Source organism: Equus quagga, chromosome 3 (assembly GCF_021613505.1).
Source record: "Equus quagga isolate Etosha38 chromosome 3, UCLA_HA_Equagga_1.0, whole genome shotgun sequence".
In the NCBI taxonomy this organism is placed as follows: domain Eukaryota; kingdom Metazoa; phylum Chordata; class Mammalia; order Perissodactyla; family Equidae; genus Equus; species Equus quagga.
Genome location: NC_060269.1, coordinates 142,427,596 through 143,004,311, shown reverse-complemented (window position 1 = coordinate 143,004,311; position 576,716 = coordinate 142,427,596). Strand labels below are relative to the sequence as shown.

The 576,716-nt window shown below is 41.9% G+C and overlaps 1 protein-coding gene across 10 annotated transcripts; it reads right to left on the bottom strand.

Annotated features, from left to right (window-relative positions):
- Window positions 1-99,285: 99,285 nt before the first annotated feature.
- LDB2 (LIM domain binding 2) lies at window positions 99,286-456,513 on the bottom strand. 10 transcript variants are annotated; one of them, XR_006887971.1, is made up of 10 exons: window positions 456,108-456,513; window positions 323,526-323,628; window positions 176,512-176,684; window positions 169,624-169,746; window positions 166,666-166,749; window positions 109,760-109,883; window positions 106,263-106,408; window positions 103,539-103,681; window positions 101,565-101,688; window positions 100,480-100,609 (listed from the first exon to the last, which is right to left on the bottom strand). XR_006887971.1 is itself a non-coding variant. In XM_046656754.1 (9 exons), the coding sequence occupies exons 1-8, from the start codon at window positions 456,237-456,239 to the stop codon at window positions 103,577-103,579; spliced, it is 996 nt and encodes a 331-aa protein (XP_046512710.1). In that variant the 5' UTR covers window positions 456,240-456,510; the 3' UTR covers window positions 100,477-100,609; window positions 103,539-103,576. The 10 variants fall into 10 exon arrangements, 7 of the variants coding, with proteins under 7 accessions (XP_046512708.1, XP_046512709.1, XP_046512706.1 ...); XR_006887969.1 differs by having other exon boundaries at window positions 106,257-106,408; window positions 456,108-456,512; XR_006887970.1 differs by having other exon boundaries at window positions 106,257-106,405; window positions 456,108-456,511.
- Window positions 456,514-576,716: the final 120,203 nt, after the last annotated feature.

The following is a 576,716-nucleotide window of genomic DNA, read 5'->3' as shown; positions in this document are numbered from 1 at the left end:
AAGTAATGACAACTCTTATACACTGTGGGTGGTGGTGTACTTTGGCATAATCACTTTGGAAAACAGTTTGTGATTACCTAATAAAGCTGAAGAAGCACACGTCCTATGACCTTCAATTCTGCTCCCAAGGATGTATCCTTTGGCAGTGGTCTTCGAACAAGGGTGCATACATTTCCTGGGGCATCTGCAAAACACAGGTGGTTTCAGGTGAGTTAATTTTTAGACCTTCAATATCTGTATGTACTCTTTTCTAAAATTCTTCTGTCTGACAAGATGTTTTGGATAAAAACTTGTTGGTTCTTCTTTTCCCGACTCCCCTTTCACAATTGCCCTTATCCTGCTGTTAGAAAAGAAAACCTCTCTCCGACCCTCTCTCGCTCTGGTGCGTGGCTCTGAGATGTGAAATCCTTGGAGGCACTGAAGAGGCATTGCAAGATGTTGGCCCGGAGCCTCCTTCAATTAAAGTAGACTAGCTTGTGGCAGTGCTTTGTGGTTTTCCTGGTCTTGTAAATTTTTCCATTAGGAGCAATGTATTGTGATAGAAATGGGATATTTTGGTTCACATTAGGATGTTCTGGATCCAGCAGGAGTGACGACAATTTTCATTTAATCACCTTACCTCTTGAAATCTCTATTGTCCAAAATGCGTCACTCCTGTGAATTCAAAGGTGGCAGTGCCTTATTTCACCTAAGTACAAATTTAGAGCAAGGCTAATCTCTACCACCCACCCATCCACCCATCCATCCATCCATCCACCCATCTGCATATCTCTTATCTCTCTTAGAGTTCCAATGCAAAAGTGAAATGTTTGTCAGGACTTCATACTAACACATTTATTTAATTTGAGATATGAAGCCAGATTTTTTTCTGATACAAAGTAAATCTGACTTGGCTGATTGATTGAAACTAAAGAGTAGTTTCGCCTGTTTGGTTTTATACTGAATATTATCCATAGATTAGATGAGTTATATTACTATCTCTGAGGTTTAGATGAAAAGCTAAAAGCACATGATAAAATAAGAAGCATTTTATTAAAAATACTCTATTAGAGAATTTGATGAAAATAAACAATAATTCCTTTTCTTTTTCCTTTTCCTTTTCCTGTATCCCTTCCAAGTATATCAGGTTAAGCAAGGTGACTCCAAATGAAAAAAATTACAGGTATGATGACTAGCTATTTGGTAAATCTTTCTGGAATAGATATGTCATAGAGCTTCTTTGTTATATTTCCCAGAAACTGAAAAAAATGAATACTTCAAATGACTGAAAAGTTTTTACAAGTCGCATAGTTTACAATTCTTTACTTTCTTTTTTTAAGGTTTTTTTTTTTTTTTTTGGTGAGGAAGATTGGCTCTGAGCTCACATCTGTTACAAATCTTCCTCTTTTTTTCCTTCCAAAGCCCCAGTACATAGTTGTATACTCTAGTTGTAAGTCTTTCTAGTTCTTCCACGTGGGATGCCACCAGAGCATGGCTTGATGAGCAATGTGTAGGTGCATGCCCCAGATCCAAACCGGCGAACCCTGGGTCACTGAAGCAGAGCATGTGAACTTAAGCCACTATGCCAACAGCCTGGCCACTACTATTCTTTCAACCAAAGTGAAGAAGGATCTAATCAAGTTGTCAGCTGATGGATCTTTAAAAACAGTTTTTAAAGATACTAGTTGACTAAGGAACTTTTCACATAAAACTTAGAATTCAAAGAATTGAGGGACTTTTCTATAATAGTATTCCTCTCCTTCCCACCTTTAATATTGCTGGGGATATTTTGGTGTCTTGAAACTTTCCAGAACATACAGAAAAGTAGCAGCAATTCCAGGAATCTCTGTTAGTTGAAACCCCTTTCGTCAGCCTGACTTCAGGAGGCTGGGCTGGGAGATATCTGGAGACACTGGAACCCACCTTCCATCCTATGCAGCCTGAAACAGGGCCGCCTGCCCTTTGCTCCCCCAGACCCATTCTCTCCTTTTCGTCCGCTCTCTGTCCCACTCCTGCAGAAGAGAAAGCTCATCCGAGAACAGGAACGGGTGGTATAAAACGCCAACCGCTAATGGCTTTGTATTTGAATTTGCATTATCACAAAGCTTTACCATATTTATAGCATGACAAATATCACAGTCTTTGCAACTATTTAAGCCTCTATTGAAAAATTTCAGACCTTTACTTAAATATATTCAAGAGTATGTTTAGTTTTTCAGAAGTTTTTAGCAGAAAGGCAAAAAAAAAAAAATTGAGGAGCATTACCTAGGGAAATTCTTGCACATATGCAATAGGGCTCATATACAAGAATATTTTTTGTTCATAATAGAAAAATGCTAGAAATAATCAAATGCCCATTTATAGTAGGGTTAAGAAATAATGCATGATGCATTCAAACAATGGAATACCATACAGTAATGAAATTTAAGAAATGAGAGTTACATTTATCATTATGGCTCTCAAAGTGGAGAGAAAAGAATAAGTTACAAAAGAACATATACACTGTGATTTCTTTTTATCCACAGTTCAAAAACAGGCAAAATCAAACACTTTTTTGGGGGGGGATCTATTTATTGCTTGGGGCTTACCATGGCAAAATCATAAAGAAAAGCAAGAGAATGATGAATACAAAATTTAGGAGAGCAGTTTCTTACGGAGGGTGGTTAGCAGAGTGAAGCAATCCATCCGACATCACAGGGACTTCACGGGTGCTCACAATGTCCTATTTATTAAACTGCAAAGTGGATACTGGGTTTTTATCTCATTATTATCACTAAAATTATAAATATGTATGATATCTTTATATATGAACTATTCTACAGTGTGTATAATATTTTATAAGTATTTTTAGAAGAAAAGAGAAGAAAAATACAGGAGCGTCTTAGGCTCAAATACTACTGTCAAGGGATGAAAGTGGAAGGTAAGATGAGCGAGAAGCAGCCAAAAACTCTGGCAGACTGTGACCTCTCATTTCCTTGCTGGGTTCTTCTCTTGCCCTGCCTCCCCTCAGGAACCTCCAGGCAACTGAGACGTTGGAGTCAGGGCGGCAGCAACATTCTTGTTCTGCACCGTCTGTCTGTTTTGACACAAGAGCCTTTCCAGCAGCTGGGGCACAGAAGCCAAGCCATGGTTAGGAAGGAGGCAGTTCATGAGCCTCCGATCTCAGTGGGGAACTGCCACGCTTATCAGAAGCCTAGTTGGAAATTAAGGCAGACGTAATGGTGATTAAGTGTCGATATGCTTGCAGGGGCCAAAGGTTCACCCAGGGCTTGTTGGGTTCCAGGACTATGATAGCAAGAGCAATCTGAGATGCCACCAGCCTGTGAGCCTGGACTCCTCAACACAGTCTGCCTTGTTTAGAGTCTGCTCAGGTCCTTGGCTGTCAGCATGTGTCTTGGGCTTTCAAAGCAAGCTGACCTCTTCAGTCACGATGTCCCCTTGTTCGTTCTCAGCAATGCTTTGGAATCATTCCTTTTGCTTCCAGAACTCCTTTTGTTCTTGTCCCTTGCTTCTTTTTAGTGGATATGTGAGCTTGGAATCAGTGGCTTTTTCTGCTGTTTCTGTTCCTTGGACTTAATAACTGATGTCTGAATAGGACACCCTGGTTTAACCTTGGCCCTACTTAAAGATGGGACTTACATGGCCTCACCCCAGGTCTTCCTCCACTTGGGTGCTCTGCCTGGGAACTGAAGGCTGGTACTAACTTACTGCAGTGTCCTGAAGGGACCCTCCATGCTGGCTTCGAAGGACACTGAGGGAGCAAGGATTGGCAATAAATCCACACTGTGCAGCCTTTCTACAATGCCAAAGAATCTACCGTGAGGACAGCTGAAGGCTTTGATGGAACCTGAGCAAAGAACACTGACCTGAGTCATACTCAGTGAAAAGGGAAAGCAGGGCTAGAATATTTTATCCAGTATCCCCCTGAGTGATTTTCACGGAGCGTTATTTCTTCCAATGTGCCATGCAAATAGATACGAAATACTGAATATCCAGTCCTCTACTTGGAAAGTCATAATGCAGCTAATTTTAAAAGGCTCTGAGAAGTCTTGCAATAAAGATTCTTTACTCCTGTGCTTGCCAAACATAAAGGATCATAAACCTTCTCCATTCCTTCCTTCCTCCCTTCCTCCCTCACCACCCCCCTCCCCTTCTCTACATTATTTCTCCTAACACCCCAAAGGACCAGACTTGTTTAGAATACACTTTGGGTAATGCAGCTTCAGTGACATGGTTCAAAAGTGAGAGGTGGGTCTCACAGCCATTGTGTGCTGACCAGCCAGCTGTCCTTGACCCCCTGGTGCACTTGAGGAGGCACAAATCAACAAGCTCTGTGACATCACTGAAAAGAGCATGTTGGAAGGTCACTCTGACAGATGTTCCACATTATTAGTTGAGTTGGATGAACTCATTATGACTAATGAGAATGAATTTATGTCATTTTATTGACATAAATTTTCCAGTAAAAATGTAGATCTAAATGACAGAATGGTCCCCTTTGCACACAGTCTAGAATCTTTCAACATGTTTCTATGATAAATTACTTGACTTAATTGGCACCTTCTGTCATTCTGGTGACATTTTGCCTACTGATCATATAACTAGTTCTTGATTATCAATGCTCTACAACTGAATCCTAAGGTAGGCATTCCAAAACACTGTACAGTGTTTAAATCATTTATATGGAATCTTAGAATGTATTCATTCCTTCTGTAAACATTAGGAGCATACTGAGTTCGCAGTTCCGTATTAAGCCAGAGACAGAGAGAGTGGAATAAAACCAATTTCACTTCCTTAACAGAAATTTTAAAAAGTGTGAGCCTCTGGCATGTAAAGTGGTACCATAGGCCTATCTTTATTCCTTGGGCATCTATTCAGTAAGTTTTATTGTTTCCATTTTGCAAATGTGGAATCTAAGACTTAGAGACATTATACTTTCCCAGGGTCATTTATGCCAAGAGATTAAATTTGAGAAAAAAATACAAGATACTTGATATAAGCTGTACATTTAAGCAAGGAGATTTTCTACGTCTTGAATCGGCAAACTTTAAAAATAGTGATGATGCCCAAATGGTGACTTTAACCAAGAAAGGGCTGCGCAAACCTCCCTGCCAGCCAGTTCGCGAATCCTTGACCAGTCTCTCTCTCAGCAGTGCTGGGAGTTAAGGATTTTATGACTCTGGCCAAATAATCTTTATAGCCAAATTTGGTCTTCTTTTGGCAGTCAAAAGTAGCGATTTTCTATTTGTTTTTTTTAAACAGTGCTTGAACCATTTCTTCAAATGAAGTAGTACACCGATGCCTAATATATAAACAGCTATGGGGGGCTCCTCTGAGCCCCTTCTCTTCAGCTTCTCCTTGTTCTTGCCAGTGGTGGCTTCAGCATATCCACATAAGAGGAGATTAGGACCATTCGCTTGGTTGTAAAGGGGGGCCAGCAACCTGATCTTAGACTATAATTAAATAGCAAAGTTTGATTAGATATAGATTACTTAGGCTTTTATTAGATATAGCTTATTATCATTATGGGTTATTATAGGTTATATTATATATAATATAATCATATATCATGCATACTATATTACAGGTTACAGATTATTATTATAGGCTTTTATTAGACATAGGTTATTACATAGGTTTTATTAGATATAGGACTTTATTAGACTGTAGGTTATTTGGGGAGCCTTGTGTCTGGGGTAGCTGGAACCACGTGGTGCCCCGTTGGTCCCGGTCCCCGGAGGCCCCTGCAGAGCCCTCTCGCAGCCTGGCGGGCAGTTTGGACAGCACTGTCTGGGGTCAGAGCCTGCTCTCGGCGTTTGAAGACCAGCATCCTGTGACCTTGGTAAGCCTCTCCTTCTCCCTGGACACAGTCCCCTCAGGCACAAGAGAATTCAGCGTCTTGCCCCCATCCGTCCCCCAGGATTTTCTGAAGACTGATAAGATCAATCCACAAAGCCTTCTCTGCCCCTTGGAGAACAGGGAGCTGGAGGGAAGAGAAGAGAAACGATACTGTAAAAATAATCAGACCTGGCCACGCTAGGGCAACATTCCCGAGTCCAGCCTGTCGCGTTTGAGTTATCAGTTCACTTATTTACGAAGGGGCTCAGAGCCCCCTCTGCTCTCCCTGCAGCGGGAAGAATTGGAAAGTGATTGACAGTTTGCCTTTCTCTGGCAGCTCTTATATTCTCCCCCCACACTGGGCCCAGCGGAGATCTTCTGTGGGCCCGGAAACAGGCAGGCAGAGGAGGTGCGATCATGTGAACAACAGCTAAGCTCTATCCTTGACACAGGCTTAGGCGGTGATCCGGCCTGAGACAAGGATTGGTGAGGCACTGGAAAGAGAAAGTCTCTCCTAAATGCTCAGACTCCCTGGCTCTCACTGCAGGCTTGAAGGATTTGACTGTGAATACTTCTGGAATTCTCCCCTCCTTGTTCTTGTTTAACCACTGAGATGACAATGTGCATTTCAGGAAGAAGTGGCCCTGGTTCTGCTCTAACCAGAGAAAACTGAAAGCAATATTAGTTGTAGTCCCCAAATATTGATGGATTGATTGATCGATTCATTCATTCATTCATGTACATATCAGGCACCGTACAAAGCAACGGGGAAGCAGAGACTAAAAAACAAAATCAGTACGATCATTCGTCACCTGGGCTTTCGAGGCCTGTGGACCCTGGGATGTTATAAGCAAAATGCACGTGTATGCTGATACGCATTTATCTAGAGAGAGGGTGCATGGCTCTGATCAGATTCTCAAAAGTTTAAGAGCTGCTAGTTGGTGGAGAAGATCTCTTGGAAAGGCCTTCATGATAAAGTGTAGAACGTATTAATTTAATCTGAGTGGAGTGGAGTGGTGATGGGATGTGCAGGTGAAAATTTGAATTCCCGAAGGTAGCCAAAGATGGCCAAATGTGACAGCAGCTGGACGTGAGAAGCAGCAACAATTTCTCCTGGGGCGTGTTTACCAGTTGCCTGATAATAGAAAGGGGAAAGCAAACCTTTGGGGAAATGAGAAGAGGAAAAACCTATGGAGAGAGAGAACTCTGAATGGAGAGTACATGTCTTAAAGATTCTGAGGAGTCTGTGAATGTTCTGGGAAGACAAAGCAAGTGTGTGCCCCCACCCACCCCACCATCACCCCTTCATTAGAAGGGGGAATCACAGTATTCTTTTACAAAGGCGCTTCATAACATCTTGACTGCTAAGGGTGAAAAGGTGACCAGCCTGCAAATGTCTGTGGCACCTACTTTAGCGTTTAGTAATTGTCTGTTAATCATTCATTGTGTCCCCCACTTGAGCTCCTTGAGGACAAGAACTGTGTCTTATTCACCTATGTATTCCCACTACCTGGAACATTGCCTGGAGGTCCTAGGCCTTTTGATAATGGCCACCAGTGAATCATGGTTGTCTGCATCCCACTCTGCATCCCTTTGCACCTCCCATCTAGAGATGGGGTCTATTTCTTCACTCCTTCAATATGGGCTGACCCTGTGACTTATTTTGACCAACAGAATGTGGTAGAAGTGACGTCATGCAAGTTTCAGAGCTTATGTCTTAAGAGACCTTGTGACTTCTGCCTTCACCCTTTTGGAACCCTGAGACACTCTGTCCAGACTCTCCTGCTAGAGGACCACCTGGAGAGACAGAGCCTGGAGGATGAGGAGCATGAGGTGAGAGAGAGACTAGCCAGCCCAGGGCCTTTCTGGTCGTGTGAGCAGAGGCACCAGATGTTGGTGTGAAATGGTTCTGTATCCTGCAGGCCTGGTTGAGCTGTCCCAGTTGACACCATCTGGAACAGACACAAGATGCCCCAACCAAGTCCTGCCCAAAGTGCCGAATGGAGATCAAACGGTTTTGGTTGCTTAAAGCTCTAAGTTTTTCATTTTAATCCACTAAGTTTTGAAGTGATTTGTTATATAGCAACAGATAATTGATATGGTGGTAGATACATGATTTGAAAACAAATATGTATCGATGAATGAATGAATGAATGAATGGACCTGGCCTCCCCTGTAAAGACCTGGAGATTAACTGCAGGGGATGCCAGGTCCCTCAGTGTGTACTTGGCAACTGCTCACCTGAGTATGTGGGGCCAACATACATACTTCAATCAATTTGTGCTGTGCTGATTATCTTTATATCAGCACTCACTAGTAGATGTCTAGAACATTCCTTCCTGCTTAACAGACAGGGCAGGGATGTAAGTGCTATGAACTAGGAGTGCACAGGGCTCCAGGGAGGTGGTGGAGGGAGCATATGGCTGCCTAGGGTGGCCAAGGAAGTCTTCTGAGCGGATGACTTCTTAGATGTGGGGGTTTCCTTTACCATCTAGAGCAGCAGAGAGAGCATTACAAGCAGTAGGAGCAAATGTGCAAAGACACGCGAGCTGGAGAGGTTTTGTAGGACGCACAGAACCATGAGGAGCTCCTAGGACTGTTTTTATTCACCAGACTTTGCTGACCATTTTAAGATTTCACATGCACATGACAGGGCTGTGGGGTGGTTAGAGGTGATGCTGGGGAGGTGAATAGGGACCCGAGCATGGGCAGCTTTTGTGGTCTGTGGGAGCAGAACCTTTTCCTAAGGACGCAGGCAGCCACTGAAGGATTTTAAGTAGAGGAGTGACATGATCTGAGCAGTAAGGACAGTCCCCAAGTTTCAAGACTTAAGGACCAGGTTTCCAAGTCTCTGAATTTGACACCGTGTAAAAGGCTCTGCTTTCTGTTCAATGCTGGCTGCCATGTGAAAAAGGCATTTCTCTGAGGATTGTGTCCTTGGTCCACCCCTTTCCCACCATGCATAGAGATCTTCAAGGGGTAAGTGATAAGATTAGGGCAACTGCTAATTCATTAACTTATTTTTCAGGCACTGATATGGGTAACAGACTCCTGGAACAGCATTTTCCTCATGTGATTAGAAAACAAATATACAGTGCCTTGAGTCTCTATAAATACCTGCTTACAGATAACGAAGACATATAAAATAGAGTTTCCAGATAAGGATGTATTTTCAGAAATAATTGGGAAACATTTCTGGGTTAGCAAATTGTGATATTTTGCAATAACTTTCTGAGGTCTTGGAACAAAATGTGAGGGGCCTTCTAGGAGTGGGGTGGAGGCTGTTCTGGAATGCATTAGACTTCAGAGGCCGGAGAGAGTTTGGTTATCCCTCTGATCCCTGGGATTTATGATGTTCTTAATCAGGAAGAAGGATCTGCAGGATTTCTTCCAATTTCAAATGAAGGCAAAATTTATGTGCGGTTGGGTGAATTGGCCATCTCTTTCTAGAAAAAGCCATTTCATTTCCAGCCTTTATTTAAAGTTAGGACTGATTTATCCCCTTGGTTAAGTGCCACATAGTCAGTCCTGCACCAAGGTGTATGTGAAATGTTTATTAGACTGTAGCATGAGCCTGACGGAGTGCCTGCTCCCAGTTGGCCCCACTGTCCTGTCCCCCAGCCAAACCATTGTCAGGCGGCACAGAGGTGCATTCAATGCAATGCCAGTCCCAAATCAGGATCAAGTGCAAAGCAATTAAACCTCCACCAAAGCCTCTCCAAGAATTCCAAAGAGGATCTCAATCTCACTCTTTGTAAATGCTTTGAAATCTACTGTTTCCATCTTTGCCATATAGCTTTTGCTGACACATTCCACCCTCAACCTCTGCTTCTCTCTAAACTCCCCATACAACTCTCTCTAAAAGGGAGCACAACAGATTCCCATTCTTTCCTCTCTTCCCCTTCCTTCTTTCAGCTCAGCTCTTTATCGGGTCAATCAAAATCACCCCCACCCCTCACTGTCTGGATCAAGCCAGACAAAGCAGAACTAGGAGTGAACTTCGCCCGAATTCCTCCTTCAACAAGAGGATGTTGGGATGGTCAGGAGGAATTCTGAGTTCTGAGCCTAGGCTTCAGGGGGCCTTGCTGCTTCCATGCTCCTCGGGACTCTGTCATAGTCACAAGAACAGGCCAAGAAACCTGTAGGAGGATAAGATTTCATGAATCACAGAGAAGTCATTGCCACTGAGGCCATTCTTGACCAGCCAGGTCTCAGCCTACGCATCAGCTGGCCACAGACCATGAGCAAGCCCAGGAAAGACCAGCCATCCTCGTGCCAGTTAACAGAACTGCCCAGGTGTCCAACAGAATTGTGAGAATCAACACATAGTTATTGTTTTAAGCCATTGAGTTTTGATGTGGATGTTTGTTATGCAGTAGTTTTATGGCAATAAATAGCCAATGGTGGCTGTCTACCGTTTTCAATGCATCATGTTTCAGGTTAAGGTCTAACTTCAATCTCATCTCATCCCAAGGAGATATTTTTGTCTACTCCAGCCTGCCATGATTTTCCTCCCAGTTGAATTTCTTTACCATACAATTAGGCATCAATCTTAGCTTTGTCTCCTCACTTCTCACTTTTTCTATTTTTCTCTTGTACATAAGAGGTTCATTATTGTAGGGGTGGAAAAATTTTCCCTTCTTCCCTTCTAGGTTCTTTGGCTGGCTTAATGGTTAAATTGACGTGAAACAGATTAACAGGAGAAAAACAAACTTAATTTTGTCTGTATGGGAGCCCCATATGAGATTCAGAGAAGTGAACAAAGCAGGAAGCTTTTATACCGTTCAGACAAAGAAACAGTGAATTGGACAAGACAAGACAAGGAGTTTGGGCTTGAAGTAGTGAGTTAGACATTAAGAAACAAGGTTTGTTTATACAGACTTCTTGGCCCTAAATTCCCTATCTCTAGTGATAAGGATGCCTTCTACCCTCCTGGTACAGGGAGGGCACCTTCACATGGGAGATTTGTCTTCTGCTTCCAGGGGCACAAAAAAGGGTCAGAGTATCCTTCTTGCACCAGCTGTTTCTCAAATAACTTTAATTCAAAATAATCAACATGCCAAAACGACATATTGGGGGGCATATTCTGCCCCCCTTCACTATGTTATCCCGCCACCCTGCCCCCACCAAAATCACATCCCACTGCAGCATCTCATCATGTAGCATCATCATGACCCACAGGAAAAAGGGACATTTTAACTGTCTACAGAAAATCAATAGTATCAATTATTTAACATAACATATATTTTGTTCTGTGACAGTGTAAAGCTGTCAAATTTTTTGTCAAGAGAGAAACAAAGAAAACAGTTGAGCGATATCCAAGGGGGGAGGTAGTCTACCAGGTTAGACGGTGCTAGTCCGTCTGCCTCCCTGCCTGTGTCTGGGAAACCTGCTTTCTCTGCTAGAGTGCAAGCTCCCTGAGGTCCGCATCCTTCCTTTCTTTTTTTTGCATCCCTCCTCGTCTTTCTTTTGCATCCCTCCTAAGATCTCATGGGGCACCAAGAACAGGTAATCATAAATGACTGCTTGATGGATCCCTTAAAAGGGGTAGAAACACCCCCTCTGCCCACAGTCGATGGATATTTTGCAATTCTTGCCTGCTTTGTCCTCTTCCCCTCACTTCTCCTTGATTACTGCCGGGGAAGCTTCCTCCGTTCCAACCGCGGGGAGTCTATTTCGTTGCCTAATTACTTTCCCTGCTGAGAACATCCTTGTCTTGTGGTATCTAACCCACATTTCCCCTTCTGCAGCTTCAGGCCATTGCTCCTTAGTCTAAATCCTCTGAAAGGAAGAATAATTCCCTTGATTAATTTATATTGTAATCTCAAAGCTGTTTATACATCACAATTTCTGCTTCCCCCTGGAGTCTCCTTTTACTAGATTAGAGGAATAAGATTTCTCTCTCTCCATTTCTTCTCTGTACCTAAATTTTTGCTTTGCAAACCTTGAAGGTCTTTCTAGGTGCTGTATTGAGATATTTTTCTTTCTGAGTGGATGTATAATAATTGCTCTCATTTATTGAATGTTTACTCTTTGTACTAGGCAGCGGGCAAAGCATTTTTACGCACATTATTTTGTTTGACTCTCAGAATGAGACAAGTGCTGTTATTAACCCCATTTAATCCATGACGAAACAGAAGCTCGGAGAGGTTAAGTAATATCTGAAAGCTCACACAGCTGGTTAGTGGCAGATTTGGGGCTTGAACTCTGGTCTTCTCACTCTGTGAGCTCTTTATTGCTGCTTTATACATTCTTCAAATATGGGTATTGCACATGGCCTTCTCGATGATTCTCCTCAGACTATCTAAATGACACCTTAGTCTCCTTTTTGGTTGTTCCATTTCACACTTTCAGAAATAAGTGCTTTCAAAGAGTCAACTGATGTGGGTTTGAGTATCACTTGGAGCACATATTGACTCTGCGACCTTGGCTGAGTTATTTTCTAATCCGTGAAATGGGGGAGTAATCATGCTTATAATGATGTTCAGAGGAGATAGTGTATGTGAAGTTTTAGCGTAAACTCTGAATTGCCATACCCATCCATACAACTTGATTTCTCTGAATGGTTTATTTTTGCTACTATTATTTTTATTACTATTAGTTTTGAGAGTGAGAAACTGGAGAATTGGGAGCTTGATGAATCCAGAAGTACAAAAACAGCCCGCGGTTAGGGTGCGCCAGCCTAACCTGGACTTGGAATTTGGAATTCTATCCTCGGCTTTTGTCTCCGGCACTCGCATGAGCCTGGGTCAATCACTGATTATTCTGTGTCCACCAAGTCACTCCTTAGTGTCACGCCTGAATCTTCCCTGGCTGCCAGTGAAGGGGTAAACATCATTTATTGAGGAGGTTTCCTGGCTCCCAAGATTTCCCTTCCTTTGAGGAGAGGTGAAGTGGTTCAGAGTAACGCTCCGAGGGAAGAACCATGTCAGGGTTAGCCCTTGCTTGAGGTACAGCATCCCGGACCATCTCCAGCCTCCCTTCTCCATCAGGAGATTCCCTCTCCCCTGCTGGCCTTGGAGAATCAGGATATTTTAAAAACTTTATTTCTTTGTTTATTTTAAGAAAGCCGGTGAGTTTCTTTAAAGTACTTTAGTTCTCTCATCTTCAAGGTAAGAGTAAAGTTACCCATTTCTCAGGCAGGATAAGGGAATGAACATTGTATTGGCTGTGAATCTTGAGCTAAAATGCTTAACCCTTCTGAGCCTGTTCTCCTTTTCTATAAAACAAGACTGTTGAATGAGATGAGGGGGTGGAAACTGGAACACCTGTGGTGTCTAGACAAGTATTACTGATGATGGCAGCAGGCTGGGCGTGAGCTGTGGGGCTTGGTAAGCAGGAGCTTACCTGCCGCAGGTGAGGGCAGTCACTGCTCACCTCCCGCCCACTGGTGCCATATGGAATGCACACACCCGAGGCTGCCGGGGTTTCAGATTCTTCAAAAAAGTTAGGGATCTGAATTCTTTGTGACATTCTGTGTGGTTTTTTTTTTTGTTTTTTAAATGTGGGAAACAGAGTCATGTTTTATAATAACTCTGAGCGAGACGAAGCTTGGTCGACAAGAGACCTCGGGTGTTGAGCTGCCAGGTGAATGGGCTAAAGTGACACTTTAGAAGGTGCGTGTGAATCACCTGGGGATTTGCTGACAGGCAGAGTCTGATTCAGGAGGCTGGAACCTGAGACCTGAGATTCTGGGTTGCTAACAAGCTCCCAGTTGATGCGATGCTGCAGGTCCAGGGACCAGAGTTAAAGTAGCAAGGGGGGTAAAGGCTCTTTGGAGTAGGTTCCCTTCCTCCCAAACAGTCGCTGATGATGTCGGGATTCTTAAACTTCATTAGGCCAATCTACACTGGACTTTCGTCTCACAGTCTATACTCTGCTGATGTTGACCTGCATCCTTCTTGCCTCTGTCCCTCTGTATCGCACCCCTATTGCATTAACCTCCTGAATTCCTTTTGACCTTAAAGTAATTACAGTCTCGTTTGGTGATTTTGGATGCTTGACATTGCTGGACATTGCAAATGACACGTGCTGGTAGGAGAGCATCCCAGAGTTTTTCAGGATGCCTTTACGGGAGTTAACCCAGGAGGCTAAGAGCCCATTGGAAGAGCTGAGATCACTAAATGGGAAATCTGAAATCTCTGAATAGGAAATGAGTGTCACAATCTCAAATTTAGGCTTTTGGTCTCTCCTGATAAAGCCCCCATAATATGGGTTATTCTGGATAGAAGGGAGAAACTTATTCATTCAGCCATTTCGTAAATACTTACTCTTTGTCTACAATGTGCCAGGCAGGACTCTAGGTGCTGGGGATATAACAGTGAGCAAGACAAAATTACCTGCTCCAACGGAGCTACATTTCAGTGACAGAAACAGATAAGAAACCAGAAAACAAACAAATAATGCAATGTCAGGCAGTAATAAGTGCTTTGAAAAAAAAATTATCAGGGTTAGGAGACAGAGCTTGTTGGGAGAGAAGTGGGAACTATTTTAGGCAGAGTGATCAGAAAAGGTGTCTCTGGGGAGTGACTTTTGAGCAGAGACACAGATAACATAAAGGAGTGAGCCAGGCAGAGTTCTCGAGGAAGAGCATTCCACGTAAGGGAGCAGCTGGTGCTGAGGTCCTGCTGTGGGAATAACCTGGGAGTATCCAAGACACAGCAGAAGACCAGTGCAGCTGGAGCGAAGTTAGCAAGGGCAGAGGGGCAGGAGGGTGAGTCAGTAAGGGAGGCAGCGGCTGCTCAGAGCCTGGGGGTTTGGGAAGGTTGGATTCTATGTGAAGTGTTTTGAGAGGTCACAGGACGGTTTTGAGGAGGGGACTGACCCTCTTTGATATTGCTTTTTATGAGATTACAAGGTACTAAGAATCTGTAAGTCAGCCTATAAGCTATTTTTATAAATAAAGTTTTACTGGAATACAGCCACACCCATTAACTTACATACTGTCTTTGGCTGCCTTTCCTCTACAAAAACAGAGTAGAGCAGTGCCACAGAGACTGCACGCACCGCAAAGTATTCATCTCAGTCCATCCTCTATGTGGGCACCAGAGGGACCTGCCTAAAATGCAAATCTGACTATGGCAGTCCTTGCGTCAGTCATTCTCCATCATCTACAGGTTAAGTCCAAGCTCCTTTTCATGGTTTTCAAATCCCTCATGATCTGGCTCCAGCCTCACATTCCGCTTTCCACATTATAATTCCTGACTTGGGCATGTTGATCCTCATGTTGTTTTCCTTCTGTTTCTAGCTGGCTGTTCTCTCTATCTGAACGGCCCTCCTTCCCTAGCCCCAACCCTTATGAGTTTGGCTCCTATTCATTCTTTAAGCTCCACTTGGGTGTCTCTTCCCCAAGAAGCACTCCCTACCTGTCCATGCAACCCCTGTCCCCACTGGGATATGCTGGTACCCCTCCTCAGTTATCCTTTTTCTCTGCGTGTAGTTACCATTACACTCTAAGTTTCTGTTCTTTTGTCTCCATCGATATGAATGAGACCAACCCAAACTGGCTTAAATAATGAGGAAATATGTGGACCCTTGCTGCTGGGAAGGTGGAGGCTGATTGGGCTTCAGGGTTGACCTAATCTGGAGGCTTCCACTTGCTCAGTTTCTCTATGATTCGGTGGGCTCTATTGTCCTCTGGGTGCTGGCTTCATTTTCAAGTTGGACACATGATGACTGTAATGGTTTTACTTTATCCAATGGCCAGAGAGAGACAGAAAACTTTCCTTCTTTGTCTCATTGACCTCCTTGAGATCATGTGTCTGCTTCTGAGTCAGTCTTGCTAACTGGGAGGGCAATGTGCTGACTGGCTCAGGCCCGGTTCCTGCGCTAGCCACTCACTGACAAGACTGACGGGGTTCCGTTAGAACCAGCATGCCCAGTCCTCAAGCCAGGAACGGGGTCAGCTTGTTCTGGGACCCAGGGGCAGCAGAGGGCAGGTAACTGAACAAGAGCGAGGGGTCTTTTAAGAAGGGGGAAGGAGCTACAGATGCTGAGTAAGCCATCAACGTCTTGCGCTGTGCTTGAATCCACCATTAGACAGATCTCCTTGAAGATGATGATGTTGCCTCTTGCATCTTTATACCCTCAACACCCAGCACGGGGCCTAACATATAGCAGGCATTCAGGAAAAATGTGTTGAATGACTGAATTATAATGACATTAAAATATAATTTAGTTAGAAGGAAGACAACCTTCAGAAAAAAGCCACACTTTGGGCCAAATGCAGAAAATCAATGTATATTTCATATCACTTTGTTACCTACCTACATAACCAATCTTCCCCTTGTTATTCCGGATGATTCATGTCCCCTTAATTATGGAAATGTCATTATCAATGATTAAAATTAAGTGAGTACCTAGTGGATAAAGATTCAAAGGACAATGAATGTCACTGAAAATGCAGACTGAGGGGCGGCTTATGAAAAGCATATGGAGCTGTGGTCTCCACCTTCTGCTGGGTGTTGTTGATGACAAGTGCTCAAATTAAATACCAAAGGCAGAAATTCACTGAGTTCAGATAATATTCAAATGTTCTGAAGCTGTTGAGTGATTCCTGGGAACCTTAATCACTGTATTCGAAGTCCCTCAGGGGACAAAAACATTTAGACTTAATTAATGTTACTTTTGGCATTCTGCATCATGCCCTGGGCCCACGGGACGGTGGTGGAAATCTGTGCTGTTCTCTTCTAGTCACTCACCTTCCTGTATGAGCAACCTTTAGTTACAACGGACATGAACCCAGCTGGAACCAGCTTAAGATTAGGAAGTTGCTCTCAAGTCAAAGGAAGAGCTAAAATCCAGGCCTTGGGAAGGAAGGACAAGTCTGGGCTTCTCGGGAAACAGACAGAGGGATTTGAACTCCACCAAGAGTCACTCACTCTAACCTCACTTTTCCTTCTCTCTGTTTTTGGGCATCTTTCTCTCCCATTATTTTCTAAACAAGACTGGCATCATGGTATCCACAGCTCTTTGCTTTGTTTCTTCTCAGGCTGGCCCCCAGATAGACAAAAAATATTCTCAGGAAATATTCTGATTGGCCCAAACTTGAATGATATTCACACAGTCTGTACCCATTAGTGGCCATGGGCTAAAGTCAAATTATCGGACTGGCTTGAGTGAGAGACGTACCCTTAGACCAACTACTGTGTCCAGTGTGCGAAGTTCATTCCCTTCCTCTTGCACCATTTGTTGGAGAGGCCATCTGAGGAGGTGAGCACAGACCCTGGAGCTACTTTTTAGCTGCATGACTTGGACAAGTTATTCACCCTTTGTGCCCAATCTGTTACTCACCTGAAAATGAAGATGATAATAATAATATGGACATTGTGGTATATACATGTAGGGACTAAACACCTCATGTGTGATGATGTTCATTTTTTCTCACAATGTCACAACGTCAATATTATTATTATTGGAGATAATAATCAGGATAATATGGATATCATGTGAACTAAATATAAATGTATATAGAATAAATGAAGTGGAAAAATGTATATATAAAACATGTAAGCACTAAACACTCCCCCCTCTATGTATCTCTAGATCTGTATGTATGTATATGTATAATGTTCATTTGTTCTCACATTGTCACACCATCCATACCATCATCATCCCCACTGCTCAGAGCAGCACCTGACACATAGTAAGTGTCATGTAAGTGTGATAGCTTATTAGCTGTGAATTGGGGTAGGGCTAGGGGGAGTGATTCTCCAAAAGAAGTAGGGGCTTTTAGTCCCTGCTTGACACTGCCTATTTCTCCTAATCGCAGTGCTGAAAGCATGGTCCAGGAAGGCAGCCCTGTCTCGTGGGCTCGGCAGCCTGCTAACAAATCCCGCTGACACTGGCAGGATTTGAGTCCAGGAGGACTCAATTCTGGGTCATCTGAACCACTCTCCTAGGGCATTTTCAATTCTTCTCGCTAGGGTCCAGCTTGGCGTGTGGGCTGTGCCTGCGTGGACAGTTGCATGTCCTCTCTGTTCCTCACATGTCGTGGCAGTTGTTGGCTCAAGACTGCAACCCTAGGTTGAAAAGCAGTTCTTCATTCTCCAGAATGATGCATCAGTGTGTAATGTGGAAGGCTTTCTTGCCTCCTGTTCCTGGCTTGAGGGGTCAAGGTTAAGGATGGCATAAAAACATGTTGCTTTGTATAGTATGTTAAACTTGGGAATCGCCACACTTGAGATCACCGTGGTGGGCTGAAGCCGTCTTCACTGCTTACACGCAGTATGGTCAGAATGAGAAGGACAGGCTGAATCAACAAGCAAACGATGTAACATGAGGCCCTTGGTCGACAGAGGCATCTAACAAATCCCACATCTGTGTTCCTGGAGTGAGTGGACTTGTGAGTGAGCCTCCTGGCTCCAAGCACTGAGTAATCTTTAAAAACATATATGGGGCTGTGGCACTCCTGAACTTATAAAATCTTCGGTGGGTCCCATAGCTCTTAGAATAAAAATGGCTGTCCCTATTAGGGCATGTAAGTCTCCTGAACTGCACTGCTCAAGAGGGTGGCCTCTGACCACACGCCACTATTTAATTAAAACGAGAAGTTCAGGTCTTTAGCTGCACTGGCCTCATTCTAGGTGCTGAGTAGCCACATCTGTATTGAACGGGGCAGATATAGAACATTGTCATCCTCCCAGAAAGTTCTATTGGACAGCGCTGTTCAGCATTGTCTAGCCCTGACTACCTCACAACCTCCCCATCGGACACCTTTTTGGATTTCAGACGGTGTTTTATTTTCTCCAGTGCACTCAACTCTTTTCCGCCATCATCCATACTTCTCCCCTCTGTCGTCTTCACCTCTCTAAAGCATCTGGTTTCAGGTCAAACATCACTTCTTCAGAGAGGCCTTCCATGATCCCCACCTTCAATCTGAATTAAGTCTCAGTATTAGTGCCTCTCCTAGCACCCTGCCCTTTACTTTCACAGCTCTTAGATGTAAGTAGGCGTTTGGGTGTTTTCATGGCTAATGTTTAACTTTCCCTTTAAGCTGTGAGCTCATGAGGGCAGCCATGCATCAGTACTTTAGCTCCAGTCCCAATACATAGTAAGTGATCAATAAATATTTGTTGAATGAATGTATGATTGAGTGAGTTCTCCCATGTGCTGTCTCCACATTGTCTCTTCCCATGTCCATCTTTTTCCTCCCCTTACTCTGCAGGGGGTCACCTTCAGATTTCCTTGGGGTTTGCTCTTCCAAGCCAGCCTGCCAGAGCCTCTCTCTGTGGTATGTCTGTGCCAGAACCACATTACTGGGATGTACAGTTTCCCTGGGAAGAGGAAAGGTAAGTTGGCAGAGTAAACTAAACTTTCTTGTCCACGGTCTACGGCTTGTTTATTTTTCATAATAATAATTGCCAGGGTAAAATATTTGAATTTTCCTATATCTACATAATTAATATGTCCACATTAGAAATCAATTATCCTTGATAATTACCATTGGTGCTATGGCTCATAAACTGAACACTAGTCTTGCTAACGAACTGAATGAGACATAATTTCTTGTTGTTCAAAGAGACGAACAACTCTAATCAGCAGTAAATTCAATCAAAATTTACTGACATCAATTGAAATCATATTAGAGTTTGTAAAAATAGGATAATTATGCTCATCTTGTAAGTTGCAGGTATTGTAACAACTCCAAAATGTGGGCCTATTTGAATAAACGCTTACGTCTGCTGGCTCTGTGCTAGCAGATGCAGAAACATATAATCAGCATAAATAAATTAGGAGTCTTTTTTTCCCTTCATAGCTCTTTAGTTTTGTGGGATTCAATTAATTCAACTTTTTTTTTTTTTAAATGAGCTCAGAAAAACAGGCTAAGCAGGTGCTAGTGTATTGGGCACTGAGGCAGGACAGCCCATGGTACAGAGTTGTCACTGTCAGTTCTTTCTCATCCATCTTTAGCCTTTAAAGAGAAATTCAGGGGCTGGCCTGGTGGTGTAGTGGTCAAGTTCTCACGCTCTGCTTTAGCAGCCCAGGATTTGTGGGATCAGATCTTGAGCGCTGACCTACACATCGCTTATCAAGCCATGCCATGGCAGGGTCCCACATATAAAATAGAGGAAGATTGGCATGGATGTTAGCTCAGGGACAATCTTCCTCAAACAAAAAGAGGAAGATTGGCAACAGATGTTAGATCAGGGCCGATCTTCCTCACCAAAAATAAACAAACAAACAAATAAATAGAAATTTAATAGTGGTTAAGACAGTGGATGCTGGAGCTAGACTGTCTGGGTTCAAATCCCAGCTCCACATGCAGAGCTGTGTGTTGGCCAAGGGCAGGGAGAATGTCAGTGCTCTGGCCCAATCCCCTGGACCCCTGCACGGTGGCTCCCCTGGGATGACCCTGAACCAGTGACAGAGCAGCACAGGAGTGTGAAGCACTCAGCTCTCTTGTCTTGGATTGGCACAACTCTAAGATCACTGACACCGCAGAGTGTAAGTGCAAGGTCAGCTGATGCCGCTCCCTCCAGACTATGACTGATTTCTTACCTTTCACTTGTCTTCCTCTCCTGCCCTGTCCTGTCCTACTTCCCAGCACCCCCCCCACCCCCTGTTCTGTCTCTCCCAAAGGCAGTTCCTTGATGTGTCACATGCACATGAATCCTCCTTGCAGGTTCTGTTGTTGGGGAGCCTGACCGGAGACAGTGAGTTTCTTCAATGTCTGTGGTTCCTTTTCCTCATCCATCATTTGGGAATAACAACAGGGCTTCACTCATAGGTTGGCGTGAGTTAACTCATGCAAAGCCCATACAGCTGTGCCTGGCAGACCTTACATAGAAGTTAGATGTTTGTAGTAGTAGGATGGCAGCTTTATGAAATAACAATACTGTTCTAATACAGTACGGTGTCATTTAGTCAAGACGTCTGTGGTGACAGGCTTGCGTTTAAATTTTGGGTCTGCTATTGACTGTGTGTCCTTGAATAAGCTTTCCTTAACCTCTGTGAACCTCGACTTCCTCATCAGTCACACTGGGGACATAAATGTGATATGTACACCTGATTTGGCCATTGTGAGGATTTAAAGAGAGAATGATGGTCATATGAGCAGTGTCATGTCTGGCTTATAGTAGATGCTTGATAAATGGCAGCTGCCATTATTGTACTTATTGTTATGAATATGCTTTGAGAAGCAACTATCATCAGATTCAATTGAACTAAGATTTATTAACAATGACAATAGCTAGAAATATTTGCCAACATTCCTCATTGACTGTGATCCGAGCAGTGATCCTGTGAATGTCAGGTGTGCCAGATATTGCTGCACCAGTTTCGCAGATAAAACAACCAAGCTTCATAGTGAGTTTGTGATTCAGGGGAATTAAAACATCTGATTTGGGACAAAACTAGAACAAAAATCCAGGCTTAGTTCACATTTCTGTTCTGGTCCACTACACTATGCTACCCTGTGCTTAAAAAAATTGGGAGAGTTTATTGGAGAAGACAAAGTGAGGATACAAGAGCTGCCCCCAAACATTTGAAGGAGAGAGGTGGTGTGGTATAGTGGTTATGACTAGAGGGCAGGGGCCAGATGGTCTGGGTTTGAGTCCAGTTCCATCACTTACTGTGTGACTTAGGTCAGGTCACAATCTCTCTCTGCTCTGCTCCTCATCTGTGAAATGGGTTGGTATGGGTATTAAATGGATGAATCTATCTGAAGCAGGGCCACCTTTTCCATTAGACATTGTAGGCACATGCTTGGGGCCAACAATAATAAATTTTAGGGGCCCAGGAAAATGTTTTAACTTCTTATAAAACCAGAAGAAAAAAAATGAATTTTAGGTGGAAGAAAGCATTTTAATACATAATATTAACATATTCATCTTCATATCAAAGCAGTCATAAAATGTGACTTATATGTTGTTATTGCTATTTTTATAGAGGAAAGTTTCCCTGAAGGTAAAGTATCTAGAATGCATGGAAGTTGTAACTCAGCCCAGGTAGGAAATATTTAGACCAGAGCTTAGCACCATACAGGGTGGATAGTAAGCATTCCCCACCTATAGGGGCTCTGCAGAGTTAACTCAGCGCCATGGGGGTTGGGCTATCCATGGGGGTGCGCCCTCTTTTCCTCCTTCCGCAAGAACTCCTCTACTTTCTTTTTTTTTTTTTTTTAAAGATTTTATTTTTTCTTTTCCTTTTTCTCCCCAAAGCCCCCCGGTACATAGTTGTATATTCTTCGTTGTGGTATGTGGGACGCTGCCTCAGCGTGGTGTGATGAGCAGTGCCATGTCCACGTCCAGGATTCGAACCAACGAAACACTGGGCCGCCTGCAGCGGAGCGCGCGGACTTAACCACTCAGCCACGGGACCAGCCCCAAGAACTCCTCTACTTTCAACACAACAATGTAGAGAATACATCACAGACCAGACCTTCTCTTAGGAAGGACTTCAGGAAAGTTCATTGGTAGGAAGGCAGACCTCAAGGCAGAGCTGATCATGGGTGGAGCTATTTTGGCTAAGACAAGGGAAGATCTTGGCCATGACTTAGGAATTTGTGTTTGTGATTGGGAGGGAGAATGGGGCAAGGAGATGACAGAGAAAGCTGGTGGGTGGACCCAATGCAATGGCAAATGCAGTGTTGTGTAGTTGTGACTGCTAGTTGTGACCCACCAAAGTGTTCAGCAAAGTTACTGAACTTACAGACCTTCTCCAGACCCCTGAGCAGAATTGCTCTGAGGTGTTCAAGGTCAAGGGCACAACTGGGTCATAGGGTGAACCAGTGGAGCTTTGACCATGGAGAGAGAGGAGGTTGCAAGTTCTTTATTCCATGGGATGCACATTAATGCCTCGGTACTTGAAGTGTGCCCAGCAGCAGCAGCATCACTAGGACATTGTTTGAAGTGCTGAATCTTGTGCCCACATCAGGCCTGCTGCATTTTAATAGGATGGGTGACCTATACGAACATTAACGTTTGAGAAGCCCAGCTGTCATTCCTAGGCCACTTGGTGACCGATGTACAATGGATCTGGCACTCTACCATTCAGGAGAGGTTGTTCTCCCCTCCCCTTCTGAGAAAAGGGAGCAGGAAGGAAAAAGGGAAAAGGAACCAGCCCTGTGAGCCCCAACTTTTGGTTGAGGTCAGTGTTTCTTAGCTTGGTTGTTCATTAAAATCACTGGAAGACCAATTAAACCAGAACTCTGGGGATGGGGATAGGGACCAGTATGTTTTAAGAGTTACCCATGTGATTCTACTGTGTGGCCAGGTTTGAAAACCACTAATCTAGGCGGTAAGTTCAATGGGTCAAGGCCAAGGAATTTCCGCGTTCACTGGAGGTTCTTCACCTGCCAGAGAAGAATGCCCCACAGAGCATTAAGACCAGATCCCCAGTTACAATGGGGCCATGATTCTGCCTGGTGTTCTCTCTACAGAAGATGGTGGCAGACATGGTAGGTGGCTGGTGGTGGGGAGGGGATTAGAGGCCATGGTTGCTTCTCTTTAAGTCTTTGAGGATCACTTGCTTTGTGGCTGGTTCAACTCTCCTCATCTTGAACGAAATAAAAGCAGCAGGAAGAATATGGGTCATTGAAGGGGAGGCCTCTGAGTGGGATGTGTCCTCGATACTTTTAGTATTTAGACAAATCAGAGGTGAAGGTTTCTCCAGGGGAGGCAGGGCTGAATAGATGTTGGCATGGAAGAGAGTGAGCCTCTGCATGTATTATTCCTGGATCTGTTTCAACATCAGCTTTCTGGTTTGCGGGTAAAAAGAAAAGAAAAGAAAGAACCCAGATGAGACTTTAGGACCTATACAACAGGTATAAATTACTCTATAAATTTTGAGGTGGACAAAATGTCACACTTCTAAATTTGTCTAAATTGAATCAACTCTGGCTCAGATTCCCTGCTCACCAAGGTCCATGAGAGGCCCAATTACAGCAAGTAGGTGGGGCTTGCCCTGGGGCTGCACCCTGTACTTTGGGGGGACTTTGCGTCATCAGTCCACGTTGGTCCTGCTCCTTCTGCTACATAATGTGGGGTGCAGAAGCTGTTCCTTCAACGTCTGTTGGGGCCTCTCTGCTCCAAGTGGACCTTAGAGACAGCCATCAACCGGATCACTGCCATGACTCAGGGACCCTTACTCAGCCCCCAAAGTCACCATGCTTGGTGTCTGGACTTTCCCCATGAGCCCCCACATGACCTCCATCCGAGGTCCTGCAGTCTCTGGAGTGATGTCTGAGAGTGGACCTCAGCCTCCACCTCAGTGAATCCTCAAGCTCTGAGTCCTCTCTTTGTGTGGCCTCCAGCTCTCCACTAACAAGGCACGACTCCTCCTTGTCCCCTCAGGGCACAAAGGCCTCCATCCAGTGTGGCGGCCTCCAGCTCAAGATGATTACTCTACTGAGTGCCTGAAATGCGGCTGGTCCAAATTGCAATGTGCTCTAAGTGTAAGATACATACCATATTCTGAAGACTCGGTACAAAAGAAATGTAAAATATACCAATAATAATTTTTTACATTGGTCCCATGGAAAAATGACGTTTTAGATATATTGACTTAATTAAGCATTATTAAAATTAATTTTACTTTTTTTAAACTCTTTAAAGTGTTTACTAGAAAAGTTAAAATTCCTGCGCTGCTCGCAGTATTTCTACTGGGCAGTGCAGCTGTCTGCCCAGTTTCCCCTTCCATCCTTCTAAGAATATAAGCCAGGGCCTGCAGCACAAGTAGGCCGTTAACTTGAACTAGCTCACCCTTGTTCCTGCCCCGCCTTTTCCGGGGAGCCGGAACTCCACACACTGGCACCTGCTGCCCTGGCCTCCTGTGATGCGTAGGGGAGGAGAAGAAGGGAGGTTCTTTCATTCTTTCTCTCAGGTGTCTGTTGGGAGGGGAGTGGGTTATTAAATTGTGAGCAAATGTCCGGGTCTCTTATTCTTAATCTTCTTTCTCATTTTACAGAGGAAAAGGCTGAAGCCCAGAGAGGGCAAGCAACTTACCTCAAGGCACAAAGTGAATTACAAGAGGGCAGAGCATCCATGGCTGTTGTTCACACCACAGCATCCACTGCATCTCCCAAAAGCAAGAGAGGGCAGCAGGCAGAGTCAGAGAGGAAAGGGGATGCCAGCTGGAAAGGGTGACCACGCACCCTGACTTTCGAAGATGCTTCTGCGATGACTGTGGTGGTATTTATGGCCAATGATGATCCCTCCTCTCCCCTATCTTGAATTCTTCTTCTAATTTACATTTTTGCTGGCTTCAGTTTTTGGTTCTTATTTCTATAGAAACTATTTCGGTTGTACTAGTGTGTTCTTTTATTTACTTATTATTATTATTTTTGCTGAAAGTTGCTTCAAATTCCTTGTGAAACAAGGCAGGGTACAAACAACCACATAAAACACAAATGCCACCCATTTCTGTGCTGTCCCCCTCTGTGCTGCTTCATGTGGGAGCTCCCTGGGAAGGGCGCCATCTCTCACAGCCACCGCCATGTCCACCAGGGGAGTAATGGATATACTTCATTTAATAAAATACAGACCAGCCTCGGGGCGAAAGGTTGTGAGAGCCCTTGGGAGGCCTGGAGAGACGTTGAAAGACACAGGATCAAGTTAAATTCCCTGCAAGCTCTGATTATAACTTGAGCTTCTTCCCCCACTTTCCCACTCCTTGGGGGCTCATGTTGCTTTTCTGCATGAGAAACTGTAGGAGACAAGGATTGCATTTCTCGGTAGAGTTTCCTGTAGACTTGGGGCTAACTTTACCCTTGTTCTTATCTGCACACAACAAGAGAGATTTGCAAGGAGACCAGGATGTCTTTTTAGACTGTAATAGAAATCCACGAAAGTTCCAGCTTGCCTCATTATTACCCCAGTACCACTCAGTACAGGAGTTGGAGGAGGAGACCTGGGCCCAAGACCTCAGGGCATGTGCGTGCTGGAGTAAGAGCCCCATCACAGCAGTCATTACACACAGTTGACTTTCACCTGAGAACACATTTTTTTTTTTAAGTCAACATTTTATTTATTTATTTATTTTAATTTTTTGAATTGCAGTAACATTGGACTATAACATTATATAGCTTTCAGATGTACATCGTAACATGTTTTGAATTCTGTGTAGATTACATCATGTTCACCACCCAACAACTAATTATAGTCCATCCGCTCACATGTGAGCCTAGTCACCCCTTTTGCCCTCCCTCCCTTTCATCTATGGTAACCGCCAATCCACTCTGCATTGCTTTGTGTTTGTTTGTCATTGTTTTTATCTTCTGAGTGAGATCATATGGTATTTGATGTTCTCCCTCTGACTAATTTCACTTAGCATAATACCCTCAAGAACCACCCATGTTGTCACAAATGGCCCGATGCCATCATTTCTTATGGCTGAGTAGTACTTCATTCAGAGAACACATTTTTAAAGAGAATTTTTTGGGAAGAATGGGTGAAATAGGTATTCATGGGAGGCAGGTTTATGATCTCATGGGGACTCAGTTATCTCTTCTTTTAAAAGGCCATAGCATCATGGTCATGCTTGCAATTATTTTTAGCACCTACTTTGTGCCAGGAACTGTGATGGGCCATTGACATTCATTATCTTATGGAATCTTCATGGCACTCTGTGAATTAGGTATTATTGTTCTCATTTTACAGATAAAGAAACTGAGGCTCAGGGAGGTGATGACTTGGCTCAGGTCTCATGGCTGGAGGTGGGAGTGTAAGGTTTCAAACAAAGTCTATCGACCTTCAAAGCCAGATTGGGATGGGAAATAGGACCAGATGCATGCCAAGTCCCCTTCCAGTTCTAAAATCAACCCTACTGGTTCTAACATGATTTACAAAAGTAAGCTTGATGAATCACATTCCATTGACACACTTTCTCCCATCATAGTTTTCCATATTTTCATCAAATGGGCATGTTTTTGCTAAAAATAGGTAGAACCATGAGGAACCAGAGAAGGCAGACTCTTGAGCAGCCTTCCCAAAGGGCTCTCTTGTTGGGAGAAGACAAATGTCCAGGGAAATTCTAAGCTCACAAAAGTCAGTCACTTGTCCGAGTGGTACTCCTGGGACCCAGTGAGCCACTCTGTGGGACTTATTGTCCCCATACAACTCTTCCAAAGAAAATTACCTTTCCATGCAGTAACGGGGCCCCAAGTTTTTCACTTGGTAATCTCATCCTTCCAGAAAGAGCTCAATTGTGCCTTCGTTTATGATGTCTTTTTTGTATCTCTCTCACCCCTTTACTACCCTAGGAAGACTTTATCATCTCATTGCTAACATTTTATAACATACTTTTAATTTCTGGGCCTGCCCTTGGAGCCAGGACACACCCAACAGAGCAATTTGCAACTGTTAGGAAGCCCCTGCCCAAGGATTCAAAGCATGTTTGGAGGTCCCCACCTCCTACCAATTGTGTGGGCCATTATCAGTGGGAAAGTATATAAATGAGCAGCTTACTTTCTTCCTCCATTCCCTACTCATTTCTTCTGCACTACACGATAGGACATTGTGTTTTGAAATGACCAGTCTTCCCTAAATTTGGAAAATAAAAGGCAAATTTTATTTTGCTAATGATTTGAACCTTAGGTTAATGGGATTTTGTGAAGGATGTAGAGGACTGATGCAGAACTAAAGAAGGGGCCAAGTCTCTGAGACCAGGAGATAAAGTGGATGCAATTGGAAAGCCAAGTGAAGAATGGGCAGCCAGCCTGCTTCTCCTCTTCTCCATCCTTTAAGAAGGATGCTCCTGCTGAGTTGCTGGAATTTTGTGCTGTAGAGATGAAAAAATGGCTAGAAAGAAAGAAGTCTGAGGGGAGGAGGAAAATAAAGTGGAGAAAGGGCTGTGGAGCCTTGGACTTTGAAAGTATTGGACAGAATCGGCACTGAAGATTTTAGAGATAGATACAGGTAGGGTAGGGTGTGACAGTAATAGAAGAAAAAAGAAGGAAAAATAACTTTAAGAAGCATAGAAATAGGCTGTGAATCTGATCATCTTTAAAGTTCTTTAAAAGATGCATGATTGGAATTCAACCTTGCTGCCTTTTGCAGCTGGCATGTGTTGATGTGAGACCCTGAGACTAGACTGGACTGCTTGGAGTCATGAGGTATGTAGAGGTTATAGAAGGAAGAAGATGGCTATGAGTTTGGAGGAGAGGACTGGTGCTCTGAGCCTGAGGGGAAAGGCAGAAGGGGAAAGCATGAGTGATAGAGAAGCCGAGAGAGGAAGGGGCAGCGGGCCCTCGGCTTTCTCTGTTGGAGGGTCTTTTGTGTGAGGCTTGTTGGCTTTGCTGAGACTGGATGTCAGCCAGACAGGCTGGACCTCTCGCTTGACTGGAATGAGTATGTTTGGTGGGACCAGTGCCTCCAGGGAAGCAAGGACTCTGTCCTGTATGATGGGTTTCGGTGTGTAAAACTTGCCTGGGGTTGTTTTCGGGAGTCAGGGATGGAGAGAGCAGGATTGCCATACACAGCAGTGAAAAAGGAACTGGAATATCTAAAAGTGGGAAGGAAGAGAGTGAGAAGAGAGAAAAACCAGAGAGAAGTCAGTGAGAGCCTAGGCAGGGGATGGAGGAAGCAGTCAAAATTTCACAGTACTGAAACAGCCAAAGGATATTTTAAAAACAGCATTGTTCTTACATTCAATTTAAAATTTGTTTGTTTTTCCATGATGTAAACCCATTCTCCATCTCCCCCTGGCTCCCCTCCAAATATTCAATAAAGTGCACTATCTATGTGCCCTCACAGATACTTTGTGTGAGCTGTTTTGTTGTCATCACTGCTGTTGAAATTGAGACAGAGTTTGAATTTCGCCTCTGGATTAAGATGTTGCAGAACATTGTTTCAACAGAAGCAAGATCCTAGAGGCAGAGAAGGCCGCGAGAGTGTAATTGTTCCCCCCTTTAAAAAAAAATATTGGCAGAAACTTTGGGATTTTTATTGCTCATAAAATAAAGGTTCCAATCTTATCAAGATTTCAAGAGGTCTGGAAGATATCAGTGGGTGTTTCTGGTTACCTGTTATTAGATGTTTTTCTTTCTTTCCTTCCTTCCTCTCTTCCATCCTCTCTTTTTCCCTCTTTCCCTCTCTCCCTCTCTCCCTCTCTTCCTCCCTTTCTCCTTTCCTGCCTTTCTCTCTATCTTTCTGTCTCTGTCTCTATCACTCCTTTCTCTCCGTCTCCCTCTGTCCATTGCTGTTTCTCTCATTTTAAGCCTTTATATAGGAATAGACATGTAAAGCTATGGTAGGTTGAGAAAAATTTTACAAAAACCCCTTCCAAGGAGTTTTGCCTGCCATGAGGCTAAAGGGGTGTGGAAAGGCAGTAGACAGGGAACACTCCCTCTAGTCATTGCTTTAATAAGACAAAGTCTCCTGAATTTTCTATTATGTACACAATTTTGGATAGGAAGCCTCTCTCTAAGATATAGCACCATATAAATTAGCATGTATATGAAATGTACGTATATGTTTTATCTTAATTTTGCAAAAAGTTTTATTCACTGTTAAGTAGACCATAGCCAGCAAAGCGGATGAATATTACACCTCAGCTCAGGATTGGTCATATAAATCTACCAAGAAGCTCATCTGTCATATCTCTTGCCAGGAGTTAGTTGGTATCTTTTACTGCTCATATAAATTGTCTTTATCAATATCTTCCTTCACATCCAGCTCTGTTAACCCCTGGGTACCCATAACATGTTGCTAGTCTTGGAAATGCACCGTTATCTTTATGGCTGTGTTAGTATCTAATCTGGCCATATATATTTCAGGCTTTCTTGGCCGTTCTTGAGTGATCTGGGTACCTACCAGCAGCTTCCTGATAAAATACTGCCTTTTCTGCCATAGTAGACTTATAGTTTACTTTTAAAATAACTCACTTGAAATTTAATAGGAGGTTTTAAAGTCACATCTGATTTAAGCTGTAGAAGTTCCAGCTTTTAAGAACACTCTTGGTGCACCAGCCAGGGGGTTTTCTGAGCTATTGAGAGGAAACACAGGCTTGCCAACTTCTTGTGCCTTGTTACTTTATTCACTATAAATATCAAAACAAAATAAAAACAAAAAACAAACTGGGGTAGCCTGTTAACAAACTCATGGACACATGATAAGCCACTGGAGAGTCTCTAAAATTAGGGCAAACATCTTTCAGCTCATAGGTACAGTGTTGGGGGGGGAGGGGAGAGAGCACACAAACCCTTCAAGGTATTAGCTTATTAGAGTCAGCGATTCTTAAAACTCAGAGAAATCATTGGATCAATGATATTTATTTTCTAAGCTCTGATGTAAAAGAACAACAAATGGGGCTTTGTGCTTTGTTTCTTTGCAAATCTAAGCATCCTTGAGGAGGGAAAGGAAAGGGGCTGGACGATTGTTCAGCCTTAAGAGGGAAATTCGAGCAAGAGGCCTTCACTGACCTTCTCCTTCTCATGTCTTATGTCTTCCGACAATCCTGCATGGAAGGTATCATGATTCCCATTGTACAGATGAGGAAACCAAGGCCTGGCAGGTAGAGGTGGAATATATTGTCACACAGCTAAATCTCTCTGGCTGCTAAGCCCATCATCTTGCTGCTCTGCCCAGCATCCCTGTGCCTGCCTGGTACTCACGGTTCGGTGTTTTTAGGCTCCTCTGGACACCCCTTCAAAATTCAGGAGACCCTGTAATAGATCTCAAAGCCGTGTATCTACATTCCTAAACAGCATCTCATGAATTAGCTCTTTAACCTTGAATAGGGAATAAAGAAATAAAGTCAAACTACCTCATGGCTCAGTCATCTTTACAAAGCCACATTCGTTTTCTGGGTGCTGTTGATTTCATAGCATCCTGGCTGCTCATGTAAATCTTCCTGCTGCTCCCCTTCAGGATTCCACTTTGATTCCTCCCATGGAGAGAAGCATTCCTTTCAAAGATACAAAGAAAACCTCTCTATTCTAACGTGGCCTTGATTTAAAATAAGAGGAAAAATTTTCAAGGCTCATGCTAGTGAGCTTGGAGGAAGCAAGGCGCTCTCATGCTTTGCTGGTGGGTATGTTTGCTGATAAAGCTATTTTGCAAAGGAATTGTGAAAATCTTTAAACTTGGTCATTAATTATATTTCCAAAAATCTATCTTAAAAATAATAATCTCGAAGGTAGAAAGAACTTCATGCACAAAGAAAGTCACTATTGCACTGCTTTTTTTTTTTAGGAAGATTATCCCTGAGTTAACATCTGCCTGCAATCCTGCTGAGGATTTTTGCTGAGGAAGATTGACCCTGAGCTGACATCCATGCCCATCTTCCTCTATTTATATGTGGAGACGCTGTCACAAAGTGGCTTCATAAGTGGTGCGTGGGTTTGCACCAGGGATCTGAACTGGCAAACCCCAGGTCACCAAAGCGGAGTGTGTGAACTTAACCGCTATACCACTGGGCTGGCCCACTATTGTGCTGTTTTAATGGTGATGAAAAAAATGGGCAACAGTGCAACAGTCCAACAGCTGGATAATGTGAAACATAATGTATCTATTCATAAATATCATGGAACCATTAAAAATGATGTCTATGCAACTTTAATGTGACAAATCAAATACATGTATTTACATAATTTCCTCTCTAAATCTCACGAAAGTGACAGTAAAAGAATAAAAAGCATAAAACCATAGTATCCCAGAGATTGAGAGAGGAGATAAGCAGATGGGAGAGATCAATATATTTTTAAAAGCTGAAAAGTAGACTTACTGTTGGTAACCGGGTTACATGGTGAGAAAGCTGAACCTTGAGTGCCCACTGGAGTAAAGATAAGAAGGAAAGAGATCCATGTCACAGAACCCTGGAAGGCTCAGGGATTTGGGGCATCAGGTAGCACTGAAGGCAGAGAAGGCCAAGAGCTGAAAGCAAGAAGGGTGCTCACAGTTTTCGTGGAAGTGATAAGAGTCTAGACCTTTTCCCCAACTAGGCAACTATCCTGCCCCACCTGGTAGAGAACTGGAAGTTTGCTCTCAGCCAGCAGAGGTTAAGCCAGACAGACTCTAGACTCTGGGACCTGAGATATATGGTAGTAAAAGGTAGGAGCACTATAATGATAATAATAATAATAATAGTAATAATAATAATAAAATGTGAGTTGATTGGGAGTCTACACATTCAACAGTGAAATTCTCAGTCTCCTCTTTCCATCTGTGCTAAGAATGCTAGCAGATAAGCTTATAGCCACGGATAGGAGATCGGAGGATTTTCTGGGTAGATACTAGCAAGCTCAAGAAAAAAAAATCTGCAGATACTGATGGTTGTGGGAGACGTCCCAGATACTGCCAGGTCCATGTCCTGTCACTCTATGAAGTCTCTAACTGGGTAAGCCTTGCCCAGGCACAGAGGACCCAGGCAGCTTTTTAATGCCTCACTCTTAAATAAGAACAGACAACCAGGTGTTATATGACATTTGCAGAAGGCATCTATAATGAAGAATACGCACTCCAACAGGTCATGAACAAAAAGATAACCCAGCGGAAACAGAAACAAGGCAGGAAATACAAGAAAATGTATGACACAACAATTAATAATAATTCCTTAGGGAAGTAAGACAAAATATTATATGCATGAAAGGATTTTAAAGGAATATTCATAAAATTTTAAAAAAGAACTCCTGAAAAATAAAAAATATGGTAATAGAAAGATAAAAAATTCAATAAAATACCTGGAAGGTAAAGTTGAAGCAATTTCCCAGAAAGTAGAACAAAGAGACAAAAAAAGTGGAAAAAATAGAGGCAAATTCTAGAAAGATAGAATAGAGAAAAATGAGAGGAGGAAACTATGGAAATAGTATTTTTAAATTTCCCAGATTTTAAAGGGTACAATACAAGGAATAAAAAACGACCTTTATCAAGGCAAATTAGAATGAAATTTTACAAGACTGGAGATAAAAAAAGGATCCTAAAATCTTCCAAAGAGAGAAACCAGCACACTTGTTGAGGGTTAGAAATCAGAATGACATCAGACTTCTCAACAGCAGTGCTGGAAGCTAGGTGACAATGGGGCAACTTTGAAGTCAGAGGGAAAATTACTTCCATTTCAGGGTTCTACAGATGACAAATGATTATTAAAATTTGGTGCTAGAATAAAGACATATTCAGTCTTTCAAGATCTCAAAAATCTTCCTTCTTATGCTCTTTTCTCAGAAGGATGTGATTCACAACAAAAATGGAGTGCGATGAGAGGCTGGGAGATGTAGGATTACAGAAAAAGTAAATTTAACACAGCAGAGCAGGGCTGGGGTTCACAGGGTGACGGGAAGAGACATCTGGGAGGACTATTTTTCAGCAGCCTTGGGAGGTCCCAGCCCAGGAGAAGCGGAAGCCCAGGTTGCTATGGAAGAGGGTTTCCTGCAGAAATACAGCTGATCTGGATGTGTTGAGAGGCGTGCTCAGAGTTCGGAAAGGAATTTACGATGGATGCACAAAAAATTTAACAAATTAATTGTAAAGCAATTACTAACTTGGAGGAAAATAAAGTTTCAGAAGAGAAACCTAATAAGCTATAAATAACATTCACTCGGATCAGTCTGATAAATACTGAATATTGAGTAGATCAAATATTGCTATATAGCTACACTTGAGAGATGGAGGGAGAGGAAGGGGTGTGTGTGTGCACGCATGCGTGTGTGTAGGGAGAAGGAGAGCTAAAGTCCTAGAAGGAAGGTAACGTCTAAAACTGGAAAATTAAGAAACAGCTGATGAGCACAACGGGAGACTTCTCTTTGTCCTCCAATATCAGTTTTCCTCTGCAAATATATCAAATTTGCATCTGTAACACCTCGAGCTCAAGGTAGTGCACAGGCTGCAGGGTCCTGCCTAAAGGAAACTTCTGGCCTTAGATGATGAACATATCACAGCCTGGGAACAAAAGATCAGAGGAACCTCCTTGAATATTCTAGATAGTTTAAGATCTCCTGGGGATTGTGGGGGAAGGCATCTAAATGAAGGCTGTAATTGACTTTCTCCACTCTGTGACTAGAGAAATTTCTGAGTTATATTTTTATTTGACATGTAAAAAAAGAGCAATGACATCTTTCAGGAACCTCAGTATTATGATGGAAATCACACCTACTAAAAAAAGGTAATTGCAGTGCCCAGCGCTGAGGGATCTGATGCAAAGAAGCAAGGAGGACTGCCAAGGAGGACATTAGAGCCCAGCCCTGCCCTCAGAGGCAACTACTTTAGAAACAATACCGTGAGCCCCAGCATGGAAAAGAGCAATCTTCCAAGACCCCAGAACGTCAGTGTTACTCCATGAAGTGATGTGAGGGGAAAATAGAAATAGCATCAAGAAGAGTTCAGATAAATGACCAAATGGGAGGTCTACAGATGAGTATTCAGAGAAGAAATTGAAGACGTTTACAGCACCCTTTCTTAGGATAGATTCACAAAAGTGAACTTCCTGGATGTGTTCCTATCTTTTAAATTAGATTGCCAAGAGGAAACCAGGAATTGCAACAAATTAGCCCATGTTCTCACTGTTAGAGTTGTAAAGACAGAGTGCCACCCACTGTGGGCTCCAGGATCACCAACTTTGGGTCAGAAGAGACCTTCGAGTCTTCTTCAGCCTGATCAGACCCAAATGAGTTAGTAGCTTTATTTAGCACTAATCTTATTATATTATTTCGCATGTATATTATATATATGTATAAAACACTATTGTACTATAAACCTTTCCCTCTGGAACTCCTTGGGAGCAAGAATGACCTACCATCTGGATAATTAGCTCTAGACTGTCAACTGTAAGAACAGGACTTCAGCAGCTTCACTCTGACATTCTCTTCTCCTTTCTCTCCTGGCCCAGACTCGTGGAGTCTAGGTGCTTATGAAGGCTCTTCTGCAGAATGGGTGTAATGAAGGGAAAGCATTCTGCAAAGGGAAGGAAGTGAGGCTGAGTAAAGTATGTCCTGTAAAACACATCATCTGGATCCATATCACTGTGTGGATTTCCCTGATCTGTAGTGAAATCTTTTTAAAGCTTCCTGTTCAGCATTAGCTGTATTAGGGCCAAGAAGAAGAGGGTTGAATAAATCTCATCAAAGTCCTCGTTTTACCAATGAGAAAAGTAAGACATAAGATATAGAAGGATTAAATGTTTGTTCACAGACATCCAGAACTGACAAGAACAAAGACTTTTGTCTCCCTGTTCAATCCTCCAGATCATGAAGATTCTTATGGTTTGAAATAAGTAGATCTTTTACTGTGAAGCTCTGGTGTCTCTGAAACTAGAATCTGAGAATATTCTTTGACTTCAATTTATTCAGTCATAACCAATTTATTCAATTAGTTCTTGCTGTGGTTGGTACTATGGCCTGTTTGCTTATGCATGATTCACATCAAATATTAAGTCAACCAACAAAACCAAATTATCTATGTAGTAGTCTATTTTTTTGCAGGGGGAAGGAAGATTGTCCCTGAGCTAACATCTGTGCCAATCTTCTTCCATTTTTTGTGTGTGAGACACCACCACAGCATGGCTTGATGAGCTGTGTGTAGGTCCACACCCAGGATTTGAGCCTGTGAACCCTACGCCGCCAAAGCAGAGTGTGCGAACTTAACCACTATGCCACTGGGCCGACCCCAGTCATCTATTTTTTTATGTGCATGAATGTAAACTCAATCTTGTGGCCGTGAACATGAGTGGGGAAAATTTTCCTTTTGGAATCGTGTTCTATCATCAGGTGATACCCAGTTGCCCAGAACACTGCCAGGAAGCATCTACCATCAGACCAAGGGTTAGCAAATTATGACCCATGGGCCACATCCAGCCCAGGGGCTGTTTTTGTAAATGAAGTTTTATTGGAGCACAAGCACTCCCATTCTTTTACATATTGTCTATGGCTGCTTCCACGAATGGCCAAGTTGAGTAGTTGTGACAGGGACTTCCATATTTATTACCTGACCCTTTATGCAGATGTTTGCCAACCCCTGCATTAGGGCCTGTTGTCTTACTGCAGGACTGGGGTTCTCCTCTAATGGGGACTGCTTTTACATCAGCTCTTTCTGCAGTCTTCTTTCAGTTTCACTTTTCTTACTATCGACATATTTAGAGAAAAAAGGTGCCAAGAACAGAAGTTTCCAAATGTTACTGATTGAATTGCCTGGGGAACATTGACAATAGAAATTTCTAGGCCCCTTTCCAGAGATTCTGATTCAGTAGGTTTGGGTAGGACCTGGGAAATGTACTTTAATATAAATGACTCTGGTGGACAGGCAGCAGTGAGAAATCCCACAAAAGCACACAGAAATTGGAGATGGAACAGACAGAAGGTGAATGCTGACCCCGTCCTACTGTGTGGTCTTGGGCACATCACTTCACTGAGCCTTGGCCATCTCATCTGAAAAGTGGAAACACCAGGTCTTCCCTCACAAGGCTGTTCTGAGGACCAAATCCGATAATCGCCGTGAAATGTCTAGTGCTGTGCCTGCACGTAGTAGATACTGGGTTACTGTTCATGTCCTTCCCTCTCCTGGAGAACCAGGGCCTTGGAAAGCACACCAGGAAGATTTTCTGCATTTTTTCCTTGTGTGTTACATTTCCATCTCTGTTTATGTTAATTTTGCTCTTGTCAAACTATTCCCCAATCCACAAGTCCTTCTCCATATGTATTAAAGCTGGGGATGGTTTTGGCAAACTTGTTTCGGGAAGTACCCAGGGAGCTGAATGGCCCTAAGTGGCTTGTTAGCCACATGGCTGCCAATGGTCTTGATTAATTCTACTGAAACATAATTAAGCACAAACTTTTCCATAACCTTTTTAATTTTCGTAAGAAACCTTGCTATAAGATGATGGACCTGATAAATTGAGAAGACAAACCATTGGACAAATTGAGATGACATCTAATTACAATCTCTTTCATTAGAAATAGGAAGAATGATTTTGCGTCTTTGCCTTGGCATTCTAAACGATGTCTGGCAAGAAGTCTCGGAGTAGCAGGCACAGTGACATTTTGCGCAGGTCTTCTCACCCCACCTGAGTAAAGTGGCAGTCCCAGAAGACCTGCCAGCACACTGACAACTCCCCACCTCAAGCAGCTGTATCTCTCATCTTCTCTACCCGAAGACTTTCTCCACATCGCTACAGCTTGCTCCCCTCAGTCAGGCATGACCTGGAAGTAAGGGAACCAGTGGAGGGTGAAGACAGTGGGCAATTACCCCAGATCCCCTGCTCCCAGTGGCACGTTACTGGGGAATATTCTATATTGTTCTTCAGAAGATCCCTAATGGAATTGAGCCCCAGTTGCCCAAAGTGGTTATCTACTCTCCGAGGAACCTCTTAGTGGCTTTTCTCGCTTCCCTACCTCAGTTTCCCCACTTCCTCACTTGAGCTTCATGGAATCATCTCCAGATTAACTGCCTGTTCCTAAGTCCTTGTCTCAGGTTCTACCTTTGTTGAAATCAAAACTAAGATTAGTTTGGAGGCAGGACATAATAGAGATCATGGCCTGGCTCTAAACAGGCAACCTTGAATTCATCTCTGTATTTCCAGCTTTATCTTCTTTCCACAGGGAGAACTCACTTATCAGGATCACAGCTGAGACCCAGGATATAAGGAAAACGGCCTCTGAGTTCCAAGTCAAATCTACACAGCGAGTCTCTTGCCCTTTGTTCAGAGGTGAGCATCTTTAGGCCTCCCTCAGAACCTGTTTATTTTTTCTCTTTGCATCCTTATAAGAAACTTGGCTAGCTCATTCCCAAATATGTATAGACTAAAAGCAGCAAATGATGGACTATTCAGAAGTTGCTATAGGCATTGCTGCAAGACATGGTTATTAGTAGCCTATTGGTAAATAAGGATATGTAAATTGCTTGCAGTAAAAAGCACGATACAGCAGTCACCCCTTATCCACAGGGCATACATTTCAAGACCCCCAGTGGGTGCCTGAAACCATGAATAGGATCAAACTCTATTCATACTAGGTTTTTTCCTATATACACACACCTATGATAAAGTTTAGTTTATAAATTAGGCACAGTAAGAGATTAACAACAATAACTAATACTAAAATAGAAAAATTATAACAATATGCTGTAATAAAGTTACCTGAGATCTTAGCAACCTCAGCATATGATTTTTTTTCTTTCCTTTGCTTTCAACTTTTCACTTAAAAGAAGCCCTTTAGGGTTTCTCTTTGGCATATTCAAATTGCCATCATCACTACTCTTGTGCTTTGGGGCCATTATTAAGTAAAATAAGGGTTACTGGAACACAAGCACTGCTATAAAGCAACAGATGATCTGATAACCAACACGGCTACTGAGTGACTGATGGGCAGGTGTATATACGGTGTGGGTACACTGGACAAAGGGATGATTCATGTTTCAGGAAGGATGGAGTGGGACAGCATGAGATTTCATCACGCTACTCAGAACGGCACACAGTATGACACTTATGAATTATTTATTTCTGGAATTTTCCATTTAGCATTTTCAGACCATGTTTGACCACAGATAACTGAAACTGTGGAGAGCGAAACCACGGATAAGGAGGGACTATTGCAGCTTATAACAGTTAAGTGTAGGGATGCATAACCCTATGTATAGGGCCTGACTATATTTTTGTCCGGTACAGTAACTGGTTGTGATGGTTAATTTTACATGTCAAATTTGCTGGGCCATGGTGCCCAGGGATGTGCTCAAGCATTATTCTAGATGTTTCTGTAAGGGTGCCTTTGGATGAGATTAATATTTAAATTGGTGGACTTTTAGTAGAACAAGTTGCCCTCAATAATGTGGGTGGGCCTTATCCAATCAGTTGAAGGCCTTAACAGAACAAAAGACTGGACCCCGCCCCCGCCCCCACACCATCAAGCAAGAGGAAATTCGGCAGCAGGTCTTTGGACTCGAGTTGCAACATTAACTTTTCGCTGCATCTCCAGACTGCCAGCCTGCTCTGCAGATTTTAGACTTGCCAGCCTCCCAAATCACGTGAGCCAATTACTTAAAATAAATCTCTAAAACACACACATTCTATTGGTTCTATTTTTTCTGGAGAACCCTGACTAATACACTGATCTTCATAATAATTCATCTCTTTGTTCAACAACTATATGTTGGGCACTTACTATGTGCGAAGTAGAACTTTAGGCACTTGGAAGGCAACACTGAGCAATACAGGTAAAGATCCCATCCTGGTGGGCTTTCTTTCTAGTGGGGGAAGGCAGATAGCAAATAATAAACATGAAGGGTTAAATTATGCAGCATGCTAGAAATGATCATTGCTATGGGAAAATCAAGTAAGGCAGTGTGAAGAGACTTGGGGTCATCCAAACAGATGGAAATGGAATCAATCTAAGAAAGCAGATAAGCTGGAATAGAGCTGTCACTGAAAGTCTGCTGTGTTTCTAGGTTGACCCTTCCCCGGTCCTTTAGGTAGGGGGCGCAGGCTTTTGTTTTACCCGTATAGGTTGGCATTTATGACTTGCTGGCCTCTTTAGCACAAGCTCTGGGCTACATAAGGCAAAGAAAACCCAAGGAATTCACTACCATACCATTTCTTAGGTCCTGAGTTCCCTAGTTGGTCTGCCTTTTTCTCTCCACTTTTCATAGTCTTCTTATATTTATTTCATATATAACATCGAGATTTTGGAGTTGTCTTAGTAGGAGGAATAGGGAAAAGCATATTTCCTCCATTTTCTCAACAGTGGAAGTCCTTCCTGAGTTTTTTTTTTCTTAAATTTCTGTCACCTGAAGAACTAAATTTCCAGTTATCCAGAAAACTTTTCTATCCAGAGTGACTCAACAAGGACATCTTTAAAAATTTGTTGCACCACCATATTCTACGTTGTTGGACCAGAGCATTTTCTCCAAAGAGAAATACTTAATCCACTTGGTATTTTGTTATAAATATCAGATGTTTAAGACTATTGAGTTACCTATTTCTAATAACCACAGCAATCGCGACAAGTAATGAGATATAAAACATATTAAAGACAGTCCTCTAACTGAGAGATCCATGGAGCTACAGATGTATAAAAATGAAGAGAAAATGGGAGTCATTAAATCATTATTCACTGAGGGCTGGATATCCGAGTTGGAGGAGCAGTGGCTGAAGTCACAGGCTTTGGCATTGAGTTGGTCGAGTTCAAATATCTACCTTCTGTTCATGAGGTGTGTGACTTTAGGCAAGTCACTTGATTTTTTTATGCCCCAGTTTCTTTTGTTATAAAATGGGGATTATAGTTCAGGGGTTTTTGATGTGGATTAAATAAGTTACTGTATGTGAAGCACTTACTGCAATTCTCGCCACATATAGTAACCATTCAGTAAATATTACCTACCATTATTACTCATATGTTGTGATTTAGAGAGAGCGGGAAGGCCTCTTTTCCACAAACTTTCCTATTTTTCTTTGGTGGCTGGGATTCAACCACTGAGTAATTGCTTGGGTTGAGGTATTAGCCCTATAAAATGCAAATGTCAGAAGGTTTAATGTATCCTTTTGAAGGCATTTACACCTTGCACAGAGAGATAGAGCTATTGGCTCAGCTGCCTATGGCGGAGACCCAAAATGAAAGTGGCTCGAAGAAAAATGGGAGCTGAGTTTTCTCTCACATAAAGTCCAAGCCGGTCAGGTGGTTCTGCTCTACAAAGCTGTCAGAGACCTGGCAGCTCTTGTCTTTTGCTCTGCTGTGTCTAGGACACTGTCCTTGTCTTCATGGTCTCAGGTGCTTCACCATGTATTCCTCTGTCAAGCATCAAGATGGAGGAGAGACAAGGGGGAAAGCATATGCTTCCTTTCAAGCACCTGTCCCAGAAGATGCTCACATCACTTGCACTCATATCCATTGGCCAGATCTTAATCACATGAACGCATCTGGCTGCAAGGGAGGCCAGGCATGGCTGTCTTTATTGTTTTTGGCAGTGAGATCATCTAAAAATTTAATTACTGTGAAAGGAGAGATTAGTGTATCTTCTACTAATTAACCTGATACCTGTGAGGAATCTTCTTGATTCAAGCCCTCTATTCTTCCTTCATTCTGTCTTGTGATGTAGTTTGAGTATAAAGAGCATCCGTTTCTGCTCTCATCAAAAGTTGGTGTTACTTGGGTAACAGGGAAAAAGCCGTTGTCTCTGTCTTACGGTAAATACTCACCTTCTCTGTCACTCTTGGTTAATACCCGCCTGGGTTTTAAAACCGTAGGTTAGTAGAGGTCAGGGCTACTGCTAAATATCCTACAACACTACACAAAGAATGATCGGATCCTAAATATCAATAGTGCTGATGTTGATAAGCCCTACTCTAAGCTTTAGTTCTTTCCAGAAAACTGGGGAGACAACAGTGTCTGCTTCGCAGAACGTGGGTGAGGATGCACTGGGTGGCACTTGCAATGGATTTAGCAGAATGCCTGGCCCATGGCAGGTGCCAGGCAATCTCTGTCCTCAGAGATTTTTAATCTTCTCCTTGCTTTTCTTGACTTGTCTAGAGTTGTCTTCTTGTGATCGTTGATTCACACTGTGCATGTCTCTTGGGAAGGGGAAATGAGAGAAATTAAATTTTATCAAGGAACTGTTAGATGCCAGGATTTTAACATAAATTATTTCACGGAAACCTTTCCAAAACTGTGTGAGGTTGGTTTTACTGTCTCCAATTTGCAAATGGGCCAATGAGGCTCAGGGAGGTCTCCCAAAGTCCTCATGAAAGCAGAGTTAAGCAGTGGGTGAGCGGAGGTTGGGCTTAGGTTCCAAATTTGGATCCTTCTGGTCCTGTAACTTGAAAGGAGAAGGAGGGTAGAGAGACTCTGAAGAGCTAGAATGCTCTGGGGGAGTCAGGAGAGAGCGATGTGGGGAACGAGACACAGAGAAGGGAGAGTAAGGAGACTTCAATGACAGAGTCACACTTCTACCATGGGAAGGGCTGCAAAGGCAGCTTGTACTTCCACTTGTTTAGGGGCCTTGGCCATGTTATCTTGTTCCCACAGAATGTTGGGCAGCCTTGTCCTCATTTTTTCCTTGTTGAATCCTAGGAATTGGGGTCTGCATTAGTTTCCTGAGGCTATCGTAAGAAATAACCACAAACTTGGTAACTTAAAACCACAGAAGTTTATTCTCTCACAGTGCTGGAAGCCAGGAGTCTGAGATCAAGGTGTTAACAGGGCGCCTGAACGTGTCTGAAGACTTGGGAAGAATCCTTCCTTGCCTCTTCCAGCTTCTGGTGGTGCTGGCAATCCTTGGCGTCCCTTGGCTTGTGGTAGCGTGGCTCTGATCCATGCCTCTGTATTCACGGAATCTTTTCCCTGGGGGTCTGGCCTCTATACCTCTGTATCCCTACATGGCCTTCTCATGGGGACACTAGTCATCGGATTATGGCTCGCCATAAGCTATAGGACCTCCTCTTAACTAGATAACACCTGCAAAGACTTGATTTCCAAATAAGGTCACATTTACAGATACTGGCAGTTATGACTGGAATATATCATTTTGGGGGACCCAATTCAACACACTATGGGGTCTCAACAATATTTTCAACAGGTACAAGCTAAACTACATTCCCTTAAAACAAGTTAAAACCATTATCACCTAGTGGCAGCCTTGGATGTGCAAGAGGACTCAAAATACACTTTCAGTATGTTGGTAGTGCTGGCCCCTTCTCAAGAGAGGATGCCTCCACCATCCCACCCCATCGAGCCTCCTTATTGATGCCTATAGTATTTCAACATGTGCAGAAAACTCAAAAATTCACTCTGGAGTTTGGGGCAGAATATTTAAGGAGAGCGATATAGGTAGGCTCTGTTTTGGGTTTTTTTTTTTTTTTTTGCCTCTACTTATATTTAGTTTTTTTATTAAAAAAGTAAAAACAAGGCTGGACCTGTGGCCAAGTGGTTAAAGTTCCATGGGCTCTGCTTCAGCGGCTTGGGTTTGTGGGTTTGGATCCCAGCAAAGATCTGCTCCACTTGTCAGCCATGCTGTGGAGGCATCCCACATACAAACTAGAGGAAGATTAGCGTGGGTGTTAGCTCAGGGTGATTCTTCCTCACCAAAAATAAGTGAAAACAAAAATGCAGATTAGAATGAGAACTCTGTAATTTTTGGAGTGATTTGAGAGGAGAAGCCCTACCTGGCTTCTGGTCTTTAAATGGCTCATTAGAACAGAAAATCTGAATTATGTCAATCAAGGAGACATCCTTTTACAATGAACACTGCATTATATTTTCCCTTCAAGACAAAGAAGAACATTTATGCAATTAAAATAGGCTGATTGAAAAAATTCTGTGCCAGGCATATGCTTGGACTTATACTTTCAGGCCCAAATGACTGGTGGACATTAAAAAACTGCAAAACTGAGCAAAAATAGTCTTTCTTTTTTTCAGCATCTATTTTGAAGAGGACTGAGGAGTTAGCTTCCCCAGTATTCAGCATCCCAGCTCCCCTCCTCATTAGTCCACTGCAGTGCTGGGGCTGCTCCCTCAGGCCCTAATCAGCTGCTCCCTCAGGCCCTAATCAGCTTACTCAAACAGCCTGCAAAATCGATCTGACAGCCAGGAAAGGGGGTTTGGAGGCCGGTAGCGAAGCCCAAGGGAGGGCTAAGATTTGGGAACATGGAATACTGTATTTTTAAGGATACCACCATGTTTGCCTAATGTCAAGGACTGGGACATTAGCAGGAGCTTCTGATCTTTGGGCTACAAAATAGTTGTGGCATGGATCTTGCTCTGTGTGTGTGTATGTGTGTGTCTGTGTGTGTGTAGGGGGTGTCTTGAGTCCTGGGCTTGGAAACGCTTATTTGAAATGGTGGGGAAGAAAGTTCTCTCTGATTTAAGCCTGAACCCCTTTGATGTGAAGGGCAAAGATAATTAACATTTGTTGATCATTTACTAAGTGCTGAGCATGTTCAGTTTTTTCTTTTCATCACCATAATAACCCCTGAGGTTGGTATTATTGCCTCATTGTACAGATTAGGACACAGAGGCTTGAGAGCAAGAAGGATATTCAAAATGTTTAACAACCAGCAAAAGAAGGGCATAGATCGTTTAGAAGTGTGTTGGCCATGGTCCTGGAGTTCCCCAGGAAAAGGTTAGGATGGCTGGGGCAGAGGGGAGGTACCCAAGGAAGCTTGAGACAGCAATTATTTACAAGTACAAAAGAATTTTAATAAATACCAGATAAGTTGGCTCTTTTGGGGAGGAAAGTTAGCTTTCCGTGAGACAAACAGCTCACAGTGTATGATCTGGGGTTTGAACTCAGTTCTTTACACTCCAAAGATAACACTCTTTCCAGGATGCCATACTCTGGTCTGCTCACTCTGCCCTTTCTGCTAGGGCAGAGCCTGAAAATGTGCCTGGGAGGGGTAGCATGGCAAAGTATCTTTAAGGGGTGAGTGATGTCAGAGCCTTGCTTGTGAATATCTTTGTCAAGGTGATGGAGAAATTTTCCAACAATCTTGAGAACGTGGGACATGAATCATGAGGTTTGGAGACAGTATTTCAAAAGAGGAAGAGGTATTCAGAAGCAGAGTTGGATCACAGAAAACAAATATTGCCGACATCTGTCATTTTCCCAGAGCCAGTGCTTCCTTTACGGTGTGGAAGACATCAAGACCAATGACACAGATGCTCTTCTGGGGAAAGGCGGGTGTTCTGCTGGAACACTTTGAGAAAATACTATTTATGACTTAGATGGTTACACTAAGCATATTTTAAAGGCTTCAGTTAAGATTTTGTTTCCTCCGCACACAAAAGATTGAGTTTGGAATTTAGCAAATTAGTATTATTCCACGGCTTTGTCTGTGTGGGTTGATTCAAGTCACATTAAAACTTACACCACTTGTGCACATTCTGATGTGTACAAGAAAATGCTGTCTAGTCTTTCAGCTGACAACCCCAAACTACAAACGAAAACATGTTGACGGAAATTAGAGGAGAATGCCTTCTCCATCCAGTTGAAACAGAAGAGACGTGTAAAATCCTTTCATTGTTTTTGAAGTGAGAGAAAAACCAATATTCCTCTTCAAATGCAAACAGAAATTTACTCACTGGCTCTGAAAAAACAAGCCAGGAAAGGACACCTTTGCCTCTCCAGGGATCAGTCTAGCCCTTTTATGTCTACTTAAAAACCTTTGAATTTATGCGTCCTGCTGTTCTCTTGCATTTTTTAATTGCATCTATCTTGCTACGCTGTGTTTTCCTCGTTGAGTTAGCACCGCGTCTCCCTTCCTTCTTGCAGATTCAAACCTCTTCTATGATAATCATAGAATTGTAGCCTTGGAAGACAATTCCCAAAATGTTGGGTGCACATCCTTGGTGGTCAGCCAGATGATCATAGGTGTTAGAGGGGCAATTACCTTTTTTTGTTTTAACAGTCGTGTATTTATTTTAATGAGTACTAAAATGTCGAATTGGAACATCAAGCTGTGATTACATAGGTATTATTGCCGAGGACCATGCTAAGCTCCAAAAGTAAATGTATTTACGGTCAATTAAAATACGTTAAGGAAATAATGGTAGGTAGTATGTGAACATAACAAAGAGCATAAACTATTTGGGAGACAATTCTGTGAAGGTCTGAAATAGTGTTCTCTAGCATCCACTCTATTCTCAGCAGCTTCTGGCCACAAGAGAGGAGGTAACCACAGGAGTGCAGTGTGAGTAAGTGAGAGGCTGGGCATCACAAGAGCAAGTGCCTCTTCTTCAGTTTGGTCAGCCTGATACGCTGTTCTCAAAGTAAAGTCAAGAGCCTGCTCTCTCTATTTGCCCTCATAAAGCACAAATTTGAGACTCAGATATTATCACTCCAATTTGAGGAAGAGCTATTTCTACCTTGGAGAAACAGAAGCACATGCAAGGGCCCGAGAGCAAGCCCTGCTGGGGGCCTGGGCCAGGCCTCTCTGCACTGGGTGCGTCCTGGTCCGGGAAGAAGGCCATGGGAGCTGACCTCAGGCAGGTCAGTGCCGCCTGCGTGTGGGAGAAGAGGTAGCAAAAGGCAGAGAAAAGACAGAAACGTTGAGCTAGCCATCAATCAGCTACCAGGTGTGGTGCTCAGTGTGCTGTTTATGAATGTCAATTGGCTGTATCTTTCTCTCAGCTGTGCCTTTGAGGGGAGAGAGAAGTGTTTTTGCTGAAGGGTGAATTTACACAGCATGTTTACTATCCTCAATATGGTATTAAGACCGAATCATTTAGACCTTGGAAAATGTACAGCAGACTGTTGTGCTTGCTTTGGCTTGGCCAGGGGGTCTGTCCTTAGTGCTAGATAAAGAACAGAGAACAATATGGAATGGACTTGTTCAGGTGGACAGATTGTGGGCCCGAGACACAGCTGATGCCAGGACCTCTTCTTTTCTAAGGTCTTGCCTTCAGGAAAAAGAGTTTGACAAGTGAACTCTTAAGCCCATCTCAATATTACCTCCTCCATGAAGTCTTGCCTAATTGTATCTTTTCTTCCTTGTTCTTTCATCTCCTGTATCTCTTTATCTGGACAACTCTTTGGATAAATATACTGCTAATTATATTTTTGCCTAATCCACTTCATGCTCATCTCTGCACTCTCCACAAAGTTCAACCCAGTGCTTTGTGCAGAATAGCAACCCAGAACAACGGAAATGGAATTGAAGAAAAGGGAAGAAGTTCAGAGATGGTGCCAAACTCGGCAAGACAGGGCCATGTGGCCACTGAACTGCCCAGGAGAAGAATGTGTCCAGCCAGATTCAAGACATTTGCTGAGTACATAGCAACCAGTTACTGCTGGCTAAGCAGGGAGGGAAATTCTAAAGTAAATTTGGCTGTTCTAGATTTAAGGTTTGCCTGACTGCTACATGATCACTGTTGAATGTGCCGATTGTTCTGGGGCAAGTTAAATTGGCTCCAAAGATAATGTCAAGCTACACCCTATGTTCAGGTGTTGAAAGGTCCTTACCCCTTTGAGTTAGGATCATTGGTGATAACAGTTTGCACATCTCTGTGGCATTTGTAAAATCTATAGGTTTTGTTCACAAGGTAATAATTGCGTAAAGGAACCATATTGAAGAGCAGGTGCTCAGGTATATGTTGCTTGGGCACTCAACAAAGAAGCAGACAAGGTTCTTATATGTTTTGGTCTGGGGACCCGGGATGGAGGGGTGCAACTTAACCTGTCCAAGGTTCAGTGTTTTTCCACTGGAAAATGGATTTTAAAACACTTTGGCCCAGTGTTCAATAAATACGGACTTGGGGCCGACTCCGTGGCCGAGTGGTTAAGTTCGCGCGCTCTGCTGCGGCGGCCCAGGGTTCGGATCCTGGGCGCGGACATGGCACCGCTCATCAAGCCACATTGAGGTGGCGTCCCACATCTCACAACTAGAAGGACCTGCAACTAAGATATACAACTGTGTACAGGCGGGGTTTGGGGAAATAAAGCAGGAAAAAATAAAAAAAAAGATTGGCAGCAGTTGTTAGCCCAGGTGCCAATCTTTAAAAATAAATAAATAAATAAATAAATAGGGACTGTTTTGATTATTATCTTAATTCTGGATCTCATTTAATCCTACAACAACTTTGTGAGTGTTGTATTAATATCTCCATTTTACAGATGAGGAGACCAAGGCAATGGCAACTGGAGAGGATAAGTAAGTTGCCCTTGGCCATGAAGAGGTGGAGGTGGATTTTTGTGTGTGTGTGTGTGTGTGTGTGTGAGGAACAGTGTCCCTGAGCTAACATCTGTGCTAGTCTTCCTCTATTTTGTATGTAGGACACCACCACAGCATGGCCTGATGAGCAGTGGGTCCGTACCTGGGATCTGAATCTGTGAACCCTGACCACCAAAGTGGAGCACACGAACTTAAACACTATGCCACAGGGCCAGCCTCTAGAGGTGGATTTTGAATGCTTGTCTCTAGGAAATGACTGATTCCACTAAACCATGGAATAGTTAGTGGAAATATTTACTAAAATATTTACTAAAATACAATCAGCACAAATGTGCTGGTAGTGTTCATTTGAAGAGTTGTCAACTGCCATTTTCTTCCAAGATGGTGGAGAGACACGTGTGTTGAATAAAAGATGTCTTTCTGCCTTCTTTGGTGGCATGCCATACTGGGTCAGAATCCAATAACTACTTGAACAGTTGTCTGGGAACAGATAAATCACTTTTTCTTTCCAGGCTTCAAAATCTTGCCTGTAAAACAAAGGGTTGAACTCTGAAGGATGACCTCCCAGCTCTAGTATTCAATGGAACACAAAAGGCAGACATGTTCCATTGGAAAAAAAAATGCTTGTTGGGATCAGTAAAAGTAAGTGACAGAAACAGGAAAAAAACAAGAGCATGATAGATGAAGAAATCTATGTCCTAACGTGGGTGGAGAGGAAGAGGAAGAGGAAGATCAGGGTAGGGGAAAAGAGAGAGATCTGTGGTTGTTGGGGACTTTATCTAGAAGATTCTGCACAATTCTCAGAAAGCTTAAATGGTTTTTGAATAAAGAGGAGTGAAATTATTTGACTGAGAAGTGTGAACAGTGTACCCTTCTGTGTGTGTGTGTGTGTGTGTGTGTGTGTGTGTGTTTTTGTGAGAGTATGAGTAGATGGGCAAAATGTGTAAGCAGGAATGAGTCAGAAAGCGAGCCTCTGGTCTCCTTGCTACAACAGCTAGAAAACACGTGAGTCCATTTGGGGTTTTAGGATTTGAGAATATAAATGGAATTTAGATTGAGATCCGAGGGTGGGGGTGAGAACTGGTGAGAATATGATAGATAACTTGTGTTTATGGGATCTGATATGTGTAGTTTAAGCTGTAAAAGCAAGAGAGGAGAGTCACTCTCATTTTCTATAATTCTTCCAGTTGCCCCCGGAGGGAAGAAACTATGACTGGGTACATCCATTCCAATAAATAAATAAACACATACACATTTTGCAATGATTGCTTTCTGCCAATATTTAATATACTCCCCAACTGGGAAAATGGGTTATATTCTCTCACCATCTCACCTGCTCTTTCTGTCTCCCCAGCTCCTCTCCTCCTCCAAGGCTGAAGTCTTCATCAGTCGGCTGAGACACCGCTTCTCACATTATAAAAATATGTAGTTTCTCTTTAAATGACTCCCTATTCCCGATTGTGCTGTAGGGCCTCTGAGGCTTCAGATAGGGATGATTTTTTTTGTTTAAATGTCGATGGCCTCACAGATATTGTTGAATCTGTGGGGTGGGAAGCCGAGAAGAGAATCCCTTGAATTGCTAAAATCTTTCCATTGGAGTGGCAGAGAAGGGTTATCCTTTGTAAACCATCCAAACACATTTCCATAAATGTTGAGCATTTGGACTAAAACAAGATCTTGGCTTCACTTTCCCTCCAAATGGCCAGGGAGAAGGGAACACTCTCTCCTTGGGTACAGAGGAGAGAAAACCTGGCCCCCTGCCTCGAATGAAGATTTTATGTTTTAGGGAAATGATTTAGGGAGTCCATCCCACGAGAAGCTGTTGATCAGTGAAATGTACATTTGCTCAAAACACGCTTTGCCAGCTGATCCCCACCCCTCTGTTCCAGATCTTCCTGGCTTGCTCTTGCTCATTTGGTGGCCCAGAGCCTTGTTTAGGATAGTTTCTAGAGGTTTTCCTTTGAAGAGTTTCGGAGTAATTCTGCTAATGCAGGAGCTTCTCTTATTTTGTGGATCAGAAGACATTTGCAATCTATTCTTTAACACAATTAAGAGCAGCAGAAAAAAATAGACATTTATGAAAGCTAACTTACTATATGCCAGAGCCATTCTAGCCACTTAAAAAATATTAACTCATTAATCCTCACAACAAACAGCCCTTTGAGGTATGTGTATTTATTATCTCCATTCTTACAGATGCGAAAAACAATAAGTAATTTGCCCATGGTCACATAATTACTAAGTGATGAAGCCAGTATTTCATTCCAAGCTGTCTGACCCGGAGTCCACACCTTTAAACACACTACTATATGAGAGATAGTACCTGCTTCCCAGGGTTGTTCTGAAGATCAAACAGAAGAATCAGTAAGGGTAAGCTATAATAATCTAACATAGGAGAATTTCAAATATGTGAGTGGTGCTTCTCTTAGGTGTTTCTGATCCAGGAATCACAATGCCAAGAATTTTTATTTCTTCTTGTCTTCCTCCCTCCCCCCTTCCTCCCTTCCTTCCTCCCTTCCTTCCAACTTCCCTTCCTTCTTTCCTCCTTCCTCCTTTCTGTCCTTCCGCATTCTAAAAGGCTTGTCAGTGGGATCAAGTATCCAGTCACCCATGGGAGCCAAAGGAAAATGGAAGGCAGACAGGAAGGAAGAAAGGAAAGAAGGAAGGAAGGAAGGAAGGAGGGGAGGAAGGGAGATGACTCTCTTTCCTTCCCTATTTCTCTTCTCCTTCCCTCACTTCTGCCCCTAAACTTATTCTTCCAAATAAACTCGAATATAAACCCTTGTCTCAGACTCTGCTTTCAGAAGGACCCAGGCTAAGACTTTCTCTGTCTTTCTTCCCACCCCTTCTTTCTTCCCTCCTTCCTGATTCTTTCCCTTTTTGCAGAGTGATATTGATTTGTGTTCCTCGATAAAGGAATATTTTGATCTTGTTGGAGTCATCTGGTGGGAAGATCGAGTTCAAATGCAGCAGATTTGGGGCAGTCATCCCACTGGTATTGCTCATCTCTGCACCCCAGTGCCCAATAGTCTGACACTTGACCAGTGTTCAATAAATGTTTAAAATTTTCAAAAGTGTGGGTTAACCCACATTGCCCAATCCACCAAAAACATGAAGTGTAAAATATATTTTTACATTGACAAAGTTAGAAAGTTACGTTTTTTTTTCTTGCATTTCACAACAAAAATCATTAATTTCCATTTGCTGTTCTCTATGTCTCACTTCACATGTGAAATTTTGGTAGTTCAAGGAGACAGGAAAGGGAGGGGAGACACTTTGTAATGTATCTATCTGGGCAGGCCAGAACATTTTTCTCCCTATCCATGTCCCTCAAATTGCAACTGTGTGGATCACTGGTCCACTGATGTTTCTATCTCTAAATTCTTGATCCAGACGAACAATTCAGAATGAACCCTTTTCAGGAAAGACTGTTAGCCAGTGAACGAGGAGATGGTAAAGCATAAGCAGGTACTGCTGGCAAGGCTCTGACAAGCGTGTACTGTAAAACGAAATCATCCCACCAAAGGATCAGAGGTGTTAAATAGAAAGTAGAAGATGTAGATTTGAACAGAAAAATAAGGTGACTCGGGATAATTAAAGACAAAACTGAAAAATCTAGACTGAAGGCTTCATATTACAGAAGTATTTTGTGCTTTTATTTACAGGTTGACTGATTTATCATTTGTTGAGTGCCTGCTATGTGACAGGTACTTGGCATCCACATGTATTATCTCAATTAATTGTAATTGAGAGCTGTAGTCTGTGACCTTCTTAAGTGTATGGACTTGTTTTCTTTCTTTTATTTTTTTTTTTATCTCCAACATAACAAAGCAGTGATGATAAGGCATGTCCATCAAACTTTTAGTTGCCTTTCTATGTTTGAGGACTTTCCTATACTATGGGTTCACTTCTACCTAAGATGAAATTCACCTTCCCAACTTTCCTTGCTGGAATGTGACTTAAGCTCCAGATCAGGTACAATTGTGTCAGATTTCTATTCAGAAGCTAGTGAAGTGAAGATGCAGGTGCTGGGCAGAATCCATCCTGGTGAGGCCAGTGACAGCAATATCCAGCGTGCAGAGGTGGTGGGGGCAGAGGTTCTAAAGTGCCATCTAGCACCAGAGATGTCATCCATGGTATCCATGCCCAGAAGGGGCAGCAGGGGTGTCATCCACAGCCATTTGTATAATTTGGAAGTTATTGCTGGATTTTTAGCAGTCTCCAAGTACTATTCTGTGGACCTTACCAAAATTTCTAGCACTTTTCTGATTAAACTGATTAGAATAATCCTATAACCTATTCAGCATCATGCTCATATTTCTGATTTCAAGATGGTGACCTGAGAGTTCTTTGAAATATATCCCCCTTCCACATCAAATACCTATGAATGATAGAAAAATTTTTAAAAAATAATAAATAAACACATGTTAAAAATCAATCAATCAATCAATCAATCAATCAATAACACTAGCACTTGAAAATGAGAGAAAACCTTTCATGGACCAAAAGTTGAAAAAAATTCTTAGAAGAAGGGATAAGATGTGTCGGCCAGCGATTGCTGTGTAACAAACCAGCAAAAAAATATCAGTGGCATATAGTAATAAATATTTGCTTCTCACTCATGAGATGAAGGTCAGCCAGGTGGTACTTTTTCAAGTGATGGGATGTGAGTTGGCTGGCATATAGCTGATGTAAGCTGGGCTCAGTTTTTCTTGGTTCTAGGTTTCAGATGTGGTTTAGATCTTTTCCCCAGGTTTTTTATTCTTCTGGAACCAGTAGCCATTCAGGGCATGTTCTTGACGGGGGGATCGCAAAAGTATGAGAAAGCAAGACTGACCATGAAAGTCACTACACATATTAGGCTTTCTAACATCACTTTGGCCAGGGAAAGTCACATGGCCAAGTTTAACATCAAAGGTTTGAGGGTCTACACTTATTCCATGGAGGTTGGACATGGGGAGAATAACAATTTGCTAAACAAGGATGTAATATCACAAGACATCAAAGCTGTTAATGAAGGTTATCACCCAGCTCAGTTCACATAAGGGAGAACAGAAAACTTACTAAATAACTGAGCAAGACCCAGATTATGAAACAGACCACAAACCTAAAAATGGCAGGAGTCTATATATGAAGAAATAGAGGAATAATCAAGAATAGGCAGAATACAACTTTTAAAAGTGCATTCAATGTTATTCGAGAGATAAAGGAGAGGAACGCAATAATAAATCAAAAAATGGATCTTATGAGGAAAGACAAAGCAGGTAACAAACATAGAGATTTTAAAAATAAAAAATAAAACTGTTGGAATTGAAGACTCAATCGATGCGCTCAACTGAAGGATGGGTACAGCTGACTCATGAATTGGGAAGTTCGAATATAGTATTTGCACATAGTAAGTGAATGTCGAGCGAATGCATGGATGAGTAGATCAAAAGGGAAGCTTACTAGGTCATGTAGTCCAATGTTTCCTAGTGTTCGACATGTGTCAGTGTTCCAATGTGACCAAATTTACTGTTATATCTAAATATTTCCAATCTGTTCTTTATACTTCTACTTCCCAGTGCAAGCCACTGTTATCTCTGACCAGGACTCCGCCATCATGTGCTTCTTGGTCTCCCCCATCTACCTCAGCCCTATCCTGAACTATTTAAAGCATAAGTCACTCTCTTTTTTTTTTAAAATGCTTCAGCGTCTTCCCACTGCACTCAGGATTAAGTCCCATATCTATAACATTGTCTACGGGACGCTATCTGCGCTTCCAACCTCATCTGTCACCACTTTCCACATTGCTCATTACATGCCAATTACACTAGCTTTCTCTTAGCTCCTCAAATCAATCAGAATAGTTCTGGACTTGGAACCTTTGTACAAGCTGCTCCTTCTATTCAGGACGCTCACATCACTCCTCTTCTCCAATTCGCTTGACAAATTCCTCCTTTCTCTCAAGGAATCAGTTTAACCTCATCTTAAATATGTCAGCTTAAATATCACCTCCCAGCGTCCCCAGGCTAGAACAGTTTTCCTCATCACACACTCTCACGGCACCAGTTGCCTCTCCTTTGTGCCACTTAATCATAATCATACTTATATGGTTTCTTTAATGTCTGTTTCTCCAATGTGACTACAGGATATTTGAGGGTCGGAACTGTGACATTTTTGCTCAGTGCTGTACTGTGAACTCTTAACCCAGTATTAAGCATATGGTAGATGTTCAAAAAATACGAATGAATGCATGTTTAAAGAAACAGATGTATCAGGGTATACCCAACTGAATTGTGAATACATACCACCGGATTTTGTGAACTTAACTTTTGTGACTGATGGAGTAAATCCGACATAGCCATAAAAGGAAGAACTGTAGGAAATTTTCTAGTATTTGGTTTACTAAAAATAGGAAAATTAGTTTGTCCATTATTCAACTATTGGTTCTTAGGTGATCAACTTGTGTCATACTAATGTTGAGCTTTACCAGTGATTTAAATGGTCGTCTCAGTAGTAACATCTACTCTTCAGGAAAAACACTCTTCCTTCTCCCCATTGATTATGATACCTTTACTACTTCCCTCTCCACAGCTTCTATCAAAACTTGGAGTATCAATGGCCATATGGTACTAGACATTTTTAGTTGTCTGCCTAACATCCTACCCTCTTTCTTGTTAATAGAATCCCAGTTTTGTTCAGGCCTTTCAACTGGAGAGCCACGGACCATATAAGGTGCAGCTCAAGCCTCACTCCTAGGAGTGTCTTGATTAGTCTCAACTATGATAATTAATTATGGATCTATTTTCACTAAAGAAAATTGAGGACTCTAGAAAAGTAGATACTGATGTTTCACTGTACAAATGCAGCCACTTTGAATAACTTGCTGAAATTCTCCCAGTCTTTTTTCTATGCATCAGTGATTGTTTTAGCATATAGCATTCATAATTTTATATACTTTTTGTATTCTTCATGTTTACTTACAATATATTGTAACTTTTTCTAAATAATTACATAGTTTTAATTTATTTTCGGTGGCTGCATATTCCATTGAGAAATTGTTTCTCAACTAACACAAGTATGTTATTATTTGCACTGGTCTCCTAGGGCTGCAATAACAAATTAACACAAACTGAGTGGCTTCAAACAACGGAAATTTATGCTATCACAGTTCTGGAGGCTACACGTCTGAAACTAAGGTGCCAGCAGGGCCATGCTCTATCTGAAGGCGCTGGGGGAGAGTCTGTTCCATGCTTCTTCCCTAGCTTCTGGTCCTTCCAGTCATCCTTGGCATTCCTTGGCTGGTAGATGCATCATTCATGTAGGGGAGGAAGACATTTCCTTTACCCGCTCTGGGTCCTTCTGCGGGACAACAAATTAAATTCACATGAGACAGAATAACAGGAGAAAATTAAACAAAGCTTTATAACATGCATACATGGGAGAGGCTCAGGGAGACTGAGCAACTCAGCCAACTGGCGAGGCTACCTGTTTAAGTATCTTCAGCTGCAGACAAGGAGGACGTTTGGGGTAGTGGTTTGGGTCTTCAGAGGGGAGGGAGGCAACTCACACGGAAATGGAAAATCAAATGTTTGGTAAACAGAACTTTGATAAGAGTGGGCTTAGCAAGGATCCTCCCAGTCTACCGGAACCCAGAGTTATCTACGGTGATGGCCTGACCTGGAGACAGGCCTTTATTTTAAATTTGTTTTAGGCAGTTAGGGGAGAAAGGTTGAACGCTCTTGCTGAGTCTGAGCCTTTATTGTCTTCAGCTCAAAATAGTCCTCATACCAGAGTGGCGCATCTTGGGGCGGCCTGCCCTGGACGCTATCACTCACTCTCTGCTCCATCTTCACATGACCTTCTTCCTGTGCGTCTCTATGTCTTTTCACCCCTTCTACAAGGACACTGGTCATTTTGGATTAGAGTGCCAATATGACCTCAGCTTAACTTGATTACATCTGCAGAGACCCTAGTCTCAGATAAGGTACCATTCACAGGTGGGAATTAGAACTCAAACATACCTTTTTGGGAGATATAATTCAATCCATTACACCGTTCTTCTGAAGTTGAAGAAATGCTATAATTTTTCGCTGTTATATGTACATTTAACATCTTCATTCATGGAGAATTTTCTGTATCTAGAATTACTTTCTTAAGATAGATTCCTGGGTCAAAGTACGCAAATAAGCATTTTAAAGTTCTTCTACAAATTCCTATGTTCCTTTCCAAAACTACCAATTTAAATTACCAATAGTAATATATGAGGGTGGCTGTTCCACCTCACTCTTGCCATTATTTGGCTTTTTTAGCTTCTTTTTCTTTTTAAAGACATACACACATAAAATGGCTGATCAGCAAAAAATATCTCATGATGTGCATTGAGGTCAAATATTTTCTCATATTTTACTTGCTAATTACATTTTCCTTTTGGTGAATTTTCTTCCTTCGCTGACTTATCTATGGGAGTCTTCATGCTTTTCTTATCTGTTTCTCACATTTGTTAAATTATTTTTCTGAGTCTGCTGGTTATCATTATATTTTTGTTTTTACTCTGCGAGAGTTTTAATTGGTATGTAATTGTCTACAAGAGTAATTTTCAAAATGTAAACAACAAGTATAAGGCAAGCATGAATCCTTCAGGATGGGGACTGCCTGTGCACTGTACCAGGATCTGTCCATCCATCTTTCCCTTTGTGAATGATTTTCTTATTCCTGAGAATAGAAGGCTTTCTTCCCCCCCCAAAAGAGAATTAAACCGAGTCATCTTTTAATTTTTGTTTATATATGCTATATTCTCTAATTAACCTGAAATTTATTTCAGTGTGCAGGAATGAGGTAATTATGTAAACACATTGTGTTCCAAATTGTTAGCTGATGTCCCGCCTCATTTATTGAAAAACCCTGGCTTCTCTGGGAATCGCCTTGTGATGAATTCTTTATCATATATTAGAATATGATATATAATAGGATCATTTTTCTGGGTTATTGTCCCTGATACTATTTTTGCACCAGTGTCACATTATTTAAATTTTTATAGCTTTACAAAATACGGCATATTTCCTCTTTAAAAATTTTTTAAATATACTGTTTATTTTTATAGGTGAACTTTAGAATCATTTTGTCAAAGTCAGGTTGGGATTTTTATTAAAATTGTAGCAAGCCACACATTAATTTAAGAAGAATTTAAACCTTTGCATACTCAGCATCACCATGTGATCTCTCTCTCTCCTTGAATGCAAGCTTTCTCTCACATCTCTCCTTAAAGGCCTGTAGCTTTCTTTATATAGGTCACACAGTTTTCATCAGAATTATTTATGATAGGTTATCATTTTTATTGCTACTAGAAATGGGATTTAAAAAATTATTTGATACATTATTTTTCACAATCGTTATTTGTTCATCTTGGATTCAAACTCCTAAATTTTATTAGATTTTGATAGTTTCTACCACATTCCTTTGGATTTTCTAGATATATAAGTACACGATCTATAAAGAATAATTTTTTTCTATATTTAATATGTGTCTTTGTTCTCTATTTTTTTCCCCCTTTGGTCAGAATTCCTCACACAATATAAGATATAGCGATAAGAAGCTTTGCTTTTTTGGTCCTTGGCTTTGACATTTTACCTTTAACAGACTGCCAACTATTATTGTGAAATATATTTTCTTTTCTTGGTAAACAGCTTTTCTTATCTTCCTATTTGAATTTTTAAAATAGAAATTGGTCACAAGTTTTATAAAGTGCCTTCATACATTTAATCAAGCGATATAATTTTTTGTTGCTTTTGACCTATTGCTGTAACATATGATAATAATACTTTATTATTTACAAACCATGGTTGAAGTCGTACATTATATCCTGTATAGCCTGGTCCCGGTGGACTTAAAAAATACAGTTGAATTGTGCTTAATATTTCATTTTATTAATTATTAACAATGGGTTTGTTTATCATTAATTACTAGTGGAACAGCAACAACTGTTTATTTTTGTCTCATTGACCTTACCTCATGTAAAAGAAAGAATTTTATGACCCAGAGAGTTGGTCCGGTAAAGAAAGTGGGGTCACTCCAAGATGAAGGTATTATTCATTTATTTATTCTTCAGCTGGGGCACTCCATTATCCCGCTGGTGTAAATTCACAAATATTTTCTGAGCAGTACCTGGGCCAGGCAGGAGTAGAAGTTCCAAGTTCAGTCTCTGCTGCCCGAAAGACTTGAGTTCACATCCTGGCTGTTATTTGCTGGCTCTGTGAACTTGAGCAAGTTGCCTAACCTTGAAAAGCCTCAAGTTTCTTCACCTGCAGAATAGATGTAATAAATAGCACCTATGTGAGGATGCATACAAAAATAGTGTCTGTAAAGCTCTTACCGGTGTCTGCACACGCAATCTTCAATGCATGTTATTATGATGTTATTATTACATCGTGGAGATAAAGACGAATGGGTCTGGGCCCTCTGCTGGGTGGCAGAGGTGGTGTGCTGACCGCTGATCATCTAACTCTTCCTAGGCCTTCACTCTCCCAACTTGTATGTTACCCAGGCTCTCTGGAATCAGAGTCTGTTTCCCTTTCTATGCCTCAAATCTGCACATAGACTGCCTATTGTCCACCGCTCTGATCCCTCACGTCAAATCTGCTGGGTAAGAACTAGACCAGTTTGAGACTGTAGGAGAAGCATAAGTCCCAGAGCCAGGTAACCTGCGCCACGATATCTGAGGATTTCTTGATGAGGGAAGTTGAGGTGAATAAACTTATGGCAGCTTTCTGTCAAATGTAATATCAGGTCAGTGGCCTGAGCACTCACCTCCAACGGTGCCCTCACCTGGCTTTTTCAGCACCCATCAGTAGCCTCTGCTGCAGAAAAGATTCAGAATGTTCAGATGGCTTCCCTTTCCCCCAGTGATGTCCTGATGTCCCCTTGCCCAAGCTAAGTTTCAGAAGTCTTGGCCTCCATCACCTTTAAACAAGTGGCCTCTGCGCTGAACGTGCTCCATCAGGATCACCAAGGATGGCAGGCTGTCGTTTTCCTGGTCATTGGGATGATTTATTTTATTTTGCAAAAATGGCTTATTGTTCTGACCTCCCCACTTTGGAGGAGCTTAGCTAAGTTGTCTTGTCTCCTTGCCCTCTACTCCAACCCATTATAAGAAGTCACATTTCGGAAGGCCCGCCCTCACCACCCCTCCTCCCCCATGGGTAATTTAGATCTCTTGAGCTGCTGAATTGTGTCAGGCTGGGAAACAAGAGGTTTGTTATGCGTATTGTGTCAGCTGCAGACATAATTCACTAAACCACCCAGACAGAGGATGTCACCAAGTGATGTTTCAATTTACAGTCTCCCTGAGCTCCTGTCGGCAGTGTTGAGTGGAAGCTGGGAGCATTTCAAAGGCTTGGGGCAGGTTTTTCAGCCCCTTGGTTCCCCTCCATCCTGCCTCTTCCACCTTCCCCTTTTTATATGCATTGTGCTGTGTGCCCCCAAGATTTCTGAGGCCAATTAGCAGGTCAGAAATTGTTGAAGCATATTGACCTGCAAAATCACAGTATTTATTGTCACCGTAATTTCTCATAATATCGAAGCTTGTACTGGCCCTCTCCATGGCTTTGTTCAAAGCCTGCCAGTGAGAAGGTCATTTATATATTGTGATCAGAATTCTTGAGCTGAACCATTTTTTAATTATGGCTTAGGTAGTGGGAGTTGTGCAGGTTGGGAAAGGAGGCCAGCTGGGAGTTCGTATCTCTTTGATCACAAGGCTGAATGATTTGCTTTGATCATAGAGACAACTGTTCATAAAAGAGCCTGATCTCTTCCTGAAATTTGCGGGTAAACAGAGGGATCATTTGAACCGATTATGGAGTGAGCAATTCAGATCCCAGATAATGGTCTTCTTTGAACTGGATTTAGGGGCCTATTGATTAACATAGCAAAGGGGATTGGATGGATGAAAAAAGGTGACTTTAGTCCCCAGGGAAGGTACATCAAGAGGTCATCAACTCGGTCCTCTGTGGTCAGACTTCCAGGTCTTCCATGGATCCTTCTGTGGGGCCCACGTGATGTTCAGGCAAATTGGTATAAAAACAAACATTGTAGGTAACCTTGAAAAGAAACAGAACTCATTAAAAAGAAGGTCCTTGGAACAGTAGAAGGCTTGCAGGCCTTGGAGTCAGGGAAACCTGAGAAAAATCCTTGCCTCTCCATTTATTATGTGTGGTTCCGGGGGCTAGTTGCTTAAACCCTTCTGTGCCTAAGGATCTTTATCTGTACAAATTGGACATAAATACTTCAACGGTTATTTCTAGGGTTTAATGATGTGCCTTTTGAGAAAGGAGCCCTGCTAGGTGCCAGGCACGTTGCGGAAGAAGAAAATACCTAGGTGTCCTGGAGCAGTCCTGGAAAATCTCGCTGCAGCCCTACACTGTCAAGAGGAAGCTTTGCAGTGTTTTCTCTGCGGGTGACCATCACCTTAATAGAACACTTGATTTTCCCAAGTAAATTGTTTTAAAGTGATACTGTGAATTGTGTTCTGATGGCATTGGTTTGAACAATATATGCAAGAAATTCCATTTGTTTAAAGTGTTTGAGCATTTTGGGAGAGTGGTAGGGGTACTCCCACGGAGGGGAAACATGACCACTGGCGGTCAGTTTTAGAAATATTAGCTGAGCAGGGATTATGTGGCATTTGAAGTATCTAAATTCTGTTATTTATGCATCTGGAGTGCGATTTGGTCGATTTCCCTCGTATAACCTCATAACGCTAGTCAGTCACCATCTCACTGCGACATATGGATAAGTCACCAAGATCTGATAGTCACTGGAAAAAGAGGCATTGGTCCTGAATAAATAAGCCAGTCACCTTGGGCGGAAAGACCAAGGCCTAGTGTCTTCTTTGCCTTGAGATTTCTCAGACATATGGTTCCGAGGGAGGAAACACCACCTGAAGAATGGCCTCATCAGACTGCCCTCCCGAGTCCTCTCCTTAGAGCTACCTACAGCTCTGCTATTGGCTGCTTGTAGTTCTGTGCCATGGCCAACGTCCTTTCATGGAGCGGTCACAGGAGCACGGGAAAGGCGGCCATGTGTGGAGGGGATACCTGAAAGTTTCTGCTACAGAAGAACCAGAGGATGCCAGGGCAGTGGGAGGTGAGACCCCAAGACATGAAGGACACAGGTCGACAACACTATTCCACGACATTTCAATGAGTCCTTATTGAATATCTGTTGAGTTAGTTGGGCTGCCATAACAAAATACCACAGAGAGGGGTGCATAAACAATAGAAGTTTATTTGCTCACAGTTCTGGAGGCTGGAAGCCCAAGACCAAGGTGTTAGAGGGATTTCTTCTGAGGCCTCTTTCCTTGTCTTGCAGATGGCCTCCTTCTTGCTCTCTCATCACATAGTCTTTCTTCTGTGTGTCCGTGTGTCTATGTTCAAATTTACTCCTCCTCATTTTTCCCTATGTTTTTTTTTTTGAGGAAGATTAGCCCTGAGCTAACATCTGCTGCCGATCCTCCTCTTTTGCTGAAGAAGACTGGCCCTGAGCTAACATCCATGCCCATCTTCTACTTTATATGTGGGACGCCTACCACAGCATGGCTTGACAAGTGGTACCATGTCCACACCCGGGATCCGAACCGACGAACCCCGGGCCGCCGAAGCAGAATAACGTGCACTTAACCGTTGCACCACCAGGCGGGCCCCGCCTTGTGTTTATTTTTATTGATATATAATTGACATGTAATGCCAGTTTCAGGTGTACAACATAGTGATTCTATATTTGTATATCTCGGGAAATGATCACCACAATAAGTCTAGTTAATGTCCATCACCATATATAGTTATGAATTTTTTTTTCTCGCAATGATTTTTTTAAGATCTATTCCCTTAGCAACTTTCAAATATGTAATAGAGTATTACTAACTGTAGTCACCATGCTGTATAATACATCTCCAGGACTTTATTTTACATCTGGAAGTTTGTGCCTGTGACCCTCTTCACCCATTTCTCCCACCACCCACTTCCCCATCTCTGGCGACCACCAATCTGTTCTCTCTATCTATGAGCTCAGTGTTTTTGTTTTAGATTCCTCACGTAATTGAGTAAATTTCCTCTTCTTATAAAGACACCAGTCATACAGCATTAGGGCCCACCTTAATGACTTTGTTTCACTGTGATTCCCTCTTTAAAGGCCCTGTCTCCAAACATAGTCACATTCACAGATACTGGGGGTAAGGCTTCACCCTGTGAGTTTAGGGGGCACAATTCAGCCCATTACGCCCACTATGTGTCAGATGCTGTGTGAACACTTGGGACATAGTGGAGACCAGACCCAATCACTGCCCTTGAGGTCTCAGTCTCAGCCCATCGGTGAGACTCCAACATCAGACTGGAGACTAATGTTGCATAATCCAGTAGATACGAGAGTCTCATTTCTCCCCTTGGCTCCTTTTGGCGAAGCTGAACATACCTCTTTGTCGAAACTGCATGTCCTTGGCTTCTGAGACATAAAACAGTCAGACCCCGTTCTTCTTTTACCCCTGACCATTTCATCTCTATATCCTCATGAATTGGTTCCTGTGTCCAATCTTTAAATACTGGTGTTCCTACAGGTACATATTGTCAACCTACTGTTTTTTTCCTCGGAATATTTTTCGTTGGGGTCTCAAGTATCCTACAACCTTGTGACTTAAAATGTGGTCCGGGGACCAGCAGTGCTGGTACCACCTGGGATCTTGTTAGAAATGCTGAACCTCAGGACCGACCCTAGATCCACTGAATTGTTACCTGGATTTCTAGCAAGATGCCCAGGTGATTTACGTGCCCATCAAAGTTTGGGCAGCCTCCTCTGCCGATGTCAGCTTCAACTGCCTCTTGGCCACCTCTTATCTCCAGCCTCTAGCCTTCTACCAACTTCCCACTCACGTGGGTAGCTGCCTGTTGAACGTCTCCAAGATGTCCCAGGGGCATGGCCAACTCAGTCTGCCTCAACTAACTCCTCATCCTGTCTCCCATTGCTGCCCCTCTTCCTGCATTTCTCCTCTCAGGAGCTGCAGTCTCTCCAGCCCCGCTGCAGGCATTCCAGCTCCTCTTTGTCCCATCCATCTGCATCTAATCAACCAAATCCTGCTGATTTTTTTTTCTTTTAGATATTCCTTATCTCTGTCTTACCTTTCCTTCTTTACTGTACCTGCCCTAGGCTGGGTTTTCACCCTCTACCCCCTGGACTAACAAAGAGACGCCCAATAGATTTCTTGGCGTGCAGCTCTCTCTCCTTATACTTTTGATGCCTCTTCCTGTAACCCCTCTCCCAGACTCCCCGGTTGCCTGGCAACACTCACTCGTGTTCAGGAGTCCTCTCAGGAGCCCTTTCCTCACCTGACCCCACCCCCAGGAATCCCTTTCTCTGTTTCCTTAGTAACGCTGTGCCTCAGTGTCCTCAACTGTGACATGAGTGAATAGAAATGTTTTAAGGAATAAACCAGTTAAGTTCATGGAGCAGTACCTGAGATGGAGTACATGTTTAAAAAGTGTTAGCTGTTGTTTTAGCAACCATTTCAACTTCCTAACAGGTAGTCTGGAAATTTTCTTGCCCTCTGCGTGGCCCAGGGTTTCTGGAAGCATGGTCAGGTGACCACCAGCATCAGAGCTATGATGGTGGGATGGCTCAGAGGTGGTCTCTGGTCTGAGAAGCCCAGCCCTGGACACCATCTCTCAGGAGCAGGGACTGTGTCTGAGGATCTGTGACTCCCGGACCCGCCTCCGCTTGTGGCCTATAGCAGGTGCTCCTCGAATATCGACCCCGCCAGGTGACGGCTGGAAATTACAGGTGATAGAGGAGACAGATAGCATTCAGGGTATAGTATTAAAGAAATAGAAGCTTTTTGGGCATTTCCTAAATGAAGAAGCTGAGGTGGAGAGTGCTGTCAGCTTGGCTGATTTATAGTTTTGAATTTGTGCCCAGAAGCTGTTTGCAGAGAGGGTATTTTTAGAAATGTGAAAATAAATACAATTAAATTAGAGAGATGTGTCAAGTATTTTTTTCCTTGTTCTCTGACTGTTATAGTTTAGGTAATGACAACTCTTTGAATAATGGTGCTGTATTTTCTAATTAAACAATGAAGATTCTCCAATCATTGCTTTAGCGAAGATAGGGGTCAAAGCCTAGATCTAAAAGAAAACAGATTTTAAATGGACAGAAATGGCGATAAAAATGGAAATATTTTCCCTTGACTCTTATCTGTACGTTATTATCTTTTCATGGTTTGAGTATATGTCTATCCTCACATTTAAACAGCTTTTGGCCTCTTAATGTAGAAGTCAGCCTGTGGAATAGAGAAAACACACACATGTTAGAACCAGGCTGACCTGCCTGGGTTTGAATCCTGGTTTACTAGCTGTGTGGCCTTAACCAGGTCTTTTAATCTCTCAGAATCTCGGTTTTCTTTCCTTCAGAATTGGAGAACTTAACAGCATGACCATAGTTGAGCTTTGGGAATTAAATTAAGTAACGAATGTGTAATGAATATGCTTTTGCTCCATCATAATCAAGGTGCAAGGAATGTTGCTTAAATTTTTTTTCTTAACCAAATCAAATCTGGCTCAACCAGCATATCCCAGGGTTGGATGAAAAAAATCCAACTTTTTAGTGACTCCTTCCGAGGATGGTTACAAGAGTTGGATGAGTAGTTGCAGGACTTTCTCAGGCTGAGGACACCATGTTGAGGTTTGGTCTTGCCCAGGAGCACAGGGTGCAGAGCTCTGTGGTAGCATCTGCTTCCTTCTTCCGAGCACACTCAGCTACAGAGCTGCTTGCCTCAGCTCCCAAAGATCTGGAAATAAGGGCAGGAACTCAGGTAATCATGCAATCAAGCCAGTCTGAGGTTTTGCCACTTAGTTATGACATCTGGAATGTACTCGAACATACTTCAGTATACGAAGTGTGATTTTTGTGTGTGTGTGAGTGTGTTTAAGCTATCGCCCACATGCTGCTCACCTCCTAATCAGGAGAGCACACTCTGATGGAGACAGACACAAGTGCCTGCTCTCTATATTGGATCAACAACTCAGGCTTGGCTGAGTAACCTAGTGAATGTCTGAAATGGTTTTTTACTGGTGAAATTAGTCTGTTACCTAGAATGATACAGAAATGGACTCTCAGAGGTGACATGAAAGATGTGTGGGTCGACTAGAACATTTTGGAGACATTCTCTGCCATTGCATGAATTCTTCAAGGCCTTGGGCCTGTGCCCTTAGGCATGATTCCCTGGGCTATCACTCTCTGTCCCTGCTGTCCTACCTTCTTTGCACCTCTCCTCTTTAAGGGCTAAGCCCAAGCTTCCTCCTCAGGGAAGAATCCTGCTTCTGCCTACGTCATTTTTCCATCTTGCTTGCACAGCTAACAGGTATGGGGTTGTAATCGCCATGCCCCCCCCCCCCCCCCCCCCCCCCGCCATCAAGCATGCAGCTCCTATTCTCATCTCCCCCACCTCCCATTGCTGGACCAACAGATGGAACAACCTGCAGCCATCCCACCTTGAAAATCACCACTGGGTTCCCATGTGCTCTTCCTGGGTCTCCTTAGCTGTTAACCAGTCTGGGGATCCGTTGATCCTAACCCTGAATCATGGAAGGATGGCCTCCTGTGTTGGTCCAGACCACAGGGCTGAGTTCAGTTTTGGCCTTGGGCCTGCGCACTACCCTATCTGTGACTTCAGGACCCCTCCTCACTCAGCCCCTGCCTGGTCCATGACTGTCCTTTCTGCCTCAGAGCAGAGACTGTCTTCTTTCCTCATCCTACACACTCTCTCACCTACTAACGTAACCTGAAGGAACTACTTTAAAAAGTTTGCCCTCAGTTTACTTCAGAAGTGCTCAATTAATACACTCAAAACAGATTTAAGTTTATGAACATTTAATTCATAAGCAACTCCTTATCCCATTCATTCTTCCCACAAACATTTTTTTATGAACATTTATCCTGTAATAGTTGTTGGAAATACAGCAGTGACTGAGACGTGCTCTTCCAGCCCTCAAAGAGCTGAGAGTGTTGTAGGGTATACGGGTGAGCAAACCAAAAGCACCAAATAATGTGCTAAGTGTCCCAAAGGGAAGTGGGGGGTGTTTGGGGAGGATGAGGAGTGGGCCCAGAGCTAGACAGGGCCACCGATAAGTTGGCCCACTAAAGGTGCTTTGCAGTGATTTACTCGAATAGTTTGACTCCCCCATAGGTTCCGTACGCTGAAGTAGGGTCCAGATGCTCTGTTGCTCTATCTTCAGGGCAAGGCGTAGTTCTCCATGATGTATGTAGCAAGAGTAAATGACATTTATTGTTCTTGAAGTGTGGCCAGGTAAGTTACATTCCATGGATAAGTATAATATGATAGTATTTTTAACCCTAAGATTGAAGTGAGCAAGAAGGACTTTGAGATGAGACCACTTGGAAAGAATGGATAACTGTCATTAACGCATCCTGAGGACTGAAAGTGAAAACCTGAGGGCGCACTTCCTCCCCACCAGTATGTGGAAGCGGGCTTAGGGATTGGCAGAAACCACTCAGGGTCTCGGAGAGGGGGTGACTCAGAGGGACAAGCACGTGGTGGGAATGTGCCTGCTGCATTGGAGCAGAAGGAGGAAATCCAGAAGGTACTGAAAGGTACCTTGTGCCTTTCAGCCCCTTCAGTGGTCTGCGCTGGACGTGCAGGCAGACACAGAGACATCTCAGGAGAGTGAGTGTTTTCTCTGAAGATAGATCAGTACACTGCCTTCCTGAAGAAGACTGTTTGCGCTCTAAAGTCTCTTTCCCTGGGCTGGGTGATTCATATCTGTGAGGGATTTACACTGATTCTTCTCTATGTACGAGAATTTGATTTCTGCGGGTGCCTATGGGATATTTCACGTTTTGATTTGGAAAGCATAATGTGCGCAGCTTCATAGGGGGACATCTGCTCTTTGTGAAGTTCTCTCTTGTTGCCTTGGCAGGACACCGCAGGGAGGGCTTCATAGTCACAGACAAACTACCTGTGGCTGGGAACCCCAGTCTTTCTGATTACTGGGTCCCTCCAACTTCACCCTATAGTCACAGGCAAGTCTGCAAGTGGCAGACACTGGGCTGACTGGAAGCATGTAAACTTCAGAGACCTGGGTACCTCCAACTGTCTGTGTGCTTCTGGTCAAGTTCCTTAACCTCTCTGACCTTCTGTTTCTTTATCTAATACATACAAAATAATGATAATTTTCTATGGTTTATTGTAAGGATTAAATGATAAGAAGTGGAAGGCAAATGGTACATAATAAATACTGGAAAAATGTTAGTTTCCTTCCCTTCCTCTCCTCCCTGTGCACAAGAATCTCCCAAAAGCACCAATGCAGGCAGACCAGAGCTGCACTGCATGTGTATCAGCGATTTCACTGAATTGTAGAGAGAAATATAGATTGAAATTAGTAAAATGGTTAAGAAAATTTTGTAAGTTAACATGATACCAATTTTGGAACTGGGCAGAATTTGTACTTTTCAGACAATAGTCAGTGTATTTGGTGGGCATACATCTTAAAGGACGGATGGGGTCTATGACTCTCCAGCAGACAGACAGTACCACGCTCCTAGCCTTACCTCTAATCTTATAGACTAGAGAACAATAGCTTATCTCTGTCAGACTTTTACATGTTTCTATACCTTATTTTGAGAAGCTTTCAAGATTAGATTGAGGAGGAATTATTATTTCCACTTTGCAGATGACAAAAGTGTGGCACAGAATATTCTGATACGAGGAGAGTCACAGCAAAAAGTAGAATTCAGGTCCCAATCTGGTGCTTTTTTGACTCTGTCATGTTAGCAGGCACTGTTGCATAAGTATTCAATGTTCACTCTCCTTTGTCCTTCATAATAGTGTGCCGATTTTATTCACATATTCGTCTTCCTGTAGTTGGCTGTGAGTTTAAGAAGTCCCACATCCGCACATCCAAAACCAACGTTGGGAAATTTGGAAGGAAAATTGGTGCTAAGCAAGGCAGTGTAAGCAGTGGCTCTTGGAAGCACAGTGGTGTAGTGCTCTGGGCTTCCTGTCACTGTGTCGAACAGCAGCTCTGACCAAGAACCTAAGGAGCTGGTAGAAGCCTTGTGTCTTAGTCTAGGGCAATGGTTCTCATATTCGAATGTGCACCAGAATCACTTGGAAGGTTTATTAAAACATAGATTTCTGAAACTGACCTCTAGAATTTCTGTTTCAATGGGCCTGGGGAGGGGCCTGAGAATTTGCATTTTGTCCAAGTTCCCAGGTGATGCTGAGGCTGCTGGTCTGGGAACCACACTTTGAGAACCACTGGACTTAGGGAGTGATTCTTAACTTTGGCTGCACATTGGGATTATCTGGGGAGCTTAAATAATTCCAAATCCCAGACCGTATCCCAGACCAATGTAATCTTAATCTCTGGGGGTGGGACCCAGGCCCAGTAGTTTTTAAAGCTCTCTAGGGAGTTTAGAAGGCCTGGGTTCAAGGTCTTCTAAACTTGTGTGATTGAGGGTGGGTGGTCAGTGGATTACATCAGTGATTCTCCAATATGGAAGAGGGAAAGTGTTGTACAACTCTTCAAGAGCGGACATCAAACTTGCTCCCAGCGTAGTTCTAATATTTAACTCATTGTGAAAGTCCAAAAATTAAATAAGCACGTGGGATTTTTATGTTTGTGCCAATGGGGTATGAATGATGGTGTGCAGAAAGAGTTCACACGGCAGGCTTGATGTTGCTTGTTAGATGGGCCTGCTTTTGGGCTGACTCTTGGCTGACATCTGGGAACCTGGCTTTGCAGTCTTCTTAGGTTACTAACTGATAAGGCTGCTTTGTATGCTGAAGGCACTGAAGCATGCTGTACGAGCTTGCCTGGACTTTCGTGCAAACAATGTGAGTGGCGAACACCTGCTTTCCTTCTGGGAGTGAGCAGGTGCCCGGGTGACCAGCCCCCGGTAAAAACCCTGGGCTCTGTGTCTTAAGTGTGCTTCATGGGGCAGAAACATTGTACACATGGTGCTGCCCTTCATTGCTGCAGGGAGGAGCATGTTATATGAGACCATCCCCTTGGGAGGGAGAACATCGGATGCCTGTGTCTGGACTCTTCTAGACTCCTCTTGATAAGTGTTTTTCTCATGCTGATCCTGCTGTGTATCCTCTCGCTGTAATAAAGCATATACATGAGTACAACTGCCTCTGAGGCATGTGACTCCTTTTGGCCAAGTCACCAAACATGTGGGTATTTGTTGGACCTCCAAAAAAGATGGGTAAAAATTTTTGGTATTAAATTAGAGACAAATTTTTATATGGAACATATATGAAGTAGGGAGTTTTGTATGTAACCCTGTATGTATAGAGATATTCTTCAGGTGAAATAGAATGTAGCAATTACCAGAATTAGACAAAGAAGATATGCAAATTTGATATTCCAAAAATCACAGCAAGAAAGACTAGGGTGGAATCTGGAAGTACTTTGGGCAGATGGCAGAGATTGACCTCATCTGCAGGAAGACAGGGTGACGGATAAATGGCTTTATTCAGCCTGTGAACTTGTACCTCCCGCTCATGTGGCTGTGACTAGGGTAAGTAAACCAAGGGCTCCTGAAGCCTTACTGCTGCCCTGTCCTGTTTCTCACCATACCTGCATCTCTGTGTGATGTCAGAGCCCATTTTCTTGATCACTAGCCACCATGACAGCTGGCTCTGCCAACCTCTCAATGTCATCAAAGAGGGACCAACCACCCCCATCCACACTCTGCCAAGAGAGAACAGGACTGAAAAAGGGGCTCTGAATAAAGGGAGATAGGAGGTCAAGAATCATTAGACGAAACACTCTCCAAGGATCCTTATGACCCTGAAAGTCTGCCTCTGAGTCCCTGGCATTCTGAGTCTTAGTCTTCTCATTTGTAAGATGGGCTCAATGTTGACTGCCTCACAGCATTGTTGGGAAGATCAACAGATGTTCCAAAGAATAGCAGATCATCAGAGCTGGGAAGGCATCATGGGCTCCAACTATCCATTATAGGAGGAAAACAGGGCACAAAAGAGTCATAATTTGGCTCTTTTTTCAGATACACTCAGAGGCAGGACTAGAATGCAGGTCTCTGTACCCCTCCTCTTTTGCCCTTTGCACACATGTTAAAGCCCTTCATTAACTTTTTGCAGCTAGGCAAATACACAGGCAAGTTTGCTACATTATATTGAATGCCTACTGTGTGCTAGATGCTTTATATATATTATCTCATCAACTCCTCACAGCAATTAAAGATGAGAACACTCAGAGGTGTAATGGACTTGCTTAAGGTCACTGAATAAGTTTCAGTCCTGAGTTTAAAACCCAGGTCTGTTTCTCAGTCTTTTCTCATGTCCTTTTTCCCTGCGATAGTAATAAAACAATAGCATTTCCTGAGCACCTACTGTGTGCCAGACATCACGCTAACTTCTTTGCATCATTATCTCATATAGTCCTTGCAACAATGCTAGGAGTGAATTGTGGCCTCGTTACCTAATTTCATCCACTCCCAGACCAGCAGTTTCCCTGTTAAATCAGCACTGAATACGTGGTAAATTATTAACTCTAAATGCCTGTCCTAGGATCCTGAGCCCAAGCCAAAAGCTGATGATCGAGATGATAACTCCGATTTAGGGCAGCGTGGAAGCCGAAGCTTTCTAACTGGACAGCCAAGCCCTCAGTGACTGAAATCAGCTCTATGCCAAGAGCTTTTAGAGATAATGGTCTCCATCTTCTTTCAAAGCTGCCAAGTCAGCAGCAAAGGTGAAGAGTTTGGTAGTCACATTGGCCTGGGCTTGAATTCTAAGAGTGGTTCCCCCAGAATTCAGGCAACTGATTTAATCTCTCTGAGCCAGATTCCTCATTTAAACAATGGGGATATGTACAATAGAACCTATCTTGTTAAATATTTGAGCTATTTAATATCTAGTCCAGCAAAGATGCGAACCAATCAATAGGGACACCCCATGGAGGCGCCCTGCTGTGCTGGATAACCAGAGGGGCTGTTCAGAGGGTCTCTAGGGAGAGGTCAGGGCAGTGCTGCCAGATCAGCCTTTCCCCTCCACTTTCCAGTTTCCCCACAGGTGGACGGTGACCATGACCTTGGAGTGGGTAGGGAGTGATTTGGAGGATGGGATAAGGAAAAGAAGATGGTAAGAGAAGCCCAAGAGATCAATAAATCGGGAAGATCTTCCCTCGAACAACTAAAAGGAAGTTGTAGTTGAAACCAGGGAACTAGAGGGAGGTGAAGGAACTAACTCTACAGAGTGGCCACTCTGGTCCGGGCACTTGTTAGAGGGTGGTGACTCGACAGAGGGCAGTCCCTGGGGGTAGACGGCCTGGGTGAAATCCTGGCCCCACCACTTACTACCTTCATGAGCTTGGGAAAGTTTCCTAGCCTGTGCGACTTACCTTCACCATCCGTAAAATGGGGATAGTAATAGTATGTGCCACTTTTTGATGTTGTGAGAATTAAGTGAATTAATCTGGGTTAAGTGCTAAGAACAGTGTCTGGATAAAACTGAGCACTAAGTGCTGACTATTAATACTATCATTAATATTATATCGAACGTTTTACCTCATGTTATTAAACCATAAGCTTTTATTATGGTTCCCACCTCATAGATCAGGAAATTGAGGCTTAGAGAGGTAAGATAACCAGCCAAAGTTCACACACACTAAAGGTCTCATTCTGGGTTAGCAGCCAAATCTTTTTGACTCGAATTTCAAACTCTCCCGTAAGTCCACACTTAGGAAAAATGTGGTAGGTCATATTACACGAAATGAGATAGAGATGGAAGAAGTTCTAATGACACATATGACAACCACTACATAGCGTCTAACAAAGTATTATTATTGGAAAGAAAAAAAAAACAAGAAAAACAAAACCAAGGCTCAGAGCAGCTCACTGATTCTTATACAAGTGGGGCTGGGGTTGGAGGAGACAGGTGGAGGTGTGCTGGAAGTAGCTTGCACTAGTTTGTGAAGGCTCACTTACATTTTCAGGAATTTTGCTAGCTAGTTGGCTTCTCCAGGGGAACTTGAAATTGGCCATGCTAGGAATACTTACACCCTGGAAATTGGCAAACATTGTACTGGAAAGATAAAAACTAATACAAAATGATTAACTATGACAGAGGGGAGAGAGTGGAAGGATAAGGAGTAGAAACAAGATTTCTCTGGATAGACCTTTCTATATAGCTCGGACATTTAAATCATGCAAACACATTGACATTTAAAAAAGTTATTTTAAAAACTCTTAAATTGAAAATAAACAGAAGAACCTAACCATATGTCAAGTTGGCAACATGGCTACACAGAAAACAAAGTTATTTCATGGTGCTTTACAACGCTCTAATCCTCAATGGGAAATAGTCTAAAGATGAAAAGAAGTACAAAGAAATTTCAAACTTCTATAAATGTTTTTATTATTTATAGCAATTTCAGCATTAATATTCTAAAAGTATTTCTTTATTATGTTGGCTAGAGTAAATGAATAATCGTGTTAATGCTCTCAAAAGTTATCATTTCCAGTGTAAGATGCAGTTATAAAATGAAAGAAAATGTTAAAATTGAATTGAAATATCAATAAGAAAACATGACTTTACATATATATACACACACACACTCATGCACACACACACACATTCATTTTCCTAACTCTATCGAAGGAAATGGTACCAGTGAGCACTGTCTAGTATCCAGATTATGACCTCTAATTTAATTACCCACTAAAAGGATCTGAAGTTTCTTAGAAAAATGGCAAATTCTAGGTCTGAGGCCAAGATGGACTAGAAACATTTCATGCCAAAAAGCAAGAAAACTTTCAAAGTTTAATATTGTCACATAAAAAGACCCAGGAGTCAGCTTAAAAAGTGATATAAAATGTTATGAGAATTTGAACACAGAAACAGTAATTATTATAGTAGATTAAAACATTTAATCAATAAAAATCCATAAGTCTGTAATAGTAGTTTAAAAAAGAGAAAGAAAAACCTCACTTGTTATGATTTGGGACAGTTTTCTAAATAACTGATTATTCCGAAAATTGGTAATTACATGGACAAAGTTAAACATTTAGCCTACCTTTCCTGTAGAACCTATGTTTGATGTTACCAAATAACCCTAGTTGATGAGGGAAATCTCATTTTATAAGAGAACATTTGCTAATAAATGGGAAAGAAAGGACATCATTTTAAAAAGTCTCATTTTACAAACCCTCTTGGAAATATTGATTGAAGCAAAGATTTTCGATTGGTATTAAAGCCATTACATGAATGCTTGATGGAGAACTGGACATATGAAGAGTGCCAGAGAAATATCTCATAGGTTGCTTTCGGGATGCAAGGGAAATATAACAACTGTGCAACGATTCGGGAGGATTCAGTCTTAGCCTCCCAAATAATGTCTTAGTTTGTTAGTGTTGCCATGACAAAGCACTGTAGATGAGGTAGCTTAAACAAAGAAATTTATTTTCTGACAATTCTGGAGGCTAGAAGTATCAAATCAAGATGTCATAGGATTAATTTCTTCTGAGACCTCTGTCCTTGTCTTCTCCTTGTGTCTTCACATAGTCTTCCCTCTGTGCCTGTGTCCTAATCCCTTCTTTTTATAAGGCCATCAGTCATATTGGAGTAACACCCAGCTTAACGACCCCATTTTAACTCAATTACCTCTTTAAAGACTATCTCCAAATACAGTCACATTCAGAGAGATTGGAGTTTAGGACTTCGGTATCTGGTTTGGGAGTTCAGAGCAAGGAAGGGACACAATTGAGCTCATAACACATCTTGTAGATGGCCACCTTTGAGGTGTGTCCTCACATAGTAAAGAGGGGGTGGAGCACAAGCTCTCTGACGTCTCTTTTTATAAGGGCACTAATCCTATCATGGGGGTCCCACCTCACAACCTCATCTAAACCTAATTGCCTCCCAAAGACCTTCAGCTCCAAATACCGTCACATTGGCATCAGGGCTTCAGCATATGAATTTGGGGGGGACACAATTCAGTCCATAGCTATCTCTTTAAAAGATAATTGATTGTTGTGGTAGATACATGAACTTACACACGTGATAATATTGTACAGAACTAAATACTCACATACACACACACAGGCACCAGTATAAGCAAAACTGGAGAAACATGAATAAGATTGGTGGTTTGTATACATGTCTATTTCCCAATTGTGATATTGTTCTATAGTTTTGCAGGATGTTACCATTGAAGGCAACTGGATACAGGGTCCTTAGAATCTCTGTATTACTTCTTACAATCTACAGTTATCTCAAAACAAAAAGTTTAATGAATAAAACATAATTTACTGTTTGAACAAAAATAGTAACGAGGTACTGTGTGATTTATAACATGTAGAGGTAAAATGTATAAAAATGATGTCACACAGCTGGGAGGGGAAACAGAGTTGTACCATTGTAAGTTTCTGATATATACATGAAATTGTTTAATATCACTTGAAGGCAGCCTGTGATAAGTTAAAGATGTATACTGTAAACCCTAAAGCAGCCGCTATAATAACACAATAAAGAGTATTGCAGTTAAGCCAACAGAATCATAAAAATATTTAATCCAGAAGTGGGCAAAAGATAGAGGAAAAATGGAGCAAGGCACAGATGGGACAAATAGAAAACAAATGGAAAGATGATAGAGTTAAACCTAGTGATATTAAGAACCATTTTAGCAGAGATTGTCAGATTGGATAAAAAAGTAAAATCCATCAATATTCTGAGCACAAACTTACTTTAAATATAAAGGCACAAAGAGGTGAAAAGCAGAAGGGTGAAAAAAGATATAAAAGGCTAACCATAATCAAAAGAAAGCTGGAGTGTCTATATTGACATCAGTCAAGGTAGATTCCAGAGCAAACACTCTTACCAGGGTTGAAGAAGGGCATTTCCTAATGGTGAGGGGGTAAATTCATCAAGAGAACATAGCAATTTCAAACTTTTATGCCGCTGATAACAGAGCATCAAAATACATGGAGCAGCAACTGCTAGAACTGCCAGGGATAAAGACAATGTGCAATTATGGTTGGAGGTCTCCATACCTCTCTTTCAATAATTGACAGAGCAAGTAGGAACTCAGTAAGAATGTTGAAGATTTGAACATATAGCAACGGCAGAGGCAGGATTCACAGCCTGCAGTCCAGCTCAAGAGCCCTTAGCCTTCATCTGTACACCATGCTGGTCTGTATGTGGTGGCCATCAGCATATTCCACTGCATCACTGGGTGATCTGGCACTGTGGACCCATTCAGAATGGATAAAAGAATTCACCAAGCACTGAGTACCAGTCTTCCCCAATTTTCGAAGACCCTTTTTTCTTTCTTAGGGAGAAGGCTTGCAGGCGATGCCATTTATGTGGGAGCTTGAAGACCAGGTAAGACTCCCTGTCTTGCGAGGCCATCATTCCAGGCAGCACAGGAAATTGCTCCCGCAACAGGCGCTGAAGTTGACACACAGTTGATTGACAAAGCATGTAGAGTCGGTCTCACATGTGGCCCAAGTAGCAGGCTTCCTACCCCCTGTCTGCTGGTGAAGACCGTTGGTGGAGGCCCTTCTGCCTCTGGCTCAGCCTTTTGCTTTACTTCCTTGAGTTTTCAAGAATTTTCATCTTTGAGCTTTGTAAAGTGCAAATGTCCCTCAGCTGGGTTGACATGTTTGGGCTTAGGGCCACATGGTCTCATACAGTGACTACTGCACTAGAAGTTCTAATCTAAAATCTGCTGCTCATTAGCCAGTCATCTAACTACTCGGAACCTCAGCTTCACCCCTTCTCATTTGGGTCCACGGCGGTGCCTGTGAAAATTGAATGAAATCACGTGCTTCCCACTGAGCATCTACTCATCTGGCCCTTTCCATTGTCAGATTCCTTCCTCCGTATTGAACAAAAAACAGCCAGAAGGAGACCCAGGAGCAGAACAGACTGGCAGGAGAGAACAGGGCTGGAAGTCCATGCAAAGGAGCCAATTTTCTTTATCTGAATGATTTTTTGGAAGGAGCAGCTGTGCACAGACATCTATCAATACAAATCATACAGACTGTAAACTGCTTTTTTTCTCATTTTCTTTTCTCTGCCAAAAGCTACCCCACATCAATAAAGCAGTTAAAATATATATATTTTTTTAAGCAGCAAAAAAGGCTGCCCCAAGTGATGACCTTCCAGAATTCACTCTAACTTTACTCTGGGTGTTTGATCTTGGAGCAGAAAATTAGCAAAATGGAATTGATAATGCTTCTCATTTCTGAAAGCAGCTGAAGGGTTAATTTACTAAGTACAGATTTAAAAATAGCACCTGAGTTATTTCAGAGCCATTTTCCTAAAGAGGCTGGTGGAACTGCTGAAACAACGTTCCTGAAAGCTTTTTTAGTCCTTCAACTCTCCAGAGATCATTTAAGAGGAAGAATAAAACTTTATGTGATGAAATGAGAACTGGAGGAGAATATGATAAGAAGTGTTAAATGACTTAAGCACAACGAGTGTTTGCTAAAGGTCTCCTAAATGCATTGACAAAAGAGGCGCCGGAAACTCCACATAGCCATTCAGGAGGGGTTCTCGGCTGGATCAGATAAGCGCAAAGTTTTGGAGACCACATTTTTTAATTAAAGCAGTGCAAGAGAAATAACATCTCCAGAAGAGCTGTCGCCACTCACTCAAGGATGTGACAGTATTCATTCTTAACTCTGTGCTGCAGTGTCTCAATCTGTACAATGGGAGAAATAATGATGTCACCTCAAAGGGCTGTTGTGAAAATTCAACGAGAAAATTCATTAAAATGTCTTAAAATGGTGCCTGGCATACTGTTAAGTGCTCAATAAATTAGCTATTCTTAATCTTAGTACTTTCTTCCCTCAAACCTGCAGCACCTACTCTGTGCTGGGCACTGTGAAAAGACATAGTGTATTAGTTAGGCTCATCGTTGCAAGCAACAGAGTCTATTCTAGTTAATTTAGGCAGAAAAGGAATTTATCAAAGGATATTTGGTAGCTTGTAGACTCTCTGGGGAGGCCAGCTGTTTGCCAACTTTGGCAGCCGCCATGCCAATTTCTTCCGTAGAATTGCTCCAGTGGACCCTCTGCTCCTGCCACTGGGGAGAGGCTCCTCAGGCTGCAGCCATTGCTGAAAGTCAAATATCCATCTTTCTGGAATGGCTTCTGCCTGCTCTCCCCATCTTCTTCGGGATACTTCCCCTGAACTGAGTTCTCTCATCAGTTCTTCTGATGAGAAGGTCACATGCTTAGCTGCTCTAGCTGCCAGGGAATCTGGTAATGTGACTTTCTAGATTTTAACTTGGGGTAAGATTCCCCAAAAGCCACAACAAATATCCAATAGACCTAGTCTCTGCCTTCCAAGAGCTCAGTCTAGTGTCAATGTCAGAGAGAAAAATAAATTACTGTAACAACAGCAACATGGAAGCTTGTATTATTACTCAGCAAACATTCACTCTCCCTCCCCTACGGGGGAAGCCTCCTTGACATTAGAGTTGGCCATGTGGCTTGCTTTTGTCTGTGAAGTTGTGGGTGGAAATGATGGTTTGCCATATCCAAGCAGAGGTTTTAAGAGGTCTTGCAAATTTTCTCCAACATTTCTTTTGTGTTCCCACCCTCTACCATGAGAACTCAACGTTTTTAATTGGGATTGTTCCTCAGCCTGAGGGTACTTGAATGAGAAAACATGTGGATCAGACCCAGACTCAATCACAGCCTGGCAGAGCCACAGCATTTGACCCACTGCTGCCGAAATGCATCATGAGCAAGAAATAAACATTTGTGTCTGTAAGCCTTTGAGATTTGGAGCTTGCTTGTTATGCAGCATTACTGCAGACAAAGGTGACTGATACAAGGAGGGAAAGGCAGATACAGGTATCTACCAAGTGCTGGAGGAATTCCAGAGCAGGGAATAAGGAACTGGAGACCCCACAGAAGGCATGACCAAGGAGTTGACCTATGTGAGGAGCTTTGGAGGCATTTAGGATTTGTCCAGGTAGAAAAACGTTGGGAAGTTTATTTCAGGATGAAATATCCATACACAAAGGCACAGAGAAGTGAAATGCTCAGTATGTTTTGGGAAATTCAGTGGGTTCACCCCAACATTTCCCAAATTGTAGTAATTTAAGTTTCACCTGTTTTATCTGTAAACCACTAGTACAATTTTACTTAACATTTTTATTTAAAGCAATTTACCTTCTTACCTTGTTACCTTCCTTAGGATTATTATAAACAAAAATATTCTTAAAATCTCGAGTTTGATATACTAGTCATTTTTTCTGATATATATTAAAATAAACACCTATTAAAAGTTAAAAAATTGTTTTCCATGGACCACCAATGTTGTGTGCTTGTGTTGTATCGGATGCTGCTAGTAACCTCTGACATATCCCTTCTCCTCTGCTTTATTACTAACAGAACCCCAATTCATTTGAGGCAGCACTGGGCCCAACTAAAAATGCTCACCTCTCCACATTCCTTGCAGACATTTCCTGGGTGCCCACACGACCCAGTTCTGGTCAACTAAATGTAAGTCCTCTGGGGGGCTTTGGGGAAGGCTATTGTTTTCCTGATGAAACAAGAGAGATTTAGCTGGCAAGTGCCTTTTTCTTTTTCTTACCCTATTCCCTTCCCCTTCTTCTTTTCTGGAGCGTAGATTCAGTGCCTGGAAGAACAACAGCCACCCTGAGCCTATGAGGATGAAGGGCATATGCCAAGGACTGCAAAGCCGGGCTGGAGGGAGCCTGGCCCTCGTTGTTCCCTTCAGCATCTATGCTAACTCAGCTCTATCTTTGGATAAGTCATTATACATGAGTGTCTGCTAGATACGGCCAAACACAATCCAACTGATACATTTGTCCTGGGAAACCCTGAGGTAGAGCATAGGGTTCGAGTCTGGGAGGACAGGAGATGCTGCTTCAAAGGCAGACCTTGCAGAGCAGGCAAACAGGCGTGGGTTTGATTTCACAGACAATGGAGTGGAACAGTTTGGAAGCCAGGACTTCTCGGATTGAGAACCTAGCCTAGTCCCATGGGTGATTCCTACTCTAACCACATAGACTATTTTTAGCCCTTCTCCCATGGTCGTGGAACTCATCTAGGAGCCAGAAGGTCTTATTCATAGACCTGCTTACATTAACCACGAGCTGGGAAAATCACAAGTCTGGATTTCAGTTTGCTTACTGTAAAATGCCATGGATGCCTATAATAGTTTCCTGGGGCTGCTGTAACAAAGAACCACAAACTTGGTGGCTAATACAATAGAAATTTGTTGTCTCACAGCTCTGGAAGCTGAAAGTCTGAGATCAAGGTGTTGACTGGTTTGTTTCCCTCTGAGAGCTCTAAGAGAGAGCTTGTTCCAGGCCTCTTTCCTAGCTTCTGGTAGCCTCAGATATTCCTTGACTTGTAGATGGTGTTCTCTCTGTGTCTTCACATTATTTTCTTTCTGTATGTATCTGTCTCCATGTTCAAATGTCCCCTTTTCATAAGTACATGGTAATATTGGATTGGGGTCCATCTTTGACCTCATCTTAACTGGATCATCTGCAAAAACTCTATTTCCGAATAATTTCACATTCCCAGGTACTGGAGGTTAGGACTACAACATCTTTTGGAGGACACAATTCAACCATGACAATGCCCATCTCTCTTAGAGTTGTTCATATCACATGTCATGCATAGGTCCGGATTTTCCAGGGGCTGAGGGAAGGCAAAGAACTGTCAGGCATGTGTGCTGGTACCTTGATGGGAGAGAACACAACAGCCTAAAGAAACAAAGTGATGGAGGAAGAGCACTGGGCCACGAGTCAAGACTCTGTCACTCACTAGCCAGTGTCTGGCAAGCCACTTCCTGGCTTTCATCTCAGTTTCCACAGAAGTATAATAAACAATCTCAACTAGTCCCTCTCTGCCTCCGTTTTTGATGTTGTTGGATGTTTTAGGCCAACCCTATGAACTTTCATTGAAACTTTTCCTTCTCCAGGGCTTTCTAACTTTCAAGCCCTGACCGTAGCCGTGTGGGCTCTAGCTGAGGTCTGAGCATCAAAGAGTACAATGGTGGTAATGAAAGTAACAAGCTTATAATAATAATAAAGCCACTTGGACCACTCTTAGAAAGGACTAAGTTATTATTTATCTAGCTGATGAGAGGATTAGCTTGAGCTGAGAGGGTTTCTGTGGAGCACAGCAGCTGATTAACTCGGATGCTTGGGAATTCTCCACAGTGTGAACTCTGTTTGTTGTGGGAAAAAACTTGAGTAAACAAGTGATGAAAATGCAGGACAAGCAATTCCATCCTTTATTCCTAGAAAAGGCGTCCTATTGCTTGTTCAGCTTCGTTAATTACTTTATGAGGAAGGTTTATTTTTTTCCCCAGAGTAAAATGTTTTAAATATTGCCTTGATTTAAAATTGGTTAAGGAGGTCAGCACTGCCTGACCCAGCTTAAATTTCCAAAGAGCCAATCACAAGTATATTGCGTATAGACTCGGCTGGCTGCACGGAGCAGATTTTGTTTCCTAGCTGACAGTTTCATCTTAGTCCATTTTGCCCACACTTGGAAGGGGAGAGGGTTTCCTGTGAAGTTAACTGAGCACCATTTCTTATTGTGCCTTTGCTTTCCTAGTTAAGGGTTCATGTTTGTGGCTGCCCCTCCAGCCAGGTTCACTCTGAACTGGCAGACTCTACTGTTTGGAAACTGAATTTGGGCTTTGGAGTTCAGTGTTCCTTGATTCGAGTCCAGGTTCTACCACTCACAAGTGCTGTGTCTTTGGGTACTTCATCTTGGGGATTCAACTGTAAGACGTGGACAATAAAATAAAACAGAAAGTTCAAGTTGACCGGTGGAGTAGGTGCCCAATACATTTTTAGTTCCCCTTCCTTTCCACTTACAGAAGCTTCCTCCCAAGACTCTGCTGCACCAGAGAAATCTTTGAACTTGTTGCATTTAGTCATCTGTTTGCCTCCCTACTATCATCTCTCTCTCTCTCTCTCTCTATCTATCTATCTATCGATCTATGTATCTTTGTCTCCTTCCATTCGTCCATCCACTCATCCATTTATATTTTGACCATTCCTTCCTCCCTTTTTTACTACCCCCTTATTCTTCCTTTTTTCTATCCCCTTACAGGCTTCCTGAAAATCTGAAACTTATTTAGATAAACCAATTCATAGGTATGTTTTTAGACCTAGAGAATAAAACATTTTAAAACTAGAAAGATATTGAGGATTTTAGTCTACATCTCTTAATTTACTCATAAAGAGAGGTTGAATAAAGTGGGCGGTGCTTCACGGTTTCTTGGGGATACTATACTAACTTGTGTAGGTTCCCCTGGCCTTGAATACAATGAACCTAGACAGATAAAGTAATTTTTCAATGCTTGTATTTTACCATGAGGAAAGATAATGATGATAGTGATGATGGTGGTAAAGATGTTGATGATAATAACGGGCATTCTTTTTAGCCCTTATCACGTACTCAGTATTATACTTCATGCATTATATCATTTCATCCTCCACAAAACCCTTTAAGGCATATATTGTGATTTTATAGATGAGAACATTGAGACTTAGAGAAGTTAAGTAATTTGCTAAGGTACACAATTGGTAAGTGGAGGAGCCAAGATTTGAACATTGCTTTGTTTGAATTCAAATTCATATTCTTAATCTCTACCTTTTTCTGCTGGTCCAATCAGGCCAGAAAGTGATGAGGATGTTGATGTTGATGGTGCTAATGATGCTGATGATGACAATGATACTACCAAACGCTTATTGAGCATTTACTATATGCCAAGCATGGTTGTAACGCTGTGAGCATACATTAGCACATTTAACCCTCACACCAACCCAATGAGGGCAGCAGGATTACTATCTCTGGTTTTTGATGCGTCTGCCAAGGCACAGAGAGGAAGTTAAGAAACTTACCCCACAGCTTGAAAGTGGTAGACCAGAATTCCAAGCCAGGCACTCTGGTTTCACAGTCCTCATTGTGAACTACTGCACAAGGGAGCCTATTCTGCAAAGCAAGGTTGTAGGGCAGTTCCCATAGGAAAGCAGCATGCACATATCTGGCTATCTGGCTAATGAGATAATGTATGCAAAGGCACTCTGTAAACTCTAAAGCACAATCATGGTTACCATTGCCCACCCTCAGCTCGCCTATGACATGCCCTGTCTCATAGTGTGACCCACCAGGTTGATCGTCAGTCAGGAAGACTTCACGGCTGTCCCTGGGATACAGACTCCATCCTCCGAGAGCCCATACCCAGAACAGTCTAGATCTGGGACTGTAGGCCCAAATGCCCTCGAAGGGCCAGGAAAACAGTGTAATTGAATGAAGGTGTTAGATAATAAACATAGCCATTATTTACAGATTAAACGTGTAGGAATAGTCTTTACTTCCGGAAAAAGGAAAAATATGGCCACTCACATTTTTCTTGACACACGAAGTCAGTTCTTTCTTTTATTTCCCAACTTTTGAAAGAGAGAATATTGGAAATATCACTTTCTTCATTATTCTACCAAAAGCAGAGTGATAAATAACAACCCCTTTGTTATCCAGGCTCAGAACTGGGGAGAGTTGAGACCAGGGATAAAAGAGCGAGCTCTGGATCCAACAGAGGGGCAGCTGCGACTCAGCGATTATTGGTACGAGTACTATATTGGTCAGGATCTATTAGGAAAACCAACACACATCAATCATTTTAACGTGGAGAATGATAAGGAATAGTTAAACAGAGCCAGGAGGACTGAAAAGGCACAAGGAGCACACTGAGATAATGCCGCACTAATAACTGCAGGAGGCTGTGTCACTGCTAGTGCTGGGTGAGCAAGGGGGAGAGAGGGTGGGGCTTTTAGAACCTAGAGTCATGACGTCCAATGTGGTAGCCACCAGCTCCATCTGTTTTGAGCGTTTGAGATGTAGCTGGTCTGAACCATGAAATGCTCTAAGTGCAAAATATGTACTGGATTTCGAAGACTCAGTAGGTGGAAAAGGGTGTAAATATCTCATTAGTGATGTTTTTAATATTGATTACACGTTGAAATAATAATATTTTGGATAAATTGAGATAAGCAAAATTTACTGCTAAAATTAATTTGTCCTATTTGTTTTTATCTTTTTTAAAGTGGCTACTAGAAAATTTAAAATTACACATATGTCTCGCATTTGTAGTTCTCATTATCCTTTCTTTGGACATCCCTAACTTACAAATCTGGAGCAGAGGCCCCATGGAGCTGGGACCCAAACCTCCAAAAAGGGCATGCGGGCCGGCTCGTGCTTGAATCTCAGTGAGAGATCCAACTCCGCTGGTTTGGAGGTGTGGAAAAACCACCTGCTCTGCCAGGATAAAGAACTGTTGCTGGGGTGACAAGGACAGGAAGAGGAAGAACCAAGGAAGGTACAGTCTTGCACCGCATAATGACGTTTTGGTCCACAACAGACCACATGAACCGTGGTGGTCCCATAAGATAAGTACCATACTGCCCGGGTGTGTAGTAAGCTATGTCATCTAGGTTCGTGTAAGTGCACTCTATGATGTTTGCACAATGACAAAATCGCCTAATGACTCATTTCTCAGAATGTACACCCCTTATTAAGCGACCCATGTCTGTATATGTCCTTTCTTCCTCCTCCAGCCCCCCAGACTCTCTCCCTAACCCATTTATTGGCAGAGCCTAACAGGGAACCAATTGGCAAAGAGAAATGTTTGCAGAGCCCCAGTGCCAGCATCATAGACCAGAGTGAGACAGACTTGGAGTGGAGAGCCTGTAGCTTCATAACCAGCATGCAGGGCACTTTAAGACTTGCTTATTTTTTAAGAGAAGCAAGAACTTTAGAATTTTTTTTAATAAGAAATTTTTCTAGTTCTAAATGCTGCTGACTAATTAAATATTTTCCAAAACATTATTCATCCAGATAAAGTACATCCACAGGTCACATTGCCTGTGGGCAATGATCTGGGGACCTCGGTCTAGATGTCCTGAGATCCCCTCCAACTCTGATGGCCTATGGCTCAGTGAGCATTTAATTGCATGTAATAAAGATAATTGAAGTTCCCTGGAGAAAGACAAGTGTGGACTGAAGTCCAGGAAAGCTTCCTGGAGGAGAGGAGTTCTGGAGTGAGGCCTTGGATATTCTTTCTTGTAAACAGACCCTCGTACAATGTCCCTAGTCAATCATTTGCAGCTTTTTCATCTGCTTGCCCCTGTGGGACTGCAAATCCTGCTCCTGGCATTGTTCATACCCAAGGAGGAGGTTTACCTGGGTCACATGCTGAGCTCCTGATCAGGAAATAAACAAGGAGGCCCAGTGACAACTTCTCCCAGAATGTCTCAGAGCCACGTAATCCCTTTCAGTTGGGGGCATCTTGAAACAGCTCAGGAATAATGGCTCTTTGTTGAGGTTTTCTTGTTACTGTTTATATCATATGAGGTGAATCTCAAAAATAGCAGTGTTTCCATTTCCAACTGTTTGTGTTTGTTTACTGATAAGGGATGACTAATATCGTGTAATAAATCTTTCAGAAATTAAAATGCTAGTGCTAATCTTAAAAGTTTAATAAGGAAGACCCTTTAAGTATGCTTATGCAAATCTAATGGAGAATGGTTATTAGCTTTTTAAAATTCTGAAAATTAAAGCCTGGATCTCAGTGTCGTCCAGGCCAAGGCTTTCTCTCAGGGAAAACAATGTGCATTCCACTGTTTACAGGGAGGAGCTGTTGCAGACACACTCTCCAAGTGACTCACTCCGGACTTTGGCTTCCTGAGTCGCAGGAGCCCTACTCTCCTGAACATTCACTCCATCCAGCCATCTCCATGGGAGCCCACTGAAGGCTCCAACTCAAGGAATCCCTGCAGCCCCTGAAGGCTTGGAGCTTGTTAAGCGTGTGTGTGTGTGTGTATACATGTGTGTGTGTGTGTTTCAGTTTATACCCTGTGTCTGTATAGCTCGTTGGAGGATACTTGTGAGCCCGGTTGGGATAAGCTGATGGTGGCCTCTGTAAAGACTCTACATTCACTGGAGTGTGCTCAGGAAAGTGCCCCTAGATACTTCTTTTCTGAATAAGCTGCTGAGACTTGTGGTTTGGAGGTGAAAGCAGGTGCACATCTTGAGCTCCAGCAGTGGACAATGTATTAACATATGAGCCAAAGGGTACTGACCCGAAAGATGGGCTGTGGCATGGCCAGCCACCTCCAGGGTGACTCAGGGTGAACCTTAGCTAAGAGGGGTACTCCATGCTGAGTGGTGGCCACATCAATCAACCAATTTCTATTTTTGTAAAAATTTAAACTCAAGATGAATAAGAGAAGGTACCTCATGCAAGATTTCTTCCTGAAGCAATGATGGGTTTCTTCTTTGATTTTCTGCTGCCTTGATTGTATACTCAAGTGTCAGAGTTGCTGGAACTCTATTGCTGGTTGATTCATTCTTTCCTTCGTGTATTCATTAAAATCTCTAATGTGGGGTGGTCACTTTGCTGGACACTGAGCATGTGACCATCCACAAAAACAATCTTTACCATCACAGAACATACTCCTGACCAGTGGGGAGGAAGAGAGTAAAAAGACAATTACAAGGCAGTATGTAAGTTCTGTGATACAGGTAAGCACAGGGTGATATGGAAGCACAGACAAGGGGCATGCAACCTGCTCTGGGGGCATCAGGAAGCTTCTGGAGGAGGTGAGGTATAAACCAAGAACTGAGCTACTCATGTGAGTTAGCCATGTGAAGGCTGGACTTTTTATGCTGTTCTGAGTTTCTTGCAATAAACCTCCTTTTCCAAAGGTCACTGGTGCATGACTTTGGGTCTCTAAGGAATTTTGCCCTAGTTGACCAGGTTAGATTTTGGAGTTTAGTGGTTTTAGGAGATAAATTCCTGACCTACAGAGAAACTCTGATCTGGGCTTCCCAGCCAGCCTCCATCCCACTTGCTGGATGTGACTGGAAAGTGTGATGGAACTCTTTTTGCTGAGGAAGCCTGGCCCTGAGCTAACATCTGTGCCGATCTTCCTCTACTTTATAACTGGGACGCCTACCACAGCATGGTGTGCCAAGCGGTGCCATGTCCGCACCCGGGATCTGAACCGGTGAACCCTGGGCCGCCAAGAAGCGGAACGTGCGAACTTAACCGCTGTGCCACCGGGCCAGCCCCTAGACCATTGTTACCATAAGACCGAGGAATGGATCTTGCAAGACTAGGAGATCAAGTGAGATCATGTCAGTTACAGGTGAGAGCCAGAGAGCATACGCAGGCTCAGAAAGAGTGCCCTGAGCCATGAGGCAGGGGGCTGTGGTTCATAGAAATAGTAGGAAGTGCACTGGAATTCCTCAGGCTGTAAAACTGAAAGCTTGAGTCTAGTTAGGTGACTGCACCTGACATTTATGATATAAGTATATGGCTGTTGTCAGAATTTGTATTTCTTTGATTACCAGTAGGTTGAATATTTGTCATATATTTATTAATGATTCATAGCTCTGTAAATTTTATCATATTCTCTGGCCTATTTTTCTCTTGGAGTTTTATCATTTTTCCGGTTAATTAATGCTTTTGATAACAATGCTAACCATTTGCCTAATAGATTTGTGATACTTAATTCTCCCAGTTAATGATTTCCTTTTGATTTTGATGTTAGAAGAATTTCTAAATTTTTACAATATAAAATAAGATGATTTTTAAATGAAATTTTCGCTGTTACTTTTATAATAAGTCAGTTTACAAGTTCAGATCAGACAGATAATGTATCTATATTTTCCCCTTATTTGATGCTTTGGTTTTATACATTTAGTTCCTTGTTCTACATGGAATTTATTTTTTCTCTTGTGAGTTCTGAGCATTCACAATTACGTCCTCTCATAGCTAGCTAATTGTGCAAACATTGCATATCAAATAATTTTTCCTCGCCTTTGGATTTGTGATGCCATTTATGTCATAAACAAAAATCCTTAAATATACTAGAGTTTGTTTCTAAGCAATCTATTCTGGTTCAACAACCTGTCAATTGTCATCACTATGATATTTTTGAATTATTGATGCTTTATAATGCATTTATATAGGAAAAATCCTCTCCCCACTGATAGCTTTTATTTTTCAAAAGACTTTTTAGCAATTATGCCTGATCGTATTTCTTAAAAGAAATTTAGAATGATATTTGTTACAAAAATTATTTTGGGACTTAAATTAAATATTTGTTAATTTTAAATGAACTAGCATCTTTGTAGAAACATAATCATAATAGTACATGGTGTTTAATGAATACTTTTCATGTTCCAAAAATGCTACAGAAATATTGTCTCATTTAATTCTCAGAATAGTCTTTTTGGATCGGTACTATTATGGGACTCACTCGACAAATGAGGCCTCGAGCAGCTATATGTCTTTCCAAAAATCACGTAACTGCTCTGAGGCAGTCAGAACTGAAACTCAGACCTCACTCCAGTGTAGGAGAGATTCCTCCAACTGCTCTGTGTTCTTTTTCTAGATCTTAGTAGAGTTTTATAGTTTTTTTCATATAGATTTTGTACTTTTAAAATTAAGATTATTCCTAGGTATTTTATATGTCACTTTCGTTCAGTTTATTTCTCTATGGTTATTTTGACATATATAAAACGTGCCAACTTTTATATCTATAGTGTACCTGGCCAACTTAGTGATATGTTAAAAATGCTCTCAGTTGATTGTCCTGGATTTTCACCAGCAAAAAATGATAATATCATTATTGTTAAGATGTCAATTCTCCCCAAATTGATCTATAGGTTCAGCACAATCCTCATCAAAATTCCAGCTTCTTTTTCTTGCAGAAATTAACAAGCTGATTCTAAAATTCATATGGAAATGCAAGGACCTAGAACAGCCAAACAATTGTGTAAAAGGAAAACAAAGTTGGAGGACTCCTGTTTCCTGATTTCTAAACTTACTACAAAGCTACAGTAATCAAGACAGTGTGGCACTGGCATAAAGACAGACATATAGCTCAAGGGAGTAGAATTGGCAGTCCAGAAAAAAACTCTGTCATATTAATGGCCAATTGATTTTCAACAAGGATGCCAAGATAATTCAACGTGGAAAAAATAGTCTTTTTAACAAATGGTGCTGGGACAGCTGGATATCCACACGCAGAAGAATGAAGTTGAACTCCTATCTTACACCATATGTAGAGGTTAACTCAAAAGAGGATCAAAGACCTAAAGTTAAGAGCTAGAACTATAAAACTAGTTAAGAAAACGTAGGCATAAATCTTTGCAAACTTGGATTAGATAATGGCTTCTCCAAATGATCAATAAGCACATGAATAGCTCAACATCATTTGCCATCAGAGAAATGCAAATCAAAACTGCAATAAGATAACACTTTACACCCACAAGGATGGCTATAATAAAAAAGATAGATAATAACAAGTGTTGACAAAGATGTGGAGAAGTTGGAACTCTCATATGCTGCTAATGGGAGTTTTAAATGGTGCAGCCACTTTGGAAAACAGTCTGGAAGTTCTTCAAAGGTTAAGCATGAAGTTACCATATGACCTCTTGATTAAGCTTGCAAGTATATACCCAAGAGAAATTGAAATATATATCTACACAAAAAACATGTACATGTATGGTTATAACAACACATTCACAATAGGCCAAAGTGGAAACAATCCAAATGTTCATCAACTAATGAATGGACTAATTATATGCATATCCATAAAATGGGATATTATTTGGCAATAAACAGAAATGATGCACTGATACAGGGTACAATATGGATGAAACTTGAAAACATTACGCTAAGTGAAAGAAGCCACTCACAAAAAAACACATATTACATGATTCCATTTAAATGAAATGTCCAGAATAAGCAAACTGTTGTAAAAAAAAAATGACACTTCTGTATTCTTTCTAGTAGGTGCTCCTATTATTTTCTGTTTCACTAGGAAAGGCCACAGACACAGCCTATCTCACTCATGGAAACACATGCTCCCTGAGTGCTGGATCTGCTCACCTAGTGAACACTCTCTAGAACTGGATCCTTCTGGACTTCAACACAACTGGGCCGCCATCTTGTTTAATTAGCCAAAACATTAATGATGGCTAAATTTACCGTATTCTTATCATGTGTGTGATACCTTTCCAAGTATTTTCTTTTACTTGTACTAATTCATTTAATTTTCCAACAATTATCCTCATTTTAATAATTAAATTTTGAAATGTTGAATAAAAGTGTAGGGAAGAATAATAATGGAAGTGTTAATCCTTATAAAAAGTTTAGGGATTCTCGGGGCTGGCCCCGTGGCCGAGTGGTTAAGTTCGCGCGCTCTGCTGCAGGCGGCCCAGTGTTTCGTTGGTTCGAATCCTGGGCGCGGACATGGCACTGCTCATCAAACCACGCTGAGGCAGCGTCCCACATGCCACAGCTAGAAGGACCCACAACGAAGGCTACACAACTATGTACTGGGGGGCTTTGGGGAGAAAAAGGAAAAAAATAAAATCTTAAAAAAAAAAAAAAAAGTTTAGGGATTCTCAAAAACTCTAACTAGAGAGGAATTCTTAGTTTCAAACTGTATCATTATCAAGCAACAAAGAATGAAAATTTAAAAGTCAAGTTTCAACTCAATAAATCCCAAAAGCACAGTTAAATAAAGGAAAATGAAATAGAAAACACTAAAATAACAGCCAAAATTAATTAATTAATGTTTATATCAATTTGAAATGAACTTACATCTCTGAAGAAAAATCATAATAGTGCTTTCAAAAGCACTCTGGGGTCATATGGTTGTACCTAAACTATATAAACTATTGTAGATCGCAGAAAGGACAGGGCAATTTCAAGCTCATTCTATGCAGATGGCATAATTCTGATAGCACGATAAGACAAAAATAGAACAAAGGAGGAAAGCAAGAGCCCAGTTCTACTCTGAACACAGATGTATGCAGCATAAATGAAATAATGGCAAATACAATGTAATAGCGTTTTAAGGGAATAATTTACCATGACCAAGTAGAGTTTAACTTAGCAAAGTTAGGCAATAAGTCAACAAAATATGTTTCAAAAGGGAAAAGTACATTTGGTGCTTTCCTTAGTTGACAAAATGGCATTTGCTAAAATTTAACTTCCATCAGTGATTAAATAAAAAGTATTAGAAAATCTTAGAAGATTGTTTCCTTTACATATTATGGAATTGACACCACCATATTAAATGAAGAAATACACTAGAATCAATCTTATTAAAACCAGGAATAATACAAAAATGCCTGTTATCACCACCATAATTTAACATCGTTTAAATTTTAGCCAGTACGTTAAGCGAAGAAATGAAACAAAAGATATATCTACTGGAATAGTAAAATTATCAATATTTACAGACAAACAGATTATATATTTACAAAGCACAAGAGAATGGAATGAGAAACTATTAGAATTAGTGAGAGAATTCAGTAAAGTTGTCTAATTAAGACATCGATGTACAGAAGTCACAGCAACAACCAGAGAATAGCATGGGAAAAATATTCCATTGGTTTCATGAGCAATGGTTTCCATTTACTTATTTCAAAATAGCATGACCCTGTTAATTTTTTTTGGTGAGGAAGACTGTTCCTGAGCTAACATCTGTGCCAGCCTTCCTCTTGTTTGTATGTAGGATACCACCATAGAATGGCTCACTGAGCAGTGTTTAGGTCCGTGCCAGGGATCTGAACATGCGAATGCCAGGCTGCTGCAGTGGAGCATGCAAACTTAATTACTACGCCACCAGCCAGTCCCAGCATATTAATTTTATTTTTTCTTTGAACCAATAGTTATTTAGGAGAATATTTTAAATTTTTCAGTGGTTAAGAATATTTTGTCTACATTTCTGTTAAACATTTTTGTATTATTATATTGTAATCAAAGTATGCAACCTGTACAATTACTGCATTGGTGAAATATTTTTAGACTTTTTTTGGGGACCTATTATTTGAAAGTTTTTGTATATATTACGTCAAAATGTGGCATGCTTATTAAGTAATCTGTCTAAAACTAAATATGTATCTGTTATTTCAATAAAATTACATTATTATCTAATTTTCTATGTTCTCATTTTTTTCCTTAATCTGTGAAAGATCAAAATAATGTTAATGTTGTGCTTTAGTCAAATTCTTGCATTCTAATAGTCTTTTGGTTTATATTTTGATGCTTTGTTGCTTAAAACATAATTGTGCTTTTTGTTAACATAAAATTTAATGATTTTACCATAAATTTTAACTTGTTTAAAATTAAAATATTTTAACTCTTGATTTCTTTTTATTCATGTATAACTGATAATAATTTCCCATCCTTTTAATCATAATCCTTGAGTCATTTTTGTTTCATGCATGTTCTCTTAACTGCTAAATATTGATTCTTTCTCTTTTGTGTTTTGCCTTTTAACAGGGGAGTTTAAATCAGTTAGCTTATTATCATAGCTCTTACTTGTGCTTTATTTTTATTATCTTGTATTTTCTAATTTTTATATATTCCTGAGATTTACTTTATGTCTACTATAAAAACATTAATACAAATAATTCATAATGTTAATTAATTTCTTAGTACATGCCAGATATTTTACATATAATAACACATTTAATTCTTAACATAATCTTTTGAGTAGGAACTGTTAATGTGTTTGTTTTACAGATAAGGCAACAGAGGATCAGAGGAGTTAAGTAATTTGCCCAAGGTCACACAGCCAGAATATGCCAAGGTCAGGGTACAGACCCATGTCTAACTCTCTCCAGAGTTCAGATTCTTCACTACAACTCCATATTGCCTTCCAAATATGTCTACTTCTTAAAAAAATGGTTTTCAGGGGCCAGCCCCATGGCCTAGTGGTTAAGTTTGGTGTGCTCCTCTTCAGCAGCCCAGGTTCAGTTCCCAGGGACCTACACCACTCATCGGTAGCCATACTGTGGCAGCAACCCATATACAAAATAGAGGAAGATTGGCACAGTTGTTAGATCAGGGTGAATCTTCCTCAGCAAAAAAACCCCCAAAAACTCGCTTTCTAGTCTTAGTGTTTAGCAAAGTGAGGTAATTTTTCATTTCCTAAGTTTAGAAATATTATTTCTGTTTTCTTCTAGTGTTTTTGTTTTTTATATTTAAGTCTCTAATACATCTGAAAACTTTACATGTGGACTAAGGTAAGGATGTAAGATAATTCTTTCAAAATGAATAGACAACCGTTCAAATATTATTTAATTTCATCCTTTCTTCATAGACATAAAATCCCCTATATTGAGATGTATACGTGGGTGTGTTTCTGAACTCTCTCCCTGGGTTGTCTACTTCTGTGCCAGTGTCACACCATTTTACACTCTGCTTTGATATCTGTTGGGGTCAGATTCCCCTTGTTATTCTTCATTTTCAAAAACATTCTGGGCCGTGCCTTCCAGTATTCGTTTTCAGTGGCTGTGATATCAGTTGTCCTCTGTTTTAAGGGCAGTAGTAACTGAGAGCCGTTTTAAATCAGAAGTCATCTGTCAACCTTTTTCCTAGGAATATGACACAATTCGTTCTTTAAAATGTGGAGTCAACTTTGCGCACATATTTGAAAGAAAGAAGGAAATTAAGGATGCCCCTGGTCTCAGTGACTATTGAGATTAGATTTGCTCATGGAGGCCATTTGCTCTCTTTTCAGAATACTGTGTCCTTCATTGACAGATGCAGCCAGGGGAATCACGTTGCCTCGTTATCTGAGCTCTGCAGTGGAGGTGGGAACAATCTGATGCTCTTGGGTGGTGGTAGAAGGTGGACCTAGTGGTTGAGTTATAGAAGCCCCCACCTCAAACGAAGATTCCTCCCCTCACCCCAGACAACTTTCCTCTTAATTATTTGTACAGAATCTCTCAAGGTGCACTTGGCCGAGGAAAACTGCCAAGCCCAGTAGCAGAGGTAACTGGACTCAAGTGCAAAGTAGCCACAGATGTTTCTAATTGCTCTCTCGCCTGGAGCAGAACCACAGGTGAGTCCTGAAGACAGGCTGGATTAGCCTCCATTACAAGGAGAAGCGAGGTTTTCATTGGGCCAAATGAAATAAGCCCTGGCTGCCTGAGGTATGTTCCTGCTGTCATTTGTCCAAATACTTTCTAATCGACCAAATTCAATAGGGCACGGTGGCTTTCCCGTAGTTAGCACGGTGGAGTGAGTGGCGTTCTCCCGTAACTGGAAGAGTGATGGTGTGAGAGGCAGGTGTGGGCCTCGCCTGCACAGCCATGCCTCTCGTTCCCCAGGAGTTATTTTGAGTCTCACAGTCTCTGATGCTTGAAGTTCCTCTTTAGTCAACTTTACCTATTGTGCTTACCTTGGTCTTATTTAGAATAGAAGTTCAAAGCCGTCAGTGTAGTAGAGACAGCTCAGGCTGTGCAGCCAGTCACACCTAGAATTTGATCTCAGCTTGGTTGTTTATTGGCTGGAGGTCCTTGGGGATCTTCCTTAATGTCTCTCTTTGCCTCAGTTTCCCCACATGTGAAGCTATGATATTAATGCCCCCCCCCCAGGGTGGGTGTGAGGATTAGAGTCAATGTGCAAAGATGTGGAACATGAAAGATATTCAAACAGTAGCTGTTATGATTTTGCGTAAGGCTGTTTGCTAGAGGTCTGGGCAGGTTTGCCTGGCACTGAGGAGTTTCCCAAGACGAGGGCCGTTCGGTGCTAAAACTGGGACAATCTCAGAAAAACAGGGTTACATACCCATTATGGGAACCAATGAGTCCCATAGGCCTCTGCCTCTGAAATGCTTGTGGTTTAGGGGGGAGACGGCAGATGAGAGGAATCTGAGCCCCGTGCTCTGTTCCTTTGCCATGGCAGGCGTTGATGAGGGGTCTCACCTTCCTTCCCTCTGAGCGAGCTGTTCCCCAGAAACTTCCCCAACACAGACGAGCTCCTCAGTTGCCACCATCAGTCAGAAGGAGCAGAGGAAGTGGAACATGCTTGATCCCTTACACAGTGCTTAGGTTTTCCAAAATTCCCTCTTTCTACAAAATGAAAGTTTTCGTTTTTGTGACAATGGTCTTCAGCTGGACAATTTCACACTCATTTATGAACTTTTGCAGATCCCTCTTAAAGCATTAGCACTTTCATTAGAAGGCGGCAGCGGAGTTTGCCAAGCCCAAAAGAATGAATAACTATTTTTAACAAAGTAAGAAGCAAAAGAGAGAGAATGACTTGTTATCTGAAAAGGCTCAAGATGCAGCCGTGCCAGCTCTGGAGGAGAAGCAAAGCACTCCCTCCCAAACAGGGTCGCGTTCAGGAATAAACATTTTCTAGAGATTTCTTTGAAGGCCATTAGAAAATGGGAAATATTTTCTTTGTCCAGGATAGTGAAGTTCTGGAATGGATAGGAACTGAGAAAAAATGGGACCAAGTGGGGCCATAGAGATTACTTCACCAGTTCTCTTAATTTACAGTTTGGGGTTTTTTTTTAGTATTTAAAAAAAAGGTTTTTATTGATGTGTAACTGACACACAACATTATATTAGTTTCAGGTGTACAACACAATGATTTGCCATTTGTATATATTGTGAAATGATCACCACAATAAATCTAGTTAACATTTGTCCCCACATATACTTAGAGAAATTTTTTTCTTGTGATGAGAACTTTTAAGATTTCCTCTCTTAGCAACTTTCAAACATGCAACACAGTTATAGTTTTAATAAGCTTTCTGTGCCTTTTCCAGGTCAGTGGCTTCAAGTGTGAAAATACCTTTACATAAATACCAACAGTGCTGTTGCATTAGGTTTTGTTCAAACCCAAACTCCTCAATATGCCCAATGATCAGAGACACCATCTTGACTCTAGTGATGGATAAAAGGAGATGAGGCCAGAGAGCAAATTCAGAGAAGCAACCAGATCCTCAGATGCGTGTACATGTATCCAAGCATTGTCCCCTCTCTGGCTTTCTGTCATGAAGTCATTTTTGGCAACACTCAATCACGGCATTTGCCCTTTCCCCAGGCATTTCCTGTGGTTTACCGGAGAAAGAACAGGCACTGGAGTCATGCGCTGATTCAAACTTGACCTTGCCATTTTCTACCTGTGTGACCTTGGGCAAGTTATTCAACCTCTCTGAGCATCATATGCAAAAAACCTGCATCCCCAGCTTATGATGAAGACTAAATGAGATGCAAAGCACAATACAGTAAGCACACAATGAATGTGAGTTCTTAGAGCTTTTACTCTCTGTTCTTCATTGACCTTTGAGTGTATTCAGCCTTATATGCCTGGATAGCATTTATGCAGTTTTCTCCATCCCAGCGAATTGTGAGCACCTTGAGAGTGGGAGCAGGTACAGGAATCCCTTGAAATGTTCAACCTGGTGCCGAGCACAGAGCAAATACTCAATAAGTGAATTTCAATTTAATAAACTCTTATCAACCTTTCACCAGCTTTTTAATGATTATGAATTCTAATAGCATGTAAAAAAGGGAGCTGACCAGTCATAAATAAATGGCTTAATACATTATGATACATTCCATTAGTGAACCATTATATAGAAATTAAAATCATGTTTTTAAAGAATAATTAACAAGGTGGCTCATGATACAATATTATATGAAAAGGACAGGACATGTAATTGTCTATTCTGTATATTACCAACACTGTAACGTATATGAGCCAGGAAGAAAAAACTAAAGGGATATGTATCAGAATGTTAGCGACTGTTATACCAGGATGGTGGAATTACTTTATTTTCTTCTTGTTCCTGTTTGTTCAAATGATCTGCAATGAGCATGTATTACTTTACAATCAGAGAAAACAAAAAGCCTCATAACTTTTTCTTATGGAAGATGGAGAGGATATCCCAGTATAAAATGAATTTCCCAAGGACGCTGCCAATTTTGCTTTAGGGAAATTGATCTCGTTGGCCTTGTTCCCTCTGCACCCACCCCATGTAGTACCAAAGTGGGTTGTGCTATCCTATTGCATTAAATGTTCACCTCAAGGTTAAACAGAAATGGAGAGAGAAAGGATTTCCCCCAGGGACCGGGCCATTTATTTATAAATCCCTTGTCAGATGCCCTTGAGATTTCAAGGTCCTAAACAGGGGCCTCCCTGCTTTGTTCCATTACCAGGTAAGTGGCAATTCTTGATCTCTGGCATATTCTTTGACAACCCCTGAAAATACATAGTGAGTGGCAGAAATGTGGTTGCCAGGAACCCCTCTCCCAGGCCAGAGAACACCTCCAAACACCCTACCTGTAGACTATGCAGCTGACAGGAAGTCCAATAAAGTGATTCAGAGTCAAGGTGATATGATGTTGTCATTCATGAGCTTTGTGACCTTGGGCAAACTGTTTAACTGCTCTAAGTCCCATCTGCAAAATGTGGAATATTAACCTCACCTCACCCACAGGGATATTACAAAGATTCAATGCAATTACGCTCGTCGCATTCCAAACCTAACCCACAACCAATATTGTGACTCCTATTAAATCTGCGTGGTTTGGTGAAAGGAGCACAGGCTTTGGCCCTGAAGACCAGGTTCCAAGCCTACCTCACCATTTATTAGCTGTGTGACAAATGATGTCAATGAACCTGCTTGAGCATCAGTCTTCACCTCTGTAAAATGGAGCCCATAATGCCCATTTCCAAATGCGGCTTTAAGGAGTAGAGAGCATGGTGTAACACATACAGTAGCCCACAGAAGCCAGGCAGATAAAGCGAGTGTGTGATAAGGGGTGAGTGTGGCAAGCTGGAGAGCATCTCAGCAGGACAGCCATGACTCAGCGCCAGGCAATCGCTGCCATCCAGGGATTCAGAAGTGTGAGTCTATCATCATGAGATCCGATTAAGAGAAGCAAGAAATTTTAATTTTTATAGGAAACTCATCAGTTTTTAAATGCTGGCAAATAATTAGACATTTTTCAGGCTACATTGTATAGATTGGATTCCCAGTTGTTTGTTCATACCCTTTGCCATGGGATTTTCCAGGAGGCAGAGAATACTTCCCCAGGCCACCCATGTTGGGCTTGTCCTTGTGACTTGCATTGGGGAATGGAAGCAGCATGAGCAGATGCGCATGTGTGATTTGGCTCGGCTTCTTTCACTTCTTCCAGATCTGCCAAGAGGAGAGCATGCCCTGGGGAGCCACTGTCCCAGAAAGACAGCTGATGGGCAGACCTGAAGCAGACATGTCCCAGGTGCCCACGGTCCCATGAATGAAAAAGGTAAAAGACTTATTGTCTTGGCTGCTGAGATTTTGAGATTATTAAAAGCAAAACTGAACTCATGCACCGCCCTTGGGTCCCCAGTTTGAGGCCACTGAGATAAAGCACCTAGCAAGTGCCTGGCACAGAGTGTGTACTTAATAAGTGGTTGCTTTTAGGATTATTCTGGGCCTGATGAATCTTGTGGGGTTTCCATAATAGAAGTTAGGCCTGGACCAATGACTTGTAAATGTTTGTTTTGTGCTGATTTGACCTCTGAGAAACTTGAACACACTCATCTCTAACACTTGCCTTCTTATACACCTACAGGGATAAACGTTACCCTAAGTTGTGCCGTAGAATTACAGACTGTTTGAAACTTAACAGGACAATGCGTGGAAAACAGTGGTTTCATGATTTTTTCTTCGGTAGTGTTCAACTATATCCATTCCACCAATATGCGTGATAGAAGTTAGATATGAAGCATTCAAATGGAAATGAGTAAACTGCTCAAACCTAGAAAAGTCTGGTGGGACCGGGAGGGGTATTCAACAACAACGAAAACTTGTAAGGAGAGTGCTAAGGAAGAAGCAGGAACCAAGTGCCCTTGGATCCCAGAGGGACAATAGACCCTGACCAGAGCTGGGGAGACATCTCAGAGGCCATGAGAATCAAGCTGAGCTGTTAAAGAGGAATAGCTTTGGTTATGTAAGAAGGTAAAGGGACAGAATTCGAAGAGGGAAGGGCGAGCAAAGACACAGGTGACATGAGCAGTTGCTGTATTCAGAAAATTGGGAGGATTCTAGGTAGATAATGAATCAGGTACCAGTGGGGAGGGGCTAAATATACAACTGTAAGGTCATTTAGGGTCAGGTTGTGACCTGCACTGGATATTGTAGACGTCTGTTTCCAAAGATGGCCGCCATCAATTCCTCCACTCCCTGTATGGACAGGCTTCTTACCCATCAAGGAATGGAGTCTATGCCTCCAAGCCTCGAGTTTGGACCGCTTTGATGGATAGCATGGAGAAGAAGCGACACTGTTTCAGTTCTGGGCACTGGAAATTTATGCTTCTTCTCTCTTGGGATGCTGGCTCTTAGAACATTTCTTCTCAGAACTCAGCCATCATTCTGAGAAACCCATGGAGACGCTATGTGAAGGCATTCCAGTCAACAGCCCTGGCTAAACTCCTACCCAATGGCTAGTAATGGGAGTGTGCCATCTTGGATGTCTGTCCCAGTCAAACCTGATGCTTCCAGCCCCAGCCAGCTTCTGAACCACAAAGTGCAGACCACCAGGAGAGACAAGTGAGCTCTCAGAAGGGGAACTGATAATAATAAATTGTTCTCTTGAGTCACTAAGTTTTGGGTTGATTTGCTATGCAGCAAGAGATAACCAGAACAGTTGCCAGATAAATTGTCCTAGGCATCATCTGTAATGATTGCATATTGGTGACTTTAAAGAATTGATACAGAAAACCTAAAATGGTGAGGTGGGGTGGAGGGTAAACTGGAAGCTCTCTTAGCAGTACCTAGTGTGGAAGCAATAAAGTAACTGTTTTCCTCTGTTTCCTTTGGCTCTGTTGCTATTGTATGGCACACTTTTCTCAAAATGCTAATATTCTAGGGAAGCAATGTGGTTCTCTAAGGTTCTTGAAAGAACCTGAGGTTTGTAGTCAAGGGAGACCCAGACTCAAACCCCAACTGTGTCATCCATGAGCTATGAGATGGGGCAAGTCACTTAATGGCTTTGCCCTGCCCAGATGTCCTTTCTGAGTGCAGCAGGCTCATGCCAAGATGCTAGGACTGTTGTCTTCCAGTTGGCCTCTTCTCTGCAGAACTGCCCTTGGCTGATGGGAACCATATTGCTCTGAAGGTTACAACCCCCCAAACACTGGGGGTGGCCACAGCCAATGACTGACTGGTACAGGTGCACAAAAGTTTGGCAGCTTAACCCAGGAGGGGATAACTCTGCAGTGAGGGCTATGCTCCAAGCCCTTCTCCCATGTACCAGGGCCAGGAAGTAGACTGCCTGAGTCCACGACTTTTCGAGGCTCTTTCCCTATCCTGCGCCCTCCACTCCCTTAAAGGGTTTGGTTTTGTTTTGTTTTTCCTTGAAGAACACTCTCTTACTAAATCTTGTGCCCTTAAATCTTGGTCTCAGGCTCTGCTTCAGGAAATCTCAACCTGAGCCACATGCCTTCCCTTAGCTTCTCTTTTTCAAACTCCACTTTCTAGAATTTACTGAGATGATAAATTAAAATTGCCCGGCATGTAATACACTCAATAAATGCTAACAGATTTCCTCTCTCATCTTCCTCATAGGTACAAAGTAGAAAACATGAGGAAACTTCTTTAAACAAAACAGCCCTCAAGTGAATTTTCTATACTCTCTGTGTAGCAAATCTTTTAAAAATAGGCAAGCGAGGCATTGATTTTTAAAAATGGAAGTATTACTACCTCCTTTGTGGAGCTGTGAGGATTAAATAGAACAACGTTTGTGGACCTTAGAGTTATTTGGTGCAGAGTAAGCACTCAACGAGTGGAAGCCTCTGCCCTCCTATTAGGCAAGCTTCAGGAGGACGGGCCAGTCCAGCCTTGTGTGTCTGTGCCTGGTACAGTGGCCAGCACAGAAAAGGCACTCCTGTGTGTGCTCAAATCAACCGCAGGGAGCATGGAAAGAAACCATCCTTTACAAAAGATGGCACAGGTTTCACGATTCCACTCCATTTGGAGTCTGGGCAGTAAAAACCCAACCTCAATACTTCTCCTAATTGCGGGCAGACTTCTCCGCTCATGTTCACAAATAGCCAGACTCACTTACTTTGGTCATTAACACAGTTTATTATTGGCACACTTATCAATAAAGCATACATAAAATACAGCCGTTTCATAACACACGGAGCCACTGTGTCTTTACATGTGTGGAGGAACATATTAATATGCAAATGGAAAAATTAGTTCTCTTATAAAGTTTCACATAAATACACTGGAATTGCCCCCAAAGAAAAATCCCCATAAAAGAACCAGGTGAGGGCTTTACAAAATATTATACAAGAAATATACTATGAAAAGAAACAACAGTCAACTCAGATACAATAAAAAACACAAAAACTTTCAGATTTATTAAACTGCCCACAAAATTAATGGATTACATGGCTTGAAAATATTTGGATCAACAGCGATTTTACAAATGCATAAATTCTCAAGGGGCCAAGAGTCTTTTTTAAGTAAAAATCGGTCTTGGTGTCTGATGACAAAAAGACATTTCTTGTTTCAGCACTGGGGCTTGACTGAACCAACTCAGGCTCAAGAACCAATTGACATTAGCTTGCCCATAACTTACCCTGCTGGGCCCTCTTAGCTGTTACCCAATAAAAGAAAAGGTAAAGAAAAAAAATGTACATTTAAATTACTTTCCAAAAGCGGATTTTTTTTCTTTTCTTTTTTTACTGAAACAAGAAACTCTCAGATGCAAGTCAAAAAGCAGAAAATATCTTACAGTATTAAAAAGTCATCTGTAGTTAGGTTCGGCATATTAATGAGATCCTGAGCACTGAGGGCTTATCGACAATATGGCCTTCGTTTGATGCGGGGAGAGGAAATTAACAAACATGTGGTTAACACTGTGCCAGGAGAAGCGCTAGCGTTTGCTCTTGTTTTCATTACGATCAGTGCCAGTATCTGTTACCTGTGAAGGCCTCCAGGGAAGGGTCATGGACATTTATTTGGAAGGATCCTCTTAATTAAAAAGAAAAAAGAAGAATGAAAGAAAGCAACTCAGATCACTGTGGTTTAGAAATAGATATTTGCGTGGAAAAGTTTTTATTTCTCCTCCCTCCTCTCCTGTAAGTAAGGATCTGAAATAGTGAGTGTAGCCCACAGGCCTACGACAGTGGACTCTGGTGCCACTCATCTTACTGGGAAGCCTGGGGTGGGGGATTTTCTGATTTGGTCTCTTGAGTGGCGGGAGGTTTACTGTTCCACGGGCTGCTGTTCCCCAGGGCGGGTGAATTGTTGAAGTCTTCCTCGTCGTCCATGCCGTTGGCCGCATCATATTGCGTGTTTTCTAATCTAGTGATTAGCCTTTCGTCCTCGTCCCCAAACTCACCTCCCATCAGAGTTGGCTCTCCTACCACCATCACATCCTGTGAACAGCAGCTGACATTATTACAGGGAAACCTTGGGAGAGAGAAGCTCAGCTTAAAACACTAGTGGGCAGAGCTGGGGGCTCTAGGACAGACACACTTGTGTACTGTACACCAGGGTCAAGTGTCAATGTCGGGGGCCGAGACGCATATTTGATTTCTACAGGAAATAAACATCGCCTCCTGATGTGTAACAACCACGCGAGTTTATGTCCTTAGTGCGCAGCCTGACACCGGAGAACGAGCAATGCTAGCAATCTGCAGAAATAAAAAAATGGATTTTTCAAAATTAAAAAAATCCACGCTTATCACTTGCCGACATTGGGGACTTTTGAGAGGGCTGTGGAACCTTCTGCTGGGTGCTTTTCAAAACCTCCAAAAATCCGCCGCTTTTATTTAGGGCCTCTGAATGGCTTTGGAAACTAGCAGTGAACATGAGTAGGATGCAATTCTGCATTATTCACGCAATTCATTCCAAATGGCATTTTCTCTGTCCCAGGGATGGTATATGTTTTAATTGAAGACAGAATCTCTCTTTTCTCTACTCAGCCAGGCCCTTTTATGCAGCCAATATCCTTGACATTCTGCTACTTAATTATGGTAATTAATTTAGGTAAAGTTTTCGATAAAAACAATGTTCACACTGATTTGACAATTTGCATAGCTAATTAAGTCATTAGCAAAAACCTGCTGATTGCCAACAAGCCCTGAATTTACCATCTGTTATTTCATGGTGCCTGTCACCTATCCCGACACAGGCAACCCTGCCACCAATCTGGGCAGTAAAGAGAACCAGTCTGTCCAGCTGGTGCCATAAAAAGAAGATGAAGAGCGCTAATTATAATTACACTGATGAAGCTGGTAGTCATCAGAAATGGAAGCGTGCAAGAAGAATCCATCTAATCACTCCTTTAAGTACAAATTGTCCTTCCATGCAAACAAGTAAGCCACCTACTGTAGCCGGGAGCATCGTGGAGGCCACTGCTGGAGAGGCACGGGGACGGGGGAGAAGGACGCATACCCAGGGCACGGCTCCGGCCTCTTTGTTCAAAGGGGACCATATGGGGTTGATGGGTGACCTGGGCATGGGACAGGACACCTGTCAGGTGGATACTGCTGGGCAGGCGCTGAACAACAGTCTACTTAAAAGTGCTGTGACTCCAGGAGAGTGCCCAACTGCGATCAGCCTCCGCGGGTCAGACAAAGGACTGGGCCAGGTGCTTTTGGCGATGTGAGGGTGCGTTTCCTGATAGGGAGGCTACTTCCATGAAACGCCTGGACAGCTGGGCAAAAATTCCTTTCGCTGGAGCAAGAGAGGCTTTCCTGGGCAGTAGAGTGGAATACTGCCTATGTCAGGAGAAGGTCCAGTGGGCCCTCCAGATCCCTTCCAGAATTTTGAAGGTGCCAATTGAACAAACCCCTTAATGGTTTATTTCAGAATGGAAAACACTCTGTTTGATTGATTGATCCTCTTAAAATTATAGGGAGATAATCAGTAGGTTTCCAAACTGTGTTTTCTGATTAATCACCCTTGTGATTTGATAAAAATGATTTTAAAGAGAAATGTCCCAGATGAAGTAAATGCCAGAAATATGAACTGAGTACTGGCAGGAAAATCAGATGTGTACTTCCAAGAACGTATTTATCATGCAACAAGGAGCTAAACGTGACACTGACGTGTAGGGAGACTCATGAGAACTCAAGGCGAGATGGAAAATAGACACAGACTCTGTGCCCGGCAAGAACACTGACAGGATTTTAGATGGAATGTGGCTTCCACAGAGGCATGAATGTTACCCAGTTAGCGGGGGCAGCCACCACACCACCCACTGGGATTGTTCAGGATAAAAAAAAGTGCCACTTAGTTACAGGCAATTAGGAGACCATGCTTATGATCAGGAACAAAGGTGGAAAGAACAGGGCAAGTGGGGCAGAGGACTGCATGAGGGTTAATCTTATTTCATGACTTATGGGCAGCACACTTTGAAGGGCTTGGAAGTCACATGCATAAGGTGTCCAAGGGCAGGAGAAGGATTAGAACCAACCACTTGGGTCAGCATTAGTATTGTGAGTCCAAGGTCATCAAGAGAGGCTGGGAGAGTGTGAGGAGGTGAGCACAATTTGGAGAAACGTAAGAAGAAGCCAACTTAAGCGTTATGCTAGAAGAAAAGTTTCCAACACTCCAGATGCTTTCATTGTATCAGAAAATAACAGTCATTCAAGAAAAGTATTATGAAAATAGCAATTCGAATCACTTCAAATGGGACTGATATAGACTCGTAATATATTTGGTGTATCTTTGTTCTAGGAACAGCTGGAAAAGATGCCCAGACGTGGATATTTTTAAGCATCCTAAATTTCAGAGAGATGTCACATTTGCCTTACTGATTATAAAAAATATCCTTAGCCAGATACATAATCATGCGTGCATGTGTGTGAGTGATTAATAGTTAATAGATGGCAAGCTATAAAAGAGACGTGTGCTAAGGGCTTCATAGGCACATAGATACTTGAGGCCACTTACACAATTATGCACACATCTCTACCCGTTTTTCTACCCCTCTAGACCAGGATAGTGGTTTTCTGCTCAGACAGTCTTGGTTTATTTTCCTCACACAAAATGAATGGAGATATAACACACATTCTGGGCTGCCTCTAACTAGGGGATGTTAGCACCATTCCCACCCCAACACACACATCTTTAAAAATCCCCCCAACATTCAACATTAGCAGTGAGAGTTGCATTTCCTTCCCAACTCCGCTATCTCGTGTGTCCCACAGGAGGCAGGACTGGTCCGTCTGAGAGTACCCCATATGCCCTCGGCTCCCCATGAGGCAGACCTCTGCTCCTCGCTGGAGGCCTGGAGGTGCCACCAGCTCTTGCCCGTGTCACACTTCCTCACTAATCCCCCGTGCAAGGACCACCAACCTCTGAGGAGGACTGGAAGTGACTCCTTTCAGGGCCCCTCAATGCTTCTCCTTAAATTGGCCAGAAGGGGTCACTGCTGTTGAATGACACAGGTCTCCATCCCTCCCAGGGTTGAGGCTGCAGTTCGGGATCGCTCCTAGCCCCTGCTCATGGAGTGAGAAGCAGAATCCAAGGATTAAACCCTAGTCCTCGCCAGACACACACGTTGCTGCCGCGGCAGCTAAGCGGACCACGGCCGTGGTCGTGGTGCCACACCATATCTGTTCATGCCTTTGGCTGAGGCAGCCATGCCTGCAGATCGCATTTCTATTTAAACAGTAAAATTGTGTCGGTAATTCAGCAGACAGGGATAGAAGATGTGGTCACTACAAGCTAGTCAATGTATCTTTTAACATCTATTCAACTAGAGTATACACAGAAATTTGCGTATTTTCCTAACCTGATTGCCTTCCTTGCCATCTGTAAGTTTTACTTAATTAAAACCTCTTTAATTACATCTTGTGGGGTTAGTGCTGAAATTCTCCTCTCACTTTCTAATGGTGACTTGTTCTCACCAAGTCTGAAGGGTCTCGACTCATTAAAAACCCTCTTGACACAGGTATCTTCACTAAGATGCAGTTGTTGGATTGAAGGACAGGAGCATAACGGAGTAGAAAAAACTAGAAGCTCTTTAAAATAAAATTGAAATAATTCCAGCTAGGCTAGGTATGTCAAAATATGCAACATATATGCTCTTACTCTCACCCGTGGCAGACATCACTCATGGATGACCCACCAAACCAATCTAGGCCTCAGACTCCTCATCAGTATTGTACCCTGTGAGCTGACACCAGGAGACTGAGCTGGCAGAAGAGAGAGCACCTCTTTGCCATCCCACGATTACACATTGAGCTCTTCGGTGACAGGGTCTGGATCTTTTTTTTAAAAAAAAATCTTGGGGGGGTATTGCCAATACCTGGTATAGTGTGGGGCACATTGTAGGAACTCAGAAAACATTTATTGAACTGATCTGAATTCTTGCAGCCACTGTGCCTTTAAGTAGCTATATCACAGCTCCAGAATTCTCTGGAATGTACATCATTTGATAGAGGAGACTAACAAATGTTAGTTTCTAAAACTCCCGAATTAAATGAATAAATGGGCTGCTTATGTGCACTTTTGGGTTGATTTATTTACACCAGGCTATTTTCTCTACGCATTTTCCAATGTAACCAGGAGTGGGCAAGACCTACTGGTGCCTTAATAAAAAGACTTTGTATTTCTCCTTTGATTTTTTTTTCCTGACTCTTTAGAGGTGACAGCCCAGTTCAGAAAACAGAGGACAGTATGGCATTATTTAAGGACTAAATTCCTAGTGGCCTTAATATTAAAATGGTACCTTCCCCCACAGGCTGGCCACTCTCTCCACGACCCTTTCTTTCTAGGGCAATGGGAATGAAAACCATATCCTCTGTCCATGGAAGACAGGAGAAGAGTCTCCATGGCCCAGGTAATTCTCAGGTGCTGATGGGGTTGGTTTTAACCAAAGAGGACTGACCAATGGAAAGTGAGTAAAAATGGGGAGAAGACAGATTCAAACGACACATTTAGAAGTAAGTGGAGAATCCCCATGAAAGAAAGGTCCACTCTCACACAGGGAGAGTTGGAGCAGGATCAGAACAGGAAGAGTGAGGACAACAGACCAAGGGGGGAAAGGAAGAGACAAAGAGGGAAAAGCTAAAATTGTATTGGTTAAGGGAAGTAACAAGAAATAGGACACATTTCTGAAGACATAATGTCTGGAGGACATCCATGAAGCACCACAAAAGTGTCAGGATTCAAACAACAGTCAAATGCCTGGTGACAGGGTGATGCGACAAGGGCAGCAGAGAAGGAAAACCCACAGTAATGGTAGAGGGACAAGGGACAAGAAATGCTTAAAGGAGCTTGAGAATTTAAAAGTGATAAATGGGCTAACGCTGGGCTGAGGAACCTGAGTCAGGAAGGAATTAGGCAGAAGGGGCAGAGTTTGGGAAGAAATAACAGGAGATGAAGAAAGTTCCTGCACAGTTTACACTATTTGGGGATGCCCCTCAGCTGTCAGCTTTGGGGTTCAAAGAAGCTCCTTCTAAATGGCCCATTTCCTTTGTCAGACCCAGAAATGAAAGAAAGGGGTCAAGAGGTCAAGAGAGTTGAGACCAAACCAGGGACCGACTCTCCCCCTGAGCTAATGAAATGGCTAAAGTGAAATCCACCAAGGTACATTTTTGGTGGCCACCAGTTAATTACCTGAGTCTTAAAATAAGAGGGATGCCCATGTCAGGAAGATACAGTCAAATTACAATATGGAGCCTGAGCACCAGGAGCTAGTTTCCAGTGGAGCAAGGGGTCTCCGATGATGGTGCTGAGAGACCCTGATATGCCACCAGGCATGCTGCTAAGTGATATTTTAATTAAACTTTCAGTGACATATCTCCTGTCCATGACTCTGATGGCTTTTTAATTCAGGTCCCATTGCAGCACAGACTCTTAATATTCCTTTCTAATGCTCAGTTTGCAGGGAAGGTTTCCACGGCAGAGTTCCTCCCTCCCATCCCAACCCCTGTCCTTGCCTTCCCCTCCCCCACCTCCAAACTGCCCAGAATGTATTTGCAGCTAACAGAGACTTTCACGTGGGCCCCTGGAAATGGAAGACAGGCAAAGGCAGGATTTCAGGCCTAACAGGAAAGTGAGACTTACAGGTACCTGGCTGGACAGACTCAGGTTGGCGGCCGGGGTCTTCTTCTTGCTGCCAGTGCTGTTTGCGTTGTTCCCAGCACTGCTGTTGGAAGTGCTGCTGGTGGAGTTTTTTCTTTTTCTCCGTTTTGTTGTCGGTTGCCTTGTCGGTTCTGCTGCAATATGGAAAATGGAAGGAGGATCCGTTCCAGGACAACAATCAAAATACTGTTCCTCCAATGAAGCTGTTTTTACAAATTAAAAAGGGTAGGGGCCAGCCCTGTGGCTTATTGGTTAAATTTGGCACTCTCTGCTTTGGTGGCCTAGGTTCCGTTCCTGGGCCTGGACCTACACCACTCACCAGAGGCCATGTTGTGGTGGTGACCCACAAAATAGAGGAAGATTGGAACAGATGTTAGCTCAGGGCTAATCTTCCTCAGAAAAAAAAAAAAAAGAGTAGATACTTTACACTTTTTTCAAATTCTTTTTAGCTTTACAAAGAATATAAGCAGAATTTATTTTTAGTACAAAATATGTACAACTCTTTTCTTTTGTATCTGGTGAAAATGATTTGTGTTTAGTTGTGTTTTCACTTCATATATATGTCTGTAATCTATTAGTATATTTTATGGGTGAGCTACTAATACCACTTTCATAGATGAATTAAAAATATTATTACCATTACAAAATTTGGGAAAAATTTTTCTCTGGACTATTTTTTCTTTATAACAAAAGGAGGGCTCTGTGATCCCTAGGGGGCCTTCAGGGTATGAGAGAAAGTATAACCCTAGACAGTCAAATTAGTGAGCTAATGTGTAACAGCAACATCTACTGGCTAAGTGTCATACTGCAGCCCAGCTCTACTACACCTTAACATCCTCAAATAAAAAGAAGTGTGAGTTCTATCAGCTGTGAATGTGGAACTTAGGAATTCCCAAGTTCAGTATGGCTCCCAAGTTCCCTGGTTTGGACCCTGATATTTAAAGAATGTTACTAATTTCAAAATTTCTGGGAAGAAACGTCTTAGTATGCTATAGCTGGTATATTAATGAGGGAAGCTAGATCTTTTCAAGAAAGGCCTGTTTAGAAATAGGGAAAAATATTTTGTACCTGAAGGATGGGCAGAGTCTTAATGGAAACAGAGTCTTTCGAAGCCTTTCCAGGCAGTTACTAAATAAGTTGAAAATGGTATGGATTTTTTTTTCCCAACCCTATTCTAGACCCAACTCTGATGAAGAGAGGGTAAGCCAAGGCCATAGCAGAACTAAGCGAGAGAGCCTTGTAGTATTTTCTGAAAACACCACGCTGCCTCTGATGGGCAATGGGGAGGATCCCTTTAAGGCTCTTTTCAAAGACCATTTAGTCCACTAAGTTATCTGAAACTGTCGATGAAGAAAAAGCAGATTCTGTTCCTATTTACATATCATTTTGCTACAAATATTTTGTCCTTTACACTCAAATATTTTCATCAAATGGTCTAAAATCTGTCTCCATAGAGTGTTACGGATGCTTATTCTGCAGGTTATGCAAACAGGAAATAGAATTGTTCCAGCTCCTGCAGTTGGCGAAGAGTTGAGTAAGACATTCCAAAGTCAAGCAAATACCCGCGTTTCCTCTGAGAAGCATCGTCTTCCTTTGACCTCAAGAATTTAAATCAGCTACTTCTTTTGATACCTGTACTGTCTTCATGAAATCTGGGGGAAATGTGCCTAAATTGCACACTTTGGATCACTCGACTGGTGGCAGGTGGCTGTGGTAGTAGCGTCATGAACTTTGGAGACACAAAAACCTGTTGTGACACAAGCCTCTTATTGATTAGCTATGAGACTAACTTTGGCAAATCACTACTTTAAATCTCAGCCTCCATTATATAAAATGGGAATAACAATAAATACCTCACAAGGTTATAGTGAGGATTTAACAAGATGAATGGAAGGTCCGTGAGGGCTGGGCCCCGTGATCATTTCATCCCGTGTTGTACCCCAGTGGCTAGAGCAGTGCCTGGAAACTCTAGGGCCTCAATAAATAATTTTGGATGAATGACTGAATTAATGAATAATATATGAATTATATATTCATATGTTGCAAAACAAAGGTGCTCAAAACATTTGGCTAATGGAATATATATATATATATTTTTTAAGATTTTATTTTTTTCCTCCCAAAGCCCCCCAGTACATAGTTGTGTATTCTTAGTTGTGAGTCCTTCTAGTTGCGGCATGTGGGATGCCACCTCAGCGTGGCTCGATGAGCAGTGCCATGTCGGCGCCCAGGATTCAAACCGACGAAATATTGGGCCGCCTGCAGCGGAGCGCGCAAACTTAACCACTCGGCCACGGGGCTGGCCCCTGGAATATATTTTTTTCCATAAAGGCTTATTGATAATGAAAGAGAAAATTGGGTCAATTTAAGTACGTTTAATATATTTGAAAAATAATGTTCTAAATGTCTAAAATTCCCCTAACAAGGGGATGCAACTATTCTATGTAAAATAATGCTCATTTTCTCAGCTTTCTAAATATGTAGTTGGTTAAATCTGCTACATTAACTTTAGATAAATCCCCTGGCCAATTACCAGCAGAAGGTGACCATTATATTTTGTGATTCAGAAAGCTATGTGCCTCATGTTAATAATTACTCTTTATAAAAATAATCTTTAGCGAATGGATACGTTTTGCTTTTATGATCAATGAGGCTCAACACACGCCTGGGAGTGAAAATGTATTAGATAGAAAGACAATTAATGGTGACTTGAAGCAGTAATTTCAGAACCCCAGCAGGAGACTGTAGCATCTAAACTGCATTCTAGGAAGTGAGGGAAATGAAATCTTTTATGTATTCTCTTCATGATCAGAGTACCCTTTGATATTATACATCTTAAAAAATAGAGTAAAATTTTTTTTCTTTTTGTCCTTTCTTCCTTCCTTCTTTCCTTTCTCCATCCCTCCCTCTCTCCCTTCTTTTTAATAATTTCCAACATTCTTAAAGAAACAGAAAACAAAATAATAGTAGGCCATGAGAAGCTAGAAGTCTTGTCCAGCAGAACCGCCACTGCACTGGGACACAGGAAACCTTGGCTGATTTTGGCTTTACCAATGATCTTCTTGGTAACATTAATTAAATCAATTTCCTTTTCTGATTTCAGGTACTCTGGCAAGTGAGGAGACCATAGATGATCCCTAAGGATGTTTGCCCTTCACAAATTCCATGTCTCTAGGTCCAAAATTTAGGTCAGAATATCCCTAATAAACTACTTTTCCTGATAAATTTATGATCACTTCCTTCCTTTTCACATCACTTCATCCCAAGAAGGAGCCTCTAGAAATGCATTTATTTATTGATTATTTATTTTTTTATTGAGGTACCATTGGTTTATAACATTCTATAAATTTCAGGTGTACATCATTATATTTCGATTTCTGTGTAGACCACATCCTGTTCGCCACTCACAGACTAATTACCATCCATCACCGTACACATGTGCCCTGGAAATGCATTTAGAACAAGAGAGAGGAACAAGGGCGTACCTGGCGGCGCCACCATCCGCTGCCACTTCTGAAACAGGCAGGTCTTCAGGCAGTCTCGTGGACTGAGGTTGTAAGTTTTATGTCTTGACATCAGTTCCTGCATTGGCTCCAGTATTACACACAACTGCAAAGAGTTCAAAGACACTGGTGTTTTGCTACTTGATAATATTATCTGCAATAAATAATGTTAACAGCTGGAATCCATTAGAAAGGTTAAGGGTACTTTCTTTTTTTCCCCTGGTTTTGATTTTTCCTATGCAAGTTTGGAGGAAGAGAAATATTACCAACACGTGATAATGCCCACTTAATTTACTATCATGTATAATGTCGTATTATCGCTGAATGTGAGTTATACACACACAAAAAACAAACTCACACACATACCCATGGACACATTCTGTACAGACTATTGGGTGGATACATGCAGCTCTATTCTGAATTCAAACGATTCTCTCTGGTTAAAGAAAAAAGCTCTCTTCCATGGAGCACGGCACTCTCTGACTTCCACTCTGGTTTCTGCTGTGGTTCCTGTTTGTATAACCACACACTGTGAGTTACAATGCTAGTTTATGTAGATTATGTGGCAGTGAAAGCCATCTTTTCAACTTTGGAGAACAAAGAGGCAACTCCAGGTACTTTTTTGATGCTAATTCTTATAAAGGCCCACGATGAATACTACTTCATTTTTATTCACGTACTCATTTGTATTTTACACATGATGATAATGTCAATCACATATGCTGACATTCGTTCAGTGTGGGACTTTTTTCTGTGGTTCTGTACACAGTCACCTTGTTCCCTCCTTTAGTTAGATTTTTCAGCTTGACTTTGGTTCAAGACATCTGATGACAAGGATTAATGAATGAAACAAGAAGGTAAATCCATTTAGGACTGCCATGGACTTTTCTGAATTCCTTCTCAGTTGGAAGCTTATCAGAATACCACCGCATTGAGAGCACTGCACCTAAGAGGACAAAGACCACAACTGAGAAGGATGCGTCCACTGCTGTTGCAATTACAGCGATACAAATATTGGCAATGCACCTTCCCATGTGGAAAAACATCATTTGATTATGAAAGGCAGACCTGTAGCCTCCAGCTTCACCGGCTCAGGCCCATCTTTTTATTATCCCCTTCCCTTCTGCCAATCCTCATCTTGAGTACTTGGTGAGAGGTCACACTGGTTTTTGTCCACTGTTTCCTTCTACCTGGGATTCTAACCTCCCCTCTTCCTGGCTAACGTCCACTCATCCTTGAAGACAAAGTTACTTCTTCTGTTATGCCTTCCTCCCCGGGCTGTACACCTCTCCCCAAGCAGGCTGAGCTGGGTGCCTCTCTACACTTCTCCCATAGCACCTGGCCCTTTCTACTCTATGCACTTGATCATTCATGCTTTGTAATCATCTGCTTCCAAGTCTGTCTTTTCCACTTGACCTTGAGGTCTTTGAATGCTGAGACTGTGCCTCTTATCTCTGTGTTCCCAGCTTCAGCTCAAATGAAGGGATGCATTTAAGGAGCAATTCTTAGAAAGACTGGAGGATCTTTCTATGCCAATGTTCCTCAAAGTAGTCTAAGTAACACTTTCATCAGAACCAAATGACCTGATTATTAAAAATGCAGAAGTCCAGGCTCTGTCTTTTCTGTTTCACTGAGTTTGAAGCTTGGGCCCTGAATCTGCATTTTAAAAAACCATACTCCCATCTAATTCTGATATACGCTGCTGAAGTTGAGGTCCACTGCCCTACTTACGGGACTTTAGGATAGATAAGCATAGACAGCAAGACATGCACAAATCTCCAGTGTTTTCCAGCTCAATCTTTTCTCACTTCCTTTCACTTTCCCATGCCTTCCTTTCTTCTCAAATCTAGATTACCTTACTCAAATCAAGAGTACCTTCATCTAGAAAATTTCCTCAGCCCTTTTCACCTATCAATGATCTAAACTTTGATAAAGCCAATAACCCCATTTAAGGACCAACTGTGATCTCCTTCCATCTGCAGTTTCTCTGGAGGAGAGAACAAGATTTTCAAGCGTGAACAACGCAAGTATACTGTCAGCCAAAGAGACAAAGCCACCCAACCCTAATGAATCAGACTGTAAAGGAACGAGATCTGGATCAGTTATGACACACCTTCAATTTTGTGTATCTTCTTGCTTACCTTGAAGTCCTTTTTGAAACCTGAAATGTTTATAAGGAAAAACCTGTGAAAGAGGGAGGGTTACGGTGTGATTAACTATTCCAACACCGTGCAGACTCTATGCACGTATTCCTCTATAAAGCATCCCTCACCAGGAAACAAAGTACGTGCAGGTACAGACAACCTCAAGTCTTCCCCAGACGCTGATGCTCACTGGACCAAACAGAGTGAGAGGTTCCACAGTCATCTCTACAAATTGAGATAAGAATGGATTATCCATCAAAGAAGAACCACTGCTACATTCAGCCAGGGTCAGATGCTGTTTGCATCGATTATTAAGCTAGGATGGTAAGAAATGCTTTCAGAGAAATTCCAAGGACTTGGAAAAACATGTTTTTTTAAATTAAAAAAAAGTTAAAAAGGTTTTCAAACGCTTTCCTTTTGGTCCATTCTCCATTCTTAAGAAATGAGCTCACAATGGCTATAAAATACATGGGTGGAGTGGAATGAGCATAAACTTAGAAGCCGAGAGGTCTAGGTTAGGGTTTTGATTCTGTCACTTGTAGTGTATCATTGGGTGAGCCACCTAAAAATGCTGGGTCTCAGTTTCACATGGAAAACAATATCCATCTTCTCTATTGTTGTGAGAATTTGAGATAATATGTCTGACACATAAGAATTCAACAAACAGCAGATATTATGCTTGTGTATTAGCAGGCACAGCACAGACTGCAAAACAAGCCACCTTTCTACAGTTTTAAATCAACAAGCATTTGCTTCCTCCTGTGTCAGGCACTCTGCTTGGGTGCTGGGGACGTTGTGAGGAGAATAACACAATCTCTGCCCTCAAAGAGTATTCAGCCCCCTTAAAAATTATTTAAGCATATTAAGAAAACTATTCTGTGTTTACACCTCAAGCATGTCAGGAAATCACGTCTTTCTGAAGCAAGTATTTTCACTATATGACAAGTTAGATGGCAAAGATGACCTATTATGGACCTAGAAAAGGCTGTCAGCATAGAACATGTTAGGACATGGGAGAGCCGCATCAATGTGAGAACCCACGAGCTCATTATCTTTCTTTTTTCTGGTACTTCTTCTCTCTGGGTTTTGGGCAACACTTTTTTCAGGTGCTAATCCTCAGGATTTATCCCTTCCCCTTTAATGTAAAAATCTCTTCCCGTCGCTGTAACCCACCCCAAAGGAGTCTGCGTCTCTGAATACTAATCAGCAATCCCCAAAGCCATTTTTCTTCCAGCGGAGGGTTCCCGGGCTGGAGAGGCAGGCTTCCGCTTATTCATGTATGTAAATGAGCCTTCCGCCTTCTGCTTTGCCGGGCTGCGTGCTGTAGGTGGCAGAACTAACTCAGACAAAAGCCCGCCTTCTCAGGCAGCAAGTCACTGCATCTTGGCAACAGCAAAGGTCTGGGGCGTTATGAAATGAGATCAGGAAGACGGTTAGCCGAGTGGGTTCCCGCAGTCACTAGCCAAACCCTTCTGGAGCCAGGATTCCTGCTCCCTCTGAGGTCTCAGGCCTCCTTGAGAATCTGGTAAAGGCAATACAGCCTGTCTTTCAAATTTTGTACAAAATATCTGGAAGTTTATGAGCCCTCTTATATTCCCATTCACTGACTCTGGGTAAAGAGTTCCTGTTTGTAATAAGCATGAACCAGGCTACAATGTACATGCCTTGCCCAACCATCCAACACACTCATACACACACACTCACCACTCAAATGCATATTAATGGAACTGAGCAAAATAACACAGGGTGCTTGGACTTTCAAGAATAACTTTATCTGCAAAGTTGGGCCTGCTACAAAGTGCCCAGCAGTCCCTTTGCCTGAAAAGAAAGGTCACAGAGAGTAAGTGTGCCTGCAACATCTGCAGCAGCCTGCACGGAGGGGTGCAATGTGGGTTGGTCTCCTCCCGGGGTAGGGTTGGAGGATACCAAGAGGAATCCCAGGGATTGTGGAAAGGGGCAGGAGCCAGCAAGGCCTGAGACTTCTCTTGGAATGCGAAGCCCCTAGACGTGTAATCCCTGCTGGGTCCAGTTAGGATCCCAAAGAAAGCCATTGCCCATCCCTGGCAAAGCTCCAAGGAGGCTTTTTGAAGATTTAGTGAGAGTTTTAGGTTCGGCTTGCTCCTCCTCTGTTTCTGACTTCATTTTCTGGGATTCTGACCTTAGCACTGACCCTTTGGTAGAATCCTATAACCACAGCAGTGACTTGCTGGGTGAGTGAATGAATGGATGGATGGATGGATGGATGGATGGATAGATGGGAGGATAATAGATTGTTTGGCCAGATTTATAGCAAGTAGTCATTGCTAATGGCAGAGAAATCAGGCACTGTCCTGGGGACGTAGAGGTGATGAATTTGTCCATCTGATAAACAACTGATTGCCTCCTCTGTGCAGAACACTTTGCACAAATGCACACATATATACCCAATTACTACATGTCCTGGCCAGGCAGGAAGACCTTAACTCAATCCCAGGACTCCTGCCTTTTCATAGCAACAAAGGACCTAGGAAATACAGACGGTATGGTGTTCTGCTTCCATCTGACAATTCTGGAGATATTTGATTCTCCTTAGCTACACACTCACACTCGTTCTTCTTGCTCATCTTCTTGCCCGAACCCAAGAATAGGTGGTGATTGTCAGAGTTGGCTCTGGCCTAAAAAGTTGATTTCCTGGGGTTGACATTTGGCTATCTCCCAAACCTGGGTCCTGTCTACTGCCAACATTTTCATTCAGTCTTTTCCGGATGACATCCTCTGAGCTTGAGACCCTTACTCTGTATGTAGATGTCAATCCCTTGCTCAGGCCTTTGCTCACCCTGTTCCTCTTGCCTGGAAGACCTCCTTCCCTCATTCTCAGTCATCTTAACCAGGGGTTGGTAAGCTCAGGCCTGTGGGTTAAATATGGCGGTGCTTATGCATTGTCGATAGCTGCTTCTGTGTTACAACAGCAGAGTTGAATAGTTGCCACAGCGTCCATATGGCCCACCAACCCGAAAATATTTACCATCTGGCCATTCACAGAAAGACTGCTGACTCCTGTTCTAAACCAGTGCTACTCAAAGGAGGTAATCTGCAAACTATTTGTCGTGTCTCCGTGACAGAATAAGGAGCTCGAGGCAGAGTGTAATGCAGTTCACTGCTTCCTTCATTGAGAAAGTCTTGTGTCAAAACAATGTCAGATGAGCTAAACAGTGTGTCCAGCAACGCAGGTGATTTGCATGCGGGAACAAGCTCCTCATCTTATTGTGGATCATTAAGAATTTGCCATCTGGCACCGGTCTGCAAACCACATTGGAGTCACATCAGCCTGACTATTTAGGTCCTCCAAGGTCGAGCTCAAATCTCACATCTGTCTCTGACCACCCCTGCCTGCAAAGGATTCTTGCTTTTTTTTTTAGCACTTATTACTAATCTACTTACACCCCAGTGTTTGTATTTGCATTAAGTATTTTTCTTTCTTACGGACTCGTTTCATCTTCTTATCTATAGTAAGCCATGTTTTACTTTTCTCTCCCTTTTTTTTACCACGATATTAGGTATCCTCAAATATTTGTTGAGTCATAACTTAATAATTGCTGTGGCGTATCTAACCTATGTCTGTCTCTGGAGTATGTACCTGACATATATTATATCATTAACCCTCACCACCTCTTGGCCCACTTTTAACAGGTGAGGAAGCTCAGACTCAAAGCTGACATTTAACAGTGTGATTCTTACAATGTATCCAAGGTTATACAGCCATTTGAAGGGCAGAGAAGAGGTTCACAGTCAAGTTTCCCTGACTTCAACCCTGCATGCTTAACTCCTAATTGCTCTGTTGTTTTCTTGCTGAATATAAGTGGCCTATATTACTGCTGATACCAAGTTCAAAGGTTCTCATTGTCGTCGTATTGCTCCCTGCACGTGGTGTTGATCTGGACACAGAGAGGTGAGTACTACACAAGGAGTGCAGGCTTTGGCACCAAATTCATCTGGGTTCAAACCCCCAAGTCTGCCATTTACTAGCTGTGTGTCTTGGTCAAGAATTTCAGCCTCTCTGAATCTCAGTTTCCTCATCTGTAAAATGGGGATAATACTACTTCTCTCTGATGGTTTGAAACACCATATGTAAATCCTTAATGCAATGCCTGGAGCAAGGTCAATGCTCAAAAGATGGAAATTGGTATTATGATAAACACTAGTTGCATCAAGGACCCAGCCACACTGAGCCAGGAGATCAATGTGTGATGTGATTGGTTAGCCACTCTGGAAAGTAAATCACTTGGTCTCCTTGAGACTTAGGCTGTCACTAGACATAATGGTCTGAGGGACGGTAATTAGGCCAGTAGAACATGGCATTTTAGTAACTAATGTTTCTGATAATAATCCATCTGTAGAATTCAGTGATAAGTAGAAAATGTTCAAATCCACAAACCAGAGTTCTTTTTTTCCCCCAGTAACTTACTCCTCTAGCTAAATATGAATTAGAAAGATATCAGAGGGTGGGAGGTGATTAGAAACAAACTCTTATCTAAGAGTGAGGGTGTCTTTCCTAATTGAGAAACACATCACAAAAAGAGATCTTACATTAAAACAATACAAAAATATAACACATGGAATCTAAAAGGAAACAAAACAAAACAAGCAGATAATCCCACCTAGAAACAGATAAGAATGAATAACAGGCATCCACAGGAGTAAAACCCACTCTGCATTAGAGGATGAAAAACAAGGGAGAGAGGAAATGGTTTGCCTTAGAAGCTATGCAATTCCAGACATCAGATTATGACTTGGGTTTATTTCCTGATAGGATTAAAGGTAAATTGGTTGTCAAACTCAAAACATCCTCTTTTTTTATCTGAAGATTCAACCAGGGGAGCCTTTGCCTTTTCTCAATTGTTTTGCAAATTGATTACTTGGGAAAGTTATCACATCCAACCCTGGAGACTGGCAGCCCTCTCCAGGCTCAGTGACAGGAGAGCATAGCAGCTGCCGCTCTGGTCTTGGAGGGACTGTCCTCTTCCAGAGCAAGCAGACCACGCATGCGCATTTCAATATCTAGTCTTTGATCTCAATTTTCAGGCTGGCAGGAGGGACCCTATACATGACCACCGAGGCCACTGGCCGCTTTTCTGACCCTCCCGGGAGAGAAGTCCTGGGGTGTATTCCAGAGCTACGGAGACTCCATCAGACTGGGCAAGCTCACTCACGGTTTCTGCTGCACTGGTCAGGCCCATGATGAGACAGTTCAACACCCTGATGTGCGTTCTCTTTCCTTCTGACTCCATGGACTTAATTTCTTTGCTGTCGTTGGACAGGCATCCCTTCTACAGTGCTCTGGTTATTTGCTTATTTGCTCTTAGACCCCACTCCTTCCTTCCAGCTCTGTACTGCAGGAGACAGACCCCTGAACACTATTTTCCGGCTGTTTTTGCCAGCTGGCTTTGGGTGAGGTTTGACAGTTCAAGGCACCAGGGGAGACTGGAGGGAAGTGGGTTGAGTTAGTTTCCTAGGGCTGCTGTAACAGAGTACCACAAACAGGGTGGCGTAAAACAACACACATTCATGCTCTCTCAGTTTAGGTGGCTAGAAGTCCAAAATCAAGGTGTTGGCAGGGCTGTGCTCCCTCTGAAGGCTCTAGAGAAAAATCATTCCTTGCCTCTTCCATCTTCTGTTGGCTCCAGCTATCTTGCTGTTCCTTGGCTTGTAGCTGCATCACTTCAATCTCTGCCTCCATCTTCACATGGCCTTTTCCCCTATGTGTCTCTGTGTCCTCTCCTCTTCTTATAAGGGCACTAGTCACTGGATTTCCAAATAAGGTCACATCCTGAGGTTCTGGATGAACACGAATTTTTGAGGGACACTATTCAACCTGCTACATGGGTAAAGAACTAAGTAAGAGTATTTCTTGTCCTCTCTGGTTCAGATGGCCTCTACAACAGCTGTCACTAAGGGTCCTCTATGGTCCCAGCTGCTACCAGGTGACCTGACAATAACACCTCTTGCCTTTGTCCCCCAGAGTGGCAGTTGCTAACCGTAGGGCTGCCTCATCTTCTGATTGCTTTTCCAGCTCCAACACCATTATAAATAATTTGTCATATTAAATTTCCTCTATTAAATTACCTGGTGTGGGTTTTGTTTTCCTGGTTAGACTTTGAATAAGGTTCATGGTTTGTAAGGAATCTGGCAATATCTAAAAGATGAAGGGCTTCACATGTGGAGAGGCATCACCTGTATTGGTTAAGTATGCAAATTTGTCTTGGGTTCAGATTCCAGCTACTTAACAACTGAGTGACCTTGGGAGAGTTACTCAATCTCCTGGTGTTTCAGTGTCCCCCTCAGCCAAGTTGGGATAACAATAGTACCTAGCTAATTGGGTTGTTAGGAGAAACAAGAAAATCCATGTAAAGTATGTACGTGGGTCCTGGCATATGGAATGTGCTCTATACATGTTTATTCTGATGGAGGTATAACCAAGCTGGGGGGCAGGGGCTTCATGAAAGACATTTTGAAACTTATCAGGACCTACCTGTTAACATTTTACATGTTTCCTGCTCTATGTATATATAGAGAGAGATATATACTATGTATATATACATATATATACACACACAGCCTGAAAATTAGATTTTGGTGGTACAGCAGACGTCTAAAATGTTTAGTCAATATACCTTCCCTATAAATAACTTTTTCTGACCACTGGGCCATTGCCTCAAATACCCTATCCACGTGTTCTACTGCATCTCTAAGTTCTGGGGCATAGGAAAGAGGAAACATTTGCCTGGAAATACCCCACAATTATTAACAAACATCTAAGGAGTGCTATCTGTCACCTAGAGGGCTATGAGCAAATTTCAGGTAAATTTTTAAAATTCTTATTGACCAATGTTGTGCCTTCAGATGAGTTAAGCTCTGAAAATGAAGACCAGTGGCTCACGATTACTCTAAGTGGCCTCTGAGAGACATTACCTCTTTATTGTCTGTCACTGTATTAGTCACGGTTCTCTAGAGAAACAAAACCAATAGGATGGGTATGTATATATTTACGTATTTTAAGGAATTGGCTCACATGATAACAGGGGATAGCAAGTCTGCAATCCACAGAGTTTCCATAGGCTGGAAACTCAGGCGGGAGTTAATGCTTCTGTCTGGAGGCAGAATTCTCTCTTCTCCAGGAAACATCAGTTTTGCTCTTAAGATCTTCGACCAATTGAATGAAGCTCAACCATGAGTAATCTGTTTAATTCAAGTCACCTGGTTACAGATGACAACCAAATCTACAAAATACCTTCACAGCAAAACCTAAATTAGCATTTGATTAAATAACTGGCACTATAGCTGTTATGAACTGAATTGTGGCCCCCTCAAAATCATATGTTGACGCCCTCATCCCTAACATGACTGTATTTGGAGATTGGGTCTTTAGGACATACGTAAGGTTAAATGAGATCATAATCCAATAGATTGATGGCTTTGTAAGAGGAGGAAGAGACATCAGAGACAGACATCTCTCTCTCTCCATGTGCACACACTGAGGAAGGGTCACATAAAGACAGTGAGAAGGTGACCAGCTGCAAGCCAGGAAGAGAGCTCTCACCAGAAAGTGAACTCAGTCAGACGTTGATCTTGAGCTTTCCAGCCTCCAGAACTGTGAGAAAATAGATTTCTGTTGTTTGAGCCACCCAGTCTATGGTATTTTGTTATGGCAGCCTGAGCAGACTAAGACAATAGCCTAGCTAAGTTGACTCATAAACTGTCATAGTCTCCCTTCTAGCCTGTAAAGAGCTGGAGAGCTGGTCTGTGTTCTATTATTTTACTTTTTAAAATATTACCCAGTACCAAGCAATGTATCTAATGTTTGTGGAATGAATGAATGCTTGAATAAATAAATATAATAGAAGAGAAAACAAAAAGAAATAGGTGATTAGACATCAGAAAATAGGTCAGCTCTTGCTTCATCTACTTTGTAATTGTAGTAACTTGGGTACCAGGGATGCAACGGTGACAGACACAGCCTCCCTCCCTTGAAGCTGACTGTCTAGATGGGAGACAGAGTATAAATAAGAATTCCAAAAGGGCCAGATATTATAATGCAGAAGGGCAAGAGACGTCGGGAGAGGTTGCCAGGAGGAACTGACACTTGAGTTAATACCTAAAAAGATGACTTAGGAGTCAGCCATGTGAAAGAGAAGACAGCTGGGACCAAGGTAGAGGGGATACACATGTGAATGCAAGAGAGAACATAGTACTGGAAACTGCTACATAATGAGATTAGAGAGCGAGCTACAGAGGAGAGGCGGGCAGTGGTCAGATTTGTCAAGGCCTCAGTTTCTGCCCCATAGAAGAGCTGAGAGGTGCAACTGATGTAGGCAAAAGCATCCTGTGCATAATGAGGCCTCTGCAAATGCCATTAGGATGAACACTGAACTGCAACATGGAAAATATCATACTGTTTTTCTTTCATCCGTGTTTCCCGAGCATGAGGAAAGCATCATTGACATTACAATGTGTTTGGCAAAACAAAAGCACCAAATAGCCCCCAAGGCAAACACCGGCTGCTTAGAGTCTCCCACTGGAGGCTGTCCCCCAAGCTGAGTGCTGTCGATCACGGCACTGGGAATGTTTGCATTCATCCACACTGTTCCTCGCTGGAAATAGATAGCTTTTGCAGCATGCTGGTTATTTTTCCTGAGGAACTAAAAGACTGTGTATGTGCAATGAGGTAACATTTAAACACTCGCATCTATAAACGGGGCCTTATAATTTTAACACTGGGAGCAAGGGAATTTGGATATGGTCCTTGGGAGCTATCAGTGACAGTTTTCAAGGAACACGGCTATCTTGTTCATGCAGTTATAATCCCTCCTGAACATTAACTGTGTCATTATGCCTGCCTCCTGTCCTGGTATAAATACCCACAAGACTGTTAAAGATGGCATTGTGTTCTGGGGTTTGGGGCAGCATCCCCACGGCTGATGTCTGGGAGGATTTATGGGCTACGGTCAGTGTGGGGATATGGACTTCTCTCCCTTGGCTCCCAGCACCCAGAGCGTGGCTGCATTTGGAATGCCTGCCTGCCTACCTTCTTGGGAGCTTCTGCCAGGCAACGGCCCTCCAGCTCCATGCTGACACAAAGGGAAGGAGCAATTTCTCAATAACGTAGCGCTCAGTTGCTCGATTGCTCCCCGGCGGCTTTGATCACTGTGTGCCTGTGGAGCCTTGTATCAGCAGCCATTTCCCCTCCCAGAAATAGAAGTGAGATTGGCTGAAAAAAAGCAGGATTCACGTTGATAATGGCAGCACTTTATGAAAATGGAGTTGGCAGAGGCTGTGGTTCATTCATTCACTCACTCATTCAACACATTTACTGAGTACATGCTATGTGCCCCGTTGTTCCAGGTGCTGGGGATGCTGTAAACAGAAGTAAGGAAAATCACTGCTGTTATGGAACTACATTCCAGTGAAGGAGACAGATGAGTTTACAAAGCAAAAGATATATGTTAGTGATGAGTACCAAAGAGGAAAAAGGAAGCAGGGAAAGGAGATATGAAATGTTGGAGTTGGGAGTGTTGAAAATTTAGATACTTTGGCTAAAGTCATTGTGCTAGGGAGAATAATGGCTCTGCAGCGATGTCCATGTCCTAATGCCTCGAATCTGTGAAATGTCAGGTTACATGGTAAAGGGAATTATAGTTGTTGATCAGCTGACCTTGAGATGGAGAGATTAGTCTGGATTTTCCAGGGGGGGTCCAACACAATCACAAAGATATTTACAAGTGGAAGAGGGAATCAGAAAGGAGAGTCAGAAAGATGGCAGCATGAGAGACTTTTGGCCTGACATTTCTGGCTTTGAAGATGGAAGGGGGCCATGAACCAAGGAATGCCAGTGGCCTCTAGAAGTAGGAAAAGACAAGAAAACAGATATTCCCCGAGAACCTCCAGAAGGAAGGCAGCCCTGCCAACACCTTGATTTTAATACAGTGAGATTCACATAAGACTTCTGATCTACTCTCAGATAGTAAATTTGTGTGGTTTTAAGCCACTAAGTTTGTGGTAATTTGTCTCGGCAGTAATAGAAAATTCATACAATCACCCAGAAGGTGATATCTGAGTAAAGACCTCTAGTAAGGTTACCATATTTAGCAAATAAAAATATAGGATGCCCAGTTACATTTGAATTTCAGATAATAAATAATAATTTATTAAAGTAATTAATAAATATAATAATAATTTATTCATTATTTACCTGATGTTTAAATTTAACTGGGCATCCTGTATTTTATCTGGCAATCTTAATCTCAGAGAAAGTTAGGAAGCGGGATATTTGGAGAAAAACATTCTAGGCAGGAAGAATAGCATTCTGAGCAGAGGGAACAGCAAGAGCAAAGGCTTGGGGGCTTTGAGAAATGTCTAGAAGAGCAGTATGGTTGGAGTGGAGAGAAGGAGGAGAATAGTAGGAGAAGATGAGTTCAGAGAGGCTGTGAGAAACTGGATCATGAAAGTCATAAGGAGGATGTTGGTCTTTGGTCTGAGTGGGCTGGGTAGACATTGAAAGGTTTTGCGTAGAGGAGTGCCAATGTTTGGGGCCTCTGAGAATGGGGAGATGTTGACCATAGCAACTTGAAGACAGGGTCTAATCTATTTTGCATCACCCTGAACCTAGCACAGACGTAGGTACTCAAGCACACACGTGCTGGGAGTTCAGCGGTGCTCCTAATTGGTAGCACTCAGTGCTGTGCCATCCATCATCAGGACCAGAAAGGTGTAGGGAAGTGCATGGTAGGAAATGAGAGGATTTTAAGAAGAAAAAAGTGGTTCATCAGGAGAGATCTGAAGGCCATAAGGCGACCTGTAAAGGACAGGGGAAAGAACAGATGCGTGGGGACCTCGTGAAGGCAAAGACATTATGGACAAAGCCAAACGTGACCCTAGAACTCAAGTGTTAGGGAACTCTGGAAAGACAGCGTGATGTCTACTCTCTACTCCAGTTAATTCAAAGCAGCAGAGTCTAAACCAAGATCCGAGGAAACCATGTTTCAAGTCTTCAAACACTTCAAGGTTTCCTTGGAAAAGATGCAAGAGGAAAGAAAACTATGATTATAAAACTCTCCTAGCAGCTTGTTAATGAATCACTCACTGCCTCTAATCATGACTAGTACTTGGTGTTTACTGGGCACTGGGCAGTGGGCTCAGTGCCTTCCGTGGGTATTCTTACTTCATTCTCCCAGCACCATTAGCTACACAGGTATATAGATGAGGAAAGGGAGACCAGAAAGACTGGGTCCAAGATCACACAGCGTTCAGGGACTCATTAGCTTTCGCCTCTTTGAACTTAGCCCCCAGACCAGATCTGTTACTCCCTCTCGGTTTTTATGCCCATGCTTGTGAACACAACTCTATCACTCCGCATTATAATGAGCTGAATATATGTCTGCTTCCCTAATGAGATAGGGATTTTGGTAGCAAGGAGAGTCATCCACCTTTACGACATCAGAAATTGGCACTTAACGGCAAGCAGAAAAAGAAATTAATGTTGAATGAATGAATGAATGAGGGAAATATCCTCTCTGAGCCTCAACTGTAGATGTTTCAGTGTAAAAAGACTGAGGCGGCCAGGCCACAGGTGGAGCAGGGCCCTTGTTCCTTCATCCTCAGCAGAACCAAGTTAGGACTGAAGGATCCTGCTCCTTCGCTACTTTTTCTCTGGGGTTACGTGAAAACGTGAATATGCTTTGCTTCTAATTTCACTGCGCTCATTTTCCCACAGAGAGTATTAAAAGTCTCAAGAGGTATCATGGATTGTAGCTCTTTTTTGGTTTTTTCCTTCATCTTTCTACAGTTACTCGTATTGGAAGACCCCCTCCTTTATCTTCCTCCACGTGTTTATCTAATTGTTTCCCTTTCATCGTCTGTGCTTTGAGAGCATCCCTGGGCCCTGGGTCCTTGACGGAAGATCTGTACACGATGATGGAAAATCTGCTCCTATTCTAGCCATTAAATTGATCCAATATCCAGGGGCTTCAGCCTCTACATTTTTGGGGTGTGTGTGTGTACGTATGTTGAAGAGAGGTTTATGGCTGACATCTGCCTGACCTTGCCCTCTTCTGGCATTGAATCCCTAGACATGAGAAAGAATGGGTTCCTCCGGCCTTCTGAGAACAGGAAGAGTTTGGGGTGAGCATCTTTTTTGAAGATGGCTGGTCCAATTGGCAGAACTAACCTGGGTGCCTTCCAAAGAGAAAGACAAGAAAATACAACCACAAGTTCACTGTAGGCTGCTGCACTCAGATGGAGTCTCAGATTCTCCAACGATTTATAAACCAGCAAGCAGATAGCACAAGACTCCTAAAATTAGAGAATTTTGAAAACTGGAATACTCTTGGACATTTTTACAGCAAGGAAGACTGAAGCTCATGGCGTTTGAAAGACTGTCTGATCTCACATTGCTGAGTTGGGGTCAGCCTGGGAACTGTGGTCTTCTCTCTCCTTGCTCAGGGTCTGTCCTTTCTACACACTGTCACACTGACTAAGGTGTTCTCCTTTCCAAATTGGACATTTTCTTTCAGTTGGGTCTAGACTCAGTTCTTGGAACATTCTTGCAACCTGTAACTCTCCTAAGGCATTCAGGACGGCCTGTTTTGCAATGCTGTTATGTATGGGCATCTCTCAGCTTGGCCACTAGTAGAAGGTGAGTTCCCCAAGGGCACACCGGAGGTGCGGTCCATCTCCATGTCCCTCATGATCTGAGGCAGAACCTAATGCCCTAAGTCCTGAAAAGAAGCCAGTTCATTTCTGGTTTAAAAACACATATTTATTTGGTATGAACATAGACAAAATAGGGGGTCATCATATACCTCCATTCTTCTGGAATTTTTAGCATGATCAAAGCTTGTTTTGAAAGCTTAGAGAACCCCCTCAAGATTACAGTTCCCATTTATCCTCATAGAAACTCTCTCAAAGTTGGTTCTTTCTTGAATTTTATTCACCTGAGCCGACACAAGATATCCTAAAAAATGCCATCCACTATTTTGAGGGCTGGCACACAACAAGTTGCTCTGTTACCCCATGCAAACTTCATAGCAGCTCTATGACTCAGATATTATTGTCCTAATTTTACAGATGAGCAATCTGAGACTTGGAGACATTCAAGTGACTCACCATTCATAAATTATCTCGTTTTATCTTCACAACAATATTATGCAGTAAGACTGATTCTCCTCATTTTTAGAGGCCACCGCCGGGGTTTTAAAGAAGCTAAATGCTCTGCCCCCAGACCCACTGCTAGAAAGTAATAGAGCCAGATTTGAGCATAACTCCTAGTGATCCTATACCCAGAAGGGAGCTCAGCAAATAGCAGGTGCTCAGTAAACATCTGTTGAACAAATGGGTTGTTCCATAGCCCACATTCTTTCCACTGCCCTCTACTGTTGCACAGTTGTTATCTCTCCCTTTGGCACATGCTTTTGACATCAAGGCCGATTAGAAAGCATTCTGCCAAGTCGGTTTTCCCCAGCCAGCTTTGGCCTGCCTGGTTCCTCTGTTACCTCCCTGTAACTCTTTGCTCCAAACAGTATCTTTCGGAAGCAGCCTAGGAAATGACAATTTCCCAGTCTGCATTTCTCTTCGCTATCTCGTGTGAAGTTGCAAAGTGACGTTTCCTTCCTCCTAATTTCTCCAAAAGGCAAACGACACATTATTCAGGAGTTCTGCGTCAAATCCTAGCACCCGATGTGCCTGCTATGCAAACTGTCCCCTTTTTCTATTTGTGCAGCAGCGAGACCTTATCGCTCTGGCTGCTCTTCACTTCGATTATGAAATGCATCCGCTATCACTCTTCACCTGTGTCCTTGGCGGCTCCCTCAGGTTCACATGGCTTCTCAAACACTATTTGTCTTGGTCAAGTTCCTCTGGGTCCAAAATAAATCATGGGTTTAGAGAAACCATCACTATGTCATCCATACTTGAGCTCTGGCATGGCTAAGAGAACAGACAGACACATTCAAACCAGGGATGTGGTTTAGGAAAACCTTATTATTGAAATCATTTTTATTTAGGAATGTTCTGTCCAAAAGCGCCCAAAGGGATGCAGTTTTACAAGGCATCATATAAGGAATTATGCCAACTGATCATTTTTCCATGGACACTGCAGTTCAAACTGATGGGAGAAAACAGAATAGGACCTATGAGGAGTGCCACGCAGTTTTCATTTAGGAATAAAAGGCTTTAATGGAAAGCTCTTTCTGAGGTTTCATTCTGGCTTAGTATAATCATCTTGTGCACTAAAAATAAACAGATTATGCATAGCTAGGGTTCTGGGAAAAAAATCAGCCTCTGTCTTTATCCTCTCTCCCCACTTTATCTTTTACTGTTTTTCTTTTAATTTTCAGTATGGCAAAAAATAAGGTTTTCAGAAGCATAACAAATGATGGATTTCAGACATCACAATATTTTCTCCAGGTACACACACACACACACACACACACTCTTCCGTGTTTCTATATCATGGCTAAAGCACAAATGTGGTGTTTTTTCACAGAACTGTTGCTATTTTTAGACTAAATTGTAGGAAGTCTGCAGCATGAATAACTGGACAAGAAGCACAGCACATGGTAATATGCCAACGCAAAAGCTCGCTTGGCCTTTAGCCAATGAACTGTGGCTAGATGTTGCAGCAATGAAAGTAAAAACACTGCTTACAAAGGAATGATTAATAAGCTGACAAACTTTCAAGCATTTATTTCTTATTCTTCAGTGCCAGCTATATTAATACTAGCATATTTTCAGCTTTATTAGTAAAGTCTTGCAGCCTGGTGCTCTTTGGTGTGTTCATGAGGGCTTCTTAAATCAGCTGCAAATTATCTGGAGAGGTGAACGCTTGATAAACATTGCTTTCTTCTCTGTCACCCTAATCGACCCTATCTGCTTATTTGCCTCCATGACACTTGCACTGAACAATAACTGTTATCTTTCCCCAAACCCAATGCTAGAAGAAATCTTTTCTGACAGAAGGATAAGTATCTGGTGGTAACTGATCCACAGGCATTTAGTGTGACGTCCTGGGTCATGTTTGTCTCCGGGAAGTTCTGTCCCTCACTGTGGCAAACTGCTTCCTCCGTGTGTCAGCTGACATTCCTTGGATGTCAGCCACTTCCTAAGGAGGGAGCCAGCCAATAGACTCCAATCCCTTCTCTGGGATAAACTCATGATCTGAGTCATCTGGGAAGATGGTATAAAATGAGGAATTACAAGATGGAATTAGTGATCAACTTGTTCACTAGGACAGTCCCAGATTTTAAAACCAAAAGACCCATATCCCAGGAAACCGATCGATCCCACTCAAAATGGGACAGCTGGTTACCCAAGACGGAATAGTCACCAACTTGAGTGAAAGAAGCCAGGAAGGGGCTTGGGTGGGCTTGGGAGTCAGGCCCAGGTTCAAATCCCAGTTGGGCCCTTCCAGCTGTGTGACTCTGGCAAGGCTTTAACCTCCTTAAGCCTCAGGGTTATCAAAATGGGGTACTAATGCCTACTTCGTAGGTTGTTATAAGGTTTAAATAAGATAAAGGATTTAAGCTGTATGACACAGTGTCCTCCTCCACCCCCACCAACACATCATTTCCGAAGTTATAAAACCATTCATGTCTGCAAAAATGGAAATAATAACAGCTACCTCATCCATTGGAGGAGACGTGGTAGAATTATGCATGCGAAAGTGTCTGCACATACAAGAAACGGTCAACTTCAGAGCTCAGGTCAGTGGGCTCCAAAGACGCTTGTGACGGGCTCTCAGAAGTGACAGCAAACGACACAGTCAAATCACATCCTCGATGGTGTTCTCCTCCTTTGGACTCTGAACATGGTTTTATTTTTGTTGATGAAGCTGAAACTTTTCCCCGGAGAGCAAGACTCTGACGGAGAAGGCTGGCCTCCTTCACCATCTCCTGAACGTCACCAGAGGTCTTGTTTGGGGGACGTCCCCCAGGCTGGACAGATGGGTGCTTATATAATAAAGACCTTGCCCTCCAATACAGTTCCATTTTGGGGTTACATAAAAACAACAATTATGGGGAAGTCAAAATTTTTAATTAAATGTATTCAAAGAGAGTACAGATTAACGCCTCTAAGCAAGAGAGTATTTAATGCTTAAGGGCCCGCTCATGCCTGCTGAAGCAAAACCTCACTGCCAGCGAAGCTTTTAAGTATTGATATTTCCTGCATTAATAATACGCTAAGCCACATTCATAACAATATAATTAGCAACACAATTCATATCAGACAGCACGCGAGGACTCTGCATTATTAATTACGCCAACAGAGCCTTCATGTCGAGCGCCATGCTCTAATTTTAGCTTTCAAGGTAAATGATCCTAAGCTTGGCGGGTGGGAGCCTTGCAGGGAATGATGCCCATGCACAGTTCACGTCTCTCTGGTGACCACTAAATAACAATGAATGCTCTGTCCACAGCGCCTTTGGGATGACACACCTTTTAAACTCCAAGCTTGAGTGAATTTGGCTGTCTCCCAAATTTTGTATGTGGCAAAATATGATTCATGTCCTAGCAGTGTTTATTCTACCTCAGTCTCCACCTTAAAGCCTGCCAGATGTCACGATGCTTTTATGTGGATGGGAGCAGGGCCTTAGTTAGGGTCTTAGAAGCCGAGACTCACGCTAATGGGCTTGCCCCACAGCTTCCATCCCCCCGCCTTGAACACTCGGACTGGCTTTGCAGGAATTCTCGTCTCTAGGACTAGAGGCCCTAGGATAAGCCAAGTGCACATTTTATCATCAATGGTTTTGCTAAAGGCCTATGCTAGTCCTGAGGAAGGAACAAAGCACCAAAACATATAGTTGTACCAATTTGTATTCCTCAAGTGGCTTACAAAGCATCCGTTTTTGTGTATCTTCATGAACTATGTATTATCATTTAAAAAATAACTTCCAATTTGATCAACGAAAACTGATGCGGAATCATTATTGTCCTTTTCCAATGTGAATTTTGAAGAGCATAGCTCAGCTGAGATCCCAAGGAGGATGTTAGACCCAGAATGCACTTGGACAGATTCGGATGAAGCTTCTGTGGGGGTCCCTCCTTGCTATCTGCCTATCCCCACACCACGCTGCTTCCTCATGAAGACCTTCCTGACACTCCTGCTTACCTTGAGATCTCTTGGATCAGAACGCCCATAACAGGCGCTCCTCCACCAGAATCCAGCACTGTATTATTTTCTTATTTTTTACATTAAATTCAAATAAACAATTTAAAAAAATGAGTGTTTTGGGGCTGGCCCCATGGCCGAGGGATTTAAGTTCCATGCACTCTGCTTTGGTGGTCCAGGTTCATGGGTTTGGATCCCGGGCACAGACCTACTCCATTTGTGGGCCATGTGGTGGAGGCATCCTATATACAAGTCGGGGAAGACTGACAAGAACGTTAGCTCAGGGCTAGTCTTACTCATCAAAACAAACAAAAAAAAGAGTGTTTTTAAGGATCCACTAGACATTAGATAGATATTAGGCTAGCTTCTGGAGATGCTGAAATAAATAAGGCCTGTTCCCTAACCCTGAGGATCTCAAAGCTTGGTGAGGAAGATGGACAAGTAAAAACGAAATTATAGTTCAATGTGAAAAACAAAAACATAAATAAGATCTATGTATAAGTCATAAAATGCTTACTCTATCCCACCCGCTGGAGCTTGTGACGTAAATGTCAGTGGCCTTCATTCTGACTTTACGATCCGAGCCAGTATAAAGAGGAACATCTTGGCTGGGGTCTTACTAACCGGGTGAAATCCCTGTGAGGCCTGGCTCAAGATGCTCCGCCCCCTCTTAGCATGCAGGTCTGGCTTGGCAGAGATCCTTTGACTCAGAGAAGGAAGTTACTCACTTTTCTGAGTGAGGGTCAAAAAGGAGACCCGAAACAGAGAGGTCCACTGAACTAGGTTTGGAACGTGAAAAGGAATTTTCCAGGCAGTAAGGAGGGAAAATCACGTGCAGATGCATAGAAGTATAAGGCAGGATAATATATTTGGGTAGAGTCTAATCTTACTAGGAGGAGGATTGGCAGGAAACAAAGGCCGGGGCCTATAAAACGTATATTATCAATATTTCCTATAGTGTGTATTTTGCAGCTATTAACAGGTATTAGGCAAAAGAATAAAAAAAATCCCAGGTTGAAGAACTTTGGGATAATATAATAAATGAATTGAAATTAAGCAAAATTTCTTTGCTGCAGGACTTCTCAGAGCTTTTAGCTGAATTCCCGAGAGGAAGATACAAGATTTCCTAAACTTATTACTAGGTTGGACTATTTTTTTGTAAGTCAAAACTGCCATTTTTGTGGATAAATAACAGTCAAATAACGGTAACTTTATGTGATTCATTTTACCACCAGCCTCTTTGATTAGGGACTTCTGTTTTGAAGAACTGTTTGTAAAACGTGAATATAAATATTTTTCCAACCCAAAACATAACACCCTGTGAGGAAGAAATGTGTGCCATATTTTCTTTGTATACTGTCTCTACTTCCAGACTAATAGTTGTTTAATAAAATCATCAAAGTTGGGCAAAATGTGATGGATTTTTCTACAAGACCTACCTTTGGATAGCTGAAATGTTTCTAGGTCATCCCTTGTATAGCCAAGGGTATGATACACAAAAAATGAGAGCTGGATCAGCACCAGGCCCTGGGTCAGTGGACTGGTCCCAAAGGTTTGCCTTATCAGCATGCCTTCCCCTATCCCAGAGTCCAGAGCCAAATAGCATTTTAAGAAATGTGATAAAATGAGACATAATTATGACAAATCTGATGTTGGCTTTGTGGCGATTTCAACTCTCCACAAAGTGACACATTTTTGACAGGTTAGAAGAAGGCAAGAATTTCTCCAGCCATATTAATTGCAACAAGCTTTTCCGTGCGTCTCAGGTGAGGGGGTTCTGGTGAGCTGGCTGCTGTGACTGAGTCAGGGGAGAGCAGAAGTGACTGCTGGTTCTAAAAAATAAATTATTTGGATGGCCATTTATGAGAGGGAACCAAGGATTTCCATAAGCGGAAGAGATCTCATCATAACACAATACCATGTGAAAAGCATGGTTGGGATGCAGGAGCAGGCAGACATAAGTAACGGCCCTGGCCACCTCTTATCATCATTGTTATGTCATTGTCCTCCCATGCTCCTTTAATAGAACCTTGGGTAATAGCGTCCCTGGCTCTCCCTTCTAAAAGAAGGAAACGTATAGACTTCCTCAGTTTCTTTCTTCTGCGTGAAGATCTAGGTATGGATATACCACTTCCTGGGAAAGGATAATTCAGGAATAAACAATGTATGTGGGAAACATATTCCAAAAAAACCCTTTTTAAATCCACAACAGCCTGGTCCATCTTCCGGTCTTTCCTTCTTTGCTGCAAAGACCTTGGATCTGCACCAGAGCACAGTGAGGTGTTGGGACCTCAGCTTAACACAACGTCTGAGGTCAACACTTCTTCTCTTACAGTTTTATGTGGGCACGGATCATAACAGTTTACAAAGAACTTTCATGGAGGGTGGCTTATTGTCCTTAATGTCATCCTAACAATCCTGAGAGGAGGGTCAACGATGGACCCCTTTCCTCTTTTTACAGGCACTCAAAGCAAGGTGCAGATGTTACTTGCAATGCTTTCAGCCCCCCAGCTGGTCAATGGTGGAGTGGGACTGAAATCTGGGTACTTTGCTGTCTGTCCCTGGTTGCCACTGGTTTCTGAAGCCCCTATTCCACTTAGTTGCCTGCAGAATAGGACAAGGCAGTCACTGATTACTTACAGGAGTCACCAGCAAGGGTAAGAAACTGAGCCAAACTGTCGAGGGTGGAAGCTCCCTTTAATCATGTCACTTTGTCTCTTTAAACATCAGGGCCAAAGGACTTGGGCACGGGTGATGTGGCATTTTGATGAAATGAGGAGATGGATGGTGAAAGTGGCTCTGAGAGCTGAGTCACAGAGATGACACTCAGGGCCTCTCCTGTCTTTGAGAGTCACACCCACATCTTGCACTGGTTTGGTTTGTGTCCTGGGACTCCTTATCTCGCCTCTTAATGCAGCGCAAGAGGAAAGTGTAATCACTCTCTGATGGGCCTGGGCTGAATTTCTAAACAGCAAACCCTGTTCTGCTTTCTCCCAGCATCAAGGAGGCATTGAGAATAAAGACTGACTTTGCGAGCCTGGCTGCTGAATGTTGCGTACGACCTGTGAAATGAAAAATCCCTGCTCTGTGCCCAGAGGCTTCCAATCTTGCTGCACAGGCCGTTTTCCTTTCATATCTGCTGGAAGGCAACCAGAAAAGTACAACAAGCAAAAATATCACAAGAGCGAAGATTCAGCAGGAGACGAGGGGTGCCCTCCTGAGGCTTCATTCAATACGTCCTTTCTCTTCCCACCATTCTGATCGATCCTGATGTTGATTTTGCCCATTTGTTGAGCACCTGCTATGTACCACATCTAGCAGTTAAAGAAGGAGTGTTAAGAGTCAGCCATCTTCAATCAGCTGTGTGACCTTGAGCAAAAAACCCCTGAAGGCTTATTTTCTGCATCTGTGAAGTACCACTTCATGAGATTGTCAGCTCACCATTCACTCATTCATTCACTTACTCCTTCAGTCACCAAATGTTTACTGAGCACCTACTGTGTGCTGGGCACCATTATTAAGCACTCTGCTTGTGTTTTTTATTTAATCATCCTGACACTGCTGAGTTCATCCCTTTTGTTATCCTCATGTTACAGATAAGGAAACAGAGGCACAGACAGGTGAAATAATTCGTCTGAGGTCACACCATCTGTCAGTGGTTGAGCTGGGATTTGAATTCAAGCCTTCTTAGTCCTGGACTTGCCCCAGGGAATAAAGCCTAAGACTCACTCCCTGATCTGAAGATGCTCACAGCCTCTCATAGCCTCACAGGGAGACAGACACGTGTAACTGATTAAGTGATATGTTAGCAAAGTTTCACAACAGAGATACGACATAGACAGGCACCCCCAGCTGTCTTAGAGTTGGGAGTCAAGGAGACATTTACAGACTGGGGGACTTTGAGTTAAGCCTTGAGGGACACATAGGTATTTTGTGGGTAAAAGAAGGGAGGGGAGGGGAAGGAAGGCATTCCAAGCAGAGGGAGATGAGTGCACAAAGGCATAGGAATGATCAGGCATGTTCGGGAAATTGTCATGACATCCGCGAGGCTGCTGTGTAGGGTACTCAGAGGAAAGAGGAGAGGAATGAAGCTTAGAAGGAGAAGCAGGGGCTCTATATCTCCCTGGTCACATCCACAGACCAAGGCGGTCTCTGCCCTCCTCCACTTCGGTAACCATGGTGATGATAGCAGTGATGACGATAATAGATTAGATTTGCACAACACCTAGCAGTTTATGAAACACAATCACATACATTACAGTATATCGTTTGATCCTGTGAAGAAGGCAGGGCAGGGAGTATTTTTATCCCCACGTTACATAAGAATAGTTTAACTTCCAATTGTTTACATGAATTTGTACCAAATTTACTCAGCCATCCTAAAAGGCAGGGGTCAAACAATGTTTTTTTAATTTGGAGTCCAGGAATCCACTGCTATTTCTCTTATCTAGTAAGAAAAAAAATTAATCCAATTCACTAAAAGCTCACTATTACTCTGGCAGAGTTAGTGTCCACCAAGTATCTGTGTGCTCCCCTGCATCTCCCAGCCTCCCTTGCAGTTGAGTTGAAGTCACATGACTAGTTCTGGCCAATGGCCTGGGAGTGGAAGTAAGGTGTCACTTTAGGCTATAGAATCAATTGCTTTCTCCTAATTGCTTTTCCCTGACATGGGAAGCTTGGACGTCATGTTTTCCAGATGGTATAGTTTCAAGATGGGGGAAGGTGGCTAACTCAAACTGGACTTTCAAAGCAAGAAATAAGTCTTTACTGGGTTAAGTCAACTGCAATTTTGGGTCTTTCTTTACCCTAGCATAGTCTATCCTATCCTGGCTTCAGTATGTTGGCATTTCTTTCTTACCTTTTCTCGGTCTTTATCTCAAATTAATACATACCTTGTGGAGAAAAAAAATGAAAAACAGAACTATTCCAGAAAACATGGTGCTGTTAATTTCATATTCCTCAAGACCAGCTGACATCACTTCTCTTGTTTCTTACTCAAAAGTCTTCAAAGACTCTCCATGGCGTCTGCAGATAATGTCTCAATTATGGAGCCCGGCGTGGAAGACATTTCATAATCTACTTGTCTTTGTATTTTATTTTCTATCAGCTCTCCCTCCTCAATTTACTTTTCAGCCCCACTGGACCACTTAGACTCCCTGGGTTCGTCCTTCAAGAATTATTTACAATCTCCTCCTCTCCTACTTGATAGTAAGTTCCTTGAGAGCAGAGCTGCGGCAATTATTTGGAAAAAGAAATTATTCACAGGAAGAGCCTGGCACAAAATAAATGTGCATTGGACTGAATTCCTTTGAAAAAAGGATCTGAGATAGGATCAATCTGCTTGGGACAATTTTAGGCTCCAGCTGATTTTAGTAATGATATCATTTAATGTCAGGTGATTCTCTGACTAGGTTTTTCAGTCTTAGAAAACTTTTATATCTTTACCCCCAAATTAGGAAATACAAAAGTTTACAGAGAAGGGCTCTCTTTTTAACAAGAGTTCTATGCTTTATCTGAGAGGCTGGGTAAGCTACAGAACCAAGAATAGTGATGTCTACCAAATCAGTAACATAAGGGTTTATAACATAAAAGGTAAATGATGCCCAAAGTTTGGTAATTTGCCCACTATGTGTGACACCACTCACAAGTGATGGTGAGGCATAGGAGTTGAGAACCACTGCTCCAGCAATTGTGTGGGGAGCCTCTATTTGAAAGATTTTGCTGAAAGGAATGAAGATTCACCTCATTGGGTTGCTGTGGGTGTTCCCTTCCCAAATTATTTTTTGCCTCAGTCTTTTCTCCCTCCTGGAGTACTTTCTGGCAAGAACTGTGGCAGTCTCCTCTGTTTCCTAGGCACCCAGCTTACTGCCGTGCACAGAGCAGCAAATCTGTAAATACTTGTCATCTGTGATGCTATCAGGGGAGGGCAGGAGCACACAAGGAAGGTCGATGTCCTAGAAGGCAGCCTTATGTACTCAGTCACTAAGCAAGCAATGACAGAACCCCTACTGTGTGTCAGGCAGAGATGTAGGCACTTGGCATACAGCAGCGAGAAAGACAGAGAGAAGGTCTCTGCCCAAATAAAGCTCATAATCTAAAGGGGGAAGATAGAAGAGTAAAGAAATAAGACATTCTGGATACAGATAAATGCCATGAAGACAATAAAACAGAGTTATGTGACAGAAAATGGCTAGAGAAGGGCATAGCAGGGTCGGTGAAGGTCTTTTGGAGATGACACTTGAGAAGGACTCAACTGTGTCATGATTTGGGACAACAGCTTTCCAAGCAGGCTGGAGAGAGGAAAGGGTTTGGTTTATTTGATGAAGGCAGGAGTGACTGCAGCAGCATGAGACGGGGGAGAGAGGCAGGGGCCAGATGATGGCAGTCCTTGCAATCCACGCAAAAATGTTTGGATCTTACTATAAGCTCAAAGGGAAGCCACTGGAGGGGTTCCTTTTGGACATCACAATCAAGGGGTGAAGTCTAAAAAGAGCATCCTTTTCATTGGTCCACCACTGTTACTGAAGTTTAGGCAATTTTCAAGAAAGATTTTTTTCTCTCCTTCTCTTTCAATCATTCTCTCCTAATAAAGACTCAGCACCCAGTCTATACGAGGTATTGTGCTAGACTTTGGAGACATAACAGTGCACAAAAATTAAATTCCTGCTCCCATGGGACTTATAATCTAGTGGAAAGAGATAAACAATAAACAAGCAAACATATGGGTTAGGAAATGTGAAGCTTTATGAAGGAAAAATAAAAAATCCTAAGGGGAGAGAGTGCCGGGCTTGTGTGTAGGTACATACTGGCTGTTTTTGAGAGCGGATCAGGGAGGACTTCTCTAATGGGATAATTGGAGAAAAGACTAGAAAGGAGAGAGCCCTATATACACCCAAGGGAAAATCAGTCAAGGGAGTGGGGACTGCAAGTACAAAGGCCTATGGCAGGGAGCATGCTTTGCGCATCTGGGGAAGAGCAGGTGGCTGGAGGGAGGGAGGAGGAGAGTGGGGGGAAGCTGGAGTCCAGGCCACGGAGACCCTCACAGGTTGAGGTTGGATTTCATTCTGAGATGGGAAACATTGCAGAGTTTTGAGCAGAGGTGCTGCAACATTATTCAGTTTAAGCTGAAAATGCTAAGTCCGGCTGCTAGGCGGAGAACAGACTGACACTGCACACCGGGAGAACGGCTGGAATGGTTTGGCTGTGAGAGAGGTGGAGCGTGCTGGGATTCAAGACTTGGAGTGAAGATGAACCAGCAGGATTTCTCAACAGCAGGGGTGGGGGCTGTGAGATAAAGAAGAGACTCAGAGAAAACGCCAATGAGGGTGCACAGGAAAGGCAAATTTGGGAGAGAGCGGGGGAATCCATTCAATTATGAACAAGAGGAATCTGAGTGTCTGTTAGACCTCCAAGTGAAAGTGCTGAGTAGGCGGTTGGATACACGAGGGTAGAGTTTAAAGGAGAGGTGGGGGCAGGAAATCTAAGTTAAGGAGTTGTCAGCAGGAGGCTGTATCAAAGGCATGGGACTGGATGAGACCTCCTAGAAAATAGGTGTAAAAGGAGACAAGAAGAGATCTATGCAGTGAGTCCTGGGGTAAGACACTAGAAGGGGTAGCCAGTGAGGGAGGAGGAAAGCCAAGAGGGTATAAATCAAGAGAAAAAAGTTCTCAAGAAGAAACAAATTGTATCAAAGGAAAGGATTACTGGATTCTATTTATTTTCTTTCTTCCTTCCTCCCCTGCTCCCTCCTTTCCTTCTTTCCTCCCTTTGTTCCTTCCTCTCCTGTTAGCCTGAGAACCTGCAGGCTGGATATTTTCTGGTCGTCTTCACAGAATTGTGGAGTCTGGGTTTCCCAGATACCCCTCAACGCATGCAAAGACATAGCAGATAAAGAAATAATCATATCTAAGTACAAAATGCACCCCTTGCACTCTGTTATTATATTAATAGTGCTGCTGGTACTTTCTTTCCAACTTTTCCCCGTGGAGAATTGAAAAGGCACTCCAAGCGAAGGTTCAGAATCATCAAAATGTGTACACGATCAGCATAAATGTCTCATTCTAGATGAATCCACTTCAATTATATATTTAATTCAGCTAAGAACTCCCCAAAGAAGGGTTATCTGTATTCAGCAGCAAAAGTATTTCTGATACCCTCATGGGGACAATGATTTGCCAAAAATTCATGCAACCTTTTTTATATTAATGTAGAAAAACTTGAAGGTTATTAAGTCCATGCTTCTGACAGCCCCTGCAGTTACAAATAAAGCAGCTAATGAGAAGAAAAACTGCCCCTACTGCCTTATTCCCAAAGCCCCAGCCATCTTTACGCAAGAATGCTGTGACAAATGATACTTTTCACCTTTCTAACATGCCCCTTCTCCGATTATAGATTTAGATGGATAACATGACCACAAGAGTTAGGCCCTGAAGCAGATGATTGCCTCTGGCACCCGCCGTATGCAATTCGGGTGAAATTTCCAAGAGCCAAATGAAATAATTGCAACAGGGTTAGTCTAACTTTGCAAGTGAATTTATAAAAATTAAAAGGTCTGAGAGGTAATGCTCATGGACCCATTTGTCTCATTTTTCCTCATTAAGATTTAATTGAAATGAACTCTGGTAACTGTAAGAAAAGTTACATTCTTATTTTAGACTAGCAGATAAAAGAAGGTAATTTTTTAAGCATCCAAGCCCTACTTGAGCATCAGCTCCTTGCACTGCTATTTCACAATGGACACTACTGCATACATATTAGTGAAATTCAAAATATAGGAAACATTATTTAATACTATCCAATACGAAGCAGGGTTTTGACATTTCAGGAGCATGCGTATCTATGTTTGAAGGCACAATTAAACAGCTTCTGAACAAACTCCAAAATGTGAATTGGCCCCCTACTACGTAAAACTAATTTAAAGGAAACGGAAAGTCAAAATATTGTCATCTAAAATAATTACCTTATATAGACAAAGTCATTCATTTATCTGCACTTCAATATACTGCGTGAGAGTGTATTAATGTAAAACACACTCTTATGTATGCACAAGAGGATGTGGGAGTGGAAGAATATGGAAGTGTCCTCATTTGGGTTTTTCTAGGCTGCCAATGTGTGTAGTGCTGGTAAACAGATTGCAAATGATGTGACAGCGTGGCTATCAGGAATTCCACCTCTAGGCTTCTCCCTTTTCCCGTCAGTACTGCAAACTGAAACAAACCCCAAAAACTACTCTTGCCAAAGTTGCCAAAACCCTCCTCTTGGTTAACCCGCTGTATATGTTCCACCCTTCTCAAGGGTACTTGACATTGCTGTCCATGCTGTCCTTTTTATGTAGAATACACTCTCCTTTGTTTCTAGGTGTCTTTTCTGATTACCTCTATCTCTGATGGCTTCTCTTTGGTCTCCTCTCAAGGTTCTTTATTTGTCTCTCCCGGAATTTTGGCTCGCCCCCGCTATTCTGCTGCAGGTCAACTTCCCTCCCTGCTCAGGACCTTCCCAGGACAAGCTCACCCACTCTAGTGGGTTAAACAATGTCCCACACAGAGATATATCTAAGTCCTTACCCCGAAAACCTGTATATGCTAACTATTTGAAAATAGGGTCTTTGCAGATATCATTAAGTTAGAGATCTCAAGATAATATCATGCTGGATTTAGGGTGGATCTTAAGTCCAACGACAAATGTTTCTATAAGAAAAGGAGAGGACACAGAGACACACAAGTGGGAGGCAGCTCTATAAAGATAGAGGCAGAGGTTGGAGTTCTGCTGCTGCATGCAAAGGAACACCTGGGGCCATCAGAAGCTGGAAGAGACAAGGAAGGATTATTCCCTGGAAACTTCAGAGACGCATGGCTTTGCCAGCTCTTTGATTATGAACTTTTGGCTTCCAGAACTTTGAGAGAGTAAATTTCTGTTGGCTTAAGCCTTCAAGTTTCTGGTAATTTGTTTCTTACAGCCTTAAGAAACTTAGACATTCACTCCGATGAGACCTCAGTGTCCACCTTTACTCTGTGACTCAATTCCATAGCTCCAGTCCAGACCCCTCTCCTGGGTTCCAGACCCGCTGAGGCTCGGCACCTGTCCGGCAAGTCTTACAGACAGCTCCCTCTCAAGGGACACGTCCACTGTGGGGCTTATGCCTGCTCCTTGTTGATTCTGCTGCTGAAGCTAGAGACTGGGACTTATATCATTACTCAAGAACCACCTACACAACCGAACTGTGCCCTAATTACAGAGGAGCTAGGAATTTGGATTCTGAAGCCTGGCTTCTGGAGCCTGAATCCTTGTTCAGACACCTGCTAATTGCTTCAACTTCGGCAAGTTTTCTATCTTGTTACCTCAGTTTTCTCATCTGTAATACAGGATAATAAAAGTACTAAACCCAACTGGGCATTACGAAGACTAAATTAATTGTTATACATAAAGTTCTTAGAACACTGTTCAGCACATAGAAAGTACTATTTATTTTAAAATAAATAAAAATTTCACAAACTTCTGGAACCTTCCTGGTTCCTGACCTAAACTCAAGGTCAGCAAGGCCTCATCCTCATCAGGGGAAGTAAAAACAGGCACTGACCAGATGGCTCAAAGACTACCTTTGCCCTCACCTGTTCAGTATGGAAGAAGCCCATATTCCGTGTTGACCACTGGATTCTGATTTAGCCCACATTCCTCCAGGTGTGTAGACAATGAGATTCACCAAGGCTTCTAACCCAAAATCCATCTCCCTTACCTGAAGTGCTCTTTCTTTTACCCTCCATTCTTCCCTATCCTCCCACTTTTCTCCATAACTTGGACTCGGCTTAGACGCACCTCTTCCAGACACTCTTCTCTGGTCCCATGGGCTGAAGTGAAAGGATCTGTTTATTAATCTGTCTCTTCTGTTTAACTGTCAGCTCTTCGAAAGCAGAAACTGTACTTTATTCCTATCTGCACCTCAAACCCTTGGAACAGTGCCTGCATATAGCAGAGAGGCAGGGGATCTTTGTGAAATGAATAACCATTTGTTTAGCAGTTTTTGCATCCCTCTGGGCAGTGAATGTCACGGTAGGCTTGAAAAAGGTCTTGGCTACCAAATTATAGTCCCCAAATCCTCTATTTCAACAATTAGCTGAAAGCCTTTTGGGAAATGTAATAGTCGCTCCCTATTTAGATTCCTACAAAGCACAACACCCAGCAATCTACTGCTTGACTAAATGCAGGGTGTACTTCACAAAGAACACAGCAGAGTGTGCCAGTGGTAGGGATGTGATGCTATGGAGATTAAGGGCAAGGAATAGGACTTCTAGAAGATTAAAGGTATAGAGTCAGACCCAAAAACCTGTGCCTGGAAGGAAACGAAGAAAATAGAAGCATCACATCCTATAGGATTAGTAGGTGTTGGAGTATCAAGGGCTTTATAGGTCCTGGAACCAACTTTATTCAGTTGTGATCTAGAACAGAGGTAGAAAATTGATATACGTCATTCCCCTGTTCAGAGCTTTTTCTAGCTCTCATGGAGCCAACAAGAAAATGAATTCTAAGAGCATCTTGCAACCTTAGGGTCTTTTCAAAGTTTTTTCTAGTTTCTTCTAAATGCCCAGTCTACAGCTTTTAAGGGAGCTCAGTGGTTTAGCATGGACGACAAATCGACAATGGAGGCACAGTAAGTGTCTCCCATAACAGAGGACTTATAACTGTATCAGGTGCCCACTCTTAACAAAACCACCTCCACTGACCGTTTTGGCAATTTCTGAGGAATGAGTAGGAAAATAGGAAGGGACTCCTCCATTCTCTTAGAGCCCACACACAGTCTCACAGGGAATATTGTTGATTTCTTCTTTAAAATAGATCCAGAGGAATCATCTCCACGGCTATCACCATGGTTCAAGCCCCATCATCTTTTGGTCTGGATTTTTACAACATACTTTTGACTGGTCTCCCTATTTCTACCCTTGTCCACCTTCTGTCTATTCTCAACACAGCAGCTGGTCTTCCTGCTTAAACTAAGTCAGACCATGGCACTCCTCTGTTGTAGTCCTGTAATGTCACCCAGGGTAAAACCAAGTTCTCTCAGTGGTCTGCAGTGCTCCATAGGCCCTCCTCCTGGAAAGGATTAGAAAAGTTACTTCCTTGTGGTCTCAGTTCCACCAAGCTCAGATGGGAAGTAGGAATATGGTAGACTCTTGCTGACATCATAGTTCCTCTCTATCACAATCACAAAATATTTTGCTGACAGGCACGAAAAATTAATGGCTTTGGCAGAAGGGCGAAGCTAACTGAAAATTCAAATAAAGCACAAGGCAAAGCAGATATCTGTTTGAATCATCTCCTGCGTGTCAGGCTCTTTTTGGTCTTTTTAGAGCTTTCCCGATCTGTATCCGCAGGACTTGGGGACAAAGTGAGACTTCAAGATTTCTTAAACAATATGGTGTCCTTGGGTGTGTACTGGTGTTAAAACTAAAGATCTAGGTTCAATCAATTCCTTACTTCACCACTTACTTACCCAAGTAAGTTACGATAAACTCCTAGACCTCACTTTTCTCACAAGTGAGATAGGATAATAACATTTACTTCCAAGGATCACATTCATTCAACCCTATTTATCTTGAGTTCCTCTGGGATATCACTTTCTGCAGGAAACCTGCTTAGGTCTCTAACAGAATCAATCTTCTCCCTCTTCTGTAGTCTTTTTTTTCTACTCATAATAAATTATCAGTGTGTTTATCATCTCTTCTTATTTGTTTTGCATGTCTGTCTTCTCCACAAGACCATAAGTTCTTGGGTAGCAAGGAGTAAGTCTTAGTCATCTTTGTATCCTTAGTACCTACACTGGGAATATTTCTTGAATGAATGAGTGGATGAGCTCTCAGGAGCAAATGGAGAGTATATTGCCTGTATGAAAATTAGTCATGATTTTGTACTTCCAAGAGATTTTCCTTTATTACATTGGTAAATGATATCAATGTACTAGAAGAAAAGGAACCACTGTAGTATGAAGAGAGAACGAAAATAACAATGAGAAACTATTTCTCATTAATAAGATTGGTGAAAATCCCAATACCAACTGTTGACAAGGATAGGAATCCCGGGGCTCTCAAACACTCTTGGTGGGGGGGTAAATTGGCACAACCCTCCTGGAAAATAAAGTTTCAGACGCATAAAGCATTTTACCAACACTCCTACTCCTGGGCATATACTCTTGAGAAATTGTGCACACATAAACAAAGACACTTATACAAGGATGTTCATAGCAGCCCAGTTTGTAATAGCAGTAAAACTGGAAACTATCTAATGTTCTTCAATAGCAAAAAAATATATAAATTGTGGCATACTGCTACAATGCAACTCCTTATAGCAGGTAAAATAAATAAATTACAACTACATGGATTTATGTAAATAAATCTCAAAATAATATTGCTGAGAAAAAAAGAAGTTTTAAAAAGATATTACTGTACTGTACATCATTCATATTAAGTTTAAACACAGAAAATAAAGCCCTGTATTATTTCTGGATCCAAACGCATATAATGAAGTACCAAATCATGCAAGTAATGGTGACCACCAAATTTTGGATGGTGGGGGATGGGAAGAGTGGAATGGAGTCCAGGAGGGGTCATCTAATGCAACTGTAATGTGGTTATTTCACAAATAAAGGACCCAGAGCAGAGAAAGTATGCCAGAACTGTAAGACTTTAAAAACTTGTGTGGTAGATACATGATTGCTCATTATACTCATCTTAAAACATTTCACAAAAAGTTTTAAAAGAGTTGAGGAAAAATTTTATCTTAACTATGGAAATTGTATGTCAGCTAATCATTTTCAAGGCAGCTATGTGAGACAGCCTTCATATGTTATATATTAACTGCATTGGACAAGTCCCAAAATGGACCAGCTCCATGAAAAAGTCCTTTGTATATATTTGTTCTTTCATTTCCATTATTTATTTTTTCCCCATATTTTTGTAACAGAAAAAATTTGGAGGGTATAATACACTTGAGTTTCTTGAAGATATTACAGAGTACATGGTTTACAAATGCCCACGTTATTCTTTACAGAATCCTTTTCTTGTCTTCCCTGTTTTATGTGTACTGTTCGTTTGTTGTTTCACGCATTCATTCATCCAAGAAGTACATACTGAGCCTCAATGATTTAGAGATATCTTCCAGGTCCTGGAGGTAGATTGTTGAAAAAGAGATCTTCCATTTGACTCAGTCTTTGTCCTCACTAGCTGGTATTATAGTTTTTGTATCTGTTTTAGTTCCTCGAAGGCAGTGATGGAGAACTTTTCACTATTGTTGTGGCTGACACATAGCGGATGCTCAGGACACATAAATATTAGTTAAACATATCGATGAATTAATCAATGTATTTCACATGGTGCTGACTTAGGAGTGCATGCAAAGCATTAAAAAACCCCAGTCTTTATTAGTCCAATTCCTTTGAATTTATCTTGTTGAGAATTTTCCCATCTCTTAACTAATATCCTCAATTAAAATGTTATCTATAGAAGCTTTTTTCCTTAAAATAAACTAACAAACTAAAAAGAGCCAAGCTTTTTCTCTTTCTTAGCATCCCACAGCTCCAACTGCTTGGGCTTCAGTGCTCTTTCCTATTTGCTCCTTGGTGTATCTGTGAAACGCAGGATATTCCTAGGATTGAAACAGTCAGATCGAGAGATGGTGCTAAAACTAGGCTTGCTGCTCTTCTCCCCTCTTTGCCCCATCTCCACTCACCCAAGCATCACAACTGCTCCTATTGCAGCGATGACAGTTTCTGAAACACAAAGTTCCCAGCCACTAACTGCTTTAACACCCAATCCAAGCAAAGTCTCTGTATCACAGCTCAACAGACACTTATCCCAACGTCTCTTTTTCATACTCTCATACTCGGATGGCTGAGAACAAACAAGCCAAAGTACAAAAAGTGAATAGTTACAAGGACAGGGACTCTCCAGGCAGGCGATGTCCATCTGGCTGAGAAGGGACCTGTCCAATTCAACAGCCTGAGACACAAGACTTGCTCAGCCAGGGAGGGCCCAGGGGGTGGAGGGCACTGACTCCTCCCTAGGGCAGGCTCCTTCATTGGCCCAAAGTTTGGTCATCCCCCACTTTCACACACTCATATAGACAAACCTGGCTCCAAGGCTCCATGCAGTCTGGAGAACCAGGTCAAAGCAGGAAATGAAGGATTGTTCTTTGGCAGATTTAATATTCCAAGCAGCCTGAAAACAGGGTGTTTTTATGATCTCCATTTTAAGGTGAGGAAACTGAGGCACAGAGAGGTATTTTTATTTTTGAAACTTGACCAAGGTTGCGCAGCCAGCAGATGTACAGGAGAAGCTGGTACTCCTGAACCTGAGAACGTAAGAAAGCTTCTTTTCCTAACGGTTGCCTTAGGGTTGAGTTTTTTCTTGAAAGATGTCATGCCCCGCCCCCGCCTCAGCTGCCCTTAACTGTAAAGAACTGGCATTTATAAAGGGCATCCAATGTGTCAGGTTCAGTTCTAAGTTCCTTGAGTGAATTAGCTCATTTAGTTCTCATGACAAGCTAGGTACTGCTATCATCCCCATTTTATAGCTGAGCAAACTGAGGTCTGAGCAATGAAGCCATTTGCCTAAGGTCACCCTCTTGGCTGAGCAGGGATTCCTAATGACACCGTCAAGCTCTTAGCCACCATTCTGTCTAGATCATGACACTGTCATTAGAAACTGGGTGTCAGTCCCTCATGTTTTCTCACCCTCCCCATCATGTCCACTTAGACATCTGTTATTATTACTGTCATTCCATGATCTGAATTCCTTTGAAACCCATCTCCCTCTTTCCGCTCCCATTGGGCGCTGCCTTCCTCAAGACCTCGTGCTTCTCCACTATGGAAGCCTCCTGACCGACTTCCTGGCCTCTTATCTCTGCTAAGCAGCCAAGGATTCTCTCTAAACCACTAGCTCTCAAGCTTGGCTACACATTGAATGACCTGTGACGCTTTAAAATGCATTGACGTCTGGGTGCTTCCACAGAGATTCTGATTCAATGGGTCTGGGTTGTGGTCTGAGTATCAGGAGTTTTAACAGCACCTCAAGTGATTATAATATTCAGTGGAGTTAAGAGAAACATTGTTCTAAACCACAACTATGAGTTTACAAGCAGTCCCTTACCTATTAAAAGACTTCAGTGACTACGGGATTGTCCAAATTTCTTAGCACGGCAGATGGTGCTGCTTTGCTAATGAATTTCTAAATGCATCTTTTAAGACTTTCCACTCCGACCCCCCTGCACATGTACACATGTGCATACATGTGCACACACACTCACATGCACATAATACATACACTCTAACCACATCTAAGTATTTCATGTCTTCTGAACACACCATGTTGTTTTATGTTTCCAGATGTCCTAGCCTGTTCGGTTTGCTATAACAAAATACCACAGACCAGGTGGGAGAAATTGATTTCTCACAGTTCCGGAGGCTGGAGGTCTGAGGTCAGGGCACCAGCGTGGTCTTGGGAGGGCCTTCTTCTGGACTGCAGACTGATGATTCTTCTTGCTGTGCCCTCACATGGAGAGAGGGGCTAGGGAGCTCTCTGGAGCCTCGTTTATAAGACCACTAATCCCATTCATGATGGCTCCACTCTCATGACTTAAGCATCTCCCAAAGCCCCACCTCCTAATACCATCACCTTTGGGGTGTAGGATTTCAACATAGGAATTTGAGGAGGACACAAGCATTCAGACCCTAGCACCAGGCCTTTGCACATTCTATTCCCTTTGTCTGGAATGGCCATTCTTTCCTGTCTTAAGTGCCCAGCTCCTATTTATTTTCAAACACCTACTTAAATGTCCCTCTACCAGGAAGCTTTCTCTGACCCTCCAACAGGACGATCCTCTCCTTTGAGCTCACAGAACAGCCAGTGCATAGTTTCACTGCAACACTCCTGGTGCATCAGCAGCTGTTTAGATTATGGTCTTCTCCTTCACCATCAGGTCCTTCTGAACCAGGGCTTACAGGCTCTGTGTCATCTGCCACCAGCCTCTGCCCCACCTCCATCCTCCCCCCGTCTAATCTCATGTCTCTCTCCATCTCACTGCACTCTCCAGCCATTGGCCTGCTTCTTCCTGCCATGGAGCCTTTTTCAGGATTGATCTCTGAGCGAACAATGCTCTTCCCCTGCTCCCCCCTAGTCAAAACCAACTCGTCCTTAAAACTCGGTCCAAACATCACCTTCTCAGGAAAGCCTTCTGAGAGCTTTTCGAGACTGGTAAGTTGCCTTTGTTATATTCATTCATAAAATTATGTTCCTTTCCAAGGTGGAATTTATTTACTTAAAGATTATACACACATTTATGTGCGATTATTTAGTAAATGCCTCTTCACCCGATCATAAACACATGAGAGCAGGAATGCAACTCTTCTTGTATTTCTAGCACCTAGCACCGTGCCTGGCACTCAGTAGGCATCTTATAAGCATTTGTTATAAGAGTGAATGAATGTTGGCACATGGTAAGTACTCAGTATATTTTAATTATTACTGCTAAGCGTGGTGAGAGCAAACAACATGTCTTTACTTTTTTTCTTTTTTTGAGGAAGATTAGCCCTGAGCTCACATCCACCACCAATCCTCCTCTTTTTACTGAGGAAGACTGGCCTTCAGCTAACATCCGTGCCCATCTTCCTCTACTTTATGTGTGGAATGCCTGCCACAGCATGGCTTGATAAGTGGTGTGCAGGTCCACACCTGGGATCTGAACACATGAACCCCGGGCCGCCAAAGCAGAGTACATGAATTTAACCACTACGCCATGGGGCCGGCCCCAACACGTCTTTATTTTTATAATCCCCAGGCTTTGGAATATAGTGAGCACTCAATAAGAGACTGTTTTGTATATTATCAAAGCTAATGACTATTCCTTTGATTTCATCTAATAATCAGCATTCTAAGTATATTGAAAGTATTTTTCTGCATCATAAAACCATGGACAATAAAGACTATTTATTCACATAGTCATTGCCAGAGCTAGAAAATGCCTAAAGCCACTGGAAAATTAATAAGGAAATAATGGTTTTCAGAGGGGTGAAAGGCCTCTAATAAGAGAAAACCTAAGTGAACATATGTAGTTAAAAGTTGAATTAACTTGTAAATATAGTTACAGAAAACATGGTTATAACTACTTTTATTTAAATGAGGCAGTCTTCTTACCAATTTATAGTAATACTTAATAAAGTCAGTCTGCCAAACATTTTTAAGAAGGAAGAAATAACATAAGAATATTACTTAGGCTCAAATTTTGGAAAAGGCAGATTTAGAGTTTTCTGGAAAACTCTATTCCAGAAAACCTAAGTTAACCTTTATTAAATAGATTTTTTAAAAGTGAGTCTACGTGTTAATATTACCATATCCAGAGATTATTCCAGAGAGTCATGTTAAAACTGTGGAAACACTTCCCTTCCATAAAGAATTTGCAGAATTTTCATAAGCAGACAAATCTCCCCTAGGATTCCAGGCATTGGCTTCTATACGTGCCTCTGAACATTAGAACTTTCTTTTATTAAAAAAACCTCTGTGTTTACATTTTGAGAAGCCTTTGAGTGCATGCACCAAATTACAAACTATAGTGTTACTGAAAACATTTAAAAACATCCATTCAGAGATTCTAAAACGGCATAACAGAAAGACTGGAAGGCAGTCACATCATTGTAGATCTGACCCTGGACACCAAATATCTCCTTGAGGAGGGACACTCATGGAGTCCCTGAAATCCCCAAGTCAGGGCTGTTCACTGGGAGGAGCTCCAGACAGTTCTTAGAATCCACAGAAGCCTGACAAGGAATGTCAATGGGTAGCAAAATAGACCAAACACTCATTGACGGGATTGCCCAAGAATTAACACTCTTTTTGCAGTCCTACGGCTGGGGCCCAGCCTCTCTTCTCTTCCCCTCTTCTCCTTTCTTCCTAGGCATCATCCTTCTTGATGACCCTTAAGGTTTTAATGATGATATATTCAGAAGACTCACAAATTATATCCAACAACCTTTTTGATGAATCTACATGTCACAAATGCCTTCAAATCTGACATATCAACAAATAAATGAACACACAAGAAACCAATTTAGGATCTCCCTGCACTCAATCACCCCGTGTGCACCCTACACAAATCTTCTTCCAATCCCTGTCAGTGAAGGGAACCAACATCCAGCCTGTTCTACAAGCTAAAAACAAGGAGACATAATTGATACCTCCACCTTTTTCATACTTCCTATCCAATCTAATCACCAAAATATACTAACTCTTCTTTCCTAAAATCTTTCAAGTGCACTCACTTTTCGCAGTGATCTTCCCTTCACAATATCCCATTGTTTTAAGATAAACTTTTTAGCATTATATGGGCCCAGCTCATGCCCCCAGTGTCAGGATGAACCATGCTCCCCATCTTGCTATTTGGGTTCAGCCACATTAACCTTCTTTTAGTTCCTTAAGTGTATTACCTTTCCCTGTCCCCACAGGGCCTTTATTCATTTTGGAAGCATTTCCCTTGCAGCTCCAATCTCTGACCTCCATAACTTTACTTCTTGTCATGCAACATGTGTCTCTCCTTCCTAGAACTTAATGTGATTGTAATTTTACAGCCATAGGATTTATTCACTTAAAGTGTATAACTCCCAAATGTTAAACTATATTGAAGGCAGGGCTCTAAACAGACCTAGAACAAATAAAGAATATTAGGAAGCTACCCTCCACAAAAAAGCCCCAGGCCCAGATAGTTTCACAGGGGAATTAGACCAAGGTAGTTTCACACAGGAATTCTACAAAACATTTAAAAGGTAAATAAGTTCAACATCATTCACATTATTCTGGGAAAAGAATAAAAAAGGAATGTTTCTAAAATGTTCCTGAGGCCAGGATACCAATAAATCTCAACACTGACAAAGACATCACAAAAAAGGGAATTTTAGCTGAACTTTCCTTTTGAACACTGATTCAGAAATTGTAACTAAATATTAGCAAATGGAATCTGTGACCGAATAAAGAGAGGATATATAATGAATAAGTGGGATTTGTTCTAAGAGGGAAATGATGATTTATCATCAAGAAATCTATCAAGATGAAACTGTGCATAGTGTTTATACACAAGAAATTGGCCTGGGTCCAATCTCAGCTCTGCCACTCACTGGTTGTCTGATCTTGTTCAAGTTACTTAACCTCTGTGAATGTGAGTTTTCTTAACTTTGGAGAGAGAATACTAATAATACTGAGTTCTAGGTTGGGCAAGAATTAAAGGAGTTGATATATGTAAAGAACTTAGAATACTATGTTGGATATCAATTGCACCAAATAAGCATCAATTATTCTTATCAGTATACTTAATTATAATAATAAAAAGAGAAAAATAATACCATCCCCTTGGACACCAGAAATACACTAGATAAAATTCAATCTTCCTTTTTTACTTTAAATGGCTCTTAATAAAATAAGAACAGATAGATATTACCTTAACTTGAGAAATATGTCTACTCAAATTATAAGCCATCATCCTACTTAATGAAAAAATCTAGAAACATTCCCATTAAAGTCAGACACAAGATAAGGATGTTAATTATCTGCACTATTATTTAACACTTTTCTGATGGTACCAGCCAATGTAATTAGATAAAAGAAAGAAATAAAATATAAAAATTGGGCAAGACTTGGTAAAGTCATCATTATTTGCAAATGATATAACTTAACTGGAATACCCAAGAGGATGAACTAAGAAAAGAAAAGCTAGTATAAATATTAAGAAGATGCTGTAAAGGGCCAGGGAATAAAATTTATATACAGAAATCAATAAATTTCATAAATACAAACAAAACCAATTAAACTATAAAATGGAAGGAAATACCCTATAAATGCTTATAAACAAAAAATAGATTATCTAGGTGCAAAGTTATCAAGAAATAGAAAATTATATCTATGTACAAAACCACACATGCACAGGCACACACATACACACGTACATACAATACGTACATACAAAGAAAACCCTCAAAACATTACCAAAGGACCCAGAAAGGACCTCAATATTGGAAAGGCTACCCAAGATTTTGGATAGAAAGACCAAACACTGTAATGATTGCAACTCTTCCAGCGTTAATTTTATAAATTTAACAGAATTCCAATAGAATACCAATAAATTTATTTTTAAATTAGATAATCTAATTTTAAAGTTTAGAATAAAAAATAAACAAAGATTTAGGAATCCTAGAAAGAAGAATACAGCAGTCCTCCCCATCTGCAGTTTCACTTTCCACGGTTTCGGTTACCTGCGCGCTAGGTCACAATGCTTACATCGTTCACCTCACTTTATCTCATCAAGTGGGCGTTGCACTATCTCGTATTAACACAAGAAGAGTGAGCACAGTACAATAAGATATTTTCAGAAAGACCTCATTCCCATAACTTTTATTGCAATGTTATGACATTAAATTTTATTATAATGTTATTTTGTTATTTTTAATGTCCTATTTTATTATTAGTTATTGTTATCAATCTCTTTCTGTGCCTAATTTATAAATTCAACTTTATCACAGGTATGTATAGGAAAACATATTGTATAGATAACGTTCAGTACTCCCTGTGGTTTTGGGCATCTGCAGAGGGTCTTGGAGCATATCCTCTGTGGATAAGGGGCGACTGCTGTAACGCCATGACATGAACTCTACTGGATACTGACGTATGCTATAAAGCAGCAGTAATTTTTAATGTGGTATTGGATAAGAATATAAAGACAAATTAACAGAACAAGAATGGGAGTCCAGAAACAAACTCAATTACTTAAGGCAATTTAGAATACGCTAAAGTGGTATTTCAAATCAGTAAGAACAATATGTATTAATTGTCACATGGTGTTTGAACAACCGGGTAATTAAATAGCTTCCTCACACTTTACATTCCCCAAATTCCATGTAGATAAAGTATTTAAACATAAAATAGTACCCCAGGGGCCCGCCTGCTGGCGCAGCAGTTAAGCTCACATACTCTGCTTCAGCGCCCAGGGTTTGCTGGTTCAGATCCCGGGCATGGACCTATACACTGCTTATCAGGCCATGCTTTAGCAGGCATTCCACATATAAAATAGGGGAAGATGGGATCATGGCTAATCTTCCTTGGGGGGAAAAAAAAGGCCCTCACATTTTAAAAGTAGCAATAGACAACACAGAAGAATTATTTTTATTATTATTAGCTCAAAGAGGGCTAATACTAAATAGGAACCATAAAACACAAGACATAGTGGAAGTATTGCTTCTTTTAACACACAAAGAAAAATGAAAACAAAAAACATGCAATGGATAAAGCAACCTTGTCACAAAGTTGAAAAAAATAAAATCACAAACTTGCAATGTCATCTCAATTATATCACAACAAAGCATGTGCTTATTGAAAATATAAAGCTCTTACATATCTATAAGAAAAAAACAACAATCCAATAGAAAAATGGGGAAATTATACGAACAAATAATTCACAAGAAAGGAAATACAAAGGGCTCTTAAGTATTTGAGAAGATAATAAATCTCTCTTGTAATAAGAGAAATGCATATTACCATGAAAATGAGATACCATTTTTCATCTATAATATTAGAAAACAGGAGAAAAATTTGATGACCTTTAGCTGTTGAAAAGTGTGGGAAATAGTCATTTTCTATGTTGCTTGGGAAACCGAGACTTGCCACAACCCCTGTGTTGAACCGCTTCACAGTATCTGCCCAAATTACAATGTGCATGTCTTTTGACCTGGCAATTTTACTTCCAGGAATTTCTCCTACAAATTTAGTTGTTTTTAGTTGCTCCTGTGCAAAATAAAATATGAAAAAATATTTGTACATCATTGCTAATAGTAAAAAAAGATTAGAAACAACCTAAATGTCCATCAATAAAGCACTGGCAAAATAAATTGTGGTAGATCTTTAAAATGATATACCTTTTTAGGATATATCTCTGCTGCTTTTATAAAGAATACCACTGCTCAACACTTAGAACTGTATGCATAATGTATTACCATTTGCATGCAGGGGTGTGTGTGTGTGTGTGTGTGTGCTTTGAAAGCAATATATGCTTGTATATGCATAGAATATCCCAGGAATAAAATGCAAGAAACTGGCAATGTTGGCTATCTCTAGGGAGGGGAACTGAGAGGTTGGAAGCTAGATATGAAAGGCATACCTTTTAAAGATTTTTACACTTTTTGAATTTTGCTCTGTATGAAAAAATTATCCATTCAAAATACAAATAATTGTTTTTAAAGGAGATTATGGGGTTAAGTGACTCGTAGTGCCTGGCACAGAGTCACCAGGCAATAAATGGCTGTTATATTTACTTATGATGCTAGATAGGAATTGGATGATGATGGTGGGGAATGGAAGAATTATGGAGCCAAATGATTGTCTATCTTGGGTGTAGAGTCCCCATCTCTTAAATATTAGGATGAACCATATGAAATAGCCAATATTTAACAGTGTTTGACCTGCATAAATAGCAATTTCATACAATTCAACCCAAAATTACTTTCTTCTGTTTAAATTAGACTGTAAAGTGACAATGACAATAATGGTACCCATTAGTTCAATTATTCCTTGCCATCCAAACCTACGAGGTTTCCAGATTTAGAGAGTGAGAATTCAGAGAGCGAGCTGGAATATTGGAGATAGTGAACTATAAGAGTCAGTTTGGTTCCTGAGTTTTGGACAGTGAGTAGCTTGAATTGGATAACAAAGGATTATTTAAATTTTATTCTAAACTCACTGATTCCTGAGTCAGGCTGGCAAGAGCTTGGACACTGAGGGTTTGGATAGTGAGTGAGGGGTACCTTTTTCACAAGAGAACCTTACAGCTTACAAAGCATTTCAGCATAAGTGGCCTCATGTATTCTTTAACCTCTGGAAGTAAGTGTTATCCCACCCTCCACCCCATTTTACAGAAGAAGAACTACTTCTATTTTCAATTGCAAGCCAGAGCTGACTGATGCAACACAATTGGTGTTGAGGGAATTGACAACAGACAAGTCCACCATGTGGGCATGGCCACCGTTCAATAGTAAGACCACATTTCATATTTTCTCCAAAGCAAGCACTTGTCCGTCCTGCCTCCCACTTGTCAGTGAGATACCAAAAGTCTCGAAGCTCAGAAGCTACGTATAAACAGTAGGGTTGCTACCATTTTGCTATGTTTGTAAATTCAGTTAATCAACATCATGATAGCTTTCATTTTTCCACTTAAGTTTCCCACGCATGACAAAACTGTTCAAGAATTTGACCGATGGGCATAAATTCCTTCTGTGGGTAAAGCACAGGTGGAATCCAAGGGAACGTTGGGAAAGGGAAGAAAACAAACTCTTTGATCAATTCCTAAGGCTAGAGATAGTTTTTCTATAAAATATTCATTGTGACGTTTCCAGAGTTGAGTTCTGCTCTTACATCAAAAGTTTCCATGATGATCTACGGTACTGTTGAACTGAAAAGGGGTCACTCCATCCCCACCTTATTTCACAAAGCTTGGGAAACAGGCCAGAAGAGAAGAGGGAGAAATTAGCTACCTTCTTGAGAAGAATTCCAGTCTTAGGCTATGATTGGCCTAAGAAAGATTGTAAAGATATCAGAGGCAACGTGTGTGAGATTCCCAGGAGCCCAGAAATATTTAGTGTCAAATATGGCATCTGCTAGCTAGAGACCAGAGTAGACCCAGACATATAGTAGGTGCTCAGTAAACATTTGTGGATTGAATGGATATGAATGAATCCCGTAGATGGAGAACCGAGACAAAAATGAAACCAGAAACCATCCTATACCGATAGGCAGGTAGACTTGGGCCAGCCTCCAACCTCTTGGTTTCAGTTTCCCCATTTCTAGCATGGGATTTATTAATATTTTATTTGTGGTAGTTGTAAATATTTCCATTTCATGTTCCTTCTTTTTAGACTGCTTAAGGAGGAGTCCTGCTTATTCCCCTTGCTTTACAGATGAGGGATATTTATCAAATAAAGTTGATAGCTTCCCTCACCTACCCTCACAGACAGGGTTGTCTATGAATTGCAAATAAGAACATCAAATCTTAGAGGAAAGTGCTACAGGCGTGCAGTTTATGATGTCAAGGATGGTTAAAAGCCTTCACATAAGTATACTCAAATTTTCCAAGGTAACACTTGGATTTGGGGTTTTATAAACGGTTTGCTCTTAAAACTTCCAACTTTTCAAGGAGCTCATCTCAAGTTGAATAGACTTAAAATTATTGCCTCTCTTGTCACTGTGCATCGGGTCCTGTTCTAGGCATCAGGGAAGAAAAGATTCCTGCTTTCAAAACACTTACACTCCAGTGACAGGCATGAGATGCAGAGAAACAATAGAAAGTTAAACTGATTATTATGCAAGATGATTCAACTGATGAAAATGCTACAAGGAAAATAAGACATGTAATGAGGTGTGACAGAAAATAACGGGGGGTGGCAAGGTCACCTTAGAGAAGCTGACCAGGAGAAAACTCTTGGAGGAGGTGATGTCTCCTGAGGCCTGAACAATAATGAGCCAGCCATGCAAATGATGACACGATGATGATGATGATGATGATGATGAAATAGCAAGTATTTATTGAGCACTTGCTGTGTGCCTGACTTTATCTGAAGCACTTCACCAGTACCATTTCATTTAACCCTCTCAACAACTCATGGAAGTAAGGGACTATTAGCATCCCCATTTTATTGATGAGGAAATTGAGGCACAGAAAGAGTAGGCAATTGCCCAAGGCTCTACAGCTAGATAGGTGGTCTGATACACCAAGCACAGAGGCCATGCCATGGGAAGGAACTGGGTACGTTGGAAAAGCAAAAATCAGGCCCAGGGACTGGAGCCTGCTAGGTGATGAAGTTGGGGAGGTCAGATTCCATTAACCCTTGCAGGCCAAGAGAAGGACATGAGATTTTCACTGGATGGTTGGAAGCAGGTAGTTTCAAGGTCCACTTCAGAGGAATGACATGACCCGATCGATGTTTTTAAAATGTGTGTTCAGGCATTAGGGATAGTAGTCTGGTTATAGCAGTAGGGACAAGAGTCTGGGTGATGAGTGATGGCCTTGAGGCCTGGGATTTTGGAAAAGTCTGAGATAAACAGGGATGTGAGACATTGCGGGATGAGGCCAGCCAGGGCTTTGACCCCATTATACTTAAGTGTTCAGTGTTCTCCATCTATTGCATCTGTTGACAATTGCCTGTTGACAATTTGGCAAAACAGCCTGGTCATCTCAGTGGAAATGAATGACCTCATCCAGGTCTTCAGCCCAGTTCTTGGTAGGAAGTGGCATTTCTGCAGCATGACAGAGTGGCGAGGGCACCAGGCCAACATGGGATCCAATCTCAGCCTGGCTGTTTGCTGAATGAAGTCAGACGAGTCCCAGAACCTTTATGAGCCTCAGTTTCTTCTTCTGTAAAATGAGGGTATTAATGCCCACTTCCCAAACTTCTTATGAGGATTAAATAAAATCAAGTTTGTGTCTTGCCCATAGTTGGAACTCAAGGATAGCTGTTCATGGCCCTCCCTTCTCCTTTGAGAGGTGTACGGCAGACATGTGAAACTTTACTTGTTTTCTCTTAATAATGGTACACATTTATAGCCATTCCCAAGCTCATTATGCGGATCAAGACCAGAGACTTTAACCTCTTCTGCCTTTCCCTCTTCACACATTGGTTTATTTCCTACCTACGATGTTCCTTGAACTCTGCTAGGGTCAGATGATGAGATCATGCAATCTAATAAGAGTCACTATCTTTAAAGCACTTGAGTTTTCTGTGGACAGTAAGCTGTGCCTGTGCAAAGTGAGAGCAATCAGAGACTGGACACAGAGAAAGGTCTCAAGCCTCAGAGCCAAGCAATACGACCTCCTCGCCCCTCTTCATAGCTCAGGCTACTTCTCTGCCTATGTTCTTAAATTAAAACCACTCCAAGCAGCTCTCCCCTTACCCTCTTCCCCACATTTTCCTGACACACTTTTTTACTCATTCTAGACAATTAAGAAGGCGATTTCCCAGGAGGATTAACTCCGGGCTCCATCTTGTACTTAACTTTGCAATCCCTCAGCTTGCTTTCTCCCAGACTGCCAATTTCCCACCTTACCATCTCCTTGATTTTCAGTGTCTTGTTAAACAACAATTTCTTTCCCTTTCTCTAGTGCCCAAGACTGGGAAATTACTTTCTTTAATCCAGGCTCTATTTGTACCTTTAAGGCCAAGAATTTTAGAAGCATTTGTGGCCCTGAAACTGTTTTCAGTTAGGACTGCTCTGCTAAAATACTGCTTTTGTTTATTTGTATATATATATATATATGTATTTTTTTTTTCTTTTAATGTTCTGATAGCCATTCCCTCTGGCTTGACTTTAGAAAACACTGTTTTCTAGACACTGGGATGTCTGTATGTCATGGACACTTCACTTCTGTAAGAGTTAACTGCTTTAATCCCCTTAGCACGAAGTCACATGTACTACTTTTCCATCTCCAAATGCAATTAAACGTGCCCTTCGGGTGTTTCAGGTTTTAATCATTCTGTGTGTGGGACATTCTCATAGCTCAGGAGGACTTTCTCTGCCTCCTCTCAGAGGGAGCCTTTCTCCAAGGAGGAGGAGGCGTGGAAAAGTCAGAGTGAGGTGTGACAGCTTTGTTTCAGAGGCCAAATCCTTCACCTATAAAGGACGGTGTCTCCTGCACGGGCCCACACCAAGGAACAAGTTCTCACCAACAGCGGAGTATGTAACGGGCTGGGGAACAAGCCAGACTTGAGCCCAGGAAAGCATTGCTGTTCTGTGACCTTAGACAATGACTGATCTTTATCTGTAAAATGGGGACAATAATAATTATCTCATTGTTTTATTGAGAACATACAGAAGTTCCTCAATAGCTAATAGTATTATGCTGATAATTGTTATTCTAGATGGTCCTTGGGGAAACTGGAGTTCATCTCTGAATCAGACTCATGTCACAGTGCTCTCTGCTAGTGCTCCTCAAACTGTCTGTGACGTGGGTTCCTCCAGCCCTTGACTAGTGGCCACTTGCCGTGTGAGTTTGATAACACCTGAACTGCTCTATAGCCCCATCAGTAGGATGAGTCCATTGGATGAACCTGGACATCGTGGCAAGCTCAAATTGCTGTTTGTAGTTGTAAAGTCCTTCCTCTCATTTTCTGAACTTGTCACAGACCGGTAACAAACAGTTTGCAAACCCGCAGTGACCCATGGGCCACACCTTGAGTAGTACACTTTAGGCTGGAGCCTTTTGAGGGTCTATAATATGCGGGCACTATGAGAGGCACAGGAGATTTGCTGGTATGGTTCCTGCTCCCCAAACATCAGTGGTGAACAAGGGTTTGTTGCGGATCTGTCTGAACGCGTGAATGGTGGATGGTCAGCCCAGATCCCAGCCCGTTCTGACTGTCGACGACTAGACTTCATCTCAATCTCTGCGCAGGGATTTCTGCTCCACCCTCAGGTTTGGCTTGGCATTTAGGTGGGAAAGGGGGTTGGATTGTGACCCCTTCTCATGTCATAAGACCAAGGCAAATATCCTGGCTGGCAGTCAAAGCTTCACAAAAATAAAAAACAAAAACCCTGCAGCAGGATTCCAAACGCTACCTCCAGCCACACTTATTCTCCTAGAGGCCACTTCATGTCATTCTGTTGGGGGTAATTTTCCAAAGCTAATTGCCCAGTTCTTGGAGGCACTGGACTATACTCCTATGCTATCAGTAGAAGCTACACGCAGGGACCAATGTTCTTTAAGGTATAACAATAACAACAACAAAAATCTTCATTCACATGGGAAATCAAAGGTACAGGATCAAAAAACATTACTGTGAAACCTAAATGCTTTCATGCCCAGGTGATGCAACTACTTATTTGAAGAGTTAGACTTATTTAACAATAACCACAACAAAAAGCTTATAGACGGTGTTGAAAACAGCCAGGGATAATGATTATATATTTGTAATAATATTTGCATTGGAAAGGAGATGCCAAATGCCTGGCACATGTCCCGGACTCCCTCCTGCTACCCTCCTTGGCAGATACCATTAATCAATCACTTCTCTTTTTTCTGATCCATCATATGGCTTCAGGATCTCAGCGCAGAATTCAAGGCCATGACCAAAGTAAAGGAGATGATAAATGGGATGCGACTTACTTGGCTTCCTGGTGTAGTAAGTGAGAGTTAAATGTGCCCTTCACATGCATTACCATTTTACCCCTCACCTGTGATGCAGTTACTATGATTCACAAGGGGCATAATCACTCACACGTGAGAAAACTGGGGCTGCGGGAAATTAAGGCAGTTGATCAATATCACATGAGAAAGTGGTAGAAGTAAAGTGGAGCCCTGATCTGCCACTCTTAGACGGCATAGGAGGAGACTAGTGTTTATTATGCCCCTTCTGTGTGCCAGGCTCTTATAAATTGTAACCCATCTAATCTTATAAATTGTAATTAGTGCCAACCTGTGGGATGTTATTCTTCCCAATTTTTAGATCAGGACAATGGGGTTCAGAGAATTTAAACAACTTGCTCAAGGCCATTACAGGTAGTAAGGGGGTTAGGATTCGAACCTAAATTTCTTTGAATTCAAAGCACACTTATTTTCTTACCACATGACCTCCACATCTCAGCCTTCTGCTGGCAGAGAACACCGCCTGGAGCAGGACACGGCAAGGTGTTCAGGGGAATGGTGTCAATGACAGCAGCAACTTGAACAGAACTTCAGTGCTCGACATTTAGAGACATGATTAAACAAACACGGTATGGCACCACACTGGAATATTTGCAGCTATTATAAATGGTTAATGTGATGACGATGTAGAAACATGCAAAAGTGTTTACCCAATAACATTAAGAAACTGTACATATACTGATTACATTTATGCAGAAATTATGTGTATGGAGGAATAAAGAGTAAGCAGAAACACAAAGAAAGTCTCTTTTGGCTGAGAGACAGGATAATAAGATGTTTTAAAGTCACACTAAATATAATGCCTAAGAAAAAGCTTATGTATCTTAGCATCAAGAAAACCTGGCCAAAGAAAATAGACAAAACTAATCACCCACTAAGAAATTTTTCCTTGAGATTTGAAAGAATATATTTGCAAAATAATGAAAAAGGCATAACGGCATTTAGAGTAAAGATTAAATACTGACGAGAGAAAGTAAAAGTCGTGGTATTAGAATCAAAATTTGACACTGGGAACTCTGAGAATTTAAGTGGGATTTGCACACGAGAGCGATGTGGAGGCCCCGTGCCACACTTCCTTTCATTTCCTCAATGCGTTCAATTCTTCTGCTCTTTAGATTTCATGGTGAAGTTCTAGGTAGTGACTTTGAAAACAAATGACACACTTTTTTTCTAGATGCTGCAGGGCAAGTGAATTCATCTGAGTTCTATTGCCTTTTTTTTGGTGTCATTCAAAAGCTAGTCGTCTATTTACCAAACTCCTATTCCCCAACCAGCCATTCGAGAGACATTTACTGGGCGCACGTTGCCATCTAGATCTCATGAGGCTCTAGAAATACAGGATAACTGATTTGTTTTCAGGAGACAGATGAGCGGAGTGACAGTTCTTGTGCAGAACCTGCCACGAGCTAAGCAAGAAACCGCCGTGCACCAAGCTCCAGGAGCACTGGGGAGGGGCAGCTGCCCCAGCTGAGAGTCAGAAAAAGATGCTCAGAGGAGGTGATGGATGAATGAGTCCTGAGGGCTGAGATGGAGAAGCCTGGGAAATTGGACGAGAAGAGAAGCGTAGGAGCAGTGTTCCAGGCAGTGAGTCATTCTGTGCCAAGGCATGGAGGCACAGAGCCTGACGGATTCGGGGAACTGCAGGTGGTTTATGTGGCTACAGGATGGAGTGTGAGATGGAGAAGGGGTGTGGAGCAGGGCTGGGAAGCAGCAGGAAGGCCTTGAGTGCCAAGGTAAGAAGCAGAGTGATCAACAGTGCACTGAAACTGTAACCACTCCAATTCAAGTCATCTGCTGAGACCAGTGAGGATGGGGTGTCCTCAAGGATGTTAGGAGAGGAAGCATCCTGGGATGACCCGAGGTCCCCGGTGGAGGTTGGACCGTGTGAACTGGAAGCAGACCTACTTGTAACAATAGCTCAACACCTTGAGAAAGGGAATGTGCCTTATCCATTCTTGTAAACACCCCACCCTATCCCTTTTGTGTCTGGGCCACGGTAGATGCTACCAAAATATAACTTGGTTAGATGATTGACTTAAAGTTTAAAAGCAAAATCAAACTACCCCAAATCCTCAAGGAGGTCAGCAGCTGTATAAACCAATATTGTCCCTGCAGCGTGTGGAGCATGCGAGGATTGTCCACTCTATTGTTGATGGGAGAGGAATGAAAATGGCACGTTCCACTCATGGCCATCCTGGAAGTTTGGGAGGGTTTCCTTTAAATGCTTAAGGACACGATTTCTGCATTACCAACCTCTGTTCTCTTAATGGGATAGGAAATGAAATAGACATCAATTTTTTTTCAATTTTGAAATCTTATTCTTTAAAGCTGTTTAAAGAAAACAGTTACGGCATACAGTAAACATTCACATACAAGAATTGCACATAAGAAATTTGAAATGACGGCAATTTCAAACCCTGAGTTAGAAAGGGCTTTCACTTTGATGAAAGGAACAGCGAGAATTAAAGAAAAGGATCAGATTCCTGGGTTTCTTGACTCACAAGAGCTCTTCTCCTAAACTCTGAATACAGGAGAATCCAACGAATGATTCAATTCTACCCAGGAGAGAGGACCAGAGACTCTTATGAAAGTGCACTGGGCAAAGAGATGGGAGCTCCACATGAATTTCTCTCTCCAGAATCCAGTGAGGGGTATATTATACCCCATTTACTGGATAAGAGAACTGAGGCTCAGAGAGGTCAAGTGACTTATCCAGGGTCACACAGCAAGTGGTTATGGCCAGGTACATACTCTCGTCTGTCTGACCCCCAAGCCCAGGCCCCAGCACGAGGTGCTTCCTCTGACCATGGTGTGTTCTTGCTGGAACAAAACCTTCTCTAGAGCTATACCACTCAGCTAGGCTGTACATTTTGGACCATAACACCTACCTTGTGTTAGTACTTAAACAAACTTAAAACTTACACTTCAGCCATATGAAACTGCCTAAACCCACCAACCTGCTTCATCCTTCTCCGATGCCGCTTACGGTAGGCTCCCTGTCTAGACTGCCCTCTGTCTTGTCTGCCTGAGACCACCTACTCATCTTTCAGATTCAATTCAAGGACCATTTCCTCCTTGAAGACTTTGAGCCTTCCACGCCCACCTTTTAACCACCTCTCCCTCCTTTGTGCCTGGAGTCAGACTGTGGGTTCAAATCCCGACTCTGCCACTCACCCGCTCTGCGACCTTGTGAAATTACTTCTCTGTGCCTCGCTTTCCCCACCTGCAAAATAGGCCTAAAAAGAGTCCGTGCCTCATTAGATGTTTTTGTGATCATTTAAAAAAGGGACTCCCCGGAAAGTACATAGCAGCAGTGCCTGGTACACAGTAAGTGCTCAATAAACGTTAGCGACTGTGCTTCTCACTGGACCTGGGACAGATTTCTTTCCCAGCACCTATTTGCTTTCCATTCTCACCTTCTAGGCAGTGATCTCCTTGGGGGCGGCAGAGACCTGGCACAAAGAAGGTGTTTGATAAATGCTTATGGAATGAATGATGAGTAAATGGGCAAAGTGGATCTAGTGGGAACGGACAAGGTTCCACAGCCAGGTCCCGTTGACTTGATGCCCCAATGCCCATCAATCACACTGCACCTGCCTCCCTCTGGTTGCTGGACTGGATCTTTTTATGAAACGCCAGCGGAACAGCAGGACCTGCTGCTTTCCAGCAAAGGTGGCAAAAAACTCATTTCTGAATTCCTAACTCCTTCTCCTCCTTCTGGGTCTCTAGATCCCTCACCAGAATGCGCTGACTGAGGGGCGCCATCACCCCACATTGGGAAACAACCTCCCTCCCCAGGGCCGGTGGACACCTTTTGTGAAAATGCACCGCCCAGTTTCTGACAGTGCCTAACAGCCAGGAGGCAATGGCTTCCCCACTCAGCAGGCCCACTCCCAGCCCTGGCATGGATAACCACCACCAGAACACTCCATCAGCAACCTGGCCTCCCAGAGGTCATGGTGGCCGCCTCTAGAGAAAGTGTGACCACACCTCGTTGGAGCGCCATCTCCACTGGGCGACCTCCAGCTGCTGCTCCACTGGGACCAGCGAGCCAGCCCCGTCATGCCTCTCAGCATAGCGCACCTCCAGCCTTGTTGTGCTGAGAGGCCACGGGAGGCAGCGGCAGGCAGTTTGACAGCTCAAATCAAATGACAACAGCTGTTCTGTTGTCACTTCAAAAGCACCAGGTCACCAGAGTCCCTTCCGAAGCCTGGGGGGCGAGCGTCGGAGAGCAGTGCCATCATCTGCATTCTCAGCCCCAGAGCTGGGCCACTGAGTTCGCCAGCTCCTTCCTCCAGTGCCAAGAGCCACCTCGGCTGGCTCTGCACATTCCCTGGCTGCCGGCCTCCATGAGAACAATTCGGAATTTCATGGGAATGGATGAACTCATTTTGGTGAAGCAGGATGACTGTAATTGTTTACTTTCTGAACTGCTTAATTCTGCTACATGAAAGACACAGCATATTGAAATTTCAGATGTCTGGAGTATTTAAAATCTTTATCCCTCTCTTTCTACAGGAGGATGCATCGATTTTTAAAATTCTTCTACTGATTTAGAAGGCCTTGGGTTAGGATTTACCAACACACCTGTCTGACCTCTTTTCCTGATACCAGGTGTGGTTATTGAGGCTCCTCATTAACTCTGTTTAAACAATACTTCAGATGACCTTCTGGGGCTGCAGTCAAGGCCTGGTTCCTCAGAAGGATGGGGGAGCTCCAGGTTTTAAAGCAGTTTTACAAATAAATGCATTTTGTGACTGCTCAGCTGTCTTACAAATGTTAGATGATAAGAACACCAAGGAAATCTTAGCTCTCAGTTCCCAATTGAAGAAATAACCTTTGTTTGTCATTCTTGGTGACAACTAACCAGGCCAGATCTCATCATGGAAGCCCGTGTGCCCTGGTTTTGGGCACTGAGTTTGAGACTCGGCTCAGCTGTGACCTGCCAGGTGGCCCACAGCTGCCCTGAGGAGTTGTTGCTGGGAAGATGGTTTCTATCCTGACGCCCTTCCTGAGATCCCAGGATCCTTCCCTGGGCTCTCATGGGCCTCGCACATCCCTCTGTGTCAGCTCACCTCACTGGCACTGCAGCTGGTCACACCCCACCAGCCTCACACACCAGCCTGCAAGCACCACCTTAGGAAGGAGGCCACATCTTCTCCACGATGAAGGCCCGGCACCCGGCATACAGCCAGCAAGTTAGAGTGGGCTCAGTAAAAGTGTCCTGAACCGATCGATAGATGAATCAGTGATCAAGGGAGTGAACAAAGGAAGGAATGGAGGCAGGAAAGAGGAAACAGCTGCTGAACCAAGACGCACGAGCTGGGGAAATTAAGTATTGTTAGGCAGACCCAGAGTGAGAGAAGAGAGACGTCATGTTGCTCCAAGTGGTTGCAATATGAAGAACGAGGATGGGCACGTAGTAGTGCTCAATAAATTATGACAATGAACACTAACTAGGCTCTTTCTGTCCCCAAGCATCCTGTGCTAAACCCTTTACATGGATTGTTTCACTTAATCCTCAAGCTAAACCCCATCAGGAGCTGATATTACTTTTGGCAAACTGGATTAAGGACCTGGTGATGGATGCTGGCTCTCCCGTCAAGGCAAGAAAGACACGATGCTATTCCTATGAATATCATCATTGTACATTCTTACTAGACAGGCAGCAGAGTTTTGCCCTGAAGCACATGGATTCTAGAGCAGACTACCTGGGTTCAAGCCCAGTTCTGCCGCTTGGTGGTGTTAAGCTGGGCGACTGACTTCACTTACTTATACTCGCTGTGCCCGGTTCTCGTCCGGGGCTGGTGCTAGTGCACATGGGCCTTTGTGAAGGCCAGTTAAGTCAGGACATGCAGGTGCAGCACAGCACACAGCAAACACTACATTTAAGTGGGAGCCTATGAGATGCTGTTCTACGGACCCCAAACCATAAATGGCTTCCTTGTATCATTGTCGGGAGAGGGGTTGGTTCCATTCTCTCCCTTTGCAGGTATGATCTCCTCAGTCTTAGTGGGCTAAAGTAAGAGAACTGCAGGATGTGGAGACCAGGTGGGCCTTGTGACCCCAGGGTGAAGGTCACCATTTTACTGATGACAATAAGAAGAGCTGGGAGGAGGGGAGAGAAAGAAAATTCAGCATTTGTTAATCTTTGTTAAATGCAACTAAAAGATGGAATAGAGAATCTGTCCAAGATCCCACCAGAGGGTTAGTGACCAAGTCTAGGATAGGCTCCAAAGTCCCAGATTCCTATGAGGGGTCAGCTAAGGACACATAATGTGGAACTTCTTTATCTGCCTGAGGAGAGGCAACCTCAGAGGGTTTAAACTAAATCTCCTATGGTCTCTGACAATATGAAATGCCCAGCAGTGTATAGCAGCCTTCTGAATTCCTGCGGACAGAACAACGTGACAGACTCTCACTTCCTCAGGCCTTGCTACCCACCTCCGCTGTGCCAGTGGCCCCACATGGGGGCCAGTTCTGAATGCAGAGCCTGGAGGTTTGGGAGAACGTAGCCCCAGATACCCCGGCTGGGAGCACTTGCCTCTCAACCCTCCTGGGGAGACTCTGCTTGCCCTCTGAGTATGGACCATGTTTAGTGAAGAACAAGCAGGTTTGGGGCTGCCAGAATGGTGGGGGTGTTGGGGTGAGGTGGTGGGGAGTGAAGCTGACTCTGGCTTTTGCCACATTTGGATTTGGCTCTGGAGCTTCTAGCCTGGATGGAAGGGGACTTTTCTCTCTCTATCCAAGACAGGGACCCTGCCATCTTCATCTTTAATCCTTTTAGAGGCTCCTCGTCCAGTAGCTGGGCCAGCCAGTTGCTCTAAGACCTGCCTCCCAACTTACTCTCTCTTCCTCTTCTCCTGGCTTCTTGCTTCATATCCCAGCATCATCAAACAGCTTGGAATTCCATCCTCTAATCCATGCTCCTTCTTTTCCCTCTGACAGAAATGTCCTTCCTATCCCCTTCCCCTGGTTTACCTTTATCCATTCTTTCACACTCAAGGATCACCTCCTCCATGAAGCCTTCTCTGACTGATTCTTTTGAGATTCTGTTTTGTACTCCTATAATTCCATCTGGAAACTTCTATCATGGTAGTTACCACCTCACATATAATCTTCTCTCTTTATGAGTCTGACGCCCATAGGAGTGAGTTTTGTGATGGCAGAGGCCATGATTTTGGTTTTTGAATCTTCAGTGTCTAGTCCAGTACCTGGCACATTGCAATGACTGCATGACATGGAAGCATTTGTCCAAATGGTTCTTAATTCACAGAAGAGCAAGTCTGACCAAAGCATTTTAGCATTTCGACATATGCAAAAATGAGTGTATGTAGAGGATTGTGAGTACAAACAAAATTCACAAATTTTGCACAGTGTTTAAGGATAAAGAAATGATAACATAAACTTGATGACGGGCTGGGGTCCTGGAGAGCCAAACTGCTATACAATGACAATGAAGGGACTCGGCAGCTCAGAAGCTAAGGAATGTGGAACGTGGCCACTGCCCACGTGCTGATTCTGGAGGATAGTGCTCAGTTTATGAAGGAAATTATAATCTCTGCCTGCAATGTGACAACAGCAATTCCACACCCAAAACCAGTGTGAGTCATGTTACCGTATTAGACCAAATTCAGAGGCTACAAGTATTATGTAGGCAGAGAATTTTGCCTAACAATTAATTTTTTCTTTCCTGAGGAAAATTGGCCTTCAACTAACACACACTGCCAATCTTCCTCTTTTTGTATGTGAGCCACCACCACAGCATGGCCCCTAACAGATGAGTGGTGTTGGTTTGTGCCCAGGAACTGAACTCAGGCCGCTGAAGTGGAACATGCTGAACTTAACCACTAGGCCACCAGGGCTGGCCCAGCTATTAATTTTTTTAAAAATAAAAACTGACTTTATATCCAAACCAGAAAATCTGTTACATGTTACACAGAGACTCCCCAGGAAGCCTTAGAAATAAATGTCTGTTACAGCACGGGGTTGAATTTCTTCAGGGGACTCTCTCTGGAGGGGACACTGAGTCTCCTCGGAAGTGACCGTTCCCCAGGTGGAGACCCAGGGTCTGTGAACTCAACAATAGCACATTATAAACTTGAGACAACCAGAAGGGACACAGTGTCAAAGCATTTTATGAGACAGACATTGCCAGCCTTTGACTAATTAATTTGAAGAGTCATACGAAGGTAGAGAGGAAGCTCAACCCTGACAGAGCCTGAATTCGATGCTTCGTTAATTAAACCCCACCCTCCATGGACCCCCGCAACACACACCGTGGGATAAGACATATATATTGTGCTATGTTACCTCATTTTAACTCCTTGGTTCAAGACACATAGAAACCTCTACAGTACGCTTCAAACTCACCAGGAAATGTAATTATGCCATTGGTCTTACCCTGAGGTAGTTGAGGGTGAAGTTCGTCAGCCCCATCCTGGTGATGTTTTTGGACAGCTGATCCAGGACCTGAGGATCTTGTGCCTAAACAGGAGAAAAAATCATATGTTTTATCCCTGCGAGATGGCCCTAAGAAGGTCTCAGACTGTGCTACAGCTGCTAAGAAATGCAATCTTGACATTGTCCATTTTTCTTGGAGGTGCAGGTTGTGGGAGATAATTTAATTTACATTTTGAAGACACTTGCATGTAACACTCAAGGACATTTTTGCATCAGTGGTGCAAGACCTGTTGCCAGGGAGAACCACACTGAGTCAGATGTGCTTTCAGTCCTTGGGAGAAATGACTTTCCTTCCTCCGTGAGAGGCCCTGGGCCTTCAGGAGGAGGGTCACTAAGCCCTGCCGGGACACTCCAGGGCCCTGAGACTCACCAGAGAAGGCGGGGCCTCTGGATTTGGCAGAGTCATGCGTTCGGACTGGCCTGTTTCCTATTGTGATAGTGTTGTTTTTCACAGCTTGGAGTCGAGGATTATATTTGAAAACTTTGCAATTGCCATGAAATACATATATATATATTTAAGAATTCTAACTCTCTTCCCCATTAAGCTGAGGCTAGAAATAGATGTCCTCAGCAATTTTCATCCTGCAGGACTGTAGGGTAAGCATCACATTTTTCAAATTATCAGCCACATTTAAAAGAGGGATGCGGTGTTCCGTGGGCCAGCCCAAAGGTTCTGCTGGGCCAGAACAAAACGAAAATTCTTTCTGGATTCCATTGTAAGGTGAGTCTCTTGGTTGATGCTCTTTCTATTTGTCTTTCCTTCTTTCTCAAGTGGTATAAGGGAATTGATGCTAAACAGAGAGATACCTAAGTAAATATTCTTTGTCTCCACGCCTGCATTTGTGGGACTATTCAGGTTATACCGGCACTTTAATTTAGTCTTTTCTGCACTTAATTTTCCTCACAGTGATACAACCAATTGGCTTTGTGGATATAAATAAAAAACAAAATGTAGGAGGGAAGAGTTAGAGCATCTCACTTGCGTGTCAATTTCTGGAAAGGCAGTCTGCTGTGGACACGGAGGCTGTGTTTAGCAATATCCTTACGCAAACCAGGAGGAGCTGGTTCTACAGGTATGCATCAAGTAGTCGTGGCCAACCTCAATGAGATTACTGCACAGTCAGGCAACAGGATAACAATGAATGAAAGGATGTTGCTGTTGCTGCTGCCGTTAAAAGCCAATCACCAAACTTGCAGAGGACCTGCCATGTGCCAGGCACTGTTCTATGTCCTTTACATGCATTAACTCTTTTTTTTTTTTTTTTTTGGTGAGGAAGATTGGCCCTGAGCTAACATCTCTGCCAATCTTCCACTATTTTGTGTGTGGGACACCTGCCACAGCATGGTTTGATGAGCAGTGTATAGGTCCGCACCTGGGATCTGAACCGGTAAATCCTGGGCCACCGAAGCAGAGCAAGTGAACTTAACCACTACACCACTGGGCCGGCCCCAAACATGCCATTAACTCTTACTCCTCAGACCAATGTTCTGAGGCAGGCTCTATTACTGTACCCATTTTGTAGATGAAGGACTGGAAGCCCAGAAATATCATGTAACTTGCCTAAGGTCACACAGGAGCAGGGATACTAACCCATGTGGTCTCATTCCAGGGCCCAAGCTCCTGACATGTATCCTCTGCTGCCTCTCAGTCTATTCTGAGAATAAGAGTGGCTACTCTAGACACTTCAAGGAGAGTGGAGGATTTGAACTGGGCTTGGAAAATTGAGAAGGACTTGGAGTACAGACAGGCAGAAAGAATGGAACAGGAGAGTGGGCATGCCACAGCAGAAAGTACAAAGTCAACAGCAAGAGTGGAGACTGGATTAACCAGTGAGGAGGAGAGGGTTGAGGACAGAAGCCTGGGGATGCAGCCTGGCATTGGATATTTGGGAGACAGATGGCTTATCAGCCTGGGTTTGTGAGTCAGAACCAGCTGAGTTGAAATCTTGATTTGCCACTTTCAAACTGAAAGACATGGGGCAACTTACTGAACCTCTCTGAGCCTCAGTTTCCTCACTTCTAACAGGAATAATGATAACTCACTCTCAGGGTCACTGGGAGTACTAAATGTAATGTGTACCAAATGCTTAGCCCAGGCCCTGGCAGAGCAAGCACCCAATAAACGCTGGCTACTGTTCCCGTATTCTCTTTGGATTGTGCAGGGTCTTAAAAATCAGGCTCATTAAGCCTGAATTTGCACCAAAGCTTTTTCACAGAAACCGCTGCATCGTGCATTATGGAAGAGCGATTTATTTTAGCCAATGCCTTTCACTCCTTCTTAAGGGACTACCCTTGTCTAGTTCCAATCGAGTCTTCCCATGAAAACATATCTCTAGATTGGCATCAAGTCCTTCCTTGCACCTAGCTGGTGCTCCAGAAATTTGATGTGATTTATGGCCAAAGGAAACGGAGCGCTCCACAGGCTCCACTTCGCTCCCCCACTGTGGCCGGGAAGCGTGCCGACACAGGTCCGCGGCCCGCCAGCCCCACGTCTGTCCGACGGTTCCAATCAAAACTGGAAAGTGCTTTTCTTCCTTCTCACTTTATTTCCTTCCTCAGTTGTACATCACAGGTTTATTAGCCCAGGCAGAGCAGCCCTTGATAATGACTGAATGGAATTTCAGAAAAGTTCAGACTGCTTATTGAGGTAACCTCAATTTGGAGTTTAAAATAATAAAGTATCAAGAAGAGTCTCACAGGCACCAAACTAAGAAACAAAGGAGGGAAAAAACGGCCTGTGGGTTAAAATGGTTGGGGGAAAAACGCAGAATTTATAGTGAATACCCACAGTGTGAACACTGCTGGAGTCCCTTCACACAGACAGAGCTGGGCTTTTTCTCCTTGAGTAAAGGGAGGGAAGAAGAGGAAAGAAAGCGAGATAGAAATCGAATTACTTACATGCATGGCTAGAATGCTTCTTGGGACTAACTCTCTGTATTGTCTAATGGTAAAGTGCCATGTTTTTATTCTCATGAGATCATCAAAGGTGAACTCCAAGATCAGTCTGCCTTCTGTACACACCTGGAAGTGACAAACAACACACTCATTTGTTATGCACTTTGTGAACGCCGCATTTTGTAACTCACACTTCGGCCCCTCAGTGTGGTCTCCTTGACTGTCCTTGGATGGCGCTGGCTCTTGACAAGTGTAAGCTCTAGAATCGTGGGTTAGAAAGACAGCACAGCTGCTTATTAGCCAAGAGCTATTAGGAACTCCACTAGTTACTACCGAAACTCTATGAGCTTCCGTTGATTTGTAAATATGGGGACAAAACCCATCTTATAGCGATACTACGTCAAAAACTCCTAGCCCACAGAATGTACCCCAAAATGGTGCTCTCTCATCTCTGTTTTTCTCCACTTTCATCGTCTTTGTAGCATAGGAGCTTGAGCTCTGATTCTAACCTTGGTAATCCTGCTCTGGGAGAGAGTATCCACTAACATTCTTCATGCTTAAGTGTGACTTACTACACCAGAGGTTACCCAACTAGAGGAAGTTTTCATTCCCAAAGAGAAATTCCAGAGGGCCATGTTTAACCCAAGGCCACAGATATCAGCTACTGACATGGAAAATAGAGGCATGGTTAGAGTATATTCCTTGAATCATGTCATATCAACAATCACAAATTCTGCTTGCATAATGGGCCAGCCTTTGGTGGGTGGGGACAAATCTATCTTTCTAAGAAAAATATATATTATTAATAAAACATAGTGGAATTTCGGAGGCTCTTTTCCTTGACAGAGTGATCAGTGTTAGGGTAACATTTTTATCTTTAGATATTCAGATCATTTTTAGCATATAGTTCCTATTTTATTTACCTTTCCTTTCACTGTTAATAACTTTGAAATGGAAGAAAATGCTAGGCAATTCTATATCACTGAGCCTATTTCAGCTAAGAAAGGAAGTGTTGGTAGTATATTGGGCCAGTTTAAATAATTACAACTCATTATTCAGTCCACGTTTGCCTTAGAGAAGCAGTACAAAATAGTGGATGGAGGCTTCAACATCAGAAAGTACTAGATTTGAATTCTGGCTCTACTTTTCACTCATGGAGGAACTTCGGGAAAATCAAATAAGTTCCCTAAGTTCCATTTTCCTCATCTGTCAAACAAGGATAATAATATCCTTAGGTTGAGTTGCTGGGAAAATATATTAAATGAAATTGTGTATGTAGATTACCTAGTATTGTACCCAGCACATAGTAGGATGACAGTAAATGACGGCTGTAAAGATTAAAAAAAGCAACCAAAGAACACAGAACGCTAGACCAGTGGTTGTCATATGTGCTTTCTGAGTCCTAGGGGATCAGGAAGGGTGTCTCAGGGGCTCTGGGGGGAAGAGCTTGGCCTCCACCTGGACTCTGAGCTCCCCACTCATTTTCTGCATTCAACCAGAGCAGCATCAGTTTTATCTGCTTTAATATATTGGGATTCTGATCAAACACTTTGGAGAAAGATTTCCTATGCTAAAAACAAACATACAAGACTTTGAAAATCACTGCACTATATAATTTTTTGAAAAAACATAAATAACATAAATTAACTCAATAAGGGATACAATCATTTCTAAAACTATAGTCCATGAAGTTAGAAATTTATACCAACCTTTTATGAAATATTAATTTTCCTCTCTGGGAATTTAATACAAAAGGGCACCATTTATTGAGTTACAACTATGTCCCAGGCACTGGGTTAGGTGCATTCTATCCACTCTAATTTAAGGTAATATTTTCTTTAAACAAGCCATAAATACCAGTACAGGGGGGATAATAACATGTGTTGACAGAACACTACTTCAGGAAGATGTTATTAATGTCTGCCATTTTCATTTTATCAAAGGTCTCAGAAGCACTATAAGATAATTATTGATAATCTGGGTGAAGACCTCCACTCAGATCCAATTAGCAGAATCTGTGGGTAATTTCAGGCATTTGTGCACATTGTTCCCAAACTCCTCAGTTGAGTGATCTTCAGAGTCTTGTTTCTGGCTTCTCAGCCAGGAGTGTTGAGTACAAATGGGGGAAGACTTCCGTGTCCCCAAACCACTCCTCTAGAGCATCGTCAGCATTAGAATTAATTTTCCAAGGTTTTCAAAAGAGCTGCAGGGAGCTTAAGCCCCACAATTCCCCCGGGGGTGTTAGCACGACAGAAGCCATCTGCAGTGAGGGCTTTCACAAAAGGGACTAACTCCAGCCAGCCAGTGACAGCAGATATCTTAACAACGCAGGACAGGGATGTTTGGATGCTATCACCCTTTTTCTTTCTTAAAGAGAGGAGATTATTGGATGTTTAAACAAATATTAGCCCAGTTAAATGTCATGCTTTTCTGTTATCTAATCTATTTGTTTTGTGTTTATGAACCACAAACCCAGGGCCGATGGAGGTTCTGGTTTACTTAGACTGGAATAGAATTTCATAATGGGAAGGCACGGATATAGTCCTTCTGATGAATTCCTCAATTGGAGCATCTGTAAGGTCAAGTTAAATTGTGTTCTTTGTTTACTATGATCTAGTAAACCAGTTGAGGACCCTCATGCAGTCAAACTATTATAGGTCTCCAAAGGGAAATTTGCAACAAGCCTTGGGCTCCTCCTTTCTCCACCAAAACCAAGAAATCAGCTTTATCCACTGTATATCATGTGTAAGAAAGGAATCCTTAGAATCAACTGAGTTGACTGTTTTGGGTGTTTTCTTTAAGAAAAATTGAATGACTTTCTTGAATGCAAGGATGGAGGAGAATTTGGTCATTGCTGGTCTTCCCCAAGTAATTATACCCACAGCCTCCTCCCAAGCTCTATGCAGCCTCTCTGCCCCCTGCTCCCACCATGGAAGTTAAAGGACACGGAAGGCTTTGCGATTTATTTTATATGCAATAATCAGTAAATGGAATAGAGGCTCTTAAGAAAAAATACATAAATTCCTTGTTTGGATATGGTAAAAAATGGGCATAGCTTATGAAGGGGAATTAATGTTTTCTCTTTTCTGAAAAATTCTGTGCATTCCTCTTAATGAATACAATTAATGTAGCTTTTATCTAAAGTTGGCCTTTTTTTTAAAGCTGCCTTTCACTTGGAATCCAAAATCAAAAGGGTCCCCAATTAAGAAAACATTTTCTGTTGTGCTGAATTCATGTTACCGTACTGTGAGCTCTGACATTTTGTTTCTGTGGTAACCAAAATCAGCTGATTAGTTGGCATGGCAACAGAAAAGATGTAATCCCAGCAGACACACTCTAATCAATGCCCCCAGCACAGATGGTCTCCGGAGGATCAACAAGAAAGAGGCTGGCAGGCATTCAGCAGATCACGTGCTAGCTTGAGACTAGGCCAGGAACAAGAGAACTAAAAAAGAACATTTCTCAAACTAACCGGTAGCTTTTTAACCCTTTTCTTCCTTTGACTAATTGTAAAGTAACATTGACCATGTAGTTGTATGATACAATGGTTCTCATACAGCTTTTATGAAATAAAATGTGCTTTTTAGGTGGGAGTGTTTATTTAATTTTCTTGTTCTTTATGCTTGGAACAGCGTGCATGGAATAGCGTGTTTAGAGTAATGGTTGCATAAAACTCGCTGTATTTTAGAGATACTGCGTATGTAAATGCATGTGTATATATATACACACACACATTAGAGCAATACTATCACTGATATTATAATCATTTGGTTAGAGTCAGGATAAGAGTTGAAATGTATTAATCCTGGTATAACACGGTATACTGGCTAAGGAAAGAAAGACGCACTAGCTGTCAAAGACATGAATGAGTATTCATATAGGAAAATGAGTGGTGCACTTCCATGGTATTTTTCTATAGTAGTAAATAATTTTATAATAAACAATTGAAACCAGAAAAAATATGTCTATGTTTATACAAGTGATAAACATGGCCAGTAACGGCTGTAATTATTGTTCCAGTTTGTAAAACCTAAAAGTAACCCAACAAGTACCCCAGAGAGGGCTCCTCTCTTCATCTGCCAGCGTTCGCACCCTCAAATACAATTCAAGGATCTTTAATTTTGAAAACCTTGGTGATTGTCCTTCTGATTATTAAGCCTTGTTTTCAATTTGATTCAAAATGAATACAAAAAAGAAAGGCTTCCTAATGTGTGTTTTAAAATTCTAATTACACATTTATCCATAATCTATAATGTGCCTAGGATCAGGAAATTGCAAAATGTGCATTATACTCCTGAGGAATATTAAATATTAGTGTTGATTAGGACTGCAACTGAGTTTTGATTCACTAGTTGACCAAATTTTCATAAAAGCAACTCAGAACCACTGGGTCAAATGCTATTTGGGGAATTAGAGTTTCTTGATAGTCTAAATTAGAACAATGTGATACTGCCTACACATAATATGCTAACTAATGCCAGGAACTAATAGCAGACTCCCCTTTAAAAATAAAGCATCGGCTTCCAAACTATTTTTCTTTGTGATACTGAAAGGTCATTAGCCCACTGTTTTATACTAAATAGTCATATTATTTTATTACATGGAGATGAGTTATTTTTAATTAATATAAGAACAAAAGAAAAATTGAAACGATTCTTAGGGCAGTATAATAATCACCAAAGAGCAAAAAAAAAAATCCTTTAGAATTTTCTAAAAATAAATGTGCATAATTAGCATCTGGACTAAGTCCACAGAGCTAAGCTACATTTCCCAGAAAGTGATATTTTTCATCACAGTATGGAAATATTCATTACAAGAGTTGGCAAACGTATTGCCGGGGAGTAGAGTCAGATGGGTGATCTAAATAAATGAGCTTGAGGCTGAGAGAGCTGAATTCAGGCAAAGGCTCAGGTCTTCCCGGTGAGTGCCCTAGACACCTGAACAAACCACTCAGCCATAGGAGAGGGGAAAAGTGCAGGATGAGGGAGAAGGCCCCAGAGGAAAGCCTTAGTTTCTTGATTTGAATGAAAAAAGTACTTTATCAATTCATCAGAAGAACGGGATTCTTTTCGACATAAAGCCAGTCCTGAATGTACAGCGCTCTATCTTCAGAGCAACTGACTCTGCTCATTTATGAAGTTTTGGCCTGAGAAAGAAAGAAATTGAGGAAATATATAAAAGGACTACTACAAGATGCTTTTTTGTTTTCAATGGCTATAGGCTTTGGAAGCAGCTCCCTCATTATGGCAAAGTTTTATTTAATTATCATGGATCTTTTTTTTCCCTTAAAGCATAAGGAATCGGTATGTTCTTCTTCAATTACCTAAAAGTAACACTAAGCCTACACAAAAAAACGATAATGAAGCAGCAGAGAAATGCTTTCTCTGAAGTGCTCAGACTTCATAACACTAGAAAAGGGTTGTGTTATCCATCTGATCTACAAGATTATGTAAATGTTTTATGTCTCCAAAATGAAGTGATAGATGGACAGACTAAACTGAAATCCCGGTGATCACTGCCTTCCACAAAGCAAAACTCTCTTCCCGGCATGGACTTCTGCACCCAGTGGGAATCTTCTTGGCCCATGAAGGACAACCTTCCTCTCTGCTCAACTACTAAAAAGGAAGAAAGAGAAAAACCCAACTTCCGTTCCACATGTAAAGCATCTATTGGCAAAATCACGATTCCATAACACCAACGGCATTTGATGATTTGCTTTTGCATTTTATAGCCATTTCCTTTGCCTTTGGTTTTCTACACCTCGTGGACACCGGAAAGGTTAAACTGCACCAACAAGATCACAGAATACTTTAAATAATAAACACTTTACTTTTATTCTTTCAACAAAATTGTGTATAAGTAACAAACACATCTTTGGTTTTATAATTTGGGCTTTTGCAGTTAGCCCTAATAATTCAGCTCTCCTTAACTATAAAGAGAGGGTTGTCATTTGTTTTTTCAACTAAAAGAGATACTTGCTATCATTACTACTACAAATTCATTTCACATTGAGTCTTAGTTTGCCAGAGTCTATGACTAAATATTTGTTCTTACTAATTTTTCTACTTGGGAAAAGACGTAAAGTGATAGTCTCTAGTGTTCCAGAAAGGTCTTTGCCCAGAGGGAATGCTCCATATGTCAGTTGTCTGTGTGTGGGAAGGATCATGGGTGTAGACTGTATAGAAGATGGGTTCGTCCTCTAACTCTCCTCTCTTTCATTTCACATCCTCCCTAGGGCCTTGAATCCTGCCTCAAAGACTGTATCTCCTCCTCCTCCACCCATCCTTCCTGCCCTGTGTTTCTCTATCTCTCTTTCACAACAAACTTCTACCTCTACTGTGCTTACTTGTTGACTGATCAACCACAGAACTTATAATTTGGGGAAACAATCTTTAAACTCGGAATTCCCTAATTTCATTTATATTTTTATGTTCCTTAAAGATGACAACTAGTTGAATTGTGGTTAGTTGATTTTTTTCACTGTTTGTTAACATTTGAATTTAGCTTTAAGAAGTGTTTAATTTTAGTAACAAAACACAAATACTGGCCACATAGCAATGGAAGAATGTTCTTTTAGCTGCACAAGACCCATTGTATAAAAGCCAAAATTCTAATTTTGCAACCTGAGTTTGATAGGCAGCCGAATCGCTCTTCCTCTTAGTTTTGAGGATCTATCACGTTTGACTTTCATGTGCTCTGTATTACATACACACACCTTAGAAAAATGTTCACCAAGCATGTAGCCAAGTCAGAAACAAAAAAGTGTATCTCACAATGCTCAAAGTGTCTAAGATGTGATAAATCAGCTCAAAGTTCCAGAAGAAAACCTTAATTATTATCCTTCAGTACACCCAGAGAAGAACAAGCCACATTGCTGAGCCCGCCCTGTACCTTGGTAAACATGGGCTTCCCGTGCTGGGTGACCATGGCACACTGGTCGCAGTCCACCGTGATGGATGAGTTGTGGTATGACTCTTTTGAGTGTTTGAGAATGTAATACAGGTCGGTCACCCCTCCTTCAAACACAGTGCTAAAGTAACGAGGGATGAGGGTCCTGCCGATAGCTGGGAGAGAAACACAGAGAAACAAAAAGTTAATAAAAATATCCCGCTCCCACTGCTCCCACTGCTCCCACATGCCCCCCACCATCACCAGACCTCCAACTGGATACAAATCATCTCAAGAAACCATACCAGGAGGCAAATTTCTCTTTATAAACAGCCATGATTCTTCTGAGTTACAGTTAATAAAACAAAATCCCCAACTATTCAGGAAAAACTTTTACAGTCATCTGTCCAGATTTTGTGTCCATTGAACGTCAATAATGTAAGAGTTATGACTTTCAAAGCCAGCTCTGGTGGTCTAGTGGTTAAGATTGGGTGCTCTTACTGCCAACGCCTGGGTTCATCCCGGTCAGGAAACCACACCATCTGTCTGTCAGTTGTCGTACTGTGGTGGCTGCATGTTGCTGTGATGCTGAAAGCTATGCCGTCAATATTTCAAACACCAGTGGGGTCACCATGGTGGACAGGTTTCAGAAGAGCTTCCAGACTAAGACAAACTAGGGAAGGACCTGGTCACCTACTTCTGAACAAAACTGGCCATGAAATCCCTATGAATAGCTGCAGAGCACTGCGGTGTGATACAGTGCCAGAAGGTGAGGGGATGGGGCAAAATGACCAGGCAGGGATCCGCTCTGCTGCACACAGGGTTGCTGAGAGTTGAGATGGACCTGAGGGCGTTAATAGCAAAGTACTTTACAAATAATGGAGACAAACACATTGACTACTTTGGACCTCACGCATATTCTCTAAGGGAACATATTTTCAAAAAATAAAACACATCCAGTCAACCTGGATTTTTCAATGGATTGTTTACAGGCTGGTTATCATATCATGTCTTATCAGTAGTGACAGTAGTCATAAAGATATAAATGTTAATAATGTAGTGCTTTTTAGCATGTGAAGTATTTTGGCATTCTCTCCTTGGATCCTCTGAACAATCCCAAGAGTGTAGGGACTGAGATCCAAAAAAGGTTATTATGAAAAAAAGAGGCTATTAGGAATATTCCAAAGTCAGATAATTTGTGAATAGGTGATTGGGGTCTCTAACTTCAATTGTGCAAACACTGCAGCAGCACTTGCTCTTTCCAACACTATGGCTCAAACTGCTTAATGAATGGAAATCTTTCAAAAGTGACCGGTATCTGCATGTACAAAGAGAGCCACACCTATGTAAACGATGATTATTCTATCTGCTTCTGGAGCTGGATAAGATATCTTTCTAGAATGAAAGGCCCATTTTAAGAGAACTTGATGCCTTCCATTTGATCTAAATGGGTCTCTTTCATTCCATGTGTCCCGTCCTGCCCCATTGTAGTTGGAGCCATTGGTAAGTAGCTGGGTCTCTGATACATGACGCTTAGAAACAGCTAACAAGCCCTTGCTTTAGCAGAGATTTTAAATCCTCTTACACTGAAAATCCCAACTCATAATATCAGAAATTTTGCCTATGTGCAGATTTTGAAGCAAAGTACTAAAGCACTCTCAGGTTTTTAATAAATCTCTTACGTTCACTATATAATGCCTCCTGAAAGACAAAAATAATATTTAAGATAAATAAATTACCAAAGAGAGCTTTAGGAGGAAAGATCATACAACCCTCACTTGAATGTTTTAAAATATTTCATTTCATTTTAAAAGAATCAGTGTTAATCCATTCCGTATGGATCTATAGCTCTTTGGTACATGGATTTGGAAAAAAATGACTATGAAAAGAATACGCTGCCAAACTGTTTCCTGAAGCGACCTCTAAAGAGTCTCCATGTGGATGACTCTCTCTGAATAATTTATGTAGTTGTTATTGCCTCATATTTACTGCAGTAAAATCAACCAACAAGTGTGTTCAAAATATTCCAGGATCTTTGGCAATTCCATCTTAAATAATCCTTATATATACATTTTCTAAATACTGCCTGATCCCCAATAGAGCACGTTCATTGTCAAAATATAAAATTCAAATAAGAGTAACTTGAGTCCACCATATCCCTAAAAATATGCATGGCCTTTATTATGAAGAAAACTTTGTTAAAGCAAAAAACCTTACTGTACTTTGCTAAACAAAGTTAATTTAATACATTTCAAATATTCTAACTTAAAACTACCATAAAACAGCTCTAGGAATTTGACATTTTGGGATCTGTACCGTGGAGAATAAATAATACAAAGCATAAAAATGTAGACGTAGAGTGAAAATATTTCACTACAACATCCAAGGAATTGTCACATTAAAAAGGTTACTGCAAATAAACACCTCTGGATTAGCCACATTACAGTTTATTCATCACGAATCCTGCACAGTTTAATTCCTTTGTAGTAGTGTTTGCTATGTATTATCATCATTTTTCATTCATAGTACAAGAAAAGTTGAATGGGAAAAAAGTTCGAAATTTCTTAATTTTAAACCTAAAATTTTAATTACCTCTACAACTCCAGAAAATGTACAACCTACATAGTAAATACCCTTAGAGGGGAATGCTGCTTTGTTTCAGTGAATACTTTCTAGCACTCTAGGAAATGGTTGTTATGGATACCTGAGGTTTGTTTTCAGCCCTGTTTCCTTTGTGGGACTGGCCTTACAATTTTCCCCATTGTCCTGTTTGAACCATCACTCACAAAGCTCCATTATCCACTATGGTAGACTGCTACTCTGGTGGCCCCAATGAACCATGACAATGGTATTCACGTCCTTGTGTGTGTAGTCCCCTCTCCTCAAATCTAGGCTGGGCCTTGTGATCTTCTTTAATTGATAGAATGTGGCACAAATGACCTTGTGTCAGTTTTGAGCTAAACTTTAAGAAGGCCTGGAGGCTTCCATCTTGTGCTTGGGGGGAAGTCAGTTGCTATGTACAAAGGCCAACTACTCTAAGACTGACAGACGCCCAACCTAGCCATGTGGAGCAGTCACATGAAGGAGAACGGCATCTTCCAGCCAACAACGTCAGCTGAGCTTCCAGCCAAGGGCCAACACCAGCTCATGTGAATGAGGCCGTCTTGGAAGTGAATCCTTGAGATCCAACTGAGCTGCCTTAAGCTGGTGTCGGATGAAGCAGAGATGAGCTGTCCCTGATATGCTTTGCCCAAATTGCAGAATCATGAGTAAATAAAAGAATTGTTTGTATTTTAAGCCAACAAATTTTGGAGCATTTTTAAATGTAGCAATGAATAAACATAACACCCTTTCAACCCCATAGGCTGCAAAGGTGGCAACTTAGAATCCTTCCCTGAAAGAAAGAGGTCAGTTTTGCCACTAAAAATGTGAATCATGGAACTATAGAAGCTCGCATCCAGAGGAAAGCAGATCAGAGAGATAGAGGGTCTTTGCGGACTGATTCGGGCCCTCGTCTTAGCTGGGACTGAAGCCACTTCCAGCCCTTGGAGGTCCCACTTACGTGAGATGCGCCTGCCCTTCCTCTTGTTTTTTTCCTTGCTTAAGTGAGTTTGTGTTAGCTTTCTGTCATTTGCAAACAGAGGAATCCTGATTAATGCTGTCCTCTTCCAGCCTGGCATGGGGCAGTGAAGACTGTCGCAACATAAAGAGGAAGCGATGAGAATGATCAACTGCAAGAGATATCTGAGTCCCTCTTTGGGCAACACACTGTGTTAGAAGCTGAAGGGGATAAAACGACGTGTCAGAGACCATATTAGTTTTCTATCACTGCTGTAACAAATTACTACAAACTTAGTGGCTTAAATTCTGTTTATTCGTTTACTATCTTATAGTTCCGACAATCTGACATGGGTCTTGCTGGGATAAAATCAAGGCATCAGTAGGGCTGTGTTCCTTTCTAGAGGCCCTAGGGAAGAATCAGTTTTCTTGTTTTTGCCAGCATCTACGGGCTGCCTGCATTCTTTGGCTGTGACCCCTTCCTCCATCTTCAAAGCCAGCAATGGTAGATGGAGTCTTCGTACAGCATCACTCTCACTTCCTCTTCTGCCTCCCTCTTCCGCTTTTAAGGACTCTGGTGACTGCACTGAATCCATCCAAATGATCTAGGATAATCTCCCATCTCAAGGTCCTTAATCAGATCTGCAAAGGTTTTGCAGCTGTAAGGTAACATATTCACAGATACGACGGACTAGGACTGGACATCTTTGGGGGGGCCATTATTCTGCCTGCCACAAAGACTGTCTTTGCCAAAGTGCTCCTGTTCTGCAAGAGAGTAGACTAAAAAATATAACAGACATACACACACACACACACTGTGGGCAATATCTAGGTAATATGCAGTGAATGCGACAAATAAACAGGAAAAAAATCACATACGCTTGAGGAAATCACTCTATAGCTCACTGATTTCTTCTATAAACATTCACTGAGCCCAGAGTAGGTGGAAAGCTTCTTGGTAGGTGCTGGAAACACAAAGATAGATTTTTGTCCTTGTCTTTCAAACTCATTTATAACAAGAGAGTTAACAAGTATCTAAGTGTCTATAACACAATGTGATAACAGATAAAGTGAAAAAATGGATTTGTGATTTTGAACTCTTTGCCAGTTTTCTCTCATGCTGAATTCAACGTACAATTTTATTATTTTTGAAGCTCCGAGAAGATTAAAATGTCCTTTTAATTTAGTAAATCGTGTAACCACACTGCACAGCCTAATATAAATGACTTGAAATCAGTGAACATTCAAATTTAGATTCAACGGCCCCCTTACTCATCAGCCACACCAATTCCGGATCTACTTAAATTTTATACTGCCACATTCATAAGCTACCCTTACACTTTACATTTATACTTTAATCCTTGGAGTTAAAAATAATTTAAATATTGATATACCTAAATCTACACTGTGCTCCCATGAAAAGGATTACAACTTTCAAACATTCTTGAAGACAGATTAAGATGATAGTAGAGTGTAAAAAAGATTCCATTTTTCTAACACATTTAGATCAAAGCTCCCAAAGTTGGGAAGGGGAAGTAAGGTGAGAAGATCTCGTGGGAAGATTTTCTGTGATGTTAGGTGAGTGGAATATAGCATATGTTATTTATCTATGTATTTGTGAAAGAGGAAAGGAAATCACAGATTAAATTATTGAGAAGACCAAAATGTGTATAAAGAATGTCTAATGTATAAATCAGGCCTACCTTGTAGGTAAACATGATTAGTCCAGAAATAGCTAAAAATGTATTCATAATTTGGATGTTGAGCTCTGAATTCTAGTTTCTTAGGAAGTTTCCTGTTGTCGTTCTGTTTTGTTACCAACCACTGACCCCTCCTCCCCAGAAGTTCTTGCAATTCAGCTGATGGAACTGTGGAGCCAGGATTGAGCCTCTGTCTTTTCTTGTAGGTGTTACTTGTAGATGTTAGGGTATCTACAGGATTTTTCTAGATCTTAGCTGATTCTTTTCCCTACTTAGAAACCAAATGGTATACGTTGGGAACTCTTAGTCATTGAGAAGATATCGACTACTGTGCACCTGTCTTTCAGGGCACTTCATTTCTATTAATAACATGAAATGCTTTTCTTAAAATCTTAAGAATGTTTCTAGGTAATTCACATGAAAGAAATTGCAAGTAGAAAATAATCATATGGGAAAATGTTCAAACTAGTAATCAAATTAAATATTACAAATTAAAATAATAAAAAGATTAAAACATAAACTTGGTGAGGTTGTGGTAAAACAGGCATACTCGAATACTTTTAGGGAAATTGATGTAGCAATTACTCCTTATCTGGAGAATCTCTAATTCTCTAATAGTTTATTAAGTCTGATTCTAGCTCTTGGTAAAGATCCTTGCCAAATTGCAATTCTAATGTTTGGATCTTAAGTACTCTAAAGTTCTTCACGTCCTTTGAAAAATCATTGTCTAATGTTAAGACCTTTTGATTTTGGACCATCATTTACTATTCTAAGTACCTGTAATCTCTATTTCAAAGACAATTCACTTCAAAAAATGAAACAGGTTGATAACCCTGGATTAAAATGTGGAATTAGAGGAAGGTTTGTAACTAACAATGTATAAGTACCACTCAACACTTGGCAATTATTTAACTAATGATTTTCCTCCTCATTGGAAAGAAAAAACCATAATCACACATTTGTGTTTTTAATTAGATGAAGTTAGTTATAATAAAATAATTGATTAGGTTTTTAAGAAATTTTTATAAACATGCTAATGAACAAATTTGGTTGTCTAAATCTGTGTAGTTGTATATAGTTGTTCTAAAGCTACAGTCTTCAGAAATTCAAATGGAAATTCTACTGCTGATGTACATGATAACACAAAGATTCTTTAAACTTTAGACTGAACTGTATTCAGAAATCAATGAATGAATTATGCTAACGTAAATAGAGATACTCCTAGTAGTGAAATAAACACTACTGATGATTTCATTTATGGGTAAATAACCATTACAAATAGACAAATAATGGAAATGAAACATGCTCAAACATTGATGGGGTGATATGGGTTCAAGGCAGATTCCTTTGTCTTGGTTAAGGGAAAGCAAGTCAAACAACTTGACTTTCATAAATAGGCATCATTTTCATTCTAACATACCTTTTACTTCTTTTCTCAACCAAAGCAATTTGACTTAAATATCTTCTCTCTGATGACCTCTCTTGCTGTACAAAGATTTGTTCATTTAATATACACTGATTAAGTACCTACTACAGGCCTGACATTGTTCTGGGTGCTGGAGATAAACAGCAGGCAAGCAGGGAGTCTGAGAACAAACTTGGTGGTGAGAGAAAGCAGGTTGGTTTAGTCTGGCCGGCCTGGAAGGCTGCAGAGGAGAGGTGATGTTGGAGCTGAGTCCTGATTGAATAGGATCACATGAAGATCTGGCAGTGGAGAGGTCTAGGACCAAGGACCAGCAAGGGCAGAAGCCCTAGGACAGGAATGAGTTTGGGGTGAATGAGCTTAGTATCAGAAAGAAGGCAGTCTGGTAGGAGCAGAGTCAAGGAGAGTGAGATATAGATGAGCTCAGAGAAAGAGTCAGGGCCAGATTATGTGGATCTTTCTAGGCCATGGCAAGTGCTTACATTTTATTCTTAGTGCAATAGGATAGCATGGGAAGCTTTGAGCCAATGATATGATCTGATGAAGCGACTCTATTCTTTAACGTATCATCCATTGGTCAACAGGGTCCCAATATGCCACAAAAATTTCTGATCCTCCCAGAAATATAATAGGCATTTTTTCTTCCATTTTATATCTCCCAAATTTTTAATAATTTGACTAAGACTTCAGCCACACCATCTTGCACTAAGTGTTGGAGAAAAAGCAAGGACCCAGCTCTCAAAGAGCTTCTGATCCAGCAATTCTCAGAGCTATTGACTCATTAATTAAGGACAAGTGAGATGTGTGCCATGGCTCCATCTTGTTCTCCACTGCTTATCCATTGCCTGACACACAATGAGGACCCAGTATACATTTGCTGAAGGAGTCGATGCAATCCATGAATGCATTTACACGTTCCAAGTTATAGGAACTTACACGGAAGCCTGCCAGGTTCCATCTCATTTAGTTCTACCAGTGTTTTGGCATGTTCAGATAATTTTGGATCCTGATTCTGTCAGCTACATCACAGAGTATTTCTCTCAGATGTGTGCCTTTCATGATGGGCAAAATTCCTTTATCCCTTTATCCAGGGTACTGACAATAACACTATGCAGGAGGTCTACAGCCATGGCTGGACCCCTTACCATGAATCATCACCCGTTGGATATGAAATTGAGATCCCTTACTGACTTCCAGGATAAAGCCACGCTCTACTTACTAATGGAAAGAGCAAGGTGTCAGAGAAAGACTGAAGCTAAAAGATGAATAGACATCAATCAGGGACACAGAGTCACGGGGAAGAGAGTTGTCCAGGCCATGGGAAGAGCACGTGTTAGGGAACATCGTGCATTTCTCACGGTTTGGGCAGGTGCCTTGACCAGATCGTATACATTTATACCTTAGACGATCTTGTCTGGTGAACTATTCCATTACGTAGAGTTCTCTTACTCTCTCTTTATGACAGTACAATATTTATTTTGATTATTGAAACTTTACAGTGTGGTTTACATCTGGTAGATTTATTTCTGGCCTCTGTATTATTTTATTATTTTTTTTGAAGAAGAAGATTAGCCCTGAGCTAACATCTGTCGCCAATCCTCCTCTTTTTGCTGAGGAAGACTGGCCCTGAGCTACCATCCGTGCCTATCTTCCTCTACTTTATATGTGGGACGCCTGCCACAGCATGGCTTGCCAAGCGGTGCCATGTCCACACCCGGGATCCGAACCGGTGAACCCCAGGCCGCTGAAGCAGACTGTGCAAACTTAGCCACTGTGCCACTGGGCCGGCCCCTCTGTATTATTTTTATTTCAACATTTTCATGACTATATTTATTCTTCAAGATGAATCTTAAGATAATTTTGTCAAATTCCAAAAAACATTGGAAGAAGGTTGACTTAAATTAAATTTTCTAAGAAAGAGTTGACATCTTTAAAATACACAACCTTCCCATACAGGACAATGAAATGTTTGTCCACTTGTTTGTCTTTATTTCTACCTCAAAATAATTCTGTAGTTTTTTATAGAGAGACAGAGCTAACATTTCTTGTTAAGATAATTTTGGAATATTTTAGTTATGCTGAATTGTTAATGTAATTTTTTAAATTATTATTTCTGTTTGGAACACAGACATTTAATTGAATGCTCTTATTAATTTTGATAGTTTTTTTTGGAATATGTTTTGAATTTTCTAAGTGAAAAAAATCCATCATTCCCAAATATTGAAAATTTTGTTCCCTTCTTTCCTTCCAATATATTTATATCGTTAATTTCGCGTCTTATTGCAATGGTTAGAATAGAATTTCCAGAAAAAAATATTAAACAATGAAGGCAGTGGTAGACGTTCTCTTTTTTTCCCCTGATTTTTTTAATGACTAAGGGAAGTACTGTATGTTGATCTGAGTTCAGATCATATTACTTATTATGAAAAGAAAATCAAATTATTCTTCTAATCCTTGTTTTCATGATTTTTTCTTTTTAATCCTAATGGATGTTTAATTTGATCAAATGCCTTCTCAGTTCCTCTTGAGTTGATTGTCTAATTTCTTTTAGAAAGCTATCTATTAACATATTTTCAATTATTGAATAATTTTTGTACTCAGTATAAACCTTACTGTCTTGTGCACACACATCAACACGCTTTTGTAAACATTTTTGCATAAATTCAACTTGTGAATTCATTCTTTCCTTTAATAAAGATCCATGAAGGCGGTGCTCTCCCTGAGGCACTAGCCTGGGTCCTAATTTAGAATGAGAAAGCCAGAAAAGACTTCAAGCTTAGTCTGGCGATTCCCAGTAACATTTTCTAATTCTAAAGGGTTTTTGAAGACCTTAAAATGTACCCCAAGCTAGTTCCATATCTCAAAAATACCGTTAAAAAAGAACATCTTTCGCATGTTTCTCTGATTTGAGTAGGAATGAACTCAACTCATGGTGATACTGATTAGTTCCTGATTAATGATTATGAATAGCACTTAACAGACGTAGAAAAAATATAATGCAAAATATTAATAATTATTTAATAAATGCAATTAGGTTATCTGTGATTGTATTCCAAACCCTTATTTTACAGCAGAAGAAGATGATGGCGAGCAAAGTAAAACCGCGTAATTACTTGGAGCCAGGGTGGGATAAAGCAGAACTATTGTTCTTAATCAACCAGCATTGGTTTATTTCTAAGGCTGAATTTAATTCTTATTAATTTTTGAATTATATAAGTAATACATGTGCAAAAAATTAATACATTACTGTCGCAGAGACTCACTGTATGTTGACTAGATCTGAGTTCTTTCTCTAGGCATATAACTAGACCTCACTTCCTAAATACCTTCTCAGCTGAGTGCTGCCATGTGATGGAGCTGTAACCAATGTCCAACAGACAGTTCCATTATTTTCACTTTTTTCAACCAAGTAGATATCAAGAAGAAAAATTCTGCTTCCAGACATGATGAGTAAAATCACTCTATGTGAAATAGGTACAGTCTTCCCTACCTCTGGCACCTGATACTGAAGACCCGGCAGAGGATTCCATGGGTGCCACCATGGTTGGAGGAGCCAGGCCATGGGAGGAACCTGGGTTCCTGAATTACCACTGGGAGGAGAGCTGTCACAGATTGGGAGAACCCATCTGGACTTTCCAGCACAGAATACCTTTCTATTGCGTTAAGCCACTGAAACACAGAGGTTCGTTTGTTTAAGCGGCTAGGGTTAACTAATACAATTACTAAGTAATATATTAGTATTAGTAATACATTGAATTAGTAAAATTATTACTAACGCAATTAACAAGTCTAAAGTTTTGCTGACCACCAGGTACCCAGCAATGCCAGTGCCCTCACCTCTCCCTAGGTCATCTTTGTTATCAGTATATGTAGCCTTCATTTTTTAAATTATACATTTATCTTTACCTATATGTCTCCATTGAAAATATATATTTTGTGTATACATTTATCTTTACCTATATGTCTCCATTGAAAATATATATTTTGTGTGAGTGCCTTTTGTTTTGTTTTTATGTAAAAGGTATCATATCTGTATGGAACTTATCTTTTTTCACTCAATGTATTTTTGAGCTCTAAGGCTAATTCACTGGCCTTAATCACTGCACCATATTCCACAGTACCACACTTTCACACGTTGTTTGGACATTCTCGTGTTGAGGGGCATACAAATTGCTTTTTAATTTTTTCCAACAGGGTAGCTACTGACAAAGGAAAAAAAATATATCTTATTTAACTAGGTACCAGTAAATGCTCTTCCAAGTGCAGTGACCAGTTCACTCCCTCACCAGCTCTGATAGTATGTGTTTACCCACAACTTCACCAGCACTGAATACCATCAACTTTTACATTTTCTGCCATTTTGATCACAGAGTGTGTCCCTCACAAAGCAGCAGCCCTTAGGTACTCAAAGCTTCGTCTACACGTAGATGATGAAATTAAGTAATAAATTACAGGCAGCCAGCTCTTGTGGTTATTGCTCCAAGTGACTCATCTACATTTGACATTTTCAGATGGTCTGCAATTTTCTGGAGTTATTTTACCCAAACACCCGTTCACTTGGCTAAAGGAAAAAACTACTCCAGACTAGAAAAGTGAGAAATTCTCTTCCTTGATTTTTCAAAGGTGCCAACTTCAAGAATTCTTATGAAATTATTTCAGTATGATTTATTGAGGCTTCTCAAACTCAAACCCATGGGGACACCACAAGTCATTCAATTTTGTGTTTTAATATCAGCACAACTCAACTGGGTTAGAGAAGTGTTGCTAGAGAAACAGACATATGTGTGTGATTTCAAACTTAATCGAAACCAGGACTCAGCAAGCTTTAGCGATGCCAAAAGTAGTGAAAGAGATCACCTCCTCTCTGCAGAGAGGCAGATGTGGGTAAAACTGGGCCCTCCCCGAAAGCTGGATATTCATCAAGACGTTCCTTCTAAGGTGTTAAGTGGTCACTGAAACCGAAACTAATAGGACATGACCCTTTAAAGTGGATTTTGAAGTCAAAGGAAAGGTTTGTAGAATTAAAATAATAAACTGGCTGTCCCCACCACCCTTCTCTCAACTCCCTTTCAATCTCACTCACTTCCTTAGTGTTTCCATGGACTATTCCTCAAAACCTTTGCTCTCACAGCATCCTCTGCCTGAGGTGTCCTAACCCCACCTCTTCTTTTTCATCCCAAGTCTTAGGCATTCTCAAATCTCAGCTACAGTACCATCTGCTCTGGCTGAGCATCCTCCTTTGCCTTCGAGCTTTCCACTTCTCTCTTCTGTACTCAAAGTGATTATAAAATTACGTGCCTCAGGGGAAGTTCTGAATTCATATCCTAGCTGTGCCATTTGCTCACATTGTGACCTTGAACAAATGATTTACGCTCTTTAAGCCCCAGTTTCTTCATCTGTCAAATGGTGTAGTTACTAATTCAGTGGGCAGTAACAGGTATGAATAACATCATGAGTGTTAAGTGGTTGGCACAGAGCCTGACTCTGCTAAGCACTTCATGAATGTCGTTACTCCCACAGCACTCCATACATGCACAGACTACGCGATTTATCCCACTGTATTGCGATTGTCAATTTTATTGTCTTCCCTTCAGTGACTGTAGTTCCCTGAAGGCAGGGAACATTTCTTGATCATTTCAGTATCACAGCACATTCGTGATGTAAATAGGTACTTAAGGGATGTTTGGCAAATGGATGAATGCAGACTTGGCATGTCTATGCAGACAGTCTGCCAACCTCAGACTGGTTATGCATACGCGCGGGTTTCTAATGCAGAGGTAAAGCCACTCTCATAGTTCAGAGCTGAGGCAACAAAATCACAAGAAGAAAATAAGGTTTTAGGGCCCCTTAGCTGGAATTTTTGTACCTGAATGTTCTAGTCCAGATAATTAAGGATTAGAGACTAATCATTTTGAAAGATTCATCTTGGGCTTAAAGTTAATTTTGAGTTTTGCAAGTGAAAAAGTGTCCCATCTGAGACTATCAGGTTTGAAAGGGCTTCTGCATTATTGTAACCGTGTGCACAATTCATAAACATCGCAACTCCAAACAACCACACAAAAGCACACTTCTTTAAAAAAAAAAAAAAAGGAAAGAATATTTGCAGGCCAAGTCAGCATTCCAGGGGCACTTTACAGGGAAGTAAAAATCCTTGGAAATGAGAAGTAGTAAAAGGGGGTCAGCTTCACATTCCACAGAGTCCACTGGGGCTGTGCTTCTGACTCGTAGATTGTGTCTACAAGGAAAGGAACAAAGATTCTGACAGTGAATTAAATGTTGCATAGGCTTTCTGGCAGCAGGACTAACAGCTCAAATACACCCACTCAAGTTTGATAAAACTGCGTGGGGGTTCACTGCTGGAATCTGACATGCTATGTGCAGATTTTCAGAAAAACTTGAGGATTTAGGCAAGAGAAGGCAGCCTCTGGGCATTCTGTGGGCTCTAGAATGGGTGTGGTTTGCATGAGCCTTGGTACCTGGTTACCAGAGTTAGCACACACCTGTGACGGTCCTCGTGGGTCAAACAGCATCAGGAGCCCCCCTCACTTTCCTCCACTGTCGCATAGTCCCTCCCTTGGAGCTGCCTCATCTCCTTTCAGTGAGGGGACTGTGGCTCCATTCCCCAAAATCAAATGGCACATCTGGACTCCGTCTGCTCCACTGCCTCCAGGAGGAGCTGACCCTCTTAGTGGGAGATGAGGAGAACCAGACATCTACTGGACCACAGGACCGGAAGCAGGACCACTGTGTCCAGATGGGCCTGGCTCTGGCATCTCTCTGGATCCCTCTTTCTCCTCTGCCACTATTAAGAACTGATAAGAAGGTCAGGGACCCTTGTGGCTTTGCTTCTCCTAGGCCTCACCAGGGCTGGCCTACTCCCAGGAATGCGTCATAGGGTCAAGATCATGGACCCGGCGATACCTTACCTCTGCCTCATAGCAGCTGTGTGACCTTGGGCAAGTTACTTAATCACTCTGGCCTCAGGTTTCTCGTCTCTCAAATGAGGATGAGAACAGTGCCAGCCTCATAGGGATATTGTGCAGAGCACATAAAATCACGCACGAAACGCTCCCACCTCCAGCTAAACTTTATTCCCACATCCTAATTAATTTTTCTTCATAACATTGATGACTACACCTATTATGTTATATTGTATATTATCTGCTCCTTCACAAGAATACAAGCTCCAAGAAGGGAGGAACTGTGTCTGTTTGCTCCTGGCTATATGCTCAGAAACGAGAGCAATGTGGAAAGTGTAGGAGGCACTTAATAAGTATTTATCGCACGGCTGAACTTTGCATTGCTGCATAATAAGACATTGATAATAGCTATTTTATTATTATTATTAGCTTGCTATAAGGGTGAAATAGCATATCTGGAAAATACCTGGGTATTGCTATGTGCTCAATACATAGTGAATAAAAGCTAGAAAGAGAGAAGAGCAGGAGGGGTGACGGAGGACAGGTGGAAGGAAGGAGAGAAGGGTAGACACGTTCCCAACCAGAAGTGCTGGGAAGAGAATCAACTTAATGTTTGGGGAGGCAGTGAGGAAGAGGGTGGTGAGTGTTAGGAGGGGGAGGAGATGGGCCAAGGCCACCGAAATCCTTGGTCAAGCATCCACACGTGAGGGAAGCGTGCGGGTCAGGGGGCCACGGCCACCAGGAGAAATCCTGTTCAGTTGGAGTGACTCGGTGCGCCATTGGAGCTGCTTGACTGCTGCATTTGGGATCTGAGGCATCTTCTGTGCCAGAGATGGTGCCTTTTGCTATTTCTCAGGGATACAAAATCAGGGATGCAGACCTTGGCTGCCTGCGCAAGAAAAAAGATGCCCAGACTTTTCTGTAAAGTGAGCTGATGCTGTTTTCTTCCTCTCTCTTACTTCCTAGGTGGTTAGAGAAGAGTCAGCCTCGGGGAAAGTAAGAAACGGGCTGTGAAATCAGACAAACAGGGCCGAACCCCACCTCTGCCACTCCAGGGAGCCCTGGTTTAGGACAGTGAGCAGGAAGGAATCCACTTATTCTTTTTATCTGCAACCCCCACTCCCATATCAATACACATGTATTATGTACCAAGTGGCTGGTCATATACTAGTTACATGGGGATAATACTACCTTCTTTCCAAATGACCTTGAGGATTAACTGAAATAGAAAAAGCACATTGAGTGTCTCGCCAAGCTCCGAGGGCACAACAGGGCTCAACAGGACCAGCTAGGGATGCACAGCTAGGGCCTTGCATACAGCAAGTACTCAATCACTGCTCACTGAAGGTGAGAACAAAGGCTGTAACACAGTCACCACAACAAGGATCACCCAAACCTTGTCTACATTCCACCATCCACACGGAAGAACAAGATAACTCAAAGCATTTTCATAAACAAACTTGCAAGATGGCTGCTGTGGGGGATTCAGGGAAACCAATGCGCGTTCCCACCCAGGCTTTCTCCCTTTCTAGCAAAGCCAGGACTAACTTAATCCACTAGTCTGCAGTTCCCAACCTGTTCAAGATTGCAGAGATTAAAAACAGCAGGGCAGGGTAACGTAGATACATTTCTCCTGCCTGTCTGTTATGATTTTCTCGAATCTTTAGAAACTCTGTGTATTCTTTTTGCAGCTTACATTTGAACGACTGCTAGCATGTACCTCACGACTTTAATAACATCTCTTCAAAATTCTTCCTCCCCACTCCCCTCTTTTTTCCTTTCCCTCAAGGCTTTTGTTATCAGAATTTCGCCCCTTCCTCAGAGGGAACATTTTAGCAGCACGGGTTTATGGCTACTGTAAAGAAGAAAGTTTGAAAGGCAAAGCCAGAGACGTGATCTCCAGCTTTATAACAAACTCCTGTCAAAACATAACAAACCACAGCCAGACATGAGCCGCAGTGACAGAATGCAAGACCATAAAGATGATGGAGATCAGACGGGACAGGCACTTTATAGAAACAAACACCTTCCTTGCAAACAGATAGAGCCAGCGTAACACCAAAAAACCCTTCCTGGGGAAAAAAAAATGGTCAGAAGAAATAAGGACAAAAACATAAAATTCAAATGACAACCCAGCCCAAGGAGATAAACCCAAGGCAGACAAAGAATCCAATTTTACTAAATCAAGCCGACATCTCCTCCTGACTTTAATTGACCTCAGTAAGCTGGATCCTGAACAAACATAAAATTAAGAAGTGGGCAGCATCCAGTGGAGGAGTGGACCATCAGGGTGTAGGCGTTTAAAGTTTCACTCTCTCAGGACATTCTTGGTTCTGTATAGGAAATGTGAAATCATTCATTCCACTGGTGGCAGCCATAGCACCTGGCACGAAGTCAGGAATTTGGTATACCTAAGTGTACCACATAGAAAGTTCCAGATCTGACGTCTAGATGCTGCTATATGTCCAAACATCAATTCAGCTTCTATAGTGTTGTCACTATTGGAAAGAAGTAAACACAAAAAGAGGAAGTGAAACATATGTATGCAGCTTTTTGGGATACCAAGGAAAACCTTGTCTTCCATTAAATTGGACGCGCCACAAATGGAGGAAGCACCATATTGTTATCTGTCTGCTGGAGTCCCTTAGTTACTAAGGGTGGTATGTTTTGAAAAATCTCCCCATAGTTTCTCTGGCTTTCCTCTGCTGGGCGGCATTCTTTCTGATCCTTCTTCCTTCTTTCATTTTTTATGGACAACTGTTCCTCTTCTTTAGCCCCCAGATTGGGAATGACTTCCTCCAGCATGCTTTTTCTGATTTCTGCAGGCCAGGCTGGTTAGGTGTACCTCCTGCAAATTCCACTGACAACCTACACTTCTCTATTATAGTATTTATCACATTATAGTGGTTCTCAAACAGACTACACCAGGAGAGCATACTGAGACAAAGATTTTCAGGCTTCATTCCCAAAAGCATCTGTTTCAGTGGGGCTGGGATGAGGCCAGGGTCCGGAAGTTTTGACAAGTATCCCAGGTACTTTGGATGCAGGTAACCTCTAGAACTATTCAGAGACACTCTGCTTTACTTGAATTGTCCTATGTCCTTTTAGGATGTGGGTTCCACAAGAACAGACTCCAAATCTTCCTCGTTTCACACTTATATCCATAGGACTTATCAGAGCATCCAGCACCCAACAACAGGCATCCCCCATATGTTTGTATCTGTATGTCTGTATATGTGTGAGTGTGTACATGTGTGAGTGTTTATATGTGTAAGTACACATGTTTGTATGTGTATACATGTATATGTGCACAAGTACACAAACACACATATAGTTATTGAGTGATGTGACTTGGAGTTGTGGTTGGTGTGTTACAGAGTTTGCTCTGCTCAACAAAGATGAGCACAACCAGGAATGGAGAGCTGGGGTGTGGCATCTCAGAGCCTCCACTTGTCATCACAGATTTCCTCCATGATGAGTTGCCAAGGGAATAGATGGGATTCTCAGAGAACAAAAACAAACGCAAAAACTTGCACTCACTGTTCGCTGAGTGGTGGCTAGGTCCCTGGGTAACTGGTGGCTGCCTCTAACCTGCCAGAAGCTCTGCGAGGCTCACCCAGCTGCTGACTCCAGGATGCAGACCCTGGTCAAGGGAACTCACACTACCAAGCAGGAGCCTCCCCTAGTGGCCCTTCTGCTGAGATGACAAATACTTCAATTTCAGACCACCGAGACTGCCATGGGACCATGTGGTGAGATGATTGTGGGAAACGGATCAGATAGGTGAACTTTCTTTTCTAACATTCCCAAGCTGTGATATTTCTGAGACTACCCACACTCCACTTAACAAGCTAAAACACAATTGAGTGCTGAGCTTTACCCAAGGTTCATTATAATGGGGACTTTGCATGATGAATTTCGTGGAGATGAGGGATTTGCAGCAATCCAAGGAGGTAATTCCCGGAGCCACCTGGTCATTGTGAGCATGCACGCATTGATAACCGAGGTGATCATTCGTGCAATTTCAGGCTGTGGAGATAGGAACAATATCTCGCCAGTGGATAATATCAGTTGTCAAGCATATGTTTTATAACCCCCAGAACTCCCTCTTGTTTTTGCAAGCTGCTGGTGGGTATCTTCGATTTTTTTTTTCTGGCTGCATAAAACTTTGGAAAGGTTTTATTCTTTTTTTCCTTCCTTTACCAGAGAAATTAATAGTAGAGAAAATTTCAAAAAAAAAAAAATCAGGATAGCAGATAAAAATAACATGAAGGACATTTCATCAGCACTTTAAACACGATAGAAAGGATTTTATGCACATATTTTAACATCTGTAACCAAAGCAAGGAGGATCTTACCTATGTCAGATGCACTACCTTCTCTCTGAAGAATGCTCAGGATTGGGATGTAATTGTCTGCTACGTCTCTCTAGCCCCTGGTCATCCAAAAGTTCTCTAAGGGAAGGGTCCTTACCTATCTTGCTCACCTCTACATCTTGAACATCCAAAACAGTGCCTGGCACAGTTGCCAACTGATGACTGTGTTTGTTTATCACACTGGGTCTCCAACGAGTGGAAGACAGGGCTGACCACGCAGACTGGGATTAGGAGCCAAACCAGGCGGATATGATCCAGGAAAAAGGACGAGCCTATGCCGAAAGTGCGGGCGAGAGAAATCAGACCAGAAGGAAGTTCTGAGTTGGTAGAATTGAAAGACTCAATGAATCAGAAGGGGAAACCAAGAGCAGTTTGACAAACATGAAGAACACACACAGGCGGGGAAGAGGTGAGGAGAGTGTGCCAATTCAACAGAGAACTGGTATTGCTGGGAAGGTGTTTCCAGACTCTCGAGGATTCTTCCCTGTGGAGTCATCCCCATTAAGACGATACTCTTCACCTCTCTCTGCCTATTCATTCTCTCCACCTGGAAGAAGTGGGGAGGTGAGAAATCTCATCGGAGAGTTCAAAGTTGAGAAGGAGGAATTGGGCATGTGTGTCCCTGACCTTTCTTCTTCCTTTCCTTAGATACAGGCTCTGCTGGGAATGTGCTTACTGCTCAGTGTCTCCAGGGGCAGCTTTTGTCCTATAGGGGGAGCAAGCAACACTGGGGATTGGGTGGGTAAGTTTACTTGTTCTTGCATTTAATATGAGGAAAGCCATTTGTCTGTAGATATAAGCCATGTTCTCCAATAACGGTCTATACCAAAATTATAGCGTCTTTTACAGCTGCCAGCCCCTTTGTCTTATTTCTCAATCCATTCAGAACTTAAGGGTTAAAAAAGGTATCATTTATTGGAATCTAAATTCACCAACAAAAAGTTGGCAGTTATCAAACAGATTTCAATCTGATTCAATTTCACCAATGCTTTCACACATCGACCATGTTTACATAACCGTGTTGCATTTCAGAGGATTATAGCAGTGACCAAGACAAGATTTCAGGCCAGGGTACTTATGGAACATTCTAGACTCAAGACAGAGGAACACGTCTCTGATTTCATGACAACTGATTCAATGATGAAAGCCAACCGCCCAGTGTCTGTGTTTAGATATCCACACTCTTTAGTTAACGTGGGACTTCTGTAGCCCCAAATGCATCTTCTAACATGAACTCCTTGAAGGCAAGAACTCTGTCTTAGTCTTAGTCTTGGTCCCCGTGTCTAGAACAAGGCTTAGCATAAAGCATCATAATGGGATGGTTGGCTAGATTGATGGATGGATATTGGAAGATGTGTGTTGAGAAGATAAGAATCATCTCCACCTCAAGTGATCATAGTGGCAAGTTAGAGAGGCTTTGAGCGCTCCTAACAATTATGCTTCTAAATAAATTATGTAAATTCTGAAAGATATCTTCAAAAATACTATAGTGGGGATTTTTCCTAGATTAAGAACCATATTTCAAAAGTACAAGTGGAGGTGCTTTGAAATAAAAACAGAGGTAGGTGGATAACAAATCTATACAAAGAAGCTCCTGCTTCTTTCTTTATGAGTCTTTCCTTTTGCTCATACAGCCAGGAAATAATCAGTGGAACAGTGAAACTTGCTTTTTGATAGGGAAAACTACTTTGATTTTCTAGATGAGTGGGTGAAGTACCTGTTGGAGAAACAACAGTGAATGCTTATTTAGACTCAGGGAAACCACAGAACGGGTTATATATTTCAAGGGGAACAAATAAAAACAAAAACTATGAATGTCTGGCACATCAGATGCATTCAGTAACCATTGGTTGAATGACATAAATGAACTCGACGCATGCTTAAAAAAAGAAAGCCAGGATGGGAACAAATCACAACTTGCTGAGATGAGGCAGTGGTTCAAGTTAAGGGCAAGAGTTTAGTATGATTTTCCCTCCACACCCAAAGTCCCTGGAGTCTTCAGGAGGCCTTGAGAATTAAAGCCAAGATATCAAGAAGCACAACAGCTATTGGCTAACTTCATACGGCAGTTTTGAGTGAAAGCTTTAGAGTTCAGCTTTTACTCTGCACACAGAAGTTCTTAAAGGGTTTGAGCAAGGCAGGAGCAGATCTGGATTTAAATGTTTCACAGCTTTAAATTTCTATGATTTTTTTTTTTTATAACAGCCCAGTAGTGCTTAGTTTTCTCTGTTAATATGCATACCAAATCACTGAGGAACTAAGAAGGAATTTTATGGATCTGGTGTGGGGCGAACTCATGTGTTAATGGGGAAAGCATTCAAATTTCTAGGTGCAAAAGAGTCAATTGGTTAATTTTAGGGGCTCACTCAAAACCTCTACAAAAACAATGTCATAAAAAGGCTACTGTCCTAAGGTCTATGATCCTGTATAATGGTCTAAATTCTGATTAATTTATCACTCTATCAATGTCCAATTTTACCATGTTCATTTTTCATGCCTACCTCTAGTCACTGTTAACCAGCTCTCAGAGATGATCACTGTTTCATTCCAAAGCCAAACCTAGGGCTAGAAGGTGAGCTCCAAGAGGGAGGGCCCTGTCTTTTTGCTCATTCCTGTATCTCCAGCATCCAGCCTATTTCCTGGCACAGAGCAGACACTCCATAAGTATTTGTTGAATAAATAAATAAATGATGACTGCTATGAATTTAACAAAGTAATATTCATTGAGAGCAACTGGAGGAAAGGGAGGGGAAAAAAAGGACATGCAAAATAAATAAAAAGGACAAAATGTTCTGCAAAGAAATGCCATTTTACGGCTTTAAAATGAGCTCTTTAAAATCAATGACTATCAAGTGCTGCCAATTTAAGTGATACTTGGAGATACTTGAATAAATCAATATGGCCACATTTATAATTATTGCATGGCATGCATGTCCAGAAAGTGGCTTAACGTAGTTGAAATATATATACATATATATAAAAGAGTTAAACACGCCCAATCTCCTCTACCATCACCAGACTTTTCATTATTCATTTGTGAAGCAAACTGCTTTTGGTCCCATGGAGAGAAGAATTTCATACTGCAACAAATGACCATGCTTCTGAACTTAAGCTGTCCAAATATAAGAGAGTTTATTGCAACTGGTAATGTGATAATAATAGCCTCTCATTGCTATTACTCCAAACCCTTTGCCAGTTTTAGCTTCACAAAAGTATCAATATTACTGCTACTAAGAATGATGTTAATAGCTAAGTTTAAATTTTTATCTGTACTCTCTCCGCCAGTGACTTTACACGTAGACGCTATCATTATCCCAATTTTACAGATATAAAGACTGAGGCTCAGAAAAAGCTCACACATCTGGAATGTCTGACTCTAAAATCAATCAATCAATCAATAATATATGTGGTCCATCTCTTTTTTTGTGTAGGACAATCATGTGTCCTTTGCATTTTTATATAACTTTATGCACAATCGAATCCCCCCCAACACTCAGCATGGTGTCATCCACACGATAGAGGTAAATGAAAATTTTGCCAGATTGATGCTATTGTGTGAATAAAGGCGACAAACACGAAGTTGGTTATTTCGAAAATATTAACGAATTTGTTTCTCTGTATAGCATTTCAAGGAGAATACAATAGTATCTGTTTGGAATGGTTTAAATATACAGGAACCTTAAAGATCATCTAGTCTAACTGTCTGCCAAAAGTATCTGGCCAAGTTCAATAGTCTTTGAAATCCTACTGCCCTCAAGATGAAGTCCAGACTTTTTCTTTTCTTTTTTTTTTTTTGCTGAGGAAGATTAGCCCTGAGCTAACATCTGTGTCAATCTTCCTCGTTTATATGTGGGTTGTGGCCACAGTGTGGCTGACGAGTGGTGTAGGTCTGCCCCCAGGATCCAAACCCGCAAACCTGGGCCACCGAACTTAACCACTATGCCATGGGACTGGCCCCTCCAGACTCTGTAATATGACTTTCAAGCAACTTTCATGGCCTGATCCCTGCTAATCTCTTTGCTCTCACTGCTTACTACATCCCTGCCTCTGTTTCTTCTCATCCTCTCCTGTCTCTCTCTGTGTCCCTATTGCCCACTCCACATCACAGACAGACACACACTCTTGGCTCTAACAGCATGGAACTTCCTACAGATCCTGTGAATCTGATAGGTCTCCCTTACTTTCATATTTTAATTCATACTTGGAATGTTCCATCTGCTTGGAATGCCATTACCTTCCTGTCGGTTAATTTATCCTTTAAAAACCACCTCTAGGAAATTTGGAGAAAGTGTGTCTGAATGCTGCTGCTGTTTCTTTTGCTCTCCAGGATAGAGCAAGTCTCACACAGGACTGAGCTGTTTACTCGGTCCCCATGAGATCGTAAGCTCTTTGAGGGTAGGGCCCACAACTGTCTGTTTCCTTGCTGTGCCAACACAGTACAAGGCACAGAGTGGGCTGGACATGTATTTGGTGAATGAATGAGTTAGACCCAGAAGCCAGGATTTCTGAGGCCCCCTGAGTTCTATTCCATGAGTATGTCAACTTATCAACTGGGAAAAACAAAAAAGCAAGAAAGTCTTGTGCAGCGCAGTCTTCTGAACACTGGGAATGGTGTTCACATAGGAAACAGTTGGAGCGGCCCTGAAAACTCACAGAAGCGTAACCACAGTCACAAAGGCTGCCAGTTTCTGTGGCTTCTCTTAGCTAGGGAAACACTGCTTGATCTGGGTATTCTGTTTCACCTGGGATAGCATCCTCTATTGTGAAGAATGTTTTGAAGCTTCTTAGGAAGGCAAGTCATTCCTGCTCCCCACACCATCTACCTGGGATCCTCATTCGCTCTGCTCTGTCCCGGGATCACAGAATGCCCCAATAGGAAGGGTCTGTGAAGACCATCTTTCCAGCCTTGTCATTCTGATATAGGTTGTTATAGGACAGGGACCTGAAATCTTGGAAGGCCACCGGGCAGTGGGCAGCACCCTGAATATTTGAACCAAATTTTTGTGCATTATCTTAATTTATTGATAGCACAACCCTATGAGGTAGGCAGTGTTATCAACCTATTTGTACAAATGAGGGAAGTGAGGCTTAAAGATGATCGGTGCCCTGTCCAAAGTCCCACACTGGCTCGGCATCTAGTGTTCTAGCCCCACCCACTACTCCAAACCGCCCCATTCCCAACAGAATACACACCAGTTACCAGACTACCTAGAGAATATGAGATCTAACCCTCACTACCAGTTGAAGCCTCTGGGTTTTCATTTACCCAAAGCTTATTCTTTCTCCCACTGTTTTGCAGTAACACAGACGTCATTGTCCTCACTCTCAATGTACTGCCTTGGGAGACATGTCACCAAAGAGCCTCAAGTATGACACTGGTCATAAGTGACCAGCATATATTGACAACTTTGAAAAAACCTTCTTACTAGCTGTATGCTCCCATCACATACACTTGACATCTAGCCAGATTCTCAGGGGAAAATCGGACAAGTACAACTTGTGCCTTTTTCCGGTGGCCAACTCTCTGGGCAAGTCTTCATTTTGTTGCAAATCATCACAAACCTCTTTTCATGCACTAGCTGTGTGACCTCAGGCAAGCTGCTTATCCTTGCCATGCCTCAGTTTCCTCATCTATAAAAAGGGAATGATAATAGTCCCTACCTCAGGTGCTGTGAGTTTTCGATGAGGTGGCATATGTAATGTCCTCCTAAGGTGACTCTCAGTGAAGGTCAGCTAACCTTGTATTTAATACACATGAGCCTCAGCAGAAGACCCCTCCTGCTCTCTACTCTGAAGGAATGCCAACACCTGGATGAAAATGCTTCAGGAAACAGATCCGTTTGGATGGCCATAAAGGGAGAGCCGGATTACAGACAGGATTCTCCAAGAATGGTGAGGACACTGAGCACACAGCGCTGCATCTTCACTATATTAAAAGCTGCTGCTGCTATTTAAAGAGACTCTCCCAGGGAAGCTGTATGAAAAGGTACCACTCTCCTTCACGTCTCCTTTCCTGATGGCTGCGTACTCCGGTCAGCGATTCGTGGCAGTGAGACACACGCCATGAGTCACATTGGGAGGTCAGTGATGAAAGGATTATTCCCTTCAGTGTCATGCCTACCCCACCGTAATTCCACTTTCCATTTGCTACTTTACGTTTTTAAAGCTTCTGGAAAGTAAACAATCATTGAGGGTCCTAGAAATGTATGTGGTAGTTGTTGCTGTGGTCCATACTACCTGGTTGGGGGGCGGCAGTGTGCTTCTGTTCTCCTCCAGCTTGGTAGAAAACAGGTAGTAAATGTTAAAAGCATTAGACTCACCCACCCAGTTCACCCTTCCATGCAAGTGACTACTCTGCTAGGTGCTCACAGAGACTTTCCTCTACCTTCTGGAAAGAAGGAAAGAAAACTAACATTCATCATCACCATCATGACTATCATCATTATTATGCATCATCATGATATATCAGGTCTTTTACATTCATTATCTCCATTTTATGGATGGAGAAACTGAGGCTCAGAAAGATTAGATTATTTGCCTGAGTCAACACAGATACTGAGTAACAAAGAGTTAGGATTCCTAGTGTGTTAGGCAGCCTCCAAGATGACCCCCAAATATCCTTGCCTCCTGCTGTTCATGTCCTTGTGTAATCCCCTCCCCTTGAGTGTGGGCTGGATTCTGTAACTTGTTCCAGCAATAAAAGAGAATGTGGCAGAGGTAATGGGACATCACTTCCAAGATTAGGTTACAAAAACACCGTGGCTTCCATCGTGGCTGCCCTGTCTCTCTTGCTCACCCTGAAGGAAGCCAGTTGCCATGTTGTGAGCTGCACTGTGGAACGGATGTTTTCAGTTCATAGATACCAAGGACATAAATCTGCTAACAGTCCCAGGAGTGAGCCTGGAAGCAGATCCCCCGAGTCGAGTGTTGAGATGAATGCAGCCCCAGCTGACATCTTGATTACAGCTTTGTGAGAGACACTGATCCAGAGGCACCCAGCAAAGACACACCTTGATTCCTAAACTACAGAAACTGTGGGATAATAAATGTTTGCTATTTAAACTGCTACGTTTTGGGGTAATTTGTTACATAGTGCTGCTTAACCAGTACACCAACTCAGTTCAGCTGACGCCATAGCCCAGGCACTGGGCTCTTTCTAGATGCCACAATGACCTTGGGACACTCGTCTTTACTTTATAATGCTGTAATTCAATGTTCTGGTGACCCAACCCAAGTTTGCTCTTCTGATCCCATCCCAATGATGGTCCACAATGAGGCATGATGCAACAAGGCTGGGGGCTTGGAAGGAGAGAAGAAAGAGTGGAAGGAAGTTGGTTAGGATATTCCAAGGATTGGCTTTTCCACTCTCCACCACTGCTGGGCTTTAAGGAGGAGGATCCCAGGTCAAGAACTGAGGAGTGATGGGTCCAGTAAGTATTGTAGCAGCCCTTTGGGCCTGGATTGTAGCCAGGGCATCACATACAGTTGTCCTTCTGGGGCTCTGCACAAAAGTACCAGGCTGCAGTGAGTGAGAGTGAGCTGAAATTGGCTACATCCACCCAAAGGGGACCCTTTCTAACACACACATGGGCTTGCCGTGGCTGTTTGTTGTTCTGTCTTAGTAACAACAGATAGACTAGGACAAGCCTTGTGAAGCCTAGGAATAGTCTCAATTATGGTAGCACCATGTCACTCAACTGAGTTTCTCTTTGTTTATTTTCTATTTGCACTTCCTTGTCAATTCGTAAAGTTTTTGTGAAAATTCCAGGCAATCTCAAAGATGCTAATGTTGCTAACCAGAACCCTGACAAAGGTGACTTCTTTTTGATGTTTTAAAATTTTAATTGGTCCAGAATTTTTAAGGGTGAACTGGGTGATTTCCTTTGGGGTAGCCTAATAATAGCTGGGGGTGGGAATCAATGGGAGAGACCCAGAGGAGAACATGACAGCCCTAAAGGGAGGCTCAGAGCCACCTGCACAACCTCTTCTGACCACTGGAGGCTCCCCCTCCAGTGTCAGAGCTGTGGCAATGCTATGTCTTTCTAGAAGGAGGGGTGTGCCCTGTTTCCTTCAAGGGCGGAGAGGATCCTAGCACAGGGAAATGGGTGAGGCTGGTTCTGGGGAAAGCTAGCTTCGGGAGTGGGGCAAGCCCAGCTGGGTTGTACATTTGGGCTGTAGGCAAGGGAGCTGGCAGGCCAATCCCAGGACCTGAGGAATATCAGAGGCAGTGGCTGGACAGGTAGGACTGAGAAGTGTCGGCTGTCTTGGCATTCCTCTACCCACCCAAGTTCCTCACCCCGCATCCAGATCCCCATCCAAGTCCCATTCAGCTCTGAGCCTTTGGGGGTCCTTCACGTCCCAGACCTCACTAGCTACCTGGAACTCAGGGAGCCTCCATTTTATTGCTCCAGGGTGGCACGTGGGAGGCACCACATGATCCCGCCAACACTGCCTGCTTAGCAACACCACCGAGCATCTGTGCTTCCTTATGCCTCAGTGCTTCACCTATGCTGTCCCTTCTACCAGGACTGCTACCTGTCTCATCTCTGCTGTATTCTAGTTATCTATACCTATGTCTCTATTCCTAGTGAACTGAGAGTGCCCGGAGGCCAGGGCCTACAGCATGCATTCTGTATATCACATGTACACTGTAGGGGGCCAAAAATATTTTTGCAATGAATAAATAAATGTGAGGGGAGAGCATGGGAGCAAAGTACCCTATGTAGGAAGACTGAATGCTTTGCCCCTGCGATGTGACTGGAGAAGGAGGCATGATGCTCCGATCCCCTTAGTGAATTACCTTACACTCCCTTGAGGGTGGGAGAGACTGACTCCTGAGCATTGGCCTGAACACCCAGCCACTGCAGACCTGGAGGGCCAAGCCACTGAAGCGAAATGAACACGCACCAGCAATTTATGAGTTGGGTTCTGCTCCTTTCACGGTGCATACACCACTAGAGAGACACACCCTGATCCCTGTGTGGGTAATAAAAACCCAGAGAAGATTAGAAAGGTTCATGAACGAGCCAGAAAGTCCCTGAGCTTTGGGTTAAACACAAGGAAAGGAAAAGTAGGCTCTGTTTCAAATGTTTTGGGTTTAGTAAAATTGGACAATACATCTTGCCTAGCACTTCTTCCTTTAACTTCTAAACCCTCATAAATTTTACGTGAATCAGAGACATACGGGTTGTATTCCTCTGATGCAATTCATCAGAATACTATTTTGTAAGGATTATGTGAATTCCAAGGAACCCCTGAAAAATGACATTCCTCTATCTCATGGCCACAAAGCTCCAAATAGGATCCCCACGACATGAGAGGGTGTCATTTGTCTTAGAACCCACCCCTCCAGGGGTGGTTCACTAGCCCTTTGGCTCCCGTGGAAGTTCTGGCCCGAAGTAATTGATTCTATCTCAAGTCGATAGTCACTGAGTTTGCCTGAGATCAGTTTTCCACGCTCCATCCTCCTAATGATTTTAGGGTGAAAAAAATAATTTCAGGGAAAGCCCTTCTCAACTTTCTTGCTTGACAAAACCTTACTCATCTTTTAATGAGTCACATCTTTTTTACCCCCACCTCCCAGATCACTAGAGAAAACTTCTCCTAAATGTGGTTACTCATGTCTCTGTCCTTTTAAACAATCATCACTTACATGGAGATAGTAAATGGATTTCAGCTCATGGATTCAATTCAAAGGATTCGGAGTTAGTGCCTAAGGACTGTGTTGAGAAAGATTCTGGAGCCAATACAAGGATGTCTTGTATTAGCATCAATTAAAAGAGCATCAAGATTGATTTTTGAGGCCTGCTCTGGACACAGGCGGAGAGAGTGATGGGATCCACGCCAGGGATTTGCTGTCCTTGGTTTGTGCTGTAATGCAGACATGCCCTTAAGGGATGCTGAAAGGTATGTGGGATATTTACATCTTTATGAAGCCATCACAGGATTTATGCTTTTGAATTCTTGTGTTGGGAGAGAAGGAAGGGAAAGAAATAGCTCATGTGTCTTCTTTGTTATATCACCCCCGCCTCTCTTCTGTTGCTTTGCCATTGGTAGCAACCCCACTCTCTTTTATTTGCGGTTTCTCCTCTCCCACCAGTTAGAAAACCAGGTAACCACGCCTTTTGGAAATGTGTAAAAAGAGTAAATATGGTTCTAAATTAGGCCTCATGGGTTTTGCTGTGAATGAAATACAAGACCTTTGCTGTGTGGGTTTATTTATCATTCCTGTTTCGGAGGCTCTGGTCTTCATTTTCATGTCCTAGTTTCTTAGACACGTTCTAGACAAGCCGAAGCTCTCACTAAGAAGTGGTCCCTAAAGACTGGGCAAAGCATGGTCATACAGGAGATTAACCACCTGGAACTTTTGCAGGGTTTAGGGTTGCTTTATATAATGGCATATGCAGCAGAAAATAACATCAAAGATGACAGAAGCCCCAATCGAGGGTCAAATTCTGAAAGTCACATTTATATTGTCTCCATTTCACAGCTGAGAACATAGAGGGCCCAAGGAGCTGAAATGGGCTGCTTAGGGCTATACCACCATATCAGAGGCAGAGCCAAGATTCCAGTCCGCCAGGGTCCATGGGGAACACCACACTGGTATAGAAAAGCCTGTGTCATTCTCTGCTGCCCCAGCCAGCCTGCACTTGCTCCTTCTCTCCCAAAGTCATCAGACCAAAGAAACTGGAAACGGAGATGCTCAGGGATCACCCTTCACAGACCTTGACGCCAGTCTATAGGAGTAGACGGTGGATGTCTGTGGGAGTGCTGTTCTGATGGGGTTCTGGTTATTTAGGAGAGAAGCTGATCCCTAGACAATAAGATTCTGTAATTTACCTGGATCCTTCCAGCTGTTTGACAACTTCTATTTATGTATTTTGTTTTCAACTGTGCATCTTTAGCCTTTGAGGTTAATAATAGGAATCATTTTCTTACAATAAATTCCCTTACATTTGGACAAGTGGAATGCAGCAGAGGGGGAAGTAGAGGGCAGTTTGAATTGGTGAGAAACCTAAACCATATAATGATTTCGAGAGATGACACGTTTTTTAAGTTTATAATTTATCTGCCAGCTAAAACAAGAAGAACGAAAAGTTCCAAGGCAGCTTGGAGTATTAAAGCGACTATACGTCAAAGCACTTCAAATAGGATTTGCAAAAAGGAGAGCTGAGAAGCCATTTAGAAGGAAAAGCGATATAACTGCCCTCAGACTTTAGGAAGTCCATCTGTGTTGCACTAAAGTTTACTCTGCAATTGGCACTCCCTGATAACGAAGAATTTCCAGATAGGAGGCAGGCTGGATCTGCTTTAATTGACATTGGAACCCCCATCTGATCACAAGCAATTTAGGTGGTGAGATTCCTCAAAATCATTTTGCCCTAGGAAAAATAAAAGCTCCAACTGTCTTGTAAACCATTGGTCTTTGGAAATACTTTCTTCAGCCCAGCCCAGCCCGGGTGAAATATTCACAGATTCTACATTTGTGGAGTCTAAATGAATGAGGTTTTAGTCAGAAACCTGTGTTGTTTTTCTCAGTCTTACATAAGGCATCCTAATTCTCTCTGAGAAACGTCTGTATGCTCTATGGAAGTCCTTTCCTGGGCTGATATTTTTCTCAGCATCTTCTTCCCTTATAGAGAGGGTGGCTTTTGTTTGAAAGAGAGTTGCTACTTATCTAAGCAATTATGTGGATACTTAAATGATATAATGCAACTGCTCTATAAAGATAATGATGCCTTATTCATTAATTCCACGGATGTTTATGGTGTGCCTACTCTGAGCCACCTGTGGGGATGGCTACATGATCAACAATGGTCTCCATCTGTCCTCGTGGAGTTTAAAATCTACTTAATAAGAAGCAGATGATTGCACAAATAAATATATAGTAATAAATTGTAATAAAGGCTACCAAAGGAACTCCTAGATGCTCTGTGAGAGTATAATGGGGAGACTTCATTAAGATGTCTTAATGTCAGGACAGGCCATGGAAAAAAGACTGGGAATAAGGTAGTGGGGAGAAAAGCATGAGAATGAATTATTCTTTAATATCTTAATTGTGGAGCTTTCATCTTCCATTCTTCTACTGAGAGACAGCCAAGTGGCAGTCGCCATGGCAGATGCTTGAGGTAAAAGTTGAACAGGCCATGTCTTCTAGCAAAGGAGAGGGAGCTGAACATACTGCCTCTGGAGCCAGGGGCCAGGGTTCAAAACCTGGCTCTGCCCCTTACCAGCTGGGCAGCTTGGGCAGATGACTTCACCTCTCTCTGCTTCACTCCCTCTTTTTAAAAAGGGAATGTTAATTGCACCCACCTCATGAGATTATAGGGTTATAAGGATTAAATGAATCCATACACACAAAGTGCTTACAACAGTCCCTGGCACATGAGAAGGGCTTTGTGTATGCAAACATATAATGGAGTCTGCAACCTGCGGGGGAGGGACAGAGACATAAACCACTAACTGAGGGAAAGGGCTCCATGACTGAAGCATTACACGAGCACAAAGAAGGCACAATGAATTCTACTGGAAAATGTATCTTAAAAAGGCTCAGCTTTGCAGGAAAAAAAAACACATTATGCCATGCAAAGAGAGTTCTGTTCTTTGGTTGAACACCTCTTGACTTCTTTTTCTTCATCTGTGTAATGGGTTGACAACCTCCTCAATTGCTGTCACTGACACACGTCGCCAAATGAGAGCTCTCCATGCAGTAGCATGAGGTGGCCTGGAGGAAACACTCCATAAATATTTGTTGAATGAACACACGAGGAGAGATCAGGAAGTCACCTCGTCCAGTTCAGCCAAATCTAGCTCAGGCTTGCTCAGAGAGCAGGGAACCCCAGAGAAAGGAGGAAGTAGTTTTTCAATAAAACTTAAAGAACTTTCCAAATGTGAAGGAGATGGGTGCAACTTTAATGATATCCAATGTGTCAAGCTTTTCCTTTATCTTCAAATTAACTTTCATTGCTTCTGTATTTTTCCCACCCTATGCACATCGCCCTTTAAAGTCTGCATCTTCTTTCATTTCTTCATTCTTTTGGCCAATCACATCCAGTGAATTAATTCTACCTGCCAAGCACTGTCCTGCATGGTAAAGTATAAAGACAGACATGGTACTTTTCTTGCACGTGAGTTTAGCATCTGGTACTCAGCAAAACAAGGGAAGATGGTTGCAATAAGGCAAGAGCATGTGCTCTGTGAGAGAAATGAGCCCAAGGTTTGTGGGAGCACAGAGACAGTCCCCAATTTGGAATTTGTAAGATACCATTTAAATGCCTTATTCCCTCACGACATAAAAGCACAACACTAACTCAGGCTCGATGATTCTTCCACTTTGGAATAAAGTTTTCAGAGAAGAGTTCGAGAGCTTTGAAAAAAATTGATAAAGTTTGCAGAAGACGGAAAATTAAGAATTATAATCCTTACCTGATTTCACATTTCTCCCCCTAAATAAGTACATGGAGAATTAATTCTAGGTAAAGTGTTTCTAATATTGTCTGGCAAAAAAAAAAAAAAAAAAAAATGTCTCCCAAATTTCTGTTGCCATGTGAAATAATTTACAGGTTAAAAAACTAATTGTGGTAAATTGGGTCTACAGAAATTTGGCATGGGCATGACTTGGCTTCGAGAGAGATATGAAACAAAACCCACAGACAGGTGTAACATTCTAAATAGAAACCTGGCAAAACAGATCTTTTAATGAGAAAAGGACAGTAATTATGACGAAAAAAAATAAATACAGAGGAAGCTGGAACCAAAGAATTTTTTTCCAGATATTGAGTGTAGCTCCCACTTCACATGAAACTCATTCCTTCAATGCATGTGTAACCAGAGACCTCGCTGTGCAGGAGCAGGGCACCGAGAGTGGGTGGAGCAGTCACAGCTCTGCCTTCAAGGCACTCTCGGTCTACAAAGAACCCATAGAGGACAAAGATGACAAACAGTGTCCATTATGCGTCTGTTTCCAAACAACTTTACAACATTGTCACTTTGTTGGAGTTGGTTAATTCCCAAATTTTCATCCATCCGTATATCTCCCCATCCATTCATTAATTATTTGTTAAATGCCTCCTGTGTGCCACCCTATTTTTTGCATTTTTGCAGAACCCTCGAGTTCTCCTTTACAGTACTTCTCTCAGTTGGAATACACTACCCACTAGTGTGATCACCTGTTGAGTGTCTTATTGCCCCTTGATTCTGTAAGGAATATGAGGGCAAGTCTTCTACCTTGTGGGTCGGCAATAAAAAATTCACAGAATGAACAAATAGATGAACTAATAGACTAGTGAGGAAAGAGCTGAGTCAATAGAGAACTGTAGCATAGCCTGGCGAGTGCAATAATGGAAACTCCTTAAATGGTCAATGCATTATAAATGGGTAACTGAAATATAAAGAGCCTCCTAAGTGTGCTGGGCTGTTAGAGAGGCATCAGAGATGGTCCCGACCCTTTAAGGAGAAAGAATAAGCCATGAGGACAATATATCTCTTCCTCCCTATGGTTTCCCAGATCCACAGGATTAAGGAAAATAATAATAACAGCTATTACTTTTTGACAATTTACTACCAGCCAGGTACAATTAAAACCATTTGTCATATGTTAACTAATCCAGGCCACACAGCAGAATCTATAAAGTGGATGTTACTAAAATCTCCAATCTGCATACAAGGAAACTGACCAATAGAGACATGATGTAACAGGCCCAGATCTTACAGCTGGTAATTCACACATACAGGTTCAAACTCAGATAATCTTGCTCCAAATTTTTCTCTGAAAAGTGCAGTTTCTATTCTAAAGGGCTCCTAATGAACTGTTTAATATCTTGTATCTAATATAAGATTCATATTTAGAACTGGTCCTTATTAAGAAATATTGCCTTTTATAGTTCAAAATTCAACCATAATTTATAGATGACAATTTTGTTTTCATTTAAGTTGAGTCACTTTTTACTTGAAGCTCAGATTTCTTGTCTCTATGATGCAATGAAGCGAACTAACGTCTCACTGTCCCCCGGCAGACAGGGCCCAGCTGTAGTTTTCAACGTCAGGCAGTTAGTACAGAGGACTGCCTACACCACTGCCTTAAAATACGTGTGTGTGTGCTCGTGTGCACTTAGATTACTTCCTGTCCTAGGATGGCACATTTAGGACAGAGAGAATACCAGTTCCAAATGACAGTGGGAAATTGAAAACTTTAAGGAGGAGAATAAGAAAGCCGAGGAGATGGGAACAGATGAAAACATTCTGAATTTGGGTTTGACTCAGGGGGTTGGAGGTAGAGAAGAAGGAGATGGTATTTCTCTGATGAGTAGACAGCATTTTAAGGGAAAGAAACAGGAAACGCATTGTAAGAGAAGCAGACTTCACTTCAGGAGACGACACATGGGAAAGTTGGTATCTGAGGGGTATCCAGAAAAGCCAATAGCTTTCGTATAAAGGGGCTTATCTTTTAGTATCAATGAAAGGAGCAGGAAATGGTCTGTGTGGAAGAAAACATGTTCAGTGAGAAAGGAAGAAAAGGTAAAGTTTCCAGCATGAGAGTCCAGGGTCACGGGATAACTGGGCTGGGAAAGCCGGTAGTTTAGGAACAAAAAAGACACACGTGGTCACATAGAAAGAAAGTAGAGAGGTAGGTCCAGAGAATAGAGGCAAGACTTAATATGAAATTACATTAACTAAGAAAAATAAACAGCAGCCAAAACAACTACTCAGAGCAACCAAAGACGTGAAGAGGCGTGACTTCGTGTAATGATATTTAAGAACTGGTGGCCAAGGGAAGAAAAAGGCAATTCTGAATTGCAGTGGAGAGTTGCAACACAGTGTGACTTCCAAATCTGGTCTCGTCTCCCAGAAATCAAATTGCCTGAGAAAAGCGAATCACTTAGAAGGAAAATCATGGCAGTCTCATAGCGTAGGAGAGAGCAAAGAAGTCATGCCCACTGTAGCAGGCCAGCCAGAAAGTTCGAACCTCCGAGCATAATCAATGTGACAAGGAACTGCATAGTAGCTATGGGAATACACTACAGGAGAATGATATTTAAAAAAAGAAAAGAAGAAAGGAGAACATAGAAGGTAAAGGACATCACAAAAACCCACTTCTGAGGAAAAAATAAATGAAAAAACAGGAAATGCCCCATAAAACTTCATGATATAGAATGATTTGATGAGAATATGAATGCAGTACACTAAAAGCTCAGAGACAAGATGAGAAAATACCAGAAAGAGATAAATCGAAAATTTTTTAAAAAAGGAAATTTAACAAAACACATTAAGCAATAAAATAATGCTATTGCTGAACTAATAATAATCCATTGAGACTTCTTTCCCATGAATCCAGACTCAGCATCAGTTTCCTCCTCAATGCCAAGGACTCTCTAGGTGGCCATAACCAACCACTTGGAGATGGTTCTTGCAAGGAAACCCACGGACCTTTATTCCATGTTGCAAGTGTGTGTTTAATTATTGCCCTATCTAGACTGTGAGCTCCTGTAAAGCAGACATCCTCTCTTACTACTCGTTACACCCTCATGGGTGAGTGCAAACACTTAGCAGACAGTCAATGAATAAATGTTCAATTAACAGGCAGATCATTGGGATCAGGATGAACGAAGTGTTTCGTTCAGGCTTGAGATTGAATGGAAAGGAAAAACTGGAGGGGGCAGGCAGGAGAATTTTCTCTTCTTTACTATTCCTCGGAAATGAGAATGTTCTTCTGCCTGAATAGGAGAATGGGTTACGAGCCTGGACCTCCTCTTACGGTGCCGACAGAGCCACCTCTGAGGGAATGTCTTTCACATCGTGGACATCAGAGATTTGTATATTTATTACAATAATTTTCCGGTAGATGGCAGTAAGCTGTCTTGGTCTACATAGTTAGTTTATTACAACAATTTTCTAACAGATGGAGATATAAGTATCTCAAGGGAGAGACATTTCTCCCTAATTCCCATGGAGACTCCATATGTGCTAAGTGCGGTGCCCAGGGCATGGATTCAGACATACCTAGGTTCAAATCCTCATTCCACTGGTTACCAGTTCTGTGATCTTGGAAAAGAAATATAAGTGCTTCAAGACTCAGATTCTTTATCTATAAAAGAGGTTGATAAAAGTTCCTTTCTCATAGAGAGGTATCAAGAAATTATGAGGGCAGTACAGCCAAAACATTTAGCATGGTTAATTGGCACAAAATAGGTCCTAAACGTTATTTGATATCATCATTATTATTATTATTATTGTTAAATGGTGCTAAAACTCTTATTTCTTTGCATTTTCCAAACCAAGAAGGCAAATTACTCTCAAAATGAGAATGCAGATCATGCCTGAAAATACAGTAATTGTTTCAGACTAATAAGATACATTATATATTTTAAACACTTCAAAGTATTTTGTAGTGTTATTCCAAGTATTTGCTTATAGACATCTTAAAATAACTTCTATATTTTGGTCCTTGGTGGAGGCTAATTAGTGATCTTTTAAAAAAAAAAAAAAAAAGCTGCCCAGGAACTAAGAGCATCTCACAAATAAAGTATAAAGAATAAGTTTACTGTATTATAGAGTGTTATTTCATTTTCTGACTTTTTTCCTTACAGAGTCTTGAGGTGCAGCCTGAAAAATAATCCTGAAATGGAAGGAAAAGCACCTCAGCTTGTTCTTTCTCAGTTTCCTCGGTATCTGCCAAACACAACCACCTTTCTAAGTGCTGCTTCGTAAGTAATGGTTTTTTGGTCAATGTTTTCTCGTCTTGTCAATGGCTCACACACCGTTCATGACCACTCTCAGCACAGCTGCCCGCGGTCTGACGGATAAACTGTTCCTCTCGGAATGCCACCGACTATGGCAGCCCAGTTTGAGTAAGCTCTGTGCAGAAGGAGATAGCTCCTGGGAGATTTATTACCACCACTTTAGCAAATGCCGATTTTGACAGAATTTCTTTGACTACAGAACGCCGACCAGTGTAGAGACGCAACTGAACGGTGCCTGAGCTTCAAGAGCTCACTCCAAGCTCCAGGGGTTTCCTTAAAGAGGGGGATCTAATGCCACGAGCTCCTACCTCTCGCAAGGTACCCATTTTCACTACCGACCTCACCATTAGGTATTTCACACGAACCAGTTTTTGTCTTATACTTTCTGATATGGCTTCTCTCTTTCATAATTCCACCTTTCAGACCCCAATAATCCTCTCCTGTTAAACTATATCTTTCCATTCACCTTCCATATCAGATATAAAGGGCCAATTAACCTTCCAGACGTGCCTGCTTTTTCCTTCTTCCACCCTCACCATCACTCTGTTACCGGTCTAGGTACCTTCCGATAATCTCATTTGCTGCCAGTGGCCCACTGATATGAAGACATAAGTCCAAACACTCAATTTTGGAAAAGAAAAATCCTTAGTAATGTTGAAATAAAACAAAACACCTTTCCTCTTTATATATCACCTGGGTTCAATTTAGGCTGTGGCAAAAGGGAGAAGCATGGACAACTGAAGCCCATTGATAGAGGACAAATGTTTTAGGCAACAGATTCCACCCCAGTGATTCAGACTCCGCCAATTCAGAACCTAAGCTAATTCACATGGTAGTTAAGGTTTCCTTTTATAACAGCTGAAATTTAAAAAAAAAGATTGGTTAGGTAGATTCGAAGTATAAGCAAGACTGTGAGAAGAGTGTTTTACCTACCTAAAAACAAAGAAAAACCAGGATGGATGAATTAAAGGAGGCCAATCTTGGTTAAGACAGGCAGATTCAGAATCAACAGAAGCAGGAATGTCTTCTATCCAGGAACATCCAGGGTTGTGGCTGATCACGTGGGCTGTGGAGTCAGGGAGCTCCAAGTTTAACTCTCAGACCTCCCACTTGGTAGCTATGACTTTGCCCTTGATCTTCCTAAGTCTCAGTTTCCTTGCCTGTACAATGGGATGATAACAGCATCCACTTCAAGGGCTGTCTTGAAGATAAGCAGAATGTGAGTAATTCTTATGAAAAGCACCCAGGGTGGCTTGCAGAGGACCAAGCTGCCTCAGGAAGTGGACAACATCCAGTCTGGACCCAAGGCTCCTTTCAACACTTTTTATTGATTCTACAGATAGAATGAGATGTCCCTTAAGGTTCTCTACATCCCCAAATCTTGTTATTCTATGAAGTAACCTCAGCCATTTGAGGACTTCTTGTGCGTCAAAATGGAATACGTAAAATCAATAGGTTAATTACGAATACCTTCATTTTCCATTAAAGCACATCTCCAAAGAATGGCTTCTAAATTACTATGGCTTTCTCACATTTTAATTTTTTAAAAATATGCTTTGATTGGGAATTCTCTCTTCCTTTTCTCTCTTTTTTGTCTATTTCTCTGCTTACCATCTTGATATAGAAAAACTCAGTTCTTAAGGACTGTAAATTCCATATCAACTGTGGAATATTGCCTCATTCTTCTCAACCCTTTCCTCCTTTTCCATCCTTATAGTTGGATTACGTAAACACACGCTTTGCCATGTGACACTGCAGAACCTTCCAGGAAAACAGGTAGAGCAAACTTCCCCGTTCCATTAACTTTTGGGCTTAGCTGTGTGACTTGCTTGGTCACAGGAGCGTTAGTGGTTTGGCACGGCCTCTTGCATATCTGTCATCTGCCCCAATAAGAATCCGGCCTGGGTAGCCACTGGCCCCTGAATGAATCGGACTTACAGGCTGCAGTCAAACCCTACCAATCCCAGCAGAGTTACAGCTGACTTCTAGACCCAAGAGCAAGAAGTAAATATTTGTTATTGTAAACCACTGAAGGTTTAGATTTGTTATGCAGCATTATCACAAGAAGAGCTAACCCATTTCCTGGACTATCAAGCAAAAAAAGGCTGAACTGAGCTGTACCGCCTTCCTCTGGTTCTCTTCTACAGGTCACATGATTACAAGCAACAGACAATAAATCAGGCATTAATAAAAAGGGGAAAATGGTGCAGCCACTTTGGAAAAGAGTCTGACGCTTCCTTAAAAGGTTACACATCGAGTTACCATATGGATTCAGCAATTCCACTCCCAGGTGTCTACACAAGAGAGATGAAAACATATGTCCACACACAGACTTGTAGATGAGTATTCATAGCAGCATTATTCATAAGAGCCAAAAAATGGAAACAATCCATATATCCAGCAATTGAGGAGTAGATAAATAAAATGTGGCATATCCATACAAAGGAATAATATTTGATCATAAAAAAGGAATGAAGTACTGATACCTACTATAACATGGATGAAGCTTGAAAACATTACATTAAGTGAAAGAAGTGAGTCACAAAGACCACGTATGATTTGATTCCATTTATGAAATGCTCAGAATAGGCAGATCTGTGGAGACAGAAGGTGGATTAGTGATTGCCAGGGGCTGGTGGGAGGAAGTAAGGGAAGTGACTGCTAATGGGCATGGGGTTTCTTTTGGAGAGAGAAGAAAATGTTCTAAAATTGATTGTGGTGATGGCTGCACAGCTCAATGAATACAGTGAAAACCATTGAATTATGTACTTTAAATAGGTGAATTGTGTGATATATGAGTTCTATGTCAATGCAGCTAGTATATGAGAAAAACTAAAAGAAAAAGGAAAAATCATTCCTGAATAGTGTGCACAATAAGAGATGTGTGGCCCTGGTAAATGATCACCTTTGCAGAGCAAGGGGGCCCAGGCTGCGCACTGTGATGGCCCTTGTGCCTACGTCAAATCGGCCTTGATGCCTTCCCTACTCGAGGTCATCTGGATGGAGCCCAGGCTCTGGAAAGGCCATCAAGTTTCCCCTGATCGGACTGTGCTCTGCAACCCCTGACATTCCACTCTGAGTACGCCCATGTCTTTGTTCCCGCCACTTCTTTCCAGCACCCATCTGAGTGCATTCTTATTCCAATAGCAATACTGTGCTCAGACCCTCTCCTGAGTCCTTCCCTGACTCTTAGACCTGCCCTAAGAGAGGGAGAAGGCATCCAACGTGCATTTGTGTATTTGCAGCCAGAGTTAGAAGACCTCACAGGCTTACTCAGCTTTCTCCTACACTAGCCTTACGCTCTAAACATATTCCCATTTCTATTGTTTTCTTTCTCACAGTGCACTCTAATTATGGCTCACTAGTCTGTTTTCCTTAGTCAAAGGTAAATCCTTGAGAGACGTGACTATTTCTTGTATCCTTAGCCCTCTACACAGCATCACAGCACAGAGCACGCATTCAATATAAGTGTAATTAAAGCAACTGATCTCAACTGTGGAGGCACAGCCACCTTCAAAGGCAGACGTTCTCGTGTTATACGTGAAGAAGTTGAGTCTCCAAGAGGGTTAGGTAGCTTGCTGGAGCCCCACAGCCAGTAAGTGTTACCACTGGGACCGAAGTTCAAAGCTCCAACTTCACTAGAAGTGAAGACACTTCAACGAGATCTGCTGAGAAACTCTGTAGCAGATGAAAGTGCCTGCTAGCTATTCATGCCACAGACTTTTTCTGGGAGGAAAACCTAGTCCAAGGGGTGTGCCCTCAGGCAAGACGGCACTTTGTCCCTCCTTGTCTCATCTTTCTTCACTTTTGCAGCTTCGTGAACCTTCTTGCCAACTGGTACCAGGAAAAACAACATAACCCATCATGTGGTCATCCTCCATGGTGATTAATACCCGTAGCTTCCTTTCACAGGTCTGGAGGCCAAGTGAGAAAGTTACTCCAGAGCCTGGTAAACACTATTCAATTTTTTTTTTCCTTGACAGTAGAGCTTATAAGCTGATTTGAAAAGTCTTAAGAATAAAGTATATATACAACACAAACCCAGCATTTTTTTTTTTTCCAGAACTAGGGTTGTGGGGTTTTTTTCCTTTTTTTTTTTTGGTGAGGAAGATTCTCCCTGAGCTAACATCCATTGCCAATCTTCTTTTTTTTTTTTGCTTGAGGAAGATTAGCCCTGAGCTAACATCTGTGCCAATCTCCCTCTATTTTGTATGTAAGATGCCTCCACAACATGGCTGACGAGTGGAGTAGGTCCACACCCAGGATCCGAACCTGAGAACCCAGGCTGCTGAAGTGTGTGGAACTTTGACCACTTGGCCATGGGGCTGGCTCCCAAGCCCAGCATTTTAATGCAAAAGACTATATTATATTTAATTGCACCTCTCAACTCCTTTTTTTCTTCCTTAAAATTTCTCTATTTTTTTTTTTAACTGAAAACTCCAAATCGCCTTGAGTTTTTTTTGAACCCAGCCATGGCTGGAGCAATTTCATTTATATTTATAGCTAAATTCCAACTGCATATACTCTGCACATGATTAATTCACAGATGAAGTGCTCTGAAGTTTGAATGTTCCGAGTAAGTACAAAGCAGGGCAGAGTTTAAAAATGGCAGCTGAAGCCAATAATTTGAATTTATAAAAAAAATTCAGAAATCACAGACAGTCTCTGGTTTAAAAATTAATGATCCCTTAGAAAACTACTTTTTTATGTAGAACAGGAAAATATTAATCCTATGTTAACTAGGCGATGGCAAGAAGCCAAATCTCAGCTTCAAATTTCATTTCTTTATATCTTCTCTTGGCATAAGCCTAGTAGGAATGTTACCCAGAAGCCTCTACTGTCAAGAGGGGACTACAATATAGGGCTTTCAGGGTAAACTGAAGTCAGGATTGCAAGTCCAGCTAGGTTTAAACTGGGAATGAAATGCTTCATTCTTCATGATGAAGTATAATTTTGCCCTAAATGTCCCCTGTAAATTATACAACCAAAGTCTAAATACTCTAATGTGTTATAGACTTTTCATTTTCCTTGGGTTTCTGAACATGCAGATATGTTGGCAGAGATTAAGAAAGAGAAAACAAAGAATCAAAGTGTTTAACAGATTTCTCTTACACAAAGAACAGCCAAACCATAACACACCTCTACACTGGGGTAGAATAAGTTAGTCTAAAGGGTGCATTCTTTTACTCTTTCTTTATTACAGATGCATCGAGACCTCCCAGGAATCGTGGGAGCCACTGCAGACCCAGACTGCCTGGATCCCAGCTCTACCACTCACTAGCTCTTAGCCTCTGTGCCTCGGTTTCCTCATCTGGAAAATGGGGATGCCAACAATTGTGCCTACTGCATAAGTCTATGTAAAGGGCTTAGAACAATGCTTGGCATATGAAAACACTGAATCAATATTAACTCATTATTATTATTATTACCAGAACTTAGAGATCGGCACAAAGTACTAAAAATTAAACTAATAATGGAGGCCAGGCTCTCAATAGACCTCAGAGGTGAGGGTTATTTGGAACAGTATTTTAAGGAATTTATGAAGCTGGTGGCTATAACAGAGAAATTACCTGTTTTTAAGAATATTTATCTTTTCCCTTTACCCAGTAGATTTCTGGTGGTGGGGTGGTGTGTCTTACTTTGCCCCCAATTCTGCCCTTAAGGTGTCCCCATGTCCCGAATCTTTCTGAGATTGCTCCTTAACAGGGAAGAAAGCATTCTCCCCTTGAGAGAAAGCTTTTCTGCTGTTTAATCAAACTCAGGAGTGCTTAGAAGCACAGTCTCTGGAACCAACATGTCTAATTTCCAATCCTGACACTACCACTTACAAGCTGTGTGACATGAGCAAGTTTATTAACCTCTCTGTGCCAGGTTTCGCCATCTGTAAAATGGAGATAATGATAGAACTTACCCGATGCAGCTGTGTAAGGGCTCGGTGAGCTAATACATGCAAAGCACTTTGAACTGGGCCTGAAAAGTAGTAAATTCTCGACAGCACATTTGCCATTATTATCCTACACTTCCCCATAGCTGGTGGTTTGCTTGGTGCGATTCTTTCATTCACCCAGTAAACACTTATCGAGCGTCAACTACATGTTGGGGTTCAGACTGTGTGTTGGGGTTACAAAGAATCTACATTCAGGACAATTTCTCTGAAAAATATGTTCAGAAGGAGAAAAAATTTTCCAATTCTTTCCTGTAGTCATTTACACAGTTTAAAAACAATATGTTCTGGAACTGTACTTAAAACATTTAATAACCGTAAACAGATTTGTGTCTATGTTTTAAAATACCAAACCCTCAACACACAACAACAGTCGGTATCTTGCTGGGAGCACTCAATTGTGACATTTCTCTGCAAGTGGACACATTGACAGACACCCCCAAGATTATCAGAGCCATCTCCAACGTGGCCCCGCCTGATATTTTAATCTATATGTTCCCACAATATTGTCATGCAAACGTTCACTCTCCTTTCTCCTAGAAGAGACAACACTTCCTTCTCAAGTCCAGGTTCTACTTCCCAAACCCAAATGTAAAAGCCCTTCTAGAATCCTAGTTTCTTCTTTCCTAATATTTACAGATGATCACATTTATGGGCAATTCAGTTTTTGCCGACTTTCCTCTCCCTTTCTTCTTATGTCCTTATATCCCCTAAAGTGTCATATATTCATTTTTGTCAACTCGATTGAAATAAAATCAAACTTTGCCTGGAGATGTTGGGAGGATCTGTCTATCTGTGTCGTTACCTAGTTTTGAGAATGACTGTGCGATCGAGGTTTGAGGAAGATGCGTGCTGTCCTTTCAGACCCCGCCAGGAATCCCTCGTTCATTCACCCACAGGTCGTTAGCGGCCACTCTGAGCCGGGCACTCGTCTTACGGCCACAGTGGGTAAGGTGAGATTAGCATCAGGTGGGACAGTACCTGAGACAGTTGTCAACTTCATCAGGACTTCATCGCAGCTCTGCTTCTGGGGCTAACCAAGTGTTTATTTTAAGCTCGATTCTTTGCTTCTACTTAAGTTATTAGTGCCATGAGTAAATTAAAATGCTTTAGATTTTCCATAACAATTTTCACATGCTGCTCCAGGAAACCAATTCCAGTCAATATTCCCCCTGGGAACAACGGCCTGGAGAAGAGCTGCATTGACTTCCGAGTTAACACAGGGACACCCAGACAGAGCTACCTCACTCCCTCAGTGAATCCTCTTGGAGCACAGGGTTATTTGCATCCTGTCTTTTTTTTAATGTCTAGGCCTAAATAAAATATGAACTGAAGATATTTACCCCAAATCGTGGGATGTAGAACAAGGATGCGGTCTTCCCTTGGTGTTCCCATGGCTGGGTGTAATCACGGCCTTATCTTCCTCTGGGCTGCGGGACCCACTTTATTCCCCGAGGGGGCTTGGTCCCTCAATCCCAACCAAAGAATATCAGTGAAACACACGGTTTTCCTTCACTAGGAGATGGCACGCCATAGTCAAAAGGTGTCATTAGGATGCTCGTTCCCCAGAAACCTCCTCATTAGCCACTGTATCCAAAGAATGCTATGAAGGCTGTACTGTCTTTTTTTCAAGTATAAGGAGTAATTTATTTTACATGTTAGCAATACACACCCAAAGCATCTGAAACTAATGAACCTTGAAGAAACAAAATACCCTCTTCAGAACTTAAAAGCCACTTAAACAGATTGGTTTACTCCAGGACAAAGAACTAGAACATGAAGTTTGAGCTCAAAGACAGTGCTTTTTTGCTGAGTGAGAAAGCCCTGAACAATTCTGAGCTTCCGATGGCCAGGCTGACGGATTTTTACCCTGCCCTGGTCCTAACAGAGACTTCTACCATCCTGGGGGGCTGAGGGTGGGGCCAGCCTGCACAGACACAGCTCTGGAAGGCGAGGCTGAGATGCTGAGGTCATCCCAGCCAGACCTCGGGTGCTACTTCAGGAGCGTCTCCAAACCTCTGCCTGTCCCTGGGCTTTGGGAAAGCAGAAACTGCTCTAATGAAGCCATATTCAAAACACACCAGGTGTGGAGCGGGAAGCCTCAGGAACTCCCACTTTTCCAGGGAACGAGGCTACTCCGGTGGCACTTGATTGTCTTCAGCGTTCCCGCGGCTCCCCCGAGGAAGGATCTTTATTTTTAGAGGAGCCTCTGTTTGCTGACTGTAGGGAAAAGAACACTCAGGAGGAGCTATTAGCAGTCACTTGTTTCAGTAAACACTGAATGTAACATATGCCTCTCAAGTAATGTGTATCCAAACATACAATTTACAAATAATTAACATCATGTTAATTAGTCACATTAATTTATGCCACTTTGTGGAATTATTTCCTCAGAGTGTTTAGGAACGCTGCCAGGAGCTTGAGCCAAACAGTGTGAAAATGTGCTTGAAGTTAGCTGTTGTGAGTGGCTGTGAAACACAGCTTGAGCAAGCGGCTGCTGGGGCCCTGCAGCTGACTGGAAAGCCCCCCGTCTTCCTGCTCCTGTCTGTGAAAGCTCGGTCGCATCAGGTGCCCCGCCACCTCGCCTCACTTGCATCTTCTCTTTCACTTTCAGGTTTCTGCAGCTCATTGCCGAGCGCCACTCTCCCCCTCACCAAACATCCAGGACCAGGTCCGTGCAGGTGGGGACAGCAGGCGAACAGTGATGAGTTCCTCGTGCAGTGACGCTGTGCTGACGACTGGCGTTTGGTGATTAAACAACAAAATGAAACAAAACGAAAAGTGGGGATTATTTCTTGTAAACAGAGCTCTGAGAACGTGAAATGGCAAAAGTAAAGTGTTAATGTCTCCATATCAAGGACGATCCGCACAAAGTCTTCATCTGTCTGAAGTGTTGGCGGCCCCACAGAGATGGAACTCTGCCCTTCTCAAAGTCCTTAAACTCGGGAAACAGGATGGCTCAATGCAGCAGAGCAGTGGAGGAATAATAAAGACAGACATTCAGAGAAAACAGACTTTGCAGACTTTGCAAACAGAGTACAAATTTGGCAGGGAAATAAACAAAACCAGCCGATAAAATACATCAAGGTAGGAGAGCTCACAGACGGGGGACTTGGGCTCACTTCAGTGGCTGAGTCATGGCGGGAATAAAATGGCTTCGAAACAGCTGGCTCGCCACGATTGAAGAGTCTGAAATACGCCACGATTACTCCTTCTCAGATCCAGACACTGTGATCGATGAGCCCGGAGGTGACTGTATCTAAGGTTCATTTTATCAGCGTAACAAAATTGATAAGTAGAGATGAAATTCAGAGCCCTTTTCTGAACTTCACAGTATTAATTCTGGAAAGCCCCACGCAAGTCCTGCAAACTCTTGACCACTCTGTTCCGGGTGATGGTTTTCCAAATGGGTTGATGATTCTAACTCGATCATAGATAGCAAGACTAAAAGCCTATGATCAAATAATACACCCAAGGTCCAAATATTAGTGCAAAGAACTTGCATGAAAACTTTATGCAGACAAGCATTTGAGTGTGAGAACGTTGACCAATGTGAGGAAAGTATGGGCATAGAAGGAACCGGAACCCAGGAATCTCTCTCGAGACTCTATACTTTAGTGAAAACCAGAAGATTAGAGTATCCACATGATTCCTTCCCTCCAAATCCCTATTTTATCTAGTTACTTGCAGAATGGGTCATTGCAAGCTGCTCTACCCCAGGCAAATCATGGGAAATTTAGAGCGACAAGAGATAAAATGATGAAGACTCTAGAAGGACACTGAGTTTAATAATCTAGTGGGAGAAGCAGGCATATGCGTGAAAAAAAACAATATAAAGCATAATATATGCCAAAAAAGTCTGATATAAATGCCAAAAATGAGGCCCCAAAATGTGTTGTGGGACCCAAACGAAGCCATGATCTATTCAGAAAGTTACAGAAATTTAGCCCAGAGAAAGTTCTTTTCCTCATATGTGTTCCTAGCTGTGTAAAGAGAGAAATTCTGAGCTTTATTTCCAGTTGGACACGTTGATATGTATAAGTAGAAGGTATTTTTTTCGCGATAAGAAACCCTTGATTCCTTGGTATGAGAATCACGTTTAGTCTATAACTTCCCCCAAAGTCTTGGTTAATAACAATATATTTTAAGTGTTGCTTTTTAAATTTTATTTAGGGCCTATTTGATTCACTTTAACTTTGATTCAATTTGGTTCTCTTTAATATTTATCCAATAACGTTTCGAATTCCCAAAGATGTGAATACATGAAAGCTCTTCCCTAATGTCCAGGAAACCATTGAGAATATAAAAGCAGCAAAAAATCATCCTAGGGTTTAAGGACGTTCTGAAACTTCAAAGGGATTCGAATGAAATCTGCACCTATTTTGCCCAATCTGAAATTGCACTCAGCGGGGGAAGCACTTCTCCACATGCAGAAATCTGGAAATGCATTTGAAAAAACAGATCCATATTTTAATTAAAAGGGGCCATTCTGAGCCCAGCGTGGGGAAGCGTGGCATTAATATTTGCGACACTAGCCATGGGGGACGAGGGGCAGAGAGGGTCTTGCATCAGCAGCAGGAAGTCAAAGTTGATCCTTCTTGAAATCCAGATTCACACAGACATTAAGGGGTCTGTTCTTGCTTCAAAGTGCTCCCAGAGACAAGGCACACTGATGGCAGGTCTAGGGACTCGTCAGGGGAGCTACGGCGGGATCAAAGTTTAACCAGGATGGTGCTCCAGGAGAGCAAAAATGCTCATGGATGTAGACGAGGGCAGGCCTGTGTGTGTGTGACAGCCAGCAACGGCTCCACCTTCCCACAAACACATGAATAAGTGTCAATCCACAGCTACACAAATTTTAAAATGAGTATAATTTGCTCAACAGACTTCAGAAATGTTACAGTCTACTGAATACCGATGGCATTCATTGGCATTATTTGTTTGATAGAGTATGACAGCTGTCAAACAGTCCCATATTTGGCATTTAAGAAAAATGCACATATTTAGCCAACTTGCGGCAGCAAGTCCTCAATGCTGTAATGTGGACATCAGCCATAATGGCCGGTAGCCAGTCCCCACAGACTCAGTGCTGCTGGGTTTACGGACATGGATATTTAAAATGTAACAGGTAAAAAAAATCACATTTGTGTGCATGAGTCAATTTTTCTATATCAAATGGATCATTTCCTTCTCTTAAAGAAAGTGTTCATTGTTCTGTGAGGAAAACATCTTTAAAAAATGTAATCTGAAACTAACACAGAGACGAAGAGAACAGTTTAGCGGTTACCAGAAGGGAAGGGGGTGGAGGGTGGGTACAAAGGGTGAAGGGGAGCATCTATATGGTGACTGACAAATAATAATGTACAACTGAAATTTCACAATGTTATAAACTATTATGACCTCAATTAAAAAAAAAAGTTATCTGGTTCCTAAGGGCTTGGTTTCCTGTTGCCTTGACTTGTTTGTTAACTGTTTGTTGAAGCAGGAAGCACGCCCTGATATTTCAGTGTTCGGTACCACAGAACGGAAGAGCAGGGAGTCAGCAGGAGCATATGGCATTTAGAGCTTCTGTCGCCCAACCTTTCTCTGCTCAGTGAGGAAGAGGCCAGGAGAAGTCACGGCAGAGCCGCTCAGCTTAGACGTTCACTGGAGCCGCATTGTCCAATATGGCAGTCTCCAGCCACAGGTGGCTGTTGAGTACTTGCAATGGGGCTAGTGCCACTAGGGAACTGAATTTTAAATTTTATTTAATTTTATTAGATGTAAAGTTAATGAAGCTAAGTTTAAAAAACTGAAGCGGTGCAAAATACTTTAAATATATTTTAATACCTTATTAAATACAAAATATTTTTAATACATTAAACACAAGTTTATGATGTTGGTAGGATTACATTTCCATTTAACTATTGCATCACAAAAGATAACACTGTTGTTTTCTAGTAAGCATGTCAAGTACACGCATCCTTTCTACTATTACACATAAACATGCCGGGCAATGTGCGTTAGTCCCTGTTAACAGATTGATTCTGCTTGAATGATTTTTTCTTTGCACCGTACAACACTGGAATTTGTTTATTTGAATATTTTATGCAGACAGCCCACGTTACAGGGATTCCTATGTAAACCATAATTGGAATTAAAATAATTGCTCTAATTATAAATTATCAGGTTGGATTCCAGTTACACCAAATTAAGTATAGACAAATTTTAAAATCTAAAATGCTAGTACTGATGCAAAATCCAGGGAAGAATCACAAGTCAGTTCTACACCCAGAAAAGTCAAGAAAAAAGAGATTAGAATAAGGACCATCACAACTTTCAAGAGGAATGTCGACTGCAATTTATTGCAGCAAAACAAAGCTGATTGTTGTGTAAGAAAATTTTAAAGTTAACAAATTGAACAATATAAAGAGATATTTTCATTAAATATATAGTACATTTGAAAAGAAGTTTTTTTCCCCAACATTCAAACCAAAAATGTTACTAGAAAATGTCGTTCCTAGGATGTAGTTACTAGAAAATTAAAAATTACAGCATAGTTGGCATAATATATGTGTTAGATGGTGTCATGGTGCCAACAGATGCTCAGTCTTCAAAATCTGTCCCCAATCTGCTCCCACCGCTACTGTCACCCTATGGGCATTGCCCGTCACCTCTCACTTGCTCTAAGTCAGTGACCACCTAACTGGTCTCCTGGCTTCACTCTGACCTCCTTGTAACCCATTCTCTACAGAGTGGGCAACAGATCTTTTAAAAATGGAAGTCAAATTTCTCATTCCCACCACACTTAACAAAATATGAAAAGCCTGCAACAAGGCCTATGGGCCCTGTATAAATTAGCCACTGTGGTCATTTCTAACCACTTTTCTCCCCCTCTTTCCCAACCATCCTGGCCTTCCTCTCATTCTTGGACTGTATCCAGCTTGTTCCATCTCAAGGCCTTTGGATTCACCGTGCCCTATGTCCAGAACACTCTTTCTCAGCTCTGTACATATCTGTGGATTAAACAAATAAATGGATGTAGGGGGAGGGGCAAATTGGATTAGACATTGCAATTTCATCCATCCATTCAATGTTTTAAGCATTCATCCATTTATTTCAGCAAACAAGCATTATTCAGTTCCCACTAACCACCAGGCACTAGGCTAGGAGTTAGGAAGCCAGATGTTTTAAAAACCTTCTAAGAAATAAAAAGGAAATGGCTTTTGTTTGTGTTTTCTGTTCTCTCAAATTTTAGGAAGACTAAATTTATCTACAGCTAGGTCATTGCAATGATTTCATGTTATTGGTATGTTGAAAAAACAAAAAAATACAGAACAAAAACTAGGGCTCCACTTGATGATGTCGTAAGCAGAATATAAAAAGTTAATGATGTTATGTGTCTTGACCCGGGTTGGAAACAGAGACCAGAAACTCCAATCCAATCAATAGGATGGACAAGGTCAGCAGAGCAAGATCCTCTTGGGCAGGGGCTGTATCTTATTAAGTTTTGTATCTTCAGTGCCAGGTCTGAAGTAGGAATTCAATAAATTCCTGCTAAATTGAAATCATCACTTACATAAGCCCTTAATAAAGCTGTGAATTCCTTGAAGGCAGGGTCTGTGGCAGGAGGTTTCTGCATCCTTGAGGCCTCCCATGTACCAGAGTCTCTGTAATTGTTTATGAGCATTGTGGCTAAAACCTTAAGTCCTAAACATATCAGGCACATGACATAAATATGGGAAACAGTCCACGTGTGTGACATCAGAGAGTGATGGAGATTAGGAGGCTGGGGAGAATGCTCCCTATCTACAGGGGCCCGCTATTGCAGATCTTCACTTGTTTTTTTCCTAAAAGTCTGCAATTTAGATTTTTACTTTAATTTTCTGATTTTTAAATATTGGCAATTAATTCAGAATGTTTGAAAGCACTTTTCAGGACAAATACATAGGCAGGCCACATTTGGCCCACTGGCTGGTCAGACTGTGACCTTGGCGTTAAGAAAAGGAGACGGGAATAAATACTTTTTAAGCATCTCTCCATGTAGTGTGCACCGCACTAGGAGCTTTTCATTCTCCATCTCCCTAGATCTTCCAGCATCCCTGAGTAATGGGTATTATTAGCTCCCTTTACAGATGACAACAATAGGGCTTAGAGGGGTTAAGCAGTTCACCCAAGTTCACACAAGCAGTAAGTTGGTGTGGTGGGGACTGAAAGTCAAAGCCACTGATCTTTCCAACATATTGGGCTGCCTTCTAATTACAGATACCAGACCAATTCCTAAACAGGGCTAAAAAACAGTCCTCCTACTAAGAGGCCCACCAAATGGGCCTGAATTCTAGGATGGGTCATCTTTGAAATACAAACAGGAGCACCACCTGGGAAATGCTCTCCGGAGAAAAACGCGTTCTTACGTACGTCTAGGTTCTGCTGTACTTTCAAGTGTGTAAGGACCAAGACTGCCTTTAAATATGAAAGCCGTATGTGTAGAAAAGGTCTGAGATACCGTTGGCAGTTTGATCTGTCTGTCTTTGGTTTGCAAAGGCTCATTTTGCAGACATGTGTTTTTGCTTAGAAATGCACAGAGGTGGATAAATGACTAGATCAGCATCCCCCGAGCCAGCTCCATTAACTTTCTTGGCATGATCTCACCAGTCAAGTCAACATGACTTAAGAGTTTATATAACATTTTATTAGGCTTTAATTCCATACTTTTCCTGAATTTCAATGTTCATCTGTCGGGTAGAAAATAAATGTTACTCATGACTCAAAGACTAAAGTTTTCTAACTTTAATTTGTTTTTAATTAATTTATTTGGTTAATTATAATTTTAAATAGGCAGGAGGGAGAGAGTTATGATTTCTGAAGGAAAAAATTGTGTGTATATATATACATATATATCAATATATCAAACTCCAGTGGAATCAGCCTTCTGAGAAAACTAAGTGGACAGAAGTCCAAAGTTCAATATAAAAAAGAAAGTAGAATCATTTTACTGTGATCACGAGTCATGTGACTCTCGTGATTATATTTGACTGGCTTTGTCTTCTGACTCCTAACCTCTTACTTTGTAATCTTTACCAGACTTTTAGTCACCATGTAGCTTAGCATTCTCTTTTTAAAAAAGTAAATAATACCACCAGAATTTAATTAATTGAAAATTTACTGTTTGTACAAAATCGTTAGACCAGTGGATCTCAACAAGGGACTATTTTGTTCCCTAGGGGACAATTAGTAATGTCAGGAGACATTTTTGGTTGTCATGACTGGCGTGGGGAGGGGCCGGGGGTTGCTGCTGGTGTCTAGTGGCTAGATGCAGACTGCAAGACCGAGAAAGCAGGAGATGAAGGATGCCCTGAAGATAAAGAGAATCTGCAGGCATCTTTCATCTCAGAGGGAAAAGAAGCTTCACATTCCTCCTGTTTCTCTGATGCAGACATTTTATTTTGCAGTTCGATATTGTCAATGCCTCCCCCAGTTGTAGAGAAGGCATGAAATTTGGGAAGGATGAGTTCAAGGTACAGATTTTGCACAGGCCGCCAAGTGGTTTTAGGCAAGGTCTCTAAGCTCACTGAAACTCAGCTTCCTTACTTATAAATGTGGCTGAAGATGCTGATGATGCCTGCTTATCTGATCTCACAGGATATTAAGAAAATTAAATGACATAATGCCTATCAGGGTGTATACAGAGGTGACCACCACCACCACCACCATCCAGGAGAACTAAGAGTGCCCATGTGGAGGCAACATAGTTTCCTTTTTCATTCATTCATTTTTTAATTTTATTTGAGGAAGATTAGCTCTGAGCTAACATCCACCACCAATCCTCCTCTTATTGCTGAGGAAGATTGGCCCTGAGTTCAAATCCATGCCCATCTTCCTCCACTTTATATGTGGTGTGGGATGCCTGCCACAGCATGGCTTAATAAGTGGTGCATAGGTCTGTGCCCAGGAACCGAACCTGAGAACACTGGGCCGCCAAAGGGGAGTGTGAGAACTTAACCGCTCCACCACTGAGCCAGCCCCCCCTTATTTTTCATTAATTTATTAGCAAATGTTTATTGTGCACTGGCTACATGCCAGGTGACCTGCTATGTTCTGGGGTTATAAATATGAGCATCCCTTTACTGCATCAGTTCCTACTCTCCATTATCTTATAATTGTTGGATAGAACAAAAGAAACAAATTCGGGGATAGAGGATATAGATGAGGTCTGGATTCCTCATTTCAGAGTCCTTTTATAACCAGCGACCCTCAGAGAAGGACACAAGTGAGATAGGAATGGCTGGAGACATGCATTGGGCTGGGTTGGGACACAGATTGCATCAATCAGTCCAAGTGTGGCCCAATCTGAGCCAGTCACAGGCTCATCCCTTTCTGGAAGCACCAGCAAGAAGCCATCATCTTACTCAGGATTATGGAGAATACTTCCACATGACAGCAAGATTCCCGGGGATTCAAATTTAATTCCCTTGAGGATTTGTAAATAGACTTCTGATTTTAAAGCCAAATTACACCCCGTCCTTTCCAACCTTCCCTCCAACACCCTGGAAGAATTACTCTGTCCCATCTCCCAGCACAGTCCCCGTCACAGTGCTTTGAACATGACTCCTCCCATTGTACCCAGTGTGTATGTGTGTGTGCATTTCTATATTTAATGTGTCTGTCTCCATTGCTAGATGGTGAAGCAGGGAATGAAAGGAAAGGAGCAAACACTGTTGGAGAAACAGCCTACTATATGCCAGGTGCCATCCCCATGTCAATGGTTCTCAACTTCAGAACCTTTTGGGAAGCTTTATGGAAATATGGAGGCTGCATAGCACAGTGGGTCAGAATGGACTGAATGGGGTTAAACCCCAGCTTCCACTTACTAGATATGGACCTTGGGCCAATTACTCAACCTCTCCATGCTACAGTTTCCTCATCTTTGTGGGGATGATAAAATTACTACCTCATAGGATTGTTGTGAGAATTAAACAAGATTAATTTATGCAACACACAACAGTGCCTGGAACCTAGAAAGTGTTTGCTGAGCTGCTATTACTCCTGCTGCTGCTACTATTTTTATCTTGTCATCATCACCCCTCTCATTACAGAGGCTCTTGGTACCAGCCCAAATGCATTCCGTCAGTTTCAAGGAAGTAGGGCCCAGGCATCAGTACTTTTTGAAATGCTCCACAAGGTTGAGAACCACTGACTTAGCATGCAATAGGCACTCCACAGTGATTGAAAATAAATGAATGATTGAATGAAGTGAAGACCACATGCCACTGAAGAGATACAGAGCAGAAAGCACATCAAGAGAGAATGAGAACCAGAAGGATCTGTAAGAAGTAAGTAAAAAGTCCAGCTCTGTAGGACATTAGCAGAAGAGGTCATGGAATCTTCTCTGAGAACTTTAATTAATGGGATAGATAACATTCATTCTTGGAAGCTGTCGATACGGATTTTATCCTTGAGCCAAAGGAAGCTCTGGGTGAACTCTTGGTCCCCTTCTAGCCTTTCAATTGTTTATTTCTCCCTTCTATAAAACACAGGTAGAGGGGGAGAAGGTAACTGACAGCTAGAGAAGTCTGGATTCATTCTATGGAAGTTCTCTTTGTGAATATTTTTCTGTTCACATTTCACCCTACAATAGTTTGGTTGCCCCCACTCAGGCCATTCCTCACTGCTGTGCCCATTCACTCAGAAAATACTCACTGGGCTCTGGCCCTTCACCACATCCCAGCTAGTCCGGGGAATTAGAATCTTATTGATCTTTGCCCCAAACCCAGCACAGACGATGCTGAGTAATCATTTACTGGAAGATGAAAATAACCCAAGCAAAGCTCAGTGCAAAGGCAGCTCAACCATAAGCATGAGACGTCGACTTCTGAACTCCCCATCCTCCCATCCCTGCTTTTCGTAAAGCCCACCACCTCTCACATAGTATCTTGCATAAATTAATAAGCAGTGAAAATATATCATCCAATCATGAAAAACGGTGAGGAAAATTTTAAATTACACTTTATGTTACACTGTTTTATTTTCCTTGAGTAAAAGGATGATTTGGAACATTATGATAACAAACAGCAAAGAGAACCCCTACCTGCAAGATCTGCTACTGACTTGCTGGAGCCTGGAAGAGAAATCAAACCACTCCACGCATACATTTCCTGGAGTCAAAGAATACAGAAAATAAGCCTTTTCTTCTAGGCAGCTGAAAGAACTTCCTTTTGTATACTTTGGTTCTCACAGTTTTCCTTAAAAGCATGTGTGATTCTTCTCACTAAGGCACAAGGGTGCTAAATGGTCTGCTCTAATGCGAATTACAAGTCAAAATGAAAGATGAATGCACTATCCTGACTTGGGTGGTATGCTGGTAAATGTTTAACAACTGGCTCTCTGGAAACACAAAAGCCCTGATTTGTAGTGCTCGTCAATTTCCGTGGTGTCAATACTCCCACCGTGGCTGATTTCAAGCTGTGAACTGGACATAACGGAGAAGAGAGTTGGGAAGAGAGGCTCACAATCAGCTGTCCCGAACTGTTGCCAGCTGGCCCAGAACACCACTGTCTAAGCTCCCAACCCAGCACCTCCTCACTCTCACAGATATGAGAGGGGGTGACTCTCACCTCCTCTGGACCACCTTCGTGACATGTACAGATATGGCTTTGGAAGCTATTCTATTACAAAGCATAGTGCATGTTTCCATGAAGCTCCTTGAAGGCAAGATGGAGGCCCTTTGTGTCACTGGTGTTTAGCACACTGTAGCTAGTCAATAAACTGCTGCTTCTAAGAAATATATACATGTATTTGCAACTTAAGATCCTTTAAAATAAAACTTACGAAGTCAGAAAAAAGTTCTCTTTATAATACCTGCTTAGACATGTTCTGATCCACCCTGTTTTTGTCCTGATATATGATCTAAACCTTCTAGACTGTCAGGTTGCTAAGAGTCAATCATCAGGTAATTCCAAGGAGTAAAATCTTTCCTCAAAGACCACACAATTTCCTGAGTGATAGCTATCACCTGGGAAAGCCAGTCCAAGCAGTGACCACCAGATGAATACAGACCAGTATGAGCTATTAACAATTTCTTCCCAGCACTCTTGGCAGACAGGTAGCATTGGAGGGACAAAGTGACATTAAGTTTTGATAAAAGGGGAGAGAAAATGAGAATTGGAAAAGATGTGGAACATAAGGGGCAGGGACAGGATGGCAGGGATAGTGGGATGTGTGAAGGAGTCAGGAACACGGCAATGAGGAGCTGGGTGGGAACCAAGACCCTCCCTGCTGATCTGAACTAGAAAGGAATTCTTGAGTTTCCATTTCATCTGTTACCAGTGAGTTTCTTATCAAGAAAGACCACCCAATACCTCATCACTTCCATAGCTGTGTTTTTTAAAAATCCCCACTATTCAAGTTCACATTCCTGGGATGTTAGTCCTTCCCACAAAGCATGGACAGCAGCCCGTATTTAATTCTCTTCTACCTCTTCCGGCCCTTCAAGGGCCATATAATAATGGAGGCAGAGCAGATACACACTTGTTATCTCTGCATGACTCCAGAAATTTCAGACTGCCTTCTCCACAGAGGCCCCCAATCTACTGTGCTGTGCCCCCCGAGTTCGGCAGTGAAAGTTAAAATAGCAGGAATGTCTTCATGAAAAGAATGCCCTAAAATAATCCACCTAACTCGAATAGGCTCTTCCTTTTTCCATTGCAACTAAGGAGCTAATGAAATAACCACATGGCAATGCGAGCAGGAGATGCCAGGATGCTACTCTGTGCGGACTGACCAAGCAACCAAAACAATGAGATCAAAAGGAGACTGGAAGTACGGGCATCAGGAATTGCTGAAGAGGCTGCTTTGGAAAGGACTGCTGTTTGCATATGCTTCCCTACCCTTTTCCCAGGGCATGGGTTTTGCCAACTTTCAACCCTGAGCCTCCAGAGGGAAGCCTCAGGGACATGGAGATTTGTGTGTGTGTGTGTGTGTGAGGAAGATTTGCCCTGAGGTCACTGTACCAATCTTCCTCTGCTTGGTATGTGGGACACCTCCACAGCATGGCTGATGAGTGGAGTAGGTCCACACCTGGGATCCAAACCTGTGAACCTGGGCTGCCAAAGCGCAGCACACGGAACTCTAACCACTCAGCCATGGGGAGTGTCCCTGGAGATTTTTACAGCATATTTCTGGCAGCTGGAAGACACAGAGGACTGGAGGCTGACCACGCCTGAGAAAGTTAGAGAGGATCAGGTATCAGAGTGTGGCCCTGAGAAAGGGTGGAGAAGACTGAACGCCTGCTGGGTGGCAGCCAGGAGAGGGCAGCTTGGTTGGGCTGGGCCTGTATCCTGGAGGCTGTGGGGACAAGTGCCATGTGGGTGCTTCCTGTGAGCCAGATGTGCAAAGAGAGAGTGGTGTGGATCCTACAGAGCTGTTCTGCAGGCATCGGCTAAATGCCAGGGCTTAGGACCAGATGCATTGACCTGGGTCAAGGGAACCTCAGGAGAGAGGGGCCAATGGGGAGCACACAGGAACCTCCAAGGGACCCCAGGCGAGAACAACTCTGCCTTCCTCATTGGCTAGACCTGTCCAGGGTCTCCTCTTTAAATCCTTGCCAGACCCAGACCCACCAAGGCACCCAGCCAAGTGTGAGCTGTCCCAGCACTCCAGCTCACTCCCCTGAGACCTGGAAAAAGAGCGAACCAGTAGCTGTACATTGGAGGAAGGGAGAAGGTGAGCGGGAGAGAGTAGAAAGCAGCACAGTGCTTTCCTTCCTCACTGCAGTCTTCCAGTTTGAATCAGTTCTGAGCTGCGAGGAGAGATGCTCTAACTCGAATTCAAGCTTAGGCTGTTACTTTAGTATTAGATATTCTAGTTACCAAATTGAGTCCATGTTTAAAACTTAAAGTGGTTGAATCCTACTTGAGAATGAGCAGAAAAGATGTGGCTAGTTTTCTCCAAGGACAGAGGGAGAAAAGTCCCTGTAGTGAGTTGAATAATATAGCCCCACCAAAGATACATCTGCCTGGAACCTGTACATGTGTCCTTATATGGAAGAAAGGGGAGTTTGCAGATGTAACTCAGTCAAGGATCTCAATACAAGATCACTTTGGATTAGGGTGGGCCCCAAATCCAACGACAAGTCCTTATAAGAGGGAAGAAGGGAAAATAGACAGAGACACAGAGAAAAAGCCATGTGAAGACAGAGGCAGAAAACTGAGGGATGTGCCTACAAGCCAAGGAATGCTGGCCGCCGTGTGAAGCTGGGAGAGGGGCATGGAACATTCTTGCTCAGAATCTCCCCAACCCTACAGGCACCTTGATCAGACCTGTGGCCTCAAGAAGTGTGAGAGTACATTTCCGTTGTTTTAAGGCACCGCATTTATGTTAATTTGTTATAGCAACCACAGGAAACAAATACAGCCCCACACTATTTAAAGAGATGATGGACAAACAAAATAAGGTCGTGCCGTATCATAAGCCACAGGACAAGCTCAGACCTTGCACAAGATGTGGATGTGATTTCTTTCCCTGTTCTGGCTCACATGAGGCAGTCAGTAACTCAGAGATGAAGCCATGCCAAGCCCGGAGGTGGCCCCAAGGTGCTGCTTGAGGCCTAACCAGAGAGCCAAGGGGCAATGCCTAGAAGACCAGGAAGCCTCATGCCTGAAGCTGCCCTCCCACCTGCGACCCCGCGGCAGGGGCGTGACTCCTCCCTGAGGCTCCTTTCCTGCCTCTGGAGGAGAGCAGGCTGCTGCCTGTGGACCCAATACAGAGGAAGGCAGTTTCCTGCCATGACAGCAGGCTGCCGCTGTGCTGTTCTCCAGCTCTTGCTTCCACTGTGCAGACCCAGGCCAAAGCTTGGGGTTCGTGCTGTCTCTGGCTTCACCTAGTATTAAGTAACAGTTTTATGGAGAGGAGCTCTTAGAAAGAAAATCCACAATATTTTGCAAAATCTAAGAAATGGAAAGACTTGGAGGTTTTCAAACAGTCACGAATTGGACACGTGCCAGTCCCAAAGCAGCGTGGCTATCTCCCCCCTTGATTTGATTTTGACAGAACAGGCAGGAGTTGTTTTCTGACAGAGCTTCATTGTGTTTTAAAAAATGGGAGGAAAAGGCAAGAAAGGCCCCTTATTCCATCCACATTGCTTGGCTACAGGACTTTCCTCTTGACTGGGGGCGGGAGGCTCGGGGTGGGCATATGCAGCAGGTCGCTAGTTAGTCCTCCGCACACTAAGTCTATCTCAGATTAAGACCCTCCTCCCAGGATGTCTGGGAACGTCAAAGTTCACTCAACCTCATTTTAATTCAGTTTGTAGAGGAGTAAAGTGATGCACAGACAGGGTGAGTGATTTGCCAAATGACACACAGAGACAGCGAGAGGACTTGTGTCACAGCCCAGAACTCTCCCATCTTTAGGCCTGGCCCTGCTGAGTGTTGTCAGGGTGACCTGGAACTAGTATCTCCCAGAGATGAGAAGACATTTTCATCGACCAGGAGGTCTCCCGACTTTGCTCCCCAGCAGTGGGAGGGGAAGGACAGTAGCGTTCCTTGAACCCCTGTACCGTGTGAGCCCTGCGCTACGCACTTTACTGGGGTATTCCACACTGCCCTCCTGACAAGCCCACAAGGTTACCATTCCCATTTTAGGGCTGAGGACACTGAGGTCCAGAGAGGAGGGACAATTTGTCTGGTTTCCAGCAGACCTGGGATGTTCTGATTCTCCATTCGGTGCTCTTTCTACTACACCCGCCGCGTCTGCCCCTGCAGCATGGGCAGGAGGCAGGAGCAAACAATAAACAACGGCTTGGGCAGCAGAGCAGGCTCGGCTCTAACTCGCACAACTCACAGAGGCTCACTTTCCCTCCTCTGGGAGGCTGACCCATGGGAGGCAAGTAAGTTTCTTCTTGGGGAGCAACTGTCGAGAGAGGGGCTGAGAAGAATTCAGAGGCCATGTTCAGGCCTGGAGAAAAAGGGTGCTGGGATCGATTAGTAGCGTCTGCCGGGCCGAGTTGAGGGAGTGGAGGTGACTGTCCTGCACACAGTTGTCCCTGGATGGGCCCCAGGCTCTGCATCCTGTGTGCACTTTTATGTTTCAGAAATACACTGCAGGTCACAGCATGCGTTTTAAGGCCAATCACCTTTGTCTCACTGTGGGTCTTTGCTGGCCTTTTGTACCATCTGGTGCTCATGCGGGATGATGGTCCAGAAAAGTGGTAGAGGAAAAGAGAAATTCAGTCCATCCCCACTGCTCATCCGTTCAGACCTTCAGGAAGATAAAGGCAGTGGTCGCCCTGGAGCCCAGGAAGGGACGTTTTTTCTCCCTTTGCTCCTCTAAGAGTTCCTGTGATTCCAGAACATTGGAATCTCATCATTCTCTGGCTTCTTGCCTTTCTTTACTTCTGTTTCTCTCCTCTTTACCCATCCTTAAAGGTCTTTGTGCTTCGCGGAACCTTTCAAGCCATCACAATATCGCTCTCCTCTGAAAGTTCTGCCCTATTCTTTGCATCTGACAACCCATCATATGCTACCATATGATATGTCTTGTGTTTGTGGTTATTTCAGGCTTCCTCCATATGGGTTTATGTAAATGATGTAGCAGAGGGAACTTTGTTCTCAGAAAGATTTGAGTCTGAATCTTGCCCTTTTTAATTGATGAGCTCTACTCCCAGGGGGTGTGTCTTGTAACCTCTGTGAGCCCACCTTCCTCACCTGTAATGGGGTGGCAATATATGCCACACTAGGTTCTGCAGGTGATTAAGCAAAACTATGATGCAACGAACCTCGCATATTGCCTAGCACAGAGTGGGTACTCAAAAGTGTTATTCGGAAACAGTGTTTGTGCATTAGAGGGTGATTTCATAACACTTTGAAAATTGCAAAAGTATGGTAATGAAAATCATTACAGGGCCAGATGCACATGGGAGATGAGCAGAAGAGTAACATGCTCAGGGCAAAGAAGATTCAACTCATTTAAGGGACTCATGAGATTGTGAAACCCATGAAGATTCATCATGTGCTGGGATGGAAAGGGCACAGAAAACCTGGGTTCCAGTTCTGGGATTTGGGGATAAGACTGGCAAAATGTTACACAATGTTTTCTTATTTAAGATTAACTTCAGTCCCTGGGAAATGGGGACAACCACACCTACCTCAGAGAGATTTCAACTAATTAAATGGCATAAATCACATTTAGTGTCTGGAATAGAGTAAGCGTTTCAGTAAATTAAATCTACAGGTGTTACTAATTTTTCACACTCTCTACCGAATGCTTGGCTTTGCAAAGTAAGCCTCGGTTTTCTCATCTTTAAGGTGATAAGCATAATATTTTTCCTATCTCATTCAAATGAGATATTTTGACATGCAAGTTTTGGGTAGAAATCAAATCCTGGAGAAATTTGAGCTAGAGTTATGAACTGTCTTCTCGTCCCTCTGGTTTAATGTAAACGCCTCTTCTCATAGTAGAATCATGGCTGGAATGTGTAAGAGACTGATCAATGGCCTTTGCTGAATGTTGAATGAACAATGAAGATGAACAGCTGCCATTTACCGAGTCCCTACTAGGAGCCTAGTACTGTCTTAAACACTGAGTGGTCACTCTCTCATTTAATCTCCCCACAGCCTGTGTGACCTGTGTAAGCAGCAGATGATATCTTTTAATCCCTGTCTTGCAGCTGATGAAATGATAATAGCACTCACTCTAGGCTAGATTCTGTGCTAAATATTTTACAGATATTAATTTACTCTACAGTTCTGTGGTACTGTGGTGACTCATGCACGGACCCTGGATTTGAATTCTGGCTCTTCCACCCCATCTTGGGCAAGTTACTCACTCTTTGGGCTTTAATTTCCTCATATGCAAAATAAGGATAATAATAGCACCTACTTTATAGGATTACTATGAAGATTAAATGAGTTAATACAAGTAAAGCTCTTAGGAAAACTCCTGGCATATAGTAAGTGCTCCATAAATGTTAGATATTACTAGAATTATTATCTCTCAATGAATAAAACATCAAATGAAAAAAATGATAAGTAAAGGACAAAGTACACGAATGCAAAAGATTCACAAGCAGGCTCTAAAATCTGCTTCAGAAGGAGCCTGGACACATCCTTCAGCTCCTGTCATCATGCATGGTTTGAATCAAAAGCGCTAGCTGGCCACTGTGTCACTGCGCCGGCCTGTAGCCTCCAAGTAAGTGCTTCCCAGCAGGAAGGGTGGGCATCCCGCCCACAGCAGTTCCCGCTCAGGTCAGACAGACTTCTCACTGAAACCCATCCCAGGTGCTAAGATGAGGGCAGGGACAGGCAGTGGCCTCAGGACCAGGGGGTGTTGGCAGATGTCGCTCTGGAGGAGAGGAGCACTGTGTGGCCAGCAGGCCCAGTGGCTGCCTCTCTGGGCTAGTCTTATCCCCTCCCAGGTCTTACCAGGTTCTCCAGCACACAAAGATGTGACTGCTTATCTCTCAGAAACCTTGGAAGCTTGTTGAGCTTCTCAGGGTTAAGTACACTCTATCATCGGTGACATGGACAGGAAGTAGACCAGATGCCACAATAAAGGACAGCGTGTGAGAACTGTTACAGCCAGAAGGGACATTAGAGATTTTCTCATATGAATGATTTCTATCAAAGAACGAGGAAAGTAATGTCCAGAGTGGTTAATTAACGTTCCCATGTCAGCGTCAGAGCTGGGACTCAAGCCCAGCCCAGTGGCTCCCTTGTTGAATCTCTATGTTGAACCCCAGTGGAACGGCCCACTTACCTTAACACTCTGTGCTTCTCCCATGGCCGTTTCACAGATGAGGAAGCTGAGATGCCAAAGGGTGAGAGTTCACCTGCCTGGCCTGAGGCACTTTGCAAAAGCTTGAAATAGGAGGGTATTCCACCCAGCATCTGTCTGACCCCAAAGCTAATGCCCTGAGCAACTACGTCAGTTGTTTCTTAAGCTGGGATTTGTGGAAGTGTTTCTGGGGTTTCAGGGTTTTCTTCAAGAGCATTTTACATGCTGTGTGGTTGTGTTTAGGATAATCTAAAATCATAACACAAGTGCTTTCCGGGTCATCCAGATGACCTATGAATAACAGGGCACTGAGATGTGGCTTCGGAGGCCGGGTGGATTGAGGGTTTATGGCGAATGGTTCCAAGAGTCTAGTTGACAGTGTTTAACTTTTAATGCAGAGTCCCTCAAACTGGATTTGGAGGGCCCACAAATTTCTTATGTAGGATCTGTGTCTTCAAATTAGAAAAATACTGCATGGGGCAGTATTGATCTCCCAAGTCAACGGGGGATCTTAAAACAGCAGTGGGCTGGGAAACCAAACAAGTCCAGCCTATGGGCCTTCCCTTGGGCACCTGGTCTGCACCTCCGTGCTCTGTCCAGGGATGGTTCTGAACCCCAGTTCCAGCTACACCCAGCCTCAAACCACTCATGCCCCTTAACTGGGCCTGGAGAAATCCTTTTGTTTCCCAACACTTGGACTTGAATTCTTATTGCACTTGGTTATGATTCAAGAACAATGACATTATCAGCAATCAGTATTCCTTGAGTGTTTTCTATGAATCTGATAAATGTTAAGTATTTTACATATATTAACCCATTTCATAATTATATAAGCCTATGGTTTATATATATATATATATATCAAGTTTACTTTACTGATGAAAAATTGAGGAACAAATAAATTAAGTAAGTTGTTCTGGGTCACACAAAGAATTCAAGATTTGAACCCAAGCAGATCCTTTTCTCTTTAACCGGAACAACAGGGTTTAGAACTCTCATCCCTTCAAGTTCGAGGTGTCCATGCTAAGCCCCGTTTATATGGAATTGACCTCCTTAAGGGAGGAAATAGAGATGAAGAGGCTACCGGGAGCCATGGCATCAGAAACTAGGTGCTTAGGAATGAGTCTGTGCTTAAATCATTCCCCTCTCACGTCAAAAGCAAAGTGGAAGGAAAAGCACATAGGACTGGAGAAGGAGCACCCCTGGGAATGGGGAGACCTGGATCTCTGCTTCTGCATCTACAGGTAACTAATATTCTGCTAGAAGCCTTGCAGCTGGAAAGGGTCTTAACAGACGGCCTTGTCCAACCCGCTCAGTTTATAAAGGAGGACACACTAAGATGCAGAAAAGGTGACTTGTTTAATGTTGCATGGCCATTTAGTGTGAGAGCCAGCCCTGAGACTGAGATGGTGGCCCAGCTCTTGCTTCACTACCTCTGGACTGGCTTCTGGGCATATTCCCTACAGCCCCATGGCTCCCTGGGATCCGTGAGACCCAAGCTAAGCATCCGTATGTACTATTTTCCCTCCTTCTCTCCTGATCATCATTGCAAGCACAGTCAGATATTGCCCATTGTGAGCCTGGATTCTTAAAAAAAAAAAAAGTTCTATACAAAAGACATTATGGATTGAAAGTTTGTGTCCCCTAAAATTCATATGTTGAAATTCTGACTCCCAGTGTCATGGTATAGGAGGTGGGGCTTTGAGGAGGTAATTCGATCATGAGGGTGGAGCCCTTATGAATGGGATTAGTGCCCTTCTCTCTTTCTGCCATGTGAGGATTCGGGAGAAAGTGGCCATTGGCAACTAGGAAAGGGGCTCTCACCAGACACCAAACCTGCCGGGGCCTTGATCTTGGACTTCCAGCCTCCAGAACTATGAGAAACAAATTTCTGTTGTGTACGCCACCCAGTCTACAGCACTTTGTTATAGCAGCCTGAACTAAGAGCAAAGGACACAGGGATTTAGTTCAGGTAATTCTCACTTGTGGTTACAAATGCTAAACCATTATAAGATGGCACAAAGAAAGAAATGATAGATAACATAGGATCAGAGAAGTTTAAAAATATTCTTTATGTGTAAGGAGCTTAGAACAGACCCTGGCACATAGCAGGTTACCAATGTAAGGTTAGTAATAATGATAATAATTATAATAGACATCATCATCACCATCACCACCATTACAATCTCCCATCCCAGATAAGAGTATCCTACATAATAGTATTTTTTCAAACATAGGTTGGGATCTATTAGGGTTCATGAAATCAAATTACTGGGTCAAGACCAGCAACTTGAAAAATGAAATGGAATAAAACAAAATGAAATAGAGTAAATTAGAAAGCTATCAAAATGTATTTCATATAGTAAAAGGATAATTTCATGAAAATTCACATACGTTTTTATATGGGTATTTGTGTACTGAGTCATGTGTAAAATATGTTTGTCACAGTGAATAATGGTCAAAATAGCTTGAAAAACACTGCTGAGCAGAACACTTGTGCAGGAAGACCCAGACCCTGGAAGGGCCTGACTACACTGTTCCCCTCCTGGACAGGGGTTTGCCCTGAGGGAACTCCTGCCCTTATCCGGCCTGAGCTCCACCCTCTGAAGCCAAACAGCTTGGAGTGAGTCCCTTTTCCTAGTGACAGCCCTTCAGGCCCTTCAAATTCTTCTCTCTCCCAAGCTAAGCACCCCCCCTTCTTTCATACTTCCTTCCTCTGATGGAATTTCTAGACCACCACTTCCCTGTGTGTGGTTTTTAACAACGCTTCAGCATATTTTTGCCAAGTACTTTCACAAATGAGAAGCATAACTACTATATTATTTCTGAGCCCCTACTACCTGCCAGACACTGCACTAACTGCTTTACCTGTTCTATTAGTCTACACCCTTTAGGGCAAGTGACACAAAGACAAATCAAAATGGCTTAAGCAAAGAAAATATTTGCTCACGTAACTGAAAACGCAAGGGATTCAGGAGCAGTTAGATCCAAATAAAGTCATTATAACTCTGTTTCCTTTGTTCCATGTCTCCTCTGCTTTGCTTTATGTTGACCTCCTGCACAGGCTGACTCTTCCCATATGGTGCCCCCAGCAGCTGAGACCGACAGCCTCGCTCCCCAACTTGAGTAGAAAAAGAGCTTTTCTTTCCCAGAGCTCCAGCTAAAGTCCTGGGTATGGTTCCCATGGGCCTTGCTCGGGTCACATGTTTATCCCTGTACCAGCAAATGGGGTCAGTTCCACAGAACTTCATAGGCTGAGCTTGGGCTTGGCTAGTACTCAGAGGAAAATTAAGAGGGAGGAAGTTCTCGCCAGAAAAGGGGAACAAACATAGAGCAAACTAAAGCCATCTACCAGGTCCTCACAATACTGTAAGCAAGATGCTATTCTTAGATGTGGAACTGAAGGTCAGAATGACATGTAATTTGACTAAGATCTCACGGCCAAGGGGTGACAGCGCTGGGACTCTAGCCCAGAATTCCCAGTTCTTGTTCTTTGCCCTCTATCATGCTTCTTTGACTGTGTTGACCTCCCGGTTCCAGCTTGGTCTGGCCTATGGACTACCACTTCCCATCTTCCCTACTCCCACTCTCAAATGTGCAGACAGAGTTGCAGTTGTCTTTGGAGGAGCCAGGCCGCATGGGTGGTTCATCCTACACTTTCATTCAATGAAAATCTGGACCCTAATTTTTAATCAAATTCTTCCAGCCTATACTCTGGTTGATTATTTTCTAAAAGAGAAATAGAGGAGTCTACATTTATCCTTTTGTAATTTAGAAGGCATTTTCACATATACTGATAAATATAGTGACATATTTGATCTTTACGTGAATCCACAAAGGAGCATTAATACTATTCTCTGTTTTACAGAAGACATATGCGAGACTCAGAAAGGTTAAGTGACTTGAGTGATTAGTCAAAGGTAGATAGACCTAATTAGTGACAGACCTAATTAATGACAGAGCCAGAATTCCAATCCAGCTATTCACATAATTTCTAATATTTAATACCCGCCATTGTCCTGGACCATAGAGATCTTTATGAATCTTCATTTTCCCCATCCACATTTCAGAGAGCCCACTTTCCCAGGTTTTTGTCATTACTAGTGTAATAACTCTGCCTTCTCTGTCTGGATCTAAATCAGAGGTCAGCAAACTATGGCCTGAGGTCCATCTCACTGGACTGGCCCATCGCCTGTTCTTATAAATAAAGTTTTATTAGAACATAGCCATGCACGTTCATTTAAGTATCTTTTATAGCTGCTTTCATGCTATAATGCTAGAGTTGAGTGGTTGTGACAGAAACCTAAAGGTCTGCAAAGCCTAAAATCTTTACTCTCTGGCTCTTTTTGCCAACTCATGATCTGAGTTATTGATAAAGAAGCTGAACTGGACCTAGCCAAAGATTTGCTCCGCCCTCTACCACTGGGAACCTTTGCCAGGTGGCCAGTGATCAGCACTCCTTCTAGTCAGTGTCTGTCCAGAGCCAGGACGAGGACAGTTTACTAATACAAGCCAGTCCGAGCACACTGGCAGCCCCACCCAGTGAAGGCAGCCCTGCTACTCCATTGACTGGTGCATCCTCCACTCAGAGAAGCCAGATGACCCTGAACCGCAGGTCCAAACGTCTGCCACATTCTTTTGCTTCAGAAGACATTTCTTTCCTCATTTCTGAAACTCTCTCTTCTTTCAGAGGCTGACTGCCATGCTTGTTCACACAACACTACTGTGCTCTGTGCTGGGCACTATCCAGAGTAGTTCTCAAGGGTGATGTCACAGCGCAGTGGCCTCACAGTGATCTGTGAAGCATCTACAATTAACCTACCACTAACAATAGTTCAAGTCCTGAAGTTTAGGACTAACTGACTATTAAACAAAAAACCAAAGCCAATTCAAGTTCACAGTGAAATGTGATATAATGCGTAGAAACAGCTGAAGACGGCAGACCCTGGATTAAATCAAGTGTGCCTTTGTTTAAGTCTCAGCTCTGCCACTTTCTCCCTGCACGGCCTTGGCAGATTTCTTAACTACCCTCTGCCACAATATCTTCACCTGTAAAATGGGGGTAATAAGAGGACTTACATGAAAGAGGGTTTTGTGGAGATTAAATTAGTTAAAATATGTCTCGCCCTGAAAGAGATGCTTGGCAGGCAGTAAGACTGTATGTAGATTAGCTTTTGTTATTGAAGAGTGTTTCTAATAGGCAATTGTATGCTAAGAGCTTAGCGTGGATTATCTTGAACCTGTACCCCTGCCACTGTCACCTGATTTACGGGACGCTTCCATTCGAGAAAGAAGGAATTAGTTACAGCTGGTGTGTGGGGAACTGTGCAGAACCCACAGCCTGTGTTATCTGTGCCATATTCAGAAATAGATCTTTAACTGGATGGTATCATTACTCAAATGCTTGGAAAAAATTATTTTTAAAATCGCACGTACACAGAAACAAGAGCTTAGAGCTTAAACCCAATTTTCTTAACTTCCTCTTAAGATTTTGGAGGAGGGCTTATTAAAATCATAGATAGACCCTTGGGAGTACATCAACCATGTGAACATCATCTGTCAAGTGTATCTTGGAAGGAAAATTCTTGCAAATCTCTATTCTGGGCTACTTAGAATCACACTTCTCTTTCGGTCCGTTATGAGTTTCTTCATCTGTAAAGAGCCAGGCTCCCAGGTTTATTGTGAGGGAGGAATGAGAAACTCCATGTAAAACTGGCTTCACACAGCCCCCAGATAATGACGCGCAGGCTACTCTCACCACCAGAAACCTCAGCTCACCTGCCATTGGCCCATCAGGTCTGGGGTTCCTCAGCCGTCAGAGTTCAAGCACATTCCAGTCTGGGGGTTCAGCCAATTCCCCAGAAAATGAAACAAATCTACAATTAGAACCCTGGGCTTAAGGTGTGCAAACGGATGAGCATTCCATGTCAACAATGTCTGGGAACTTGGATGGCCAGAATCCCAGACTCTTAGGAGTCACAAGGGGCCCAGTGGGTGAATCACGGAGTCCAGCCCCTCTCCCACTGCAAGCTGGGTTCATGCCACTGAGAACCACTCAAGAGTTTAGGGGATATGGCAAAGCACAAAGATGCTACCCCATCCCATAAACCATCTGTAGAGAGTTCCCCTGTGAGCAGTTAGGTGATTGGGACTATAATTAAAATATACAGGCTAGGTTCAAGAAGTAATAGTTGCTTTCTGCGCAAGATGAAAGTGGGCTGCAGCTGGCTTGCCATTGTTTTAATCATTCACCCTTTTCTTAGTGTCAGCAGGAAAAATGCTGCCTGGAGTCCAGTGGGATACAATTTCCAGAACTGTCTCCTGGCTCCCCGGCCAGATGCATGCAGAAGACCAAGACTCTAACAATAGAGCCCACCTGGTAGTAACAATGGCAGCCATGACCATTTACTGAGCACTTTCTAGGTGCCTTCAAGACGTTTCCTCATGCATTACTCGGAGCAACCTCTGGGAGGATGGTACCATTATCCTCCTGGCTTTTACAGCTGAGAAAACCAAGGCTCAGAAATATTAACCAACTAGCTTGAGGTCAAACAGCTTGTGAATGGCAGAAACATATTAGAAGCCAATTCAATTTGGATTCAGAGACTGCAAGCCTGACCCCTAACTCTAGTAACTCCCAGGTAAATGTTCTCTAATACTGACATTCTCTTGTTGACCAAGTCAGAGGAGGAGAACAGAAGGGAAGGAAGCCTGTGCACTGCTGCTAGTTCAGTAGAATTGTTTGAGCCAACGATGAGGCCGAGAGACTAAGCCCTAGGCTCACCACCAGAGAGGCAAGAGTTAATGCAATGGAAACTGTCCTTGTTTACTTGTGTTCTAGTTTCTTTTTTCAACTATACTACTGGGAAGGACTGCAACACTTTCCCGCTCCTTATTAAAAACAGAAAATCTGTTTAGGCAGCAGCTACAGCACAAAGGCAGATAGATATATTATAGGCAAACAGGAGCCCAGCTACAGGAAGGCCAACATCAACGGAGGCGAGGCTAGGCACCCGCCTGTCAAGAGGCCTGAGGATCTCTAATTAAACATCCTGCCGCACTCAGGGTCAGGAAAATAAGAAACAATAGTGATTCTCGTTCCTGACAGGAACAGGCAAACAACGATTCCTTCAAGGGGAAAGAGAACTGCTGCCTGCCTCGCTCCCTCCCACCCCTTCTTCCTTCTCTCTTTCCTTCCTTCTGCCCTTCCTCCCTCCCTCCCTCCCGTCCTTTCCCAATCATCATTGAAGATTCTAATTTGTGACCAAGGGGATTATGATTCTGAAGGAGGGTGTAATTACCACACTTTTCCTTTTCTGGAAAAAAGGCATGAATCTTCTTCATAGGAGATATTTTTGCCTAAAATCTGTAAACACAAAGTTTTTATTTGATGTGATCTGCCTATGACACCACTCTAGCATCTTATCTTTAGGGGTTTCTAGGCCCCCAGAGCATCAGCATGCACATATTCCACGGAGAGGCTGTACAGAAAATACTTGTGGATACTTAATAAATAATTGTTGAGAGAATAAATGAATATTAGAAGTAGGAGAGCTCCAAAATCAAGATTATTCCTGCCGCCCCAGTGTTTGATCTTGAAGCTGGGATTGCACATCACTTTTCAATAAGTAGCAATAGAAAAGGCTTGGGTCTCCTCACAATATGCCCTCTTGTCACATATGCCCTCTGTTTAAAAATAAAATTTAGCTACCTCTGAAAATTGTTCCAATCGCTTTTTGGAACCGTCAGAGTTTTGTAGAAGGTTTGGGGTTCCTTATGCTCCTGAATGTGCCATTTCCTTTTGCGGTTATTATAGTAAGTTACTCCTAGGGTGAGTTGCTTATTGTACGGGCACATTTGGCAATGTCTGGAGAGACTTTTGGTTGCCACACTGGTGGGGCATAATCGGCATCCAGTGGGTAGAGGGCAGGGATGCTGCTAAATATCCTATAATGCACAGGGCAACCCCCTACCCCTGTCCTGCAACATAGAATTATCCACCCCAGAATGCCAACAGTGCTGAGGCTGAGAAACTGGGTTACCCTGACAAGAGGTTCTTGTTGAAAGGAGGAGAATCATGAATATCAAAATGAGAACATTCCTCCCCCTTTGCGTTTCTTCCCCACTTTCTCAAGGCCCATTAAATTCCGTGGGATATCCGTGCCCAGAGCACAGCGAGAGCCCGTAGAGAAATTAGAGCAAAGATCAATAATAATAATAACAGTAACGACTCACATTTGTATATCGCTGTACTGTTTACCAAGTGTTCTCCATACATTAACTCTACTGGAGCGACGCTGGGGAAGGAAGTTGGAAAGATTGCCCTAAGAATATTTCCCATTTTATGCGTTTGCAGAATTAACGGTTTAAAACAAATTAGAAATAGATTAAACGAAGTACCTTTGGTCAAACAGAAAAGCAATTACATGATAGGAAATTGTAATAATCCATCACAGGCAGCTGCTTCCGAGTCCCAATGCTGGTTGCAGTTTCTGCCGGCGTCTGCTGCTTGAATGCACAACTACAGAGGGAGACTGCCCTTGGGCTTTGAGACACCAAAGATAAGAGCAGTCACTGTGGAGGAGATGATGGAAGACAGGACGCAAGTTTTCCAAGTGATAATTCAGGAGCATCTACCATTTGATGAGTTCCCATGCATTGGGCTGGACCAGGCCTTGGGTGACTGCTTACATACTATAAATTCATTGAGTGCCCTATTTTTACGAGGTAAGAATGTCACTCACCCATATTTGATGGATAAGGAAACTGAGAAGTTATACAATTGTCTCCAAGCACACAAGTAAGGGCAACTGATGAGCTAGGATTTGAACCCTGGTCTGTCGCCCAAAGCATACATGGTCTATTACATGGGTTGAGATCTGCAAATGCTTGGTACCTGGTGCACAGAAGGCACTGAATCAGTATTTGTTGTTAGCGTCATTCTCTTGGAGAAAATTCAAGAAGAGATAAAAATCTCACCTATTGACAGAGTGTGCGTGTATGTGCGCACACACACTTGTCACTTCTTTGGTAAACTCCTTGTCAATGGTAAAGGACTTACACATAGCTTCTGTTAGTATTCATCACTATGATACCAAAATATCTGGTTTATTAACTAGGAACCTGAAAATGAATTCCTCGGTTGTTCTCATGTTTGCATATATGGAAGCTGTGTGAACAATGCGGTATTCAAATTATAAACTTTTGTCTACAATTCTAAATATCGTCACTGAACTTCCTCTGTACCTCGGATGTACTTATGTTTTTTTAATTCTTTATTTTGAAATAATTGTAGGTTCATATGCAGTTGTAAGAAACAATACAGACAGATCTCTACTATTCTTCACTCAGTTTTCCCCAAAGGTATCATCCGGCATAACTCTAGCACAATATGACAGCCAAGGAATTATCATTGGCATTGATTCAGTAGCTCCATCTTATTCAGATCTCACCACTTTTGCACACACTCATACATGTATGCGTGTGTTTAGTTTTAGGCAATTTTATCACATGTGCACTCACTTTATTTGATGGCATGATAACCTTTTGTAACTTCAACATAAATCAAATAGTACAAAACAATGATGAGGCACATTTCTAATGCAGATAAAGTAGTTCAATTGATTCATTGAAGATACTCTCTGTGCAAGGGAGTTTTATAAGACAAAAATTACTAGACATGAAGAGAAAGGAAACATGGTCCCTGCTGTCATGGAACTTGTGGTGTCATGGGGAAGGCAGGAATGTAGATAATTATAGAACTGAAGGAGTGAAAAATGAAAGAAACCTTGCAATTAGTTTCAAAAATAATCAAGATGAATAAAATTATATATTTTGGTGGTTATTATATTGGCTTTGATCCCAAAGTCACTTAAACCCTTGACACTATGTCTTAATATATTAATAGAGCTCATGCAACATATGTTTAACATTTTAAAATATTAGCTCTAATGATCTATCAATATGGTGTCTGTGAATCTTTTCCGCTTGTAACAATTCAATTCAATACGTTGAAACAAAAATAAATCAACTCCAGATTTGATTTATTCATGCATAGATTCCCCTATTTCTTTATTATAAGATTATTTAGAATTCCAGAAAATACATATATCTATCTGTGCTTGATTAAACAAAGATGCTTGTCAGATGAAGAGGGAATATTTGGCATGTTGACAGGTGCTCTTTAAGTTTTTCTAAATAATAATAAGAAGAACAGTATTTCATACCCACATGAAAGCTTCTGTTGGGAGAAGCCGGAGGAAAAGTGTTTTATGACTGAGTAGCATCATGTCCGAGTACCTGACACACTGGGGGGACGTGTGTGTGAGGGCATAACGCAGTGTGTGTTTGTGTGTTAAATCACCTTACCTAGAACCGAATCTAAACACAATTTTTTCCTTGTTGCTAAATCTAGCCCACCTTCTCCTGGAGTGTGTTCTCAACTCAGTGTTCAAGAGTCATGTGAAAATCCTGGAAGATGTGGACGTAGGGGAACAAGAAGAGACTGCAGAGCATTTTGTCTCTCTCTCCACTACATCTTCATTATCGCTAGAGAGCGGAGAGCTGGGAAGGATCTGATGTGCGTGAAGGCAAAGCCTCCAGGCCAGGATCACAGTCACACTGGGGACCAAGCCCGGATCAAAGCAAGCGTTATCGTGTTCTGCTTTGTGCAAGGCACAGTAGCAGGTGCTGCTGGGGATTTCACAGAAGAGAAAAATCTATCAACTGCACACACTATTTATCACCTACTACATATACGACGCAGTGCTAAGTTTCAGAGACACAATCATCTCTACCTTTGAAAAGTATACAGTCTAGATAAGAAGGCAGAAATCAGAAGCATTTCAAGGGTGATATAAGAATGACATAACACTGATTTTAAAAAAAAGCATATGGTCTAAGCTATAAACACTATAAGAATAGAAAAAAGAAAGGAGGAACATGAGAGCCAAGTCAAGAAAGGATTCTTGGGAATGGTGAGTGTACATTTAGTGCTGAAGGTGAGAGGAGCCAGGAGCCAGAGGGAGAGGCCAGAACAGGCCCTGCCTTTCAGTGTTCGAGTCAGACAAGCTGAGATTTCTTTCTTGGTTTCTCACTTACTAGAGCAGTGATTTTGAGAAAGTTTCTTAAGCTCGCTGAGACTCAGTTTCAACTGTGAGTAGGGATAGAATCATACCTATATGCTAGAGTTGTGGTGAAGGTTGCATGTGTTAACAGCTGTGAAGCACTTAGCGTATTCAATAAGTGCTAGAGGAAGATAGCCATCACGTGCAGGGGTTGGAGGGAGAGAGAAGAGAGGAACAGGATGAATGAATAACAGAAGGATGAGCTGAGTTCAGGGGTGACCTGAAGCCAGGCCAAGGAATTGAGCTTCTTTCCCAAGCTGTGAAGGGTCTTCTGAGTTAACCTAACTAAATCAAAATAAATAAGCATGTGCACATAAAGTATATTAACGAATAAAAAATTAATCACAACCAACAAAACAGAACTGAGAAAAGCAGTGAAATATGTGGGTATGAACTGCAAAGGGTAAATGGAGCGAGTGATGAATGCATTGGGCAGGCAAGTTGACCAGAGCTGAGCTATGCTCACTGTGGAGAGCAGATTACAATCCAACCCCCAAATTCAGAGCTTCAAATTAGCAGCATGGCTATGCTGGTCCCTATTGGTCAAGACCCCTCCCTGGAAAAGGATCTGATAGTTTATTAATCTGAGGTTCTAGAGGATTCCATGTAGCTCAAGAGCGTGTTTTGGTTTTAGATCAAATATCATCTTCCATATAACTAAGGTGCTCATAAAGTTTACTATCCAAACTGGGAGGCTTTCATTCTGACGAATGCTAAAGCATATGGGATGTCAGGAAAACGGAGATAAACTGGAACTGTCCAGACAAACCAGAACATGTGCTCACATTTCACGCAATCCACATAAATAATATTAAATTTCTGTTTGTTAGCCTAGTATAGAAACACTAGGAAATGGCTGGACATATTTTCAGCATATTTGGTGGGCATATTCTGGACTGTCCGAATTAGAATATGGATCTCTTTAAATGTTAGATTGAGGGGTCCGGGAAACAACCCAAAGGTGTAGACAGCCATTCCTCACAGCATCTGAAACTGATTAGGAGAGGTCCTGATAAGTTCCATGCAGGAGAGATGGACCATTGTGTAGGGAACAGCAGTGGAGAGAGAAAGCCAACGGTGAGCCCCAATCAGAAATGCGCAGGCAGAACTCCCAAGCCTGCCACCAAACAGTGGCCCCTGAAGGCTCAGCAAGCCACTCTTCGATTCTGTAGCTCTGTAGGGCATATTTAAGGATGAATCCTTGTGGCATTTATCTTCTTCACGGCAATACAGTAAAGGTCAACTCAAGAGTTAACATTTGTTGAGCAATTATTTTGTGCCAGGCCTGCTGGTAAATTCTTTTCTTTTTTAACAGCTGTGATGAAGTATAATTGACATACAACAAACTGAACATATTATTGATTCGGGGGCATTCTTACTCCCATTTGATCATCGTGTCCAATCTATGTGTGCCCCAAACGTACAGTGTGGAAGGTGTGATATTTGGCCCTGGTGGGGCTCCAGAGGTCTGGGGGACACTGTGCCCTGGACTTCAGGTTTCCCAGTGGAGTGAGCTTCACTACAGTAACGCTTGGAGCCTCTCTTGGGCCCCTTCCTCACTCTGTCTCAGAAAATGTGGAATGAGCTATTTGGTAAATTCTGGAGGAGTTACTGAGACAATTCAGCTTGGCCTCATCCTCTCTTGTGGGACAGACCTCAGAAAGGACCATTCTCTGCTCCTCTGTGTCATATGGTTTGAGGGCAGGGCCTGGAAGGGAGATGCAAGGATTAAGGATTGTTAGCATCGCCCATACAGGGTGAGTAAGTGCATCTTCTCTGGGGTCCCATATAGGAAAGCCCATTTGATTTAGGGGTCTAAAGCCCCATTTTCAAATCTAGTCTTTATCTTTATAAAGACAATTTTTGATTTCCGTCTGTTTGAGTTCTCTTTTATTTTCAAACAAGTGTAGGATGAAGGATGCTATTTATTAGGCTTTCCCAAATTTTAACAGTAGGAAGCCTAACAAACATAAAACATAGTCTCTGACCTTATCCTCAGGTTGTGGAGGCAAAACATAGATACACAAATTAAGAAAACTGAAAAGATGTGAAATACAAAATTATATCTTCTCGGTGCCTTGTAATAATGTAAATGGTACTCAGGTGATTTTTTTTCTAACCTTCAGTTTTCATCCTTTCATTCATAAGGTCAAGAACTGAAAGACAATGCAAAAAATAAAACCATTTTAGTGGAGTGATGTGGATGAATGATCCTTTTAATTTTTGACGTTATGACATTGTATAGTAAAGAAAGGGAATAACAAAGGAGAGAGGGAGGGAGGGAGGGAGGGGAAGGGAAGAGAAGAAGGAGGAAGGAAGGGGAATTCTTCTAGGTTGAATGACCATTAAAATGATGGCAATAATAATGATGAGCAGTAATGTTTGTCAAGCATTTCCCATGAGCCAGGCACTAATCTTTTACCCATATGAACTCATTTAATCCTCACAGTGATGCTATAAGGTAGATACCATTGTTTTCATGCCCATTTCAAAGGAGAGAAATATAAGGTAAACAGAAGTTAAGAGATCTGTTTGCAGTCACATGACCAGTAGGGACAGCGGCAGGATGTGAATGTCCTGGCTGCCTTCAGCCTGTGCACTCCTAACCTTTACACTCTATAGCCGCTGAAAATGGACCACTGAGAGTGGGTGGTCAGAGAAGGAAGAGGGGAGAAGATGGGTGGAGGAGGGGCATGAGAGTGTGCCAGAAGGATGAGCTAATGTGAATAAAGGGCCTGAAGCCAAAGGACCTTCACCAGGACACCTGTCAGCCAGCCTGACCATAGCTGAGAGTCTGTGCAGGGAGAGAGGACAAAGATGACCCTTTTTCTACTTGGAGTGTCTTTCTCATTCTCGTTCCTTTCTCTCAATCAAAGCTAATTTCAGTTGTCACCTTCCTCTAGACTTGGTGAAATGGGAGCAGGGAAGAATGGTTTGCTCCTGTCTTATCTTTCTTTTACCAACTGTATTTATGGCCCACCTCTGGGAATGGGTACCGGTGTTAATCTCCTTAAAACTTACTATGTGAGCAATTAAAATAATCACTGTTTACAGAATCCTTACAATATGTGGGGAACTACATATTGAGGACTTATCTCACTTACTGCTGGTAAAGATCACGCAGGAAGGCACTGTCTCTAGATTAGAGGTAGGAAATTGAGGCTCAGAAAGGGTAAGCAGCATGCCCAGTGCAATACAGCAAGTATAGGAGTCTGGCTTTGAATCCTGGTCTCTCCTACTCCAAGGTCATGCTCTTATCCATTGTTGTATAATTAACTTTTATCCACATTTTCAATAAGTGACAGAAGATACAGAATTGGGGAAAGGACAAATGCAAATGAAAACAAATGAAGAAAAACTGAGAACTCTTATACAATCCAACATATCTGCCTTCTCCCATCTTGCTATTTAGAATCAATGGTCCCTGATTCTTATACAACCAAAAGAACCAACAACATCCACAACAGTTCAATTAAATAGTAAACTTGGACATTTACTGTTAAGATGAAAAGCCACAGAAAAATAGAATATGGTAGGCAGAATTCTAAGATGGCAAGACAGGATTCTGGCCCCTGGTTATTCAATATATTACTAATCTAGGTGCTGCTGCAAAGAGATTTTGCAGATGTAATTGAAGCCCCCAATCCATTGGCCTAAGACATGGAGATTACCTAAGTGGGTTTGACCCAGTCATGTGAGTCTTTCAAAAGCAGAGAATTTTCTCCAGCTTGTCGTAGAAGAGAAAGTCAGAGTGATTCCAAGTGTGAGAGAGATGTTCTCCTTTGCTGAGATGGAGGGCATATGAGTGGCCTCTAGAAAGTGAGAGCTGTCCCTGGTCAACAGTCAGCAAGAAAATGGGACCTTAGTCCTACCAACCACAACAAACTGAATTCTCCTAACAACCTGAATGAGCTTGGAACTGAACCCGGCTGATACCTTGACTTGGGCCTTGTGAGACCTTAAGCTGAGCCTATCTGGATGTCTGACTTACAAAACCGAGAGATAATAAATTAGTATTACATTAAATCGTTAGGTTTGTTGTAATTTGTTATGCAGCAATATAAACTAATACAAGAATTTCACTATGATAATGTGAATTATTGAAATGCACTCTATTCCTCATTTTAATAAGATGTATGCATCCCAGTTCTGCAAACTTGAAAGCTAGGGAAATCTTTTCTGCTTTTAGTGGCATTAAATTTAACCATCCAGAGACAAGGAGACGGGTGTCTACTTATAAATGAAGATTTACAGTAATATGCAGAACTGACTGATTTTCCAGGAGAGTAGGCACCTTTTAAAAAAGTTTTAATGTCATTTTGAACATTGCTCATAGACATGTTTATCTTATATAGATGGAGCGAAGACAATTGTGTAAGATAGTTGATGGGATCTGAGTCTTGAATAAGTACAAAGTGCATGTTCTCAAGTTGTAATGTTTTTAATCTGTCAGGAACAAAAGCAAAGCCTCAAACAAGTCAAAAAGTAACTAGATGAAAGAAAAAGATCTCAATTTAGGCTCTAGCAGCCCTGAAAAACAGGTTATTTCCTCTCTCTGAGGATGAGAGGAGAAGACGGAGAAATAAGTACAATAATATGCATGGGAAGAAGAAGGAAGGACCAGGCTCTGCCAGCTGGCTCCTCCCTCATTTACCAACTGAAAGCTCTGCCTCCTCAGTGACCATGGAGCCTCATCACAAGATGGCTACGAGGACAACCGGTGCTATTTCTTAAAGTACTCAGAATAACGACAAGTATTGGTAGACAATAAATGTTCATTCTTGCCCCTCCAGACTACCCACCGGTTAGTTAAGAATGCTGCTTCCCCGGGGGCTGGCCCCATGGCTGAGTGGTTAAGTTCACACGCTCCGCTGCAGGCAGCCCAGTGTTTCGTTGGTTCGAATCCTGGGCGCGGACATGGCACTGCTCATCAAACCACGCTGAGGTGGCGTCCCACATGCCATAGCTAGAAGGACCCACAACAAAGAATATACAACTATGTACTGGGGGGCTTTGGGGAGAAAAAGAAAAAAAAAAGATAAAAAAATCTTTAAAAAAAAAAAAGAATGCTGCTTCCCCACTCCTAACGTTTCTTTCCTATGACAGCAGCTCAATTAATTTAAGACCCTTGACCTGCTTAGCTCAGCAACTCTCTTCCTCCTTTAGGAAGTCAGCTGCTCTTCCAGAGGCCAGTTCAGCTCCCATAGGAGGAGGCTTGTGGAAGACCAGCTTTGCCTGCACCCAGTTCTGGGGTTCACAATGCGGAGCCCACTTGGAAACAGACATCATGCCAAGTCCTCCAATCTGGCCTTTCAATAGTAAAAGTGGTATTTCAGCCCAATCTTTAATGCTTTATTTTATTTTTCTACTTGTTCAGAACCAAGATGGGAAACGTGGTGCTAGTTTTTGGGATTTCTATTCTGAGCTCCCAAGAACATCCCCAAGAAACTGTAACTCATCTCTGTTTTATTTCGAGGTACGTGATTGAGCTACCAAAAGCAGACCTTCTGATTCTAGAACATGCGCCTTAGTGGATGTCCCTTCTTGTTCACAAATCTCTGATAAATTGCATTAAGCAGTTTTTCCACCTGACAAACTCACCCAACCTAGGAGCTCTCTATTCCAGAGATAAATGAGAAGTAAACTTAAATAAATGCTTACGGGGTCCAGAAGATAATAATACATCACTTTAAATAATCCATTACAATGCCAACAAGTGTGTTTATCTCAAAATATATTCCTGTTCTGGAAAATTCCACTTGGAGATGATTGTACAGCTGGAAGATGTCACATAGGCTGACTTCCTGCCTTAATACTATTATTATGTTTTCCCCATTCCTAAGAGCCGCCATAATTTCAAGTGTAAACTAACATAGACTAAAAAGGTATAACATGGTGATGTTAAAAAAAAAAACCAAACTGAGTTTTTTGGGTATTAGGACTCCTGAGATCTAGAGCTCGTGCTGCCACTGATTAGCAATGGGACCTTGATCAAGTCCCTTAATGTCACTTATAAACTTCAGTTAACCAAGCTGTAAAAGGAGTTGGTTGGACTGTAATCTCCTAAACTCCTTTCAGCTCTAAAATCGCACCCTTCTAAAGGCCAACGAACCAAGAACACGGAAGTAGAATTAATCAGAAAGGTAGGGAAGTGTCCATCCACAAGAAGGTTAGCCTCTGTGGGTGAGAAATTAGCCTCTGTGCTATCAGAAATTGCTCACATTAGAGAGATGCCATGATAGAAAAAAGTACAATTATGGATTAGTGTAGTAATTAATGTTAGCTGCTCGAACAGATGAACCCCCCAAATTTCAGTGGTTTAGAAACACAACAGAAATGTGTTTCTTGCTCTTAGACTCTCTGATGGGAAGGTTCAACAGTGACTCAAGGACCCCAACTCCTTCTGTCTTATGGCTCCATCCCCTCAGGACTTCTAATCCTTCCATTCCATCCGGGGGAAAATACAGTGTGAAGAAGGCACAGCTGCTTCTTAACCCCTCAACTCGAAAGCAACACTCATCACTTCTCTCACATTCTCTTGGCAGCAATGGGTCATGAGACCTTGCCTAGATATAAGAGGGCAAGAAAGAGGGTACCGGAATTATAGTTTCTGGCTGGGCATCCACTTAGCAGCAATGACTTTCCTCCATGGAAAATGGGAATCAATCTTTGCAGAGCAATAGCCACAACTTTCTCAGTGAATGAGATGTGCTCCTTACTGATAGAAACTTTCTATTTTCTATGGCAACTTTCACATTGCAACTAATTTCTGCTTTATCCAGTTTTAATTATGCGACACAAGTGTACCAAATAAAACAGTACCATTCATGACTAAAATCAAGCTAAAGTCTGCTGAATCTAGTGCGAGTTTTGCTCTGTGTACCTTTTTGCTTTCAATGTGTGTAAGCAGAAACACCAGCCAGACAACTATAAGAGGCAAAAACGCGATGGCAGTTATTTCTGTCCAACTGTAATAAAAACGAACACATGAAGAATGGCGGGGTTCAAGTAGAATTCAACTCATCAGGAATATTCTACAAAATATGTGTATATTCCTTGATTGCTCATTCATCATATTTTGGCTTATTGAGGTGCTGACAGACTTATATTTCTTATTTTGTGGGGGAAAAAACCACTTTGAAAAAATGTCATGCTATTGTCTAGATAGCTGAGCCTTGTTTTAAATTTGCTCTCTAAGGCAAAGAAAAGTCTAGATTTAGTAAATGCAGGTTTGTCCTCAGTAGAAACATTTCGACCTTCGGATTTTGGATTTAATAACATCTCCACCATTGTTATCATCTATGAGTGAAAAAAACTTATTAAAAATATAAATTCAGACCTCTAGGCCAACAACAAGTATCAACTACAACAAGGGTTGGGAAACTTTTTCTGTAAAGGGCCAAACAGTAAATATTTTAGTTTTGTGGGCCATGTAGTCTCTGTTCCAACTACTCAACTTTGCCTTTGAAGCAGGAAAACACAGAGCAACCATCAATGATATGTAAACAAACGGGCATGGCTGTGTTCCAATAAAACTTTATTTATAAAAATAGGCAACAAACTGGATCTGATCCATGGGCTGTAGTTTGCTGCTCCTTGAACTAGAGACAAGATGACAAAACATGCAAAATGGAAAACTTCCTGGCCCATGGCTGAGAGAGGGCCTCAATTTTCCTCTTCCATTTTGGAACTAGACCTTGCAGCTTCGTTTGGAATCTTCTATATAAAATAAATAATGTTTCTATTACAAACAGGTGATGAATGGGAAGGATACTTACCAGCTGCTGATGAACAGAGTTTGAGACCCAGGAGATCAAGTTCTAATTCCGGTTCTGTCAGTATGGAGTATGCAATCTTGCCTGCCTCATTTAACTTCAACAAGCCTTTGTTTCTGCTTCCCTAAAATCTGTGAGTTAGGCAAGATTGCCTCAAATATCCTTTATGTCTCCCAAGTTCTTTTTAGACTGGAAAGCTAACTGTGCTGGAAAAATCTTTAGGCTTGGACCCAGAGGGCACAGCCCTACAGCTTGCTAAGTATGTCACCTTCGATGAGTTACTTGAACTCTCTAAGCCTCAATTTCCTCAGCTGTTCAATGGACCTGATAGTCCTTAGCTGACAGGATTAAATGAAATAACGCATGTGAAAGTAAGTGGCAGGGGCCAGAAGCAGACTTGATGTTCCAGTGTGAGTGGAATCCAAATGTGGATTCCATGATTAACTTAAAGAAAGTTTCTTCACTCCTATTATCCTAATATCACAATCAAAGCTACCCTACCCCCTTAGAATCTGGAAGCATTTTCCAGCAAGCGATCATCAAAAACTAAGAAAAAGTAAGTCAAACATATAAATGTGGCAGATCATGGCTAATCACAAGGGCCCAACAATTCAGTTCCACAGGGCAGAAAGTTCCAAGCAGGGCGTGGCCGTGAACGGGGATTCCCCCAACTGCCTTCACTAGCCGCTCTCCCAGAACTGTAGGCCAACTCCTCCCTTCCTGCAGTTGTCCTTTCATCACACAGCAAGCCAATAACCCACATCCTAAGAGAGTGCTACAAAATGCACAATCAGGATGCAAGTTTATTACCTCCACAGGCCGGTCACCGTGCTGGCATCTTAGGACATCTCTTTTCACTGTGCTGTTACAGCCTTGCCCTGCAGTTGGCATTACGATTTTCATTCTCACTGATGAGGACATTGAGGCTGCACAAGAGTAAATAACTCACCCAAAGACAAAACACGCTGGGCCATGGTTTGATTCCACAGATGTGCTCTTGCTTTTAGGCATGAATCTCAGAGAAGATAAGGATCTTCGGGCAGAAATGGTGACAAACTGAGACAGGGAATCTAAAATCAAACTTCCCTGTGAATGTAAAAATCCGAACCTGCTCCCCTCCCAAACCACTGGGCTCTCAGAAGATGGATGAGCAGGGAGACAGTCAGAATCCAAGTCCGGAGCAGCAGATTGTTCTTGACATTGGAACAGAGCCTTGCACATGGCAGGCAAACTCTACTTGTTTTTGAATGAATGAATGAATCAATGAAGGACTGGCTTATATTCAGGTGGCCAGCACCACGCTGGTCTGTGGATAAAAATGACCACTGTTCTAATTTTTTCATTTCTATTTCTAATGCATGTCCTTACTCCTACTACAAATCACATTTTTGTCCTTATTCATCCAGCTTTCACCCCTTCGAAACCAAACCTGTTTTCTTTGGCCTCATATCCTTTTCCTTGGCTTCTGCCTCTCATCCTCCTCCATCTTCATCCCAAACACTTTCAGAAAGAAAACTTGAGAATAAATTACTTTTTCCTTTTTTCACCAGTGGAATAGAGGGTGAGAGGAGAGAATTTCTTGCTTTTAGATACATTTAGACCATATGACTTTCCTCTATAAATCTAAAGAAGCATTAATTTGAGCTCATTAATATAATGCCATGTGCTTCTTGTTAAGAATCCTATTTTCAATCATAAGAATAATGCTAATAAGGAAGAGGGTGATTTAGCGAATATGGATACTAAGTTTGGATTTCATTAGAAACCAAGCTCTAGCAGACCCTACTGAGAGACGTGTCTCCCATACCAGCTGATGTGCACTCATTCAGCCAAGAAATTTCTTTCTTCCCCCTGGATTTCCTCTATGCAGGGTGCTGTGCTAGGTCTGGATCAAAAAAGAGTCCAGGAGAAAGGTTAAAATATGAGAATATATGATTTTAGGAACTCTCTCATGAGTTTTCAGGATAGAGAAGTTCGCCTGTTTTAGCACTGTGATTAACCTTGTTCCTCATAGACAAAAATGTAGGGAGTAACTGGTCAAGAAGGAGCCCTTGTGGAATTCAACAATGTCACCTATATGAAGCCTGGGAGAGCACATCGCACTCGTTCAGCTCCTAACACGTGTCAGACACGGGGCCAAATTTTTTATATTAAATTTCAGCTTCAGACTCACTTTATGAATCAGATAAAAAAAATGAGGCATAAAGACTTAAGCAACTTATTCCAAGTTATGAGATGAAGAAGCACATGATGGGGATTTGAATTCAGGTCCATTGGACCCTGAAGCCCTTATCACTTTCGCACCCACGCTTGGTGCTTGAGTGGCCTCCACCCAGCAGGAAAAGAGCAGTTCAACAGTAGCTGGATGCAGGAACTTGGTAAGAAGACAAAGGAAATACTCATGAAACAAACATCTTTTGGATAAAGTGGGTATTGATTCACAGATCCTGCATCCCACAAAATTCAGGCAGGTGCTTCTGCAGCCTCCCAGCCCTGTAAGGCAGAGGAGGTGGGTCCCAGGCCCTGAGGGCAGCTGCCTGAGTCTTCCTGCAGCACTGGGGAGTCTTGCAGCCCTGCAGCTTTCACAGAATCCTGGAGCATCAGCATTGAGGAAGTGCCTAACTGGCAGAAAGAATTAGCACACTCCTTGATGTCACCGAGTACTAGTAGCAGCAGCTCCCATTTCGTAACCACCAGGAGCCAGTCACGATGAGTTTCCTAAGCATTTTGCATACAGGACTTCATTTCAACCCCTGGAGGAGGTACTATTATTGTCATTTATTTATTTATTTATTTTAAAGATTGGCACCTGGGCTAACAACTGTTGCCAATCTTTTTTTTTTTTTAAGGATTGGCACCTGGGCTAACAACTGATGCCAATGGTTTTTTTTTTTCTGCTTTATCTCCCCAAACTCCCCCTGTACACAGTTGTATATCTTAGTTGCAGGTCCTTCTAGTTGCGGGATGTGGGACACCGCCTCAACGTAGCCTGACCAGCGGTGCCATGTCCGTGCCCAGGATCCGAACCCTGGGCCGCCACAGAGGAGCACGCAAACTTAACCTCTCGGCCAAGAAGCCCTTGTTTATTGTTAATAAATGAGGAAACAGTTGCTTGAGAGTTTGCTTTCCAGGGTCCACAATTTGGTTGGTTAGCAGAACTAGGATTTGGACCTGGCTTTGCCTCATACTAAAATCTATGCTCTTAATCTTTAATCTCTCCACTCCTAAAATAATTGTATATACTCAAACCTGATAACTACGTGCAATTCACACATCACCCCAAATGCTCACAAATGATATGGATGACTTTTGCTGTGGTACATGAGCTGGGATAGGATGCAGAATGGAATCCACAGAGGACAGGAGAACCAGGGTCCAGATGGGACTAGAAGAGATACCACAGGAATTTGTAAGAAAGGATTGGTGTTTAATGCACACACTCCTTTTGTGGAGTATTATTGTGGCTTTCCTTATATGCTGCACACACACACACACACATATACCTACACCACACCGAAATATAGACACAGTCCTTCTCTACTGATCGTTTTTGTGTCTATAAAGTTCCAAGTTAAAAGAACCCATTCAGATATTGATAAGGAGATGTGCGTGGATTGGGATAAACCAGCTGACAAGTGTGGGCACCCTGACCACGGCACGGAAAAGCAAGCGTGAACATCATGCCAAGTTGTTTGATGGGGGTACAATCCAAGGTCCCTTGTGGAGCCTTTTCTAAACTGCACAGGCTGCTCACTATTGACTCCATGGGCTGGGATCTGGATTAATCTGGTTTGTGGGTGTTTCTTTGGGGAAGAGGAGGAGAAGTGGACAAAAGGAGGGAAGCAGCATAAGGATGACATCCTAGGGGCTTCTGAGGAGGTTATGAAGGAAGGAGAAAACTCCTCGTTAGATCCAAATGAAGATATCGAGCAAATTCCAGTCCCTTCGGTGCAGAGGTGCTTCCCCATCACCTGCAGGGCGGGTGAGCGGGCACCACAACACTGGTGCAGCTGGGGACAGCCCTCCTGTACTCGAAGGGCACAGAAGTGTTCAAGGCTAGATAGCAGAGCGACAGAGGCCACGGGAGCTGCACCACTGCCCATGCACTGGACAGATATAAAATTATAGGTTCTTGTCTTCCCTTTTGTTCCGTTTTCTTAAAAAAGCGCAGAATGACATTTTTCTCTAGAGCTATAATTACTGTTACAGCATTAGATTATAACAGGGGATCTGATAACAATTTAAAAAAAAAAAAACATGTAGCTTTGCTTCTCCCAGCATCTCGAGTGACTTGTCCAGGAGACCTAGTTTGGGGCTGTTTCAATTCACCTGTGTTCAAACAGAGAATGGGCTGAATTTCCATGAGGTATTCACACTATGTAAATTTCTCCACACTGAATCTGCAGGCTCAATGTCAAGAACAAACAGAATCTTGTAGCCTAAATTCAGAATCTCTGCCTTCTATTCTCGCCCCCGTGGTCCTTGTTCTCTCCTGATACCTATGTCCAGGTCTTAATATGCTCTTTTCAATATGGTTTTTAAAAATACGAAACAGGAGCAGGCCCTGTAGCATAGTGGTTAAGTTCGTGTGCTCTGCTTCAGTGGCCCGGGTTTGCCAGTTCGGATCTTGGGAGTGGACCTAGCACTGCTCTTCAAGCCATGCTGAGGTGGCATCTCACGTAAAAGAACTAGGACATACAACTAGGATATACAACTCTATACAGGGGCTTTGGGGAGGAAACAAAAGGAATAAAGAGGAAGATTGGCAACAGATGTTAGCTCAGGGCCAATCTTCCTAACCAAAAAAATGCATACCTTAAAAAAGAGTCTATGAAACAATATTGGCTCCATAATTTTGGATTCTGCATCAGGCAGAGTCCAGCCAAATAAACAAAAACCACTTTAGGTATTTCAATTAGAAGAAATACAATAGGGGGAATCCATTTCACAGATGGTGAAGAAGCTGAGACCACAAATAGGGGACAGTGAGTAATCTAGAAAAAACCCACAACAGGAAGCTGCCGTGAACCCTGGAAGTGGAGGGGAAGACAGAAGCTCAGGATCCAAGACCACCTAGTAGGAGCTGGAATCCATCACGACCTAAGATATGAAGAGAAGGACTGCCCCACAGGAGCTGGATCATAGAGAAGATGCAGCCTCTGGGGGGAGACAACACCCAAAACAGAGGGCAGAGGATACACTAGCTTCTGCCCTCCTTCTCTCCCCAAATTGTTGCCAGTGCCTACCCTTGACTGGACTTGCCTGGTACCCAGAGAGCAAACAAAATGGGGAAATGCCTACTCACTCATTAATGTCTGGCTCACACACTATTTCCTTCAAGAATCTTCCCCTCTGGATTCCCTAGTCCATTTACATAAATTTCCTCATGATGCCACATTAGCCATCCATTACAGTTACATATGTATAACAGCCTGCGAGCTCCCCAAAGATAAGCACTAGCAAGGAGTCTTGGTGGTAACTCCAGGGCTCAGACATATACAGAAGTCTGAGAGACTTGGGTTCAAACCCTGGCTCTCCCACTTACAACACTTCTGACTCTAGTTAAATTACAAAATCTGCCTCAGTTTTCTCATCCATAATATGGAGTAAATAAACTCATCCACTTAGGACCAGTGTGAAGATTAAATGAAATAGCACCTAGCCCCCCGTGAGCTCAGGAAACGAGTAGCTTCTTACTCTAATGCAGTCTTGCTTGGATTGCAAATGAATTATGGTGCATTTGGAGAGCTAATGGCTTCTATTTGTTCATCTCCCTAAATCACTCACTGAATACTATACAGCCTAATGAAATTGACTGTGTCTGGTTGGAAAGTTCTAAGAAGTTGTAAATGTGAAAATCTATTTGCAGAGCTCTACCTTCGTTAACGCCATCTCTAAGGAGAAAATCCCAGTGGAAAGCAGCTTCAGAAGGAGGCGGCAGAAAGGGTCAGCCCAAATTGGGTAAAACCCATCTGTGCACTTCATCAACTTCAGCAAGCCAATCAAATAAACAAAGATGGTTGGACTAATCTCGATTGGCCACAATGCTCTTAAAAAGAGAACACTCTGTGCTTACTCTAACCCATGGGGGAATTTATCACAAGGATGTGTGATATAAACAGTGCCACACCAGGTACTGCCAAGATTTCCCAATCAAGTACCAACACATACTTGGAAGATCTATGGTTTTTTACTCCTGCTATGCTCATCTTGGGAGCTGAGATTGGTCACCCTAAATGGGACACAGCCTACAGGCTCAGGAGAAGGAGGACAAACAAATGTAAATCCTATCAACTAAGTTTGATTAGAACCTTGAACTCGAGAGTTGAGACGTGAGAAATTTATAGGGGAGAGAGACAAAGCCACAGTCAGTAACTTAAGTCATACTGGAGCTAACTTCCTAACATTTAGAACAATGAGATTCTGGAGATGTTTTAAGTATAGTTCAAACCCGCTCTGTAATTGACCAGGAAGAAATAAACTTGAACAAGATGGACAATTTCTCCTGAGTTTGCAAAAGAGCCATCTCAGATTTCTTCTCATTCCTCTTAACAATAAGCACCCTCCACCACTATTTACTAATCATCTATTGTATACCAGGCAAATTATTTTCACTAGTGATTTCTAAGTCTTGTTGCATAACTACAATGAAGTGAATCATTATCCAATCTTAGAGGTGAAAGAAGTTAGGTGGGTCCCCCAAGGTCAAACAGCTTCCAGGTCCCAGGAGTGTGATTCCAAACCAGGTCTGCTTGCCTCTAAGTCTCTGAGGTCTTTCCTCTTTCACCTGGACCATGCTATATCTCTCATGTGAGAAAGTATTATTCATGCATTCATTCATTTGACAAATAGTTCATGAAGGCCTACCATGGGCATGAAGCTGTGCCAGGTTTTGAAAATACAAGAATAAACATGACACAGAACAGTTTTGCAAATGCAAACTATTCATAGCAACTGTAAAGTTCTCTGCCCTGCAGGGAAGCAAGGTATTCTGTAAATAAGGGCTGTGTGTGCTCTTATGGGCATTTATACGATGCTATCTATCCATTAGGCAGAGGAGACTCATTAACACAGGACAGAAAGAAACGGATGGAACCAGAGACATAAGAACAAACACCACTGTTTCTTGCATGTAGGAACAATGCAATATCTCATTTCAAGAATGAGAACTCTGGCTAGCACGTCTGAGATCAATCTCAACTTGGCCAATGGGCTTTGGCAGCTTTTGTTTCAGACTTTCTTAGGAGAATAGAGGCAGCCCAACATCTTCTAAATTGCAATTCTACCATTTTCTCACTCTAAAATGAAAGGGAGAAGTTAATCCATTTTCTTCTCGTGATGATGATCATCCAAAGGAGCTTAGGTGTCTGACACACACAGGTTTTCATTCCTTCTGTCAGAAACCTCCTCTCTGCTTAAATTAATGATGCTTCACAATTCTGCTTCCTATCCTGAACTGTATTTACATCCTTTCTCTGCCTGCTGATTACCAACACGGCTTGTGGTTACACAAAGTTGAGATCCTGGAGTGTTCCTCTTTGATATTCCAGTGACTTTCTTGTGGCATTAGTAACACCCTGAGAACCACAGTGTCGAAATATCATAAATATAATGTAAAAGTAGCATCATTTGCTTCATCACGAGAGGCAAAAATGGGTACTTCGAGAGAGAACTCTTACATGAAAAGAAGCATTATACGAGTATCAAAACATCAAAATATACAGGTGTATATGAATTTATATAGTTACTCTAATTTGGTGAAGTGGAAGTTATATGTAAACACATCGACTTGTGCCTGGAGGATTTAAAGCAGAAAACGACCTTCAATTAAATGTTGAGACCTGCAAAATCATCACAGTTGATGTCTCCTTAACAAGTCTCTTGCTAAAATACACAAACAAGCACAAAGTTAGGAGCAACCTTGTCCTTAGGGAAATATCAAGTCTAAAATCCAACAGCAGCAGAAAAAGGGTTACTTCCAACCTAGGCTTGGAATGTGGACATATACAGGTACGGTGCCCTGAGCATGTAATATTTATAACAGTCATACAACTTTAATTTTTTCCTTCTTTGCTGTAGAAAGAAAGAATACTTATTTTTCGGTAAAGCTCAGCACTGCAGGGGGAAGCAAAAAAAGAACCTCTTCAGTTTGGAATTTTCCACTGCCCCCATCAGTCTAGTTAGGTGAGCGTAGCAGGGGACACAGAGCCAAGAAGAAGTATAGGGAAAATGATCGGTCTTGGTGAGCTTCAGAAGCACTTCACAGCCCACGAAGCTGATTTAACCTGCGCTACATTGGTGATGATGCCAGATTCACTTGTGCATCCTTTATAGATACATATCGTGGCCCATAGGTAGACATGCAAAGCGTGGGAGTGATGTCCGCTATAGAAACCCAAGGCAATATTTTCCTTCCTGTGGGCATTTGCATTAATTCCTGTCTTCCTTGGGGTAGAAATTAGCACAAAAGTATTTACTCTCCAAATTTCCTCTCCTCTCCTCCAAGGCCCATTTATTTTTAGAGTGAGAATTAGGTAATTATCTGGACCAGACCCCCTGTAATTCTCATAAAAAGTGAACAAACAAAATGAGATTCAAGGGCCTCGGCTTGGCCTTGTGTAGGATGTTGGCAGTGAGGACACCATGTCATAAGACGTGAGGGAGTGAGTCCCAGAGAAAGAGAATAAAATGAGAATAAAATGTGTATATTTATGCATCGTGATTTTATTTGAGCCTCATGAGTTTTGGCACCTAAGAATCTTTAGAGAGAAGAATCAGGCAATTGTTGCAGCCCTCACATTTTCTAGCCAAGTTGTGCCTTGCACTATGGGGTACCTGATCCCTAGAGCAATGATTCTTATGCTTTTTGTCATCTGCATTCCTGTGGGACTCTGACACAAATCTACAGACACTGTCCCTAGAAAAATGCACAAACATATCAAAAAACGTGTACGTTTTCAGGGCATTGACAGGCCCCTGAAACATCGACTTGGGGTTCCTTGGACTTTATGTTACGAATCCATGTTAGAGGAATTTATGAAATAATCAAAGCTCACAACTTGCAAAGTAATAACAATAATAATAATAACAACAACAACAATAATAATCATGGGGAGTTGGGAAAGGAAAGAAAGATAAAAAGCAAAAGTAACTACAGAGATTCTTACAAAAGGAGTTTTTGTTCCCCCATCAAAAATGGTGCCCAAAAGCCATGAACTTCTTGCATTGGTAAAAATAAGAATTACAGTAATCTTAACTCTCTAGTGTTCGTTAAATGCTGATTATATGCCTGGTATCGTCCTAAGAATGTTAGCTATATCGGCACTTAAAATCCACACAACTCCAGAAGATAGGCACTTTGCACATAGGTAGCACATGAGTAAACTGTGCCAGAGAGAGAACAGAGCCATGAATCTAGGCCATATGATGCTACAGCCTCCATGATGACTAAAATGCAACTGGTTTTCATACAGGGTTTTGTCTTCATGCCAGAGACTGAAACACACCCCATGGGAATTTCCAATCCACGTGTGCTCTGCTGAGATTAGGGAGGGCTAGGAAGGGAGAAGACCTCGCAGGAGGTGGTACATAAGCCAACGTGGTACATCTTCCCCAGATGTGGATAACCCAGATGCCTAACTTAGTGTTTTGCTTTTTTCATAGAAACACCCTTCTTTAAAACAAACATAAACTACAATGATACTTCTCTTCTCTGCAGTGACTACTCTCTCAGTCATAGGTTCCACCACCAGCTGTGATCAATGTTCTTAAAACAGAGGAGAAACAAGTGCAGAGAGAAGGAGGCAGAAGATACAGAGTGAACCTCTTCTGAGTTTCTTCTCAGAATTGGAGGAAAGTGTGAATGTGCAAGTAAATACGGCCATGTGTTTGTAAAATGCTGTTTTCACTAGCAACCATTGGGGTCAGGAATCCATTAAAATCCTCCCAGTAAGCTATCCCAAATGTGTGGACCAAATCCCAGCAGAAGATGCTTCCTCACAGTGCAGGCATTCAGCTAAGCTCTGTGGCTTTGAGGCAGAAGAAAACCAAACCAGCCACAGATGGCGTCAGCAGCCCCGGAAGCGGTCCACTGGAGCTGTGCTTTGTTTTAGTAGCTTACACTGTACAAAGTTTTAATGATTCCTTTGGTGCAGATACTGAAGTGGGCTTAAGGTTATCCCCACAAATTTGCATCCCAGTTTGCTTCCTTGAGAGAGAGAGGAAAGGCTGGGGTGTCAGGTCACCTGCTACTGTAATTGCACCTTGCTCTCGTTAGCATCATCATGGAGACATGTACTTCAGCAGAAAGAAAAAAAATGTATGTTGGGGAACTGCCGCATTCACGTTCCGTGGAGCACCCGTGGGCCAGGGACAGGGGTCTCGCCTCAGCGTCACCGATGTCCCTTCGCAACCTCTCTGTGCTGATCAGGGTTATCACAGAACTAGAGACACACATGAAAGGCGATCAGAGTTAGAAAGAAAAAAGTTAGCAAAACCTTTAAAAGAGTGAAAAGCCTTATGAAACATTGCAAAAAGAAATTCTATAGAAATGCTTTAAAATCAATGTAAATAGTCTTTAGCGTGACCATAATCTAATCAGAATGGACTGAACAAGGGATTGGCAAACTTTTTCTATAAAGGACCAAATGCTAAATATTTCAGATTTGGGAGCCATACGGTCTCTGTGAAGACTACTTCAGTCTGCCCTCGCAGAGGGAAAGCAGCTATAGACAATATGTAAATGACCGGGCACGGCTGTGTTCCATTCAAATTTTATTTATGGATGCTGAAATGTGAGTTTTATATAACTTTCATGTGTCATGAAATATTATTGTTCTCTTGATTTTTTTTCATGCACCTAAAATATAAAAACCATTCTTTGCTTGCAAGCCACACACAAAGAGAGGTTGGGCCTGAACTGTCCCTCAGGTTGTAGTTTGGCAACCTCTGGACTGAATCCCCAACACGCAGTGTCAGAGGAATGGGGTCCGTGACTTCCCTCTGAGGCAGTTAGGGGGCGACTCTGGGCAGCCAAGGCCTGGGGCAGAGAGGAGAAGGAAAGAACATGGGAGTAACCTCAGGGCAGAGGGATTCTTGGCTCTTCTTCTTGGCTGAGGGGCACTTGGTGGCCTGCTCCTTAGAATCGTGGCTCTGAACCTTTTTAGCCCTGGGGGGAAAAACAAAAGAATTTTTTCGCACCATCATCCATCTCCTAGCAGGACAGCAAGCGCCTCTGGTGAAGAATGGGTTTTGTAAGTGGTGGATGCTGCAGAGCCTGGAAGCAAACCCACTGTCCTTTAAGCCAGGGCAGCTCAAACTCTGCGAGTAGCTGATGTTTCAGTGATGAACTAATGATTACTGTTCGACAAAAGTAAACAAAAATAATCAGAATTGCCACTTACGTTCAAAAAGTTTTTTTGGAGTTTCTATACATATATATATAGATATATAAAGATCCCCGAGGACCAGATTTGGTTGTCTCTCCCCAACCTAGCTGGGGCCCTTTAGGAAGCAGGGCTATAATTCCAGCATAAAGAAGAGCTGAGAATGTGGGAGTGGGCCGAACACGTTGGAACCCACCAGAAGGACAACAGGCCCCAGTTCGCTCTGCTGTAAATTGGTCACGGAAGGTCTATCACCTGTTTCTGCACATCAGAGTGTCATTCTGTGCAATCTGCGGTTGTGAAAAAGTGTTTTAGAGATGCTATCAAGTCCTTTCTGGTATGGGGTCTAAATGATTGCAAACAGGGGGTTCCCACAGTCCTGGCATCTGTATTAGACTCACTTGCAGAGCTTTAATGAATACAGATTCTCATGGTCCACCCAGATTGCTTCTGATTCAGCAGGGGCCTGGGGATATGTCTTTGGAAAAAAAAAAGGTCACCCGGGTCATTGTGATGCCAATCAGGTCTGGAGCTCACTGCTCTCATTGACAGACCCTGTGAGCTGCTTGGGGAGGTGAGAAGTATAGAAATGGTAGCTTAGAGTCTCTGCGGGCATCACAGTGGCCAAGCACAGAGGGAACTTCAGGGACTGCCAAATACTATCTTTCTGTCTTTTGCGACACAGAATTACCAGTTATTCAAAAATCTTGTCTTTGCTAAATCCACCACACCATGTGTCTGCCCCAGTAGAACTATACCCTCCCCAAATATATTCATTTATTCACAATTTTCTCCCAAATATATCACTTTCAACTCAAGTACCCAAAAAGCATTTCTTGAGCATAAACTATATGCACGACTGACAGCTACCCGTGGCCTTCGCCTATGACCTCAGGTGCTATTCTCCACGTCCATAATCTCATATGGCAGGCAGCCAAGCAGAAGTTCCTAATTACATTGCCAGGATGTTTGGCACCTCAAGACTAGAGACATGCTGCTCCCTCTGCCTGGACTGACTACCTCCTCCTCCATCTGCAAGTAATGGACCACTACCCATCCTTCCAAATCAGCTAAACTACTGAGTCCTCTGGGAAGCTCTCTGGGCCTCCAGCATCTCTCACCTGGACCACTGCAAGAGCCTCTGACTGTTCTCTCTGCTGCCCTCCAGTGTCTCTCACCTGGACCACTGCAACAGCCTCTGACTGTTCTTGCTGCCCCTCCTGCCTCCTTCAGTGCATTCTTCACACAGCAGCTGGAAGGACTTTTGAAAAATATAAATCAGATCAAGTCACTCCCCTGCTTAAAACCCTCCTATGACTCCCCATTAAACTTCCGGGATGAAGCTTCTTCCCACATGGTCTCTGAGGCCCATGGGATCTGGCCTCTGCCTCACTGTGTAATGCCTGCCTATATCTCCTTTGCTTCCCCTCCCTCACCCTTGCTGTACTCCCTGCTCTGTGTTCCTGTCTTAGGGATTGAGCGCTTGCCTTCCTCTGTCTGAACCCTCTACTCCTTGATGCTGGGGGTTGGCTCTGTTTTCACACCCACCCCTGAGCCTACGCACCTCCATGGGGAGGCTTCCTTGAGGCCCCAGTCCAGTGATGGGGACAGACTGGTGGGCAAGATAGACAGTTTCTGCTCTCACCAATTTGACACTCTAGTAGAAGACGACAGACAGAAAGCAAAAAATAACGTAAGGAAGACCGACTTCGGCAGTGGTAAGTAACATAAAGAAAATTAAAACTAGATGATGTGACAGAAATGTGTTCACCATTGCGGTGCCAGACACTATAAAAGAACTTGGAACATTGTCAGCATGGATTAAGCATTAGTTGAACAATGAATTACCCTTTGTGTATGTACAGTCTTTCTTTATATTTAAAGAAAATGGATCATAATTTATTCAGTGTCTTATGTTCCACATTTTCTGTTAATAATATATTTTGGAGAGTTTCCCCATAAGTGCATGCAAACCTACCCTGTTATTTATTGTTTTCATTCAAATGAACTGCACAGTTAACTTTTATTTACCAGTTTCCTGGTGATGGATCATTTCCAGTTTTGTTTTTCTTTAGTTTTGGTAATTACAAACAACACTTTACTGAACGTTCTGGAATATATATCTTGACACACTGGGCACCACATTAGCGAGGAAAATTTTGGGGGTTAAAATTTTGGGGTCAAGAGAATATGAACAATATAATTTTGATAGATATTGCCAAATTATCCTCAGAAACGATGTTACCATTTGAACTCCCATATCCTCCCAGCATATGACAGTGTATTTGCATACACCCCACAGGTCCTGCTCTTACCAAACTTTTAGTCTCTCAATCTGATAGATTTCTCCTTGTTCTAGTTGATTTGCATTTCTTTAATTATGAATAAGGTTGAGCACCTTTTAATATGTTTATTGGCTATTTGCATTCCTTTCTGACTGTCTTTTCATATCCTTTGCCTTTATTCTATTGGGTTGCTCATCTTTTTTCTTATTCTTTTCTGTGAGCTCTTTGTAAATTAAGGAAATTTGCTTTATGATTCTTATTGCAAATATTTCTTTCTGGTATGTCCTTTTTCTTTTCATTTTTTTTCTTTTATATTTATTTATTAGTGTACTTTTATTTGTCATACAGAGAAGTTTTGAATTTGTATAAATGCAACTGTATTATTTTCTTTTATGGCTCCTAGGCAGTGGTTTATTTTCCAGGTAATAAGCACCTCAGTGGTCTCACCATGAACAAAATTATTGTCTTAGTCCATTCGGGATACTGTAACACAATACTATAGACTGGGTGGCTTATAAACAAAAGAAATTTATTTCTTACAGTTCTGGAGGTTGAGAAATCCAAGACCAAAGGCACCAGCAGATTCAGTGCCTGGTAAGAGCCTACTTCCTGGTTGGTAGACGGCTGTCTTTTCACTGTGTCCTCATGTGGTGGAAGGGCTAAAGGAGCTCTCGTCTGTCTCTTTAAGGGCACTAATCCCATTCATGAGGGCTCCAGCCTCATGACCTAAACACCTCCCATGGACCCTACCTCCTAATACCATCACATTGGGAGTTAGTTTTCAACACAAGAATTGGGGGGACACAAACATTCAGTCTATAGTAATTCTATAGAGTCTTCGTAGTAAAAGAACTTAGAGAAAACCAAGGAAAACTTTCCAATCAATGACAGAATCTCTTCCTTGATATCTCTAATGGAAGATCAGCCAGCTTCTTCTTCAGACTCCACAGCAATTGAGTTTTCCATTCTAAAAAGTAGCCTTTTATGTTGTTAAACAACTTTTTATTCATTTGTTCAAATAAGAAGTAGAGGAACTGTGGTCCGGGCAGGGGAGCAGCATACACAGAGGTCAAGGGCAGGAGATGATGTCACCTTTAGGAGCCACGCATCCTTCACCTTTAACATGAGCTAGTTCCTCCTGATACACAGCCAAAAACTGTCTCCTAGTGTTTTCTCAGGACTTTGAAATAAAGTGAACACATTTGAAATAAAAGAGTCTGCCAATCTTTTCAATTCATGCTGCAAAAATCAAACCAACACTACACGATAAGGATCATCCCTAACTAATTGTGTAGTAAATTCTGGCACAGATTTCACTCTCTGGTGATATTATCAAGTAATGAGGATTTTTTTCCAGTTCACAGGAATAGGATGTACTTCTGTGAGTTTGCCTATAAAATAACTTCTGTATATCAATACCATTTTCCACTGACTTTTATTATGTAATTAGGTATATGATGGCCTTGTATCAACATCTATTATGCAAATAAAGATATGTTCCCATGGAGAATATTTGAGATGGAAAAGTATATAGAATATCTAGAAATATTAAGAAACTGCACTAAGAATTGCAAGAGAAATAAAGCAATAACTCCAATCTCAAAAATAAAAACTATAGAGAAGAGGAACAAGGAAGAAAAGGCCAAAGATAGATTTATAGCTTAAAATGATCACTAATCCAAAGAAAAACGTCAGCCTTTCATTGCTCACTTTTCTCCCCTCCGGGAGGGGAATTGAGAAAAGTGCCTGAGAGGCTAGAATTCCCATCATGCACTCTGTTCCCAAGATGGCTGGTGGTGGCTCCACTTACAACACGGATGATAGGGCTGCCAGATTTAGCAAATAAAAATCTAGAACATCTGGTTAAATTTCAATTTCAGATAAACAATGAGCAATGTTTAATGGAAATATGTCTCAACTAGTGAGTAGGCGCCCTATATTCCATCTGACCACCCTAATGAATGGTCCACTTCTTATTTCCCTTTTGGAAATTCCAAACTCCACAAAAATGACCCTTGAGGTAACTCAAAACATAGAAGACCTTTATATTATGTGCTAAATATACTTGGTTGCCATGTTAGGAGATGTTCTTGTCCTGAAAAGTTCCAAATATCTTAGAAAAAAACTCCAACTACATATTTCACTTATATATAAACACCTTCTGACCTGAGAAACAATTACCACACGCTTTCCCACTGGAAACTTCTATTTTTTAAGTGGCATTTCATATTCAATCACAGCGTACCTGCAAAGATGCTCTTGAATTGGAGTGAGACGAACTAGACTAAGCTAGGCAGAAGCCAGACTAGGGAGTCAGAAGCCCATGGAATCCTCTTACCAGTGTCCCCTTGTAAATACACAAAGTGGGAAAACTTGAGGTAAAAACAAAGTCTCGTTGGGTTCTAAGTAAAAGCGATCACTTCTGACATCTCCTAGAACAGTTTGGGTAATGACTTCATAAAGAAAGTTAAAGCCCCCAACTGAATAGATAAAAATAAATGTCCTCATCAACTTACAAAGTAAAGTGACAAATAAGCAAGCAAATCACAGCCAATATTGAACAATACTGGTATGAATAGCTCGCACTTTGCGCTAAGTGTGTTTTATAGGTATTAACTCATTTGTTACCCAGAACAGTGCTGTGAGGGAGGGACTCATGATCTCCATTTTGCTGCTGAGAAGTCTAAAGCACAGAAGAGTTAAATAATGCCCCAAGGTTACACTACCAGGAAGTGGCCAAGACGGGATTCAAACTGAGGCAGGGAACATGACGTTTCCTTTCTATGATGCCACTTGCTCCTTAGTTTATCTGCCAAGCAAAAGGTAAAATAGAATTTTCTCAATACCCATGCAGAGCAAATCTGGTGGCCTCTCCAGAGGGCTCATTCTGATTCTACCAGGATCCTTACTGGGCAGCCTCAGGCTCCCCAAAATGACCTAAAGCCTAGGTAGATACCCTTCCAGCTGACAAGTATAGTGTTAGTCTCTTGACCAGCCTCACCACCCCTTATGCTCCCAGAAGTGGGGCAAAAGTGGATGACAAAAGAGCAGAGTGGACTGAATGTCTGAGATCTGGCTGGCAGCCACGTGACTTTGAACAAGTCATGGGTCTCAACATTGTAGTGGTCTCCTCATCAGAACAGCAAATGAGAAACTGAGAATGGCAGCCAGCCTAGAGTGAGTTCCTCCCATGTGGCAGGCACAAGGCTGCACACTTAGCATATACGGTGCCAGAAACATGAGATCATAACTCCCGTTGCCACCCTAGCTTTGCAGATGAGAAGACTGAGATGCAGAGGATTAAAGTAACCCTCCAGAAGTCACACACCCGATCAGAAGCCAAGTCAGGGGTTTCATCAGGTCTGTTTCACTCCTGGGAGCAGCTGGAGCTAAGTGCACAGGCTGTGGTGCTCATGCTGCCTGGGGATTAGTCCTGTTCTAACACTGATGTTTTGCTGTGTGATGTTCTGCAAGTTATTTAACCTTTCTGTGCCTTGTTTATTTCATCCGGAAATTGGGGGAGTAGTAGAGTTTCTGTCACAATAAAGAAGACAATGTATGTAAAGTGCTTAGAATATATGTAAAGTGCTCGCTCGGGCACAGAGTGGGCGCTAACACAAGCTGCCTATTACTATTACTATTTATGCTCTTTCTATTTCAGCACCTTGCCTCCATCTTAAAAAAAGGAAAGATTTACAGCCCAAAAGGCATGTGCTCCTAAAATCCTAGAAATCTGGAAGTGAGAAGAGAAAAAAGAAAATGAAACAAAGACCAAAGTTCCTTCAAGAGAAAAGAAGTCCTTGTGAAGGCCTGCTGGACTTTTTCTCCTCAAAAGGAGAAAAATCTGCAATAGGCAATCCTTTGAGTTTCAAATATTTTATTCCCATTTGGTTTGCAATATTCAAGTGCCAACACTTTGCATGAACTTGGAAAGCTCTCTGCTTGGTTATCAATATATTTTGTAAGAAGGATTCATGAAAGGAAAATTCAAACTGCGCGTCCTGCATGCTCCCATCCCTCTCCCCTCCTCAGCCTGACAGCACACCACCCTGAATCACCTGGACGTGAACACGTGCAAGCATTGTTTTAAAAGTCAGCACCGAAGTTTCCACCTGTCCCTCTTACTCAACGCCTTCTCTCTTCCAGGGCAGTTTCAAGAGGTACACAAGGATGAAGTGAAGATGAAAAAAGCTACTGTTGTGTTTTAGGCTTTGTCGGACTTTATTTTCCTTGCCCAAGTGCTTCTTCTCTGCAGACTTTGTGATGTGGGTTAGTCTCATCCTCCTCTTATCTACTTCATTCGGGGTGGATGGAAATGATGGCTGTGCAGGTCCAGGCGCCTTCTTGCATGGGAATCAAAGAGCGAGGCCCAGTCCCACCAGCATTTGCACAGACATATGCCCACGTAGGAACAAGGGGAACATGGCTGGAGCTTCATTGCATACCATGACTTGTGGGGCTGCTAATGACTGCCCTTGATGACATTTCATGCCCTACCCCTCCTGCTCTCCCATAGTGAATTGCTTGAGTTGCTCCCAGGCCTTGAATGCCTGATGTACCCTCCCTACTCTTATCCATGTCCCATGCAAACAATGCTTCTGTACGGAAAATTCCCTTCCCGTCCCTTATCATATCTACTCATTCTGAATGGCTGAGTTTAAATGTGGCATCATTTAGGAAGCCATCCTCATCAAGTCTGGATTTATTGTCCTTCCTGGTACTGCTATACCCAGAGTGTCAGTCAACCCACATTTATTCAGCATCTTCTACATGCTAAGCCCTGCTTTAAGTGATGGCAATTTCACGTAGGCAGAAGGGCAGTAATGACCATAAAAGGATGATGTGGTAAAAAATAAGCGGAGGCATGAAACTGGGAAACTAGATATGAATCTTCTAAAGGAGGAACTAATATTTAAGCAAAGTCTTGAAGGCTGAGAAAGAGCCGGCCATGGAAGGATCCAGGGCAGAATGTTCCAGATGGAAGGAACTATGCAAAGATTGTGAGGTAAGAATGGGTTTGGTGTGTGGGAGGGACAAAGAGCTTCCTAGGGAAGAATACTAGCAGCTGGTGTCAAGAGAATCATTGTCACGACCAGTTTACATCCACTGATGGGCAGTGAGCAGTCGGACATATGAGAAGAGCTTTAGAATCAGGTAGTCATCTCCACCACTGATTAGGTGCACGGCTTTGGGCAAATTATTTAATCACTCTGCTCATCAGGTTCCTCGGCACCTGACAGCACTTCAAAATAGATCTTAGAGTTAGTTAGACAACTGCTATTTTGATAACTGGGTGTCAAAAAATTTAACTTTTGGGGCCAGCCCCGTGGCCGAGCGGTTAAGTTCATGCACTCCGCTTCAGCAGCCCAGGGTTTCTCTGGTTTGGATCCTGGGCACAGACGTGACACAGCTTGTCAGGCCATGCTGAGGCGGTGTCCCACATAGCACAACCAGAAGGACCTACAACTAGAATATACAACCATGTACTGGGGGGCTTTGGGGAGAAAAGGCAGGAAAAAAAATTTAACTTTTATGAAGCTCATTTTTCTTGCATATAAAGTATGCCACATATATAAGCCTGGCATTTAGGATATGGTCAATACATTGTGTACACTATCATTGTTGTCATCATTCATGTGGAAGGAATAATACCACCAGCTCACAGATCTTTTGAAAATTAGATGTAATTTCTGCACAGTGCTCAAAACTTAGTAAGGATTTACCATGTTAGTATAGTAGATGTTTCTTATTTTGAGTTTTCCCAGGAACCATTCCCCCATCTACCAGCATCCAGATTTCCTGTAGGGAAGGACTTCTTTCAGTTGGATATATTTGGTGGGACTGCCAATTGGGTGCTCCTCAATTCCCCGGCCAAGTGACCTAAACTGAGCCAAGCACACACGCCTTCCCCAGAATCCGGGTCTTGAGTAGAGTCAACAAGACTAAACGAAGACGGCATTCATTCCCTCTAGCAATGGCACATAACAGGTCTTTTCCTTTATGAGACCATTATTGTGATTTGTTTCCTCTAGTCTCTTTTAAGGCCTGTTCTACTTTTTCTATGAATTCTAGAATTCCTGATAGCCTCCTAGTTTATTCTCTTTTGCTTAAGTTAAGCCGAGTTATTTTCTTTCGCTTGCAATCAAAAACTGTAATCAATTCATATGGCCATATTATTATTATTATTATTACTACTAGAGAAAAGGGTTTAACTAATGTTATTATTGTTTATTATTTTTTGATGGTATTTGGGGTATAACCTGCCCACAAATTTCCTGCCTAAATTGGGAATAGATAATAAAAATCAAAAGAAAGCCACATAAATCTCTACTCATTTCATATTTATGCCCACACCTGCTCTTTATACATATCTATTCACATAGCTTGTATGATTTGTAGTTAGAGACCAAATCCTGGCTAAAGTTCAAAGCAAGGAATAACTTACAAACGAGAGACTGGGCCTCCGGTTTAATGTCTATTCTCAAGGTCAATGGCATAGTCTCATAAAGAAAATCTCTGATCAAATCTAAGTGGAACATGATGCTTGTTAGGCTGGGCTCTCTGTGAGGAGGACAAGGATGAAGATTCAAATCTCCTCCACCTGTGGGAGCCACAGACGGCTCTCTCACAGACGAAAGGGAGGCAGGTGGAAAATCAAGATGAACAAGTGGCATTCCAGAGAATCCAGAGGGCTCCTGTGTGTTTCCTCTAGGTCTGCAACTCTGATTCTCTGACTTTTTGTTTTCGTGCATGAGGATCATTAGTCTAAGAGAAAATTTTACCTACCTCTACTTTAATCTTTACTTACTCGAGTTCCTCACCACTATAATAGGAACAAAATGACTTTCGTTATTAGTTCAAAAATTACTATATATGCTCCTCTCATAGTTTATATAAATACCGTCACGTATCATTTACAGAGCTGTTGTAAAGGCTAAAAGCATCCTGTGCCTTACCACCTTCACCCTAGTATTGAATTAGAGTCTACACTTCTTCATGCCCTCCCCATCTTGGAATGACACATCTGTGTCCTGCGGCGTCTGACTTTGCCCTGTCTCCTATTAGAGTGAGTGAGGTCTATTTTCCCACCCATAGAGGTTGGTTGTGATCATGTGACATCCTTTGGCCAACAGAAAGTAGGCAAAAGTGAAGACGTGCCTGTTCGGAGCCAAAGTTTCAGGAGGCATAGCAAGTATCTACTCTCTCCTCCTCCTCTGGCAATTCACTATGAGAACAACATGACCCAAAGCCACAATTCCAAGGAGAATGAGGCCCATTAAACCCAACCTGTGGCCTAGAGCGAAGCCTAGCCGACCTTCAGCCGACACAGAGCTGCCCCAGCCAATCACAGGCCCGTGAAGCAAAAAGTACCACTTGTTTTAAGTCACTCCGTTTTGGTGCTATGCAGCAATATGGTGATGATAGTTGAGCAATGTACTAGCCTTTCTCACACATTCTAGCATCCTTTGAATGATTTTAAACTCTGCCAAGTCAGGGCCAGGGTCTATCTGGTCCACTGTTGTCTCCTCCACTCTTAAGGACAATTGATAATGCATATATTTAACAGTCTATGAGTCTATTGCATGAGTTTCTTATATTAGTCTACTCCTCTCTCACCAGTCAGATGTGAATTTAAGAGAAATAAGCAATCCTACTTTAAGAACGATATCCACAAAATACATCTGAAATTATCTTTCACTTTTTCTAGTAACTGCATAATCAATCTTTTTAAGTGAAAAAAATAAATAGGCAAATCTTACGGACAATAGCTCAGATGACACTTTAAAAACTGTTGGAGAAAATACTCCCTTGTATGGAGGGTCCAACAATGCCAGTAAAACTAATTCTGAATTTATATATCTCTTTATTCACTCAACAAGACTTTTGGTAGAGAACCTACTTTGTGCTGAGCCCCATATTAGGTCCTTGAGATGGAGAGCAAGCTCGTGGTTCTTGCCCTCAAGTCATTTCTACTATAGTGGGAGGGGCAATTCCACAGACGTCTGAAGTTCAGTGTGTTTAGTGGATAGAGAGAAAGAGGGTTCTTCCTACGGGGGCATAAAAGAAGCGGCTAACCTGGAGAGGAATCAGGGGAGACCTCTTTGAGCAGGTTGAGCTGGCCGCATCTTAAATGATGAGTAGGAGATAGCTGATGAATAATAAAATTGAGAGAAATAACATCAGCAACTGTTCGCAGAGACACCGTGGCTGACAGGATAGCAAGGCTGCCTTCATTCAGAAGCAGCTTATTCTTGCAGTTTCGGGTTTGAGCTCAGTGTTTACCTGTCTACCTTTACTGACCATGATTTTGCCCTTTCCACATTCCCTAATCCTCGAGGAAAAGGATTATTTTTCACTTTGGCAAGTAATCTAGGATGAGGTAAAGTCCGTAAGACTTTTAGACAAAATATTCACAATTTCAATCTATTTGACCTCCATAATAAAATTAATAATTCTATTGCACTTAATGTGGGGGACAGAAGGTGCATACGGAAGTCTAGGAACTAATTCAGTGAGTTAAAAATTTGATAATTTGTGAATTTCACAACTCAAAAGACAACGTTTTGGGTCATTTTACGCCACTGAGAATTTCACCTAATACTTACGACATACAATGCGACTGCTGTCTTTCTATTATATACATTTGGCAAAAAAATAGCATAATAATGAAATACAATTCTAATATTGTGCTCTAACCTTTTAGAGGAAGGAAAAACCCCTATAATTAAAATATTATACAAAATGACCAAATGGACGAGGCAGTAATGTAAAATAAATCCCAGAATGTAATGAGCTTTTTAATCATCACTAGTTAAGACAATTGGTTGGGCCTGTTATTTTCAGGCGCAAGCTAAAATCATTTCACGTGATAATTTCGAGGGTTAATTGTTGCAGTTTATTCAATGCAATCTTCTCCACCGGCTTTATTTTTATCTGCCAATATACCAATACGCCATGATTAGCATAAATTAAACTAAATGAATTCCGTGGGTTACTAAATTATTTTACACTGATCTTTTTTTTATTTTCATCTCCAAACATTTAAAGGTTAGGGATGGGTGAGTGGTTTGATGGCAAATTCCAACATCCAGCTGCTCAGCCTCAGCTTAAAAAAAAGCTTAAAAACTAGGTGATTGATTTTCAGAAATCTTGGGTAGAAAAATACATTGTGAAAAATGTCATCATGCAAGATGTTGTATCATTATACACTGACCTTTTACAGAGGCCCACATGACTCACGGCTGGGAAGCAAGGAGCTCGACATGCAAACTTAGATAATGCAGAATGAGAAAGATTCAAGTGTGTGCCTCAAATGAGCGATTTCCAGTGTTCAAATTGACATGTGGTGACCTTGGATGACTCTGGTAACATTTGCGCTTAACAAAGTGAGTTTTATCTAATTTAGAAACTCCATTCTTTTAACCCTGTCTTATTGGTGGTAACTCGTCTTTCACTGAGAAGCTCACCATAGGACCCCTAGACTCCCACCCGACTTTAGAAAGAAAGTCTCTTACAGATGGTCAGCCCGCTCCACGGTCAGCCCACTCCAAGACCTCTTCCCATCCAGGACTACACTCCTCCAGGAAACCGCCTCCTCCTCCCCACTGCATCGCTCCAGAGACTTTCTCTTCCTACCTACAGACACTCCTCCCTCCTCTGCACTACCTCACTCCTGTGGGAATTCACCTACCATCAATAGAACAATTTTCTCCTCTGCAAATGTGGCCCCAGAGAAACTTTTCTTTCTCAGTTAACAACATTTATTATGCACCTATCATGTGCCAGACTCTGGGCCTGGTGCTGGGGATACATTCTTGAACAAAGTAGAAAAGGTCTCTGCTTCACGAAGCTTGCAGTCAATCGGAAAGACAGTAGTTACAATAAAGTCATAGACATACTATCTTCAGGCTAGTACAGAGACCTATCAGAAGAGGGGAGCATCTCTTCTCCCTCATCAAGTTTCCTGTGTTCTCTCTCTGGAAGCTATCCCTTCCCCCACACCTGCTCTTCTCCTTAATGGGAGGGTAGGGTGGGCAAAGCCTTGGCTTTCCTTGGAGGGGAAAAGGTGATAACAATAATGTGCTCCTCACTCTAGAGATCCTCACTCCTCAAGCCACCTCCTCCCATCCTGGTGCCTCGAATACTCTGGAGGCAAGAGCTGATCAATTACTTCTTTCCTCCCAAGTTAGGGTTTGGATTCAATAGCAGCCCTTCCTTCCATCATATGCTTAGCGTTCAGTCCCGTGTGGAAGGCTCTCCATGATATCTGGTTGCCTATTCTGCCCATCACCGAATTCTCATTTATTTACCCAGTGCCTAGCTAAGAATACGTGCGCAGTAAATATTTCTTGAATAAGTTAAATGAATAAATACATGTTAAGTGAATAAATTGTTTAAAGAATCATGATATATTCAATTACGGTGGATGATGTTTGATGTTTGAGTAGAAAGACGTGATTATACAAAACTATTCTGCAGTGGATAATAACATGAAATTCAAAACGATCGTGAATCTGTTTCAAGTTTGAGCTTTACAAGTCTGAGGGTTGGTTTTTTTTTAACATTTTCAAGTTTGAGTTTTCCCCATGGGAAACTCATTCTGTCATTTATGAACCAAGTGACTATCACAAAAGGGCCTCAGGTCCCGAATACCTGAGCAAGACTGCCAATTCCATGAGCACATGGGGTCTATCTTATCCAAGACTGAGTCCCTATTACTGAGAGCACAGCTTAACACAAAAAGGTACTGAATTAGTCTTTGTTGAATATATTAAACAAATGAGTTAAACTTTTGACTCACAAGCCACTTGTATGTTAAGGCTCTTCTGCACAAGAATTCAACTAGCAGACTGCAGAAGAGTTTTGTTAGATCTGCATGTTGGTTTTCTAAACTTTGAATTTTTTACCAGAATAAGAATTTTAATATAAAAACATCTGACATTTAAAAATTTTGACTTTCACTTTTCTTTGAAATAGAAGTCTCTAGAAATAGTGTAAGTGGAATAATGCCAGTGGGAATTCATCTGGAGCTTTGTGGGGCTATCTAGTTTGGATGCGTGGGGGACTGGAATTGGCCACCCCAAGATATATCTCTTTGGCATGAGGATTATTTTGGGCTGGTTACTTTTAAAAACTGCAGACATAAGAGTAACTCTGAAAAGTAGAATTTAACCCTTTGTAAAGAGGCATTTACATTTGTAAAGGAAATCTCTATCTGTAAAGGTGTCTTTCTCTCTGTACCAGGGGGGATGACCTTATCGCTAGAAACTCTTATCAGTGCAGAAGGCAAGGACTTAAATCTGCATAATAAGCTTACTCTTTTTTCACTCTGCTTTTCTGGTGATCTCCCATAACTGACTCCTCCCAACACCAACAGCCTCCTTTGTCTTTAACTGAGGATGGTATTTAAGGTGAGAGATTCCACCATTTTGGTGAGTTGCTCAGTTTTCCTGAGCCTCTCCCATGTATACATGCTATAAAGCTTTGTTTAATTTTCTCCTGTTATTCCCTCTTACGTGAATTTAATTCTTTGTCCAACCAGAAGAACCCAGAGTGGGTAGGGGAAATGTCTTCCTCCCCTACAGATGGAATGTGAACTCTCCACTTCACCTGAGTCCCCACCTGGCTAGTGTCATCATCTATCATCCATACGCCCCTGCAGATATATGGCTTTGTGACCCTGATCTATACAAGCATATTAAGGAAGAAACAAGAGAGATCACTTAACATTAGGAGTCCTAAGCCTCTCTTGAATTCTTAATAATTTACACTTTAAATCTTTAGCCAATTTTTTAACAGAGAATTTGAAATGGAGAGTTATGGAATGGAAAGAAAAAATTTTTTTTAATATTTCTGCCTTTATAAATAAAACTCAAAATACACCCAAACCAGCCAAGCAAGCTAAAAGCACAATGTGGGGTGAGTTAACTTGTTCTCCACATGTTCTCTGCTGGCCCGTGAGGAAGAAAAGGGATAACCGTGAATACATACAGTCTGGAAAATGCTAGAAGAATGCCTTGTTTGACAGTAACACCAACTGGCACCTTTAAAAAGTGGAGTGGTTTCATTCAAAGTCTGGCATCTGACAGTCGAATCATTCTTCCTTGGGTTAGCCTCGTCAGCAACACAATGAAGCGAAAATTACAGAGAGTCTGGGGAGAATCCAGGCTTCCTGAGAAATCTGGAGTTACTTATTTGTGGGTAGAACCCTAGAAGGTGACATGAAAGACGAATAATAGCTATTGAAATGGGATAAAATAGACTCTGAACGTGGAAAGAACCTTCGAAAGCCACCCCCTAACAGTTGACAGGAAGGTTTTCCTGTGGGCTTTATGTAAGGAGATAAGAAAAAATATGTGTCTGCAAGGATATCCATTTGATTTGCATCGGGACATAGGCTCAGCAAGTTGTCTTTAAGCAATATGCAGACTGAGCTTTATCATTATGCCAAGAGTTGTTCCTTTTTAATTCTTTCATTCTTCTTGTTTCTAGTCCACTGCTTATTGGCCCAGAACTATCTCCTTATAGTATATTGACTCAACAGGGACAGATGCAGAGCTGAGGGTGGGGAGTGACGGGCTCAAGAAAGGGCCAAAAAGCAAGTGGCTCTGTCCGTATTGCCCAAGGCTGGGAAACAACTTTATTGCAATCAGTTCTGGATCCAGACTCCACAAATCCTATGAGGTATTCTCTGCTAAGTTGACTCTTTCTGAAAAGCTCTAAAAAATACATTCGAAAACATATATTTATCCATTCATTCATTCAACAATGTTATTGAATATCAGGCATCGTAAAGACTGATGCTGAAGCTCTTACAATCCAGGGGGATGGATAGACATGTGAACGCAGAGTCGTGATGTGATACGGTAAAGAGTATGGTAGAAGTATTTCCAGGGCACCTAAAGTACACGGCAACAGAGGACTAGGTCAGGGAAAGCCTTCTGGTAGGAGTTAACCAGTTAAATACATGGGTAAAATGGTGCCCAGGCAATGACCACAGTATTCACGGTTTGTTCGCCTGCTATGATGTGCCAGGCACTGTGCTGATGCTAGGCCAGTGTGCTGGGCTCTGGTGCTCCAAGGTGTTAAAGCATCCGGCACCTCTGGGCAACCTGCACAGCCCGGTCATGCTGGAATGAAGAAGTGTGAGTGAGGGAGGGAAGAGATGAGGATGAGGGGGAGGCAGGGGCAACATTGCCAAGGTAAAGTTTAGATTTTTTATTAAGGCTGGGACAAATGAAAGGCTATACACAAAAATGACAAGTCAAAGTATCACATAAATACTCAAAAGAAGAAATGACCCAAAGGTCCATAAATGGGGAATGGATAAATGTATTGTGGTTTATCCATGCAGTGGAATACAATGTGGCAATAGAAAGCAACGAAGTACTGATGCATGCTACGTACAACATGGATCAACCACAAAACCATTATGCCACGTGAAAGAAACCAGACACAGAAGACCACACATTGTATCATTCCATTTACAGAAAATGTCCAGAAGAAAACAAGTCTACAGAGATAGAAAGTAGACGAGTTGTGACTTGGCACTAGAGGTAGGAATGGGGAGTGTACAAACGCGCACGGGAGGTCTTTATTGGGGTGATGGAAATGTCCTCAAACTGGATGCTGGTGCTGGTAATACAACTCTGTAGATATAATAAAAAAATTATTGAATTGTGCACTCAAGATGGCTGCATTTTATGGTATGCGTAAAATAAACAGTAAAGCTGTTTAAAAAAAAAAGGTAAGGAATGGAAGGAAGTGAAGTGAATTAATAACAAGGCAATAGCATCAGCAGACCTGGGAACCAAGATGATATGAAAGTGGGTGGCAAAAAGACTCTGCAATTAAAAGCAAGGATGATACTGATCACTAATCGTAATTGAACAACTATTATGTGCCAGACACTATGAATCAAATATGAATCATCATAACATTTCCACAGAAACCTTATTAGATTGGGACTATTATTATCCATGTTTTACATATGAGAAAACTCTGCTGAGGCACAGAGAGGTTAAGAAATTTTCCGAAGTTCACACAGTAAGTAGTGACCAGGTAAAGCCTTTGGTGGAGCTAGTAGGACAAGAGGAGGGATCAGTTTCCCTGGCTGCCCTGGAATTCATTATAATGCTTGACAATCCTCTGCTTCCTGATATTCACACAGCCCATCTTGATCCACCGGGAGAGAGAACATTCGCATCACTTCTTTTCCAGCTATACTCTGGTCAGAGCAAGTCCATCCCAGCTTCGCTATCACCTTCTGCAGGGCTGGCCATTGACAGAGTGATTATTTCTGCCTGGGACCACCAGAAATGCCAAATGGTAGGCCAAGGACAATAGCAAGCAAGAAATTAAGAGCAGTGAGGGCTACTCACTAGTGAGAAGATATTTTAAAAAGGCAATTAACAGCTTCCTTCTGACAAGCAGACAGAAACGGCCAGGAAAGAGTCATGGGGGAGAAACCTGCTGCCTCAGGGCAGAAACCAGACAGCCATCTAGCAAGTGTTTCATGCTAAAAAGTTTGCCTTGAGAAACTGTTTCTTCTTTGGTCATTATTCAAACCAGGGTATTACTTTGTTTGGAAGATGATATTGGAAAGTAATAAGCACCAGCTTGCTGTGTTTCTTCAGCAGGAATTTTAGTTGTGCAAGAAAGCGCATCCCTGCTCACCTCAGGTAGTTGTGACAAAGCTGGCAGAACGGGACTCCACCGCCCTGACCAGGCCACCTCTCCTGGGGAGAGCGGCATGGTGTGAGCAGCGTCCAGAAGAGACCAGGGACTCCCTGGAGGCCTTCTTTGCACTTCGGGCCCTTCTCCTGCTGTGCCACCCTCTGGGCGGCCTTGAGCAAACCTCATCGCTTCTCTGGGCAGAAAAGGAGAAGATTGGAGGAGATAGGTTTCAAGGTTAGCTTAAAAGTTCTCCTCTCCTACTTTAGTCTGCGAAACAGCCCAGCCTATGGATTGGGAAGTCTACTAGGTGCTACAGAGAAGGCAAAAATTTTACAGTAAGGGATGATTCCTCCCCTTACAGTTGAACAGCGTACGGTTTCCTGGGGCTGCCGTAACATGTTAACACAAACTGGGTGGCTTAAAACAACCGACATGGGGCCGGCCCGGGGCCGAGTGGTTGGCTTCGCGCTCCACTTCGGCAGCCCAGGGTTTCGCCAGTTCAGATCCCGGGCGCGGACATGGCATCGCTCATCCAGCCATGCTGAGGCGGCATCCCACATGCCGCAACTAGAAGGACTCACAGCTAAAAACACACAACTATGTACTGGGGGGCTTTGGGGAGAAAAAGGAAAAAAAATCTTTAAATTCAGAAATTCATTCTCCCACAGTTATGGAAGTCAGAAGTCAAAAATCATGATTTTGACAAGGTTGCTCCCTACTGGAAACTCGAGGGAGAATCTGTTCCACACGTTTCTCCTAGCTTCTAGTGCTTGCTGGCATCCGTGGTGCTCCTTGGCTTATAGATGCCTCACTCCAATTCCTGGCTCTGTCTTCACGTGGTTCCCCACAGCCTTTCATTCTATGTCTCAAATCTCCCTCTTCTTTCTCTTACAGGAACACTAGCCATTGGATTTAGGACCCACCCCCAATCCAGAGGATCTCATCTCTCTTGAGATATTTAACTATATCTGCAAAGACCTTTTTTCCAAATAAGGTCACATGCAGAGGTACTGGGGGTTAGGCTTGGGCACATCTTTTCGGGGACACGATCAACCTGCTAACAAATAGCTAACATTTAGTGAGATTTAATATGTACCTGATGTGTTTGTAAGTTCTTCAGGCATATTGTCACATTTAATCCATGCGACAACCAGATGTAGTAAAAACTTGTGTTGTAAGTATTTCATGAATGAGGAAACCAAGAGTTGACCAACCTTACAAGAGGTTAATTAACCTCACGTTACTCACTGAGGGAGAGCAGAATCCACCACCCTAAAATGTGCCACTTTGGCATGCGGATTGTTTTAAGTCGAAGGCAATCAAAGCCTAGCTGACGCGGGAAGAGTTTTTTCACCTCTCCCTTAACTGCCTAAACAAATTTAGATAGAGGGTCTGTACCAGAAGAGAGCCAATACCAAAGATAATTTTTTAATATCAGAAAGACATCTGCATGGCACGGCGAACATTTGTTTAAGAAACACCAGCTCTTCTCATCTTCCTGTGATCCGTCTTCCTTCCCTTTGAGACCCCAGACCCCCACGCCCTTCTCCTTAGCTCAGGATGGTATATAAGCTGCAATTACCTGACTGCCAGAGAGCCTCTCATGTGTTTGTGAGGTTCCTGTACATACAAAATTAAGTTTGTTTTTCTCATGCTAATCTGTCTTATGTCAATTTAATTATTAGACCAGCCAAAGAACCTAGAAGGGAAAAAGGGAACAATTTCCTGCCCCTACATCAGCTATTAAGCCAGGCATGCAGAATGCCCCTGAGTACACACTGAAAAAAGGATTCCCTGCCACCTCTCATAGTGGTACAGCCACACAAAGTGCCAACTTCATGCAAATTACAGGTGGTATCGGATTTCATTCATTCATTCTTTCATTCATTCATTAATGAGCAACACAGTTGACACTCAATACATATTCATTGAATGAATAAATGCCTGCAATGCTACAGACTTTATACTGAACACCGGGATACAGAGATCAACAAGATGCTAATAGGCCCTGACCAAAATCAGAAATGACTCTTCCCTAGCTAGGCCTAATCTGGGGTTTAATTAAAACTAGCAACAAGACAAAAATTCAAAATTCCCAGAGTTAGAGATGCAAAACCAGATGGGGAGGTATTCTGCTATCCATTTCTTCCTGTATTAATAAAATGATATCAAAAACAAAATATCATGTGACTTTGACATATTACCACATGGATTTCAGCCTTTCTCTCTCTCTCTCTCATATTAGGAGGATCACCTCAACTTTATGTTTTTGTGGGGTGAAACCGTCACTAAGTTTCAAGCCACAAGCAGGGGTCTGCCACAAGGAACACGGGTGCGTGGAAATGGGGTAAGGCCATTTTAGACCTTCTATGCTCGCTTCTGGGCAGACTGAGTGGCAGGTATGCTATCCAATTACAACTCCCTTTGTTCACTGAAAGCAGAGTTAATGACTGGGTCCCTTTGCCTCCTTAGTAAAAAAATCTGGAGGGTAGCAGAGAACGCCACCCCAAAATACACCACTTACACATAAGGATTATTTTGAGCTAAAGGTAATTGAGAAGACACAAATACAAGAAAAGCTCTCTGCTCTCCCTCATTTGCCTTAAAGTGCATATTAGATGTTTCTCGATTATTCAAATTGTTCAAAGTAATGCATGGTTAGGTTAGTGTAGAGAAAAGGAAAGCTAAAGATAAGACCAAATCATAGTTAATAACTTTAGTTTCTTCACTTTTTGCCAAAGCTGGCGGCAAATAATAATAATAATGGTATTGATGGTGACTACATTTCTTTCTTTCTCAGTTCCCTTTCTACCAGGACTAGAAATAGGTGAAGTGGAGATGACTCAGCAGAAGAAACAATAGCTCTGGTTATTCTGCAAGCCAGAAAAAGCGGGCCTGTTTAATTGGGTGTTAGCTGGAGAAAACTGGATTGTTACCTTGAATATAAAGCACATCTTGACCCCCTCCTGTGCATATTAGATGCATTCTGGAGAAATCGTGGGTAATGCAAATAGCTGCATATTGAGTCATTATTCATTGACTTGCTTACACTGGCAGGGAAGTTTTCCCAGAGGAAGAAAAATGATCCCAAACTATGATTAAAACTCATACTTTAAGAATCTTAATAATCATATCAAAAAGCTCTCTGTATTTCTCAATGCATGGGCATTTCGCCACCCCACAGCCCTGCAAGGGAACAATGAAACCACATGACCGTTTTACCTGCATTTACTACTATGTTTCTGTTACATCTAAATCTCTGATTTCCTAACCCTCCCCCTAGGATGGATTGATTATATTTCTTGGTATTTTGCCCAAATGATCACATTGGTGACTCTGCATGGACATCTGTCCCCTTTAAGTCTTCCTGAGAGTGGCAGTGGGGGCCTCCAAGGCTCAGAGGGCCTAAAACACATCATATTTTCCATAAAATAAGGCTGCCAAGATTAGCTAAAGCAGCAAGTTTTTGCTTTAGGCAGGAATTTTAGAACCTCACTGTGATAACAGTGCTTATCTTCTGCAATCAGAAGCTCTATCTTTCAATAGCAAACAACAGGAAAACAAATTCATTGTTATGTAATAAATGCAGTTCCTTAGACAAAAATCTTTCAAAATGTGGAACCCTGGGAGGGATTGATAAAAGATACCCATGTACGTTTAAAAATGCAAATAAATAAGAAGCATTTTTCCCTCTGGAAAAAAAAACTAATAAAGGTGAGTTTTATTGGGAGCAGGAGTGTTGGCAGTGGTGCATTTTTACTTATCCATCAGATAATTATTTATTCAGCTTCTTCTGAGTACTGGGCATTGTACCAGCTACCAGAGAAATAGAGGGAAATAGGACATGGGTCCTGTCCTCTAAGAATTGCCCATCTAGAAAGGAAAAAATTTGAATACTACGTAATTATATATATGTAACATATATGTATGTGTATACATTCTTCAATCCACTTAATAAACTGAGTCTAACGCAGTGAAAGGGGAAAATGAAAGTAGTTTAAAAGAATTTTAAGATAAGATTGAGTCGAAGAGTTTTACATGGCTTTAAACCAAATGCTATTCTGACAACTTCTACTCTTGCCTCTATCTTTAGACATAAGACACATGGGCAAAAAATGAGATCTGCACACTCGAGGCAGCCAATCTGTATATGTGTAGTCATTGACCTAATGGCTGCTCTACCATTTCTCAAAGTATATCCTACAGATTACATCCCGTGAGAAAAAATCAGGGGGTGGCGGGGGGGGGGGGGGGGCATGATCAACTTAATTTTGGAATCCCCGAATACTTTCTTTCTTTAGAGACTCATGACAAATCTTCACATATTAAAAGCTATATGAGGTATTGCTCAAAGAACCTAGTTTAATTTATGAAAACCAGTCTTCCCCGACTTACTTGATCATGGATGGAATTTTTTGTGTAACACCTATTGACATCCTATGGAACTAGCGCTCCCCAGAACATTCTTTTAGAAACGCTGCAGTAATAGATAACAAGAATGTACCTATCACTCCTAAAAGAATGTAGTAGACTACTTGTACTATTGACCCCAGTGATACTCTACGGAGATTAAACTGCCAAATCCTGCTGTGCACATTTCCAGAACCTAATATTTATATATTGAAGCAAGTTGTGCAAATTGAAACTAAAAGTAAGTAGGTATGTAAGAAGAAATAACCTACAATATGAAAGATTATGGCCAAATGCAAAGGAAAAAAAAAAAGATTCTACACACAGCGGCTAATCTGTTGTTCAACAACCTTTATGAATGGCTTGGTTTTCCTTATTTCTTTCTTCTTGATATAAACATGATTCAGCTGTTTGAATCAATTCTTGCACGATGACTTTGTTAGCCTCAAGTTGTGGATTACTCCTTCAGAGAAGGCTAAGATAATTCAGCATAAGAGATGGTCAGCCAAAGGCAGTCATGTTCTTTTGGTTATAAAGAAAGTGCCTACAAAAAGCCATGGGGAATTCATTAGCTTGATGGAATATATTCATAAGATCAATGAAGTAAGTCAAAATAATTTTATTTCCATTACATTCGTTCCACAGAGAATAAGTATCCCTTTAGCTCTTTGTTCTTTGATAAGGACTTCCGTAGCATGAAAAATCACTTAAAAATAGACCTAATTTGCAAAGGGTACTAGGTTTCAGGTACACAACATGGACATGTCCTGGAGATTGACTGCACAGCATAGACCCCATAGTTAACAATAATGTATTGTACACTTAAAAGTTTGTTGACAGCACAACCAGAGGCACTCACAACTAGAATATAAAAATATGTACTGGGGGGCTTTGGGGAGAAGGAAAAAAAGAATTTGTTAATAATGTAAATCTTATGTTAAGTGTTTTTACCACAAAAAATGAATAATGGTAATAGAAAATAACAAGGGCAGGAAGAAATTTCAGAGGTGATGGATATAATTATGGCATAGATTGTGGTGACGATTTCATGGAGATAGACTTACCTCCAAATTCATCATATTGTACACATTAATTATGTACAGGTTGTTGTATGCCAATCATACTCCAATGAGGTGGTTTTAAAAAAGAAATAGATTGTTGCAGAAATATTAAAGTATATACTAAAACTGTGTATATGTGTACAGCCACGCATCTCTTAACCAGAGGGATACGTTCTAAGAAATGTGTTGTTAGGCAATTTTGCCATTGTGCAAACATCATAGAGTGTACTTACACAAACCTACATGGTATAGCCTACTACACGCCTAGTCTATATGGTACTAATGTTATGGGACCACCATGGTATACGTGGTCCATCATTGACTGAAATGTCACAATGCAGTGCGTGATATATATATCCTCCTCCATCATCCATCTCATAGGTCCCTTTGAAAATGCTCAAGTGTCCTAGAATCTCACCACCCCAACCTTCTTGCTTCTGACCCATGGAGGTTTTAGCTAAATTTTCTCCACTAAAATTAACATATCTATATTTGTTGTTATTAAGGTTACTAACAGCAGTGTTTACTATAGCTCTTCAGTGAGGTGACAGAAGTATTGCATTTACAATAGCATCTGCCTGCAGTAAATGTTCCCTAAGTGTTGGCTGTTATTATAATTTGCCAGTAATTTGAAATTCAATCTCTCCCTCACTCCTCACAACAACACTGTTAGGTAGATATTATTGTTCTCCCCATTTTACAGATGAGGAAACTGAAGTTCAGTAATAATAAACAACCTGAAGCAAAAACCAACCAGATACAGATCCTGGGGATTATTTTAAGCATACTCAAAGCCAATTTAAATACCTATCTTTTTGTAATTCATTAAACTCCAACTATTATAATCCTCTTTTCACAGAAAAGAGAAATTAATCACAGAGGGACTCAATAGCTCACTCAAGGTCATATAGAGTCAATGGAAGAGCCTGGCGTGATGGTCAATTTTATGTGTTAACTTGGCTAAGCTCTAACCCCCAGCAATTCAAACACCAATCTAGGTGGCCTTGGGAAGGCATCTTGCAGATGTGATTGAAGTCCATAATCAGCTGAGTTTAAGTAAGGGTGATTATCCTAGATAGTCCGGGTAGGCCTGATTTTATTAGTTGAAAGGCCTTAAAAGCAGGGCAGATACTTCCCTGAGGAAGAGGAAATTCCACTGTGGACTGCAGCATCAGCTCATCCCCAAGAGTTCCAGCCAGCCCTTCCCAGTGGGCCTGCTCTGTAATTCTTGGATTTGCCTAGCCAGACCCTCCAATCATAATTCCTCACAATAAATTTCCTAATATATATCTCCCACTGGTTCTGTTTCTGTGGTTGAACCCTGACTGATACACCTGGATTCAAGCCCAAATCTCTGTGTCCAGAAACAGAGTTCAGCTCTGAAGCACCAGCATCACTCACGGTAACCATCACAACTCGATTCATTTAGCTCAAAGGGATCTTGGCTTTATCACATCCCCATTGACTTAATTAAGCGGCTTTAGCCATACACACCATGAATAAACAATGTGGATATTCTTTTATTTGTCAAACACTACCTTTCTTCTCCTAGTTCTCAGGCAATAATAGTAATGCTAATAATAATTAACATTTACTAAGGAATTACCATGTTCCAGCAAAAAGGCCAAGATCTTTCAATTCATTATCTGTTTAATGGGTATAAGCACTAAAGATGTAAGAGTCTTCTCAACACAAGGGAGAATTTCCTAAGTGCGAGGGCCATCTACAGGCTGACTGGGCTCACTCGTGAGACGGAAGCTCTCCATCTGTTAAGGTGGGCAAGCACAAGTTTAAATCCCTTGACAGGGAAGCGCGGGAGGGAATTCAGCATCGGCTGGTAGCTAAAGATGACAAACCCTAAGCTCCCTTATTCCAAAACTCTGTTCTTGGGCACTTGACATACTTAATCTGCATCATTTCATTTTTAAACTGCTGATAGAACTGCCCTCAAATGACTATGTACATGCTTGCACTTTTTTGCAAAGTTAGAAATAAATCAATGACCCTTGTCCTTTCTTTTGTCACCTCCCACAAGGGTGACTACAAAGATCCATAAAAAGGCACTGAAAAAAATTCAAGTTAAATCAGAGTCAACCTCAATTATCCATACTCACAGTTGGAGCAAACGGACAGGTAATCCAAAATAGCACGTAAGGGCCAAAATGTTTTACACTTAGCCTTTAAATTCTGCATTCCACCCTCTCCATATGCAGACCTGACTTTTAGTTGAAGAAGTATTCACTTCCTTGATAGAATTCTGGTCCTCTCCATTTTTAAATTTCTAGATTAAATGTATTAGAATTTTTAATTAAACTGTTAATAAGAATTAGCATCAATTTTTTTTGAAAATTATCTCCTGGACTCTCTAAAGTTCAGACTATCCAACCAACAACTGAGGCAGAAAAGGGTAAAATTATTATACACAAAAATTTCCATAGTACGTGGATTAGCAAACCTAAACTGTGAGGTGAATTACTTTACCATAGATGAAAAGTACCTGAGGTCATCAAGGCAGCTCTCACTGAGCCCACCCACAGTGAAGGCTCCTTGTTTTATCTGGACCCGGAAATTCTGCATGTGCTCTCTTGATAGAGTTGCACAGCAGACCAGTTAGTTTTTAGATGGTCTATGCCTAAAGTTCAGAGAGTGAAAGGACAGAGACCTTCACAGGTAGCCTCAAAGAATTCTAAGGAACTGGAGATAAAGTACGAATCAGGCACATTCATCCATTTCCTAAGCCATGAGCCATGGCTTAGCCAAGTGAGAAAAAGCTTCAACTTCGTTTCTGTTTTGTTGAAATAAAAAATTAAAACTCCCTAAAGTAGTTCAAGACATAATGAAATCCTGTGTCCAGGAGAGACTCTCGGACTGGAAAGTAGAAGATCTGGGTTCTAGTTACAGGTCTGACAATCATTACCTATGAGATGGCAGGCAAATCACTTCACTCCACTGGGTCTCAGTTTCCTCCTTGCAGCAACAGCTCCTACTTGTCGAAAGCTTTCTTACTAAGTCTTGGTTACTTTTCTAAAAGCAGTTTTTGCATTTTATCTCATAGAATCCTCCCAACGACCTTATAAACATTCATAGTAATCCCGCTTTTCAGATGACAAAAGTGAGGCACAGAAAGTAACTCGCTCGAGGCAGGGTCATATAGAGGAGTCAAATAAGATTCCAGCGCAGACTCTTAACCACCAGGTCATCCTGCCTCTCAGCTAGAAAGGGTGAGAGTTGAAACACTTTCGCTCTTGTACTCTGTAGCAAAAATATCTATTAGATAGAAAATTTTAAAGGGCTAGCCTCAGAGAAATGTCCATTTGAAGACATAGTCATCCTTCAAGACCCAGATCAAATGTCACCTCCTCCACACGCTAGGCCCACACCCCAGCACATCCTAAGAGAGATGTGTCATGCTCTAAACCCTGGGTTTGGCATCCATCATATCACAAGTTACCATCATTAGTTTGTCTTTCTTACCTATTTGGTTGCTAACTCTTCTAGGTCAAGACCATGGCTTGTTCATCTTTGTGTGACCCCAGAAGCTGTAACATAATAGGTGCTCAATAAATACTGTATTTATTTATAAGTTCTTATTTAATAGTATATAAGCTGCACAGATGTTAAGACACTTCATGACTGTGACAAAGTTTGGGGGAAAAGAATATTTAAGAGTAAGGTATTATAAAAATCTGGCCCCCTTTCTCTGCCACACATGAAGTTATCTCATCCTACACCTTTAAACTGTCTTCTTCTGGCCCCATTATCAGGATTTTAAATTTTCTGTTCTCTTGCCTGAAAGGCCCTTCACTCGGGTCCTCATGGCTCATTTTAGATCTCTGCCTAAATGCCAATGAGCCAGGGAGTCTTCACTGACCACCTGTAATAAGAAGCAATATCTCCACGCCAGGCTTCCTCCCCACTGGCCACCTCGGCTTGTCCATGGCATTTTTCTAGGATGAAATATTTTGATGCAGCCTGCTTCTCCTCCATTCAAATGAAAGTGCCATAAATTTAGAATCTTTCATCTATTCTTCTACTGCTGTACCTTCTGTGCCTGGAATGTCTAGCATGTTGTAGTCAATCAAAGACTGTACAGATAAATAAATGAATGACTAAAATAATTTTCATCATACAAATATTGAAAATGCTCTTTAAGGGGTTTTTTATGATAGCAACAAATTTAAATGTGAAACATTAGGTTAATAACCCAAAGTTTATCTCTGGTCAGTTTTCTGGCCTGTGGCTTCTTGCAAATATAAATGTTCTTAACAAATGTTAAGAAAACCACCAATAGGATGTGAAGCTTACTTCTTTGCTGTGATGTTTGGGCATATATATCTTCCAACACTAAGAGGCAGTATGAGTAAGGTGGGTGCATTGGATGCAGGGGAATTTGTGGGCACGTAGGTGGAGGGGAAACCACCTTGTGCTGGCAATTACGTAGTTGCATTATCAAAAATTTGGCTCTCTGTGCACTCCTCAAGGTCATGAATCCAGTCTCCTTTACCTGAGCCTTCAGTGATGGAGCCTGGCAGGCACTTTACACGTTTGTTGAGTGAATAAAGCAAGTGCTAATTTCAGAGGCTTCTCCCTGGCCCAGTTCAAGTTTCCCAAGCCTAGGGTGACCCTCAACTGGGTCATGGCAAGGCTATAACACCAAGTCAGGTCCCCTGGGAGATTCTCCTCCCAGAACCGTGTTTATAATCTCTCTGTACCTTCTGCACCATGTCAATACTTTTCAGATATGCCCCATCCCATTATTTAGCAAACCCAAATTATGATGAGGAGGGATTGGGTGCAAATCTGAATCCATTCCCTCTGCAAAATTTGACATTTAATTGAGACTCAAAAATGTGAAATAAATGAACAGTTAAAGAATTCACAGAGGGGGGTGAGCACTTAGGAAGTACTACCAATGCACATACAAGTTGTTCTTGTCACTTAGTTAACTGATAGATTCAGAATTTTTATCTTAGAGGCATAGGAAAGGAAGTCCAGAGATATCAAATGATTTGCAGATGGTGACACCACATGTTATTGGTAGAAGCAGGAGAAGTCTGAAGTCTCTTCACTCTGCCTCAGAAATCAGAAACTCTGATTTTAATAAGGACTTGTCCTGTTCTCTCTTTTGCAAGTGCTGATCCACGTAGAGGAGAAGCAGAATAGCTCCTTGGATAATTATATCAAGGTTCCTGCTCTCTATTCATTGCCATGCACTTGAGTTATTAGTAATGGTAAGCCATTAGTATATAAAATATCTGAATGTCTGTATAGATAGTAGATGGATAGATTGATAGATAAACAGACATATAAATAGAAAGAGAGAGACTGACTGAATATGCAAATGGACAATGGCCAGACCACATATAAAAACAGAACGTTGACCCACAGCCTGCAGCAACCAGCTCAGGACACCAACCACAACCAATCACATAGGTTGCCCCGCTCCTAGTTAGCCCCCTCCAGCTTCCCCATGCCCGCAGCCTCCAATCCCAGCACCCCTGAAGCATCCCCTTTTTCCACTACAAAGCTTTCCCACTCCTCTACCTGCCTTCGAGTCTCTGCCAAACACAGGTGATGATCACTGACTCCCTTCCTGGATCAGGCTCTGAATAAAGAGCCTTTGCTTGTCTCATTTGGTTGTTGGTAGGTGTTAGTTATATATATATATATATACATATATATATGTAATTTGTGTATAAAATATCTATGCATATATACAAATACACATGCATATATATAATTTATATGTGTCTGTATATATATTCATATCCCACATAAGCACTGAATTATTGTTTAATATGTTTCTTTAAATATATTCCTTATAAAAATCCTTTAAATTTCATCTCAAAATTAACTTTCACACTTTTATCTTAAACAGAAATATAGTAATTTTCCAATATGCACTAAAATAAATGTCTATTAAATTAAATCTGTTCATTCAGTTACCACCTAAGAACATTTCACCTACTACCAATGTTTAGTGTGTGTAGCTTAGTTAGGCAAAGGCTGGGTTTAGAAGTTAAAAAACCTTAGGTTTGAAGTCAACTCCATCCCTCACCTGCTGGGTGGCCTCCGACAAGTGATCTAACCTCTCTGAGTCTGGGATCCTCGCCTAATGAATACTGATGACAATTCCAAACTAATACGGTTATGGTGAAGATGAAATTCAATGGTACTTATGAACGCACCAGGTATAGGCAGGTGCTCAATAAATGCGTTTATATTTTAACAAATGCAAAATCACAGGAGGCAAGGAGGATGATAAACACTGCAGCCGCAGAGTGAAGTTCCTTGAGTTCGTTCAAGTCCACATGAATATCTGGAGTCCACCGTGGGTCAGCTATACAGCAGCCAGGAAATGTTCATCCCCATTAAGTAAAGTGCTGACGAGGAAAAGCCATTTAAACCACCTTAGCGAAATCACAAGACATTATCTACAAGGAAGGCTTTCACGGAAGGGAAGATCAGCTTCTGGTTGTTTACAACCAAGCAAACAGTCATCACCAGTAATGCGTGCTCAGTGGCTGCTGAGAATGTCTTTGAACCTTCGTCAGAATTCAAGCGAAGAAAGAGAAAAATATTGAGCAGATGAGAAAACAGTCCGGAATCCATCTTTGCACATTTTCCAGAAAATACTGGGTCTCTTTCAAAAGCTTTAAATAGACCCTAACAGTAAGAAATCTGGAACACGGAACTTACATATGTACATTATAGGTGTGTGTGTAATCATTTTTTTAACAATGTTCGCACTAATGTGGGTCAGGTTGGCTTAGAAAAATGGCATAATTAAGGTGATTTGATGGCAAGTTATTTCATAAGTAACTGCACAGATTAATAAATCAACTGAAATGCCTTTAAATGATGGGCAAGAGGGCTCAATTTCCTCTTAGGGTAACTTAGAAACACACCCAGTAAGTAAGACAGATGCTTCTAGGGGCACAGATTTTTAATTCATTGACCCAAAGTGGATGCAAAATGCCAGGCCACCAGAAGGTGGAAGTGAAAGGGCAGTGTCACCAGGCAGTGCCCCCAGGGGAGCAGCAGGGGAGGTTCTAGTTTGCAGAAAGGAAGAAAGCACCTTGGCAATTTCCAGACTAAAAAGCCGGTGGACGGGGGTGATGCACAGCAAGGCCAGAGGTTGCCTCTGTCTGCGGAGCCCTCAGGCGCTCCACATCGCGCTCTGTGAACTGGGAAGACCAGGGCACAGCAAAAACAGTTGAGATGTGGCTCAGAACCCCTTTGTCCAAGGCACTCGTCACCAGAATTTTCCCCTCCCATATCCTGAATTATTCTTCAAACACAGGGGATAACATTTTGCTTTTAAAGAGAGACAACTTCCAGCCACATAGGAAATACTTGTTTTCTCCTATCAATACCCACTGTCTATTTTCTTATTTCTCCCTCAAGCCAATTTTTATACAGCAGTCCACTCTTCCTGTCCTAACATTAAACACTCCAATTTCCAAAGTTTGGTCAAGTCTTTATTTTTCATTTCTTTGTCTTGCTTTTTAAAGTGGAGGCAGATCCTATTCAGCCAAATGGATGGACATGTAACAACAGAATGTTAACATGAGAAAGAGCCCTGCTTATTACCTAGCCCAAGTTTTATAGATAACTAAATAGAAGATCAGGAAGGTTTACTTTCTAAATATTCTCAAGGTCATAGGATGAGCCATTGACAGACCATACTCATCCTACTACATCCTGCTGGAGAGCTGAGCAAAGATTTCTCTGGGAAGAATTGAGCGCTCTACAGATTTCTCAAAGTTGTGTTGCTTAATTCTGCACCTAAGAATGACAGGGCTTAGTTAAAGGAATGAGAAGATGGGATGGGGTGGGGAGGAAAACAATCACGGCGTAATAATGGGGCAAGAAGGAATAAACATAAGACATGTCTGAACAGAAAAACAAGGGAAATCATGGAGGCTGAGATGGGCAAATCCTTCACGCAACCAGACTCATCGGAAGTGCGCCTGTCTGCAAGAGACTGAAAGAAGGCAGCTTCCTCAGGAGCTTTGCATTTTAGTAAAGGAGAGAGGGGGAGGGAGAGAACTAAACAGCACAGCGCAGTATCAAGGATTAGGCAAAGCACTGATATTAACTTGAAAGACGTTTAAGTACTCAAAAATCAACAAAGTAAGGGAAAAAAACTATCATTTTGTTTTGCTTATATGAACATCTTAAAGACAGTCAATGAGATGCACGTAACAGTCTATATAGACTGTGTATACACTGACTATATAATTAATATGCAATGATACAGTTACAATATAAGCACCATTATCACAGCACAATAATTAATATAATGTCTCTATCCTCCATGTTGATGTAATTTCTAGCTGACGAAACATGAAAACATTCCTGTACGTTAGTCTCAGTGGATTACCACTAGAATGGCCTCCTTTTGAGGGCAGGGGCCATGTCACATGAATGTCAGTATCATCCAACAGGTACAGCCAAAGCTTTGTTCGAGATGACAGCACAATAAGTATTCATTAAAGGACTAAATGATAGAAAGTAATGGTCTCACTAACAAAGGAGAGTTCTAAAATGAGGCTCTGCAGGACTTTTTGCCCCAGCAGCCTGCATGCAAATAAAGTGCTAAACCCCGTCAAGAAATTAAAGCCACATTTAAAAACCAAATGAGGTCCCTCTTTTATTGGAAGGACGTGGGTATGGATCTATGATCCACTAATGCGTGAAAGAGGGTCCATGTCATCATCAGCCAGATGCTGAAAATATAGCTGACAAGCCCCTGAATTACACAGAGAAGGCAAAAGTCTTTGCCTTGCCAAAAATTCAAGCACTTCCCTCTTTTTGTTGTATTTCAGATTATTCCAGATTTCAAAGCAAACTTCATCTTTCACGTTAAAAACACAAACACAAACCTTCTGGCCCTTCCTGCTTTGCTGTGAATTATGCTTCTCATATTAAAAGATGCTTTTATAATAAGTTCAGCCTCTATTTATCCTATTATTTTTCATAAGGCTATGCCGTTTGAGGGCAACACTTATTTGCTTACAGAGGATTGGCCAAGGTAACAGAGCCGGGTTGCATGAAATTCAGTCCAAAATTCACGTTTAAAACTTACCATTTTCTCTTTGAATGGCAACTGAAAGGGAAAGTACAAAACACATCAGCTCAGCCAGAGAGCAGGAGGGGAGGAGGGGAATTAGCAAATCTCTGAAAAATAAAGCTGCATAATCTGCTATATTTCAGGCCGCCTTTATCCTCCAAATCCCCCATCTTTGTTTAAGCTACAAACGGACTCTATAAAAATCAGCTCGCTGGCCTCCCCTATTATACACCTCCCTGCACAAATCAAATGAAGCTTTGGCTGAAAAGCTGATAAAAAAAAAAAATACACCACCACCCGACACACGAGCAAGCTGATATATTAAAAAGTGGTTATCATTTCTAATTCTTTCCTTTCTCTCAGGAAGTAGATCATCTTCCCAAGGAGCACACAGAACTGGCACTGAGCACACTTCGCCCCTTGCGTTTGTTTTGAACGGGGATTGTCTGAAATCACCACCACACAAAGTGTTTCATCATTAGCATCGATTTTTAACACCTTAGGAGGGAAGGGAACAGTTACAGCGTAACTGTTTCATATCAGGGCATAACTAAGACCTGCTAATATTTGCTCTCACGACTCCGTTGTTCCTGGAGAAACGTATTCTTCTTAAACTGGAAGCAATGCTGGTGTCGCACCATCCGGCTGCTTCAGGTCTAGTCTGCCGCGCTTGGTTTTCGTTTTTGTTGTTTATAATGAATTCTAGGTTCCGGCCAGCCATGTCAGAAAGAAACATACCCTTGGCTTGGTCGTCCTGGCATTTTTCCTGATGACTGGCATCACAGGGGGATCTTGAGATGCCCAGAGTCCATCTCTTTTGTGGCTCGGGTTTACAGGTCCCCAGCCCAGATCTCAGTGCCCCCTTTCCACAGTCCCTTGGCACCAGAAATCTCTGCTTCACAGTGGTTATCACAGTTACAAGTGTATCCTGTCTAATCTTTGATTAACGCCTGTCTCTTCTGCGATGCCGTGAATTCTATGAGGGCAGAGATTGTCATTCATCTTTGCCTCCTCCAGGTCCAGATGAGTGAGCTAGGCACGATAAAGATCAATAACCGTACCACTTACCACATTATAGATTTTTGTAATAATAATATTCACTAATATTTACAGAGAAGGTACAACAAAGTGAGCACTTCACATACACTATTTCATTCATTCTTCCCCCAACCTCTAGAAGGCGGCTTTCTAGAACCATCATCATATTTTAGAGGTGAGTAATGGAGGCTCGGAGAGGCTAAGTCATTTGCCCAGATATTAAAGCGTGGGATAGAATCAGGGTCTAAACTCCCTTAGGCCAGCTGCAGAGCACAAAGGCTGACCCAGTAGGCTCAACTTCTCTCATAGTTGCTTCCCTAACTGGGTCAAGAAATCATCAGGACAAGACGGTCTTGTCTCATTCATCATTGCAATGCTTGATAACAGGTACTAAGCTCCTTGTTCTGAAACATTCCTAATACCTACAATAGCACTGTTCTGTTACGTATTATCATTGTTATTATCTCCATTGACCGTCAAGAACACTGAGACTTAAAGTTCAAGTGAATTCTGGTAGGCCTTTTGGGTTGTAAAATGTGGAGTTTAGTTTAAACTCATGTTTATTGGACAAAGCTTTCCCAGCGCTTCCACAAGGGAATTCCAATTGGAGACAGGGGTGGGGGGAGAGGGGGAAGTAGAGTGAAAAGAAACAAAGGAATTGCTCTAGGCCACCAAAAAATATCAGGTAGGAAGAGGGAAAGGGCATGCGTAGGAGAAAGAAGAGGGAGTCAAAGAAAACAGCAGGCTGGATTCATAGTTGGGATTTAAGGAGGCATCTGTTGAACCACAGTGGAAAAGAGTAGAATGGAGTGGAGTGAAATGGTTGGATTGGAATAGAATGGGTTGAAATGGAACAGATTGAATTGGAATGGAATTAAAACATGTGGCCAACTTTGCACTTAATCACAGGCCTATCCCAATTTCTGGCATATAAGTTTACTCATTACTATGGACTGAAATGAGTCCCCCAAAATTCATCTCATCTGAATCCATCTCATCAGAAACCAGTTCTGCCAGAACTTTGATCTTGGACTTTCTAGCCTCTAGAACGACAAGAAAATAAGTTTCTGTTGTTTAAGGCCCCCAATCTATAATATTTTGTTACGGCAGCCTGAGCTAATACACTCATACTCTCCTAAAAGGTCTTTGGTGGCCTCCTCAGCCTGCTTCAACCTCCAGATCCCTTGATCTGGCCTAAGCTGTCTTCTGGGCACATTCTTTGAGAATTTCTTTTGCCCGGTCTGGGTCTGCCTGCTTCCATTCTAAAGCAGTCACTTCAGGAAAGCAAACCAGTACAACTCAAAAGTTATCGGAGGAAAATCCAACTCCTTTTTCAAAACCCACCCAGTTGGCCTTTCAAGCTGTGGGGAAGCTTCTGAGAATGGCCCAACAGGAATTCAGAAGCCTTGACTTGAAAAGCAGATCTGTTCCTTCAAAGCAATTTTGTGTGAATAATTTAGCCTATCAATCTCAAGTTGCTCAGATTCCAATCTGGCTGATTATGGATTTGAACCTACTGCACGTAGAAAAACAGTCTCCCTCCCCAAAGGACTGTTGTTTCAAGACACCCAGTTTTCTGATTTTCACCTCCAGCCTCGCCTTTTCAAAGGAGCTTGGGACTTGCCGGAGCTTTCTTTTGTAAATGCAAATACAATTATTACTTATGCATTTCAGTACATCCTACAACGGTAAAGGACAATACCATAGCACTCACAATAACAATACCTTCCTTTTCATCCCCTGCCGAGCTCCAAGTGTTACTTCCTTAGTGTGGATTTGATCACAATGCTCTTTGCCACCTTCGCTTCTATTCCAGAGCCCAAGGAAGCCGCAAATGCTATATAATGTGTGATTATTAACCCACATCGAGCAAACCACAGTGGCTCAGTATACTGTTTTTCTACTAATTCAGGCCCTCATTAAAAACCTTAATTATTATGCATGGATCGAATAAGATTTATATGGTCCAGAAACCTGAAATTGCCGTGGCAAACTCATTACCATCGCCAGCTATAGTTCTATACAGAAGTCAAATTGGAAAATGCGAGAAACTGCCTAATACAGAGAGTTGTATTTTGATAGGAGAAAGCGGAGATGGTTTCTCATCTGTTTGGACAAATAAATATACATATCTGAAGTATCAGCTGTTAGGGACCAGGACGGGGCGGAAAAAAAAGTGGGATGCATTCTTCCCTGAAAAGGGGCTTGGCAACAAAGCAAAACCAATGCAAGTTAAAAATGAACACTCCACACTTAGAAAACCAAATTATGCAAATCTATCCACTTCTACCTAGCTACTGTTTCTCTGCCTTGGCCGACTTTTTAAGGTTGGAGAGAAAAGCATAGAAGGTGTTCCTAATCCGCTGGGTTAGCTGCTGAGGTCAGAGAAATCACAGTTGGAGAAAGTAGCCTTGACTGCAATTGGACACATATTTTTAAAAACCACCTGAACAAAGAGAATGAAACCATGAACTAGGACAAGCTTCAAACTCAGGCCCCCTCTTAGATGGAGCGCTCAGAGAAAGTGGAACAGCACAACGAAAAGAGACGGTCCAGATCAAACGAGGCTGCTTGTTGCCTCGATGTAGGGTATTTCCCTACCTTTATTGATAATGCAAGGAAGCAATAAAGGAAGATCTAATCTCGTCCCCCAGGATTACAGGGGGAACGGAGTGGCATAAAATTGAAACCTGGGGAGGATGCTGTGAGCAGCACGATTCAGATAAATTTTAACAAATATCCAATTCTTGTGCGGGAATATTGGGCCTCTGATTCTCGAGCAGTTCTGGAAGTTCTTGACAAATACAGCGTGCACAAGTGCAGCCCAGGACTTGGTCTTGGAATCAGGAATCTGGCTGCTGAGAGAGCAGGCAAATGACTGGGTTATAAAACCAAACATTTACAACTCTGGGTTTAATGCATCTGTCTCAAAGGGAAGCTTTGGGATATAATGAAATAATGGAAGAAAAAGCCCCGTGGAACAGCAGCACTCGGTAAAAACTATTTGTGTGGCACCGGTGAATCCAGGGTTTGCTCCTTTTCTGGTAATCCACTAAGAGGATGATGCTGCCTTGTGGTATGGCAGCTTGTGCAAGTACTGCCTTCTGATATGACACTTCACGCTGTCTTAACTATTGTACACAAACCACCCTAGTCATCAAGGCAATAATCAACTTCATTTTGATGTTGCCTAATTACCATGTTTACTTTTCGCTCTATCATCACATATTGGCTTATTTTTTAAAATATTGTTATTAGTGGTAACAGATAAAATAAATAAAAACCTCGATACTTGGGAGAGGCGCAGCTGCAGAAAACAACATATTTTTTTAGGGAGGCAACCTGGCATAGGAAAAAGAGAACAGGATCTGGATTCAGGAGAAACGAACAAACAAACAAACAATCTGAGTTCAAATTTTGACTTGGCCTTCGCTTTCACATCTGATCAATGAGAATAATAATAGTGACCTTTTTAGAGTTGTTGGCTGGATTAGAGAATGAGATGCCTTATGTGATATTCCTAACCTAGTTTGTGGAACTTAGTACATTCTCCCTAAATGGCTTAAATGATCATCTCCTTAAAAGATGATGGCTGCCGAAAGTGGCTCGTTGTTTCAGATCTTTGGAGCAAGGTGTTTGAACACTCATACACTGAGGTAATTCATGCAACAACTATCTATTTAATCCTGTTGATTAAGTAAGTAAATGAACTAATGAGAAAATGAATGAATGAATGAAAGAAAATAATTTAAGGAATATACCAACATTACTAATCACTGAAAATTTCAGAAGTTGAACCTCTGGTCCCTAGAACAGTTCATGGAGCTAAGAATTTGTTGCAGTGAATAAATTGAAACTTCATTTTTAAAAATTTCTAAATGAACATTGTTGCATCGATGGTCACCATTTCCTGGACTCTCACCCTCACCTCCTCCTGCAGGGAAATAGTCATCTGCACCCAGCCCTCTCCTGACCAAGCCCCTCCCTCGCTCTGCCGTCACAGGTCTCCCCTCCCCACCCCACCTTCCCCCTGGCTGTTGCCCACAGATGGGATGCCCGGTCTTTCTCATCATTTTGCTCCAAAGATGAGGAAGAACTGGTTCCCGTCTTCTGAGGACTCAGGTTGTGAAGTCAAATGCCGTAACTTGGGTATAAAAGAAGGACAACAGTCATCTTTCCTCGAATTTGGAGGTTGATCATGGATCTAGGGGGACATCAATCACCCCCCCCCAGGGTGCCTTAATTTTGATTTAATCCCCCTAAATCAGAATAACAAAAAGGTATTTATGTTAACCGATTTACGCTTGGAGTCAGTTTTAAATATAAATATTGGCAATACAGATATTTTTAGATACGTAAATAAAGCGAGTGAGAATAGAAATTTAAAATGTACTTTTTGTAATAATAACTAGTGCTGCTAGGAATACAGTAAAATGAACTTCCTTATATATTGCTGATAGGAGCTTAAATTGATACAAATTTTAAGGATCAAAATTTGGCCATATCTATCAAAGTCTTTAAATAAAAATATTTTTAAAATCTACATTACTTTATTCCAGCAAGTTTTCTTTTGTGAATTTATTCTAAGGAAAAAACTAGCTTTGTTCACAAAGATTTAGTGACAGGATGTTCATTAAGACACAATAAACGACAGTAGAAAAAAACAAATTAAATATTCAATGACAGGAGATCAGTTCATTATATGAAGTTCATTTGTAAAATAGAATATTACACAGGCATTAAAAGGGATATCATAGAAGAAAACTTTATGACAAAAATATGCTGATTGTATATTGAGCAAAGATAAGGACAGCTTACAAAAAGTGCATATAGCATGGTGTCAATTTTGTAAAGAAAAACGTTTGAACATGGAAAACAAAGATTGGAAGGATATAAATCAAAATATTAAGTGATTTATTTCTGAACTATGCAATTAGGTCTATTTTCTTCTTTTTTGTGCTTTTCTGTATTTTGAAAATTGTCTTCAGTGAGCGTACATTGCTTGCGTTTTTTAACCATTTATATTTCTCAAGGAAGGTGTTTTAGAATAAAGATTTTCCTTTTATGGTGATTTAACAAATTTATAAACAGCTAGTTCCTATAGTCATTTAAATGAATTTAATTCCAGATAACATTCAATTTAGTTTAATAGTTAAGATGACAGACGTCGAGTCAAAAGCATGAGATTTAAAGTCTCCATTTAGAATACTCAACCATTAGTATCAATAGCTGATGCAGTCGCTGTTTGGGAGGGGTCTACAAGTGGGACTTGTCATTCAGGTGGAACAGCAGGAAAACAAAGCTTAGGTATTTCACCAGCTCTGTCCTTGGATACCTCACTGTCACTCACCTACCTCCCCACCACCAAAAGCGATGGTGCAACTTTTGTCATTCTGAGACCAAAATACTGACAATATGGTTATATCTTTAAAAAGGAAGAAGAGTTCTAGAAGGAAGAGGAGGACGAGGCGGAGGAGGAACACTGCATGACAAAACACAAAGAGCATCGAACACTGGAAATTGTGTGCCTGCAGCCTTCATATGATGCATTGCCCGAGACTAGAAGCTATCAACCAGTCTTGATGACGTTTGATGTTTATTCCTACAGTATATAAAATTAATTTATATTTTGCTATACAAAATCCAGATTTACTATGTCAGATGGAAAGACACACTTTTGTTTTTGTGCTGTCTGTGAAGATTTTAAGGCTACCAGAGATGCCCTCAGAGGGAAGTGAAAATCTGGTTCGTATGTATTAAGTACAAGGAGACAAAGAACATTTGGCAAATTAATGAACAAATGTTGAGAGTGTTAAGTGTAGAATGAATGAATATGTGAATAGATGAAATAACATTTGCAGTCCCATATTGAATAAATTCTTATCATGGATTTTTTATCCATAGTTTATGCAAATCTTCTTAATTCAGGCTGGTTGATATTTCTAGTAATTTGGGGTCATTTGATGAAGGGGGCAGTTAAATATTCTGGACTCAATTCTTCTAAATTGGAAAATCCCTATCATTTTGGAATATCTGTCCCCAAATCTTTGTGATAGAAGAAGAAATTTAATTTTAAAAAACAAAAAACAAAAACAAGAGAAAGAGAGAGAGACAAATTGAGAAAAAGAGAGCGATTGAAAGGGATTGAATTCTTTCAAATGGAACTTTCAATTGGACTTTAATTAAACCAATATAAAGCACCACCAAAGTAATCTTCCTTCAAAATCTTGAATCTTAATCACCCTATCAGTTTCTGAAACTCCTTTTGATGATATAAATATTTAAAATTTACTTTTGCAGATAATTTTTGGAGAAGGAATAGACAGCAAGCACAAAGTAGAAAAGAAAGAAAGGTAAGTTGTTATGGTTTTAAGATACACTAAAGCAACTTATTTTTTAACGAAGCAGATTGTGTTCTGTACCTGAATTCAAATTTCTATACTTTTAAAAATTACAATTAAAATGCATTATAAAAGCATATGTTACTTAGTTAGATTAAGTTAAGGAGGTTCCTTGAACATGAAATGAAGGAATCATGCAATAACACGGTTCAATTCATATGATTACTGTAAATAAAAAATTAAAAATTTTAAACTTGGAATTTCATTACAAGACCTCAATAAATATTTCTTGGCTTTGTTTTATTAGCCCTAAACTATGACATCTTCCATTTGAAAAAAATCAGGTTTGTTTTTGATTGTCTAAGAGACAGTTTCCATCATTTCTTCTCCTGGCAGACACCCAGCTGTTTAAATTCTTCTTTCATCTTGTTGCATTTGGTTATATTCCTGGCTTACATTGCCCTAAACAGGCCACTTGTGAGCCTTGGAGGTTTATAGGTGTCTGTCATGATGCTTTCTCTGGGAGCAGTTGCTTAGTTACACCGCAAATCTTTTGTTCTTTGCCCATGGATCAATCCCACCAGGCCTCCAATAGTGTGAGCTGTTCTTTTGATTGTCCCTCCACATCCTTTGCCCTTCCTGCTGCTAAAATCAGCATGCCAGGTAGTAACTCGTGAACTTTCTTCGTCAGTTTGATTTTTGTCTCATGCTAATGTGATGCACGTGTGTTATAAGCCATAGACTCCCGGGGCATATCCATTCCTTAGGCTTCTCTCTGCCATTGGACAACTGTGGTCTGGATGACGTTTTATTGATGTACACGAATATGTATTTTTCTACTATACTAAGTGACACAATTACTCTGTCTTGATGTCCTACAGGCATATTTTCATTCATAGTTCAATAGACTTTTCAGGCCTAATGATTACTTGGAATAGCTCTTTAATGTACTCCATGTATTTTATTTGTACTTAAAAAAATTTCTGTCCTCCATATTATATATGTAAATTCAGAAGTGAGACCAAAATGCATAGCACAACTCAGAAATATATGGCCAGGAAAGACTCTCCCAATCAGAAATGCTACTGTGGACCTAAATCAAGCCCTTTAAAAAAATGCATTAACTTTCTCAGGTATTCAGTATCAAAAACACAATTTGATCATTAATAGTAGTTGTAATCAACTTTTTCAAATTCTTATGTATATAAGTTCTCACTTACATACACTGAATTACGGGACTTTTGTCACCTCCAGACAGCGTGAGCTCTGCTGCTCACTCTGAGGCAGACCATTTCATGTTGGAAAACTGGTTTTTTGAAAGATCTTCCTTTTTAAAGCATGACAGTCTATCAACATGTTACTTCCATCGCTTCCAACTAGTGCTGGTTTATTCACCCAACAAATATTATTCCGTGCCAACTGTGGAGTCAGGTGAAGTATTAGGTATGGGAGATGAAAAGGCTATAATCACTGTCTGAGGACATCTCCCATGAGGTCCCAGCTGAGCATCGTGTAAACAGATAATCATGAACTATGAGAACTCCGCCGTAGAGACGAGTGTGCCCCACGTCACGAGCACAGAGACAGGGAAGCTATTAATCCTCCAGAGAGAAATAGGGAGAGAGGTGAGCTGTGAAGAATGAGAACTGGTACATCAGGCAGAAAAGACAAGGAAAGCACCCAGCCTGATTCATTCTGTCCCAAATCTAAAACTTCTTCACCCTGTCTGCCCGATGGATACATGACAACACCTGTGTTCACTTTACTTTGTCTCTTCTCCAGGTACATTTATTGTTCTAGATTCTTTCACCCTTCATAACTTCCTCTGGAGGTTTAGCTTGACCTCCCTACTGTGCCTCCCTGTAGAAATAGCTGTAAGCTCCTGATTTGCTTTCATGGCATCCCACATATTTTTCTCACAGCATCATCACAACTGAATTAATTAATAATGAGTGTATCTTTATTAGCTCTCTATCCCTCAAGAATCTAAAGCCTAAATTATGTAGAATCACCTACAATCTAGAATGTAGAATCTAGATGATAAACCTCATGAGGGCAGGACTGTGGCTGTCTCATTTGCTGTATCTGGAGCACAAAAGCAGAGTGAAGGGCACCGAGGAGCACAGTGTGTATTTGTGGAATGAACACATGAATGAATAAGTGAACCATTTCTTATGCAACGAGGTTTGGGGTTCTTTTACCTACAACAAGTTCCAGCTGGTTTAATGTGTAGCTTGCAGAAGTGAACCCATGTTTCCAGACTCATTCACCCTACTTCTAGACGCGGGGGAAAGACCTCCAGACAAAGACATTTTACAACCATAGTAGCTCCTAGATTTGGAATTCTCTGTCAGAAAGGGTGGAGAAAAAACTTTTCCAAGGCCCTGAGGGTGACCCTAGAGAGAGGATTCAGAGCCCTATAAACAGACGACGTGTGGCCAGGCCAGATTCTTCCCTTCGTTTGGCTAGTCAGCACATTAAAAAGCAAAGAACACTCATGGAATCAGAGGCCTCTGACACAGTCATCATCACATTTTCTATAGGTTTCATGTCCTCAAAACCCAACGGTATCTCAAAAACCACATAGCATCTCCTTGAAGGCAAGTTCCAGCCAAACCAAACCATTAACCATTTTCCCAAAATACTTCCTTGCCTCCCTTGGAATGTGCTCCTTCCACTCTAGTCCTCCCTCACTGCCCATGCGCACCTCCACCTCTGCCTACTGAGTTCTACCCATTGTCTCTGCCACTCCTCCCAATCCCCCCGGCAGGACATAACCTCTCTTCTCTGGCTTCCCAGGGCACTTGGCACCTGTTTTATGACACCTGTCAGGAAGTCTCGTATTGCACCTATGTCCTTGTCTCATGTCCCTGGTGGGCAGCATTCTAGGATGCCCCCAAGATTCCCACCCCCTGGTGTCCACACCCTGCATAATCCCCTCTCCTGGAGTGAGGAGGACTTATGACTATGGTGGGATGTCACTCCATGATTATGTTACCATTAGATGGCAGAAGGATCATGCAGCTGTAATTAAAGTCCCTAAGCAGATGACTTTGGGCTCATCAAGAAGGAGATTATCCTGTGTGGCCCTGACCTAACCAGGTGAGCCCTTAATGTCAGAGAGATTTAAAGGGAGAGAGAGATTCTCCTGCTGGCCTTGAAAGAGCAAGCTGTCATGTTGTGCAGGGGACCACACGTGCCAGGAACAGAGGAAGGTCTCCAGGAGCAAAAAACAGCCTCTAGTTAACTCAAGCAAGAAAGTGGCAACTTCTGTCTTACAACTGCGGGAAACTGAATTCTGCCGACACCCTGAGCCTCAGATGGGACTGCAGTGCTAGCTGACATCTCGATTTTGGCCCTGTGGCACCCCGGGCAGAGGATCCAGTTAACCAGTGCCTAGACTCCTGACTCATAGAAAAGGGAAATAATAAATGGTGTTGTTTTGAACTGCTAATTTTGTGGTAATTTGATATGCTGCAATAGAAAACTAAACACCCATCAAATAGGTTGTCTCCAGTTTTTTGCACATCATCAAATTCAATGATTTTAGTGACACTTCCTATTGCTCTTGGTTCTGAAAGATTCTGAAGATGATTCAAAGAACAAGATTAAGTAATACATGGTCCTTAGAAACCATGTTACTTCTGGACGATATCTAATAAAAAAGAAGTGTAAACTCTTGGCCAGTCATTAAGTAGAGTCTTGTGTTTTATAACGAATCAAGAGACATGAATTCGAATAACGACTCTCTCACTAACTAGCTGGATTGCCTTGAACAAGTCAAAGCCAAGTCAACTTCTTGATATGTATGTTATCTATAATCATTATAACAACTACTACACTTTGATAAACCCTCCTGCATCAGGGGTTGTATGTATGTTATATGCAAATACCATTATACCATGGCCAGATAGACATTATGTTCATTTTAGAGATGAAAATAATGAGGCTCAGAGAGATTAGGGTCTAATAACCAAGGCATGCAGTTACTGCGGGACACAGCCATAATTTGAAGCTTATCTGTCTTGCAGGCCTGGGCTATTTGTCTTTAAAGAGAGGGATTACTGTAAGGTCCTCTCTAATCAGATCATCCTGGAAATACAGATGGAGCATGTGATTGCCATAGCACAAGGCAAGGAGCAGACTCTCCTCCCCGCACCTCGGATGTGAGTCACATCAGAGTTCCTGGCAATGCAAATGTGTCCAGGCTGAGACAATAACAGCGCCCAGAGCCCAGGCGGGGGACTGCATGGATTTAAGAACTCGTTTACTTAGAACAGCAGAAAGGAAGTCAAGCGTGAACTTTCTGAGCTCCAAAGATATTCTCAGGGCCCGTTTGGGGATAAGCATAAATCTTCAAATTTATCCAAAGTTTAGCAAATTCACAATGACAAATGTAACAGTTCCTCTAAATTGAAGTTCATCTCTTGGCAGTTTTGGAGGCTTGGAGAAAATGCCAGCAACAAGGACTTGGAAGGAAATAAATCTTTAGATTCCCTGAAAACATAGATAGTTATTATGGAAGACATATGGAGGATCCCATACTGAGCTGAAAAAGAAAATTTATAAATGTCAGCTTTGTAGCAGCAATGTTGGAGGGATTTAAGCAATCCGCACTTAACTATGATGAGAAAAATATGCTGGGGGTACACATTTGCCAGCAAGAACTAATTATTCTTAACCTGTGCTGTTTCCGGAAGGAGCGAGTGAGAAGAGAAGGAAGGAAGGCTCCAGAATCCAGAGCAACAGATTAGATTTTTTTTTCATCCAAGTAGGTAACATTTAAAGGTTCTCTACTATTTGAAAAGGCTGCTAAGAGGGATGGTAAACGGGCCACAATATAGGTGTCTATGGCAGAAGAGTTGAGTTCCGAGTCTCTGGGGGCCTCACTTTCTTCATCTCTACAATACAAATACAACACCTGCTTCTAGGTTCACAGTGAAGATGGAATGAGATGCTGCCATCCAGTCCCGCTCAACAAATATTAACCACGGGCCTCCTCTCTATCCCTTAAGGGGCAGGCGCAGAGGCTAGAGAGAAGATCAGATACAGTCCTCTCCCCTCATGAGCTTACAGATGGTCCTGATTTACAAAAGAATTTTATAAAGTGCAAAGCATTATCAGAATGTTTGTCATTTTAATCCATTAACCAATCCAAGAGGTTATTGTTGGACACATTTGAAATGCCAAGACAAGAATCCACTAAATATCTGACTCATTGGGTTTTTGTTTTGTTTTGTTTTGTTTGGCCAATAATAATATATCATAGCAAGAATTACTTATTTTGGACTAAAAATTGGAATCTGTAGCTGTGTCTCTTTTTTAGATAAAACCACAGCTAATATTGGAGGGTCTTGAATTTTTGTTTCCTTCCAAAGGGAAAGAAGTAATAAATAAAATTCCAATTCAAAACCAGGGGAAGTAGGAAGAGAAATGGTATCAGATGCATTCCTTGTTTCCCTAGGGATGGGTCATCTTCCCTTTTCCTCCCAAAGGCTCTGGACGGAGGTCGCACCAATTAAATAGTGCCCTGGTTGGCAACAAAGCCCAGAGCTAAGAATGAGAACACAGTGGAAACAGCAATGTCAAGAGATGCAGTGGCACCTCAGGAAAGATACTCCAAACACCTAATTCTAATGAGAAATACGCAACTTCTTAGAACTTCCATAACTAATGTTGATGAGGCAATGCTGAAAATGAGCCTGGATTTAATAAATCTTTTACTATTTCCACAGCTGGGCCCACTCGCACGGGGCTGGTAGACCATTTTCTTAAATAAGGCATGGTGCTAGTCTGACATGAGTTTAACAAGGCAATTATCAAATGAAAAATAGCTGCCTCACTGCTTGAACCTGAATAACTCTCATAATTACTGATTTTGGGCCCATCTTTTTAAAAAAATAAAAGAGTTCTAGGTATTAAAGCATTTTATAGGAAATACATTCAGGTACAGTGTCTAGAAGTGTGGAGAACTATTAAGGATATAATTAGTGGTTTATTTACCTAATCAAATACTGTTTATCATTTCTCTTGTGGTCCTATTGAAGAGAAGCCAATAAGGCATGAGAATGTTACATTATATTATGCAAGCAACCTTGAAAAAGTTGATTATTAACTTTTGTTAAGGCTTGAAAGTTGAACTTCCTTAAATGCCTCAACTGAAGGCTGAATAAGGGTAGTTGACTTTATCAAATGCTAGTACTACTTCACGTATATGACATGACAAACATTTCCAGAGGAAATATTATGTGGACAAATGCATCTCTCAGGTAAATAACTTTAATTTTTGGAATATTTTCAAAGCTTGTGTTAACTCTGAAACACATACACAAATAGTCATCCTTTTATGGAGAACCATCTCAAGTGGTTGATTTTTATGTGAAATACAAGAGAAACGTGGAGATATCACATTTGTCTGTGAGGAAATACCCTCCCAAACATTACTGACTAGGCTTGCCTCATAATTATATTCTGGAAGAACTCTTTTGTTTTTCCATTGTTAGTGTAACTAACCCTTTCTGGCATACCAAATGATGTATTTTTCAAAGTAAAACAGAAACAATCATATTGCAAATAAGATTATTCGAAGGCCGGACTAAGTACAACATATGTTATCTTAGAAAAATCTATAAAAATAATATAATGTTCTGTTTGCTCTAGATAATGTGGAGAACTTGTCTCCTAAAAAGGGAGTGGCTTTATTACCGTGCTCCCAGGTGACCTTACTTCCTCCTACAGATCTTCAAAATGATTATCAGTGTCGACTGTTGTCAATTTCAAGTCTTCCTGACTTGTTGAAAAGTCAAAGATACATGTTGCATCAGGGAAGTTTTCATCAAAGAGTACATTAGAGATAGCACTAATTGGGAAAGGACCAATTTTATAAAAAATAAATAAGCACACCATAATGGTTGGTGAAGCTGAGTCTCTTGGAGTGAATAATAAAAGCGAAATACAGGAAGGCACCAAGTTCTGTAAGATCCTGAATTCAAATATTGTAATATGACTACCTTGATTAAACAATAAATAATGAAACACACTCTGATAGGTGATTTTGTCATGGAGCCTCTATGTTCCTAATGAAATCCACCTGAACATTGCTTAACATAGTTGTAGAAGAATGTTAATTTAACCTGACTTCAATGAATGCTTTATTTCACTCTATTTGCATAAATAAGGTGCATTCGCAACCTGAAAACACAACACGAAGATGAAGATTAAGCTATATGTTGGCTTGTGCAGAGCATGCTTCAGATCAGCTCACCTCACTAAACAAGAGCATCACAAACCAGTATTATACAAAGAAAGTGCTGCATAGATCTCAGCTTAACACTGATTTTTCAAAATGTCTTATGTTAAAAAATGACACCAATGCTACATTTGGATATAGAGTCTAAAAATATGGTAGTGAACATTATTAAGAGCAGGTTCATAAAGAGAGGCAGAGGGCATCTATATGGAAAGATCTGGCTAAGATACGTTAATAGTCAAGTCATAGAAGCAAGGGTTCACTAGACGTTTAGCTCCTCCAAGGCAAGAGAGTTTGCTCATTTATCTCCTTTGGCCAGGGCACAGAAAGGTGACACACGGAAAGTCCTGAGAAAGGTTAAATAAATAGGTGTTTCAACTGAAATTATGTCCAATAAGATGCATTCAATAAGAAGATTCATATACATAGTTAACCATTGCTGAGGACTACTTATTCTATGAAACTTGATGACACACTCGGAAGGTTGACAGACTAACTGGTGAAATATTCTACCAACCCATGGCTCAAAGCACTAAAGGAAAAAGTCAGTCCTAGTGTTGTGTTGGGTAGATATGATTTTAATTTGGTGTTTAAAATGTGAGTCTCGAGTCCTGGTTCTGTTTGCAGACAAATTTCCAAATTGCTCTGTGGCATTTCTGTTACTCTATAATACAAAATGAGTTGCTACAACTTGAGATTGTGATGGTGGAAACTTACTGAAACATGGGAAAAACCATACACACAACAATGCACCTGTGAGCTCAATAATCAGATCCCTGGAGTCATATTTGTACTATTTACCAGTGCTACATCCGTCATTCAGTCTGCAAATATTTACTGAAAACCTTAGGTACTGTGGTAGGATGTTTTCTGTCATGGCTTTAGGAAACTAAAGGTTTGAGAAGGTTAGAAAGAAGTCTTTGCCAGCCTGAATCTTTTTCCACTGGAAGCAGATTTGATCACTCCCTTCTCAATGCCCCATGGAAATTTGCTTACCTTACTCTTCTAGTGTTGATGCTATTGCATTAGAGTTAATTGGTTATGTGTCTGTGTGTTGTTAAACTGTAAGCTCCTTTAAGGCAGGCAATATTACACACTCATGTGTGTATGCTCAGCACCTGCCCAAATGCTGGCATAATCAACTGTGGAAAGCCTGCAGTACCGACTCCGGATTTAAATTCAGGCAGGCTCCAACATGCGCCCCAACTCCCCACCTCTGCAGAGGGGTTTCATTCTGTAAGTGGAGCTCAAGAGCACAGTTGTTGAACATAAACAGAGGTAAGACTTCTGTGAATAACAGGACCAGGTAAATCTCTTAGAGTTTTTTTCATATTATGTGTCATGCTCACATTCCATTGTAGCTGCTCTGGAATTGTCAAGATTTCATATTTGAGGATAAACTGGGGTCCTCCAACTAGGGCTGCCAGATTTAAGAAAGAAAAACACAGGATGCCCAGTTAACTTTGAGCTTTAGATACACAACAAATAATTTTGTAGTATAGGTATGTTCCAAGTATTTCATCTGTATACTTACATTTTATCTAGTAACCCTACCTTCAAGATGACGAATAAATTAGACGTAAAGAGAGTTGGGTGAGATGTTTCTCAATAATTTTTTGTTGTGCAGAACACTTATCTTCTCAAGCCCCCAGACAATAAATGCGAATAACACTACCTGCCATTGTGATAATGAAAAAGTGTGCCACATTTATCCTGGTACCACTATGGGATAGTGTTACCTTGGTTTGAGAACCACAGGGAGGACAATAGGAGTAGGAATATACTCCACAAAACCAGGATCAGGAAAAGCATGTGCCAGGACTCACAGATATCATAGTCATACAGAGTTTCAAAAACAACACAAAATGTCCGTTTCCTGGTTTTGCCCCATTTAGACCTCCCAACTGAACTCTTAAGGGCATTCACAGGTCTGACATGCTCAAGCTGATACATTTGACAATGAATTTTATCCCCATGAGAAAAGATCCAACAATCCTCCCAGATTTCTTAACAGCTCGACTTATAAAGGGAGAATAGGAAGTCACCAAATCCTACAGATCAATTATAAATATGATGATCATTATACCTGCAACTTGTATAGCATTAAATTTATTCAAAACACTTTTCTGTCCATTATCTGATGTGATCATTAGTGTGGTATTTATCAGTGGTGAGAGAACGGAATGTCTGCTCAATCTATTGTTATGGCCAATTTGCAATTCCTGATATCATCAATTTGAAACCACAAATGGGAAGAAATTCAGTCTCCTTTTCCCTCTTCAGAAGTCTGTTAGTTCATTTATCAGTTGCAGCTTTCTCATCTTTTTTATAACTAGTCCCAGATTTTGCATTAATGCCACAAGAATATTTTCTTTTTGAGCTACTTAGCTGATTATATTAATTTAAGGTAAGAGTTTTAAATAAAATGAAATCAAAAGTAAACGAAAAAATTTGTGATGAACTGCCTTCCTTTCAAGAACTGTCTGCCTGACTACAATGTCTAGCAGATAGCAAGAACTCAGTGTGTTCTGAATGAATGAATCAATGAATGAGTGCAGGAACAAATGAACTTGAAATGAAAGTCTGCTTTAGTCCTAACTTAATTTACTCCAAATCTCGCCAGCCTGATGAAGACTGCTATTGAAAAGGGTCACTCACTAAAATCACAACTTCAGAGACCAGAACCATCCAGAAACCATTTAGTGCAGCTCCGCACAAAGGAAAATATTTCCCAGAGTCATCTGAGCCAAAGACATCTATGTCATTATGCAACAAAAATGCCACAATCACCCAGTAACTCACCATCAAGGACTTCTCAGAGGAGGTGCATTCTTTTCTCTAAGATTAACTTTTGAATGCAGTCACAGTTCATTTCCTTTCATCTGGTCCTCAGTGAGCAAACATATAGAGCCCAAAGGTGCCTAGCACAGTGGCTGGTGTCTGACAAGTGTTTAATAGCTCCTTGTTCTCTGAGAACAGTAGGGCATGGAAACCTCACCCTCTCTTGGACAGGTGTCATAAATTGTAGTAGTTGGGACTTTGTTTAAATCATCATCTTCCACCAAGATCAGTTTTTTTCCCAATTGGTCATTAAATTCTTAAGGTTTTCATACAGAAAGAAGACAGGTCTGATCTGGATTTGCCCACAGCCAGAGTTTTTCCTGGTATGTGCTAAATGACAGAATGAAGACTGGGAACTATTCTATTCTCATTCCAAGTGATAGGGTTAGCTCATTCTCTTTTTCATTCATTCACCCATTTCACTTATCCCTGCAGTAGGTATTTACTGTTTTTCTCATGGACAGCACCAAGCTAAAGTTACATGTTATTCACTCTTATTTAATCTTCATGAGTACCTCATGATGTTGGCATTGGTATCACCTTGATGTTACATATGAAGAAACTGAGATTAAGATCATTTAAGCAGCATGCGTAGCATCATGTCACGTGGCTTACATCACACAGCGATGGTGTAGCAGAGACTCAAAATGATCCGAAGTCTGTAATTTTGATTTCTATCTCCATAAATTTAAAAAATACAATGAGGAATTTTCAGAGGAACAAAGTTACTTTAGGGAAGAAGGTCCCCACGACCAGGTGGCACATTTCTCTTCAGGGAGCTCAGGGTCTTTAAGCACTGGCCACACGAATCTGTGCCTTTCCGGTTTTCAGGTGGACTCTAGAGTGCTGCTATTCCTAGAAAAGACACACGCACAGATTCAAGCTTTGTGAATCCCTTCTCTTCATGTGCTGCCGTGCATACTCTTTGAATGTGACTTTTTTAAATGGCCACATTCATGCCACAGTAGTTATTAAGTGTGGTGTCAAAATGCCTTTGCATAAATTCAAGGAGCAATTTTCCCAGAAATTTATTTTTAATCATGTAATACGATATTTGAGAGAGAGAAGGGAGGAGAAAGTGAGGGGGAAATGCTTTCAGAATTCCTATGTAGCAGGCACAATACAAACACAGCTGGACGAGGTGAACCATAAAAAGCAGGAGAAAAATAGTAATGGAGACAGTAGAGCTACTTGACGCTCACAGGATTCTCTACCTTAGGGGAGACACATCCCAACACACAACACATAAAAACACATATTACAGGACAAAACTGGAGAACTTAGTCAATATTGCAATGCTGTCAGAGCTTTCAGAAAAAGGGGAGGTGGGAAAGAAAATATGAAGGGACACAGTGAGTTAAACATGGCTCCACAAAGGGGCTGATTTGTGCTTCTTCAAACTATGTAAGGGACTTGATGACAGAGGAAAACAGAAGAAGAGAATGGCATGGAAAGTGATGACGTGTCCTAAAACAACTTCCTTCTTTTGGAGAGTGCAATGTCCCCGCAGCAGCCACAGAGGTAAAAAGAATAGTCTTTGGCTAGCGTGACTATGAAGGTATGCGGTGATGCCAGAAATCCTTATTCCAGACAAAATGTGGAAATCAAGGGGAAATAACAAGTGTATGGTAGAAAATCATGGGGACCCACCAATCCCCAAATTACAGACAGTAGTTAAAGGACTGATGAGATTGTGTCTTAGTTGTTCTGGGTCTCAATCCAAAGGCCGCAATGTGCTCACTGGAATTCAATTGAATAACCACCATTTATGGAGCATTTTCAAGGTGCTGGAAACTCAGCTAAGAACTTTACATGCATAATCTCAGCAAACCCTCACTTTTCAGATGAGGCCACTGATGCTTAGAAAGTGACTTACACCAAGTCACAGAGGTAGTAAAAAACAAAGGTGGGTTTGAACCCCAGTGTCAGAGCCAGAACCCCTGCCTGAACCACACATTTTTCCCTAAAAATTAAGTCCAGAGGAAGCACCCCAAAACAAGCTGGATTTTAGTAGTTACATCATTTCCCCCCCTACTTTCCAAAGCAATGTTAACCCAGACAAGGCACGGTGTTTGGAGTCTTTAGCCCCCCAAAGGGCAGAGCCCACGCATCTTCAATGACTCTTTCCTTCCTCTTGCATCACTTACATGCCAGCAATGACGCTGGGTTACTGCAGTTGAAAGCCTAGGAGGGGGTAATCTCTTCAATGCTGCATTTCAGCAGGAGCTGCCCTACTGACCAGCGAGCCTCTGCAGCAAGTTCTACACACTGAGCATACTTGATAAGCACCTGCCAAATGGTGTGCTTCCCCAGTGCACAGAAGTTATAGTGATGCCAAGGCTGTGCGTTGTTCTCAATAATAGTCAGTGATGACTACTGTGTTCTTCAAATAGTCCAAGGCTCTTTGGTTATATTATCTCATTTAATTTTCACCATAAGCCAGTGATGGCATAACTGTGCTCACTTGACAGATGAGGAAATGGAGGCTCCATTTACCAATCCAAGTACAGATCAAAACCAAGAATATTCACCTTGAACGCTCATGCCTTTTCTCCTACACCATGCAATCCCCCAGCCTCTCCAATGCCATGGGACTCAGGATAACTTTATCCATGTGTCTCTCCCAGCAGAGAACTATTTTCTGAATGAATTTGGAACCATATATTTCCTATAGATGCAGAACATGGCCAATGTGGACCTGGACGTGGCATAAGTCTCCTGAGAAGGGGACCAGTACCTTTACCCAAAGGGCGTTTGTGATGCTCACAAGGGCAGAGAATAGTGTGGGGCACAATTCTGCTACATGCCTGAAAAAGGAACAGAGGAGAATCAATACTTACTTGAAGCTAACAGCTAGTGATGAACCTAAAAGTAGTCGTTTCTGCAAAAGACAGAGAAGGAAAATAACACGCCACACTTGACTTAGAATCACAAAGTCAGTGTGCAGAGGGCTTTGAGGACCCCATTCTTCTGCTTCCTCTGCCTTCTGTGTCAAATAAGACAGTGATTATTTGTGACTTATGTTCCTGGGAATGTGTAAACTGACAAACCCATTTCTTTCCCCTTAGCTATGGGAGGATGTAGGCAAAGGATGGGAGGAAGGAAAGGAGGGTGCCCTGACTTTGACTTTGGAGTCAACTGACCTGAGGCCTAATGACTCACCAGCTGGGGCTCTGTGGACCAAGTCTCCACTTTTAGAAGGACACTTTTCAACTCTAATGGTCTTTAACCACTGACCTGCTGATGAAGAGGGAATCGCCTACCTCTCTTCCTCTTCCCCACTTGAGATTCCACCTAACCCAAAGAGAAAATGCCCTCCCTGAAACTGCCAACTTCTCCAGCTGCTGGAGAAACACCATCATGATGCTCTACAAGGCAGGGTAGGCAAGTGGCCTTAGGGGGACACAGCCCAGTTACTAACACGGTCCAGGAACCTTGCCCTTCTGGCTCCTCTCCACGCCAACCTCAGCCCAGTCTTCTAGAAAGGTACCGGCAATCTCCATCTGGCAGGGTCAAGTACATCTCACCTGGGGAAGGGTCCCACTCCCATTAGGAGAGTGGGGACTGGGGCGGGTGGAGCAACACAACCAATACAGAGAAGCTTTCTGAACAGAAGAATAATATATCTCCCAAAGCATAATTATTTCCTGCATTAGTATACTGCTGGGTGTCCCACTCCTAGATTAAAGTAGATCCAACCATATCTTAGAGCTTATCTGAAAACACCAGCAGAGTACTGTGGCTTAAGTTCTTCCTGTTTAAAAAAGTCCCAACATCTCAGTAAAGGGATTGCTTGGCCAACGTTCTGTGTGGTGATATGAATTTTTCCCCAGATGTCCACTCATTCATTCAATCAGTCATTCAAGATGCATTTATTGAGCACCTATTATGTGCAAGTTCCAGTATTAATCTGAGAATTTGGCAATAAATAAAACAAAGCCCCTGTCCACATGGAGATAACATTCTAATAGGGGGTGACAGACAACAAATAAATAAGTAACCTATATTACAGGATTTATGGTAGCTAAGAGAGCAAATATCTCAGAGGCAGAGAGACCCTCTAAAAACACAGAGATGGGAAGGGAGAAGAAGTTTTTCCTAGTAAGGGCTAAATAAACCTCATCTGGAATATTTCTTGGTACCTAGAATGAAAGTAATTTGGGGAAATGTTTTACATATGCAAATGTAGTAGTAGCCAAGTCATATTTTCTTCCTTGGAAATACAAGGCCCTCAGCTCCCTGGGAGGTGTCAAAGAAGAGCTATCCTACAGCCCAGGACCAGCAGGTGTTTTCCCAGCCTGGCACAGCGCTCCTGGATGGCGAATGGGTTAAGGTGGCAGCGCCTGAGCTTGGAGTGCTGCATAAACAGTGCGCGTCAGGCGTTCTAAGCATGTTTCTTCTTCCCTGTCTCCCAGGCCTGTGCTGTCAATCAACTGTCACTCGCCCGCACATCAGCAGCGTGTGCACATCACCAGGCTGTCAGCAAAGCAGCTGATGAGACTCGGCTCCAGACTGTCAATCATCTTTGTTTCTCTTCTCTGCTCGGGAAATATTTTGGCTCGGAGAAACAAAGAAACCTGGGCAAAATGGCTCATCGTCAGACATTTACTCCTGTATGTGGATATAAGATCTTAAACAGACACTGATCATGCCTTACCTCCAAATGATGCTGGGGTCGGGTGGACAGAGGGAAGATTGAGAATCTGTTTTATTAGTACAGGCTTTAAAACTGTAAGTCTAGTTTCCTGAGCAGACCCTGATGGATTCACAAACCAAAAAGAAAGCACAGGAACATAAAACAATGATAACTTGAAGTTATCTGAGCTTATGCCTCAGAAAAAAATAAGAAGGCTCAGAGGATGGATGGCTGCTTGGTTCGAAATTATTCACCATTGATCAGGCAGGCTTTGGGCGAGAGAGTAATTGTTGGATTGCTGAGTTCATTTATCTCCCAGGGACTTGTGAAACAGCAGCTTCTGCACCTGACTCTCCTACTCTCTAGGGCATGAGACTGCCTGGGGGTACCCACACACAGAAAAGCAAGTTAACTCATCATGACCCCCACAAAGTGGGCTTGCCAGTGCTCGCAACAGAAGTCATTATGTTGAATGTAAAGACACGCCAGTACTGCCTACTGACTGGCATACTAGCTGTCCCCTCACCCAAAATATTTATTAGAAATATCCTACGCCTTTAAAAGCCTACAATACACAAATCTAAAGAGATGCTCCTGGCAATGAGTTTGAATCGGGCAGCAAGTCCAAACTGTCCTGCTCCCGGTAGTTTGCCACCAGTGAAAAATCACCATGCATATATTAACATAATTAATCAACTCATCATGTAATGGATCCCGGTACTAACAACTTGTTTAAAGTCCTACAAAATTTTTAAAACAACCAAACACTTGTACCCTAGTGGCTTTGAAAGACATTTAGCAACAATCAGATCTTTTAACTGTGTTTATCAAGAGCCCTATTATCTATCAATGGCCCAGTGCTCCGAACTGACTCGTTCATACATACTGTGTTCGGTTTCATCATCATCTCCCTGTTTGTGACATTTGGGATGTTTTACCCTCTGACAGCCCCTTTCATACGTGCAATGCTGCTTTCTGAAAACACATCTCTCTCTGATCTAACTGGACATTAATTGCTTTTGTGCTGGTGTATCTATGCCTCTTGGTCTTACAGCACAACTAGCAAATCTGATCTCTGACAAGTTGGCTGAACCTAATCAGGACAGATCAGCTGTTACCCAAGGTGCTAGGGGCTGTAATTTGAGGATCTTTACAGAGTTATCATTCGATGGATAGACAAGGAACTATAATTCTGTCAACACGAATCCAAAACTGTATGTTCGAAGCAGCTGTGGCCTCCCCCGCCACGGAAAGATAGCACTTGTCAAATAAATACCTGAGATAATTGATAAGAGGGAATTACAAGGATGTGTCTGATACAGTGACTGTGAGGAATTTTTTTTAAAGGAACCTTCAGAAGCGGAACATTGGGTGTGAAGTACCAGCTGTCAAGGATAAAGGAGGGCCACAGGGAGGAGATGGATGGAAACTCGCCACAATTCAGCTCCCACTTATCATTGGGTGACTCGGTTCCTATTTTCCTTGCTCCCTACTCAGGCAAGTGCCCAAACATTTTAAGCCTCGAACGAAATCTCTCACAGCCGACTAGGGCTGCCACCCGGTGACAGTGACTTGATCAGAAGCAAGAACATTGTCAGGACTGGCGGGATTACTGTCAGGCTGTCAGCACCGTGCCATTCTCTGAAGACCCTTGTGGTTTTCTTAGAGGCGCAAAAAGAGGGAATATTAGAAAAATAAACTTCTTTCTTACTGTATCGCTTTGGTCCATCTTCCAAACAAAATGAAAGGGTTAATGTGGCGTCATCTTCAAAAAACTCAGTGGCAAATGCGTCCCACCAGAGGTTGTCGCTATCCTGCAAAGAGACAGATCATTTATTTAACAGGCAAGAGGGGAAAATATCTCAAAGAGGAAAGGAAAAGGAAAAAGACAAACCCAGTCCCCCCTTTCTTGTTATTTAGCATAGGTGTTCTAGAAGGGGGGGTGGGTGGGCGTGTGGTCACTTCCAGTTAATTGCCTCAAATGGGGACGGAATTCCAACTCCATAAATGAGTTACTGCAAACCGAATGAAAATTAATTCTCGAGGCCATATCTGGGCAGATTTAATAAACATACTATGGAACACAATGTGACAGTTTTTAACAAAAGGATTTGTATTTAATGTAAAATACATTCAACTTTTTTCTCTCTTTCTCTTTGCTCTTTTAAAAGTCCTGTTTTACAAACAGCAACCACAATAGTACAACTAGGTTAAGCAGAGTAATTTTTAAAAGATAATTTATTCAAAAAGGGAATGTGTGGGGCTCATAGCCCTACTCTACGCAAATATCTCTAGAGGGGATACAATACTGCTACTTGGATAGATGTGGACAGATGAGTTTATTCATAAGCAACCGTCACATGCATATGGATTGTTCTCGAGGATTGTTTTAAGATTATAGGCAATCGCTAGCTTGTTATTAAGACGATTATTAAAAATAGAGCAGTTCAGCAGGAAGCCATCCACATAAACTCTGTTTGTTTGTCTTGGGTTGAGTGTTTCCCTTGCTCATGCAGAAAACACTTCGAAACCGGCCTAGTTTAAGGCAGTTAAAATCATTGCTGACCTTCAGGGGTTGGGGAGGGGGGGCCTGTAACAGTGAATTGGGAAGGTAACAGTGAATTCGGAACGCAGCATTAAAAAACGGCAGTCACACCCGGACTTCGTGCTCTGTGTAGTGCCCAATTTATCCCCAAACTCTTAAGCACAATCTTTGTCCGGAGAATTGTTGGTTAGTGCCAGATTTCAGGCCGAGATGTTTCACAGCTGCCTGTCGGATGGGGGATGGGGGAGGGGACGTCGGGGACAGAAGGGGCCTGCTGCTCCCCGCTCCGTGTGGCCCCACCGCCGCGGCCCTGCCGGAGACATCACAGGGCTCTCCCTTCTTCCCATTAAGTTGTTCTGCTTATGACAACATGAAGTTGCTGTCACTGGCAGGCCTCAGGAACAAACCTTCAGTCCTGGCAAGAATAATTAAGGGGGCACCGAAGACTGATGTCATCCTCGTTTCAGAAAAGAAGCTCAGACAAATGAACTTTTTGTCTCTTCTTCTCTGGCTTCCTCCCAATCATCACACCAAAAGCCAACATTTTTCTCAGTAAAATACAGTAAATATAACCATCCAGGAGCAATGCATGGCTCCGCATGCAAACAAACCCCCTTTTTCTTCTTTCAAAAACGAATATTTATCGAGCGCTTATTATGTACAGGCCTTCGGAACACACAGCTGATGACGGATTGGTCCCTATCCTCAAGGAGCTCAAAACCCACTCGCAGGAGACAGCCAAGCGAGCAACTAACAGGCAGCCTCCTCCATACCAGAGACCATATACGAGGCCTCGGTGTCCTGGAAGCTGTCCGAGCTTCTAGAAAAATCAGAGAGGTCAGAAGTGGAAGAAGGAGCTGGGGAAAGAAACCATATTTGGGAACATGGACACTTTGGTTATTTTATTTCAAATTGCTACACATTTGGAAGAAGAATAATAGCTCACATTTACTGAGTGCTTACCACAGCCCAAGCAGTATCTTAAGTACAGTGGGCCCTCCATGGCCGCCGGTTCCGGTTCCGCGCCAGGTTCAACCAACTATCGCGGAAAGCTCTCCGATGCTAGCGTCTGTACAGAACACGTACAGATTTTCTTTCTTGTCACTATTCCCTAGACAACACAGTATAACAACTATCTACACAGCATTTACATTGTATTAGTTATTATAAGTAATCCAGAGAAGATTTAAAGTATGTGGGAGGATGTGTGTAGGCTATACGCAAACGCTACGTCATTTTATATGAGACTTGAGCATCCGGGGATTTAGGTGTCTGCAGGGGTCCTGGAACCGCCCCCTGGATATCCGAGAGCTGGCTGCACTTTATGTGTATTTTCTGTCTTACTCCTCGCTGCCATCCTGATTCTTGTACAATATAATTTTCTTCTGCACAGAGGGTCTGTTTTGCTCGCCACTCACCTCCCAGGCCCCAGAACGGTGGAGGCCACGGGGTTACTCCACGAAAGTTGTTCAGTAAAAGAGTGAAGCTGCTCATATGAATATGCCAACTCTACCACTGCAGAAATGGAAGCCTAGGTGGTAAATGTAACTTGTCCGAGTACTCTCAGCCAATAAATGAGGGAGCTGGCGTTTAAGCTTGGACCATTGGACATCCGAGACGTGCCCCAGCCTCTGCCTGACTCCTCTCTCCGGCAGTCTTCGGGAAGGCAGGGGTTAGGGTTCAGAAAGAAGGGAGGGAGATCGAAAAGGGACTATTTTGCCCTGAGTTGGTTTCTCCTCCCAGGTCCTTGCTTTACTGTCCTGCCCCGATCCCAGGACTCACGCTCAGCAGGACTCCTGCCTCTGAGCAGTAAGCAGGCGATATGACGTCATTGGCGGAATTCGCTCCCATGGGCAGCTCTCAGACCTGGGCTTCACCGACACCACCTCATGCCAGCTATGTGAACGTGCACAACTGATTTCTCCTCCCTGAGCCTATTTCCTTACTTGACAATTAAGGATAATAAGAAGAAGAACAGTAATAACTATCTTGCACAGTTGATGTGACAGCAACAATAACCATCTCTCAAGGTAGATGTAAGGATTAAATAAGTTAATGGGTATAAAGTGTGCAAAGGAGTGCCTGAACACAGTGAAGATCAATAAAATGCCTCCTTCCTGCCTCTATCTACCATCTTTAGTATCATTTCTAAGGCAGAAGACATTCCATGTTCTAAAGAACTACATCAAAAATGAATTTCATAGGGGCCAGCCTGTGGCCTTCGTGCTCTGCTTTGGCGGCCTGGGGTTTCATCAGTTAGGATCCCTGGCATGGCCATGGCACCGCTCATCAGGCCGTGCTGAGGCGGTGTCCCACATAGCACAGCCAGAGGCACTCACAACTAGAATATACAACTAGGTACTGGGGGAGAAAAAGAATAATAATAAAAAAAAAAAATGGCAACAGATGTTAGCTCAGGTGCTAATATTTAAATAAATAAATAAATAAATAAATAGGAAAAAAATGAAGTTTATAGAACAGCCCATTTATCAGTCAAGGGTATTTCTGTATCCCTTCAACTGTCTGTAACCCATTTACCTGATGACAGCACCTGTCGGCAACACAGTTAAAAGCCTGAATGGAAATTAACCAGCTCTCTTTTGTTCTGCTAATTGTTCAAAGGCCCAGTGACTGGCTCAGGTCCTCCACCTCCATTTTCCTGTCATCTGACTCTTGGTTTCTGGCAGTGAAAGGAAAAGGCCGGGAAAGAACCCAGCTGATCTAAAGTCTCTGGGAGAAAAGAAAGGACTCAGGCTATGTGAGGTGCGACAACTGTCTCCAGGCGGCCACACAGATTCATGGGCCCAGACAGGTGAGTGTCATTGAGAGAGGCCTTATAATCCAAAAAGGGGGGACATCATCTGACTCAAACTAACTGTGACGGAACATGAGCCGAGTCACTGTCTCAGGAAATGTTGGGACGGACTTGGAAGGAGAAGGTCACGTCAGTTGGCTATGCTCACAAATCTTGGAAGAACATTACAAAAATATAAATATAAAATGTAAGTTCACAGTGCCAGACACATAATAGGTACATAAAAAATATTTTCTGGCTGAGAGAATGAATGAATGAAATTCATTATTGTACCATCACAAACTCAACGCAAGAAAGTCATTCTACAAAGTTTTCAAGAGATTTTAATTGTTTACCTTACTTTGTCACTCGGTTGATATTTCTTTTTTTGCTGAGGAAGATTTGCCCTTAGTTAACAACTGCTGCCAATCTTTCTCTCTTTTATTTTTCTATGTGGGCCGCCACCACAGCATGGCCGCTGACAGACAAGCGCTGAAGTTCTGCACCTGGAAACTGAACCTTGGCAGCCAAAGTGGAGTGTGCTGAACTTAGCCCCTAGGCCACCGGGCTGGCCCTTGGCTCATACTTTTTAACTAGTGTAAAAATTTTTTTGATATATTTTAAAATTGTAATCACCAACTCCCTCCCAACGCACATATATAAAGCTTTTGAATTAGTTCTCGTTATGAGAGAATAAATGTTTATGTAGGAAAGGAAATAAAAGGCCTAGAGCTTTAAGAAAAACTTCCTGTCGAGCGGAGGCCAGTCTTCTGTTTGCTGTATACGAAGGAAGCAGATTATGGAAAGAACACATGTTTGGGGGGCTCTGGGTTAATAATAGTTACCATAACCCAATATTTTCTAAGTGTTTTACATGAATTGAACTGTCTTATATTCTCAGCTGCTCTAATTGCTGCCAAGGGGCAGAGCAGGCAGCCTTACAGATCATTTACATCCTTGAGCCCTGTGTTACACTGGCTTCAACATACGAATTCTGCCTCTTCACAGCTGGGTGACCTCAGTCAAGTCCCCTAACTTCTTTGCAACTATTTACTCATTTGTAAAGTGGGAATGATAATTTCAGTGGACTCTGAGGATTAAGGAGCAACTGCCTAGCACATAGTAGCTGTTCAATAAATGGCAGCTATTATTATTCATTGTTGCCTCATTTGACCCTTAAAATATTTATAAATAGACAATCTGAATTTCCAAAAAGCTAAACTACTCCATAAAGATCAGACAGCTAGAAAGTGGTGAATCTAAAGTACATGTAGGGGCTGTCCTGGTGGCGCAGTGGTTAAGTTCACTCGTTCCACTTCAGCTGCCCAGGGTTCGCCGGTTCAGATCCCGGGTGAGGACATGGCTCAGCTTGGCAAGCCATGCGGTGGTAGGCATCCCACGTATAAAGTAGAGGAAGATGGGCACGGATGTTAGCTCAGGGCCAGGCTTCCTCAGCAAAAAGAGGAGGATTGGCAGCAGATGTTAGCTCAGGGCTAATCTCCCTCAAAATAAATAAATAAAAAAGTACATGTACAAGTCTGCCTAACTCCAGTCCATTTTTTAAAAGAGATTTTCTTTTGTTCGAGCAGTTTTAGGTTCACAGCAAAATTAAGAGGAGGGTGCAGAGATTCCCCACATACCCTCTGCCCCACACATGCATATCATGTTCCCCCATTAGCAATATCCCCTGTGAGCATGGTACATTTGTTACAGTTGATGAGCCTACAATCCATGGTTTTTTCCAAATAGTTCTGCTTAAAAAGTGATTTTTCACCTTAAGTTGAGAATGAAAATGCTTCACAAGAGTAGAAGTGGCCGGTGTTGGCTGGAGGAGATCCTGTCTGGGCAGATGTCCTCCTCCAGCTTTTTCAGACTTTGTGCCCTTTCCCCCACCTTCACATGCTTTTCCTGAAAATAAACTTCCTCTTTGAACACCTCGTCCTTCCATTTTGCTGCCTGGCATAGTTCCTGGGATCGCTTAGGCAATTTTGTGGCAGACATTTGCTTAACAGCGAGGCTAGGAGCCCAGGCAGTGGCTGAAATGCAGCTACCAAGGCCTCTGCTGAACCAAATGCGAGCTCTCTGGCAGCAGATCTCACAGTCCTCACTGGCAGGAGAGCAGCTCTCAGCCACACGTCTAGCTCATGAGCGGTGCAATGCTACAAATCAGTCCCTCCATTATTCAGCTTCTAGAATGGTATGAGCCTTGCAGACAAAGACCACAAGTGCTCTCCTTGGCCACATGTGAGGAAGAGAAAGGGATTGAGGAAATGTAAAAGAAAATGGCCCGGTTAAGATTCTGCAGTTCTTTCTACAGGCTAGCGCTTCCGCCTCTTGATTGTAAACCTAGCACCCCCATCGCTGGAGAAATGCAAGAACCTGGAAATTGCCAGTTCTCCCTTCGGAGCAGGCGACAGAGCCAAGTTCAGCAAGCTGACCAGTAGGAGGCTGCGTGCGTAAAGTTTGCCAAGGCTGCTTTGAAGCAAGGATTCCAAAGGGAAGCTCACTGAGTCTGGTTTTCCCTAAAGTCTGAAGGGGAAGCAGGACACAGCTGGCCACTCTCACCCCATGCAGGCAATCCCCTCAAGTCAGACTAACTTGGAGATTAACCAGGAAGTGCCTTGAGGAGGACCAGTAAGTCAAGATCAACCTTGTGGGGCAGCCAAGTAATGGTTACGGTAAATGACCTTAAAAACAAACTGATGGCCTGAGTTCTTGTTCCCAGGTATATGGGGGGTGGGGGGTGCACGTCAGTTACTGGCAGATATGATAAATGCAACCCTTGGTGTATATATCAGAAAAGCATTCTATCCAGGGAAAAGCCATTCTTACCATACTACAAAGGGGTCAGCCTAGTCAGAAGTTTGCCTGTGTGCAGCCGAGGGACCTCAGCAATTTCCTTTCTGAACCAAGGGCTCATGCTGACTCGTCCCCTGCCTCCCCATCTTTGCATATGTTGCTTTTTTGGCCTGGAATGTCCAGCAAATGTCAAGTCCCAGTCCTTGAACTCCTTTTTCACTGTTACCTGTGCTAGGAAAGCTGGACAACTAGACCCCTGTTAGAGTGTAGATCAGATTATATGGAATCCCCACCTTGTAATCCTGTAGCTGACTGAGGGATACTTAAGATAGAGACTGGGCATTGGGCATCTCTCCATCCTCACCAGAGCTCCCACTTCTGGATTACCCAATAAAGGAGTAGAAAAGGGGAATGAACAAATGGAGAAGCCATACCTACCTAGGGAGGAGGAGTCTTCCTTTAATATCGTAGGAATCCTCAGAGTCTACACTCAGTGGCAAGGGGACCAGGACTGTGTTCAAGCTAAGCTTTCTCTCTGTCATATCACTGATGCCTCACTTGTCATCAGCGGATGCACCACCCATGCATGTGAGAAGTTCATATCGAGGCAGGAATTTTCAAAATTATCTCACAGCCACAGTGCTATTCCATTGAGCCACCGTTTGGGTATTTTTCTTGTCTTTTTCAGTGAAATGTTGGTTAAGTGAATACACTTTACTGATTGTAGCTTAAATAAGTGAAGTTTTACTTTATTAATTTTTGAAAATAGAGAACAGCGGATAACATGATGAAGACCCATGGGCCCATTATCCAGAATTAGCAATTATTAAAATGATATCTGATTTGTCTTTTTAAAAGGAATTATAAATTATAAATAAAAATAAATGTCCTGGGTCCCCATATCCTGCTCTATTTTTCTCTCCCCTCCCCCAGGCTCCCATGAACAGCTGTCTCATGAAAATCATATGGCTTTTCCTAGCCCATCTTTTATATTTATATGCACACATGACTCCATTCATTCATGTGCAGCCGTATTTTATGTTTTTAATATTTTACTTAAATGATATCATGCATTATGTTCCCATCTTTAAACACGCTTCTTTTCATTCAGCATTGTGTTTTGGAGACCTATCCGTTTTCTACATTGGAGCCTCTTCTTTCCTTCTACAAGCTACATGGTAGTGCAGTGCAGTGAATGAATGTAACATATTTTATTTAAGCATTTTGCTACTAATGATCTCCAGACAGTTTCTAATTTTTTGCCATTACAGCAATGCTGCAATAAGTATCTTGGTAATGTCCCTTTGTGCTTATGTGTATGATTTCTCTGGGGCACAGATCTAAAGTGGCCATGCCTTAGCATAGGATACGTACTTGACTATATTTTGGCTCTTCCATTAGGAGGTCCCTGTGCTTCCAGATTGAAGACTTGTGGTCTGACTGATGCATGGGTGGAGATAAAACAAAGAGCATTTCTAAAAGATGTATTTCCAAGTGCGATCTAATAACAGGATCAATATAATTACAAAAAGAATCCAGCTCTGCCAGGCGAAGGCTGAGAATCTAAATGTCCAAAGAAGAGGCAATGATAAAATAATAATAGTAAAAACAGGTTTGCCTATCATTCTCTTAAAGGCAGAGTGTATCTCAGGGCCTTCATTAACCAAAAGGCGGATTATTTCTTGACACTGACACAAGAAAGAAAGCATAGATTCTTCATGGTCCTCAAAATGACTCACGAGACTGAATCACTGAGGACAAATGCCCCAAATTGCGAGACAAGGGGAGAGATCTCGCTTTCTCTACGCCTTGCCCCTAGGCTTCCGATCGAGGTCATGCCTTTTCCAAACAGACAGGTCCTTCCAATTCTCGCTGTTGTTTAGAATCTGAACAGTGAATATTTAGTGTTTAGTGAATATTAATAAGTAAAATGTGGATTGTTTTCCCAAAGCTGGAAAGTAACAATAGCATAGAGCAGCCCCCAGGTAAATAAAGCGGAAATTAACTCAGCCTGAACACAGGCTGGGGGAGTGGGGCCGACAATTCTCATATATTTTAATTAGCTAAAAATACCATTGAAGCTTCTCCACTCTAAATAATCCCCTATATGCATTTCTGTAATTAAAATCCTTGGTCCTTTTGTCCCATCTCACAGGTGAGCCCAAGGACCACTGGCAGCCAAATCGTATATCAGGATGAGAGACACACTCAGGTCAAACAGCAGAAGAGAGTCTTAATTATACTTAAAAATCCACAAAAGCATTTTGCTTCCATCCCGATTCTCTCCTGTTCCCATCTCTGTCCCTCTCCACCAAAAAACAGGATCCTGGTGCCAGGGCTGCCCCCCGGCATCTTTAACTTAAGCACTGACAGGTTATGTGGGATTTTTGCCAGAGTAATTATTTTTCAATTCAACAATAATGAGAAATTACCATGGCAACCACTTGTCACGTGGCACACATACACCCCCTCCAAAGAATCAACCATACATAAAGCATTTATTCCTTGAAAAAAAAAATTTTTTTTAATTAAAATAAACTTAAACAGGTCAAAGTGGAGAGAATGCATGAAGGGGTCTGAAATCAGGAAGATGAGAAGGGCACCAATTTCTTTCAGCATCTTGTGGTTCTAGAAAATAATGATACCTCGTCTTATAACCTTACCTTCTTGTACACACACATACACAGAGCACTCTATTAATTTGTGTCTTACCATTTCGGTCACTCCCATTTGACACATGTCAGCTTACCTCTCTCAGAAGACACTGAAGAAAGAATGAGGCAGAAGCACACTTGGCCATATGTGCTTTTCCTAAATTTCTTTGCCTGTCACACCCATATATGGAGACAGCAGACAATGAAGAACCCAAATCTCATGCCTTTCCTTCTCGTGGAGGCGCCTGCACACAGCAGGGTGCAGGTCATTTATTTTTCCTAACTACAAGAGTCTTTTTGCTTCCTTACTCTCTAGCCACTCTTTTTCCGAACCTGGGAGTTTTGTATCAAACCAGGTTTATTCTGAATTAGCCACATTTAATAATAATAGTTAACAGTTCCGTAGGACTTACTCTGTGCCAGCCACTATTCTGAACTCACTGAGTAATATAACCCCCTTGAAACTTCACAAGGACCCTACGGGATAAATCCCATTATTGACGCCATTTTATAGATGAGAACACTGAGGCACAGAGACGTTAAACATTTGGTTAAGATCACATAGCTGTCAAGTTGCAGAGAGAGTTTAAACACAGGGACTCTGGCTCTTGAGTTTGGGTTCTTATAACCCCTCTGCAGTGATGTTTCTTTATCCAGAACAATGTTTTTCAAAATACGTACTGTCTTCTTAGTTGTTTCAACAACCAATTAACGCTAAGTGCATGGGATGTTTGGGGCTCCCCTTCCTGAACAGACAGCCCAAAGGAAAACTTTCCAGTGCATCTACGGAATTCTACATGGAGACACAGAAACAAAAGTCATAAGGCAGAATTGCGTGCTCTGACCAGCCAGTAACTGCACAGTCACCAAATGGATGCAGGGAGAGAATTTCAAATCTGCCCTTTTGATTTATGGAATTTTTCAAAATCTCGTGTCCCAGGGATTGTATTTTTCTTCTCTCATTCTCAACTCTTATTTTGTTCATTCTTGGCTAAAGTGCATTTTATTTATCAGTGAATGTTAGTTATCGTTTTAACAGAGAAATTCTAAAATGGCACGTTACCAAGATAGTCAATTATGCCTCTTGATAGAACATCTCAGGCTTTCACGCACAACTCAAGGCCTCCCTTTCAGAAAGCGCTACTATATTTCACTCCCTGGTGCCAGGGGATGCTGCCTTGGGAAAGCAGAGTATTAAAGCAGGCAGAAAGACAAGCTTGGCATCCGGCAGACATGGCTCTCCAACAAAAGATACATTAGTGTCCTTTCCCTCAAATACCTGAGAAATTCATATATTTCCATCTCCATCCTTGACCTACTAAATTATTAGTTAACCCTGAAGATCCCAAAGAGATTCATGATAATCTAAAAAGGATGACTAAAATGTGTACACGTTTATGTGCCCCAAATTGAGCTTTTCTCCACTGGACTTATCACACCAGGAATCAAATAGTAAGTCTGGGTTCCTATAAGTTTAATGAGGACAGGTCTACACACGTCCCGGGTATTGGCATACACAGCATCTAACACCTGGAAGGCATGCAACAAACAAGTACTTGATTATTTGGTTATTTAAATTATTGAATTTCACAGATAAATATGTATTTAATTAAAACCAGCATATTCTCAAAACCCTGAAGAAAAACAAGTTTTATTTTCATGATGGTTGAAAACTGCCACTCTCTTTTCTGTTTACGTGGCTGTTAACCAGGGATGTTAAATGTTTAATGAGTGAATCCATAAAAGAGCTAGGAGTTTTACAATGAACTGCTTTCTAGTCCTCACAGTACTCCTATCAAATTGGTCCATTTATGGTCTCAATTCAAATGGGGAAACTGAGGCCCTTCCCGAATGTTTGTTTCTATCCACAGAACTTCACTGTATATTCTAATCTATATTATTCTGATGTGAAGGAGGAATAGCATTTTCTTCCTTATTAAATTTTCTATTTTATACCCAACATGGAGACATGCACTCTAACACATGAGAAATAATATATGGCAGACTCTACGCAAACCCAGTTTGAAAATGACGTAGCAAGGCATTACTCTGGAAGCACAGGTCTCGTTGGTGACAGGTCTGTGGCGGTGAGCACCATCCCTCATATTACATCACACCATCTAGGTGGGAGAGGTCCTCAGATGCAGGATAATGTGATGAGGCAGCACCTCGTATATCTTGAGAAAAGCTCACCATAAAATCAGGCACAAATTTTCTGTTCCAGCATAAACACAGCAGACAAGAGAACATTTCCAGAAAAGCTTGCAAGATTCAAAAGCTTGTTTTTGTGACCTGCCCAATTGCATCTGAATCAAATGACAGGAATAATCCTTAGAATCACCAGTAAAAATTGGAAGACTGTGCTAGGACCAAAGAATTAGGGAGTCACTGGAAAAAAACTCAAGTTTTCCTTCTTCTTTCTTGGGAAAAGTGAAAAAGGATTTTGTTCACAAAGATAAATATAAGAAACCCAGCATATTACCAGACTCAGAAGGAAAATAATAGGATTATCTTGATGATGGTGAAGGCTGCCATTGTCTTCTCTGATTACACGTCTGTTTACCAAGGGACTGGATTCTCTCTAATATGCCAAAGACACCGAAGTCTGTATCAAGGCTCCCAACTTCTCCCTAGGACTCCAGAACTGTGGCTCCAGCTGCCTCACCAACTTCCCTACTTTACTTGTTAATCAAAGAGGCGTCTCAGACTGAACACTGGCCGGCCAAAGCCAGACGTAGACCCATTTCTACCCTACCCCAAGCCAATTCTCTCTACTCTTTTCCATTTCAATAATATAACTTCAGTTTCCCAGTCCCTTAGACCAAACTTTTAGGACATATTCTTGATTTCTTTCCTTTCCTAAGCCCCTATCTCCAATCCATCCGCAATCTCCATGCATCTACTTCTAACATATAATGGAGCTCACTCCCATTTCTCTCCTCTCCCATCGCCCCTGTCTAGGTCTCCAGTAACTCCCGCCTGGACAACAGTGATCCTTCTCTCTGCCTACACCAGTGTTCCCCTGTAACCTGTGCTCTGCAGAGAAGCCTGCGTGATCTTTTAACAATGCCCACTAGATTGCGTCACTCCCCGGTAAAACCCTCCCATGGATCCCCGTTGCCGCTTATCGCCGGGGAGCACACCACCCTGCGTGGTCGGGACTTGGTCTTCCTCTTTGGCTCCAGTTCACTTCCCTCTCAGCACAGCTCCCAGATCTCGGTCTTGCCACAGAAACCTGCCTTCTGCCCTGGGGCCTCTCTGCTCCGCCATAAGGCCCTCTGCACTAGCTATTCCACCAGTGAGTGGATGCCTTTCCTCGACTTGGCATGGCTTTCTCTTCCTTGTCATTCAAATCTCAGCTTCCTTGTCACTCATGACCATCCAATCCATGGGAGCCAACTTGCTATCACAACAGTCTGTTTTTCCTCCAGGAAGCACTTATGACTCGATTTTGTTTACTTGTTTATTGCCTTCCTACCTACTAGAAAACATAAGTTCATCAGGAGCCTGGCACATAATAGGTGCTTAATAAATTTCTGCCTGAACAAATAAATATATGAAAAAATGTGTTAAACAAACAAGAAAAAAGAAAAGATAAATCTATCAAGGGGACCACATTAATCTCTCTCTTGAACTTCCACAGGGAAGCCAATCCCTGATCCAGACTTTTCACAGCCCAGTTGACTGTAACTGCACAACAGAGTACCAGGAACTTACCAGAATCTTTATTCACTTTAATTTTTAAAATAAATATATGCCATGAATTAAAAGCATTAAAAATATTCATGCCCTTTGACTCAGTAATTCTATTTCTGGGAATCCATCCAAAGAACATAATCCAAAAATATGTAAACGCTTTATACACAAAAATATTCACCAAAGGAGCATGCATAATAGAGAAAAAAAAAAGAACAAAACTAAGAACAATGTGCTGCCCTCCAAGAGAGGAATGATTCAAGAAACCATGATATGTCCGCTAGAAAGAAAATAAGAATCTTTAGACATAATGTTTGCCCATGGTTTGTAATAACACAAAGACATTCTTCTGTTATAACGTAGAATGGAGAAAGCAAGAGGGACAAGCAGAGCAGTAGGGCAGAGCGGAGGGCTGAGACACAGACAGAAGCCTGCATGGGGACTGAGGAGGTGACAGAGATGGCCTTGCCAGGGAGTCGGGAAAGGAGGCACTACTTGATAAATAGCGTTGGGACAACTGGCTTTCCATATGGAAAAATGAATAAATTCAATTCTATCCCACATAAGCAAACATAAATTCCTAATGTATTAAAAATACAAATGAAGAAATACAAAATTTTCAAACTTAGAAGGAAAGATAGAATATTTTGTATGATCTCAGAACGGGAAAATTTTGTAAACAAACACTAAAAGGACAAATTGTATGAGAAACAAGCAATCCATTTGAATCCATCAAAATATAAACATTTCGTAGGACAAGAGACATTATAAACAGTGCTACAACGTAAGTGACAAGCTGGGAGAGGATTAGTAACTAGAATATATAATGAACTGTTACAGATCAAAAATCAACAAAATAGAAAAGAGCAAAGGATACAAAAGTATCATTCCCAGAAAATTGTCGATAAGGCGATGAAAAGATGTTCTGTGTCACTTGTAGTCAAGAAAGGTAAATTAAATCTAAGCCATTGCACATCCATGTGATTGTCAAGAAATCAGAAAATTGAACGATACCACATGTTGCTGGAGAGCTGGGGAAACAGGAACTCACATGAACTGTGGTCACTTCTGATCGTGGTCTGAAAGCCCCTGGGCACAAAGTGGGCAGATTCCAGCCGTACTTGTCCACTCATCACCTGTCACTCTCCTGGACGTCAGCACAGCCTGACAAACTTCTCTGTTTATCCCCCTCCATCCCTTCACTTGCAATATTCTTCTCACCCCACATTCTCTCACTCTTCCCCAGCCATCCTTTGCTCATGCTTTCAGACCTCCACCCAAGTCTTGCCTCCATCCCAAAGCATCCCAGGCCTTCCAATACAGAAAAGTCTCCATTTTCTAGACTGAGATACATTATTTTAAAAGAATTTTTCAGTTACCATGAACCTCATGCTGACTACGCCTGTAGTACTATATTTTTATTTTATTTTACACTATGTCTAGTTATTACGTTTTCAGGTCTCTGTAATTAGACTCTGAACTCCACGGGTGAGACATTATATTCTTGGGGTTATTCTTTGTATTCCCACTGTTCACATGGCCCACATTTATTGTGTGTTTAATTATAAACCAAACACTGCATTCTCTATTTCAGGCTTTTGAACATTATCAGATACCACTATTGTTATTCTCATTTTACAGATTAAAAAAGCAAAAATTCAGAAATGTTACTTAGTTTTCTCAATCACACAGCTGGTATATGTTGGAGTCAGTGTTCCAGCCCATGTTGTGTGGCTCCAGAACTCATCCCTTTTAACCGATATGAGAGAGAGAGAAAGGATTGTGGGAAAATACTAGTAATAAAAGGTCATATATAAGACTTGTGCGTGAATGTTCACAGCTTCGTTATTGACAATAGGCAAGAAATGGAAACAGTCCAAAAGTCCATCACCTGATGAATGGATAAACCAAATGAGATATCTCCCTCTAATGGAATTTATACTACTATACTATTAGCAATGAGAGGAACAAAATATTGATAAATGCTATAATATGTACCTCAGAAACATTACGCTAAGTGAAAGAAGCAAGACATAAAATGCCACAAATTGTATGATTCCATTTATATGAAATATCCAGAATCCTGGTTCTACCACTTACTAGCTGTGTGTTCTCAGGCAAATTACTTAAGCTTTCTGTGCCTGTTTCATCAAGTGTAGAATGTATATAATAATACCTCACCTTTCGTTATGGGGATTAAACTAGATAATACATGGGCCAGTGACTGGAACAGAGTAAACCACCAGTAAAGGACCTTATTATTACATGGTGGAGAAAGTCGTAAGGCCAGGGTTGTTGTGGATATTAAATATTATCTATCAGTAACGCATCTTACAGCACAACCCCACACTTTGCAAGCAGATGGCCTGTGTCTAGATTCCGGTGCCAGTATTTCTTTGCTCTGGATCTCTGGGCAAGTTACTCAATCTCAGTGGCCTTCACTGTGAAAATGGGAACAACAGTGGTGGCTAGCTTGTAGTGCTGTTATGAGGATCAAGTGAACCGATACGTTCAAGTGCTTAGAACAGTGCCCGACACCCAATAAGCACTGATTAATTTTATCCATCATTATTGTTCTGCCATCAGTGCTTGAAGGCATAAAAGACACCCAAGATAGAGTTCTCCAGTCTCAGAAAACATATAATCCAATCAGCCAGTTGTCACAGGACTGGCACTGACACTGGATTACAAACAAGGTGCCCCCCCGCTGTCTGTCTTCCTCAGGAGACTGCATTCTCCTCGAGGGTAGGGTCGGTGTTTCACTTTTCAGTGTGTCCCTTCTGCGTGCACAGTGGCTGCCTGGGAAAGAGCAGGAGTGCACTGTATCCAGGTGAGCCTTCCCCGACCCCGCGGGAGCAGCCTCTGCTTTGCACAGCTGAGTGTGGTTCGGGCTGTCTGCGTCTCAGCATCTCAGCAAGCTCTGCACTTAGCGATTCAGTTTGCTTCCTTGTCAACGAGAGATCACAACTTGCAAGGCAAAGGAGAGCTTTAGAAAATTGTGGCTGGCCTGCCAGCACCCATATTTGGTCCTGCAGGATTTGTCGCTTTCCCCCATCCATCTTCATGGGAGGCAGGAAACTGGGTTCTAATTCTGATCCTGATACTTCTAGGCTGGGTGACCTTAAGCAAGTCCAAATCAAAGAATTTTAAGTGTTCAAAATGTCCTTGGAGGATGTGCTTTGGCATCAGTTTCTCCATCTGTCAAATATAAGGAGGATTGGAAGGGTCCTTCCAAAAGCATCCTGCCAAAACACTCATTTCTTCAGAAATTTACTGTTCACTGAAAGAACTTGCCCACCTGACCCACTGTTGCCTTCGGGGAGAACATTTCTGGGGGATCTTGGTCAGGCCTAAAGTGGAGGCAACAACATCACCAAAGGATGTAAAAGGGAAGGTTTCCCATGACATCACCTTCCAGGGGCCGAGAATAGTCTCCATAGGGAAGGCAAATGGATTGCCACCCACGTGGCCTTTCTAATGAATTGGTGACTTTCATTCATTCATACATGCAGCAACTATTTACTGAGCACCTACTGTGTGCTAGACACCATTCTAGGCATAATGAGAAAGTGTGAACAGAAAGGACACAGCTCCCTTCCTCATAGAGCACGTATACGAGTGGATGATAAACAATAAACAGGACAAATTGTGAATTATACTGTTTATTAGAGAGTGACAGGTGCACAGGAGAAAGACACTAAAGCAGGAAATGGGGACATGAAGTATGGGAGTGGGGCGGGGAGTGAAATTTTAGATATGGTGACCACACGTGGCCTTGTTAGGAATCTCTCTTTAGAGCAGGGTTTCTCAACCTCGGCATTACTGACATTTGCGGCTGGTTATTCTTTGTTGTGGGGGCCGTGCATGCATTGAAGGAGGTTTGGCAGCATCCCTGGCCTCTACCCATGAGATGCCAATAATACTTCCCCTAGTCATGACAACCAAAAATGTCTGCAGACATTGCCAGATGTCCTCCAGGTGGAACACCACTGGTTGAGAGGAACAATCTGAAGAAAAGGAGGAAGGGAGTCTCACAGAGGTCTCCAAGGATCCCGTGCAGGCACTAGAGACAGAAGCTGGCCCCAGCCCCCACCTACAGGCAACTGACATCAAACAAATATCTCCTCAAACATATTTGTTCTCAAGAGAGGGTGTGGTCAGTTGAAGTGAGGAAACAGCAAGTGCCCCACCCAGAGGTCGAAAGATCATGATGCACTTCAGGAACTGAAAGGAGGGCATCTGAGTTGAGTGTTGGGAGCAGGCGTGAAATGCCTGCGATGAGCATGGTGAAGCACTGAGGGGTCAAACCCCCATGCAAGACCCGGCAGAGCTGGGCAAGGCACGGGATCTCGCTACAGGCAAGGAAACCTCATAGAAAGGGTGTAAGCAGGGAAGCATCATGATCAACATAGCAGTCTAGGTTCCAGGCACCTTCTAGGACAAGGCCAGGTAACCTCTACTCCTGCACAGCTGTGGGGCCTTGGGAGAATTCCTTCACTCCACCCGGCCTCAGTTTTCTCATCTGTAAAATTGGGGATGGGGACAACAGTATGACTTCATGGGTTTGTTGTGAGGGTCAAATGAGACGCCAGGTGCAAAGCACTCAGAACTTTCCCGGGAACACGGAGCACATTCGACAGTAACTCTCGGTCTTGGTGAACAGCACTCTTCCTCAACTACTGTCAGCTATTCCTTTCTTCCCTTTCTCTCGGAAGCTCATGGATGCAAAGTGAAATTTATTGCACTTTTGTCTTTCATATCCCCCCTCCTTGTCCCTGCCCCGCCTCCCATCCTCTTCCCCACCCCCAGGTCACCTCATGCCTCTGCTCCCAGGGCTCTGCATTTCTACTTCTATTGTGCCACCTGGTTGCCAGTTTCTCTGCACACCTGGACTTTCTAGTCTTTGTCAATAGTCCTTACAGGGGCAAATACTTCCACTTGAAAACCAACGTCAACGAGGCTTCCTTCTCATTTAAATACTGGAAGGCCCCGTATATGTATGTTAGCTCTCAGTCCTGTCTTGAGAATGTTTTCTAAATCAATCAACTGTCATATTTGGGGGTCATCAAACCACCCCCCACCCACCTGATGACAGTGTACTGCTTCCTTATAAGCCATACAGTGCCCGCACAGCTCCTCTCCCTATAAAGCCTTTCTCCCCAGTGTTTGGTCCAGAGGATTTCTACTCGTCATCACTTGCAGGAGCTTCCCTGCCCACAGCTCCCTCCTCCAGCCAACCCCTTGCCTGCTCTTCTCTAGCAGGAGGAATTCCATCCTGCTTAAATTGTAATGCCCGCACCTGGCACAGGGCCAGACACGAAGCGGTGCCCCCTCCCCTCCCCAGGCCGTGTCTGTTGGAGGGGTTGACGCACACACAGTGATGTCACATGCTGCATCTTGTTTGATCCTACACCAAGAGAATGAGATTAACAGCACAGGTGTTTTATATATGAGGAAACCAAGGCTCAGAGAGGTTAAACGATTTGCTCAAAATCACCCAAGAAGCAAACATCAAAGTCACAACCCACGTATGAGTCTTCTAACCTCCTGTGGCTGGATAAAATAATTTTGAATACAAGTGCCATTTGCCAAAACTTAAAAATGTTTAGATTCAAACTATTCAACATACATATAAACACAAAAACATTGCCTATAGTTCCTGGACTTATTGTTATCGTCACAATAATGTGATAATAGTAGCAGATTAAATAGCTAACAATTATTGGCCATAGTCTCTGGGCCAGGTAGTATGCTAGGCACTTTACAAAACTGTCCCATTTAATTCTTGCAACATTCATATGAGGGAGATATTACTGTGTCCAATTTACAGATGAAGAAATTAAGGCTCAGAAAGGTTAAGTAATTAGACCAAGGCCACTTAACTAGTAAACGGTAAAGGCAAAATTCAAATCTACATTGTTGTGATGGTTAATTTTCTGTGTCTACTTGGCTGGGCCACCGGGTGCCCAGGTATTTGCTTAAACATTCTAGATATGTCCATGAGGGTGTTTCTTGAATCAGCAAACAGAGTAAGGCAGACTGCCCTCCCTAATGTGGGTGGGCCCCATCTAATCCACTGAAGACCTGGGTAGAAGAGAAAGGCTGAGTAAGAGAGAACCCCAGCTGCCTGACTACTTGAGCTAGGACATTGGTCCTCTCCTGACCTTGGACTGGAGCTGACACCATCGGCTTTCCTGGTTCTCAGGCCTTCGGACTCAGACTAGAGCTGCATAATTGGCTGCCATGAATTTCCAGCTTGCCTACTCACCCTGCGGATCTTGGGACCTGTCAGCCTCCTTGACTACATGAGACAATCCCTTATACTAAATCTCTTTATGTGTACACATATATTCTATTGGTTCTGTACTTCTGGAGAACCCTGACTAATGCAGTGGTATCCACCGAAGCCCTAGCATGTTTCCATTCTCTGTATTAAGTAAATGTAGAGTTCCTCTCACTCCAGGTAGAGAAGCAGCGTTAATTATCAACAGTATGCAGCAAGGGACTCACTAAAACACGTCACTAAACGGGATTTGTTTTGTTCCAACATCTCAGAAGCAGCTTTTCTTTCTTACTCGCTTGTATTTCAGAATCCTGCTACAGAAGCGGGCAGAGACACGGCTCTGGATTTCCAGGACCTTGATGGCATTTGCTCTGACACCATGGACGGATGTGCATGGATGACCTTGGACAAGTCATTTCACCTCTCTACGGAGATAACATGTACCTATGTAACCAGAGTGCCGCGAGACTTAAATGAGATCAGCTATTGATTGTTTTTAGTTTCATTCTTTCTAAAACCACAAAAAAGTTAGCAAGCAAGGGGAACTGCTGGCTTCGGAAGCAATGCACCATGCAAAGTAGATACTAATTCCATTTAATCTGATTCTTGTCCAGTCATCTTAACGGAAGGCTAAAAATGATTCTGCAGTAATAAAGGGAATTATAATACATGATTGTAGAAGCTTGGAGAGCAATTCCAGCACAGAAGCAAGCGATTATACATTGCAACAAATTAAAAACTCAAAAAAAGGGGGGTGGGGAAGGAGAGGAAACCAAAGACCACTCAAATCCCTTAAGAAATGCTATTTAATAAAGCAAACTCTCTTTTCCATAGAATTCCAATCAGGGAGCACTTTGGCCACATGGAAGCAATTAGAGACATCTACGATTTAATGAAAATGCAGAAACCAAGGACAAACAAAACAACTGTGTAACAAGAGGCCACTTCTCATATCCTTGCCCTCAAACTGCAGGACACAGAACGGCTGAAAAGCTGGTACCAGGGACACACGGCTAATATCAGCCAGAGTCTGGTCCCCCAAAGTCAGGTCTGCTTTGCCTTTTGCTAGAACACAAAGAAAATGAAGCTTTAACAAAGCAAAGGCCAGGCCAGGCATAAACTGCACGAAGTGAGGACAGCTTCCATGGGTGGCCATTCAGATCTGTGATCTCATGAGGAGAAAATGTGAGCTCTGGCTTCTCCTCTCTCCAGCCTTGGTGGAAACCCAGCCCCATTCCTTATGCAGGATTCCATCATCCTTGGGGAACCCCTTTGCCAGCTGTAAACATCAACTGTAATTTTGATAGTAAGCAACTTCCCTCACCGCGGAAACAGTATGTTGTGTCACTCTCCTATGAATTGGAACTCTTCCGGCTTCAGACGATGAAGAAGGAGACGAGTTTGTCTCCCGACATTATCCCTGCCCCTCGGCGCCTGCGCCTCCCTCACCAGCTTTCTCTCTGTTCTCCAAACACTGCATGTTGACTTCTGCTTCCAGGTCTTGGCACTCACTGCTTCCTTTGATTGTAGGGCTTGTCCTCCACACCTTCGAAGACTCGAATCCTCATTATATAGGTCTCAGCTCAAATGTCACCTCCCAGAGAGAGGACTTTCCTGCTACCATCTGACTGAGGACACTCCAATTACTCTGCTCACTGCTCATTATTCTGTGTCATTTTCTTCTGAGCACTTGTTCCCATCCAAAGCTGGCTATACTGTGAATACACTTGTGTGTCTGTTTGCTGGTTACCCTGTGCCCTTCTTCAATCCCTTCTCTGCATAATGAGCCCTGAGAATGCAGAAATGTTCACTTTTTATTTGTTTACCACTGTGTTCCAACTCCTAACGTGGTTCGTGGCACAGAATAGGCACTAAATAACATCAATAGGATGAATACATAAAATAGTGGGTTGCTTGGGGTTTCTGGGTCTTTAGAAAGACTGCTTTAGCCAAGAAGTATCCTATTTCATTCATTCATTCTTTCAACATTTGTTGAGTGCCAAGTATGTTCCAGGAGCTGGGGATACAGCAATGAATTAAATATGTCCACAAGGAATTTGGAGTGGAGATGGAGAGAAAGAGAAGGAAGCAGCCCACTACAGCAGGATATGAGGCAAAGAACGTGTCAGGGTACAAAGGAGTGACCAGCACTTGAGAGTGGTAGTGAGACGTGGCCTAAGGAAGGAATTCTCACTGCTAAGTCGGTGGTGTATTAGTTTCCTGCGGCTCCTGAAACAAACGGTCACACACTGGTAACTTAAAACAATAGAAACTGATTCTGTCACAGTTCTGGCGTCTAAAGTCTGGAATCAAGGTGTCAGCAGGGTTGGTTCCTTGGGAGGGCTGAAGGAAGAACCTGTGCCATGCTTCTCTCCTCCAGCGGTGGCTGGCAATCCTTGGCGTCCCTTGGCTTGTAGCTGCATCACTCCAATCTCGGCTTCCATCTTCACTTGGCATTCTCCCTGTGTGCGTCTCTCCCTGTGTCTTTGTTTTGTCTTCTCAGAAGGACACCAGACATTGGATTTGAGCCCATCCTAATCCAGTATGACCTTATCTTCGCTAAGTACATTAGAAAAGACCCTATTTCCAAGTAAGGTCATATTCTGAGATGCTAGGATTTTATTTTTTTTTTTTAAGGAGGAGACACACTGTTCAAGCCAGTATAGTTGGCTACACCTAAGTCTTTGGTTCTGGAAAATATATTTACTTTCACAAGCACCAGTTGTCTGATGGATTTAGTATGACAGAATTTTACTCTCCACTGAACACATGGGTATGCCAAAGTGTGAGGAGTGACCCACATCTTCTCCCCAGATCTATTCAACCTACCAGAGGGAAAGAGGAGCAAAGTACGTCAGGGGCTGGCTGCCTACTCTACTCATCACCCATGCCTTCTCCCCTTCAGCCTCTCAGCTGAGGGCTCCATCTCATCTGCTTCAGCTCTATTCTCTAACTCGACAGTCTGGTCTGGGTTGAGCCAAGGCAGCCGCCCATGCCCAGTGAAGTGCTCTATCTTGGAGATACTCTGTAGGAAGATTCATTCTGAAGCCCTCAGGGAAGCTAACAGAACTGCCACAAATTACAGCTCCTTCTATGTGGCCCTTGAAATCCTGGCCTTGCCCCGTCACTTCCCATTCTTGTTCTTTTGCCTGGTTCCTGTTCTATGGCTTCCCTACTCCTATTCCATTCTCCCCGGCTTCCTTCCAAGTCATAGTCTTAGCTCCTTTCAGTGATGGGAATCGAGATCCCTGACACCCAAACAGAGGGCCAGAGTCATTGAAACACTTGACTAGTTCCCACAACGAAGAGGTTCTCAGCCACTTCCAGGCAACCCTGAACCCCAGAGATGTCCAGGAGGATCCACAAAGTGGGGCTCAGTGGAAAGATGACAGACATAGGAATCAACTAGCCCAGAGTCCAAATCTGAGCTCTAACCTTTATTAGACAGCTCACTGTAGATCAATTGCTTAACATTTTTAGTGGTCATTGTCTCACCTACCAATTCCTACCATATAGGGTTAAAATATACATAAATTAAAAAAATAAGAATGCATTTGACACAGTTCAAGACTTGTGGAATGTGCTCAAGAAATGCGTTTTGAATTGCACTGAGAAGACGGAAATACCCAATGAAGACCTAACGAAGTTGTGAGAGGAAGAGAAAATATACTGGACTGGAGTCTGGAAAGAAGTACATATATTTTCATCAATATACAAATACAGTTTTTCCTCCATGGCTTGTACCTCCCCGTTCTTCAGGTGACTTAAGCGTCAGCTCCTCAGGGAAGCCTCGTCCAGCCAGCTTTATCTAACAGAGGACATCGCTCCTCTATTTAGTCTCAGTCCACTTTCCTCATACCGTTTATACAGGTAATGATTTTGTTGTTGTTTTATTTACTCACATGTTTATTGTCTGTCTCCTGCTCTAGACTTTTTGCTGCATGAGGGTACTGCCCAAGTTCATCTTGCTCTAATCTCAGTGCCTGGCATAGGGCAATATACACAATAAAATTTGTCAAAAGAAAAAATGAGGAAGTAAATAAATCCTGTTACAGCACATGGAGATGCTTCCATATTTTCATCATTTTAACTGTTCAGAAAAAAACAGAAGAAGATTGTGCATTTTGGAGAAGAAAATGAAAGAAGTCAAAATAATTTCAAATTTAATTTCTACCCGTGGGATTATCACAGCAACAGAATGACAGGAATCTAGAATAAGCATCCAGTTGATGCCTGAAATTCTTGGACATTCCTAGATGCTGTGTTCCATCAACTGAACTGAAGGGAGAACACTCAGGCTGTGAGGGGGAAATTATCTTCCCCTATTCACCCATTTCCCTTGGCCACTCAGGGCTGGTTCACCACCTGAGGGCCCTAAATGTTAGTCTCTTTTTTAAAAAGAATTACCTTCAAATATTTGAGGACACAGCCATGGCCCCCACGGCCCTCCTCTTCTCCAGGTTAATCATCCCTGGGTCTTTCAACTCTTTCTCAAAGGACAGGGTTTCACATTCTCTCATCATTCAAGATGGTGGCAATAAAGTCAAATAGACATTTAACTTGCCACCTAGTCTCCTGCCTGTGTGGATAACAGTGCGAGTGGAAAAGACAGACAGATAAACCCAAGGCCGTTGTGCTTAGAAAGTACATTTAGATTTCCATAAAGCCATAAAAGGTTTCAGATGACACATTTGCTTCAAAAAAGACAGACTCCTAAATGAGAACAATTTCAAGATCAGGCATCCTGGAGTGCACTTAGGGAGGGACAGCCAATTGCATAACCATTGCTCATCTGAGCTGCGGTGACAAGTCCTGCCAGCAGCAGCACAAGTTCAAATCCCCAGGCCCCCTAATCCAAGTTCTGCCCAGACTCCCCTCCAGCTCACTACCCCCCACAGCTAGATGGCCAGGCTAACTCATTTGTTCCACCAGTTTCCCTGGAAAAGGGAACACAAGAAAGAAAGAAAGTGAGCTTTGTGAAAACCGTGCATTTGTGCTAAAATTTCCTTCCTCTGAGTTATACGGAGACAATGAGATTGGGATGAAAAAGCATTAGCCTGGGAGTCAGGTTCTTTAGGTCCAATTTTAGAACTGGAAGGACCCTTGGACATGAGCTGGTTCAAGTCTCTAATTTTACACCCAAGGACATTGCAATTTAGGCCACCTTTGTTGTGTATTTATCTGTGTAATCTTGAAGGAGTTGCCAAGACTTGCTGGCCTCAATTTCCTAATCTGTAAAATGAAGATGATGATAACATTATCCACCCTTAAATAGCTGTGATGATTACATTATATGGGATAATGCTTGGAATGTCCCTCATAGGGAGAAAACACTCCATAATGGCCACTATTATTATTTTTCATTCAGCAAATCGTAATTGGGCTTCTCCTATGTGTCAAATACTGCTCCGAGTAATGAGGAAGCAGCCAGAAATGAGATAAACACTGACCTTTTCCGCCCGAAGCCACCTGGGAAGACAGACATTAAAACACAAATTTGCAGACACTCTTGATTACAGTTGGAAAAGGGCTGGTGCTTAAGATCACACAACTAGTTGCTGGCGGACGTGGAACTAGAATCCAGGTGAACTGGCTTAGAGATTTTTCATTTTCATGTGTGCTGTTGTCATCCATGCCACCTTCTTCACCTGTACCCTGAGGGAGCTCAGTGAGGCACAACGGCAGGTGGCGTTAACAGAAGTCCCCATCTGCAGTGTTGATGAGCCTGCTGTGAAGCATTAACTCAGCGCTGGGAGCCCCCCCTTTAGATAAGATATGGACCATTTGGAACTGAGTCTGTGGACCAGGATGGAAAAACAATAGCAGATAAGGAACTCTTTGGAGATGACGGGAGAGGAAAAGAGCGCTGGTTTCAGAACCAAACAGACCTTGTTTTAACCCAAACTTGATTGCACTGTTTATAAACTATGGGACCTTTGACCAATTACCAAACCTTTCAAAGCCTCAGTTTCCTCATCTGTAGATTGGGACTGGTAACTCCCACCTCGCAAATTTGGCTTAAGAATTAAATAAGAAAGTGTACATGAAGCGCTTAGCGTAATAATGCATGCAGTAAACGGTCAAGAAATATCAGCTATTCTTAGGAAGAAGAGAGTACAGTTAAAATACAGAGTTCAAAACACAGATCAGGTCCCTGCTCTGCTCAGACCTCCCCAGGAGCTTCCCAATCAGTGTGGAGGAAAAGGCAGTCTTTAGAACAGCCACAGGCCCACAGCAATCCGGATGGTCTCCATCACACCTCCGCCCTCATCTCCTTACACTCCCTCCCTCCCTCACTCTACTCCAGCCATACCTCACCACACCTTGAACACCAGTTCCAGGCCACCTCAGTGCCTTTGAACTTGCAGCCTTCCTGTAGAAGGCAGGGTAGCATAATGATTAAGAACATGGGCTCAAGGGTCAGACCCCTAGGTTTTGAATTAGCTTTGCCACTTACTTAGTGTATGATTTCGGCAAGTTACTTAAGCTCTGGTTTTAATTTCCTTATCTGTAAAATTGAAATAATAATAATACTTTCTATTTTGTAGAACTTAAGCTTTCTATGTAGGCAAGAAAGAAATAAGAACGGGGGCCAGCCTGGTGGCGTAGTGGTTAAGTTCACACACTCTGCTTCGGCAGCCCAGGGTCACTGGTTCAGATCCTGGGCATGGGCCTACACACCGCTCATCAAGCCATGCTGTGGCAGCGTCCCGCATACAAAATAGAGGAAGATTGGCACAGATGTTAACTCAGGGACGATCTTCCTCCAGCAGAAAGAGGAAGATTGGCAACAGATGTTAGCTCAGGGTCAATCTTCCTCAACAACAACAACAAAAAGACAAAAGGACAAATGCAATTTAGTGAATAGTTACTAGCCGCTTGAATATCTAGCTGATATATGGTACCAGCAATCTGCACAGCTCATATCTAATCCCAATGACAATTTGGAAATAAAGTATCTCTTGTTCCATTTTACAGAAAAGGAAACTGAGGCCAAGAACAATTAAAATACATCCGGGACTCAGATCCAGGCCTGGCTGGCTCCAAAGGTCTTTCTACTCTCAGTCTCCCAAATCTGCTCATGCTCTGTCACAGCTTCAGTTTCCAAAGTCATTAAAAGATGAGGTCTCTGGGGCACACATTTGTGTCTTGTCCCTCTGGACCTGAGTTTTGTGAAGGGGCACTAAATCTTACTCATCCAGTAGACTCGTGCAAGCTAGAAAAGTCCTCTCCTTGTCTGCCCCGCAGAGGCTAAGTGGGCAGACCCCACCCGGAGAGGAAGGGAGTGCGGCCCCTCTGGACCCGCATTGCCCTGTGGCCATCTTGTAAACAAATGGGTGGAGAACTGACAACATTTCTTCAGCGACTTAAATCCCCCCAACTTTATTAAGCAACCCCCTCACAAAAAGGGACTGTCTACAAAGAGTCAGCACCCCTCTGACAGTGTTAGATCTTATTTTCCTGTCCTCCCATGGCCAAGCGTCCATCACCTCCATCCCTCCTGACGCAGGCAGCACAGGACAGAGAGCCACCCACCTGTGCACGTGTGTGTAAATCACAGACGCACACAGCGCTCATCCGGGAGGGCCAGGTTGCCGGAAATCCAGGGCACTGGGGCCCGGGCTTACCGGCCATCTCTGCGCAGGAAGGGTTTTATCACCACCCTGGTGACCAGGTGGAAGAACCGAAGAAGGCGTAGATCTGCTGTGAGGCAGAGCCAGACGTGACGCCTTTAAACAAATCCACGTCCCAATGCTAGTAGAAACATGGCCACATACAAAGAGAATCCTGTTTCTCTACCCAAGGATGACAGAAATCAATAGGCTAAATCCACTACAATATCAGAGAGGCCGGAGCAGGAGCAAATACTTCTTCATAACCCAGTCACAGGGTGCTTGTGGCCCTCCCTATAATGGGTGCAAAACTGAATTATTTTTTTTCAAATTTGTCTTCAAGGAACTTGTGATTGGAAATGTTACATTAGGCAGATTGAGGGTAGGGAGCGGGTAGGGAGACACACTTAAGGTCTTGTTCCTGGGCCAGTGCACTGATGATTTAAGACCTGCCTTTTACTGGCCATTGGACAGATTTATCAATAGCACTATGCTGTACCACCTGCACTACACCAATGATAATGATAGGGCTGTTGACTACAATAGTGATGATAGATGCTGTTACTTGAACACTTTTGACATGTGCCAAGGCCCATGGCGAAATACTTTACATGCTTTGTTCCATTTAACTCAGTCAACAACCTTGTGAGGCACATCCTCTTGTTCCATTTTACAGATGAAGACATTGAGGCTCAGAGAGACAGGCAACTCATCCACAAAGACGTGCTCTTACAACCATTGCTATGCCTCTCTAATTTGCTCCACTTTCTGGATCTCAGTTTTTGGACCTGAAAAATTAATGAGTTATGTACCAGATGCAGTGATTTCTAAATGGGCATGTAACACCAGCGTTCCAGACTTCCAGACCTCTACCCGGTCTTTAGAGGGAAAGAGGAAGCACGTCTCTTTCTAGGGTCTCAGAGGCTAGTCCCAAGCCAGCAGATCATCTCCTTCTTCCCTTTCATCATGAGAGATGGCTCAGGACCCAGCGGTCGCTTCAGAGGTGGAGGTGGCCAGAAGCTGTGTGAGCCAGAACGCTGTGCATTTCCTTCGGCTCACACCTGACCTTCTCTCTACTGGTCGGAGTCTTGAACAGAATCCTCTACCCAGAGAATAAAGTTCAAATTCCTCAGTATGCCATTCAAAGCTCTCTGGGGTCTAATGTCACCTGCCTTGGTACCTGCCATCTGTCTCTCTCCTCCTGACTGCTCCCAACACTTCCATCCCCGGCCTGGGATACACCCCATGCACTTCTGCACCTGTTTTCATTCTCTCTAAAGTAGTGACAGAAAATATCCACTTCGTAGCACTAAAGTAGTGTTGAAGATCTGGCTCCCTGGGTGTAGACTGCAGCATCCCTTCGCTTTGCCACCCTTAAGTACACTCCATTTCCTGCCCTTTTTACAGCCGTTTTCTATAATAAACAGATGCGATGGTCTCAATGCTTGTGTTCCCCTCAAATCATAGGTTGAGACCTACCACGCAATGTGATGGTATTAGAAGGAGGGGCCTTTGGGAGGTGATTAGGTCATGAGGGTGGAACCTTCATGAATGGGATCGGTGCCTTTAGAAAAGGGACCACACAGAGTTCCCTAGCCCTTCCTTCCTTCTGCCACGTGGGGTTACAGGGAGGAGAGGGCATTCTGCATCTGGGAGAGAGCTCTCGCCAGAACACAACCCTGCTGGCACCCTGACCTGGGACTTCCAGCCTCCAGAACCATGAGGAATAAATTTCTGCTATTTCTAAGCCACCCAGTTTATGGCATTTTATTAAAGCAGCCTAAATGAACTAAGACAATGGTTGTTGCTTTATAATCGAGAAAAAAATTATTTTGCACTTGTTAATAGTGGCATGGGAAGATGCTTACAATATAATAGTGAATGAAGTAAGCACTATATGAAGTTATACATATCTGTGTGTATGTATATTTAATGACCCAAATTTTGCAAAAACATGTTTATTTTTAAAAAGCCTGGAAAAAATTCTCTGGATGGTTAAATTCAAGGTGGCACAAAGAAAATGTCTGTTGTCATGAAAAACATGGCTCCATCTGAGTCCCGAAGACCCCAGGCCACAATCAGCCCAGTGCTCAGAAAGAGCAGGGACTGAGGAAGGTGCAAACCAATTCCAACCTCTTCCCAGCCACTTCCTGGGTCCCAGTTCCACCTCAGGCCCGCCCGGAACAGAAGAGGGCAGGGTGGGCTCCGGGGAGAATCCCCCGTGCTTCACTGAGACACAGAAGGGCGTTGTGGTGAGGACGAATGCATCCCGTAACGTGCCGTTGCAAGAGCCTGTTCTGGCTCTGCAAACAGGCCAAAATGAAATGTGCAAGCATCGCCTATGGTGGCCTCAATGGCAGGGCAGCCGCTGCATCAGGCAAAAGCAGAGAAAACAACGTTCCGCAATGTTTCTGTGATAATAAGCTCCAGTCAAGCATGGGAAGTGGTTCCTATGAAATGCGTGATGGATAAACAGGGCAGCATGGAGAACGCACTTGCTGGCTGGTTTGCAGGCTCACACTCTGTTGCAGGCTTGCTGCCTCCCTGTCACCCGGCACGCCCACACCAAATGACAGAAGGATCCAGCTTCTTTGTCATTTCACAAGAAATTCGAATTTCAGGGGCTGTTCCTGGAATCGCATTAGGCATTTTTGCTTATCCAGAAAGGTTAAAAACTTTGATGACCCCCAAACCAGCTTTGCTTTCTCCTCAAGTTTTGAAAGCAAAACTCAAGGGACTTTCCCCAAAATGAATTATGCAGAAGATATGATACGATGAGATTCCACCTGCTGCTAAGGGACTCGCCTTAGAAAAATGTAATCAGATATTCATTTCCTGATATTAACAACCACTAAAAGGGAGCTCTGATTTCTCGAACAAATACCTTTAAAAGAAAAGTTTAAACATATACATTTTAATTGAATTCCTTCTCAGCCAGAATGTAACTGACAGAATCCTACATCCATCATGATCCACAGGCTTTGGTAACTCATAAGTCGGCCGATCTACTAGTAGGACTTTTCTAGGATCTTAATCCTCTTATCAACCACTCAGGTTTCCAGGGAGACTCATTAGCAGAGCTGGCAAATGCTGTAGTCGGCATCATTTTCAACCACAAAAGTTTTGAGCATCTGCTTTTCTATATGTTTATTCGTTTATTGTCTGTCTCACCCCAACTAGAATGTGAGCTCAATGAGGCAGACGTTTTTATCTGTTGTGCTTACTGCTGTAGCCCTGCACTGCCTGGCACTTAGGGGTCCTCAATATATATTTGCTGACTATTGAAGGGGACCAGAATATGCCACCCCAAAATATGCCGCTTGGGCATGAGGAGAATTTTGAGCTGAAGGCAACTGAGAAGAAGCAGATTTGAGAAAGCTCTCTACCCTCCCCTTATAGAACCAAAAGCAGAACATAAATTTGTAAAGATGTCCCTCACCCTTCTCTACCAGGAAGGGCAGAAGTTAACCACAGGAGACAACTCTAGAGCTTTATTAGCCCAGAGAAGACATCAGGAATCTACATAACAGACTTTGCTAACTAGCCCTTATCTTCCATTGGTTCCCCCATATATTTACCTTTCCACAACTGCTGCCCCTAGAAACTTAAAATTCCTTTCCTTTGTCTTGTCACTTCTCTACTAATTTATTGTTCTTACGTTAAGATGCTATATGAGCCCAAGTTCTAACCACCTCTTTGAGTTACTCATCACTGAGTGCTCCTGCGTGTGTGGGTGATGCTCACGTCAATAAACTTCTGTTTTTCTCTCGTAAATCTATCTTTTGCCAGTCTAATTTTCAGGGCCCCCACCAGACAACCTGAGATGAGTAGAGGAAAAGATTTTTTCCTCTCCTACACTGTAAATCTCTCCTGTACTGAGAAACTGGAGCCTGGGGATGCAAACAAGTCCTACCATAAATGAATTTTTAGTCTCCCTGGCTGGGTGGCAACACGCACCCATAAACACACATTCAAACAGAGAAACCCTGGTGACATGTTCTAAGGGCCAAATGGTTGGCACAGACATCAAGGGCTAAGAAAGGTGGAGGGACCATATTATCAAGACATGGGAAGTTATCCTATTGCTCTCTCTCTCCTCAGTGTTGACATAAGACCTAGAACAATGGGGAACTCCGCAGATGGCTGAACCTCCTTGTCCTTGGGCAACACACGTGCCTCACCAGAAACCAGAGGCACTTGCCTCTCCTCCAGACACCAAACCAGAGCTCAAGTCCTGCGGACTCTCCTCCCAAATCATTCGTGAATGTATCCCTGGCAGTGGCAGAGATGGCCCAGCACACCTTTCTTCTCTCAGTCATTTTGCCTCAGAAGCCAAGTTGCCTTATGGCCCCTTCCAGGGAGGGGACCCACCCACTGTTGATATTTAAACAGAGTAGGTCACAAAATGGAGATGCAAATCTTCCCTCTGAAATAGGCTGAAATATTTTTTTTGAAAGGCTGCTCTAGAAGAGAGAAGAAGTACCAGGTGTTGAAGAGGCATTCATTCATTTCTTCCCTCTTTCACTCAATAAATGTGTACGGAACACTTCTGCTACGTCAGGAATTGTGCTCAGGGTTGCGGGACATACAGGAAGCCATAAAGACACAGACCTGCCTCAAAAAATGTATGGCCGACAGAGAGAACACGCAATAATAAATGGGTAATAAAAATAGGGTGCAGAAAGATTTATTACAAGCAAAGCCAAGGGTCTATGGTACCAAAATCAGGCCGAACCTTGGCTCAAACCCCAGTGCTGTCACTTAGAAGGCATATGGCACTGGCAGGTCACTTCCTACTGTTGAGCCTTGATGTTGTCACTCAAAGAGTGGGAACTCTCTTAGTGTCTTGCAGGACTGCTGAAGGATTCAGTGCACTTCCACTCATAATGGGCTTGATGAAGAGCACAGTCTACTGCAGGCACTCCCGACATTGTAAATGTTGCTGTTAGAAATGGGGAGGCAGGACACGAATTCAGATTTGTTTCCCACCACTTAGAATTGAATGAAATGAAGCACGGGATGTGTGTATCTCCCCCTTCCCCTTCTTCCTGGCTGCAGGGGGCCTTCCCTCCACTGGCTCTGATGTGTGTTCCCTGTGTCATATTGAAGTGAGGGCAGTTGGGGGGAGTTAGCAATCAAGACCCAGACAGATGTGTGATGTCTGGCTTCAAGACAGTCCCAACAGCTTCCTCAAAAGCCTTTGACCTATGGCAAGAACGGCCAAGGAGCTGCATACCATTCTATTAACACAAGACTGTAATCTCCACGGGAGCAGGATGCCAAGGGATGGTTGAAGAGGGACTTCAGGGGTGGCGATGACAGGGGATGTTCTCTGTAATCTACATCAGGCTCCCCACCTCGAGCAACCCAAGTAAACGTAAAATTGAAGTAAAAAAAAAAGTGATTGCTATGCCACCTCTTCAAATGCCGAGCCTTCTGTCCCTGGGAGATCTGTGGTGTGGGGTCCATCCGGATGTCCAATCAGAAGCCAGGAGAAACCAAGGGACCCCTTATATCTTAGTCTAGTCTTCCAAAAATTGTAGGCCACCAAGCCATCCCACCCTCGGCAGAGACTCCCTGGACCAGCTTCTGGTCTCTGCTGTAGTTCTAAGACTCAGCATAGTGCCTGGCACATGGCAGAAGCTGGATAAGCATTGGTGGATGGATAAATGGATGAATGAATGAATGAACAAACTAAGGAACAATGAAACAAAGGAAAGGACCAGTTTGGATTCAGAACTACCTTATGTCAAATTACACTAACAGTGAAGTCTTAAGAACTGGAAATTTGGGGACTGGCCCCATGGAGTAGTGGTTAAGTTCATGTGCTCCACTTTGGCAGCCCAGGTTTGCCGGTTCTGACCCCGGGGTCGGACCTACACACTTCTTCTCAAACCATGCTGTGGCAGGTGTCCCATATATAAAGTAGAGGAAGATGGGCACAGATGTTAGCTCAGGGCCAATCTTCCTCAGCAAAAAGAGGAGGATTGGTGATGGATGTTAGCTCAGGGCTAATCTTGTGCAAAAAAAGAACTGGCAAATTTGTAAGGTGGATGTTATCTTGCCACTGCCTGCAGCAAAGGGGTGCCACTGTGCAATTAACTCTTCCCCAGCCAGGCTAGTGGGGAAGGGGGCAGCCCATAGCAGCACAGTCATTACACTGACCGTGGGGGGTCCAAAAGGCCCCAGACCAGATTTCATTTTGGAATGCACTCTATGTTTTTTTTTTCTGCTGCTCCAGCAGCAGCAGCAGCAGCAGTAGAAGCAGATTTATTCTCCTAATTATGTTTGGCTTTGGTTAAATTAGTTTGCATTCCCCGAGCACACACTAGTTGGGGGAGGGGCAACAGGGAGAGGAAGGAGGTGGACGGAGAAGATGCCAAGAGGTGGAGAGCATCTTCTCAGAGGATGATGCACACAGCAGAACAATCAATCAGGCATCAGGCAGACATGAGAGAGCTCCTGCAGAGCGGTCCAGGGATCCCAAAGGGAGGGAGAAAGTGGTGTTTTGCCTAAAGCTTGCTTTATTCGTTCATTCACGCTACAAATGTTTATTGAGTGCCCAGGATGAGTCAGCTGTCGAACTAGGAGGTGGAGGAAACTGCAGTGCACCTGACAAGTAAAGGCTCCCTGACCTCATGAACTTATATTCGAGAAGGGGTGTGAGACAAGAAACAAGCAAAGAGCTAAGCCAAACTTGCAGAGGCTATGAAATCAATGCAGCAGAGTAAAGTGATGGGGGCTATTGGGAGAAGCTCATCATTTCGTTTGTGTTTGTAGCAGTAGCCTCAACCAGCAAAAACAAAAATAACACGACTGGGCCAGATGGGTGGCATAGTGATTGTGTTCATGTGCTCCACTTCAGTGCCCTGGGGTTCTCGGGTTCAGTTCCCGGGTACAGACCTACACACCACTCGTCGGGCCATGCTGTGGCGGTGTCGCTGTTAGCTTAGTGACAATCTTCTTCAAACAAAAAAGAGGAAGATTAGCAGCAGATGTTAGCTCAGGGCCAATCTTCCCCACAAAAAACAAACAAACAAACAAACAAAACCCACAACCACAGTTATCCATTTACTCAGTGCTTACGACATTCCAAACACTCACCAAATGTTTCATTTAATCTTCCAAAAACCCTATGGGACGGAAATAGTTATCCTGGTGTTACAGATGAGGAATCGAGGTTCAGAGAGTTTTGGTTGTCTGGTTGAGAACACACAGCAGGTGACCTCAAATGCAATGTTGGCCCTTGTATCCTTTTGAAAGTTCCACAGTCAGTGACAGTAACCGGTGAAGAAAGCGCCCACTAACACCACACACAGAGCCCTTGCAACACATCTTCAACGTCAGCACTTACTAGTCGCGTTTTACAAACTGAGGCTCAGAGAGCCTGGTTAGTTTCACCAGCAGGAGAAAACTACCCAGGGATGAAGGCAGGATTCAGACTTAGGTCTGGTTGCCTCCCCAGATCCTAATACAAAGCAGTTGGATGGAACTAATACATTTTTCCTTGAGAACCAGGAGGAAGGTTTCAGAGGTTAGAATGTCCTGGAGTCACCACCCATAGGTTCACCGGATAGTACACAGGACATGCTGGTCCCCTGAGCTGTCTAGTCATTGTTCCAGGTAACCTAGAGCTGAGCTTAATGCTCTTGCAAAGTTACTTTGGGGAATGAACCAGAAACAGGAAAACGCCTATAGTGGAAACTATAGAAGGGTCTCTTGTGAAATTGTGGTCTCCTTAGCAGAGACATAAACAGGCACCCAGGACTTAGGGCTGAGTGTAGATGACAGCTGGATATTCCTTTACATCAGGCCCTTTCCTAGCATCCTCTCTGCTCAGTGGACTTCTATTTTCTGTGGAAGCCCAACTGCCTGGCTCCAGAGTCTATTTACATAACTACCTGTCATTATCAAGTGCTGGGTGAACTTTCTCCACAGATAGACAAGCCAGCATCTCGTGCCACCATAACGGTTGAAGGTATTTTAGACTTTCCAGGATAAAATCTGTTCTTTATGCTTTAACACCTTGCCTGTGGTTCACATTTGTAGTGAACTCAAACCTGAAAGGGGGATTGTCAAATGAGAATTTTTTTTAAACAAAATGCCATTACAAATAGAAGCAGCTGCTTTTGATTTATAAACACTGTAATCTTCCCCAGGCCTTAGTTTTTTTTTTTTTTTTTTTGACAACGTCCAGATCAGAACCAATTTAATTTTGAAGGATAGCTAATCAAGTAATTTGCTGCAGCACTTCTCTCATTCTCGCTGTTGCAAAGGGGGTTGGAAGCTGCATAGGGACAAACCAACACTTCGTTGAACATTACCAATGGCCCTCTTGGGTATCATGAATATAATCTCCAGCATTGTGATAACGTCTGTCCATTCATTTCACCTACCGGCTTGAGCACTTTGGCAAGCCACGTGGAATGGTATACACACTTAACGGGGTTAAAACTTGTAGCTCCAAACATTTTCTCGTATGCAATAATTCTCTCTTAAAGTTATTAATTTTTTAGAGACTCCTACAGATGAATTCCCAATTTTGGAAAAGAGGAGTTGAACAATCTCAGTCTTGATTTCGCCATTTTCTGTACTCCCAGCACCTTAACATGTACATACTTAATAAGAAGCAAAGTGGGCACGGATTTGAGAAGTTCACATGTTTTGAGATCATTATAGTTACCCTGTGTTTTTTATGGATGAAGCTTTTATTGAGCATTTACTACATGACGGGAATATGTGCTACACTTGGAACTCATGTTCCAGTAAAGACAACCGGGCAACCCACTGACTTTTATGTAACGAATCCTTATTTTCCTGCTATGTGCCAGGCTCTGTTCTAAGTGCTTTGTAAGTATTTAATCCTCATAACAATCCTGTGAGATAGGTGCTGAATTGCTCTCTTAATTTTTTTACTCTTTAAATTTGATCTGACTTGACTCCTAGTCATGAAATTCTATTTCTCTCTACCAGGTAGGAAAGAAATATTCATCACATCACACAGACAGGAATTACAAAAGCTCTTCCAAGAAGCTTTAACAGGAGGAAGGAGAGAAAGAATGTTATGATGCATTCTAGGGATGCACTTTGAACGTGTTTCCTGCCTACTGTGGTAGAAATAAACATGGGTTTGGGGATTCAAATCCCAGCTCTGCCCCATACTTGCTGTGTGACTTTGAGCAAGTTACTTAACTTCTCTGAGCTGTCACCTTATCTTTAGAAAACCTAATTCACAGATTTTTATGAAAATCAGGTAAAATTAAATTATGTGATACAATATAAGTGTAATGGCCCATCATGGTCACTTCATAAATGTTAGGTCCCTCCTTGCTTCCTCCTCCTTCCATGTGTGTTAACCTATTTGTCTTTCCAGGGTAAGCTGCTATTATAAGTACCAGACAACAGGTAAATGTTTAAAAAGAATAAAGACCCTCCTCGCCCCAAAGTCCTGAGAGGAACATATTGTTCCTATTTTACGGATTTTCTAGGCTAGGCTGATTCCCACCCGGACAGCCATTCTGTCCGATTTTGCTGCCTCTGAAGGGAGCCAACATCTATTTTCTCATTTATTAGCGAGGTAGGAAAATAGTTTCCTTGGGCGCAGGAGGAGAAACTCCAGTGTAGGAGGTCCTCAGTTTACCACTCGGGTGACAAGGTTGACGATCCCAAGCCTTCTTCACACACAAAAGGAAAGGAGTTGGGCCCCAAAGGAACAGCCCCCTTGGTTGAAGTGTGGTGTAAGGATTTCAGGTTATATAAGCAGAGGTGGAAGATGGCTATTTTCTTTGTACAGCTCAACCACTTGATTTTCCAAATCAGGAAACTTCATTTCTAAATGTGCTCAATAGAATCTATAGGCTTCCTTCAGTTGACAAAGGAGAGCAGCTGAAAATTGGCATAGGTGTTGCCTTTAATTCGAGTTTTTGTGCCCCTTTTCCTGGTCCTTACAGTTTAGGAGATTACACGCAGCTCCTGCCCCCGGGGAGTGGAAAAATATCAAAGCATCCTAACCAGGGCAGGATGAGCCTGGTGACCTTAGAGCCTTAATTCTGAGTGTTCTGGCTTCCATGGGTTTGCATCAAACCCTCAGTGGTTCTTCAGGTGTTGTTTTGTGCTTAATTATACTTACAGGTCCGGTAGGTGAAATTCCATTTGAAGCCCAAGCCCTCAAGCCATCAGCTCCCAGGGTTGTCATTTCAAGCTTCTTATTTCTAATCACTTGGGTGTTTACCCAAGATGTGTTTTTATTCAAGTTAAGGGGATTTTTGTCTTGTAAGCAGCCATGTGTACATACAAAAAAGCAGAGTATTTTGTTTACGGGAATAAAAACATCTGCATAGATCTAAATCCTTCCCGTAAATAACGCACAAATTATTATGAGGGGATTTGAAATGATTCCCATTTGTAACCTCTGTTTTCAGCCTAAGTCGCTCTGTTGGGGCAGAATATACAACGTGTTTTTGGAGCAAAGCTGTGCAGGGCATCCATCTGGACAATGATGTGGATTCAGAGGGGCCACAACTGAGTGGAGCAGGCAGGCCATATCCCATTTTATACATATGGAAGCTAACTGTCTTTAAAAGATACATAGAGCCAATTATCCGAGCAATTACATTTCCTTTCTCAGCTTTCTTAGTAAAATTTTAGATTTAACAGCTAAAGGTCATGAAGCTGCACTGCCTGTTTCAGTACATGTTACCATATCCAAAATACCTTTGTATACTTCCAGAAGAAGGGCCTTGGTAAAGTGGGGAAGCAGTCCTCTCTCTTGCCAGAAAAGGGCTGTCTTCCAGAACTCCTTTTGGAACCCACTGAAGACCTTAAAGCCCAAAGCAAATGCATAAATATATGGCCCCATGGGTCAGGCAACGCGGGGCTGACAGCCAGGGGCAAAGCTGGGGTGGTTTGAATGTAAACTCCCGGATATGCCAGGCTGTAGTCTGTACATCCTGAAGGTACCTTGGTTGGCAGAAGACGGGGCTGGAAGGTGCTCTGGCTAAAGGATGAGGGGACTAGAAGAAACAGTGATAACCCCAAGATAACCTTCTCAGGATGGTGTAGCCCCTCCTAAGCCAGCACTTTACTTTCAGTCTGCCCACCAGATGTCTACGGAAAATGCACATCTTATCTTCTTATACCCTCCTTAATGCACCTCCATGTGCCCCACTAGCCTTGCTTTCAAAACGTTGGCTTAAGGGTTCAGAGTTCTGAAGCAAACATCCTGGGCTGGAGCCCTGAGTTTGCTCCTGGGCTGTGTGACCTTGGGTCTGTTACTGAACTTTTCTATGGCTCAATGTCTTCATTGGTCAAGTGAAAATAATAAGAATATTTACCTAATTGGGTTAATAATATCAATAATGAGTCAAACACGTAAAGAACTTAAAACACATACTAAGATTCAATAATGTTAGCTATTATTAGGTTGACCCTTATGAATATTCAACGGTTTTTGACTTAGAGAAATGACATTTCGCAGGGTTCAACCTGTCACTAATGTTCTCAGCCTGACTGAAGCCTCATCTTTTCTTCTCTTGATTTAACTCAAGAATCACCTGCTCCTCGGAGCCTTCCACGAGGCCCAGTCTGAGTTCATTCCGTCATACATTCATGTGTTCATTTACTCAACAGCAGAGTATTAAGCACCACAGCCAAGGGCCAGGCACTGGGAATTAACAGTGAGCAAGGTCCATACGGTCCTTCCCTCAAAGAGATTAAGTACAGACAGAGAAGACAGTCAACCAGGGACTAACAGTCAATGGAATAAGTGCCTCTCTAGGCAAGTAGGGGGCACTGTAGAAAGACATACTTCAAAACAGAATCTTGCAGGAGAGCAAGTATCAAGGGCAGGGAAATCTTGGAAGAAGTAACCTTTACCCTAGACCTTCAGAATGAGTAGGGATTGGTCAGATGAAGAGGAGGAGATTGTTCCAGAAACATCTAGACCTTTCTGTGACAGTCCAGAATGAGAGAGAGCCTGAGGAAGAGAAGAATGTTGAGGGTGGCTGCAGAGAGGGAGAGCCTGTGGTGAGACGGTGGTTAAAGACATCACACCCAGCAGAGGCCCAATCATAGCAGCCCTTGTAAGTCACCTAGAGAAGTTTGGGCAAAATTTAAGGAGGCACTCACTTTCAGGGTCAAACAAGCACAAGGTCACACCTGAGAGCAGGTGCGACCTTCATATCTGCCCCCTAAGAATCTTGCTCATCTTATACTAGTTCTATCCCTGTTGGGTTTTATCTTGAGGCCAATAGGAGGCCCTTGAAGGGATTTCAGGAGGAGAGGGATCCCTTCCTAGCAGCATTTGAGATCACTTATTTTGACTCAGCTTGGCCGATAGACCGGAGAGAGGCAAGGGGAGTGCAGAATGCTGGGGCAGTTACTCAGGCAGCAGCGACCCCTCACGTGGGACCCAGAACAAATTGGCTTTCTCTCTAGCATATCACTTATGATACCGATGATTTTTAATTGTTCCTTTATTTGTTTATCTTCCACTACACTATGAATCTCTTGAGAATAGGGAGCTAGGAGTCCACCCTACCACCCTAACCTCCAGGACCAGCACCATGCCTAATACAGCATAGATAGTCAATAAATGCTACTATTATTGTTACGACTATTGTTATTAATACTTATTGTTGAAATCCAGATACATAATGCTATTGCTATAGTACCATGTGGTAAATTGATTCCATGGAATACTAATGTTCTGAGAAATGTTTAGCAAGGTTTTGGGCATTTGTGGGGACGCCTGTATTCAAAGAAGTTTGGGAAACATTTTCTTAGAAACATTAAATGGGGTTAGTATACACACATATATTTCCAAACTCTGTCCACTGAGAGGGCCTAGAAGCAATAATACCCCAGGAGCCATGAGCATACCCAGCACCCAGATTCTCCAATAAAAGGAAGCAGGCCTCCTGGAAAAAACAGGCTAATTCTAGAGCTGGGGTAGAAAATATATAAGATGAGCTTGGGGTACCTTGAAGTGTCAGAAGGTAAGGGAGTGCTCAAACACACACACACACACACACACACACACACACACACACACATATTCTGATAGGGATACAGGACACAGAAGCCAACTGAAAGAGCTCTAATGGTCAATGGTGGAACAATTTCAATAAAGAGATAAATAACATAGCACTGGATTATAATCCAAGGTATAAAACAAACATCCATGAATCCACGCTGATATAAATAAATGGTTGAATAAATAAATGGGGGAGAAAAGACAAATCGCCCACATAGAAGAATTACAGATAACTTAAGTGGATACTCCCCTTGCAAGGAAATGAGTATAACTTCCCACTCCTCTAGCAAGGCCTATGCCCTCTGACTTCTTTCCAAAGAGAATGGCGCGGAAAGTGGGAGAAGCAAAGTGATTTTACCGTGGAGAAGCCTGACAAATACTGCTTCAGCCAGGTTATCGAGCTTAACCTCATCACTAGTCAACCGTGCTGATAACACCTACCTTTGACATGCTATGATAAGAATGGCGCTCTATGTCTCTGGTCTTCCTCCCGGAAGCCAACAGCCCCTGTCTAACCATGAGAAAAACAACAGACATACCCACACTGAGGGGCATTCTGCCAAACACCTGACCAGTACTCCTCAGAGCTGTCAAGGTCATCAAAAGCAAGAGAAGTCTGAGAATCTGGCCCAGCCAAGAGGAGCCCATGGAGACAGGATGACTAAATGTCATGTGGCGTCTTGGATGGGAGCCTGGGAATACTGTATAAAACTGAATAAATCTGAACAAAATATAGACTGTAGCTAATCACCAGGCATTCTTATTGGTTCATTTCTTGTGACAAAAACACCACTAACATAAGAGCTGACCAACTGGGGAAATGGGCACAGGGTCCGCGGGAATTCTTTAGATTCTCTTTGCAACTTTTGTGTGTATCTAAAAGTATTCTAAAACTTTAAAAGGCCTTTTTTTTAAAAAAAATTAGTGTCTTTACCATCTGACTTCTCAGATACTTTAACATGCTGGCATGCACTATGAATCTTCCCGAATTAATGAGTAAGGAAGTGAAGAGCTGTTAATTCTCTTGGGCCCTAGTGTTCTCTAGAATAGTTAGGAATAATAATAATAATAATAATAACTAATATTTTTTGGAGCAGCTCTGAGCATTGTGGTTAATAATATAGTCCCATGAGCCAGACTGCCTGTTCACATATTAGCATCAGCATTAAAAGCTGTACAGTCGTAGGCAAATTAATTTAATTGTGCCTTGGTTTCCTTAGTTGTAAAATGGGATTAATAATGATTCCTCTCTCACAGGGTTATTGTGAGAACTCACTGTATTCATAGAGATGAATGCGTGGTCAGTACGGAGGAAATTACTCAACATAATACCCTCATTGTGACTTCTTGAGGGCTTTCTGTATGTGCTTTCTCTACAAAGCAAATATTATCATATGAGGTAGTAACCAGCTACCATTGTATAGAGAGAAACAAAACAGTTTAAGTAACTTGCCCCAGGTCTCGCAGCTAGGGAACTATAAAGTCAGGCTGACCTGGGAGGAAGCCCAATACCGGAAGACAAGACTGAGGATCTCAGAAAGAAGCAATAGGATCCTGAGTAGTGAGATTCCAGGAAAGGGAGGAAGTTCCAAGGGATAAGAGAGAGAAACTAAAAACACAGCAACAAAATTAATCTTGTCTACTCTGCAATTTGACAAACACCTTCCTGGTTATTAATTGCCATCTCCCAGGAGGTCTTGGTAGACAGACCACTTCTGCTAAAGCCATGAATACCCAATCTCCTCCTCCCCACATCTCCTAAGGGCCAGTGCCTAGTGGACTTGTCTCTGACCAGCATTCTCCGTAAGGACAGAATTTACCCCCGAATGTCCAGTTCCTCCCTAAAATGTGAAAGACTTCCTGCATACTTTTCTTTCTCTGACTCTGGCCTGGGAAGTTGGACTCTGTAATTGGCAGTCATTTCAAATCAAGTGACAGAGATTCTGCTTACTCATCATAAGACTGGGGTTTTCATCTGCCAGCCAACTGCACAATTAGGAAAAAAAGAAAATGCAAAGCTATCTAATATGAATGATTAAGCCTTATAAAAGCCTGGAAGAACCAGAAATGGATCCCCCTGCTCACAGTTCTGTGAATCCCCAACACTCAACACGGTGTTTGAAATGACTGGCGGCCTCAGGCAGACACATGGTCACCAGAGGCCTTAGGGTGAGCTGGGTGCTAATTAGGGACGGAATTCTTCTCTAAGGCCAGAGAAGAGCCACCTCTGTGAAGTAACTCACATGCCCAGTTTCCTCTCCCATGACAAGCAAATACTTGTCAGAACCCATCACCTGTGAGCATGGAGTGGGAGGAAGAGAATGGAAAATTCTCTGCACTGGCTGCTTTCCCTCCCTCTCCCTTTCCTTTCCTTCAGGAGCTCAGGTTCCTGCCAACCTGTAGCCTATGGTCCAGTTTGTATTGAACTTCATCTCTCCCTTTACATCTACTGGGAATTTATGATTAAATGAAACACTAATTAAAACAAAAGCAAAAACTTAGGAAATGGAATCTCAGGATTCCTGAGTCTTCTTGAATTGATCTTCTCTTCTGGAGTCTTAATACTACGGTCTACACCACTTGCTTAACACTTGGTATATAGGTAGGGTTTCAGATAAAACATAGGTTGCTCAGTTAAATTTGAATTTCAGACAAACTAAGAATACTTTTTCTTTTTTCTGAGGAAGATTAGCCCTGAGCTAACATCCATGCCCATCTTCCTCTCCTTTATATGTGGGATGCCTGCCACAGCATGGCTTGACAAGCGGTGCGTAGGTCCGCACCCAGGATCCAGACTGGTGAATCTGGGTCCGCTGAAGCAGAATGTGTGCACTTAACCGCTGAACCACTGGGCTGGTCCCAAGAATACTTTTTTAGTATAAGTATGTCCCATGCAATATTTGAGACATACTTATATTAAAAAAGTATTTGATGTTTATCTGAAATTCAAATTTAACTGGGCATCCTGTGTTTTTATTTGTGAATTCTGACAATCATATATATAGTGTAAATTATTTTTCAGTAGATTTCTTTGTTCAATGCTATCATACACAGATGCTCAATATGTGAACAAATTAATGTGAAAAGACTGAGGTGCAGAAGGGAAAGCAATTGGACTTTTCTGGGTCCAGATTAGTGTGGCAGAGCTCAGAAACAAATGCAGGCTTCCAGAAACCAAGACACATGTTTCTTTACCTTACTGTCAGAAAAAATTGTGAAAAACTTTGAAATGGGCAAAAGAAATTCAGGAGTTTCCTGTCCATCTGTCACCTTAGATTGTCTTTGAGCTATTCTACAGCTCTGCAAATTGTAGAGAACTGATAATAATGTAAATGACTCTGGCCGTAGGTGTGTATTCATTGTGTGAGGTTGATTATTGTACAATGAACAGAGCAGTTTCTGCATCTACTTTTAAACTTATTTCAGCATTTCTTTAGTGCATATAAACATATGGTTCTTTAAATTCTCCTTTGAACGGGTCATAACATCTTCCCAGTTTCCTCATTAATTAACAAGTTAAATTAATGTTTGACGTGTTTGTTTTATATTTATAAGGTTCATTATTTTACTTTTTGTAAAAAATTATCCTTTGGCAGTTTGCAATTCTTCTCTGAACAGTGAGCTTGAAAGGAAGTCTGAGATGGAGGCTGTGCCTAAGTCGCTGTCAGGGTGCTGGAGTGTTGGAAAATGAAATGGACTGGATGGCGAGGAATAGGAGAGAACGCATTCTAAAATGTAAGTCTGATCGTATCACTCCTCATAGAAAACCCTCCTCATACTGAACAGGCACGGCCCTGAGGAGGAGTCAAAACTCCCCATCTTGGGGAGAGTGGTCTTTATCCATCTAGGCCTTTGCCCTTTGTAGGAACATTCTTCCACCCCTGCTTCATGGGGTTCCCTCCCGCTTTTGCTCTCAGTCTGGATTAGATGGATGCCCTTCCTGTGGGTTCCCATGAGCCCCTTGGGCTTCCTGAACCCTGGCACTTTTCTCTTTGTGCTACAATTACTGTCTAATTACCTGTCGCCTGCTTGGGACTGCACTTGGTGGGGGCAGGGACTAAAACTTGCTTTGTTTGTTTCCCAACTCCAAGGAGAGGGTGTTGGCTCACAGGGAGACTCAAAAGTGTTGATTGAATAAACGGAAGTGGAAACATAATAAGTGCCCTTTCACACATGGGAGAGGGAAGCTAAGGGAACAAGGAAGACAGGAAGGAAGGCAGGCAGACTCAGATCAGCTGCTTTCTTAGGAAAACACTTTGGGGGACAAGTCACTCAGCCACCTGCCTCCCCAGGTACTGATTCACTCTCCCCCCGTGATTTCCTTCCCTCTAACTACACAGAACTAATTATTATATTATTCAAGAGCACAGCAGAGTAATATTCATCACTCTTCCTATCAAATTGAATTATAAAATTGGACAGGTCCACCTAAAATCTCAGTGTTTTATAGTCTTTCTAAAATAAAAGTTTCCTATTTAAAAGGAAGAAGGAAAAAATATATTTTTTTGAAGCCCACCCACCTACAACCAGGAAAAAAGCCAACCCACTTAGAAAAGGTGCTTCCAGGAAAGAGGCAGACACCCAGATCCCTTCTAATGTGTTGCTCCATCTCTACCTTCAATTACCAATTAAAAGCTCCCACAGAATTCCAGGATTCTCTAACCCTCACAATGCCCCAGAGGCAGCCGAGTTCCAAGCCTTTCTTTCCAAAGTGCACTCACTCTGGAGCTGTGGTTTCCATTTGTGAAGCTGTTCCCTTTATGGCTGCGCACAGGTGAATTAGCTAGATGGTGTTTACTGCAGAGTTCTGCGTCTCAGCAAGCATTAAGGATGTGTGTACCTACCACCCACTCGCCCCCACCGCCAATGATGCCATCTCCACTGTGGGCATAAGCTGATTCCTCCTGGAGGAGAAAGTGAACTGGGGACCAAACGCTGCAGTCTCCATCCCACCTATGTGCCTCTTCTGACAAGGCCTGGCCAGCCTCAGAGGGACAGCAGCCACTACTATTGTTCATTTGTCCTTCAACAGTGATTATCTTCCTCATCTAAATGAACAAAACCTGCTGGCAAAATAAATCCCAGAAAAACAGGCAAAGGCCAGGCTGGAGTCAGGATAGGAGTTTGATCCTTCCTTTAGGAGAATTCGGGGTGGTGCCCTGCTGTGGGTGGCCTGAGGGAAGTGGGTAGGCACTGAGGATAGAGCAGGGTGCCTGCCCCATCGATGAATCTTGCTACAGAGCTGCAACCCATTGCTGACTCTAACGTCTGCCATTCAGGAAACAAGTTAGGTCTGTTTGAAGAGACACACTCAGAAACGAGAAGAATTCCAGAAAATGACATGAGCAAAAGTCTACTGAGCGCTTACCACAGGCTGAGCCCTGGGCTGAGGGCTGTACATGCATTCTCGCAGCTTCTCCTCGCCAGGCTGATGTGGCAGTAACGGTTCCCGCGCTCATTTGAGAAATGAAGAAAATGACTCTTGAAGATGCTGTGAAACCTCCCCAAGGTCTTATAACAAGATGGTGGCAGCAATAGAATTAAAACAAATCAAATGTCAGGGCCCAAACTCACAACAATTAGGAGGCATTTGTTTTAGAAATTAGGTGCTAGGGTTGTTATTTCTATTATCTCATTTCTCTCTCGATAATACTCGGATGTATTTGATTCCCTCACAAAGCATAAGGAATGTAAGCAACTTGTCTCAGGCCACACACGTAGGAAATAATGGGGCAGCTTTGAGGAGAGGTCTGCCTGCAGCCAGATGCCAATGGAACTGAAGTGAACATAGTGGGCGTAGAGGGTAGGACATCAACTTGGAATTCATGCAAGAGGCTCTAAGTGCTAGTATTTGCTCTTGACCACCGGGAGCATTGATCTCAAGCCAAGCTTTTAAGAAAAAAATCCTCTAGGCTGAAAGGATGTGGAATAGGACCCATCATCGTATGCTTCCCTGAGACTCAAGCTGAGTCATGGGACATTCGGGGTCAGGGGAGCGGGGCAGACATCCAGCCCAGAGGCCTCCTTCACCACTGCCTCTAAGAATAAAGACATGTCATTACTTAAAGGAAAGGTTTTATAGGGCCGGCATCCTAGGGAGATGGTTGGAAGCAGTTGCATCCTACTACGGATAAGGAGCCCCCTGGTGGACTGCACCAGGGGTAGCACAAGTTATTTGTGCACTGGGCAAGTATCACTTCATTTTAATTCAGAAATCACTGACTCCAGTTTGTTGGGCCCTTCTATTGTTTACTCATCTCCTAGCCCCTTTTCAGTTTAAAAGTCCCCAAGCCCATAGCAAGTCAGTGACTCAAATTACTGAATTCAGCAATTTCTTGAGAATCAGACAGGAAAATATTAGTGCTCTTAATAACTTAGAAGGATGCTGACTTGGGATCAAGAAAGCTACAAGGTTATAAAGACTTTGTAGGAGTATTTATTTGTGAGTGAGAGGAGAGCAAGTGTAAATTTACATCATTTAAGAAAAATGTTCAGAGTTCAAATTATGAAGGAGAGTTTGACTTTAGAGCAAAGCTTGTTCTTATTTTAAAAGTAAATCAAAGCAGAAAACACTTCATTAGGCGTGTGAACTCACCAAATTGCTAACAACTGATGAGGAATAAAATGCATCTGTCTTAGCTTCACATATAACAAACAATTTTCAACCACATAATCATGAGAAATAGGACAAAAGGAATAAGAATTGGGCTGGAGTAAGAAAATCTGAGTTACCACTGTATATTTATTTCTTACTGTTGCCTAACCTCACTGCATCTTGATTTCCTTGTCTGTAAAATGGAAATAATCATACTCATTTTAGGTTTGTTTGTGTCCTGAATGAGATGAAGAGAACAATTAATTTAGCACAGTGCCAAACACAGGGTAATTACTCAAGTAATACTTAATTGTTAAGTAACAATACTTGTTCTTATTTTAATTTTTTCTATTAAGAAATAGGGGTCTGAAATACCTTCTGAATCAACCAGGTGTTGAGAATAAAGAATCTACAGTCTTCTACCTTTAAAAATTGTTGAAGTTACTGCAGGAATCAAACAGATTCCTGAAAACTGTGAATTGATTTCATCACCTGATTGAGTACCCTTAGAATATAATTATTAATTGCATTTTGGAGAAAGTTTGCAATTTTTTTTGATGAGGAAAATTTGCCCTGACCTAATATCTGTGCCAGGCTTCCTCTATTTTGTATATGGGTGGCCACCACAGCATGGCTGACAAGTGGTGTAGATGCCCACCCAGGATCCGAACCTGTGAACCCAGGCCACCAAAGTGGACCCCTCCGAACTTAACCACTAAGCTATGGGGCCAGCCTCTGCAATTTTTTTATTGATCCATGTAAATATGTTTTGAGAAAATAGATGGATACATATTTTTATACAATTAGATTTCATGTATATAATATATACCCACGTATGTATATGTAACACAGATCATAAATATATACACGCATTTGTACGTATATATAATATACATCGTAAGTATATACACATAGATATGTATGTGTGTCTATGTGTAGATATACATATATAAATACACATACATGCACATACACACATGCACACACAGAGTGAAACAAAGAGAAAGAGAGAGACATTTGGAAGGGTCCTTGCCCAGTGGTGAACAGGATGCAAGATGACAAGTAAAAACAAATGAACTCTCCTAAGTTGCGCTCCGCACCTTTCTGTTGACATAGATTTATTGAGGATGATCATGAATACACATATGCTACCTCACTGTGTTTGATTTATGCAAATACAAGCAGTGTTTGGTTTTCAGTGAAGGTATGTTCCCAACAAAGAAAGGGTGATTCTAAAGCAGGACTATAAAGCTCAAATGACTACACTTGTCTTAGGGAATGTATGGGTACAGTCTGCCAAGTACAGCAGAAGGAAGCAATAGGCATCACTGAGGACTGTGGCAAACCGGAGGTTCCAGTGGAAGAAGGCAGCATCTACTCAGCTCTCTGCAATTGCCGCCATTTGGGAGGATAGCCAGGTATTTGCTGAGGTTTTTTTGTTTGTTTTATTTTGTTTTGTTTGTTTATTGTTTGCTTGGTCTTTATTCTTTTTTCTCTTTGTTTAGAAGCTATAAAATTGGATGTATCAGTCTTCTCAGGCTACCATAGCAGAATACCATAGACTGGGCGGCTTAATAGAAATTTATTTTCTCCAGGTTCTGAGCCCAGAAGTCCAAGTTCAGGGTGCTGGCATAATCCTGCTCTGGTGAGGGCTCTCTTCCTGGCTTGCAGACAGCTGCCTTCTTACCACGTTCTCATATGGTGGAGCAGACACCTCTCTGGTGTTTCCTCTTAGAAGAACGCTAATCCTATCATGAGGGCCCCACCCTCATGACTGCATCTGACCTTAGTACCTCCCAAAGGTCTTAATACCTAAATACCTAAATGCATTGGGAGTTAGGGCTTCAATATATGAACTTGGAGGGGAAGGGGACACAAACATTTGGTCCATAACATTGTATTGAAGTGTTTTAAAGTGCTAGGTAGGCCAACAAAACTCACTCTATATCAGCAAGTGCTTGTCTGGCTCAAAATCATTGGTTTCTGACCAGATACATTCTACTGACCATGCTTCACCATGCCTTATCACTTTCAAATCACAAAACACACACACACACACTCACACGTATACACTCACACACTTACTTTGGAAATTCTGTCAACTGCTTATGCAGAAGGTCCACCTTCTCCTGAGGAGGAAGGGATGGAAAATAATGTAGACTCATGACCATCTTCCCTGACTGGAGTGGAGAGAAAATCCAGGGTATGGTGAGGGTTGAGATGAGACTGTTGGGCTCGAGGGAGGCTTGAAGTCTGTGATCAATTTGATTCAAGCTCATTTAGGAGGCAATTGGGAACCACTGTCTAGTTCTCAGGAGGGAATTTGTTATGATAGCAATTAAGGCAACGAAAGATTATTCCTCTGACTGTGTGTAGAATCAACTAGAGCAGGAAAAGTCTGTGGAGAGAAAAGTCAGGTGGAGACTACTGCCAGACAGTATTCTTAGGACTGTTCTATATGGAGAAATTATTCCGTGGCTTTGCATTCACTGATTTCTGGTGTAGGATTTGCCTCCCTCCGCTCACGCACCCTCTCTTCTCTGCCCGACAACCTGCTTCACATCAACCACGATGCCATCATGAAGTGTCACAACTTCTGTGTAGCTTTTGAGATGGTTATTATTGCTATCATCCCATTTACCAAACACTTACAATGTGATCGGTTTTATATAGAGATCTCTCCCATAATCCTTATCGTTACCCTATGAGGGAAGTTGGGATTATGATCTACATTTGCCAAGATAAGAAACTGAATTCTATTGAAGAAAAGTAACTTTCCTAACATCTCCCAGGTATGAATTGACCTAGGCATGACTTGAACTCAAATCTGTCTGATTTCAGTTTCTGAACAGCCAGTTAATACCCTACTGCCTTGACCTCTATTTCTTTAGCCCAAATTAGTCCCTCCCATCTCTTGCTCAAGGAAAACATTGCTCCTCCCACTGTTACAGCACTCACTGCATATAATAATTACCTGATTCCACATCTCTCTCTCCCCTTGAGATGGCCATCTCCTTGAGGACAAAAACCAGGGCTTCTTCATCTCGGTGTCATCCATAGCTCAGTGCCTGGCCCACAGTGGGCACTCAATACAAGGCAGATGAATGTATGAATAAATGTCTCTCAGGCTGGTCTGAGTTCTCTGCACCGAGATGGACAACTAAAGCTAGCAATCTATAAGCTCCCTCTGCCTTTGAGGGAGAGGACCCCTGCAGAGGAACTGCTGTCTGGGCGATTTTATTTCCACATATCTAAAAACTCTTTCTTCAGGACTTCATTAGGACTTGAGAGAGAAGACTGATAAGTCTGAATCTGAATTCTAGATCCTCAAGGCCATGGAACACCTTTAAGAATCTTGCAAAATTTTGGAACTTAAAGCTGTTTGGTGTTTAGAGGGGCTGCTGCATGGAGGTTGAGGACATGGACCCTGCAGACAAACTGCCCGGAGTGCATTCCCAGCTCCTTCCCTTACCAGTTGTGTCCCCAAGAAGAAGCTACTAACATCTCCTTGTCACCACTTTCTCATCTACAAAATTGTGCTAATTACAGGACCTATCCCATAGCATTGCTTGGAAGAGTAAATGAGTTAAGGTATGAAAAGCTCTTAACAAAATCCTATATGCATGTTAGCTATTGTTAGTATTTTCCTATTTCAAATCTCCTTGGTAGAAAGAGCCATAGATTGGGATTTAAGAAAATTGCTTTTTGGTGTGGATCAGTCCCATCCTGGGACTACAGTGACAAGTGCTCTTACACGTGGCTGTGGCCCTATTTTAAGTTATCGCCCTGAAATTTAAGCCAGAGATATGAGCATCACTTCATCATCCATCTGTAGAATGGGTTGTAAATTCCTGTCTTGTGTACTTCACAAGGTTAAAACTGAATGAGGTCATGCCTTAAAAGATGTAAACAGCTATGGTCTTATCAGTAGTGGTATATTCACAAGGAGAATATTTCAAGAGCCATACGGCCTTAATTAATCACGGACAATAACCAAAGTCATCCTTCTAACCTATTATTCCTATAATGTTGGATGCTAAAAATGGCCTATAGGCAGGGATGAAATACAATGAAAAATCTCTGTGTGTCAGAAGCAGAACTGTGTCTTCTGCAAGGTTGTGAAGCAGGCTTCCACTCACTCCTTCCTTGTTTTACACGTCCTCTTTCTTCTTGCTTTCTTACTATTCTAGTCTTTCCAAGCATGAATTTCCCTGAGGAATAGTAGCTATTGGTGAATCACGAAAGATTATTGGCTGCTTACAGCTAATGAGCTATTTCATTTGCTACACTGCAGAAAACCCAGCAGATCTTTCATGCTGATTCTCATGGCCAAGTGAGCTATAGAGAAACACAAACCCTCCCCCGACTGGGGTACTCTTTAAATACTGCATTTGGAAAAACTCTGATGGCCACAAAACGAAACATGAAGATCAGCTGCCTCTTTCCCCACATCCAGTCTTGGTTTACTTGTGTCCTTCCACATATTCCTCTATCTGTCAGCCCCAGAACATGAGAAATTGCCAAAGACTTCAAAACACGGCAAAAAACTGAAGACTACTTAGGAAGTGTATCTCTTGCCAATGGGGAATCTTCTTCCAGAATTTAACTATTTAAGTTCGCCTATCAAAGGTGAAGGTAGGCTTTCTCCAAAGCATTTTTTCTTCTCCCAATTCATATGGCAAAGGAGTTTCTAGGCTAGAAAAGAAAAAAGTGTGAGAGAACCTCTAGGAGAGATACCTTTAAACACTCAATGTAGTTTGTATGGTCATTTACAAGGAAAAGTGAAGAAGAAGAGGAGGGGAAGGAAGGAAGAAAGTGAGAGGGAGGGAGAAAAGGAAACCAACTCAACAATCCTAGAGTTAGAGGATCTCTCTTTCTTCAGAAATGCCCCTCTGGAAAACTCTGGGATCTTTAACTACAGCAAGATGCCAGCAGAAACTTCTCTTTGTCTTTGGATCTCAAATGCGACTCTGGGTAGAGCTCCCCAAGAGAGTGATACTTATTGCTTTATTAGCTTCAGCAAGACTCAGACATGGCTGTTCAGCAAAGACTTTTATAAGAGGCAGGGAAGGCAGATAGCAAGAAGGCCCTGAGACAAATCGAACTACAGGCAGATTTTATTAACGACCAGTGGAACCTGGGAGCCTGAAAGTTTAGTGCAGTTGCCTCTTTTGAGATTATATTTAAAAAAAAAAAGAGAGAGAGAGAAAATGTGAGATGATTATGAACTCTTTATCTTTCAGGATCCCTTAAAACTGCTTAACTGCTGCTGATAGCAGAACTTTCAAAGGAGAGACTTAAAGAGACAGTTTTGATGTAGGAAGTTTTATGCCCAAAGCAGAGGTCTATGGAAGCCCAGAGAAATAAAGGTTATCAGCATTTAGGGGGTTTTACCATGGAGATTAGTGATGACAAAAAGAAAATCTGCATAAATTCTGCTAATTTAGGGCAAAAAGGCTGTCTTCCCCATTTGCTAGCAAACTTTGTGAAGTATCAAACAGCACATTTTCCATATCTGTATCCCAGACGCTTAATACCACAGCACATAGCAGGTCCTGTATATGTTTATGGCTGGGTCCCCACAGAACATTGGTGCTCCCTTTGCAAAGTGGGCTTGTCCCTGGGACATGGCTGCCCATCTAGGACTACACTGGCGAATCCCTTTTTGCATCCTGCAGTCCTGTGTTAAGTTCTTACCAATGGAATACGAGCTTAAAAAATGTGTATTTTCCAGATCAGGATTTTAAAAAGTGGGTTTCTCTTTCCCTCTTCTCTTTTTCTACTTCCTCAGACTGAAAGTTCAAGATGACTCAGACAGTAGAGGGTGGCAAAACCATAGATGCTTGGGTCCCTGAATCATTTTATAGAGGAAAACCACTCACTGTCTAAAAACAGCTTTGTTGACGCGTGTTACATGGTAGATATTGACATTTTGAGGTTGGTTTGTTACAGCAGCTATCCTTATCCTAACTAATACACTATTTTTCTTTATGAACTTGAACTTGAATTGTGGGTATTTTTGCTTAGCACAAAAGTTTCATTCAGCTCATATAATAAAAAATGTAAAGCAAACCTGTTTCACAGATATGGAGTACCAATGTTAAGGGCTGTCTAAGAATAAGGGTGAGTGACTGCTGATGAGGTCTCGAGCTTTTTTTGAGATAGAGAGAAGTTGAAGATTGGGTAGGCACAGGCACCGATTCCTAGCACCGAGCCTTGAACTGCCCCCTGTACTTTGGAAGGTTGCTGCAGTCATCACCACGATCAGATCAGCAAGTAGGCTGTCTCCCTCCCTCGTAAGGGATTTTCAAAGATTCTTTGAGCAAAGAACTTTAATCAAGGTCAACGCCTCCAGGCACAGTGTCTACAAGCCTTGCACCTAAGCTATGTCACTTCTCCTGCTTTAGAAAATGATCTTAAACCTCTGCTGGCCTGTCAAAAAAAAAAAAAAAAAAAGAACTACACAGGAATCGCTGATAAACTGGTATTGATTTCCACAGATCACCCTTGTCAAAAGGATTTATTGATGTGTCAGTGCATGTCGTGGAGAAGATCATAGTGGGATGGCTTTGAAGGATTTATAAGAAATCTGCGGGCTTTAATACACTCAGCGGTAAATAACTAACAAGTACTGCACGTATTGATTCTTGTCATGTGGTCAATGCAATCTTTAGCCCACTAATTGTCAGTATTGACAAACAGTTCATGATCTAAATGAGCAGCTGGACATCCGTTCTGAGTGGAACATTTCCAAATGGCATTCTCCTTGCTGTTCTCAGCCTAACGTTCATGGAGCAGCCTTGCAGGTAATCGTTTCTAGGCAGAGGGAAACGTGTGGTAATTAATTCTTCCTTGCTGTCAAGTGTCGCTATAAAGGGAGACGGGAGGGAGGGAGAGTCTGGTCGCCGTGCACAAGGCTGGAACCCAGTTCCATGACTCATGTACAGCAATATCCTTCAAGGCCCATGTCAAATGCTTCTTCCAAGGAAAAACCTTCCAAAATCACACCACACGTGGGGTTTCTACCACTTCAAACCCTATACCATTCCCAGGCAATTAATTACACGTTATCTATGTTGAACTTTATCTCTTCATCTATGTGTGTTGATTTTATCTATTGTGTCATGACTAAATCTTAGTTTTTCAATTGTGTATGAGCTTTTTAAATTTGGGAGGAAGATATGGGATCTCATTATGGATCTTATTGAGAAGATGATGAAAGCTATTAATAGTCTCACTTGAAAGATTTACAGTCAAATTTGAAAAGATTTTTCAGGGGGTTCGTGGAAAGGTCTAGGGAGTTCATGAACCCCCGAAACAGATGCAATCAAACCCAGGTTCAAATTCCAGTTTCATTACCTCCCAGATGTCTGCCCTCAAATAAGTTTCTTAATCTGTCAGTCTACCCATCCTCAACACAAGAATAATCAGTTACAGCACAAGTTAGTTGTAAGGATTAAGTGGACGGATACATGGGATGTGCTTGGCATATAGCGTCTACTCAAAAAATCATCGGTATTATTCAAGATTTCTGAGTTCATTTCTTCATGTTATAAATATTTGTTGAGCACTAACCAGGAGTGAGGTGTGGACCCACTGCTGTATCCCACAGTTGGTCCATCCAAACCAAGCAGAGCCCATTGCTTCCCATAGCTACTCAGTTAATGCTTTTAATAGATTGATTACAATCCTTACCACTCAATAGGACAAACTTTAAATCATTCTACTACATTATTTTTAATCATGCATTCAAATATTACTATTTATTAAAATTTTAATACTATATTATAGGCTTCTATTGTACATTCATTAACCTTGAAATAAATCTTTCAGAGAAAGAGCATTTATGAGACCATATTTTCTACAATGGTCATCCAATCTGTTATTTCTGTAGAATTGTATCATCCTTTAAACACAGTTATCTATCCCTAAATGTATGCTTGCCCACCCTTAAACTTATAAATTAAATTTAAAAGAATACCCATTTCATTTACATTACAATATAGACACACATATCAACTTATATCTGGGTCTGCTGTAAAACATTTTGTTCTCCCTTGGGGAAGAGTACTATAAAAATGCAATTATTAAGTACAGGCAAAAAGAATGAAGCCATTAGATGCACATGTATGTTTGGTCTTTGAAGGTACTTTTTTAAACTTGGAAGACTGATAATACAAACACAAAGAATAGTACATTATTCTAGTTAACAAAATTATCAGAGCTCATTCATAGGCTTGTGGACATTTTTCCAATTATTTTTATCAATTATTTTTCTTCTAGGCTCTTACTTTGGCCCCATCATGCTTTCATCTTTGCTTTGCTAATGGGAAAATTTGGGATTATCACAAGTAGTCTTAAACTCTATCACCTGGATGAAGTCTTCTGTCCCATTTTTTATAATTTCTCACCGTACATTCTGATAATTGAGGTTTGGCACATTGACATTAACAAGGCGTAGAGCCCCCGTGTCTGGAGACAATGACTGACACTCCATTGTCAGAGATGTAGATTCTTAAGGAAGTGATGTCCTGTCTGATCTTGCAAATGTCTCCAATGTCCAATTATCACCAGTCATTTGGGTGAGTGACAAGATATCAGGGGAAATTCTTTCCAGATCACTTTCTCTTCCTCTCTCCTTTCGCTTTCTCTTAACACAGCAAATGCTCCTTATTATGAGGTAAGAAGCATGTGTGTTAACTCTGCAGTTGCAATCAAAGTTTTAAGACAGAATTGCTGGTTTTGTTCCCCCAAATCCAAATCTGATTGTCTGTCCATCAGGGGAGCTACTCTTCTTTGACCCAGGGTTTAATCTCTTGCAGCCCTCTGATCCTCAAGGAGAAAACAAGAGCAAAATTGATAAGTAGTTGCGACGGGAACCAGTGAGTGATATATGTATATATATTTGTAAAATTAGGGGAAAAAATCTTAAGAAAGAGTAACTATTCCAAAATATTTGACATTGGAAAATAATTGGTTGTGAGCTAGGATGGGAAAGATTAATTAAGGAGAACAACAGCATAAAAATACTACGATACTTCATATTTTATTATTACGAAAATGCACAACAATAATTGCATTCACCAGAAGATTTCTTCCAAGAATACTGAAGATTATGCCAACATATCCTCATTAATCTTCCTCATAATCTTGCAAGACGGTTATGTCGCAAAAATTAACATTCAAACTTTACCAGTGGAATAGAGAGCATAGAGTGAGATGTTGATGACAGATACTTCTGACTCTTCCGTGTGCCTCACTTTGCTCATTTATATCATAAGACTATCCATAGTATTTAATACAAACGGTGACTGTGAGGATTAAATGAGTTAAGACACAGAAAGAGGCTTAGATGAGATCCCAACACACAATGAACACTGTAAATGGGAGAGATATTATTATTACTATGAGCATGCATGATGCAAGTAAGAGAAAGTCACCTTTATATTTCTTCTGGAACCTCAACACTCAGGAGAGGAATAAATCTCTCCATTCCATTCAGCAAATACCTACTGAGCAACAGTACTGCAGAATACACCGAAAACTTATAAAATGAGTACTCTGCATTAATATAGCACTTTTCATTTACAGCGCACTTTTACCTATGGTATCGTTGATGACCCTTCCAACCATCAGGTAAGATGGAGAAGTCAAGGTTATTAGATTTAGTAAGTGAGAAAGCAGAGGACCAGAAAGGATAAATACCACTCCTAAGGTCACCAGCCAGTTAGAAGTCAAGACAAATTCAAAACCAATTTCCTTACTATGGAGTTCTTTCCATCAGCAGTGGATATCTCTGTGCTCTTTTGGGGGTTTTTTTGGCTACCCATACTGATTTTCCTAATAGCACTTTGATTTTCTTCTGGAAAATTAGCTTTTTCCCAGTGTGCACAGGCCTAGTTGGATGGCACATCACACTACCTATGGAAGCTCCGAGAGTCCTACAAGCTTCTCTTCCAGATCTTTTCTCTTCCTGTCCCAGTGCAGCCATGTGTCATGGAGAACTTAGATTCAGACAGTTGGATTCTCTATCCTATGACTCTGAATCTTGAATAGCAAGATGCAAGGATGGAAGAAAGAATAGTTTCAATCCAGTGATTGAAACCGGATAAGAACATCAAGTCATTTCTGTTCCTAATATCCTATGGTGGTGTCTACAGGTTCCCAAATCTCTCAAGCCTGATTCCTCATCCTCCCTGCCCATCCTCTAAGCATCCCCTGTAATCCTCCAGTAAATTTTCTTCTTGCTTAAGTTAACAAGAGTCACATTCTGTTTTCTACAATTTAAGAGCCCAAGTTGGCGCAACACTACCATCCCTTTCTTTCTCGTTCATTCCATCAACAGACACACTGAGAATTTATCAAGTGCCAGCTGCCGTACTAGGAGTTATGGTTTAGAATATAATCAGGATGGAAAAAAATGTAAACACTTAAGAGAGTTAAATAAATTTTAAAAAGTAGATATGATGAAGTGCCACAATCAGGAGTATAAAGTGATAGGGATGAGCATACAGGCAGATCGGAGCTAACTGGAGAGAGAGAAAGCTTGCTGCAGAAGGAGAGGCTTCATCTGGGTCCTGAAAAGTGAGCAGGATTTGCAATCTATTCAAACACGCGGAGTCTAATACTAGGAAAAGAAATTGGTACTCCATTCAAAAGCAAACGTACTTTTTTTTCTCAGAAGCAATGACTGATTCATGGAGAAAACGAGCATTTGGGGAAAGGCAATCCTATACATTCAGATCATTCAAATGTATTATTTAAAAGCCTTTGTTCACATCAAGCCTGAAAATTAGCACAGAGCCAGAGAACAAGAACTTTAATAAACATTTTTAATTGCAAGTCCAAAGCAAAGCATTGTGTTTTTCCTTGTGTCCATCAGATTTATCACTGGATGACAGTGTAAAGTCCTGCTGGGTTTAGAGCCAGGTTTTCTGACAGAAAGCTTTAACAATGCTGTATTAGTCAGCACCCTAACCAGAGCAAATACTTCAGATTAAAAAATCACCTCGAAACTATCGCTGACACTAGTGACATTATTGTGGGTGAGGAGGCAGAGAAGAGCCTCCTCCAGTTGTTTCTCCTAGATGCAAAAGGGTTTACACTACCCGAAATATTTCACTGGGGTCTTAGGTACCCTGAATTTTTGTTGAGGCTAAATGGAATAAATCCAAAACATTTCTAAGGCCATACGGTATTTATTGAAATCCAGTGCCCCTTCCAGCAAATCCTCTACTTTTCCTAAAGCCAGTTTTGCAGGATCTTCCCACCATACTGCCTTTGTACAGACTGTAGTTTCTGAGTAAACTGCCCCTTCTCCCCTTCCCTTCCTCCCTGTGTAACCCATTCTTCAAGCCTCAAGCCAACCACCACCTTTTTAGAGAAGAGTCCCTCTAGGAGTCCCTCAGTATTAGATCTTGGTTGCCTATCTCTCATAACTCACTTTGCTTTCCCCTCATAAGGCAATAAAGTGATGATGACATACTGGCATAATTGTTTGATTAATGATTCTCCCCAGCTGGACGAAGCTTTGGAAGAGCAGTGACCATGTGTTATTTCTACTGTGTCAGCTTCATTGAATGAGGGGATAAATGAACAGAGTTCTAATATATTTATCTTAAAATCCTATTATTTCCAAAGACAATTCAAATGCCCTATATGTGGATATCAGTGAAGTGTGATTTCCTTTCCAATGTATTTTTCCCAAATTCAAAAATGTCTTTGTCATGGATCACTTTTCTTCAATTATATCTTGATTTTTAACTCACGTTCTCTCTGATGGCAGCTTGTAACTCAGCCTGTTTTCTTTGCTTGTACTTCACAGAAAGAAGGGCACAGCCAAATCTGATTCCCAAATATACGAACTCATGTAGTCTTCTGTTTTCTTTCTCTTTATATCCATAGTCTCAATTTCCTATTTCTATCTCTGGGTTATAAAACTTTTGTTTAGAAGTCCACTATTGTATACATCATCCCAAGTAGAAGCATCCACTCTCTTATCTGTTGGACATCTGTACATACATTTATTCTTGCACCTATCACCCTGCGTTAGTTTTATTGGTTTCAATCTGCGTTGCCTACGAGACTGTGAGCTCCTTGTAAGAGGGACAGGCTTTCTTCGCCTAGGAGTTCCCATTTTTGAGCACAATGCCTGGCATGTAGCACACCTTCCATAAATACTTGTTCAACTGAAATACCCCAAATCATTTTTTTTTAAAGGATTGGTGTATCGATAGATCCAATTCAAAATCTTGAACTTGACTGCATTTAATCTTACTGTTTCATTTTCTTCCCAGCTCGCCTCCTACTCCCTCCTGATATAGAGATGTAATCCCTGTTTTCTCCTGTCTTCTACATGATTTGATGTCACGAATATGATTAATGTGCTGCTCAACCTCTTGCCCACATCACTAATAACAACGTTAAAGAACAGTGGACCTGTTACTGAATGCCACTCCAGCAAATGTCGTCTCTCTGCCCCTCGTTTACAGTTTTTTATCTCTTTCAGGTCCCATGGGGATATTCATTTCTAAGGCCAATTTGAATTAATTTTGCAATTCAGATTTCAAGAGACCTGAAGACCCAGAACAAAGGCCTGTTCACGATCCAAAAGCAGAAAACCTGATCCTGAGTTGCAATCTAAATAAACGTTCAAAAGTATATTTTCTTGCTCTAGAATAATGACATATTTACATAGCACTTTCTGTGTGTAAGATGCTGTTCTAAGACCTTTACATACACTGGTATTAACTTTTTTAAATCCTCAAAGCAACCATGGGATGAGTAGTATTATTTATCCTCATTTTACAGATGAGGAAACTGAGGCACAAAGAGATTCAGTAACCCAAGGATTCAATCAAGGCAGTCTTACTCCAAAATTTGTATCATGCTATATTGCCTCTAGGAAACTGCTTACTTGAACTACTTGTAGCAACTCAAGTGTTCCGGTTATCCACTGTTGCATTAAAAAACTACCCCAAACTTGATAGCTTAAAACAACCATTTTATTAAATCTCATGATTTTGTGGGTGAGTGGCTTAGCTGGGTGATTCTCTGCTCCGCATAGGACCAAGTGGGTTCAAACACAGTGGTCTTCAGCTGTGAGCCAGGCTGATCTGGAGGATCCCTGAGACTTCACCACCTGCCTGGCCCCTCCCTGGGGACAGCTGGAAGGCTTGTCTCTACCGGCCCCTCTCCTTCACCATGCAGTCCCAGGGCCTCTCCACAGGGGCCCTTAGCAGCATAGTCAAAGTTCCCACAGGATGGCTCAGTGCTCAAAGGGACCAAGGTGAAAACTATCAGTCCACTTAAAGACCAGGTCTAGAACTGGCACCGCCTCACCTCTGCAGGGCATTCCTGGTCAATGCCGCCTGAGGCCAGCCTGAATTCAAAAAGAGGGGTAATAGACCCCGTCTCTCGGTTGAAGAATCGTTAACAAATCTGTGGCCGTCTCAGTCTGCTACCTCAAGTAATATAGAAAAGGTTAACTTTCAAGCAGTGGAACTAAAACGCAATAGCGTGTATTTTGTTTCTTACTTTTTGTCCTTTCTTAATTAACATTATTTTTTTAGAAAGTAAGGCAGAAGAACAGGAGCCAGGATTTCTTTTGGGCATTTTCATCCACGATGTCTCACTAAGAGCCTAAGTGGGCTAGGCTGAGGCTGTCGCAGTGGGGGCTTAAGTCCCTGTATGAAAACAAGTCCCCCCAGGCTCAGAGAGGCTGAGGAACTTGCCCACTCAGACCTTGGGTTTCAAGAAGTATGTTGTATATTTTTTTCTTTTTAACTCAACTGTAGCTTCTTCCTACGATTTTATGGGATCATTGATTAGAATGAAAGAGAAGACACAGTGTGTTGACTATCGTGTTCATTTAGCAGCAGCTGACTTGAACTTGGCATGAACTGGAGGATGTGATTTCCCCTCTCAACACCTTTGTTTTCCATTTGTAACATGAATGGTTTGGACCAGATGAGTGTTTTCCAAACTGATGGGCCTTGAAATCAAGGTAGAAAAGCAAAAACAACATTTTTTAAATGAAGTAGTATAAAATAAAGAATAGAATATGCCCCATGCAGGGAGGGGAACAGTGTGAGTCTCTAGTTTAAGTTCTGGTTGCCTATTTGTGCGTGTGTGTCTGCATGCATGTGTGTGTGCATGTGTGTGAGCTTATGTGTGTGTGTATTGGATAATACCATGAAATGTATTTCTCACTGTAGATGATAGAAAAGTTTGAAAGCCACTGGGTTAGGCGACCTTTTTTGATTCTTTCCAGATCAGAAAGATATGATTCTGGGAATGGTCATGATGTCAACTATAATTTTGTATAAAACAGACTACCTAACTTGCTTTGAACAAGACCCTGCATAAAATGACTCTCTGTTAAAATATACTTGATACATTTATCAATTCATGTATTATTATTCAAAATGAAAAATCATTCTCTACATCAAATTTTGGTCAAAAGAAAACCCTTTCCCAACACCCAACCTTCTTGCCCTCAGGACAAAAATCTCTGCACAGCAAATATTCCCACGCCCTGGCTCATACATTCTGTGTTCATTTCAAGTAGTATTTTTTTAATGAAATTTTACTACCTTGAAAGCATTAGGACCATCCTTCCAATTTGGAATGTAACATGCACAATTCAATTTTTATTAAATGCAATGGTGTCTAGAAATTAAACCTCAAGAGAATATTTTAAGACACAAGTGTGAGCGATATCCTATCGATGGTAAATTAATTCAGAGGCTGCAATCTGCAAAATTAAAGAAGTGATTTAGGGATACAGCGTCAGATTGGAGACCAGACGAAGAGAAGAAACCATAGTTTCCTTTTATACTGAAATTCCATGAGGCAACAGCTCTGCAAATGTTGACAGGCACATATTCTGAAGTATTAAGAGTCCACATGAATTGTGGATGACCTTGTGTCTCTGACCCGCTGCATTCTGTTGGCCAGAATGTGGGACCCAGTAATTTTTCTTCTCTCAAATATAAAACAATGCAAACTCTTTCCTGTATATTCAGCCAACAACCAAGATATATATTTTACTCTAAATGCAAAGGCATTTTATTTTGGAAAATATTGATTTCCTAAACTTCTAGAAGTTGGCACTGAAGTAAATAGTACATGAGGAGTAAAGTTAAAATGGGCTTTGGGGAAAATGTATGATCCTGTTTGCTCAAAAAGCTTAGAAATGATGTGACAAATATCATCTTGGATTTTTTTTAAATTTTCTGATTTCAATGTTCACATAATAATATATTTATGGAGCAATTTACTATTTTTAAAGCACTTTTTTTCACTCACTTATTAAAAAGTATTTATTGGGTGGCTACTTTGTGCTGGGCCCAGCTCTTGGCAGTGGCGGAACAGACGAGGTCCCCTGGAGCTTCCAGATTAGCAGAGGGAGATAGCCAGGAACAAGAAAACACATAAAGGAGCCAGATCATTGCGGACTGTGATACGTGTGATGAAAGGGAAAAAACAGCTCATGATGATCAGTGATGACTTCAGATGTGTGGGTCAGGGGAACCTCGAAGGAAGTGACATTTGAGCTGAGATCTGAATGGCAGGAAAGAGTCAGCCCTGTGCAAACCTGAGGGCAGTTTTCCTGGTAGTGAACTTGCTGGGGCAAAGACCCTCTAGAGGAAATACACCTGGTGTGTTCTCCAGGAGCAATGAGAAGGCACAGAATAACGAATTGCGCCTACGCAACACTTCCTTTCTGTGTGAATGTGCGCCCTTTAAAGAGCTCACTCTTAATCCTGCTAACCCCAATCCCGATTTGTCCCATATAGTGAGGGGGGAAAAAAAAGAGAGAGAGAATTGAGAAAAATATAGTAAAAATTTTTCTGCACAGAACATATTTAAAATAGTCTGATACTTTTAAAATCTTGCTTATTTTAAAGTCTCTTTAGGACAAAGATGAGACTGATGACGTTTGATGGATAGAGTTTTCTTTTCTTCGAGCCTAATTTCTCTAAATGCCAAGTTTCCATTAGCAGTGGCCTTGTCACGTTCTAAATATTTATAGCTTTTTCTTCTTAATCATTATTTGATAATTTTTAAATGAGTTCACTAATCATCAAATGCTTTACAGATGCAAAAGAAAAAAACACTATTTTTGTCACTAGAGAACGCACAAAGCTGGAGTCGATTTCCCCCAAAATATTTTGCCCATTTTGTGCCTTTCCCCTTCTCCATCACGGCTCCCACTCCTTCGAAGGACCAAGAGGGACTGGAAGCCATTGGAGAGGTCTTCGGTGGAGGTGTTGCTTGAGAAGTCATTGCTTTAGCCCTCCTGAGGGCCCACTGCAGTGTTTCCATATCAAGAGTGATTTTCTTTTTGTTTTCCAAAAAGGCTGAAAATAGATCACAGCCTTTAAAATCACTGGCCTTTTACATGGAATATTTGAAAGAATTTTATCCTTGGTACCTGAGAATGGAAACCATTCCAGTGTAAAAAACAAAAAACACGATGAGGAATTTATGAGTAAATATCAGTGAGCAAACTGCTGGAGTTTTCTAAGCCTCATTCTCTACAGTGAAACTCACAGCCTCCGTCGTTAAATAATGGAATGTTAGAGCTGGAAGGAGGGAATCCTAGAGCTATTCTCTGCTGTGAGGATTTGGACAGGCTGTTCTCTCTCTCTGGAATGTTCTGGCTCAACTTTTTCACCTGACAAACCTCTAAGGAGCTCACAGATGGGGTGGTTTTGGCTCCAAAGAGACCTAGACTCAGATCTCAGCTCTCTTGCTCCTCACACTGGAGACCCCTTTGTAAAATGGGGGTAAAATGACATCATCTACGTATAGCTGTCCATGTCCTGCTGAGCTGCCATCTGTGCCTAGGGTCTGCCCCAGGAATGTGAACAGTTGTTTCTGTGGTAGATTCTCTTTAATCTGATAGAAGAAGGCCTGGGAGTTGGTAGGTTACTAGAACGTTGGTTAAAGCAGAGGTAGCACGGCCTATGGGCCACGAGCTTTGGGCATCAACCAATATGTTTTACAGCAAGAAGAAAGCAGCTAACCTAAGGAGCATGTTAAGTGGGAGATGTCTTAAGACTTCCCACTGTATTTTTTCTCAAGTCTCTTTATTTATTTATTTATTTATTTATTTTTAAACATTGGCACCTGAGCTAACACCTGTTGCCAATCTTCTTTCTTTCTTTTTTTCTTTTTAATTCTTCTCCCCAAAGCACCCCCCTACATAGTTGTATATTCTAGTTGTGTGTGCCTCTGGTTGTGCTATGTGGGATGCCGCCTCAGCATGGCCTGATGAGTGGTGCTAGGTCCGCGCCCAGGATCCGAACCAGCGAAACCCTGGGCTGCCGCAGGGGAGCATGCAAACTTAACCACTCGGCCATGGGGCCGGCCCCCTCAGGACTTTTTAAGATTTCCTCTCAGAGGTCTGGTCTTCCTCTACCTTCTACGTAATCTTAGTTCTCTCTGTTTTGTTCTCCCATATCAACAACTGGTATTTATTGAGCTCAAACTATATGCCAGGCAATATTGTAGATATTTTGCAACAACCCAGTTCAATAAGTGTTGGTATTTTCTTCAAGGTCACGCAGAGATGGCTGTGACTCTAGACAGCCTAGCTCCAGACTTCATGTAGGTCCTGCTGACTCATTGTACCTGGCTTTCTCTCAGGATCCTTGCACACATGATCCACGCCCCGTGTGTCTGCCTTCCTGGGAAGCGGGGCTCCGCAGGGTGAGAATCACCACAGAGTCTGATATATAACAGGCACTCAATACATTTGGGGACTATTCTCAGACCATGATTTTTGCAGATCAGAGAATGAGGTCAAGAGAGGTTTAGTGACCTGGCCAATGGGCAAAGCTGATATCAGAATGTGAGTCTTCTCATTCTGCGAGCACTGTCTATTGACTTCATCAGGCTACTATCTGTGTCGGTTCCCCTACTCAACATCTTCCTACTCATGTGACATCTTATCTCTGAAGTCACAGCTCCCAATCCCATCCCCAGCCAGGTCTTAAACTCAGTTTCCCTGAACTGATTTAAATCTATGATACAATGAGAGTTTTAAGAATTTTTTTTTTAAAAGGCATTAAATACTAAACCATCCAGATGGAAAGTAAAGCGGAGAAACCTAGACCCGGCTGAGCTGCTATCTGTGCCAGTGATGGTGTCTGCTCCCACAGGACCAGGCTTCAGAATTACCTCTCTGGCTGAGGTTCCACAAAGCCGTACCTTTGAACTAAAAAAGAAAAACAAATAAATAAATAACTAGCTCTGCTGATTAGCAAGGTATTGCAGCTGCAGGAAAAATCTCCACATCGAACTCACGGTCGTATCATCATCCTTGATGTTTGTTTCTTCTTCCAGCCGAGATGAAGAGAAAACTGAATTGTGCTTCTAGTGTACAATCTTACCTAATTATGCCAGCTGATCACTTAAAAGTAATGTTTACACACAGATCGGGAAGACGCTTACAAGAACCAGCTGGTTGATAAAGGCTATAAGTGAGGATTTGATTTCTTTTCAAAGGAGTGTTAACTATTTACATCTATTTTTAAACACCACATCACAACATCAGTTACTGTGTGGCACTGTGAAGTGATACTGTACTCAAGTTCCACAGGGGCGGGCAAACTTGGGAATGAAAGAACTACTTAACATGTGAAAAGAGTAATGCTATCATTCACCACTTTAGGACACCCCTGTGAGGGAGGACTAAGTACTGTCTTTAGGTTTTTAGATACAAATGAAAGATTAATGAGAGTGTTGGGGGAGAGGGGGTGTCTGTGTGTATGTGTGTGCGCTCACAAGCACTTGTGCTTTCTTACAAAGCAGAATGGTCCAAGTTAAACACCAGAATGGTTTAAAGGTTAAGCTTTTGGACACAGAAGACTGGAGCTAGAATACTGATGATGCCACATGCCACCCCCATGCCCTGGCCAAGTTGTTTGGTGCTTGGGATGAGTCCATGAGATGAAGCATGAGAAAGTCAGGGGACAAATGCATCACACAACCGGATGTGCCATAAATAATGAGTGTCAAATGTTCAGTAGTGCTGTGTGCTAACAGTCCAAACATTGTCTAATTTCATCCACATACAACCTTATGTGGTAGGTATTGCTATCATCATTTTTTTTAAACTTGTGGAATATTAAGTGCCGTTGTGCATGAGACAAACCGGAATTTGAACCTCAAACCTGTGTGATCTCAACTTTGGCTGTTCCTTCTTAACCATTAACTCAATTATTTGATGCTCCTCATTCCCTTACAGGCCAAAGTTTTGGCATCTTTAACTGATTCAATTTCTGAAACACTTACCCACAGCATGGGTGTTCTTCTACACTTTGAAGAGGGATTTCCTTAATTCAACACATGGTTGTTGAGTGCCAATAAGGACCTGGCATGAACTTGGGTGCTGGGAATATGAAAGTGAATAAGACAGTTGAGTGTCTCAGTCTTCTTAGAGACACATGGGGGAGACATAAAAGAAAGCAAGCATTGCACTGTGAAATAGTACATGCTAATGGCTCCTAATGGTACCTCGCATGTGGCAGGTGTTGAGTAAATATATATGGGATAACAGAGAAGTATTTGCAATGCAGTGGGACCTGAGAAACTGACTGTGTCTAGGAAGTTCAGAGAAGGCAGGCTGTGGAGGAGCTGGCTGTACAGACAGCCCTTGAAGGATGAATAGTTCACCAGGCAGATAATGTGGGAAGGACACTGTAGGCAAACGAAAGAGACCTGCTTCATGGTATAACAAAACTTGTTGAGGACTTGGAGTAAGCAGCTCCAGTTATTTTTCTGAGATGTGAATCTCAAATGTGGCTCATAGATTCGAAGATCTATAGGCCATTCATCTAGCTAAGAGATAAACCCGAAAGAACAAATGATGGTGAAAAATGATAACTGTGAGGTAGAAACTAGGGTTTTCTAGATTACTGATCCAAAGCATGACCTTTTCCTGAGACTTTGAATCCCCAAGGCAAAGCATGGTACCTTGAACATCTATTGGCCTCATCCACTCTGTGATCCATGTGGGTCTTTAGGTGACCACAGGATATCCAAACCAAGACCAATGCAAGACCTTGAGGGTAAAGAAGAAAAGTGTTCCTTCCTAAAGGAAATGAGGATAACACATGATTTAGCTCTACTTCTGTTCATATAGTGAGATAGAGGGACCACAATTCAGCATCTGTAAGTGAGATGGCCACTTTTCCCTCCCATACTCATGGCAGACATCACCACTTGATCTATTGCTCTCCCCTGGACGTAAGTTCTTAAGGCCAGGGAACTTACCTGCTTATTCACTGATATTTTCCTAATACCTAGAACACTGAGCACATTGTAAGTGTTCGATAAATATCTGTGGCATGAATGAATTGATCATTACTCTTCTTTTTTTAATTAAGCCCAAGGTTACAACACTTCCAACAGCCAAGCCAAACAATAGGAGGCCGAGTGAGATGAAATAATTGGCTTCGCTGTTGAAACAGAAAAACACTCTGAGCCCAGCTCAGCAACTTTAGGCAACGGACTTCATTCTCTGTCATCTGGCTTCCTCACATCCGCATCATGGAGTTGTTAGGAGAATTAAATGATATATGAGATGTGATATATGGCCAAATTCTTTCCCACAGAGGTTAATAAATAGCAATTTTCATTTTCTCTAGAAAGCTTTAATATAATTAAAGCACTCCAGATTTATTTATTAATCATCCATAAAACTAATTTTATATGTGGTGTGTTTGTGTGTATGATACACACACGTATATATATTCATTACATATATTGTCGTATATAATCATTACGTGTATATAAATCTTTAACATCAGTACTATGGTTTAGCTCTAATGTTCTACCTAATCTATTTATGGATATAGATTAGATAGAGAAATATATAGATAGAAGATAGATGGATGGGTAGATAGAGCTTGCTATAACATTGAGACAAAAAACAATATTCAGATCATAATTGGGCAGACTGATTTTAAATCACACACTTATCACAAAATGAAAGTCATCGGAGCACATCTGGTCCCAATAGTTTAGTATCTATAACCTTCCAGGCTTTATTTCAGTGTAAACAAAAGCAAAAGGACAAAAATGAAACTCAATTTCAGTGATCCTGGCCATTTGAAACAAAGAAGCAAATATTCCATTTAGCCAATGCTGCTCTACATTTCCTGCTTCCACAAATTTGTAAATACTGAAACTTCTACCCCTGGAACATGAATATTCACCGGCAAATGGATGGATGAAATTGTTATGCAGAAGACATTGTCTGTCTGGTGCATTGCGATTCCCGTTGCCTCACTCTGGTGAGCCAGGCTCCTCCACAGCCGGTTTTCTAAGACAGACAGAGTTCGTCAACAAGCGTTTCCAACAACTGCTAAACCTGAGCTCTAATGTATGCTGTGAAAGGGGAAAATCCTCTTTCTTAGCCCATTTATGATTTATTAGCTTATTCATTTGACGGCAAATGCTTGAGAAATCTGCTTTCCTCAACAAGCTTAAACATTTTGGGAAGCACCAGGGCAAAAAAGAAGAAAAAAGGGAAAGGAAAGGAAGAAAAAAGAACAGAAAAGGTGTGTTCGATGCAAATGGAAAAAGCCTAAGGAGGCTTCAAGACTGACATTGGAACTGCAACAACTTGCCTGTAATTCGAGATTGATTAAATACTGAACAAGCTTTGATTGGCGTAGAGGGTCAATCACAATCATGATTCAGAGGCAGAATCTGGAGGAAGAGTCCCCGCGAGAACCTTGAGTCTGAAGAAAGTACAAACCAGTTGCACAGAAAAGGCATTTAGAAAGTTCTCATTTGCTATTCATCTTTACATTCTGCCATACTTAAGGGAGCGATCATAAAATAAAAACAGCGCCCCCACCACTAGGAAATGTGAATCCAGATCAGGAGCCATGCTTTATGGATGTCTCCTTGAAGGCGCTGCCATCCCCCTGGCCCACAGAGGAGGCAGCTCGCTCCGGGCAGCATTACAGAGACAGCCGCGGACAGCACTGGCATGACAGACAATGTGGAGAGGCTGGAGGCAGGCTGATATTTTCAGAGGGAATTTGGCGCTATGCAAAATGAAAGAAATAAGTGTAAAGATGCATCTAAAGGATGCCATTCATTCTTTGCTCTTAAACATATTCAGAATTTTCCTACTCTGCTCGGGAAGGAAGGAGAAAAAAGAACAGGATGAGAACAAGGATAACAGGTTAAGAAAAGTCTACAATTCAGGCATGCTTGGTAACAGGCTTGCAAGGCTTTCGATTTAGTTCATAAGATTTGCTAAGCAGATTAGTGTTGAAGAGTCCTTATTTTTGAAAATGGCAAGAAAAAAAAGTAATCTAGAATGTGAATAGATCATGAAAATTCTCTTGTCTGCAGACAGTTCAATATTCACATTTTGCCCAAACTGCAAAATCAACATTATCTGGTTTTTCTTATTCCAAAATTTTGCACATATGTCTGTGCTTTGATAACTGGGGTGGGGAGGTACGGGAGGGAAATCTGAGCAGGAATCACAAAGACTCATCGGAAAGCCCAGGGTTATCCACATCTGGGATGTCACCCTGTCCTCTTGACACACCCTGGTTGGGCCAGCCCTCAAGGTCTTTTGCTGATTTTTCAGCCTCTTACCTCCCAATCAACACAAACTCCTCCCTCCCATCAGGCACAGAGGCATTGCTGACTTTCTCCTCTTAGACTCTTGGTTGTTGCCACTTTTATACTTCCAGTCTCTTCCTAGAATCTTTCTCTTGCCCTACCCCCGACTTCCACCAAACCATTTCCTTTCCTTCCCATTCCAAAGTTTCATTTCCTTCCCTCTCCCAGGATATTTCCATCTCTCTCTCTACTCTCCAATCCTTCCCCTCTAGGAGCACCCCCTCAGTTCTTATAGACACTCTTTATGCCATCTGTTTGTAGGATGTGAGTGGTAAGCCATCATCTTAGGACAAAATAGTACCCAAACTTCTAATCATTCAAGACCCATCTCCACCTGGCACCTAGCAGGATTTGTATATTAATACTTCCCTCCATACGTTCCTTTCCTCAAGCCAAGGTGGTGAACCCACTGTTCTTCCTCTGCCCTGCATTTCTCTGCCTGTGGAATTTTGTTCATGCTGTTCTAGTCTTTTATTTTTTATTTAATTTTTTGTGGAAGACTAGCCGTGAGCTAACTGCTGCCAATCCTCTTCCTTTTGCTGAAGAAGACTGGCCCTGAGCTAACATCCATGCCCATCTTCCTCTACTTTATACGTTGGATGCCTACCACAGCATGGCTTTTGCCAAGTGGTGCCATGTCCTCACCCAGGATCCGAACCAGCGAACCCCAGGCTGCCGAAGTGAAGCGTGTGAACTTAACTACTGCACCGCCGGGCAGGCCCCCTGTCCTAGTCTTAGATACACTTCCCTCCACCTCCTTCAGTGTGTCTCTCTAGATCCCTCTGGGTAGGAAGCATCTCTCCTTCCAGTCCTTAATCTGTAAGCTCGATCTTGGTTGCGCGATTTTGTGCCCATGTTAGAGGTGCAGAATCTATGGGCATGATTTCCTCAGGACTAGATTATGAGATTCTTGAGGGCAGAATCACCTGAAGGTTTTTCTTGTATCTCTCCCATTGTTTGGACAGAATGTAATAGATATGGGGAGGTAGTATAACGATGGTAGACAAGCAAGCCTAGAAACTTCCATTTTAGAATTATGGCAAGAATGCACACTTTTTAAAAAAAAAATTCCATCTGACAAGGTGTGGAAGGAATAGAAAAGGTGCAACTTCAGGAGTCAAGGAGAATGAAAGAAGTGAAATAAAGATGATATTTCAATGAAATTTTGGAAGATGGGAATTGAATGAAGAAGTGGTAGTGTCTTTATTAAAAGTGGAGACACATAGAAGATAGCAACCTCAAAGGGGTACCAAAGAGAAGTGAGCCAGTTTATCCTACAGAACCCCAGAAAGGCTCAGAACTTGGATATGTGCCTGAAGAAGGTGAGTGAAGCGAAGAGTCGGAAACAGGAGCTCTGTTTACAGAACACTTAGGTGCTCAGATGCCCTGCCTCACCCTCCTTCTACCTACCTAGAACTCCCAAGGGCCTCCTAACAACAGCAGGTCTCACACACCCTAAGCAGGGAGTTGGCAAGTTATCATCTGGAGAAACTTAAAGGAACTTAAAGAACTCTAGAAACTCATGTGGGTCACTCCATTGAAAATGCCAGCTGGCTACCCAATCCCCTAGTGGTGTGACCCACCAGGCGAAAAGCCTTACTCACGCACTTGGAGCTGAGAATTAGCTTTTTGGCAGCACATGTTTAATACAAAAGGATAACCAAGGATCATTAGATTTAAGCAAAGTTCCCAACATGAAATGGAGAAACAGACACAAATAAATGTGGGGAAAAAAAATCCCAAAGGAAAGAGACAATGCAGGAAGCAGAAGAAAACTTAAAAAAAAGAAAAGCACAATTTGATTTTTAAAACCATGTGTCTATATACTTCTTTGAGAAAATATGTCTCAATATGAAAATAGAGTACATTCTTGGGACTACAACAGATTTGGGTTTGAAATATGATTCTCATTCTTAACATCTGTATGTGATATTAAAAAGGAATTGAATCTCTCTGACCTGAGTTTTTGCATGTATGAAATTACCATAGTAATATACTAACTCATGGGGTTGTTTTGAGGGTTAAAAGGAGAAATGTAGCATAGTGTGTATATTCTGTGCTAAATAAATGATAAGCTTCTCGGGAAGTTTTTATCACCAGTAGTTCTCACCATGCTTTGAAGTGGCAGACGCATCAGAGAACTTGATAAAAGCTAGGTATCCTCTCACTAGAAAAACTAATACACATATGTATACAGACAAGAATTTACGCATAATTTCAAAGGAATCTCAGACTCTGAAGCCCAAACAAAAGCCCCTCAGGTTAAATAACTGATCTAAATGAAGACGTCCTTAATGGCAAGGGATGTTCCTTTTCATTTCTTTTAGATCTACTGCAATGCTTAGCAAGAGGCGACTCAGTGATTGGGGTAAGAACTATATCTAATTTTGCCTGTGCCAAACAGAGAGGATTCTGCACACATAACAGCAGAAGAGTCCACTGACCTGAGGAGGTCCAACCTTAGCTCCCAGAGTGTCATTCTATTTGGTCCATGAAAGGAAGATGGTTGACCCAATTAGCCTGTGCCGACCTCAAGCCTGATGATGCTTATAATTTTCTACAGCTATAGAGTTTAGAGTAGGAGCTTCTAATGGCTCTGGCAGAGACAGAACCTAGAAGACACTGTTTTCTCCTGCAAAAGGACTTGTAGATCTCAGAAATGCCGGGCAACCTTTTCTCAGAATGAACTGACTGCCTACATGGAATCTATTACCGAGCAATGAAGCATTCATTAAGCATTTATGCAATAGGGTTGAATAAAGATACAGAACTTGTAGTCAGACTGACCTGGATTTGGATCCTGGCTCCATTACTTCTAAGCTGCATGACTTTGGGCAACTTAGCCTCTCTGTGCTTGTTCTTCTATTTGAAGTGGAAAGAGCATCAGAAAAGACTGTTCCTTCCTTAGGAGTATAGGAGGAGCAGTGAGGAGGCTGGCATGGCTGGAGTAGAGTGAGGGGGAGTGAAAACGAGATAAAGTCAGAGGACCAGGTCATGTAGATCTCATAGTGCATGGCAAAGATTTTAGGTTTTCTCTGAGTAATGTAAGAAGCCATCGGAGAGTATTGAAGAGAAGAGAGACAAGATCTGACCTACATTTTCAAAAGCTTTCTCTGGCTATTTTGTGGAAAAGACTGTGGGCACAGAAACAGAAGTCCCATTGGTAGCTGCTACAATAATCCTGGGACAGAGGATGGTGGCTCGGGCAAGGGCAGTGATGGTGATAGTGTTAAGAAGAATGAGATTCAGGATATCAATTGGGAGAAGATATTTGCAAACCGTATATCTGATAAGGGGTTAATCTTCAAAATATACAAAGAACTCATACATCTCAACAATAAAAAAACTACAACTCAATTGAAAAACAGGCAAAAGATCCGAACAGACATGTCTCCAAAGGAGATACACAGATGGCCAACAGGCACATGAAAATATGTTCAACATCATTGACTATCAGGGAAATGCAAATCAAAACTACAATGAGATATCACCTCACCCCCATTGGCATGGCTATAATTAACAAGACAAGAAACAACAAGTGTTGGAGAGGATGTGAAGAGAAGGGAACGCTCATACACTGCTGGTGGGAGTGCAAACTGGTGCAATCACTATGGAAAACAGTATGGAGTTTCCTCAGAAAATTAAGAATAGAGAACTACCATATGATCCAGCTATTCCACTGCTGGGTATTTATTCAAAGAACATGAAAGCATGAATGCATAAAGATACAAGCACCCCTATGTTCATTGCAGCGTTATTCACAATAGCCAAGACCTGGAAACAACGTAGGTGCCCATCAAGAGACGAATGGATAAAGAAGATGTGGTATATATACACAATGGAATACTACTCAGCCATAAGAAAGGATGAAATCCGGCCATTTGTGACAACATGGATGGACCTTGAGGGTATTTTGCTAAGTGAAATAAGTCAGAGGGAGAAAGTCATACAGTATGATCTCACTCATAAGTAGAAGATAACAACAAGGACAAACAAACACACAGAAACATAGATTGGATTGGTGGTTACCAGAGGGTAAGAGGGGAGGGGAGAGGGTGAAAGGGGTGACTAGGCACATGTGTGGTGATGGACTGTAATTAGTCTCTGGGTGGTGGACATGATGTAATCTACACAGAAATCAAAATATAACGATGTCCACCTGAAATTTATGTGATGTTTATAAACCAATGTTACCACAATTAAAAAAAAAAAGGAAACCCTAAAAAAAAAAGAGATTCAGGATATCCAAGGTGTATTCCTATACATTCTAAGATGAAAGAAATAACACAGGAGTCCAAGCAGCCGAGGACAACTTCACAACAGAACATGGTGAAGAATGTGACAGAGCGAAGGTGTTAGTTGTGCGCTTCTTTCTCAGTAATTGGACACCCTGGATTTTAGTTGAGCACATAACTGCCTAGAAAAATAATTAGTCTATATATTCCAGTCTCCCTGGCAACTAAGTGTGACCATGTGACCATCTTCTAGCCAATGGGATGTCAGTTAAAGTAGTGTGTGCATCTATCAGGAGACGTCATTAAAGGAAGGGGGCATTACCTTCTCTTTTTCCTTCCTTTCTGCATGCTAATGATACAGACATGGCCAGAGCTGGAACAACCATCTTGGATTTGAGGGAACCCCCGTGTTGAGGCTGACAGCACTCAGGAAGGAAGTCTTTGTCCTCCCTGATCCTCATGCAGCCGTACTACCGCTGGATTGCCAACATCACGTGAATGATAACTATCCTTCCAACTTTTTAAAAACACTATGATTTTGGACATTCTGTCACTCACAGTTGAACCTAATCCTAACTGAGTCAAAGGATAACAGTTTTTAAAGAAAATGTTTATGATTTTGGTTATTTGCTAAGCAAATTGATGCTAACTCTATTTCTACAGTGTAAATTCAAAATTTATAGTGAACCAAAATTACACACCCTAAGCCTTGAATTTGATTAAAATAGAGATCAGTAGCTGGTTTTCAGTTCTTGAGCAGCATTTTAACAATCTACCTGCAATGCTCTGAGAAAAGCTGTTGCCCAGATTAGGACTGTCGGATTCAAGGGAAGTGTCACCAATACTGCTGACAAACGGGGACATAAATGACATGGGAATTGGGTGGAGGTGAAATTTTGAGAACCTCTTACCTTCCTAGAAAGCAAAATTGCAAGACCACCTGAACAATTTGGGAAAATCCTGTAAACTGAGGGACTCAGGAAAGCTTAGCGTCTACTGAACACCGCCTATCCGATTGATTTGAACGTCCCCCTCTTACTCACAAGGAAACTGATACAGTGATCAAAGATCGATCGGATAAGCCCCGGACTGAGGTTTATAAATAATTGCTGTATAAATGAGCAAACTTTGCAAGAGGTCACAAACACAAGCGCTTGGCCTGTAATGTGTTTTAGAAAAAAGTGAAAGAAATGCCAAACTTTCACAACGAGGATTTCCGATTCTCCTGAAAAATCAGATCTGGCACAACCTGGCCATCTTGCCCATGTGACCTGGTTTAATTGGAGTAGAGTAGAGGTTTTTCACTTTCCACATGGCATATGTCCTGTCCTGCAGTCTGTGACAGAGTCCCAACCGCCCACTCTTGTTTTAACCCCTATACACACTAGCTTTACAGTTACGATCCATGAGGGAAGGAAAGGGTCTGTCTTGTCCACGATCTTGTTTTCAGCATCTACACAGTAACTGGCACATGGGATTATTGGTTGAAAGAATAAACCAATATATTATCTCTATATTTCAGAAGAGAAAGATGAAATTCAGACAGGCTAAGTAACTCATCCAAAATCACAGAGCTGGTATACAGTACAGATAGAATTTAAATTTAAACCCAGACTGCTTGACTACAACTGCTTGGTTCCTATACCACAAAGACAGTGGAAGAAGAGTTAATTTCAGGCATCTCCTACATTCCAGAATATGGGTGCTGATTTTTTAAATTGAGGTCTTATTTACTTCTGTGAAATGCACAGATCTCAAGTTTACAATTCGAGTTTTAAAAAATGTATATGCCTGTATAACCACCATCCTTATCAAATTGTGAACATTTCTATCACCCTAGAAAATTCTCTTAGCCTCCTTACTAGTCAGTCCTACCACCACACCCCCAGGTAGCCAATGTTCTGGTCACTCACCTATTCATATAAATGAAATTATCACTCTATACTCTTTTGTTCTGGCTTCTTTCACGTAACATAATATTTTTGAGGTTCTTCTGTGTTGTTGCATGTTTCAGTGGTTCCTTTCTGTTTGTTGCTGAGTCGTATTCCATTGTATGGACAAACCCAAATCGTTCATCCATTTTCCTGCCATGATTTCTGGCCGTTTTTTTTTTTTTTTTTTGAATGCTGCTATAAATATTTTTGCACAAGTCTTTCTGCGGACATAAGTTTTCATTTTTCTTGAAATTGCTGGGTCATAAGGATAAGTGTAAGTTTCACTTTATAAGAAACTGCCAAAGAGTTTTCCATAATGGTCATACGCCTATCATTTTATACTCCTATCACAAATATGAGAGTTCTAATTACTCTACATTCTCACCGACATTTGATGTTTGCAGTCTCTATCATTTGAGCCGTTCTGCAGGTGTGGTGTTTTGTTCTAAGGTGACTCAAAAGATACATTCTTTTTTTCAAAGGTAGGATTCTCTTCTCAGTTCCACCAGATAGCTGTCCTCCTCAACTTCGCACATAAGTTGGTTGTGCCACAGTGATGTGCTGGTAAATGTCTAACAACTGTAACTTCAGGGGTGGCAGCGTAGAGAGCCCTGATTTATAGCACTTGCCAATTTCTGTGGTGTAAATACATCCACTAAGGACGATTTTAAGCTACCAACACTAAACACAGACTTGGGAAGAAATGTGCATAGTGGGTTCTTGAACTCTGCTCCAACACATCACTGTCTGGTTCTTCACAGTGAGATTCAATTAATAAAAAAGAACCTGCATTTTCCAATGACAATGACTCTATGAATAAACATGTCCATGGTGTGAGCCTAGGTCATAAACAAAGAAGAGCGAGGGGAGTTTCCATTCCACTGTTGGCCACACTCTCGAAGTTTGAAGAAACTCTGATTATTGAACTTATAGGACTCAAATCTAAAACTCATTAGCACTGATCAAAAACCTGGGCTGGGAGGATGAACCCAGATAGTAGGGAACTCACCGGGTTTGGCTAAGTTTGAAATTACATACACATGGTAGTTACTCCCAGGGCCCAAGGCAGTACACAGGTCCCTCTTTTCCAACTTGGCTAATTTACCTCCTCTGCCTGAATGTCAAGGTCCTCCAGACTCAGGCACTATCTTTCCTAACCATTGCTACTTTCTATAGATCTCTGCTATAAACTGACAGCTCTCACCACTCAGACAGAGGCCAAGGTCCTCCCTACCATCAGATCTCCTCCTTGTTTCCAGTGTTGCTCTCCTTGTTTAAAATAGCCTCTCCTTTCTTCTGCCATTTTCCCATCTGAATTATTCATGCCTACCATTTACTGAGTTCCATCTGGGTACCAACACTCTGCTCAGGATTTTACATACATGGGATCATTTAATCCTTATAACAGTATCCCCATTTTAAAGATGAGCTCACTGAGGCTCATGAAATTGAAATCCTCACACACTAGAAGCTTTTAGCTTAGCTCTTTTTATAACCAAACACAGATTTTGAACTTAGGTTTTTTATAACCAAACTCCAGATGCTTTCCATTTTGTAGAAAGGTCCGATCAAAATGCCTAAAAGTTACTGAGGACATTCTGGATTATTAGCGTTCATGATTGATCAATATGTTACATACACTGAGCTGCTCCACAACCAGAACCTGCCCAACACAGTTCCAGACCTTGTCTTCTGTTTCCCAAATAGCTACTAATCTGGGCCTGTGTCGATCCCAGTTTACGGAATTATTCAGTTCAGTGTTAAAACGCTCGCCATTTCCTATCTGTATGAGCTTAGACAACTTAACTAACCCCAGAAAATTTGGATTAAGATACAGCTTGAAGAAACATCACATAGATTTGATAAAATAGTATATGTGAAGCATCAAGTCCCATACTGGGCACAGAGGATGCACAAAGTAAATGAAATGGTAACTGCTATTATTTAGGTCAGAGCCTGTGGTTGATTGTTACAGTAATGGCTCCCAAAGAATGATGCCTCTTGTATCCATGCTTTGGCATAGTCTCTTCCCATGTTGACTCTGGGCTTGGCTACAGGACTTGCTTTGGTCCATGGAACATTAGTAAATGAGATGAAAGCAGAGGCATGAAAGTCACTTGCACACTAGGATTGCTTTCTTGGAATGTTGCCTCTCCATGAAAAAGCCTGGGCTAGCCTACTGGAGACACCCAACACCAACTGTCAGACATGTGCACAAGGCCACTCGTGACCATCCAGCCCCAAAGGAGCTGCCAAAGGACTGCAGTCACAGTCCTCAGATCACAGAGTGATCCCAGGAGAGACCAATGGAAGGACCACCCAGCTCAGTACAGGCGAAATTGTTAATGTACAGGATTATGAATGAACAAAATGATGGCTGTTTCAAGTCACTAAATTCTGGAGTGGTGTGTTAGGCAGGAATGTGTCCTTCATATTTAAACTTCCCAACACTTGGCACTCTAGCTTATACATGGAAGGCACCTGGTACAAACATTCAATGAATTCTGTAAAGCAGAAAACTTATGCATGTGACTGTGACATCTCTGAAGGCAAGAACTGGCTTTATGCTTTGATGGCATTTCCTATAATGTGGACACAGAGAAGGTGCAAAATAAGAGTTTTTGAAATAAGAGAAGCTTCACTCCATTTGCATATGAAGAAAATCATGTCCTATTAAGAGAGCTATTTATATGAGCAACAAAGACATTTAGGCATCTTCTTGAGCAATGACCTCTCTCACAACACGGACTTTTCTGACATGGAAATATATGAACTAAACTTTTCCTTGAAAGGCTCATTCCAGCTCCGATGCTGAGAGAGGCTGACCTTCTGCCTAATTAGGAGAAATCAGAAATGGAGATCAGTGAGCAACAGATGCAAAGAATCAAACTAAGCTGCCTTTCCCTAGTCCAGGCCCCTACCTCCAATCCCTTGGCATGTGACCACGAGGGCCATAGCTGTATTGACATTTCTGTGACTCTACATCTGGAAAAGCAACTTTTGAACTTGGTTTCACAGGGACGCTTGTGGCTCCCTATTGGCCTTTAAAGACACAAGATACTTGTCTGTGAAACTTACAGCTAGGAGCTCTGTGCCCTGACGTAGGGAACACTATCGGCATGTTAGCGTTCTGCTCGGTGAGTATTTACAGGACACCCTGGTGGACCATCACCCTTTAGGGAATGCCCTGGGGGAAGCACCTTGCTGCAGAGCTCCGAACACACACTGAGGTCACAAACTTGGCTCAACTATTTCTCTGCCTCGCACAGTGGGTGACTTCCAGTGTGAGGGTAAGGATATTAATCTGTTTTCCATTAGCGCTAATAAATGATTCAGCCTTCCACGTACTGAGTGGAGAACAAAAAGTAAAAACATGGGTCTGTGCATTTTGGAGGAGCTTACTCTAAATATCCGACGGGCGTGGCAGCATCAGGGAGGCCGCCTCAGAAGGCTCCAGTTGCCTTTCTTTTTCAAGCCTGCTCCCTGGGATCAATGAGGAGCTGGAACTGTGCTCTGCGTTAGTGAGAAAGTCCCAAAGACAGCAGAGCAGCTTTCCCAAGTGTGTTCCACAGGCAGGACTCAAATATGCTGTACCAACCATGGGAGCGGAGGAAGGAAGGAGAGGAGAACTCAGCGTTTTTTGAGCTTCTTACACACCAGGCACTAATAAACATGCTATCTTGAAGCTTATCCATGACCCAGTGCGGTGGGAATTGTCTTCATTATACATAAGAGGAAACCGAGGCTGAGGAGGGTAAGTAATTTTCCCAAGTTAAGTAATGTGTCATGATGGAAGTTAAGGAATTTGTCATCATTCACGGGACGTGGGAGTGGGCAGCTAAATAATGGTAGAACAGATATTCAAAATGAATCCAGCCTTCGTTCTTTATAAGAAATTTTAAACCGAAAAGGATACTATTATGGAAAGTGGCCTAGGTGCCAGGCATTGTGCTATGAGCTTCACATCCATTTTCCTATTAAACTCTGAGGAAATTGTTACTCTTGATGTGTAGATGAGGAAACTTCTCTGTCTGAATCCAGCTCTTTATGAACAGGTTGGTGAATAAGAGACACACACAGACACACCTGCAGAATTTCGGGGCCTTTAGAAATTGGCCAACAGATTTGTGGAACTCACTAAGTATTTGGGTTGAAAGGGTCTTCAAAGGTCTTGTGAATTCTTGTGTCCTAGTAATAAGTACCTTCTACTCCTATAGCCTTCTTCAGTTTGCATGTTATTTGCAGAATTGTCATCTCTTTTTATCCTCCCAACAAACTTATCAGGAAGGAAACAGTATAATCACTTCACAGATGAGGACCTAAGGATTTAAGCAGTTGAATAACTTGCTCCAAACCCATCAGCCAATGGTGGCAAAGTCAGGCAGGACCCAGAGGTCCTCAGCGTCAGTAGTAGACTTAAGAGGGATATGACTTTCACTGACAAAGTGTAATCTAAGTTTATGTATATACTATAATTATAGCTATGTAAATATATATACACACCTTACACTACTTTATGAATGAACCTGATTACAAATTGATACAAAAATGCATACCAATGTTTTTCTATCTCATCTTTCCAAGCCGCTGAACATTTATCCAGGAAGCCATAAGAGAGGAAAACTCACAGAAGGACGACACTGGGGAGAAGAGAGAATGGAAGAGGGAAGGCCACGTCTACCACGTGGCTTTATAGCACATCCACAGCACGGAGGCTGTTTTGGATTATCTGAGGCATACGACAGTGCAATAGTTAGATCGTGAACTCTCGCCTTTGATGACTTTTTTGGCATCACTCAGTCTCAGACAAAGCTGCCCAACTCACAAAGATTATCAAATGTGTTACAGCACTTGGCACAGTTTGCATAACACACACAGAGTACTCAGAAAACAAGAGCTCTTCATATGATGAACCGCTCATCTTCTCATCTAAGAATGGATAAAGGGCTCTCCTTTGTCAGCAACTGAAGCAACTTGGCTGAGGCCCCATCCTCAGCTCACAGCTCCCTGGTCCCACCCTGAGGAAACTCTAGAAGGAAGGCACTGCCTCCAATAATCCTGCTTCCATTAAGAGTATCCAAGGGTATTTGCTTGGTTGCAGCAGCATCCCCCCGTTTCTGCATGCACACCCAAACCCAGGTTCCACGAGATAGACTGCATCTCATGCAAACTCATAACCTGTGAAATTGTGTTTTGATTGGGTACACCACATATGCCCGGCCTTATCTACCCAAGTCCCTAAGGAAAATTATAGAATACCATTTTTTTCTTAGCCCCCGTAGAAAAAGATCCAGTTATTACATTTTTTAAAATTCAGGGCAGGCATAACCATAGCTAGCCTTGACATTTCTGAACAGACCTGAATTTTCAGGGAAAGCATAGCTAACACAACTAGTATACTAAGGTCCCTTTTAGAACATAGAAAATGTGAGCGGATTCACACTATCCCAGAAAAATCAACATTTTCCCTTAAATATCTGAAGCAGATGAACCAAATATTTAAATTAGATGATGACATGATTTATTCAAATTCTCCCACCTGGTGAAACCACTTTTTCAATGGCATTGTAGATCGTGAGTGAACCTACATAACAGGTGTTTGATAATCCTTTAGAAGACGTTGCATGTAAGTAAGATTCTAATTCTCACATAGTTACCTTCAAACGAGAACATTACTTTCCATCTTGAATGCAAACAACAAGCAGAAAATACCAGCCGTGTTGTATATTTTATATTCTAACCTAGATTTGATGGAGACTTCACCCCTTTACCTTGCTTTAAGACAGGATGGAGCATGTGAAAAGTGGTTTGTAAACTCCAAAACCCTACGCAAATATCAGTTGTTGTGCTAGAAAATAAACTTTACATTTATCTTAGAATCAAACGACTACAAAAACTTCAGAGTTGGGAGGAAACCAGGAGGTCACAGAGTCCAACCGCCCATTTTCAAGGAGGCCCCTACAAATGAAAACCAGATGACATTTCCAACAGACCACTTTCAAATTAAATGTCAGCTGCCTATGATGCAACCCCAAACATCATAAACTCTTAGAACACAAAGCTCTTCCCCATTTTCTCCAAGAGGCCATCAAGGCCCAAGGAATTCACATATTCATTCTGGAAGTCTATAATGGTGTATTGCTGGGTACCTCTGGGGGAACTCATCTATTTTCATGGCTTTGGTGAGCACGTTTTAAGGTCATCATCCTTCCACGTGCTTTTAAGAGTCACCTTTGTAATTTTACTCCATATATTATTTTTTTACTCATAGTCCACAGATATAAAGCATAATAAAGCAACCTAAGCCCAGAATCCCAATTGCTAGTTGGCAATTTAAACCTTTGGCTGCCAAATACCTCCAAGGTACAAGTTATAGTGGTTTCTTGACCTTGAAGGGCATGCTCGATGAAATAAAAAAAGTCAAGAAAATCATATAGTGGGTGGGACTGAGAATGTCAGAGAGAGAAAAGGAGAAAGAATAATGAGACACTGACCCAGCATAAGAAACTGATTTTCAAAATAGACCTGATTTAGTATAGTTTTTCACCAATTAGAAAAATTTCGTGTTCTAAACAGTTCTTTAAAATACATAAACTAGCTATTTTACGTTTGTATACTTCAACAAAAATGAGCTTAAAATTTTTTAGTATACACATTTATTAAGGCGCTCAAAAATATTTTGAATATACACCATAATTGACTTTTGAATGGAAATTTAAAATTTACAAAAAATGTTCTCAAACATCATCATCTTCGATCTTTCCCCCAGTAGTCTCGGGGCAGTGGATACTATTAAGATCTCCGTCTTATCAGCAAGACATAAGAGCTTGAGCTCACGGCCTGGATTCATCTTTTCAAAGCCAGACCCATTCACCTCTCTGAAGGAACAGCTGGCATAGAGTGAAGAGGTCAGTATCTGGACCTGAAATGCCCGGATTTGAATCCAAGCTCTACAACTCTCACTGCTCCAGGCTTTCTTACCTGTAGCACAGCACTACTGTGAGGATTAAGTCAGGGGGACTATATAAGGCTCATGAAGTCCAGCAGAGTAAGTTTACTGTACAGAGAAATTGTCATCATCATACTGCAAGCAAAAAACCAGAATATGTTGCAAAGAGAAAAAGTCCATCATAATCTCATCACACAACCATTATTATTATTTTTTTGCTGTACTTTTTCCTGTCCTCATTGTTAGCATATTTGTAATCATTCAGTACATACAGATCTGTACTCTGTGGTGTTTACTTAATATAGCATAAACACTTTCTCACAAACACCATGTTCAATATCTACACCCAGTAAATTTATTGTAAATAATCATTTCTTTAGTTTTTGGGGGTTTTTTTTTGAGGAAGATTAGCCCTGAGCTAACATCTGCTGCCAATCCCCCTCTTTTTGCTGAGGGAGACTGGCCCTGAGCTAACATCCACGCCCATCTTCCTCTACTTTATATGTGGGATGCCTACCATAGCATGGCATGCCAAGTGGTGTCGTTCCCTGCCCCGATCTGAACCGGCGAACCTCGGGGTGCCCAAGCGGGACGTGCCCACTTAACCGCTGCACCACTGGGCCAGTCCCTCATTTCTTTAGTTTTTAAACAGTGAGGTTGTTTTTGATTTTAGTGCTAAAAGTAATGCTGTAATAAATGTCTTCAGGAATTTAGCATTTTCCACATACTGGATTATTTCCTAAGAATGTATTTTTTTAATGTATGCTTCTTAAGGGCAGGAGCCGTGTTTTTCTTCTTTAAGATCCCAGACACTAGCAGAGTGTCTGGTTCGAGAAATAATTGACAAATGAGTGAACGAATGAATGAATGAATGAGTTCAACAGATTCTTATATGTTAAATATTGAGTGTTAAGTGTATATATATATATATATAGTTCATTAAAATGTAAATGTCAAGTGCTGAAAAATAGGGGATACTCTCATTCTATACATTATTGAAGGCATTACCAAATGGCATAAAAATGGGGCCAGATTTTTAAAAAATTTTTATTTCCTTATAAATCAAGGTTTCCGCCTTCCCAATTAGGAGCAATTAGTGACAGGTCAGCAAGCAACAGGTGTAGAGGTTAAAACTGAGTACCTCACTGCCCTCATTTCCCTCAGTGCCTCATTTCAAATTCCTTGGAGAATGACACTCTTTCACTAAAAGCACATCTTTTCACTAAAGCTTTATTTACATTTCTGCAGTTCCACATCTGGAAAGGGGACTTTTAAACTTTATTTCGCAAGAACTCTTATGGCTCCCTCATGGCCCTTTATAGAGTAAAGATATCAAGAATTTGTCTGTTATTTTTCTAAGTATCTTTTTTTCTAATTCAGCTTTTGTATGACGTAATTGGGATATGTCCTTGAGGCACAGAAGTTTTTAATTTTTAAGAAATCAAATCGATCGACTCTTTGCTTTCAAGAAAATATTCCCCATGCCTTTCCTCACCTTGCATGTTTCTGTCGATGGCTTCTTAAGACAGCGGTTCAAAGTGCAGCTTCCCTGATCTTGTTGCTGAGTTTCTTCACATTAGCCCGGTTTTCAGAACCCCTAAAAACATCTCTTTCCTCTGACCTATCCAGCCGAATGCTTTCTTCCACCTGCATTCGTTTGATTTCAGACTTGATACTGTACTAAATGTTCAAAGCAAATGGAATGCGGTCTGTGGTTAAAAGGTACAAGAGGGAAAAAAACACATCACGTCGTGTTTCTGCTAATGGTGGGGCTACAGTAAACATCCACGAGCAGATGCAGTGGAATCCACCACCCACTGGGGGAAAGTTCATGCCGGCTCTTTCAGAGTCAATAGAGGAAACCGTTGAGTGAATGTTTCAGCCTAACCCCAGATTGGAGGCGACTTCCTCAGATTTGGGGTCTCAATTTCACCATGTTAGGGCTGAGGGATGAGGGTCATACTGGGTCAGTGGTCTTTGTTGTGTGGTTCCTAAAGATTTAGAGGGCCTTGCGGGAGAGCTGTAGGGTGCGAGGGTGTGATCAGATCTTTACACAGTGAGCAGCTTTGGTGACCACAACCACAACTGTACTGGGTGCCCCTGAGGTCCCTTCTCGACTCTGTCATGTGAAGATTCTACAGCCACAGCTGTTTCTTTTGAGCATCGGTGGGTGTTAGCCCCCCAGTAACAGCTTCTCCTACCAAAGGAATCCAGACAACAAGGGGTAGGGCTCACCTTCTCTCCTGCCTCCCTTTAGCAGGCACAGGACCCGGCACATGTTAGGTGCTCAATAAGCGTTTGTTATGGTTGCTAACATTAGTTACAATATAGGCTACTTATAAAATACAAGGGTAACCTATTACCCCACATCCACTGTTCCTTCTTCAGCAGCATTCAACGATAGCAACAGTTATAGGTAATAATAATCCACACCAATATTAACAGCATAGCAACTTATGGAATACCTACTATGGGCCAGGCAGCCTGCAAAGTGGTTTATGTACACTATCTCATTCAATCCTCAATTTTTAGGTCAGGTAGGTATTATTAATCCTAATTTATGAGGTTGTTTGTCAGGAAACTGGGTGCCAGAGAAGTCAAACAGTTTGCCCAGCAAGAAATGAGCTAGTCAGTAGCACGCTGGATCCTAAGGCCAAGGCTTTCTCATGTCAACTCTCATGCTGCTACACACCACACTGTCTCTAAGACTGTGGCCCGTTCCTGACATTCTTCGCATTGCCGGATGCACTTGGTTTGCCAAGCAGTGGTTAGTCAACAGATGGGAAGCCTCACCTGTAACATGTAAACCACCAAGAGAGCTAACTCAGCTTTAATAATTTCCAGTGACTAATAGCCCAGTGGTTGCAGGTTCTATAAATAGAAGGCAAAGTATGTTCTCTCGTACTGTTGATGAGCAAAAGATGGAACTCTCTAACAGAACTAGCTGCATTTTAACTTATTGGAAGTGGGGCTAAAGATTCTATCTATGTATCTTTTATGGCCTACATGCATAGAAATCAGACTTTTGACGGATGTTTTGTTACCTTCTGTGGTAGTTTCAGAGAGCATTTCTAGAGCTATAAAAGCATTGAATATGTAAATTCTGGGAACACTTATATGTTAAAAATACTGAAAAGCAGCCATGTGTAAGCCCTGCTCAAGGCAGGTAGAACGGAGGCCACGTTTGCAGTTCGTAGACTGCTCAGAGCTCCTATTAATTCTATCATGTCATTTACACGAAAATGGGGCCCTCCTTTGTATTAGGATGCTAAAGCCACATCTCATGGACAATGCAAATGAGTCAGCAAAGAGCGCTTTGTCATAAAAATATATAATTTATTTCCGCAGTTTCTGTGAATTTTTGATATCAAAGTCTCTTTATGACACCAACAGTCATCAAATGGATGTTTGTCAAAGTACATTTCCCAGATGTCTAAATAAAACAGTTTTTGCTTTGATGAGTTTTATACCGAGAGCTGAAGAAAGAGTGTACTCTATTTGAATTTCTCTACTTTTGGAAGATGTGTCATATATTTCTCTTTTCAGTTGGCCTTGCCTCCAAAAATTAGATAGTTTGTATTCTGGTTAATTGGACTCCAGTTCATGAAAAATCTCCTATAAATGTTTTTGTAACAAGATAAGGGAGAGAATAATGATGTTGAGGGTGGGGAAGTGTCTTAAAAATAACTGAGATTCAACTGATAAGTGGGCAAAAGCAAAAACAGACAATTCAGAAACAAGAAAATTTAATGGCCAACAAACAGAAAAATATTCATCCTCACAAGTAAGCCACAGAATACAAACGAGAATATCAACACCAAACAGGTTTTGTCTATCAAATCAGCAAATATTTCTTTTAACGATGTCCTTTAACATAGGCCAGAGTGTGGTCAAATGACCACACACATCCATAAATGTATATCCAAATGTATGTCAAATATATATCCAAACACATCCAAATATATATCCAAAATATAAATGTATGGTACAAACACCATCCTTTGTGAAAAGAATAAAAGAAAAACTACTGAAAAAAATAAGCCAAATACATAACTGTCAAGGTCTTTGGGTGGTGAGATGCTGGATGGTCTTTACTTTTTAAAAATGTATCTACTTGTCTCTGTTTCTCTTATCCTCTACAATAAACATATACTACATTGAAACTAGTACAAAGTGAATTATAAATACAAAAAGAATTATGTAAAGCGTCTTGATGATGTCTGCACTAAAGGCTTAGCACTTCATTCAAAACTAAGGCTACATAACATGGTTTCAGGCTGAAATTACACAGTTTGGAGAGCCCACATATACACACCATGATCTAATTAATGGTATTTTTACACAAACTAATTTGAAATTTTAATGTGCTAAAATAATGTCAAAAATCTTGGGATTCAAATATTTGGCAAAACTTTCTGAGTAGACAGCAGATGTATTCCATGTGTTTCCAGAGAAACAAGAATGTACACATGGATGGATGTTGCAAAAAGACAGAATGTAGATTAGTACGTGGAAGAATTTTTCACCTTTAGAGACACCCAACAAAGGAGTGGGCAGCCTAACCTTCCTCAGCTTGGACAGGATTTTAGCAGAGGCTGCAGTGCCATGTGCTAGAATGTGGGAGAAATTATTTCCTCCCTGAACTTTCTCCCACCTCCATCTGAGTAATCCCCATCTCAGTAAATGACACCAATACCCACATAGTTGCCGAAGACAAATAATTTAATATTCTCTTTCCTTTACCACCTACATCCAGTCCATCAGCAAAATACATTTCAAATCCATCCACTTCTCCCCAGCCCCACCTCCACCACTCTAGTCCAAGCCAGGATCCTGTCTCCAGTGGAGCCTTGGAGGAGCCTCCCACCTGTCCACACTCTTTTCCTGTTCCCTGAAAGTCACTCTCTGCACAGCTGCCAGAATGCCATGTCTACAGCATAAACCAGATTGTAACACTCCCCTGCTTGTTGCCTTCCAAAGGTTTCCCAAAGCACCGCTATTGAATCCCAGATTGAAACTCCTCTCCCTGGTCTACAAGGACCAATGAAATCTGGCCCCCAACTATCTCTTCAAGCTAATCTCAGGCTATGTACTTCTGCCATATTGATTGCCTCAGTCTCTTTCTCTCTCCCTCTCCCTCTGTGCTTGCCATTGGCTTCTACCTAGAATGTTCTCCCCCAGAATGTTCACAGAGCTGGCTTATTCTTGTACATAAGTCGGTGTTGAAACATCAGTTCCTCACGGAGGACTTCTCTGACCACCCCATCTGAAGCAGCCCAAACATTCTCTCTCATCATCCTCTTTTCTCTCTTCCTATTACTTAGATCACTACTCAACATTTTCTTATCTTTCTTTAGTTGATTTCACCCAACACAAGCTCCATGAGAGAGACCTTGTCAATCTTGTTCATTGCTTCATTCTAAATGCTTGGTATAAAGCGATTGTTTAACTAATACAGATGGAATGAATGCTCGACACGCTTTATCATGACTGAGTTCCACACAGGGAGACACAAAGACGCTATCTGAGGAGCCCGCTGACTCATCGGGGAGCCTTCTCAGAGGCCTGTGACTTCCTTCAGATCTCTCTGGCTCAATTGACATATTAACTCTTTGGGAGCCATTTGGCAATACAGTGACTAATGGAGTCTCAAGTGCCACTTCATGGCATGACTATTTCCTGTTATCAAAAAATAACACACTCTCTGAAGTGGAGCTATCGAAACACAGCCATCAAGCACACATGGGGGCACAAGAACCCTTGCCCCGCTTTACCTCCTATCACTCTCTAACCGTTTCATGGTGGAGGTCCTGTCTCCTGCTGGAGAATCAGTACCTTGAAGGCAGTCACCAGCAGCTCTTAGCCTTACATCTGGTCCCTGCTACATCTGTGCAGTCCTAGTGCCCAATCTTGTTATAAGATAGGTATCTGTGTACTGGTGAGTGACTTAAGGAAACTGTGCAAACCATGCCATTAACATTGTTCGCCAAGGAAGTGAAGCCCTTTCCTCCTAAAAACTCCAAAATATATTAATAAACTTTGCATTTATCCCTCCAGATGTTTCAATAGGTGCTATGTTACGTAGGTCCTTTGGAGGGCAAGCAAGGTTTTGGATGTGAGAGAACATGAAGACAGCACTAGACAGAATAGAGGCTTTGGAACTCCGTATAGGGTGAGGGTAAGAGGCCCTTTCTGTGAGTCTGTTTTTGAAGCTGCCAGTGACCAGTTTCCTGCACGTAAACACACTTAGCCAGAGGCAGCAGGGGGTAATGAAAAGATCACAGGCTTTGGAGTCCAATAGGCCCATCCAAATCACAGCTCTCCCACCTACTAGCTGTGCTCCTTGGACAAGCTATTTATTTTAGCTGAGGCTCAATTTCTCTTGTGTGCAAAAATATGATGGCAATATCTATGTCACAGAAATATGCAGAAGATTAAGTGAACTTATGTATGGAAAAGCTTCCAAAAGTCTTGGCATCTAGTAGATGCTGAATTTACATGAGCTTATTTCCTCCCTTTCCTCAGCACAGAGAAGGATGCTGTTTTCACTGCAGAAATTTCACAAGACTTGAGGATGTCAGATTTCCTACACTGCAGAAATTTGAACAGTCTAAGAATTAAAAAGAAAACCATACCATCATCCAAAAATCACCATTTCCCTCACGTTATCACCCCAAGAACTAGCTCCTAGATGATGAGCCCTTTTAACTATGTCTTCTTGGGCTCAGCATGGCTGAGGAGAGACAGGCCACCAAATTTCTGGAATGGATGGAAGGTGGACGGTGGAGCCACTAATTGAATTGAAGTAAGGCACTTAGGAAAAGGGCAAGATGGTGAGTTCAGTTTGGGACTTGATGAATTTAAGGGGTCTGTTCAACATCCAAATAGCATCTTCAGGAAGCGTTAAAATATACAGGTCTGAAACTCTGGAGTGAGTTCAGGTCTGCAGAGAGATACTTAGGTGTAATGGTACAGGTGAGAGTTAAAACCATAAGAGTGTGTGTGCATGTGTGTGTGTGAGTGTGTGTTGGGGAGGTGAGGAGATATCACCCAGAGAGAATGTGTCAAGTGAGGGAAAAACTTGTTAAGAATGGCTACCTTAGGAAATATCCACATTTATTGAGGGGTAGAAGCAGTGGGGTGCTGGTGAATGTTTGGTGCCTTTGAGGCTGATGGGGGGCTGATTTTTAATATTTGCCAATTTCTATGCTGTAAATATGCCATCCTAGCCAATTTTAAGCTACCAATATGACATCAACAGGCTCAGAATGTTCCTGACAAATTAACAAGTGGCTTTCACAAGGAGGCATTAGCCAGCCCCAGTATACCACATGGGGCAGGAAGATGAAGAATAAAATGGTCAGCGAAGTCGAAGAAAAAACTGGGACAAGGACACTGTGAAAACCAAGGATCTTGAAGTTCTGGTAGAGATTATGGCAATCATGATAGAAAGGCCCAGTAAGTAAACACAAGTATCATTCAATTTGCCAATGTGTAGGTGAGTGACGCCTCTGAGAGGCAGATTCAGTGCAGGGAGGGGAGAGCAAGTCAAGCTGCATGTGCCTTAAGAGGGAACAAATGGAAAGGAAGTGGAGATAAGTTTAGACAATCCTTTCAAAACACTGGCTTAGGAAGGGCAGAAGTAAAGCAACGTCCACAGTGGGGTGCAGGGTCAAGGCAGAGTTTGAGCATAACCTGAGAGGCATGAGCCACCAGATGGAGTCGAACATAGCAGGCAAAACATGGCGGAAGACAACGGCCTCCCATGGCCTCAGGACAAGGAGCAGGTCAGGTGGTAAGGAGTGCCACCGTATGCTAGAGAAAGAAAGAGACTTCTGGGACGTGTTCCTTTGCCTGCTCTGTTATTACAATCTCCAGCAGGAAAGAAACAGTGATGACTCCACTTGATTTCGAAGGTCAGAGACAGTTGGGAGCAATCCTGATTCTGTCACATTCTAGCTTTGTGATCTCAGGCAAGACTCATTTCCTCAACTGTAAAATGGAAATAATAATAACCTTACCCCACTGGGTTTTTATGAAGATGCAATTATCTAAAACGTGCAAAGGACCTATCAGAGTCCTGGCATAGAGTAGACCCGAGGCTCATTTTAGTTTCTTTACTCCATCCCTTATTAAGGGCATTAAGGAATTCAAACTAAAATTACAAAGATACCCCGTGCTCTGCCCACGACTGGGGAGGAAGGAAACATTCCCTCTGTTTGGTAAGTCACGCAGCTCCCAGGGCATGAGGGGATAAACAGGATGGACTTGTCCTCCCCCTCACGCACGTCACGGAGCAATGAAGTGGTCAACTTTTATCCCCGTGGCCTGAGCTAGGTACTGCCACATGTAGGGTAATCCATTCATAAAGCACTTGGAGAACCATCTGGACAAAAGATGTTACACAAATATCTATGATCCCTATCAATCACATGTTCCATTGGTATGGATCATGGGAAGATAAGAAGTATGTATAACTTCAGAAGATAATACCTAGGAAATTAACTTCCTCTAGTTTTGCCTAATTTGATATTAGCTGTTTTTAGAATTTTATGATCTCATTTCTTATATGAACTCAATTCAAGAGTAACATTTGTTTTAAATCCCTTAAATGATTCCTCTGGGGCTGAAAACTTAACTTTATTTATTTTTCTATGGCAAATATAAGAAAGTTAGGCAGTTACAAAAGTGTAAAAGTCAGTCACTAATATTTAAATCAAACAAACTGATCCAAATATTTTAAGTAACAGTGGTTACTGTACCCCGGATTTCATATAAATATTGAATTAGGCTTATTTATATTAGTTGGTCAGAATTTAGAAAATGGAAAAAGGAAAGGTCACTTTCAGTTTAGTGAAAACCTTGGCCCATGTCTCTATAACAGGATAGGGAGGCAGTCCTTCTCAGAGGGGAGCAACCCAAAGGAAGCCGTCTAGTTTCCAGAAAACACTATTATCTTTTCAAGTATACGTGCACTATTACTCTTCTTATTGCATGTGGACATCCTGTTCTTCATGTGCTGTTATGCTTTAAAGATTAAGAAGCCATGTTTCTATAATTTTTAAAGTTATTAATTTTAGTTAATAAATTCATAAATATATTCTCTTTGTAAAAAATTAAAATATCAAATAAATCAAGTCATAATTGAAGTAACTCCCTGTTGTGGATTCTCTCCCTCCATCTAAAATAATGATTATTATCATTTAGTGTTAGAATTTGGGTGTTTATCCTTCGAGATGTCGTTTATTTTCCGGTGCATTTAAATACACGCATCACATGTACATATATATGTTTGCATACACATATATATGTTTTAGGTACATAACAGTTATACATTATGTGTGTGTGTGTGTATATGTATAACTTTATATATATGTTATAATTTTATATATATTTATATGAAAAACTTTTGCGTAAGGGAGAGAAATTTGTAAGTAATATGCTCTACATTTTCTGCAACTTGACTTTTTTTACACTAAACAATATCTTTTAGGCCTTTCTATGTTTGTACATTTTGCATCATTCTATGCAATGTACTGTTTTACTATGTACGGGTACAAATAATTATTTAGGCTTTGCCCTATTGGTGAAGAAATATTTGAATACATGTAGCAAAGAGCACTAGTCTCACTATATACATCACTTCTAAAAATCAATGAGAAAAAGATAAACAACCCAATAGGAAAATTGACAAAGGGTATAGACTAGCCAGTTTGCAAAAGAAAACACAGATGAAAATATGCTCAACCTCAGCATCATCTAGGGCAATAGGCCTTAAATGGTCCCCGAGATCATTTCAGGGGATACGCAAGATCAAAACTACTTTCACCATAATTTTACACTGTTTGCCTTTTTCTCTGTGTTGACATTTGTGTTAACAGTGCACAGCAATGGTGGGAAAAACTGGGGAGGCTTAGCACAAATTAAGGCAGTGGTACCAAACTATATGGGAGTAATTGCATTCTTCACCACCGCGCACTTGGAGTTAAAAAAGAATTTCTTAATGAAGCAGTAAAAATTACAAGTTGTTCTATATCTCTACCATTAAGTACTTGCCCTTTTGTTATTCTGTATGACAAATTGAGAAGTATGAATGCTCTCCCTAGAAAAGGCACTTGTGTGATTGTTGTAAGCTCAACTAGAGGTTTATTTCACTCAAGACCATTTTAGTTGAACGAACAACTGACAAACTATAGTTATCCAGACATATATATTTGGCAGACATTTTCTCAAAAATGAACAAAGTGAGCCGATCACTTCAAAGAGAACAACTGACGATATTTGTTGCCAATGATAAACTTTGAGCTTTCAAGCAAAAATTAAATTATGGTAAACTTATATCTGCCGCTGTGAGCTTGACAGTTTCCCAATACTTAAAGACTTTTCTGATGAGATTGATGGCGATGTTAACAAATGTGATTTTTCGCTTTCGCCTAATGAAAGGTGTCAAATTTGGAAGATTGGGCAAAATTCAATGAACCAATATTTTTCAAATAACCAATGCATGATATTACAAATTCACGAGTGGCTAAAAGATCCATTCAAAGCGCAGGATAGACTAATGAATTTTAATTTTATACAGCATGGAAAGTCCAATGACATGGTTTCAGATTCCACATTAAAACTTATCTTACCACTTATCTACCACTTGCAGAGTTTTGGTATAGGAGCAAAGAAGAGTTCTTTAAAAAGGCTTTTAGAACGTTCCTCCCTTTTCCAACCACAGATCTATGTGAGCCTGATTTCCTACATACTTTCTTCAACCAAAACAACATATCAACAGATTGAAGGCAGAAGCTGAGACAAGACTCCGTCTCCCTTCTGTTAAGCAAACATTCAAGAGATTTGCAGCCATGCAAAACAATGACGATCTTCTCATTTAACTTCTAATTTGTTTGAGAAAATGTAATTTTTTAATTAAAAAAATAATTTATGTTAAACATCTAATAGGCTTACTATGGCCATTTTTAAATGAATAGTAATTATTTCTTTTTAATTCTCAGCTTTAATTTCTAATATGGTGAATCTCGATAGCTATTACCCCCAGAAACGAAAGTTCTTAGGGGTTTTCAAAATTTTTTAAGCATACCAGGGAGTGCTGAGACCAAAATCTTTGAGAACTTCTGGTCAAGGAAATGCAAGTTAAATTTATTTTTTTTATTAATTTTTTATTGAGGTAACACTGGTTTATAACATTACATAAATCTCAGGTGTATATCATTGTATTTCAATTTCTATGTGGATTATATCACGCTCCCCACCCAAAGTGTAACTGCCATCCGTCACCGTACACGCGTGCCCCTTCCCCCTTCTCCTGCCCCCTCCCCTCTGGTAACCACCGAGCTGTTCTCCGTGTCTGTGTTAGTTTGCCGTTGGTTTTGTTGTTGTTGATCTTCCACATATGAATGAAATCAGATGATATTTGGCTTTCTCTGGCTGACTTATTTGGCTCAGCATAATGCCCTCAAGGTCCATCCATGTTGTCGCAAATGGTAAGATTTCATCGTTTTTTTATGGCTGAGAAATTTAAATACCATTTTTGATCCATCAGCTTGGCTAAAATTTTCAAAATTAATAATATCCAGCATGGGTGAGAGTCCAGGAAGTGAATATTCTCTTATTCTGATTGCCGAAGGCATTATAAATTGGAACAGTCACTTTAAAGGACAATTAGGCTGTGTCTATTATAGGGGTTGGCAAACTTTTTCTGTGAAGACCAGAGGAAGGGAAAAAAGCCTTATTTGTATTTAAAGCCCTATTTATATTTAAAATGTGTATCTTGTATGCTTCAGTTACTCTGCTCTAAGTACCTACTCTAAAGAAATGCTCTTGCCTATACACTGTTTAATACGTGCTGGTCCTTGTTCGAATCACTTTACACATATTAACCCATCAGTTCTCACAACTGTCCTGTGAGGTAAATACTGTTCATTTCTCCATTCTATAGATGAGGAAATTGAGGCCCAGAGTAGTTAAGGAACTCACCTAAGGCCACACAACTAATAAGACTGCAGCATTATTTTGTATAGCAAAAAACAAGAAATAACTTAAATATTGAGAGACTTTGGACATCGTGTTTGTTCTGGTGGGTGTCTTTCCTTATACAGACTGCTGAGAATTAAATGCTTTCCTGCCCTCCTTCCTTTGCCTATTCAAATTTTTCAAGGACCATTTGAAGTCCCACATTCTCCCTAAAGCTTTTTTTGACCATGCCAGCCCATGGCGGTCTCTGTTCTTCCTAATCCTCATAGAACATGATATCTGGAGCTTATGAGTTTGATGTTTCCTTGACATGTCTTCTATCCCCTGGTAGATGGGCAGTTCTTTAAGGATGGAGAACAAATGGATCTTCTGCTCGCTTTTCATTCCTTACAGTCCGTCACCGTCCCTACTGCCTGCACTGCTACTGTCCCCATCCAAACCACTATCATGGTTCGTCTGAACTGAAAAAGCCTCCAGATCGATGTCCTTGCTCCAGTTTTGCCTACCTGCAATCCATTCTCTCCACAGGATCCAGGGTGAGCTTTATACAAAGTTTAATTCAGACCAAAAATTCAGCTCAGAAGCCCCCAGTGGCTCCCCACTGGATAAAATCATAAATCTTCCCTACAGCCTCCAAAGCTTGACTTCATTTGACCTGACCTCGTTTCTCACTGTTGTCCTGGCTCCCTCAACTCTGGGCATCCAGGGGTCCTTGCCATTCCCCATGACAGACTGAGACACTCTACCACAGAGCCTTTGCACAGGCTGTTCCCTCTGCCTGAATGCTATTCGCCAAGATGTTGACAAGGCTCATTCTTCCACTTCATGAAAGTCTCTGCCTAAATGTCCCCTCATTAGGGAGATGATCCCTGACTATCTTATCTAAAAAGACAGACCACCTCCATCCAACTCCTTTTTTCTCTCTCCCCTTCCTCAGCTTTACCTTCTTCCCATCACTTATTAGAATCCAATATATCTTTTATTCATGTGTGTGTCATTACCGTCTCTCCTCTCAGCCCAACCTAAGACAGTGCTGGGACAGACAGGTGTTGAACAAATACGTTGATGGAGAGAGCTTGAGTCTCCTCCCTTCTTGAGGAGAGATAATGCTGTCACTCACAGGACAGTATCAGTGAGAAGCACTGTTATTTCATTACTAACATAGAGCAAGTAATGCCAGGCACACTGCTAGACGCTTAGCCTGCAGGATCTCACACAGTCTTGACAACAACCCCGTGAGATCGAGATGATCATTATCTCCCACTGCACAGAGGAGGAAACTGAGGCTCAGAGAGGCAGAGCATTGCCCAGGTTCACAGCTCTGCAGTAAGTCGTGGAGGTAATAGTCAAAGCCAGGAGGGGCCTCTACACCTACATGGAACACAGAATGGGCCAGCAGGCCGAAGGCACGGAGCTCTCTAGAAATGCAAGGAATTTCTGGCTCCCAACCAGGGCTCCGTGCAGGACGCGATAATGGCCCAAGACGAGGTGGCTTGTGTTGACGTCAAGGAGAGCAGAGCCTCAGCACCACCGTGACTCAGAGGGACTGCTCAGGTGAAAAAAGGACATTCTCCCCACAAGACGCTTTCACAAACCTCTGTGGGAAGGGTGTTTGCTAAGTCCATTTTCTATCAGATAACAATTTGACACTAATTCTTCTCTTTTCAGTTGGCACCAAACGCGGTCGGCAACTTTATCATCCATCGGTTATCTGCGTCTCCTGGAAGGAACTCTGGGCAAGGTACAGGAAAAAGGTGGGTGTATTGTTGGGGCTTCCTGCTGGCCAGCACACTGGCCTATTGTTGGGTTTATTTTTTTTAGACTATCACATCACGATTATTTCAGCAACATCCTTTTTCCATCCTGGACCTGATACAGTATTTATTGAACTACACAAACTACGTCAATACACAATTCTTTCTGTATTCTTGCCCAAGTTTTTCAGAGTATCTCTTTTTTTGAATCCATTAAAAGACTTTGTTAATTGCCATTTGATTGACCAGTCCTCCCAATCTGAAACCATAAGTTTTTTAAACAAAAAGAAGCCTCAGATAGACCCTTGCTCCCCCACTACATTTTTTTAAAAACAAATAACAACAAAATAACATATCTTGAGATTGCTATGTGCCAGGCACTGTCTCATTAAAGTACTACCGCATCCCATGGCCGTCAATATGTCCCATTTGACAGATGAGGAGACTCAGCTAAGAAAAGTGGTGCCATCACACTCTCAGGAAGTCACAGATGTGTCCTCTGAGCCCTGAAGTCCTACCACAGACCTCTAACTTCGCTCCGGATCAGAGAAAGGACTTGTCCTTGAAACATTTTGCTACCTCAACTCGCCATCACCGGAGTTGTGTAAGTCACGGCTACACAGAGCAAGGATCTCATTCTTGTTGCGAAGCCGACTAGTGTGGGGGCGGGGCGGGGGGAAGGCGGTGACTTATCCGGGTGCCTCTTAATAAGAACCAGTTAACCAGACATTAAACTGCATTTTGAAAGCCATAAGCAATTTGGCAACACTGAAGCTGCCACAATGCCTCATTTCTGTTTTCCCCTCCTAATTATTTCTATCTGATTACAAGGGTGAGCCTTCACAACCCAATCCACGTCGTGAGCAATGTTCTCTGCATCCTCGGTTGGTCCCCGCCGCTTTTTCCTAGCTCTATCGCTTTGGATTCTTGAGCTGGGATGTGACCAGAATCACAGACTCAGAGACTCATTACTGAGAACGTGTAGAGTTGGGAGGGGCTGTCTTCTTTTCATTCAAAATAAGAAACTGGGGCCCGGAAAGGAGGGTGCCTTTTTCTGGGGCACACAGTCACTTGCTGGCAGAGGAGTTACCCCAAAGGAAAAGAGAAACGACGTTTATTGAAAACCGGCTATGTGCCAGACACATTTCATAATGAAATAACAATAATAATAGCAACAATAAAAATAATAATAATAGCTAATATATATTGAGCTCTTAAAATTTGACAGGCAACATGCTAAATGCTTAATGCCAATTTAAAAAAAAATGAGTCATCTCCGACTTAGAGACGAGCACTATTATCCCCATTTGACAGATGAGAAGACCTCTCAAAGGGATGAGTCAGTTGTGGAGATAGGATTCAATGACCCAGGCCTATCGGACAACGTGGCACTTGCTTTACTGAAAACATGGAAAAAATACACAAGGAGCACAATTTTCCAGTGGCCTAACCGAGCCAAAAAGGATCCTCCTATCTATGGATTTCTGCTGAGACAAACACTCAGATGGGTTTTGGTGACCTGAAAAATAATATTATTTGCCAGCCCAAAGGCACTTTCCTTTAATGGGACTTTTTAAAATGTGGCATAAAAGTTTTGATCCTTTGGGGACAAGGAGGTCTACTATCACAAAGAAGACAGAGTGGTCCTCATGTATGAGCAGATGAGCAATGCTCCCAGTTCAGTGGCTATCACTGTATTAGAAAGAGACCCAAAGGTCTCTATTTAACTGATCCCTCTACTCAAACTGGAGGGAAGCAATGCCTGGTCAGCTATGAATATGGGATGCCAGCATGGTGCAAGCGGTCTGTTCTTAAATGCCTTTGCCCTTATAAACAGAGCCTATAAGCTGCCACCCATCAGCTGTGTGACCTCAGACAAATCCCTCAACATCTCTAGTCCCCAGTTTGCTTATCTGTAAAAGTACAGGGTGATTGAACAAAATCAGAGGTCTCTTCCATCCAAATGCTCTATGGTTTCTTGACAAAGTGTTCTAAGGTGACCTCATTCAAAGAGCACTCGTGTCATGACCAGCCTATTCAATGAGAGGCTCCATAATGCTGAAACAATATTGGCGGTCATCCACATTTGTGGACTAAGTCATGGTCGGTGAATTTATTTCATATCCAACAATACATTGACCTTGGCAACACCGTGGTTCTTTACCACATGGATCCATATCTGCTCAGCGAAAAAGCTGGATACCCCACAGGCATAACCACAGCCACAAAAAAAAAATCAATCTAAAGTAATTTGCCAAGAAGGCAGGCATTAGTCCTGAAACAAGGATTCTGTAGCTTAAATGCAATAGACATGTTAACTAAAAGGACCTCCCTCAAAGCAGTTTACTTCATAAAGGATGGAGAACTTCCCTGCTTGACTGGGAGTCTATAAAGAATACATGTATTAAAAATAATCATTGCAAAGTTCATGAAGTTTTTCATCTTCCCACTGGATTCTTTCTATTATCTTCTTCTGTCTACTTTACAGATAAGGAAACTGAAGCACTGACTTACTAAGCTGATCAAAAGAGGCGAAAAAGAATGTGAGGATTGTGATTTTCAGTCATAACCAAGCCAGTTTTAGCCAAATCGCTGTAGGTCAGAGTTTCTCAACCTGGGCACCAGTGACATTTGGGGCTGGGTAATTCTTTGTTGTGGAGGACTGTCTTGGACATCTCGGATGTTTAGCAGCATCCCTGGCTTCTACCCATTAGATGTCAGTAGCTCTCTCCTCTCGTTGTGAGAACCAAAAATGTCTCCAGACACTGACAGGTGTTCTCTGCGAGGCACACTCACCCCCAAGTGAAAGCCAGTGCTACAGACGTTCAAAGGATACAGGATGGAGGACGACCCTTCGGCTCCCCTGAGCCCTGAGATCCAGCTCAAGCCTCCTGGCTTCTCCCCAGATGACTCCATGCACTCTGACTTTCTCGTCAGTACCAGCCCTCCTTCTAACCACCAGTGTCATCACGCTGGACCCCTGCGGTAAAGCTCTCAAGCCTTTTCCTCATTGGCTACAGAATCACACAGCTTTGTGCGGCCTCCAGACATGATTTCAGCCCGAGCCCTAATACTTCCACTACATAGAAGTGGCAGATGTTCCCCAGACATACTCTGCATTGCCACTCCTCCTTTGCACAGACTGTTCCCTCTGTCTGCAATGCCATTCCAGGCCTCCCAGACAAAGATTGTGTGAATTCATCCTCTTGAACCCATACATTTGCTATGAACACTCCATAGGTGTGCAAGATCTGTTAGAATTGAATTGAGTTGAACTGACTCCTTGCTCGGTTGCCCCAGCACCTGACCACAGTTAAGCTACCCCCCCACCTTAGACCTCAGTTTCCTCATCTGTGAGATGGGCACAATGATGCCTTCCCCACAAGGTTGTGAGCAACAAAGAACATCACGTGCCTGCCACATAATAAGTTCTCAGTGAAAAATTATTTTATCCTGCTCTTCTTACTAATCTATAAAAAAATGTTTTCCAAGAATAGACTCTCTGGGCTATAAGATCTTCATACATTTGGTATGCAGAAACAGAACTAAAACCTTAAAGTCTCTTTCTTTTGAATCCCAAGGAATATTCCATTTTTTTATTTTCACTTTTTGGATTTTTCCCCTAAATATTTGGAGACGGGAATACAAGTTTGATAGCGGTGTAACTATAGAAACGACCCTATTTTGTGTGAATCAAAGAGACCTCCAGCTCTGGCCCTGGGTGAGTTCTCTCCAAACAGTGCTATCTGCGACCCACACTGTTTGCAACCATCGGTAGTTTTCAAAAGGCTTCCAGTTTCCCACGGGAATATAAGGAAATTGGAATTATTAAACCAAACGATAAGAGAGACAGGAACAATGCCACAGTCCTCCGCCCCGAACTCCGGCAAATTTGAAGTCCTTTGTGTAACGATTATAAGGATGCCAAGCCCCACAGAGACTGGTCACCAGGAAAAGGAAGAGGACGAGGAAAGGGAAGAGGATACAGAGGGTCACAGCCAGCTGAGCAAGGAGCCATCCATCACCAGTGCTTCCCGGGCAGCCTGCACATTTCCAGTCACAGAGGGCATCGGCTTCGGCCGGCCAAGGACAAAGGAAAAAAACAACCTTGGCTTTGCTTTATTGGTTAAGTGAACAGACTCCTTAAGAGTATTGATGTATTGACTGATGATTCTGACATCCAGCGTGCTGAGAGCTTACATGCTTAAAGGGCAAGAGTTACAAATCAACAAGTTATTAATTTAATTCCTCTTTGAAAAGGTGCCAAAGGTAGAGAGAGCAGAATGAGAGGAGGATTTGTTGTGCTTACTTCAGTATAACTTCACCCCCATTTTCTGAGCTAGTGAGTCTTAAACATCGGTGTGTTGGAAGCATAGGCCGGAGCGGCGTATTAGAAGGCAGACCCCCGGGCCCCACCTTCAGCTAGGCTGCTGCATCAGGTTTCAGTTTGGGCCAGGGAATCTGCATTCTTACGAATCACCTCCCACACCGAGCAATTGTGATGCAAGTGGGCAGCAAACCACTTTGAGAAACACTGTGCCGGAGCTGATATCTGTGTTCTCTCTTCCTTCACAGCTAGCTGCTCCTAGAGCACATTTCCCATCCCCTAGCATGGAGCAGGAGCCACGGAACCCAGTTCTGTCCAGTGGGGGAGTGGGGGTAGAAGAACCTGCACCACTTCCAGGCCTGGCTCTTGTTGGCTGGTTAGATGCAGAGGACCCAAGGGAAGCCCTGGGCACGGGAGGTAGCCTAGCTGCTCCACGAATGATGAAGTGGAGCAGACCCATACTGGACCATCATGTGAGTGAGAGAGAAGGAGGGGGGGGGGAAACTCTCAATTTTATTTTAAGAACTGAGATTCTGGAGTTTTTCTCACAGTAACTAGTCTAACCTGACAAATATTCATTACTCTTTTTTATTCTATATTTTTATTAGCTCTTCATTCTAAAGATCCAAGATGAAAATGTTAAGGGCAAAGCTAGTGTAAACAAACACAGAGAAAACTCAGAAAGTGATTCATCACAGCAGAATCCAATCCTACCCTCAGAGAGGAGAGTGGAAACTTAAAATGCCATGCGTCTCTCGAAATTTCTTTGTACGTCCAAGATTACATCTTCCATCTCTCCCCACCTCGATGCCAAATTAGTACAGTAAGTGTTAGACTCAGATAAACTACAGATCGAGGTAGGTAGTTATCCCTGGATTATTAAAGGCCCCTCTCAGGGCACCAGGAATACAAAGGAACCTGCCACAAAGACAGGAACTAAGGAAGCATAACCACCTCTACAAAAATGGCCCATGCCTAGAGTCCCCTTGGCCGTCCTGACCCGCTTGAGCTCCACTGACCAGTGTTTAGAGAGTGCTGCCCTCAGCCCTATTTCAGGAGGCCTCTCCCCACTACACAGGAAGGAACTCTGTGACCATCTCTGGGACCAGTCTCTTTCTGATGTTTAGGGACCCGGGACTGGCCAGGCAGCAGGCTCAGCTCCACAAACTCTTCTGGAGACGCATCCAGGGAGTCTCCACAAGCCAGCCCCAGGGACAGCGAGGATACCGCAGCCTCCAGGAGAAGGGCCATGTTCCCTCTCTAGATGTGTCCTCGCCTGAGAAACCAACCCTTCAGATGGAGGGACAAGCATCTCCACCACCCCTCTTTCTCTTTAAGCCAACTCAGCCTCACACCAGAAGAGCAGCTGACTTAGAATATGCGATTCCACATTCCACTACGTGGCTGTCTGCAGTCACTCTGGGAATGATCCAATTTCACTTTGGGAAAGAGAAGAGAAGGGGCATTCATGCCAGAGAGCTCAGGGATGGAATCTTCCATTCACGCTTCAACCACACCAGCCTTCTCACTACCCCACCAACACTCCAAACCCACTCCCACCTCAGTGCTTGCTGCTCTCTCTGCCTAGAATATTCTTCCTCCAGACCTTCACACGTTCATGCCTCCATCTCTGCAGGTGGCCTCTGCTCCGCTGTTCCCTCAGAGAGACTTCCGTCATCACCCATCACCCTTTCTAAATCAGCTGCCCCATTCCAGTCACTCTCAAACCCTGTGCCACTTTACTTTCCTTCCAAGGCCTCATCCCCACCTAGAAGGATAATAATTGTTGTTCCAGCCTAACAAGGTGGCTGCAGAGGACTGGGTGATAAGACTGGAGAAAAGGAAGGGGATTGTGCAGAATTTTTCTCCCAAGTGGCATTTAAAAACAGTCCATATGCAAAAAGGCATCAATATGGAAAATATACATGATAATCTTCGTTACAAAGCAGCACGCTTACAACCACACTGGAAAGGACTGCGATAAAATCAACAAATAGGGGATTTAGGTAACGGAACAATAATGTTCACTTTTCAAAATTCTGTACACTACTTTATATTACTTTATTAACTTTAAGAATGCATTTAATAAGTATATTATATGCACTTATATACCTAAGTATATAAAGCAACTAAATCCAATAAATAAATCGAAGAATACTGAAACATTCCAGAAGACTCTAGAGGCTATTTGGTCTGGCACCCTTATTTGCCAGATGAAGAAATTAAGCCTTGGGGCCGGCACCGTGGCTGAGTGGTTAAGTTCGCGCGCTCGGCTTCAGCAGCCCGAGGTTTGGCTGGTTTGGATCCTGGGCGCGGACATGGCACCGCTCATCAGGCCACGCTGAGGCAGCATGCCACATAGCACAACCAGAGGGACTCACAACTAGAATATACAACTATGTACTTGGGGCTTGGGAGAGAAAAAGAAAAAAAGAAGATTGGCAACAGGTGTTAACTCAGGTGCCAAGCTTTAAAAAAAAAAAAACAAGAAATTGAGCCTCATAGGGAAGTAAATTACCCAAGGTCATACTCAAGGTTAGTCAATGAAGAGACAATAAAAAGCAGACTTGGACTCCAGGTCTAAACCTTTCCTCACTCCTTTGTGTTTCATAGTCAGTCAAAGAAAGGAGTCCTAAAGGGGGCTGGAGATGGGAAAAGTAATCCTTCCTCCACTGAAATGTCAATTGAAATAAGATATAAAAATTTCCTCAGTCTTGGTAACAGCACCAGGACTATTATTTCGTTCCCCATATCCATCAGATCTAAAACACTTGGAACAAAAATGGCTTTGTGTGTCTTGACTAGCATGTCAGATTTCATCTTCCAAAGATGGTAACACTCATATGTATCCCTCCCCACATGCTCTTCATACAATACGGCATAGGTGTTCCCACAGCAAGAGGTGGCATGTTCTGTTTCTTCTCCCTGAATCTAGATGGACCTTTGTGACTGCCTCAGCAAACAGAATCTGGCAGAAGTGACACTTTCTGAGACTGGGTCCTAAAAAGCAATATGGCCTCTGCCTGACAAACTCTCTACCAGATGCTTGCTCTTGGAACCCAGCCACCATGTTGCGAAGAAGCCCAGGGCTCATGGAGAAGCTGTATAGGCGTTCTGGCCAACAGAGAGCCCAACTAAGGTCCCACCCAACAGCCGGCATCAACCCCAAGACATGTTAGTGAGCAAGCCTTCACCTGATTCCAGCCCCTAGCCTTTGATCCACCCACAGGTGACACTGAGTAGGGCAGAGATGAGCTGTCCCCTTGGAGCCCTGCCCAAATCACACATTTGTAAGTAAATACTGTTGTTCTTTTATGCCAATAGAAAACTGGATAGCTAAGGAAACAGCAAGGTACAGGGTACTTGGTGCCTAAGATTTGTTGTGCTTTCTAGGTAAAGAGAGACTAGAGGCAATATAGTTACTTAGAAACTTAATCACTAACTTGAGGTTGAAGAGAGGGCTGCTTGGAAATGGAGAAATAAGCACCAGTAATTCATTGGAAAAAGACAATAATAGCATGAAGATTTAAAGTGATGGTGACGGGCTAAGAGGTAGTCTATAATTAGATAGCTGGACAATCCCTTCAATATCACATAGGCCAGGGATGGAAAATATTGGGCATTCACATCCAAATGGCCCCCTCCTGTGCACAAAGCAGACATTAATAATCAATGACAGCATTCTACCCCTAACCTAACCTATCAGCTTCAAAAACAATCCAGTAGCATCTGTTGGAGTTGTCACATGAAATGAAATCCATTTGCCATCTCTGATGAAGACCAGGTCTCTCAAATTACTAAGACCCAAAAGATTGTCATTATAAGGTCCTGCACTAATTAAGTAGGCATTTTCCACACGTTTCTTTCCATCGCATTAGAATTGTTTATCTTAATGGTTTGAGTGGAGCTTAATAGATGATTTGATTTAGCACTTTCTTCAAGATAGTAGGTATTATTTATTTCATTTTACTTTTGGGTCAGTTGAGCCCTGCTAAAGGTAAGTGACTTGCCCACGGTCTCCCAGTTTTAGTAGTTTGGGCAATAATAGGCACCAGGCCTCCATATTTAGGGCCTCCTGATAGGACAAAGGTATTTATTACTCAAAAGTCTCTAATTACTTCAACATCAGATTCTCAAGCTCTGGGGGCCACATTTGCAGATGTCAGAATGCAAATTAATAGCTGCCAAAGTGGGTGTATTTTGTTGATTAAAATGCAGAGCAAATACTACTAAATATATGGATTTTTAGTGTCAAAGAAGACAGAGTCACCACCCTTACCAGCCCCTAGCACCTCCCCAAACAATGACCCAGCTCTGGAAACACAGCAGGCTGGGAGAATCTTACGGCAAAGCAAAACTAATATTCATACAGGCAAATGAAAAAGGCTACAGGTCATGTGAATGGATGCATTTGTCCCTTCTCTTTCACCCTTTCTGCTGCTTTCAAAGGTTGAAGACCAAAGTAGTCATCACCATGCAGAGTATAACACAGAAGGATTCCTTGTGTATATGGGCCGTTGACTGCCCAAGCCCTTCACTGAGCTCAGTGCCTTTCTTTAGTCCAGTCACTTAACCTCTTTGAGGGTCTGTTTCCTCCTCTCATGGGATGATGATAATGATAATGATGATGATGGGGATGATGATGATGATGATAATGATGTTCATGATGATGAGGAGGAGGAGGAGGATGCTGATGATGATGCTATTGGTAACGATGATGTTGATGGTGATGATTGGTGTTACCAATTGTCAGGCACCATGCTAAGAGCCTCAGTGCTTCACAAAGATTACTTCATTTAATTTTCAATTGTACTATGAAGTGGACATAATTATCATTATTATCATCATCCCCTTTCATCAAGTGAGGAAACTGAGGCCTGAACAGATTGACTAACTTCCCCAAAGATACACAAATAGTTGAATAATTCAGATTAGAAATCAAGCTCAGGCCAGCCAGCTCCAGAGGTGGAATTCTAGCACACAAATGGCAAAAACTCTCAAAAATAGTTCACAAATGCCTGAAGTTTTGGGAAAAGTAGGTCATGCTATGCTGAGCTCTATGAAGTGGAGGTAGTGATATGGGCCAACTGTCTTCAGAGAGGGATATTGTTATAGAATTCACGCTTATGTCCCCCCCTCCCCTAAAATCTTATGCTGAAACCTTGATGGCCTAATGTGATAGAATTTGGAGATGAGGATTTTGGGAGTTGATTAGGTCATGAGGGTGGGGCCCTCATGATGGGATTAGTGTCCTTATAAGAAGAAAAAGAGACTAGAGCCTGTTCTTTCAATCATTTGAAGATACAACAAGAAGGCAGCCATCAGGCCAGCCCCAGTGGCCTAGTGGTTAAGTTTGGTGTGCTCCACTTTGGCGACCTGGGTTTGGTTCCTGGGCATGGCCCTACATCGTTCTGTTAGCAGCCATGCTGTGCTGGCGGCCCACACACTAAAAAATAAGGAAGATTGGCATGGATGTTAGCCCAGGGCAAATCTTCCTCACCAAAAAAAAAAAAAAACAGGAAAGCAGCTATCCAGCCAAGAAGTGGGTCCACATTAGACACCAGATCTTCCACTGCCTTGATCTTGGACTTCCCAGCCTCCAGAACTGTGAGGAATAAACATTTGTTATTTAAGCCATCTAGTCTGTGGTATTTTTGTTACAGCAGCCCAAAATGACTAAGACAGGAGTTGTTCTAAAGAGAAAATGAAATCATAGTGCTTCTAAAACTATCATGCTATGTGAACACTGTGTAACAGTGCTAATACATCTAATTCTAATAAAACCCAGACAAAGTAGTTACTATTACTATCACCTTGCATTTAAAAGTGAGAAAACTGACTCATAGTCATTTAGATAACTTAGCCAAGAAATGGTCTGCCTGGAATCCAAATGCAGACAATCTGGTCCTACAGCCTGAAATCTTGACCACTACACTTACGGGAGTTCCTAAAAATTACGGTTGTTATTGAGGCAGGAAGTTCCTAAGTCACAGGGTATAATTCATGTACTTCATCTCTTGAGTTTGGAGTTGGTTATAACCAATGCGTAGATGTTTACTTCCGCCAGTGATATCTTTGATCATCCTCCTTCTTAATCTAAAGAATATCCAACTGTTTTTGGTTCCTATTTTGGAAGTGGTCTGGAAGATCAATGTGGAGAGCCAAGAATAACACTCAGTAAGTTCCTTGAGTCTGTTTCTCTGCTTGCAGCCTTTCTCAGCCAGGTTTGTCAGTCTTTGGGGACCTGCTCATTCCGAGTGACAGTGACATGAGCTACTGTGAACAGGTGCCCAAAGTGGAATGCCAGCCAACAACAACAACGGAAATAAATGTGGCTACTCCCCACCATGCCCAAATGCTTAACTGGAAAAAGCAAGTCACTGGGTTTTTTATAAGACAGCTGCAGAAGCAGGCCGCCAAATTCAGAGATGCAGAAGATGCAGAGGATTTGCAGTGTTTGGAAAACTAACCAGAAGCATATCGATGCGGGGGACATACTGAGAAAGTCCAGCAGTCTTTACATAGACAGTCAATAGGCAGCAAGACCCACTGCATTCATTTTAAGACGAGGATTTGAAGCCTTATCTAGATTCAGAGACTGTTAGAATTGGAAGGAAGTTTAAATGTCACATTAGTCCAAGTTCCTTATTTTAGATAAGAAAAGTGATGGCCAAGAGAGTAAGTGGCTCTTTTAAAGTCACATAGCTGCCTAGGGGCTCTGCATCACTGCTGAGGGTGGTGAGTGAGAGTGGAGGGTGGCGTGTGAGAGCGGAGGGTGGCCTCACCTGCAGGGTGTGGAGTTCTACAGGTCACTCCCACTCCCCTGAAAATGGCCCCTCCACTGGGTGCAAAGACACTTTCTGATCAGGACTCACTATCTCTGCTACCCACCTCCCCTCCCACGTCCACCGTATCCACAACCCTGACCTCCCGGCTTTCCTTGAATGTATCAAGCCTGCTCCTGCCTGAGGGCCTTCACACACGCTGCGTCCTCTGCTTGGAATGTCCTTCCCTCAGAAACCCACATGTCTCACTCTGCAGTGGATGGGGACCAGCTCAGATCAGCCCTCCTATTGTTAAATTCTCAGGAATTTTGTGAGACAGTTGTTAATTTACAGTTAAAAGAATCATACTAAAAACAAAGGTAATAAGTACTCACAACTTCCTAACAATGTTTCTCCATTTGCTGTTATCTGAGCTCTGGAGGTTATTTACGTCTATTCTATCTACCTGGTGGAACTCATTACCTAATGGTGGGCAGCTCTTCCCAGGTCCACGGTTCAATGACTTGTGTCGGTAGCTTGAAATGGGCCATAGTGGGAGTATTTACACCACAAAAACTGGCAAATGTTACAAATCCTTGATTTTTTTTGTTTCGTTGATTGTCTAGACTTTAAAAAGTGATGGAAATATTGCTAATAATACAGATTAAGCATAAAGTGTGTCCTGTCTGTAACCACTACATTGTGAATAGCACAAAATTTGCGGAGATATTCTTCCAGTGTTGGACAGCTATTATCCTATTCAGGAGAGAAGTAACTCACGACGCGGATGAACGAGTGAAATTCAGATATTCATCTCTGTTGTTTCACCTTCTTTTTATCAATTAATGTAAAAAAAAATCAGCCGACATTCACGTTAGAACTACTCTCGTCAATTACTATTATAGTTTCCCTGTGAGTTTAAGAGTTCAGCGAAAATCAACAATAGCATACGGGGAGAATTAAAGAGTACTATATATTTTATTATTATTCATAAACTGTGGACTCTGTATCTTTCGATCAGTAAGTTTTATAATCAACTTATGCACATAGATGCATGTTTATTTATTTTTACATTTTTTTAGAGAACCAATTGTTAAACAGTTACCCACACACCAGTGGCCCCTCTTCCGCGCTTTGTCTGCGTCTCTGCTCAGATCCCATGTCATCAGGAAGTCTCTGCTCACGTTAGTGGTGTCCATCAAAGCTCCTTATCCTCTGACTCCACTTCGTTCATCTTCCTAGCATTTTGTGACTACTTAGTGCTATATCGTATGTGTATCTGTTTACTTGTTTGTTATCTGGTTCTTCCACTGAATTGTAAGTTTTGCAATGGAAAAAAAAATCTTTGTTTTGGTCCCTGCTTCTTTTCCCCTGCACTAACAATAGATGCCTGGTACATAGCAGACATCTAACAAATATTTTTGAAAAAATGAATAAATGCAACAAGTCTTTTCAGATTCCTAAGTAAATTCGTGGCATCTTTTGTTATCAGTAAATGTAGGCAGGATTCTAGACCCTCTCATAGTGTTACAATCAAGAAGAACATTGGCAAGTAGTCTAGAAATCAGTACAAGAAGGAAAAAAAAAAACAGAGAAAAGATTTTACAGCTTCTGACCAGTGTTGTGTAACCAGCCTCTGACTATTACTTCACTTTCAGTATTTATTCAGCAAAAAGTGACAAGCTCTTCAATTATATTTTTTATGACTTTTGCAAACAAAGCAGGGAGAAGTCCATATTTGAACCAAGATTGGCCAGACCATCTGTGGGGCAGCCTTCCTGTTTCTAAGGCCACATTCTAAGAGTCCCACTGACAACCCAAAGGCCAGGGAAAGCACTCAGGCAAGGGAGATGCTCACTCTTCAACTGGGAGTCAGACAAGTCAAGAGGCAAGTTGGCGAAAAATGACAGGAAGGAGGATGGCCTGTGTGCCGTAGGGCATCTCCACAGCCCTTGAAGAACAGCTGAGAACATTTAGCTAGGCGAGGAGAAGACCTAGATTCATGGGCTAACGAGCTCCCAATATTTGGAGAGTGGAGGGCTGTCTTATAGAAGAGAAAATGAACTTGCTCTGCACAGGCTCAGAAAATGATCCATGATTAAAAGTGACGAAAAGACTGACTTGAGTTTAATGTTTCATATTCTTTTCAACTTTTGGAACTCTAAAATAATAGGACGGATTTCCTCAAAATGAGGGGGGCTGCCCATCATTGAAAGTGCTAGAGCAGAGGACATGGATGGACTAGGGATGACAGAAAAGAGAAGCTGACATGTGGCTTGTGGTTAACCATGGTGGTGTTAATGGTCTCTATTCATCTGCAGATTTTATGACAAAACATGCTTTTGTCGTTATGCTTTCTACACTCTACCTTATGCCTTAAAAAAATAAACAAAAAACAAATTACTTGAATTCTAAAGAAGTTTTTGAAAACAACTAATATTTTAGTATTATTTTATACTTTATAATGTTTAGCATATATTTAGTCTTAAAACTTAATATTCTGGGAAAACAGCAGTGGTAGCAGAATAGGTTTTTGAAATGATTTTATTGAGGTATAATATACAAGCCATAAAATTCACATTTTCATTTTTAGTAAATTCACCGACTCGTGCAATCATCACCAGAGCCATTTTCAGCACGTTTCCCTCGTGCTCGTCTCAGGAGCTCCTCTTCCCACCCCTCCTCACCCACATAATCGTACAATATGTGGTCTTTTGTGACAGACTTTTTCATTTAGTGTAATATTTTTAAGGTTTAGCCATACTGTAGCATGTATTAGAATTTTGCTCCTTGTTATGGCTTACAAGTATTCCATTGTGTGGATATACCACATTTTGTTTATCCATCTACCAGTCATTGACATTTGGGTTATTTCTTATTTTTGACTGTTAGGAAAAATGACCTATCATTTTTAAATATCTCTAACTCCCCACATAAACCAGAGTCGTGCAAAATCAAAACCTATAGAAAACATTTACAACAAAATTAGGTGATGAGCCCAAAAAGGCATTGATTATGTGCATTACGGTAAGGCTTAGGGTGGAAAATAAGCAGATCTTAAAGTCTAGTTTTATATCATATTTAATGAAAAGATGTTTAATATTATTTTAAGGTAGAAAGCAGTTTACAAAACAATAAGCAGTAAAGTTTCAAATATCTATATCTATATATAATTTCGTTAATTCTAACATGCACATTTTTCCCAGTATCAAAGGCTCCGAGATCTGAAGTTTCAACATTTTACAATATAATTTTAATTTACCATCTCTGTCAAACCATCATTGCCATTGCACATGTGCAAACATTAAAGACAGAAGCATTGTAATTTGCAGAATGGATGTGAATGACTTGGAAGGAAATGGGAGACAAAAACGGATCACTCTTGGATCTCTCAGAACCAAATGGTTAAGGTAAGAGTCAGGAAGACTGCGAATCCAACAAGATTTGCTACATTCCTGAAAATTGAATTAAAAATTAGGCAAGTCTATATAAGGTGAAGCCTGCTCAGAGCCCAGCACTGATGGTTTTTTTTAATGCATTATTTTGAAGAAAGTTGTCTCACCAACGTTTTTGATGGTACAGAGATTATACTGCGTGGAAAATCCTTGGCAGCTATGCATCAAAGAACAATTCTGAAAAGTTAGACCCTGAATATGAAAAGTCTTAGCAATACCTAACCAATTTATTTCATATATATTCCCGTTTATGTATGCACGTGAGTGATATTGGATCAAAAAAAATCTCAAAGTCTGAAAGAGCTTTTCCAATGACTATGAAATAAAAATTCTATGTGATAAGAAGAGGTGACATGAACTCCAAGACACAAGCAGGTGGGACAGACCACCGAGAGTCACAAGACATGCGTGCCATGAGTCTGGAAGAAACAGAAGGAAGCTGAGGCTTATCTCATGGACGAGAAAAGAAGCAAACCAAAAACAGCCAATAGGTATTCACAGGACAGTGAGGTGGGCCAATTTGAAAATAGCAGCCGAAACTGGGTGGAAAACACCAGAAAGTTAATACGAAAAACGTCCTTTAATACTATACAAAGAAATGGGTTGTGACCAAGTTGGGGTTTCTGGGCTGGTGGCAAAATTCTGATCTCGGTCGCAGCCAGCTAACATCATTCTAACACCTTAAGCTATACAAAATTAATTGATGGATTTAAAAATAAATTTTTAGAAATTGCCATGGTTGCTTGATAAAAAGCAGATCCTGTGCCCTACCACAGACCTGCTATAACAGAGTTGGAGACTGAAGCCAAGGAATACTAAAGACCATTAAAGTTCAACGGGGAAAAACTTAGGATTGATTTTACTTATAGTTATTTTTAAAAATCAACTGCATTTTAGAGTGAATCATATGTTTAGTCAGAACCAACACTTCTTCCAATTTTATAAAGTTTTGTCCAATAAAAGAGTCTCTATCTAGAGCCATCTCCTGATCTGGACCGATATGGAGGAGGCCTAACTGTTTCTCGGGGATGACTCAGAGCTCTCTACCAGAAGGGCCAGGAAGGCCTGCAGAGCGGGAGACATCCTGTTATGTAAGCCCACAGCCAAGGACAGGCCGTCTCCAGGGAAGACAGTCAAAGGCAGCATCTAACTTGGGGGCTGGTGCCTGCCTTAGGAAAGCAGCTCGCACTCTAGCAGCGGCATCGTCCATAGAGAGAGGTTTAGAGTCCACAAAGTACCCACATCCTCCCCCTCCCACTCTGCTTTGAGACACTGAGAACCCTCAGTGCTAGGGAGGGGATGCATAATAGGAGGAAAGTGAAGTTCAACGAGGAAGGCCAGATGCACAGAAGTGGTGGGCTGGGGCTATGACCCACGCCTTTGCCTCCAGTCCTGCCACCTCTTATTGGGCCTTTCCACAACCAACTCAAAGCCACAAAATCATCTTGCATTACCATGTTTTAGAGGCACCGAAGGTCTGGATCAACTGACTGCGGAGGCAGAAATTCTTCAGTACCCTACGTGCTACAATTTCACAAACATTTCGTATTCTGGATCTATTTCTTTCTCTGAAACACCTATCGAGTTGATTGATAATTTATGCAAGAATGATATTCTGCTGCATTTAAATCTAGGGGTACACACCTCTCCTCTCACGTTGCCTCTCATTTTTCCTACCTCATTTTCCTTAAAGGGGCCAAAACTTGGTAGATACCAGAGTGACAGCAGCTAAAGCCTGAAGTTTGAAAAATAAAGAGCTGCTAGGGTCACTCGAATGTATCCATATTGCACCTGTTCTATATCGTATTTTTCTCTACTAATAGACGATTAAATGTAAATCTAATGTACATTCCCTTTTACATGCAATATGGGTTAGTTACTGTTGCTATGGAAACCTTCACTTTTGCATTTACTGATTTTAATTCTGTGACATTTGCTGACTTTAGTACAATGTAAAGTTTATAAATATAACATACAGGTTTGTGGAGAGTTTTTTTAAGTATTCAATTTGCATAGATAATTCCATCACAAATCTCTAGGTACACTAGGGGAAAGGCATTAAACTGATGCCAACTTACAGTAATCAGCAAACAACAGGCTGCTTTCAGAAATAACCATTTCCATCGATCCTCAAAAATTTCCTTTCACTAACCAAACGCTCCATCCACTGTATGAGCCTTCTAACCACTGATCAATGATAATTTCCCAATGTGGAATTTGTAAAGTAATTTTACTTATTCAAATCACTTTCAAATCTGTTACTTCATTTTACGTTTACCATTAACCCAGCAAGAGAGTCAGGCCAGACAAGCTTTGGAGAGAGAAATGACCTCACTTTAGGGATTACATTCAATCCAGGGCAAACGGTCCTTTTACTTTCAACTGGAGCTTCAAGGAGCTCATTGTAACAAGTCATCCTCTTTTCCTTCTTATTCCCATTCTTATCCATCTGGAATCTAGCACGGTTCCCATACATGGAATAAATGCATACTCTCCAAGTGTCTCTAATTTTTTTTGATTCCCTGATTATTGTCACTTAACAGATATAAGAACTGAGATTCATAATCATTATGCAAAAACATCAAAAGTCATCCAGCAGGGCCGGCCCCATTGCCGAGTGGTTAAGTCCGTGTACTCTGCTTCAGCGGCCCAGGATTTGGCGGGTTCGGATCCTGGGCATGGACATGGCACCGCTCATCAGGCCACGTTGAGGCAGTGTCCCACATGCCACAACGAGAAGGACCTGCAACTAAGATACACAACTATGTACTGGGGGGATTTGGGGAGATAAAGCAGAAAAAAAAAGTCATCTGGCAATTCATTGGGACAGTAAATGCATCAATAAGAACTGATCGAACCAACATACACTTATGATGAGCACCCAACACCTTTGAGACATTCCCACAGGCATGGTGAAAATCCACCACACTCTTAGAATAACAGAGAAATAAATTCTTTTGTGAGTCTCCCCAGAGAAAGCCTGGATTCAGGTAACCGTACACATACTTATATAGATATAAAAGAGACTATGTACCAGAAGCATTTTAAGTGGTTCCATCAAAGTCTGCACATTCAATAAAAGGACCAAATTTAACCAATATTTATTGAGCTTCTCTGTTATGTCAGACACAGCTTAGCAATCCTGGAGTAGCGAAGTGTCTATAGTTGTACCTGAAGAAGGGGAGAGGGGATGAAAGGAAACGATAACGCCATACTTAAGGCTTAGAGGGAAAGGAAGACAGGCCCACAAAAAGGCAAATGGGCTTAAGAGAATCACAAGAGCTTTTCAAAGACAAGAGGCACTTGAAAGAAAACAGAACCACTAATAACCAAGAGGAAACAGGGAAATAATGAGACTCAAAAATGGGGAAGAGAACGAACTCCTAATCAATCTTTGTCTTAAAAACATAAAGAGAATGTTAAACAAACTGGTAAGTAATGAAGATGTTGTGAAAGCAGAAGCTAATAGAAAGTAAGGAGAAGGGGCTGGAGGATGCACAACTCCGGGGAGGCAGAGAAGGCTGCAAAGAAGTTTGACAGAACTGTTGGACACAGAGGAGGTGATGTTACAGCTAGTTCAAGTGGATTCTGGGAAGCTGGTAGAATGAACATCATTAAACTACACTGATTTGGGCTGGAGGGCACAGGTACATGCTGTTGACAACAATGGCTAGAGATGAAGCCTGAGAAGAGTCGCTACTCTTAACCTCATAACCCTAGACTTAGGCTGGAGAGCTCTCCCACCCAACACCCTCCATAGACAATCCATCACCAAGCACTGTTCCATCTGCACTCATCTGCCCCTTTTAAGAGCTCCAGATTGATCCAATTCATTGTCATCTTTTGTCTGGAAAACGTTAATAGCCTTCTCTAATTTGTCTTCTTGCACTTGCTATTAAATCCTTCCAAACCATTCTTCACCCAGAAACCTGTTTCAAAAAGCCACTCCAATGATGTACCTTCTTTCAAACCCCCACCATAAAGAGCAAAGTTCCCATTCCTCTTAAATCACTTTTTAAAAAATGCCAAATTCTTTCATATGGCCTATCCACAGTCAAACACATCCCTTCAGCCTCAGCTTGCTCTTGCACCTCCCCCTTGTTCTCTGCGCACTCCAGACAACCTGTCCCACCCTCCTCAGGGACTTTGCACCTGCTGCTACTCTTTTAGATGCCATCTTGGCACCCCACATCCCATTTTTCTAGAAAAATCTCATTTGTTCTTTAAATCTCAGCTAGAACTTCACTTCCTCAAAGAGGGCTTTCCTGACCATTCTCCCAGCAATGTAGGTCGTGTTTCTTTATTTTATGCTTTCACAGAAACTTGCTTGGTTCCTCTAGTGCATTTATCACATTGTTATATAGCGCACATTTCATCCATTATAACTATATGTTAATTAGTATGATTATTGAATTGCTGTGTATCTCCCTTACGAGGTTGTAAGTTTCCTACAAGAAAGGCCCATGTCTGTTTTCACGCACCACTATATGCTAAATGCCTGGCCCTTACTCAATATTGATGCACTGAGTGAGTGAATGAACAAGATTTGGACGGATCTGCTCAAGAACATATAACGCTCCGCTATTGCTATAAAGTTGCCCCTCCACCAAGCAGTCAAGGACCTCCAACACCAAGCTCTGCTATACCTAAGAAGGCAGAATTTTGGCACAGAGTGTGATGGTTAACAGTATGTGTCAACTTTACTGCGCGATGGGATGCCAAGATGCCTGTTTCAACATGATTTCTGGGTGCGTTTGTGAAGTCTTTCCAGAAGAGATAGCATTTGAACTGGTGGACTGAGCAAAGCAGATGGCCCTCCCCAGTGGGGTGGGCCTCATTCAATCAGTTGAGGCCCTGAATAGAACAAGAAGGCAGAAGAAGGTTGAATTAATTCTACCGGTCTGTTTGACTGCGATATTGATCTTCTGCTCTTAGTGCTCCTAGTTCCCAGGGCTTCAGATCCAGACTCGACTATACCATTGGCCCTCTCACTCCCAGGTCTTTGAACCACACCACCAGCATTCCTGGGTCTCCAACTTGCAGACCGCAGATCATGGGACCTCTCCCAACCTCTATAATCATGTGAGCCAATATCTTATAATAAATCTCTTCATATATATATATATATATCCTCTTGGTTCTGTTTCCCTGGAGAACTCTGACTAACACAGAGGGGATAGAGAAGGAATGTGTCTCCCCCAGAAACAGGAGGCCAATTTAACAACTCCATGGAGCCCCACTCACATTGTGTTCTACAGACGTGGGGCCCAAGCATGGAACACAAGAATGGTGCCTCTTTCAGGTACGCAACTCTCTCCGCACCTGCAGAGACTTCCTCGGGCAGAGGTCAGCCAACCCTATCCTATTCATCCCCCAGACCTGAGTGCTTGGTGGCATCTGAGGCCTTTGTTCCCTCCAACTGGGGTGTCCTTCTTCCCCAACAAATCCACATCCTATAATCCCTTGTGGAACCAATTCAATTTCGACCTTCTTCACGATGCATGGACCAAACCTCCACTGTGCTCATTGTATTCTAATGACAGAAGGCAATTTAGCACTGTCTTTAAAATTCTTCGTGTTCAATTGATGTTTACTGAGTATCAATCAGATTCCAGGTCCTGTGTTAGACGCTGGATGACGAAATTAAATAAAAACAGGCCTCCTTGTACAGCCCACACTGCAAAGTGGCATCTGGCCAGGAGAACTGGAGGAGGCAGCTGAAACCCAAAACACTGTGCTAAGTCCTTTGGAGCTCGTATCTGTCAGGACGATCAGAAAGCTTTCCCTTTGCAAGAAAGGGCCATAGGCTCACGCAGAGGGAGCACCTGTTACTAATTCATACGACCATGTCCCAGAGGCTGCCATCCCTGGAAAGACAGACGCCATGCTTGTCTGTGTGGAGCCTACAGTTAGCTTTGTTTAAACTTCAGGGCCTGCTGCTTCCATATTCTTCATTCAGTCAAAAAAAGGTTGAGGGCATCTCTTCTGCACCTGGCCCTGTGTTCGGTGCTGCTGATACAAAAGTGAGCCAGGCATGGACCCTGGCCTCAAGCAGGCCACGGTGATGTGACACGCACAGTGGATTCTCAGTGTACACATGCTGGTTCCCACTGAGGAACTGAAGACAAAGTCGCCCAGCACTGACAAGTTTCAGTCATGCCTCACGGGATGATCCAAGGCCTGCTTTAACTTCCTGAGGCCTCAGTTTCTTCAGCTGTGAAGTGGAACACTCTGGAGAGTCAGTAGAATCGAGAGGTGAAGATCAGCTCTGAGCTTGGGCACACCTAGGTTCCAGCCCTACTGTGACGCTCGCTCCTAATTACTAAGCCTCTGTCAGCTTCAGTTTCTCATCTGAAAAATGGAGGTCATAATAGTACTCACCACACTGGTGTGCGGCTTAATTGAGACAAGGATGGAAAGCATCGCTGGGAGACTGGCACGCAGCAAATGCTCAATACAGGTTCAGTGTGATTATCATTCTTCCTGCTCTTGAACTTTTGAGATTCTGCTTTTTTCTTGTCCAGTCCCCTGCCTTCACTTTTACGGATTCCTAACCATTCAAGGCTTTGCGTGATCTGTTTTCTTCTTAAACCTCTCCTAGTATTGTCTAGCTATATACTATAGTTGGAGGGGGAGAATTTTTTTTTTAAGATTCAGTAAGTAACAACCTGGAAGTGTCACAAAAATTACTATGTTCAACTCCTTGGTAAGGACACAATTTTCAACCCTATATTCAGACAATTTCTCATGACCTAGGGAAAAAAAAAGGAACATTTTTGCCATGTCTAGGCTGTTAAGGAGGCTTAGAGAAGTGACCTTTTTTCCTTCTTCTTCACCCGAGGTTTAGATTACAATACGTTAAGGGACCTGGTTGCAGCCATCACTGTGACACTAATGCTGCGTGGCTTTATCACTCTGCTTTTAGATATTTGAGCAGCTTCATTCCTCTAAGATCACCAGATACTCAACGTCGTCAAAAAGTTAGTAGCTCCCTAGATTAAAAATATGAATAATTGGGTCACGATTTACTACATGATATAAGCAACTTAGAGTACAAGTGTGTGTCCCAGTACCACAATCCCTGCTGGATAATTTACATCCTCGCTACTCTCAACAGCCCTGTCTTGCCCATCATGACAATTGTCACCCTTCACCATAAGTGGATGTTTAGCGGGCCATCACCCCACTGGGCTGCGAGCATCCTGAGGGCAGGGCTTTCTTATAGTCCCCCATCACTGAGCACATAATAAAAAAACTCAATAAGTTACTGAGGAACAAAGGAGCCAATGCAATCTCATCATAGACACCATGGGGTGCCGCGGTAAATGCTACTTCTTAAACGGTTTTAAAATCAAAGCCATAATAAAAGCTACAGCAGAGTTCTTTCTTCTCTCCTTTTCCCCTGCCTCCATAAAAAAAAAAAAAAAAAATCACAGGAAATATAGAATTAGGACTGGAAACCATTCCCCGTCCGTTCTCGCCCCACCTCCCCCATTCTCTCGTTATACCAAGAGTATCTGGTATCCCTTCAAGGAGGTCTCTGGGGACCTGGCAATGTTATATATGGTTGGGCTCCTTGAAAATACAATGGAGTGAGTCAAGGCAGAGATTTCAGTTTCTAACTATAAATGTCTTGACATATTTTTCTTTCAGACAAACGCCTGGAAATACTATAAACTATATTTTAATGTTTATTTGTTTCATATACGGTATTTTCTTCAACAGACAAATGCAAAGTTTTGAGTCTGGAAAAAAATAGGTTTAACTCACCATCCCAGCAAGCAGTTTTGAAAATAGTATACACACAAGCGATCATTTCAGAGTGGTTTAATGCACTTAGCCAACAGGCATTAACAGTCTTTTCAGAATAACCTAACACCTTAAGCTTATTTTCTAGTCTTGGTTCAGATGAATTTTAACCTTTCTAAAAAAAGCCCGAAAAACTGACGGTACGGGGCACCCACTGAACTCTGTCATTTTACTACATCCTGCATTTGCATTTTGAGTTTCTTTCAGGGGGATCGGAAAAAACAATCCCTGGGCCATCTTTCATGTGCAGGTTTTAAGACAATGGAGCACAGGGCATTTCCAGGCGAAGTTTGGTCCTCCAGCTCCAGCCAGTTTGTGTGGACAAGTAAGACGCAATGACTCAGCAAGATCCCCTCACCAAAGAAGGTGGGAGAAAAAAAGCGGGGGGCTTGGCGGAGAGAGTCAATAGCACGATACTTACCTTGATTTTATTTTTAATGTGGTAGATTAAATACAGAAACGAACCAAATGGGAATCAGAAATTCTGGGGCCGAGGAAACAGCCTTGTTGTTCACGTCTCGTCTAACCCAGAGCCGTCAGAAGAGGAAACAGGCTCAGGAAAGGGAAAGACTTATCCAAGCCCACAGGCGAGTGTGGGGAGGAAAGAAGGTATGAGAAGAGTTCAGGAAGCACGCTCCTAGTGAACAGAAGTCTGAGCGCCTGCGACGCGACATGACCTACTGCGGAGGGAACGGAAGAGCCACTGCTCAGTACCACCCTTGCCTTGGCAATCGAGCTCCCTGGTCTCACTTAGTGTTCAAGATGTTCCTCTGATGTTGTATATTGTTGATCCCATTCTACTACCACGGAAACTGAGTCTCAGTTTCTTGTTACATGTGCTGGATGGGATCGATCGTAACCCTCTCTGTCTTCTCTTCCCCTGTCTTCTCAGCACTCTCATTTGACTCACTGCCACATCACTTTGGGGTCCTTTTGCCAGGCTGGCTGAAGAAGTTTTCCCAGAAGCCACAGCACATCTCTTCTGGTTTCCCAATTCAGTCAAAGCAGGAGGAAAATTCAGAGCTAGAGACCCCAGGGAGCCACCCTCTAAAATGTCTGCTAAAAGTTTCGTGGACCGCACCGTGAGCCTCACTGGGGGACGAATAAAGTGTCCCCGGGCAAGTTACATAACCTTGGCTTACAGTAATTTTGCATCTTAAAAAAAATGCCATGAAAATCCATCCTTCGCTTCAGACACAGGAGGCTAAAAATATCTCAGTCAGCCAGTAAGTGTGTGTAGTTTTTCCTTTGTGCATCTCCCCATCCACTGACTCCTTCCTCTCAGCAGACAAATATGCTCTAAGACAGATCGCCAATCCACTCTCCACAAAGTGACCAGAGCGTCTCACTCAAAGGCAGATCAATTGTCTCACTCCTCGTGCAAAAGGCGACCTTTATCACTTCCCTTTGCCCATAGTAGAAGCTAAGGTTGATTGAGTCCTTCCTACATAGTAGTCAGGTCCGTAGACCAGGTGCTGGTCTAAGGGCTTAAAGACCTTGTCTCATTAAATTCCCTAAAACAACTCTGTGAGGTGAGGACTACTCTTGTATCATTTTCTAGATGAGGAAACCAAGGCACAGAAAAATCCCATAATCATGCCAGGGCCCTGTTCAGACTCACCATGCTCAAGTCCAATAGACAGTCTCTAAAGGATGAAGTCCTCACTCAGCCTCACAAAGTCCTCACAGTGTGGCCCCTGCTTCCTCTCCAGGTTTATCTCCTACCACCCTCAGCAACGGCATCCTACACACATATATACACACACTCAGACAAACACCACAGACCCTAGGCCCCAACCGTGCCAAAATCCTCACCCTTCCTCAAACAGAGCATCACCTTTCAAGACTCAGTTTCTTTGCATGTGCCATTCATTCTGCCAAAAACATCCTTCCCATCACCCTTCTCAAACTGGCAAATTCCCACTCATCCCTCAAGACCCTCCTTGCCTACAAATACTGTGCTCTCCCTAAAATCTTTCAAGAGAGGGATGCCACCCTCTTTATCTCTAGACAAGTAATACTACATGAGGTAGACGCTCAATATTGACCAAACAAATAATCTATAATGATAAGTTAACACTCATAGGGTGCAAGCACTATGCTAATCACTTTGTAAGAATTATCTCACTCAGTCCTCATAAAAACAAAGACATAGATTCTATCATCATTCCCACATTACCCATGAGGACAACCTAGGCACAGAGGGGTAAATTAACTTACTCAAGGTCACAAAACAGTACGTGGAGATATAAATCTGCATGGCTTCAGAAGTTAATAATTTAATGCTAATGCTGTGGTAGGGGACGTAGTCTTATTGCATACCACAGTGTTGCAATAGAAGCATATGTATGAGGCTTATCTATAAAATGCACGTTACCCATATTAAAACAGTGATAACTCAGAATCGAGTTACAAAATGGCTGCTCCTCTGAAATGTGCCTTTAAAACAAGACTACTGTTGGCCACAGAGAATGTCAACTGTCACGAAGGATATGAACATGATTAAGATAGTACCTGACCCCAAGGATCTCTTCGATCCAGCGAAGAAAATAAGATAACATTGCATACAACTCATGACATAGCCCACTTTATGAGATATCACTTTTCTCCTTGAATCAAAGATATGTCCTTCAACCAATGTCATAAATTAACTTGCTATGTCCCAACCTACTGGTTCTAGATCAACACTAACTCTTAACATTAATCCAAGCTCACTCTTCCCAGTATGAATTGTGCAAAATATTTTGATTTATGGACCTTGCACAAGGTTGTGTGCTAGCTGCCTCTTAACTCAGAAATAATACCAAAGAAAGAAAAACAGAGAAGAAAAGGTTCTGCCCTCAAGTGGGAGGGAAAACCTTTCTTAAAAGAGGATGGAGAGCCCTGGGTTCAAGATTCCTGACTAGTACGAAATGCTAATGGTAGTCATAATATATGTCACCATGGGTAACTCCTTAGTACCAGCATCTCTCCATCTCACAGGAGGACAAGACTGATGTTTATGAATACTCATTCTTTGAGTTCAAATCATGGTACAAAGGAGCCAGGTAATTTTTTAATGCCTATATTGTGTTAGTTTTTAAAACATAAAAATATGTATGAAGAAATTCAGTCAACTCAAAATTATATTTTAAGAAGATTGAAGGACACAGTGAAATGCTTATGATTTTGGTTAAAAGAGATGCATTCAGAAGGGGGCTCAGCATGTTCCTAAGCATGTGAAGGTTGATGCACACATGTGTGCATTAGATTTATACACTAAAGTATTAACAGCAAATTTTGCATAGTAGAATTAAAGACAAGCTTTATTCACCTCTTTGCACATTGTTGTATTTTGCAAATACTCTATATGGATAATGTACCATATTTTTAAAATTAGACATATTTTAAAACATATGCAACTTTATTTTAAATAAATTGGCAAGGAAAACAATCAAATTCTAAACCAAGGACAGTGATGTGTCTTTCCACATCAATAGCATGATGCTAAAGATCGATCCCATTTTAGAGCGATTGAAAAGCTGGAAAAGGAGAAAGGAGTTTGAAACATAAAAGTTTTTGTAGAGTTGAAGTACAAGTTAGTGGCTGGTAAGAGTGTTTAATTTGGCCAGTTCCTGGTTATTACCTGGGCAGCTAGTGCTATGATTTAGAAAACCTGAGAGCACTTCTGAATCGGCAGCACTTTGCAGTCCGGGTAAGCCCCACCTGTATCTGGTCTCTGCACTTCCAAAATCAGCAGCTTGGGCTAGGTGACCTCTTGTGTTTCTTCCAGCCCTGAAATTCTAGGATTCAGCTTATCTGAGAGTAGTTGGCTCCATCAAATATTCTCAATTTGAACCTTTCAAGGGCTGGGGATATGCACCAACTGCTTAATTTCAATTTCAAGCAAGAAATTTCAGCCAACTGCAGGGGAATCATGGTTAAAATTATAAGACATGAGAAAGAAGAGTTATATTTTGTGTATACTGCCAAATAGCTTTGTTTATTGGTTTAACTTTTGCTTGTCTACACAGATTTTCAATATCGAGATAAGATACTCATGTGTCCTAAGAAATGTCCCATGGGAAGCAAAATTTAACAAGCATTACCCCCCCCAAATATATATATGTATACACACATATATGTCTGCAAACAATTTAATATTTAAACTATGCAAGATATTACTCTAGAAAGGTTAATAAAAAATATTGTTAATGTGGGACTCTAAATAAAAATCACAAGTGACTTAGTCAATGAATGAAGTGTAGGAAGGTATGTGTAATTTAAAGAATTCAATATGAAAAATCACAGAGGCTCTACCCCGGCATTAGCAGGGCAAACCAGCACGTTGTCACACCCAGTTGCATCTATAAGGAAAGCAGAGGCAGGTAGCTTGACTACCCATCAACCTGATCCCTCTGGCCAGAGAGATACCGCACGGTGCCATTCAGCACATCACCAGCTCCACCCGTGTGCGTTTTCACTGTGTTAAGGAGCAAGCCACAAGGTGTCACAGTGGATCAGTTGGCAGGGCTGTTATCAGTCCAGACACGCAGGTGGTGCTTCAGGCTTCCAACCAGTGCTGACACAGCTCCCTTGGAGAAGTCTGTGCCAGGCTGCATATTGAAAAGTGCGACTCCAGACAAAATGGCTAGTCAGGGCCGGGGGGTGTGTGCTCCTCAGGCCTCCCTGGAGCCCCTATCTAGATGGCCCTCCAAAGACACTGGTGGAGGGGAACATTTCAATGCTCTGTTGTCTCCACTGAGTTCTTATATGGAGCAAACCCTGAACACAGCTTTTTCCCAACAGAATGGAATGCATGTGGTTTCACACACAGGACAATTCTTAATCCTTAACCAAAGGTGTGTTTAAGAGATAATTATAACCTGGACTTCGGGAGAGATCGTGGCCACCAGAAGGTATATGATTATCATGTCATCACTGCTGTATAACAGGGAAAAGCCCAGATGGCATTATTACATATTATGAGAATACCAAACCCACAAGTCCTACAACATATCATTGTAAGTTTTGTTCATTATATTGAAATATGCTAAGGCAAGCCATGTAAAAAATATTTTTAAAGATACTTTTAGGAAATCAAGCCAAGTTTTGTGTTACGTACACTACCTAATTTGCTGATAGGATAGAGAATAAGGGCAGCATAGTCAACACAGTTCCCATTAATTGAGCACCTACTGGCTACCAGGCATTTTATGTGTATTAGCCATTTCACCTCCCAACCTAAAACTCAGGCTAAGAAAAAGATGGCTCAGAAAAGTTAGGAAACTTCCCTAAGATCACACAGCAAGTAAGAGGCAGAGCCAGTGTTTGGATCCAAATCTGACTTATTATAAGTCATATAGTTTTCAAATCTTCATATTCCAGGCGTGTCACTCCAGAGGAATAAACACTGGTGGAAAAAAATTGAGTATGTTTCCTAACCGGAAGGTGCACACATACACAGATGTAATCTGATTGGGGTGAGCATCTCCATCTCTCTGTCTCTCCGTCTCTCTCACAGACACACACAGCACAATTGGCAAACCCAAAATTATGGTAGACCACAACATCATATACTAATATAACTTCCCATATTTTCAGTCGTGCAAATCACTTCAAATAAGCTAATTAATGGCCCTGAAAGCACTTTTCTAAAAAGTACTCCAGGAAATGTAAGGTATTGTCATGATTCATATCATAATTCATGGCTCTGGGCACCCAGGTAGATCCGAAGAGAGAGAAGTGGTGGAAATATCAAATGAGAAAAAACACTAAGATGAGTATAAATATGTTTAATCAGAAGTCAGGAGAGTCCCAGAGGATTCGCACCACCGGAGGGCAAAATTCTCAGGTCAAGGCTTCCTTCACAGAAGACAATCTCCTTTCAGCTTCTTTTTCCTGCAGGTCTGGCTGACCATTCCTTCAGTGGACGCTGCCAGGCTATTAGGCTCACAATTCCTCTCCAACTGACCTTGTAGGCTATTGTTGGTAAGATTCAGGGGAAATGCCAGTGTCAGTCTGGATAGTTCTGGTACAGCTTAATTTCCTCTACTCAACAGATATATTGTGCATATCAGCTATGTGCTGTGGGGCCCTGGGGAGACAACTGTGAACCAGACAAATGAATCTCTGCCCTCATGTGGTCTATATTCTATCGAGGACAAGCAGACGCTTAAGAAATAAACTAGAAGCAGGAAAATATCAGCCTGCTACAATTTCTATGGAGAAAATTATCAGGGCCTGTGATAAAAAGTGAGAAGGGTTGGGGGAGGTAATTTTAATTGAGGTGACCAGAGAAAGCCTCTCTGTGAAGGGGGCATTTAAGTTCATCAGTGGATGACGTACCAAGTGCTAGGAATTTTATCCTTCCTTGTCATTATTTTCTTTGAAATATTTAAATGATTACCTGCAAATAAAGCCAACACCATATCAAATTCTAATTCACATTAGATCTCCTAGGGGCTGGCCCAGTGGCATAGAGGTTAAGTTCTCGCACTCTGCTTCCGTGGCCCAGCGTTCGCAGGTTCGGATCCCCGGCGCAGACCTAGCACCACTCATCAAGACATGCTGTGGCGGCATCCCACATAAAATAGAGGAAGATTGACACAGATGTTAGTTCAGGGCCAATCTTCCCCACACACACAAAAATTAGATCTCCTAATACTTATATGAGTTATTATGGAGGAATCCATAAATCCATTCTGCCACTGAGGGCAAAGGTGTTGAGATGTGAACAAGTTTGGCAAGTTAATGGATCCAAAGAAGCCTCTTGTGGCTGGAGTCTGTTGAACATGTGGTAGGTGGTAAGACTGGGCCACAGAGAAGGGATCCATAGAGCCTTAAAGTTACAATAAGGAGTTGGGAGCTAACTCTGAGTGTGAGGGGAAGCTGGAAAGTGACATGATCTGATTTACACTCCAAAAATATCACCTTGACTACTAGTGGAGAATAGATTATAAGGAGGAAGGAGGGAGCAGGGAGCACAGTTAGGAGGCCATCCTAATCCTGAAAAGACAGGATGGGGCTTGTGATGTCACCAGAACAGGGTAGGTCCCTCTTCTTCAGAAGGGTCTAACAAATCTTTAACGCTAAGCCTTCTGTTTTTCACTGGAAGACTAAAACTTCAAATTAGGGTGGTCAAAAGTGGTAGTGATGTAAGAGCAAGGTGTGGCTGTCAGGGCCTCCAGTATAGCGTGGTGGGCCTCCCTCACCAGCATGGTTTGGGAGACAACACTGAATGAGGGAGTTAGAAGACCCAGCCCCTGGGGATGCCTAAGTGCGGACTCAGTCTTCACCTCTCTAGGCTTCCATTTCCTGATCTGTCAAAGGAGAACCAGAATGCACGCATCTTGAACTTGGGGGTAGATCAAATGAGGAGATCCATCTTGTCTCCGTAATTGGCAGGCAATTACCGTACAGACAATGGCCTCACAGGCAGCTAAAGTAGGCTGCAAAGATAAGATGGAAACATGACCTCCCACCAAGAAATGCAGAGAGACACAAGATGGAGAGATGCCTCTTAGGAGAGGATGGAACTAGGATAGTAGGAAGCCAAAACATGTTGGGAGTTCTTCTCCCTCTATGCCTTTATTTTCTCTAAGCTTCGGAATTGCTTACCTGCAAAGGAAGCCAACACCATACCAACTTCTAGTACTAATTTAATCTCCTAATATTTACATTTGGAGAGGGATGGCACTGCCAAAATCAAGATAGCTTTTATACTCATTACACTACTATTTAAAACAAAACACCATCTTCCACAGAGCACCGAACAGAAATCTAAATTTTTTTAAGTACAAAACTTAAAATTTAGATGGTTATACATAACATTCCCCAACAATTCCAGCAACTCTTCAGATGAGGCCACTTCAATGGATATTGAAGATATTGATTCTTCAATAGGGAGTGTGATTTCAGTTCTTTTTTTCAATATCCAGGATATATTTTTTATCTCTGGCCCCATCCTTTGGAATTTCCCATGGTCCCTTTTGAAATTAGTCAGGCATTTGAGAGGCAAGGATTCTAACCAAGTTAGGTGAATGGGGTCAAATTTCCAGCCATTGCCAAAATCAACCTGTCCTAGGAAAAACTGAATGTATTCACCTAATAAATTTCTACAGGTGAAATAAGAACTCTAGCTAGTATTTCTTATCTCAACAGAGGTGCTATAGCAGAGCAGTTAACAGCAAAACCTCTAAAACTAAACTACCATCTGTCTGACCTTGAACAATTGACTTAACCCTTTGTTTCCTCATCAGTAAAACTGTGGATGTTAGTAGTATCTGTCTCACGAGGTGAATATGAGCATTACACAAGCTGACTTACAGAGAGCTCTTAGCACCATGGCCCAACAGAGAGTGAACACTCCGTAGATGCTGGTCATTATCATCACGACTACCTTCCAGAAAGGTGTATACCTTTCAATACAAACACATATCCACAATACACCAGGTATTAATCTATCATGGTATTTCCTTGTAAGAGTGGGTTTGTATGTCTCCCTTCATTACCAAATTGTAAGCTTCTAGAAGACAGAAAATATCTTCGTTATCTCTGTATTTCCAGACTCTGGTATTGTCATTGCTTGAAGTGTGGAAATTCTTGAAGGAATGGCTGAATTTTGTTTTAAGTATTAATAGTTGCCTATGCTCAGATGCATGCTGCCAGAATTTAAATTTTAAAAAAATCTAAGCTTAAATTGAGAAAGAAAGAAAGAAAAAGAAAAAAAGAAAGAAAGAAAATGAATATTGGTCTGAAAATGACAAAGGAGCTATATGTAATATCTACATCAGTTGAACATTTTTTAAAGCTCTGTTTTCTGACACTTGCAAAAAAAGATTGTTTTCCCAGACCAATTACATTTTGAGACCCACATACCAAATCCAAATAAGCAAGTTTATGAATCTTGCTCTTGACAACATATAAAGTTGGATGTTTGAGGTTGTTTGTTTTATGTTTTTTTGCTTCTTTTAAATGGGGGTGTTCTGTGTTCCTCATGAAAAATGAGTTAATGTGGACAAATGTAATAAAAGGAGATTTATAGCCCTGTTCTCCATACAATTTAAATTAATTTCTTTCTGAAACCCAAACAAAAAGCTAAATGCATAAAAAATGCATACTCTTTTCAATCCTATATCATAATTTACACACCAAAACGGGAGAAATTTAAATGTGCATTGATTTTAGGCTGATAAGTATCTGTGTTGAATGTGAGTTGAGAGATTTTTTTTTCTTCTTGGTCTCCTACGAATAGTTAGTTTGCAGCAATTTTTAATTAAAAACAGTTCCCATAGTAAGAAAATGAAGAGGAAAAAAAAAAGACCTCAGGAAAATAAAATCGGTGCAAGCGTCCTGCAATTTGTTTTCTGAGGCCATGCAGAGATCTGGAAAAACAAGAGAGTTTGGAAGTTCTCATTTTTAAAACTGCACTTTTGGTTTCATTTAACATTTTCAAAATAGCTTTCCTTACCACGTCCAATCTCCCCTCCCCCCACTCCTCACCAACCCCCCTTCGAAAAACTGTGTTTAACACTGAAAATCATTCATATGCCTCAGAGTAGCAGCAGCATTTTTCTTTCTAAATTTCTAGGGGAAAAATAAGCCAAGTTATCACAAAGCATTTTTCATTTTTTTCCCACCTATCCAAAATACCTAATCTCATTTTAACTAGACTCCATCGGAACATCAATGATACTAAGCTATTCCATGAATAAACATGATGTTACAACATGAAACCCTGTGACTGAAGTATATAAAAATGTAGCTGAAAAAAAAAGGCCAAGAACCCCCCACGGCCTCCAGCCGCTCTTCTGGGAGTTTGAGAGTTGAGCTGAGCAGGGGTGAATAGCCGCAGATTTAAATTTCAAGGCCTTCAAACATTTTTAACGTTCATATTAAATCCCGTAAAACTAAAAACTGTAATTCTAATAAAATCCTTGTGTGTGTGGCTTCCAGTTGTGACCAGTTTTCTCTTTGGGCGTGGGATGTGCAATATTGATAAAAGAAAAAACATCTCAAAACAGAAGAAATACATAATAGAACCCACACTTTCCTGCTGCTTGTGGTATTTTATTAAAATTAGCATCCTGCCAACATGAAACAAATACATACTTAAAAACATCTTCATTTGAATGGAGATATTTTTGGTCATCTGAATGAGAAAAAAGGTCTAGAAAAGTTATCTACAATAACAAAGATTTTTATAACTTGATAAACTTTCTTAAATTTTATAATAATCCAACTTGAGTGAAATCTCTTCACTAAAAATGAAGGTTGCTATGATGTGTCTCATATTTTCCCTATATTTTAATCTCATAGCACAGACCTCAAGAAATGAAAAAAAAAAAAGTTTTTGTTATTATTTAAGCTTTTGACAAAAGAAATTCTGAGTCTTTAGAATGTATTTTTATATCTTATCTGACTGTATTCTGTGTACAGTGTTAAACTATATGACTGTGCAGTTGTGTTCTTCCAAAATGCATTTGGGACAGCGAGACCATTCAAATACATGAATCTGGGAAGACATAGGGTCAGTCCATGGCAGCACGCACAACGGGAAATGTCACCCCCTTCCCACTGCCGGGGAACTACAGTGGACGACAGTGACGCAAAGCTCAGAGTTTTTCTTAATTTCATTTAAACGGGGGGGGGCGGGGGGGGAGGAGGGGGGAATACCCCCGAGTTGCTTCAGGAAATTCCACTGACATTCTGATGTTGCAAAGAAATTTTACTTCCCAGAACAGCAGGAGCATTTAAAACATATTTTTGTTGTTTTTGTTTGCTTTGTAATGAATTCATAGTCCTTCAAAAAGAGATGACGTCCTATAATCTCCTAGACACTTGCTTTCCTTTGCCACAAAGATTAGACATCTAAATGACCTCGTGATGAGATGAATGTGGAGAACGTGGGCATCGGCACTTTTGGGGAATGGGAAGTAGATGCTGAAAGCAGCTTCACGGGGTACCAGGCCCCCAGTGGCATCAGAATTGTATTTCTCGGGAAATGTGCTAATGTCAATGACATGGTTCTCAAACTCTTTCCTCTTTCAGCTTCTGATTCGTTGATGGACTAGTTAACAGACGTTTATTGAGAACCTGCTTGGTCCCAGGGATCATCTGCTCTAAGCACCAGCTGTAACACTGCAGGTCTCTGCCTTCGTGTTTTCTTTACCATCATCCCAGAACTTCAGTACCATGTGTGAATCAGAACTAAACGCCATGAGCAGAGAAATAACTCTTTACTCTGTGCTCTTTACTCTAGTTCACAACACTTTCTCACAGTAAAGAAAACCAAACCCAGGACTGCTGCAGAATGTGAATTCTTTAATTAAAGGGACATTGCAGGTAATTTGCAGATGAGAGAACAAGATCCATGCCAAATAGTTAGTAAGTGACAGAAACAACTTCCAAACAGGATTAACTCCCAACCCAGTGCTCTTTAAACTAAAACTACCCAACCTCTGAGGGCTTTGATTTGATTTAATTGGAAGAAAGACATCAATTCCCATGAGAGAATGCCCTGGGGTCAGCCATGGAAGGAAAGTGGGTAAACATCATGGATTTTTACTACTTTCTTTCCTTTCCATGAAGAAGGAGGATTCTAGGAAATTTCTGCTGATTTGCAACAATTTCTTTCCAGCCAAGTCTATGGTCAAAATGGAATGGAGAGTTGAGAGTATTATCCAGACTGTGTGTAATATTACCCAGATTATGTGTACGTATACATGTGTGTGTGTCTGTGTGTGTGTGTGTGTGTGTGTGTGTGTGTGTGGTATTAGAAGTCAATGAAATAATACTATGTAATGTAGGAGCAGGAGCCAGGGGAGAGAGAGAAGAAAGAAGGGTGAGTCTCTCTTGCCCAAAACAGCTGGATGCCTTGGTTAAATTCTAAAGGTAATTGCCCAACAATCTATCTGATTTCGTGTGTGAATAAACTGGTAACTCTTGCTGGGTATTACCGTATTTTATTTGAGCTCATTCCTCTCTAGGGCTCAGAACAACTTTGTCCTAAAGAATCACCATTGGGAAGGCACAATATGACTTTTTCAGGAAAAGTTATTTTTTTTAAATACTTTCTTTTCCAATTATAAACCATGATCGAAATTTAACATTCAACATTGTTGTTTAAATATTTTAGGAGCAATTATTTGATTGTCTCCTTTTTTCATATGAAACGAAAACAAATTTATGGCTTTGGGTTCATGACATCATGTTACTGCTTGACAAAGAAAAAAGAAGTTTCAGGGCAATTATTTGGATAATTATAAAAACGATCTAATTAAGGGGAGAAATATTCAGGGTTGACTCCAGAACACACCAGAAAACAGTTCATGCTGCTTTTTTGTCACAGTCAGAGAGGTTTAAAAAAATCTTTAAGATTTATCATAGCAAGCTTTCCTCTCTAGGTTCTTGAGCTATGAAGCACTTTCTTCTACTCAGAGGGAAATCTTTAAAAGTAATACCCTATAATGCAAAAGTTAGGAGTTCCTGGGTTCAGCTCTCACAAAAGATGATGTGCCATTTTTAAGAAACATGCTATGAATGGGGGACTTTTCAAAGGTTTTCCCTCAAATGTGAAACAAACTTAGGGACCTTATTGCATCCTGCAGATTTTGATGAGGGCCAGGATGGAGAAGTCTCCCAGAGAAGTCTCCCAGCTCAGAACGGGCCAAGTGCTAATTGAGGGTACAAGGAAACACAGATATCAGAGAAATCTGCTTGTTCTCCTAACCAAGGAGGATGGGAGAAAAATCTCTTTCCACAACTCCTCCAAAACTTTCTAAAACGTAAGGTGGACACGAGCTACTTTCAATCTTGTTGCTTTTCGAGAATTGAACCATAATGGCCCTTGGTCTCTTTTTAAAAACTAATCCTATTTTAAGATTTTTTTTACCCTAAATTTGTATTGCAATTAATGTGTGCCTGAACTGTAAGACATTTTCTATCCTCCTAATTCTGAAAGCAGGCTACGACAACCCATAATTTATGAAAGAATTTAAGATTCTAACACACAGTTGCAAAGACCTGAAAGAACTATACAAAGTGTAACACACACGCAACAACACACACAGATATCGTTTACTGCCAACAGCTCCCTACCCCTAAGCAGAGCAGAGTTTATACTCTGTAAAAGCTACTCTCTTCTCGGAGAGCAACAGTATCATCATTTATATTTAACATCTATGGTCTATTAACATGTAAAGAAAATACCAGTGATAAAGACAAGCCAGTTTTTTAACAAACATCAGTCCTCATCCAGCACTTAGCCAATCAGAAAGCAGGTCACATCTTGTTAGCTGTATTAAATACATTAAACGTCATGAATTCTCCACGGTTCCGTTGACAATTCAAGCAAGTGTGTTTTATTTTATCATGCAACCTTAACTGAGCTCCTTTCCAGAGTTGAGAGTCAATCTTCAATCTAAAATTCCACCAAAGTTATTCCCTCAAAGCTCTTTGCCATCAGCCCTCTGGGAATGTGTACTCTGCAGAGAAGCCTGAATTCCCAGCGATTTCTACTTCCTAAAGTGACTCTGGTGCACCTCTAACAAACTCCTTCCCAGAACACTTCAACACAAAGCCTCAACTTACAGGCAAATGGACAGCCCAGCAGCAGACCTGCCAGCCAAGCGAGCATGAGAAAAGTCAACAGGCATTAAATATTTAAATTGCAGGAGGCGGTCTGGAGTTTTGCATTTACAAAGTTCTGAAAGTTCTGTCTCTCTGCTCCCAGAGTTGCTGGCCCAGGAGGCTAAGGCTCCCTCTCGGGCACAGGATCACAAATAGGTACAAACTCGAGCTGACTTGACTGCTGAGCCAGCTCCCGTGGAAGGTAAAGCTCCTTAAGAGACACTCCCATCTCCATAGGAGAAAGTCAAGAACCCCCTTGCCCCAAGCAACTGGTTTCTGAATTTAACACAGAAATATACAAACATGTGCCCTCCAGGGCTAGTTCTGAAAAGTACGCCCGGTTACTCTTCTGCCTCCTTCACCTCGATTTTGATGACTTTGAAAAGCAAATGCAGGACAAAGCAGACTTCCTCTGGGATTTGTTAAAAAATTATTTTGCCGGATGCAAATGACCACAAAACCCCTTGGAATTTTATCTCAAGAAACACGAAGGTGGCCGACTCAGAGCCTGCAAACCCAGAGTTCTGGGAGAGCTGCATTTCTGAAGACCCGGCATGCGAATCAAGCGCTGGGTTGTCTATTTCAAGATTCCGGCAGAAACTGTCCCCAGCTCCAAGAGTTGCTGTGCCTGGAAACCGAGCGTTCAAACTAGTGGATTCATCCTGGCGCTCATTTCCACGTACGTGGTAGTATCTGGTGGGACACTTCCCACAGAATTCAGCCAGCACCCCCAGGAAAAGCCCATGCACAGTTTGGAAAAAAAAATACACAAACATACACCCAAGGTTGAAGTACTTACCTCTGTGCGAGACTGCAGTCTCTTGTTCATCTCATAGATTCGGTACTCTGGCTGTACCATGTATGGTGTATGTCTCCTATAAAATGGGCCGAAAGGAGAAGAATAGAAGGGGTCATGTGGTGTGCTGGACATCTTGCCTGCTTGTCGAAAATCAAGCTAAACAGAGTATCAGTAACGTCCATGCAGAGCACATGGGCTGTGTTCTTCACAGTACAAAGTAGACGCACGCACACGCTCACACACACACACACACACAGAGGCAGGCAGGCAGGCAGGCTGAACACACTGGCTGGGAACTGCTGTTGGAGCCCTCTATAGCAAGAGAGGAGAGGGAGAGGAGAGAGGAGGGAGGGAGGGAGGGAGGAGGGAGGGAGAGAGCACGGGAGAGGAGGGAGAGGGAGAGAGCAGGAGCTCCAGAGAGGGAGGGAGGTCGGGAGGGAGGAAGGGAGGGAAGGAGGGAGGGAGAGAGAGAGGGAAAGAGAGGGAGGGAGAGAGAGAGGGAAAGAGAGGGAGGGAGAGAGAGAGAAGCTGGATTGCTTTAGGCACCACTGCTTGTTTTTAAAGAAGCAGTTTGTGGAGAGGTCATTTCCTGTCCACACTGTAGACTAGTTCAAAAATATAATTCTCCTCGCAGTCTGACAGAGGTCTAAGGTTTGGTTTTAATTTTTTTCCTCCAGCCAGGACCCTTCACAACCTGATTGCTAAGCTTGTTAGCATATAGGTGGTTCAACTGCTGCCTGAGCAACTCACCCCTGACAGCCACACAGTTGTAATGGATCAGAAATATGATTACTACAAAATACAGAAACACGAGCATCGTGGGCCCCAGTATTGGAGCTGGGGATCCGCTCCATGCAAAGATTGCCCTCTGCACTAATCTCCCGTATAGTTTTGGTTTTACTTGCTGTTGTTCCAAGAGCTTGTCACAGTCTTCGCATTTCAACCCCTCCTCACTCCCTCTCCTCTCCATCACCCGTCTCCCCAGCCCCCTGCCTCTTCTCCCAAGCCTTCCTTCAAGCGGGTTTCAGGGGACCTGGACTCAGCTTACAGGCACATTTTCAGGTAAAAACAATCATTCGGAATATGGAATGCCTAAGATACATCCATGGAATGATGGTCTTTTTCCTAGGGAAAACAAAAAAAACAAACCAAAACTCCAAAAGCAGACCTCCCAATAAGATAGGAAAAACAAGAAAGAGAAAACTCCCACAAAAACGACCATGGAAAATTCAGTTGAGTAGGAAATTGCAAATAATTTAGGGATCATCCCTAAATAACATGTCCAACTGATGGAGACAAGGTCTTTATTTTCCAAGATTGGTCAAATATATAAGTCTTTCCCCAACTGTGATATATGGAAGAACTGAAAGAAAACAGCCCATGAGAAGGGACAGAATCTCTATAGAGAATTAAATGCTCTGCATGACAGTCAAATTCTGCTGGAACCAATGGTAACCAGGCATACATTCCTTAAACAAAGGCCAGACACAGAAAACGTAAATGTGTTGAGCTAATAATACCTAGCTAGGTCAGTGGTATTAAGGAAAGAAAGCAGAGACCACCAAAAAGCATGCCTCATGCAAGACCTGAATGTAAATGCATGCAAATGAGACATTTCTTCTTTTTAATAAGCAGATTAATTAACTTTCTGCCCCAATCATGGTTTGGGGGATCTCCAAGTCACTAGCCAACAGGGAATAAAGTATTGCTAATTCTTCAATTTACACTCTTAAGAATACTCAGAGTAGAAATGCCCCCAAATTGCTGTCTTGATAGTCCTTTTCCATAATTGCATGAAATGTCTGCAGAGTCCCCCCAAACTTCCCGTGCAGCCCCACGCAGTACTGTGGTTTGCCAGGATGAGATTAGGGGAAGCATTACACGAGGCGGCTTGGAGCTTGTTCGAGAAGACCCCAAGGCAGGCCAGCATGCTTGGTTTCAGGTTTCATTACAAATCCAAAAGCTGGACCAAATTTGCTGCAAGGTTTGTCAAAACACACAACCTTCTAAAGACAGGATTTCAAACAAATTTGCTGTGATTTATGTTTTGGGATGATGGCCACTGCAAACCTAACAGTTCCTTGTGTTTAAATTCTCAAAGATGTTCCAAGAGTTGAGTGCCCGCCTGCATTTGTGTTCACGCGGCTGTTTCAGTGCAAGAATCAAAGTCACACCTAGCAGGCGTGTGCAGCTCAGTAGTGATGCAAAAAGGAAAAGTCCAAAGATCCACACCGGGAACCCCTTTCTGAATCAGGTTAAGTTTTGCTCCCATTAATCCTGTGGACCAGTCCAAGTTATAATTGGAAATATTGCTTCCTGTTAATACCTAGAGTGCAAATTCAGAAATACCTGAAGCTTTATCGTCCTTGGTCGTCGTTGTTTCCCATCCCTCCCACTTCAATGGTCTCTAACCTGGTCTCCCTGGCCACAGATTCCCAGTTCTCTTCTAACTTGTGATTCGCCCTTCTGATAACCGGAATGTTGATTGTAGAAAAGGAAAACTGATTGTGTTCCATGCTTTCCCTTCAGTGTTTCTCTGCTGCCAGCAGGAAAATGTCCGGCTCCTGAGCATGGCACACAGGGCTGGTTGAGAACCGCACCGGCTCTCTGTCTGTCTCTCTCTGTCAAACACACACATGCACATGCACACACACAATTTACACACACACTCACAATTTGTTGATTTATTTGTTTGACTTAATCTTCCTGAAGTTACAATCTCGTTCCAGACATGCGCACATTTGTACTTTTGTCCCTTGTTTACCTGCAAACTCCTACTCATCCTTCTATCCAGTTAAACTCTCCCCTCCCCTCTGAAACATTTTCTGCTGCTCATTCATTAATTCATTTATCCCACAGATCATTCCATTCACAGTGGAAGGGCACGGGCTATCGCACCGGCCAGAATATATTTCAACCTGGGTTCCACCACTTACCTGCCCTGTGAACTTGAACAAGTGTGTCAACCTCTCTGTGCCTCATTTTTAAATTGGGGGCAATGACAGTAACAATCTATAAGGTTGTTGCAAAGGATCAGGTAATACACTGGAATGTATTAGAACCCACACACGTAAATGCTCAAGAAATGTTATTCTTTTTGGGGACTTTATTAATATGTGCTTAGGTGCTAGGGAACATCAGGACGTCAAGGTGGACATGGCAGATCGGTGCCCTGCCCTCCAGCCCCTTGTAATCTAGTGAGGGTAAGGAGGGGACAGCGTACAACTAATGAGCCTTGAGGAACATAATTTCAGCTTGTAGTGTGTGCTATGAAGGAAATAAATAAAAGGAAGAGATAGAAAATAATTTCCTCCTTTGGGTCAACAGTGTGCCTTCTGTTGGAGAATTTATATACGAACACGGTAATTGTTGTCGTTTATGAAGTACTTACTATGTGGCAGGCACTGTGCTGAGTGGTTTGCAAAAATACTCTTCATTAATCTCACAGTAAACCTACATGATTGATTCGATTACTCTCCCCATCTTACAGTTATGGAAACCGGGCCTTCGAGATGCTAAGAAACTTCTTCAAGATCATACAGTTAATAAGCGACAGGGACAAGATTCACAGCAGTCTGCCTGGGTCTTCAGCACTTTGCTGCTTGGAGCCCAGGTCCATCCTCATCTTTAGGGTGTCTCTGTTCTTGGCCCCTGGTGGCAAGCATGGTACCGAGCCCACAGCAGTTGCTCCGGCCAAATCTACCCAATCAAATGGAAGAAGAGGCAAGAGGATGAAGTGGCTCTCGTCACTTGGATTTTATTCTTTGTCTTGCTTAATTTCAGACATCCATTGTCCCCCTGCCCCCATGCCACCCAATCTCCTTGAAGCCTTGCCACTCTCCTCCCACCTTTCTTTTTGTCCAAATCCCCCAGCACATGCTCCCAATCTGTAGCGTTGGGTGTTTAATCCTTTGCATCACCAGGTTACCTGGTTGGTTCTGCCACATGTCTGTCTGCCCTGCTTCCTCGCTTCTTGGGGGACCAGTTATGACTCGTCTTATTATAGCCCAGGGTGAGGGTGAGAAGTGAAAGAAATTAGTGCTCATTTTGAGCCTACAAATCAACTCCTTTGGGAAACCCTAGGGAAATTCAATATGCAATATTTGTATACCACAAAAGGATGAACAAGCTTGACCCCCAATGCCACAGTTCTCTTAACCCCAAAGACTGGACCATGCTAGTTTCCATATCATTTTGCATGTTGAGGATGGAATGAGCTCCAAAGTCCTCGCACAGACATTCAAGGTGCCCTAAAAGCTGTCCCTGCCTTTAAGCTTGGGACCACATCTTGCTATATCCACCTTAGGTTTAACACAAAATGTTTATTTTTTCCTTTAATTTTAAATACTTACCAATAATTTACAAAAATAAAGAATTTCACATAAAATCCAGATTTTCATCTTCTCTCGAGAAATCCTAAACTCTGGCAACACTCGGCCCACTCCGGCCTGCATGGCACCCCAAGGTGGGACCTGCCTCTCAGTGCCCATTGAGTCACCACTGTCTCCATCAGTCTATGGTCTTCACCAGCCAATGTCCCTAACTTCCATTTACCTGCCTGGTCCCTCTAGGCTTTTAAGTCCTTGTTTCTTTCCTTAAGCCATCCGATTGCACCCTCTCCAATTCCTTCTACCAGGCTCCGTTTGCTTCAGAAAGCTGTCTTTCTCCCCACATTTCAGCCCCGTCCCCTGCCTTTTCTGTTTCTGTGCCCTGTGTTTTACTTTCTGCCTCTTCATTCAATAAGCATTTAACTAACATATGTGTAAGATACCGCTGAGATGTGGCTGGGGGATAAAGATCAACAAGGACGTATAACGCATGATCCCTGCTTTCAGGTGCCTTACAGATGTGCCAAAATATGCTGCCTTCATTCACAAGTGTATTTTGAGTCCTTACTAGGTACCTGTGCAGGTGCTGGGAGTATAGACCCAGGGACAAATCAAAAGTAAACACGGAACTAATCCCCAACTCTGCGGTCTGTACTGCAGAGGGGCAGTCTGGAAGAAAGAGGACAAACTTTGGAGCCTCACTGATCTGGCTGAAATCTTGAATCCCGCATTTAGCTGCATGACCTTGGGCACTTAAACTCTCTGTGGCTCAGTTTTCTCATCTGTAAAATGGAGCTTATAACAGTTCTGTGGTTCTTATTGGAATTAAATAGGTTAAAATATGTAAAACTAGAATAATGCTTGGCGATTGTTACTGTTCCTGTTAGGAGAGGTGACAGGGATTATGCAATCTCAGAAATAAATGTGAAGTGTGGAGGACAGGCTGGGACAGGGAGAAGGCATTAGCAGTAGAGAGAGGGCAGAAAACATCTAAGGCATAATGTGGCAGGCATCTTCAAACTTATAAATAAAATGCTAATCTACAAGGAGCCTTCAAGGAAGGAGAGATTTATTCAAACTAATTAAATCAAGGAAGGCTTCACAGAGGAGTTGGCATTTGTGTTTGGCCTCAAAGGATCTGTCAGAAAGACAAGATGAAAGTCTGAGAAAGGTCATGCCAAGCAGAGAGGGTGCCATGGAAATGAACATGTTCAACATCAAGCAAAATCAAGAAACTTTGTGAGAGGCCAGCCTGGTGGTGTAGTGAAGTTTGCGCACCGTGCTCCGGTGGCCCGGGGTTTGCAGGTTTGGATTCTGGGCGCAGACTGACACCCCACTCATCAGCCCTGCTGTGGCAGCTTCCCACATACAAAGTGGAGGAAGATGAGCACACATGTTAGCTCAGGGACTCTCTTCTGCAAGCAAAAAGAGGAAGATTGGCAACAGATGTTAGCTCAGAGCCAATGTTGCTCAAAAAAAGAGTTGTCATTGTCCAGGTATTTAAAATTTACAATCAGAGTCAACCCACCGTAGAGGAGGGCCTTGCTGACTATCCCAAAGGGCTGGCAAAGTTGTCCCCACCCTGCACTTTGGGAGGTGTCTTGGATTTCCTTTCTTGTGGTGTTCACTGTCATTTTCTGATGTCCTCATGACTAAACCAAATCTGGTAAGTAATTGTAATGACAAAGGAAGGCCATAGCCATTGAGAACAGCTCATTTCTTGAGTGGTCAATGGCAAAACCCAACTCTGCAACACGGACCATTCAATATCCATTTAATCCTTCCACAAGTGTCCATCGAGTGCCCACCATGTGCTGGACTCTCTTCTCTCAGACTCTCTGCTATCCGGCCCCTCCTACCCTTCCAGGCACCTCTGTGCCTCTCTTTCCTCCCATAAAGCTCCTTCCATTTCATTCCCAGGGCACATCACACTCTTTGCTCTAGATTCTAGAACCCTCCTCTCTTTGCCCCTGGCATGGCTAGTTCCTCCTTAGTCTTCAGTCTCAGTTCAAGATGTTACCTCTTCAGAGAGGCCATCCATGACCAAATTACCTAAGTAACCTATCCATGCCCCATCACTTTCTATCACTGAATTCTGTTTGTTAGGTCTCTAACCCTGATCACTATTTGTACTCACGTCTGTGTTTGCTATTTGTTTGTATATTTCCTGTGTCCGCCATGAGTTAATAAATTCATGAGTGGTGATGACACGTTGGTTTTATCCACCCATTTACACTCAGAATTTAACATGCTGTCTGACATACGTGGGTGCTCAGTATATTTCTATAAAATAAATGGATGAAAACTTATCGGTACGACTCTCAGGAGCTGACCCAGCAATTTATATCCCCTAATTCCAGGCCAGGATATCCATATAATAGGGATGTATAAAAGCTATTATTCATTCTTTCTCTCATTTATTTATTCAGAAAGTATTTATTGGGTGCTTACTACAAGTCAGGTACTATGCTAGTACTGGGCAAACCAAAAAGGGGCAAATTTGATACTGGAGAGAATCCATTTCCAGAAGCCATTTTCCTATAAGGCCCTTTGTCATCATGAATTGTTCAATATCTAAAAGATCTCAGAGCTGCTCTTGAGACTTCTGTAATCTACTTTTGACCCACGGGAGACCACGTGGCCAAGTGTCAAGACATTGCACTCTGGATCCCGTTTTGTCACTTCCTTGTTGTGTGAATCAGATTTCACACAATTATTGAATCACTGAAGTTAACTTCAGTTTCTTTATTTGTAAATGGAAATAATGTCCTAATTTCATGGGACCATTATGGGAATTAAGGAGGAAGACTTTCTGCTAAATAACAATAACTAACCCTTACATAGCTAGTACAAAATGTCAGGCATCATTCTAAGCACTTTATAAATATTAACTCATGTGATCCTCACAACAATCCCAGAGGATAAAGACTCTTATTGTCCTTATTTTATAGATAAGGAAGTGTAGACACAGAGAGGCTGAGTAACTTGCCCAAGGTTACCCAGGTGCTAATTGGTGGCATGGGAACTGAACCCAAGTAGTCTGCTCCTCTCTATTGATGCTTTCAACCAATATGATCCATGTCTCTGTCCATCTCCACACTAGGTTGTGAGCTGCTTATGAACAGAGAACAGAGCCAATGCTGATGACCTAGTGGTTAAAGTTCAGCACACTCCACTGGGGTTGTCTGGGTTTTGTTCCTGGGCATGGAAACACATCACTCATCTGTCAGTAGCCATGCTGTGGTGGTGGCTCACATAGAGGAACTAGAGAGACTTACAACTGGAATAAACAACTATGTATTGGGGCTTTCAGGAGGGAAAAAAAAGAAGAAGATTGGCAACAGATGTTAGCTCATGGCTAATATTTGCCAGCAAAAAAATTAATTAATTAAAAAGATAAAATTCTAAAAGTACATTTAGAAAAAAAGAACAGAAAATAGGCCTTTTGTAGCGTATGGTCGCATAGACATGTCACACATTTTGTCATAAAGAAAGAAAACTATAAATGAGAACATACAGTGTATCATTTGAGACTCTTTGCTTGCAAGTAAAAGAAAACTTAGTCTGAAAGTCATAAGTAAAAAAGAAAAGAAGTGAATTATTTGGCTCATGTCTTAGGAAAAGACAGAAGGATATGAATTCAGGTACGGCAGGATCCAGAGGCCCAAATGAAGCCCTGTAGGCTTTCCTCACTCACAGGTGGGTTTTTGTCCATGTGGTGACAGTGGGCAGGGCTGAGATCATCTCTGCCCAATTTAGCCCAGCAGAAAGAGAGTTTTCCTGCACAGGAATTCCTATAAAAATACCACCATTGTATCTCATTAGCTGGTTTGCACATAATTGCCCACATCTAAACCAATCCCTATGGCCAAGAGAGTGGCCAGTCCTGGATCACATGTCTACCTGTCCAGCCTGGGCCAAGGTTGATCCTTCTAAATCCAGAGATCTGATCAAATATCAGGGTCCTTTACAGAAGGTGGGTATAGTGGGTTGAACTGTGTCACCAAAAAATGTATGTTCAATTCCTAACCCCCAGTACTTAAGAGAGTAACCTTATTTGTACATAAGGTCTTGTGGATGTAGTCAAGTTAAAATGAGGTCTTATTGGATTAGGATGGGCCTAAATCCAACGGCTGGAGACATAGAGACACAGACACACATAAAGGGAAGACGGCCATGTGAAGAGGGATGCAGCAACAGGAGTGATGCTGTGACAAACCAAGGAACACCAAGGACTGCCAGCAACCACCAGAAACTAAGATGAGGCAAGGAAGGATCCCTTGCTAGAGCCTTCAGAGGGAGCATAGCCCTGCCGACACCTTGATCTCACACTTAGCACCTCTACAACTGTGAGAGAACACGTATCTGATGATTTCAGGCACCCAGTTTGTGGTACTTGGTGACAGCAGCCCTTGCCCTTTCACGGAGAAGGGAAATAGATCAGGCATGCCAAGGCTTCAATATTGAACCCCAAGGATGCTGGCCTAGCTCAGAACAACGTAAGTTGGAAGGGAATGCAAGGAGACCCTGCGTGTTGTCTCTTCCCGTACTCATAAGAGTAATAACAATAATAGCATCACTTACTGATTGCCTACTAATTGCCATGCAAATGTAGAGTCTGGTGCTTTACATAAAATTATATCTTCACAATGCCCCTGCTGAGTTAGATATCTTCTCCGCTATGCATGAGGAGTTACCATATACAGAAGCTGGTCCTTCTTAAATTATGGATAAGATCCCTGAGGGCAGGTTCTATATGTTACTAATCTTTATACGACACCCTCCCCCCAAGTCCCACACACATGTGCACACACACACAAGCACACACACACAGCACGCACACCACTTTAAACTGTGTTTGCACCAATAAAGTGTGTGGCAAATATTTCACAAATTAACAAACAGCAGTCTGTGCAAGTTAAATCTCTGACCGTTGCACAACCTTTTTTCTAACATACTAAAAATTCTTATCCTTGATATCACTTTTTTCTCCTCATGCTGTTTTACCAGATCTTACTCTTAGCACTGCCCCCCAAAACCCAATCTGCCAGAACTAGCCTTCCCGGTCCAGACTTCAGCCCCTGCCTCCTGCCTCCCTCTCTCTCCCTTCGTGATTCACTGGGAGCCCCTCAGATTGACCGCTGCTACCAGGACTCCGACAGACACCCTGAAGGATGGAGGAAAGACAGTGTGGCTGCACAGTCTTCCAGCGCCTGCCAAGGACAAACTTCTACAGCGTGAATTGGCCCTGGACAATCACTCGTGAACAAAGGCACTCCGATGCCCGAGCCTGCTCGGAATTGACTTCTGAGTCCCTCTATTATTGGGACTGACATCCGAAGTGTGTGTGTATTTTTCTTTCATAAAAGCCCTACCCTAATCCAAGATCAAACAATTTATTTTGGAAAATAACTGTACAGATGGTACATTTTCCAGAACCAGCCAGGTTTCCCCTGTCATTTGCCATCGCCTTTGAAGTATTTAATAGCCGAGGTAACTCGGAGAAACTACTGTGTTGCTGAAAACCGCACTTAGTATCTCTGCTGTTTGCTGGGGACTTCTCATTTCCCACTGCTCTTATCAGCCCACTTCATGCTTTTATCTGCTTTGTTTCCCAAGTGAGTTGTCATTACCTAGTTTTCCACACCTCATTTTTAAGGGCTGTGGAGGATTTCCTTATGAATGGACCTTAACTGATCTAACTCTCCCTTAGATTTGATATTCGCATTATTTCCAATTTTTCTCCAATACAACAATACTTGAATGAATATACTGATATCTTTTTTCCAGCTTTATTGAAGTATAATTGACAAATAAAAAATCATATCAGTTTAAGGTGTCCAAAGTGATGATTCAACATATGTATACATTGTGAAATGATTCCAAAAATCAAGTTAATTAGCACACCCATCACCTCACACAGTTGCCTTTTTTTGGTCATGGTCTCATATCTTTTTATACATCCAAATTTATCCACAAGAACATTCTAAATGTGAAATTATTTTAAGGCAAAGGGTACGTACTTTGTAACCATTAGCTACACGTTGCCAAATTGCCCTATAAATGAGTTAGAAGGATAAAGTTCCACCAGCAGTTTTCATGTTGACTTAGATTTTATGTTGGGAAACATGATCCATAGTTGTGAAACAAATTTGCACAATACTTCAAAGTGTGAAGAAAATGTGCAACGCACCTGATTTTCCCCACACGTACACTGTGGCGAAGACCCAATTGCCCATCTCTGTGAGCGTGTGTGTGAGTCCTCCAGCTATCACCCTCCCCTGGTGGAAGCTGGTGGCAGAGCATCCACTGCTTGATGCATGGTACTGTGGCTGACAAATCCCCCAGTCTATTCCAGTTTTTCACAGTCATCAAAAAGCAGGGCAATGAATATCTGGCCTTCATCCTTCAGGGTGCCTTCCCCAACTCCCCAATCTTTATTTCAACTTTTTCTTTGACTGCTTAACTGGACTAAGTGGCCCTGAGCCCTCTGCATAGAAACTAACACCCACACAGTATGATGTACTTTGCACATTGTGACAAACCAGGTCTGGATGCACTGATTGACAGGTAGCAAACATTTCAAAACATACATGTTGTGAGATGTTATCAGTTACAACCTAATTTCAAAATGAATTAGTATTTTTTATACACAGTCACCTGTATGCTCAATTCAATTGAACAAACATTTGTTGTCATCACAATGCATCAAACACTAGGCAAGTGTTGGGGACTGAGATGGTTAACTATGTTAATCAACTTGACTAGGTCACGGGGTGCCCAGATATTTGGTCAAATATTATTCTGAGTGTGTCTGTGAGAGTGTTTCTGGATGAGATTAACGTTTGAATTGGTAGACTGAGTAAAGCAGATTGCCATTGGTAATGTGGGTGGGCCTCATCCTATCGGTTGAAGGCTTGAAAAGAACAAAAAAGCTGACCCTCCCACAAGTAAGGGAGAATTTTCCTGCCTTCAAATTGGAAGTGAATTGGCTCTTTCCAGGTCTCAAGTCTGCCAGTCTTCAGACTGGGACTAAGACATCAGCAATTCCAGGTCTCCAGCTTGCTGACTCACCCTGAAGATCTGGGGGCTTGGGATCTACGGGTCAGCCCCATATCCATGTGAGTCAATTCCTTGTAACACATCTCTTGAGACAGAGATAGAGATAGATAGAGATATACATCCTATTGGTTCTGTTTCTCTGAAGAACTCTGACTAATAAAGATTTCGTGCTAAGAGTGGTTCTAGAGGAACAGAGTTTTAAGGATGAGTTTTCCGAATTCGTTCCGTGGTTCCTGGAATTGCCTCTCTAATCTGTTCAGATTTAAAGATGCTAATGACTCTATTTCCAGTAGTTCAGAGAGCAATGATAGTCCATGGCATGATCTGGCCATAGAGGTATGCAAAATATCACCACCGGATACTCCTGCTCACCCATTTACAAGAGGCAAGGATGGGAGTGACCATGTACATGACATTTCCAAATATCTTTGTCAAACTAATGAATATAATGGGATTGGCTAGTTGCTCCTAATGGTACTGGACAACATGGAGAAAAATGGGACAAGCTCAAGGATTCGAATTCTCAGCCCTGACAGGCATAAATGACCTGAAAGCTTCTCTGTGGGTTCTGAAGGAGTGCCTGGTCTCCTGTAGCTGTGAGGCTGAGATTGCTGGAAACCAAGCCCAGAAGCTCATCCAGTGACTGGCTGATTTACACCGTGAGCTGAGCTCCCAGCCTGGCAGGTAGTTCATTGTTAAAGTGAAGACATTCCTTGGGAAGGAAGGCAATCCTGAAAGTTGGAATGGGGGCATGTGGGAAGATCCTGATGAAGTGTGCGACACTGAGCCCCTAAATTCTGGTGAGTCTTCTTTACCAGGGAAAGAGGTCTTTTCAACCCCAGTGGGAGGTACCTCTCCACCCCTGTCTGAGGGGACTAGCTCTGCCTTGTCTGTGGAAACAGCAATGGTTTCCCCTGAGGCAGCTATTGTGCAAGACAATACTGATTCTTCCCAGGACCCATCTCTAACCACCTCTCTTTGTTTCTAGACCTGTAACTATGCTCAAGTCCCAGCAAGCCCCTAAAGGTGAGGTATAAAGTATGATCCATGATGAGGTACATTAAACTGCAAGAGAATTACTGGAGTTTTCTAACTTAAACAGACATAAATCTGAGGAACATGTGTGGGAACAGATATTAAGGGTACAGGATAATGGTGGAAGGAACAGAAAGTTGGATCAGGCCAAACTTAATGGTATGCACTCACTAAGCAGAGATTCTGTATGTAGTTGCAGCTCAAGGAGTGAGAAAGGGCTCTGACAGTTAATTTGTTTGGTTGGCTGAAACATGGGTCAAAAGGTGGCTCACCGTGAAGGAGCTGGAAATGCCAGCCCAGCCTCAGTTTACTGTAGGTGAAGACACACCTTTAACCCCAATTGTGAGAAAAGAATTTGTGAGGGGAGCCCCAGCATCCTTGAAGAGCTCTGTTATTCTTCTCTGCAGGCCAGATCTTACAGGGGGAACTGTGGTCACTGAAGTGGGAAATCTAAATGCAACAGGAATAATTTGATCCCAGGATAGTGGGAGCCAAGTGGAGGCACTCTGTGCAAGGCATGGTGGCCTGGTTACCATAATGGGCAGCAGAGTCAAAGCAGCGATCAGAACAGTCTGACTCACGCAGGACTATGACATGGACTAGTTGGTCATGGCGTTCCTAGAAGAGAAAGATAAGAAACCTACTAAATTCTGAGTTGATCTGCATTTGCAGAAAAGTTCTAGGTTAAGTGAACAAAAGCATAACTTGAATCGTAAAAACAGACCCCTTTATCAATGCCCAGACTTGAGCCAGTTTACAGACCCAGAATCCCTTGAATGAAGGGGAGCCTGGGCTGCTTTGAGGAAGGATCCCAGTGAATCCTCAAAAGTTTATAGTGTTAATCTTTCTCCCAGCCTTCCCCAATGGGATCCATGGCCTTTCACCAGGGTGACTGTGCACTGGGGAAAAGGAAGCAATCAGACCTTTCAGGAACTACTGAACCCTGGCTCTGAACTGGAACTGACTTCAGGGGACCCAAAACATCGCTGGAGTCCAGCAGTTACAGTAGGAGCTTATGGAGGTCAGGTGATCAAGGCAGAAGACAGACGGATCTTGGAGACTAACAGTGGATTATTGCAAGATTAATCAGGTGGTGACTCCAATTGCAGCTGCTGTACCAGATAAGTTTCATTGCTTGAGCAAATTAACACATCCCCTGGTACCGGTGCACACTATTAATCTGGCAAATGCTTTTTTCTCTATACCTGTCGATAGAGACCACCAGAAGCAGTTTGCTTTCAGCTGGCAAGGCCAGCAATACACCTTCACTGTCCTACCTTAGGGGCATGTCAACTCTCCAGCCTTGTATCATAATTTAGTTCACAGGGATCTTGATCATCTTTCCCTTCTACAAAATTTCACACTGGTCCATTACATTGGCGATATTATGCTGATTAGTGAACAAGTAGCAACTTCTCTAGACTTATAAGTAGGACATTTGTGTATAAGATGGTGGGAAATAAATGCAACAAAAATTCAAGGGCCTTATATCTCACTAAGATTTCTAAGGGTCCAGTGGTATGTGGAGACATTCCTTCCAAGGTGAAGGATATGTTGTTGCATCTTCTATAACCAAAAAGAGGCACAGCGTCCAGTGGGGTCTTTGGATTTGGGAGGGAACTTATTCCTCTTTTCAGTGTGTTACTCTGGCCCATTTACCAAGTGACTCAAAAGGCTCCTAGATGTTTTATTTTTTTTTCCTAGATTGGCACCTGAGCTAACATCTGTTGCCAATCTATTTTTCTTCGTCTTCTTCTTCTTCTCCCTAAAGCCCCCCAGTACATAGTTGTATATTCTAGTTGTAGGTCCTTCTGGTTGTGGGACTGCTAGTTTTGAGTGGGGCCCGGGACAAAAGAAGGCTCTGCCACAGGTCCAGGCTGCCATGCAAGCTGCTCTGCCACTTGGACCATATGATCCAGCAGATCCAGCGAAGCTTGAAGTGCCAGTTGCAGACAGCGATGTGGTTTGGAGCCTTTGGCAGGCCTCTACAGGTGAATTGCAGCCCAAGCCCTTAGGATGTTGGAGCAAAGCCCTGCCATCCCCTGTGAATAACTACTTTCCTTTTGGGGAAGAGCTCTTGGCCTGCGGCTGGGCCTTAATAGAGACTGAATGCTTCACCATGGGCCACCAAGTTTCTAGCAATCAAGGCTGCCAGTCATCACCTGGGTGTGATCTGACTCACCGCCATGAGGCTGAGCGTGCATAGCAGCACTCCGTTATCAAATGGAAGTACGAAAGTGGTACAACATTCAAGGCTGAGTGAATGGAATGTGTAAAGTCACTGAAGAATAAATTAGCCTTATGCGATTAGAAACTCCAGATTTCTGAAGAACGATCAAAGCAAAAAAATGGAGGAGGCAGAGGAGATAAGACTATTCGCATACATTTCTTAGTATGAAATAATAAAAATGGTATAAAAATAATATTATTTTAAATTATATGCTGTTTCTTGATCCTATTGATTAAAAAAAAATTTAGGTTGCAGTATTGGTATCAGATGATTCAATTCAATGACCTAAGCCATAGTCAACCAGCTGCGATGGTTAGAGCTGAGCACTAAGTATTGAGAGTGATGCAAAATGAATGCCCTCAAGAGCTTACAGGTGGTCTGTGTGCCTAGAATGGGATCCACAGTGAGAAGTGCTGAATGCTCAGGATAAAAACTGAGGGCATTGGGAATACAGAGTGATTCGGAACAATCCCTGGGAACTAGCAAGTCTTCCCATCACAGTGAATGTGACTCTCTGCGTCAGTTCATACTGGCATCATCATACCACACTCTTATTGATTAATTTCTTCGATGGAAATGCCAGGTCTCTTTCCCTGAGAGAGTTACACAAGCGCTAGTCAAGAGTCGCAAAAAGGAATCAAGTCAGAGATACCTGAAAATGTAGACAACAAAACAGAAAAAATCCCATAGATATATCTTATATTTTATATTTACATAAAACTGAGGGAGCAATCTATTTTTTAAGTTGTGTGGTAGCTTTCCAATTATAATTGTAACAAGGATCATTGTGGAAATTTTTTTTAATTGAAAAAATTGAAAGACAAAAAGAGAAAATTGAAAACCAGTAATTCTACCATCCAGAAAATCAATTGCTCATATTTTGGCATATATTTTCCTAGAGATTGCTTATGCATACATAGATTATTTTTATATATGATTGTGATAAGATTATACATAAAACGTTATACTTTTTTCACTTAATATTATGTATATGACCATTTTCTTATCTTAAAAATATAACTTTAAACAGCTGTATAATATTCTAGTTTATGGGGGTAACATGATTGATTTAACCAAGTCCTAATTAATGGATTTTTGGAAATTTTCCCATTTTTGGCTCTTTTGAATAATATTGAGATGAATATTCATTATAAATCTTCAGCCCTATTTCTTATCATTTCCTTCAGAGATACCTTAAGCCAGGTCCTCTGAGATGCAGACACAAGACAGGATTAGAAATGCAAGAGATTTATTAGAGGAAGTACCTGAGGGAAAATGGGGAGGGAGCTGGAAGAGCTGTGCCATCAAGACGCAGGTCTAACCCCTGCAAAGGAGAGACGAAGGCAGGAAGGTTGCGTAGAAGAGTCATAGTCTGAAGTGAAGTTCTAAGAAAATTACAGAAGTCTGATGGGCGGGGCTCAAGCCAAAGTCGCCCATCAGAGGAGTCCTGCATCTCCTTTCAGGAGCATCCTGCCTAAGCATCTCAGCTGTGATCAGACATTGGCTGCAGCAGCCCAGGGCAAGAGTGGCCTCAGCTGGACAGCCTCGGTGGGTTTCAGAGTGCCGCAGCTGCGGCCGTCAGTCCGTTCTGCTCCTGGCATTCAGAAATCCGGAGTGACCACCACGAGAGGGACTCCCATGAATGGGATTCGAAGTTCCAAAGGCTGGAACCAAGTTTAAGTCTTTTGTGTAATATTAAAAATTCCTTTCCTGGGGCTGGCCCCGTGGCCGAGTGGTTAAGTTTTCGCGCTCCGCTGCAGGCGGCCCAGTGTTTCGTTGGTTCGAATCCTGGGCGCGGACATGGCACTGCTCATCAAACCACGCTGAGGCAGCGTCCCACATGCCAGAACTAGAAGGACCCACAATGAAGAATATACAACTATGTACTGGGGGGCTTTGGGGAGAAAAAGGAAAAAATAAAATCTTAAAAAAAAAATCCTTTCCTATTTGATAAACATTCTAACAATTATAAGTACAAAAAAATTTTTTTAACTAAAACAGTCTCCTCAATCTCTCTAATCTTGGGACCATGTGTTCCTTCTCAGAGACCCCCTTCAAGGTTGGGTCCTTGGTACCTCTTAGGAAAATCTTCGCAGTTGGAGACCATTCCCTCCAATTCTAGGCACTTCATTTTTTAATCTATTCTGCACTCGGCTGCAAGAATGATTTAACGAAAGCTCAGTTCCGACCTGGCACATCTCTGCTCAGAAACCTTTCAAGGGTCAAAGAAATATAAACTCAATATGGAATGCCCACAGTGTAGTACTAACCCAGATTCCCAGACACTGTTAATTCGCGGATGTGTTAGTTTCCTAGGGCTGTGTAGTGTGTGTGTGTGTTTATAGATATATAATATTATATTATGCTAAATATGTATATATAATATATATATATTTTATATTATAGTGTTTAACATCTTAAGAAAAAATCTTTCTGGCTGGGGAGAGACTGCCCCCCTGCCTGGGCTAGCTGATTCTTAGAGACAGCAAAGGGCCCAGCCTGCAGCACACCTTTGATATGCAAACGAACCAGTCCAGGGCCCTGCCTCCTCCATCCGGCCAGTACAACCCCAGGAGGAATATTCTTCTGCCTTCATCACCCCAGGGCCTGGTACCAGGCAGCCAGTCCTCTATCCCAGAGCCAGACAAAATCATTCAATTTAGCCAATCCTAAACCGTTTACCTGCCCTATCTTGTCCTTCCCTCGGAAATCCCGATGAGGGGCTGTGGCCTAAGCTCTCACCCGGCTTCTGTCACTGCCTCCTGACCGCCTTGGCGTCTTTCCACGTTGCCCTGGGTGGTGTGCCTTGCCTCCTGGCTCTGGGACCCAGGAGTATAATGAACTTTGTTTCCTGAGCTTCTCCTTGTCTCCTCTTGTGGCCACACCTGACTGACCGTCTCATAAAAGAATACAAAATAGGCTGTTATAACAAAGTACTGCCAACTGGGTGGCTTGAAATCATGAAAATTTATTTTCTCCCAGTTCTGGAGCTGGAGTCGAAGGTCAAGGTGTAGGCAGGGTTGGCTCCTCCGAGAGCTCTGAGGGAGAAGCTGTTTCCTCCTTCTCCTGGTTTCTGGAGCCCCACATGTTCCTTGACTTGGAGGGGCATCACTCCCAGCTCTGTCTTCACGGGCGTTCTCCCTCTGTCTCTGTCTTCACGTGGCCAGCTTCTTAGAAGGACACCAGTCACATCGAATTAGGGGCCCACCTACTCCAGTAGAACCTCATCTTAATGTAACTAGTTACATCTGCAATAATACTATTCCCAAGGTCACAGGCTGAGGTACTGGGGGTTAGGACTTCAACTTATCTTTTTTGAGGGGACACAATTCAACCTATAACATTGGGATACTATAGAAAATTCCCCCAGTGAACAGTAAAGTAGGAAAGGCAATAACGGAGGTTTTAAGTCCAGCTAAATGTATTCCATTTAAAGGATTGGACTTTATCCTAAGATTATCCTTTTAGTATTGAAATGTTCTTTGTTTAGGAAATGATAGTGACAGTAAAGAATACGGTTTTTTTGAGGAAAAAATGACAACATTTTGAGACACTTTTGAAATTTGACTTATTCAAAAAATTGAATTCTAAAATCTTTTGCCTATACATCTTTATTAGGAAAACAAATTGAATAACTGCCTACAAAAAGATGTGTTTTATTTGTTTATTTTTAATTTATACCTGAACATTAATTATTCCCAAAATAGGGGTTTTAAAGGATTAGGTAAAGATGAAACAATTAATAATACCTTATTAATTTCTTAATGACATAATTTTAGAGAAATCTTGCTAAAACGATCATAGATAAAAGTTTAGTGATAACAATGGATTTAATCATTCTTCACTATTTTGGTGAATCGCCATTTAACACAGGATATAGTTTTGAAAACCAGGTTCCAAGTTCAATTTATTTCAATGCCTGATTATTATAGCTGTCAGATCTGAAAAATTACCTTGGGAAAGCACATATAATACGTACTTAGGAAGATGTTTATGGTTATTGATAACAGATAGATAAATTAATATTTTAAATAGCACTCTTGATAATGTCATCTTTGGAGCTGTACAGATCAGCAGTTTTACTATTTTAAACCCTCTATCTCTATCTTGATTTCTAGATTCAGTGAAGGCAACAGTGTAAATCCAATTAAATGTTAGTAAAACTAAACTTCTCTCTTATTTTTTGATAAAATTAGAAAATGGCCATTAGGCAACTACCACAGCAATTATTGTTGCAGGAAGAGGCCAGTGGTGGATGCCAAACTCACTGAGCAAAGTGGGATGAAAACAGGTTATGTGCATAGTTTTAAAATCTCTCCCCATGGTAAACATTTTTTTTTTTTTTGAGGAAGATTAGCCCTGAGCTAACATCCACCATCAATCCTCCTCTTTTTGCTGGGGTAGACAGGCCCTGAGCTAACATCCATGTCCATCTTCCTCTACTTTATGTGTGGAGCACCTGCCACAGCATGGCTTGACAGAAGTGCGTAGATCTGCGCCTAGGATTCGAACCTGCGAACCCAAAGCTACTGAAGCAGAACATGCAAACTTAACTGCTGTGCCACCAGGCTGGCCCCATCCCCATCATAAACTTTTTTGTTTTTTAAGATTTTATTTTTTCCTTTTTCTCCCCAAAGCCCCCCGGTACATAGTTGTATATTCTTCGTTGTGGGTCCTCCTACTTGTGGCATGTGGGACACTGCCTCAGCGTGGTTTGGTGAGCAGTGCCATGTCCGCGCCCAGGATTCGAACCAACGAAACACTGGGCCGCCTGCAGCGGAGTACGCGAACTTAACCACTCAACCACGGGGCCAGCCCCCCCATCATAAACTTTTTAATTGCTGAAGAAAAAGTAGTAACTTTACAGTGGACCTGGCGGGTGCCCTCTTAACTTAGTGACCAAAGTTACCAGTACTGAGACATGTTGACATCACATACCACCTAAGATGATGCACTGAGAAGGGGGCACCACTTCTGTGATGTTCTTGCCAAAAAATTCATGACTTCCGTCACATCATTAGAAAACATCAGACAAACTGCGGGGCGTCCTGCAAGATAAGTGACCACTAGTCTTCAAAGATGAAAAACAAAGACTGGGGAATGATTCCAGATTGGAGGAGACTTAGGAACGTGACGACTCAATCATGTGGGATCCAGAGCTGGACCCTGGACCAGGAAAAGGATATTAGAAAACTGGCAAAATTCAAATTAGGTCTGTAGATTAGTCAATGGAATTGTATCTGTAGTGATTTCCTACTTTAGATGCTTGCAATACGATTATGTAAGATGTTAACATTAGGTGATGCCGGGTGAAGGGTATATGAGAACCCTCTGTATTGCTTTTACAACTTTTCTGTAAGTTTAAAATTAAAAAAAGAAAATTCAAATATACTAATAGAATTTGTCATATTATCTTCCCACGCCTGGAGGATCCCCTTGCCCGGTCCGTGTTGCAGACCCTGCTCTGCAGAGTCCTCAGACATACCTTCCGCTCCAAACTGTGCTTCCCCGTTCCTGTGCTTTTGCTTAAGCTATTCTCACCATCAGAAATTTGCTCCACAGTTATCTGAGGGCCTACTGTGTGTAAGGGCAACTGATGTCTGCAAGTGTTGAACTGAACGCTATCATTACCGACCTAGCTCTTCTTACAGGTTGCTGAACATCCCTCTAAATGCTCTCTCAGATACATGACGATTCCACATTGATCTTGCCCAAAACCCAGAGAAAAAGGGCAGGTACTATATCCTCACGTTCCTTTTACAGTTGAAGAAGTAAATTCCAAGCCGTCAAATAATTTGAGTAAGCGGACTCACGCATGGCTGCTGCAGGCCAAAGGAACGTTTGCTCTTGCTCTTCTCTTTAGCCACATCCCTAAGTTTAGAAGATACACAAGCATCTTTCTTTGATGAATTTGTCGTGGTGCCCAAGCTGAGTCATCTGTCTCTGCATCATTGTTGAGGTCTGGAGAGAAGGCTTCGCTGGCTGTGTTCTCACCCAAGGACCTTCTCTACGAGTAGGTTGTTGTGCTGGTTCATGTTATGTGTCGGTTTGACTGGGCCACGAGATACCCAGATATTTCATCAAACATTATTCTGAGTGTTTTTGGATGAGATTAACATTTAAATTGGTGGTCTTTGAGTAAAGCAGATTGCCCTCCATAATGTGAGTGGGCCTCATCTAATCAGATGAAGGCCTGAATAGAACAAAAGACTGACCTCCCCCAAGTAAGAGAGAATTCTCCAGCGGACTGCCTTGAGACCTCATCTGCAACATTAACTCTTCTCACCTGACATGGATGTAATTATCTCAATACTCCATTGATTAACTTTGAGGCTTCAACTTGAAAATGTAAAATACATTTCAGCTTGCAAGGAAATGGCTGGAATATTCACTAAAGTACTTTAGATACAAACTCCTCTTGGTCTATCAGATATACGTTGGCTACATACATACTTATTGCTAGCAGTGTTAACTGAAATACACTAATTTCTTTGCTTTATTTAAAAAGAAAACTGTGGTTGTCATTTACTCTTCCAGTCCCAGGACATGTATGGGTTACCACCTCTCTCCCAGTCATTCAGCGACTTTAACTTTGCCTTTGGAGTATCTGTTATAGCAGTGTATTTCCTAAGACAAGTTAAAAATTTTGGCATCCCTTTTAGTCACTGTGTAAATGGCAACAGTGTTGTCTTAGAATTTCACGATGTGTCAAGCTTCAGTAGTCGACGTGGTCAGTGACCCAGATCTTAGATCACGTTCCCTTGAGAGGAATATATTCTTCTGAGCCTAAAATGTTGAAGACATTTCTCTTTTGCCTTTAAGGTCTTCATATCAGCTCCTTTGTTCCAATTTCTGCTACGTTAAAATCTAAGACATCATCCCAATTATTATACTACATGCGAATTTTGATGCATCAGTTTCAGTAGTTTTAAAAATAAGCTTGTCATCTACTAGAACTTAATTTGATTGCACATTTTTCTTTCCAATGTGTTTCCTGTAAGGAGATTTGAGCTATATGTGTTTGTTATTTATAGGATTCTGCTTAAGATAATGGTGAAATTGAATAATTCCCCAAAATCCTGGTTGTGGGGTTTTGGAAGGCAGCGGGGGTAGTGGCCTGGGGGTTCCTGCTTCAGAAGCTACCGAGTGACTCAAGGTGGGGGGGGATCGTGGCCCCACACATTAGTGTGGTTAGTATGTAGTAAACAGGAAGTGATCCACACAAACCCATATCTCAAATATGATTGCCTATTTAGAATTAAATAATGAAAACAAACAAACACAATCCTACAGATTAGGTGCGCATGTATAAGGAAAGACGCTGCTGATCAAAATGGGGCCTTAACCACAGGATGAAATCTCCCACTTGACAGTGTTTGCCATGTGCTGGCACCATGTCATGCATCGTATGTGTTCTCTCATTTAGTCCTCCAACAGTCTTAGGAAGTGGGCACTGTTATCCCATCATCCCCTCTTAGAGAGGAGGGATGGAAGACTCAGATAGGTTGTCATTTGCCCGAGATCATAGAGTTAGTGCGTGACCGAGCCACAATTTGAACTCATTTATGTTATTCCAACACCTACTCTCTTAAGCTGCATGCTAAGCGCCACCTGCAGCCAAGAAAGTCACTAAGGCAAATGCTGGCTGTGCCCGTTCAAGAACTGCCAGCAGGGACGTCCCCCCAAAATTCATGTCGACCCTGCAGCTATCTCAACAATGAAAATCAGAGCCTGATACCATCGAACATTTTCAATTTTCTTCACTCACCTCCATTTTACTTACGCCATGCTCACCGTGTGTGTGGCTGGCAAAGATTTGACTTCCAGCTTTGTTTTATTAGGGGAAAGACGTGCCAGGGCGTGCCTGCCTGTCAGATGGGGTTCTTACTATAATCTGGTGTATGGGTATATGCCAGTCTCTCCTGAGGTGGCTGAAGTAGGTCTGCCTCTCTTTCCATTGCCTTGGGAGCAGTGGTAAAACCAAACTTGCTGGGCTGTGGGCCAGAGCTCTTGGAGAAGTGGAGAGGTTTGCACGGCCACCCAGGAGGCAGCCAGCTGGTCAGTCCTGAGGACACATCTTTCTTCAGTTGCTACTGGAAACTATCTCAGAAATTTATTTATAAAAATCCATGTAAGATCCACCTTATTTTTATTAGACAAAGCTCCTGGCCTCCTTCCTTAGTCGGACACAATCTGTTCCCTAGCTGGACCTTTCCTCTTCTTTAAGCAGGTAACGTCCTAATTGAAGGTGATTTCCCTTGGGTAAGGATGTGACCTGGGGAGCTTGTGGTGTGACTGCCCCATCTCCTCCTGCCTCCCTCTAGTGGCAGCTTCAGGGATGGCAGGTACACAAAGTAAACTAAATCATACTACACGGTGCCCTTGTTTAAAATCCTCCAGTGTCTCCCCATCACTTAGAATAAAACCCAACTGTTTACCAGGCTCTACAAGGCCAGGCACCATCTGCAGCCTACTTACCTCAATGACCACCTCCACCTCCTTTCTCCTCATAAACTTCTGCCTTCCTTCTGACTTCAAGTATTCCAAATTGGCACCACTCAGAATCTTTTTGTACCTGCTTTTTACTCTCAGGAGTTCTCTGCTCCCAGACTCTTTAAGCCTGGCTTCTGCTCACTCCTCAGGTCTCAGTTCGAAATCCACCTCTTCTGAGAAGCCTTCCCTAACCACCTAATCTAGAGAAACCCTTGTTCTCCGTCATATTGCCACATTTTATTACTTCTTCACGGTACTTGTCACTTCTTGACATTTCTTGTTTATCATTGTGTTTACTCCTTTTGCAACTTAAATGGAAGTTCCACGCAAGAACACTGCTTGTTTGGTTCAGCTCTGAATTTCCAGTGGCTAAAGTAATGCCTGGCACAGAGTAGGGGGTGCTCAGTGTGAGTTTGTTAATGAATTGATCCTGCCACTCTCTCATCCAACATCCATGGCAGGTAGAGTTAATAATCGTGGTGCTCTTTCCACTGCATATTACAGCACTGAGAGGACAATTGGCTGGGGATCCTGAGTCCACCTCATAACACAAAAATGAATTCCAGACATAGTAAAGAGCTACATGTAAAGGAATACAGAGACATTTTTGAAAGAATATTCCTATAATATTGCAATGGGAAAAAATTCTCAGTAGAAAAGATATTCCAAAGTTAACATAAGACCCAGAAGCCAAGAGAAAGAAGACTGACAAATCTGGCAATAAAAACACTAAATGTTTGTATGACACAGTAAACCAAATTAAAAGATAAGTAAAACGTGGTGAAAATATTTGCAAGATAAATAACCTCGGATTAATAACTGTAGTTGTTTTTTTTTTTTAACTTTAGAAGTCAGTAAGAAAAAAGAAAGCAATGCAATAGAAAATGGACATTAGATATCCACAAACAATTCCGACAGGACAGATGGCCAATGGGAACGTGAAAAGACATTGAACCTCACTTGTAATCAGGAAACTGAAAATTGACATAAATTTTTTTCCCTATTAGAGGAATGAAAGAGAAAAGATCCAAGGTTGTTGCAGATGTGAAGAGATGGCCACTGTTGTCATGGGGAAGAGTGGACATGTGCACGCCCTTTTGGAAGGCAATTTGTCAGTGCCTACCAAAATTGATACTGCACGTGTACAATAATTTCACACTTAGGTATTTATAGCAATTGACATTTCTTTGAATACAAGTAAGATTTAGTCCTTTTCATGTTAATTGCTCATCTCTATATGTTTCTATTCTGAACTTGCCAGTTTATGGCCTTTGCTTGCTTTCCTACCATAGATTGTATGCTGAGTAAGATTTGGGGATACAGAGAAACACAAAGAGGGCACTAAAATTTACCCCATCACACCAGGACTATGGACCCCCTTTATCACTTCACTTTCAATAAGGGAGCCAGTTGTTCTGAAACAATAATATCATTGCAATCGTTTCTCAGCAGTGGCTGCATCCTCAGAATGTGCATCCCTCCTAACTTGCTAAAAGGACATGATGATGGCATTTAAATTTTTAAAAAGTGTATTTCATCATGCATTCTTTAATTCAATCAGCAAACATTTATTGACTACCTACATTTGCCAGGTACTGCTTTAGCCATCCTTCCTTAGTCGTTTTGCTCTTACTTATAAAATATGTACAAGCCCCTCAAGAAGCAGTGGCAGAGGAATCAAGGCCAGCCATCAGGGTCCACAGACAAGATGCCCAAGTTTGCACACAGTGACATCTGAGCCAGAAAGAAAATTGTGTTATTAAAATTTAAAATGCAGAATCTCAAAAACTTTAAAATTCTCCATGTATCAAGTTAAAGAAACAAAAGTTAAAACGCTGAGTGTATAATGTTGCCACTTTTGCAAAAAAAATCTATATTATATATAGAGACCCACACATATATTCATATGCATATTTATATGAATGAATTTGCACAGGAAAAGTTCTGGAAGGATACATTCAAAACATTTTCTTAAATGGTGGAATTTCAGATGATCTTCATTTCCTTTTTTCTTATTTTTGTTCTCTAAATTTTCTGCTACTAATATATACTACTCCAGTAATCTCAAAAATAAAAAATGTACTTAGGTAATAGTTAAAAGTGGTCTCTGTAATCAAAAATCCAGTTTCCTTTCTGTTTTTTCTCTGTCGCTTCCTAAACTTATGAATTAGAAAGTCAGCTTTTGAAAGTTACTCAGCTACTCCTAGCCTTAGTTATTCCACCTGAAAACAGTGATAACAAGAAATAACTACCCACCTCTAGGTTCTTGGTTTGAATTAAATGGTATTGAGTAAGAAGAATCTTTGGCCCAGAGCTTCACGCTTAGTAAATACTCTCAATGTTAGTTCATTTATTTTTTTCTTCTCTTCTTCCTATCTGGGCAAATGTTAAAGTCAATTAAACATTAGGGAGCCTATAAAAGCCATAACTATACACCCAGGAGTTGCCAGGAGAGTCCCAGTATCAAATATTTCATCCTATTGCCAACCCATGTGTACTGATTCTGCTTGTATATTCATGATTTTCATCAGGCTCGTGTTCCTTTGGTCATCTTATCATAATATCTAACAGTTTTGAGCACTTCCTATGTGCTAGCCAATCTTCTGAAATGAGAAAAATAGCTCTGAGAGTCTGACACAGAGCTGTCTGCCGCTTCAAGCCTCAGTCACGGCCAAAGCCTCTTACATAGTTAACTGGGATGTTATCTGCCTTCCCTAATGGATAGGCAGCCTGAGTTAATTGGAATGGTAAAAGTGATTCTCAATGAATATGTATTTTTCAATCCCAGTGATATTAAGGACTAAATATTTAAAAAATAAGGAGAAGTTCTAAATACATTTCACATAGTGGATGTAACATTGATACTAAAAGTTGATAAAATTGCACCAAAAAAGAAAACTACGGACTTTTCCTACTAATGAATGTTTATGCAAAAATCTTCAATAAAATATTAGCAAATAGCTCATTAAAAATATACATTAGGGGCCAGCCCAGTGGCACAGTGGTTGAGTTTGCACACTCTGCTTTGGCGGCCCAGTGTTCAGATCCTGGGCGTGGACCTACACACCACTCATCAAGCCATAATGTGGCAGCATCCCACATATAAAATAGAGGAAGATTGGCATGGATATTAGCTCAGGGACAATCTTCCTCAAGCAAAAAGAGGAAGATTGGTAACAGAGTAACAGATGTTAGCTCAGGGCTGATCTTCCTCACCAAAAAAAAAAAAAAAAAAAGTATATATATATATATACATTAAAACCATGTGTCCGTTTTTGAGGAATGCAGAAGTGGTTCAATGTTAGGAGTCGCATTTCTACAATTCATCATGTTAATAGACTTAAAGAGAAAAATCATCTGATTATTTCCAGAGATGCAGAAAAGACATTTGCCAAATTCCACTTATGGATTTCACACGCTTATGTAAAAAGAAAACAATAAAATAAGAATTGATGGCACTTCCTTGACGTATGTAAAAATTACATATATAACCTTAACAACAAAGCCAGAGCCTTTTCCACTAAAATTAGTAACAAGGAAAGTGACGTTCATCATCGAAGATGCTCATGAAATCCCTTGCTATGTAGCATTTGCAACGACTAATACTTCCAACAGTGTTACATAACAATGGATTTCACTCTTTTTAGTCCTTATTTTAGCGGAAAAGTGTCTGACTTTGTTGTTAAGGTTATATATGTAATTTAATATTAATTAATATAATAAAATAGAATATTAATATAATAGATTGATTAGCATATTCTCTATAATTAATATATGTTAATATATTACAGAAAATTCCTGCAAGACCCCAAAGTAGACTTCAAACAAATTCATACCATGTTCCTGGGTTGAATGACTCAGCATCATAGCGATGCCAGTTTTCCCTAAGTTAACTTATAAATGTAAAACAATCAAATAAAAATACTACCAGATGTTTTTTTCTCAAGCTTGACAAGTGGATTGCAAAATTCATTTGGAAGTAGAAACAAGCAAGAATAACCAGAAAAACCCCGGAAGAAAGGGACTAGGAGGGAAGCTATCCTTATCAGATACTAAAAAGTACTACCAAACCTTTGTAAACATAAAGTGCAGTATGGGTGCACGGACAGACAGGCAAATCAGTGAGACTGAAGAACAAAGAAATGGACACAACGACAACCGCAAATTTAGTATATGATGAAGGTGACTTCTCAAATCAGTGGAGAAAAGATCAACTTTGATAAGTAACATTGGGATAACTGGATAGTCATATGAAAAGAGGTAAAAATATATCTACTTCTTATATCATATGCCAGAATAAATTCCAAATAAATAAGAGATTTAAGTGTGAAAAAATTAAAACAGAAGTATTAGATAAAAGCATGAGTGAACGCCACTATAGTTAGGGTTAGAAAAATGTTTCCTATTGTTCAAAAGCCAAAAGAACTATAAGAAAAAATAAACTATGAAAAGAAAAATAAAACTTCTGCATGGAAAAAGATACCATAAGCAAAGAGGAAAAAATCATACTGGGAAAAATAGTAGCACTTTATCGAACAAACTGTGTCAGTAAATATCCCTAACATATACAGAGCTTCAAAAACTTTTTAAATACCTATAATTTTATAGAAAATAGACTAGAGAATAAACAAATGGTTCACAGAAAAATAAATTTAAATGACTGAATCATATTAATATTTGCTCAATTTCACTCATAATAAAAGAAATCTGCTTCAGATGGAGATGTCATTTCTCACCTGTTAGGTAGCAAATCCAAACTTTCCTATTACTTTGGCAAAAATCTGTCGATAGACTTTTTGGGGGCATTTACGCACTTTCATATATTGCTTATGGAAATGCAAAATGGTACAATTCCTATAGAAGGGAATTTGGCATTATCTAACAAAATTACGGGTGCATTTAAACTTTGACTTAACAATCCCTCTTCTAGGAATGTATCCCAAAGACACACTGGCAAAATAAAGAAAGAAAGGAAAGACAAGACTATAATTTTGAAGTTACGTATTGCAGGATTAATTATAATAGCAAAATCATGGAAATGACCCAAACGTTCATCAATAGGGGATGGGTTGAATAAATCCTGTTACATTCATACAATGCAGTAACAAGCAGCTTTACAGAAGGATAAGGAATAGATCCATTTATATACTAGTATAGAGTGATATCCAGGATATAATATGTGAAAAAAACAAGGTAAGAAGAATGTGAAGTGTGTGCTATTTTTAAATAAATGGAGTATGAGTAGATATATATATCTGTTTATATTAATAAAAGCAAACGACGGAAGGATAAGCCATAACATTAAAAAGAATGGGTACCTATGGGGGATTAGTTTTGTAGATTGGACTTTCAAATCATGCAAATAATTTACATAATTTAAAACAAAATTTAATTTTTAAAAATCAATTACTAATAATAGAAAGTAAAAAGAAACCAATGAACTTTACTGTGTATCCAGTTTGTGTCAAAAATTTCTAAGTGATTATAAAACACAGTAATTTAACTTTTTATCCCTAGAGAGATATATCCTAAGGACAAAAAGAACTGCCACTCTCAAATATATGTAAACATTTTAAGGTAATTGTATTGTTTATGAAAATATTATTTTGAGACTGTTGTATTTGCATTGAGAAATAATGCAATTGAGTAATTACATGAAATGTAAATTTTATCATACCCGTGAAAAAAGGGCTATGAAACAAATGACCCATTTTCTTCAATATAAACAAATTGTAAGAAGGAGAGAGAAACAACCCATAGATTAAAATAAAGTTAAAACATCTATCAAACCATCACAATATATGGACCTTATTGAATTCTGATTCAGGCAGACAAAATGCTTTTTAAAAGGTGACATTTATGAGACAATTGGAAATTTGAATAAGACTGGGTACTTGATTTGGTAACTTATTGCTGCTTTGTTTATGTGTAGTAATGAAATGAGATTATGTTTTAAAAAGAAGTCTTGCCTTTACATATTGATGTTTTATGGATAAAATGATATGATAATGAAGATTCGCTCATAATAGTAAGAGAGGGGGAAGTGGGTGGAAGTATAAATGAAATAAATTGGTCATTAGTTGATAATCACTAAAACTGAGTGATGAGTACATGTGGATTTATTATATTATTCAATCTATTTCTGTGCATGTTTGAAATTTTCCAAAGTAAAATAATAAAACTCAACATTGCTTTATAAACTTTATATATATATAACTTTATAAAAATTTTAAAAAGGCTAAAACTTGCCAGATGTATAAATGAAGCATAAATTTACAAGATGAAACTAAAATCCTGAGGAAGAACTAGACTTTGTGAATCTATAACTTTAATAAATTGAATACTAATTGTTTAAAGCAAAATACAACTTTTGAATAGTGTTTTCTATGCGCGAAAGCAAATCTCGGGGACACTAAAACACAAAGCTAACAACAGATAGGTTGTGCTCTGGAGGGAGATAGGCTGGACTCAAACACCTTCTCACCATGAACTTGAATTACAAAATATAAAGTATTTAGAACAGTGCCTGGCACATAGATAACACTCAGAAAATGTGAGCAATCGTAATCATCTTCAGCCCGGCCAGCGGAAAGAGAATGAACCAAGTTCAATCTTGACCCTTCCGTTTATGACCCGGGGACAAGTTATTTGGTTCTGTTTAAGAAATGTATATGGAAGTGCCTTCTGTGTGTTAGCCCCGAGAAACTGGGTCCCTGCTCCTGGGGCGGTAACAAACGACAGTCTGAAGTCCACCAGTTTCCCCAGTTCTAAAATGGTTATCCTAAGAGTCACAGATCATTATACCTTCGCGGAGTTAGTTTGCAAACAAAGAAAAACAGGTTCCCATGATCTAAGCGGAAGGATCCCCAACCTGGACAAAAAGAGCCTATGTTGGCAGCACCCAGCTGGGTGAAAATAGCCTGGAAGAACATTTGCGTTCTTCTCCGTTCATCGTGCTGACTGCTGCTGTTGATTTTCTCCCTGACAGGATCTATCCTGCTGTATGTTCAGCCAACTTCTTTTTTTTTTTTTTTAAAGATTGGCACCTGAGCTAACAACTGTTGCCAATCTTTTTTTTTTTTTTCCGCTTTATCTCCCCCAATCCCCCCTGTACACAGTTGTATATCTTAGTTGCAGGTCCTTCTAGTTGTGGGATGTGGGATGCCTCCTCAACGTGGCCTGACAAGCGGTGCCATGTCCTCCCCCAGGATCCCAACCCTGGGCCGCCGCAGCGGAGCGGGGGAAATTAACCACTCGGTGCCGGCCCTTTTTTTTTTCCTTTTTTTCTTCTTTTTTTTTTCATCAGCCAACTTCTGATGTTTCCTATTAATCCAGAAAGGATTGCGTTAATTCACTAACTGCAATTCGGATTTATAAATCAGGCCAAACCGATCCCCAGGAACCCAGCACCCATTCACCTTTCATTCAGGCTTCCACTCAGTAAGTTGTTTTGACTGCTTACTGTGGGCAAGGCTGGGAGCTAGGACTTAGGACAATCACTAAACACAGACAGGAAGGAGCTTATATTCTGGCAAGAGGAGAAAGACAATAAGCAGCATGCTCTTAAAGGAATAAATTAAATAGCATGTTCGATGGTGAAATGTGCCATGCCAAAAATTAAAGAGCAGAGAAGTGTAAAAGAGGTATGTAATAGTATTTGCAGGTTAACTTTTTTGTATTTGATGTTTACTAGCCTCTCTAAATAGTTGTCTATGATACCTGCTCCTGATACTTCAGAAACAGTTGTTTCTGTGACACCCACTTAGTTTATCAATATGCAGAGAAGCACGGGCCCAAGTCTGTGCTGAGAGTTCTAGAAGAAGAGTTGCGGGTGTGGGTGGGGAAGTTGCAGCAGAAGAAATCAAACTCCTGTATGGTTAGATCTTCATTTCCTTGAGTCCCTTCCTTGGAGCTTCAGGCACTGAGTGATGAAGAGTTGGTAAGAGTTTATGTTTTGGGGAACACATCCCAATGCTGGAGTTCATGATACCAACATGTGATGTCTTCAGTCTTTTGGCAAAAGAACATACCTATTGCTTCAATAGAGTCCAACAGAATTCCACACGCCCATATTGTACTTGGTAAATGTTTCTCCACCGAGTGCCCTAACCCTGGTGAACTGCAGCTCGGGTTGCTTTTTGTTATTTAAGAATTTGCTTTCATACAGAGCCCATGCTCTCTGGTGCCTGCTAAAGTTTCCAAACAAGTGTTGAATGTGCAGCCAGAGCTCTCCACTAAGAGACCTGAGGGTTGTTGAGGCCAGAGGGCTCAGAGGGGTGGCTTCAATGCCTCCCTCTGTAGCCGGGTGCTCTGGACGCTCACCTTGCCACCTGGTGTAGTCTATCGCCCAGTGCTGGTCGATCCTGGGTAGTGAGTCTGATTCCTCCTCGAGGGCCATTGCTCTGTAGGATCTCTTAACTGTTACAGCCGGGGCATCCCTCTTATCATGTAATTATCAAGAGGACTCTGTTCAAAAGTAAAGAGACTTCCTTTCCCAATTCTTACTAGGCTGCTGAGAAGTTTAGTGCCTGGTCTTAACATTTAGCCCATCCCTTCCTGCCTGCCTGTCCAGGTTCACTTTTCATTTGCTTGGGCTAGCTCAGCTGTTTGTGAAGGGGATCAGAATATGCAACCCCTAATGCCACTTTGGCAGTAGGATCATTTTGAGCTGAAGGTCCGTTAAGAGACAGCAAACACAGGAGGAACTCTCTGGCCTCGCTCCTTCTGCCTAAAAGCAAGGCATAAAATTCCTTTTTGTGAAAGAAATTTACATTTGTGAAGCTGTCCTTTCTTGTCCAGGAAGAAGAAAGTGCCTGAGGAGACAATACCTGTCACCTGAGAGAACTCGAATCTGCATAACAAAGCTCACTCAACAACCCTTAGTTACCACACATCTTCTAGTCACCTTCTCATGACTTACCCTCCCTCCAGAAGCCCCAAACCCTCTTTTCCTTTGTCTAGTCTCTTCTCCACCCTTTATCACTCTTTGTTAAAATGGTATATACGCCCCTGGGTCTCACTTTCTCTTTGGGGTTTTCACTTCTTTTTGGAGAAGCCTTCATATGCAGGTAAAGTTAACCTTTTCCTCTGTTAATCTGTCGTTTATCAATTTAATTCACAGACCCCAGTGACTGAACCTAAGATAGTAGAGGAAACATTGTTTTTCCTCCACTCCTATATTTGCAAACTCAGTTGTATTAGAATCACCTAGGAATTTTGGGAAAGTAGTGCTTAAGTCACACCTTGATGAAATTGTGTATGGGTAGGGGCTGAAAAATCAGTATTTTGTACTGGTCTCTCATCCAGCCTCTGGCCTCCAAGAAGAGTGAATCAGTGGCCACGGCTTTGCAGTGAGGTGACATATGGTTTCTTGTGTCTACTCTAGCACTTCAAACCAGTTTCCTTCTTTGAGTCACTCGCAGTTTTCCAGAATTAGGGCCTGCCATTTATTCATTGATTCCCCTGAGCATGTATGTGCTATGATTACCCTCCCCCATCATTAATAAGCAAAAATGGCCTGAGGAAGTCAACCATTGGCTGGACATGAGGCAGCTGGGACTATGGGATTGTCTGAGGCCACTACAACTTGATTGGCACCACTGAGCTGTCCAGGGAAAGGAAGATACCATTATCTGTATAGTCTACAAAACAATCTATATCTGTTTTTATATTCTGCTGGATTGAGAACCTGAACTGTTTCCATGGTTACAAAGGCCACTTAATGGGGCAAAGAGCAGAGTAAACATGGCATTGGGGCATCTCAAACGCCAAAGGTCAAGCTTTTGTCTGGGGCCACATGCTAGGGAATTGAAACAGGACTTGTGGAATCTGCTTTAGGCTGGGAGGGCAATTTCTGGAAAACCCTTTCACATGAAGGCACTAAGTACAACACAAAGGGCTGAAAATCTCCCTCAATTACAATCCTTCCCAGGCTTGCCATTGCTCAAAAGATAACATCCAAATTCCTTGAGTAGGCGTCTACGGCACAGCTTGTTCCAGTGTATTCATATGTCTCCTCCTTGAGACGGCCAGGTCCTTGGCTCGGCATGACCTTCTCTACTTTCTCTCCTTTGATTGGCAAAGCCTACTTTTCCCTTCAAAGCCAGCTCATTTATCACTTTCTCCTGCAGCCTTAGTGCCCCTATCAGAATTTATATCCCCACCCAAATCCTCCATGGCCCTTATATTGTATGGATTGGTTTACTTGCCTTTCTCCCCTCTGAGGCTATGTGAGCCATAATGGCAAGACTATGACATATGGTATTTACCTTTGCAACGCCCAGGACTGAAAACACGGTAGACACTAAAAAAAAAAAATGCTTTTCAAAATAAATGATATCTCCTATGAAGTCTTCTTGCTTTAAAAATGTTGAACATGAACCTGGACCTTTTAGATCTAACTTTTTGCTTAAAGAAAAGAGAAGGAGGAACAGACCAATGATACTCTCAGGAAATAATCGTAACGTGGATCCTTTGGGTGGCTGACCTGGTTTCTTTAAGTCAATAGCATGAGAAAGAAGGGTAGGAGGAGGACTCTTCTAGAATAACAAAAGACTTAAAAATATGTTACAACCAAATGCAGTGTATAAACCTATTATAAAGATATTTTTGAGATGATTAGGGGAATCTGAATATGGAGAGAATATTAGATTATAAGTTGTTACTGTTCATTAGATATGAAAACAGTCTTTTAGTTACGTATGAAATGTCCTTATCTAAGGGTAAAATAATGTGATGCAAAGGATTTTGTTTAAAATACTACAGTAAAATAAATAAATAGAAAAATTGGTAAACATACAAATAAGGCATAGTTGGGGTTTATGGCATAATAAAAAGTATATATTTGTCCCCTGCTCCTAAAACTCTTGAAATTTCCTGAGTGATAGGACTGGCTTTTGTTTTTCGTAAAGAGCCCCTTTCAGCCACACCTGAGTTTATCCTAATGAGGTGATTCCTGGTGGTTTCCCTAGATTACTTCTGGATGGGGACTAGTCATCAGAGGAACCAACCATGTGATTAGAGGGTTAGAACTTTCAGCCTCACTCCCAACCTTTGGAGAGGGGAAAAGGGCTGGAAATTGAGTTCAATCACCAATGGCCAATGATGTAACCAATCACATCTATATGATGAAATCCTGTATAAAAACACTAAACAATGGGGTTCAAGGAAGCTTCCAGGTTGGTGAACACAAGGATGTGCTGGGAGAGTGGCACGCCTAGAGAGGGTACAGAAGCTCTGTGTCATCCCTCTCCCCCAGACTTTACCCTATGAATCTCTTCCATTTGGCTGTTACTGAGCTGTATCTGTTATAATAAAATGGTTATCGTAAGGTAATTTCCTGAATTCTGCTTATCATTCTAGTAAATTATCAAGCTTCCACGGGGCTAGCCTGGGAACCCCTGAATTTGTAGTCGGCTAGGCAGAAGTTCAAGTAACCTGAGGACCCCATTTGCAGCTCACATCTGAAGTAGGGGCATTCTTTTGGGACTGAGCCCTTGATTTGTAGAGTCTGTGCTAATTCTGGGTGGTTAATGTCAGAATTGAATTGAATTGTAAGACATTCAATTGGTGTTGGAGAATAGGAGAAGTGATTGCTATTGAAAAGCAACCCAGGCTAATTACGGCAAAATGTTGATAATTTTTGAATCTGTGGGATGGGTATATGGTAGTTCATTACACTATTCTTTCTACTTTTGTATATTTCAAAACTTTCCTAACAAGAACATTAAAAACTTTAAGGACACTCTGCCCAGATTCATTTGCCTGTCCAAAGAGAATACTTGCAAAATGTAGACATCTTAGTAAGATGTAGCAGTATCTCACAGCGATTTTAATTTGCATCTCTTTTGTGACCAATAAGTTTGGACATCTTTATATGTGCTTATTGGGCATTTTTGTATCTTTTGTAAAGCACTATTCCAAGACATTTTCCCAAAGGAAATGAAAACATCTGTCCACAAAAGGACTTGTGCAAGAAGGTCCATGGCAGCTTTATACGTGATAGCAAAAAATAAAACAACCCAAATGTCCACCAACAGGAAAACAGATAAAGAAATGGTGGCATGTTATGCAATGGAATATTACTCAGCATTAAAAAACAACAAGCCACTGTTACCTGCAACAACATAAATGAATGTTAAAAACACTGCATTGAGTGAAAAAGTCAGACACGAAAGAATACATATTGTATGATTTCATTAAGAATTTGGAGATCAGGCAAAATTGATCTGTAGGTATAGAAATGAAAGCAAAGGCTGTCAGGGGAAGATGAATGGAAAAGGGTAGGAGGGAAATTTCTGGGGTGACAGAAATGTTCTATTATTTTGAGTAGGCTATTGGTACACAGGTGTAGACATTTGTCAAAACTCATCAAATTCTGCACTTAAGATCTATGCATTTTACCCTATATAATTATACTTCAATTTAAAGAAAGAGAGAGAGAAGAAAACTACCTAAGAGAAAGGCATGTGTTGTTAGTAGTGGAATTTCAGACATTAGCAAGGGGAGTATTTTTAGGTGGAAGGACACACCTTCCTTGTTCTGCCAGGGGTGAACCTGTGATTCAGGACTCTCTGTGATCACCCTAAGAAATCTAAATTCCCCTTTGCTTAGGCATCAATGCAGAGCAGCTGGCCACCCCTGAGATCTGAACTCCTCTTGCTGCAGTGGCAATCCGAAATTCTTAGTGTGACACCATGGAAACAGCGCTAGCTTTCTCTGTAGGCCGCACAAATGACCCCACCACTGACATCCTCCTTGGATGAAGAAGCAGAAATATTATCAGCAATAAGTGGGCTGTATTTGACTGCAAGGAACACCGTGGATAGGCATATGTTTCTTCGCAGTTCTAAGAGCTTATCCTGTGGAGCTCAGTGTTCTCAGTTCACACACCTGACCTCTTGGACTTCTCTGAGAGCAGCCATGAAAACTCAGCAACAAGAAGGGCTAAGTGAAAAGTGAAATTGTTCCCTAAATTTTGAGATGACTATTTATTTTGGTGTTTATGCGCTGGAAATACACTACATTGGTAATATTTGTTTGGAGCCTGGTCAAATATGTTAATCCTCCCCAGGCACATTAGTTTGGTAGGGCTGTCATAATAAAGTACCACAGGCTGGGCAGCTTAAACAATAGCATTAATTTTCTCACAGTTCTGGAAGCTGAAGTCCTAGATCAAGGTGTCAGCAGGGTTGATTTCTCCTAAGCCTCTCTCATTGGCTTGTAGATGGCTGCCCTCCTCTAGCATCTTCATGTGGTTTTCCTTCTGCGTGTGTCTGTCTCCTAATCTCTTCTTATAAGGACACCAGCCACTTTGGATTAGCGCCCACCTGTAGGACTTCATTTTAATTTGATTACCTCTTTAAAGGCCCTATTTCCAAACACAGTCACATTCCGAGGTACTAGGGCTTAGAAATTCAACAGAAGAATTTTTGGGGATACAATTTACCCTATAAAAACAGGTGAAGTAGTTATTGTCCCTATTTTGCTCATAAGAAAAATGAGCCTCAAAAAATTAAGGGATCAGGTCAAAGCCGTTTAGCTGGTAAATAGTAAAGATGGGTGTGGGGGACCATGTGCCTCCGGTGTCACCATTTTAATGCAGCCCGGCTGACTTCCAAGTGCCAGTATCTGAATCCTGTTCATGGGGGGCTTTCTCTGAGGTTTGGAAGGCTCTTTGCCTGCCTCTCAGCAATAGATACCCAAAATTGACAACCCCCAGGAGTAACCCTCAACCAATTACGTATGGAGTATGTGTATAAAAACCCAGCCCCCTCACCCTTGAGTAGGAAACCTGGAAGATGCACATCCACGCGGACTTTCACATTTGCCTGGTGAGATTAAGCTTCTGCTGCCCTCTGTTGTAGCTGGCTTGATAATATACCCTTTGTTGGCTGCCTCCTCATCTCTCTGTCACTTCCCCTAGCGTGTCCTTCACCTGCCAAGTAAACTCTTTGGCCTTGAGTCCTTGAGTCAGAGTCTAACAACAGTGAGGTTCAAACCTAAGGTTTTTGACTTCACAATCTGTTTGCAGTTGTGATATTTGACCGTTTTTTGACCTATAACAATGAAATATCATAGAGTTCAACTGAATAGTAGGAGAAATAAATGTATGCGTGTATACATATAAATAACCACATGAAAACGCATTCATACAAAAAATACGCATATCTACATGTAGTATAAACATAGCACACTTTTGATAATGTAAAGAGGTTACTCACTTGATCTTTTTAAAGCAAAAGGCTTCGTGTCTCTCCTCTTCATTAAATCCTTCAGTAACTATATCACTGCCATGGTAAAATCCAGGTTTCATAGAACGATAGCAATATCCAATTATTTTCTGGCTCCGATCTTTTTCCCTGGTTTGTTCTCTCCTCTCTTTGTTGCTAAACTGTTTGAAATTAAATAACAAAAGAAAAAGAAAACTCGGTACTATTTTACAAGTCTTTGCCCTTCCCCACCAGCGAATGCTCTTTCATCTTGTCAATTCAACAGCCAGAAGCTTTTCCTCTGCTTTCCTTTCCCCAGATGGAATGAGTCCAGCCCTCCAGGACCATCTCTTTACATTGGATATGAATCCATGATTGCATTAATCACACCAAACCACAATATTTTTGTTTGCTTGACTGTCTCCCCGCTCAGAATGCAAGCTCCCGAGGCCAATACCTGGTTTTGGTCATCTCTGTATGTCTACTATCTACTGTAGAGTCTGGTGAGTAGTATGTGCTCGCTAAATGATGCCGAATGAAGATAAAGTCAGAACTTGAACTTTGTTGAAAGCACTGTGCAGAAGGTATACGAACAATGCCTATTTCTTTACACTGCATATACTCAGACTATATACTCAGACAACAAAAATAAAGTCATGTGATCTTCTGATAATGAAACCAGGGACCAACTTACTTTAACTATACTCAGTTGTCTGTTTGCACAAGTAGTCAGATAATGCATTCCTAAACCCACCCTATAGATAGCATCTCTGACACTTGGGTCACCATGGTAATGGGTGCTTCAGGTTTTCAGGAACTGAAAGCCCATTCCTTGTCCAACTCAGGCTGGTTAAGAGCACCCACTCATCAGTTGGGCCTGAGAGGATGACTAATCGGTGACCACTTGACATCAAGGAGCTGAAAACTCCACCCTCTGATCATGACAACACCACCATTTTGTGAACATGCATCCTATGAAGAGCTGTGAAGCTGGACTACAATTGCACAGATCATCAATTACCTCACTTCTTCTCACCTCCAATCATCTATCTCCACACTTCAGACTGTGCTGCCCCTTATCCCACAAATACCTCTAATCCCCATTTTTGGGGGAGGTTGATTTGAGATTGGTTCTCCCATCTCATTGCTTGGCTGCCTTGTGAATTAAACCCTTTCTCTGCTGCACACTTGTCGTCTCAGTGATTGGCATAATTGCGCCGTGGGCAAAATGAACCTGGTTCAGTAACAATTATAAGGTCCAAAAATAGATTCGAATATTTCAGTCAAAATATCTTAGTAAAATGTAGCTATGCTAAAATTGTGAAGTCTGAAGCCAGACTGCCTGGATTCAAACTCTGGCTCTGCTACTAACTAGTGATATGACCTTAGGCAAGCCTCTTTAACCCTCCTGTGCCTTAGTTGCTCCATCTGCAAAGGGGGATAATAAAAGAACCCACCTCAAAGCATTGTTGCAAACACATTCAGTCCCAGCAATAAATATAGGCTATTATGGGCTAGCTATAATGCTAGCAATTCTGCAGCATTTAATCTGGGTTTTCATGCAAACACCGAGCCTCAGTCTCCACATCTACACTCAGGGGATAATTCATTAATTAATGTAACAAGTGTTTATATGCCTGCATGCTCAGTGCAGTGCTGTCCTTAAGAAAAAAGTGAAGATTGACCCAGGACTTCTTTTCATGAAGCTTCTTGTCTAGAGAAGGAAAACAAACAAGCTGGCAATTCCAATACCGTGTAAAATGTTTGGGCCGATAAGAGTCTTATGGAAGCCCATAGAGATGATAACTGCCCTCAGCTTGGGGAGTAGAAATGTCATGAAAACTGAGAACTCAGGGTGAGCTGAGTTAGAGGAAAGGGGCAGAGTTGAAAAGCTATGTTTAAAAGTGTAGAGGCTTTATTTTAAGAGCAATGAGTTTCAATCATTAATCTGGAAAGGAATTTGATCTGTGTGCATCCTGGTGAGATCACTCAGGTGGCCACATGCAACATGGAATTTGGTAGGGAAGCAGAGAGGCAAGATGGGAGCGGGCAGATCTCATAGGCGGCGTTTGTAGCCAGCCATCCAGGCAAGAGTTGATGGGAGCCTTAACTAGGAAAATGACACTGGGTGGGTGTGTTAGTTTCCTGTGGCTGCCATAACAAAGTTATGTTATGTTTCTCTTGGCTTAAAACAACAGAAATAGATTCTTTCACGGTTCTGAAGGACAGGTGTCTGAAATCAAGCAATTGGCAAAGCTATTCTCTCTCTGAAGGCTCTGGGACAGGATCCTTCCTTACCTCTTCCCAGCTTCCGGTGGTTGGCCTCAATCCCTAGCGTTCCTTGGCACGTAGACTCCACTCCCTGCATCCATGGTTACATGATGTTGTTCTTGTGTCTCTGTCTCTGTGTTCAAATTTTTCTCTTTTTATAAGGGCACCAGTCATTGGATTAGAGCTCACCCTAATCCAGTGTGACCTCATCTTAATTAATTACATCTGCAAAGACTCTATTTCTAAATAAGGTCACAATCATAGGTACTGGGGTTTAGAACCTGAATACATCTTTCTGGGGAGACAAGATTCAATCTACAAAAAGATGGAACCAAATAAATGAATTTGGGAGATATTACCAGGTGATTGATTCATTGGGGATGGCGTAGGGTATAAAGGAATCAAAGCTAAGGTTCAGAAAGCTGACTTGGGTGAAATGTGAATGAATCATAAATATCTGGTGAATAGTGATGCAACTCACATACGAAGGAATCTGGGAGAAGAGCAAATTTCTTATAATTGATTTCAACCCTCCTTTCAATGCACCTTCCACCAGGCTGAGATCTGAGAATTTGTCAGATGAGTGTCCTCATTGTAAACAAGAAGAGTGAGACACAGAGGGGGAAATACTTACAGGGTATATGAAGATGGAGGTGATGTCGAACTCAAGACCAATCCATCACCTTATTTCCACTGGCTTTCTGTTTACTCGATTCTGAGCTCTCCATGAGTTACTCAAATCCTTAGATTATAGAGTCCGCATCCTTAGAACAATAGCTTGACTGACTCTAGGTAAAATGCAAAAAACTACTTGCAATTCCAGTGTCCAAAACTTTTAGCCACGGAAAGTGGCTGGAATGATGACAAGCGTGGATATAAATCCCATCTGTGCCACTAATTTGGCAGTGATAATTGGGACAAGTTCCTTAAACTCCAGGCCTCAGTTTACTCATCTCTTAAACGGGGGCAGCAGTAAGGACAACTACTGAAATAATAATGAGGTTACAGAAATGAAATACCTGGCTTTAAGGCAGTGCTCAGTAAATATTGTTAAAACTAAACATTTGTCAGATTATTTAATGAGTTCACTAGGTTTAATCTCATCCCCTATGACATGCATGATCTAAGGCAGGGTTGGCCAATACATGGCCTGCAGGCAGGCTACTTCTGCTTCCTCAATAGAGTTCTTCCTCAGGGTCCGAGAGAATGGAGGGTTCAGGCAACTCTCGGAAGAAGGGGAAAACAGAGTCAAGACAAGACACAAATTAACATCTCAACAAACTGTCCTGTTACACGCATATAGCCTTATATGTCTTATTTTTAAGCCCTTTGATAACAGAATATGTTTTCTTCCTTTTTGTACCATCCAACCACATTACATAAAGCAGTCCTTAATACAGAGAGAGCCTCCATACACTAACCACCTATTGCCTGCAGGCTGGAAGAGGGAATAAATAGATGAAAGAAGGAGTCCTATGGCATTTCCGCTCCTGTGGCCCTGCTCCTTTGTGTCTGCCTGTGGTCTCTTGCAAACTAGAGCTCCCTCCTGCCTTTTCATACCCATCTGCTTCCATCTTCTATTGGGCAGGTTTGTTTTTCTCCCTGAATCAAACCACTAGCATTGAATCAAGACTTGCTACAAAACAATCCAGCCAAGCAACACTTAGGCAAAGAAATATCTACAGCATCTGAGCAGATCCTGGCTAAATAAAGCACATCATACATTTGACAAAAAAGCAAGATTGTGACTATATCTCAAGTCAGAGTGAATAGCAGGGCTTTGAGATATGAAGAAGAGGAGGAAAAAAACTCCTTACACACTGCAGACCATTAGGCCAGAAACTAGAAAACGAGAGTGATCTGTTAGTGTGCGGTGTGACACGCCAGAAGCACCTGCTGTCAATGATACATCCATCTTCACATCACACCAGTAGTGTATGAGGAAGGCTGCCAACCCCTGCCTTCTGAGCCTCGTCACCGACACCTGGGCGCTGCTTTCTCTACTTTATAGTCCATGACAAAGTCTCTAATAAAAAGCCTCCGGGACTTGGACTCTCAAGATGCATGTCTGTAATTTCTCTTGTCATCTTCTGGGAAGTGAAGATAAGGCATGGTCACTGTCAGTTGAACTGAGGTAGGGCAGTCCTTTAGATGCTTCAAGGACAGACATGGGTGTTTACAGGCTGGCTGGCAGCACGCAGAACAAGTCCCCTCTTTACAGAATCTTGCCTACCTAACTCCATCCTGCTGGGATCATTCGCCCGCCACATTGACACAGTTGGTCTGTAGCAGACTGTCACACACTTGTTTTACAGAACTGTGGATAATTTTCTGGTTGTTCTGTCTCTTATAGACCGAGGTCCCACCACTGCCACCTATGCTTTCCGGAGCTGCCTGCAGCCATGGCCTGGGAGACCTCTGAATTGCCTGGTAGGTGTGGGGTTTTGGACTTTGGAGTCAGGAGAACTTGAATTCAAAGTGCAGGTCCAACACTACCTGTGTATCCCGGATGACACATGGAACCTCACTGAGAATCCCTTTCTGTCCCTGTGGGGGACAATAATCCTGTCCAGACAAAATAATTTTTGATGTAATGGAATGATTGGAAACAAGCCAAATGTCCCACAAAGGCTGGTAATAGAAATTACGGCACATTCATACATGTGGGAGCTTCTTTCCCATTTCTGATGTTTCCTTTGACGTGGAGGGAGCTCCACTAGCATAACCTCTATCCCTTCCTCACTCTTCCATAGGAAGGGAGAGGTGACTTTTCTGACTGATGAGTTTGGGAATAATCAACTGTGCCCGCTTAGCCAGCCCCTCCCTCCCTCCATCCCTTGGGAAAGAGCTGTCTGCAGGGATCCTTCTCCATACGGGCCAGACCTGCCTGCCCAGCACTGCCTGGCACTGGATAAGAGGTTTTGTATAATTCTGGGGTTCAATATTAGGAAGTCCCCCAGACTTCAGCTGTTAGCTTCTGTGTCCAATAGCAGCTTCGTCAAGGATGAAAGTGATATTTATTTCTCAAATAATTCAAAACTCATGTAGGAAAGATGATGGCTATTTTGCAGTTGTTCTCAAAGCCCAACATAATACCATGGAATATCAAGCTACAGGTTTAAAGTAATTTAATAGACACGTGTTTACTGACATAGAATGATACAATGATGTTCATTATATATTATTGGGCAAAAAGATTATGAAATAAAAGGTATGCTGTGATTCTGTTTTTGCTTAAAATACAAATTTTTACTTATATGTAACATTGAACAACAGAAAAAAAGTCTGAAATGGCAGCATGAACATTTAATAGCACTTGTCCTGGGGTGGTAAAATGATGGTTGGTTTTTAATATTCCTTTTTTAGATTACACACATTTTTAAAGAGTCTACAATATAAGTATATTCCTATTTTATTGATAAAAATGCCAAGGTTATTTATCTGCTAAAAAATAAAAGTCATTTTCAAAATTGTCAAAAACAGAAATGTCTCACTATTACCTTTTCATGAGTTCATTGCTTGGTTTGTTAGCTCAAGTCAGAAGTAATTATATATTTGGTTGGGGACCATCTGGTGTCACTGACTTTAAATGGGCAAGTTTCCACAGGCTGTAAATCCCTTTCAGTTTCAGAATAGTAAGGAGGAAAAAAACTACTTCGAATTTGAATATGCTCTATCCTCAGTATGTTTCAAATAAAAGGAAAGGGATAGAGTGATTGATAAACAGATCACATGGCAATGTAAAATTGTCTGGCTAGAAAGAAACTTAATGTTGCTCTAGCCCACTGGAGGGAAACCGTGGCCTGTTCCTTCCCTCTACTTTCCCCATGGCAGACATTGGTAATCGATGACCGGCTCTTCCTCTCTTTGCCAACGCATGCCTCAATCACATCCTCCACTCCAAGAAGAAACTATACATCTGTCGGCTTTTGGAGGACAAATGACACAATTGGCCCATCTCTCCCCTAACCGAATCATTTACTACACAGACGAGGAAACTGAGACGTGGGGTGGTTAAGTGACTTGTGAAGATTCACACCACTAACGACAGAACCTGACACCCAATCTTCAGTTCAGCCCATAAAAATGCTTTTCTGAGTCCTTTGTATGAGCAAATCACTGTCCTATGCCTTGTGGAGCTACTTAGATGAATAGGATATTTACCCACCCGCCAGAAGTTTACAGTGCACTCAGAGTGTGAGTATGCACGGAAGAAGATAATAAAATTACAAAACACAGGAAAAAATTGATGTACAAAGAAAGAACAGAAGTAAAGAGGCTAGTTGTGATTGGAAAGATTGGGAAGCCCTGTGCTCAATCCACTACGCTGGGAACAATTATATACAACAAATATGAGCCTAGCTCAATAGGTGCTCAACAAATGCTAATTGAATAAATGAATGAATGAATATTAGAAAGAATACTACTCAGCCATTAAAAAAGATGAAATTTTGACATTTGAGACAACATGGATGGACCTTGAGGGTGTTGTGCTAAACGAAATAAATTAAACAGAGAAAGATACCAAATGATTTCACTCATACGTGGAAGATAAACAAACAAACACATAGACACAGAGAACAGATTGGTGTTACTGGGAGTAAGGGAAGGTGCAGGGAGGGAGAAAGGGGTAAGAGGGCACATGTGTATAGTGATGGATGGAAACTAGACTATTGGCGGTGAACACAAAGCAATCTATATAGAAGTTGGAATATAATGATGTACACCTAAAATTTATGTAATTTTATAAACCAGAGTTAACTCAGTAAAAAAAGAAAGAAAAAGAAAATTGCCCAATATTGATGAAGGAACACAAAAACACAGTCTTACGTACTGAAGGGAGATTTGGCAATATGTGTCAAAATTTTAAATCTTTGATCCAGTAATTTCACTTCAAGAAGTTATCCAAAGGAATCAATGAGGATTGTGTGAAAAGAGGCTTAGTAATAACAATGAAAACAATAATGAAACAATAGCCAATATTCACTGAACTATCTGCCAGTCATGTGATAACCTTTACACTAATTAACTGTTTTAGTTCCTAAAAAAGTACTTTGAGATAAATATTGCTATTGTCCCCATTTTAAAGTTGAGAAAATTGTTTCTTAGAGAAGATAAGAAATTTAACAAATTTTCTTGGGGACTATGAGAGCAAACTCATTGTAATATTATTGATAACAGCAAAAATTGGGCACAACATAACAGATTAGGTGGTTTCTTTAATAAATAAAGGTATATTTACACAATGGGATGCCTCTATTGAAAAGAATGAAATAGATCTATATATATTGACACAAAGAGATAACCATGATATATTGAATAAAAAAAGAAGGATACAGACACTGTAGATACAATTATTTAAATATACATAAGCATTTTAATTATGTACTTCAAAGTATTCACAGAAATTATCTCTAAGTGGGAAGATTACAAAGTCTCTTTAAGAAACGTGTATTATTTTAATTTTAATAATAAGCACGTGTTCCTATGAGGGTTCTCCTAGAAAAGCACCCCTCTTCTCTACTTGAGTCCTATACCAGTTGTGAAATATGACAAAACAGTAATGAAAACATCGCCAAAAATGACCTCATCATTTCTAACAAAGTTCATATCAGAAGTTCCCTCCTCCTCCTCTCCCCAACCTTGGGACACAATCTTTAAGGCTAGGATCACTAGGATCACTGCATGGGAGGGGCTCTTTCTCCTTTCATACTCACCAATCAGACTAAGTCACTTCTCCTCCAGTTGGACAGAGTTGCAGCTGCTGCGGGGCAGGGCAGAGTGGGATCAGGGTGATACGGGGAAGTAAGCCCAGGTAGAGAAGTGTCCCCCACCAGCCATTATTTACTTATGGTCTATGGTAGGCTGAGTAAGGGTCCCCCAAAATAGCCAAGTCTTAATTCCTGGAGCCAGTGATTATTACCTTATATGGCAAAGGAAGTTTGCAGATGTGATGAAGTTAAGGACCCTGAGATGGGGAGATTCGTTTGCATTATCCAGGTGGGCCCTAAATGTCATCACAAGTGTTCGTATAAAAGGGAAGCAGGGGGAGATTTGACTACAGAAAACTGAAAGACTATGTGACAATGGTAGCAGCAGGAGAGGTGACAAGAACTTTGAAGCCCCGTGCCGCTGGCTTTGAGGATAGAGGAGGCTATCAGCCAAGAATGCAGATGGCCAGGAGCAGCTGGAGCAGGCAGGGAAACAGATTCTCCTCTCAGAGCCTTCAGAAGGAACCCGCCCTGCCAACTCCTGGACCTGTACCCGGTGAAACTGATCTCAGACTTCCGACCTCCAGAACTGCAAGGCAATCAATTTGTGTGGTTTTAAGCCACTAAATTTGCATTGCTTTGTTACAGCAGCAACAGGAAACTAATACACGTTCCTAAAAAATTCAATAACTATGTTTGCACATTCACAAAAAATATTTTGAGGGTTCTGTTAATAATAATATAAGTTGTCATTATTTATTATATATATTATTTATTATAATATAATGAAAATATTATTTAGTAGAAAATAACCCACGTTCTTTCTCTTCTTTCCAAATATGCAAAGTGCTAACCCCTGCTTAAAGCCGAGATCCACTTCTGTGTCAAATACAGCAGGATTATATTTTCCTGGCAGAGTGGATAACGGGAAAAGCACATCAGGAAATTGTCCATATTTTGAAACTTCCTCTGAGAATGCCGAAAGTTCAATATTCTGTCATTTTGCTCTTAAATTTTTTTTTAGAGAATCATATATTTCCAGTCTTTTTCAATGCACCACCCTGAACAGATTTGAGTCTTCATTTTGCTTGTAATTGAGTGTCATAAACGTGATTGTATAAAGTAGGACCTGTGTACTCAAATGTCCTTACTGTGCTGAGATGCTCTAGAGCGATGTTAACTTCTATTTCCAATTCCCTCAGAATGTCTATGGTATCTGAATTCTCTGGCTGATTATTGTAATTGTTCTGTCTCCTTCCTTGCTCTCAAGATGCCTAGTATACCTCCACACTGCTCTTCTATGCGTCCTTTCAGCAAGCTTCAGCCTTTCTTAACAGCTGCTTCTAAGGTACAACTAAATAGAAAATCAGAAAGCTAAGCTTGTAAAAATAGTTCCTGAAATAAACAAGAGCTCCGTTTCCTAAGAGGCTGTCTTGTGAGTAACATGCAGAAGTGCTTCTCTGTGAGTTGGAGATGCATGTATGTGTTGGCTGTGCAAAGACCCCATGAGCTGATGACCCGTATCTGAAATGATCTGTTTGTCCGTATGTCATGCTATGAGCTCTCTGAAGGCAAGAGTTGTATCTTAGCCATAAAAACTTAAAATAGTAATGATTTATTATGTATCTACTATATTCCAGTCACTCTGTAAAATGCTTTACAAATCTCATTTAACACACACACACACACACGTACCCAAGACAGTTACTCCATTTCTTGTTTTACAGAAATGGAAATTGACATCAAGAGATGAAGTAACTTGTTCAGAACTGATAAGGAAATTGTACCTTGTTCTAGGCACCAGGCCACCCTGTGTTCCCTGTGAATAATACCATTCCCAACACTTAGTAGGGTGACAAGATGCACATGCTTCACTGCTCCCCCTCTCCGCAGAGTGCAGGGCGTGCAGAGTGCATTCAGCAGAGTGCATGGCACGTAATCACCAACTCAAATGTTTGTGAAATGAAAAACTTGAATCACGCCTGTCACTGCATGCATCTCCCTCAAACGGTGCAATAAAAGGGCAGAGCATTCACTGCGGATTCCCAGGAACAGAAACCGCTAGCAAATGTATCTTGTTAGTCTGCTGTCAGGAGCAAGATTTTTATCAGGAATGTTGTATTTCTGAAGACACCAGAATAATTTCCTCCTAATAAATTTCCTTCTTATTCAGAGAAGCTGAGATTCTGCCAGGAGCTCGGAGCCTCCTGGGGGTAGGGCTCGGGCAGCTTTGTACTGCTGGATTAGATGTGTGTGCACGTCTCCGAAAGGCAGGCATGAACCCAGCCATCACGGCACATTGGGGCATTTGAAATAACAGCCCAGAAGCGCACATAGCATTGATCTGGGTTCTTAGCATCTCAGGACCTGAAAGGTGGGATTAATGGGCTCTCTTCCTTTCCAGTAGAGGACGAAGAGTGTTGGTCTGCTTGTTCATTCTTGCAAAGAAGAGAGGAGATGCTATCCTAAATCCATTTCAGACTCGATTCACAGAAGTTTGGAACACTGTTAATGCTGGATGGTTTTGGGTTTTTTCATTTTTCCATTTTTGGGTTTTCTCATACATTCTCCATTTGCATTAGCACCCACTCCAAATGTGGCAAGAAAATACACCCAAGAAGGGAATTTCTGAAGGTCTTAATGGATTAATTCCTGCAAAGGGTATAGGATAGGTTTAATTGTTTAAATGTGGATGGCGTTTCTTTGAATAGATAAATAAGCTTGGTCTCTCCCTTCTTCCTCTGTTGACAGCTTATCCTCAATTCTTCAAGAAACAGAACTTGAGTCTTAGATTCCTTTTCGTCTTTTTGCTGATCTCAAACTATATTTAAACCCCAAATTCTTTTCTCTGCTCCCCAGGGATCACCAAGCCAGCTCCTCTGAACGAAACGAACACAACGAAGAGAAATGGTGTGGAATTTCTCTTTTCTTTCAAAAATACTATTTCAGCCAGCAAACTAATTCCATTTGTGATTTAGAGGGCCATGGCATCTTCCCCCAGAACATCCCCGGGGAAAAGGATGAATAGCCATCTCAATGTTGCATAAAAATTAGTATCAGGCCACAAATTATGGGACCCTATTAGGATTTTCTTTTAAGTAAATTAAGGTTATATATCACAGTCTTCCAAGAGACTTAGGTGCTTTGAATCCTCCAAATTAAGAGAATCTTTAAGATTTCCTGAAATCTAATAGTAAATATGATTAGAATCAGGGCTGGTTATTCCAAACTCAGCTTTTCTTTTGTGGCAGCCTCACTTGAATAAAACAATAGAAATAATAGAAATGAGATGATGGATCTTAGAACTGAAAGATTTTCAGCAAAGAAAAGGGATCGTATGGTGAGCAAATTATACATCATGAGCCCACCACCAATTCTCTAACCCATCAGGTCACCAGGAAATTTAGGAGAATATGTGTGTGTGTGCACATGTGTGTGCATATCTGTGCATGTGCATAAGTGTGTTGTTTGTGTGTACAGATGTGTGTTTGTGTGTGCATGTGTGTGTGTGCATGGGTGTTTCAAGCCACACAAGGCAGTTAATATTTCCTCCAGCTAGACATATCTGTGTTAATGTTCCATGTCTATTTCTTCAGTAATCAAGTTTAAGCAGAATTGTATTATGTTTTCTACATTTTTCAAGTAGCAAGTTGATATTAAACTCCAGTGTACAGGCACTGTTGAGGAAATCTATACATTACTGCCAAGCATGGTGACTACACTGCATACATTTCATCTTAATTTCATAAAGATTTTAGCCATGTTTAGGCGGAAAGGCTGTTTCCTCAGGGCAAGCGCCTACCTTATGGATATTCTCACACCTTCTGCAATGACTCCCTTCCAGAATCATCTTTACTCCATCTCCTGCATCCCAGGCCATGCCACTCCCTGTTCTTCTGTTAAGAAGGTTATCCAGCAACCTCACCTTCTGCTTCTGGTTCAAGCTTCAGTTGTGAAAGATTGTCAGATTCAGATTGTCCCTACAGCTGTTCACCCCTGGCAATGATTATTGTAAAGGAAGAAAGGGGGTGAGCATAGTCAAGTTGCTCTAGACTTGTCTTTGTCCCTTTCCCACCACCTCACCATTCTGAGAGCCCATCCCTCACAGACTGCTGTCCCCAGTCCTCCCTGGATGATGTCAGGGGAAGAGGCCTGGACTGGGAGTAACGAGGCCTGAGTCCCACTTCCAGTTCTGTCACCAGCAGACAGAGCTAAATTTGCTGAGGTCTCACCACCAGCTGTGCACAACGCTTAGCCCTCCAGTGTATTACCTCATTCCATCCTTAGGATGTCCCATGAAGACGGCACTAGTACTGACCCCATTTCAGATCAGGAAACTGAGGCTCAGAGAAGTTGAATGATCCGCCCCTGGAAGAGCTGGGATTTGAACGCAGGCATGGGGACCCAATGTTGCTGACTCGGAGAGGGCCACCCGCCAGTCCCGGTGTCTTTGTCTGTTAAATGAGAAGGTTGACCATTCAACCTCATTTATACATTTCCCTCCTGCGCTAATAATTTAGGATTTTCTCTCTCTCTAGTTTGCATGCCCAATTTTAAAGAGAAAGTCAAAGACCTTGTCATCCTCTGGGGAAAGCAGCTCCATGCTGAGGTTCTGAGCAGGATTCCCAGTGGTTCTCTCTATGTATTCTCAAGTGTAAGAAGTTAATGCAAATCCCAAACAAAATGTAGCATAAAAAAAAATGCTCCACACCCAACTGAAAATATGAATGACGGGATTTTAGACGTTTTTGTTCTTAATTTTTGCCTGCTAAAAATAGATACCACATTTGTAAAATGTTGCTTTTTCTAAGTGTCCTCCATTACAGGATTGTGTGGAGTATTTATTCATTTTGCTAAAAAAGACTTTAAGCATTTATTTTCTAAACCTGGAAAGATAGATAGCAAGTTGTTGACATTATCTTTGGGTGGTCAAGAGCTTAAACCCTTTTTCTTGTTGCATCTGACTTTTCCATGAATTCATATGACTTTTGTAAAAAGAAGTATAAAGAGCAAAAGCTAAAAATCAAACCAAAACAAATGCTCCTCCCTCTCCCCATCTAAAATCCCTATAATTTCAAACTGAGGAAGGAAATACGGGATGGGGAAAGAAAGTTGCTTGAGACTGAATGTAAATTGCGTAGGTTCCCAGTGCTTTTAATTGAGGAGTGTTGTGATGGAGAAAGAAGTTCTTAGAGAGACTTCTCCCAGGATTTCTCTGCAGGGGATTTTTTTTCTCCAGAGCAGTGATGGGCTGAAAATGAGATTCTAGAGCCTGTACCTTCTTTTAATTAGCTACGACAGCTTCACAATCCCTTCTCCAGAATTCGGAAATCTAAAGTACTCTGAAAATTGGACAAACTCATTTGGCTGCAAAATCTAACCATTACTGATGGTCTTTATCCCATTTAGCTTGATCATTAACGTATTTTCCTGCAGAAGTAGTAAGGCTGGAATACCGAGGGCTTCCAAATAACTTCTGCTGTGTGTACCATGTAAGGTACACAACATATACGCTGAGTTACTGTTCTAAAATTTCAATAATTCTGAATTCCAAAATGAACCATCTGATCCTGGTATCTTGGCTGAGGGCTTAGTGGTCTGTATCTAACACAACAGTCAATGCTATTTGAACCTTACAAGGGGATGTAACTCCATCATGTACATGAAGCTTCCTCTCTCAATTTCCATACTAAGGTTATCCCTCATGACACGAGTCATATTGGATTTGTCAAAGGAGTACAGAGTACAGTCTTGGAATGATGGGCCTGGAGAGAGAACCTCTGTGAACAAAGCAAAATTTTAAGACAAGTGAAAAATAGTGGCCAAATGAATGAACAATTTTTTTTCACCTCTGCCCAGAAAATGATCCCGCATTTCAAATCAGAACTGCTCTTGCATGTTCATATTTTAAAGATACTTTTCTCTTATTGGTAATATAGTACATGGACAAGATAAACATATAGGAGGACAGAGTTGGGCATATTTTATAGATAGGTGCTCTAACCTTCATAAACACTCCGAGTGATTACATTCAGTAGGATGCCAGAAAACATCAAGAAGAGAAATCACTTCAGGCATCCTAACCTGGGTGAATAAGTCTCTCCTATCAAATATTTATTTTTTCACCTTGCAACGCAAATAACGTGGTAGAAGAAAGATGCTTTTGAAGTAGTGTCAACATAGGACAGGCTGTTCAAGGAGAGATAGGCATTCACCTTGTCGTTGAAGCCTTTAATGAAACTGAGCTACTTGTTGAGCATTTTGTCCTATCAGATCACAGATCCACCAGAATAATTTCCAGTCTCAGGCACAGGTCCAGCCAAGACTGGCTTCCTGCTCACCTTGATGAGCTTTCCATGGATCAGGACCGATTTCTCTTTGCAGTTACCAAAGATCCAGTATAAGTTACTGAAATCAGCCAAGGGGACATTATGGACTGAATGTTTGCGTTCCCCCGAAGTTCGTATGCTGAAGCCCTGACCCCATGGTGATGCTGTTTGGAGGCCCCAGCCTTCTCTTTCCACGCAGCTGCAAGAGAGCTCTCACCAGGAACTGAATCTGCTGGCACCTTGATCTTGGACGTCCAGCCTCCAAGACCGCGAGAAAGAAGTGTCTGCTGTTTAAGCCCCCCGTCTATGGTATGTTGTTATAGTTCCCCGAGCTGACTAAGACACGATCACATCTTCAGGAAAAGATTCACACAATGACCTTTTGCTGAGCAAAATCTGGCGACCTGATTTCTTGAGAATTAACTGCCTTGTTTTTTTCTTCAAGACTCAATACCAAGCTCTGCAAAGCTAGAACCTGGAAAACTAACCAAGAGCTGAAAGTCACCTCTTGGCTCCACTGCTGTGTCTCCAGGTTTGTTAGTTTTCTTTTGACTCTGAATCCATGAGCCCCGGAGCATAGCTTAAATGCAAAATCTCAGTGCACAGCTCAGGCACAGTTTTGAAGGAACAGAATTGGGGTGAGGAAAGAATGTGAGGGGCAAGAGAAGGCAGCTGAGGCATCTTAGGAGAAAGGTCACCTAAGGAGAGAGGGAAACAGCAGGGCTGTTGAAGTCAGGAGGACCCGGGATGAGTCTTGGCTCTGAGAGCTGAGAGCTGTGTGTCCTGGGGCTGGTTATTCACCTCCTCTGAGCAGTTCTTCATATTTGAAATGAAAGCATTCAGACTTGCCTATTGATGAGAGGATTAAATAGGATTATGTATGTAAGAAGTTGAGCAATATGCCAGGCGTGTAAGAACTCGATAAATGGTAATTTCATTGTGTCCCTAATATCCCAATTTTATCTACTCCCCCACCCCTCCTGCCTTGCACTTTTAAGATTAAAGAAATGACAAACCATGGTTTCAAGCTCACATTTGTGGGTAAGCAGAGCTATCTTTCCATGATGCTCGCAGAAAACCTCACAATTAAAAACTAAAATAAACTATCACTCTTCAGATTTTATTTTAACCAGCCCACAAAATTTTTTGTCTGTCTTTGCCTTTCAGAAACCCTGCAGCTGATGGCCGGGAAGTCAGACAAGCAGCCTTTAGATGTCTCGGATTCTTGAATTTTCTGCTGTTGATTAAAATTCTGTCTCACTCCCAGCCTGATCCCACAGGGCCCTGACTGCAAAGCCTGAAGAGCAGAACCCGCTCCAGTTTTATTCATTTATTCATCAAACATTTATTGAGCATCTTCTACACGTCAGGCACTGCGCTGGGCTCTGGACCAGCTTAGTGAATAAGACAACATTTCTGTTTTCAGGATGCTCACCGTCTAGAGAGGAGTAAGACATAAAAAATAATTACAACACAATGAAGAAGATGCGATGATAGAGGGTTATCAGGAAGCTGGGGTGGGGGTGGGGGGAAGGACTGGGGTCCCTCAAGAGGGTGGGGGAGGGGCAAAAGGAAGGAAATCTGCAGGATGGAGCACTTACCATGGCTGGGAGTGGCAAATCTTGCCGAAAGCCTCTTCTTTCAGCCAAGAAGACTTCCAAGAATGCAACCCTCCTTCTCTCTCCTTTATTATAATTTATTATTACTAATAATCACCTCTCCCCCTTTTTCCATTCACTGCTATATGTCTAGCACCTTAGAACAGTATCTGGCACATAGCAGATGCTTGTTATTGGATGAATTATGTCCCACCCCCCAAATTCATATGTGTCTCTCCCAAATTCATATGTTGAACTTCTAACCCTCAGTATCTTAGAAGGTGACCGTATTTGGAGATGGGGTCTTTGCAGAGGTAATTAAGGAAAAATAAGCCCATTAGGACATGCCCTAAAACAAACTGACGGGTGTCCTTATAAGAAGAGGGGATTAGGACACAGACTCGCACAGAGGGAAGACCACATGCGGACACAGGGAGAAGACGGCCACCTGCAAGCCAGAGAGGGAGGCCTCAGAAGAAACCAACCTTGCTCACACCTTGAGCTCAGACTCCTGGCCTCCAGCATTGTAAGAAAGTAAATTTCTGTTGTGTAAGCCACGAGACTGTGGTTCTTTGTGATGGCGGCCCTAGGAAACCAATACAATGCTGAATTTATATTTGTTGAATAAATCAATGAACGTTTGCATTGCAACTGAGATATATCTAGATAGACGATTAGATAGATAGATAGATAGATAGATAGATAGATAGATAGATAGATACACCCTTTCCCTGCAACCAAACCCTGCATTCCTAGCAGGCTGTTAGCTTATTAAGTAACACATAGAAAGTGCTCAATAAATGTGCGTGAGTTTGTTGATTAACAGTAACTCATTTCCAATGGTCAGATGGGATGTTTTGCTTCTTTTTAAAAGGTGGAATAGTTTTCTTCAATTTTGACCCCATGGTTTAACTGCAGGTGACAAGAAAGGAGAGTAGGAGGGGCTGGAAGCTCACATTTACTGGTCACCTCCCTTGTGCCCCTCATTGGGTTAGGAGCTTCCTGACCACTGCTCAGTTTAAATCTCACTGCGATCTGTGAGACAAGTATGAATAGTCATATTTTACAGATGGTGGAACAGAGGCTCAGAGACCTTTAGTGACTTGTCTGATGTCCCACGCCACATCTCAAACTCCATATTTGTACAGCACTTTTCTCTTCGTGGACACTTTTAGTCTAGCTCATTGGCTCCTCTCACCAATTCTGTGATCAGAAAACCTAGTGTGAAGTATGCTTGCTCAGTTTATTTTTTAAAAAATCAATTCTTCTCTAGGAAATGGCAACCAAGTGTAGAAGCACATAGTGCATAAGACATGTTAGGCATAGATACTAAGTAGAGCACTATATATTTGTATTAAATATAAATAAAATGAATGAAAAAACAAGAGTGTTTCTGGATGGACAGTGATGGAGTGACCCAGTCAGAAGGTATGATCGTGCCAGCCGTAGGCTGGTAGTTCATGTCCCTACATTGAGTCATCCACACACACGCAGACCTGCCCCATTGGCAATATCCATTAGGTCCCATTCTGGCTCTCTGTGTGCTCTGCCAAGAAATGTACATGAAATGCGTAGCTGCTCAGCAGATTATGGGAAAGCTACAGTCCTTGTCCAGGCATACTGGACACTCCTGCTCAACTCTCACCAGTAGAGCTAGAGAGGCTTCCATCCGCTATGGCCCTCACCAAGCCTCAGTTCTAGTGATCAAAGTCACACTGTCAAAGGGGAAGGCTGGTGAAGGGCTGGGGGATGGGTGGGGAGAGGGAGGGCATGAAAATTGACTAACCCACATCCGGGGGCGTGGCCCTTCTATCCACTTGCATCCTATTCTAAGTGTCCTAACCTATGCCATCTCTTTTCCATTGCATCTCGCTGAATTTTTTTAATTGATCAGATAAATGGATTTGAGTACCTTAGTTTGGTTTATGACCAAACTGGTTTCCTGTACCATGATCTCCAGGATAGCCTGCCTGGTATTGTATTTGAGGTCACTGTTGCATCAAGGTCATCTCCTACATAATACTTACCATATATCTGTCTAACTCTGAATTCTTTTTCATCATTACCCTACACTCTACCCTGTGGGTTTTTACTAAAAAAGTCTATCCTTCTAAAAGAGGTGGCTCTCTCCAAAAGATAACCTCTGCCAGAATTTTTGGTTCTATACACACCTGATTTGGGATCTTCATTTACATCAAAGATGTATGAATTTGAACCAGTATTTAAGTCATAAGTGTAGAATGAGCTACTTTGAAGAGTTGTTAGAATGATGGGGGCCCTTGCTCCATCTCCGCAGCTCCAGAGCTCTGCATTTGGACAAGCACCTTGCTCTGTGAGCCTCAATTACCACATCCAACAAGGGGATGATTTTAAGAGCTCTGGCTTTCCTGCTTGGGGGTAGGAGGGGAGAAAATGAAACAAGACCTAACTTATCTATTGCATTAACCCTGCGCCTCGCACTGCTCTAGTAGACGCTAAAATTATCCTCACTGTACAAAAAGGAAAACTGAGTCACCGAGAGGTTAAGTGGCTTGCCCAAGTCACACAGCAGGATATGGCCAGAGCTGAGATTTGAACCCTGGTCAACAGGCTCTAAAACACAGTCTGTGTTACCTCAGTGCCCTGCAGGAGGAAGCTCTGGGTAGTGTGATATGTGGCACGCTGTCCTTCCTAACCCCTTTCCCTGTGATGGCCTCTCTGCTGTGAGGTGGCAGAACCGGTACAAAATGGAAGGGATGACAGAGGGCAGAGAGCAGGGCCTAAAGGAAGCTTTTCTGAATGAATGAACCAGCTGGCAGCAAACTGGGCATTGCAATATGTAGGGGAAGCTAACTGCCTTTGCTGGGGTGAGCACAAAAGGCCTTCGCAGAGAGGCGACAACAGAGCCCGGTCTTCACACAGAAGCCGAGTGAAGGAGGAGAGTCATCTGCTGCCACAGGCCGTGCTGCTCCACCACGGACAAGCTCCTCAGCTAATGTTCGCTCTGACTGGCGCCATCAAACCGTCAAACGGGTACCTCGAGATCCTCAGCTTGGGCCCCATACTCCCGCCATATTGGTCGTCCCCTGCCTACTCACCACCTCCCAAATTCTTCCATTTTTGAATGCAGAACATTTTCTCTCTGTTTTCTTCTGCTAATCCATGCCCTCAGGGCTTCATCCCCAAGAGGTTAATCAAAGGATTTTCCTAAATAAATCAAGTCTCCCCCAAGACAAACACTAATGCCAGCTGTCACCAATGCTTTTGTCCACCCTGCTCCGCGGGCGTTCTTATAACTTCTATTGTTCCAGTACGAACATATCTGCTTTGTTACACGAGGTTTGGCTTCAGCTTTAACTCTCAGAAGAAAGATAAAACATCTTCATCTTGGGGGTCTGGTTTGAATCACTCCCTCTTTTTCTAGAAATGTAGAGAGAAGCTCAGGTTCTTGCTGAATCTGGAAGCCCAGCCAGCGCTTCTCCGAGGAGCCAAATGGTCGCCGCCTGTGGTGCTGCAACCCGGGAAAGGAGAAGTGGGGTTGCCGTGGCAAGGGCGGGGACCTCAAAGCAAGAGCCGCCCTCGGGGGAAGTACAGCTGGATGTCTGCCTTCTGAAAGGGGCTTTCAAGGGGGCCGCCCTCCCCAGGAAACAACGGACAGTAAAGAAGAGGGGCAGCAACTTCAGCGGAGGTCTTTAGTAGAAGGGCTAAGCCACGGCTCTTAAAATCTCACCACCAAGCCCCTTAGACTCAGCTCAGTTTCTTGCAAAGGAGCAAAATCAGGATTGGAGAAGACGAGGAAATACCCACGCAGACAAGGGAAATGCCACTTGTACCGCAGTGTGACAATCTCAGACTAGGAGGTTCTTTTCAATTTTTAGTCTTTTAGTCCAGTCTAATTTTTTTCTCTGTATTTACGGAATCATCAATATATTGTTTTTTCTTTCAGAGTTGGAAAGAACCTAAGAAATTTAAACCAATCATCATATTTTGCCGAAGGAAATAAGCCCAGAGAGGTAAAGTGACTTACCCAGGGCCACACAGCCAGGAAGGGGCAGGGCCAGGACCATGGTGTCCTGATTGGTCTGGGTCTCTCAGAGATTGGGAATCCCCATACTCAGTTTCCTAGAAAGAGTAGCTCGCTTCCCCAGCGGGGTCATTATAAATACCCCCTCCTTCCAGATTACAAGATTCGGTTTCCTTTGATGCCCATGCCAACTTCAGAGCAAATTCCCACCCTTGCTTCCAGGAGAGATAGAGGCTCAGAGAGTTCGAGAGACCTGCACCAGAGAGGTCTCTGGGAAAGTGAGTGAAGGTGCCAGATGTCAAACGCAGATAAACTCACTCCAAACCCCAGGCTGAAGTCATTGTGTGATCTGAGGCCAAGAACGTCCCCATTTCTGAACATTATCCCCCGTCTTGTCCTGCCCTGAGTTCTGATAATCCTGCTGTAGCCTTCTGGGTCCCTTCTTTCAGCTGGTTTAGTTTTTTTGCTATTGGCACTTGCACGACCCTGAGAGTGAGCGCTTCCTTCCTTGAGCCCTGGGCGCCTCATTGGCCTCCCTCAGTCCCAGCCTTGTTGTCACAGCCTCTGGCCTTTAAATCCGTTCTCCACTCTGCAGTCACAATGATCTTTCTGGAATTTAGATCGCTGCCCCTGCTTAAACTCCATCCCTTCTCCCCTTTGCCCTGGGATAGAGTCCAAATTCCTTCACACCGTGCACGAGGCCGCACAGGAGCCAGCGCAACGATCTAACGCAGCTCTGCAGTGTCCAGCTCGGAGATGAATTTCGTTCAGTCCATTTGCCTTAATAATTCCAATATGTCAATTTAGAGGTGCACATTTCTAGCTTCTCTCGAGAAAAGAGAAGTTACTCTTCATAACCTAGTTTCTTCCGCAGTAAAATTTATTTTCTCAGTAATAACACAAAACAAATGAAACAGTGCTGGCCCGGAGCATGGCATTGTTAGTATTATGGATTCCAGGGCTGCCATTGCCTCCTCAGCTGGAGCTGAAAAGTAAGGTACCACCTGCAGGGGGGCAGGGAGCTCCACAATCTTCACCCCTCCCTATCGCATCCCTTATTCAAACTACCTGTCTGGCCCTGGGAGATGTTTGAGTTGGTGCTTTTTTAGCCTGAACCTGAGCTTTGCTCATTCATAACACTCAGAATGTATACTTTGTCTGCTGACCCTACTGGAGAATAATGCCACACTCCACTACAGGCAGGGAGACCAGCATGTGGCCCAGTGACGAGCATGAGGAAAGCCCAACAAGTGCTTTTAGAAACCTAAACTGAGAGGGCTAACACAGCTACCCACTGACATGTATTCACATCCTCCCTTGGCTTCTGAAGGGCCTGCACTTTCAACCAGTAACATTATCCCATTGTCCCGTTCCAGCAAAGAGCTCAAGTTTGGAGTTAAATAAGATTGAGTTCAAACTCCAGCCCTGTCGCTTACTTGTCACCTTGGGCTGGTTACCTAATCTCTCTGAGCTATAGTTTCCCACCTTTCAAAAGGACATACAGCTATTCTGGTCCTAAACATTATGAAAACATATGTCCACATAATAATTTGTATGTACATATTCATAGTAGCTTCATTCACAATAGCCAAAAACTGGAAAAAAGAAAAAAAGCCCATCAACAAGTGAGTGGTTAAGCCAAGTGTGGTGTAACCCATGCAATGGAATACTAGTCAGCAATAAAAAGGCATGTACCACTGACCCACGTAATAACATGGACGAACCTCAAAGGCATTATGCTGAGTGAAAGAAGCCAGATGCGTGTTTGACTCCATTTATATAAATGCAAACCAATCCATTGTGACAAAAAGTAGTTCTGTGGTTGCCTGGGGCTGGGGGTTGAGGAAGAGATGAACTCTAAAAGGGCTTGAGGAATCCTTTGGGGGTGATGGACATGTTCCGAATCAGGATTGTGGTGGTGGTTTCATGGGTGTATGCCACTGTCAAAACCCATCAAATTGTACACTTTAAGTGTATGTAGTTTATTGTACAAAAATCATCCCTTGTAAATTTGAAAAGAATAAAATGATTAAAACCATAACCCCTACATTGTTCGGCAGCATTTAATCATAATTGATGAGATTCCTTTGCTGTTTTTTGCAGTAGTTCTTATTTTAAATGTGTCTAAGAATTAATATTAAGACCTGTTGCATTAAGGAAGAACAATATAACTATTTTTCATAGCAGTTCTGTTTCACTTTTCAGTACAATCTTGACAAAGTCCATTGTAATTTTAAATTTAGCACAACAGTGTTTATATATACACACATGCACTTAAACTATGCATTTGTAGGAATGTTATAAAAATATTTAATAAATGCCTTAGTTGATGACAAAAAAAATGGAGAGAAAAGCCAAGTGTAGGACAGTGCCTGACTTGTTTGGTGGTTGTGTGGGACAGGTCCCAGAGCTCCTGGAGAAGAGCCAGGATGCTCCACAAGAGTGGCCCATCTTTACCACCCTGTGGCTACAGGGACAGTCCTGGATCCCAGGAAGCCTCATCACCAGCACATCTTTCGTTTTCTGTTCCTCACACCGTGTGGACCCGAGGGGGCCTTTCCTTCTGGTGTGCCTGGCAAACACTAGCATCATCACTTCCCTCTCAGGTTTCAATTTTTGTCCAAGTGTCCAGAAGACTGGTTTCCCTAACAAGGACAACGAGAAAAGACCTCATCCTAAGAGATAAATGGGGAAAGTGGGGGGGGGGAGGTGGAAGTGGGCACCATCCTTTATCTTACCAGATACCAAATACCTGTCTCCCACAGTCTGCTCTTGACCTCTCTCTGAAATTTCACTCAGCTTTTCAATTATTATCTTAATAGGCAGCTACCCATCATTTACCAAAATGCAGTAAGTGGAGGGATCATTTTTCTAAAGATAAAAATGACACCTCTATTCTCTTTCTGTCTCCCTCTTAAAGTCGATGCTTGTCTGTTATTTTAACTCTAGCTCTTGTTGGCTCTCCAGGATGGCTCAGTGCTCTGGCTCTGTCTGTAAAGTTTGGGAAGACAGAGCTAGATCTTGAACTAGAGAATTTGGTCGCTGCAGACCTAGACTCCTGGTCATCGAGTGCAAATGGAAACAGTAAGCTCCTTTTAGCCTTGATTATCTGGATAATTACCTTAGTCTGTGGAGTCAGGCTCAGAATCTCAAGAAAGGTGGATATTTTTTCTCTCAATTTATCAGTGGCATAGTCAGCAGCATCTATTATGTGCCAACTGTATGAAGTAACTCTGCATTAAATATTGAAAGGTACCCGAGAGACTTGTTATAGATGCTGCTCATGAACCTCTATATAACCTAACGAGAGAAACAGGACCAGTGGAATACCTGAGATGTACCAGGCAGTATGCCAGCTGCAAGGATACAAGGACATACAATATGCGAACTTAAGGAATGTATAGTTTCGTGGGTAAGAACAAGCAAGCCAAAAACAGGGAGGTGATACTGACTCACAAGTGTGGCAGGAGGTTAGGGAAGGAAGAGCTGAGGTGCAGGAGCTGTCAGCCAACATTTAATGGTCACTTACTCTGTGGCAGGCATTCCCTCTTAGACTTTGCCCACCAATCATCACAGACTTTTACAGCTCAAATGCCGCCTCTTCCATGAAGCATTCCCAGCCTACTGGACCAAAGGAATCACCCCTTGCTGGGTGCTCCCAGAGCACATAGATATTTGACAGTGATATCATTCTGTCTTGTGTGAAAACAAGTTGTTTGTAAATCTGTTTTGACCATGGATTCTTCTTGAGGTTTAGAAGACTTGTCTTACTCATGTGTTTATCCTCAAGAACATTCATTATTGTGACTTGCACAGAATAATTTTGACGGTTCCCTGTAAGAAAGACGTGTGGCAAAGGCGATGATTAAGAAGGCATCTCAATGCCCTTCCAAGAAACCTCAGCAGAAGGCTTTGTCCCGATGAATATATGCTGGCACTTCAGGTTCAAAAACCTTATTTTGATAGTGTCGAGAGAATAGTTTCATATCTTAAGGGCAGACTCTTACTAGCCCAGTTTACGTGATTAAGGCATAAAACTCCATTATAGTCCTCTAAAATTATGGAGTATTCTTCTCTCTTATTTTTTTTTAACTCAAAGAGATGAAAATTTGCGGGTAACAAGGAACAAAACCAAAGGACAAAAACGGTTATGCTTTATCTAGGTACATTGTTTATTCTCTGACAAAAACAATGCTATGCCTAATTGAGGTGTCACTAGCCCGGCTTCCAGCCCTCTGCCCGAGTGGGACTCTTTAATTGTGCAAATGATCCTATATCCTGAACTGACAGGTAATCACTTAATGATCCCAGGGCACGTGAGCAAAAGGATATCTATCTGTTGTAGTCAAATTTCTCAGAACAGGTAGTTAGTTCTCCATGTTTTTGATCTTTCATGCTGTCCTTTAGAGAAGAAACCGATGAGGGGCCAGTGTTGACATTTAATTACAACTCTTTTTCCTTCTATGGACACAGACAGCCAAGTTTCTTGCATTTCTAAAACAGAAGCATAGAAAGCAAGCCAGCAGAAACTATAAACAAAAAGGGTTTGAACAAAAGATTTTTCTGGGGTTGTATTTTTCTCCATCTTTGATGTGGTCTACCCACAGAAAGGAGAACACCAACTTTCCTCTGACAATGCCACAGTCTGCTAATCTCACTAGCTGCTTGTGAGCAGAAAGAGTCATCCCATGGTAATGTTTTAGGGTCTCAGACTTATAGAGGATTTTTTCCTCCAAGTATTCTCTAATACAGACATCATTGTACTAATTCACACCGAGAATGTTGTTCATTGGGCCACAGTGCCCTCTTTGGCATGGCCAAGGCCTTCTCTTGCTATAGGTCACCCTGCTCAGGGAGCCATACGCCAGTTAGAAGACACTGGGTGAGCATGGATTAGAACAAAATGAGTTTGTCAAAATATTAGTGTTTAGCTGATTGATTGCAACAAAGACATTTTACCATAAGGATCATCTTCCCATCAAGATCTGAAGACACAAATGTGGCCATCCTTGGTCTGTTCTAAGACGAGCACTGTCCGGTCTACTCTGGGACTCCTCCAGGCTTCTCTCATTTTCTCATTTGCCTGTCCATTCAAATCACAGGCATGGTTTATGATTTACATCTCATTCTGTCTCTGTAAAGAGATTGAACATCGCTGCTATGACATTTTTAGCTGTTAATTTCATATTAGAGTTCTCGGAGGGCAATTTTATTTCCCTTCTTTCCAAATTTGTGAGATATCATATCATCAATCACAAATTTGACAAAAATAAGGGATCAAAAAATACTTGTTGAGTGTGAAAAGGTGTTATGGAAGCTGGAACCTCAACAAAGTGATTGGAACGTGCAGAGCTGGAATGGAAGGACATTCCAAGAGAGAATGGAGAAATGTGAAAAATGGGATATGAACTTGAAATTTTTGTGCCATTTCTGGGATGTTACCTGAGTATATTATGATACCTCTGGGCCTTCAGTCCATATTGGCTTTTTAGAGCCTGGAGTAGGAACTGAGATGCCCTTGGCCAGCTTTTCTAGCTGCCTAATACCTATTCTTCTCTTAATACTTAAATACCCAATATGAAATCGTGGAAAGGACACTGGAAGGGAAAAAGTGGTAGAAAAGAAGGAAAAGAGGAAGGGAGAGAGGGAGAGAGGAAGGAAATTAAAAAGGAAGGCAGAATTAGCAATCAAAAGCCTAGATTCAAATCCTGACTCCGCTATTTACTACCTATATTACTCAAACAAAACGTTTTTCTTACCTTTCCAAACTTCAGCTTTCTCCTTGAGGAAAATATTGCCTACTTCCCAAGATAATAACTTACAAGATTGACCAAGAGAGTATATATACAGAAGCCTAGAACAGAGAAGTAAATAATAAAATATCAATCAAATCAGATTCTGAAAATCTAGCTAAAATTTTACCATCAGAGTAAAATCTCACCTGATTTCTCCAGTCACGAGTGGTCATCCATGTGCATAGTCCCATTACATGTGGCACATGCCACCATTACTAAACTTACCATGTCCTACTATTCTTTTTAAAGTCCTTGTCCCTTGCCAGATTAGAAATTCCTCAATGGCAGGCACCAATCCATCTTCACTCATGAACTCCCCAGGTCTGAGACTGTCCCTTCCACCAAGAAGGTCTTTACAAATATTTGTAAAATGAATGAGTCAATGAATGTTATCAAAAGCTCCAGACCTAACTAACTCAGAAAATGGAGGTGTCATTATCATTCCTGTAATGAAAAATCTCTTCCACACTGTGCAATCCTTTTACTTTCCAAAGCACCAGCACACATGGCATCTTGGATTTGCAGTCTTCAATTTCCAGTTGCGTTTACAATTTACCTCATCAGGGAAGGTCTTTGTGGGCACTCAGTGATGTAAAGTTACCCAAGAAAAGTCTTAAGCTTATAGGAACTGCAATATCGACTAGTTTCTTCATGTCTTCCTTTTACAGAAAGGGAGAATGGAGCCCTAACTCCTTGCTGATGCTAAAACCACATTTCCTCCCTACAGTTTTTGGTTTTTTATTGCCTTCTGTCATCAATTATAATTTTACAGCAGAAATTATTTAGTTTTTCGTGTGTTCATGAAGATTTTAAGAGTTGTAAGCTGGCTTCTTTTATGTGCACATAGGAAAAAAAATTAGAGGGATTTGGGGGAAGAGAGTGTAAGAAAAGAACGAGACATTTCTCTAAAAGGAATTCAGAGCTCAGAGTGACTCTAAATGTTTCACACTGAAGGCCAGAGCAGACTCAGGGTTTAATATTAATGTATAATTTGTTCAGAGCCCTTTTCTTCATTTTGGCTTGAAAAACAATATGATGAAGCAAGTTCAATGGATTTTTCCATTAATATTATTAAATTAAATGTTAATTTAATAAAATGCACAAACATAAAGTGCAGTTTGATGGGTTTTACAAATGTATACATTTATGTAACTACAATCCTTATCAAGATGTAGAACATCTTCATTTCCTCAAAATTTTCCTTCCTGTCCCTTTTTGGATCCCCTCCCACACCCTGCCCCCAAACCAGTGGATCTTAATATTTTTGGCTCCATAGATTATGTCTTCGAATCTGATGAAAGCTACAGACCTCTCTACAGTGGGGCAGGGAGGTAGGGGGCTGTGAATGGATCCCAGCTGAAGTAATCCAAGTGCATTTTATTAATTCTTTTATTTGTTTATTCATTTAAAAATCTTTGTGGAGTACTGACTGGGTGCTTGGGATAAATGTTGGGCAGAGAGTGGTAAAGAAAAATGGCATCATTCTTCCCTCCTGCATTTATAACAAAGAGAAAGGCAATAAAGAAGAAAGTAAACCAATAAAGATAGAGTTTCAGACTGTGATAAATGCAATGAGGGCAACTATCAGTCCTAGTGTAGTGATAAAGAACAGCATGGCCAGGCTATTTTATAGATTCAGGGAAGTCCTCTCTGAGGAGCTGACCATTTAGTGGAGACCTGAGCGTGAAAGGAAGCTAGACATGCAAAGAGGTAGAAAAGAGCTTTCCAGCAGAGATGACAACTGATTAACTGCTGTCCTATCTAAATTACCTTTCTCCTCCCCTCTACTCACTCAAATTTTGTCCTGAAATACAGAATATTAATTCCACCCATTTATAAAGCAAGCCGAATATTAAATGAAAATTTACATTTTCCCATAACATTACTCTCAATTCCTAGGAGAGTAGTTTTCTTGGTCATCTGTTGGCTGTGCAAAAAATCATCCCAAAATCTAATGGTTTAAACAATAATAATAATTCTGTTATCTCTTGTGATTTTTGTGTTTCAGGAATTCAGGAACAGCTTGGCTGGGTGGTTCTTGCTTATGGTCTCTCATGAAGTTGCAGTTAAGCTTGGCTAGATCCAGAAGGGCAGGAAATGGTCAGGGTTTCCGTTTCTCAATATGGTCTCAGGGATTCCCCATGTGGCATCTCAGGGAGAACTACTTTGGGCTTCCTCAGCTCCTGGAAGTCTCAGGGAAGTTGGACTCCTTCCACAGTGGTTGCAGGCTTGAGGAGAGAATAGTCCAGTGAGAAATGCAGAAGCTGAATTGCCTCTTGTGACCTAGTTTTGGAAGTCACACAGTGTAGCTTTCACTTCAGAAGACCATAGGTGATAAAAATATTATTGCAAGCATCTTTGGAAAGTACAATCAATCATAGGCAGGCTGGGAAGGTGGATAAGAGAGGAGGAGAGCGGGGATTCCAAGGAGAGTAGGGATGGAGAATGGCTCAAATGAAGAAATAAAGGCAGGTAAGAGATGAGCACATTCATTAAGTCCACGAAGAGAAGAAGAATATCAGTTTGGATACGTTGAGTTACCAAAAGAAAAAAAGAAGAGTGAGAAAAAACTCTGACTCAATTGGATTAAAAAAATAGCAAATATTTTCTTATACCATAGGAAGTTCAAAGGTAGAATGCAGACTAAGTGTGGTTTATTCAGCAGTGGCTTAACAATATTGTCTAGAACCCAGCCTCTCTCTGTAACTCAGCTCTTCCATCTTCGACATATCAGATATCCTGCAACATGACTTCTTTTATGGTTTCAAGGTGGCTGCCACAGATCCAGGCATTATACACATATATAATGTGTATATATATGCACATATAGGGACAAATAGAAACCATTTTTTTCCCCAAAATTTCTTTCTTAAGTGTGAAGAAATGACATGCAGACCTTCCATGATGTCCTAAGGATCAGCTCTGGGTCACATGCCTACCCTTCAACCAATCACTGGCAGAGGGACTGAATGGATTGTCCTGATTGACTAAGACATTCTGAATCATATGGGAGATATGTAGAAGCAGGAGGAGAGGTCATGGATAGTAAGAAAATGATAGAATCAATGGAATTGGGGTCTTGATGAAATCAAATAATTGCTAAACTGAGAGAATGGAAGTAAGTATGTTGGAAGGACAGGAGATGGTTAGAGACAGATGCTTGAAGTCAAGACTGTGACAAGGTCTAGAGTATGACCATGACAATGGGAGAGTAAGATGGGTGAAGAAAAAGATCATGGAGTTAAGAAGGTTGAGAAACCAAGACGCTATGAGAAACATCGTTCATGGGGATATTATAGACACCCAAAATGGGACAAGAACAATGGTAGAAAAGAAGATAGTGGGAATCATTTGGCGACTAAATGCTTTGCTACAAGATCTATAACTTTCCTAGGTCATATGTAAAGACTTAAAGGGCCTACACCAGTACTAATTTGTAAGGAAAAGCTGATGAAATCAGAACTTCACCAGCCTTTAAGTAGTCCCATCGACTCCAGTTTTCCACTCTGTAGCAAGAGTAATCTATCTAAATAATCTACTTAATCACTTTAGCATCCTATTTAAGGTCTTCTAATACCACCCAATGCCATCAGGGTAAAATACAAACTCTTTAACATGACTTACAGGGCTTCTTAATGTATGGTCTCTGCTACTATTTCTAGATTCAGATGGTTGCTCTAAACTCTTGATCATACATCCTAATCAGAAAAATATTTTGAACACGCACATGTTCATCAATTTATATACTATTTTACATAATGTATATATATTTATACACTACTATGTTAAAATATTGTTTCACTATAAAACATGTACTAAAAAGAAATAAAATAGAAGTTATATGAGTAGCTACAATACAGAAAGTCAAAAAAGACTGTTTTTGAAATAGAAAAATCCACATTTATAGTTGGAGACTTCAATATCCATCTCTCAATAATTAATGGAACAAGACAGAAAATCAGCAAAGATATAGAAGAACTCAACAACACTATCAAACAATAAGATCTAACCAACATTTTTAGGACAATAGGAGAATACTCATTCTGTTCAAATGCCCAGAGAACATATACCAAGATAGACCATATTCTGGGGCACAAAAGAAACCTCGATAAACTTAAAAGAGCTGAAATCATAGAGTGTGTGCTCAAACCACAAAGTAATCAAACCAGAAATCAAGGAAGAAAACAGGAAAAGCTCCAAATGCTTGGAAACTAAATAATATACTTCTAAATAATTCATCAGTCAATCCAAGTCTTAATGAAAATTTGAAAAGTATATAAAACAATGAAAATGAAAATACAACACATCAAAATTTGTGAGACACAGCTAAAATAGTGCTCAGAGGAAATTTATAGCACTAAGTGTAGACATTAGAAAAGACCAAACATCTCAAATCAATAACGTAAGCTTCCACTTTAAGAAACTAGTGAAAGAAGGTCAAAATAAATCCGAAGCAAGCAGAAGGAAAGAAAGAATAAAGACAAGAGCAGAAATCATTGAAATTAAAAACAGAAAAAACAGTAAAGAAAATCAATCAAATAAAGAGCTAGTTCTCTAAAAAGATCAACAAAATCAACAAAACTCTGGCAAGACCTAGAAAAAGGGAGAAGACACAAATTACCAATAGCAGGAGAGAAACGGGAGACATTACAGACTTTGCAGACATCAAAAGGATAATAAGAGATTTTATGAACAACTCCACGCATAAACGTTTGACAGATAAAATGGACCAATCCCCAGAAAATACAGATCACCACCAACCACTCAATATGAAATAGGTAATTTGAATATCCTTAAAGCTATTAAGGAAATTAAATTTTAATTTAAAAAATAACAAAAAAGAAATCTCCAAGCCGAGATGGTTTTGCTGTAAAATTCTTTCAAATGTTGAAAGAAGAACAAACACTAATCTTACACAATTTCTTTCAGATATAGCAGAGGAAGAAATAATTTCCAATTTATTTCATAAAGCTAGTACTACCAAAACCAGACAAAGACAGTAAAAAAAGAAAACCACAGGTCAATATTCTTCATGAATACAGACACAAAAAATTTTAACAAAATATTAGCAAATAGAATTCAGCAATATATAAAAAGAATTATACACCACAACCATGTGGGGTTTATTCCAGCCATAATTCTGCCTCAATATTTGAAAATCAATCAGTGTAATCTAACATATTAACAGGCTAGAGAAGAAAACTCACATGACCCTATTGATCAATGCAGAAAAAGTATTAAAGTTCAACACTTATTCGTGATAAAACATTCAAAAAAAAAAATAGAATAGAAGTGAACTTACTCAACTTGATAAATAGAATCTTAAAAGAAAAAAATGCTAATATTATACTTAAAAGTGAAAAACTGAATGATTTCCCCTTAAGATCAGGAACAAGGCAAGGATGTCTGCTATAACTACTATTATTCAACATAATGTTGGAAGTTCTAGCCAATGCCACAAGAAAGGAAAATGAAACAAAAGGCTTACAGTTTATAAAGGAAGAAATAAAACTGTTCTTATTTGAAAATGAAATGATTTCCTACAGAGAAAATCCCAAGGAATCTATCAAAAAAAATTTCTAGAGTCAATAAATGAGTTAAGCCAAGTCACAAAATAAAAAATAAACACAGAAAAATCACTTGCGCATTTATATATTACCAATGAATGAATTACCATCAAAATAAAAAATAGACCATTTATAATAGACAAAAGAACAAGAAAATGCTTAAAAGTAAGTCCAACAGAGCGTGAGCAGTGTTTGTATGATAAAAATTTCACAATGCTGACGAAAGAAATAAAATAACTAAATGGAGAGATCTAACATGTTCATGGATTGGAAAACTCAGCATAGTAAAGATGTCAGTTCTTCTGAAACCAATATACAGGTTTTACACAATTCCTGTCAAAATCTCAGCAAGACATTTTGTAGATATACATACAGATTATTCTAAAATACCCATGGAAAAGCAAAAGAAGTGGAATAGCTAGAATAATTTTGAAAAATAGGAATGAAATGGGAGGAATCAGTCTACCTGATTTTAAGACTTATTACATAGCTACAACAATCAAGATTTTGTGGTAAGCATAGACATGAGAATAGACACATAGACCAATGGAACAGAGTAGAAAACCCAGAAACAGACTCACGCAAATGTTCCACTGATTTCTGACAGAAGTGCAAAAGCATATCAGTGGAGGTAAGATAGCCTTTTCAATAAATGCTACTGGAGCAATTGGACATGTATATCCATTAAAGTTGACCTCAACCTAACTCTCAGATCTTATACAAAAATTAACTCGAAATTGATTATGGAATTTAATGTAAAACCATAAAGTTTTAGAAAAAAAATAGGAGAAAATCTTCTGGATCTAGGGCTAGAAAAAGAGCTCTCAGACTTGACTCCAAAAACATAATCCATATAAGGAAAAACTGATTAATAAGACTTCATCAAAATTAAAAACTTTTTGGGGCCAGCCCTGTGGCCGAGTGGTTAAGTTCATACACTCTGCTTCAGTGGCCCAGGGTTTCACCAGTTTGGATCCTGGGCATAGACCTAGCACCATTCATCAAACCATGCTAGAGCGGCACCCTACATAGCAGAGCTAGAAGGACCTACAACTAGAATATACAACTATGTACTGGGGGGCTGTGGGGAGAAGAAGAAGAAAAAAAAGAAGATTGGCAACAGATGTTAGCTCGGGTGCCAATCTTTAAAAAAAATTAAAAACTTATTATCTGAAAAATTCTGTTTAAAGGATGAAAAGACCAGCTACCTATGGAAAAAAACATTGCAAACCACATATCAGATCTAGCATTTAGAGCATATAAAGAACTCAAAACTCAACAGCAGGTCAACCCTGGTGGCCTAGTGGTTACGTTCAGCATGATGTACTTTGACTGCCTGGGTTTGGTTCCTGGGCACAGACCTACACTGCTCTGTTAGTGGTCATGCTGTGCTGGCAGCCCACATAATAAAAAAAAAACAAAACAGAGACAGATGGCATTGATGTTAGCTCAGGGGAAATCTTCCTCAGCAAAAAGGAAAAAACTCAACAGTGAAAAACATACAATCCAATTTTTAAATGGGTAAAATAAACAAAGAAATATTTACTAAGACAGATATGTAGATGGCAAGTAAACATGTAAACATCATTAGCCATTAGTGCAATGTAAATTAAAACCCCAATGAATTATCTCAAGTTAAAATAAAAAATAGTGACAATGCCAAATGTGGGTAAGGATGCAGAGAAACAGGATTACTGATGTATACCTGGTGAGAATTTAAATCTATACGGTCACTCCTGAAAACTGACAATTTCTTAAAAAGCTAAACATGTAACTACTAAATTATTCAGCAATTGCACTCCTTGGCATTTATCCCGGAGAAATGATGACTTAGTTCACACAGAAACCTGTACATCAATGTTTATAGCAGCTTTATTTGTAATACCCCAAAACTGGAAGCAACCCAGACACCTTCAATCAGTGAATTATTAAACATAGTGTGGTACGTTCATACGATGAAATAGTACTCAGCAATAAAAAGGCATGAACTATTGATACACACAGAGAATTATGATGAGTGAAGAAAGCCAATCCCAAAAGGTTCCATACTTTATGCTTCCATTTACGTAGCATTCTTGAAATGACCAAATTATACAAATGGTGAACAGATTACTGGTTGTTAGAGATTAAGGAAAGGGTAGGTTGGGATGGAAGTGGATATGGCTGTAAAAGTGAACCATGAGGAATCTTTGTGGTGATAGAAATCACTTGTATCTTGACTGTATCAACATCAAGTCCTAGTTGTGATACTGTACCAGAGTTTTTATAAGATTCTACCATTGGGGAAAGCTAGTTAAAGGGTACACAGGATCTCTCTGTATTATTTCTTACAACTGCATGACAATCTACAATTATCTCAAAATAAAAAGTTTAATTTAAAAATTGCCAGATGTCAACTTCTAGATCTAAAAACTGAGTGAACTCAAAGCAAGATAAATACAAAGAAAACCATGCAGGCACATCATAATCAGCTCTTTGGCTGAAAACAAGAGAATAAGAATATATCTTAAAAGTAGCCAGAGAAAAAAGACCCATCAAAAACATATTAGCACAATATGAATTACAACCAACTTCCCACCAGAAATAAGGGAGCCTGAAGAAAATGGAATGATATCTTTTGTGTGTTAAAAGAAAAAGAATCTGTCAATATAAAATTCTCTATCTAGCAAAAATATCTTTTAAAAAGGAGAGCAGAGTTAAGGTGTTGTGATAGGCAGTATTCTAAGACGGGCCCCACGATCTCCGTGCCCTGGTGTTACATCCTGTAGTGTAGAATCCTCTGGAATCTCCTACCCTTGGGTATTGGATGGGGGAGAAACGTGACTTGCTTCTAACCAATAAGGTATGTATGGCAAAAGTGATGGGATGTCACTCCCGGAATTTGGTATACATACATATATATGTATATCCATATAAATACACATGTACATACCTACATATGCATGTGTATGTAGGTATGCACATATGTATGTGTATACACACATATGTGTGTACAGATATGTATATATATACACATACACATATGTTTTCCTAGCACACGTGAGAGAGAGGAAAGAGACTCCTCTTGCTGGCCTCAAAGAAGCAAACTCCTGTGAGTGAACTGACTGTGGAGAGTTCTACATGGCAGGAAACTGCTGGTGGCCTCTAAAAAATGGGGATCTCGGTTCTACAACCTCAAGGACCTGAATTCTGCCAGCAATATGTGAGATTGGAAGAGGACCCATAGTTTCAAAAAGGAACGTAGACCAGCCAACACTTCAACTGCAACTTTGTGAGACCCTGAGCAGAGGAGGCAGCTAAGCCATACCCAGACTCCTGACACACAGAGACTATGAGATAATAATGTGTGTTGTTCTAACCTGCTGAGTTGTGGTAATTTGTTACACAGCAATAGGTAAGTAATACAGGTGGAGAAACTTGATTGGAATAATCTGCCTTCAGATAACAATTATAAAACCTAGACAAAATATTCTTAAAAATCACCATAGAACAAGCTACTTATATTTCAAAACATTGATATCTACAAAATATGTTCTCTGATTATAATAATATTTAACTAGGAATTAATACCAAGAAGACATTGAGCAAAGCCCTCTCATACTTTGAAATTAAACAGTATTTCTAGATAATCTATAATTCAAAGAATAAATGAAATCAGAAAATATTTTGAACTAAAAAAGGGTAAGAATATAACAGATGAAAAATCATGGGAAGCAATTTGCAGCAAAATAATATCTGAAATTCTTACATAAGAAAGTGAAAACTTAAACCAATTATCTAGTTTTCAATCTTAAAAAGCTAGAAAAAGAACACCAAATTAAGCCCTAATAAAGTAGAAGAATGGAGAGATCACAGTAGATATCAATAAAATAGAAAACAAGGAATAGAGAACATAAAAATTTAAAATAAAAAATATAGTTTTTTAAAAAGATTAATAAAATTGATAACTCCCCTAAACACGGATCAATAGCAGAGAAAAAACATCAATTACCAATCTGCTATGAAAGAGAAGATATCACTAAAGATCCTATACACATGAAAAGGATAGTAAGAGAACATTTTGAACAGCGTAATGCCAATAAATGCAGCAACACAGGTAAAACACGTGAACACCTTACAAAATACAGCTTAACAAATCTGACAAAAGATGAACTTCAAAATCTGAATAGACTCTCATATTTATTAAAGTAATTGAATTTGTTATGAAAAACCTTTCCACACCGAAATACCCAGAGGCAGGTGAATTCTATCAAATGAAATAAAGTACTATTTTTTAAGAAGAAATAATAGCAATTCTACACAAACTCATTCAAGCAAAAAGAGGTGGATGGGACACATCTACTATTTTATGATAACAGCGTTATTCTGAGACCAAAACCTGACAAAGACTTCACAAGAAAAAAATATATACACCAATGTCCCTCATGAATATAGATGCAAATAAACTTAGAAAATATTAGAAAATAAAATATAGCAATATATTAGTAGGGTAATACACTATGACTAAGCAGAGTTTATCCAAGTTAAGCAATGTTGATTTAACATTCGAAAATCAAAGTGATTCCTGATATTTATAGAATAAAGAAGAACAGCTATACAGTCAACTCAATAAATGCATAAAATGTATAAAATTCTATATTTGTTCATAATAATAACTCAGAAAATTACAATCAGAAGGAAAATTCCTCCATCTGATGAAAAGTAACTCTGGAAAATCTAAAGCTAATATCATACTTAATGGTGTAATATTAAACCATTTTACCGTAAGTTCAAGAGCAAAGAAAGATTACCCATTCCTGCCACTTTTATTCAACATTGTACGAGAAGCCCTAGCCAATTCAATGAGACAAGAAAAAGAAATAAACTGCCTAAAGATTGGAAATTAAGAAGTGAAACTTCCTTATTTTCAAGACATGTGATTGTTTATATAGAAAATCTTAAGGAATCAACCCCCCTCCCTCTCAAAAAACAATATTAACTAATAAGTGAATTTATCAAAGTCTCAGGATACAACAAACAAGGTCATCATCCAATCATTAATTTTTTTCTATGTACTATTAGCAAAAAATTGGAAAACAAAAAAAAAATTAATTCCATTTACAATAGTGTCATAAATCCTTAAGTAGTTCAGGAACCAATTTGACCAAAGATACACAAGAACTCTCTCCTCAAAACTGCAAATCTACAAAGAGAAATTTTAAATGACTTAAATGAGAAGATAGGCCCTATTTATGGTTAAAAATACTTAATGTTGTTAAGATGTCAATTCTCCCAATTTAATTCAACACAATCCAAATCATAATCCCGGTAGATTTTTAAAATAGAAATTTTCAACATCTATCTAAAATTTATATAGAAATGTAAAGGACCTAGAATAAACAAATCAGTCTTCAAAAAGAATACAATTAGAGGACTTACACTATGCAATTTAAGATATACTGTAATTCTGTGGTCATCAACAAAGTGTGATATTTACATTAGGATAGACAAGTCAATCAAAGGAATAGAACGTCATCAGAAATAGATCCTTTTATACAGTCAATTGATTTTTGTCAAATGTGCAAAGGAATTCAATGGAGAAAGAAAAATCTGTTCAACAAATTGTGCTGAAACTAATAGATATCCATATAGGAAAAAAACGCTTAGATTCTTACCTCATACTACACTCAAAGTTAATTTGAGGTAGATCATAGATCTAAACATAAAAGCTAGAAAGGTAAGTCTTCTAAAAGAAAACATAAGAGAAAATTTTCACAACTTTTGATGAGCAAAGATTTCCTGGAAAAGATACAGAAATCATGAACCATCCAAGAGAAAAAAAGGTAAATGACACTTTATCAAAGTTAAAATTTTCTATTTATCAGAAGATATCATTAAGAAAACAGTCAAGACACAGATAGGGGAAAAATTTTGAATACATATATCTGACAAAGGAATCCTTCAGGATATATGAACTCAATAATGAAAAAATAGTAAAAAGTAAATGGACAAAAGAGGTGAACAAACTCTTCACTAAAAAAAGATATTGGAATGACCAATAAGCACGTGAAAAAATGCTCAACTGACACTGGGAAACACATAAATGAAAAGGAAAATGATAATGAGATACCGCTACATGAGAACGACTAAAATGAGATAGACTGAGAACATGAAATTTTGGTGACGATGAAGAGAAACCAAACATTCACACATTCCTGGTGTCAATACAAAATGCTACTGCCACTTACAAAGTTAAAAATTCACCAATCTATTGATCCAGCAATTCCTCCCCTGGGTGTTTATACAAGAGAAACAAGATCAAATGTCCACTAACACTTGTACAAGAACATTCATAGCAGCCATATTCATAATTGCTCGAAACTTGAAACAACTCAAATGTCCATCAATAGGAGAATGAATTTAAAATTTGCGATAAATTTATATAGTGGAATAGTATTTACCAATAAAAAAGAATAAGCTACTTATAGAAAAAACACAGATGAATTGTATAGACATTATATTGAGCAAAAAAAGCTACACACGCGGAGGTTTTATATAAATGTATGGTTAACATTTATATAAAGTACAAGAAAAGGGAAAATTAATCTATGGTAACAGAAGTTAGAAAATGGTTGAGTCAAGATAGAGGGGATTGATTCAAAGGAGAGCATAAGGAAATTTTCCCAGGGTTAATGAAAATATTCTATATTTTGTTTGGGGTGGTTATTATAGAATTGTACAAAATTGCTCAAAACTAATTGAATCAAATACTTAAGATCTGAGCAATTTATTGTCTGTAAATGATACCTCAATAAAAAAGAAGCTAAAATAAGATAAAAATTTCAATGAACAATATTTTATATTTTCTTCAACATGATGTTTCATATCATTGGTTTGCTAATAGTTTAAGCATAATCTGTTGAGAATTGTTAATAATAGTTGATGAAAGTTTATTTTTCAAATTGTCTTGACAATTGCTGTTTTATCCTCCCCTCCCCAAACATTCTTGTCTGATCTGATTAGCTTGCCATTGTTTTTAGGAAGAGACGAAATATCAGCTCTGCCCTCTTGGTCTTCTTTTCTGCTTGCCTTCATAGTGTTATCTTCAAGACAAGTTGGTTTCTTTGCATAATCTTTCCAAGTAGCTTGCGAAGGTTAATTTAGTCACAACTAGTTAAAAACAGGGCCTTTGCACAAAGAAACAGGCCATTATATTTTGGGGTGACGTGTCAATTCAGACAACAGGGTTAAACACTTTCTTCAAAATCTTCCTTCATTACCTATTCAAGAAATTGATATTGTTAATTATCAGGTACTTTTATAAGTTCTAGAGATTCACTAGTGAACCAAACAACCAAACATCCCACTACTCTCGTGCCACTGAGATTTTGGTGGGATGGACAGACAATTAAAGAACACATGACATGGTGATATGTATAAAGGAGAAAAATAAACCAAGAGAGGATCTGAAATATAAGGTGAGAGTGGGTGATCAAGGAGGGCCTCACTAAGGATGTGGCCTTGAGCCAAGACCGGAAGGAGCCGTGTAAATATCTGCAGGCAAATTATTCCAAGAAGAAGAAGGATCATTGTTGCTGAAAGAGCAAAAGCAGAAGCAGGGAGAGAAGTGGACAGGTCCAAGACCACTTTCAGAGTGCGAGTTCACAGATCTTTCTCACGGATAGATTATATGTGAGGGATAGCAGGATAAGCAAAAGGAGGCATGAAGGATGGCTGCCAGGTTTCTGCTTTCAGCTAATCAATGAGCAATGCTGCCACTTAAAGAGATGAGGAAGAGTAGGGGAGAGCACCTCCGGGCAGTGTGGTGCATTGGGTCGAGGGTTTGTATTTGACATGGTAAGTTTGAAGTTAGGGATATAGTGATCACCCATTTTAATTTTGAGGACATTCAGAGTCAGAGAGCATAATATCTGCAGTAGATTGTTCTTGCTGCCCCCTTTCAATGTGACTTTGCAACACCCCTCATCAAGATGGGGAGTCTATTCTCCACCCCTTGAATGTGGACTTGCTTGGCCCAATCACGTACACATTAGCACGTGTAATGCAAGCAGAGGCTTGGAAAGTCTTCTTGCTAATACCATGACCACCAGCATGGGGATGAGCTGGGGCTAGCCTGCTGGAAGATGAGAGACACATGGCCAAGTCACCCTGTCACCCCAGCCACCACACACATGAGTGACGTTACATTGGACCATCCAGCCCCATCAGAGCCAACTCAGACCAGAAAGTGAGAAATAAAAAAACGTGTTTGAATTAGTATATCATTTCAGCAAAACCTAATTGATACGCTTGCCCTAGATCTGGGTGAGTGGCCAAGTCAGAAATTATGGCTTGCTTCTCCTAAGGTCACTTCTTCTCTATTATTCCAAGACTGCTCCCTTCAAATATTAGCTCAGAGGGGCCGGCTCCGTGGCCGAGTAGTTAAGTCCATATGCTCTGCTGCGGCAGCCCAGGGTTCAGATCCCAGGCGCGGACATGGCACCGCTCGTCAGGCCACGTTGAGGCAGCGTCCCACATCCCACAACTAGAAGGCCCTGCAACTAAGATACACAACTGTGTATGGGGGGTTGGAGGAGATAAAGCAGAAAAAAAAAAAAAAAGATTGGCAACAGTTGTTAGCCCAGGTGCCAATCTTTAAAAAAAAAAAAAGAAGGAAGATTGGCACCAGTTGTTAGCCTAGGTGCCAATCTAAAAAAAATATTAGCTCAGAGAATCAGACCCAGGAACATTCTGGGGCCACGTCCTCCAAGCTGCCAGTCTTAAAGCAAGTATGTGTCAAAACCCATTCCATTTGTTAATGTCCAACCTGTCTCCCTCTCTCTCTCCTCCTCCTCTCTCCTCCAACCCTTCTCCTCCTCTCTCTCTCCCTCTCTCTCTCTCCCTCTCTCTCTCTCCTTGCTGAGACAATGTTGCTGTAAAAGCAACCAATAGAAATCCAATTCAATCTCTGGGGAAATTTATAGAAAAAAATCTTGCTATGCCAGTGCTTTTTCCATGGCAATATGAAGCATATGGGATCTCAGAAGAAGCATCTATCACAATATGTTGCATTGCAGTGTAGGAATTGGCATTTTCTCCAATACCTCAAAGCATAGCTAAGAGCAAAATAAATATAAAGGTATGAGGTTCAGGCTACTGCTGGCATGCTGTCCCTTTCAAAGCATTCTACTGGCTTAAGGAAAAGAAACACAAAAAGCAAAAAACAAAAAAAAAAGGCTGCCAAATATAGTACACTATTGGTCCCAGAAGTCTCTGAGCTAATCCTGGACCAAAAACATATTCCAAGTTGTAAATAGTGTCAAGGGGTTAGGCCACTGCAGCCCAGAGAAAATTCAGGGGCTGAAAGACAGTATTCTGGAGCCCCAGATGGCATGGAAAGGAGAGTATGAAACTCCCCAGACTGGCTTTAGAGATGAGGAGTCCTGAGCTCTGCCTTTGCTTTGTTACTATGTTAGTGCATGACTAGGGACAAGTCTCATAATCACAGACGGATGAGCCATTTAGTCTTCATTACCATGAACGCTTAGCACAAGACTCCCTGTTCAGAGCTAGGGGTGAGCAGAGGGCAGTGCTCCAAGGGAAGGGGACACAGGACTGGTAAGTTTTGATGTGATGGGGTAAGAGATATGGGAGGATCTCCTGGGCTGCTGGTATCCCTAATTAGCCTGAGAACTCAGAGAACATGCTGCGTGTTTGCAGTTTAGATGCTGAAAGGGAAGAGAAGGACCGTGAGGTGTGGAGGAGAGCCTTACTGCTGATTGTGCCATTTGGTGGTGGGTGACCCTCATTAGCTTCACATCCATGGCACCAGGTACTTTGACATACATCATCTTGATACACCTGCCCACAGCACTGGGGCCAGGGGGAGTGCTATTGGCCCTGCTCCGCCAGTGAGGACACTGAGACAAAAGGTGGTCTGTGACTTGTTCCAATTCCACAGCCAGTAAGTGATGGCGAGTAGATCTAAACTCAGGTCCCTCTGTCTCTAAACCCCATGCTTTGATCATTTTAATCTTCTCAGAATATAAGACTTAAAAATAATGCCTATGAATATCTTCTGAAATATTATGGAAAGGATAATGTGGCACTCTCTGGCAGAAACAATATGGTAGTTAATTATAAAACATAATTTTAAATGGTGAAATGGATTCTTTCTCTTCTTGCTCGCTTCCAGTGCATCTCACACAGCTTCTCTTTCTTCTCCTATTCCTGATCTCGAGAGTGGGAGGGGCAAAGCAGTGGTGTCTGGGAGTGCAAAGGCCCAGAATGTTCGATTCTGCTTGGTCATCTCAGGTATAAATATCTCAATAATGCAGTCGGCACAGCACCTTCCCAGTGACCTGCAAGATCAATCCTGTGGCTTCTACAACAGGAGAGAGAAAATGCCAAGAAATGACTCTGGGGTTGGATATAATTTTAAAGAAAAGCCTGCCTTGGCTTCTAGATCACTTAATCAAAGTTGTGTTCCTATCCTTTTCATTAATATTTGACTTTAGATGAAATGGCTTGATTCCATTCGTGTGTGTGTTACATACTTCAAATTAAATGAAAATCAACAGAAACCTTACTCAAAATGAAAAAGCTATAAATCCAAGAGTTTCCCCAATCAAAAATAGTTATTCAATTTGTATCCCCTAGGTGGGACACACATACAGGATGACCAATGAGATTAATACCACTTGATGCTAACTGAGGCCAATCAGGACATAAAGAGCAGTCCCATTATGCGTTAGGTTGAAGTAGGGGCTGGGAAGGTGGGGCGGGTCAGGATGGAGTGCCTGCCAGGAGTTTCTGGAAAAGGCAAGTATACCAATAGGGTGAGGTTAGATGAGATTCCCAAGAAAAGCTTTACTAGAGAGTTCAGGAGAATTCCAGCTCTACCACTTACCAGACCTGTGACTTCACGCAATTTAACATCCCTAAGCCTCAGTTTCCCCCTCCTGACAACAGGGAAAAGGGCTTCTCACTCGCCTGGGGGTTAGAAGCACAAATGCGGTCGTGCTGTTTCCCAAACTCACCTCTTCAGAAGGATCATCTGGAGAAGCCCATGCAAATATAAATCGCAGATTCTCAGGCCCCGTTCCTGAAGCTTCTGGGGCCTGGGTCTCTGCTTTCACTGTTCCAGCAGAACAAAGCCAACAGAAGGGACTGAGGCTTTGTCCCAGTTCCTTCCCTTCCCCAATGTGCACCTCCACCTTAGTCACTCTGAATCCATATAAATATTTTCATTTATTCACTTTTTAAAATTTTTAATTTGCTTTTTTGGAGGAAGATTAGCCCTGAGCTAACATCTGCTGCCAATCTTTCTCTTTTTGCCAAGGAGGACTAGCCCTGAGCTAACATCTGTGCCCATCTTCCTCTACTTTGTATGTGGGACGCCTACCACAGCATGGCTTGATAAGTAGTGCCATGTCCGCACCCGGGATCCGAACCAGCAAACCCCGGGCTGCCGAAGCAGACCGTGTGAACTTAACTGCGTGCCACTGGGCCAGCCCCACACTTATTCTTATTTTTAGCTCATCATTTTGAAATATTTTCAAACTTAGAAGAAAGTTGGAAAAAAGAAAAAAAAACTAGTACAATGAGTTGCCTTGTGCCCTTCACTCAGCTTCCCCAGATATTACCGTCTTACGTAAATGCAATGATCAAAATCAGGACATTAACAATGATCCAATCCTGTTCACGAACTCATAGATCTTCTTTAAATTTTACCAGTTATCCCACTAATGTCCTTCTTCCGGTCCAGGATCTAACCTGGCAGATTCAAATAAGTTACAGGTGGTGTGCGTGCTAGGTAAGTGCCTCATTCAGACAAGTCCCCAACAGCCTTCTAAACCTGTGGGAGCCTCGTCCTCATTTCACACGGACTCTCTAGAGTGGCCATGATACCCCACATAATCTTTATACTCAAGAAATTTGGGTTAACGTTGAGACTCATTTTGATGCTCTTGGCACATGTTATTAGGATAAGTAGAAGCTCATTCAAAATAAAAACTTCACATTCATATGTATGGAATCAAGACAAGAGTGCTGAAAGGCAGGCAGAAGCTTGCAGAGAGGAGCTTGAGCAGAAGCTGTGGCTCTTGTTCTTGCCATCCCAGCCATAACCATCAGGCACAGCCCCGCCTATCAATCAAGGCCCAGTAAATGAGATGATGTGTGGGGCAAGGATTTAGCTCAATGAGCACATGGGGAGGAATCAATGAGTGCTGTTCATAACTTGTTACTCTTTCCAAAGCCACTCTCTTCTGGAAAGTTCTCTTGATTCAATCCATGAAGGATGGTGGTCCCAATATCCACTCCCTTCCTGTTCTTTGAATCTCTTGGATGGTTCAGAACACGTCCTGATTTATATTGTAGTTGTCTGTGTGCTTCTTTATCTTATCGCTCCTACTAGACTGTAAATTCTGATCTTTTTATCCCCTGTGAAGCCTTCTCGGGCTTCACGCAGATCGCGCTGCCGGTAGCTGGCCTCCCAAATGCACTGGGGCACCCAGCCTGCAGATACCCTGATTTAATTTATCACCAACACTCTAGGCTGTAAGTTGTTTTCAGCATCTCCCTATAAAGCTGCCATGTGCTCAACAGAGGGAAGCACCTGTTCTAAACCAGCCTGCTAGGAGAGGCAAGTTCTCCCCTCTTCAGGAAAAAAGGAACACCCCTATTCAGGTGGCCTACTTATTGATAATGAGGATTTGGGGCAAGGTCTCTATTTTGGGTGCTGTAAGTCGCCTTTGGGAAAAAGAGAGACAAAGAAAGTTTAAGGAGGTTGATGACACTTCCTAGCACTTTGGATCTTCAAAGCACTTTACGCAAATCAACTAATGAACACTTCATCACACAGCATGTAGTCTCCCCCGGGGAACTGGAAGGCCCTAGGCTTCAATCCTACAGCCAGAGACTTGAAAGAGGTTGGGCAATTTGCGGTTAACAATTGCATTTGTGACTGCGCTTCCAAAAAGAGAGACAATCAAATCTCCTGCATTTTACTGAGTGAGTCCTAGCTGGATGTTTGTTGACTGACTGATTGAATCAAACTGATGGCAGCTCATTAAATGAGGCCATTCCTCTGCTCTCCCCCTTCCTCAGGTCTAATCAATAAGGCACAGGCCAAGTTCATTCCAGGAAGTTCTTTTCAATGTTGCATTAGGTCATTTAATGTAAAACGTTTAGGGCCATGAGTCCCTTATAAAAATCAGATAAACGGTATGGACCTCATCCCTAGGAAAACGCTAAGTGCACACACACCTCTGCAAACATTTGCGGGACTTTTCAGAGGCCTCTCTGAAACCCAAATAAAGACTCTCCCCCAGGTTTTGTTTGGAGGCAGCCAGCTTTAAAAGGGTCATCTATGTCCAGTTTGGGGAGAAATAAATTATTCTGCCCAGAATACTTTGGTTTCACTGCTTTGAAAGCAAAATTTGGAAATACAGTTGCCCTTTTCAGATTAGGCACCAAGAATATTTTAGAATCTTATATGAATATGTTCCATTTTAAAATCATTAAATGAAATAGTGTGCTTTCTAGTCACAGCCATTTGCAGTGACCTTAGGGACTTGTTTTTCTCCTTCTTAGGCTCATTTAATGACATATTCTTATATTTGAGAAAATAGGAGGTATACTGCCTGTCTTCTTAGTGAGAGGATGTGTAGCAACAAGGGAAGACTTTTGAAAACTTCTTGACAGCACCGACAGCAATGTTAACTAAATCCTCCATAAAACTCCCCAAAAGAGCTCAACAAATCCTGTTGGAAAGTCCTGACACCCCAACGTCTAATCCCCAGCCGTATTGAAAAATCAGGAAGGAAAATAGTTTGTAGGCTACTGGATGGGAAAATAGCCTCACTTTCTAGGAAAACTGAGTGTTTTGAGAAGGAGGCTGTGAGAGAGGAGGGAAAAGATCAAAAGGAAGTTTGCAGCTCCTTGGGAGTGGTCCTTCAAAACAAGAGCTTGCATTTCAACGGTCAACCTTGAAATGCAGAAATCTAAAATTCCTTCTGAAAAAATCTGTGATATCCACAACTGCCCAAATCTCAAAGAAGCTTATGTAAGGTCTGTTTACCATGAACACAATGTCGCTAACACCTGCACCAGGGGCAGGATCCTTACTTCCTGGTGATGTTTTTGGGGTAAAGGAAGGAACTAGCAAGTTTGGCACTGAGAGAGAGGATTCCATGAATTAAAGCCAAGGTTAAAAAGGTTTTCCATACTTCTCTCCAATTGATGTGCAAATTTGCCCTTCCACTAGCCCAGGTGTTCTTAAATGACTGAGTCGTCCAGCTGTTTCTTCAGATGTAAGAGAAACTTGGGAGTCCAAGTCCACGATTCTTAGTGAAAGATAGGAGACAATCCACCAGGTGGGCTTGTCTCCTTCAAGAGTCTCTTGTCAAGAATCCTGAATTCATTCCCTTGTCCCATCGCTTTCTTTCCTGGTTGAAAGTTCCCTGAATCCAATCGTTAATCCAGCCCTACCTACTCTTTCCATAACTAAAAGGGTCAAGTGGCAAATATGTCGGGCTCATCTGTCTGCCCAGCTCAGCCTTTGGGACCTTCCTTCTCTGAGGCACAGTGAGGCTGTGGGAAAAAGTGCCTCTTGTAGGGGATCAGAATTGGCCATCCAAGATGTGTCTCTTTAGCTTGACTATTTTTAAGAACAAAAGACTCTGAAAGAAACTTTGACCTTCCCCCTAACTGCCTAAAAGAATTTAAGATAGAAGGTCTGTGTCCCCAGGACAGGCCATCACCATAGATAACTCTGGTTATAATAGACTGGCAGAGTCCTTGCTAAGCCCATTCTTATCAGAGTTCTCTCTCTCTCTCTCTCTCTGTCATCACATTGTCTATAGATGGTCACATCTCTGTATAAATTGCCCTCCTCCCCTTTGAAGTCCCAAACCACTAACCCCAACATCTTCCTTTGTCTTTAGCTGAAGATGGTATTTAAGGTGGTGGCTTTGGCCATTTTGGCAAGTTTCTCAGTTTTCCTGGGTTTCTTCTGTGTATACGTGTTATTAAGCTTTGTTTGATTTTCTCCTGTTACTCTGTCTTACATCAATTTAATTCTTGGACCTGCCAGAAGGACGTAGAGGGTAGGGGAATAGTTCTTCCTTTCCTTCACCTTCCTGAACTTAAGACTTATGGGGTCGCCAGATGTGAGTTTGAATACTGGCTCCTGGCTTTGAAAAGTAGGCAGCTTACTTAAACTCTTTGATTCTTGGTTACTTCATCTATGAAAGGGGCTACTATACTCCTTTCATAAATTTGTGGTGAGGATTAAATGAGATATTTAAGAATATCCTGCCTCATTTCATAAAGGATTCATAGCGGTGTACACACTGCACAAACACACACACTAAAATACAAAAAAAGAAAAAGAAAGGAATTAAAATGGAAAATTCTAGATATTTAATGAAATATGCTTTTTAACAAAAATATGTACAATGATATATATTTATTTTTAAACTTGAGGTTTTTAGAATCTGTTTATATTTTAGAAATAATTTTTTTAAACTTCACAGTCAATGCATAGAGGTTGAGGAAAACACAAGACACGAGTTTTCAGTCTATTTTTCAATTTTAATAACTTCCTGTCCCTGGACAGGAAGCTGAGATATCCTCTGTCTGGTTCTGCCTCCAGGATGGCAGCAAGGTCAGGATTCCAGAGAGGGGCAGTGACGGTGGTTGATGCCCCCTTAGCCTCACTGATAGCAGATTCCTTTCATCTGAGTGGTGCTTTGTAAACCCTGTGGGATACAGGACGTAGGAATTTATATGCCCATTCTACAGATGAGACAAATGAGCTGGGAAGGGAAAAAAAATGACTTCCCCAAAGTCACACAGCTAGTTCGTGGGTTGCTGGCACTCTATCCCAGGTCCCTGGGCCAGAGCATGAAACTTCTGAATCTCCACATTGCAAATATTCTCTACTTTGCAAAGTTTCCTCCCTTGCTCCCTATCCAGCTGTGGTTCCATTTGTGGTCCTGATTCTTATGAATTATATCTTTGCTTTAACCAGGGATCAAGATACTAACCTCCTAGAGTGATTCTCCCTGGCAACAAGCTGCTGTGGAGATGAGGGAAAACATCCTCATCCCTGTCTCCTGGCTTAGCTCTCTTGAGTACAGATGGATGGTGGTGGGCGCTGCTTGAAAAGGTTATTTCTAATGATTACTCCAAATATGTAAGCAATACATTTCATCCATTAAGCAAAATCCTTAAATTCTGGTATTTTAACTTAAATGAAAATCTGAAAGCAATCCAAATGCTTTCTTTTTCTGGGGAAGAAATGTGAAAATGCCATGTTCGAAACTTAGATACTGCTAATTTTCCTCTTCTATTTCTGCTATCACTACTAAATGACACTGAATTCCGGGTACTGTGATAGGTGCTTTTTGTGCATTATCTCATTAAATCACACAATAGCCTGTGAGATAAGCACCCTTATCATCCCCATTTCACCAATGAAGAAATGAAGGTTGAAGGAGATTAAGTCATTCAAAGCTGTGAAAGTAGCAAGTGACAGAGAGAAGATTCAAATCCAGCAATTTCTTGCTCCAAAATCTGTTCTCTATTCCACTACTCTTCCCTGCTTTCTCTGCTCCAGGAAAAGAAACTACAGATGATTCCAGAACAGCTGATAATATGTTGGTTTTTATAATATAAGAGTTTGGTTGCAGCGAAGGAAATGGATGACACAGAGAACCTTACCATTTTAGCCTTCTTTTTGGAAAAACAAACAAGCAACCGTACAGACATATATACACACACCCTCTAAATTTATATATTGCGTGTCAGGCACCAAGGATGCTGAAAACCATTAAGAGAGAATTTTTAAGAATTACACTTTAATGGAGGACAAGAAAAACAGATTATACCTTCATCTGGGAGTTATGACAAAGATACAGTTACCAGGTAAGAGGAAATAAATAAGGATGTCAGAAAAGCCTCCCCTGAATGAGCATCATCTTTTGCTGCCTTCAGAGCATGATGTCCTTCAGGAGAAGAGCATTTCATATAGAAGTCTGCGGAAGGGCAAAAGCCTGCAGTGCTGTAAGTGCATGGCATGAAGGGGCGGGCCTTGGGGACAGAGAGGAGGCTGTGGGGAGGTTGGTTAGCATCAGATCATGAAGGGTATCTCTTACCCCTGTATTTTTATGTCAATTCCAAGTTCAGCTTTGCCAGGCCATGTGTCATAAAATGGTGGTTGTATTACTCTGGTTTCTCCAGAGAGAGAGAACTAATAGGATTTATATTATATTATATTATTTATAAAGAGGTTTATTATAAGGAGTTGGCTCACACATTTATGGAGGCTGAAAAGTCCCAAGATCTGCAGTGGGCAAGGTGGAGACCCAGGAGAGCTGATGCTATAGTTGCAGTCTGTGTCTGAAGGTCTGAGAACCAGAAGAGCCAATGATGGCGATTCCAGTCCAAGTCTGAGCGTGAAGACAAGAGATGACTGATGATGTCTCAGCTCAAAGACAGTAGGCAGAGAGAGCGAATTCTCCTTTCTCAGCCTTTTTGTTCTATCCAGGCCTTAAAGGGATTGGAGGAGGCCCACTCACACTGAGGACAGCAATCTGCCTTACTCAGTCTACAGGCTCAAATGTTAATCTCATCCGGAAACACCCTCACAGACACACCCAGAATGACATTTAACCAAATATCGGGGCATCTCATGGCCCAGTCAACATATAGAAATAACCATCACAGTGTCCCAATTTTGTTCCCAGAAAATATGTTCACCAATGCTAAGAAACGTGTATTAATGTAGCTTAAAAACAGAGCCTTTTTAAACCACACCATACCACGTAAGCATTTTACTCTTAGTATTTGTTTCCCCAGAAAGGCAGTGAGCATGGTAAAAAAAAAAAAAACAGCCTTTGGAGCCATACACCATCAGCCTCAAATCCTGGTTACTTTGGACCCCTCTGGCCTTGGGGAAATGTCCTACTATTTTAGAACTTCAGTTTTCTAATCTACAAAATAGGGATGATCAAGAGTGATATCCAAAATATCTAACAGCTGGTCAGTACAGGCACCCAGCGATTAGAAGAGAAGCCAGCCCTTTGGAGCTGTACCAGTGTATACCGCCTGCATACCCACCCTGGAGATGATGACATCCATTACATGGGGGAGATATGAGGATTAACTGGTTCAGAAACTGGCCCACAGAGATGCTCAACAATGACTAAACAGGTCAAGAGCTCACGTTCAGTCATCTTATGCCTTTGGAGGAGATGCTGTCTTTGCTTTCTAATCAGGCAGATAAGGTTCTCTCAACCTTGCATCTTTGCTGCAGTGGAAGAACAGCTGATCCCTTACAACCCGTGCAGGCTCTGAAGGATTGCTTTTGGTCTACACAGTCATGGTGAAGTTGTAACAGAGACCCACAGAGATCTTAGTTTTACAGAGGCAGCAAACAGAGACTTTCTCCTTTTGAGCATTTTGACATGATCTAGGATAATTAAAAACACGTGTTCCCTTGTATGTGCAAGACTGACATGTATGTCTTTCTCCTTCCGGTGTGTCTGCCTGACAGCAAAGGCTAGAAAGCTAGGCATTTCCCAGATTGCCTTGCAGACAGGGTTTCGAATGTAAATTAGATTCCATCAATCAGGAGTACTGTATGAGTTTTTAAACTCAAAAATGATGCAGACACTTTGCTCCTGCTGGATCTGTGGTCATCGGCTTTGTGGGTGTCAAAAGTCAGGGCATAGAGCCTCATTCACTGCTACAGGGTAATTCTGGAGCAGCCTCAGCAGTGGTTTCCTGATACTTACTGATCCTTGATCTTGGTGCTTCTAATCATGACTTCATAATGGTGTGGTTCTGGGAACTGAGAGCTGTGTGGCAACTTCTCAATTAGGCAGCAGCTCCTTTGGTGGATCAGGCCAATAACATAGTTTTGAGAATCATTCCTGAAGGCTCCAACTCGAGTCATTACTTCCTGGAGTGAATTTGATGTTCTGCAACTAAATGTAGGTGGGTTATATTCTTGAATTCATCTTCTGTCAATTTAGTCATAGATATACCTATGATCCATATGTGTGCAAAAATGTATGCAGAGCATTCACCAAAGCATTGCTTCATATCAGGAAAGAGCTAGAAATAACCTAAATGCCCATTAACAGAGATTGGTTAAATAAATTGTGCTGTATCCTCACAACTGAACCTTACACTGACAGTTTAATTTATTTTAAAGAAATAGATCTAGCTATATGGTTATGGAAAGAGATACATAATATAATGTTAAATATTTTATTTTTGCTTGGATAGCCACACCTACCACCAACAGCCCACATACTTGGGAAATGATGACTCCACCCCTGGCTCTTGGATGAGCTCTTAGCTCAGGCCTAACTAATTCATGTAACCCCCACCCTTTCTAGGAGGACTGGTTCTGCCAGGGGCACATGACCTAAGACATTCCAATGAGATATGAAAAGCAGTTGGCTTGGGCCTCTAGGGAAAAAAATAATAAAATTAAAGCTTTCTTGTTCTTCTGAGAGATCTTTAAGAAATAACTTCTCTCTCTGCCTAGATATGGACGTGTAAGTATGCAGCCGTGGGGATGTTAGCAAGTCATATTGCAGCCAAGATGAGAAGCCAGCCCTAGCAATCACACCATGAAAGGCAGAGCAGAAAGAAAGAAACTAGGCCTCTGATAAGATCATTAAGCCACTGAGTCAAATCAACCTTGAACCAAGCTCTTTCTCTGAACTTCCAGTTACGCAAGTCAACAAGTCCTGTTTATTACTCGGTACAGTTTGAGTTCAGTTTTTGGTTACTTGCAATGAAAGATGTTCTATAAATTAAGTGAAAAAAGAAGCAAGGAGCAAAATGAAAGCATAGAAGGTATTACCCATTTGTGTTAAAAAACAGAAATAAATAAAAATGCACATATACATGGAAGGAAACACAATTGTTCACTGTGATTATTTCTGAGGAGTGGATTTGGGAGTTCTGAGGTGAGAAAGAGAGAGAGAAAGACTTTTCATTATTTATTTATTTTTGTATTTGAACTTGTTTCACCAATTGCTTATATTACTTTAATAATTCTACCTTTAAAATAGAATTACTAGTTCGGTTCATGAGGAAACACCTTACAAAGGAGTGTTTGGGAGTGATTTAATAACTGTGCACAGGCAGAGAGGGGAGGGGAAGAAGACCTTTGAGTCACACCGTCTCCATTGGCGTGGGCAGGAGCCATCAGGCTCTATACCCACCCCCCACCCCCCAGTTGAATGTCATTCAGGAAAAGGCAGCTGGCCCCAGGCTTACAACAGAGAGGATGCTGAGGACTGTCTATAGACAACACGCCCTGAGGTTTGGTTGACCTCATGCAGTTAAGCTGTCTCTGCAAGAAATCTGGGAGCTGTTGAAGGAGGAGACGTGCTCTTGAGTTCCCCTTTCATTATGCAGTTGAAGTACCTTGGCATTCTGTGCCTGAGGCTTCTGGAAAGAGGCCAATAAAGAACCAGGCACCATTGGTCTTTTACATCAGCTTCCCCCATGGCACCAACTTCAGAGCAGTGAAAACCAACCTCTCACAACATCCTTCCTCACACCAAACACTATCAGTCATCACAAGAAACCTTGCTTGGCTTTTTCATCCTTCCCTTTTTGTGTTCTTGTTGCTCCCTCTGCCTTGAATGCCTCCATGGGTTGGGTTTCCTGGGAAGCAGCTCTGAAAGATGCTTAGTGAGCAGGAAGTTCATGAGGGAGAGCTCCTGCAGACATGGGCAGAGGGGACGCTTGGACTGTGGTGCTGAAAGGAGTAACTCTTATTTCTCTCTAAGAAAAAAGCTCTACTTTTCTTCTATTCTACTACTCCCACCACTTCACCTCTGGTCACCAAACGTGTGGGACTTTTACACCAAGCGATTCTCCAACACCAGCTGAGGGTCCTACAATTTGACTCAATCTGGACACGATCTACCTGGGACTAGACAGACCCTGTAGGTTGAGGACTCAGTCCCACAGGACTGCCCCTCCCACCCCTTCAGATGCCAACTGCAAGTCCAGGTTGTCACCTGTGCTTCATACCCACCAGCTACAAGTCAGAGCCTCCCACAACCCCCTCCTCAGGTTCAATAATTTGCTAGAATATCACACAGAACTCAGGAAAACAGATTACTTATTAGATTACTGGTTTACTTTAAAAGGATACAACTCAGGAGCAGCCAGATGGAATTGATGCACAGGGCTAGGTATGTGGGAAGGGGTGTGAAGTTTCCATGCCTTCTCCAGGCATGCCACCCTCCCAGCACCTCCACTTGTTTACCAACCCAGAAGCTCTCCAAACCCCATCATTTAGGATTTTTATGGAGGTTTCATTACATAGGCATGATTGATTAAATCATTGGCCATTGGTAATTAATTCAACCTGGTCCCTCTCTCCTCCCCGCCAGAGGTTGTGGGTGAGGCTGAAAGTTCTAAATCTAACAAAGCCTCAGCTAACACCACAGGAGCTCTGAAACTAAGATGGCCCTTCAGAGTTGTCCCAAATTGGGGTGAAGGGCCATGCCTTTGTATCCCTGAGTCAGTCAGTCATAGGGTGCAGGTGCCCCAGGGGAAAGGGGCCACACTGAGTGAGGTGGGTCTCCATAGCTGAGAGCTGTGACAACCTTCCTGCAGCTGGGGACATAAATCCTTCAGGCCCGAAGGGGACCTGGGGGGCACAGCATCCCCAACAATTGTTCCCTATTCTCATATGCTTGCCAACCCCGCCTGCTCTCCTCCACACATGCTCTTATAAATTCTTTTCAAATAGCATCATCAGTGTCCGGCCCCAAACTTTTAGCTACAGTTTTTCTCATTATTTCTCAGTGAAAAACTACATTCTAAGCTAAGCACTGTGCTACGCACTTCACATCCTTCACCTCATGTAATAGTCCCAACAACATGAGGTCAGGACAACACTGCCCTCATTTAACAGATGAGGGATCTGAGTCCCAATTAGGTTAACTACCTTATCCAAGGTCACAATGGCTAATAATTGTGTGTCCCTACATACTAGCAACCCTGCCTATCACAGACGGTATCAAGGGCAGCCTCAAAGGGAAAAGAATTCTCAACAGGGCAGTCTGTGGAAGGAGAGAATCAACATGGCAGCTTCTGGGAGCGGTGAGGATCTGGGTTATTTCCATCCATGTCCATTAGCCCCTCCCCAAAACACCCTAAATCACATAGGCTCCAACAAAAAGACACAAGCCTTTGTCATGTGTCCCTGTCACCACTCCTAAGTCTCTCGAATATAGAAATTCTCCATCACCACTGGCCAGACCAACCCCTGCCCCTTTCCCCCACGGCTCTGGAGGTCCCAGAGTGGAATGGACAACTCAAAGGTGCTAAACCACTGGCTGTAGGTAGCCCCGATCATCAGCGGGCCCAAACTCCTGCAGGTCTGCGCTGTTTCACTGTGTCTTGACAACTCTCTCCTCTCTGCCCAAAGGGCCATTTCAAACATTACTACCATTACTACCACTTTTTTAAAAAAACAGATGAGCCTATTTGTAAAACTAGAATGTAGAGAACAGACTCATCCTCCACCCTCAACTCTGTCCCAGTCATTCAGTTAAAGAGACCAAGGCAGTGGTACCCACAATTTCCGGTCACTGCACTTATTTTTAAAAGCAAGAAAAGAAAAGAGAAGCCTAAACCGTGCTATTACGGTGACTAATTAAAGTTTTTCTTTGCAGTTACAATGGTTGCAATGCATTCATTTTTGAGGATCATTACTTTTCGTGTAGCTTCTTTCAAGAGCTTGGTTTAAGGTTTTAAGTTAAACAAACCACAAGGCAAGGCTTCAAGCCACACATCATGCTTCCACCACCGGCAATGCACGGGTTGCCCAGGAGCACTCCAAAGGAGAACCTGATTATGGAGCTGCCATTTCTTCTCAAGTACATGAACTGCAAAGGGAAGGGAGCAGCTACTCTCCTTGTAAGTGATCCAATGAGTTTATAGACAGGGGTGTGTTTGCGTATAGCCTTTAGCTAATGTTCCAAATTCAGGGTGTTCATTTCCTACTTAACATTCATTTATTCCACAAAAAGACGTGAGTTACCATAAGGGTGCCCGACACTCTGATGTATGTCCTGGGAAGAAGTAGGGAGTAGGCAAGGCTTAGAGATGGCTCTGGGGAGAAGGCGGACAGGAGCTGAACCCAGTGGACTGGTGTGCTGGAGACGGCTTGCTCTAGTGCAGGGCGATCGTGCTCATCTCTTTCCAGCACCATGTTAGTCTCACTTTGACTGTAATTTGAAATTGGCCATCGTGGGATTCTTTACACCACGCACACGGTAAACACCACGATCAGGGCTTCTTCCCACACCCTTTGGGAGAGCCAGAGTTCCAGCACCGCACTGTCCGAGCAGCATTTCCCAGATGAGAAACTGAGGAAGAGAGAAGAAGGGTGTTTATTCTTGGTCTTTTTTAGTATGCCAGCACGCTGTCAGCACACCCCAGGTGCTCAATAAATATTTATTACCTAAGTAAAATGGGGATGCTCAATTCCTTTTCTCCTTCTCCCTAAGTTGTTGACAAAACGTATATGAAAGTGTGAAGGATAATGCAGCTCTACTAAACTAAAATGTAGTTGCAGAAACACGTACCTAAACCTTAGGAAATGTAACACTGGGTGTTACAGGAAAAACAACTTGCTAACATATTCCACTCTAGCAAGCTCTGAGGACCCTTTTTTTCTAATCAAATTGAACATGATATCCTCCAGATCTCCAAAGTGTGGCCTAGAGCCCACAAAGCCAGTTTGGACTAAGGCTCCCCATTTTGAACAGTAAAAGATTTCACACACAACACAGACGTTTCAGGCACAGACAAAGCGCTAATCCATAGTGAAACTGATGCTCTCTACAGCCAAATATTTAGGCAAAGGTCAAGTCTGATTTCCACCGATGATACCTGCAAGTTAAAAAAACAATCTGCTGACATTTGGAAATGTGTGTTGGCCAAAGTGAATAGTAAAGAAAGTATGTTTTCCATTAGAAAATGACAGGTGTTGGATATGAGGCTCAAATGATAAGAGGTACCCATCCATATGAAATAGCTTATTTTTAGTCTTACCTTTTCAAAGTACCCAGAAAAAGAGAAAAAGAAACTGTTATGGATACAGAGAAGCAAGTCAATAGCAACCACTCCCCAATGCCCTATTGCCAATGTCCAGTTGGAATCAGATTACAGACAAAACGCAATTCTGAGCCCTCAACGTATAGCTTACATTCCTCTGTCTGCCACCCCATCCCCCCGACTTCCTCCCACCCTCCACTCTGATAACCATGTGAATGCTCAAAAGTCAAGACTGGGTTAAGAGGGGACCAAAAAGAATGTTTTAGATGAAATCAGATGTGACCCCTGGAATCAGGAGCATTTGCTGAGCATGGTTTTAATTATGGGGGCTCCGTCAGCTTCCCGATAACACTCTTTGCTGCAGCCTGGTGCACCTCTAAAAATGTGCGCGGCCTGCCAGCCTGCCAGCAGGAAGAGTTTATGGGCTCACACTCCATTAAAAAAAGTAAATAAATCAGAAGCCCCTGAGGCAATCACATGTTTAGAAGCAACGAAATTGCAACCTGTTTACCTCTCAGACATTTAAATTCCCAGCCCAGGCACAGCCTTACAAGCTAAGACTAAACCTTATTGTGAAGGAATTAAAATTCTTTGGCTCTGATGCAGTCTGGCGTATGGCATATGGCCCATAGCTGAAACCCAAGGGCTCATCCTGCATTTTCCGAGGTCTCATAAAATTGTCGAGCCCTAACGGAAGGAATGAGTTTTGCGTCTTAAAAATGTGTAGGTACTTCATTATAAGCTCAGGTTCTTTAAATGGGGCAGTCAGTTGAACTCTAAGAGCGAGGCCACTTCAAGATGCAAAGGAAATGAAGTCCATAAATGTGAGAGTTTGGATCTAATATCACTGGGGGGAAAATTCCGAAGTCACTGGAAAGAAAGACATGAGAGAGCTGAGGACTGAAAGCAAAAGAAGAGTCTCAAGTCCATGGAGTGAGAAGGGGCAGCTGAAAGCATTTACCTCTAAGAGAGAAGAGTGCCAGCCATCAAAATTTTCCTCTTCCAATAGGTGAAGTGTTGGAGTGACAGTTACTTTTATGTGTCAACTTGGCTAGGTGATGGTGCCCAGTTATTTGTTCAAACACTAACCTACATGTTGCTGTCAGGTACTTTTTTTAAGACTTGATTAACGTTTAAAAATCAGACTTTGAGTAAAGCAGGTTACTTTCATAATGTGGGTGGGCCTCACCCAATCAGATGAAGGTCTTAAGAGAAAAGAACTGGGATGACCTGAGGAAAAAGGAATTCTGCCTGCAGACTGCTTTCAGATGCAGGGCTGCAACGACAACTCTCCTCTGGGTCTCCAGCGTATGGCCTGCCCTGCAGATCTCAGACCTTCCAGCCTCCACAATCAAATGAACCAATTCCTTAAAATAAATCTCTCTCTGTATAAATATATCCTATTGGTTGTTCTTCTCTGGAGAATCCTGAGAATTCTGGGTTATTCCAGAAAGCAGAGCGAGGCTTCGTGCCTCTGCATGGACCAGCTAGTCTCAGAGAGAGAAGTCGGTCTGTAGAGAGAAGTCAAAATGAAAGAAAGTCCTAATGGCATTCAAGGCCTTGTCCTTGGTGCTTTTGGAGGCCTGTTCCATTCCACCCCTCCACCGCCAGGTGTGTGTTTTATTTGACCACCTGTGTTGAGGCATAGTTGACATACTAAATGGAACATATTTAAAGTATACAATTTGATAAGTTTTGACATATGTATGCATCCATGAAACCAACACCACAATCCAGATAATGACCATAACGTTGTTCTCAAACGCTTCCCTGTGCACTTCTATGATAGATACCTTTCTCCACTGCTGCCTCCACCCTCTTCTGCCTGCAACCACTGATCTGCTGTCAGTCACTATAGATTACTTTGCATTTTCTGCAATCATATATAAAAGGAATCATACAGTATGTACTCTTTTTGTGGGGGAAGGGTTGGGCTTCTTTCATACAGTATAATTATTTGGAGATTCATCATGTTGTTGTGTGTATCAATAATTCATTATTTTTTATTCCCAAGTATTATTCCACTCTATGGATATACCACAGTCTGTTTATCCATTTATCTGCTGGTGGAAATTGGGTAGTTTCCAGTTTGGGGCTGTTACCAATGAAGCTGCTGTGAACATTCAGGTCTTTGTCTGGACATCTGCAGGGGTCAGCAGACTATGGCTTATTTAGTATTTCCCACAAACACAGCCATGCACATTTACTCATTTGCCTATTGTCTATGGCTGCTTTTGCATTACAGTAGCACGATATGTAGCATCTTGGCTTGCAAAGCCTGAAATACTTAATTTACAATTTCTGACCCCTGCTCTTGTATAAATTCCTAGGAGTAGAATAACTGGGCATTAAGTAGGTGCATGTTTAGCTTTTCATAGAAATGGCTGAACTGTTTTCCAAAGTGGTTGCACCATTTTCTATCCCCATCAGCAATGTATGAGAATTCCAGTTGCACCTTAGCCTTGCCAAAACTTAATATGCGCTTTCTGTTTAATTTTAGCCATTCTACTAGATGTGTAGTGGTATCACATTGTGATTGTAATTTGCATTTATCTGACAACTAATGGTATTGAAACTTTCTTCGTGTGTTTATTTTTTATCTCTATCTTTTTTGGTGAATGTCTGTTTCAAGTATTTTTATTATTTGAGAGAGGGAGGATTTGTTTTCTTATGATCCAGTTTTGAGAGTTCTTTATATATTCTGGATACCAACCTTGTATTAGACATGCGATTTGCTAACATTTTTCCCACTCTCTGGCTCATCTTTTCATCCTCTTAACAGGATTCTTCAAAGAGCAGAAGTTTTTAATATTAATGAAAAGCCATTTATAATTTTAATTTTATGTATCATGCTTTAGATATTATACTTAAAAAATCTTTATCTTCTCCAAGATCATAGACTTTATTCTATGAATTTTGTAGTTTGAAGCTTTACTCAAAGCTATTTTGAGAAATATTGAGAAATGCTCAAACAATTTTTTAAAAATTTGCATATGGATATCCAATTGTTCCTGAATCATGTGTTAAAAAGACTATCCTCTCTCCATTGAATTGCCTTTGCAACTTTGTTGAAAAATTAATTGACCATATGTGTCTACACATATGTCTACAATCAATTTCTTGACTCCCTACTCTGTTTCATTAACCTATTTGTCTATCCTGATGTCAGTGCCACACTATCCTTATTATAATAAGACATTTTAATAAGACTTGAAGTCAGGTAGTAGAGGTCCTCCAATTTTGTTCTTCTATTTCAGAATTGTTTTAGCTATTCTATGTCTTATGCATTTCCATTTGGATTTTAGAGTCAACCTATCAATTTCTAACAACAAAAAAAACCACCAAATATTATGCTGGAACTTTTATTAGAATTGTTGAATCTATAGATCAAGTTGGGAAAAATTGACGTCTTAATACTACAGATTCCTCTGCATCCTGAACACTATATAGCTTTCCAATTTTTGTTTAGATGTCCTTTAACTTGTCCCAGTTTTGTAATTCTCAGTGTACAGGTCCCGCAACCACCAGTTGATTTGGAAACAATTGTTCCTCTTGCACAATAATGCAGGGTCACAAAATAAACACATCCCATCTTTATTTAAAATTTTGATATTTTACTCATCACACATTTTTTGCATTAATTTTGATATTTTAAAAGATTATCAGATTATAAAAGGTTATAATATTATTTATCTTGATTACTGAGTTTTCATTGCCCCTGAAATTCTGGGGCCAAGATGAGTGCTTCACATAGCTCACACTCCTGCCAGCCCCGTCTAAATATTTCATATTTATTGATGCTAATGTTTTTTTAATTTCCACTTCCAATTGTTTATTGCTAGTATATAGAAATAAAATTGATTTTTATATATTGATCCTATCCTGCATCCTTGCTAAGTCATCCTGTTAGTTTTGGTACATTTTCTATAGATTTCTTTGAATTTCCCACATATTCGATTATGTTGTCAATTTTCTGGAAGAAACCAGGTAGAACTTGTACTATTTCTTCCTTAAATTTTTGGTAGAATTCACTAGTGAAGTCACCTGGGCTGGCATTTTCTTTGGGAGAAGGTTTTTAACTACAAATTCAATTTCATTAACAAATATAAAGCTATTCAGGTTATCTATTTTTTTCTTGAGTCAGTTTTGGTAGTTTGTCTTTCAACGAAGTTTTTCACTTCACCTGAGTTATTGGATTAACCAGTATAAAGCTATCATATTCTCTTATTATCGTTTTAATATCTGTAGAATCTGTTGCTATGTTATCTTTCCCATTCCTAGTATTAGTAATTAGTAATTTTTGTTTCTTTCTCTTTTGTTTACCTCTCTTCTAGGAAAAAAAAAAGCTTTTAAATATATTAATTTAAAAATTGTTTTTATGTTTTCTATTTCTCCGATTTTCACTCCAATCTTTAGTATTTCCTTTCTTTTCACTTTTGGCATCATTTGCTCTTCTCTTTTTAGTTTCTTAAAGTAGTGGGACTTGAAATTTTCTTCTTTTCCAGTATAGATGTTTAGTGCTATAAATTTTCATTTAAATACTGCTTTAGCTGCATCCTAAAAATTTTGATGCAGTGTGATTTCATTTTCATTCAATTCAAAATACTATCTAATTTCCCTATTATTTCTTCTCTGATCCTTGAGTGTGTTATTTAGTATCCAACTATTTAGAGATTTTTCAGATACATTTCTTTTATTGATTTCTAGCCTAAAACCATTATGTTCAGAGATAATATTTTATATAAACTTAATCCAATTATTGAGACTTTTTCACAGCCCAGAGTATAATCTATTTTGGTAAACACTTCATGTACACTTGAAAAGAATGTTAATTCTGCTATTATTGGGTGGAGTGTTCTGTAATGGTCAATTAGGTTAAATTGGCTGTCCATATTGTTCAAGTCTTCTATATCTGTGTTAATTTTCTATCTAGTTGTTCTATCAATTTGCTTTCTTTTTTTGAGGAAGATTAACCCTGAGCTAACATCTGCCAATCCTCCTCTTTTTTTCTGAGTAAGACTGGCCCTAAGTTAACATCCATGCCCATCTTCCTCTACTTTACATGTGGGATGGCTACCACAGCAAGGCCTGCCACTTGGTGCCATGTCCACACCTGGGATCCGAATCAGCAAACCCTGGGTCACTGAAGCGCAACATGTGCACCCAACCACTGCGCCACCGGGCCAGTCCCTTCTATCAATTTTTGAGAGAGGAGCATTGAATTCTTCTAATTGTGGATTTGTCTGGTTCATTTTCAGTTCTCTCAATTTTTGCCTCATGTATTTGAAGCACTATTGCTATGTGCATACACTCAAGATACATTGGTATGTTTATAAAACCAAGTAGAGCATCTTGTGACCCTAAACTAAATTGCTTCAGAAAAGAATAACTCAAACGTTTTTAAAAATAGCATGTTTTCCTCTTCTTATGCTACTTGAAATCTCATTGGAGAAGAAAGACCATGACACTATAGCAAATAACACAAGGCCATTTATTATAACCAGCTAGATCTGCTTCAGAAATATTCTACAGGACTCCAAAGGGGCTTGAGTTCAATCAGCATTGGGCTTGTCTGCGTGCTTCCTTCTTTTGTTCTTCCTTGCTGCTTCTCTCTCTCTCACTGCCTCTCTCTCTCCCTCCCCCATTCCCTCCCTTCCTTCCTTTCATTTCACACTTACTTTGTACTTAATTCAAGTCTGTTCCTTTGTCAGAAGAGGACACAGAGTTGATTCAAATAAGATCCCTGACCTCAGAGTATATAAGAAGGGAAGTTGGCTTAGAAGAAGTGGGACTTGAGTTGGGCCTTGAAAGACAATCGCTGAAGGACACATTCTGTAGGATGAAGAATAGATTTGATATATTCATTATAAAATGAATTTTGTGGTTGTCTGTAAAACTCGAAATTTTCAAGTCTTCTATTTGATCCTTATTGATCAAAAAATAAAGGTGCTTGTTTTTTTCCCTACTAGTGAAATCATATACACTTAGGAAATGGGGGGGAGGTGCAGAGGGGGGGACTACATAACAGGGAAATAACCTGCGTGTCAGTAGTGTCATTAGGTGTGCTTCCTAATCACACTGTCTATGTATAACCACTATAGACATTTTGGTACTTTTCTAGGTTTTTTTTTCTGTTTATTAAATACAATCATTATGTTTTATATCCTGATTTTTTCTTGACATTTTAAAAATAGTCTAATTGAGTGGCTAAACAATAGTTTACTTTAAAAATTCCCTATTGTTTTGTATTGAGATTGTTACTAGTTTTCTCTTATTAAAAATGTTCTGTCAATAGATTGTTATAAACTCCATAGTTATGATTTTAGTGTTTTATAGGTAGAAGGAACTTTTAGAGATTACCAAGTCCAACCATCCAATTTCAGACAAGAAACTGAGCATATGGATAATTAACTGAGTTGTTTTGAGCTATGCTTCTCAAACTTTAATGTGTATGTGGATCACCTAGGGATCTTATTGAAATACAGACTATGATTCAGTAGGTCTGGGGTGGAGTCCAATATTCTGCATTTGTGACAAGCTCCCAGATGATGCAGATGATGCTCAAAATATGATTCATGCATCAGATGAAGAATTTGCATCGAAATGTATCTGTCTGCAAAACCCAAGCATGACCAACTACTCTCTGCTTTCTCTCTCACCTAGGATAAGGCTACGGTGACTATCTAAGACCAATGGGTAGAAGCTTCCAAATGTAAAGGATATCTTTTCCACCAAGTGACGGAGATATGTGAGCTCTGGCTGAACACCCAAATGGTGGAGACTTTTAATGGAAATTCAATGATGGAGAAGAGCATCTATCATCTAGTGAACTTGAAGGACCTCCCAACTCCAAGGTTAAGACTTTATGTGTTAATATTCAGAATGTTTACCTGAACAGCTACTTCCTCAGCCATTTAAGATTCAAAGAGCCATTTTCTGATAGAAGTTGCATTGCTAGGCATAAAAACCAGATGAAATTAGTACCTCTTTTTAACCAGACTGAGTGGGAGTTAGAGACCCAGGAGATGGCCAGAATTGTCACATGAAAGAAAGCTCTCTCTCTCTCCCTTTTGGAAAAATAAAACCTCACATTTGAGAAATTTTCAGAAATATAATTTGCATTTGAAGAAAATGTCAGAATTATTTAACACAAGATGGGAAGCAAAAGTGAAAATGTAAATGATTGGGGTCTCTTTACAAAAGGAAGATAGTGTCTCTTCTCAGTAAAGACACATTTCTCTTTACAAGGTTTTCATATGATAATGTTCTCCTTGAAACATGTTAAATGCCTGAGTCGTAAATTTCAGATTGTCACTGCATGATGAGCTCCAGCATGAGAGAGGAAAAGGGACTAGTTGTTTTTCTTGCGAGCCACATTAAAATTCCTGAAAATTCCCATTTGAGTTGTCGATTTTACTTAAGTTTTCCAAAAGCTGCAACCCCTGCATGCATGGGAGAGACAACACCTTAGAGATGCCCACACTGTGTAGCTCACGACTGTGACCTGCCTCCAGCGTTCTGGACTGCCACTCCCAGGGACCTGTCAGACTTCTTTCAGTGGGTTACCTGCTGCTCAGTCTGTGTAAGACCAAGCTCATTATCCACCTTTCCTGCCAAACCCGGGTCCTCCTCCTGATTCTGAATAAATTCATTTCATGTCACTTTCCTCTTCTCAAAAGCACAAGTCAGATTCTCCCATACGCGATCTCCACTCTCACATCAAGTCCCATTGATTCCTCTGTTCCAAATGGTTCAAAAATTTAATCCCCACTGCCTCCATTCAACTTCTTGTGGTCTCAATGTTTCTGCTGCATCTTCCACACTGTTACCAGATTATTCTTTTCAAAGGATAAATATTATTCTTCCTGAGCGTTCTGTCATTCTTTGATCAGGAATCTTTGACTGACTAAGGCGTAAAGGTCACACTTTCTCACCTGGGATTCCAAGCCTTCTTTGAACTGCCCCTAACCTTTCTGCTCAGCCTCATTTTCATTTAAGCTACAGTCCAGCTAAACAAAAGAACATGCTACTCCTGAAAGACATATTTAGGAAGCTAAGTTTGCATAGAGGTTACAAGGCTTTGGGTTCAAGTCCTAGTTCCACTCTTTCCAAGCTGTGTGGGACCTTGAAGTTAACTCTGAGCCAGTCTCCCATTTTTAAAACAAGGATACTAACAGTGCCAACCTCCTATAATCAGTGCAAGGATTCAAGTTAAAACTTAGAACAGAGCTTCCAGTTTCTGCTCAAGCGTATAGAGTATTAGAACAAGCATCGTTTCTGATCTTACAGCAAAAGGGGCGGCAAGCTCATGAATATTCTCTAGTCAAAAACTTGAGATGACAGCGCAATGGACTAGTCCCAAATCTAAGGAGAGACAGTGCTGTGCAGAGAGGGACGGGACACGAGCATTCGCTCACCCAGGGAAGATGCTTCCCTGGGGCGGATTTAGCAGAACACTGGCAAGAGTTCAGTTAGAATAGTTCATGGGTGGAGGCTGTTGAGCAAGGATAGAGCCCCTGGGAGCCACAGATATAAGGGAGTTTACACACTTTTGCACACTTTTTCTCCATGGACAGCACTTGGGAGAATCTTAATCAAGTGTCCCTCACAGCTCAGGCCTGGGGTTGGGGGACAGCAGTGACTGCAAAGTGTATATAAAATATTACCAGCACCCTTCACACAATGGAGGACCTCATTTTTTGGATGGTCGAATCTACCTTGTGTTTGTACAGAGCTTTATTGTTTGCAATAACATTATGTATTTGAAGGCAGGAATTCCTGGCTTAATTTTTTTTATAGAGACCGAAAAAAGAGGTCAAATAATTGGGTCCCTTTCCCAGAGGAACACAAAGAATTTCTTTAAAAGTAGTTCAAAAATCATGGTCCAGTGCTTTTTCTATGAGTCCACTTCTTGGAGATGGTAGGAAACATCTATTTAAACATGAGATGTTAACGATTTTATCATCCATGCACTCATTTTGTTTGATTTACTGCTATCCTGTCAGTTAGATGAAAGCAGGGGTTAGCAACCCCATTTTACAGATGAGAGACTTGAGGCTCAGAGAGATTAAGGCTTGTCCCAGATCAAAGAGCAGCATTGCTAAGGTGAACTGGAAAAAAAAGAGCTGGGGGAAGTGAGGAGGGAGGGAGACAACAATTTAGAGCCTTACAGTCCTTGAAGATTTCACCCTATGAGCAATTTGAAATTGCAGATGTGTTTTAAGAACACACAGATACGATTTGATGCGGGTTTTGATTTTGCCTTTTCAAATGGTGAACCCCCTTTCTAGGATACTTTGACATTTAGCCACCCAGCATCCACTCCCTCTTCTTGATGGCAGCCATCCCTGGTTTGGCTTTGAGGAAGCTACCCCTCCACTAGTTGTAGCCCAGAAGATTCCGGGGAGGAGCATGTGCCGGGGTCCGTGCCCTGGCCACTGGCTGGCTCGCTGTTGGACACATGTCCTGTGTAGGCCCAATCAGGGCCAACAGGCCTTGATTCTCAGGTTTTTACTGCTTAGGACATCGTTTTTATTAGACTCTGCCTTTCTCTGGCATGGATGCTGAGATGACACCACCAAGAGAAGAGAAAGCATGCAACCCAGAAGAAGCCAAGTTCAGAAATGAGTCCTAGCAATGTTTTTGAATTTAAATCAAACCTTACTTAAAGTGAAATCCACCCCTGGCATTTTGCGGTTATGTGCACTAGCGAGCTCTCCCTCTCCGATGTCTTGCCTTCTTTTCTGGAGCTATCTGAATTGGGTTTTTAAAAAACTGAATGGAAAGGCACCTAACTAGCATCCTTTTTCATGGCTATTAAATGAACAAAGTTGTAAAAATAATAATGACCAAAATTTGGTAAGACTGTTGGAAATAGGCTATCTCCCACACAACTTATGTAAATATAAGTTGGCATATATGTGTATGTATGTATGTACACACACACATTATACATAAATTTAGAAATGTACGTACTCTAGTACAAAAAAATTCCACTTTAAAAACTTTATCTTAAGTAAATAATCAAGAGTATGTGAGAAGTTAGTTGGAAAGAGTATCCACAATAGTAATTCATAACATCAAAAAATTGGAAGTAATCTAAACACACAATAGGAGATAAATTAGATAAATAGTGATACATCTATACAACACATACCAAGCAGAATTTAAAATAATATTGTAGGCTATTGACATGTTAAGATATTCATAAAATATATACTATGTGTTATAGGTAGCATATGATTTTATTTTTGCTTATACAAATGTAGATTTACATGCATTTAAGATTGGGAGGCTATACTCCAGTATATTACCAGTGGTGGGAACACCAGTAAATTTTTAACTTTTTCCTTTTTGATATTTATTTTTAAAAACATATTTAGTAATTATTTATTACAAAAGTAACATTTCAACAAAACATTTTAAGGACAAATAACTTAAATATTACATTACAGAAAAATTAGAAAAACAAAGAGAAAGACCCCACTCCTAATCCAGTCGTTCTCATTCTCATATAACTGGATATCTTTCTTTGCAGACATTGTCTAGCTGTTGCTTTTCCTTTATGCTGTAGCTCTTAGAGTATACATGTAATTTGGCATCCTGTTTTTGTCACTTAACATTTTGGTGATGTTTAGCATTTTTCCAGATCATTATTAGGTATTTCTACCCAACATTCATAATGGTTATGTAACATCCCATTTTGGGTAACATTCCACAGATCTATTGCACTTTTCTTTATTTTAACCATTCCCCTGTGGTTGGACATTAGGCTGTCTAATTCTTCACAAACAAACTCGGCATTGCTGTGTATTTTGGATGGTTTCCTTATGAGAAATCCTCAGAAGAGGACCCATTTCACCATCTAAGGAAGGACTCTTCCAAAAGCACTGTGTAAATGACAGCTAATTGCACAAAAGCCGTCACCCATGTCCCCTGACTGCCTCTTGCCAGAATTCCTTCTTGCTATAGGATCTTTGGGAGCAGCTCCCTCAGCCCAAACCACCTCCAGGACCAGTTTTTGAAGTACAATGGAAGCAGAGACCTTCTGCAGCCTGGAAGGAGGCTGGGACCAGGCCAAAGGCCTGCTAGGGAACATCTAAGAGACAGGAGTGGGATGAGATCTTTCCAGTTACTCTTAAGTGCAATTTAAGGCTTAGTGGCCATCAATTGAATCAATATCTGACCTGGAGCCTGGTTGACCGAGGAGTTGAGTCATTTCCTCATGTCCAAGGCTAGAAAGTGGAGACTCCGTAATGGACAGGGAGGGCCCTTCCCTGGTGAAGGAGAGAGTGTAATGGAGGGAGGATGGCCTTGGGTCAGGAGGCCTCAGTTCCACCAGCCAGATACGTGACTCTGAGAAGTTCTTCCTGACAAAACGGGGCTAATAATAACTGCCCGCCTGGGAGGCTCAGAGCCTTCTATAAGAAAATGGATATGAACGACCCTCATAAACTATAGAGTGCCGTGCTCCTGTGAGGAAGTAAGATCTTCCGTGCTTGATAAGGGTAGGAAAATGACGCGGCTCTCATTCATTATACTTGGTGTCTGACAGTAAAGGGGGCTGTCACCAACAGTTGGCTGTGAGAACGGAGCGTCTCCAGAAGATGAGAGTGGTACCGAGGCCAGAAGGGTGAAAAGGAGCAAGCCACCTGAAGATCCAGAGGAAGACATTCAGGCAGAAGGGACAGCGAGAGCAGGAGGTGGGAACAAACCTGGAGGGCGCTGTAGACTGAATGTTAGCGCCCTCCCAAATTCGTGTGGGAACCTAATCCCCAACGTGACGGCATTAGGAAAGGTGGGGCCTCTGGGAGGTGATCAGGTCATGAGGGCAGAGCCCTCATGAATGGGACTAGCGTCTTAAAGGAAAGGTACTATTAACTAGATTTATTGTGGTGATCATTTTGCAATATATACATATTTAATCTTTATGTTGTACACCCAAAACTAATATAATAAAAAAAAGTCACCAGGAATTGATAATTGATGAAGGCGGGTGATGGGTAATATAGCAGTTTACAAATGCCATTCTCTCTACTTTGGTATGTGTTTGAAATGATCTGAAATTAAAAGTTTAAAAATAAAGGTTTATAATAATGAAAGAAAAAAAAAAAAAGAAAAAGAAAAGACCCCAGATCTTCCTCTCTCTGCCGTGTGAGGACCCAGCGAGAAGGCAGCCATTGCCAGCCAGGAAGAGCTTCCTCACCAGAACCTGACCACGCTGCCACCTTGATCTCAGACTCCACACCCTCCAGAACTGGGGGAAAATAAATTCCTGTTGTTTAAGCCACCCAATCTGTGGTATTTTTTTATAGCAGCCTGAGAGACCAAGATAAACACAAGAAGTCCGTAGGTCTATAGAGGATGGTTTAAAACAAGTCTCGTTGTCCCTTGGTCAGCAAAATGTCTTCAGTTAAGCCACGCATTCTCCACAAAGGTGACGTTGCCCCTATGGGAGAACAAATTGGTTCTTGTGGGGAAGAACACAAAAAAATCTACACTTTTTATGTAGGAAACACAAATATATATGCAGTACATAAACAAATATTCGGTTTATCTGTGTTATTAACTTTCAGGAGGAGAGTTGATTAGGAAATAGATATCTACAAAGGGTCCTTAAAGAGTCAATAGTGAAAAATAGGTTGAGAAATACCGAGTTAGATCCAGTCAGAGCCTGGCATGGGGTCTCTCAAAGGCAGGTGGAAAGTGGTCTTTTTATAGCAGGAATCTGGAATTCCAAATCCTCAGATGCTGTCCTGCCACCATCACCTACCTTGAGCCCCCGAGAGAGACACACAGAGAGGACCAGTCTTGGAGAACGAGGCTTGTTAATAGTTGAGATTTTGGTCATCCTAGCTCAGCTGTGAGTGTCAGAAAACTCCCCCCAAAAAAGTGCTCCAATAAGAGAGAAGTTGTTTTTCCTGTCTCATAAATGAAGCCCAGAAGTAAGCAGTCCAAGTCTGATATGGCAGGTCCACAATCACCACGGGTGCTGGTTTCTCCTCATGGTCTAAAAACAGTTGCTTGAGCTCACACATCATGTCTGAAGTCTAGGCAGCTCTGAGGAGGACGAGCAGAAGAAGACACACTCCTTTCCTTTGAGGACACTGCCAATAATTGGTACATAACACTTCTACTTACATCCCACTGCCAGAGCTCACTCATATGACCCCATCTGGCTGTATGGGAGGGTGGAAATAAAATCTTTAGTCAGGGCAGCAACAAGCCCAGCTCAAAGTGGGGAGATCTCTTACTAAGAAAGAAGGAGAGAACAGATGCCAGGAGACAACCAGCAGTCTCTACCACAGTGTGCAAACCCCATGTAGACCCTCTGTCCTTGGCGATCTGATTTATATGGTGCAGAATCAGGAAGATTCCTTATCCTGGGCAAACAGGCCTTTGTGGATTCCTGTCTCTGGGGCCTCCCTCTAGTTCCTACTGGGTTTTCTAAGGTGACAATGAAACAGTGAGAAGAGATGTAGAGGGCATGGTTTCAATAGAAGAAGGCAGATCCAGGTACCATTTTATTTCAGTAGGAGGAAGAGAGAGAGAGAGAAGATACCATCCCCTATTCAGGTTTATTTATATTCTCCTGCTAACACTCTATCCCCCAGTAATGTGATTTGATTAACATTCTAGAATCTGACTCATTCTCCACACTCACTATTTTTTCTTGCCAGGAGTTTGGGGAAGATGCAGAGAAGCCTGGACCTTCCTTCACCCTACAGGTCATCTTCTCCAAGAGTCACCTGAAGCAGAAGGAAGTGGAGGAAAGAAGTGGGTTACAAAACCCAGTCACGCATGGTGGCATGTCTCTAGGGAGGATGTCCATAGGGCAGGCCTGGGAGAACAAATGCAAGGAGAGGCCCGTCTAATAAAGGAGTGCATCCCTAAAGGGATTGTGCATCCCTAAAGAATTGACTGTGAACAATATGCTGATGGAACACAAAGGCCCTGGGGTCGGGGGGAAGGCTCCACAGAAGATGAGCCATGATGTTGGAGACGCCGGAAGTGGGAAAGAGTCATTCAACGCAGAGAAAGTCCTTAAGGGCTGAGTGTGGGAAACACATTTTGGGGGAGGTTGGGTAGTTTGTTTCAAATGTAGTTTGTATGATGCTGGGGATGGTCGAGGGGGGAAGGACAGAGGAGGAAAATATCTTGGAAATAGACTTATTTGAGAGGAAATAGTGGCAGACAGGATTCCAGTTACTCAGCTCTAAGCATCCTTTCTGAACTTAACCAGTTTTGATCGGCAAGAAAAAAAGAGCCTGAACTTAGAGCTGAAGGATAAGAACCGAACCTGGGGAGCCTGTGGGGTTAAACTCCACTAATCCTGGAAAGAGCAAATTCAAGAGCTGTAGGACACAGGGGGCCAGAGGGTCGCCTGTAGAACCCGCTCCACCGTGTTGTGGAAACCCCAGTTGTACTGGGTTGAATAGCGTCCCCCTAAAATTCATGTCCACCGGAACCTGAGACTGTGACCTTATTTGGAAATAGCGTCTCTGCAGTTGTAATTAGTTCACTTAACATGAGGACTTACCGGATTAGGGTGGACCCTAAATCCAATATGATTGGTGTCTTTATAAGAAGAGGAAAAGACAGACAGAGATAACAGGGAAGAATGCCATGTGCTGATGAAGGCAGAGATTGGAGGAAATCTGTACAAGTCAAGAAATGTCAAGAACCACCAGCACCAGCAGAAGCTAGAAAAGGGGAGGAAGGATCCTCCCCCTGGAGCCTTCAGAGAGAGTGTGGCCCTGCCGACACCTGGATTTTGGACTCCTGGCCTCCAGAGCTGTGAGAGAATAAATTTCTATTGTCTGGGCCACTCAGTTTGTGGTACTGTCTTATGACAGTCCGGAGCACGAACACACCAGCCCTGTGAGGCCGGTTCTGCGCGTGCGCCAGCAGCTCACCAACAATATCAGCAAAGGAGAGACGTCTCCACAGGTCTCGTGGGCCTTCCATGCAGGGACCAGGGCTAAGAGAGAGGTGGCTTGACAGACCACAGAGGGAGGAGGTGGAGAAGAGGAAAGAGACAAACTTGCAAGTGGGAAGACTCACTTCCAACTTCTGAGAGGCCACTGGATAAAGTGCTCCAGTAACTCAGAAACAAAGGAAGCGTGTCACACGCTCACTTCTGTTGCTATGGCAAATCTGTTCTCCCCTGCCTCACAACACCTCCCCCACCCCTGCCACTCGACTGTAAATACTTCCATAAATGTCGAGCACATAAAAAGCAGGAATGCCCCTAGTCATTCTTATTTACCACCCCTATTTTGGAAACAAAATTAATTTGTACAATGTATCAAAGTGAATATGCCCTGAAGTCTAGAAAGCCAGTGAGCCAGAAAGCCAGCGTTAGACAGCATGCTCCATGGCTGGTTCTGGCGGCTGAAACAAAACGGGGCAAAAATGGCTCCTGGGCTCGGGGATTTGTAATGCCAGCTCTAGCAGTTTAAAGACAGGTAGACCTGGACCTTAGGAGCCTCACCTGCAAAATGAAAGGGTTGAATTGCCTAAGCTGAGATCCTTTCTAGTTTGAAAATTCTGACACAGGGGCTGGGCCTGAGTGGCCAGGAGCAGAGAATTCTCTTGTGACAGTCCTCAGTCTTGAGTGGAGCACCCAGGGGCTCTGCTTCCCACCTGATAGTACACAAGGAGAAAGGGGACGCAAAGGAAACAAGTTACAGAGAGATTCTACAGCCTCATCAAGGACTCCATACGTACATAGTCCAAACACCTAATTCTAGTTTTTGTCTTACCACTTTTCTTAAAATAGTGTTTGTAATAGTAGTAGCTAATGTTTATAAGCACTTATTCTATCTCAGGCACTATTCCAAGCACTTTTGATATTTTAAATCAGTTGCCCCTCACCTCGTATCTATCAGGGAGGGACTGTGACCTTCCCATTTTAGAGTAGAGGACATTCAGGTACAATGGGTCTCAGTAATTGGCCCCAAATGCTCTTAGCCACCATGTTCTGCTATCTTTCTAAAAATGATTAGAGAAAAGGGAGTTCATTTAATATCAAGAGATAATTAACCAAGTCTCAAAAGGCAAGGCTCCGCTCAGTGGGACCATTGAAGGGAGCCATTCCAACTCTGCTTCTACATCCTTCCCCACCCAGCCTGTCACGGCTGAAACAGCCATTTCAAAAGGCACGCCTGAGCCAGGCAGTTGGAAATTCACACTTGTGGGGTACAACTGCCACTCATTCAACATCACACAGCTTGTGAATAAAAGTGGTACAACTGCCACCGCCTCCTCCCACATGGCCAAGGGCTTCTCCTTCCTCGTCCAAGAGTGGTTTCACCGAACCACCAGAACTCCTCAGGACTTCTTGTCATGTGTCTCTGTTGCTGCAGTCAACTGAAAGGGTCTCCTGGGGCTGTGGTCACTCTTGATGCTGTGTCTGTCATGCAGAGCCGGAACTGAGGCACAGGTGGGTGATGCGATTGACCCAATGCCTCCAAGCCCCACTCGGCAGAACCGGGATCCAAGGAAACCAGTTAAGGCACAACTGGAATCCATTGCAGTTGTATCTGGCACCACCTGGCCTTTCCTCTGTGTTGCTCTAACTTCTCAGCTCCAGAGAGCTTTTTCCTCAGTTCTTATCAAAAACGTAGAGCAGAGGAAGCTTGTCTTGCGTGCACTCCCCACTTCCTCCCCACCCCAGGGAACTGCTCCTACATTTCAGCGGCTCTAGAATCACTCTGTCCCACTTGACACCCTCTTAGCCCCCAGCAATGCTTCTCATGTTGAAGATGATCCTTGCCACATTTAAATCCTGTGTGGGTGCCATCCCTGCTTTGTCTGATCTATGCGTCCATTCAAACCCTTCTTGAGAACCAACTGTATTAAGAAGACTCAAGATTTGGCATTTTTCAAGGAAGAGTTAAGACATTCCTTGCTCCTGAGGGCTCCTGGAATCACAGATTTCTGGCTAGAAGGAAGCTTCTTGGGCATCTTGCTAAAATAAATAGCTTCCCAGATGCCCTCAGGAATAGTGGATTCTGCAGGCCTGAGGTGGAAACGAGTTTTAACGCACTCCCAGGTAACATGGTGTGACCACTCTTTGGGTCTCACTGCCCTGAACCTCCTGGATCAACAGGTTCAAGCGGTCTCTTTGGGCAATTGACCACCCAAGGTCACACCCAGGCCTTTTGACAACTTACTCTTCTCCAGGGAAAGAGTTTTTCTCTTTAGCAAGCTTTAAATTTTCTTCCCTTCCCTTCATTCCTGCTGTACACGAGGTTTATTTCATAAGAACAATGACTCAACGCTGACTCACACTGTCTTTCCAGCCCACCTCTTCATTCCTGAACTAATTGAGGCTCTTCCTCTCTTCAACCTACTCTGAAAAACAAAACAAGAGGAGTAGAACAGAGGAGTTCTTACTGGTGCTTATCTCCACAGTCTTACATACCCACAACAAGATGTTCTAATTTTTTTCCACTTCAGATACCTAAGATAAAGCTCAGCCCCTTATCCAAGCTTAATACATAATAGTATTAATATATATTAAGTATCCTTCCACAAACTGGTGGGAGCCTTTGCCAGGGAGGGTCATATTTACGCCCCAAAGTAACTAAAATATGATGGAAAGGACCTCCTTATTCCAGGGTTAAGTGTTTCCAACTTTTCTTATCATCAGAGTTTTTTGCAGAGAAGAGCAGGATGGCTCCTTCACCTCTGCGGACTCCCACTCCATGATCATAACAGAAGGACCTCAGCTTGCTTCTCTGCCTTCTGTCTCTCTCTCACGTGTATTCCTGCCCTTCCTTTCTAACCCAGAGCTGCCGTTGCTTTGGTTCCAGGCTTCTGGTAGTTTGGGCAAACATTTAAGATTCAAATGGAATAGACTTAAGGCGTAGGGGCATGCTGCCTACAATGCATCCTCCTCTCCAGCAAAAAAATACTCAGAGAGGAGACACCATAGCCCTGCAGATTCAGACAAATGCTTCCAGAACACATTTTGCATTTCTCCCTCACAAGAAGACATATTTCTATACTATCCAATGCCACCTCAAATTCAGAGAATTGTTCTTTCTGTGTGAGGATGACACTTCTTCATCTACCTTCCAGTTGCACTTCTTTGCCCTGGCTCCAATGCCCTCTCAGAAACAATGTCCTGAGCCTTTCCTTCCAAAGGATGCCCCAGCACCTCCAATTCCCCGCGTCCCAGATGGAACCAACCAGCTTCTCCCAGCAACCTATCCCCTCTCCTTGTTTACTTGCTTGCTCATGAGATTTTTTTCCAATGTCCTCCTCTCTAACCACGCGTGCTATGCTCATTCCCAAACACAAATGAACTGGGATAATTTACTATGCTTCCTTTAAAATCCCCCAAGGTACAAAGCAGGCCATGCTAAGCATCAATTCAGTAAATACTGAATTGGAAGGAATGCTCTTAGGCAAGGAATTATACTCTTTTAATCCTCACTACAATGATCACTTTACAGAGAATGCTTTAACAATGACAATACACTATCTTTATATAAAACTTTCCAAAGCTGATTCTCATCTCAGCAGTAAATGTTCTGTAGTAAAAAGATCTGAATTTGAGCCCCCCCCCCCCCTCGCCTCTTACTAGTTTACTGAAGTTGAACACAAGGTATAATCTCTCTGAATCTAATCAGGACAATAATAGCAATAACTCAAGGGTATTTAAGGTTCTAAAAATTATACCCTGTGTTTGAAAGCATTGTAAGCCAATGGCCTCCTCTAAGTCTCTATCTTCCGTAAAATCACCTACCTGGTAGACGTGACAACTTTCTCCTTGTGGTCCTACTGTGCACAGGCTTATCCCCCAGCAGGCAGCATTGAAATGACTCTATCTAACCTGTAGGTTCCTTATTAATTTCTGTGGTCTCTGAGTCTAGCACAGTGCAGTTATTCAATAATTATCTTTGGAATTAAAGAATGCACTTTGGGCAAATGTGGTCATTAAAATCATGTTTACATCTCTATTTTCAGCTAAAATCCTTCATTTGAATTGGAATCTCCTTCCCTAACCTTATTCTGAAATCTGATCAAAATGGAAGAGTGAGCCTAATTTTGTAAGAATACTCAAAAAACGTTCCCACGCTTTTGTTTAAACTTTTGCCTTTAACAACAGCAGCAAAAAGATATAAACATTTGTATACATATGGAATAATTATTTTGAGAAAAACTTAGGGCGGGGAACTGAATCAGGCTAAGAAGTAATGATCCCTTGTTACTGAACTAACAAAGGGCAGATAGCTAATCAGTTTGCCAAGAAGTTATCCATTGTTGGCAATTAACCTGAAATTTGATCTGTAGTCATAATACGTGTGGTAAGATGAAGTGTGATGTTTCCCACTTTTTTTAGGCATCACTACTGCTCTGGTCCTCCTCCCGAGAAGTCCCTTAATTCATGCATAGGTCCAGCTTCTCTCCCTCATTGAAATTTAGTAGTTGAGACCCGCCTCCAACCCATAAAACCAACCTGTCACTGTGGTGAAATAACACACGGGTCTGGGAGCAAGGGAGAAATCAATTAAGGAGAAGCCAGATGAGAAATGTAACTTGGGCACAACCTGGCCCATCATTTGCAAAGACTTCACCATCCACGGTATGCCCAACTGGAAATCAGGATGCGAGGCTGCTTGATCGCTTGGCTCCTTCTAGCTCCATGGAGCCAAAAGCTTCACTCACAGCTCCTCATGCCAGTTGCCTGCTGACCTTTTATGGGTTGCAACCCGCATGCCTGACTAACTGATTTGTTCCAGCTGCAGCTATGTTTTCAACCTCCCTTGTTACTTAATTGATCCTGGCTGTGCCTGGTCCAGCAAAGAAGCCCTCCTGGACCTTGCAACATATGCTATATATCCTGTATGTACTCCTGTGTCCTGACAAGGAACATAAAAATCAGAGACGGCAGGAGACAAGAGGAGGGAGAAGTCAAACCAAACAGTGTGAATGCAGATCACTTGGCTTTTCCTCTTGGGTCTCTCAACCACTGTCCACCGCTGCCTGGACCAACTGACTTTTTTCCCACAGACAGCACATCTCTCAAGACTCTTCAAATTTTAAAAACTCTAGTGACCTACAGACCTTTAAAGGCAAAAGAAAAAAACCCAGAACAACAAATGGTTTCCTTCACCCATTCTTTGTTCTTTCCACCATAAGTTCCTACTAAGGACTTGGCATAGCGCGAGACTCCAGGGAAACAGAAGTGAATCAGACAGCTCTGCCTCTGCTGTAGCTCACAGGCAAGTAGGGGATGAAGACACAAAAACAAATAGCTGGCATATCATGGGGCGTGCCTTAACCTAGAGCAGCGGTTCTCAACGTATCACCATTTCATCCCACCCCTGGGTCTTCCCAAGATGCTGCCAGAGGGTCTGCGAGGTCCAAACACTTTTCATAATAAAACTAACATGCTATTTGCCTTTTTCACCCTCATTCTCTCGTGAGTGTACAGTGGAGTTTTCCAGAGACGACATGACATGTAAAGTTACAACAGAATGGACACAGGAGCGCATAGGACCGTCCAGCTGTCTTCTCTTAAGCCAGGCAGTAAGAGATTTGCCAAATGTAAAATAATGCCTCTCTCCTCACTATTGTTTTGTTTTGGAAAATATAGTTATTTTCATAAAAATGATTTAGCATGTCATAATTGATTTATTGTGATTTTTAAATGAATTAATAAAGAAATGTGTAAAGAATTCTCAAAATCAATTTCGAATACAGTAAATAGATGTATAGATAGATATCGCATACTAGATCAATAGAAGAGATAGTAGATAGATACAGCACACATAAACAAAAGCTTTTAGGGGACCTCAACAATTTTGAGACAATATAAGATTGTCAAGAAATTGCAAAAATAGTACTGAGACATCCTATGTAGACTTTGCCGAGCTTCCCCCAATGACAACATCTTATATAGAGTACATTGTCTTAACGTAATTATAGTACATTGGCAAAACTAGAGACCTGACATTGGTTCAGTACCCTACAGTTCAGTTAATTATAGATCTTATGCGTATTTCACCAGTTTTTATATGTACTTGTGTGTGTTGTGGAAAGTTCTATGAAATTTTATCACGCACACAGATTCATGTAACTACAACCTTGACCAGCATATGGAACTGTTCCATCACCACAAAGAAACTTCCTCACACTCCTTCTTTATAGTCACACTCTCCTCCCAACCCTAATTCCTGGCAGCCGCTGGTCTGTTCTCTACCACTGTTATTTGGTCACTTGGGGAACTTTACGTAAGTGGAGTCATACAACAAGTAGCTCTTTGAGACTGATGCTTTCTGCTTGGTAGAATGCTTTCAACATCCATCCCAGCAGTTGTGTATACCGATAGTTCGTTCCGTTTTATTGCTAAGTAGTACTGCACGGAATGTGTGTACCACAGTTTGCGTATTCATTCACCCACTGAAGGACATTTGCACCGCTTTCAATGTTTAACTATTACAAATAAAGGTACAAACAAAGAACCTTTGTGTACAGGTATTTGTGCATACATGAGGTTTTATTTCTTCAGGCCAAATACTCAGGACTGTGTTTGCTGGGTCATATGGAAATATGCTTAGCTATGTAAGAAACCACCTAAGCATTCCATTGTGGCTGCACTATTTTTCATTTCTATCAGTAGTATATGAGAGATCCAGTTGCTTCACATCCTCATCAGTACTTTTTACTCTCAGTTTTTTGGGTTTTTTTTTTTTTAGGAAGATTAGCCCTGAGCTAACTGCTGCCAATCCTCCTCATTTTTGCTGAGGAAGCCTGGCCCTGAGCTAGCATCCATGGCCATCTTCCTCTACTTTATATGTGGGACGCCTACCACAGCATGGCGTGCCAAGCGGTGCCATGTCTGCACCTGGGATCCGAACCCGTGAACCCTGGGCCACTGAAGCAGAACGTGCGAACTTAACCGCTGTGTCTCCGGACCAGCCCCTTACTGTCAGTATTTTTATTTTGGCCATTCTAATAGCTATATAGTGCTATTTCATTGTAGCTTCAATTTGAATTTTCGTAGGCGCTAACGATGTTGAACATCTTTTTATGTACTTATCCATATATCTTCTTTGGTGAAGTTCAAGTCTTTTGCCCATGTTCTTACTGGATTGTTTGTTTTCCTACTATTGCATTTAAAGAGTTCTTTATATATTCCAGATACAAGTCCTTTGTCAGATATATGATTTGGAAATATTTTCTCCCACTCTGTGTTTCATTTTTTATCCTCTTAATAGCTCTTTTGCAGAGCAAAACTTTTAAATTTGGATGAAGTCCAATTTGATGACTTTTTTCTTTTATAGATCGTGCCTTTGGGGTCGAGTCTAACAACTCTTTGCCCTAGGTCGTGAAGGTTTTCTCATAAATGATTTTTTTTTTTTAAGATTTTATTTTTCCTTTTTCTCCCCAAAGCCCCCCAGTACATAGTTGTATATTCTTCGTTGTGGGTCCTTCTAGTTGTGGCATGTGGGACGCTGCCTCAGCGTGGTTTGATGAGCAGTGCCATGTCCGCGCCCAGAATTCGAACCAACGAAACACTGGGCCGCCTGCAGCGGAGCGCGCGAACTTAACCACTCGGCCACGGGGCCAGCCCCACTCTCATAAATGATTTTTAAGGATATGAAGTGTCCTAAGACCAAAAAGTGTAATAACCACAGGTAGACAAATGTGCAACGCTTTCAGAAGTAAAAAAAGACTCTTCTGTTGGAACTTGTTTGTAAAGAAGAGGGAGAAGGTGGTAGAGAGAAGCGGCCACAGACTTCACAGAAAAGGGCAATCCCTGGCCAGGATATGCAGCATATGGGGACAGAAAATAGGTCTCAGCTCTCTCTTTTGCTCTTTCTCCCCTTCTCCATTTCTCTTTTTCAGATCTCTAGTATCTGGCATGGAGACTGGCACATAAATGGATGGGACGAAGGCATTTCAGGGAAGGCAAGCAATGGAGCAAAGCGGAGCAGCTGTGAGAATTCCGCCGTGTTTGAGAGAGCGGTCTTTCCAGTGTGGGGGAGAGGTAGACACTTGCAGAGAGGCAGGAGGAGAGATGCGGGAGAGGGGAGCCAGGCGGGAGAGGGGAGCGAGGCGGGGGAGGGGTGGCTGTGAACAGGCCGTGTGTGCCCTGCTGCAGTGTGCGTCGCCATCCTTTTTGTAATACTTCTCCATTCCAGATTTATAGCTTCGTGCAATAAGTTAGTTGCAACAAAACCTTTTGTCAGATAACAAAGCTTTCCCAACACTAGCCACAGAGCCAAGATCTCCTGGATTTCATTTAAACAAATAAAGAGTGGGAAGCAAGTAAGGAACAAACTTAACTTGTTTGCTTACTATGTGTCAGGCCCTGTAATGAACACATCACAGCTCATCCTGAGGAGCAGAGACTGGCCACTTTTTCATCCAAACTCTTTCCTTTTTGGGTACACAGGTGGCCTCCATTCCCAGCCTCCCTTGCAGTTCGGTCTGGCCAGTGGAATCGGAGCAAAAGTGAAGTCAGGCCTCACACACAGAAATCTCCAACACAATCTGCTCTGATCTTTCCCCTTCCTCTGACTGAACCAGGTGGGCGTGGCGACCATGATCGTCACAAGATGGGAACAAAGGGGGTCCCAGACTCCACATTGGAGGGGAGCTCCCACAACAGGAGCATCTGTTTGGAGATTTATAGGAGCAAGAAATAAGCCTCTCCGAGGTAAAGGCATTAATATTAGGGATTTTGTTATAGCAGCTAGCACAACTTGAATTGATACACCCCTTGGGGGGGGGTGTGGTCACTCTGTCTCTCGCTTTTACACCTACTGGAGCTGTATGCTCAGCTCTCGGCCTCACAGGAGCAAGAGCCTTTCTGGTTGGCTTTTAAGGCCCCATCGTCTGATTCCAGTCAAATCTAAAGGCCAAGCAGCTTCCTGAAGCTCTTGGAGCCCAACTGACCTTCGCTTCTCAAATTTTCTTCCTATTCTACTAATCTGGGCCAATAGTTGGGAGTGGGAGGAGTCTCAACTCCTTAAAAAGGCACTTAGAGCCTTCATATCTGACCCCTGCCCACTTGCCCCCATCACATTCCACCTCACCTTACACAGCCTGGAATTCCTGTTCTGAACCCCGCTGCATTCCGGGCACACCTCGGTTCTGATCTGTTCCTGTATTGTGCAGCCCTTACGTGTGCCTGTTTCTTTAAAGAAGCTGAGCTCCTTGGGGATAGAGGCTTATTCTGTGAGTCCACTGCAGAATCCACTACAGTGCCTGGCACATCTGTGCCTCTCAGACATTTTGTAAGTGACTGAAAGAGTATTTGAAACCCCACGGACAGAGCAGTCCCCTACATGCCGCTGGTCCTCTCTCCGATCTCAGTTCCCACTGCTCTGTTGCTCGCTCCTCACCCTCCTCCTGCCACACTCACCTCCCATTCCCTCTGCCAGGAATGTTCCTCCCCAGACAGGCTCACGGCCTGCTGCCTCAGCTCCTGCAGTCTGAGCTGCTGTACAGCCTTCTTGGGGGGCTTCCTGGAACAGTGACATCACCATTATGACTTTCCTCTTTGTAGCCCACCTCTCTATCCCTGTCCTGCTTCATTTGTCTTCTGTGTGCTTGTTACCATCTGACATATTTATTTTATTTATTCATCTGTTTATTAACTGCCTTTCCCATGACATCCGTTCCCTGAGGGCAGGGATTTTGCTTTGCTCACTAACACATTTTTGCACCCAGAAGACAGTTGGCAGTTAATAAGTGGTGAGCATCTTTGTGGGGAGGGAGGCGAGGAAGAAACAGAGGACATGGAGCTGCTCTGGTAGCCCCGAGTCGAGGGAGGGCAGAGGCCAGCCACCAGCCTCTCACTGCCCGCAGTGGCCTCTGAAGGCCCCTCACTCCAGTTTGGAGGCCTCTGGACTCGACTGTCTTCAAGGCCTTTCCATAGTACTGCAGAGTGAAGGCACTGCACCTCAGTTTCCTCATCTTTAAAATGGGTGTAGTAATATTGCCAACTTCATAAGTTTTTGTGAGAATTAAATGAACAGTAACCGGCACATAGTAACTGTTCAATAGTACTAGTTATAATTATATGTTGTTTAACTCCTCACTTTTTAAACCTCCCACAAACAAGTCTGTTTTGCTTTTAGAGTTGAAGGAGACACCAAAATATTTGGGGGTTCCTCTTTCTATAGACAGCCAGAAAAGTTCAGTGACTTTCCCAAAGTGACACAATCAGGAAGGAGGTGACATAGGGTTCTAATCTAGGCCAGGGGGTCTCTGAATCCTGTGTACATTGTCATCTCTCTTTCTAGTATTTTCTGTAATCCCCTTTTCCATCAACAAATCTATTCTTTAACATCTATCGTTCATTGCTCTCCTTTCTTTTGACGTCTATAAATACGCCTCAGTTATTTTTAACTAGAATATGGTAAGAAGTGTAAGGGAATACAGCATCATTCTCTCTGAGCTAAAACCACATTCATTCCTTCTTTTACTCATTGATTTAGCATTTATTGAATATCTATTGTGTGCCTGTGACTGTAATTTGCTCTGGGACTAAAAAGATGAAACATATCGCCTACTCTCAAGGAGCTTCTGTCCAGAGAGATAAAGATCACAGAGACAGAGCGGACTGCATACACGGGTGATGTCAAATACTTTCGGTGCAATTTGATGCGTGCTGTGGTTACAAGGCCCCGTCTATTTCCAAACTTCTTTTGCTCTAATACCATATATGTTGTAATTTTTGTTGTAGTAAAAGTGGTCATAGGAAGAAGAGATGAAAACAAAATGTCCCAGGGTCTGGAGGAGGGAGCAGCCTAACCTTATGGATGGGAAAACGGTGCAGGCTCCAAGGAAGAGGTAAGACTTAGAAGAGGTTCTGGAAGATGAGTCAAAGTTCCCGGAGAGAGAAGGCAAGAAGAACGTTTCAGGTAAAGGTAACTGCATGCTCAGAGACAAAAAGCCAAGAAATGGCCCAAAAAGGGAAATGATAACTGGATCTAAATAGTGATATATACTATTGCCACAATATAATGGCTGATAGTGAGCAAATAAATGCTGGTGGGGAAACATAAAGAGATGCAGAGATGGGAGTGATTGCTCCAAGTTCAGAGAATGCTCCACGGAGAAGGCCAGGTTTGAAACAAAGAAAGAAATAGCTGCAAAAGCTAAAGATGTTTGGGGCTTTTATTTTTAATCCATTGGGATAGAATTCTGTAAACCTGAGTTGTCTTGGGGATATTTGTTAGCCTGGGGAATGGGCTTCTTCCACTTCTTGGAGAAATGGAAGACAGTTAAAGCATTCTTTGTGTATCCCTTTACTTCATCCATATGAAAGCCCTTGGGAGCAGAACCTGAAAATCTCATATGGCCTCAGTACTCCAGAGAAAGTGGCTCAGACTAATGCTTCTGCAGAGGACTCAGGGAGCAAGTGCTTCTGAGGGATGTACCATGGGCCACATCCAGCCAGGTATGGATCAGAACTAACCATCTCTCCTTTACTATTGTCTTAACCCAGAGAGAGGGAAAAATAAGATTTAAGTTCAAATATAGTATGGCTTGAAAAATCTGTATTTCATATAAGCACATCAGTAAATGCCTCTTTTTGGCAGCAAAAATTATAATAACAAAGAGTACTAATGTATATTTGGATAAAATTGATTTTAAAGCAGTTTTTGTTTGTTTCATTTTAGTTCTTGCCAAATTGTCACCACTCTTTTAATTCTCACTTTGCAGTGTTAGTGGCTCCCAGAGTGTATGCACCGTTACACTAAAATTTTGTGTGTGTGTATGTATGTGAGGAAGATTGGCCCTGAGCTGAACTCTGTGCCAATCTTCCTCTATTTTGTATGTGGGATGCCTCCACAGCATGGGTAGTGAGCAGTGCTAGGTCTGAACCTGGGATCTGAACCCGCCAAACCTGGGCTGTTGAAGTGGAACACGCAAACTTAACCACTACACCACCAGGCCGGCCCCTAAAAATATTTTTAAATTGAACAAATCAGTGATAGTTTTAGGTTCCTTGGCAAAATACTTCACGGGCAGATCACTATCACTGAAACACAGGTAGGAGAATAGGTAAATGAAAGAAATGGACCAATTTTATTTTTCTTTTCTAATTAAGATGTCTTGAAAGGAAGACCAGAGCTGAGGTTTGTAATTTGGCAGCAGCAAAAGTTGATCCTTGCCCCATTTCAGACTGAGGCACAGACTGCCCTCTAACTCCTTGTTCTTTATGACTAGAAAATATGACTCCGCCCTAAGAGTCTAGGCAGAAAATTATGTATTTGCTTATTCATAAAAACCTTCTAATTGGCTTCTCTTCCTGTCTTTCCTGACATGCCTAAGAGGGGACCATAAAGGAAAAAGCTGGTCAACACGATAAATTTTGTTTCAACAGATATTTATTAAGCCCCTGGTATATATCAGTCACTGTGGTGGGCGTTGAGGATGCAGACACATAAGAGTTATTCCTGCCCAGAGACTGCCACCGTTAGAGTGGGAGGCAGGACAGGAGTGCCCGATGCTGTGGGAATGAAAGGGAGGACATCTGGCCCAAGCTGGGGATGCCAAGGAAGATGCCCTGGAGGAGGGGACAGCCTAAGCTAGGATAAGAGGGACCAGAGAAGCCACCAGGGGCCTGGGAGAGGATATGCACAGGGAGAAAGGTGCTTCATTTGGTGAGAGGAAGGGGCAGCGTGGAGTCTCCTGGCAGCCACAAGGAGTTTCCAAAGCCTAGAGCTAAAAGCATCCTGATGAGCGAGGAGAGAGCATCATGAGATCATTAGAAGCAAGATGTTCAGGGCCTCAGTGCCAGAGGAAGCAGTGCATCAGTCAGGATCCTGGCAAGAGCAGATCCTGGCAAGTCCACCCACAGAGCAGAGTTGAGGGACAGCAAGGGATGTCAAGGGATCCAAGCACGCAAA

Coding starts and splice junctions, on each gene's coding strand:
- LDB2 (XM_046656750.1), bottom strand. CDS start 456,239: ATGTCCAGCACACCACATGACCCCTTCTATTCTTCTCCTTTCGGCCCA. Junction 109,884..166,665: donor TCACCCTCAACTACCTCAGG/GTAAGACCAATG, acceptor AACTCTTTGCAG/TTGTGTGTAATACTGGAGCC. Junction 106,409..109,759: donor GCGGATGGTGGCGCCGCCAG/GTACGCCCTTGT, acceptor TCCATATTGCAG/CAGAACCGACAAGGCAACCG.